The 573,255-nt window shown below is 46.9% G+C and overlaps 1 protein-coding gene across 3 annotated transcripts; it reads left to right on the top strand.

The window, feature by feature from the left end:
- The first annotated feature begins 85,936 nt into the window (after positions 1 to 85,936).
- Positions 85,937 to 439,761, top strand: NEDD1 (NEDD1 gamma-tubulin ring complex targeting factor). 3 transcript variants are annotated; one of them, XM_063927743.1, is made up of 15 exons: positions 85,937 to 86,108; positions 111,990 to 112,133; positions 170,790 to 170,884; positions 184,584 to 184,700; positions 184,988 to 185,128; positions 185,218 to 185,447; positions 302,388 to 302,586; positions 329,088 to 329,274; positions 381,534 to 381,665; positions 382,200 to 382,247; positions 382,534 to 382,736; positions 388,643 to 388,790; positions 392,090 to 392,246; positions 431,447 to 431,513; positions 439,568 to 439,761. In XM_063927743.1, exons 1-15 carry the CDS (start codon positions 86,069 to 86,071, stop codon positions 439,670 to 439,672), a joined length of 2,013 nt encoding a protein of 670 aa, XP_063783813.1. In that variant the 5' UTR covers positions 85,937 to 86,068; the 3' UTR covers positions 439,673 to 439,761. The 3 variants fall into 3 exon arrangements, with proteins under 3 accessions (XP_063783813.1, XP_063783814.1, XP_063783815.1); XM_063927744.1 differs by lacking the exon at positions 85,937 to 86,108 and adding an exon at positions 86,117 to 86,182; XM_063927745.1 differs by lacking the exon at positions 85,937 to 86,108 and adding an exon at positions 86,201 to 86,298.
- The last annotated feature ends 133,494 nt before the right edge of the window (positions 439,762 to 573,255 follow it).

Raw genomic sequence — 573,255 nt, 5'->3', positions numbered from 1 at the left:
AATGGCGGGGGTGGCATAAACACAGTCAAACATTGAGTTTTGTAGTGTGATCAGATTTCTGCATCTAAAGGGCACATCAGCAACTGATATTCATCACCAACTTGTTGAGGTATATGGTGATAACGTCACATGATGGAAACAGGTTTGGTGCACTGCCTTTGATAATGACAGGACAGAAGTTTAATGAGCACTGATCCACCACAGGCAGTGCGCCAAATACAAACCTGTTGAACTTATTGCTGACCAGAAATCAAGGTTATAGGAGGAGTCTAATTTGGCCTCATTTGCCAAGTTCTGACTGTTTGGCACTTACGCGAAGCAGTGTTCACGCTAGGCTGTTTTAGCCGGGCACCACGCCGATTTTTTTAAGGGCAAGACCCGCCCTGCCCTTTCTGCGGTGCCCTGCTAAAACAGCCGCCCACTTCCTGCCCTCCCAGCGTGTAAAGATGCCGTGCGCATGCGCGCGGCATCCATTCACGTTGAGAGAGAGAGCTTGGGGGAAGCCCAGCACCTCCATAGGTGCTGGGCACGCCCCAACAGTGACTCCGCCGGCCGCCCACGCCCCCTTTTTTGTCTGTGGGCTGAACCGCCCACTTTTATTTCACGTAATGACCCGCCCCTATTTTCTGTGGCACACCCCCTTTTCGTCGAGCGCGCGCACACACTTGTGCCCTTCTAGGTCCGGCGCCCTGCCCTGCCTAGATTCTAGAGTGAACACTATAAAGCCCATACACAAGGCACGATGTGTCCCCAAACTACACATCATGAGTACCTGGCATTTTGCTGATGCTTGGGGGGTAGCGGGGCTGTGCTGCATGGCATAGTTCTCCACCACCTCAGATCTTTTTGCATGTCCAAAAGATCTGAGTAGGCGACCAAAAATCCGCGGGTGCGCACATCGGCATGTTATCGTCTGTACACACAGAACTTTTTAAACGATGTGTCACTACTATCCGTCACAAACATCCATATTGCTTAAAATATTGTGTGTAAGGACCTTAACTGTTGTTATTGACCATTTGTTGTGATCTTCTGACCACATTTATCAACATTTTTGATTATTATTATGCATTATTGAAGTCATTTTGGGAACCACATAGAGTATGCTGCGATATCTGCCCAACTGATCAATATCATTGCAGTGCGTGTCTAGCGTTACAGATCTTTTTTTCTGTCCCATTCCACTTTAGATTGTTATGTGATCTGTGTAGGTTTCTTTTTTTGTGTCTGTATGGTATGGTAAATTGCTTATTCGGTACATTGCTGTTGGAGTTGTTGCCACTTTATAGATGAATACATAATATAATATTGATAATAAGTATATAGCTTTACACTGCAATTATTATGTAGCAAAATTCCCTTCCTTCTATATTATACATGTCAATTATTTTTTTTCACTATGCTACACTTACACTTTTTACACCCCACTCCAAAGGATCACACTGTTAAAAAAGGATGTTCATGCCGGCATGTATGAATACATAGGGAACAGCATATTTATACACTTAATAAATGCAGCAGAAATATCTAGATAAATCCAAGTTTATAATTGTAAAATACAATTGTAAATATAAAACAGCAAACTGTAATATTATTGATAAAAAAAGGTTCCAAACAATCAAGAAATAATCTATTTTTGAAAAAAGTTTTTTAAATATCACAAGTTCCTAAGCAACAAACGTATATCAGATCAGTAGTAAAAAAAACATATGAAAAATGTAAAATATTTTTTGCCTTTTTTTGCAATAATGTTTAGTACACAATAGCAAATGTACAAAACTTACATTTTGATGAATACAGATTGCTAAAGTCAAGTCAAAAGTGAACTAGTTCTCCAGCAATATCCCTTTAAGATGCTTGCTAGTGAAGGGAGTACACTGACAGCCAAAACCAAATCAATTTGTAGCAAATATGTTGTTTTGCAACAATAGTGCCTCTGGGATAGTGTTGCCAAATAAAGATAGATCAGCCATGGATTTTCAACTCTTTAGTGCATTTGTGATACGCGGTCTCATTCAACTGCATTTTACAATGGGGGATTCTTCTCTTTCAAGTTCCTCTTCTTCTATTTTGTAGTATGGGCAAATCTTTCCGCTGTGTGTGTGTGTGTGTGTGGGGGGACTAGTTCCTGCAAGCCGACCGCCGGGATTGTGAGGGTGCGGGATGTAGGGGGAGGTAATGTGACTGTCAGTCTCCTGACCGCCGCCTATCACATAACTATATCCTTCTGTTTCTATGATAGGGCTTTTGTTGATCAAACCGATAGTTGGTTTAGTAGGTGGTATGATGATTCCTATAGGTGCTATATGTATTTCTTCTGTCATGTATGTCATTTGGAGGTTGTCTCTTCCGCTATACCAAGGGTTCCCAAACTTTTTTAAATCACGGCTCTCTAGAGTATCAGAATTATTAAATATTTAAATATTAAATCAAGTAAATTGTGTTTATATCTCATCCTTAGATTTAGGTGTGTGGCGAGGGGCTAGAGTCACTTGTTTGTCCACATATTTTATGATTGGAAGCTACCAGCACTGGTTTTGTCTATTATATTGACCATAAATAATTAGATTTTTTCCTGGACCACCAACCCAGGGCACCTTTGCAAGTACCCCGAGGCACCCCAGGGTTCCACGGCACACAGTTTGAGAACCACTGCTCTATACCATCCATGTTGATCATTTTGTAGTCTCCATTCTTTTGGGGACAAGGGTAACTTTTTGCATCTAGGTAGATTCTGCTTCTGATTGTAAATCTTGGTGTTAGATGATTCATAGTTTCTTGATTAAAACTCAAGGGTGTCTTCCCTTCCCTCATTTTCCTTTTCCAAATTGTCCTTCATACTGTGTTCTATCTTTATAAAATGTTTTATTCTTATTCTGGGTCATTTCTTGTGATTTTTTTTACTTTATCATGTATTCTGCTTGGTGGGGTTTTATATTCAGCATGATCCTCATAGGTATCAATGATCTCTTTATAAAGTCTTGAAAGAGCTTTCTTTTTATGGGTACTGTTCATTCTGATGAGGTCAAAAGAGTACTTTTCAATAATTTTACTCTATTCCATGCTCTTCTAAATTCTCAGTGTAATGGCACCCTTTTGAAGTCTAAACATTTATGCAAAGTAGCGATTTTAAATAAGATTTATCTCTGTGTTTAACAAATTTTCAAAAAGTGAGATTAATGTGTTCAAAAAGCCTTTACAGTCGGGGAAGTCATATCAAAAGTATCTCCCATATTATGCAAGTGTACTCTACTCTTGTTTCTGTATTTAAAAATGGATTGTATAATATGGTAGTGTGATTTAATTTAGACAGCATTGCCCTTGATTAAATTAACCTCAAAATAACAGGTGGAACGATTAGGGTTTGAGTGAATATTTTCCAGAATTATAATGGAGCTTGAGTTTCTCTAATATGTAAACATATCCTATTAACCATTTGACATAATCTGTACTTATCTTTTTTTATTCCCGTACCAGGCTGTGGACCGAAATGGAAGATGACTTGCTTGGAATTAATTTGCCATATGTCACGGATACTAGGCTTCCCTGTGTGTGCACAGGAGGTATATGAAATGAGGTTATATGGAGGCAAAAGGAATGTACAAAGATTTATGAATGCAAAATAACAGGATCCATAGGTATAAACAGTATTATCAACAGATAAGAGACCAGGTATGTAATCAAGTAGCTGTGAACATGCAGGATACCAAAGTGCTGGAAGAATGCAGGCCAGCTACTCTGTTACTTGGAGTTACCTTGAGTAGACCATTAACGAAGAGCTGGAACAATGCAGGTTACCTGAGTACTAGGAGAATGCAGGCCAGCTACTCAGTAGTCCATTAGCAATGAGCTGAGAGAATGCAGGTCAGCTATGCAGGATAGCAGAGTACTTGGAGAATGCAGGTCTGCTATGCAGAATAGCAGAGTACTGGGAGAATGCAGGTTACCGGAGTACTGGGAGAATGCAGGCCAGCTACTCAGTAGTCCATTAACGATGAGCTGAGAGAATGCAGGTTACCTGAGTGAGCCATCTAAGAGCCTGATGTTGCACTGCATGTGTGCTCTCCTTGACACCAGCAGCAGCCCATTATCACAGCACATGAGCACTCATTCAGATGTCAGAAACGTGAGCCATCAGCTGCAAGCATCTAAAACATAACATTGGAAAAGATCCCAGGGCACACAAGATGGTCCACCAGCCACGACACTGGAATACTTCAGGTGCAGCACTCCTAGTCATTGTGGAAGGCTGCATTTGGAATTCTAAATACTAGTAACGGCAGGGCTATTATTAATCTTTTGTATCTAACAGACTGTATACTGCGTATTTCAAATCTATACAGCTTCAATAAGGCAAAGCTGCATAGGAATCATATAAACGTGTGTTCACCAGCTTGGTTATAATGTCTACGGGTGTGAGTTAATAGATAGACTGTGTCTAGTTAGACAGTCAATAGATGGCCACCATGTTAGACAGACATTAAGTCGACAGGGTCAAAAGGTCGACATGGTCAAAAGGTCGACACAAAAAAGGTAGACAGTACAAAAGGTCGACAGGGTCAAAAGGTCGACATGAAAATTGGCGACACAAAAAAAGGTAGACACCATGTTTTTTGCATTTTTATGGTTTGTGTGGATAGTTTTGCCATCTGGGACCCCAGAAGGCATACCCTCGCGGGGCTCACCACGCTTCGGGCTTGGTGGCTCGCCACAATGTTTATAACCTACTCTATGCCGACATGGATTGAGAAGGTATTAAATAGTCCAAACACGTTACATTTTGTAAAAAATGTTACTATCTTTTTCATGTCGACCGTTTGACCCTGTCAACCTTTTGTACTGTCTACCTTTTTCATGTCGACCTTTTGACCCTGTCGACCTAATGTCTAACATATGGTGTCTATCTATTGATTGTCTAACTAGACACTGTCTATCTATCAACCGGATACCAAAGCCTAGAGACGATTTGAAATCTCTACAATATAGGGGGTAATTTCAAGTTGATCGCAGCAGGAAATTTTTTAGCAGTTGGGCAAAACCATGTGCACTGCAGGGGAGGCAGATATAACATGTGCAGAGAGAGTTAGATTTGGGTGGGTTATTTTGTTTCTGTCCAGGGTAAATACTGGCTGCTTTATTTTTACACTGCAATTTAGATTGCAGATTGAACTCACCACACCCAAATCTAACTCTCTCTGCACATGTTATATCTGCTCCCCCTGCAGTGCACATGGTTTTGCCCAACTGCTAAAAAATTTCCTGCTGCGATCAACTTGGAATTACCCCCATAGTAATAACATTATGGGTAATTCAGATTTAATTAATGCGATTTATTGTATCTTTTTTGCTTCCTCTATTATTTGTCAATTAGTTTGAATAATATCTTTTATGTTTATATTTATAGATTGTTATAATTAAATTAATTATCAGATTTAGCGTTCCTATCCTTCTTTTGGTATTTTTCCTTTATTTGGGGTTGTAGCAGACCTTGGCCCTCTTTCAACTTCATTAGCAGATTCTGCTAAATTGCTAAATCTGCTACTAAGAAAATCTCATGCTGGGGGCCGCCCAGCAACACAACACAGGCAGCGTGAGCACCGGGATTACAAGTAGTCCCACTGTATGGCTGCGTAAGCAGGCGTACCTGTGCCATGTTTTCCACGCAGCATCCACATGTGATGTCATGCGGTTGCCCCTAAAATGGTCCAGACACGCCTGCATTGTCTGGACCACTCCCCCCTAATGCCATGTCGATGCCTCCCCCCCGTCCAACTGAAAGTCCATGCATGAACTGTGCGGCTGCAATGCATGCGTCCAAAAATCACCCATTCGCGATTTTTGGACAAATGCACGTGAAGCTGAACGAGGGCCTTTGTCTGATTAGTAAATATCACTTATTTTGATTCTTTATTTGAATTGGTATGTCCCATTCCTCTCGTCTCCCAGTCTTACATATTTTAACACCCCTACTTATAGTACTTCTATTTACCTTTCTCTCTTGACTCTTCCTAGTCAACCTAGTCCCTACTATGATACTGCAGTACCATGTTTAACTCTGCATTTCTAATGCACAGTGAGATCCACCCATCTGTAGGTCATTTATACCAAGATAGTCAAACTATATTTTATGGAGGTGTCTGTGTTGTATTTATGGTAACAACTGAAGCTGTCCCCATATAACTAAATGGAGGTAACTGGTTGGCAATGGGGTATTCAAATACATACTAAGTTGAGTAAGGGTGTGTCATGGGCATGTATATGGAGTTGCAGAGACAGCAGAGTGTACACACAGATCTAATTTCACATGTATCTCTTGCACCAAGTATAGGCTGAACGGGTGGTATTCATGTGACCGCCAGTCTGCTGACCGACAGTCACATGACCTCCTCCACCATCCCGCCGGCTCAGTATCCCGATGGTCGACATGCCGACCAACAGGGACTATTTCCACTCGTGGGTGTCCATGACTCGCCCCTCCCCGCCGGGATCCCGGCGTCGGTATGCTGCCGGGATCCTGGCGTCGATAAGCTGACCGGCGGTCAGGAGACCGCCGGTCAGCCATACTACACCCGGCTGAACAGTGGTGGTTAACACTATAGTTAGGTGTCACACTCCAGACTGGTAAAGTCCTTTTCTGCACCAGGAGATGTTGCTTGGTGCAGTACATCACTCACCTAGACTGTCAGGACATGTTCCAAACCATAATATAATAAAGACATCAGGCCTGATGGATTTGACAGATGAACAAGCCCATGGTTCAGACTCCCTACAAAATTTAGCGAGCTGGCTGGAAACCAGTAAACTATTCAGAAGCAATTATTACAATTTCTCCAAAGAAGTATCCAGTTGTCTAAAAAACATGCAAGTGGCCCCAGAAAGTTTGTCCCAGGAGGAGGTCCCAGTGAGGAGCCTCTGCTTGCTGGTCCAAAGGAGGGACTTCTCTCTGCTGGTCTCAGTAAAGGACTACTGTCTGCCGGTCGCAAGGAGGGACTTTTGTCTGCTGGTTCTCAGTCCGAAATACCTCACCTTGCTGCTCAGCCTGAGATCCCTCACAGAGCTGGCCACCCGAAGATCCCACACATTGCTGCCTAGCCTGAGATGCATTGCAATGCTTCCCAGACCGAGTTGCAGTACAATGCTGCCCTGCTCAAAATTCTTCACAGTGCTGCTCAGTCTGAGATGGAGGGGTTTCTGAGTGTCAAAACCCCAAGAGGGGTGACTTAGTTTCCATCTCAGGAAGGGTTGCCTAGTTTCCAACCCCAGGACGGGTGTCCTAGTTTCCAACCCAGGAAGGGTGTTGAGTTTCCAACCTGAGGTGGGAGGTGGGTCAGAGTTTCCAGCCACAGGAGCGGTATTTGAGTTTCCAACCCAAGGATAGATGTCTTGAGTTTCTAACCCAAAGAGAGGTGTCTGAGATTTCAGTCCCAGTTGGGGACTCCTGCCTGCCAGTCTTAGTCAGGACTCTTGTCTTCCAGTCCCAGTTGGGAACTCCAAGCTCTCAGTTCCAGAGAAGGTGCTGTCCCACCAAGCTCTGGTCATGCCTTCGTGCCTCAGGTCCCATCTGCCCTTGCATTCAGGCATAAGATCCAGTCTGCCCTTGCTTAGGACATGAGGTAACATCTTCCCTTGACTTCAGGCATGAGAAAAGTGGTCCCATCCTTCCCAGTTAAGTATTTCCAAAGGAAGAACTCCCAGCATTTCCAGTGAGATTTACAGTTTCTTGGAAGGAGGTTCCTCATGAGGTTCAATCAAGCTATCGTGGAACTCCAGTTTCAAGTATCTGGGCTCTAATACCTCAGTCCCCATGGATTTCTTAGATGAAGACAGTCATGATTACAGTTATAGAGCATGGTCTATATGTTCCAGCTCTAATGGTCTTTCTTCTGGAGATGAGAGCTGGGAGACTATCTTTAAATGTAGATCATGGGGAGTCCAGTTTGTGAAATAATTGCAACAGCACCAGGATTCTGCCGTTATGTTTGCACAAATTTTGATCTTACCTTTTCCATGGGTGCCAAGCTATACGGGTAGACAGAAGGTGAGAGAATGCTGTATGTCAATGATACTCTGAAAAATAGGATTTTGGTTACCTACCGGTAAATCCTTTTCTCGTAGTCCGTAGAGGATACTGGGGGTCCACATTAGTACCATGGGGTATAAACGGGTCCACCAGGAGCCATTGGCACTTTAAGAGTTTGAGGGTGTGGGCTGGTTCCTCCCTCTATGCCCCTCCTACCAGACTCAGTCTAGAAACTGTGCCCGAGGAGACAAACATCTTTGAGAGAAGGATTTTACACAAATAGTGGCGAGATTCATACCAGCTCACACATACAAGGCACATCAAGCTAACTAGCTTGAAAAACTCAGCAACTGCTGAAACATTACTTACCTTACTTAAGTAACAATGCAGTACATAACTAAACAAAGTTGTACTGCACCAGATAACGGTTGCAGGAAACGAAGCGCTGGGCTGGCGCCCAGCATCCACTACGGACTACGAGAAATCGGAATGTCGAGGTACGCATCCTTGATATCCAGGGATACTAGGAATTCCCCCTCTTCCAGACCTGATATCACCGCGCTGAGAGACTCCATTTTGAACTTGAACTCCTTCAGAAAAGGGTTCAGTGATTTTAGGTTCAGAATGGGCCTGACCGAACCATCCGGTTTTGGTACCACGAAAAGGTTTGAATAGTAACCCGTGGCTTGCAAATGAGGAGGAACTGGCACAATGACCTGTGCCTCCACCAACTTCTGAACCGCTGCTTGTAGGACAGTCCTGTCCGCCAGCAGAGCTGGCAAGCCTGATTGGAAAAATCAGTGAGGAGGGAGATTTTGAAATTCCAACCTGTATCCCTGGGACACAATATCTATCACCCAGCAATCCAGGCCGGACGATACCCAGACGTGACTGAACTGTCTGAGCCTCGCTCCCACTGGCCCCACCTCCAGGCCGCATGATCCACCGTCATGTGGAGGACTTTGGCATACTGGAAGCAGTCTTAGTTTCCTGGGAACCTGCCGCAGCAGGTTTCTTGGATTTAGCTCAACCTCCCCTAAAGAAGGTATTGGATGGCTTGGCCTTTCTAGGCTTGTTAGGCCGAAAGGACTGCGATGCTGATGAAGAGAAGGATTTCTTCGGAGCAGGTGCAGCTGAGGGAAGGAACGGAGACTTACCCGCCATAGCCGTGGATATCCACGCATCCAAAGCTTCCCCAAAGAGAGCCTGACCTGTGTAGGGTAGGGACTCCACACTTTTCCTGGATTCCGCGTCGGCCGACCACTGGCGCAGACACAGTCCCCGACGAGCTGAAACAGACATGGAAGAGGTCCCCGCAGCCATGGAACCCAGGTCTTTCATGGATTCTACCATAAAACCTGCTGAATCGTGAATGTTACGCAAAAACAATTCAACATCACCCTGTCACGAACCGGTCTCTCACCTCTGCGGGTTCTGGGGTTCATCCGTTGCCAGTGCGGTTGCTCGCGGTGCTGTGCGCCCGTGTGGGGACGCGGCGTGATCAGTGGCACAGGTAATGCAGAGTCTGGGAACTGGGAGTGCGGGGACCAAATGGCCTAAGGCACTGCGGTGTGTCTGCTGTATAGGAGGTGGCCATGTTGGAGACCAAATAGGTAATACAGAGCACTTGTGAAAACACCTGTGGGCAGGTGTAAGCCAATCCCGTGCGTGTGCTGCCTTTAAGTAGGCTGGGATTATGTTACTCTGGGCCAGTGCTTTGTTGTATCAACGCTGTGCTCTAGCTCTGAGCTCTCTCCGTGCATTCCTGTGTGATTCCCGTGGTCCAGATATCGCCTCCGTTCCCAGAGGTCCGTCTGCAGCCTTCACTGCTAAAGATCCACCGGCTCTCCGCTGTGCTGTCAGTTAATTGCACACCTACTGGAAATAGTTGGATTCCCAGAGTCTTGCATGAGGTTACCTTGTCTGCCTACCATACAAAGTTTGGAGCATTCCATTACCCTCAGCTGTTCGTTTGTTCAACTCTGCATTTAACCCATTCATCACCTTGTCATCTACTACAGTTTCACAGTGATCTCCGGAACCCGCAAGTAACCCAATTCAGTACTTTATATTTGCTATGTTGTCATAACAAGGATAATTCTTCACAGTCTCTCAGTTAACTCTCAAAACTCCATTGCAAATCCTTACAGTTATTTCTTCATGTCTGCATTATCCAGTTAATCACATTCTACAGTTCAGCATCAAAGCTTGTTTATATTTGGACAATTCAACATTTATTCATCAGCTTGTGTTTCCATGAACATTTCTTTTATTTGTCTTTGAGTTTAATCCTGCATATTATTTCTGCCATTCTTACAATACTTCAGTATAATATGATGATTAACAACTTGTCATTCAACTCTCTACTGAATTGTTATTTTTAATAAACACATGAAACGGAACTTTCTTCGTCCTCCCTGCTTTCTTCATACCCCAGCACCTACACCTGTGGTTGGTCCCGGGTTAACGGATTCACAAAAACACCCGGACCTGACAGTAAGCACTGGCCACATGGATCCGTCAAGTGACCAATTCGCAGGAGGCGGTGCTACGTCAGATATCCTTTCCCGTCTGGAAAACCAGGAGTCTATACAAACACAAATAGTGCAGTTTATGCAAACTATGGCAGACCGTTTAGAGACTCTTCATACGGCTATTAAAACGTCTCAAGTCCAGATTCCAACTCCGGTTGTCCCAGTTACCACTACAGTTTCTCCTGTGACGCTGCCTACATCCCGCTTGCAGTTACCCTCTCCGAGTAAGTTTGACGGAACTCCAAAACTTTGCAGAGGATTCCTGAATCAATGCGAGATCCAGTTCGAACTGTTGTCCGCCAGTTTCCCATCAGCTCGTTCTAAGGTTGCATATATTATTGCCCTCCTTTCCGGTCAGGCTCTGGAGTGGGCATCACCATTATGGGAAAGAGGTGATCCTATCCTCTCTAATTACAAGGAGTTCGTATCATCCTTCCGGAGAATCTTTGACGAACCAGGCAGAACCACCTCAGCATCTTTGGAGATTCTCCGTCTACGTCAAGGTTTACGTCCTGTCAGTCAATATATTATTCAGTTTCGCACGTTGTCTTCAGCGTTAAATTGGAATGAGGAGGCCCTGATCGCCGCGTTTTGGAATGGACTTTCAGAGAAAATCAAGGATGATTTAACCATCCGGGATGTGCCTACTAAACTGGATGAATTGATTTCTCTCTGTAACAAACTTGACCTACGCTACAGAGAGCGATGTTTAGAGAAATCCAGGACAGAGCGATCCAGTCCACGTTATCATCCTAGGCCTCGACAAGATTCTTCATCACAGTCGCCGGTAACAACAGAAGAACCTATGCAGATTGGGCGCTCTCACCTCACAGAGGAAGAACGACTTCGTCGTCGACAGGGTAACCTCTGCATGTACTGTGGGTCCTCCGAACATTTGGTTAAATCCTGCAAACTCCGGCCTGGAAAACTCTCGCTCCTAGCTTATTCAAGGGAGGTTAAGCTAGGAGTTACTTTAGAATCACGTTCTGGGAAAGAGCCGACCTTGTCTATTCAATTAGAAGTTCCAAGTTCTACAGTGAAAGTTTCAGCCCTCCTAGATTCCGGGGCAGCCGAGAACTTCATCTCCTCAGCCTTTGTCTTACGGTCTAAAATTCAAACCATGCCTCTGGAAGCAGCAGTTGCTGTTACAGCAGTGGATGGAAGTCGAATTCCAGATGGTATAATTACTCATCGAACCGTATGTCTCAAGATGAAAGTTGGTGTGCTCCATTCCGAATACATCTCCTTCTACGTGATTCCCAAAGCCTCTCAAGATGTGATACTTGGTTTGCCTTGGCTGCAGAAACATAATCCTCAACTTAATTGGCAAACCATGGAAGTCCTTTCATGGGGTAAATCTTGTACCAATGACTGTTTAGCCTCAATTGTACCTCTCCGGTCAATTAGCCTTCCCGATCTACCTCCGGTGTATCAATCCTTTGCGGATGTTTTCAGTAAACAAGCAGCAGACTCTCTACCTCCTCATCGCGAATGGGACTGCCCAATCGTCCTGGTTCCGGGTAAAACACCTCCTAGGGGACGAATTTATCCGCTATCCATCCCAGAGACGCAAGCCATGTCTGATTATATACAGGAAAATCTAACCAAAGGATTTATTAGACCATCTTCTTCACCTGCAGGAGCCGGATTCTTCTTCGTTAAGAAGAAGGACGGTGGGTTACGACCATGCATAGATTACCGTGGACTCAATGAGATCACTGTGAAAAACAAGTACCCATTACCCTTAATTCCAGAATTATTTGACCGGGTAAAGGGAGCTACTGTGTTTACAAAACTGGATCTCCGAGGGGCCTACAATTTAATCCGCATCCGGGCAGGGGACGAGTGGAAGACTGCTTTTAATACCCGGGATGGGCATTACGAATACCTTGTAATGCCTTTTGGTCTTTGTAATGCACCTGCAGTTTTTCAAAGCTATGTGAATGAACTTTTTCGTGATCTTCTCTACAAGTGTCTAGTAGTGTACCTGGATGATATCCTAATATTCTCTAAGGATCTAAAGTCTCACCGTCACCAAGTTAAAGAGGTACTGACACGTCTGAGGAAAAATCAACTTTATTGTAAGTTAGAGAAGTGCACTTTTGAAGTATCTTCCATACCGTTCCTTGGTTACATCATTTCTGGATCAGAGCTATGTATGGATCCCGGTAAGGTACAAGCTATCCGAGATTGGTCCACTCCTACAACTCTCAAGGGGATTCAGCGATTTCTTGGCTTTGCTAATTTCTATAGGAGATTCATTAAGAATTATTCTTCGTTAGCCGCTCCCATCACAGCCCTAACTCGCAAGGGAGCAAATCCTACGAACTGGTCTTCTGAAGCAATCAAAGCCTTCTCTGATTTAAAGCAAGCCTTTGGGTCAGCCCCCATTCTTCGACAGCCTGATTTGAATCGTCCCTTTCTACTAGAGGTGGATGCATCTACAGAAGCAGTAGGAGCTGTGTTGTCACAAGTCTTTGAAGATAAAAAGGTCCATCCCTGCGGATATTTCTCCCGTAAGTTCCTCCCGGCAGAACGTAATTATGCAATCGGTGAGCAAGAATTACTTGCCATCAAGTTGGCATTTGAGGAGTGGAGATACCTTCTAGAAGGAGCACAACATCGCATTACAGTTTATACTGATCATAAGAATCTTCTATATCTGCAGTCAGCTCAGTGCTTGAATCCACGACAAGCTCGATGGGCGCTTTTCTTCACACGATTTAATTTCAAGCTCACCTATCGTCCAGGGTCTCAGAACAAAAAGGCAGATGCCCTTTCCCGGTCCTTCGCTTCTTCTGAATTAAATGATGCTACCACGAATCAAGCCATTGCAAATCCTACGTCCTTTTTAATGACTCGAACCTCTCCAGTTCCTCCACCTGGCAAGACCTTTGTCGCCACAAATCTTCGAAAACGGCTGCTTACCTGGGCTCACTCCTCTTCCTTCATGGGTCATCCTGGGGTTCTAAAGACTCTCAAATTTATTCAAAAGTCTTATTGGTGGCCACGTCTCAAAGCCGATGTCCAAGAGTTTATTGCAGCATGTCCTAAATGTGCCCAACATAAGAGTCCAAGAAGTTCTCCACCAGGTTTATTACATCCATTATCCATACCCAAACAACCATGGACTCATATCTCAATGGATTTCGTGACCGATCTACCTCCATCAAAAGGGCGAAATTCCATTTGGGTGATAGTGGATCGATTTTCGAAAATGGCACATTTCATTCCATTAACTGGGTTACCATCAGCCCCTTTATTAGCCAGATTGTTCATCTCTGAAATCTTCAAGTTGCATGGCCTTCCTCGAGAGATCATCTCTGGTCGGGGAACACAGTTTGTGGCCAAGTTTTGGAGGTCGCTTTGTTCATCTTTAAATGTCAAGTTGAACTTTTCTTCTGCATATCATCCTCAGACAGATGGACAAACTGAGAGATTAAACCAAGACCTTGAAACATTTCTCCGGCTATATATATATCGTCCTCACAGGATGACTGGGTTGACTACCTTCCATTGGCAGAATTTGCTCATAATAATCTCTTCCATTCGTCTTCAGAATCTACGCCCTTTTATATTAACTTCGGCTTTCATCCTCGTGTGCCAGAGTTTCATCCATTGCCAGCCCTAGAGGTTCCAGCAGCAGATCAAGAGCTTCAACGTCTATCTAGAATCTGGAGTTGTGTGCGTAAGTCGTTGGTCAAAACTTCCGCTCGTTATAAATCTTTTGCAGATAGAAAACGTAAACCTGTACCGAATTACAAGGTGGGAGACCAAGTTTGGATTTCTACGCGCAATCTCAGGTTCAAAGTTCCTTCTAAAAAATTTGCTCCCAAATTTATTGGTCCATTTCCCATTGTAAAAGTACTCAACCCTGTGTCATACAAAGTCAAGTTGCCACCGTCTTTGAGAATTCCTAATGCCTTTCATACATCTTTACTGAAGCCTTTGATTCTCAATAAGTTCCGTACTACCCAGTCCAAATCTCCTAAAGTTCACTCTTTGCAGAATGAGAAATTTGAAGTTAAAGAGATTGTGGACTCACGTTCCCGATATGGACGTTTACAGTTTCTGGTCGACTGGAAGGGTTACGGTCCGGAGGAGAGATCCTGGGTTTTCTCTGAAGATGTTCATGCTCCAAGACTGGTACAGAAATACTTCTCCAAAAATCCTGATAAGGTTCAAAGGTGTTCGGAGACCACCCTTAGAAGAGGGGGTACTGTCACGAACCGGTCTCTCACCTCTGCGGGTTCTGGGGTTCATCCGTTGCCAGTGCGGTTGCTCGCGGTGCTGTGCGCCCGTGTGGGGACGCGGCGTGATCAGTGGCACAGGTAATGCAGAGTCTGGGAACTGGGAGTGCGGGGACCAAATGGCCTAAGGCACTGCGGTGTGTCTGCTGTATAGGAGGTGGCCATGTTGGAGACCAAATAGGTAATACAGAGCACTTGTGAAAACACCTGTGGGCAGGTGTAAGCCAATCCCGTGCGTGTGCTGCCTTTAAGTAGGCTGGGATTATGTTACTCTGGGCCAGTGCTTTGTTGTATCAACGCTGTGCTCTAGCTCTGAGCTCTCTCCGTGCATTCCTGTGTGATTCCCCTGGTCCAGATATCGCCTCCGTTCCCAGAGGTCCGTCTGCAGCCTTCACTGCTAAAGATCCACCGGCTCTCCGCTGTGCTGTCAGTTAATTGCACACCTACTGGAAATAGTTGGATTCCCAGAGTCTTGCATGAGGTTACCTTGTCTGCCTACCATACAAAGTTTGGAGGATTCCATTACCCTCAGCTGTTCGTTTGTTCAACTCTGCATTTAACCCATTCATCACCTTGTCATCTACTACAGTTTCACAGTGATCTCCGGAACCCGCAAGTAACCCAATTCAGTACTTTATATTTGCTATGTTGTCATAACAAGGATAATTCTTCACAGTCTCTCAGTTAACTCTCAAAACTCCATTGCAAATCCTTACAGTTATTTCTTCATGTCTGCATTATCCAGTTAATCACATTCTACAGTTCAGCATCAAAGCTTGTTTATATTTGGACAATTCAACATTTATTCATCAGCTTGTGTTTCCATGAACATTTCTTTTATTTGTCTTTGAGTTTAATCCTGCATATTATTTCTGCCATTCTTACAATACTTCAGTATAATATGATGATTAACAACTTGTCATTCAACTCTCTACTGAATTGTTATTTTTAATAAACATATGAAACGGAACTTTCTTCGTCCTCCCTGCTTTCTTCATACCCCAGCACCTACACCTGTGGTTGGTCCCGGGTTAACGGATTCACAAAAACACCCGGACCTGACGCACCTTTATCCATTGTATCCAAATCCTCAAGTATGGTGCCTGACCATTTTACTATAGCTATTGCAATCCATGCACTAGCAATAGTGGGACGTAACATGCCCCCCGAAGCTGTGTACATTGATTTAAGTGTATTATCAATCTTTCGATCAGCCGGCTCCTTTAAGGCGGTAGATCCCGGAACAGGAAAAACCACCTTTTTTGAGAGTCTGGACACAGATGCGTCAACAATTGGTGGGCTTTCCCATTTTTTCCTATCCTCCTCAGGGAAAGGAAATGCCACCTGGACCCTTTTAGGGATCTGGAATTTTTTCTCAGGGTTTTCCCATGCTTTCTCAAATATAGCATTCAATTCCTTTGACGCAGGGAAGGTTAGTGAGGCTTTCTTATTTTCAGTGAAAAAAGCCTCCTCAACCTGCTCAGGTGTGGTATCATTAATATTCAACACATCCCTGATAGCCTCTATCATCAATTGCATCCCCTTTGCAAGAGAGGCAACACATCCCCATTACCATCTGTGGTATCAGAATCGGTATCCGTGTCATCTTGCATGACATAAACAAGCGCACATTTGTGGGGGTATATAGCGGAGCGTCCTGAGGTACCAGAATCGGGCCATACTGCCATAGAGTTTTGTAATACCTGGGTTGCGGATTCATTACTAGCAACCCTATCTGAAATCTGAGAAATCCAAGATTTGATAGAGGAAAACCACTCAGGTTCCTTTGCTGGAATCTGTGCTAAACCAGTGCTATCCTGATAACATGGAATGGGATCATCCTGGGAGGACATATCCTCCGCAGCATATGACACAGTGTCCCTGGACATAGCTAAAGGAGACCACAAAACACTTCACACACACACACAGGGGAGGGCAGACAGAGTTTCCCCCCCAAGAATGGCAAGAGGGACACAGAGTTTGTAGCCAAACCACACACAGCGCTTTTAAACAAAGGGAGACCCCTTGTCAGTGCTGTCTGTGCACCTTAATAGGATACACAGTTGTATTGCAGCCTCCCCCCCTTCTACAACCCCCTGGTACCGTGAGAGTTAGCTGGAGTTGCTGTGGAGGGACCTTCTTTCTCCTGATCAGCGCTGTGCAGGCAGGAAAATGGCGCTGAACGCTGCTGGGTCCGTTCTGAGAAGCTCCGCCCCCAAAATTCCGCCGTATTCCCGCTCTTCATCTGATTATACTGGCCTGAGGATTGATGCTGGCTGAGAACCTGGGACCCCGACAGGCTTTGTGACCAGTGTAGGGTGTAAGTGCTGGCCCAGGGCGCCCCTCACCGCGCCACACTATGTACCGCTGAGCCATTCCAGAGCGCAGTTATTACTGCGCTACTACCCTGCTGCCGCCATCTTCACACCGGCCCCCCGCCTGTTATGGGGGTCGGTGTCTTACTCGCCACATTCTTCAGCTCTGTAAGGGGTTGGCGGCATGCTGCTGGGGTGAGCGATCCCCTGTGGCGGGGAACAATCTAACCCCTCAGGAACTCAGTGTCCTGTCAGCGGAGTAAGTTGCTCAGACCCTGCAGGGCGGACACTACTCCCTCCCTTAGTCCCACGCTGCAGGGAGGCTGTTGCCAGCAGCCTCCCTGTAAAATAAAAAACTCTAAAATAACATTTTACTAGAAAAGCTCTGGAGAGCTCCCCTAGCTGTGACCGGCTCCTCCAGGCACATTTTCTAAACTGAGTCTGGTAGGAGGGGCATAGAGGGAGGAGCCAACCCACACACTCAAACTCTTAAGGTGCCAATCGCTCCTGGTGGACCCGTCTATACCCATGGTACTAATGTGGACCCTAGCATCCTCTAGGACGTAAGAGAAATTACATTATTAACACAATCATCTCATTAGTGATAACATTGAAAAGGTAAGAATTGTAGCTGCATAATGAGCTATATAATGCAAAAATATAAACATAAATATTTTAACTTTTTCTAATTTGTACAAAACAGAAAACTGCTAAAAGATTGTTAATCTAATAATAAATATGTTTCTTACAATGGATATTTAATTAATATAAAAAAGTTGTGTGGCTTTGCTATGTTTTCAATGCTTTTCAGTTAAAAACAATAGCTGCAAGGTATAGTTGATATAAGCGTCCATGACATCCATTTATGAAAAACACCATCTCTTATGTATGAGAAACATTTTTTCTCTAGATTTGTGCATAACAAACACACAATGCTAAAAACCTCTTCCTAGTTGCGTTCCCTCTCCTATTCAATTAGCAACAGCTGTCCTGACCTGCTATGCTGTCTCAAAATAGAACGCTTCTATGGATTACTTCTTTTAAGTACTCTATTCCTGCATGCAACAGAAAAACAAACATCATTTTATTATACTCAAAAATATTGTGACATTTGGTGCTATTTTTTTCTTCTGCTTGTCGATCTTAATAAATAGTAATATACTATGGAGAGACACATTTCTATGTGTTTATTACATACGAATTAAAAAAAACAAAAATATCTGCGCTAGTAAAAACCCTGAGAAATGAAAAAAATAAATAATGTGATAATATCTAAACAAACAGTCATGGTCTAACACTCGGCATAGCTAATATTTTGGATACATGAATGGCATATTCAATCTTTTAATTCCATATTGGTAATTCAATGTTTCTCTGACGTCCTAAGTGGATGCTGGGACTCCGTAAGGACCATGGGGAATAGTGGCTCCGCAGGAGACTGGGCACAACTAAAAGAAAGCTTTTGGTCTAACTGGTGTGCACTGGCTCCTCCCTCTATGACCCTCCTCCAGACCTCAGTTAGAATCTTGTGCCCGGCTGAGCTGGATGCACACTAGGGGCTCTCCTGAGCTCCTAGAAAAGAAAGTATATTTTAGGTTTTTTTATTTTCAGTGAGATCTGCTGGCAACAGACTCACTGCTACGAGGGACTAAGGGGAGAAGAAGCGAACCTACCTGCTTGCAGCTAGCTTGGGCTTCTTAGGCTACTGGACACCATTAGCTCCAGAGGGATCGAACACAGGGCCCGACCTCGATCGTCCGGTCCTGGAGCCGCGCCGCCGTCCCCCTTACAGAGCCAGAAGCATGAAGATGGTCCTGAAAATCGGCGGCAGAAGACTTCGGTCTTCAACAAGGTAGCGCACAGCACTGCAGCTGTGCGCCATTGCTCCTCATGCACACCTCACACTCCGGTCACTGATGGGTGCAGGGCGCTGGGGGGGGGCGCCCTGAGCAGCAATATTAATACCTTGGCTGGCAAATAATCACAATATATAGTCCCAGAGGCTATATATGTGAAAAATACCCCTGCCAGGATCCATAAAAAAGCGGGAGAAAGTCCGCCGAAAAAGGGACGGGGCTATCTCCCTCAGCACACTGGCGCCATTTTTCCCTCACAGCTCCGCTGGAAGGATCGCTCCCAGGCTCTCCCCTGCAGTTTCAAGCTACAAAGGGTAAAAAAGAGAGGGGGGGCACTAAATTTAGGCGCAGATATATATATATTTAAGCAGCTATAAGGGAAAATCACTCAGTTATAGTGTTCATCCCTGTGTTATATAGCGCTCTGGTGTGTGCTGGCATACTCTCTCTCTGTCTCCCCAAAGGGCTTTGTGGGGTCCTGTGCTCTGTCAGAGCATTCCCTGTGTGTGTGCGGTGTGTCGGTACGGCTGTGTCGACATGTTTGATGAGGAGGCTTATGTGGAGGCGGAGCAGATGCCGATAAATGTGATGTCACCTCCTGCGGCGCCGACACCTGAGTGGATGGTTATGTGGAAGGAATTACGTGACAGTGTCGACTCCTTACATAAAAGGTTTGACGACATACCAAATATGGGACAGCCGGCTTCTCAGCCTGTGCCTGCCTAGGCGTCTCAAAAGCCATCAGGGGCTCTAAAACGCCCGCTACCTCAGATGGCAGACACAGATGTCGACACGGATACTGACTCCAGTGTCGACGACGATGAGACTAATGTAACTTCCAATAGGGCCACACGTTACATGATTGAGGCTATGAAAAATGTGTTGCACATTTCTGATGTTACCCCAGGTACCACAAAAAAGGGTATTATGTTTGGAGAGAAAAAACTACCAGTAGTTTTTCCTCCATCTGAGGAATTAAATGAAGTGTGTGAAGAAGCGTGGGCTTCCCCCGATAAGAAACTGGTAATTTCTAAAAGCTTACTAATGACGTACCCTTTCCCGCCAGAGGATAGGTCACGTTGGGAAACATCCCCTAGGGTGGATAAAGCGCTCACACGCTTGTCAAAGAAGGTGGCACTACCGTCTCCGGATACGGCCGCCCTAAAGGAGCCTGCTGATAGAAAGCAGGAGGCTATCCTGAAGTCTGTATATACACACACAGGTATTATACTGAGACCAGCTATTGCTTCAGCATGGATGTGCAGTGCTGCAGCTGCGTGGTCAGATTCCCTGTCGGAAAATATTGATACCCTAGACAGGGACACTATATTGCTAACCGTAGAGCATATTAAAGACGCTGTCTTATACATGAGAGATGCACAGAGGGATATTTGCCGGCTGGCATCTAAAATAAGTGCAATGTCCATTTCTGCCAGGAGAGGGTTATGGACTCGGCAGTGGACAGGTGAAGCAGATTCTAAAAGGCACATGGAAGTTTTGCCTTATAAGGGTGAGGAGTTGTTCGGGGATGGTCTCTCGGACCTCGTTTCCACAGCAACAGCTGGGAAGTCAGCATTTTTACCCCATGTTCCCTCACAGCCAAAGAAAGCACCGTATTATCAGGTACAGTCCTTTTGGCCCCATAAGGGCAAGCGGGTTAAAGGCGCGTCCTTTCTGCCCAGAGGCAGAGGTAGAGGGAAAAAGCTGCAGCATACAGCCAGTTCCCAGGAGCAAAAGTCCTCCCCCGCTTCCTCCAAGTCCACCGCATGACGCTGGGGCTCCACAGGCGGAGCCAGGTACGGTGGGGGCCCGTCTCAAAAACTTCAGCAATCAGTGGGCTCGCTCACGGGTGGATCCCTGGATCCTTCAAGTAGTATCTCAGGGGTACAAGCTGGAATTCGAGACGTCTCCCCCCCGCCGTTTCCTCAAATCTGCCTTGCCAACAAATCCCTCAGGCAGGGAGGCAGTGCTAGAGGCAATTCACAAGCTGTATTCCCAGCAGGTGATAGTCAAGGTGCCCCTACTTCAACAAGGACGGGGTTACTATTCCACAATGTTTGTGGTACCGAAACCGGACGGTTCGGTGAGACCCATTTTAAATTTGAAATCCTTGAACACATATATAAAAAAATTCAAGTTCAAGATGGAATCGCTCAGGGCGGTTATTGCAAGCCTGGACGAGGGGGATTACATGGTATCTCTGGACATCAAGGATGCTTACCTGCATGTCCCCATTTACCATCCTCACCAGGAGTACCTCAGATTTGTGGTACAGGATTGTCATTACCAATTCCAGACGTTTCCGTTTGGCCTATCCACGGCCCCGAGGGTATTTACCAAGGTAATGGCCGAAATGATGATACTCCTTCGAAAGAAGAGAGTTTTAATTATCCCGTACTTGGACGATCTCCTGATAAAGGCGAGGTCCAGGGAGCAGTTGTTGGTCGGGGTAGCACTATCTCGGGAGGTGCTACAACAGCACGGCTTGATTCTAAATATTCCAAAGTCACAGCTGGTCCCTACGACACGTCTACTGTTCCTGGGGATGGTTCTGGACACAGAACAGAAAAAAGTGTTTCTCCCGGAGGAGAAGGCCAAGGAGCTGTCATCTCTAGTCAGAGGCCTCCTAAAACCAAAACAGGTGTCGGTGCATCACTGCACGCGAATCCTGGGAAAAATGGTAGCTTCCTACGAAGCAATTCCATTCGGCAGGTTCCATGCAAGAACCTTTCAGTGGGACCTGTTGGACAAGTGGTCCGGATCGCATCTTCAGATGCATCGGCTGATAACCCTGTCTCCAAGGACCAGGGTGTCTCTGCTGTGGTGGCTGCAAAGTGCTCATCTTCAAGAGGGCCGCAGATTCGGCATACAGGACTGGGTCCTGGTGACCACGGATGCCAGCCTTCGAGGCTGGGGGGCAGTCACACAGGGAAGAAACTTCCAAGGACTATGGTCAAGTCAGGAGACTTCCCTACACATAAATATTCTGGAACTGAGGGCCATTTTCAATGCCCTAAGTCAGGCAAAACCCCTGCTTCAAAACCAGCCGGTACTGATCCAGTCAGACAACATCACGGCAGTCGCCCATGTAAACTGACAGGGCGGCACAAGAAGCAGGACGGCGATGGCAGAAGCCACAAGGATTCTCCGATGGGCGGAAAATCACGTGTTAGCACTGTCAGCTGTGTTCATTCCGGGAGTGGACAACTGGGAAGCAGACTTCCTCAGCAGGCACGACCTCCACCCGGGAGAGTGGGGACTTCATCCAGAAGTCTTCCAACTGATTGTAAACCGTTGGGAAAGGCCACAGGTGGACATGATGGCGTCCCGCCTAAACAAAAAGCTAGAAAGATATTGCGCCAGGTCAAGAGACCCTCAGGCGAGAGCTGTGGACGCTCTAGTGACACCATGGGTGTACAGGTCGGTTTATGTGTTCCCTCCTCTTCCTCTCATACTAAAGGTACTGAGGATAATAAGGAGAAGAGGAGTAAGAACTATACTCATTGTTCCGGATTGGCCAAGAAGAGCTTGGTACCCGGAACTTCAAGAAATGATCTCAGAGGACCCATGGCCTCTGCCGCTCAGACAGGACCTGCTGCAGCAGGGGCCCTGTCTGTTCCAAGACTTACCGCAGCTGCGTTTGATGGCATGGCGGTTGAACACCGGATCCTGAAGAAAAAGGGCATTCCGGAGGAAGTCATTCCTACGCTGATTAAAGCTAGGAAAGAAGTGACCGCAAACCATTATCACCGCATTTGGCGAAAATATGTTGTGTGGTGTGAGGCCAGGAAGGCCCCAACGGAAGAATTTCAGCTGGGCCGTTTTCTGCACTTCCTACAGTCAGGGGTGACTATGGGCCTAAAATTTTGGTTCTATTAAGGTCCAGATTTCGGCTCTATCGATTTTCTTCCAGAGAGAACTGGCTTCACTACCTGAAGTTCAGACTTTTGTTAAGGGAGTGCTGCATATTCAGCCCCCTTTTGTGCCTCCAGTGGCACCTTGGGATCTCAACGTGGTGTTGGATTTCCTAAAGTCACATTGGTTTGAGCCACTTAAAACCATGGAATTGAAATATCTCACGTGGAAAGTGGTCATGTTGTTGGCCTTGGCTTCGGCCAGGCGTGTATCAGAATTGGCGGCTTTGTCATGTAAAAGTCCTTATCTGATTTTCCATATGGATAGGGCAGAATTGAGGACTCGTCCCCAGTTTCTCCCTAAGGTGGTATCAGCCTTTCATCTGAACCAACCTATCGTGGTGCCTGCGGCTACTAAAGACTTGGAGGCTTCCAAGTTGTGGGACGTAGTCAGGGCCCTGAAAATTTATGTTTCCAGGACAGCTGGAGTCAGAAAGACTGACTCGCTATTTATCCTGCATGCGCCCAACAAGTTGGGGGCACCTGCTTCAAAGCAGACTATTGCTCGCTGGATCTGTAGTACGATTCAGCTTGCACATTCTGCGGCTGGACTGCCGCATCCTAAATCAGTGAAAGCCCATTCCACGAGGAAGGTGGGCTCTTCTTGGGCGGCTGCCCGAGGGGTCTCGGCTCTACAACTTTGCCGAGCAGCTACTTGGTCGGGGTCAAACAAAATTCTACAAGTTTGACACCCTGGCTGAGGAGGACCTAGAGTTTGCCCATTCGGTGCTGCAGAGTCATCCGCACTCTCCCGCCCGTTTGGGAGCTTTGGTATAATCCCCATGGTCCTTACGGAGTCCCAGCATCCACTTAGGACGTCAGAGAAAATAAGATTTTACTCACCGGTAAATCTATTTCTCGTAGTCCGTAGTGGATGCTGGGCGCCCATCCCAAGTGCGGATTGTCTGCAATACTTGTATATAAATATTGTTTAACTAAAGGGTTATTGTTGAGCCATATGTTGAGAGGCTCAGTTATTGTCATACTGTTAACTGGGTATTGTATCACGAGTTATACGGTGTGATTGGTGTGGCTGGTATGAGTCTTACCCGGGATTCAAAATCCTTCCTTATTGTGTCAGCTCTTCCGGGCACAGTATCCTAACTGAGGTCTGGAGGAGGGTCATAGAGGGAGGAGCCAGTGCACACCAGTTAGACCAAAAGCTTTCTTTTAGTTGTGCCCAGTCTCCTGCGGAGCCGCTATTCCCCATGGTCCTTACGGAGTCCCAGCATCCACTACGGACTACGAGAAATAGATTTACCGGTGAGTAAAATCTTATTTTTGCTACAAAGATATGTAGAAAATTGTACTCCTTAGGTATTTAGTATTGATATCCATAAGATATTTTCTAATAAGAATCTACCCCTTATTGTACTATTTTCCTTTACAGGTCAAACCCATATGTATCTATATTTCATTAATATATATATATATATATATATATATATATATAAAATATATATATATATGTATATATATATATACAGTATATATATATATATATATATATATACATACATAGAAAAATCTTTAAGTTGCTAATTAGCAAAACCAAGTGCAGTATTAATTTTTGAACATTTTTGACCTAATCTAGTACGAGTTGTAGTTGTTCCAAAAAAATCGCACAATTAGAACCATTTACACTAGCATGAGGCGGGACACCCAGCACAGTGCAAGTCCTTCCCGCATTCTGCCCCCCCCCCCCCCCCCCCGCCCACTCAGCGCTCGCATGTTAAGGGTAGCCACGCACACTCTGCCTGCACAGCCTAGCTGCAAAGGCAGACGGCTACCCACCATGTTTATGTGCGCAGCAGCTGTGTGTTACAACACGGATTCGCTGCGGCCCGCCCCGCAAACGGTCCGGACATGTCTGCGTTGTCTGGACCGCACTCCTTAAAAAACATTTCATCCTGTTCCACGAACTCCTCTGCCTGTCAATCAGGCAGAGGTGTCCGCATATGTGAGGCGCAGCTTCTACGCATGCGAACAATGCAGAAGGGCTTCAGCATGCGAACACATTGTAGTTCCATGCTGAATCAGGCCCTTTGTCATTTATTAATTTTTGAGTGCCTGCATATAATTGCAAGTTATAAATATTTAGGCTACATAACAAAGTGTCCTTTTTGTGTTGCTCATTAGCATGCTAAGCTATTTATACCAACTGCCAACCCTCCACCCAAAAAAAACCAAACAACCGATAAAAATCACGTAGTAAAAACATTACAAGCATCCAGAAATCACTCCCAGTTTTAGGGGGTTATTCAGAGTTGTTAGCAAACCAAAAAAGTTAGCAATTGGGCAAAACCATGTTGCACTGCAGGTGGGGCAGATATAACATGTGCAGAGAGAGATAGATTTGGGTGGGGGGTGTTCAAACTGAAATCTAAATTGCATGGTAAAAATAAAGCAGGCAGTATTTACCATGCATAGAAACAATATAACCCACATAAAATTAACTCTCTGCAAATATTACATCTGCCCCACCTGATGTGCAGCATGGTTTTGCCCAATTGCTAACTTTTTTGGTTTGCTAACAAGTCTGATAACCCCCTTACGGGCTATTTAGAGATGAATGCAGATGGCTGCTTGCACAGCCAGATTTGCATTAATCTCTGCACATGCTGTGGGCCGCCCAGCACAGGGCAAGGCCACCCAACATGTGTGGGGTCGCCCCTGGATGCGTCCACAATTAGATTGCGAATGCATCGGATATAAGGTTGACCCTGGCAGTGCAGCCTGGCTGTGCTGACAGTAGCCATTTTTTCCCCCCGGTGTGGCTGTGTGTGATGTCACGCAGCCTTCCCGAAAACTGTCCCGTCCCGCCCCGTTTTTCCGGCGCTGCTCCTGCAACGCCTTCATCTGTCAATTACATTGAGGTCGCATCCATCGGGGATACGACTCAATGTGTATGGCCGCACAGCTGCTTTGCATGCGCAGTTTACTACCACCGGCAAACTGCACCGCGGGCTGCTGTTGCAGCTGGGTCAGAATGACTAGAGTGCTGTTGGTCAAAGCCAACTATTGGGTTGGTGAGCAACATGCAAAGAACAAAAAACAAATACTAGCTCTTGAGTTAATAAAGTTTAGTGGTAAAAAAATAATTTATTGTTTTTATGACACTCTAATTAAGAGCCGATTCAGCATGAGTGCGTGCACGATGCTGTGTGCTTGCGCGAGGACTTAGATTTCGCTTGTCACGTGGCGGTGTCGCAGTGATTCGTGGCGTCACCGCGGTGTTGGGAGGGGTGCAGTCTGGACAACGGTGGGGTGTCCGGACCATTTGCCCGGGGGGGCACAGTGAGTGCATGACATAACATGCAGCCGCTACAACCGAAAACATGGTGGCCCTGCGACTGCCTTCACAGCTAGATTGCAAAGGCACGGGGCTACCTTAAAGATGCAAGCGTTTCGCTGTTTAGTAAGGCGCTCATATTTTAACTTGAAGGGGAGGGGGGGTGCGTGCGGACCCAGCATGCAGGGCGGACTTGTCCTTTGCTGGGCGGCCCCTTGCATGCAAAACTACAACTCATGCTGAATTAAGCCCTAAGTCCTAAAAAAGTACAAAATAGTACAAATAGTACAACTATACGTACTAATAGATATATAAAAAGAAATTAATACATGGATAGCTATATAAAAAAAAATACTACATGATTAAATAAATGTAACTAGATAAATAAAATACAAAAGTATGAGTTTTCTGATGGTGTTAAATAACATTATTTATTAGTATAAGTAGACTGATTAAAAGACAAAGGGCTGTGACACAATCGCATTTCCTGAGGTCCTGGTGCAGTGTGTAGGGGCTGCGCTGCACGTGAGCCAGGGAGACGTGAAAACCTCTGCCTGACTGAAAGGCAGAGGTGCGCCTGAGGTGGTCGGGGGCGGAAACGTGGCGTTGCGGGTGTGCTGCAGTGAAAATGCAGGAGGGTCCGCCCCATTTTTGGGGAGCCGATACGATGGAGGAAAAGGCGGCGGCTCTACTGCCTTCGCAGCCAGGCTGTGCAGTAAGGGGGGCTTCCCTTATTCAGTGATGTGATCCCAATTGAATTGTGATTGCATTGCTTACCGCCATTATCACGCTGCGTGGCCTTGCCCTGTGTTGGATGGGCCTTGCATGTGATTGCAAGCATTTGCAACTGAAGCTGAATAAAGGGGGTAATTCAGACCTGATTATAGATGTGCAAAAAAACTATCTACGATCAAATTCTTTGACATGCGGGGGGATGTCCGCAAGTTTCGAGTAGCCCTCTTCCTACGCAGCCTAGCTGCGAAAGCAGATGGCTTCCTGCGATGTTTAGGGTCGCAGTGTCTGCATGTGAAGTCACGCAGCTGCCGTGACCCGTCCTAGCAATGGTCCGGGCATACATCCGTTGTCCGGACCGTGCCCATTAAATGAAGCGTCGATGCCCACAAAACACAGCGTCGACACACTGCTCCCGCACCCTTCCAGGTCTTAAACTGCATTCTGAAGAGAATGCATTTTAGGACCTTGCACATGCGCCTACCAGAGTACGCACATGCGCAGATGTGCAAAAATCGCTTAATAACCACGCAGCGGGTGTGGTGGCTTGCCACAGTTTTTATTCCCACTCTTTGGGTCTTGTGGACACCCACGAGTGGGAATAGTCCCTGTTAGTCAGTATGCAATATGTCGGGATTTCTAGCGGTCGGGATTCCGCCATCGATATACTGACCGAGAGAATCCCGACCGCCGGTCACATGATTACATCCCCTATGCAACATACCATAATGCCCATGACACATTATGCCATGCACTGCAATGACCATGGCACATTATGCCACACACTGTAATGCCCATGAAACAATAAACCACACCGTAATGCCCATTACAGTATGCCTCACACCATAACGCCAATTACATAATATGCCGCTGTGACAACACAGCCGGCGCGTTGTGTCGCACAGTGGTAAAAGACACGCAGCTACTTCCCTAGCCCTGGTCTAACCCATGGACTACACTGATTGTTGATCTGTATTTGGCTATGTATTAGGCAATATTGTATTATATTGTATGATGTTATTGTTACAAGGGTACAGTTATGTTTTCGATGTATATATATGAATGTATTGGTTATTGTGTTATAGTTTGTAAAATAATGTTTCCCCCCATATGACTGCGCAGATAACCTGTGTGTTTGCTGTTGTGTAGATACAGCCAGTCTCAGATGTCAGGCCATACACCCCCCTCATTCTTCCCCACACAATGGATTCCAGGCCACACAATCAGATTAAGCAAGGTTACTTTAATTAACATCTATTGTGGCCTAGGGGACATGCCTGTACATGTGAAACTAGGTTTGCTCTGAAACTGTCTGGGGGTGTCGCCTTATTGTAGGAAAGACAAAGGTTTGAGAATAGCAAAGAGGGGACGTGAGACAGAGGGTGAGAGAGAGGCAGGAGACTGACTAAGAAGTAATGTTCTGTCAGGAGCTCCAGGAGGGAATTGTCGTGTAGAATTGGATCACAGAAGTGTGCTGAACTGTGTTATAACCTATTCTGTTAATAAACCACTGTTGGTTTTTCATCTACCACCGTGACTGAGTGATTTTGAACCCAATATCCTCACATTTGGCGGCAGCAGTGGGATCACTCAAGACACCAGCAGAAAGGTATAAACCACAGCAGGCAATGGATTCTGCCCCGCTATGCTACCGATACAGCAAGAAGGATCAACTACAGGACCTCTGTCGAACAAGACGGATTGAGTTTAATGCATCGGACACCAGAGCAGTCTTAATGGCAAAGCTAGCTGAATGGGACCAAGAACACCCTGGGCAGGAGGATGATGAGGACTGCATCCCAGAGCAGGCCGAGGGTCAAGGAACCACTGGAACCGCTACAACAGGCCCTGCACTGGCCGTTGGAAGTACAGATCAGTTGCGGGAGTTGCTGGCAGCACTAGGGCAAGGAGCATCAGTACTGGGAGCCGCATTGGGGGCGCAGACCGGTATAACCGCCCCGGCAGTGGCGGTAAGGCAGACCTCCCGGCTGAGGTATAATGAGGTCCAACCTTTTGATGAGGTCAGTTCGGATATTGATACTCATTTGCAGATGTTTGAATCTGTTATGATAATGCATGGAATTGAGGCAACAGAGTGGCCTCGATATTTGGTACCCAGTCTGAGAGGGCGGGCACTGGAGGCATTCCATGCCCTGAGTCCAGAGCAGATCCTGGTATATGAGGAGGTACGGAGTGTGCTGCTTGCCAGATATGCGGTGACCGCTGAATCGTATCGCATAAAGTTCCGGTCTATGGCGCGGAAAGGAGATGTCTCATTTATAGAGTTCAATTACTTGCTGCGGAGGAACTGTGATAAGTGGCTGGCTGTGAAGAAGGCCCTTACTGTAGCAGACATTAAAAATGCTTTTATTTTGGAGCAGCTGCTAAACAAGATGCCTCCAGAGATCAGGGAGTGGGTGGCAGACCGGAACCCTACCACTCCGGAAAAAGCAGCACACCTAGCAGATGAGTTCACAGCTAACAGGCCTCGGTGGATAGGTGCCAATACAGAGGAGAGGACAACCCTCCGACGGCCCCAGCAGGATCGTGATCTACCATTGCTCCCCCACCGGCCGGCCCCAATACATACCCCAGCTTCCCTAGCCAGAAATTCAAGGTCTCAGGGACCAGCGTCACCTGCAAGCCGACGCTGCTACAACTGTGACCAGGTGGGGCATTTACTTCGTGACTGTACACGGGTAAGACGGCCATTCCCAGGTACCCAATCTGCCATGTCGCGGGTGGCTGTGTGCCACGAATCATTTGGAACGGGCGAGGTGGACTACTTTCCTGATGCGCCAGAGGCGGAGGAAGTAGCATACCAAGTAGAGGTGGTAGCAGCTATTGGGAAATCCACCCCGGATAATATGAAGACCCACCTACAACCTGTAAAAGTTAATGGGAAGGAGCTGCAAGGGTTGAGAGACTCTGGAGCTTCTATCACCCTTATACGGCCAGAATTAATTCCCCCCTGCCAGATACTGAAGAAAAGGAAAGTTAAAATTTCCATGGCAGGAGGGCAGATCACTGTAATACCTATGGCAAGGGTACACCTGGACTGGGGCCTGGACTCTGGAGAGGTAAATGTGGGACTTTTGGATGGATTACCCACTCACGTCATTCTGGGCAACGATCTGAGTGCTGGATTGGCTAGTTACTTTGTGGGAGCTATCACCCGAAGCCAAGCACAGGCATTGGAGACAGTGCATGAGGAGCCTCTCATGCCAGCACCAGGAGTCCCTGTGGAAGTGACAGCCACAAACCGTGAACCTTTGGCGGTAAGTAACCCTGTCACGGACTTGCCTGACTGTGATGAGAATCTGGGGGAAGTAGATAGGATAGCCTTTAGGGAAGCCCAACGGACCGACCCCTCCCTAGCTAGCCTCCGCAGGGCAGCGGGACGAACAGATTGGGGGCCTCAGGAGGATTGCATTATGTGGGAGGAGGGGAGACTGTACCGGGTGCCAGCAAAAGCAGACCCATTAGAGCCCGGGGTCCTAAGAAAACAGTTGATTGTTCCACAGCAGTACCGTGCCCGGTTGCTGGCCCTTGCCCATGACATTCCCTTAGCAGGCCACTTAGGGGTTCGGAAAACCCGTGCCCGGCTGCTGCGACATTTCTTCTGGTCTGGGGTTAACCAGGAGGTAAAACAGTATAGAGAGTCATGTGAGGTCTGCCAACGCCTCGGGGGACCCCCACGCCGGGTTCCCCTACAACCCATGCCTGTCATAAGTGAGCCATTTAAGAGAGTGGCCATGGACATTGTGGGGCCTTTTAAGAAACCGAGCCGAACAGGAAAGAGATACATACTGACTGTAGTCGATTACGCGACTAGATACCCTGAGGCAGTGGCACTGGCATCCATAGATGCTGAACATATCGCCCAGGCTCTTATGGATATTTTTAGTCGCGTAGGATTTCCCCAAGAAGTAGTTACTGATCAGGGTACGCAATTTCAAGGGGAATTGCTGCAGACAGTATGGGACAACTTTGGGGTCCATCCCTTACGCACCACCCCTTATCACCCCCAGACTAATGGTCTCTGTGAGAGATTCAATTCGACCCTAAAGCAGTTGCTGCGGGCATTTGCTGAATCGGAGGGGGGAGACTGGGAGAAGTCCTTGCAACAGCTATTATTCGCGTACCGCGAAGTGCCGCAGGATTCAACCGGATTCTCTCCTTTTGAGTTACTATATGCCCGAAGGGTAAGGGGACCACTTGACCTAGTCAGGGAAAGCTGGGAAGGGTCATTTCAGGAACCTGAGGTTCCCATCTTGGAATATGTAGTCCAAATGAAGGAGAAACTGCACAGGCTGATGCAGCTTGCGCATGACCACACCCTGGGCGCGCAGGAAAGACAGTGCCGGTACTATAACCAACGAGCGCAGGACAGGGAACTAGAGGTTGGACAGAAAGTGATGGTGCTAGTACCTGCCCAAAAGCATAAGTTACAGGCGACCTGGGCAGGGCCTTATACTGTAGTGGATCGGCAGGGACGGGTAGATTACATTATTGCCCTAGACCAAACAGGGAAGCGGGTGGGTACCTACCACATAAATAGGTTAAAGAAATATGTCACCAGGGAGATAGGGGCGGTGGCAATCTGTTGCCCACCTATGGATGACCCAGAGACTGACCCCATCCCTGATATTCTAGCAGCCACCAAGAGGGACCTAGGAGTGGAGGCAGTGCCCATAGGCTCGCAATTAACAGAAACCCAGGCCCTACAGATGAGGGAGGTATTGGAGGTAGAGAGGCCACAATTCACAAGCAGGCCAGGGCGCACTCATGTAGTGTCCCATCATGTCAACACCGGGGAGGCTCGGCCCACTAGGCAACCCGCTTATCGGGTGAACCCCAGGGTGATTGATATGATCAAAAGGGAGGTCGATGAAATGCTGGCGCTTGGGGTTATTGTACCGTCCCATAGTCCCTGGGCCGCCAGCGTAGTCCTAGTGCCCAAGAAAGATGGCAGTACCCGCTTCTGCGTGGACTATAGGAGGCTGAACGAGGTGACAGTGACAGACGCATACCCCATGCCCCGGGTAGATGAGCTGTTAGACAGGTTGGGAATGGCACGCTATGTATCTACTCTGGATCTTAGCAAAGGATACTGGCAGATACCCCTTACCAGGGAGGCACAGGAGAGGTCTGCATTCAGCACCCCATTTGGGCTCTTTGAATTTACTGCCATGCCCTTTGGGATGAAGAATGCCCCAGCCACCTTTCAGCGTACCATAGATCACCTACTGACAGGGTGTCAGGACTTTGCCCAGGCATACCTTGATGACATAGCCATTTTTAGTCAGACATGGGAGGAGCATCTGCAGCATGTGGCCCAGGTGTTGGCACGGATCAGCAAGGCAGGGTTAACAATCAGACCTGACAAATGTCAGATGGGGATGGCAGAGGTGTTGTACCTCGGGCATAGGGTTGGCGGAGGCCATATTCGTCCAGAGCCAGCTAAAATTGAGGCCATCCTGAAATGGCCTCGGCCCACTAACCAAAAGCAGGTGCGGGCCTTCCTTGGAACAGCAGGGTACTACCGTAAATTTGTGCCCCAGTACAGCACCATTGCCAAACCCCTGACTGACCTAACAACAACAAAATACACCCGACAAATTGACTGGAGCCCAGAGTGTGAGCAGGCTTTTTCCCAGCTGAAGGACATTTTGTCCCAATCCCCAGTGTTAGCAGCCCCCGACTTCCGCCGGCGGTTCATTGTGCAAACAGATGCCTCGGGTTGTGGAATAGGAGCTGTGTTGAGCCAAGTAGGGGAGGATGGTTGTGAACACCCAGTTGCCTTTCTCTCCCGAAAACTTATGGACCGTGAGATAGCCTATGCCACTATTGAAAAGGAGTGCCTGGCCATAGTCTGGGCACTCAAGAAATTGCAGGCATATGTGTACGGGCGCGAGTTCTCAGTGGTAACAGACCACAGTCCCCTTAGTTGGTTACAGCGCACTGCCGGAGACAATGGACGACTGCTGAGATGGAGCTTAGCCCTACAACTATACAATTTCTCTATCTCTCATAAAAAGGGCAGAGATCACGGGAACGCAGATCGCCTGTACCGTCAGCAGGAACCAGACCAAGCGCCGAGCAAGCCCAGGAAATCCCTCGCTACAAATACCCAGGGTACAGGAGAATACCATTACTCTCAGCAAGCTTAAGCCACCCAGGACACCGGGCTTGGAAGTAGAGGGAGGAAATGTGACAACACAGCCGGCGCGTTGTGTCGCACAGTGGTAAAAGACACGCAGCTACTTCCCTAGCCCTGGTCTGACCCATGGACTACACTGATTGTTGATCTGTATTTGGCTATGTATTAGGCAATATTGTATTATATTGTATGATGTTATTGTTACAAAGGTACAGTTATGTTTTCGATGTATATATATGAATGTATTGGTTATTGTGTTATAGTTTGTAAAATAATGTTTCCCCCCATATGACTGCGCAGATAACCTGTGTGTTTGCTGTTGTGTAGATACAGCCAGTCTCAGATGTCAGGCCATACACCCCCCTCATTCTTCCCCACACAATGGATTCCAGGCCACACAATCAGATTAAGCAAGGTTACTTTAATTAACATCTATTGTGGCCTAGGGGACATGCCTGTACATGTGAAACTAGGTTTGCTCTGAAACTGTCTGGGGGTGTCGCCTTATTGTAGGAAAGACAAAGGTTTGAGAATAGCAAAGAGGGGACGTGAGACAGAGGGTGAGAGAGAGGCAGGAGACTGACTAAGAAGTAATGGCCCTCATTCCGAGTTGTTCGCTCGTTCTTTTTCATCGCATCGCAGTGAAAATCCGCTTAGTACGCATGCGCAAAGTTCGCACTGCGACTGCGCCAAGTAACTTTACTATGAAGAAAGTATTTTTACTCACGGCTTTTTCTTCGCTCCGGCGATCGTAATGTGATTGACAGGAAATGGGTGTTACTGGGCGGAAACACGGCGTTTCAGGGGCGTGTGGCTGAAAACGCTACCGTTTCCGGAAAAAACGCAGGAGTGGCCGGAGAAACGGTGGGAGTGCCTGGGCGAACGCTGGGTGTGTTTGTGACGTCAACCAGGAACGACAAGCACTGAACTGATCGCACAGGCAGAGTAAGTCTGGAGCTACTCTGAAACTGCTAAGTAGTTAGTAATCGCAATATTGCGAATACATCGGTCGCAATTTTAAGAAGCTAAGATTCACTCCCAGTAGGCGGCGGCTTAGCGTGTGTAACTCTGCTAAATTCGCCTTGCGACCGATCAACTCGGAATGAGGGCCAATGTTCTGTCAGGAGCTCCAGGAGGGAATTGTCGTGTAGAATTGGATCACAGAAGTGTGCTGAACTGTGTTATAACCTATTCTGTTAATAAAACACTGTTGGTTTTTCATCTACCACCGTGACTGAGTGATTTTGAACCCAATATCCTCACAGCCGCACTCAGTAATGCCCATTACAGAATATTCCACACGCCGTAACGTCCATTACACATTATGCCACACACAGTTATTCCCCGACACCATTTTATGCCCCACACACAATAATGCCCCTTACAAATTATGCCCAACAGTGAGTATTCTAATTACTTTTAAATTACCTGTTTGTTGTCAGGAGTTTCATACTCGTTGTCAGGGGTTGAATTCTCTGGGTTCCATGCTCGTTGCCGGGGGTTTTATGCTTGTTAACAGGGGTTTTATGTTCCGTGTCAGGGGTTTCACGATGGAAGATGCAAGTTTCTACATCTTCTGCCAGCGGCGCCAGCATTCCCGGTACTGTCAAATGGTAGAGGTCAAGTTGGACCTCTAGCATCTGTCTCCTCCTAGGTGGTGGCAACTTTTGAAGGGACATTTTCAGCATATTACATTCGGACGGCTAGACCATACCTAATCTGTATAACACTGGCGGGAGCATCAGCGCCGTCACCCCAAGCCACTGCGAGGTCTGCAGGGGCTGATGCTAAGCCACTGTCTTAAGCACTGGTTTTTGATTCTTTTCAGTGGTCAAAGTGGGAATTTTGAGTGGGGGTAAGGAATTTAGGGCCTAATTTACACCTGATCGCTGGGCAGCGATTTTTGCAGCCCTGCGATCAGAAAGTCGCCGCCTACTGGAGGAGTGTATTTTAGCTGTGCAAGTGTGCGAACTGATTTTGTGCAGTCTCTGCGCAGCCCAGGACTTACTTAGCAGCTGCGATCACTTCAGCCTGTCCAGGGCCGGAATTGACGTCAGACACCCTCCCTTCCAACACTTGGACATGCCTGCGTTTTTCTAGACACTCCCTGAAAACGGTCATTTGCCACCCACAAACGCCCTCTTCCTGTCAGTCACCTTACGATCGCCCGTGCAATCGCTTTTTTTGCACCATCCCATTGCTATGCACCGATACCCGTTGCTGCGGTCCATTGCGCCTGCGCATTTCGGTGCATACGCAGTACAGACCTGGTCGCAGGCTGTGAGAAAACGCAGCCTAGCGATCAGATCTGGATTACCCCCTTAGTGTTCACTCAAGGGTGTACTCTTGTGCGTGGCATCTCAAAATGGGGTGTGTCTTTAAGTTGAAAGGGGAGGTGAGTCAGACTGGAGTGGTGAGCCCGTCACCTTCCTTAACCCCTGCCTCTACCCCTCAACTCCAGTAGTGGATCTTGCTACGGGCAAGCAGGATTTTTGCCCGAGGCGCCGCCGCCGTGGCAAGATCCGCTACTGGTGCCGGTGCTGTACGGTGTGCGATGAAGTAATCGCGCACCGCACTGCATTGTGGGAGCGGCACATAGAAGCTAGAGGTCATAGACTCTAGAGGTCATAATTGACCTCTAGTGTCTATGCAGTGCTATGGGAGAGATGTCATGACGTCTCTCCCATAGATCCGAGGAGCAGCGCCGGCGGCCGGAGACAGAGGGCAGCAGCAGTCTGGAAGTAGGAGCGGAGATTGTATTAATTTTTTTTTATTTTTTTTAAGCGGCGCAACTAGGGGGAACAACTCTACAGGGGGCACAGCACTGGGGGCAATATTACTGGGGGCACAACTCTACAGGGGGCACACTACTGGGGGCACAACTCTACAGGGGGCAATACTACTGTAGGCACAGCTACAGGGGGCATAACTGACTGCGCCCCTTCTCCATGAAGCCACGCCCCTATTTTTTTGCCCTGGGCGCCACAAGGTCTAGATCCAGCCCTGCTCAACTCCGTACTCAGTTCTCATTATCTTCCTCAGCCCCCTCATGACTTTATTCAGCCCTAATTACCTTCCTCGGCCCCTTTGTCAGCCCTGTCATCATTCTCCTCTGTATAATACAGATCCCACAATAACAGGTATGGGTTCTGCTGTGTTGTGCTGCCTTATGTGAAATCCACCACTGGGGGGGATGGGGGGGGGGTTGCGGCAGGCCACCTGATCACTGGGGGGCCACAGTGATAGGGATATGGCTTCTGGAAAAAAAAAGTTCAGTGATTGAGATGCCATTATGCCATACTGCTGTATACTGGCACATTTCAGTCACTGGCTGTTTTCATTTCCAGAGTGTGCAAACACTCAGTTTTTAACCCAGCAGCTGAGGGGTATCACTAATAAAGTATTCAATTGACTGAAAACCCACCTGGCTGTAGCAATGCTTTGTTAAATCTTGTGGCACAATAACTCTTGATTAACATTATTCATGTCCTTAATTAGAACTAGAAAAGCCATTGCAACCTGTAGATGTATTATTGTAAGACAAAAGGAACACATGTTGAATCCATCAGTAAGAAAGAAGCTGTAGGTTATTTTTTTGTCTTGTTATTATTAGAACAATGTAGCAAATAGTTTATATACTGTATCTGAAATAACATAAGTGTTGTGCAAAAGCATCTGCATTGAAACTGTCTTAACTGAAGCGAAATGGTGACTTAATTGATATGTCTGGTATTCACGTCTGTGTCCTGTCACACTCTGAGAAAAGGCACATCTAAATCTATTTTCACAGTGCGATGTGATTGGAAAACAGCACAGTGAATGTGAAATGCAATATCCTGTAAAAATATATTTCCCAAAAGACATATGTAGGTGGATTGATGGGCTGTCCGCACTGTGGTCACATATAGTTGTATGCTTTTTCAACTTTCTGTCTACAACCTTAAAATGTGCAGTTTTGTCAATTTTTCTAACATTATAAATGTGATTAGTAGTGAACAGTTAGAATAAGGACAAGTATGAATGATATTTAAGTTTTTCAACATACGTTATTAATAGGAAAAAAAAACTAATAATGTATTTAAGGAATGTAGTTCTCATTAGTACCAGATCTGCTTTGTTCATATTTAAATACAGGGATCAACATTTATTTATAATGTATCAATCAGTGTTCAGTGATGATGATACAATCTTGTGTTATTATTCTTATACGGCTCCATTTATTAGATCATTTTTTCGGATTGTCTGCTATAGCAACAATACATCTTATTCTAAGGTTTTACTTCAAGGTTATTCTATGTATCCTGCTTATAAGCAAGCAAATCACATAAATTACTATCAGCAAAGCTTAGTTAATTTTGCTCGAATACACTTATTTGACCCCCCAGTACATAAAAAAAGACAAAGCACAGAACATTTTATTTTAGAAAGTACACCTATAAAAAGGCTTGGGTGGAAATTTAATAGACTGAGATGCAGGCACTGGCATGATTCCGGCAAGTCTGCCCAATGTTTTAAAGAAGAAGAGTCTGGTTTTACTGTGAAAAACAATATTCAGGTTGACAGGTTTACTTTGCAAAACAATATATTTTAGGTGCTGTCACAGCATACTTAAAGGTTAAAGTAGTGGACAAAAACTGGAAACATCTTGGTAAATGAGGGTCACCAAGCAAGACTTGACTTGTGCGACTTATGCATTATGGGTCTGATTCTGAGAGCAAGTGGCAGCATAGTTACACCAAGGTGAACAGTTATGCCCCTTTCAGACCGCCTGAGGTGGGTCACATCCGAGAGCCTGACATGGGAGCTCCCAGGGTGCGACCCGCCTCAGGTGCCCCGCCGCCGCTGTAAGCAACCTGGCATATTACTGGGTTGGTGACGTCATCAGTGACGCGGCGGCTCTTTGAGATCACATGATCTCCAAGTGCCGCCCACACACAGTGAACTAGAAATAGGTTGCATCGACCAGGCTCCCGTTCACACCGCACAGCAAGTCGGGTTGAACACGTGTTCAATCTGCTCGCTACCCTAGTTGGAATACTGGGTCTCTCGACCCGGTATTTCAACCCTGGTACCTTTCAGACTGCACATGAACACGAGTTATGCATGTTCACCAATAACCCATGTTCATAGTTGGCGGTCTGAAAGGGGCATAAATGTTCACCTTGGTGTAGCTATGCAGCCACTGCAGGTGTGGCAGATTTGAAATATGCAGTGAGCTTTAGACTATGAGAGAGATGTGTCCAAACTTAAATGTAATTTGCAGTGTAAAAATAAAGCTACCCAGTATTTGAGGGATACAATCAAAAGCAGCTAGTATTTACCCTGCATGCAAAAAAATTATATATTTGCACTCATTGCACTGCAAACATGATTTGATCCAGATGTTTTTTTTTATTTGCTCCCAACCAAGAATAAGATCCTATTTAAGCAAATAGAATGGTCAGGGTCATATAAAAATACTGGACGGCCTGGGAAGTCTATAATTATTTCTAGCACTGTCCGCAAGAGAAAACCTCAGTGGCTTTGTAAAATGGTTGATTATTTCAATATACAAGTTATTCATAGCTTATCTATAAAGCAGAGATCAAAACGTCACAGTAGGATAACACAGGTGAGATGCACTTTTGTACAGGTCTACAAAGTTATATATATATATATTTATAAGTTGGCAGGATAAAAGTGAATGGATACAACTTCAACCAAATCACATGGCAGACAGAAGACTTTGGTCTAAGACATGGACGACAGGTATGACAGACATAACAAAACAGTGATGCAGAATAAATAGGATTTTAATTACCTACCGGTAAATCTTTTCTCGTAGTCCGTAGAGGATGCTGGAACCCATTTAGTACCATGGGGTATAGACGGGTCCCTTGGGAGCCATGGGCACTTTAAGAGTTTAATAGTGTGAGCTGGCTCCTCCCTCTATGCCCCTCCTACCAGACTTAGTCTAGAAACTGTGCCTGAGGAGACGAACATACTTCGAGAGAAGGAAATACACAGATAGTGGTGAGATTCACACCAGCTCACACATAAGAAAAAGGAAAGCCAAGTTAACCAACTTGGAACGATTCAGCAACGGCTGAACCAACAATACTTAACCAAATAACATGTCAGGAAAACGAAGTACTGGGCGGGCGCCCAGCATCCTCTACGGACTACGAGAAATGGATTTACCGGTAGGTAATTAAAATCCTATTTTCTCTTACATCCTAGAGGGTGCTGGGGTTCCATTTAGTACCATGGGGATGTACCAAAGCTCACAGAGAGTGCTGAGGTTCCAGCAAAACTGATTGACCAAACTGAAGGTCCTCAGAGGCCAAAGTATCGAACTTGTAGAACTTAGCAAACGTGTTCGACCCTGACCAAGTAGCTGCTCGGCAAATCTGTAAAGCCGAGACACCCCGGGCAGCCGCCCAGGAAGAACCCACCTTATGAGTAGAGTGGGCCTTAACAAATTTTGGACATGACAAGCCTGCCATAGAATAAGCATGCTGGATAGTACACTTGATCCAGCGAGAAAATGTCTGCTTAGAAGTAGGACACCCAATTTTGTTGGGATCATAAAGGACAAACAGAGCGTCCAACTTTCTGTGACGAGACGTACTCTTCACATAAATCTTCAAAGCCCGCACAACATCCAAGGACTTTGAGGTAATTGAGGAGTCAGTAGCCAATAGGTTGGTTGATATGAAAAGCCGACACAACCTTCGGAAGAAATTGCAGACTCATCCTGAAACTTGATCTCAACCTCCTGTAAAGGCTTGAATCAATCTGATTGCAGAAACTGCAGCACCACGTTGAGATCTCAAGGTGCCATAGGAGGCACAAAGGGAGGTTGGATGTGCAGATCCCCTTTCAAGAAAGTCTGAACCTCAGGGAGGGCAGCCAATTGTTTCTGGAAGAAAATGGACAAGGCCGAAATCTGGACTTTTATGGAGCCCAGGCGCAGGCCCTCATCCACTCCTGCTTGCAGGAAGAGGAGAAACCATCCAAGTTTAAACTCCCCCGTAGGAAACCTCTTGGAATCACACCAAGACACATACTTTTTACCAAATCAGATGATAATGTTTGACATTACTCCTTTCCTAGCCTGTATCAGGGTAGAAATAACCTTGTTCCGGAATGCCCTTCTGAGCTAAGATCTGGCGTTCAACCTCCATGCCATCAAACGTAGCCATGGTAAGTCTTGATAAGCGAATGGCCCCTGTTGCAGAAGGTCCTCTCGAAGAGGAAGAGGCCTTGGATCTTCCAGCAGTGACTCAAGAAGATCCGCGTACCAAGCCCTTCTTGGCCAGTCCGGAGCAATGAGGATCGCCTGAACTCTTGTTCTTTTGATAAGTTTGAGAATCCTTTGAATGAGTGGAAGTGGAGGGAAAACATACACTGACTTGAACACCCACGGAGTTACCAGAGCATCCATTGCCACTGCTTGTGGATCCCTCAACCTGGAACAGTACCGTCGAAGCTTGTTGTTGAGACGTGAGGACATCATGTCTATTTCAGGTATGCCCCAAAGACTTATCACCTCTGCGAACACCTCTGGGTGGAGGCCCCACTCTCCCGGATGGAGATCGTGTCTGCTGAGGAAGTCCGCTTCCCACTTGTCCACTCCTGGAATGAAGATTGCTGACAGCGCCACCGCGTGTTTTTCCACCCAGAGGATGATTCTTGTTACCTCTGACATTGCAGCTCTGCTCTTCGTTCTGCCCTGTCAGTTTATGTAGGCTACCGTCATTACTCATGCACAGTCTTCCGATAATCGCTGAACTGTGTAAATATCGACATTAAGTACATCTCTGACTCAGGCTCTATGCGGGTTATTCAGTACGGATTGCAGATTCTGCTAAAAAGCAGATTCTACAATCCTTTCTTTCGCATGCTGGGGGCTGCCCATCACAGGGAGAGCTGCCCATCACAGGGCAAGGCTGGCCAGTATGCAGACTGGCCTGCCCAGCGGCTGCAATTTAATTGTGGTTGCAGCAACTGTGGAAGACCACCTTCAGCCACAGCTAGGCAGCATATGCAGGAGGCCATGGCCATTTTTTTACATCGGAGCCGCCATGCAGTCACCCAAAAATGCTGCTGACCTGCCCCCGTTTTCCTTGCACCACCCCTGAAATGCTCCATCGCTGCTCCGACTCTGCCTGGCAGGCAGAGGCATTCGCACTGATTGGGGGAAATTCAAATGTTTGAAAAGTCAAACACCAATTGGTCAACATGGACAAAAGGTCGACATGGACAAAAGGTCGACAGGAACAAGGTCGACATGGAAACAGGTCGATATGAATTTTTTGTTTTTTTGGTGTCGTTTTCTTCGTAGAGTGACCGGGAACCCCAATTAGTGCACGGCTTCGCTCGCCATGCTTCGGGCATGGTGCCTTCGCTCCGCTTCGCTTCGCTCGGCACAGATTGCCGTTCCAATCGTAGTCCACGTGGATCGTTAAGTATGAAAAGGTTCCAAAAAAGAAAAAAATTGTGAAAAACTCATGTCGACCTTTTTCCATGTCGACCTTGTTCATGTCGACTTTTTGTCCATGTCGACCTAAGGTGTGTCGACCAATTGGCGTCGACCTAAGGTGTGTCGACCTTTTTGTTGTCGACCTGGAGTCCGGATACCGTCTGTTTTTTCCTATCTAATAGACAGGAAAAAACAGACACCCAACCGACTTTTCAAACATTTGAATTCCACACACTGCGTGCTGATCGTATTCGGCGTCCGTGCATGTGCATGACGGTTTGCGTTTTTGTATCGCCTGAATAACCCCCTATATCCACAAACACAGTATATGATGCGTCACATGGCAGATGCTGGAACGTCTGAAGCAGTGTTTTCTACCACAATCCACCAGGCATCAGATGAGGCACTTTCTTGTGGTAGACTGCAGCTAGGGCTGGTGCAAGTCCTGTGGGTGACCCATACCCTGAAGCGCCCCAAATCAAGAGGTGAGTAGTGGTAAGTGCTGTGCTGTAGTCACCACTAACAGTGCTGAATTAAACACATACGCAATCAGATGGCTGCCAACTATCGGCTCCTGATGTCCATCCATACCAAGCATTTGTAACTTTGATGCCATGTCACAAACTGCGGGGCAGATTCTGAGTCGGATGCTACTGTATGTCGATATTCACACAAACATCCAAAGTTTTTTTTCTGTGAATGCACCTGAGTTACACCATGCATGCACTGAGGGTTTTTTTTTTTTATACAGTGGGCTTATCTCAGAGTATTACTCTATGATGGTGTGCGATATGTAGCAATACCTATGTGCAGATCTCGTGCTGAGGGGTCGCTCGTAGTGCCTTGGACAGGTTGCGGACATTTGGGGGCAAAGCGGGGGCATGACAGGTAGCGTCCAAGAAAATAGGTGCATACTGGATCTGTTTTTCTGGGCATGCTGAAGCCAGTGGCTACATCCTTGGAGACAGTGTCACTGGCATCAGCAGCATGAATCCCATAGACATGATCAATATTCACATAGATGATCTGATGCTGCGTCTTCTGACACAGCAGAGGATCAGAGAAGTTGGCAGGCGGCGTCTACTTTCACAAGACGCCTCCTGCAGCATTAGCATAATATTGCACAGTAGCAGCATCAAAAGACGAAGCTGCAGTGTGAATACTAGTAAATCTCTTCAAGAGGCCTAGAGTCGCAGATTGAATTTAGATACACGGTAGCAAAAATGTAAGGGGCATTCCTGGATGGTGAGTGGGAAGTAACATAGGGATCAGGGACGGTTCTTGCCCTTTCGGCGCCCCGGGCAAAATTTAGGGGCGTGGCTTAACATGGGGGCGTGGTCAGTCACGCCCCCCATTTGTAGCGCTGCTGGAAAAAAAAAAGAAAAAAAAAATTATACTTACTGTACCCCGCTCCTGTTTCCAGACCCTGCAGACCGGCGCCGCTCTTCTCCTCGGATCTATGGGAGAGACGTCATGACTGACGTCTCTCCCATAGCACAGCATAAGCGCTAGAGGTCAATTATGACCCCTAGCGTCTATGCCACAATGCTGTGCGGTGCGCGATGACGTCATCGCGCACCGCACACCAAAGGTCCTCTCCATGAAGGGAAACTAGACGCTTAGCGTCTGATTCCCTTCAGAGCGGGGGAGGACCAGAGCCACGAAGGGAAACCAGATGCCCTTCTCACAGCGGGAGGGGGGGCACAGCGGGGGGACACTGCTGGGGCGCACACTGACAGTGGAGGATCTTGCCATGGTGCGGCGCCCTCCGGAAGGCGCCGGCGCCCTCCGGAAGGCGCCGGCGCCCTCCGGAAGGCGGCGCCCCGGGCAAAAGTCCTGCTTGCCCGTGGCAAGATCCGCCACTGATAGGGATGACTAATAAGACACACAGAGATGTTGCGTCTCATTGGAGTGTTGCAGGCATGTCATTGAAAGCGGCTGCATAAAGAAACGCTGAACCGCTCTCAAAGGAGGGTATACTAGGACAATTCTTTTCTCCCTACTACCTGTGCAGGGCCGGTTCTTAGCTTTGTGGCGCCTCGGGCAAAATATAGGGGCGTGGCTTCAAATGGGGGCGTGGTCACGACGCTGAAAGAAAAAATGAAATAAAAAAAAAGTATACTTACCATCCCGTTCCTGATCCAGACCGCTGCAGACCCCCTCCACCGGCGGCGCCGCTCTTCTCCTCTCTTCTCCTCTCTTCGATCTATGGGAGAGACGTTATTACGTCTCTCCCATAGAACAGCATAGACACTAGAGGTCAATTATGACCCCTAGTGTCTGTGCCACTATGCTGTGCGGTGCGCGATGACGTCATCGCGCATCGCACAGCAAAGGTTCTCTACATGAAGGGAAACTAGACCGTAGCGTCTAGTTTCCCTTCATGGAGAGGACCTTTGCTATGCGGTGCGCGATGACGTCATCGCGCACCGCACAACTAAGGTTTTCTCAATGAAGGGAAACTAGACGCTACGCGTCTGGTTCCCTTCAAAGCGGGGGGGGGGCACAGCAGGGCACTGCGGGGGGCACAGTGGCGGATCTTGCCCTGGAGCGGCGCCCTCCGGATGGCGCCGGCGCCCTCCGGAAGGCGGCACCCCGGGCAAAAGTACCGCTTGCCCGTGGCAAGAACCGCCACTGTACCTGTGTTCAGTATACAAATAAAGCTGTAATGTGAGCTGTTTTATCATCGTATGGACTGGGATTCGGTGAAAGCCGGACCGGACCCATTTCCGGAACGCCGGACCGGATCAGCTCCCTGCAGCGACCTCTGCCGCTGGGGAGCGGTGAAAGCGCGTCCCCGTCAGGGGGGCGGGTCCGCGGATGGGCTGTCAGTGGGGAGGGAGAGATCACTGCAGGCTCCCGCACGAAACTGCTGCTAGGAGGCTGTCAGCCCTGCACAGTGGCGCTGTCTGTGCGCTGCTGTCACACAGGGAAATGCTGTGCAGGGCTGACAGCCTCCTACCTACCCCGCTGATACTACACTCGGGCAGAGGGAGGGAGGGGGAGAACAAGAGATAGCTGCTGGTGCTGCAGCTCATCTATTTCACACACTGGCTGCATAGGGAGGGGTTTTTTCTTTTTTAGTGCAGTATAAATATATAATTAATAATAAATGACCCCTTGCTCATTGTTTTTGTTGGGAGGGTAGGGGGTGTGACCACGCGGCCTTTATAAAAAATATAATTAAAACTAATATTTATGAGCAGCGCCACATGCAGTGGTGCCGAGAGGCAGGTAATCAGGTATTAATTACCCCGTCCCAGGCTGCTGGAGGGGCCCGACAGGGGAGTCCACCTCCCCCTTCCCAAATATACTTACTCTTGGCGGTACTGGGCAGCGTCCTGTAGTGCACATGCGCCATGTTCCCAGATGTCACTGGGCAGATGGCGCCGTCGGCCGAAGAGGAGGGACATTGCTACCGATCAAGCAACCTGGCCCCGTTGAATAAATTGCACACAATTAATACTTTAATCAATTATATCTTTCAGAGGTATAGACACGCCCCCAATTTAGGCCACACCCCTTTACATTACTGGGGCCCAGTATGGCTTTCCACGCCCCTGACCGCACGCTCTATTGTGGGGTGGGGCGCCGTTATACCTATTCCGGTTGGTAGAATTGGGTGCAGGATACCCAAACAAACTTAGATGCTCAGGGTGCCGGAATAGGACCACCTTAGATATCAGTTCCAGGTGCCGGAATGGGGTACAGACCATCTTAGATACCTGTTCCAGGTGCCGGAACGGGGTGTAGACCTCATTAGATAGCTGTTCAAGGCGCCGGAATGGTGTGCAGAACATCCACAAAACCTTAGATAGCTGTTTAGGATGCCGGAATAGGACGCAGACCACCTTAGATGCCTGTTCCGGGTGCCGTCATGGTGTGCAGAACACCCAAATAACCTTAGATAAGCAGTCCGGGACATGGAATGGAACGCAGGCCACCTTAGAAAGTTGTTCCGAGTGCCGGAACAGGATGCAGACCACCTTAGATAGCCATTCCTGGTCCCGGAATGGGGTGCAGAACACTCAAACAATCATAGAGAGCCATTCGGGGTGCTGGAATCGGACGCAGACCACCTTAGAAACCCGCTTCCGGTACCAAAATGCTGCGCAAACCACTCAAACAACCTTAGAATGCTGTTCGTGGTGCCGGAGTAGGATGCAAACTACCATAGATGCCCGTACCGGGTGCCGGAATGGTGTGCAGAACACTCAAATAACCTTAGATAGCTGTTCCGGGTGCCAGAATAGGACGCAGACCACCTTAGATGCTCGTTCCGGGTGCCGGAAAGGTGTACATAACACCCAAACAACCTTAGATAGCCGATCCGGGTGCCGGAATAGGAAACAGACCACCTAAGATAGCCGTTCAGGGCGCCGTAATGGTGTGCAGAACACCCAAATAACCTTAGATAGCTGTTCCGGGTGCCGAAATACGAAGCAGACCATCTTAGATACCCTCTCCGGGTACCGGAATGTTGTGCAGACCACTTAAACAACCTTAGATAGCTGTACAGGTAGTTGGAACAGGGTGCAGATCACCTTAGATACCCGTTCTGGGTACCGGAACAGGGCTCAAACCATCTTAGACAACAGTTTCGGGTGCCGGAACAGGATACAGAGCACCTTAGATAGCTGTTTCATGTGCCGGAATCGTGTGCAGGACACCCAGACAACCCTAGATAGCTGTTCAGGGTGCCGGAATAGGGCGCAGACCACCTTAGATACCTGTTCCGGGTGCCGGAACAAGGCTCAAACCATCTTAGACAACCGGTCCGGGTGCCGGAACAGGATGCAGACCACCTTAGATAGCTGTTTCATGTGCCGGAATGGTGTGCAGGACACCCAGACAACCATAGATAGCTGTTCAGGGTGCCGTAAAAGGCCGCAGACCACCTTAGATACCTGTTCCGGGTGCTGGATCAGGGCTCAAACCATCTTAGACAACCGGTCCGGGTGCCGGAACAGGAGGCAGACCACCTTAGATAGCTGTTTCATGTGCCGGAATGGTGTACAGAACACCCAGACGACATTAGCTAGCTGTACAGGGTGCCGTAAAAGGCCGCAGACCACCTTAGATACCTGTTTCGGGTGCCGGAACAGGGCTCAAACCATCTTAGACAACCGGTCCGGGTGCCGGAACAGGAGGCAGACCATTTTAGATAGCTGTTTCATGTGCCGGAATGGTGTGCAGGACACCCAGACAACCTTTTATAGCTGTTCAGGGTGCCGGAATAGGGCACAGACCACCTTAGATGCCTGTTCCGGGTGCCGGAACAGGGCTCAGGCTGTCTTAGACAACCGGTCCGGGTGCCGGAACAGGAAGCAGACCACCTTACATAGCTGTTTCATGTGTCGGAATGGTGTGCAGGACACCCAGACAACCTTAGATAGCTGTTCAGAGTGCCGTAAAAGGCCGCAGACCACCTTAGATACCTGTTCCGGGTGCTGGAACAGGGCTCAAACCATCTTAGACAACCGGTGTGGGTGCCGGAACAGGAGGCAGACCATTTTAGATAGCTGTTTCATGTGCCGGAATGGGCTGCAGGACACCCAGACAACCTTAGATAGCTGTTCAGGGTGCCGGAATAGGGCGCAGACCACCTTAGATACCTGTTCCAGGTGCCGGAACAGGGCTCAAACCATCTTAGACAACCAGTCCGGGTGCCGGAACAGGAGGCAGACCACCTTAGATAGCTGCTTCACGTGTCGGAATGGTGTGCAGGACACCCAGACAACCCTAGACAGCTGTTCAGGGTGCCGGAATAGGGCGCAGACCACCTTAGATACCTGTTCCAGGTGCCGGAACAGGGCTCAAACCATCTTAGACAACCGGTCCGGGTGCCGGAACAGGAGGCAGACCACCTTAGATAGCTGCTTCATGTGTCGGAATGGTGTGCAGGACACCCAGACAACCCTAGACAGCTGTTCAGGGTGCCGGAAAAGGGCGCAGACCACCTTAGATACCTGTTCCGGGTGCCGGAACAAGGCTCAAACCATCTTAGACAACCGGTCCGGGTGCCGGAACAGGAGGCAGACCATTTTAGATAGCTGTTTCATGTGCCGGAATGGTGTGCAGGACACCCAGACAACCTTAGATAGCTGTTCCGGGTGCCGGAATAGGACGCAGACCACCTTAGATACCTGTTCCGGGTGCCGGAACAGGGCTCAAACCATCTTAGACAACCAGTCCGGGTGCTGGAACAGGATGCATACCACCTTAGATAGCTGTTTCATGTGCCGGAATCGTGTGCAGGACACCCAGACAACCTTAGATAGCTGTTCCGGGTGCCGGAATAGGACGCAGACCACCTTAGATACCTGTTCCGGGTGCCGGAACAGGGCTCAAACCATCTTAGACAACCAGTCCGGGTGCCGGAACAGGAGGCAGACCACCTTAGATAGCTGTTTCATGTGCCGGAATGGTGTGCAGGACACCCAGACAATCTTAGAGAGCTGTTCAGGGTGCCGGAATAGGGCGCAGACCACATTACATACCTGTTCCGGGTGCCGGAACAGGGCTCAAACCATCTTAGACAACCGGTCCGGGTGCCGGAACAGGAGGCAGACCACCTTAGATAGCTGTTTCATGTGTCGGAATGGTGTGCAGGACACCCAGACAACCTTAGATAGCTGTTCCGGGTGCCAGAATAGGACGCAGACCACCTTAGATACCTGTTCCGGGTGCCGGAACAGGGCTCAAACCATCTTAGACAACCGGTCCGGGTGCCGGAACAGGAGGCAGACCACCTTAGATAGCTGTTTCATGTGCCGGAATGGTGTGCAGGACACCCAGACAGCTGTAAAGGGTGCCGGAATAAGGCGCAGACCACCTTAGATACCTGTTCCGGGTGCCGGAACAGGGCTCAAACCATCTTAGACAACCAGTCCGGGTGCCGGAACAGGAGGCAGACCACCTTAGATAGCTGTTTCATGTGCCGGAATGGTGTGCAGGACACCCAGACAACCTTAGATAGCTGTTCAGGGTGCCGGAATAGGGCGCAGACCACATTAGATACCTGTTCCAGGTGCCGGAACATGTCTCAAACCATCTTAGACAACCGGTCCGGGTGCCGGAACAGGAGGCAGACCACCTTAGATAGCTGTTTCATGTGTCGGAATGGTGTGCAGGACACCCAGACAACCTTAGATAGCTGTTCCGGGTGCCGGAATAGGACGCAGACCACCTTAGATACCTGTTCCAGCACCCGGAACAGGGCTCAAACCATCTTAGACAACCAGTCCGGGTGCCGGAACAGGAGGCAGACCACCTTAGATAGCTGTTTAATGTGCCGGAATGGTGTGCAGGACACCCAGACAACCTTAGATAGCTGTTCAGGGTGCCAGAATAGGGCGCAGACCACATTACATACCTGTTCCGGGTGCCGGAACAGGGCTCAAACCATCTTAGACAACTGGTCCGGGTGCCGCAACAGGAGGCAGACCACCTTAGATAGCTGTTTCATGTGTCGGAATGGTGTGCAGGACACCCAGACAACCCTAGACAGCTGTTTAGGGTGCCGGAATAGGGCGCAGACCACCTTAGATACCTGTTCCGGAACAAGGCTCAAACCATCTTAGACAACCGGTCCGGGTGCCGGAACAGGATGCAGACCACCTTAGATTGCTGTTTCAGGTGCCGAAATGGTGTGCAGGACACCCAGACAACCTTAGATAGCTGTTCAGGGTGACAGAATAGGGCGCAGACCACCTTAGATCCCTGTTCTGGGTGCCGGAACAGGACGCAGACCAGGTTATACAACCGTTCCGGGTGCCGGAACAGGATGCAGACCACCTTAGATAGCTGTTTAATGTTTCCCGGAATGGTGTGTAGGACACCCAGACAACCTTAGATAGCCGTTCATGGTGTTGAAATAGGGCACAGACCACCTTAGATACTATTGTATACTATTACCTTCTATCACCTTAGATACTATTGTATAATATTGAATTAAATGATCTTCAGGCTGTGTATATAAGGTGTATATGAAACATAAATGAATTGTGTGAATGTAGACACACTTTGTTTAATGCACAAAATTATTAAAAATATTGGATAAAATTACTTTCAGGCTGTGTGTATAAGGTGTATATGTAACATAAATGCATTCTGTGCTTAGATTTAGGTCCCATCACCATGATATCTCATTATGGTATCTAATTATTCCAAAATACGGAAAAATCCGATATCCAAAATACCTCTGGTCCCAAGCATTTTGGATAAGGGATACTCAACCTGTAACTATAAATCATGTTCATCCCAGATTATCAATGTCAATATTAGAAATGCTATAACCTTGGATATCTTTTTCAGTCAGAAATTCATCCAATTCATTTTTAAATGCATTTACAGATTCCGCCATTACCACCTTCTCTAGCAGGGAATTCCAAATCCTTATTACCCTAACAGTGAAGAACCCTTTCCTACGTTGCGTACAGAATTTTCTCTCTTCTAGCCTCAGCGAGTGCCCTCGTGTCCTATACAAAGTTTTTTTAATAAGCAATTTCTCTGATAACTCTTTGTAATGTCCCTTTACATATTTGAAGATATTAATAATGTCTCCTCTTAGACGCCTCTTTTCCAGTGTATACATATTCAACCTAGAAAGCCTTTCCTCGTAATCCAGTCCCTCTAGCAATTTAATCAATTTAGTAGCACGTCTTTAAACCCTTTCGAGTTCATAGATATCTTTTTTATAATGTGGTGCCCAAAATTGAACACAATATTCTAGGTGCGGACGTACCAATGATTTGTACAGCGGGAGGATTACACTCTCATCCCTTGTCTCAATTCCCCGTTTTATGCACACTAGCACCTTACTTGCCTATTTTGCTGCACTTTGACATTGTATACGGTTATTAAGCCTATTATCAATGAGTATCCCCAAATCTTTTTCCAATACTGTTACCCCTAGATTTTCCCCATTTAATTTGTAGGATGCAAGTTTGTTTTTAGTCCCGAAATGCATAACTTTGCATTTTTCTATATTGAACCTCATTCTCCATTTAGATGCCCAGACTTCAAGTTTAGATAAGTCATTCTGTAGAGACACCACATCTATTTCCGAATTAATTACCCTACACAGTTTAGTGTCATCTGCAAAGATTGACACTGTGCTTTACAGGCCTATTTCTAGGTTATTGATAAATATGTTGAACAGTAGTGACCCGAGTACGGACCCTTGTGGTATTCCGCTGACTACTGGTGCCGAGCTGGAGGACATCCCATTGACCACTACACGCTGTTATCCAGCCAGTTACTTATCCACGTACAAATAGTTTTTCATAGGCCAAGCTCCTTTCATTTGATGATCAGTCTCCTGTAAGGCACTGTATCGAAAGCGTTTGCAAAAATCTAAGTAGACCACATCCACTGCTTTTCCCTGGTCAAGAGTGTCGCTCACTTCCTCATAGAAGCTAACTAAGTTAGTTTGACAGGATCTGTCCCTCACAAACCCATGCTGGTTCTTGCTAATAATCTTAGTGGTCTGCAGATACTCCTCTATGCTATCCCTTAAAATTCCTTCCAATATTTCCCCCACTATAGATATCAAACTAACTGGTCTGTAGTTTCCCGGATAATTTTTAGATCCCTTTTTAAATAATGGCACTACCACAGCTATACGCCAGTCCTTCGGTACCATGCCTGATCTAATTGAACGATTGAAAATCAAGTATAGGGGTCTTGCTAGTTGTGACCTAAGCTCCATAAGAACCCTCGGGTGAAGTCCATCTGTGCCAGGTGATTTATTAATCTTAATTTCTGCTGCGGGGTAGACTGGGCTCCACAAGGAATTACATCGGGGTGTAGAGTAGGATCTTGATCCGAGGCACCAACAGGCTCAAAGCTTTTGACTATACCCAAGATGCTCAGCGCCGCCTCCTCTATAACCCTGCCTCCATGCACAGCAGGGACGTGCAGTCAGGGGAGGCAGGGAAGGCAGTGCCTCCCCTGTGATTAATTATTAAAATAATAAAAAGAAGATACTTATGACACATATTCTGTGTCATAAGTATCTTCTTTATTTTATTCTAATAATTTTAGGTCCCTAAAGTACTTTGGGAGGCACTGATAGCAGTGCCTCCCGTGGATAATGGGATCGGGGACAGAGCGGGGGGCGGGGCCAAGCACTGTGCTGTAAAAGCCCATTAAAAAATATATGGAAAGTGGCACTTAAACAAGTGCCTCGCTGACAGGGACACCACCCCCATGTCAGCGAGGCACCTGTGATTGGACAGCGGATCCAGGGCTAGATCCGCTTGTCCAATCACCCACATGCGGCGCTGGAGGCTGCGGGTCCCGGGGGTGAGTGCCTTGGAGGTAGCTGTGAGCAGCGGTGGGCCTGCAGTGTGTGCGGCTCTCCCCCCGTCCTCCTCCGCCGGCTCCCGCACAGTCAGCAGCGGTGTCCTCCCGTCCTGCTCACCTGACAGCCACTGCAATCCGTGCGGCTCTCCCACCGTCCTCCTCCGCCGGCTCCCGCACAGTCAGCAGCGATGTCCTCCCGTCCTGCTCACCTGACAGCCACTGCAATCCATGCGGCTCTCCCACCTTCCTCCTCCGCCGGCTCCCGCACAGTCAGCAGCGGTGTCCTCCCGTCCTGCTCACCTGACAGCCACTGCAATCTGTGCGGCTATCCCGCCGTCCTTCTCCGCGGCTCCGAGCTCCAGCAGCAGCAGGTTAGATTAACACACTGTTTATTTTCTTGAGCAGTGGCTTTTAGGTGAAGGGAGGTAAATGATTAGTTAAGGCTATTTATTCCTTTCTAAAACTAGTTTTCTGTGCATCATGTTGGACTAATTACTGGGTTATGCTGCATTTATTAATTTTTAGCGGTATTTGATGTATACATGTTACATCAACATATCACATGCTCTCTCTCTCTCCTCTCCCCGTCCCTCCCGTGTTCCTCCTCTGATGTCATTCGTCTTCTCTCCCTCCTCTGATGTCATTCGTCTTCTGTGATCTGATCTATGCTGTCTCAGATGTCTCTCTCTCTCTCTCTCTCTCTCCCCTGTGGATGTGTATGTATAATGTTCATTTTTACAGGTCCCCCTACCCTATTGGATTCTACTGGACAAGTGGACGTGACCGGCGTGGGATGTAGGTAAGTCATCTCTCTCATTTTTACAGGTGCCCCTATTGGATTCTACTGGACAAGTGGACGTGACCGGCGTGGGATGTAGGTAAGTATGTGTGAGTGTGTAAGTGTGTTATAATAAAATTTTACTTTCACGGTGTGTGTGTTGTGTTTTTATTTGGGTATTTTTTGTTGTTGTAGAACTACAGTTACCAGCGAGCCCGTTATTTCCCCACATGCTGGTACTTGAGGTTCTCCAAGTACCAGCAAGCGGGGGAGGCTTGCTGGGCTTTGTAGTTCCACAACAAAAAACAATATTCTTTTTTCACACACATGGCTATCAGCCTGGCACCCACCGCCAAGGGGTGCTGGGGACAGCCTCGGGCTTCACCCCTGGCCCTTGGGTGCCTGAAGGGGGGGACCCCTTGATTTAAGGGATCCCCACTCATCCAGGAAACCCCGGCCAGAGGTGACTAGTTGGGGGGGTAATGCCATGGCCGCAGGGACCTACATAAAAGTGTCCCCCGGCTGTGGCATTATCTCTCTGGCTAGTGGAGCCCGGTGCTGGTTTAATAAATACGGGGGACCCCTACATCTTTTGTCCCCCGTATTTTTGGAACCAGGACCAGACTAAGAGCCCGCTGCTGGTTGTCTAAATACGGGGAACCCCTGTCCAATTTTCCCCCCAGTATTTAAACAACCAGGACCGGCTCAAAGAGCCCGAGGCTGGTTATACTTAGGAGGGGGACCCCACGCATTTTTTTAACCCATTCAGACCCTTCTCCATTAAGTTAATGGAAGCCCTGGACAACAAAATTGCATTTATGTCCTCCTCCCACTCCCTTCCCAGTCCCAAACATTAATTATTATTATTTTTTCTATAAAAATGTACAATATATCACAAGTATGATGAGCAGGCAGGCAGCGGGCATTGGCGGCATCAGACTGAGATGCAAATTAGTGGCAGAAGGCTGGGTCAGTTGATGGTGGGCGAGTTTGTAAGCCATTGGCGGTGGCACCGGACATCGGCTCAGAGGCAGTAGCGGGCATTGGCTCCGCGGCGGTAGGGGTCATCGGCAGGAATCCAGCGGACATTATGGCTGTAGTGCCTCACCAGCCACTGACCTCACCGCACGCCACTGATGCACAGGGAGCTCAGTTTGTAGTTGGTGCCTGCAGTAGCAGGTCACTTAGCAGGGGGCTGCCTCAGGCAGCCTATTCTTAGCTATTACATTTGACAGAAAAGAAGAAATCTTTTATCAGAATCTACAAGGGCTGCAGCAGGCTCGGTCTAATAGACACCTCTGCTGCAGCTCCATCACCCCCAGCGGCGCTGTATACTCCCGCGCCCTGGTTGCCGGGTCACTGCAGCGGAGGCTCCGATTTCTTCCAAAGGTCAGTCACACACACACCGACCTCATGGATCGCGAGGCCGCTGATGATGGGGAGGTAAGGGGCTTCTGTGCCCGCACTTTACTGCGATCCAGCGTGGCCGTAGGGGGCGGGCCGCTTGCGCACTGGCGTGGACACTGATTACTGGGCAGCCGCTCCACTAGCCACCAGGGACAGTTAAGCGGCACAGGTCTGGGTTTTTTTCTCCTATATTAACCCTGTTTTGTACTGCCCGCAGCGCCCGGTGGGGATGCCAGCAGGGGGAGCAGGCCGGACCTGAGGCCCCTCTCCCCAGCCCCAGGGCGCCATTTCTGCAATGTTCCCGCCCTGGAGCTGCATATCTCTCCCTCACTCCTGACCAGTGGCCATCACAGTTGAGCTGAGTTGTTTTTAGGACTGCTGGGGCAAATCCTCCTCTGTGGAACCGCCTGATTGCCAGTGCTGTGCTTCTTACAGGACACTTAAGTATTTTACCTGTCACTGGGACAGTGTTAGTTAAGAAAGAGTGCATACATTCAGGGTTGTGTGGTACAAACACCGTGTAATATACATCCAGTGTTTACTGTGCATTGTTATATCTACTGTTATCACATATAGCCATACTAAGTATTACTTTGTATTGCTAGTCCAGTGCAGTTTATGGTACATAATTTCTGCATGGTACACGTGTGACTATATATATGTGTGTGTGCATGTAGCTGCTGCGTGGTTACCTTAATTACAGGGTATTTCACTCAGTGGGCTATTCCTATATTACTATACCTGAGGGGGCCAAGTGTTTCAGGTTTTTCTTTCTGTTTAATATAGGTGTGTATCACAAGATATACTGACAGTGTATTTTTACTTGTGATTTATAATCACCATATAATCTATATCTCTTGAACTCACGGTCTGTGCTACCTTAGGCACGCTTTACTGGGAGTTCTTGATAGGTATAGTGCTGCTACACTTTGTACCTGGTTGCCCAATATTGTGCACATAGTTATGTCTGCTACACATGGCAACAGCGCTGCGTCTTCTCCCACACTGCATGGTAGTGAGACTGCGGACGTCATGGAGGATAATATGGCAGCTGTGAGTTCAGGTTCAGGGGGCTCCTTGCTCCCCAGTGGGTCAGTAGCACCTGGGGCATCACAAGACCCACCTTGGGCTACATTTTCCACATTATTAAACACGCTTGTGACTAAATTAACGCCCCCTGTGGGACCAACTGTGCCACTGCAACAGTTTATGGTCTCTGTTGTGAACCCACCATGGGCGGATCAGCTTTGTACTCAGTTACAGCATTTGAACCGATCTATGACTAAATCTAAGGGTCACTCTCGCCTGCCTAAGACTAAGTCGTCTTCTAAACGGGCCATTACCTCCTCCCAATCCACGGCTATTCCAGGCACATCGTCTGATGAGGACGGTGCATATACTGATCCCACAGACACTGACACAGATGTTTCTGATGGGGAAGGAAAATCATTAGTGGATGTTCCGGATTTGATTGAGGCGATCAGACTCATTCTTCAGGTGACTGATGATCCTGAGCCTGAGTCTGTCTCTAAGAAACCGGATAGTTTTAAGCGTAAGAATATGGTTAAACAAGTTTTACCCCATTCTGATCACCTGGCTGACATACGCCAGGAATCCTGGGAAAATCCAGGGACTAAATTTGTACCGAATAAGAGACTGTTGGCTCGCTATCCTCTCTCTCCGGAGGCATGTAAAAATTGGGAAACCCCTCCGCCTGTAGATTCTCATGTGGCGCGTATGGTTGTGTCCTCTGCTCTGCCAGTAACTACCGTCACCTGTCTGAAGGAACCGACAGATAGACGTGTGGAGGGCTGTTTAAAAGCGATTTATACCCTAACGGGGGCTGTGCATAGGCCAACAATTGCAGCAACTTGGGCTGCTGAAGCTGTTGAGGCATGGGCTCAGGAACTTGAGGCGGAACTGCCTTCCAATGCATCCGAGCATGCCCGACAATGTCTCTCGTATATCGCCATGGCTTCTCTATACCTTAAGGAGGCGGCCTCCGATGCCGGGGTGCTCGCGGACAAGGCGGCTACTACGTCCGTCTTGGCCAGATGTATCCTTTGGTTGAGATCCTGGTCGGTGGATATGGATTCAAAGAAAACCCTGGAGGTTCTTACTTTCAAGGGAGACATTCTCTTTGGAGAAAACCTCAATAAGATTGTGGCTGATCTGGCTACTGCTAAAACAGCTTGCCTACCTAATACGGCTCCTTCAATGCAGAAGGCTAAAAGTACTTTCCCTCGGCCCTTTCATCCTACAGGTAAAGCAAAAGGTCAGGCGTACCCAAAGCAAGGTCGTGCTTCCACACGTGCCAAGCCCAGACCGAAGCGTGCCTGGGCCGCCCGTCAGCCAGCGTCCAAAACGGACAAGCCTGCCGCATGACGGGGCGGGCCTCCCTCTGGGGGATCCCAAGGTGGGGGACCGACTTCTAGGTTTTGCCCAGGAATGGTTGAAGACCACTTCAGATACCTGGGCGAGGGAAGTCGTAGCTCGAGGTTACGCCATACCCTTCAAGAATCGTCCTCCGCAACGGTTTTGCCTGACAGATGTACCTCTGGATCTGGCAAAAGCAAACACGTTGCACTCGGTGGTACATTTCCTCCTGACCACAGGAGTGGTAGTACAGGTGCCTCTGGCTCATAGAGGCAAGGGGTACTATTCACCGCTGTTTCTAGTCCCAAAGCCGAACGGGTCCTTGTGGCCCATTCTCAATCTGAAGTCCTTGAACAAACATGTGCGGGTCTCCAAGTTTCGTATGGAAACTCTGCGCTCTATTGTTCTGGCCATGGAGCCTGGGGACTATATGGTCTCCCTGGACATACAGGATGCCTACCTGCATATTCCTATTGCGGTATCTCATCAGCAGTACCTGCGGTTTGCGGTGGGCAACCTTCATTACCAATTTCGGGCGTTACCCTTTGGTTTGACAACAGCTCCCCGAGTTTTCACCAAAGTAATGGCGGTCATGACGGCTATGCTCCGCCGTCAAGGGGTCAGGATCCTACCGTACTTAGACGACTTGTTGATCCTGGCAAATTCCCCAGACCTTCTCCTGTGTCATCTCGATCTGACGGTACAGTGCATGAAAGCCCACGGGTGGCTGATCAACTGGAAGAAATCCTCCCTGGTTCCTGCTCGGAGCATGTTACATCTGGGAGCGTTATTGGACACTCACAACCAACGGTTGTTCTTGTCTCAGGAGAAAGTCCTGAAGCTTCAGGTCAGGATTCGATGCTTCCTTTCTCGTCCACAAGTGTCGATATATTCGGCAATGCAAGTACTAGGTCTCATGGTGTCGACTTTCGACATGGTGGAGTATGCTCAGTTCCACTCTCGCCCTCTGCAGAAGTTAATTCTGGCCAAGTGGGATGGCCTGCCTCACCGGATCAGATCTCACATGATCTCCTTGTCTCCGGAGGTCCGCCTGTCACTGAGCTGGTGGCTGCACGACCAACAATTGAGCATGGGCCGTCCCTTCTGGATATCCAACTGGGTCCTTCTGACGACGGATGCCAGTCTGAGAGGTTGGGGCGCGGTGTTGGAACAACACTCTCTTCAGGGCCGGTGGACCAAGGAGAAGTCTCTGCTCCCGAACGATATTCTGGAACTGCGGGCAGTGTTCAACGCGTTGGCAATGGCCCAGCATCTAATTTAGAACAGACCTGTTCAAGTACAGTCGGACAAAGCCACCAAGGTGGCGTACATAAATCATCAAGGCGGCACTCGAAGCCGCATGGCAATGAGGGAAGTATCACGGATTCTTCAGTGGGCAGAACACCATCTGCCGGCCATATCAGCAGTGTTCATTCCGGGCGTTCTGAACTGGGAGGTGGACTATCTCAGTTGGCAGGACGTGCATGCCGGAGAATGGAGCCTACATCCAGAGGTGTTTCAACTTCTCGTGGACAAGTGGGGCCTCCCAGATGTGGACCTGATGGCATCTCGGCACAATCACAAGGTTCCGGTCTTCGGAGCAAGGACAATGGATCCTCAAGCAGCGTTCGTGGATGCTATGTCAATCCCATGTAACTTTCGGGTGCCGTACGTGTTCCCTCCGGTGTCACTCCTGCCCAGAATAATACGGAAGTTCAAGCAAGAAGGAGGAAAACTACTTCTGCTAGCTCCAGCGTGGCCCAGACGGCACTGGTTCTCCGATCTACAGGGCCTCTCGCTAGATTGTCCCCTTCTACTTCCACAACGTCCAGACCTCCTCGTTCAGGGCGCTTGTGTTTCCCAGGACTTGGCCCATCTGGCTTATGGTAAGAACTTACCGTTGTTAAATCTCTTTCTGCGAGGTACACTGGGCTCTACAAGGCGCCCACCCTGACGCACCTAGCTTCTTTGGGTTGGTATTGGCATAGCCACTGACACCCTCTCCTGTGGTGAGTGTGTGGTGTATTTGGCTACGAGCGGTTGTCGTCTCTGGTACCTGCTACTGCATTGGGCTGGTTAACAAAACTGAGCTCCATGTGCATGGAGGCGGGGTTATAGAGGAGGCAGCGCTGAGCATCTTGGGAACAGTCTAAAGCTTTGAGCCTGTTGGTGCCTCGGATCAAGATCCTACTCTACACCCCGATGTAATTCCTTGTGGAGCCCAGTGTACCTCGCAGAAAGAGATTTAACAACGGTAAGTTCTTACCATAAATCTCGTTTTTGCTTAGTCTCTCCCGGATTACTTCTTCACTTAAACGAGTATCTAGCCATGAATCATTGCTATCACTATCGTTATGCACTACTCCCACCATCAGTTCTTCTCTGGTGAACACTGATGAAAAAAATGTGTTCAGTATTTCCGCTTTTATTGCGTCATCATTTATCAATACCCCAAATTAATTTTTTATTGGACCCACATTCTCCTTTTGTAACCTTTTACTGTTTATGTATTAAAAAACTTTTTAGGATTGGTTTTGCTCTTCATAGCGATTTGCTTTTCATGTTCAATTTTAGCTGCTCTTATTGCTTTTTTGCCTCTTTTATTGCATTCATTGTAGTACTGGAATGTCTCCTCCATTCCATTAGATTTAAATGCTTTGAAAGCATGCTTCTTTTTATCCATTTCTTCCTTGACCTTCTTATTAAGCCACATCGGTTTGAGTTTGGTACTCCTGCGTTTACTGTCCATGGGAATTAATTTGTGAATATTGCTATCTAGCAACCCTTTTAAAGCATCCCACATTTCTGTAGTGTTCTTGCCATGAAACAAAACTTTCCAGTCAATGTCGTTTAGTGCACTTCTCAGCATACTGAAGTTAGCCTTTCTAAAGTTAAATGTTTTGGTTGATCCCTCATAGCGATGTTTCTTGAAACTGATGTCGAATGTGAACATATAGTGATCACTGTTACCCAAAGTCTACCCAACTTTAGTGTTTGATATAATGTCCACATTATTAGTAATTACTAGATCCAGATTAGTTTTACCTCTAGTTGGGTCCTTGACTAATTGAGACAAGTAGTGATCCTTTAACATATTTAAGAACCTGTTACCCCTAGCTTGAACACATGAATCATTACTCCAATTAATATCAGGATAGTTAAAATCCCCAATCACTAGGATGTCCCCCAATCCCACAGCCCTTTCGATTTGCTGCAAGATTTGTTCTTCCTCATGTATGCTAATATCCGGCTGTTTGTAGCACATGCCTATGACTAGTTTTTTTGCATCAATGCCCCCACTTGAGATTTCAACCCATAGTGACTCCACATTATCGCCAGTCCCCTCATAAATAACCTCCTTTAGGTATGGTTTAAGTTATGTTTAACATAAAGACATACACCTCCTCCTCTTTTGTTAGCCCTGTCCCTCCTGAAAAGAGAATACCCCTCCAAGTTTGCAACCCAGTCGTGAGAGTCGTCCCACCATGTTTCCGTAATACTTATAATATCATACTCAACCTTTGATGCTAACAATTTCAATTCCCCCATTTAACCTGCTAGGCTTCTTGCATTCGCAAGCATACATTTAGTTTAGTGTTACCCTTGTCCGTTTGTATTTTTAAGGGTATCCTATCATTGTTTACAAGTGCCTCCCTTGAGTTACTCTTACTGACAGTTCTTCTCCTCCCTTTCTTTCCACCCCATCATACTTACCGTACTATTGTCTTTGATCAACCCATTTAGTCCTTCTAAACTCTCCGCCCCAACATAAGTATTTTCCCTTATGCTACTTACATCATTTTCTATATGCTGTAATGATGACCCACAATTGTTGTTAGTTAATGTTTTGGCAATACCTTTGTTAATACCATTTTTAGTACCCATGTAAATACCCTTTCCGGCTGCTCTTTCCTTCCCCCCTTCTTCACCCCCATTTAGTTCACTACCACCATCCTTACTATTCTCACTGCATGACCCATAGTTTCTAGCTAAACCCTCCCCCCAGGCTCCTACTTTAAAAGCTCCTCCAACCTTCTAACCATCCTTCCCCCCAGCACAAAAGCCCCCTAATCATTCTGGTGCAATCCATCGCGACAAAAAAGATGGCGCCTGACTGAGAAGTCCGCCCAGTGTTCCAGGAACACAAACCCCTCCTTCCTACACCAGTCTCTAAGCCACACATTTACCTCCCTGATGTCCCTCTGCCTCCCTGGGCTAGCGCGTGGCACAGGTAGTATTTCGGAGAATATTACCTTAGATGTCCTTCCCTTTAGTTTCTGGCCTAAGTCCCTATAATTTTAAGGACATCCCACCTACCACTAACTTTGTCATTGGTGCCAACGTGCACCAAGACTGCCGGATCATTCCCAGCCCCTCCCAACAATCTATCTACCCAGAAACCAAAGAAAGTCTTGGAAATATTTACAGCGCTATTTCTCGAGTGATTTTAAATGCACATAGTTCCCATTCCTCAAGGAAGTGATAATACTGTTCTAATAAACTTATATGTCCATGCAAGTATAAAATCCAAAAGGTTTTATTATAAAACAATAAAATGTAATAAACGTCTCAGCCCATAGACATCAACCGATTTTAACAGGTCAGCATTAATCTCCAAAAAACGAAGGGTTATCTCACCGGATCTCCCGGACACTAGATTTGATGTACAGCGTTTCCCCTGCTCCGGAAATATTGCTTTTACCGGAGCTATGCGCTTGAGGGCTTCCCCGCCGCTAGTCGTCCACCGGTTTCTTCTGCGTGTGAGACGTCCTCCTTATCCCACTGATTCCCCTGCTTTACGGCTGGTCTATGTATGGGAGGTCCGGTGAGATAACCCTTCGTTTTTTGGAGATTAACGCTGACCTGTTAAAATCGGTTGATGTCTATGGGCTGAGACGTTTATTAAATTTTATTGTTTTATAATAAAACCTTTTGGATTTTATACTTGGATGGACATATAAGTTTATTGGAACAGTGGGGGTCATTCCGAGTTGTTCGCTCGCAAGCTGCTTTTAGCAGCTTTGCACACGCTAAGCCGCTGCCTACTGGGAGTGAATCTTAGCTTATCAAAATTGCGAACGAAAGATTAGCAAAATTGCGAATAGACACTTCTTTGCAGTTTCTGAGTAGCTCCAAACTTACTCGGCATCTGCGATCAGTTCAGTGCTTGTCGTTCCTGGTTTGAAGTCACAAACACACCCAGCGTTCGCCCAGACACTCCTCCGTTTCTCCAGCCACTCCCGCGTTTTTCCCGGAAACGGTAGCGTTTTTTCACACACACCCATAAAACGGCCAGTTTCTGCCCAGAAACACCCACTTCCTGTCAATCACATTACGATCACCAGAACGAAGAAAAAACCTCGTAATGCCGTGAGTAAAATTCCTAACTGCATAGCAAATTTACTTGGCGCAGTCGCACTGCGGACATTGCGCATGCGCATTAGCGACTAATCGCTCCATTGCGACAGAAAAATAACGAGCGAACAACTCGGAATGACCCCCAGTATTATCACTTCCTTGAGGAATGGGAACTATGTGCATTTAAAATCACTCGAGAAATAGCGCTGTAAATATTTCCAAGACTTTCTTTGGTTTCTGTCTGTAATTGCGCTGATTAGCTGATCAGCAACTACTTGGTAGTCACAGCTGCTTTTGATTCCAGAGCGCTTCTGAAAGATCCCGTTTTTTGTGCAATCTATCTACCCAGTCCACGGCGTAATGTGATAAAGGGGGCTCTCCTGGCATAATGTGTAAAAGGGACCCTACCTGGTGTAGAGCATATGAGGGCTCTCCCTGGTGCAATGTGTACAAGTGGGACGACTGTGTGGCATAAATTGAATAATGGAGACTACTGTGCGGCATAATATGAATCAGTATTATTTTGTGACCATGCCCCTTCCCCCTGAAGCCATACCCATATATTTTTCCCGCACACCTTTGGGGGGCACGGGATACCAAAATGTCTAGTTACGGCTCTGGGATCCAGTATGATATGCCAGCGGTCAGAATACCAATGCCAGCATCCCGATTTTCTAAATCCCAATGATGGGGGGTGTAAGTATATTCCCCACTGTCCCCTACCCCTCTGTGCCTGCAGCCTAACCCTAACTTCCCCATCTTAGTGCCTTAACCTCCCTCCGGTGGTGCCTAAGCAGTCTAATTATAACCTCCCCCACATATCTATCCCCCCAGGAGGTGCCTAAACCTAACCCCCTCATACTGGCCCTAACCTGCCCACTATACATACAGTCGGGAGTCCGGGGTCGGTCTCCTGATCCTGTAGGGATTCTGGCACTGGGATTCTGACAGCTGTTGGGATTCTGATGCCTGTCAGCATTCTGTCTGCCGTGATCCCGACAGCTGGGATCTTGACCGCATCCCCCTTAGACAGCATGTGTCATATACCAGTGTAACTAATGTTACTGATCATGAACCGTAGCTGAAAGAGGAGATTCAACAGTGTTTTACACTACCGTAAAATTTGGAGGACATGGCCAATTCCTTCCTTCTGTAAACCAATCACAGGCTATTGTACAATTAAGTCATATTAATATCAAATAGTGCATGTGTTCACATCAATGAGACTTAAGGGGCATATTCAATTAGGTGCGAGAATAGCAGCAGGTAGGAGATTTTTGCTATTCAATTGTGTGTGGGCTTTTTCCATTTTACTGTGCCCAGCTCCAGAACCTGTAGCTACCACTAGTCATCTGTGCAGTCTTCTCGGGCACGCACTTCCTTATCCTCCACTGCTGGTCCAACCCCCTGTCTCATGGTACTGCGCTGCGCTGCTAAAGGAAGTGAGCTGGGCCACGCAAGGAGGAGATGGTGACTGCTGCTGCCTAGGGGCTGGGAGGAGCGGTACCTTGCTCTCTGCGCTCCCTACCAGCATTCTCTCCCCAAGTCCAGCACTCCCCATCCACACATGCTCTTCCCAGTGTCCCCGCTCTCTGCTCTTCCTTCCCAGCACCCTCTGCCCATGTCCAGCACACCCTGCCCCCACATTCTCTCCATAGTGTGCCCTCTCCCGCTGCCAGCTCCTCTCAACCGGCTCATCCAGTGTCTCACCACCACCACCACATTGCTGCCGGCTCCTGTCCCTCAGTATCTCGCCCACCCCTTGCTGCCAGCTCCTCTCTCTCAGTGTCTCACCACTCCACCCCCCCCCCATCCCCACCTTTGCTGTTGGCTCCTCTTCTCCAGTGTCCCATCATTACCCCCACCAGGGATGGACTGAGGCCTCTTTCCGGTCCTGACATCCATGTGCGCATGTAAACAGGGGCACGTGCACTGAGAAAGGAGCGCATGGACACTGCAAATGGGGGAATGCCATGAGTCAGGGGGCGTGGACTTGCGGCACACCGCCATATTGCTTAGCAACGGGGGCACGGGTACTGCAAATGGGGGCGTGCCACGAGTCAGGGGGAGTAGACTCGCGCCATGCCCCATATTGCTTAGCAACGGGGGGAGCGGACACTGCAAATGGGGGCGTGCCACGAGACAGGGGGAGCAGACTTGCGGCATGCCCCCAAAGTGCTTAACAACGGGGGGCGCGGACACTGCAAATGGGGGCGTGCCACAAGTCAGGGGGAGTAGACTCGCGGCATGCCCCCATATTGCTTAGCAGCTTAGCAACGGGGGGTGCGGACACTGCAAATGGGGGCGTGCCACGAGTCAGGGGGAGTAGACTTGCGGCATGCCCCCATAGTGCTTAGCAACGGGGGGCGCAGACACTGCAAATGGGGGGCGTGCCACAAGTCAGTGGGAGTATACTCGCAGCATGCCCCCATATTGCTTAGCAACGGGGAGGCGCAGACACTGCAAATGGGGGTGTGCTGCGAGTCAGGGGGCGTGGACTCGCGGCATGCCCCCATATTGCTTAGCAATGGGGCACTACGGCGGTGGACAAAACAGAGAGCCGGGAGATGCACTGCACGCGGCGTTCCTGGCTGTCTGTGGACTGGACCTCCTCACCAGCCCATCGGCCCTTTGGCATTTGCCAGAAGTGCCAGATGGGCAGTCCGGCCCTGAACCTCACCCTCACTGTTGGCGCCTCTCCTCCAGAGTCTCACCACCACAAGGTGCAGTGTAAAATGAATAATAAAAAAAAAAAAACGCAGAGTGGGAATGCTGGGAGAGTGTATTAATGACAATTTTGATTAAAACACTGTGGTATAGATACCAATACACAAATAAACATATAAAAATAAAATATAAAAGCAGAAAATAATAAGAAGTATCCTGTAATAAGGAGAAATAGAGAATCATGCTGCTGGCAACAATGTAGTAATAAATGTAGCGCATTGAACTATGTAGTTGTAACAGTTACTGATTTGTACACAGACATCCGAGCCTTTGCAATAAATAACTAAAGTTTAGACATGAAAAGCATCCATGAGAAAGTCGGTGAGTATCTTACCCACTATGGGGTATATTCAATTGAAGTCGGATCCATTCCGACATTCATTTGTCGGAATGGATCCGACCTGGGCTATTCAATGCAATATCAATTCGACTTTAAAAAAAGTCGAATTGAGATGCGGGAGGGGAGACGGGGGAGAGCCGCAGGCAGACAGGGGAGTGCAGCGCTACAGCAGCAGGCAGCGTAGTCGGAGGATGTCACACCCACCGCTCACAGCTGCTCTCCCCCATCTGCCTGCGGCTCTTCCCCGTCTCCCCCCCCCCCCCCCCCCCCCCTCTCCCATGTCTCTGTTCCCAGGGCTGCCATCAGAAATGATGGGGCCCGGGACTGTCACTCACAAGACAGGGCCCCCCCACCACAGACCTATCCACTCCCCCCCCCCCCCCCCACACACACACACACCTGTCCGCTCCCCCTCTCCCTCCCCCCCTTCCAGGCATTCCCCAACTTTACCTTTTGATCGGGCAGGAGATGGTTGTAGTCAGGATCAGGGGGCAGGCAGCCATGGAGGGACAGAGCGCATCGGAAGGGCAACCACGGAGGGACAGAAGCAGACCAGCGGCCATATTCTTAATACAGAGCCGGCCGTGAGCCAATCGGAGCTCACAGACCGGCAGCCAATCAGGAGCTGTCGAATGGCAGCTCCTGATTGAGCTCCTGATTGGCTGCCGGTCTGTGAGCTCTGATTGGCTCATGGCCGGCTCTGTATTAAGAATATGGCCGCGGTCCGCGTCACTGCCTCTCCGTCCGTGGCTGCCTGCCGATGCGCAGGCAGGCAGCTGACGTGCGTCCCTGAACCTGACTACAAGCACCTGGGCCCCATCTCAGTCCAGGCCTTGGCCTAGAGTACCCACCGTCCCCCTTGATGGCGGGCCTGTCTGCTCCCGCATCACAGCCACTGCTCACGGCAGCCCCCACCCGGCTCCAGTAAGCGAGGTCTCGCTTGCTGGAGCCGGGTGGACGCTGCTGTGAGCGGTGGCTGTGATATCCTCCAGAACTGCTCTCCCCCGTCTGCCCGCGGCTCTCCCCGTCTCTGCTCCCGCATCTCACTTTGACTTATTTTAAAGTCGAATTGAGATGGTCGAAAAGGGGACCAAAACGTTTTTCGACACAAGTACGCGGATCGGCAGCTATTCCGCCGATCCATGTGCTTTTCGACAAGTCGAATTCCTCAACTTGTCGAATAATTTGGGGTTAGATTGAATAGGTCGGAACCCCGTCCGACCTAAAAAAGTCGAAAACTGACATCTTTTCGACAGACGGCAGCTTTCGACTTCAATTGAATATACCCCCATATATATCTCTCAGTCTTCCTGTTGTTGTACAAATCCTCAGTAAATGGGTTGTGATAAGTCTCAAGGAGACAACGTCCTTAAATGTCAGTTCTTTTTTCAATCAGCTGTGCGTCCACGGATTGGAGGGCAGATAATAAGCGGCTGCACTAGGCTAGATGTACAGTGGCTCAAATCCGGGGATCGTGCAGCCAGCGATTAATGCTGGACGGTGTCTCCTCTCTACATAAATGGGTGACAGCTGCACTAAGCTGGGTGTGCAGCAGCTCAGATGCAAGGATCGTGCAGCCTACAGTACCGCTAAACGGTGTCTCCTCTCCGTGATGGAACAAGGCTCAGGTGTGCCGCGCTAGATATAGCCGCGGGTAGTAGCTGAACTGTAAGAGGCGTAAGACGCCCTGTAAGTGTGCAGGACAGGGTCTTAGCAGAAGGCCATTAAAATAGTGGTGTCAAGCAGCTGATTGTATCCATATGTCCAGGATCCTTGACGCGTTTCTCGGCAGCATATGATGGCTTTAGGGGCTGTATGCCATCTCAGGATGGTGTATAGTATCACTAACAAGTTCTGAAAAAATGCTTTTTGGGAACTTGATGAGTAGCACAATTTCCATATCCCCATTCTTTAGTATGAGAGTGTGGAAATTATCGTGGCAGGTTTGTAACAAGGAGATATGAGTGATATCCAGGGGTGTAACTAGAAATTTGTTGGCCCCATATCAAAATATTTAAGGGGCCCCCCAACTCAGCTCTCCACCACAGTTGGTATGGCTAGTGCTGCAAGAGATGTGGTTAGTGGTCACATCCGGGGCTCAGGATGCAAGAAGTAGTAGTAGGAAGAAGGGGGCAGGACAGAAGTATTAGTGTGGATCAGGGTGGCAGGCTGGGAGTAGTAGTTGTGGGGAGCAGGGGGGCAGGCTGGGAGAAGAAATAGTACAGAGTAAGGGGCAGGTTGGAAGTAGTAGTGGTGAGGAGCAGAAGGGACAGGCTAAGAGTAGCAGTCATAGAGCAGAGCGGGGGGCAGGCTGAGGTTAGTAGTTGTGGGGGGAGCAGGGGGGAAGGCTGGAGAAGAAGTAGTGTAGAGCAGGTGGCAGGTTGGGAGTAATAGTAGTGCAGAGCAAGAGGGAAAGGTTGGGAGTAGCAGTAGTAGTGCAAAGCAGGGGGCAGGCTGGGAGTAGTAGTTGTGGGGAGCAGGGGGCAGGCTGGGAGAGGAAGTAGTGCAGAGCAGGGGGGCAGGTTGGGAGTACTAGTAGTGCAGAGCAGGAGGGGCAGGTCAGGAGTAGCAGTAGTAGTGCAAAGCAGGGGGCAGGCTGGGAGTAGTAGTTGTGGGGAGCAGGGGGCAGGCTGGGAGAAGTAGTGCAGAGCAGGGGGGGCAGGTTGGGAGTAGTAGTAGTAGTAGTACAGAGCAGGAGGGGCAGGTCGGGAGTAGCAGTAGCAGCGCAGAGCTGGGGGGCAGGCTGGAAATAGTAGTGGTGGAGAGCAGGGGGCAGGCTGGGAGTAGTAGTGGTGGAGAATAGCGGCAGGCTGGGAGTGGTAGTAGTGGGGAGCAGGGAACAGACTGGCGGTAGTTGTGGTAACTGGGAAGAAGCAGCCAGGATGGGAGTTGAAGCTGAACAAGTATGTCATCTCATCTCCGTAGCTCCCAGGTCATGGCTGCTGCTCGTGCTGACAGCAGCTTCACAGGTCATAAATAGCCTGTGTGGGTATGATGGACTGTACCGCTCCTCCCGGCTCCAAGGCAGCAGCAGTCACCATCTCCTCCTTGCGTGGCCCAGCTCACTTCCTCTAGCAGCGCAGCGCAGTATCATGAGACAGGGGGTTGGACCAGCAGTGGAGGATAAGGAAGTGTGTGCCCGAGAAGACTGCACAGATGACTAGTGGTAGCTACAGGTTCTGGAGCTGGGCACAGTGAAATGAAAAAAGCCTGCACACAATTGAATAGCAAAAATCTCATACCTGCTAGAAAAAACTCACAAGTGTGAGATTTTTGCTATTCTCACACCTAATTGAATATGGGGGTCATTCCGAGTTGTTCGCTCGCTGCCGATTTTTGCAGTGCAGCGATTAAGTGAGAGAAAGGCAAAAATGCGCATGGTACGCAGCGCGCATGCGCTAAGTACTTTCACACAAAACTTTGTAGATTTACACAAGCTCGAGCAACGTTTTTTCCTCACTCGAGTGATCGTAGTGTGATTGACAGGAAGTGGGTGTTTCTGGGCGGAAACTGGCCGTTTTCAGGGAGTGTGCTAAAAAACGCAGGCGTGCCAGGTAAAAACACAGGAGTGGCTGGAGAAACGGGGGAGTGGCTGGCCGAACGCAGGGCGTGTTTGTGACGTCAAAACAGGAACTAAACGGACTGAGGTGAACGCAATCTAGGAGTAGGTCTGGAGCTACTCAGAAACTGCAAGGAATTATTTAGTAGCAGTTCTGCTAATCTTTCGTTCGCTATTCTGCTAAGCTAAGATACACTCCCAGAGGGCGGAGGCCTAGCGTGTGCAATGATGCTAAAAGCAGCTAACGAGCGAACAACTCGGAATGACCACCATTGCCCCTTAAGTCTCATTGATGTGAACACATGCACTATTTGATATTAATATGACTTAATTGTACAATAGCCTATGATTGGTTTACAGAAGGAAGGGATTGGCCATATCCTCCAAATTTTACAGTAGTGTAAAACACTGTTGAATCTCCTCTTTCAGCTACGGTTCATGATCAGTAACATTAGTTACACTGGTATATGACACATGCTGTCTAAGGGGGATGCGGTCAAGATGCCAGCTGTCGGGATCATGGCAGACAGAATGCCGACAGGCATCAGAATCCCAACAGCTGTCAAAAGCCTGGTGCCAGACTCCCAACAGGATCAGGAGAACGACCCCAGATTCCCGACTGTATGTATAGTGGGCAGGTTAGGGCCAGTATGAGGGGGTTAGGTTTAGGCACCTCCTGGGGGGTAGGTATGTGTGGGGAGGGGTACGGTTAGGCTGCTTAGGCACCACCAGAGGGAGGTTAGGGTTAGGATACGGGCATGGAGGGGTAGGGGACAGTGGGGAATATACTGACATCCCCCCTGTCGAGATTTAGAAAATCGGGATGCCAGCATGGGTATTCTGACCGCTGACATATACTGGATCCCTGAGTCATAACTATACATTTCGGTACCCTGTGCCAGAAATAAAATTGGTGGCCCCCCCCCTCCCCCCAAAGGTGTGCGGGAAAAATATAGGGGCATGGCTTCAGGGGAAAGGGGCGTGGTCACAAAATAATACCAATTCATATTATGCCGCACAGCAGTCTCCATTATTCAAATTACGCCACACAGTCATCCCACTTATACACATTGGCCCTCATTCCGAGTTGATCGGTCGCAAGGCGAATTTAGCAGAGTTACACACGCTAAGCCGCCGCCTACTGGGAGTGAATCTTAGCTTCTTAAAATTGCGACCGATGTATTCGCAATATTGCGATTACTAACTACTTAGCAGTTTCAGAGTAGCTTCAGACTTACTCTGCCTGTGCGATCAGTTCAGTGCTTGTCGTTCCTGGTTGACGTCACAAACACACCCAGCGTTCGCCCAGGCACTCCCACCGTTTCCCCGGCCACTCCTGCGTTTTTTCCGGAAACGGTAGCGTTTTCAGCCACACGCCCCTGAAACGCCGTGTTTCCGCCCAGTAACACCCATTTCCTGTCAATCACATTACGATCGCCGGAGCGATGAAAAAGCCGTGAGTAAAATTACTTTCTTCATAGTAAAGTTACTTGGCGCAGTCGCAGTGCGAACATTGCGCATGCGTACTAAGCGGATTTTCACTGCGATGCGATGAAAAATACCGAGCGAACAACTCGGAATGAGGGCCATTGTACCAGGGAGAGCCCTCATATACTCTACACCAGGTAGAGCCCCTTTTACACATTATGCCAAGTACAGTCCCTTTACACAATGCCAGGTAGAGCCCTCTTACACACTGCACCAAGTAGAGCTCCCTTTTACACACTGTGCCAGGAAGAGCCCCCATTCCATTTACACAATGCACCAGGTAGAGCCCCCTTTTACACATTGCACCAGATAGAGCCCCCTTTCCGTTTACACATTGCACCAGGTTTATAAGGGCCCTAGGTTGATAGCTGATGGTCCCCTCTTTCCAGGGGTACCAGATGTATTTAAAATCGTCCCTGGGGAAACAGATATCTGACTTCAAAGCAGTGGTCCCCATCCAAGCTTATTAATTGATTTTTTCTTGGGTTCTGTCTGACTTTGAGTTTTTCTGTACCCCAAAAGCTGGGGCTTTCCCCCATTTGGTGGACACTGGCAGCTTGTCTCTACTATGCCCAGATCCAGATATATCAGCCTTCCAGCAGCTGGCTCCAGCTCCACACGCCTAATATATATTATAATATATTTGTATATTTTCATTGGTGGTTTGCTCTGGCTTCTGAACTGTGATCCCCAGGTCCCCAGCACCTCCTGACAGGGGGAAATCTCTAGTTTTTTTTATCACATTCAAAGCCAAGAAATCTATTTCCAGGAACTGGAGATATCTGCAGTCAAACAAGCTGCCCTCCCACCGGAAAATGATGAATATTAAGCCCACTCCACTATCCCCCCCTCCCCTACGTATTAAACACTCCCTACCACCCTGGAAGTCATGTAGCAGGGCCCCTTCATTCAGCACAATGTCCCATTCTACAGTTTAGTGTTCTCCCCCCGCCCCTTCTGTGCGGTAGAGGAGTAATTAGCAGAAATTACTGCTCCAGGTCATGCATGCTGAGCGGAACATAGGGCCTGGTTCAGGCTCCACCCCCGTTCCCTTGTCCCCCTTTATCAAGCAAAAATTGCAACCGCACCACAATTTCTGCTTGATAGCTAAAGTTAAGGAAGCCTCCTGCCAGCGCAGCCTGGCTGCGCCTGCAGGGGTCCAGCCTCCGTCTCTTTGATCTTGCCGGCTGCATGTGACATAACGCACAGAGCCGGCCCTAGGTATAGGCAAACTATGCAAATGCATAGGGCATTTGGTATTCCTAGGGGCACAAGCAGCTTCTGCTGATTAAATGATATGCAGCATGCCTATATTTTGTGTGTGACTGTGGCTGTATTGCATACGAAATGCTAAATTACAGTGTATTCCTGGAAATCAGTGTAACGTAGCATTTCATATGCAGATACAGCCGCAGTCGCACACAGAATATAGGCATGCCTCATATCATTTTATTCAGCTGAAGCTGCTTGTGCATCCTAGCCACATAGTAATGCAAATAAGATGCATTTTCATCAAAACAAGGCGCCCGACGTTAGCAGAGCTGGCCTTAAGTCGCCAGCTGACTCACGCCAGGCATCTCCTGCTGCATGGCATATTGAGGCAAGATATATGAGGATACACCTGTATCCAAGCAGAGGCAGAGGTCACAGTGTTAAGTGACCATGTGAGTGCTGTGTGCGGGTGGGTCGGTTGTGCAGTAGTGTTCAGCATATGTGTAAGGGGCATTATGTGTGTCATGTGTACAAATGCATTAAAAATGTGCGGTATATGTGTAAGGAATGTTATGTGTGTAATTATATGTGTATAAAGGCATTAATAATGTGCGGCATATGTGTAAGGGACATTATGTGCGTCATTATGTGTATCAGGGCACTAATAATGTGCGGCATATGTGTAAGGGACATTATGGGGGAATTCAAATGTTTGAAAAGTTGGTTGGGTGTCTGTTTTTTCCTCTCTATTAGATAGGAAAAAACAGACACCCAACTGACTTTTCAAACAATTGAATACTCCCCAATGTGTGTACTTATGTGTATAAGGGCATTAATAATGTGCGGCATAAGTGTAAGGGACATTATGTGTATATAAGGGCATTAATAAAGGTTGGCATAATGTGTAAGTGACATTATGTGTGTACTTATGTGTACAAGGGCATTAATAATGTGCGGAAAATGTGTAAGGGACATTATGTGTATAAGGGCATTAACAAAGGTTGGCATAATATGTTAGGTGCATTATGTGTAAGGGGCATTACTGTGTGGTATAATGTGTATAAAGTCATTACTAATGTGTGGCATTATGTGTATAAGGTGCTCTATTGTGTGGCGTAATGTATAGAAAGGGCACTACTGTGTGGTCTAATATGAATAAAGAGCAATATGGTGTGGTGTAATGTGAATAAGGAGCAATTCAATGTGGTATAGTGTGAATAAGGGGCACTACTGAAAGGAGTAACGTATATAAAGTAAAGTGGCACTACTGTGTGGTCTAATGTGAATAACGAGCAATATGGTGTGGTGTAATGTGAATAAGGAGCAATTCAGTGTTATGTAATGTGAATAAGGGACACTACTGTGAGGAGTAATGTAAGTGGTACTACTGTGTGATGTATCGTGAATTAGAGACAATATCGCATGATAAAATGTGAATAAAGTTGCACTACTGTGTGGCATAATTTGAATTGGGGGTACTATTGTGTGGTCATGCCCCTTCCCAGCAAGAACACAACCCTTTTTGGGCTGTGCGCCGAATGTGCACAGAGTTCCTATTTAAAATATAGTGGGTAGGAGCACCAAAATGAGGACTGCTATGGGTAAGGGGTGATGGTACTGGGAAAGGGGAGCAGGGTCAGATGCGGAACTAGCGGTGGTGCTAGGGGGCACCAGCCAAAATCTTGCCTAAGGCATCAAATTGGTTAGGGCAGGCTCTGGTAACGCAGCCGCCCCAATCACGCCCCCCCGTTCATGCTGGCATGCCCCCGTTTCTAAGACACGCCCCTGCAATGCTCCATCTCTGCCTTGGAAAAGGAGCGTTGCCGCCCCCCGCCCGCAAACACCTCTGCCTGATTGACAGGCAGAGGCGTTCTCATTTTCTGCGGGCACTCCCTACTGCCCACGGAATATCAAAGCAGCCGCTGATAGCAATCCCCCACCCCTACTGCTGCAGGATGGATAGGGGCCCCAGTGCACTGCTGTGCCCAGGGGCCTACACTGCTGTTAAGACAGCCCTGATTCGTGTCTGTGTGTGTGTTATACTTACTTCAGCCTCCAGAGCAGCTGCTTCCACCTGGCTACCGGCCTGTCACCTGCGTTGTGTTCTTCTCCTACTGCGGACAATGGGACTCGGGAAGGGCGGAGCGTAGGTGGTACAGGATGCTGCAGTCACTGCAGCGCGCCAATGCCCGGCTGCCTGTCACTGTGTGAGCAGTAGCCAGTATAGTACAGCACTGGCGGGGGCGGAGGCGGGAGTCCGGTTGTGGGGGGGCTGACTAAGGATGTATGGGTGTTTCTGCACCCCGTTCCAACACCCGGAACGATTATCTAAGGTGGTCTGCGTCCAATTCTGGAACCCAGCACTGCTATCTAAAGATGTCTATGTGTTCTGCACACCAGCCTGGTACCCAGAATGGGTATCTAAGGTGGTCTGCTGCCCATTTCGGAACCCAGAATGGGCATCTAAGGTGGTTTACATCCTATTCCGGCACCCTGAACGGCTATCTAAGTTTGTCTGGGTGCTCTACACCCCGTTCTACACAACCGGAACAGATAGCTAAGATGTTTTGCGCCCTATTCCGGCACCCTGAACAGTTATATAAGGTTGTCTGGGTGTCCTGCACACCATTCCGGCACCTGAAACCGATATCTAAGGTAGTCTGCATCCTTTTCCGGCACCCATAATGGCTATCTAAGATGGTCTGCGGCCCCTTCCGGCACTCGGAACGGCTATCTAATGTGATCTGCGCCCCGTACCTGCACCCTGAATACTATCTATGGTGCTCTGCTGCCTGTTCCGGGACCCAAAATGGCTGTGTTATGTGGTCTGGGTGTTCTACACCCCCTTCCAGGTACCTGTAATGGCTATCTTCAGGTGGTGTGTGGCCCATTCCAGCACCTGGAATGCTATCTAAAATGATCTGCACCCCAAATCGCTGCGTAATGTGGTCTGGGTGTTCTGCACCAGGTTCAGGTACACGGTATGGCAATCTAATGTGGTCTGTGCCCTGTTCCTGCATCCGGAACTGCTATCTATGGTGATCTGCTGCCTGTTCCGGAACCGGCTGGGTAATGTGGTCTCGTTTATTTGCACCTTCTTCCAGCACCCGGAACGGCTATGTAAGGTGGCCTGTGGACCATTCCGGCACCCGGAACGGCTATCTAAGGTGGCCTGCACCCTATTTCGGTACCCAGAATGGCTATCTATGGTGATCTGCTGCCTGATCCGGCTCCCGGAATGGCTGTGTAATGTGGTCTTGGTTTTTTGCACCTCCTTCCAGCACCCGGAACAGCTATGTAAGGTGGCCTGTGGACCATTTCGGCACCTGGAACGGCTATCTAAGATGGCCTGCACCCTATTCCGGTACCCGGAATGGCTATCTACGGTGATCTGCTGCCTGGTCCGGCACCCGGAATGGCTGTGTAATGTGCTCTCGGTTTTTTGCACCTCCTACCAGTACCCGGAACAGCTATCTAAGGTGGTCTGCGGCCCATTCCAGCACCCGGAACGGCTATCTAAGGTGGCCTGCGCCCAATTCCGGCACACGGAATGGCTATCTACGTTGATCTGCTGCCCATTCCGGCACCTTGTTGTGGTACCCGGTACGGCTATCTAAGGTGGACTGCACTCCGTTTCGGCACCCGGATTGGCTATCTAGAGTGATCTGCTGCCTGTTCCTGCACCGGAATGGCTGCGTAATGTGGTCCAGGTGTTCTGCACCCTATTCCGGTAACCGACACGGCTACCTAATGTGGTCTGCACCCCGTTCCGGCACCAGGAATGGCTATGGTGGTCTGTCCCTGCTCCGTCACCCGGAATGCCTATCTATGGTAGTATGCGGCCCATTCTGGCACCTGGATTAGCTATCTACAGTAATCTGCTGCCCATTCTGACACCCCTTCTGACTGTGTTCTTCACCCCCTTACAGTACCCGGGACGACAATCTATGGTGGTCAGCTACCTGTTCAAGCACCCGGAGTGGCTATCAAAGGTGGTTTGCAACCCGTTCCAGTACCCATTCTGGCTGTGTAAGGTGGTCCTGGTGTTCTGCACCTCCTTCCAGCGCCCAGAACGACTATGTAAGGTGGTCTGCAGCCCATTATGGCACCCGGAACTGCAATCAAAGGTGGTCTGCGCCCCTTTCCTGGACCCGGAATGGGTATCTAAGGTGAATACAAAACAAAAAGATAATATTAACTTGCGCCTAAAAGGCTGCACTCGGATCACCACTCCTAAGGAGCACCACTCCTCAAACCAGAAAAAGTGGAACGGCTCCCAAGCGCTGCTCTATATGTATATGCAGGTAACTTCTCTTAGAAATCCAGAGATAGATCCTCAAAAAAAGAAAGGAACATATTCATGCAGTGTCAAATGTCCATATATATGTTTCGTATAGATGATCCTAAACTGACCTCTGGGCTATGCCCTATGTTCACATCAAGGTTTCTTTATGTCTTCAAAACTCATAAAATCACGTCTTAACTTATTGGTATATGGCTCACCTTCGGTAAATGCCCTATGTGCATCAAAAGGTTTCTTTCTAGTACACCATTCGTTTGGATCAGGCTGAGCGATGTCTGGCTCTTTCCAACCGGCAAGCTCTATATCACCGTACACCCCTTGATGAAGGAACATCGTTTCCGAAACGCGTCGGTGGAATTGCGACACTTCCCATAGGTTCACTAACGTCACTTATCGTGAGGAATCGGTAAAGAAATTTTTTTCATCTGCTTTACCCTACATATGATTCCCCTTTTTCTCCCCCCCCCCCCCGTTTCATCTGAGGGGTGTACGGTGATATAGATCTTGCCGGTTGGAAAGACTGTGTACTTTTGTGACCTATGGTACAGTGAATTGTATATATTTTATAAATTTTTTATATGAATAAATCGGTTTATACCTGATACTGCATGGACTATTGGTTTGATGTACTCCATATTATGACTGCATAAAAGCCAGACATCGCTCAGCCTGATCCAAACGAATGGTGTACTAGAAAGAAACCTTTTGATGCACATAGGGCACAGGTTCTCAAACTCGGTCCTCAGGACCCCACACAGTGCATGTTTTGCAGGTCTCCTCCAGAATCACAAGTGAAATAATTAGCTCCGCCTATGGACCTTTTAAAATGTGTCAGTGAGTAATTAATACACCTGTGCACCTGCTGGGTTACCTGCAAAACATGCACTGTTTGGGGTCCTGAGGACTGAGTTTGAGAACCACTGACATAGGGCATTTACCGAAGGTGAGCCATATACCGATAAGTTAAGACATGATTTTATGAGTTTTGAAGACATAAAGAAACCTTGATGTGAACATAGGGCATAGCCCAGAGGTCAGTTTAGGATCATCTATACGAAACATATATATGGACATTTGACACTGCATGAATATGTTCCTTTCTTTTTTTGAGGATCTATCTCTGGATTTCTAAGAGAAGTTACCTGCATATACATATAGAGCAGCGCTTGGGAGCCGTTCCACTTTTTCTGGGTATCTAAGGTGGTTTGCATCCTATTCCGGCACCCAAAACGGTTGTCTATGATGGTTTGAGCCCTGTTCCGGCACCCGGAACAGGTATCTAAGGTGGTCTGCACCCTATTTCAGCACCCTGAATGGCTACCTAAGGTTGTCTGGGTGTCCTACACACCATTCCGGCACATGAAACAGCTATCTAAGGCGGTCTGCATCCTGTTCCGGCACCCGGAACGGTTGTCTAAGAAGGATTGAACCCTGTTCCGGCACCTGGAACAAGTATCTAAGGTGGTCTGTGCCCTATTTCAGCACCCTGAATGGCTATCTAAGGTTGTCTGGGTGTCCTACACACCATTCCGGCACATGAAACAGCCATCTAAGGGGGTATACATCCTGTTCCGGCACCTGGAACGGTTGTATAACCTGGTCTGCGTCCTGTTCCGGCACCCGGAACAGGGATCTAAGGTGGTCTGCGCCCTATTCTGGCACCCTGAACAGCTATCTAAGGTTGTCTGGGTGTCCTGCACACCATTTCGGCACATGAAACAGCAATCTAAGGTGGTCTGCATCCTTTTCCGGCACCCGGAACGGTTGTCTATGATGATTTGAGCCCTGTTCCGGCACCCGGAACAGGTATCTGAGGTGGTCTGCGCCCTATTCCGGCACTCTGAACAGCTATCTAAGTTTGTCTGGGTGTTCTGTACACCATTCCGGCACATGAAACCGCTATCTAAGATGGTCTGCATCCTGTTCCGGCACCCGGACCGGTTGTCTAAGATGGTTTGAGCCCTGTTCCGGCACCCGGAACAGGTATCTAAGGTGGTCTGTGCCCTATTTCAGCACCATGAACGGCTATCAAAGGTTGTCTGGGTGTCCTACACACCATGCCGGCACATGAAACAGCTATCTAAGGTGGTCTGCATCCTGTTCCGGCACCCGGAACGGTTGTATAACCTGGTCTGCGTCCTGTTCCGGCACCCAGAACAGGGATCTAAGGTGGTCTGCGCCCTATTCTGTCACCCTGAACAGCTATCTAAGGTTGTCTGGGTGTCCTGCACACCATTTCGGTACCTGAAACAGCAATCTAAGGTGGTCTGCATCCTTTTCCGGCACCCGGAACGGTTGTCTATGATGGATTGAGCCCTGTTCCGGCACCCGGAACAGGTATCTAAGGTGGTCTGCGGCCTTTTACAGAACCCTGAACAGCTATTTAAGGTTGTCTGGGTGTCTTGCACACCATTCCGGCACATGAAACAGCTCTCTAAGGTGGTCTGCATCCTGTTCCAGCACCCGGAACGGTTGTCTATGATGGATTGAGCCCTGTTCCGGCACCCGGAACAGGTATCTATGGTGGTCTGCGCCCTATTCCGGCACTCCGAACAGCTATCTAGGGTTGTCTGGGTGTCCTGCACACCATTCCGGCAGCTAAAACAGCAATCTAAGGTGGTCTGCATCCTGTTCCGGCACCCAGAACGGTTGTCTATGATGGTTTGAGCCCTGTTCCGGCACCCGGAACAGGTATCTGAGGTGGTCTGCGCCCTATTCCGGCACTCTGAACAGCTATCTAAGTTTGTGTGGGTGTCTCGCACACCATTTCGGTACCTGAAACAGCTATATAAGGTGGTCTGCATCCTGTTCCGGCACCCGGAACGGTTGTCTAAGATGGATTGAGCCCTGTTCCAGCACCCGGAACAGGTATCTAAGGTGGTCTGCGGCCTTTTACGGCACTCTGAACAGCTATCTAAGGTTGTCTGGGTGTCCTGCACACCATTCCGGCACATGAAACAGCTATCTAAGGTGGTCTGCATCCTGTTCCGGAACCCGGAGCGGTTGTCTATGATGGTTTGAGCCCTGTCTCGGCACCCGGAACAGGTATGTCAGGTGGTCTGCGCCCTATTCCGGCACCCTGAACAGCTATCTAAGGTTGTCTGGGTGTCCTGCACACCATTCCGGCACATGAAACAGCTATTTAAGGTGGTATGCATCCTGTTCCGGCACCCGGAACGGTTGTCTATGATGGTTTGAGCCCTGTTCCGGCACCCGGAACAGGTATCTAAGGTGGTCCGCGCCCTATTCCGGCTCCCTGAACAGCTATCTAAGGTTGTCTGGGTGTCCTGCACACCATTCCGGCACATGAAACAGCTATCTAAGGTGGTCTGCATCCTGTTCCGGAACCCGGAACAGGTATCTAAGATGGTCTGCCCCCCATTCTGGCACCTGGTACTGATATCTAAGGTGGTCCTATTTCGTACCCTGAGCATCTAAGTTTGTCTGGGTGTTCTGCACCCAATTCTACCAACCGGAATGGGCATAACGGCGCCCCACCCCACAGGGGCGTGGAAAGCCATGCTGGGCCCCAGTAATGTAATGCGGTGTGGCCTAAATTGGGTGCGTGTCTACACCTCTGAAAGATATAATTAATTAAAGTATTAATTGTGTGCAATTTATTCAACGGGGCCAGGTTGCTTGATCGGTAGCAGGTCCCTTCTCTTCGGCCGACGGCGCCATCTGCCCAGTGACATCTGGGAACATGGCGCATGTGCACTACAGGACGCTGCCCAGTACCGCCAAGAGTAAGTATATTTGGGAAGGGGGAGGTGGACTCCCCTGTCGGGCCCCTCCAGCAGCCTGGGACAGGGTAATTAATACCTGATTACCCACCTCTCGGCACCACTGCATGTGGTGCTGCTCATAAATATTAGTTTTAATTATATTTTTTTATAAAGGCAGCGTGGTCACACCCCCTACCCTCCCAACAAAAACAATGAGCAAGGGGTCATTTATTATTAATTATATATTTATACTGCACTAAAAAAGAAAAAACCCCTCCCTATGCAGCCAGTGTGTGAAATAGATGAGCTGCAGCACCAGCAGCTATCTCCGTTCTCCCCCTCCCTCCCTCTGCCCGAGTGTAGTATCAGCGGGGTAGGTAGGAGGCTGTCAGCCCTGCACAGCGTTTCCCTGTGTGACAGCAGCGCACAGACAGCGCCACTGTGCAGGGCTGACAGCCTCCTAACAGCAGTTTCGTGCGGAAGCCTGCAGTGATCTCTCCCTCCCCACTGACAGCCCGTCCGCGGACCCGCCCCCCTGACGGGGACGCGCATTCACAGCTCCCCAGTGGCAGAGGTCGCTGCAGGGAGCTGATCCGGTCCAGCGTTCCGGAATTTGGTCCGGTCCGGTTTTCACCTAATCTTGTATGGACTTTATCTATCATGAATGCGTATAGGGGCCCTACTCATTTGAAGATGCGCCGCCGAGGTGCCCGACGGCCGAAACGGCCGACGAGCAACCCGGCGGCGGGGGGGCAGTGACGGGGGGAGTGAAGTTTCTTCACTCCCCCCGTCACGTGGCTGCATTGAAGTGCAGGCCAATATGGACGAGATCGTCCATATTGGCCTGCATGCACAGCCGACGGGAGACCAGCGATGAACGAGCGCGGGGCCGCGCATCGTTCATCGCTGGAGTCTCCACACTGAAAGATATGAACGAGTTCTCGTTCATTTATGAACGAGATCGTTCATATCTTTCAGAAAATCGGCCAGTGTGTAGGGCCTAAAACCATCACTAAAGATGCACAACACAAAAAAATAAGAATTTACTTACCGATAATTCTATTTCTCGTAGTCCGTAGTGGATGCTGGGGACTCCGTAAGGACCATGGGGAATAGCGGCTCCGCAGGAGACTGGGCACAAAAGTAAAGCTTTAGAACTACCTGGTGTGCACTGGCTCCTCCCCCTATGACCCTCCTCCAAGCCTCAGTTAGGATACTGTGCCCGGACGAGCGTACACAATAAGGAAGGATTTTGAATCCCGGGTAAGACTCATACCAGCCACACCAATCACACCATATAACTTGTGATCTAAACCCAGTTAACAGCATGATAACAGAGGAGCCTCTAGAAAAGATGGCTCACTACAGCAATAACCCGATTTTTTGGTAACAATAACTATGTACCAGTATTGCAGACAATCCGCACTTGGGATGGGCGCCCAGCATCCACTACGGACTACGAGAAATAGAATTATCGGTAAGTAAATTCTTATTTTCTCTAACGTCCTAAGTGGATGCTGGGGACTCCGTAAGGACCATGGGGATTATACCAAAGCTCCCAAACGGGCGGGAGAGTGCGGATGACTCTGCAGCACCAAATGAGAGAACTCCCGGTCCTCCTCAGCCAGGGTATCAAATTTGTAGAATTTTACAAACGTATTTGCTCCTGACCAAGTAGCTGCTCGGCAAAGTTGTAAAGCCGAGACCCCTCGGGCAGCCGCCCAAGATGAGCCCACCTTCCTTGTGGAATGGGCTTTTACAGATTTTGGCTGTGGCAGGCCTGCCACAGAATGTGCAAGCTGAATTGTACTACAAATCCAACGAGCAATAGTCTGCTTAGAAGCAGGAGCACCCAGCTTGTTGGGTGCATACAGAATAAACAACGAGTCAGATTTTCTGACTCCAGCCGTCCTGGAAACCTATATTTCCAGGGCTCTGACAACGTCTAGCAACTTGGAGTCCTCCAAGTCCCTAGTAGCCGCAGGCACCACAATAGGTTGATTCAGGTGAAACGCTGAAAACCACCTTAGGGAGAAACTGAGGACAAGTCCTCAATTCCGCCCTGTCCGAATGGAAAATCAGATGAGGGCTTTTACAGGATAAAGCCGCCAATTCTGACACGCACCTGGCCCAGGCCAGGGCCAACAGCATGACCACTTTCCATGTGAGATATTTTAACTCCACATATTTAAGTGGTTCAAACCAATGTGACTTTTGGAACCCAAAAACTACATTTAGATCCCAAGGTGCCACTGGAGGCACAAAAGGAGGCTGTATATACAGTACCCCTTTCACAAACGTCTGAACTTCAGGGACTGAAGCTAGTTCTTATTGGAAGAAAATTGACAGGGCCGAAATTTGAACCTTAATGGACCCCCATTTCAGGCCCATAGACACTCCTGTTTGCAGGAAATGTAGGAATCGACCTAGTTGAAAATTCCTCCGTCGGGGCCTTACTGGCCTCGCACCACGCAACATATTTTCGCCAAATGCGGTGATAATGTTTTGCGGTTATATCTTTCCTGGCTTTGATCAGGATAGGGATGACTTCATCCGGAATGCCTTTTTCCTTCAGGATCCGGCGTTCAACCGCCCTGCCGTTAAACGCAGCCGCGGTAAGTCTTGGAACAGACAGGGTCCTTGCTGGAGCAGGTCCCTTCTTAGAGGTAGAGGCCACGGATCCTCCGTGAGCATCTCTTGAAGTTCCGGTTACCAAGTCCTTCTTGGCCAATCCGGAGCCACGAATATAGTGCTTACTCCTCTCCATCTCATAATTCTCAGTACCTTGGTTATGAGAGGCAGAGGAGGGAACACATACACTGACTGGTACACCCACTGTGTTACCAGAGCGTCTACAGCTATTGCCTGAGGGTCCCTTGACCTGGCGCAATACTTGTCGAGTTTTATAAACATGTGGAAGACTTCTGGATGAAGTCCCCACTCTCCCGGGTGGAGGTCATGTCTGCTGAGGAAGTCTGCTTCCCAGTTGTCCACTCCAGGAATGAATACTGCTGACAGTGCTATCACATGATTTTCCGCCCAGCGAAGAATCCTTGCAGCTTCTGCCATTGCCCTTCTGCTTCTTGTGTCACCCTGTCTGTTTACGTGGGTGACTGCCGTGATGTTGTCCGAATGGATCAACTCCGGGTGACCTTGAAGCAGAGGTCTTGCTGAGCTTAGAACATTGTAAATTGCCCTTAGCTTCAGGATATTTATGTGAAGTGATGTCTCCAGGCTTGACCATAATCTCTGGAAATTCCTTCCCTGTGTGACTGCTCCCCAGCCTCGCAGGCTGGCATCCGTGGTCACCAGGACCCAGTCCTGAATGTGCGGCCCTCTAGAAGATGAGCACTCTGCAACCACCACAGGAGAGACACCCTTGTGCTTGGTGACAGGGTTATCCGCTGATGCATCTGAAGATGCGACCCAGACCATTTGTCCAGCAGGTCCCACTGGAAAGTTCTTGCGTGGAATCTGCCGCATGGGATTGCTTCATAGGAAGCCACCATTTTTTCCAGAACCATCTCATTGATGTACTGAGACTTGGCTCGGTTATAGGAGGTTCCCGACTAGCTCGGATAACTCCCTGACTTTCTCCTCCGGGAGAAACACCTTTTTTTTTTTAACTGTGTCCAGGATCATCCCTAAGAACAGAAGACGAGTCGTCGGAATCAGCTGCGATTTTGGAATATTGAGAATCCAATCGTGCTGCCGCAACACTACCTGAGATAGTGCTACACCGACCTCCAACTGTTCCCTGGATCTTACCCTTATCAGGGAATCGTCCAAGTAAGGGATAACAAAAATTCCCTTCCTTTGAAGGAGTATCATCATTTCGGCCATTACCTTGGTAAAGACCCGGGGTGCCGTGGACCATCCATACGGCAGCGTCTGAAACTGATAGTGACAGTTCTGTACCATAAACCTGAGGTACCCTTGGTGAGAAGGGTAAATTGGGACATGAAGGTAAGCATCCTTGATGTACCGAGACATCATGTAGTCCTCCTCTTCCAGGTTCGCAATCACTGCTCTGAGTGACTCAATCTTGAATTTGAACCTCTGTATGTAAGTGTTCAAAGATTTTAGATTTAGAATCGGTCTCACCGAGCCGTCCGGCTTCGGTACCACAACAGTGTGGAATAATACCCCGTTCCCTGTTGCAGGAGGGGTACCTTGATTATCACCTGCTGGGAATACAGCTTGTGAATGGCTTCCAAAACTGTCTCCCTGTCAGAAGGAGACATCGGTAAAGCCGACTTTAGGAAACGGCGAGGGGGAGACGTCTCGAATTCCAATTTGTACCCCTGAGATATCACCTGAAGGATCCAGGGGTCTACTTGCGAGTGAGCCCACTGCGCGCTGAAATTCATTGAGACGGGCCCCCACCGTGCCTGATTCTGCTTGTAAAGCCCCAGCGTCATACTGAGGGCTTGGCAGAGGCGGGAGAGGGTTTCTGTTCCTGGGAACTGGCTGATTTCTGCAGCCTTTTTCCTCTCCCTCTGTCACGGGGCAGAAATGAGGAACCTTTTGCCCGCTTGCCCACGAAAAGACTGCGCCTGATAATACGGCGTCTTCTCATGTTGAGAGGCGACCTGGGGTACAAACGTGGATTTCCCAGCTGTTGCCGTGGCCACCAGGTCTGAAAGACCGACCCCAAATAACTCCTCCCCTTAATAAGGCAATACTTCCAAATGCCGTTTGGAATCCGCAACACCTGACCACTGTCGTGTCCATAACCCTCTACTGGTAGAAATGGACAACGCACTTAGACTTGATGCCAGTCGGCAAATATTCCGCTGTGCATCACGCATATATAGAAATGCATCTTTTAAATGCTCTATAGGCAATAATATACTGTCCCTATCTAGGGTATCAATATTTTCAGTCAGGGAATCTGACCACGCCAACCCAGCACTGCACATCCAGGCTGAGGCGATTGCTGGTCGCAGTATAACACCAGTATGTGTGTAAATACCTTTTAGGATGCCCTCCTGCTTTCTATCAGCAGGATCCTTAAGGGCGGCAATCTCAGGAGAGGGTAGAGCCCTTGTTCTTACAAGCGTGTGAGCGCTTTATCCACCCTAGGGGGTGTTTCCCAACGCACCCTAACCTCTGGCGGGAAAGGATATAATGCCAATAACATTTTAGAAATTATCAGTTGTTATCGGGGGAAAACCACGCATCATCACACACCTCATTTAATTTCTCAGATTCAGGAAAACTACAGGTAGTTTTTCCTCACCGAACATAATACCCCTTTTTGGTGGTACTCGTATTATCAGAAATGTGTAAAACATTTTTCATTGCCTCAATCATGTAACGTGTGGCCCTACTGGAAGTCACATTTGTCTCTTCACCGTCGACACTGGAGTCAGTATCCGTGTCGGCGTCTATATCTGCCATCTGAGGTAACGGGCGCTTTAGAGCCCCTGACGGCCTATGAGACGTCTGGACAGGCACAAGCTGAGTAGCCGGCTGTCTCATGTCAACCACTGTCTTTTTTACAGAGCTGACACTGTTACGTAATTCCTTCCAACAGTTCATCCACTCAGGTGTCGACCCCCTAGGGGGTGACATCACTATTACAGGCAATCTGCTCCGTCTCCACATCATTTTTCTCCTCATACATGTCGACACAAACGTACCGACATACAGCACACACACAGGGAATGCTCTGATAGAGGACAGGACCCCACTAGCCCTTTGGGGAGACAGAGGGAGAGTTTGCCAGCACACACCAGAGCGCTATATATATACAGGGATAACCTTATATAAGTGTTTTTCCCCTTATAGCTGCTGTATCTTTAATACTGCGCGTAATTAGTGCCCCCCTTCTCTTTTTTAACCCTTTCTGTAGTGTAGTGACTGCAGGGGAGAGCCAGGGAGCTTCCCTCCAACGGAGCTGTGAGGGAAAATGGCGCCAGTGTGCTGAGGAGATAGGCTCCGCCCCCTTATCGGCGGCCTTATCTCCCGTTTTTCTATGTATTCTGGCAGGGGTTAAATTCATCCATATAGCCCAGGAGCTATATGTGATGCATTTTTTGCCATCCAAGGTGTTTTTATTGCGTCTCAGGGCGCCCCCCCCCAGCGCCCTGCACCCTCAGTGACCGGAGTGTGAAGTGTGCTGAGAGCAATGGCGCACAGCTGCAGTGCTGTGCGCTACCTTGTTGAAGACAGGACGTCTTCTGCCGCCGATTTTCCGGACCTCTTCTGTCTTCTGGCTCTGTAAGGGGGCCGGCGGCGCGGCTCTGGGACCCATCCATGGCTGGGCCTGTGATCGTCCCTCTGGAGCTAATGTCCAGTAGCCTAAGAAGCCCAATCCACTCTGCACGCAGGTGAGTTCGCTTCTTCTCCCCTTAGTCCCTCGATGCAGTGAGCCTGTTGCCAGCAGGTCTCACTGAAAATAAAAAACCTAAAACTAAACTTTTCACTAAGCAGCTCAGGAGAGCCACCTAGTGTGCACCCTTCTCGTTCGGGCACAAAAATCTAACTGAGGCTTGGAGGAGGGTCATAGGGGGAGGAGCCAGTGCACACCAGGTAGTTCTAAAGCTTTACTTTTGTGCCCAGTCTCCTGCGGAGCCGCTATTCCCCATGGTCCTTACGGAGTCCCCAGCATCCACTTAGGACGTTAGAGAAACATTATTTTTCTTGTAAACAAACTTTTAAAACAAATTTAAAAAGTTCATACTGGATAGATGCCACAATCTGGTTAAGTATATTTTATGTTATCTTTAAACGTTAGCTACAGTACTGTAGAACAAGGGATGTTAGGTACAGGGGCCCAACGTCTACAAGTTTGTACCTTATCCCCCTCCGTCCAAAAAACAAGAAAGTTGAAGCCAGTCAGTGGCACGCATCGCTGACGTCCCACGAGATCGAGCACGCAGCCTGAGCGCGAGAGCGCGCGGGCAACAGTTGGTTCTGGTGGTGTGACGTCACTGCCCGGGATGCAAAGTAGGGGAGGCGGGGGAAGAGCGCGACTGCCAGGTGAGGAGGACACGGCCACGGGATCCCCGGGTTTCCAGGCAACAGGCTGAGCGCGTCCCGGCCTTCTTTTCCGGGTAACACGGGGCATTCCCGCTGTACCCCGGGGGAAAACGTACATAATTTGGCGGGAGGGTTGAATGCGGCGTCCTGTCCCTGACACACTCGGAGAGTGCGATACAGAGCTGCTAGAGTACGGCGACCGGGATTGGGGAAACTCTCCTGCTTCTTTCCTAAAGTCTAGCTGCGTTCTCTTGATCTCATATTGGCTACCACTATTATCCACGCTATATATATATATATATATATATATATATATGCGCTCTCTGTGCTGGTGCCACACAACTGTATCCGTGTACAACGCTATGTTCTAGAACTGAGGTTCACAGGACGTTAAACAGTGCATGTTTTCCAGGTCCCCTCACAGTATCACAAGTGAAATAATTAGCTTCACCTGTGGAGTGAGTACTGAGTACACCTGTGCAGCTGCTGGGTGATATGGAAAACGTGACCTACAGTATGTGAAGTTCTGGGGACAGAGATTAAGATCCCCTGTTCTAGTGCTCTAACCTGTCCCAAAGAGCTCATTGTAAGGCTGAGTACACACTGAAGCAACGAGCATTCATTCTGACATCGAAATGAATGGCCGTCTGCGGGGATTGCCAGTACACGCTGGCACAATGTGAATATAGAACGGAATGACCATGTTCCGGCCTTCATTAGCCTAAACACGCATGCAAAGTTTGATGTGCAGCATATCAAACCTAGCGTCCATCGCTAGTACGCAATCCTGGGTACACACTGAGTTATGTAAGCAATGTGTCATACCAAAATGGCGTTTTAGAATGAAATCGCTCTAGTGTGTACTCCACTTAAGTGTCCAGTGTGTGGTGGGCTACAACAGAACAACTTGGTAATTGCGCTTACTATCCAGGGTAGGGGATATTCGTCTTATAGTGATGCACCAACTCATTGTTTTGGTGGAAAATGTGCACTGTTTACACTTTTATAATAAAGATAAAGCTTTAATTTTGAATTAAGCTCTAATGAAAGCTGTTCTCTGAAATTGTTCTGTTTCTTTAATCCTATGTGAATTTTCATCAGCGCTGGGTCATACATGGCTAATGGGCCCTACAGTATTTGGCGATGTTTCCGATTTTGATGATCGTTTTCAATGATTAACGGCCATCATCCAAATTGGCTCGCTATGCTGTATGAGGGAACACCAACGATGAACGACCGCAGGGACGCTCATCGTTGGTGCCTACACACTAAACGACATGAATGATTTATTGTTCACTTATGAACGATATCGTTCATGTTGCCAAGCGTGTAGGGCACATAAAGTACACATGATCTGAAGCTGAGATTTGGTTGGGCCAATTAAATGTTAGTGTTTTGCCTGATGTGGTGAGTTTGATTTACGGCAACTTTATTGGATTTTCTACGTTAGTGGTATGCTTCGGTATTTCCATGCTAGGCTAACAGGTGCTTTTATATACAGTAATAAGGAAGCCCTGTTTTCCTGTAAAATGAGTCACTACTTGAATTCAGACTGCTAGACAGGGTTGGGGAAAAAAACCCCCAGTTTTTAAAAAAAAACTTTTTTGTTTAAAGCAAAAAAAAATATTTGCCATTATTTTAAAGAAAAAAGAATTGTATCATGTATTAGAAACCTTGATCAACCATGTTTTAATGATTTCTAACATTAAGAATGTTATTAGGCTTTGATTTACATATTTCAATAAAACCAATGTCTGCAGCAGGTTATATTGGTTTCCACAGGGAAACATCGGGGTAGAGTGGATCTTGATCCAGAGGCACCAACAGGCTAAAGCTTTAGGCTGTCCAAGGATGCATTGGGGCCTCTTCTATAACCTCGCCTGCAGGCACTGTGAGCTCAGTTTCAGTTGGTGTCTGCTGACAGCAGGTCACTTAACAGGTGGGCTGCACTGGGCAGCCCTGAAAAAGATTTTTCTGACAGAAACTTTGTCATGGTGACACTTCAGCGCTGCAGCTCCATCGCCTCCCAAGCAGCCTGTTCCCGTGTACTTGCGGCGGAGTTGCTCCGGCTTTAGGCACACCGTCGCTCTCCAGGTTCGTGTGGCTGCTACGGGGAGGAGGTATGAGGGTCCCCCAGGCAGCCTAGGGAGACAGGTCACGGCACTGGCGTGGACACTGTCACTGAGCAGGGACCCCACTAGACCACCAGGGCAATAGAGCACAGGTTGGGTGTACTAATGCCCCATTTAATAAGGCTCGCTAGTACCTGGGGTGGCCTGACCTGTAGCCTCTCCCCGACCCAGGGCGACATCTATTGCAGATTTTCCCGCCCTGCAGCTGCCTCACTCTCCCTCACTCCCTGACTAAGACGCTGGGCGCCATCTTCTAAGCATAGTTGCGGGTAGTCTCTGGGACTGCAGGGCAGGGTCTCCTTTGTAAAGCCGCCTGTATACAGCTATGGGACTTTACAAACACTTGAGTATTCTACATGTCTTTATACGGGTGGTATTCATGTGACCGCCGGTCAGCTGACCGACAGTCACATGACCTCCTCCACCAGCCCGACGGGTCACTGTCCCGATGGTCGGCATGCCGACCAACAGGGACTATTTCCACTCGTGGGTGTCCACGACACCCATAGAGTGGGAATAGAACCGGGGGCGACCGCAGCGAGCCCGCAGCGTGGCGAGCGCAGCGAGCCTGCAAGGGGCTTGCTGCACTCGCCCCTCCCCGCCGGGATCCCGGCGTCTGTATGCTGCCGGGATCCCGGCGCCGGTAAGCTGACCGGCGTTCAGGAGACCGCCGGTCAGCCGTACTACACCGCTTTATACAGACAGCGTTATTTAAGAAAAAGTGTACCTATTACAGGATATATTGTACGAGTTTTCTGATTTATACCCCCTTATAGGACTGTGCTGTGTTTTATATATAATATCTATCTATCTATCTATCTATCTATCTATCTATCTATCTATCTATCTATCTATCTTTGTACATATACTAGCCCAGTGCCGTTTTATTGTCACAATAATCTGCATTACCTGTGACTGTGTGTGCCGGTATCTGCTGTGTGGGTTCACTTTCAGTGTTTTCCAGATATATCTATCACTATATTCTGTACCCTAAGGGACTGGGTGCGTTAGGTCATATATATTTTAGTACAGCACAGTATTTACCCATTACATGTACTCTACTGTGTACTCAGTCACATAATACCGGTTTTAATCGCTGGTGTTGTGTACTGTGTCTACAGTCACATACTAACGGTTTTAATGGTTGGTATTTTACTCTCCCTGGCTATATCGTACTAATTCGCTCTGTTGTTGCATTTGTGTACAATGTCTTACAAGAAGGGCAGTAAGTCTGTGGATGCTTCTGCATCATGCAGAGCATGCGCCAAAGATGTACCAGAGGGGGAAGCTGTGTATGATGGTCTGTGTAATACATCTCTCAGTCAGTCCGCAGCTCCTGTAACCAATCAGGGGCCACCCTAGGCTGCATTCACAAACCTACTGGGTACTCTGGTGGAACGCCCTATGGGACCACCTGTGCCATTACAGCCACAAATTGTCCCTATGGTTACTACGCCTTGGGCGGAAAATTTGTCAAACTAGTTGCAGCAATTAACTCATTCCTTGGTCAGGCAAAATCTACTGCAGGTCGATCTCATGTCTCTGGTTCATCTAAGCGGGCTGCTTCCTCCTCACAATCCACAAATCTCTCAGATGTTTCATCTGAAGAGGAGGGGGAGCATACTGTCCCGTCAGACATTGAATCTGGTGTTTCTGACGAGGATTCTTCATTGCAAATTGATGTCCCTGCCATTGTGGTTGCTATTAAGCAAATCCTACAAATCACTGATAATGAGGATTCCACTACTGTAGCTAAGAAAACTGATATGTTCAAACGGCAGAAGGTGGTTAAAAATCGATTACCCCATTCTGACCATTTGGTGGACATCAGGCAGGAGCCCTGGTCTAATCCAGAGAAGAAATTCCCTCTGTCTAAACGGGCCTTGGCTCGCTATCCTCTTCCTGCAGAGTTATGTAACAAGTGGGAAAATTCACCGCCGGTGGATTCTCATGTCACCACTGTCGCTTCACTAATGGAACCGACAGATAAGTGTGTGGAGGGATGCCTGAAGTCTATTTACTCCCTTACACTTGCTGTACATAGACCTACTATTGCGGCCTCTTGTGCTGCAAAAGGAATTGAAGCATGGGTTCAGGCATTAGAGGAAGAGCTGCCCGAGGATATATATGACAGTGCCAGACAGTACCTATCTCACATTAGCACTGCTGCCTATTACGTTCAGGAGGCGTCCTCTGAGGCAGGTGTGTTGGCAGCCAAGGCGTCGACTATGTCTGTCCTGGCTCGCCGTATTCTGTGGTTGAGGAAGGTGGACCTAGACTCCAAAAAGACCTTGGCGCTACTCCCCTTTAACGGGGACATTTTGTTTGGGGAAAGACCTAAATAAAATTGTCTGAATTGGCGGCTGCTACGACTGCCTTTCTCCCAAATACTAATTCTTCTGCACAGAAGGCTAAAGGTACCGCTTTTCGTTCCTTTCGGCCTCAAGGGAAAGCAAAATGTCAGGCATACCTGAGACAATCTCGTGCCGCCAAAACCGGGTCTGGGACTCCAGGTCGACAACAAAAAGGTCGACACCTTAGGTTGACGCCAATTGGTCGACACACCTTAGGTCGACATGGACAAAAGGTTAACATGGACAAAAGGTCGACATGGAAAAATGTCGACATGAGTTTTTGATGTTTTTTACGTTTTCTTCGTAGAGTGACCGGGAACCCCAATTAGTGCACCGCGTCCCCTCGCATGGCTCGCTTCGCTCGCCATGCTTCGGGCATGGTGCCTTCGCTCCGCTCGGCACAGATTACCGTTCCAATCTTAGTCCACATGGATCGTTAAGTATGAAAAAGTTCCAAAAAAGAAAAAAATTGTGAAAAACTCATGTCGACCTTTTGTCCCTGTCGACCTAAGGCGTGTCGACTCTTTTGTTGTCGACCTGGAGTCCGGATACCCCCAAAACCACTAAGCCCTATACAAAGCAGTCTTGCGTCGGCCCGTCAGCCTGCTTCTAAACAAGACAAGCCTGCCGCATGACGGGGCGGGCCTCCCCTTGGGTGACTCCAGGGTTGGAGGCCATCTTCTGCAGTTCACCCAGGTCTGGTTAAAGACCACTTAAGATGCATGGGTGCTTGAGTTAAGCGTAAGCACCAGACAAGTCACTGGCATTAAACATTTTGAATAAAAACACTATTTAAAAAAAAAACATTTTTCTTAGTCTAATAGTTTTTTTTTTTTTTTTTAATAAGTCACAGCGCCTTACCTCTAGTAATAGCATAATAAAAAAAAGAGTGGTTTTTTATTTAAGAAAAAAAACCATTTGGTTTAAACCAGGCAACCCTGCTGCTAAGTTTTCCTTCCTGTAAGTGCCCAAGTACTATAACCCAAGAGTTTATTTATGAAGCATTGATGATCCCTTACTCTGTCTTTTTTGCCAGAGAAAGGGGTTATCACAAATTCCTTCTTTTTAAGAAGACTGATTTGTCATGTGTACTTCTATTTCCACAGTTTACTCTTTTTCATTTCCTGCTATTAGGAGTGGGATGTCCTCTTAGGTTGCAAAAAAAAATATTTTTTGCACTAGGTGAGATAATGTTACCGATAACTGACATTGGTGCACCAAAGAAACAAAGAGGATATATAGAGAACCATAAATTGCCTGTAAGTAATGACTATAAAGTAGCTAGAAAAATACAGAATTCACTTCGGTACACATACATAGTGCTGTATAACATTCCACGTAATGCAGAGGTTCCCAAACGCTGTCCTCAAGGACCATGTGCTGAACCATGGAAATACTTAAAACCTGGACCGTTGGGGTGCCTTGAGGCCCATGTTTGAAACTTTTGCTCTAATGTTTTCAGTGGTTTAAAAAAAAATAATATACACTGAGAAGTTCGATAGACTTCTTGTAAAGCAGCCACTAACCCCTATTGCACACTGTAACTGAAGCCGCTGCGGCCGCTGTAATAAATCCTTTACCTACGTACTCTGTCCCCAGTTAGCGTACACAGTCCCATACTGTGCACGCACTTTGCGTACACACGCCGGAATAGCCGTGCAGCTTACACTCGGTGCATACACACAGACCGACACGCTGAGAGCACGAGGCAGCTCTAGGTGTGGCAATTACACTATACAAACGCTCAACAGAAACTGAATGCGACACCAGTATTTGATTGTATGTTGTGGTCCAAAGCAGCAACAAGTAATGGATATATTTGTAAAAGGGGATTACAATAAGTTAAAATATAAATGGTACAACACAATACAATTCAGTCACAGAGAGAGAGTAACACCCAATGATACGTACGTTTGTTCGCCTGCGCAACCCGGATCCGGTCCTCTAGTCGATCTGGCAAGATGACCTTAGAGCGAGAGAGAGAGTGACTGGCCCAGGTGCAAGGTTTATATACCCTTGCCCAAAATACAATACAATGAGGTTGTATACTCTCCACCGATTGGTTGGAGGGATGGTTATTGGTCGGTTTGAAGAGATGGGTGATGCCTTGATCCAAGGGTGTGTACTGCTGGTCAGCTCTGGATTCCCACCGCATACCAAGTACATAATAAACACAAATATACCTTTAATCTGCCTTTGCGAATAACTGTTCGCAACGACATGCGATCTTCTCCAAACCAACACCGGATTATTACTCATAATTATCCGAACACGTAGATACCATGCATGATGCTCTGATCAGTTACTGTCCCCTCGCATACTGTAAAGGTGTATAATTCCCTTGTTGTGCCTTGCAAATAAGTAAAAGTTGCATGAGGGGAAAGGGGAGACAATGTTTGTACTAAGTTTGGGAAATATGTAATGTGTGACAGATATTTCCATGTTCATTAGGTTACTTTATGTTATCTCCAAGCAACATGATCCTACACATGAAATGACCAACCATTCTCAAGATATATATATATATATATATATATATATATATATATATATTTGTGTGTAATTCCAAGAGTTTTGACTATAAATGTTATACCTGTGATCTATATAAATGTAAGTTGTCAGCTGTTAGTGATTTGTATCAGCAAGGCTTGTGTTCTTTGTATAGTATATGTGTCTCCTATTGTCCTGGTTTCTATTAAACAATGACAGTCTGGTTTTGGTTGTCTTCAGTATACACTCTGAAACAATAAGGATAACTAGAGATATTTACTTTCCTCACAGATCAGGGTGCCTGTTTCATGATCACAAACCTTTGCGTAAACAAGACATGTCTTGATATATTCAAGACATTGTTTTAGAAGAATGTGTATGTGTGGTTTGATTAGCTTGTGTGTGAACAGTAACTTGCCTTTGAAGATTACACAGTCTGTACAAATTCTGTACTATAAGGATAGAATATGGAACATGGCTTTGGGGGCCTTTCTATGCGTTTGCGTATTTCACCGTATTTACCCATACCCCGCGCTAATACGCAGGGCTTCACGAGCCAATGTATGCAGCGTCTGGGTCTGCGCACGCACGGCTAATACGCAACCGCACAGAAGCCACTCTGAATGGTGTCTGTATGTGTAGTGCGGGTTTGTAATATTTTCCGACTTCGACAGTCCACCCTTTGGCAGTCAACAATAGCTGCCATAATTAATATGCAGAAAATATTTACATAATAATACATAGATACAGTGTTTAGAGTATGCACCTTGAAGTGAGAGAAAAAGTCATAGGTGAGAAAATGTGTGGCCTATTGTGATAGGAAAAAGCGTGTATGTATGAGTAAATGCTTGCGGGGAATGTATCATCGTGCAGTGTAAGCTTCTAGGTTTTGCGAAGTATTCATTATATTCCTTCTCATCCCGTATTAAGGGTCTGTACATGGTCCAACAAACTCCACCGAGTTATATGATAAATGGGGAGCACATTTATCTGATGATACATCGTGGGGATCCATATGTGTGAGCAATTATGTGTCCCTATTATCTAATGACTATGTGTGTTTCACTAACCTAGCCCTACAGAGATGAACAGAAGACATGTAACGGTACATACAACAATAAAATGACATTTTTGGTGATTGATGAGTTGGGTTCCGGTTTGTGGATTTCCTTTTTCTGATGCTATCCTTGGTGAAAGTGATACGCTGATCCTGGGGTCCTACCAACCCGTACTCTCCATCAGAACTCTCAAGATCCTTGCTCCACCTCTCTGGGACGCTCACAAAAACAAGTTGTCCTTATTAAAACCAGAGTCACTAACAGAACCCGAAACGCAGTCTCTTGTAACCGATCCATTTCGTTAGGGGAAAGGAGGAAAATAAGAAGGAGAAAAGAAAGGAAAAATGCAGGGGGAGGTGAAAAAAAAGAAAAACTGGTGCGACAACCTTCCTTGATCTTTGTTAACCGTCTCTGGCTGCACCAGTCCTCTTTGCTCTTTCCGCTCCCTACCCTCGGGTGCCGCTCAACAGTCTTGCCTTTTTAGTTCTCCCGGAATAGCTGCTCCAGCGATACAAGGTTCTCTTCACCTTTCTCCTTATCACGAGCTGTCTCCGGGTCTGTAACTTTCTTGCAATGGGACGAGTGGACCCAAGTCTCTCTTTCGCCGACCTTTAGTGCTGTTGTACTGGTCAATAAAACTTGGTACGGTCCTTCCCACCTGTCAATGAGGCAACCTGAGCGTAGAAAATTTAGAATCATCACAAAGTCCCCAGGTTCAATGTCATGACAATTACTGTTTGGTAGGTCAGGAATCACCAGTTTTAGATTTCTTTGTTGATTTCTGAGCTGCTGGCTCATCCTAACCAAATATTGCACAGTCACTTCATTATTACATTTCAAATCATCCTGGGGGTCAATCATTACGTGAGGTTGTCGCCCAAAAAGAACTTCAAAGGGTGATAGGTTAAGTGGTGACCTGGGAGTGGTTCTGATGCTGTACAACACTAGTGGCAATGCCTCTGGCCACAACAATCCAGTTTCAACCATCACTTTGCTAAGCTTGTTCTTAATAGTGCTATTCATTCTCTCCACCTTTGCGCTCGCCTGTGGCCGGTACGGAGTATGTAGCTTGCTATTAATACCCATCAGTTTGCACATGACCTGAAAGACTTCACCTGTAAAATGGGTACCCCTATCACTTTGAATTATTCTAGTGATACCATATCTACACACAAATTCCTGCACAATTTTCTTTGCAGTGAACGTAGCAGTATTTGTGGCAGCGGGGAATGCTTCTACCCAATTTGAAAAGACATCTGGACACACTAGGACATATTTCAGATTCCTACAGGGTGGTAAGGTAACTGTATGAAGTCTATTTGTATTACCTGGAAGGGTCCGTCCGTAGGAGGGATATGGGATGGTTCCGTCGGTATTGTCTTGCCAACATTCTTTCTCATGCAGGTGATACAAGCCATTGCCCTCCTACCTGCATGAGATGAGAACCCTGGTGCACTCCAGTATGCCCTGACCAGTTTGCACATACCTTCCTTGCCCAAGTGGGTCAGGCCGTGAGCTGCTTCCGCTAGGGCTGGAAGAAATGCCTTGGGGGCCACTGGCTTACCGTGCCCATCTGTCCAGAGGCCCGAAGACTCTACCATATCCCTTCGCCTTCCAGACGGACTTCTCCTGCAGGGAACACAAATCTTGCATTTCAATGAGTTGTTGTGTGCTTATTGTGTTAAATGTCATCAGTGGTGTGATGTTGGTTAGTGTGGCTGAACTTGCTGCTGTCTTGGCAGCTTCGTCTGCCCGGCTGTTACCAAGTGACACTGGGTCTTGACTGTAAGTGTGGGCTTTGCACTTGATAACAGCCACTCTGTCGGGGTCTTGTATTGCTGATAGCAATCTTTTGATGTGGGTCGCATGCGCCACGGGTGTGCCAGCTGCTGTCATGAAATTTCTCAGGCGCCATAGGGCCCCGAAATCATGCACCACTCCAAAGGCGTACCTAGAATCTGTGTATATATTAGCTGACTTACCCTTGGCCAGTTCACACGCTCTGGTTAGGGCGACCAGCTCAGTAGCTTGTGCTGAGTGCGGTGGGCTCAGGGGCTCAGCTTCTATGATACTTCTGTCGTCTACAACTGCGTACCCAGTGCACAGGTCTCCCGAGTCCGTCTGTCTGTGGCAACTACCGTCAGTGTAGAAGGTAAAATCTACGTCATCTAAGGGGTTGTCACTGATGTCAGGTCTTGCAGTGAGAGTTTGGTTGAGGTATTCCATACAGTCATGCGTGTCAGTGTCTGCACTAAATCCTCCAACATAATTCTCATCCTCCACCCTTTGTGTCTATCCAGGCACACTTGGCAGATAAGTTGCAGGATTTAGTGTGCTGCATCTCTTAATGGTGATGTTTACAGGGGCAATTAGTGATAATTCCCACCTTGTAAACCGCGCAGATGAGACATGTCTGGTTTGGGCAGAGTTCAGTAAGGCTGATACTGCATGAGGTGTATGGACGGTCAGGTTGTGTCCTAACACTACGTCTTCGCTCTTACTCACTAGCAAAGCTATCGCTGCAACACTTCGCAAGCATGTGGGGAGAGACCGTGCTACAGTGTCCAACTGTGCACTGTAGTATGCTACTGGTCTGCTGGCATCACCATGTTTCTGTGTTAAAACACCTGCCGCACACCCAGCACTCTCTGTACCGTACAATTCAAAGGGTTTCCCATAATCTGGCATACCTAATGCAGGTGCCTGTAATAGTCACTGTTTGAGTCTCTCAAATGCCAGTTTGGACTCATCTGTGTACAAAATCCGATCTGGTTTGTTTGAAGAGACCATCTCTTGCAAAGGTAAAGCCAGTATGGAGAACCCTGGGATCCAGTTTCGGCAGTACCCACACATTCCTAGGAAAGTGCGGATCTGTTGCTGGGTTTGTGGCAGAGCCATGTTGCGAATCGCTTCTATCCTATCAGCAGTGAGGTGTCGTTGTCCTTGTGTCAAGCAATGCCCCAAATACCTCACCCTTTTACTGCACAACTGTAATTTATCCTTTGAAACCTTGTGTCCTGTCTGGGAGAGGTGAAGCAGCAGCTGCTTCGTATCTGCCAAGGACGTTTCAAATGAGTCAGAGCACAACAATAAGTCATCAACATACTGTGTTAGCACTGAGCCACTTTCAGGTTGAAAGGATTACAAACAGTCGTGCAGTGCTTGGGAGAAGATACTTGGGCTGTCAATGAAGCCTTGGGGGAGACGAGTCCAGGTGTACTGTACTCCCCTGTAAGAGAAGGCGAAAAGGTACTGACTGTCGGGGTGGAGAGGGACAGAAAAGAAGGCAGAACAGAGATCAATGACAGTGAAGTATGAAGAGGTTGCGGGGATCTGCATTAAGATGACAGCTGGATTGGGCACTACGGGGTATTAACTCTCAACTATTTTGTTCACCCCTCTTAAATCCTGCACTAGCCGGTAACCCCTCCCCCCACTCTTTTTCACAGGGAAGATGGGACTATTGGCAGTGCTGGACGTCCTGACTAGGATGCTCTGTTGTAGCAAGCGCTCTATGACTGGGTACACTCCTAATTCCACCTCTGGCATCAGAGGATACTGAGGGATTTTTGGAGCTATCCTACCATCTTTTACTTGTACTACTACTGGGGCTACATTCTCCATCAATCCAGTGTCTTGTCCATCTTTGGTCCAAAGGGAACCCGGTATTCATGAGATCATTTCCTCTACCTTTGATGGACACTTGTCTATAACAGCAGAATGCGACATTATCCTTTGATGGGTGACTAATATATCTTGCACTTCTTGAACGTGATTCTCAGGTATATCTAAGAAGACACCCTCAGGAGTACAATATATGACACACCGCATTTTTCACAATAAATCTCTTCCAAGCAGGTTAGTCGGAGCCGATGCAGCTAGCAAAAAGGAATGCTTGGTCTGCAAGGGCCCTATCGTAATCTCTGCAGGTCTACTCAAAGGGTATTGTTGCACTGTTCCTGTTACTCCCATTGCCGAAATTGTTTTGCCCGTGGTCAGTAAATTGATTGGAGCTTTGAGTACAGATCTGGCCGCCCCTGTATCTACAAGAAATGGTTGTAGTGTTCCTTCTACTTTGACCAAGACCTCAGGTTCATTCCCAGGGCCAGGGATCAGCTTCGCAGGCTGCAGACTACAGGTGTGGCCTAACCTCTATTGGGGCCGTGGACCCACTCTTTGGGTGTTGGCGGCTATGATATGTGAGGGGGATAACGGTAAGTCTTCGGGGGCTCGCCAGTCCTCCCGTGGTGGGTACCTCCTTGTTTCCCCTCTATGCGGCTCGTACTCTCTCCTGTATGATCCCCGATCTCCTCTATGTGTATAATTACTTTGCTTGTGTTCTTGTCTAGGGGGTCTGATTTTTTTTGTGCTGTTACAATTGCTGGCATAATGCCCTTCCCTTTTACACAGATATCAAACTCTTGGCTTTTTCCATGTGTCAGGGGCCTGGGGTTTTGGTCGAGTTGGTGCTCCTTCCAGTGCTTGGATGCTCATCACCATCAACCGCTCCCCCTGTGCCTCCCTGGTTTTCTGGATATTATGGTCGTGCTCCAGTGCTGATTTCCTAAGTGCAGTCACCCTCCAGTTTGGCAGAGAAGTTTGCACCTTGGTTTTCAGTGCCTCCTTCAATCCCTCCATTAATACAGAGACAGCTACTTCCCTGTGGTTGACATTGTCTCTAATATCCTCAATCCCAGTGAATTTAGCCATTTCCATCAAAGCTCTGTGGAAATATTCGGATGCCAGTTCATTCTCTTTCTGTCTTATGGAAAAAATCTTTCCATCTAACTACGGCTGGGAAATACAAACCTAGTTGTATATTGATTTGCCTGACATTCTCCTGATTGTAAGCATCAGTAAGTGGCACTTCTGCATCTAGGTTGCAGTCTGTAATACATTTTGGGATGTCAATGTTAGAGGGAAGACTCGCTCGCAACACCGTCCGCCAATCTGTTTGTGGGTTCTTGGGAAAGTCCTAAATCTCTTATATATTTCTGGCATCCGACTAAATCCTTTCTGGGGTCAGGGAATTCTGCCATAATTGACCTCAGCTCCATACGGGACCAGGGACAGTACATTGCAATGTTCCCGATTGGGGTCACCCCCTGAGTGTCAGTTCTCATGTTAGGGACTGCAATCACCCTAACTGGATGCAACTCAACCACATCTTTCTTGTTTGTCTCTACAATACGGGGAGTCACTGTTTCTGTATAATGGACAGTACCGTACTTACCAGTCGCCACAATCTCATCTGCCCCCTCACTGGCTGATGTGGCCACTGCCCTTGGTGGTTGGGCAATGCCCACCCTTATGTCGTATATGGTGGCAGCCAGGGCAAGGACTGAGATCATGCTAGGCTCATCCTCTACGTTGCTGTAATCTTGGGGAGAAGGTAAAACAGGGTACAAGGTACAAGCGTTAGTTTTAATACATTCGCTGCGCAGTTCCCTGACCTCTACATTTGTATCATTGGTGGTGACACTCTTCTCTCCATCAACATATGGTGGTGGTGGTGCTGTCGCATTCACGCTTCTGCCTGGTTTGGAACTTGCTGTGCGAGCAAGCTCCCTTTGCACATCCCCCTCTTGTTGCCACAAGTTTAAACAATCTGTATGCCTTACCCTTTGCTTTCTGGATTTGAGCAGGCATATTCTAATCCTTACATTGTGTAGTACCTCTGGATCAAAACTACCTATCCCAGGAAATTATGCTTTATCCCCCACAGTCATTCGTGTCCATTCATCACAAAAGGTCTCAGTGTGGGGACCATACTTCCCCCACATTACCAACCGAGCTGACCCCCTGGGTCTCAATTCTGCTGTCTGAACCCTGACTGAGGAACGTACCTGTGTTGTGCTCTTGGCTCCCATTGTGGACCCTTTTAACACGGGAAAACTTCCTAAAATGCTCCAAACACAGTAGTCTAACGGTGGAAGTCCTCAAAGTTCTTCCACTAACTTCTTCTGCTCCGAGTACCACGGATCCGTCCTATTTAGCAGACACGCGTAGCCAGTGCAGGCCCTACTTCGGCCTATATCCCCTGGGCCTTTAGGAGTAACTTACCGTACCCAATGAATATCTGCCTGAAAGACCATTTTTACACAAATCACGCTTGCATGTGCTTAACACAACGCGTATGATGACGAGATTTACGCACAAATATGCAAAACTTCGTATCCCGTTGCGCCACGTATTGCTCACACAACCGTGCGGTCCAATCGTACCGCTTATAGACACTTGCTATCTATAAGTTGTAGGATCACTGGAGTCTTCACACTGTGCTCCAAAACAGCCGGAGTGTAATACCAAGAAAAAAAACCTTTAAAACAACAACTTCACAAAGCTTTATCACACTCCGTTGCACGTGTTCACCTAGACCGTGCTCACCAAGTTCACCGAGTTCACCAAGCGGGGTTCAATACATTCACACCTTTTTCTCTAACGTCCTAGTGGATGCTGGGAACTCCGTAAGGACCATGGGGAATAGCGGGCTCCGAAGGAGGCTGGGCACTCTAGAAAGATCTTAGACTACCTGGTGTGCACTGGCTCCTCCCACCATGACCCTCCTCCAAGCCTCAGTTAGATTTCGTGCCCGGCCGAGGTTGGATGCACACTAGGGGCTCTCCTGAGCTCTTAGAAAGTTATAGTCTTAGAAATTGTTATTTTCAGTGAGACCTGCTGGCAACAGGCTCACTGCAGCGAGGGACTAAGGGGAGAAGAAGCGAACTCGCCTGCTTGCAGCCGGATTGGGCTTCTTAGGCTACTGGACACCATTAGCTCCAGAGGGATCGACCGCAGGCCCAGCCTTGATGTTCGGTCCCGGAGCCGCACCGCCGTCCCCCTTACAGAGCCAGAAGCAAGAAGATGGTCCGGAAAATCGGCGGCATGAAGACTCTGTCTTCACCAAGGTAGCGCACAGCACTGCAGCTGTGCGCCATTGCTCCTCTCACACACTTCACACTCCGGTCACTGAGGGTGCAGGGCGCTGGGGGGGGGCGCCCTGAGGCAGCAATAAAAACTCCTTGGCTGGCTAAAATACCTCAATATATGGCCCCAGGGGCTATATATGAGGTAAATACCCCTGCCAGAATTCCATAAAAAACGGGAGAATAGGCCGCGAAAAAGGGGCGGAGCCTATCTCCTCAGCACACTGGCGCCATTTTTCCCTCACAGCTCGGCTGGAGGGAAGCTCCCTGGCTCTTCCCTGCAATTCTACAGTACAGTAAGAGGGAAAAGAGAGGGGGGGCATTAAAATTGGCACTGTATACAGTATATTATATAAAAGCTATTAGGGACATAACTCAGTTAGTCCCTGTATATATATAGCGCTCTGGTGTGTGCTGGCATACTCTTACTCTGTCCCCCCAAAGGGCTTTTGTGGGTCCTGTCCTCGTTTAGAGCATTCCCTGTGTGTCTGCGGTGTGTCGGTACGGCTGTGTCGACATGTTGAATGAGGAGGCTTATATGGTGACAGAACAGAGGCCGATATATGTGATGTCGCCCCCTGTGGGGCCGACACCAGAGTGGATGGATAGGTGAAAGGTATTAACCGACAGTGTCAACTCCTTACATAAAGGGTGGATGACGTAACAGCTGTGGGACAGCCGGCTTCGCAGCCCGCGCCTGCCCAGGCGTCTCAAAGGCCATCAGGGGCTCAAAAACGCCCGCTCTCTCAGATGGCAGACACAGATGTCGACACGGAGTCTGACTCCAGTGTCGACAAGGTGGAGACATATACACAATCCACTAGGAACATCCGTGACGTGATCCCGGCAATAAAAAAATGTGTTATACATTTCTGACTTTAACCCAAGCACCTCTAAAAATGGGTTTTAGGTTTGGGGAGAAAAAACAGGCAGTGTTTTGTTCCCCCATCAGATGAATAAATGAAGTGTGTGAAAGCGTGGGTTCCCCCGTTAAGAAACTGGTAATTTATAAAAAGTTACTGATGGCGTACCCTTTCCCGCCAGGTGGATAAGTTACGCTGGGAGATATCCCCTAGGGTGGATAAGGCGCTCACACGTTTGTCAAAAAAGGTGGCACTGCCGTCTTAGGATACGGCCACTTTAATAGGTACCTGTTGATAAAAAACAGGAGGCTATCCTGAAGTCTGTATTTACACACTCAGGTACTAGACTGAGACCTGCAGATAGTGCTGCTGCAGCGTGGTCGGTGACCCTGTCAAACAGGGATACTAGTTGCCAAACATAAAAACATATTAAAGACGTCGTCTTATATATGGGGGATGCACAGAGGGATATTTTGCCGGCTGGCATCCAAAGTAAATGTAATGTCCATTCTGTCAGGAGGGTATTAGAGACCTGTCACTGGACAGGTGATGCTGACTTAAAAAGCGCATAGAGAGCCTTATAAGGGTGAGGAATTATTTGGGGATGGTCTCTGGGACCTCGTATCCACAGCAACTGCTGGGAAGAAATAATTTTACCTCAGGTTTCCTCACAGACAAAGGTACAGTCCTTTCGGCTTCAGAAAAGCAAGCGGGTCAAATGGCGCTTCCTTTCTGTACAGAGACAAGGGTAGAGGGAAAAAAGCTGCACCAGTCAGCCTGTTCCCAGAATCAAGATTCTTCCCCCGCCTCCTGTGAGGCCACACCATGACGCGGGTGCTCCACAGGTGTAGCCAGGTACGGTGGGGGGCCGTCTCAAAAATTTCAGCAATTAGTGGGCTCGCTCACAGGTGGATCCCTGTTTCTTTCAAGTAGTATTTCAGGGGTACAAGCTGGAATTCGAGATGTCTCCCCCCAGCCGTTTCCTAAAATATGCCTTGCTGACAACTCCCTCAGGCAGGGAGGCTGTGCTAGAGGCAATTAATAAGCGGTATTCCCAGCAGGTAATACTCAAGGTGCCCCTACTTCAACAAGGACGGGGTTACTATTCCACACGGGTTGGGGTACCGAAACCGCATGGTTCGGTGTGACCCATTTTATATTTAAAATCCTTGAACACAAAAATTCAAGTTCAAGATGGAATCGCTCAGGGCGGTTATTCCAAGCCTGGACGAGGGGGATTACATGGTATCCTGGGACATCAAGGATGCTTACCTGCATGTCCCCATTTACCATCCTCGCCAGGAGTACCTCAGATTTGTGGTACAGGATTACCATTGCCAAGTCCAGACACTGCCGTTTGGACTGTACATGGCACCGAGGGTGTTTTATCAAGGTAATGGCCGAAATGTTGATACTCCTTCAAAAAAAGGGAGTTGTAATTATCCCGTACTTGGACAATCTCGTTATAAGGGCGAAGTCCAAGGAGCAGTTGGTAGTCGGGGTAGCACTATTTTGGAAAGTGCTACAACAGCATGGTTGGATTCTAAACAGTCCAAAGTCACAGCTGGTTCCTATGACACGTCTACTGTTCCTGGGGATGGTTCTGGACATAAACCAGAAATAGTGTTTCTCCCGGAGGAGAAAGCCAAGGAGTTGTCATCTAGTCAGAGACCTCCTGAAGCCAAAATAGGTAGCGGTGCATCATTGCACGCGAGTCCTGGGAAAAATGGTAGCTTCCTACGAAGCAATCCCATTAGGCAGGTTCCATACAAGAACTTTTCAGAGGGACCTGTTGGACAAGTGGTCCGGATCGCATCTTCCGATGCATAGGCTGATAACCCTGTCTCCAAGGACCAGGGTATCTCTACTGTGGTGGCTGCAGAGTGCCCATCTTCAAGAGGGCCGCAGGTTCGGCATACAGGACTAGGTCCTAGTGACCATGGATTCCAGCCTTTGAGGCTGGGAGGCAGTCACACAGGGAAGAAATTTCCAGGGACTTTGGTCAAGTCAGGTTATTTCCCTACACATAAATATTCTGGACCTGAGGGCCATTTACAATGCCCTGAGGCCGGCAAGGCCTCTGCTTCAAAACCAGCCGGTACTGATCCAATCAGACAACATCACGGCAGTCGCCCATGTAAACCAACAGGGCGGCACAAGAAGCAGGATGGCGATGGCAGAAGCCACAAGGATTCTCCGATAGGCGGAAAATCATGTGTTAGCACTGTCAGCAGTGTTCATTCCCGGAGTGGACAACTGGGAAGCAGATCTTCTCAACAGACACGACCTCCACCCGGGAGAATGGGGACTTCCTCCAGAAGTCTTCCAATAGGATTGTACACCATTGGGAAAGGCCACAGGTGGACATGATGGCGTCCCGCCTCAACAAAAAGCTATAAAAGATATTGCACCGGGTCAAGGGACCCTCAGGCGATAGCTATGGACGCTCTGGTAACACCGTGGGTGTACCAGTCGGTTTATGTGTTCTCCCCTCTGCCTCTCATACCAAAGGTACTGAGAATAATAAGAAGGCGAGGAGTAAGAACGATACTCGTGGATGGCCAAGAAGAGCTTGGTACCCAGAACTTCAAGAATTTATATCAGAGGACCCATGGCCTCTGCCACTCAGACAGGACCTGCGGCAGCAGGGGCCCTGTCTGTTCCAAGACTTACCGCAGCTGCGTTTGTCGGCATGGCGGTTGAACGCCGGATCCTGAAGGAAAAGGGCATTCCGGAGGAAGTCATTCCTACGCTTACTAAAGCCAGGAAAGAGGTTACAGCAACTCATTATCACCGCATATGGCGAAAATATGTTGCATGGTGTGAGGCCGAAAGGGCCCCAACAGAGGAATTTCAACTAGGTCGATTTCTGCATTTCCTGCAAGCAGGAGTGACTATGGGCCTTAAATTGGGTTCCATTAAGGTACAGATCTCTGCTCTGTCGATTTTCTTTCAAAAAGAACTAGCTTCAGTACCTGAAGTTCAGACATTTATAAAAGGAGTGCTGCAGAGTCAGCCCCCGTTTGTGCCTCCTGTGGCACCTTGGGATCTCAACGTGGTGTTGAGTTTTCTTAAAATCACATTGGTTTGAACCACTAAAAACCGTGGATCTGAAATATCTCACGTGGAAGGTGGTTATGTTATTGGCCTTGGCTTCTGCCAGGCAAGTATCAAAGTTGGCGGCTTTGTCTTGTAAAAGCCCTTATTTGATTTTCCATATGGATAGGGCAGAATTGAGGACTCGTCCCCAGTTTCTCCCAAAGGTGGTGTCAGCGTTTCACCTGAACCAGCCTATTGTGGTGCCTAGGCTACTAGGGACTTGGAGGACTCCAAGTTGCTAGACGTTGTCAGGGCACTGAAAATATATGTTTCCAAAACGGCTAGAGTCAGAAAATCTGACTCGCTGTTTATCCTATATGCACCTAACAAGCTGGGTGCTCCTGCTTCTAAGCAGACTATTGCTCGTTGGATTTGTAGTACAATTCAGCTTGCACATACTGTGGCAGGCCTGCCACAGCCAAAATCTGTCAATGCCCATTCCACAAGGAAGGTGGGCTCATCTTGGGCGGCTGCCCGAGAGGTCTCGGCTTTACAACTTTGCCGAGCAGCTACTTGGTCAGGGGCAAACACGTTTGCAAAAATTCTACAAATTTGATACCCTGGCTGAGGAGGACCTGGAGTTCTCTCATTCAGTGCTGCAGAGTCATCCGCACTCTCCCGCCCGTTTGGGAGCTTTGGTATAATCCCCATGGTCCTTACGGAGTTCCCAGCATCCACTAGGACGTTAGAGAAAATAAGAATTTACTCACCGGTAATTCTATTTCTCGTAGTCCGTAGTGGATGCTGGGCGCCCATCCCAAGTGCGGTTTATCTGCAATACATACAGTACATAGTTATGGTTAACTAAATCGGGTTATTGTTGAGCCATCTGTTGAGAGGCTCTATTGTTTCATACTGTTAACTGTGTTTCATATCACGAGTTGTACGGTGTGATTGGTGTGGCTGGTATGAGTCTTACCCGGGATTCAAAATCCTTCCTTATTGTGTACGCTCGTGTACGCTCGTCCGGGCACAGTACCTAACTGAGGCTTGGAGGAGGGTCATGGTGGGAGGAGCCAGTGCACACCAGGTAGTCTAAGATCTTTCTAGAGTGCCCAGCCTCCTTCGGAGCCCGCTATTCCCCATGGTCCTTACGGAGTTCCCAGCATCCACTACGGACTACGAGAAATAGAATTACCGGTGAGTAAATTCTTATTTTCAGCCCACACTATAGTTTTCTGATCAGAAAAATATCCTTTCCTGTTAACTGATAGCTTTCCCCAGAGGTAACGCACTTTATCAATGTTATTCTAATCTGCGTTTGAAACCGGATAGTTATGTGCTATTTGTAGATAAACATCTACTACTCCGCTTTAAATTGAACTATTGTGTGGTTTGTCCTTGGCGTTAGCGATCTTATGCAACTTGCGTAATTACGCAACTGCACGTGCCTTTTCACGCTTGTGCGCGCTCACGTACTTTGTCCGGGCCACGTGTACAAAAGTGCTCCTGCACTAAAACAAATCACACAGTATAAATGTGAGCGATATAAACTATTGTCGCTCACGAACACACCCCACAATTGCTCTGTTTAACCTAAAAGACTAGGCCAGAGCTGCGTTTTGTGTTCTTACAACTATATCATTAACACAGTTACTTCAAATGTATATAGCAACACAGATGTATCCGGTTTCACACAAACCTATAAATGACCGTTATAACCTATGGCAACAATATGTGGGATGGATGCAAAGTATGGGTACGCTGTGTGCGCCTTTACGCAAGGTTACATGTGCAAAAGAAAAAAACAAAAAACTTTTAAATGGCTTTTTTTTCCTTTGTCCTTGCGGTTCACGCCAGCATCCCTAACCAATGCAGTACAGGCGCAGTTCAGCAGCACAAGATAGCTCAACACAATATAATAATGCTAATCCACCCTTTGCTGCTGGCAAGCGCCTGCAATGTTGTGCAAAAGCCGGGTATTAGACGAGCCGGACGATGCCCTCAACTGAGAAGTTCGATAGACTTCTTGGAAAGCAGCCACTAACCCCTATTGCACACTGTAACTGAAGCCGCTGTGGCCGCTGTAATAAATCCTTTACCTACGTACTCTGTCCCCAGTTAGCGTACACAGTCCCGTACTGTGCACGCACTTTGCGTACACACGCCGGAATAGCCGTGCAGCTTGCACTCGGTGCATACACACAGACCGACACGCTGAGAGCACGAGGCAGCTCTAGGTGTGGCAATTACACTATACAAACGCTCAACAGAAACTGAATGCGACACCAGTATTTGATTGTATGTTGTGGTCCAAAGCAGCAACAAGTAATAATATATTTGTAAAAGGGGATTACAATAAGTTAAAATATAAATGGTACAACACAATACAATTCAATCACAAAGAGAGAGTCACACCCAATGATACGTACGTTTGTTCGCTTGCGCAACCCGGATCCGGTCCTCTAGTTGATCTGGCAAGATGACCTTAGAGCAAGAGAGAGAGAGTGACCGGCCCAGGTGCAAGGTTTATATACCCTTGCCCAAAATACAATACAATGGGGTTGTATGCTCTCCACCAATTGGTTGGAGGGATGGTCGTTTACAGTACAGGAGAGGTCATTGGTCGATTTGAAGAGATGGGCGATGCCTTGATCCAGGGGTGTGTACTGCTGTTCAGCTCTGGATTCCCACCGCATACCAAGTACATAATAAACACAAATATACCTTTAATCTGCCTTTGCAAATAACTATTCGCAACGACATGCGATCTTCTCCAAACCAACACCGGCTTATTACTCATAATTATCTGAACACGTAGATACCATGCATGAATATCTGATCAGTTACTGTCCCCTCGCATACTGTAAAGGTGTATAATTCCCTTGTTGTGCCTTGCAAATAAGTAAAAGTTGCATGAGGGGAAAGGGGAGACTATGTGTAATGTGTGTACTAAGTTTGGGAAATATGTAATGTGTGACAGATATTTCCATGTTCATTAGGTTACTTTGTTATGTTATCTCCAAGCAACATGATCCTACACATGAAATGACCAACCATTCTCAAGATACACACAAATATATATATATATATATATATATAATTCCAAGAGTTTTGACTATAAATGTTATACCTCTGTACTATATAAATGTAAGTTGTCAGCTGTTAGTGATTTGTATCAGCAAGGCTTGTGTACTTTGTATAGTATATTTGTCTCCTATTGTCCTGGTTTCTATTAAACAATGACAGTCTGGTTTTGGTTGTCTTCAATATACACTCTGAAACAATAAGGATAACTAGAGATATTTACTTTCCTCACAGATCAGGGTGCCTGTTTCATGATCACAAACCTTTGCGTAAACAAGACATGTCTTGATATATTCAAGACATTGTTTTAGAAGAATGTGTATGTGTGGTTTGATTAGCTTGTGTGTGAATAGTAACTTGCCTTTGAAGATTACACAGTGTACAAATTCTGTGCTATAAGGATAGAATATGGAACATGGCTTTGGGGGCCTTTCTATGCGCTTGCGTATGTCACCGTATTTACCCATACCCCACGCTAATATGCAGGGCTTCACGAGCCAATGTATGCAGCGTCTGGGTCTGCGCACGCACGGCTAATACGCAACCGCACAGAAGCCACTCTGAGTGGTGTCTGTATGTGTAGTGCGGGTTTGTAATATTTTCTGACTTCGACAACATATACGAGAAAAAAATAACTTATTCTATTGTCTAGTATCCACAACTGAGTATAAAGTCTATACATCAAAAGCCTCCATTTTGGTTGCTCGAATGCAAAGCATTCCCCGATTTCACATTCCAATGCTTGCTATCTCCCACATTCTTGGTGTTGGCAGCACAAGGTCTTTGTGCAATTACTGCCAGGAGTCCATTGAACATCCAATCTGTGTTCTTTAAGCAATGATCACACAGAATAACTAGTCATTGAACTGCCTGATATCACTGACAAGAACACAGGAGATTGAGGCATGTACAGGCCCTGATTGGTGCATATATACTGCTGTAGTTATGGTACAGCTTCTCACAGGCTTCCTGGTTTCCCTGTGTCCTCTTGAGTTTCCTCTGCCTGATATCCGCTAGACGGATAAATAATAAATGAGAGACAGAAGTTAGTGAAGCAAGAAATGTTAATATTACAGTACCAGCTACTTGATAGGAAAGAACGTTAGGAAGCAGACAAATAAAAAAAAAAAAAAAAATGTAAGCCCAAATGTATTAAGCCTTAAAAAGTGATAAAGTGGAGAGTGATAACGTACCAGCCAATCGGCTCCTGTCATTTTTCAAACACATCAAGTAACATGGCAGTTAGTAGTTGATTGGTTGGTACGTTATCATTATCCACTTTATCACTTTTAAGGCTTAATACATTTGGGCCAAAATGTCTTAACCGGTTTTCTCTGAGTGTAAAAAAAAATACTACAGTATATGTATTTTATTGTCCTAACAACTTGTTATGCATTTTCTATAAAACAGTTCATTTTAAATTTCTACTTAAGCTTCACCTAGGGGTAATTCAGTTGTTTTATTATGTGCCTTAACTAATGGACATCCGACAGAATAATTCAGTTGTTGCTCCAATTGGATACCCACTAGCCACTGGAGACACATTTCTTCTTACAGCCTCCAGAGGTGGCTGAATAAAATGTGCAAAAGTCCATGGTTTGGGGGCTGTAACTAGTACTTTAGACAGTTTTAGCTGCTTTGCGCAGCTACACTTGGTGTTTTTGGGAGCGGCAACAGTAATGGCAGTCTGATTGGAGTAGTAAATACATTTGTGTAAGATATGTGTGATGTGGGGCTTTACTTAGGAAGTAATGTGCAACGTTAGATTGTTTTGTTTTTCCCTCCTCTTGTTGCTGTGTTGCATATTTTGCATAATAGTACAATGGGGATAGAATGGGTATTGACTAATACCGCTTTTAGACTCAAATCGCAGGTTCGCAGCCAGTAGCCTGACACGGGTGCTACCATGCTGCGACCCGCGTCAGCCCCTTTTCCCACTGCAGTCACCAAACCCAGCATTTTTCCGGGTTGGTGACGCGGCGGGGGCGGCGCTTGTAGATCACATGATTTCACAGAACTACTCCTCAGCGGATGTCTTTGTTTTCCCGCAGCATTTTCTTTCAAATGTAGGGACTGTTTTGCGTGTAAATCCCAGCAGATCAGCAGTTCCTGAGATACTCAGATAAACCCATCTGTCACCAACAGTAGTTCCAAGGTCAAAGTCACATCACGTCTTAACTTTCTACTGTTTGGTCTGAACATCATTTGAAGCTCTTGAACATGTTAACATGGTTGGTTTACTGCCATATAAAAATACCTACTCTTATAAACTTGCAATAAGTTTTTAAGACACAAGGTCCAACTATTGATTAGTCTTAGTTGTGTCTTTGATTTAAAGTTTATTAGAAATTTGTTGTACAGAAACATGGAAATATGGTCGTCTTATCACATACTGCTCATGAGGATGTGGCACGCATAAACTCTAGTGACGCGTTTCATGGGCATACTGCCCACTTCTTCAGATTGTATGTGCCATTTTGTAAGAACGGTCCATATTGATCGCAGTTCAGGGTTCACTCTGTAGTGAATGTTGATCAGTGTGCTGCTGATGTAATGCTTCCTGTGCAGATCGAAGGGCGAGTAAACTAAGAATAAAATTGTGTGAGATATTTCTATAACAATTCTGGGTAGAGATGCTGGAGTTTGTCAGTTACGATAATACCTAGTGTACTTTGTTGTTCCAAGCAATTGGTATACTTTGGGTGCCCGATGGAGTAATTCAGTTGTTGTTCTTTAAAAAAGTCTATTACAAGTGAATACCCCTGGTATTATTCCACAATCTTGTTGTTTGTGGTCTTCATTTGAGTGAGCTGAATCAATGCAGTACATTCACACACACAACAGAGAAATAAAGATTCATGTGATTTTAAATCGTGATTTACATCAAGTTGATTTAAATCAGCACACCCTGTTAGAGTACGTGTCCAATGTCTGTGAACACAAACATCTGTTTTACAGATGGAGCGCATAAAATTTTAAATAACTGTTTTAGCATAAGCTGCATGACACCAAGTGGTCAGTTCGGTTATGATTTGTGTGCCATTCCTGTATGGAATATTGCATCAGTCTACATCTTCTTTTTCCTCGTACTCCATGGAGAGGTGCAGGATAATCTGCAATGAAAATGGTAGCTCAGTGGGCAAATACGTGCACATTTCCCCAAATTGAAATGACCCCCAAGAGCTTGTTAGGCCAATTTAATGGGTGGTCTTCAGTATGTCGACTGACGGGATCCCGGCGCACAGTATACCAGCACCGGAATCCCGACAGCCGGCATACCGACACTTATTCTCCCTTGTGGGGGTCCACGACCCCCCTGGAAGGAGAATAAAATAGCGTAGCGAGCCCGCAAGGGGCTCATTTGCGCTCGCCACACTGACGGTAAGCCGGCAGTCGGGCTCCCGGCGCCGTTATGCTGGTCGCCGGGAGCCCGACCGCCGGCATACCATACTGAACCAAATTTAATAGTATAAGAAGCAATATGATGCATCTTTTCCACTCTTAGGTGTCAAATTACTATGGATTTTCTTTTCAGTTAACCGCATGAACTGAAACTCAACTGGTTTCTCTGATCTTTCACTGGGTAGATTCAAGAAGGGCCTGGACACCTTTCTGTGCAAAATGAACAGTAATACTGACATGTTTTCTTGTCCAGTGAGTAGTCAAATTTGGCAGTATTGTGGACAGGCAGTAATTGTTCCTCTCAATTTAAATCAGACTTTTCTCTGCTGAGGGTTTTGCTATCTTCTTGATCAATTCACTGGTTGTGTGTGAAGAAGCATGGACCGTGATTGATACATGTTCTCCCTCACCATGAATACCTATGTAATGTCCATATTTTGTAAAATATTGGCATTTCTGTCCTCTTATTACTCAGTATGTACTTGGAAGTCTGTTAATAGTTTCAAATTTTTTTTCCCTTTTGTTCTCAGGAATAACAATGCAGGATAACATCAGATTTGCTTCAGCTGGTGATGATATTAAAATATGGGACTCTTCATCCATGACTGTGCTGGAGCAGTTCAACCCACATAGTACATCACACCCTGTATCATCTTTGTGTTGGAGCAGTAACAGTATCCTTTGACAGGTGCACAGTGACTGTTCTGTTGGCGCCTGCTTTTCTATTCTGTGCATGTGTTACATTTACTTATCAGAACTGAAAGAATGTGTGATTTCATCAGACTCCATTAGAAATGTCTTTAAGGCACTCAACCCTGTTGTTCTTTATTTTTTCTTTGTACTGTATTTGTCTATAGGAAAGATTTAGAGAGAAATTAAAAATAATTTAAACAGATTATGTATTTAGTTTATTAATATGCTTGTAGAACTCCCATTTACTTAAATATAATTTTTGAGTCTGTGTTAATCTCTTCTCCAATTGTCTTCCGGTCAGATTACAGTATGTGTAGTAATACTCTCTTAATACTGTACATAAATATATTCAAGATGTGGCCTAATTCAGGGAAAAAATGCACAGAAAGATGCCTGCATTAGTAAACGCGCTCACGGCTAGGTCCGACTCGAATGACTGCTTAACGTGACTGTAGCAACAATGGGGTATATTTTATTTTACTAAGGTCCCGATTTTGACCGAGATGCCGTTTTTTCTTCAAAGTGTCATCTCGGTAATTTACTAAACTAAAATCACGGCAGTGATGAGGGCATTCGTATTTTTTGGGTAGTCTATGAAAATAATTACGAATGAATACACCATCGGTCAAAACGCGGCTGTTTAAGTATGAATCTCGGTCATTTACTAAGAAGTGCAAAGCAAAAAAAAATAAAACACTGCCGTGAAAAATTACAACTCGTAAAAAAGTGCTAAAAAAAAACAGACCTGCTTTTTTAATCCGTGATTGTATAGGCATGCAGGGATCCATGAGATCCGTGCAGGTATATCAGTGGGAAGGGGTGGGAAAGTGGTTATTTTCTAAAAAAAAATTGCGTGGGGTCCCCCCTCCTAAGCATAACCAGCCTCGGGCTCTTTGAGCCGATCCTGGTTGCAGAAATATGGGGAAAAAATTGACAGGGGTTCCCCCATATTTAAGCAACCAGCATCGGGCTCTGCGCCTGGTCCTGGTTCCAAAAATACGGGGGACAAAAAGAGTAGGGGTCCCCTGTATTTTTAAAACCAGCACCGGGCTCCACTAGCTGGACAGATAATGCCACAGCCGGGGGTTACTTTTATATAGTGCCCTGCGGCCGTGGCATCAAATATCCAACTAGTCACCCCTGGCCGGGGTACCCTGGGGGAGTGGGGACCCCTTCAATCAAGGGGTCCCCCCCCCCCCAGCCACCCAAGGGCCAGGGGTGAAGCCCGAGGCTGTCCCCCCCCATCCAATTGGCTGCGGATGGGGGGCTGATAGCCTTTTGTGAAAATGAAAAGATATTGTTTTTAGTAGCAGTACTACAAAACCCAGCAAGCCTCCCCCGCATGCTGGTACTTGGAGAACCACAAGTACCAGCATGCGGCGGAAAAACGGGCCCGCTGGTACCTGTAGTACTACTACTAAAAAAATACCCAAAAAAAGACAAGACACACACACCTTGAAAGTAAAGATTTATTACATACATCCACACAAACATACAAACATACTTACCTATGGCCCCACGCAGGTCGGTCCTCTTCTCCAGTAGAATCCAAGGGGTACCTGTTGAATAAATTATACTCACCAGCTCCAGGGTCCCAGGCTCCTCGTAGCATCCATTTGTAATCCACGTACTTGAATAAAATAAAAAACGGACACCCGAGCCACGCACTGCAAGGGGACCTATGTTTGCACATGGGTCCCCTTTCCCCGACTGCCAGAAACCCACTCTGACTGATGTCTAAGTGGGTTTCTTCAGCCAATCAGGGAGCGCCACGTTGTAGCACCCTCCTGATCGGCTGTGTGCTCCTGTACTGACTGACAGGCGGCACACGGCAGTGTTACAATGTAGCGCCTATGCGCTCCATTGTAACCAATGGTGGGAACTTTCTGCCCTGCGGTTGACCGAAAGTGACCTCACCGCTGAGCAGAAAGTTCCCACCATTGGTTACAATGGAGCGCATAGGCGCTACATTGTAACACTGCCGCGTGCTGCCTGTCAGTCAGTACAGGAGCACACAGCCGATCAGGAGGGTGCTACAACGTGGCGCTCCCTGATTGGCTGAAGAAACCCACTTAGACATCAGTCAGAGTGGGTTTCTGGCAGTCGGGGAAAGGGGACCCATGTGCAAACATGGGTCCCCTTTCAGTGCGTGGCTCGGGTGTCCGTTTTTTTTATTTTATTCAAGTACGTGGATTACAAATGGATGCTACGAGGAGCCTGGAGCTGGTGAGTATAATTTATTCAACAGGTACCCCTTGGATTCTACTGGAGAAGAGGACCGACCTGCGTGGGGCCATAGGTAAGTATGTTTGTATGTTTGTGTGGATGTATGTAATAAATCTTTACTTTCAAGGTGTGTGTGTCTTGTCTTTTTTTGGGTATTTTTTTAGTAGTAGTACTACAGGTACCAGCGGGCCCGTTTTTCCGCCGCATGCTGGTACTTGTGGTTCTCCAAGTAACAGCATGCGGGGGAGGCTTGCTGGGCCTTGTAGTACTGCTACTAAAAACAATATCTTTTCTCTATCGTCCTAGTGGATGCTGGGGTTCCTGAAAGGACCATGGGGAATAGCGGCTCCGCAGGAGACAGGGCACAAAAAGTAAAGCTTTACGATCAGGTGGTGTGTACTGGCTCCTCCCCCCATGACCCTCCTCCAAGCCTCAGTTAGATTTTTGTGCCCGGCCGAGAAGGGTGCAATCTAGGTGGCTCTCCTAAAGAGCTGCTTAGAAAAGTTTAGCTTAGGTTTTTTATTTTACAGTGAGTCCTGCTGGCAACAGGATCACTGCAACGAGGGACTTAGGGGAGAAGAAGTGAACTCACCTGCGTGCAGGATGGATTGGCTTCTTGGCTACTGGACATTAGCTCCAGAGGGACGATCACAGGTACAGCCTGGATGGTCACCGGAGCCTCGCCGCCGGCCCCCTTGCAGATGCTGAAACGAGAAGAGGTCCAGAATCGGCGGCAGAAGACTCCTCAGTCTTCTTAAGGTAGCGCACAGCACTGCAGCTGTGCGCCATTTTCCTCTCAGCACACTTCACACGGCAGTCACTGAGGGTGCAGGGCGCTGGGAGGGGGGCGCCCTGGGAGGCAAATGAAAACCTTTTTTGGCTAAAAATACCTCACATATAGCCTCCGGGGGCTATATGGAGATATTTAACCCCTGCCAGAATCCACTAAAGAGCGGGAGACGAGCCCGCCGAAAAAGGGGCGGGGCCTATCTCCTCAGCACACAGCGCCATTTTCCTCACACAGCTCCGCTGGTCAGGAAGGCTCCCAGGCTCTCCCCTGCACTGCACTACAGAAACAGGGTAAAACAAGAGAGGGGGGGCAAAATTGTGGCAAAACTATATTATTAAAGCAGCTATACAGGGAGCACTTATTATAAGGCTATCCCTGTCATATATAGCGCTTTTGGTGTGTGCTGGCAAACTCTCCCTCTGTCTCCCCAAAGGGCTAGTGGGGTCCTGTCTTCGTTAAGAGCATTCCCTGTGTGTCTGCTGTGTGTCGGTACGTGTGTGTCGACATGTATGAGGACGATATTGGTGTGGAGGCGGAGCAATTGCCAAATATGGGGATGTCACCTCCTAGGGGGTCGACACCAGAATGGATGCCTTTATTTATGGAATTACGGGATAGTGTCAACACGCTAAAGCAGTCGTTTGACGACATGAGACGGCCGGACAATCAATTAGTGCCTGTCCAGGCGCCTCAAACACCGTCAGGGGCTGTAAAACGCTCTTTGCCTCAGTCGGTCGACACAGACCCAGACACAGGCACTGATTCCAGTGGCGACGGTGACGAATCAACCGTATTTTCCAGTAGGGCCACACGTTATATGATTTTGGCAATGAAGGAGGCGTTACATATTGCTGATACTACAGGTACCACAAAACAGGGTATCATGTGGGGTGTGAAAAAACTACCTATAGTTTTTCCTGAATCAGATGAATTAAATGAGGTGTGTGATGAAGCGTGGGTTGCCCCCGATAAAAAAAATGCTAATTTCAAAGAAGTTATTGGCTTTATACCCTTTCCCGCCAGAGGTTAGGGCGCGCTGGGAAACACCTCCTAGGGTGGACAAGGCGCTCACACGCTTATCAAAACAAGTGGCGTTACCCTCTCCTGAGACGGCCGCACTTAAAGATCCAGCAGATAGGAGGATGGAAAATATCCAAAAAAGTATATACACACATACAGGTGTTATACTACGACCAGCTATAGCGACAGCCTGGATGTGCAGTGCTGGGGTAGCTTGGTCAGAGTCCCTGATTGAAAATATTGATACCCTGGATAGGGACAATGTTTTACTGTCTTTAGAGCAAATAAAGGATGCATTTATTTATATGCGTGATGCACAGAGGGATATCTGCACACTGGCATCACGGGTAAGTGCTATGTCCATTTCGGCCAGAAGAAGTTTATGGACGCGACAGTGGTCAGGCGATGCGGACTCAAAACGGCATATGGAAGTTTTGCCGTATAAAGGGGAGGAGTTATTTGGTGTCGGTCTATCGGATTTGGTGGCCACGGCTACAGCCGGGAAATCCACCTTTTTACCTCAAGTCACTCCCCAACAGAAAAAGACACCGACTTTTCAACCGCAGCCCTTTCGTTCCTTTAAAAACAAGAGAGCAAAGGGATATTCATATCTGCCACGAGGCAGAGGAAGGGGGAAGAGACTGCAACAGGCAGCTCCTTCCCAGGAACAGAAGCCCTCCCCCGCTTCTACAAAAGCCTCAGCATGACGCTGGGGCTTCTCAAGCGGACTCGGGGGCGGTGGGGGGTCGTCTCAAGAATTTCAGCGCGCAGTGGGCTCACTCGCAGGTAGATCCCTGGATCCTGCAGATAATATCTCAGGGGTACAGGTTGGAACTAGAGACGGATCCACCTCGCCGTTTCCTGAAGTCTGCTTTACCAACGTCCCCCTCCGACAGGGTGACGGTCTTGGAAGCCATTCACAAGCTGTACTCTCAGCAGGTGATAGTCAAGGTACCCCTTTTACAACAAGGAAAGGGGTATTATTCCACTCTATTTGTGGTACCGAAGCCGGATGGCTCGGTAAGACCTATTCTAAATCTGAAATCCTTGAACCTGTACATAAAGAAGTTCAAGTTCAAGATGGAGTCACTCAGAGCAGTGATAGCGAACCTGGAAGAAGGGGACTTTATGGTATCCTTGGACATCAAGGATGCGTATCTCCACGTTCCAATTTACCCCTCACACCAGGGGTACCTCAGGTTCGTCGTACAGAACTGTCACTATCAGTTTCAGACGCTGCCGTTCGGATTGTCCACGGCACCTCGGGTCTTTACCAAGGTAATGGCCGAGATGATGATTCTTCTTCGAAGAAAAGGCGTATTAATTATCCCATACTTGGACGATCTCCTAATAAGGGCAAGGTCCAGAGAACAGCTAGAGATGGGATTAGCACTGTCTCAAGAAGTGCTAAAACAGCACGGGTGGATTCTGAATATTCCAAAATCCCAGTTAATGCCGACAACACGTCTGCTGTTCCTAGGGATGATTCTGGACACGGTTCAGAAAAAGGTTTTTCTCCCGGAGGAAAAAGCCAAGGAGTTATCCGAGCTTGTCAGGAACCTCCTAAAACCAGGAAAGGTGTCTGTACATCAATGCACAAGAGTCCTGGGAAAAATGGTGGCTTCTTACGAAGCAATTCCATTCGGCAGATTCCACGCAAGAATTTTCCAGAGGGATCTGTTGGACAAATGGTCAGGGTCGCATCTTCAGATGCACCAGCGGATAACCCTGTCTCCACGGACAAGGGTATCTCTTCTGTGGTGGTTGCAGAGTGCTCATCTATTGGAGGGCCGCAGATTCGGCATACAGGATTGGATCCTGGTGACCACGGACGCCAGCCTGAGAGGCTGGGGAGCAGTCACACAAGGAAGAAACTTCCAGGGCGTGTGGTCGAGCCTGGAAACGTCTCTTCACATAAACATTCTGGAACTAAGAGCAATCTACAATGCTCTAAGCCAGGCAGAACCTCTGCTTCAAGGAAAACCGGTGTTGATCCAGTCGGACAACATCACGGCAGTCGCCCATGTGAACAGACAGGGCGGCACAAGAAGCAGGAGTGCAATGGCAGAAGCTGCAAGGATTCTTCGCTGGGCAGAGAATCATGTGATAGCACTGTCAGCAGTGTTCATCCCGGGAGTGGACAACTGGGAAGCAGACTTCCTCAGCAGACACGACCTTCACCCGGGAGAGTGGGGACTTCATCCAGAAGTTTTCCACATGCTGGTAACCCGTTGGGAAAGACCAATGGTGGACATGATGGCGTCTCGCCTCAACAAAAAACTGGACAGGTATTGCGCCAGGTCAAGAGATCCGCAGGCAATAGCTGTGGACGCGCTGGTAACGCCTTGGGTGTACCAGTCGGTGTATGTGTTTCCTCCTCTGCCTCTCATACCAAAAGTATTGAGAATTATACGGCAAAGAGGCGTAAGAACGATACTAGTGGTTCCGGATTGGCCAAGAAGGACTTGGTACCCGGAACTTCAAGAGATGATCACGGAAGATCCGTGGCCTCTACCTCTGAGAAGGGACTTGCTTCAGCAGGGTCCCTGTCTGTTTCAAGACTTACCGCGGCTGCGTTTGACGGCATGCCGGTTGAACGCCGGATCCTAAAGGAAAAAGGCATGCCGGAAGAAGTCATTCCTACTTTGATTAAAGCAAGGAAGGAAGTAACCGCGCAACATTATCACCGCATTTGGCGAAAATATGTTGCGTGGTGCGAGGATCGGAGTGCTCCGACGGAGGAATTTCAACTGGGTCGATTCCTACATTTCCTGCAATCAGGATTGTCTATGGGTCTCAAATTGGGATCTATTAAGGTTCAAATTTCGGCCCTGTCGATTTTCTTCCAAAAAGAATTGGCTTCAGTTCCTGAAGTCCAGACTTTTGTTAAGGGAGTGCTGCATATACAGCCCCCTGTGGTGCCTCCAGTGGCACCGTGGGATCTCAATGTTGTTTTGGACTTTCTCAAATCTCATTGGTTTGAACCACTAAAAACTGTGGATTTGAAATATCTCACATGGAAAGTGACCATGCTACTAGCCCTGGCTTCGGCCAGGAGAGTGTCAGAACTGGCAGCTTTATCTTACAAAAGCCCATATCTGATTTTCCATTCGGACAGGGCAGAACTGCGGACTCGTCCGCATTTTCTCCCTAAGGTGGTGTCAGCATTTCATCTGAACCAACCTATTGTAGTGCCTGCGGCTACAAGCGACTTGGAGGACTCCAAGTTGTTGGACGTTGTCAGAGCTTTAAAAATATACATTTCAAGGACAGCTGGAGTCAGGAAATCTGACTCGCTGTTTATACTATATGCTCCCAACAAGTTGGGCGCTCCTGCGTCTAAGCAAACTATTGCTCGCTGGATTTGTAGTACGATTCAGCTTGCACATTCTGTGGCAGGCCTGCCACAGCCAAAATCGGTAAAAGCCCACTCCACAAGGAAGGTGGGTTCTTCTTGGGCGGCTGCCCGAGGGGTCTCGGCATTACAACTCTGCCGAGCGGCTACGTGGTCGGGGGAGAACACGTTTGTAAAATTCTACAAATTTGATACCCTGGCTAAGGAGGACCTGGAGTTCTCTCATTCGGTGCTGCAGAGTCATCCGCACTCTCCCGCCCGTTTGGGAGCTTTGGTATAATCCCCATGGTCCTTTCATGAACCCCAGCATCCACTAGGACGATAGAGAAAATAAGAATTTACTTACCGATAATTCTATTTCTCTGAGTCCGTAGTGGATGCTGGGCGCCCATCCCAAGTGCGGATTATCTGCATTACTTGTACATAGTTACAAAAATCGGGTTATTATTGTTGTGAGCCATCTTTTCAGAGGCTCCGCTGTTATCATACTGTTAACTGGGTTTAGATCACAGGTTGTACGGTGTGATTGGTGTGGCTGGTATGAGTCTTACCCGGGATTCATAAATCCTTCCTTATTGTGTACGCTCGTCCGGGCACAGTACCTAACTGAGGCTTGGAGGAGGGTCATGGGGGGAGGAGCCAGTACACACCACCTGATCGTAAAGCTTTACTTTTTGTGCCCTGTCTCCTGCGGAGCCGCTATTCCCCATGGTCCTTTCAGGAACCCCAGCATCCACTACGGACTCCGAGAAATAGAATTATCGGTAAGTAAATTCTTATTTTCATTTTCACAAAAGGCTATCAGCCCCCCATCCGCAGCCAATTGGATAGGGGGGACAGCCTCGGGCTTCACCCCTGGCCCTTGGGTGGCTGGGGGGGGGGACCCCTTGATTGAAGGGGTCCCCACTCCCCCAGGGTACCCCGGCCAGGGGTGACTAGTTGGATTTTTGATGCCACGGCCGCAGGGCACTATATAAAAGTGACCCCTGGCTGTGGCATTATCTGTCCAGCTAGTGGAGCCCGGTGCTGGTTTTAAAAATACGGGGGACCCCTACGCTTTTTGTCCCCCGTATTTTTGGAACCAGGACCAGACGCAGAGCCCGATGCTGGTTGCTTAAATATGGGGGAACCCATGTCATTTTTCCCCCCATATTTCTGCAACCAGGATCGGCTCAAAGAGCCCGAGGCTGGTTATGCTTAGGAGGGGGGACCCCACGCAATTTTTTTTTTTAAGTTTTACAGTGTTTATTTAAAAAAAAAAAAAAAAATGAACCCCAGCACGGATCACACAGATCCGGCCGAGATTCATTTTGAAAAAGTCGGCAGTGTTTTGCTAATCACTGCCGTAAAAAACAGAAAAAAAACACGAATGACATCGACATCGGAAAACCCGAAAAGGCAAAATACGGCAGCTTAGTAAATTAGTCGTAATAAATTCAAAAAGTTGCAATTTTACACTGTCGATGTCATTCGTGATTGAACTTTGACCTTTTTCCGAAAATTACGAATGTTAGTAAATATACCCCAATGTAGGAGGACACATCTGTAGACATGTCATATGTCAGCATTTTAACACACTGGGGTCAATTCAATTCGGCAATTTATGAATAGCGCCGGGAATTAGCTCCCGACGCTATTCAATTCAGCTCCAGTTAAGTCGGCGATGTCCTGTTCTCGCCGACTAAACAGGTTGAATTGTCGGGAGAACGGGCATTCTCCGACTTAACTCCCCGGCGCGAGGCTGATTCCCGACAGAATCAGCCTTGCGTCGGCCGTGAGGAAGCACTTTTGTCGGGTTTCTTCTCTCATCACCGGGGATGAGAGAAGAATTCCCGACAATTGCTGGTAACTAGCAGCTGAATTGAATAGCGTCGGGAGCTAATTCCCGACGCTATTCATAAATTGCCGAATTGAATTGACCCCATTGACTGTCCATATAGTCTTTGTCCGTTATACTGACTGCGTACCTGTGTTGTGACACTGAAGACGTATAATTAACATTAAGTATGTGTACCAAATGTTAAAAATTAGTAGAGCTCTCGGTTATAGTGATCCAAATAACAGGTATAATATTTGTCTGGAATAGCAGCGTAGAGAATGAAGGTGCTTAGGGCTCAAGATGTGTGTGTTTGTGGGGGTGATGAATTACATTTCTGTGAGCACATTTTGTTGTTGCACTTGTGATATTTCCAAAAAGAACACTATAGATATATGGAAACCTTAGGAGCAATTCAATTGTTTTTGCTGGCAGCCAGCAGATGGCGGCCAACGAAGCTATTCAATTGTAGCTCCTTTTGGGCGCGATTGGCTGCCTGCCAGCATTTCAGCTCACTACCCCAAGGGGGGGGGGGGGGGGGTGAGCTGAAATGCGCAAAAAGTGACCCTTTGAGTGCGCAGACGGGACTTTTCGCATCATGACCATTAGTTTGGTTGGGTTTAGCCACTTTACGCAGCTAAACCAGAACACTCTGGGTGCAATCAGCGTGAAAACCCCCCAATTAAATTGCATTCCGCAATCTCCCGTCATTTTAGATAGAAGGTTGTGTGCGCAAAACAATTGAATTCCCCCTCTTGTGTTTGAGACCGCAGAGTAATAGGCTACAGCTTTATTTTGAAGGGCCGCTAAATCTATCACACAAATTGCTTTTAAAAAGATCACAAATACAGATGTAGTTACTCTCATTGTTTCTGCTGTTGCGCTATATAAATAGCGCAGGTAGGTGAAGTAAGGTGTGATAAGGCACAAGAGGATCCACAGCATGCAAAACACTAATGAAAACTACACTACAGTATAGTGCTGAATAGCAGTGGATGGATATGGCACTACGGAATTCTGAACAATGTAGCAATCCCTGAGAAGTGGGCCAGTGCACATTAAATATAGCAGTTCTGTTTTAATACATTAATACTGCAGGGCGGAGTACGAAATCACTGGAATGGCTGGCACCCAGGGACAACATGCCTTACAACTGAAAGGTACCCTGGTGCGCTGTATAAAATGATCCCTACATGAAGTAAAAATTTGAACACCGAAAAAGATTTGCTCAGTGTCTCCAATGCACACAAAGAAAAGCACAGTTCAGAATTCTACACAGCTCTCTTAAAGAAAAAAAATCATTACAATCAGCGATAGAGTTTGGACACACAGCACTATAAAAAAAAATTAAAATTCAATGAGCAACATCACTATGTCACTGTAGGTGTCAGTCACTTGTCTCCATAGCTCTCTTGGCATAGTGGTATCACCAATGGTTACCTTGTCCGTGAGCTAGGGTTTGATTCCCGCAAAAGAGACACTTTTATTGTATATCTGTGTAAAAATTAGCATCCACAGTTTTTTTTTTTTTCAATTTTTGCCAAACCAAGTTCTGTCATACTTTGTATGCACACAAATATACAGTCAAAATTAGAAAAAACTGAAGGTGCTACTTATTACACAAATGTATAATAAGTGTGACTTTTCAAATTACTAGAGTCTTATCTTTATGAGACTGAGTTTACTGTACCTCTTCCCGGGCCTCCGCATTGCTTTAATAGGCAGCCTCCCCCAGCTCCAAGCCCACCCCCGTGAGATTTGTGATTTCACGGATTGGGTATTGAATACTGCTTAGTAAATAACAGCAAGAGCTATTCATTTATATACAGTAGTGTACTGGTCGTGTTGTTAGTCATTTACTAAGCAGTGCACCCAGTCTGTGAAATCATGAGTCTCACAGGAGGTGGGATTAGTGGTGGTGGTGGGCTGCCTATTAAAGCAATGGGGAGGTACGGGAAGAAGTACAGTAAACTAAGTCTCATAAATATAACGCGCTCGTAATTTGAAAAGCCACACTTGTATATTGTATACTGTATATTGTATATTTGTGTCATAAGTAGAACCTACAGGTTTTTTTCTGATTTTGACTGTGTACAAAGTATGACAGAACTTGTTTTGGCAAAAATAGAAAAAAAACTGGATGCTAATTTTTACACAGATCTAATGCTACTTTTTGCACAAATATACAATTTAGCTTTCCAAATTACGAGAGTGTTATCTCCTGAGTTTACTGTACTTCTTCCAGGGCCTCCCCATTGCTTTAATGGGCAGCCCCCTCCCCCCCACCCCTAATTCCTTCCTCTGTGAGACTTGTGATTTCATTGACTGGGTGTACTGCTTAGTAAATGACAAACACAAAACGGCCGGTTGACTGCTGTATGTAAATGAATTGGTTCCTGCTGGCTTTGGTTGAGGGAAGGGAACCCAGAAGCTGCAGAAGGCACATTCATTTGTAAGGCATGTTAGCATTGTGCATTCATCTAAAGATCGAGTGAGCCATCTTTTGCCGGGCAGCTCTCTCTTCTTTTCATGTAGTAAATGCGTTGTATATGCATCGCTGTGAAAATAAAACGCACACTCAGCTACTGCTGATTAAAATGATATGCGGCATGCCTATAGTCAGTGTGCGACTGCGGGTGTATCTGCTAACCAAATTTTACGTTACAGGGTTTTCCTGAAAATCACTGTAATGTAGTGTTTCATGTGCAGATACAGTCGGACTCACACACACAATATGGGCATGTTGTATATCATTTTAATCAGCAGAAGCTGCTTGTGCATCCTATTTACATATCGATGCGTATAAGATACATTTATAAATGAACGGGCCTTTTGTGTTCCCTTCTCCCAACCAAAGCCAGCATGAGCCATTCATTTACATACAGTAGTGTGTCGGACGTTTTTTTTCTTTTTCTCTTATAGCCTTTTAAAGTAAACTTTAAGATTCAATTTAAACAAAAAGAGACAAGATAACTCATCTGCCTAATGCTGGCCATACATCAGGAAGATATCGTTCCAACCAGCCAACTAGTTGGCTGGTTGGAACGATAATCTGGCAGTGTGTGGTAGCAAACGATTATCAGCCGTTTGCTCCCACACGCTGAAAAACGTCCAGAAACGGTCTGTCCAACTAGTTGGGAAAATCAAACCTGTTTGATTTTCCCAACTAATCGTTCAGGTGTAGGGGAAACTTTCCCCCCAACTGAACGATAAGCAGGCGGACACTGACCAGCAGTGTCCGCCTACTTCTTCCCGATCACTGCCTACTGGGCAGCACGAGCCGGGAGGTTCAGGGGCAGCTGCGGCAGGTCATCACTGCTGCCGGGCTGCCCCTGTTACAGCGGACCCCGTGGAGCGGCGGCGGCGGCGGGAGGAGGACCAGGGGCAGCTGCGGCAGTTCAACACTGCTGCCGGGCTGCCCCTGTCACAGCGGGACCCCGTGGAGCGGCGGCGGGAGGAGGACCAGGGGCAGCTGCGGCAGTTCATCACTGCTGCCGGGCTGCCCCTGTCACAGCGGGACCCCGTGGAGCGGCGGCGGCGGCGGGAGGAGGACCAGGGGCAGCTGCGGCAGTTCATCACTGCTGCCGGGCTGCCCATGTCACAGCGGACCCCGTGGAGCGGCGACGGCGGCGGAGCAGGAGGAGGTGCAGGGGCAGCTACGGTAGCACATCACTGCTGCCGGGCTGCCGCTGTCACAGGACACCCAGCAGTGGCACCCCTCCCGCAATACCCCATGATCGCGGCACCCCCCGCACCCCACCCATGATTGCTGCACCCCCGCACGCCACCCCCGATCACTGGTACCCCACCTGCGGTTGCGGCACCCCCGCATCCCACCCGCGATTGCGGCACGCCCCGCACCCCACCCGCGATCGCGGCACCCCCCCCCCCCCCCCCCGCAGCTTACCCGCAATCGCGGCACCCCCCGCAACTTACCCGCAATCACGGCACCCCCCGCAGTTTACCCACAATCGCGGCACCCCTCCGCAGCTTACCCGCAATCGCGGCACCCCTCCGCAGCTTACCCGCAATCGCGGCACCCCCCACACCCCACCCACGTTTGCGGCACCCCCGCACCCCACCCGCGATCGCGGCACCCCCCGCAGCATACCCGCGATCGCGGCACCCCCCGCATATCACCCACGATCGCGGCACCCCCGCATATCACCCACGATCACGGCAACCCCGCATATCACCCGCGATCGCGGCACCCCCCGCATATCACCCACGATCGCGGCACCCCCCCGCATATCACCCGCAAACGCGGGACCTCCGCACCCCACCCGCGATCGCGGCACCCCCCGCAGCATACCCGCGATCGCGGCACCCCCCGCACCCCACCCACGATCGCGGCACCCCCCGCATATCACCCACGATCGCGACACCCCCGCATATCACCCACGATCGCGGCACCCCCGCATATCACCCGCGATCGCGGCACCCCCCGCATATCACCCACGATCGCGGCACCCCCCGCATATCACCCGCAAACGCGGGACCTCTGATCCCCTCCTGCAGTCACTGCCCCCCAAGATCGCGGCACCCCTTCCCCCTCATCACCACCAGGGCCAGCTCCAGGCCGCACCGGCTCCCGCACCGGTAATTCACCCCCGCCTCCCTCCGCCCGCACCGGCTCCCGCACCGCTAATTCACCCCCCCCCCCCCAGCCTTCTGTCACTTCAGACGCGCACAGAGCCAATCAGGTGAGTGCCACGGAGTGGCGCTTCCTGATTGGCTGAAGAGACACTTCTGTGACAGCTGTCACCGGGGTGTCTCTGCATTCGTGGAAAGGGTTCCCATGTGTAAACATGGGACCCCTTTCAGTCCGTTTGGTCCGGGTGTTCGGTTTGTTGTTTTGCCAAGTACGTGGATTATAATCTGGACCCTGGATCAGGTGAGTATAATTATCTTTTATTTTCAGGTACCCGTGGATTCTAGTTGGAGAAGAGGACCGACTGCTTCGTGTCAGTATGTGTGTGTCGACATGTGTGAAATAAAGTTTTACTGTCACGGTGTGTGTTTCCTGTTTTTATTTGGGTATTTCTCTGACGTCCTAGTGGATGCTGGGAACTCCGTAAGGACCATGGGGAATAGCGGCTCCGCAGGAGACTGGGCACAAAAGTAAAGCTTTAGGACTACCTGGTGTGCACTGGCTCCTCCCCCTATGACCCTCCTCCAAGCCTCAGTTAGATTTTTGTGCCCGAACGAGAAGGGTGCACACTAGGGGCTCTCCTGAGCTGCTTAGTGAAAAGTTTAGTTTTAGGTTTTTTATTTTCAGTGAGACCTGCTGGCAACAGGCTCACTGCATCGAGGGACTAAGGGGAGAAGAAGCGAACTCACCTGCGTGCAGAGTGGATTGGGCTTCTTAGGCTACTGGACACCATTAGCTCCAGAGGGATCTAACACAGGCCCAGCCATGGAGTCCGGTCCCAGAGCCGCGCCGCCGGCCCCCTTACAGAGCCAGAAGCAAGAAGAGGTCCGGAAAATCGGCGGCAGAAGACATCCTGTCTTCACCAAGGTAGCGCACAGCACTGCAGCTGTGCGCCATTGCTCCTCAGCACACTTCACACTTCGGTCACTGAGGGTGCAGGGCGCTAGGGGGGGGCGCCCTGAGCAGCAATAAAAACACCTTGGCTGGCGAAAATACATCACATATAGCCCTCAGGGCTATATGGATGAATTTTAACCCCTGCCAGATTACATTGAAAAACGGGAGAAAAGGCCGCCGATAAAGGGGCGGAGCCTATCTCCTCAGCACACTGGCGCCATTTTCCCTCACAGCTCCGTTGGAGGGAATCTCCCTGGCTCTTCCCTGCAGTCACTACACTACAGAAAGGGTTAAAAAAGAGAGGGGGGCACTAATTAGGCGCAGTATTAAAACATACAGCAGCTATAAGGGGAAAAACACTTATATAAGGTTATCCCTGTATATATATAGCGCTCTGGTGTGTGCTGGCAAACTCTCCCTCTGTCTCCCCAAAGGGCTAGTGGGGTCCTGTCCTCTATCGGAGCATTCCCTGTGTGTGTGCTGTGTGTCGGTACGTTTGTGTCGACATGTATGAGGAGGAACATGATGTGGAGGCGGAGCAAATTGCCTGTAATAGGGATGTCACCCCCTAGGGGGTCGACACCTGAGTGGATGAACTGCTGGAAGGAATTACATGACAGTGTCAGCTCTTTACAAAAGACAGTGATTGACATGAGACAGCCGGCTACTCAGCTTGTGCGTGTCCAGACGTCTCATAGGCCGTCAGGGGCTCTAAAGCGCCCGTTACCTCAGATGGCAAATACAGACGCCGACACGGATACTGACTCCAGTGTCGACGGTGAAGAGACAAATATGACTTCCAGTAGGGCCACACGTTACATGATTGAGGCAATGGAAAATGTTTTATACATTTCTGATAATACGAGTACCACCAATAGGGGTATTATGTTCAGTTAGGAAAAACTACCTGTAGTTTTCCTGAATCTGAGAAATTAAATGAGGTGTGTGATGAAGCGTGGGTTTCCCCCGATAAAAAAACGGATAATTTCTAAAAAGTTATTGGCATATATCCTTTCCCGCCAGAGGTTAGGGTGCGTTGGGAAACACCCCCTAGGGGGGGATAAAGCGCTCACACGCTTGTCAAAACAAGGGCTCTACCCTCTCCTGAGATGGCCGCCCTTAAGGATCCTGCTGATAGAAAGCAGGAGGGTATCCTAAAATGTATTTACACACATACTGGTGTTATACTGCGACCAGCAATCGCCTCAGCCTGGATGTGCAGTGCTGGGTTGGCGTGGTCGGATTCCCTGACTGAAAATATTGATACCCTAGATAGGGACAGTATATTATTGCCTGTAGAGCATTTAAAAGATGCATTTCTATATATGGGTGATGCACAGCGGGATATTTGCCGACTGGCATCAAGAGTAAGTGCGCTGTCCATTTCTGCCAGAAGAGGGTTATGGACACGACAGTGGTCAGGTGATGCGGATTCCAAATGGCATATGGAAGTATTGCCTTATAAAGGGGAGGAGTTATTTGGGGTCGGTCTTTCAGACCTGGTGGCCACGGCAACAGCTGGGAAATCCACGTTTTTACCCCAGGTCGCCTCTCAACATAAGAAGACGCCGTATTATCAGGCGCAGTCCTTTCGTTCCCATAAGGGCACGTGGGCAAAAGGTTCCTCATTTCTGCCCCGTGACAGAGGGAGAGGGAAACGGCTGCAGAAATCAGCCAGTTCCCAGGAACAGAAGCCCTCTCCCGCCTCTGCCAAGCCCTCAGCATGACGCTAGGGCTTTACAAGCAGACAGAGAGGCAGTGTTGGAAGCCATTCACAAGCTGTATTCCCAGCAGGTGATAATTAAGGTACCCCTCCTGCAACAGGGAAAAGGGTATTACTCCACACTGTTGTGGTACCGAAGCCGGACGGCTCGGTGAGACCGATTTTAAATCTAAAATCTTTGAACACTTACATACAGAGGTTCAAATTCAAGAGAAGGGGACTACATGGTGTCTCTGGACATCAAGGATGCTTACCTTCATGTCCAAATTTACCCTTCTCACCAAGGGTACCTCAGGTTTGTGGTACAGAACTGTCACTATCAGTTTCAGACGCTGCCGTTTGGATGGTCCACGGCACCCCGGGTCTTTACCAAGGTAATGGCCGAAATGATGATACTCCTTCGAAGGAAGGGAGTTTTAGTTATCCCTTACTTGGACGATCTCCTGATAAGGGTAAGATCCTGGGACCAGTTGGAGGTCGGTGTAGCACTATCTCAGGTAGTGTTGCGACAGCACGATTGGATTCTCAATATTCCAAAATCGCAGCTGGTTCCGACGACTCGTCTTCTGTTCCTAGGGATGATTCTGGACACAGTTCAGAAAAAGGTGTTTCTCCCGGAGGAGAGAGCCAGGGAGTTATCCGAGCTAGTCAGGAACCTCCTAAAACCGAGCCAAGTCTCAGTGCATCAATGCACAAGGGTTCTGGGAAAAATGGTAGCTTCCTACGAAGCAAAGCCATTCGGCAGATTCCACGCAAGAGCTTTCCAGTGGGACCTGCTGGACAAATGGTCCGGGTCGCATCTTAAGATGCATCAGCGGATAACCCGGTCACCAAGGACAAGGGTGTCCCTCCTGTGGTGGTTGCAGAGTGCTCATCTTCTAGAGGGCCGCAGAGTCGGCATTCAGGACTGGGTCCTGGTGACCACGGATGCCAGCCTGCGAGGCTGGGGAGCAGTCACACAGGGAAGAAATTTCCAGGGCTTATGGTCAAGCCTGGAGACATCATTTCACATAAATATCCTGGAGCTAAGGGCCATTTACAATGCTCTCAGCTTAGCAAGACCTCTGCTTCAAGGTCAGCCGGTGTTGATCCAGTCGGACAACATCACGGCAGTCACCCATGTAAACAGACAGGGTGGCACAAGAAGCAGTCAATGGCAGAAGCTGCAAGGATTCTTCGCTGGGCGGAAAATCATGGGATAGCACTGTCAGCAGTATTCATTCCGGGAGTGGACAACTGGGAAGCAGACTTCCTCAGCAGGCACGGCCTCCACCCGGGAGAGTGGGGACTTCACCCAGAAGTCTTCCACATGATTGTAAACCATTGGGAAAAACCAAAGGTGGACATGATGGCGTCCCGCCTAAACAAAAAATTGGACAGGTATTGCGCCAGGTCAAGGGACCCTCAGGCAATAGCTGTAGACGCTCTGGTAACACCGTGGGTGTACCAGTCAGTGTATGTGTTACCTCCTCTTCCTCTCATACCAAAAGTACTGAGAATTATAAGACGGAGGGGAGTAAGAACTATACTCGTGGCTCCGGATTGGCCAAGAAGGACTTGGTACCCGGAACTTCAAGAGATGCTCACGGAGGACCCGTGGCCTCTACCTCTAAGAAGGGACCTGCTCCAGCAAGGACCCTGTCTATTCCGAGACTTACCGCGGCTGCGTTTAACGGCTGGGCGGTTGAACGCCGGATCCTGAAGGAAAAAGGCATTCCGGATGAAGTCATCCCTACCCTGATCAAGCCAGGAAGGATGTAACCGCAAAGCATTATCACCGCATTTGGCGAAAATATGTTGCGGGGTGCGAGGCCAGTAAGGCCCCGATGGAGGAATTTTCAACTAGGTCGATTCCTGCATTTCCTGTAAACAGGAGTGTCTATGTGCCTAAAATTGGGGTCCATTAAGGTTCAAATTTCGGCCCTGTCAATTTTCTTCCAGAAAGAACTAACTTCAGTTCCTGAAGTTCAGACGTTTTGTAAAAGGGGTACTGCATATACAGCCTCCTTTTGTGCCTCCAGTGGCACCTTGGGATCTCAAGGTAGTTTTGGGGTTCCTAAAGTCACATTGGTTTGAACCACTTGAGTCTGTGGAGTTAAAATATCTCACATGGAAAGTGGTCATGTTGTTGGCCCTGGCCTCGGCCAGGCGCGTGTCAGAATTGGGGGCTTTATCCTGTAAAGGCCCTTATCTGATCTTCCAGACAGGGCGGAATTGAGGACTCATCCTCAATTTCTCCCTAAGGTGTTTTCAGCGTTTCACGTGAACCAGCCTATTGTGGTACCTGCGGCTACTAGGGACTTGGAGGACTCCAAGTTGCTGGACGTAGTCAGGGCCCTGAAAATATATGTTTCCAGGACGGCTGGAGTCAGAAAATCTGACTCGCTGTTTATCCTGTATGCACCCAACAAGCTGGGTGCTCCTGCTTCTAAGCAGACTATTGCTCGTTGGATTTGTAGCACAATTCAGCTTGCACATTCTGTGGCAGGCCTGCCACAGCCAAAATCTGTAAAAGCCCATTCCACACGGAAAGTGGGCTCATCTTGGGCGGCTGCCCGAGGGGTCTCGGCTTTACAACTTTGCCGAGCAGCTACTTGGTCAGGGGCAAACACGTTTGCTAAATTCTACAAATTTGATACCCTGGCTGAGGAGGACCTGGAGTTCTCTCATTCGGTGCTGCAGAGTCATCCGCACTCTCCCGCCCGTTTGGGAGCTTTGGTATAATCCCCATGGTCCTTACGGAGTTCCCAGCATCCACTAGGACGTCAGAGAAAATAAGAATTTACTTACCGATAATTCTATTTCTCATAGTCCGTAGTGGATGCTGGGCGCCCATCCCAAGTGCGGATTGTCTGCAATACTTGTACATAGTTATTGTTACAAAAATCGGGTTATTGTGGTTGTGAGCCATCTTTCCAGAGGCTCCTCTGTTATCATGCTGTTAACTGGATTCAGATCACAGGTTGTACGGTGTGATCGGTGTGGCTGGTATGAGTCTTACCCGGGATTCATAAATCCTTCCTTATTGTGTACGCTCGTCCGGGCACAGTATCCTAACTGAGGCTTGGAGGAGGGTCATAGGGTGAGGAGCCAGTGCACACCAGGTAGTCCTAAAGCTTTACTTTTGTGCCCAGTCTCCTGCGGAGCCGCTATTCCCCATGGTCCTTACGGAGTTCCCAGCATCCACTACGGACTATGAGAAATAGAATTATCGGTAAGTAAATTCTTATTTCTCTAACGTCCTAAGTGGATGCTGGGGACTCCGTAAGGACCATGGGGAATAGCGGCTCCGCAGGAGACTGGGCACATCTAAAGAAAGCTTTAGGACTAACTGGTGTGCACTGGCTCCTCCCCCTATGACCCTCCTCCAAGCCTCAGTTAGATTTCTGTGCCCGACGAGAAGGGTGCACACTAGGGGCTCTCCTGAGCTTCTTAGTGAAAGTTTTAGTTTAGGTTTGTTATTTTCAGTGAGACCTGCTGGCAACAGGCTCACTGCATCGAGGGACTAAGGGGAGAAGAAGCGAACTCACCTGCGTGCAGAGTGGATTGGGCTTCTTGGCTACTGGACATTAGCTCCAGAGGGACGATCCCAGGCCCAGCCTGGATGGGTCCCCGGAGCCGCGCCGCCGGCCCCCTTACAGAGCCAGAAGAGCGAAGAGGTCCGGAAAAATCGGCGGCAGAAGACGTTCCTGTCTTCAATAAGGTAGCGCACAGCACTGCAGCTGTGCGCCATTGCTCTCAGCACACTTCATACTCCGGTCACTGAGGGTGCAGGGCGCTGGGGGGGGCGCCCTGAGACGCAATAAAACATGATAAAAATACCTTACATGGCAAAAAATACATCACATATAGCTCCTGGGCTATATGGATGCATTTAACCCCTGCCAGAATATACAGAAAAACGGGAGATAAGGCCGCCGAAAAGGGGGCGGAGCCTATCTCCTCAGCACACTGGCGCCATTTTCCCTCACAGCTCAGTTGGAGGGAAGCTCCCTGGCTCTTCCCTGCAGTCACTACACTACAGAAAGGGTTAAAAAAAGAGAGGGGGGGCACTAATTAGGCGCAGTATTAAAACATACAGCAGCTATAATGGGAAAAACACTTATATAAGGTTATCCCTATATATATATATATATATATATATATATATATATATATATATATATATATATAGCGCTCTGGTGTGTGCTGGCATACTCTCCCTCTGTCTCCCCAAAGGGCTAGTGGGGTCCTGTCCTCTATCAGAGCATTCCCTGTGTGTGTGTGCTGTGTGTCGGTACGTTTGTGTCGACATGTATGAGGAGAAAAATGATGTGGAGACTGAGCAGAGTGTCTGTAACAGTGATGTCACCACCTAGGGGGTTGACACCTGAGTGGATGTACTGTTGAAAATTACGTGACAGTGTCAGCTCTGTATAAAAAAACAGTGGTTGACATGAGACTGCCGGCTACTCAGCTTGTGCCTGTCCAGACGTCTCATAGGCCGTCAGGGGCTCTAAAGCGCCCGTTACCTCAGATGGCAGATACAGACACTGACACGGATACTGACTCCTGTGTCGACGGTGAAGAGACAACCGTGATTTCCAGTAGGGCCACACGTTACATGATTGAGACAATGGAAAATGTTTTATACATTTCTGATAATAAGAGTACCACCAAAAAGGGGTGTTATGTTCGGTGAGGGAAAAACTACCTGTAGTTTTCCTGAATCTAAGAAATAAAATGAGGTGTGTGATGATGCGTGGGTTTCCCCCCGATAACAATTGATAATTTCTTAAAAAGTATTGGCTGTATACCCTTTCCCGCCAGAGGTTAGGGTGCGTTGGGAAACACCCCCTAGGGGGGATAAGGCGCTCACACGCTTGTAAAAACAAGGGCTCTACCCTCTCATGAGATGGCCGGCCTTAAGGATCCTGCTGATAGAAAGCAGGAGGGTATCCAAAAATGTATTCACACACATACTGGTGTTATACTGCGACCAGCAATCGCCTCAGCCTGGAGGTGCAGTGCTGGGTTGGCATGGTCGGATTCCCTGACTGAAAATATTGATATCCTAGATAAGGATAGTATATTATTGCCTATAGAGCATTTAAAAGATGCATTTCTATATATGCATGATGCACAGCGGAATATTTGCCGACTGGCATCAAGTATAAGTGCGTTGTCCAATTCTACCAGTAAAATGGTCAGGTGATGCGAATTCCAAACGTCATTTGGAAGTATTGCCTTTGAAAGGGGACATTTGGGGTCGGTCTTTTAGACCTGGTGGCCACGGCAACAACTGGGAAATCCACGTTTGTACCCCAGGTCGCCTCTCAAAATAAGACGCCGTATTATCAGGCGCAGTCCTTTGTTGGCAAGCGGACAAAAGGTTCCTCTTTTCTGCTCGTGACAGAGGGAGAGGAAAAAGGCTGAAGAGATTACCCAGTTCCCAGGAACAGAAACCCTTTCCCGCCTCTGCAAAGCCCTCAGTATGACGCTAGGGCCTTACAAGCTCAGGCACGGTGGGGGCCCGTTCTCAATGAATTTCAGTGCGCAGTGGGCTCACTCGCAAGTAGACCCCTGGATCCTTCAGGTAATATCTCAAGGGTACATATTGAAATTCGAGACGTCTCCCCCTCGCCGTTTCCAAAAGTCGGCTTTACCGACGTCTCCCTCTGACAGGGAGGCAGTTTTGGAAGCCATTCACAAGCTGTATTCCCAGCAGGTGATAATCAAGGTACCCCTCCTGCAACAGGGAACGGGGTATTATTCCACACTATTGTGGTACCGAAGCCAGACGGCTCGGTGAGACCGATTCTAAATCTAAAATCTAAAATCTTTGAACACTTACATACAGAGGTTCAAATTCAAGATTGAGTCACTCAGAGCAGTGATTGCGAACCTGGAAGAAGGGGACTACATGATGTCTCGGGACATCAAGGATGCTTACCTTCATGTCAAAATTTACCCTTCTCACCAAGGGTACCTCAGGTTATGGTACAGAACTGTCACTATCAGTTCAGACGCTGCCGTAGGGATGGTCCACGGCACCCCGGGTCTTTACCAAGGTAATGGCCGAAATGATATCCCTTCGAAGGAAGGGAATTTTAGTTATCCCTTACTTGGACGATTCCCTGATAAGGGTAAGATCCAGGGAACAGTTGGAAGTCGGTGTAGCACTATCTCAGGTAGTGTTGCGGCAGCACGATTGGATTCTCAATATTCCAAAATCGCAGCTGGTTCCGACGACTTGTCTTCTGTTTCCTAGGGATGTTCCTGGACACAGTCCAGAAAAAAGGTGTTTCTCCCGGAAGAGAAAGCCAGGGAGTTATCCGAGCTAGTCAGGAACCTCCTAAAACCGAACCAAGTCTCAGTGCATCAATGCACAAGGGTTCTGGGTAAAAATGGTGGCTTCCTACGAAGCAATCCCATTCGTTAGATTCCACGCAAGAACTTTCCAGTGGAACCTACTGGACAAATGGTCCGAGTCGCATTTTCAGATGCATCAGCGGATAACCCTGTCACCAAGGACAAGGGTATCCCTCCTGTGGTGGTTGCAGAGTGCTCATCTTCTAGAGGGCCGCAGATTCGGCATTCAGGACTGGGTCCTGGTGACCACGGATGCCAGCCTGCGAGGCTGGGGAGCAGTCACACAGGGAAGGAATATCCAGGGCTTAGGGTCAAGCCTGGATACATCACTTCACATAAATATCCTGAAGCTAAGGGCCATTTACAATGCTCTAAGCTTAGCAAGACCTCTGCTTCAAGGTCAGCCGGTGTTGATCCAGTCGGACAACATCATGGCAGTCACCCACGTAAACAGACAGGGTGGCACAAGAAGCAGGAGGGCAATGGCAGAAGCTGCAGGGATTCTTCGCTGGGCGGAAAATCATGTGATAGCACTGTCAACAGTATTCATTCCGGGAGTGGACAACTGGGAAGCAGACTTCCTCAGCACGACCTCCACCCGGGAGAGTGGGGACTTCACCCAGAAGTCGTCCACATGATTAAAAAACTCGACAGGTATTGCGCCAGGTCAAGAGACCCTCAGGCAATAGTTGTAGACGCTCTGGTAACACCGTGGGTGTACCAGTCAGTGTATGTGTTCCCTCTTCCGCCTCTCATACCCAAGGTACTGAGATTGATAAGATGGAGAGGAGAAAGCACTATATTCGTGGCTCCGGATTGGCCAAGAAGGACTTGGTAACCGGAACTTCAAGAGATGCTCACGGAGGATCCGTGGCCTCTACCTCTAAGAAGGGACCTGCTCCAGCAATGACCCTGTCTGTTCCAAGACTTACCGCGGCTGCGTTTGACGGCATGCCGGTTGAACACCGGATCCTGAAGGAAAAAAGGCATTCCGGATGAAGTCATCCATATCCTGATCTAAAGCCAGGAAGGATGTAACCGCAAAAACATTATCACCGCAATTGGCGAAAATATGTTGCGTAGTGCGAGGCCAGTAAGGCCCAACGGAGGAAATTCAACTGGGTCGATTCCTACATTTCCTGCAAACAGGAGTGTCTATGGGCCTGAAATTGGGGTCCATTAAGGTTCAGATTTCGGCCCTGTCAATTTTCTTCCAAAAAAGAACTAGCTTCAGTCCCTGAAGTTTAGACGTTTGTAAAAGGGGTACTGCATATACAGCCTCCTTTTGTGCCTCCAGTGGCAATTTGGGATCTCAATGTAGTTTGGGTTCCAAAAGTCACATTGGTTTGAACCACTTAAATCTGTGGAGTTAAAATATCTCACATAGAAAGTGGTCATGCTGTTGGCCCTGGCCTGGGCCAGGCGCGTGTCAAAATTGGCGGCTTTATCCTGTAAAAGCCCTTATCTGATTTTCCATTCGGACAGGGCGGAATTGAGGACTCGTCCTCAGTTTCTCCCTAAGGTGGTTCCAGCGTTTTCACCTGAACCAACCTATTGTGGTGCCTGCGGCTACTAGGGACTTGGAGGAATCCAAGTTGCTGGATGTTGTCAGGGTCCTGAAAATATGTTTCCAGGACGGCTGGAGTCAGGAAATCTGACTCGCTGTTTATCCTGTATGCACCCAACAAGCTGGGTGCTCCTGCTTCTAAGCAGACTATTGCTCGTTGGATTTGTAGTACAATTCAGCTTGCACATTCTGTGGCAGGCCTGCCACAGCCAAAATCTGTAAAAGCCCGTTCCACAAGGAAAGTGGGCTCATCTTGGGCGGCTGCCCGAGGGGTCTCGGCTTTACAACTTTGCCGAGCAGCTACTTGGTCAGGGGCAAACACGTTTGCTAAATTCTACAAATTTGATACCCTGGCTGAGGAGGACCTGGAGTTCTCTCATTCGGTGCTGCAGAGTCATCCGCACTCTCCCGCCCGTTTGGGAGCTTTGGTATAATCCCCATGGTCCTTACGGAGTCCCCAGCATCCACTTAGGACGTTAGAGAAAATAAGAATTTACTTACCGATAATTCTATTTCTCATAGTCCGTAGTGGATGCTGGGCGCCCATCCCAAGTGCGGATTGTCTGCAATACTTGTACATAGTTATTGTTACAAAAATCGGGTTATTATTGTTGGGAGCCATCTTTTCAGAGGCTCCTCTGTTATCATACTGTTAACTGGGTTCAGATCACAAGTTATACGGTGTGATTGGTGTGGCTGGTATGAGTCTTACCCGGGATTCAAAATCCTTCCTTATTGTGTACGCTCGTCCGGGCACAGTATCCTAACTGAGGCTTGGAGGAGGGTCATAGGGGGAGGAGCCAGTGCACACCAGTTAGTCCTAAAGCTTTCTTTAGATGTGCCCAGTCTCCTGCGGAGCCGCTATTCCCCATGGTCCTTACGGAGTCCCCAGCATCCACTACGGACTATGAGAAATAGAATTATCGGTAAGTAAATTCTTATTTTTTTTCCCCATCAGAACTACAGGTACCAGCGGGCCCGTTTTTCTACCGCATGCTGGTACTTGTGGTTCTCCAAGTACCAGCTTGCGGGGGAGGCTTGCTGGGACTTGTAGTACTACTGGAAAAAACAATATTCTTTTAATTTTCTCAAGGCTATCAGCCCCCCATCCGCAGCCTTTGGATGGGGGGGACAGCCTCGGGCTTCACCCCTGGCCCTTGGGTGGCTGGGGACGGGGACCCCTTGATTGAAGGGGTCCCCACTCCCCCAGGGTACCCCGGCCAGGGGTGACTAGTTGGATATTTAATGCCACGACCGCAGGGCACTGTATAAAAGTGACCCCCGGCTGTGGCATTATCTGTCCAGCTAGTGGAGCCCGATGCTGGTGTAAAAAATACGGGGGACCCCCTACTCTTTTTGTCCCCCGTATTTTTTGCACCAGCACCAGGCGCAGAGCCCGGTGCTGGTTTTAAAAATACGGGGGTTCCCCTGTCCGTTTTTCCCCCGGATTTTTAGAACCAGGACCGGCTCGAAGAGCCCGAGGCTGGTTATGCTTTGGAGGGGGGACCCCACGCAATTTTTTTTCAGGTTTTTCCCATTCCATTTAAAAAAATAATAATAATAATAAGAATAATAATAATAATCTTTTAAAAAATATATAAATAATACTTGTGCCTCCAAAAAAGACAAACCAAGTACCTAATCCAGAGGTTCCCAAACTGTGTGCCGTGGCTCCCTGGGGTGCCTCGGGACACTTGCAGGGGTGCCCTGGGTTTGTGGTTCAGGACCAATTCAAATTATTCATGGTCAATATAATAGGCAAAACCAGAGCTGGTGGCTGCCAGTCATAAAATATGTGCCCAAACAGAAGCAAATCTTGTCCCTCACAACACAACTGACCCTAAGGATGACATATAAACGCAATCTACTTAATGTAATATTTATTTCTAAATTTCTCAATAAGAAATTTTTGGCCATGGGGTGCCGTGAAAATTATTCTGATATTCTAGGGCGCCGTGATTCCAAAAAGTTTGGAAACCACTGACCTAATCCCTTCTAATATAAATAGATATGCTATTACCCCCCCCAAAAAAACACAAAAAAAACATGTTTTTAAAATTTTTTATTAGATTCCGCCAGCAAAATGACCGAAACCGAAACGTTAAGTTGTCAGAACAGGGTCACGTATGTTCTTGATTTTTGAAAAGTCCTAGAGTGCCGCCTATCGTTTGTGATATGTTTGCTTTTTGAAGCTCAGGAGGGCGGGATCCGGTCTGAAGATCGACAGTGCCTAGGTCGACAATGTTTAGGTCGACCACTATTGGTCGACAGTCACTAGGTCGACATGGATGGAAGGTCGACAGGGTTTCTAGGTCGACATGTGCTAGGTCGACAGGTCTAAAGGTCGACATGAGGTTTTTTTATTTTTTTTATTTTTTTTTATTTTTTCATACTTAACGATCCATGTGGACTACGATTGGAACGGTAAAGTGTGCCGAGCGAAGCGGTAGCGGAGCGAAGGCACCATGCCCGAAGCATGGCGAGCGAAGCGGTGCGCTAATTTGGGATCCAGGTCACTTTACAAAGAAAACGACACCAAAAATAAAATAAAAATCATGTCGACCTTTAGACCTGTCGACCTAGCACATGTCGACCTAGAAACCCTGTCGACCTTCCATCCATGTCGACCTAGTGACTGTCGACCTATAGTGGTCGACCTAAACATTGTCGACCTAGGCACTGTCGATAAAACGAAAAAACGAACCATACCCCAGGAGGGCACCAGGCAAGCTGTACATTTTACTACATTGGGAGTGCCGAATATCTACATCTGGTATGTGTATATATATATATATATATATATATATATATATATATATATATGACAAGAATTACTCTCCCACTGCTCTATTTCAAATAAAACACTAAAATTAATTAATTATATGGCTGCCTGTATCCTCTAAGTTCCCTATTAGGAGGAACTAAATGTGTGAAAATATGAAACAAAATAGAGGAGATGGCGCCAAGGGAGTTATATCAACGCCCTACCTAAAAACGGACCCTTATAGTACTCTCCGGATAAATTACGTCAGATAACAAATACTAACATAAAAATTTATTAAAACAACATATAAACCCGACACAAATGTTCATAAGTATACAGAGTTGATACATTTACATTTGTCGCACAATTTGAACAATCAGTTTGTAGTGATGAGGAAAAATAAGAATTTACTTACCGATAATTCTATTTCTCGTAGTCCGTAGTGGATGCTGGGGACTCCGTCAGGACCATGGGGAATAGCGGGCTCCGCAGGAGACAGGGCACATCTAAAAAGCTTTTTAGGTCACATGGTGTGTACTGGCTCCTCCCCCTATGACCCTCCTCCAAGCCTCAGTTAGGTACTGTGCCCGGACGAGCGTACACAATAAGGAAGGATCTTGAATCCCGGGTAAGACTCATACCAGCCACACCAATCACACCGTACAACTTGTGATCTGAACCCAGTTAACAGTATGATAACAAAACGAAGTAGCCTCCGAAAAGATGGCTCACAACAATAGTAATAACCCGATTTTTGTAACAATAACTATGTACAAGCATTGCAGACAATCCGCACTTGGGATGGGCGCCCAGCATCCACTACGGACTACGAGAAATAGAATTATCGGTAAGTAAATTCTTATTTTCTCTAATGTCCTAGTGGATGCTGGGGACTCCGTCAGGACCATGGGGATTATACCAAAGCTCCCAAACGGGCGGGAGAGTGCGGATGACTCTGCAGCACCGAATGAGAGAACTCCAGGTCCTCCTTAGCCAGAGTATCAAAATTTGTAAATTTTACAAACGTGTTCTCCCCTGACCACGTAGCTGCTCGGCAAAGTTGTAATGCCGAGACTCCTCGGGCAGCCGCCCAGAATGAGCCCACCTTCCTTGTGGAATGGGCATCTACATATTTCGTCTGTGGCAGGCCTGCCACAGAATGTGCAAGCTGAATTGTACTACAAATCCAGCGTGCAATAGACTGCTTAGAAGCATGAGCACCCAGCTTGTTGGGTGTATACAGTATAAACAGCAAGTCAGACTTTCTGACTCCAGCCGTCCTAACTATATATATATATATATATATATATATATATATATTTTTAGGGCCCTGACCACGTCTAGTAACTTGGAGTCCTCCAAGTCCCTAGTAGCCGCAGGCACCACAAGAGGTTGTTTCAGGTGAAAACGCTGACACCCCTTTATGAAGAAACTGGAGACGAGTCCCAGTTCTGTCCTGTTCAAATGGAAAATTTTAATATGGGCTTTTGTAAGACAAAGCCGCCCATTCTGACAATCGCCTGGCCGAGGCCAGGGCTAACAACATGGTCACTTCCCATGTGAGATATTTGTCAACAGCATGGTCACTTTCCATGTGAGATATTTCAAATCCACAGATTTGAGCGGTTCAAACCAATATGATTTTAAGAAATCCCAACACTATGTTGAGATCTCACGGTGCCCCTAGGGGCACAAAAAAGCTGTATATGCAATACATCCTTTACAATCTGGACTTCAGGAACTGAAGTCAATTCTTTCTGGAAGAAAATCTACAGGGCCGAAATTTAAATGTTAATGAACCCCAATTTGAGGTCCCAAACACTCCTGTTTTCAGGAAGTGTAGAAATCGACCTAGTTGAATTTCCGTCGTGGAGCCTTCCTGGCCTCACCCACGCAACATATTTTCACCACATGTGGTGATGACGTTGTGCGGTCACCTCCTTCCTGGCTTTGACCAGGGTAGGTATGACCTCTTATGGAATGCCTTTTCCCCTCAGGATCCGGCATTCAACCGCCATGCCGTCAAACGCAGCCGCGGTAAGTCTTGGAATAGACATGGTACTTGCTGAATCAAGTCCCTTCTTAGCTCCCCAGGCCCTTAGTCCTCTGTGAGCATTTCTTGAAGTTCCGGGTACCAAGTCCCTCTTGGCCAATCCGGAGCCACTAGTATAGTTCATACTCCTCTATGTCTTATAATTCTCAATACCCTGGTTATGAGAAACAGAGGAGGGAACACATACACAGACTGGTACACCCACGGTGTTACCAGAACATCCACAGCTATCGCCTGAAGGTCTCATGACCTGGCGGAATACCTGTCCCGTTTTTTGTTCGGGCGGGACGCCATCATGTCCACCTTTGGTCTTTGCCAACGGTCCACAATCATGTTGAAAAACTTCCCTATGAAGTTTCCACTCTCCCGGGTGGAGGTCATGCCTGCTGAGGAAGTCTGCTTCCCAGTCGTCCACTCCCGGAAAGAACACTGCTGACAGTGCTATCACATGATTTTCCGCCTAGCGAAAAATCCTTGCAGTTTTCACTGCCCTCCTGCTTCTTGTGCCGCCCTTCTGTTTACGTGGGCGACTGCCGTGATGGTATCCCACTGGATCAATACCGGCTGACCTTGAAGCAGAGGTCTAGCTAAGTTTAGAGCATTATAAAATTGCTCTAAGCTTATTTATGCGGAGAGAATTCTCCAGACTTAATCACACTTCCCTGGAAATTTTTTCCCTGTGTGACTGTTCCCCAGCCTCTCAGGCTGGCCTCCGTGGTCACCGGCATCCAATCCTGAATGCCGAATCTGCGGCCCTCTAGAAGATGAGCACTCTGTAATCACCACAGGAGAGACACCCTTTTCCTTGGATATAGGGTTATCCGCTGATGCATCTGAGGATGCGATCCGGACCATTTGTCCAGCAGATCCCACTGAAGAGTTCTTGCGGGAAATCTGCCGAATGGAATTGCTTCGTAATAAGCCACCATTTTTACCAGGACTCTTGTGCAATGATGCACTGACACTTTTCCTGGTTTTAGGAGGATCCCGATTAGCTCGGATAACTCCCTGGTTTTCTCCACTGGGAGAAACACGTTTTTCTGGACTGTGTCCAGAATCTTCCCTAGGAACAGTAGACGTGTCGTCGGAAAAAGCTGCGATTTTGGAATATTTAGAATCCACTCGTGCTGTCGTAGAACTACTTAAGATAGTGCTACTCCGACCTCCAACTGTTCTCTGGACCTTGCCCTTATCAGGAAAGCGTCCATGTTTCTTTTAAGAAAAATCATCATTCCGGCCATTACCTTGGTAAAGACCCGGGGCGCCGTGGACAATCCAAACGGCAGCGTCTGAACTGATAGTGACAGTTCTGTACCAGGAACCTGAAGTACCCTTGGTGAGAAGGGCAAGTTTGGACCTGTAGGTAAACGTCCCTGATATCCAGTGACGACATATCGTCCCCTTCTTCCTGGTTCGCTATCACTGCTCCGAGTGACTCCATCTTGATTTGAACGCTTGTATGTAAGTGTTCAAATATTTCAGATCTCACCGAGCCGGTTGGCTTCAGTACCACAATATAGTGTGGAATACTACCCCCTTCCTTGTTGTAAGAAGGGTACTTTGATTATCACCTGCTGGGATTACAGCCTGTGAATTGTGTGAGGGGGAGACGTCTCGAATTTCCAATGTACACCTGGGATATTACATGTAGGATCCCGGAGTTCCCTTGCGAGTGTTGCTGAAACTCTTGAGATGACCCCCTACCGCACCTGAGTCCGCTTGTACGGCCCCAGCGTTATGCTGCGGACTTGGCAGAAGCCGTGAGGAGCTTCTGTTCCTGGGAATGAGCTGCTTGCTGCAGTCTTCTTCCCTTTCCTCTCCCCCTGGGCAGATATGACTGGCCTTCGCCCGCCTGCCCGTATGGGGACGAAAGGACTGAGACTGAAAAGACTGTGTCCTTTTCTGCCAATATGTGACTCGGGGTAACAAAAGGTGGATTTTTCAGCTGTTGCCATGGCCACCAGGTCCAATGGACCGCCCCTTTATACGGCAATACTTCCATATGCCGTCTGGAATCTGCCTCACCTGACCACTGTCGTGTCTTCGTCTGGCAGATATGTACATCACATTTACTCTTGATGCCAGAATGCAAATATGCCTCTGCGCATCACACATATATAGAAATGCATCCTTAAAATGCTCTATAGACAATAAAATCCTGTCCCTGTCAAGGGTATCAAAATTTTCAGTCAGGAAATCCGACCAAGCCCCCTCAGCGCTGCACATCCAGGCTGAGGCGATTGCTGGTCGTAGTATAATACCAGTATGTGTGTATATACTGATATTTTCCAGCTTCCTATCAGCTGGCTCCTTGAGGGCGGCCGTATCTGGAAACGGTAACGCCATGTTTTTTATAAGCGTGTGAGCGCCTTGTCCACCCTAAGGTGTGTTTTCCAACTCGCCCTTACTACTGGCGGGAAAAAGGGTATACCGCCCATAACTTTCTGTCGGAGGAACCCCACGTATCATCACACACTTCATTTAATTTATCTGATTCAGGCAAAACTACAAGTAGTTTATTCCCACCCTACAAAATACCCTTATTTGTGGTACTTGTGGTATCAGAAATACGTAACACCTCCTTCATTGCCCTTAACATGTAACTTGTGGCCCTAAAGGAAAAATACGTTTGTTTCTTCACCGTCGACACTGGGGTCAGTGTCCGTGTCAGTGTCTGTCGACCGACTGAGGTAAATGGGCGTTTTTACAAGCCCCTGACGGTGTCTGAGACGCCTGGACCGATACTAATTTGTCCGCCGGCTGTCTCATGTCGTCAACCGGCTTGCAGCGTGTTGACATTATCACGTAATTCCATAAGTAAGCCATCCATTCTGGTGTCGACTCCCTAGAGAGTGACATCACCATTACAGGCAATTTTCTCCGTCTCCTCACCAACATTTTCCTCATACATGTCGACACACACGTACCGACCTACAGCACACACATACAGGGAATGCTCTGATAGAGGACAGGACCCACTAGCCCTTTGGGGAGACAGAGGGAGAGTTTGCCAGCACACACCAAAAGCGCCATAATGTATATAACAACCCTAGAAGGTGTTGTTTCTATATATGGGCTCTTAATATATAATTATATCGCCAATTTATGCCCCCCTTCTCTTTAACCCTGTTTCTGTAGTGCAGGGGAGAGTGGGAGCCTTCCTCACCAGCGGAGCTGGTCAGGAAAATGGCGCTGAGTGCTGAGGAGAATAAGCTCCGCCCCTTTCACGGCGGGCTTTTCTCCCGGTTATTAGGAAAACTGGCCTGGGTTAAATACATACATATAGCCTTAATGGCTATATGTGATGTATTTATTTGCCTCTAAGGTAATCTATATTGCTGCCCAGGGCGCCCCCAGCAGCGCCCTGCACCCTCCGTGACCGAGATCAGTGAGCCGTGTAGCAACAATGGCGCACAGCTGCAGTGCTGTGCGCTACCTTCATGAAGACTGAGGAGTCTTCTGCCGCCTGTTTCCGGACCTCCGTTCTGCCGTTCTTCAGCGTCTGTAAGGGGGATCGGCGGCGCGGCTCCGGGACGAACCCCAGGCTGACCTGTGTTCCGACTCCCTCTGGAGCTCAGTGTCCAGTAGCCTAAGACTTCAATCCTCCTGCACGCAGGTGAGTTGCAAGTCTCTCCCCTAAGTCCCTCGTTGCAGTGATCCTGTCGCCAGCAGGAATCACTGATTAGAAACCTAAAAAAAAACTTTTCTAAACAGCTCTTTAAGAGAGCCACCTAGATTGCACCCTCTCGGACGGGCACAAAAACCTAACTGAGGCTTGGAGGAGGGTCATAGGGGGAGGAGCCAGTACACACCATGTGACCTAAAAAGCTTTTTAGATGTGCCCTGTCTCCTGCGGAGCCCGCTATTCCCCATGGTCCTGACGGAGTCCCCAGCATCCACTAGGACGTTAGAGAAAAGCGTAGATATATCACTACGATTTCCTCCTTCTCCTTATTGTAGATTCGGAGGTAACATCAGATAATAGATAAATAAATAACCCAACGCGTTTCGTCTTGTTCCAAGACTTCATCAGGGGTAAAATCTCTTCATTTCAGAACATATTGTCAGCACATAAAAGGTCATTCAGTGATGTATGAACAACGTTTCAATATTTCAATGGGACTTGATTGATACAGCGAGGACCATACCTCATATATCATCAGCTTGAGTCTGACATTCAGATATTCGAATATGGGGAAGATTCATATGTGTATAGAACCTAACTGGTTCGCAAGCATAAGGAACCTCGTCGGTCAGCAGCTTGAACCTGACACTCAGAGACTCAGGAGTGAAGGCAATTCAAATGGGTATAATGTCTAACCAATTTAGAACACGTGGTAGACCCTCCAGTAGTGCAGTGCTGACAGCCAAGTCTCTGTATATATATATATATATATATATATTTATTTGCCTTGGCAGCCCAACCATGCTGGTATCCATAGTTCAGTATAAAAATAAGTAAATCTAATAAATGTATGGTGGTGAAAGAAAAGCCCAGTTTAATTGAAAAAAAGACACTTCTGCATGTTTTGAATGAAAAAACAAAACTGAAGAACTATAGGCAGGCACTGTCCGCCTACTTCGGTGACATCACAAGTTGGACAGAAGTTGGAAGGTTGGGTGGTCTGATGAAAAGTTGGTTAGATGTGTGGAGCACTGGCAAAATGTTGGTGAGATGTGTGGGGCACTGTTTTAGTTGAACAGACAAGTTGGATGGTTGGAAGTTTGGAGTGTTGGAGAAAAGTTGGTCTGATGTATGGCTAGCTTAAGGTTGATAATGCTAATTGAACCCACCTTTTTTTTGCACCAAAAAACGTATTAAGTATGAAGTAAAGGAATGCTAAGACTTCTTTTTTTTTTTTTTTTTTGGAATCTCCATATTTTGATTGACAAAGGGTCAACATTTCAAAGTGATATGTGGATTAGGTATTGAGATGTAGATTTTGTTCCAGATAACACCTCACAAAAAAATGGTGCATAGGTAGAGGCATTTCCAAGCAACTTTTCAAAACTTTGACCCACTAAATCTCAAAAACTTTAAGGCCTAGAGAAGAAACATTTTACATGGGTTAGTAGCTACGTGGTATTGTCAAGTGTACAAAGTATCATAAAAATCTGAGACTGTCTGTGTCTTGGCTGGGTGAACTGACATGTAATGACCCAATTGTGATTGGAGATAAATGCTCTCTCTGTATACAGCAGGCTTCCTTTTTGTAATCCCACTGATACCCCTTTCACATCGCACAAATAACCCGGTATCGACACGGCATATTGCCGTGTCGAAATGGGTCAGTGTGCGATGTGAAAGCTCCTTTGCTGAATTAGCGGGTCGCCTGACCCTGTAATTCAACCCGGTAAAAAAGAAGGGTTATAACCGGGTTGAATACCGGGTCAGGTGCAGTGTGAATGGGTGCCGTTCCGATGCGACACGGCTCCCATTCACAGCATAGGGAGAGGCGGCGCACGAGATGAGCTCATCTCCCAGCGCCACCTCCACTCCCGCCCCTGCTGCTGCGCCCCCCGCTGCTATGGCAACCGATCCGGTATATTGCCGGGTCGGAAAGCCAGCAAAGGAGCGCAAATGCCGGATCCCACCCGGTAAGGACACGTTTCTCTTAATGGGTGGGATCCGGCATTTGCGATCTGAAAGTAGCATGAGGAATAGCAACTTTTTGCAGAAAATGTATGCTTATGTTAATGTGTGAGAACCTTTTACACATACACGCATAATCCATAAAATAACTGCCACAATAAAAGATAAGTAAATCCAAATCTCTGGTCAGTAAGTAATTAAAAGTATTTCTCTAACGTCCTAAGTGGATGCTGGGGACTCCGTCAGGACCATGGGGTTTAGCGGCTCCGCAGGAGACAGGGCACAATAATAAAAGCTTTAGGATCAGGTGGTGTGCACTGGCTCCTCCCCCTATGACCCTCCTCCAAGCCTCAGTTAGATCTTTGTGCCCGGCCGAGAAGGGTGCAATCTAGGTGGCTCTCCTGAGCTGCTTAGAATAAAAGTTTAAGTTAGGTTTTTTATTTTCAGTGAGTCCTGCTGGCAACAGGCTCACTGCTACGAGGGACTTAGGGGAGAGAAGTAAACTCACCTGCGTGCAGGATGGATTTGCTTCTTAGGCTACTGGACACCATTAGCTCCAGAGGGAGTCGGAACACAGGTCTCACCCTGGGGTTCGTCCCGGAGCCGTGCCGCCGACCCCCCTTGCAGATGCCGAAGTTGAAGAGGTCCAGAGGTCCAGAAACAGGCGGCAGAAGACTTTCAGTCTTCATAAGGTAGCGCACAGCACTGCAGCTGTGCGCCATTGTTGTCAGCACACTTCATACCAGCGGTCACTGAGGGTGCAGGGCGCTGGGGGGGGCGCCCTGGGCAGCAATGTATTATACCTTTTTTATGGCTAAAATACATCACATATAGCCCTTGAGGCTATATGGATGTATTTAACCCCTGCCAGATCTCACAAACTCCGGGAGAAGAGCCCGCCGTTTTAGGGGGCGGGGCCTATTCTCCTCAGCACACGGCGCCATTTTCCTGCTCAGCTCTGCTGTGAGGAAGGCTCCCAGGCTCTCCCCTGCACTGCACTACAGAAACAGGGTTAAAACAGAGAGGGGGGGCACTTATTTGGCGATATGATTACATATGTGAAAATGCTATAAGGGAAAACACTTGTATAAGGGGTTGTCCCTGTATAATTATAGCGTTTTTGGTGTGTGCTGGCAAACTCTCCCTCTGTCTCCCCAAAGGGCTAGTGGGGTCCTGTCCTCTATCAGAGCATTCCCTGTGTGTGTGCTGTGTGTCGGTACGTGTGTGTCGACATGTAGGAGGACGATGTTGGTGAGGAGGCGGAGCAAATTGCCTGTATTGGTGATGTCACTCTCTAGGGAGTCGACACCGGAATGGATGGCTTATTTAGGAATTACGTGATAATGTCAACACGATGCAAGGTCGGTTGACGACATGAGACGGCCGGCAAACAAATTAGTACCTGTCCAGGCGTCTCAGACACCGTCAGGGGCTTGTAAAAACGCCCATTTACCTCACACGGACACTGACTTCAGTGTCGACGGTGAAGAAACAAACGTATTTTCCTTTAGGGCCACACGTTACATGTTAAGGGCAATGAAGGAGGTGTTACATATTTCTGATACTACAAGTACCACAAATAAGGGTATTATGTAGGGTGGGAATAATCTACTTGTAGTTTTTCCTGAATCAGATAAATTAAAGTGTGTGATGATACGTGGGTTTCCTCCGATAGAAAATTATTGGAGGTATACCCTTTCCCGCCAGAAGTGAGGGCGAGTTGGGAAACACACCTTAGAGTGGATAAGGCGCTCACACGCTTATAAGAACAAGTGGCGTTACCGTCTCCAGATACGGCCGCCCTCAAAGAGCCAGCTGATAGGAAGCTGAAAAATATCCTAAAAAGTATATACACACATACTGGTGTTATACTACGACCAGCAATCGCCTCAGCCTGAATGTGCAGCGCTGGGGGGGCTTGGTCGGATTTCCTGACTGAAAATATTGATACCCTTGACAGGAACAATATTTTATTGACTATAGAGCATTTTAAGGATGCATTTCTATATATGCGAGATGCGCATTCTGGCATCAAGAGTAGATGTGATGTCCATATCTGCCAGACGATGTTTATAGACATGACAGTGGTCAGGTGATGCAGATTCCAGACGGCACATGGAAGTATTGCCGTATAAAGGGGCGGTCCATCGGACCTGGTGGCCATGGCAACAGCTGGAAAATCCACTTTTGTTACCCCAAGTTACATCTCAGCAGAAAAGGACACAGTCTTTTCAGTCTCAATCCTTTCGTACCCATAAAGGCAGGCGGGCAAATGGCCAGTCATATCTGCCCATGGTTAGAGGAAAGGGAAGAAGACTGCAGCAGGCAGCCCATTCCCAGGAACAGAAGTCCTCCACAGCTTCTGCCAAGTCCGCAGCATGACGCTGGGGCCATACAAGCGGACTCAGGTGCGGTGGGGGGTCATCTCAAGAGTTTCAGCACGCAGTGGGCTCACTCGCAAGTGGACTCCTGGATCCTACACGTAGTATCCCAGGTGTACATTGGAAATTCGAGACGTCTTCCCCTCACAAGTTCCTGAAGTCTGCTTTACCAACGTCTCCCTCCGACAGGGAGGCAGTATTGGGAAAAAATTCACAGGCTGTATTCCCAGCAGGTGATAATCAAAGTACCCCTCCTACAACAAGGGAAGGGGTATTATTCCACACTATATTGTGGTACTGAAGCCAAACGGCTCGGTGAGATCTAAAAGATTGAACAATTACATACAAGGGTTCAAATCAAGATGGAGTCACTCAGAGCAGTGATAGCGAACCAGGACGATATGGTGTCACTGGATATCAGAGACGCTTACCTACATGTCCAGATTTTGCCCTTCTCACCAAGGGTATCTCAGGTTCGTGGTACAGAACTGTCACTATCAGTTCAGACGCTGACGTTTGGATTGTCCACGGCACCCCGGGTCTTTACCATGGTAATGGCCGAAATGATGATTCTTCCTAAAAGAAATATGGACGCTTGGCGGTCGGAGTAGCACTATCTCAAGTAGTTCTACGACAGCACGAGTGGATTCTAAATATTCCAAAATCGCAGCTTTTTCCGACGACACGTCTAATGTTCCTAGGAATGATTCTGGACACAGTCCAGAAAAGGATGTTTTCTCCCGGAGAAGAAGGCCAGGGAGTTATCCGAGCTAGTCAGGAACCTCCTAAAACCAGGAAAAGTATCAGTGCATCATTGCACAAGGGTCCTGTGAAAAATGGTGGTTTCTTACAAAGCGATCCCATTCGGTAGATTTCACGCAAGAACCTTTCAGTGGAATCTGCTGGGAAAATGGTCCGGATCGCATCTTCAGATGCATCAGCGGATAACCCTGTCTCCAAGGACAAGGGTGTTTTCTTCTGCGGTGGCTGCAGAGTGCTCATCTATGAAAGGGCCGCAGATTCGACATTCAGGACTGGGTCCTGGTGACCACGGATGCCAGCCTGAGTGGCTGGGGAGCAGTCACACAAGGAAAAAATTTCCAGGGAGTGTGATCAAGTCTGGAGACTTAGCTCCAGTATATTTATGTGGAGAGAAGGGCAATTTACAAGGCTCTAAGCTTAGCAAGACCTCTGCTTCAAGGTCAGCCGGTATTGATCCAGTGGGACAACATCACGGCAGTCGCCCACGTAAACAGACAGGGCGGCACATGAAGCAGGAGGGAAATGGCAGAAACTGCAAGGATTCTTCGCTGGGCGAAAAATCATGTGATAACACTCTCAGCAGTGTTAATTCCGGGAGTGGAAAACTGGGAAGCAGACTTCCTCAGCAGGCATAACCTCCACCCGGGAGAGTGGGGACTTCAGCGGGAAGTCTTCCACATGATTGTAAACCGTTGGGAAAAACCAAAGGTGGACATGTTGGCGTCCCGCCTGAACAAAAAACTAGACAAATATTGCGCCAGGTCAAGGGACCCTCAGGCAATAGCGGTGGACGCTCTGGTAACACTGTGGGTGTACCAGTCAGGGTATGTGTTCCCTCCTATGCATCTCATACCAAAAGTACTGAGAATCATAGAGTAAGAACGATACTCGTGGTTCCGGATGGGTCAAGAAGGACTTGGTACCCGGAACTTCAAGAGATGCTCACGGAAGAACCGTGGCCTCTACCTTTAAGAAAGGACCTGCTCCAGCAGGGGCCTTGTCTGTTCCAAGACTTACCGCGGCTGCGTTTGACGGCATGGCAGTTGAACGCCGGATCCTGAAAGGGCATTCCAGATGAAGTCATCCCTACCCTGGTCGAAGCCAGGAAGGATGTAACCGCAAAACATTTTCACCGCATTTGGCGAAAATATGTTGCGTGGTGTGAGGCCAAGAAGGTCCCTACAGAGGAATTCCAACTGGGTCGTTCCTACATTTCCTGAAAACAGGACTGTCTATGGGCCTAAAATTAGGGTCCATTAAGGTTCAAATTTTGACCCTGTCGAATTTCTTCCAGAAAGAACTGGCTTCAGTGCCTGAAGTTCAGACGTTTGTAAAAGGGGTACTGCATATACAGCCTCCTTTTGTGCCCCCAGTGGCACCTTGGGATCTCAATGTTGTTTTGAGTTTCCTAAAGTCACATTGGTTTGATCCACTCACCACTGTGGAATTAAAATATTTCACATGGAAGGTGAAGATTCTATTAGCCCTGGCTTCAGCCAGGCGTGTGTCAGAATGGGCGGCTTTATCATATAAAAGCCCTTACTTAATTTTTCATTCTGACAGGGCAGAATTGAGGACTCGTCCTCAATTTCTCCTTAAGGTGTTTTCTGTTTTTCACATGAACCAACCTATTGTGGTACCTGCGGCTACTAGGGACTTGGAGGACTCCAAGTTACTTGACGTTGTCAGGGCCCTGAAAATATATGTTTCCAGGACGACTGGAGTCAGAAAATCTGACTCGCTGTTTAGTCTGTATGCACCCAACAAGATGGGTGTTCCTGCTTCTAAACAGACGATTGCTCGCTGGATTTGTAGTACAATTCAGCTTGCACATTCTGTGGCAGGCTTGCCACAGCCAAAATCAGTAAAAGCCCATTCCACAAGGAAGTGGGCTCATCTTGGGCGGCTGCCCGAGGGGTCTCGGCTTTACAACTTTGCCGAGCTGCTACTTGGTCAGGGGCACACCCTGACTGAGGAGGACCTGGAGTTCTCTCATTCGGTGCTGCAGAGTCATCCGCACTCTCCCGCCCGTTTGGGAGCTTTGGTATAATCCCCATGGTCCTGACGGAGTCCCCAGCATCCACTTAGGACGTTCGAGAAAATAAGAATTTACTTACCGATAATTCTATTTCTCGTAGTCCGTAGTGGATGCTGGGCGCCCATCCCAAGTGCGGATTGTCTGCAATACTTGTACATAGTTATTGTTACAAAAATCGGGTTATTCTTGTTGTGAGCCATCTTTTCAGAGGCTCCTTCGTTGTTATCATACTGTTAACTGGGTTCAGATCACAGGTTGTACGGTGTGATTGGTGTGGCTGGTATGAGTCTTACCCGGGATTCAATATCCTTCCTTATTATGCACGCTCGTCCGGGCACAGTATCCTAACTGAGGCTTGGAGGAGGGTCATAGGGGGAGGAGCCAGTGCACACCACCTGATCCTAAAGCTTTTATTATTGTGCCCTGTCTCCTGCGGAGCCGCTAAACCCCATGGTCCTGACGGAGTCCCCAGCATCCACTACGGACTACGAGAAATAGAATTATCGGTAAGTAAATTCTTATTTTTTAATCCTTTCTATAACTAATGCTTACATACCGTGTATGTTTCACATTACATGAGTATAATATGTTTTGTTTTGCATAGAAATATAAGTAGAATTACAGTACTAAATAGTAACATTAAAACAGAGTTATAGAAGTAAATACTAAAATTAAAGAATGGTGACATGGGTACCTATATTGTTCCAAACTCTAGTTAAAGAAGGTAGAGTTATATAACTTTTCTTTGCAGTGTGATACCTACATCAATCATTGATGGAAAAGGAGACAATTTGTATTAGGGCAGTGGACCATTTCTGCTTAGAACACATTTGTTTCCTTTCAGTTTGTCTCTAGTGCGGTATAAACTTAACATCTGATGCTTTAGTCACACCGCGCAATAAACATTGGAAAGCAGCTTTGGTTAGTCCATCAACATAGTATAAATAATTGGTTTAATTGGCATGGTGATATTTGAGTTATTTGTATTTCAGTGCAATTACACCATGTTCAAGTGTGCAGTAAAGCTAATGTCTAGTAACAATCCTCCTGCTTAACAAAGTGATTGATCAGTTACTAAAGAATAATATAGTACTTTCAGGGAAATGTATGAAGCAGTGGAAAGGATAGAGAAGTGAGCCACTGGAGAAGTTGCCCAGACCAGATTGTTGCTTCCACCCTTTCCTTAACATGTCTCACACACCTTGGCTGTAAACCATTGAGTAGCTCAGAAGGGCTAAATCCCGTAGAAGCTTGGGTTATATATTTTAGTGCTAACATTAAGTAGGGTATAAGGGTATCCCAATCCCTTTTCTCATGAGCTGTTTGAGAGTTCTGCTGAAGTGCCCTGCCACGCCATCAGTTTTGAGGTTGATGGACTAGTACAAACAGACATTACTCCAAAAGTTGGCACTTAGCCATCATTTAAATGGGTTCTCTGATTTCTCACGATCCTCTGGATAGCGAAATGGCGTTATCTATCACTACCTGAATATACTGATATCCCCGAGCCAGCTTTCCTATTGGACCCACATTCCAATACACTCAAATAGAATATGAAAGAGGTATAGGCATTAAGAGGGTCCTGTAAGTAGCTAGCTGTCTTGGTGTCTGGTTACAGTCTGCATCTCTTGGCAATGTTTCATGCTATACTTGATCTTTACACCACACCACTTTTCGTGATGCTTTACCCATGGGTTTTTCATCACTTAGCCCAGATTAATTTCCCAGAAGCTTTCCTCTCTTACCACTTTAGAATGGGTCTCCGCCAGCAACTGTGTATTCACATCCTTCTCTTCTAGTACAGTTATTCCCCGTCCTGCTCTTTCAGTCATCCTGGCAAACTATTTCGACAGTGAGGAAAGTCCCATCCCAAGATAATGGCGATTTGGTAGCTTTAGCACTATGGTGGCTACTACCTAGACAGTATTTTGATTGCAACTCATTAAAGGTTTTATGGTAAAACTCAGAAGTACTGGGTAGGCAGAGAACCAGAACTTTAGGTTGTCCTAAAGTCACAGATTCAAGTAGGACAGTTCTAGGGACCAGGAATGTTTTCTACCAAGGCCAACACCATACTCGTGTCCATTGTTACGGTCATCGGAAACAACCAGAACCTCCTTGTTGTGGTACTCCCAGTGCAGTTTCCAGGGTAGAATAGACCAGAATACTAGGCAGACTACAGGCCTGGAGTTCATGTAACATTGGTCATGTGAATGACCAAACTTACACATTCAAAACATTTCAGCCTGGTTTCCTTTTCAGAAATGTTTTTTTTGTTTTTTTGTTTTGCACATCGCCCATTTTGTCTGTTCAGGCAGAATACTAAGTGGAATCTGGCATCCCTCAGCATTTTATGATTACACCGCTTGTGGCACTGACATCTTAAAGATGACACTCACACTGCAGTTTTTGTAAAGTAAATGTACAGATTATGGTCAGAAATTCTCACAACACTCCCAATTTTCAGTCTAGTTCCTAGCACTAAACTAATACCTCTTTATTAGCTTGGGCATCTTCTCTTGTTATGTCCTAAATGGATGATTTTTAAATCAATGTCTTTTTCTCCCAAGTTTAAAAACTCCTGGTATTCCTGTATAAAGCTAATTATAACCAACCAACCAACCAACCAACCAACCAACCAACCAACCAACCAACCATCCCTGAAGTCCACCTGCAGGAAACCTCTTGTAAGTCTCTTATTTAACCCCCCCCAAATAATAAATAAATAAATAAATAAAATAAATATATCTTTCTCTTACGTCCTAGAGGATGCTGGGGACTCCGTAAGGACCATGGGGTATAGACGGGCTCCGCAGGAGTCATGGGCACTTTAAAGAACTTTAGATGGGTGTGCACTGGCTCCTCCTTCTATGCCCCTCCTCCAGACCTCAGTTAGATCCTGTGCCCAGAGGAGACTGGGTGCACTACAGGGGAGCTCTCCTGAGTTTCTCTGAAAAATAATTTTGTTAGGTTTTTTATTTTCAGGGAGCACTGCTGGCAACGGGCTTCCTGCATCGTGGGACTGAGGAGAGAGAAGCAGACCTACTTAAATGATAGGCTCTGCTTCTTAGGCTACTGGACACCATTAGCTCCAGAGGGTCAGAACGCAGGTCTCCCGTCGCCGTTCTCCTCACAGAGCCGGAAGAGAGATGCCGGGTGAGTATAAGAAGAAAGAAGACTTCAAAGGCGGCAGAAGACTTCAGATCTTCTCTGAGGTAACCCTGCGCGCCATTGCTCCCACACACAACACACACAGTGGGCACTGAAGGGTGCAGTGCGCAGGGGGTCGCCCTGGGCAGCAATTGTAAACCTCTAGGGACTGGCATATATATATATATATATATATATATATATATATATATAGAGGCTGCGGAGGCAGTATATTCTATAATCCCCCGCCAGTATAAAAAATTTGAGCGGGACCGAAGCCCGCCATTGGGGGGCGGAGCTTGATCCTCCAGCACTAACCAGCGCCATTTTCTCCACAGCACACTGTAGAGAAGCTGGCTCCCCGGACTCTCCCCTGCTGAACACGGTGACAGAGGGCATAAAAGAGGGGGGGGGGGGGGGCACTTTTTATTGGCGCAGTGAGGGTATATTTATATAAAAGCGCTGTTTTGTCTGGGAATTTGGTTTCCAGAGCCAGTTGGCGCTGGGTGTGTGCTGGCATACTCTCTCTCTGTCTCTCCAAAGGGCCTTATTGGGGAACTGTCTCCATATAGATGTATCCCTGAGTGTGTGGGGGTGTCGGTACGCGTGTGTCGGCATGTCTGAAACAGAAGGCTCATCTAAGGAGGAGGTGGAGCAAATGATTGTGCTGTCTCCGTCGGCAACGCCGACACCTGATTGGTTGGATATGCTGAATGTTTTAAATGCAAATGTGTCTTTATTACATCAGAGGTTGGACAAAGCAGAGTCCAGGGATAGAACAGGGAGTCAATCCATGGCTTTGGCTGTGTCACAGGGCCCTTCAGGGTCTCAGAAACGTCCCCTGTCCCAAGTAGCAGACACCGATACCGACACGGATTCTGATTCCAGTGTCGACTACGATGATGCGAGGTTACACCCAAGGGTGGCCAAAAGTATTCATTATATGATTATTGCAATAAAGGATGTTTTACATATCACTGATGACCCCTCTGTCCCTAACAAGAGGGTTCACATGTTTAAGGAAAAGAAAGCTGAGGTAACCTTTCCCCCATCTCATGAGCTGAACGCGTTATTTGAAAAGGCTTGGGAAACTCCAGACAAGAAACTGCAGATTCCCAAAAGAATTCTTATGGCGTATCCTTTCCCTGCGCAGGACAGGTTACGGTGGGAATCCTCACCCAGGGTGGACAAGGCGTTAACGCGCTTGTCCAAAAAGGTGGCGCTACAGTCTCCAAACACGGCGGCCCTCAAGGATCCTGCTGATTGCAGACAGGAAACTACCTTAAAGTCTATTTTTACACATACGGGGGCCTTGCTCAGACCGGCAGTAGCGTCGGCTTGGGTTTGTAGCGCTGTTGCGGCTTGGACAGATACTTTGTCAGCTGACATTGATACCCTGGATAGGGATACCATTTTATTGACCTTAGGTCACATTAAAGACGCAGTCTTATATATGAGAGTCGCTCAGAGAGACGTTGGTCTGCTAGGTTCGAGAGCCAACGCCATGGCGATTTCTGCTAGGCGAGCCCTGTGGACCCGCCAATGGACGGGTGATGCAGACTCAAAGAAGCATATGGAAGTTTTACCTTACAAAGGTGAGGATTTATTTGGGGAAGGTCTCGCGGACCTGGTTTCCACAGCTACCGCGGGCAAATCTACTTTTTTACCTTATGTTTCCCCACAGCAAAAGAAAACGCTGCAATATCAAATGCAGTTCTTTCGGTCGCATAAGTCCAGAAGAGGTCGGGGCTCTTCCTTCCTCGCCAGAGGTAAGGGAAGAGGGAATAAACTGCCTGCTACGGCTAGTTCCCAGGAGCAGAAGTCCTCCCCGGCTTCTACTAAATCCACCGCATGACGCTGGGGCTCCACTGAGGGAGTCTGCGCCGGTGGGGGCACGTCTTCGACTTTTCAGCCACGTCTGGGTTCAGTCAGACGTGGATCCTTGGGCAATGGAAATTGTATCCCAAGGCTACAAGCTAGAATTCGAAGACATGCCTCCTCGCCGGTTTTTCAAATCGGCTCTACCAGCTTCTCCCCCAGAGAAGGGAGATAGTTTTAGCTGCAATTCAAAAACTGTGTCAACAACAAGTAGTTGTCGAGGTTCCCCTAGTTCAACAGGGGAAGGGGTACTATTCAACCCTATTTGTGGTCCCGAAATCGGATGGCTCGGTCAGACCCATTCTAAATGTAAAATCCCTAAACCTGTACTTGAAAAAGTTCAAATTCAAGATGGAATCGCTCCGGGCAGTTATCTCAAGCCTGGAGGGGGGGTGAATTTATGGTGTCACTGGACATAAAGGACGCATAACTTCATGTCCCCATATATCCCCCTCATCAGGCGTACCTAAGATTCGCTGTACAGGACTGTCATTACCAGTTTCAGATGTTGCCGTTTGGGCTTTCCACGGCCCTGAGGATTTTCACCAAGGTAATGGCGGAAATGATGGTGCTCCTGCGCAGGCAGGGAGTCACAATTATCCCGTACTTGGACGATCTCCTGATAAAGGCGAGATCAAGAGATCAGTTGCTATAAAGAGTGGCACTCTCCCTGAGAGTTCTCGGCAACATGGCTGGATTCTGAATCTACCAAAGTCACAGTTGGTTCCAACAACTCGGCTATCTTTCTTAGGCATGATTGTGGACACGGAACAAAAGAGGGTTTTTCTCCCATTGGAAAAAGCCCAGGAACTCCAGAACATGGTCAGAGACCTGTTAAAACCGAAAAGAGTGTCAGTCCATCAATGCACTCCAGTACTGGGAAAAATGGTGGCGACCTACGAGGCCATCCCCTTCGGCAGGTTTCATGCGAGGACGTTTCAGTGGGACCTTCTGGACAAGTGGTCCGTATCCCATCTTCAAATTCATCAGAAAATAACTCTGTCCCCCAGGGCCAGGGTGTCTCTCCTGTGGTGGCTGCAGAGTGCTCACCTTCTAGAGGGTCGCAGGTTCGGCATTCAGGACTGGGTTCTGGTGACCACGGACGCGAGCCACCGAGGATGGGGAGCAGTCACACAAGGAAGAAACTTTCAGGAGGCTTGTCTACACATCAACGTACTGTAATTGAGGGCCATATTCAACGGCCTACGTCAAGCGGAGAATCTTCTTCGCAACCTACTGGTTCTGATTCAATCAGACAACGTCACAGCCGTGGCTCATGTAAACCGCCAAGGCGGAACAAGAAGCAGAGTGGCAATGGCGGAAGCCACCAGGATTCTGCGCTGGGCGGAAAATCACATAAACGCTTTGGCGGCAGTCTTCATTCCGGGAGTGGACAACTGGGAAACAGACTTACTCAGCAGACACGATCTCCATCCAGGAAAGTGGGGACTTCATCAAGAAGTTTTTGCAGAGATAACAAGTCATTGGGGACTTCCTCAAATAGACATGATGGCGTCACGCCTCAACAAGAAGCTTCGGAGGTATTGTGCCAGGTCAATTGACCCTCAGGCAGTAGCAGTGGACGCCCTGGTGATACCGTGGGTGTTTCAGTCGGTCTATGTGTTCCCTCCTCTTCCACTCATCTCAAAGATATTGAGAATCATAAGACGAAAAAGAGTGCAGACAATACTCATTGTTCCAGATTGGCCTCGAAGGGCCTGGTATTCCGATCTTCAGGAAATGCTCACAGAAGATCCGTGGCCTCTTCCTCTCAGAGAGGACCTGTTGCAACAGGGCTGCGTGTTCCAAGCCTTACCGTGGTTACGTTTGACGGCATGGCGGTTGAACACCGAATCCTAGCTGGGAAAGGCATTCCGGAAGAAGTCATCCCTACTCTGATGAAGACTAGAAAGGAGGTGACGGCGAAACATTATCACCGTATCTGGAGAAAGTATGTATCTTGGTGTGAATCCAAGAATGCTCCTACGGTAGTTTTCCATCTGGGCCGTTTTCTCCACTTTCTACAGACAGGAGTGGATATGGGCCTAAAATTAGGATCCATTAAGGTACAGATTTCGGCTTTATCAATTTTCTTTCAGAAAGAATTGGCTTCTCTCCCAGAAGTCCAGACTTCAGTGAAGGGAGTGCTGCACATACAGCCTCCTTTTGTGCCTCTAGTGGCACCATGGGACCTTAACGTGGTGTTACAGTTCATAAAATCTCACTGGTTTGAACCTCTTCAAACGGTTGAATTGAAATTTCTCTCTTGGAAGGTGGTCATGTTGTTGGCCTTGGCATCTGCAAGGCGGGTGTCTGAATTGGCGGCTTTGTCTCACAAAAGCCCCTATCTGATTTTCCATGTGGATAGAGCAGAATTAAGGACTCGTCCTCAATTTTTGCCTAAGGTGGTTTCATCGTTTCATATGAACCAACCTATTGTGTTACCTGTGGCTACAAAGGACTTGGAGGATACCAAGTCCCTGGATGTAGTCAGGGCCTTAAAAATGTATGTAGCCAGGACGGCTCGGGTTAGGAAAACAGGCGCTGTTTGTCCTGTATGCAGCCAACAAGGTTGGCGCTCCTGCTTCTAAGCAGACTATTGCTCGCTGGATCTGTAACACGATTCAGCAGGCTCATTCTACGGCTGGATTGCGTTACCAAATTCGGTAAAGGCCCATTCCACTAGGAAGGTGGGCTCTTCTTGGGTGGCTGCCCGAGCCGTCTCGGCATTACAGCTTTGCCGAGCGGCGACTTGGTCGGGTTCAAACACTTTTGCTAAATTCTACATGTTTGATACCTTGGCTGAGGAGGACCTCATGTTTGCTCAGTCGGTGCTGCAGAGTTATCCGCACTCTCCCGCCCGGTCTGGAGCTTTGGTATAATCCCCATGGTCCTTACGGAGTCCCCAGCATCCTCTAGGACGTAAGAGAAAATAAGATTTTAAACCTACCGGTAAATCTTTTTCTCCTAGTCCGTAGAGGATGCTGGGCGCCCGTCCCAGTGCGGACATGTTTCTCCAAGGCTTGTATATAGTTATTGCTTACATAAGGGTTATGTTACAGTTAAGATCAGTCGTTGGCTGATGCTGTTTTGTTCATTCTGTTGACTGGTTGCGTATATTCCATGTTATATGGTGTGGGCTGGTATGAATCTTGCCCTTAGATTAACAAAAATCCTTTCCTCGTACTGTCCGTCTCCTCTGGGCACAGTTTCTCTAACTGAGGTCTGGAGGAGGGGCATAGAGGGAGGAGCCAGTGAACACCCATCTAAAGTTCTTTATAGTGCCCATGTCTCCTGCGGAGCCCGTCTATACCCCATGGTCCTTATGGAGTCCCCAGCATCCTCTACGGACTAGGAGAAAAAGATTTACCGGTAGGTTTAAAATATTATTTATATATATATATATATATATATATATATATATATATATACACATTCATGAACAAACAGGAAACTAGTAAGTGTGTTACAAGTGAAGGAGAAAACATATTTTGTATTGTTCAGGTACCTGTGGTAGCAATATTACACTCACCATATTCATTCACGTATGTTTTACAATTCCTCACTACACATAGACCTGAGAAAATTAGGGTTCGAAAAGGGTTGAGATTACCTAAAGGTTAAAAAAAAGGGGCAGACTAGATGGGCCAAGTGGTTCTTATCTGCCGTCAAATTCTATGTTTCTATATACATACATATACACAGTGGGGTTTGAAAGTTTGGGCACCCCAGGCAAAAATTCATTTTAATGCGCAAAATGAACCCAAGGAAAGATGTTAAAATCTCCAAAAGGCATCAAATTACAGATTAGACATTCTTATAACATGTCAAAAAAAGTTTGATTTTATTTCCATCATTTACACTTTCAAAAGAATAGAAAACAAAAAATGCCGTCTGCAAAATTTTGGGCACCGTGCAGAGTTAATACCTCGTACTGCCCCTTTGGACAGCTGAGACCTGGCAGTGTCATGGATTGTTCTCAATCATCGTCTGGAAAGACCAGGTGATGTAAATCTCAAAGGTTTTAAAAGCCCAGACTCATCTGACCTTGCTCCAACAATCAGCACCATGGGTTCCTCTAAGCAGTTGTGTAGAACACTGAAACTGAGAATAGTTGACGCTCACAAAGCAGGAGAAGGCTGTAAGAAGATAGCTAAGCGTTATCAGATGCCCATATTCTCTGTTCGGAATGTAATTAAGAAATGGCAGTCATCAGGAACAGTGGAAGTTAAAGCAAGATCTGGAAGACCAAGAAAAATATCAGACAGAACAGCTCGCAGGATTGTGAGAAAAGCAAATCAAAATCCACGTTTGACTGCACGATTCATCCAGGAAGATCTGGCAGACACTGGAGTTGTGGTACACTATTCCACTATAAAGAGATACTTGTACAAATATGGTCTTCATCGAAGAGTAATCAGAAGAAAACCTCTTCTACGTCCTCACCACAAAAATCAGTGTTTGAAGTTTGCAAATTAACATAAAGACAAGCCTGATGCATTTTGGAATAAAGTTCTGTGGACCGATGAGGTTAAAATATAACTTTTTGTCCGGAATGAGCAAAGGTACGTTTGGAGAAGGAAGGGCACAGGATTTAATGAAAAGAACCTCTGTCCAACTGTTAAGCATGGGGGTGGATCAATCATGCTTTGGGGTTGTATTACAGCCAGTGGCACACGAAACATTTCACGAGTAGAAGGAAAAATGGATTCAATAAAATTCCAGCAAATTTTGGACGCTAACTTGATGCCATCTGTGAAAAAGCTGAAGTTAAAGAGAGGCTGGCTTCTACAAATGGATAATGATCCTAAACCCACCTCAAAATCCACGGTGGATTACATCAAGAGGCGTAAACCGAAGGTTTTGCCATGGCCTTCACAATCTCCTGACCTCAACATAATTGAAAATCTATGGATAGACCTTAAAAGAGCAGTACGTCACAGACAGCCCAGGAATCTCAAAGAACTGGAAGACTTTTGTAATGAAGAATGGGCGAAGATACCTCAAACAAGACTTGAAAGACTCTTGGCTGGCTACAAAAAGCGTTTACAAGCTGTGATACTTGCCAAAGGGTGCAGTACAAGGTATTAACTCTGCAGGGTGCCCAAACTTTTGCAGACGGCATTTTTTGTTTTCTGTTCTTTTGAAAGTATAAATGATGAAAATAAAATCAAACTTTTTTTGACATGTTATAAGAAGGTCTAATCTGTAATTTGATGCCTTTTGGAGATTTTTCCATCTTTCCTTGGCTTCTTTTTGCACATTAAAATGAACTTTCAATCCCCACTGTATGTGTATATGTATATACACTGCTCAAAAAAATAAAGGGAACACTAAAATAACACATCCTAGATCTGAATGAATGAAATATTCTTATTAAATACTTTGTTCTTTACATAGTTGAATGTGCTGACAACTGTCACGCCGCTGCCGCGGTCCCCATACTTACCCCTCCGGGCACGCTAGGTTTCCGTGCGGCCGTGCTCGCTGGCGGGTCCCGGCGTCCGGCGCTCCGTCCGGCTGGCGTGTGCGCCCGGCGTCCACGGGAGGTGCGGGTGACGTCATCAGTGCTTCCTCCAATCAGGCCCTGGCGGGAAGTTCAAATTCAGACGTCGGGCAGTGCTCCGGCGCCTGAGTATCATCGTTGCTACTGTACCTGTGATCTCCAGAGCTCCCGTGCTTCCAGCACCTCCGTGCCTCAGCACCTCAGTGTCTCCGTGCTTCCAGCACCTCCGTGCCTCAGTATCTCAGTGTCTCCAGTGTCTCCGTGCTTCCAGCACCTACGTGCCTCAGTGTCTCCATACCTCAGCACCTCCGTGCCTCAGCGTCTCCGCGCTTCCAGCACCTCCGTGCCTCAGCACCACCGTGCCTCCAGCACCTCTGTGCCTCCAGCACCTCAACACTCAGCATCGCTGTGTCTCCGGCACCTCCGTGCCTCAATGCCTCAGCACTCAGCACCGCTGTGCCTCCGGCACCTCCGTGCCTCAATACCTCCGTGCCTCCAGCACCTTTGTGCCTCCAGCACCACTGTGTCTTCAAGCATCACAACGTCTCTAAGCGCCTCAGCGCCTTCAATAACACCTCAGTACCTTTAGCATTTCGGTGCCTCTAGTACCTCAGTGCCTCCAGCACCCCAACATCGCTCACTGTAAGCTTTTGGTACTCTCCACCAATTCATCAACCCCTTTACAAGTCTTGTCTTTCAGGAGACCTTCAAGCATTCACACGTGCCTCCTGCCTACCGTCTTAAATCCTGTATGAGGAAGACCTATATCCGGCCATCTCTACTGCGACCCAGTAGCGGTTCCTCTTCCCGGTCACCGGAAGAAGCCCCGAGTCCACAACACTTCCCAACCAGGTCAGTGATAGTATACTCAGGCCACATGGACCCGGGGAATCGGAACACAGAGTCGAGCGCCATCCAAAGTTTGGCTTCCCGAGTTCAGTCTCAAGAGGCGACACAGGGTCAAGTGATGCAATACCTCCAGGAACTATCCGGCCGATTGGATCAAATCCAAGCATCCTTAGCCTCCGCAATTCCGGCTCCAGCTCCCGTAACTGCTCCAGTTGTTGTTTCCGGTAATGTCCAACCTCCGGCCGGTACCAGGTCACGTCTTCAGCTTCCTACTCCTTCCCGCTATAATGGGAACCCAAAGAATTGCCGTGGTTTTTTAAATCAGTGCGAGGTGCACTTCGAGCTGCTCTCTCATAACTTCCCTACGGATCGCTCTAAGGTAGCGTATATCATTTCCCTGCTTGAAGGATCAGCGTTGGATTGGGTGTCTCCCTTGTGGAAACGATCTGATCCCGTGGTTTCCAACTACACCAACTTCATCACGTCCTTTCGAAGAACCTCCGACGAACCCGGCAGGATGACCACTGCTTCTTCCGACTTGCTCCGTGTTCGTCAGGGCTCCCGTTCCGTGGGTCAGTACGTGGTTCATTTCCAGACCATTGCCTCTGAATTACGCTGGAATAATGATGCCCTGAGAGCTGCCTTCTGGAACGGTCTTTCCGACCGGCTGAAAGATGAGTTGGTCACAAGGGATCTGCCGGATCCATTAGAAGAGTTGATTTCCCTTTGCGTCAAAGTGGATCTTCGGATGCAGGAGCGTGGAAGAGAACGTAGCCGTTCAGATCGTTCCAGGTTCCGGAATCCTACTCCTAGACCGGTGGCTATGCCTAGCTCGGACGAGCCCATGCAAATTAACCGATCCCGACTGTCTCCGGAAGAACGACAGCGTCGTCGTGAGGGTAAACTTTGCCTTTACTGTGGTGCCGCAGATAATTTTCTCAAGTTTTGTAAATCCCGTCCGGGAAACGGGCAGGCCTAGCTTGTTCCGGAGGAGTCAAGCTGGGGGTTACGACAAAATCTTCTCCAATTTTGGACTGTTTGCTTCCTGTAACTTTAGTCACCGATTCAGCCTCCAGGTCTTATGAAGCCCTGTTGGATTCCGGAGCTGCGGGGAACTTCGTTTCTTCCTCCTGTGTCCAAAGCATGGGTTTAAAGTTACGGCCTATCGAGCGGCCTATTTCGTTGACGGCTATCAACGGGACTAGAATTTCCTAGGGTCTCATAATGTGGCGCACAGAGCCAGTTAAGCTGCAGGTCGGGGCTCTACATCAAGAAAGTCTGGAATTCTTGGTGATTCCAGAAATGCACCACGATCTGGTCCTTGGAATGCCTTGGCTAAAAATTCATAATCCCCACATTGACTGGAAGTCTTCACAAATTCTGTCTTGGAGTTCCTTTTGTCACGCTAATTGTCTCACTCCTGTTTGTCCGCTCTGTGTCTCTTCCAAGACGAATGAAGAGTATATTCCGGAGGCGTATCAAGGGTACAAGGATGTGTTTTCGGAACAAGCAGCTGATCTGTTACCACCTCATAGGCCTTGGGACTGCCCTATTGACCTTGTCCCAGGGAAGACGCCACCTCGTGGTCGCACATATCCCCTGTCACTTCCCGAGACACAAGCTATGTCGGAATATATTAAGTCCAATCTGCTCAAGGGATTTATTCGCCCCTCTTCCTCCCCTGCTGGAGCGGGCTTCTTTTTCGTGAAGAAGGAGGACGGGGGGTTGAGACCATGTATCGACTACCGCGGCTTAAACGATATCACTATCAAGAATAAATACCCCTTGCCACTAATCACAGAGTTATTTGATAGGGTTCGTGGTGCCCACGTTTTCTCCAAACTCGACCTGAGGGGACCTTATAATCTCATACGCATCCGAGAAGGGGATGAATGGAAGAGTGCCTTTAATACTTGGTGATGCCGTTCGGTCTTAGTAATGCGCCTGCTGTTTTCCAGGGATTCGTCAACTAAATCTTCCAAGACATGTTATATCAGAGTGTTGTGGTATATTTGGACGACATACTGATTTTTTCCAAAAATCTTGTTGAACACAGGACTCAAGTCAAAGAAGTGCTCCACCGTTTACGAGAGAATCATCTCTATGCTAAGCTCTCCAAATGTACCTTTGAGGTAACATCAATTCCGTTCCTCGGTTATATCATCTCGGGGACGGAGCTTCGCATGGATCCGGAAAAGCTCTCTGCCATTCGTGACTGGACTCAGCCTCTCTCTTTCAAAGCAATACAAAGATTCCTGGGCTTTGCGAATTACTACAGGAAATTCGTTAGAGGTTTCTCCACCATTGTCGCGCCCATTACTGCCCTGACTAGAAAGGGCTCTAATCCGAGTTTGTGGCCTCCCGAAGCCATTGAGGCCTTTTCCCACTTGAAGTTCGCTTTCATGTCCGCTCCAGTTCTCCAACAACCAAATTTTGATTAACCTAGAGGTTGACGCATCTTCAGTCGGGGTTGGGGCCGTTCTCTCTCAGTACTCCTCTGATAAGAAATTACATCCGTGTGGCTTCCACTCTCGTAAATTCTCTCCGGCCGAACGAAATTACACCATTGGAGGCCAGGAACTTTTGGCAATTAAATTCGCCTTGGAAGTGTGGAGATATCTCTTAGAAGGGGCTAAACATGTGTTTACCATTTACATGGATCACAAAAATTTGTTGTACATCAAATCCGCACAATGCTTGAATCCTCGCCAAGCGAGATGGGCACTTTTCTTTACCCGTTTTTCTTTTGTTATCAAGTACCGGGCCGGGACTCTAAATATTAAAGCGGATGCGCTGTCCCGTTCACAAGTTTCCACAGACGAGGATGAATCTTTTGAGCGGAGTTTAATTCTAAATCCAGTTTCTGTCTCCGCTGCTTTAACTACTCCAGCTCCTCCTCCTGGAAGAATGTCCGTAACAGCTAGATTCCGGCCAAGAATATTACAGTGGGCCCATAATTCCAAGTTTTCCGGTCATTCCGGTGCCCAGAAGATGTACAAGTTTCTGCAAAGGTCTTACTGGTGGAACACCATGAGGAAGGATGTACAGGATTACGTTAATTCTTGTCCACAGTGTACACAACATAAAACACCGTTTGGGTAATCGTCGACCGTTTTTCGAAGATGGCACACTTCGTTCCTTTGACTGGTCTACCGACAGCTCCGAAACGGACAAACGGAACGAGTCAATCAAGATCTAGAGACTTTCCTTCGTCTTTATCTCTCCCCTTCACAGGACAACTGGGTGGAGTAATCATTCGTTTCATTCTTCCACTGGTGAATCTCCATTCTTCGTCAACTATGGGTTCCATCCACGTGTTCCAGAATTTCCAAGCCTTTCCGATAGAAGAGGTTCCAGCTGTAACGTCCACTCTACAACACTTCGGACAAATTTGGAGTAAGATTCATGCTAATCTTAAGAAGGTTTCAGTCCGGTACAAGTTCTTTGCAGATAAGAAACGGCGAGCCGCTCCACAATACAAGGTTGGTGACAGGGTATGGCTGTCCACACGTAATCTCCGGTTGAAGGTGCCCACCATGAAGTTTGCTCCAAGATTCATCGGTCCTTACCCTGTGCTACAAGTCCTGAATCCTGTGGTCTGCAAGCTTGGTTTACCTTCGCACCTACGTATACCTAATGCCTTCCATGTTTCTCTTCTTCGTCCTCTCGTCCTTAATCGTTTTCATTCAAAGGCCTCTGGCCCCACCTCAGTGGAGACTGAAACAGGAACAGACTTCGAGATCAAAACTATTCTAGACTCTCGTTACCTTCACAAGAATCTGCAATATCTGGTGGAATGGAAAGGATATGGTCCTGAGGAGAGAAGTTGGATAAAGGCTTCTGAGGTCTCGGCTCCTCGACTAGTCCGGATTTTCCATGCTAGACATCCTACGAAGCCGGGAAAGTGTCCAGAGGCCACTCCTAGAGGAGGGGGTACTGTCACGACGCCGCTGCGGTCCCCATACTTACCCCTCCGGGCGCGCTGGGTTTCCGTGCGGCCGTCCTCGCTGGCGGGTCCCGGCGTCCGGCGTTCCGTCCGGCCGGCGTGTGCGCCCGGCGTCCACGGGAGGTGCGGGTGACGTCATCAGTGCTTCCTCCAATCAGGCCCTGGCGGGAAGTTCAAATTCAGACGCCGGGCAGTGTTCCGGCGCCTGAGTATCATCGTTGCTACTGTACCTGTGATCTCCAGAGCTCCCGTGCTTCCAGCGTCCCGTGCTTCCAGCACCTCCTTGCCTCAGCACCTCAGTGTCTCCAGTGTCTCCGTGCCTCAGCACCTCCGTGCCTCAGCATCTCAGTGTCTCCGTGCTTCCAGCACCTCCGTGCCTCAGCACCACCGTGCCTCAGCATCTCAGTGTCTCCGTGCTTTCAGCACCTCCGTGCCTCAGCACCTCAGTGTCTCCAGTGTCTCCGTGCCTCAGCACCTCCGTGCTGAGGTCACCGGAAGAAGCCCCGAGTCCACAACACTTCCCAACCAGGTCAGTGATAACAACAAAATCACACAAAAATTATCAATGGAAATCAAATTTATTAACCCATGGAGGTCTGGATTTGGAGTGACCCTCAAAATTATAGTGGAAAAACACACTACAGGCTGATCCAACTTTGATGTAATGTCCTTAAAACAAGTCAAAATGAGGCTCAGTAGTGTGTGTGGCCTCCATGTGCCTGTATGACCTCCCTACAACCCACACAAGTGGCTCAGGTAGTGCAGCTCATCCAGGATTGCACATCACTGTGAGCTGTGGCAAGAAGGTTTGCTGTGTCTGTCAGCGTAGTGTCCAGAGCATGGAGGCGCTACCAGGAGACAAGCCAGTACATCAGGAGACATGGAGGAGGCAGTAAGGGGGCAACAACCCAGCAGCAGGACCGCTACCTCTGCCTTTGTGCAAGGAGGAACAGGAGGAGCACTGCCAGAGCCCTGCAAAATGGCCTCCAGCAAGCCACAAATGTGCATGTGTCTGCTCAAACGATCAGAAACAGACTCCATGAGGGTGGTATGAGGACCCGACGTCCACAGGTGGGGGTTGTGCTTACAGCCCAACACCGTGCAGGATGTTTGGCATTTGCCAGAGAACACCAAGATTGGCAAATTCGCCACTGGTGCCCTGTGCTCTTCACAGATGAAAGCAGGTTCTCACTGAGAACATGTGACAGAGTCTGGAGACGCCAAGGAGAACGTTCTGCTGCCAGCAACATCCTCCAGCATGACCGGTTTGGCAGTGGGTCAGTAATGGTGTGGGGTGGCATTTCTTTAGAGGGTCACACAGCCCTCCATGTGCTTGCCAGAGGTAGCCTGACTGCCATTAGGTACCGAGATGAGATCCTCAGACCCCTTGTGAGACCATATGCTGGTGCGGTTGGCCCTGGGTTCCTCCTATTGCAAGACAATGCTAGACCTCATGTGGCTGAAAAGTGTAGGCAGTTCCTGCAAGACGAAGGCATTGATGCTGTGGAGTGGCCCGCCCATTCCCCAGACCTGAATCCAATTGAGCACATTTGGGACATCATGTCTCGCTCCATCCACCAATGCTACGTTGCACCACAGACTGTCCAGGAGTTGGCGGATGCTTTAGTCCAGGTCTGGGAGGAGATCCCTCAGGAGACCACCCGCCACCTCATCAGGAGCATGCCCAGGCATTGTAGGGAGGTCATGCAGGCACATGGAGGCCACACACACTACTGAGCCTCATTTTGACTTGTTTTAAGGACATTACATCAAAGTTGGATCAGCCTGTAGTGTGTTTTTCCGCTTTAATTTTGAGGGTGACTCCAAATCCAGACCTCCATGGGTTAATAAATTTGATTTCCATTGATCATTTTTGTGTGATTTTGTTGTCAGCATATTCAACTATGTAAAGAACAAAGTATTTAATAAGAATATTTCATTTATTAAGATCTAGGATGTGTTATTTTAGTGTTCCCTTAATTTTTTTGAGCAGTGTGTGTGTGTATATGTATGTGTGTGTGTGTATATGTATGTATATATATATATATATATATATATATATATATATACATACATACACACGTACACAAATACAAATAGATAAAGCATCATTAACAATAGTAGCAGCTTTCAGGGCTTAATTAATGATAAAGAAAAGGGTATTATCTAAAATTTCTGAACTCTGTATGATACTTTCTTCAAGGATACAGATATCTGTATACCTAAGAAAATAACCAAATAGTTCTGAAATCTTGAGTAATACCTTTGTCTTCATCCTTGTCTTTGTTGATCAGTTAAAGTTGAGCCAACATCGCAATTTTTTCTTCAAAACTCTATGGGATACAAGGGAAACTTGCGATGCTGGCTCATGCAGTGGGATGCAATGCAAAATTTGCGGTGCTGGCTGATGCAATGTGCTATTCAGACTGTCACAACACATTAACTTGGTCACTATATCTCAGTCCACTGAAGCTGATAACTGAGATCATCAGACGCAGTTTTTGGAGAGATCCAATTTGATGCTTTTGTAGTCCTTAGGTCTTGAGGAACCCTCCTAGTTTTCTCCTGCTCGAGAGCTGCATTTAGTAAGAGTTTGTTTAGCTGAAAGAGGTGTTTTAAATGTGATTTAAGGGATGTAGATCAAACTTTCTGGGGACTGTAATGTGGAGATGTGCGGTTTTCGGAATTACTTTATTCTTAACGCCAGAATTAGCGCAAGTTCGGATTTTTCTAATTGGCTATCCAAAACATGTGACATCCGAGAGCCAATAAGGTGCCGTTTTTTGAGATCCTTGGAAATCCGATCATGCACATCTCTCTTCTATAATGCCGCCTTTCTCCTAGGCAATAGTAATTTTTACAAATGCAGTGACTTTGGCTAATAGTTTCAGTGGGAGGCCTTTTGCAGCTACCTGTGTATGTGCTGCAACAGAGGGTGTATTTCTGTTCTTCGCATAGCGTGCTCCACTTAACTCGAATATTCAGAACAGGAACATTCAAATATTTCCAAAATATGTGTGATGTATTTCTGAGGGTACAACAGTGTGTTACAGCCTTTGCTTTTGAACTCCAATCATAGTGAAACTTGCAGACCAAAAGGACAGCAGCAATAACAAGTTAACAAATTCTATTTTCTGTTGTTTACAACTTTCAGCCATTTTAAAGATTGTCTTGCCTGTCGTCAGCTTTTCATTCTTTGTACTTGAACTTAAATATGACCTTTTGTTGATAGAAATACAGGTTAATACTAGCTTTCCTCCTTTGCACTGTCTGTAGCAAATTTCACTGATGATATTGCATGGTCCCTAACTGTAAGTTCAGATCGCTTTCTGGTCACTGCTTCTGGCGGTGGTGATAAAATTGTTGTTTCAAGCTGTAAGTCTAAACCTGTTCCTCTTTTGGAGCTGGCAGAGGGGGTAAGTAATATGTTGGAATTATGCTTTTGTTACCAGGTAATATGAAAACTGGAATAGCTTTGTGAATTCAATTTGTGTGTATTTTTTGTAAATCCTTTTAAGTGCGCCTGGTATTTGCTAGCTGGAGCAAGGCACCAGTACCAGTTTACGTATTGTTTTTACATTGATTATTTGCTTACATTATTCTGTTAGAAATTAGGAATAAGGTATGCATATCACTGTATGAAGTGATCCGATTGAACTGCAAGTAAAGAAGTGGGGACATCTGCGTACACTTATTTCTGCACATGTTAAAGCTGAAGCTATGGTCCTCATTAACCAGGTCACACATGTTGTCCAGATCTGCTAACAGTGTGCTTATACAGTTTTCTTTTATATTTGTCAGAGAGTACATATTATTGTTTTACTGGGTTTAGTGTATAAATCAAAATTTATTAAGGGGTAAAGTCAGTTAGCCGCGGTAATTTACTGCAGGCTAATTGATCCCCAGAGGGTTTCAATTAGTACCTGAAGGCAGCTCGCAGTTTGCACTTAACAGCGATTTTATAGAAATAAAGAACCACTTGGCCCATCTACTCTGCCCATAACACATATACATGCAAACACTTGCATACTAGGGCTAATTTTTTTTGTCGGGAGACAATTAATCTACCAGTATGTTTTTGGAGTATAGGAGGAGTACCCGGAGGAAACCCATGCAAGCATGGGGAGAATATACACACAGTTAGAGCCGCGGTGGGAGTCGAACCTATCACCTTAGTGCTGTGAGACAGTAATAATAACCATTACACCAGCCGTACTTCCCCACAACTTCTTTTCTCTAGCATCCATAAGGGATATTGGGGGAAACTAGTACGATGGGGTATAGACTGGGTCCAAAGGAGCCAGTGCACTTTACATTTCTTCAACTGGGTGTGCTGGCTCCTCCCTTATATGCCCCCTCCCACAGGCAGTTTAGAAAAAAGTGCCCTCAGGAGGGGATGCACATCTCTGCCGCTCCAGAGAGTTTTCTTCAATCTCTTTTAACTCTTTTATTATTTTCGGTATGCTGTCTGGGCAACAGCATACCTGCACCGCGGGAGTTAGGGGGGGGGGACGGTCACCGGCCTTACGAGGTGCAGAGCCGCTTCCCCGCTGCAGGACCACTGTCCTGAGTAGTTGTTGTTCAGCGGGGTACTGCGCCTTGGCTGTCACAGCCGCAGCACGCTGCACACCCCTAACGCTGCCTGAAGGTGACATTGGTGCTGAGTACAAACCGTGGGGCCCCGCTAGGGGGGTCCTCGGTCCAAAGTGCGGCTGACCACGGGCGCGGCATACGGGACCCTCCCTGGGGGGTCCCGTTAAGATACCCCGTATCTGGCACAAAAGGGCTTGACTAGCTTAAATGGAGACTTTTGCCAGTAAAATATATGTATGTAACTCCGGCACCATAGGAGTTTCCAGACATGCTGGAAAATCTGGTACAGGGTGTAGCAAAGGGGGAGAGCCGCTTGTGTACACTATACTGATCCTATCTAGGACAAAAATTATTAGTGTTTACTGTGTAATAGGGAGCTGACAATCTCACTGGGGCTGTACAGCTCAGGGTGTGCTGGTGTCCTCTCTTCTCTGTGTCTCCTCTCACATACAGTAGGGCAGGCTTGCATTATAACTGTCTGTGTGTATGTATATGTTATTGTGCTTACTGTGAATATGAGTAAACACAAGCTGTGCAGTATATGTCACACTAGATTCTCTCCCTTATCTTATGATTCCTATGAACAATGCAGTCAGTCTTCACAAATCAGTGAAGGGGCTGGGGGAGAGGGTCCAGAGCCCCACTGGTTAGAGTCTCTAAAAACTATGATGTCAGCTGTGTCATCCCAGCTCAATGCTAATGTGCAGAAAACTCAGCTACTACAACAAGCTGTTGCAGATTTAGCTGCAAGGGCAGATGCACAGCTCCCCCCCCCCCCCTTCTCATGCAGGCCCCAAGGAGCGTCTATCTGATGCAGATGACCTGGACCCTATTAGTGGGGATCCCAATGCTGCTCAGGGTATTGAACCGCTCATTTTGGCTATAAGGGATGTGTTACAGCTCCCTCTTTGTACAAAACAAGCCTCCTGTCCCTTTCCCTGATTCTACAGTGTTGGATGACTTATTCAAACAGGCCTGGAAAAATCCAGACCAAAAATATTCCAATTGTCCAAAAAGTTTTTGCACACTTTCCCATTCGCTCCTGAGGGTAGAAAATTATGTGAGGAACCCCCTGGGGTGAATGTCTTAGTATCTTGCCTGTCTAAAAAGGTGGTGCTGCCCGCCCCGGGCTTCTTTACCATGAAGGATCCAGGGGATAGGAAGATTTGAGACTACCCTAAAATCTATATACACAGCAGCCGGTATATCGCAAAGACCAGTCATTGCGGGTTGCTGGATGACCTATGTTGTTCATTCTTGGGCCACTCAAATTCAGGGGGTCCTCTCGGGGGATATGCCCTTAGTTACTATGGTAACCCTCCTGAAGGACATTCAGGACACTACCCGTGTCCTCTGTGATTCGCTCAAGGAAATGGGGAACATTAATGCTTGGACTTCTGGCATGACAGTGTCGACGCGCAGGGCCTTTTGGTTGCGTCAGTGGATTGCGGACGCAGAATCCAAACGTAGTGTGGCATCCCTCCCCTCCCCTTTTCGGGGTATGGCTTTTTTGGGTCGATTTGGATACCTGGATTTCCAAAGTTACGGCTGGGAAATCCATGTTTCTCCCCTCTGGGGCCCCGCTGGCGAGACGCTCCTATTCTGGGCTGTCTGTCCAGTCCTTTCGGTCATACAGATTTTGATCTAAGGCCAGAGGTGCCTCCAATGCGATTAGAGGCACCAGAGGTAAGTCCAAAAAATCTGCAAGCACCAGTTCTCAGGAACAGTCCACCGGTTCTGCTTCCACTAAGGCCTCATCATGAAGGAGCCTACCCACCTCGGGGGGATCTCGAGGTGGGAGCTCGACACGGCCACTTCAGCTGCATCCGGGAGACCTCCTGTCAGGATGCATGGGGCAGAGATCTTGTTTCTCAGGGCTACAGGCTGGAATTCGACAGTACTTCTCAACAATTTTTCAAATCAAGCTTAACTACTTTGGAGCATATGCAAGTTATGTTGCAACAGGCAATCCGAAAGTTGGTTCAGTCCCGCGTCATTGTTCCAGTACCACTACCGCAACGCGGCACAGGGTTTTACTCAAACCTGTTTGTGGTGCAGAAACCGGATGGTTCGGTCAGACCCATTTTGAATCTCAAATCCTTGAATCCATACTTGAAGGTGTTCAAGTTCAAGATGGAGTCTCTGCGTAATTGCATGCCTGGAAGAACAGAAATTTATGGTCTCCTTGGATATCAAGGATGCCTATCTCCATATTCGGATTTGGTCGCCTCATCAGGCGTACCTGCGGTTTGCGCTCCTGGACAATCGCTTCCAATTCCAGGCACTACCCTTCGGCCTGTCCACAGCCCCGGGGGTATTCACAAAGGTGATGGCGGAGATGATGATCCGGGGCCAGGGGGTCAATGTGGTCCCTTATCTGGACGATCTTCTGATAAAGGCACGATCCAGGAAGCTTTTGTTTCTCCATATCGACCGCACCATCCAACTTCTTTCGGACCATGGGTGGATCCTCAACTTGCAGAAGTCCAACCTGCAGCCAACTCAGAGGCTCCTGTTCCTGGGGATGTTGCTGGATACTGTGGCCCAGAAGGTGTTTCTGCCAGAGGACAAGGCGAAAACACTTCAGGAGATGGTCTGCATGGTGCTCCAGCCCACTCGAGTGTCCATCCATCTTTGCATAAGATTGCTGGGAAAAATGGTTACCTCATTCGAGGCGATCCAGTACGGGATCCACGCCAGAACATTTCAATTGGACAAGTGTTAGGGATCGCATCTCCAGATGCACCGGATGATTCAGCTGTCACCTCATGCCAGGATTTCCCTCCTGTGGTGGCTACAATCTTCCAATCTCCTGGAGGGCCGTCGTTTCGGAATTCAGGATTGGACCCTCCTCAAGACGTGATGCAGTCAAGATCCCGCCAGACGGAATCCCGGTGGTCGAAATACTGACACCGGGATCGCGACCGGCACAATCCCAACATATTCTCCCTCTGTGGGTGTCCACGACACCCATAGAGGAACAATAAATTTGTGTGCCGAGTGTAGCGAGGCACCGTGCCTGCAGCGTGGCGAGCGCAGCCAGCCCGCAAGAGGTTGCGTTGCGCTCTCCCCCCTGTCGAGATTGTGTCAGTCGGGATCCCGGTGTCGGTATTCCGACCGCGAGGATCCCGTCCGGCGGAATTTCGTACTAATCCCCTCAAGACGGTTGCAAGTCTACGGGGATGGGGAGCTTTCACCCAAGGGGCGCAGTTCCAGGGCAGGTTGTCAGCCCACGAGGCCCTCCTTCCGATCAATATTCTGGAACTTCGTGCGATCTACAATGCTCTGCTTCAGGCCTCTTCTCTGCTCAGGGATCACGTGATCCAAGTACAGTCGGACAACGCCACGGCAGTGGCTTATATCAATCGTTAAGGGAAAAAAAAATTCAGAGCTTGCATGCGAGAGGTGTCAAAGTTACTCCTCTGGTCGGAAAGAAATGCAAGAGCAATGTCAGCAATTTTCATTCTGGGTGTGGACAACTAGGAGGTGGACTTCCTGACTTGTCACGATCTCCACCCGGGGCAGTGGGGACTCCACCATTTGGTGTTCCAACAGATCATCGGCCGGTGGGGTTGCCCACAAATAGACATGATGGCTTCTCTGCTCAACAAGAAACTTACCTGGTACTGTTCAAGGACCCCCTGGCGAGGGCGGTGGACGCACTGGCCGTAACGGCTGGTCTACCTGTTTCCTCCGATTCCTTTGCTCTCAAGGGTGCTAAAGCGAATCTGGCATCAGGGTGTCAAGGCAATTCTGATTGGGGGGGCGTGGTACACTGATCTTCTGGACATGTCCGTCGAAGACCCTTGGTCTCTACCACTAAGAAGAGATCTTCTTCAACAAGGACCGTTCGTCTACCCGGACTTACGGAGACTTCGTTTGACGGCATGGAGGTTGAACGGAAATCCTAGCTCACGCGGGCCTTTCAAAAAAGGTTAATGCTGCCATGGTCCAGGCCAGGAAACCTGTGACGTCAAAACACTATTATCATATCTGGAGGAGCTATGTCTCTGTGGGAGGAACGCACGTATCCGCCTGCAGTGATTCACTTGGGATGTTTTCTACGTTTCCTGCAGGCTGGTGTGGATAAGGGCTTACGTCTGGGTTCCATTAAGGTCAGCCCTCTCCATTTTCTTCCAAAAGAAATTGGCAGTGTAGCCTGAAGTTCAGACTTTCTTGCAAGAAGTACTCCACATACAACCACCTTTTGTGCCACCTACGGCACCCTGGGATTTGGATGTAGTGTTGAAATTTCTACAGTCCTCCTGGTTTGAACCTCTGATGACGGTAGAAGACAAGTACCTCACGTGGAAGACAGTGATGTTACTGACCCTGGCTTCTGCTCGACGTGTTTCAGAATTGGAGGCCTTATCGTGTCAAAGTCCGTACTTGGTCTTTTACAAGGACAGAGCGGAGCTCCGGACTAGACAGCAGTTCCTGCCGAAGATTGTCTCCGCATTTCATCTGACAGCCTATTGTGGCTCCGTCCAGTTCTGACGCTTCTGCTTCTCCGGAGGCATTGGATGCTGTGTGAGCCTTGAAGATCTCTGTCAAGCGTACAGCTCAGGTCAGAAAGACGGATTCCTTGTTTGTACTCTATGATGCGCAGAAGAAGGGTTGCCCTGCTTCAAAGCAGTCCATTGCTCATTGGATTAGGCTTACTATCCAACAGGCCTATGTGTCGGCAGCCTTTCCTGTTTCTAAGTCTCTAAAGGCCAACTATAAAAGATCAGTGGGCTCTTCCTGGACGGCTGCCCGTGGAGTCTCGGCCTTGCAACTGTGCCGAACTGCTACCTGGTCAGGGAAGAAAACTTTTTTGTGAAGTTCTGCAAATTTGATACCCTGACCAAAGAGGATATGCAGCTTGGGCAGGTGGTGCTGCAGCAGTCTCCGCACATCCCCGCCCGTTCTGGAAGCTTTGGGACGTCCCCATCGTACTAGTTTCCCCCAATATCCCTTATGGATGCTAGAGAAAATAGGATTTTAATACCTACCGGTAAATCCTTTTCTCGTAGTCTATAAGGGATATTGGGCGCCCTCCTCAGTGCGTGGACTTTTCTGCAGGTTCTTGTTCTATAGTTACCTGTTCAGCTGTTGCTGTTGTTACCAGCCGTTGCTGGTTGTTGTATATTAGTGGTGTGCTGGTGTGTAAATCTCACCACCCTTTCTGTTATCATGTTACTTCTCTCATATATGGCCTTTTTCCTTCTGGAAAGTTTTTACCTATAACTGCCTGTGGGAGGGGGCATAGAGGGGAGGAGCCAGCACACCCAGTTGAAGAAACTTAAAGTGCACTTTCTCCTTTGGACCCCGTCTATACACCATCGTACTAGTTTCCCCCAATATCCCTTATGGACTACGGGAAAAGGATTTACCTGTAGGTATTGAAATCCTGTTTTTCGGTCTGAATATGCCAGAAAAATCTGTGATAAATAGCCTGTTTTCCCATGTTAACACACAGTTATTTATCTCAGATTCTGTGGGTTAATGCCCTAAAGCAGAATAATTTAACAGACGAGAAAAAGGGGCTCTGATTGAATAGCCCCGGGCATTAAACCTCGAGGCTAGCCCCCTTTTTCAACCCCTTTAAATAAATGTGGCTATTTGAATCCCCCCAAGTCTACTTAGTTATGAGCTCAGATTCAGGCCAGTATCCAATTGTCAGTGTTAATTTACCGCACAGCGAAAAGGGGCTATGTACCCCAATAGTATTTTCTCATACGTCCTAGAGGATGCTTCAAGAACCATGGGGTATAGACGGGATCTGCAGGAGACATGGGCACTTTAAGACTTTAAATGGGTGTGAACTGGCTCCTCCCTCTATGCCCCTCCTCCAGACTCCAGTTATAGGAACTGTGCCCAGTGAGACTGGATGCACACTGAGGAGCTCTCCAGAGTTTCTCAGAAAAAAGACTTTGTTAGGTTTATTATTTTCAGGGAGTCCTGCTGGCAACAGGTTCCCTGCATGGTGGGACTGAGGGGAGAGAAGCAGACCTACTTCTGTGAGTTCAAAGGCTCTGCTTCTTAGGCTACTGGAGACCATTAGCTCCAGAGGATCCGATCACTTGGTGCGCCTAGCTGCTCGTTCCCGGAGCCGCGCCGTCACCCCCCTTGCAGAGCCAGAAGAAAGAAGCCGGGTGAGTTAAATAAGAGAAGAAGACTTCAGTGTTGAGGTACCGCGCAGCGCGCCATGCTCCCACACACACAGCGGCACTAGCAGGGTGCAGGGCGCAGGGGGGGTGCCCCGGGCAGCATGAATACTGAAGTTTTAACTGGCAAATAAGTATATTAAAAGTGCCTAGGCACTAAATATAGACCCCCGCCAGTATAATTATGTAGATTTGAGCGGGACTGAAGCGCGCCGGTGAGGGGGCGTGGCTTAGCCCTCACAGCTCTGACCAGCGCCATTTTCTCTTCACAGAAGCTGCAGAAACGCTGGCCCTGACCTCCACACTGCTGTACAAGTAACAGGGTGCAAAACGGGGGGGGGGGGGGGAGGGGAGCACAGTAGATTTGGTGCTATTATCTAATATTATAAAAGCGCTAGCAGGTCTGAGGCATTGTATGTAAGGTCTCAGTACCGGGCTCGGCGCTGGGTTGTGAGCTGGCAAACTCCCTCTGTGTCTTTCTAACAGGCTTTGCTGTGGGTCTGTCCCCTATAGCCCAGTGTGATTGTAGGTGTCGGTACGTGTGTGTCGACATGTCTGAGTGCTCTTCCCAGGAGGAAGCCGGAGTGGGGACAGAAAAGGAGGTGGGAGTGAATAAAACAGGACCGAGGACTGCGCTTCTTGCTTCACTTGATCTGATAAGCTGCTTATGGAGGAGTAAGAGGATTCCACTTTCCTCTCAATATAACTGAACAAAAAACAAAAATACCTCCCAGCGCTAATAGTCAAGTGAAATATCCACTCACATCACCAATTCTTAGGTAATCTTTACCAATAATTTACAAATACAGACCGGAATATGTAAGTATAAAGTTTATTAATAGAATTAAAAGATGATCATCTATTCAAAAAGCCAAAAAGACAAAAATAATGAATAAAAAGTGATTCCTAATACCGGTATACTATAACATGGACATAACATACATACATACATATAACATATATAGGCTGGTGATAAGCTTTATAGTGACAAAGTCACTTTCCTCGCCTTTTGAGTTTTAACTCCAAGAGGTATACAGATGCTATTTCAGCACTATATTCAATGGCTGATAATTTGTATTAAAAAGTCTCCTTCAAATGTAAAAACTACTTATAAAAAGTCCATCCTTCTAATGGGCCACTTGAATTATAGTCCAAAGATGATCTCTATAAACTGTAGCTTTATATCCAATGTGAGACTTACTGTGTCCTTCTTATAGCTGGAAGCATAAAACATCAGATGTCTGCCGGCAGACGTTTTTGCTGGTGCCTCTGCGATCAACTAGTTTCGCCTGTCTAAGCAGGCTTCAACAGGAGGTGGGAGTGACCCTGTCGGCACCGCCGACTGCTGAGTGGGTAAATATGTTGAGTGTTTTTGAATGCAAATGTGTCTCGGTTGACTAACAGATTAGATAAATCAGAGTCTTAAGAACCAGACATGGAGGAAATCCATGGAAGATGCATTGTCACAAGCTCAGACCCCTTCAGGGTCACAGAAACGTGCATTTACCCAGATAGCAGATACAGATACCGACACGGACTCTGATTCCAGTGTCGACTATAGTGATGCCAGATTAAATCCTAAACTGGCTAAGAGCATTCAGTACATGATTGTGGCGATAAAAGACGTATTACATATCACGGAGGACCCTGCTGTTCCTGATACTAGGGTCTGTATGTTTAAAGTAAAGAAACCTGAGGTAACGTTTCCTCCCTCTCATGAACTGAACGCTCTTTTTGAAAAGGCTTGGGAAAATCCTGACAAGAAGGTACAGGTTCCCAAAAGAATTCCAGTGGCATATCCGTTCCCCTCGGGGGACAGGGAAAAGTGGGAGTCAACCCCCACGGTGGACAAAGCTCTATCGCGTCTGTCCAAGAAGGTGGCGCTTCCGTCTCAGGACACGGCAGCCCTAAAGGATCCTGCGGATCGTAAGCAGGAAAATACACTAAAATCCATTTATGTCACTACAGGTTCTCTACTCAGGCCTGCCGTTGCTTCGGCATGGGTGAGTAGTGCTATTGAAAAATGGGCAGATAACTTGTCATCTGAGATGGATACCCTGGACAGGGATAACGTGCTTTTGACTCTGGATCATATCAGGGACGCTGCAGCATATTTAAAAGAAGCTGCGAGGGATATTGGCCTTTTGGGAACAAGGGCCAATGCCATGGCTGTCTCGGCTAGAAGGGCATTGTGGATTCATCAATGGAATGCTGATGCTGACTCGAAGAAGGCTATGTAGTCTCTACCGTTTAACGGTAGTGTCTTGTTTGGTGACGTCCTCACTGACCTGGTATCTACGGCTACCGCGGGTAAGTCGTAATTTTTACCTTATGTTCCTGCGCAACAAAAGAAAATGCCCCACTATCAGATGCAGTCCTTTTGGCCCAATAAATACAAAAAAGGACGAGGATCCTCCTTCCTTGCTGCGAGAGGAAGAGGAAAGGGAAAAAGGTCACATGCTGTGGCAAGTTCCCAAGAACAGAAGTCCTCTCCGGCTTCTACCAAATCCACCGCATGACGCTGGGGCTCCTCTGCGGGAGTCCGCACCGGTGGGGGCACGTCTCAAACTCTTCAGTCAGGTCTGGACTCGCTCGGACCTGGATCCTTGGATATTATTAATAGTGACCCAAGGGTACAAATTAGAGTATCAAGACGTGCTCCCTCACCATTTTTTCAAACCGGCCTTGCCAGCTTCTCTTCCAGAAAGGGACTTGATATGCGCTGCGATACTAAAGCTGTGTCAAAATCAAGTCATTGTCACGGTACCCCCGTCACAACAGGGGGAGGGTTTTTATTCGAGTCTGTTCGTGGTACCAAAGCCAGATGGCTCAGTCAGACCAATTCTAAACCTAAAATCCCTCAATTTCTTTCTAAAAAAAATTCAAATTCAAGATGGAATCTCTCCGAGCAGTGATCTCCAGTCTGGAGGAAGGGGATTTTATGGTGTCGGTCGACATAAATGATGCCTACTTACACGTTCCTATATATCCTCTACATCAGGTTTACCTGAGGTTTGCTGTTCAGGATTGTCATTACCAATTTCAGACGTTGCCGTTTGGTCTGTCCACGGCTCCGAGGATTTTCACCAAGGTTATGGCGGAAATGATGGTTCTCCTGCGTAAGCAGGGAATCACATTTGTCCCGTACTTGGACGATCTCCTCATAAAGGCGAGATCCAAGGAGCAATTGCTGAAAAACGTTGCGCTCTCTCTGACGATTCTGCAACAACATGGTTGGCTCCTAAACTTGCCAAAATCACAATTGGTTCCGATGACACGGCTGTCGTTCCTGGGTATGATTCTGGATACAGAATTACAGAGAGTCTTTCTTCCAGTGGAAAAGGCTCTGGAAATACAGAACATGGTAAAACAGATTCTGAAACCGGCAAGAGTGTCTATTCTTCAATGCACTCGGTTGCTGGGGAAGATGGTGACGGCCTACGAGGCCATTCAGTATGGCAGGTTCCATGCCAGGGTGTTTCAGTGGGACCTGTTGGACAAGTGATCCGGGTCTCACCTGGACATGCACCGGAAAATAATCCTATCTTCCAGGACCAGGATCTCCCTTCTGTGGTGGCTGCACAGTTCTCACCTTCTGGAGGGACGCAGGTTCGGGATTCAGGATTGGATCCTGGTGACCATAGATGCAAGGCTCCGAGGCTGGGGAGCAGTCACACAGGGGAGAAATTTTCAGGGACAATGGTCAAGCCAGGAAGCTTGTCTACACATAAACATTCTGGAATTAAGGGCCATTTACAACTGCATTCTGCAAGCGGAATATCTTTGCGGTCTGCCCGTCTTGATTCAGTCAGACAACATAACAGCAGTGGCATACATAAACTGCCAGGGCGGAACAAAGAGCAGAGCGGCAATGACCGAGGCCACAAAGTTTCTTCGCTGGGCGGAAAGACATGCCAGCACTCTGTCAGCGGTCTTCATTCCAGGAGTCGACAACTGGGAGGCAGACTTCCTCAGCAGACACGATCTCCATCCAGGAGAGTGGGGTCTTCATCAAGAGGTCTTTGCAGAAGTGAAAAGTCGTTGGGGAATTCCTCAAATAGACATGATGGCGTCCCGCCTCAACAAGAAACTTCAGAGATATTGTTCCAGGTCAAGGGACCCTCAAGCGGTAGCGGTGGACGCCCTAGTGACACAGTCTGTGTTTCTGTCGGTATATGTGTTCCCTCCATTTCCTCTCATTCCAAAAGTGATAAAGATGGTAAGATGAACAAGGGTTCAGGCGATACTCATTGTTCCAGATTGGCCAAGGAGGGCCTGGTATCCAGATCTTCAAGAATTACTCATAGATGATCCCTGGCCTCTTCCTCTACGGAAGGACCTGTTACAGCAAGGACCATGCGTGTATCAAGACTTACCGCGGCTGCGTTTGACGGCATGGCGGTTGAACGCCAAATTCTAGCCCAGAAGGGTATTCCCAGTGAAGCCATTCCCTCACTTCTTCAGGCTAGAAAACAAGTAACGGCAAAGCATTACCACCGTATTTGGAGGAAATATGTGTCTTGGTGTGAATCCAAGAAGGCTCCTACGGAAGAGTTTCAGCTGGGGCGTTTGCTCCATTTTTTGCAAGCAGGTGTGGATGCGGGCCTAAAGTTGGGCTCTATTAAAGTACAAATTTCGGCTTTGTCAATCTTCTTTCAGAAAGAATTGGCCTCCCTTCCAGAAGTTCAGACGTTCGTGAAAGGCGTGCTGCACATCCAACCTCCATTTGTGGCCTCTGTGGCACCGTGGGATCTTAATGTGGTATTGCAGTTCCTGCAATCTCATTGGTTTGAACCTTTACGTAAGGTTGAGTTAAAATTCCTTACTTGGAAAGTAGTCATGTTGTTGGCCTTGGCATCCGCAAGGCGGGTATCTTAGTTGGCGGCTTAGTTTCACAAAAGCCCCTATTTAATCTTCCATGCTGATAGAGCGGAGTTGAGGACTCGTCAGCAATTTCTGCCAAAAGTGGTTTCATCATTTTCACGTAAACCAGCCTATTGTGGTGCCAGTGGCTACGGACGCCGTGGCGAAATCGACGTCTCTCGATGTGGTCAGAGCTTTGAAAATCTATGTCGCCAGAACGGTGCAGATTAGGAAAACAGGTTCTGTTTGTCCTGTGGGCTCCCAACAAGATTGGGGCTCCTGCTTCCAAGCAGTCTATTGCGCGCTGGATCTGTAATACGATTCAGCAGGCTCATTCTACGGCAGGATTGCCGTTACTGAAATCGGTGAAAGCCCATTCTACCAGAAAGGCGGGCGCCCGAGGGGTCTCGGGATTACAGCTTTGCTGAGCTGCTACTTGGTCGGGTTCAAACACCTTTGCGAAGTTTTACAAGTTTGATACCCTGGCTGAGGAGGACCTCTTGTTTGGTCAATTGGTGCTGCAGTCATCCGCACTCTCCCGCCCGTTCTAGAGCTTTGGTATAAACCCCATGGTTCTAAAAGCATCCCCAGCATCCTCTAGGACGTATGAGAAAATAGGATTTTAATACCTACCGGTAAATCCTTTTCTCTTAGTCCGTAGAGGATGCTGGGTGCCCGTCCCTGTGCAGACACTATCTGTAGTACTTGTTTAATAGTTATTGCTTGTGTTACACAAAGGTTGTGTTTCGGTTATGGTCAGCCTGTTGCTGATTTTGTTCATGTCGTTGACTGGACTGTTTGCTAATGCCATGTTACACGGCGTGTTTTGTGGTGTGAGCTGGTTTGTATCTCACCCTTAGTTTAACAATAAATTATTTTCCTCGAAATGTCCGTCTCCCTGGGCACAGTTCCTATAACTGGAGTCTGGAGGAGCGGCATAGAGGGAGGAGCCAGTTCACACCCATTCAAAGTCTTAAAGTGCCCATGTCTCCTGCGGATCCTGTCTATACCCCATGGTTCTTGAAGCATCCCCAGCATCCTCTACGGACTAAGAGAAAAGGATTTACCGGTAGGTATTAAAATCCTATTATCGGGCTAGTCAACTACTGTCAGTTTTTACTGTGCAGTAGATGACCCGTTTTTGGCGATTACACATGCGATTTGGGATAAGTTCCCGAACCTATACATTATCACACAAAAATGAGTCTGTGAGGGCTGCTTATCGCGAAGCCTAATCCCTGTGCGGGCGAGCTAATTGGATAGCCCCAGGCTGACTTATTAACTGGTAATTTACTGCTGTTAATTGGATATCCCTCTCAGTTATTTCTTTTTTTTTTCCATCCAAAAACAGCTGAATAGGTAATGGAGCAGAATGTATGGTGTGTCAGTAGCTAGAGATTTGTTTTCCTTCTTACCTTTTCTTTTGATAGTAGCCCATCCCATATGCTTAAATAAACGTGAACAGACATTTTGGTACTTATCTATATATATATTTTGTTTTTCGCTTTAGAAAAAGCAGACTTGTATAAATCTGTGCTCCAGCTCTCATTATGTGGTCAGTGGAGGCCTTGATAATACTGTGAACATCTGGGATTTAAAATCTAAAAGACTTCATCGATCCTTGAAGGTAAGCTTTTTTTTCTGGCTACTAGGAGGGGTATGTAACAGACCTAAAGAGGACAATTGGTGAAGTTGCCCATAGCAGTCAGCCAACTTCCATTTATCAAGTGCATTCTGTAAAATTATAGGTAGAATCTTAATTGTTTGCTATGGGCAACTTCTACACCTGTTCTCTTTTGAAGGGTTTATACATGTCCCCTAATAGTGAAATGCTAATGAATGGTCTGATGCCACAGTTTTGTTTTTTAAATAAAATAAAAAAAAATGTTTTAGAGTAAATGTTTTATCTTTTAGGATCACAAGGATGAAGTAACTTCTGTGTTATTCAACGGAAATGACAGCTATGTAGCCTCAGGTTCTATGAGTGGGGAAATTATATTGCATAACGTAACTACCAATTTATGCAGCACACCGTTCGGTCACGGAAGCAGTCAGGTATGAAAGCTATTCTTACATCCTCTCCTTTCTGTAATCAACATAATGTAAATTAAGTGTTCTATTCTTTTTTTTTTTTTTTCCTTTAGCCAATTCGTCATTTGAAATACTCGTTTTTAAAGAAGTTTCTGCTTGGTTCAGTTTCTGACAGTGGTAGTGTGACACTCTGGGACGCTCACAGTCAGAATCCATTGCACGTGTTTGATAATGCGCACAAGGCCCCAGCATCGGGCATATGTTTCTCTCCTGTAAATGATCTGCTGCTTGTGACTGTTGGATTAGATAAAAGAATGATCTGTTATGATGTGGCCAGCAAAATGTAAGTATTTTTTTGGATGTTCACTATATTTTTCTTTGCATCTCATATACATGGAAATCTTGAGCTGTCTTGATTGTGTAATCATTGCACCAACTTCATGTTTTGTAAGTAATTGTTTGGTTCAGTCCATATGGAAGAGATGGTTAAAGCAGCATGGAAATTAATAACATCTATTTCTCAAATTCTCATAATGCTTGGTAGATTTTAACAGCTCGATTTTACTGCAGTGTTTTCTATTTAACTCTAAACTCTAAAGGGTTATTGTCAAAATCTTTTTTTTCTAAGAAACCGAGCTAAAAACACTCCTTTGAGATTAGTAGAGCTATTTGCTTTGTCATGGCAATAGTAGACATCGTGTGTTGCCTTCAATATTGGTAACTTCAGTGACCAAACAACCAGAGAGCGCCTTCAGCGCCGCTTGACATACACAGTTACCTTCATAGAATAAGATTGGTTGGAATATGTTGCACGTAATGTAAACTTATTTGGCATGAGGAAGCTTCTTATATACAGTTATGGAAAATGTTACTGGCAAATTCTATATTAACCAAGTACAGAGACTGGGTTAAGTGTCGCACACTTCCTAGTGCCTACTGCTAAAGTAACTGAAGATTACTATTAAGCAATTAATTCAGCAGAAGAATGGCAGGAGAGTTTGGGGAACACAGCTGCCATTTGCCACTTACCATCTCCAGTCTGGTGTATCCCCTGATGCCTCCATTGTAAGAGCAGATTATCTTCTCTAATGCTAAAGATGTAATATTCTGCTCCTGAGCTGAAGTGTACAAAAAGCTTTTCTAGAGCTTAGTAACTGGACTTTTCTGCTCAAACTGGCTCACTGTATTGGAGAAGTGCAAGCAAGTAACATTTTCTTATTTAATATGTTGCCTAGTTAAACCCAAAACTAAATTTCTCTAACGTCCTAGTGGATGCTGGGGACTCCGTCAGGACCATGGGGATTAGCGGGTCCGCAGGAGACAGGGCACAAAAATAAAGCTTTAGGATCAGGTGGTGTGCACTGGCTCCTCCCCCTATGACCCTCCTCCAAGCCTCAGTTAGGTTTTTGTGCCCGTCCGAGCAGGGTGCAATCTAGGTGGCTCTCCTAAAGAGCTGCTTAGAAAAAGTTTTTAGGTTTTTTATTTTCAGTGAGTCCTGCTGGCAACAGGCTCACTGCATCGAGGGACTTAGGGGAGAGAAGTCAACTCACCTGCGTGCAGGATGGATTGGCTTCTTAGGCTACTGGACACCATTAGCTCCAGAGGGATCGAACACAGGCCCAGCCATGGAGTCCGGTCCCGGAGCCGCGCCGCCGACCCCCCCTTGCAGATGCCGAAGATGGAAGAGGTCCAGAAGCAGGCGGCAGAAGACTTTTCAGTCTTCCTGAGGTAGCGCACAGCACTGCAGCTGTGCGCCATTGTTGTCAGCACACTTCACACAGCGGTCACGAAGGGTGCAGGGCGCTGGGGGGGCGCCCTGGGCAGCAATGTATAATACCTTTTTATGGCTAAAAATACATCACATATAGCCCTTGAGGCTATATGGATGTATTTAACCCCTGCCAGATCTCACAAACTCCGGAGAAGAGCCCGCCGAAATAGGGGGCGGGGCTTATTCTCCTCAGCACACAGCGCCATTTTCCTGCTCAGCTCCGCTGTGAGGAAGGCTCCCAGGACTCTCCCCTGCACTGCACTACAGAAACAGGGTAAAACAGAGAGGGGGGGCACTTTTTTTGGCGATATTACTATATTTAAGCTGCTATAAGGATACAACACTTATATAGGGTTGTTCCCATATATATTATAGCGCTTGGGTGTGTGCTGGCAAACTCTCCCTCTGTCTCCCCAAAGGGCTAGTGGGGTCCTGTCTTCAATAGAGCATTCCCTGTGTGTCTGCTGTGTGTCGGTACGTGTGTGTCGACATGTATGAGGACGATGTTGGTGTGGAGGCAGAGCAATTGCCGGTAATGGTGATGTCACCCCCCAGGGAGTCGACACCGGAATGGATGGCTTTGTTTATGGAATTACGTGATAATGTCAGCACATTACAAAAATCAGTTGACGACATGAGACGGCCGGCAAACCAGTTAGTACCTGCCCAGGCGTCTCAGACACCGTCAGGGGCTGTAAAACGCCCTTTACCTCAGTCGGTCGACACAGACCCAGACACGGACACTGAATCTAGTGTCGACTGTGAAGAAACAAACGTATTTTCCAGTAGGGCCACACGTTATATGATCACGGCAATGAAGGAGGCTTTGCATATCTCTGATACTGCAAGTACCACAAAAAGGGGTATTATGTGGGGGGTGAAAAAACTACCTGTAGTTTTTCCTGAATCAGAGGAATTGAATGATGTATGTCGTGGGTTAACCCAGATAGAAAAGTGCTAATTTCAAAAAAGTTATTGGCATTATACCCTTTCCCGCCAGAGGTTAGGGCGCGCTGGGAAACACCCCCTAAGGTGGATAAGGCGCTCCCACGCTTATCAAAACAAGTGGCGTTACCGTCTCCTGATACGGCCGCCCTCAAGGATCCAGCTGATAGGAGGCTGGAAACTACCCTAAAAAGTATATACACACATACTGGTGTTATACTGCGACCAGCCATCGCCTCAGCCTGGATGTGCAGTGCTGGGGTGGTCTGGTCGGATTCCCTGACTGAAAATATTGATACCCTGGATAGGGACAGTATTTTACAGACTTTAGAGCAATTAAAGGATGCTTTTCTTTATATGCGAGATGCTCAGAGGGATATTTGCACTCTGGCATCGAGAGTAAGTGCGATGTCCATATCTGCCAGAAGAAGTTTATGGACACGACAGTGGTCAGGTGATGCGGATTCCAAACGGCATATGGAAGTATTGCCGTATAAAGGGGAGGAATTATTTGGCGTCGGTCTATCGGATTTGGTGGCCACGGCAACTGCCGGGAAATCCACCTTTTTACCTCAGACCCCCTCCTAACAGAAAAAGACACCGTCTTTTCAGCCGCAGTCCTTTCGGTCCTATAAGAACAAGCGGGCAAAAGGACAGTCATATCTGCCCCGAGGCAGAGGAAAGGGTAAGAGAGGGCAGCAAGCAGCTCCTTCCCAGGAACAGAAGCCCTCCGCGGGTTCTGCAAAGCCCTCAGCATGACGCTGGGGCTTTACAAGCGGACTCAGGAACGGTGGGGGGTCGACTCAAGAATTTCAGCGCGCAGTGGGCTTGCTCACAGGTGGACCCCTGGATCCTGCAGGTAGTATCTCAGGGTTACAGGTTGGAATTCGAGAAGTCTCCCTCTCGCCGGTTCCTAAAGTCTGCTTTGCCAACGTCTCCCTCAGACAGGGCGACGGTATTGGAAGCCATTCACAAGCTGTTTTCTCAGCAGGTGATAGTCAAGGTACCCCTCCTACAACAGGGAAAGGGGTATTACTCCACGCTATTTGTGGTACCGAAGCCGGACGGCTCGGTAAGACCTATTCTAAATCTGAAATCTTTGAACCTGTACATACAAAAATTCAAGTTCAAGATGGACACTCAGAGCAGTGATAGCGAATCTGGAAGAAGGGGACTTTATGGTGTCCCTGGACATAAAAGATGCTTACCTGCATGTCCCAATTTGCCCTTCACATCAAGGGTACCTCAGGTTCGTGGTGCAAAACTGTCATTATCAGTTTCAGACGCTGCCGTTTGGATTGTCCACGGCACCTCGGGTCTTTACCAAGGTAATGGCCGAAATGATGATTCTTCTGCGAAGAAGAGGCGTATTAATTATCCCTTACTTGGACGATCTCCTGATAAGGGCAAGGTCCAGAGAACAGCTGGAGGACGGAGTAGCACTAACCCAAGTAGTGCTGCAACAACACGGGTGGATTCTGAATTTTCCAAAATCTCAGTTGACACCGACAACACGTCTGCTGTTCCTGGGAATGATTCTGGACACGGTTCAGAAAAAGGTGTTTCTTCCGGAGGAGAAAGCCAAGGAGTTATCCGAACTTGTCAGGAACCTCCTAAAACCAGGAAAAGTGTCTGTGCATCAATGCACAAGAGTCCTGGGAAAGATGGTGGCTTCTTACGAAGCAATCCCATTCGGCAGATTCCACGCACGAACTTTTCAGTGGGATCTGCTGGACAAATGGTCCGGATCGCATCTGCAGATGCATCAGCGGATAACCTTATCGCCACGGACAAGGGTGTCTCTTCTGTGGTGGTTGCAGAGTGCTCATCTGTTAGAAGGCCGCAGATTCGGCATACAGGACTGGGTCCTGGTGACCACGGATGCCAGTCTGAGAGGCTGGGGAGCGGTCACACAGGGAAGAAACTTCCAGGGAGTATGGTCAAGCCTGGAGATGTCTCTTCACATAAATATACTGGAGCTAAGAGCGATTTACAATGCTCTAAGCCTGGCAAAACCCCTGCTTCAGGGTCAGCCGGTGTTGATCCAGTCGGACAACATCACGGCAGTCGCCCACGTAAACAGACAGGGCGGCACAAGAAGCAGGAGAGCAATGGCAGAAGCTGCAAGGATTCTTCGCTGGGCGGAAGATCATGTGATAGCACTGTCAGCAGTGTTCATTCCGGGAGTGGACAACTGGGAAGCAGACTTCCTCAGCAGACACGATCTACACCCGGGAGAGTGGGGACTTCATCCAGAAGTCTTCCACATGATTGTGAACCGTTGGGAAAAACCAAAGGTGGATATGATGGCGTCTCGCCTCAACAAAAAACTGGACAGGTATTGCGCCAGGTCAAGAGACCCTCAGGCAATAGCTGTGGACGCTCTGGTAACACCGTGGGTGTTCCAGTCAGTGTATGTGTTTCCTCCTCTGCCTCTCATACCCAAAGTACTGAGAATTATACGGCAAAGGGGAGTAAGAACGATACTCGTGGCTCCGGATTGGCCAAGAAGAACTTGGTACCCGGAACTTCAGGAGATGCTCACGGAAAATCCGTGGCCTCTACCTCTAAGACGGGACCTGATTCATCAGGGACCGTGTCTATTCCAAGACTTACCGCGGCTGCGTTTGACGGCGTGGCGGTTGAACGCCGAATTCTAAGGGAAAAAGGCATTCCAGAAGAGGTCATTCCTACACTGGTTAAAGCCAGGAAGGAGGTGACTGCACAACATTATCACCGCATTTGGAGAAAATATGTTGCGTGGTGTGAGGCCAGGAAGGCCCACACGGAGGAATTTCAATTGGGTCGATTCCTACATTTCCTGCAAACAGGATTGTCTATGGGCCTCAAGTTGGGGTCCATTAAGGTTCAAATTTCGGCCCTGTCGATTTTCTTCCAGAAAGAATTGGCTTCAGTTCCTGAAGTCCAGACTTTTGTAAAAGGAGTACTACATATACAGCCCCCGGTTGTGCCCCCAGTGGCTCCGTGGGACCTTAATGTAGTTTTGGATTTTCTCAAATCCCATTGGTTTGAGCCACTCAAATCGGCGGATTTGAAATATCTTACATGGAAAGTAACCATGCTACTGGCCCTGGCTTCAGCCAGGAGAGTGTCAGAATTGGCGGCTTTATCGTATAAAAGCCCATATCTGATTTTCCATTCAGACAGGGCAGAACTGCGGACGCGTCCTCATTTTCTGCCTAAGGTGGTGTCAGCGTTTCACCTGAACCAGCCTATTGTGGTGCCTGCGGCTACTAGCGATTTGGAGGATTCCAAGTTGCTGGACGTTGTCAGGGCATTGAAAATATATATTTCAAGGACGGCTGGAGTCAGAAAATCTGACTCGCTGTTTATACTGTATGCACCCAACAAGCTGGGTGCTCCTGCTTCTAAGCAGACGATTGCTCGTTGGATTTGTAGCACAATTCAACTTGCACATTCTGTGGCAGGCCTGCCACAGCCTAAATCTGTCAAGGCCCATTCCACAAGGAAGGTGGGCTCATCCTGGGCGGCTGCCCGAGGGGTCTCGGCATTACAACTCTGCCGAGCAGCTACGTGGTCGGGGGAGAACACGTTTGTAAAATTCTACAAATTTGATACCCTGGCTAAAGAGGACCTGGAGTTCTCTCATTCGGTGCTGCAGAGTCATCCGCACTCTCCCGCCCGTTTGGGAGCTTTGGTATAATCCCCATGGTCCTGACGGAGTCCCCAGCATCCACAAGGACGTTAGAGAAAATAAGATTTTACTTACCGATAAATCTATTTCTCGTAGTCCGTAGTGGATGCTGGGCGCCCATCCCAAGTGCGGATTGTCTGCAATACTTGTACATAGTTATTGTTACAAAAAAATCGGGTTGTTCTTGTTGTGAGCGTCTGTTCAGAGGCTCCTACGTTGTCATACTGTTAACTGGGTTCAGATCACAAGTTGTACGGTGTGATTGGTGTGGCTGGTATGAGTCTTACCCGGGATTCAAAATCCTTCCTTATTGTGTACGCTCGTCCGGGCACAGTATCCTAACTGAGGCTTGGAGGAGGGTCATAGGGGGAGGAGCCAGTGCACACCACCTGATCCTAAAGCTTTATTTTTGTGCCCTGTCTCCTGCGGAGCCGCTAATCCCCATGGTCCTGACGGAGTCCCCAGCATCCACTACGGACTACGAGAAATAGATTTATCGGTAAGTAAAATCTTATTTTATAGTTTATGGGTGAAATTGTCCCTTTACATAAAATTGCATCTTTCTAATGGGAAGTGCCACGGGTTGTGTTGGAATGCCGATAATGTGATAATCCCGACAGCTGGAAGGTAAATATACTTGAGAACTCCCCCACCCCCCATGGCCATCTAACCTGCCTTCCCGCAGCCTAACCCTATAGCAACCAATCATGTTCTAGCTATTATCTTCCAGAATGTGCTACACAAATGATAAGTAGAATCTGGTTGCTATGGGAAACATCTTCACTTCTAAAAACCCACACTTTTATTTAATAAACCCACTAATTTCTTTTTCTCTGACGTCCTAGTGGATGCTGGGAACTCCGTAAGGACCATGGGGAATAGACTGCTCCGCAGGAGACTGGGCACATCTAAAGAAAGAATTAGGACTATCTGGTGTGCACTGGCTCCTCCCCCTATGACCCTCCTCCAAGCCTCAGTTAGATTTCTGTGCCCGGCTAAGCTGGATGCACACTAGGGGCTCTCCTGAGCTCCTAGAAAGAAAGTCTAATTTAGTTTTTTTATTTTACAGTGAGACCTGCTGGTAACAGGCTCACTGCACCGAGGGACTAAGGGGAGAAGAAGCGAACCTACCTAAGTGGTGGTAGCTTGGGCTTCTTAGGCTACTGGACACCATTAGCTCCAGAGGGATCGCACACAGGACCCGACCTCGTCGTCCGTTCCCGGAGCTGCGCCGCCGTCCCCCTTACAGAGCCAGAAGCAAGAAGGTCCGGAAAATCGGCGGCTGAAGACTTCTGTCTTCTCCAAGGTAGCGCACAGCACTGCAGCTGTGCGCCATTGCTCCTCATGCACACCACACACTGCGGTCACTGATGGGTGCAGGGCGCTGGGGGGGGGGCGCCCTGAGCAGCAATAAATAACACCTTGGCTGGCAAACTGACACCATATATAGCCCCAGAGGCTATATAGGTGTATATTAACCCCTGCCAGAAATCTTAAAATTGCGGGAGAAAGCCAGCCGAAAAAGGGGCGGAGCCATCTCCCTCAGCACACTGGCGCCATTTTCTCTCACAGCTCCGCTGGAAGGATCGCTCCCTGGCTCTCCCCTGCAGTCCTGCACTACAGAAAGGGTAAAAAAGAGAGGGGGGGCACAAATTTAGGCGCAGTATAATATATATGCAGCTATAGGGGAAAACACACTTTATAGGTGATATCCCTGTGGTATATAGCGCTCTGGTGTGTGCTGGCATACTCTCCCTCTGTCTCCCCAAAGGGCTTTGTGGGGTCCTGTCCTCTGTCAGAGCATTCCCTGTGTGTGTGCTGTGTGTCGGTACCGCTGTGTCGACATGTATGATGAGGAAAATGATGTGGAGGCAGAGCAAATGCCTGTAAGTGTGTTGTCACCCCCTGAAGGGTTGACACCTGTGTGGATGGACTTATGGAAGGAATTACGTGACAGTGTCAGCTCCTTACATAAAAGGTTTGACGACATAGGACAGCCGGCTACTCAGCTTGTGACTGTTCCAGCGTCTCAAATGTCATCAGGGGCTTTAAAACGCCCGCTACCTCAGATGGCAGACACAGATGTCGACACGGATACAGACTCCAGTGTCGACGACGATGAGACTAATGTACCCTCCAATAGGTCCACCCGTTACATGATTGAGGCAATAAAAAATGTATTACACATTTCTGATAGTACCCCAGGTACCACAAAAAAGGGTATTATGTTCGGTGAGAAAAAACTACCAGTAGTTTTTCCTGCATCTGAGGAATTAAATGAGGTGTGTGCGGAAGCCTGGACTTCCCCCGATAAGAAATTGATAATTTCTAAACGGTTATTGGCAGCGTACCCTTTCCCGCCAGAGGATAGGTCACGTTGGGAAACATCCCCTAGTGTAGATAAAGCGCTTACACGTTTATCAAAACAGGTGGCACTACCGTCTCCGGATACGGCCGCCCTCAAGGATCCTGCCGATAGAAAGCAGGAAGCTACCCTAAAAGCTATATATACACACACGGGCATTATATTGCGACCAGCGATTGCATCAGCATGGATGTGCAGTGCTGCTGCTGCTGCGTGGTCAGATTCCCTGTTGGATAATATTGATACCCTGGATAGGGACAATATTTTGCTGACAGTAGAGCATATAAAAGACGCTGTCTTATACATGCGTGATGCACAGAGGGATATTTGCCGGCTGGCATCAAAAATAAGTGCAATGTCCATTGCCGCCAGAAGGGGGTTATGGACTCGGCAGTGGTCAGGTGATGCCGATTCAAAAAGGCACATGGAAGTTTTGCCTTATAAGGGGGTGGAACTGTTTGGGGATGGTCTTTCAGACCTCGTTTCCACAGCTACGGCTGGGAAATCGACATTTTTGCCACAAGCTACCCCACAGCAAAAGAAAGCACCGTATTATCAAGTACAGTCCTTTCGGCCCCAAAAACACAAGAGGGCTCGAGGCGCGTCCTTTCTGCCGAGAGGCAAAGGTAGAGGGAAAAAGCTGCAGCATACAGCCAGTTCCCAAGAGCAAAAGTCCTCCCCCGCGTCCGGTAAGTCCACAGCATGACGCTGGGGCTTCACAGGCGGACCCGGGTACGGTGGGGGCCCATCTCAGAAATTTCAGCACACAGTGGGCTCTCTCACAGGTGGATCCCTGGACCCTTCAAGTAGTATCTCAGGGGTACAGGCTGGAATTCGAGACGTCCCCCCCCCCCGCCGTTTTCTAAAATCTGCTTTACCAGCAACTGTGTTGGTGGCTATCCAAAAACTGTATTCACAGCAAGTGATTGTCAAGATACCCCTCCTTCAGCAAGGAAAGGGTTACTATTCCACAATGTTTGTGGTACCGAAACCGGACGGTTCGGTGAGACCCATCTTAAATTTAAAAGCCTTGAACACTTATATCAAAAGGTTCAAGTTCAAGATGGAATTGCTCGGGGCGGTTATTGCGAGCCTGGACGAGGGGGATTACATGGTCTCCCTGGACATCAAGGATGCGTACCTACATGTCCCCATTTACCCCCCTCACCAGGAGTACCTCAGATTTGTGGTACAGGACTGTCCCTATCAGTTCCAGACGCTGCCGTTTGGGTTATCCACGGCACCGAGGGTCTTTACCAAGGTAATGGCCGAAATGATGATACTCCTTCGCAAGAAGGGAGTTTTAATTATCCCGTACTTGGACGATCTCCTAATAAAGGCGAGGTCCAAAGAACAGTTGGTAGTGGGGGTAGCACTTTCTCGGGAAGTGCTACAACAGCACGGCTGGATTCTCAATATTCCAAAGTCACAGCTGGTCCCGACGACACGTTTCTGTTCCTGGGAATGATTCTGGACACAGACCAGAAAAAAGTGTTTCATCCAGTGGAAAAAGCCGAGGAGTTGTCATCTCTAGTCAGAGACCTCCTAAAACCGGGACAGGTGTCGGTACATCAATGCACACGAGTCCTGGGAAAAATGGTAGCTTCGTACGAAGCAATTCCATTCGGAAGGTTCCACGCAAGGACTTTCCAGTGGGACCTGTTGGACAAATGGTCCGGGTCCCATCTCCAGATGCAACAGCGGATAACCCTGTCGGCAAGGACCAGGGTGTCGCTGCTGTGGTGGCTGCAGAGGGCTCATCTACTAGAGGGCCGCAGATTCGGAATACAGGACTGGGTCCTGGTGACCACGGATGCCAGCCTTCGGGGCTGGGGGGCAGTCACTCAGGGAAGAAATTTACAAGGACTGTGGTCAGATCAGGAGATTTCGCTTCATAAATATTCTGGCGCTAAGGGCCATCTACAATGCCCTAAGCCAAGCAAGGCCCCTGCTTCAGAACCAGTCGGTACTGATCCAATCAGACAACATCACGGCGGTCGCCCATGTAAACAGACAGGGCGGCACAAGAAGCAGGAGGGCAATGGCAGAAGCCACAAGGATTCTCCGATGGGCGGAAAATCATGTGTTAGCACTGACAGCAGTGTTCATTCCGGGAGTGGACAACTGGGAAGCAGACTTCCTCAGCAGGCACGACCTCCACCCGGGAGAATGGGGACTTCATCCAGAAGTCTTCCAAATGCTGGTAAACCGGTGGGTAAGACCACAGGTGGACATGATGGCGTCCCGCCTCAACAAAAAGCTAAAAAGATATTGCGCCAGGTCAAGGGACCCTCAGGCGATCGCTGTGGACGCTCTAGTAACACCGTGGGTGTACCAGTCGGTTTATGTGTTTCCTCCTCTGCCTCTCATTCCCAAGGTACTGAGAATAATACGAAGGCGAGGAGTGAAAACTATACTCGTGGTTCCGGATTGGCCAAGAAGAGCTTGGTACCCGGAACTTCAAGAGATGCTTTCAGAGGACCCTTGGCCTCTGCCGCTCAGACAGGGCCTGCTGCAGCAGGGGCCCTGTCTGTTCCAAGACTTACCGCGGCTGCGTTTGACGGCATGGCGGTTGAACACCGGATCCTGAAGGAAAAGGGTATTCCGGAGGAAGTCATTCCTACCCTGATTAAAGCCAGGAAGGATGTCACCGCAAACCATTATCACCGCATTTGGCGAAAATATGTTGCTTGGTGTGAGGCCAGGAAGGCCCCAACGGAGGAATTTCAACTGGGTCGATTCCTGCATTTCCTGCAAACAGGGGTGACGTTGGGCCTCAAATTGGGGTCCATTAAGGTCCAGATTTCGGCCCTGTCGATTTTCTTCCAGAAAGAACTGGCTTCCCTGCCTGAAGTTCAGACTTTTGTCAAGGGAGTTCTGCATATTCAGCCTCCTTTTGTGCCCCCAGTGGCACCTTGGGATCTCAATGTGGTTTTGGAGTTCCTGAAATCACATTGGTTTGAACCACTTAAGACTGTGGATTTGAAATATCTCACGTGGAAAGTGGTCATGCTGTTGGCCCTGGCTTCGGCCAGGCGTGTGTCAGAATTGGCGGCTTTGTCCTATAAAAGCCCTTATCTGATTTTCCATATGGATAGGGCAGAATTGAGGACTCGTCCTCAGTTTCTCCCGAAGGTGGTATCAGCGTTTCACTTGAACCAGCCTATTGTGGTGCCTGCGGCTACTGGGAACTTGAAGGATTCCAAGTTACTGGACGTAGTCAGGGCCCTGAAAATTTATGTTTCCAGGACGGCTGGAGTCAGGAAAACTGACTCGCTGTTTATCCTGTATGCACCCAACAAACTGGGTGCTCCTGCTTCTAAGCAGACTATTGCGCGCTGGATTTGTAGCACTATTCAGCTGGCGCATTCTGCGGTAGGACTACCGCAGCCTAAATCTGTAAAAGCCCATTCCACAAGGAAGGGGGGCTCATCTTGGACGGCTGCCCAAGGGGGGGTTTCGGCTTTACAACTTTGCCGAGCTGCTACTTGGTCAAGGGCAAACACGTTTGCAGAATTCTACAAATTTGATACCCTGGCTGAGGAGGACCTGGAGTTCTCTCATTCGGTGTTGCAGAGTCGTCCGCACTCTCCCGCCTGTTTGGGAGCTTTGGTATAATCCCCATGGTCCTTACGGAGTTCCCAGCATCCACTAGGACGTCAGAGAAAATAAGAATTTACTCACCGGTAATTCTATTTCTCGTAGTCCGTAGTGGATGCTGGGCGCCCATCCCAAGTGCGGATTGTCTGCAATACTTGTAAATAGTTATTGTTACACAAATCGGGTTATTATTGCGAGCCATCTGTTCAGAGGTTCCTTTTGTTATCATACTGTTAACCGGGGTTCCTATCACGAGTTATACGGTGTGATTGGTGTGGCTGGTATGAGTCTTACCCGGGATTCAAAATCCTTCCTTATTGTGTCAGCTCTTCCGGGCACAGTTTCCTAACTGAGGCTTGGAGGAGGGTCATAGGGGGAGGAGCCAGTGCACACCAGATAGTCCTAATTCTTTCTTTAGATGTGCCCAGTCTCTTGCGGAGCCGTCTATTCCCCATGGTCCTTACGGAGTTCCCAGCATCCACTACGGACTACGAGAAATAGAATTACTGGTGAGTTAATTATTTTTTTTTAAATTCTTTATTTTTGCATGGTTAAACAGAGTGGGTAAACAATACAATAAGAAAAAGGACAAGCGGTCAAGAAAACCAAAGTCCAGCAAAAACCATATTTTTAGAATAAAGAACAAGAACAATCAAAAGAAAAACATTGGTAACAAAGTATCAAATGTGGGGGGGGAGGGGAGGGGAGAACCACGGTGTAATCAAAGCACAGTACATATCTCGGAGACAGTTAGTTAGATGAAAAAAAAAAGGAAGGGCAAGGGAGAGAGAGAGAGAAAAAAAAAAAGAGAAAAGATGGAGGATGAGCGGTAGCCGATGCCCATGGGCCCGCGGATGGAGCTAGGAATAAGAGGGGGGAGGCGGCGATCTACGTTCAGCAACGAGCCAAGGGGCACAGACCTGCTCAAAAACGTGATCCCGATCATGGAGATCTCCATTGATGCAATATGCCAGATTTTGGCTTTAAGGGACGGGAGAGAGGGGGGAGAGGGGTTTTTCCAATTCAGAGCAATCTGCGATTTTGCCGCAGTTAGAATGTGTGTAGTCAGTTTTTGGGAAATTTTATCAAGCATCGGGGGAGGGTAACACAACAAAAAGATCCACGGATCTTTCAGCACGGGGGATTCCAGAAGGGAATTAAGGAAGGAGTGGACTAGATTCCAGAAGGAAATGATGATTGGGCAGGTGCACCATATACGAAGCATAGTGCCTCAACATCCGCAGTTCCTCCAGCAGTTAGGGGAGGAAGATGGAAAGAGTTTATTGAGTCTATCAGGTGTGTAGTACCAACGGTAGTAAATCTTGTAAGCCATCTCTTTGAAAGCAGAAGCAATAGAGCACTTGGCTATCCCCAGTCTCATGTCCTCCCAGTCTTCGCTCTCCGGGGGAGACCCAAGATCACGCTCCCAAGCGAGTTCGTGGGACCAGGAAGATGGAAGGGAAGAATCTACTAGAAGGGAGTCAAGTTGGGAAATCAAGCCTTTGGAGAGGTGGGAGTTTTTACATAAACTTTCAAAGGGGGTAAGGTCACGGCGCAAAGCGGATGAGGGCAGGGAACCTAAAAAGTGACGGATTTGTAGGAATTGAAAGGGATTAAGTGTGTGCGAGGGGGTCTTCTGTTGGAGATCAGATAGGGACAACCATTGACCCCGATCGGCAAAATCAGTTGGGAATTTGAAGCCTAGCAGTATCCATGTACGGAACCTCGTAATCTAGAATCCAGGAGGAAACATAGGGTTCTGCCAGATAGGGGTCAAGGGTGAGGGAGTAGTGGTAAGACCCATCTTCAGAGAGTGAGAGTCCCAAATTCTAAGATTAAATTTAATAGTGGGGAGTAGTTTGGACGTTGGGGGCTGGGAGGTAGAGGGCAAACCCCACAAGGGGGTCAGGTCCGGAAGGTTGACGTAGGCTGATTCGATATCTAAAAACCCACTAATTTCTAGTGAAGACAAGAACTCCCCTTGTAAACATAGACTGTAGAAGTAAAGTGTTCGGCAGTCATGGCTCAGATTGAGCAACTCAAAGTGTTATGTGCACCATCTGTGGTGAAGGCCAGTGCCAGACTGGTCAGTGCACCGCACTGTAGTAGTCCCAGTGTAGTGGACAAGGCCTCCCCCTATCCAGTTTGGCAAGAGTAAAATGACACACCTGCACAATTAATAAAAAAAAAAGGTATAATTGAGTAAAAGATTCCCCACCCATCTCAATACAAAACTGCATACACGCTTACTATGGACTCCCCTTAACCACCAGCCTGTCACAAGTGTTAAGCATTAGAAACCAATTGTTGATTTGCTGACAGTGAGGTAACACCGCAATTTTTTTGAGCGAGGAGAGTAGGTTATTGTTTGTATGGGGGGTGGAATTGACCTTTTCAACCCAAGTTAGATTACTTTAGAAAGGTGATATGTTACACTTAATAAAGTGGAAAGTGATTTGTGTTTTTCCTGTATTATGTATCTTTCAGTTTTGTATTTTCATGGCAGCATACACAACAGGTTTAACCCACCTCTTTTCCAGAGTCAGAACAAGAACGAACACACACGCGCACGCACACACACACGCACACGCACCTGGGGGGGTATATATAATTTCTCTTGCATCCATAGGGGATACTGGGGAATGCTTATTACAATGGGGTATAGATGGGTCTGCTGGAGCCCGTGCACTTTAAGGAATCTTCAACTGACTGTGTGCTGGCTCCTCTGCTCTATGCCCTCTCCCACAGCTCAGTTTTTAGAAAAATGTGCCCTCAGAGCCGGTCACATTTCTGGAGGGCTCCAGAGTTTTTCTTCATATTTATTTTAAACTTTATTATTTTCAGACAGGGTAGCTGGCATCTACCTGTCTGTTTCGTGGGACTTAGGGGGCAACCCGTCCAGACCTAATAGAGAGGTATGGCCCCGGGTCCCCGGCTGACAGGACATCTGTCCTGAAGGTGCTTGCACCACAATCAGATTGAGGACTAGCGCTGGGACCTGCAGCCTGCCTCCACCCCTAACAGAGCTGAAGATAAAAAGGTTGGTGAGTAAAAACCGGGGCCCCGAGTAGCTGGGTTCCCGGTTCAAATGGCGGCACAGACGCAAACACTGGTCACACTGCTCTGCATAAAGAGAGCTACTGTGACCAGCAAAGTGCAAAACTGGCTATAGGGAGCATTGCTTTCAGCAGTATATACCAGCACTGCCAGTATAAATAGTAAGTGAGCAGAGGACAGCACACAGTGGACGCCATCTCACTGCTGGTACAGATAGGCAGTGTGGCTGCATTAACACCACAGCCTGAGCGGACCTCACATCCAAGCCTGTTCATAACAGTGGGGGATAAATGTGGGGAAGCAGTTAACATTAAAACCGGATCATTGCTAGTGGATTCCGGAAAGTCTTCATTAACAAAACAGACAGTGTGCTGGTTCTTCCTTCTCTGTGCCTTCTCATGTTACTATGTGGGTAAACTAGTGTTTGAGACTTGTTTTTTATTCCATTGTTGGTGTGTGTAATTTTGCTGTGAGAAAATGGTGGGAAAATGCTGCATTAGCAGGATCACTGTTTTGTGAGCAGTGTATAAGTCTGCATCACAATTTAGTAACAAAGACACCAGTTTGGCTGTCCAGACAGAAAATACACCATTGATTTAACCGTGTCTGGACTATATATTTCTTGTCATCACATACTGTTAATATAAGGACTGTGTCTGATATACATATATGTGCTCTAACAGCATACACTGTTATTGACCTGCGTCTGGCTAACACTACCATTCATACCTTCTGTTATAAGAACTGAATCTGATATATATCTACATAACTTCTGTTCACCATCTGGGTAAACTAGTGTTTGAGACTGGTTTTATTCCAGTGTGTGTGTGATTTTGCTGTGAAAAAATGCGGTAAAATGCTGCATTAACAGGATCACTATTTTGTGAGCAGTGTATAAGTCACAATTTTGTAACAGAGGCACCATTTGGCTATCCACACTGACAAATATTACCTCAGAACTGGCTGTTGCCAGACAGGACAGACTCTTAAAAAAATCTGTAAAGGTCTGTGGAGCGGGGTACAAAAAAAATCCTGTTATCATTTATGCCTCAAAAGCGCATGTTTCACAAGTATTACACATACTAGATGCAAAATAAATATATATATATATATATATATATATATATACACACCCACCCCTACCCCTATCAAAAGTGGGTATACAGTATAACTTTGGGAACACTGGGAAGGTAACAACAAATTTCTGTGGTTTGTAAAACCCCAGAGTGCACCTGAGTGTTCTTATCTGGAATCTCCAGAATCTCTCTTATTGTCAAATTAAGCATTTCCACTCCCTGAGAATGGGTTGTTAGCATCTCAGATATCAAATTCATATTTCTATTGATACTTCTGACACTTCACTATTGATTAAGTCCATGTTTCTGCTCTGTTGAAACGGTAATTCCGACCCCACTAGACCACCAGGGCAAGGGCACAGGTCGGTTTTGATAAAAAAAAGTTTATTATATAGCCCACAGTACCCGGTGGAAGTCCAGCAGGGGGATAAGGCTTTGACCTGTAGCCCCTCCCCCAGGGCACCATTTAGAGTAAATGTTCCCACCCTAGAGCTGCATATCTCTCTCTCCCTCACTCCCTGTCAGCGTTTGGGCACCATTAGGACAAGCTGAGCTGATCCTGGGACTGTTTGGGCAAATCCTCCTCTCTAAAGCCGCCTGCATGTCAGCGCTGTGCATTTTACAGAACACTTAAGTATTCTACATGTCTGCTGACAGTGTTTTTTTAAGAAAGAGTGCATTTAGTTAGGGTTATATAGTACAAGTACCCTGTGATATACATCCAGTCTTTACTGTGCATTGTTATATCTATTGAGTGTATAGCTATACTTAGTACTACTTTGTATTGCTAATCCAGTGCAATGTTATAATTTCTGCATTGTACAATGTGACTGTGTGTGTGCATATAGCTGCTGTGTGACCTCCATTTCGTGTATCTCACTCAGATTGCTCTCCCTATATTCTATAACCTGCGGGGGCTAGGTGCGTCAAGTTTGTAATTTAATATAGGTATTTCACAGGATATACTCAGTGTGTATTTCTCTAACCTCCTAGAGGATGCTGGGGTCCATATTAGTACCATGGTGTATAGACGGGTCCACCAGGAGCCATTGGCACCTTAAAAGTTTAATAGTGTGGGCTGGCTCCTCCCTCTATGCCCCTCCTACCAGACTCCGTTTAGAAAATGTGCCCGGAGGAGCCGGTCACAGCTAGGGGAGCTCTACATAGTTCTCTTAGTAAAAGAGTATTTCTCTAACGTCCTAAGTGGATGCTGGGGACTCCGTAAGGACCATGGGGATTAGCGGCTCCGCAGGAGACTGGGCACAAAAGTAAAGCTTTAGAACTACCTGGTGTGCACTGGCTCCTCCCCCTATGACCCTCCTCCAAGCCTCAGTTAGATTTTTGTGCCCGAACGAGAAGGGTGCACACTAGGTGGCTCTCCTGAGCTGCTTAGTGAAAAGTTTAGTTTTAGGTTTTTTATTTTCAGTGAGACCTGCTGGCAACAGGCTCACTGCATCGAGGGACTAAGGGGAGAAGAAGCGAACTCACCTGCGTGCAGAGTGGATTGGGCTTCTTAGGCTACTGGACATTAGCTCCAGAGGGACGATCACAGGCCCAGCCATGGATGGGTCCCAGAGCCGCGCCGCCGGCCCCCTTACAGAGCCAGAAGACAGAAGAGGTCCGGAAAATCGGCGGCAGAAGACGTCCTGTCTTCAACAAGGTAGCGCACAGCACTGCAGCTGTGCGCCATTGCTCTCAGCACACTTCACACTCCGGTCACTGAGGGTGCAGGGCGCTGGGGGGGGGGGGGGCGCCCTGAGAAGCAATAAAAACACCTTGGATGGCAAAAAATGCATCACATATAGCTCCTGGGCTATATGGATGAATTTAACCCCTGCCAGAATACATAGAAAAACGGGAGATAAGGCCGCCGATAAGGGGGCGGAGCCTATCTTCTCAGCACACTGGCGCCATTTTCCCTCACAGCTCCGTTGGAGGGAAGCTCCCTGGCTCTCCCCTGCAGTCACTACACTACAGAAAGGGTTAAAAAAGAGAGGGGGGGCACTAATTACGCGCAGTATTAAAGATACAGCAGCTATAAGGGGAAAAACACTTATATAAGGTTATCCCTGTATATATATAGCGCTCTGGTGTGTGCTGGCAAACTCTCCCTCTGTCTCCCCAAAGGGCTAGTGGGGTCCTGTCCTCTATCAGAGCATTCCCTGTGTGTGTGCTGTATGTCGGTACGTTTGTGTCGACATGTATGAGGAGAAAAATGATGTGGAGACGGAGCAGATTGCCTGTAATAGTGATGTCACCCCCTAGGGGGTCGACACCTGAGTGGATGAACTGTTGGAAGGAATTACGTAACAGTGTCAGCTCTGTATAAAAGACAGTGGTTGACATGAGACAGCCGGCTACTCAGCTTGTGCCTGTCCAGACGTCTCATAGGCCGTCAGGGGCTCTAAAGCGCCCGTTACCTCAGATGGCAGATATAGACGCCGACACGGATACTGACTCCAGTGTCGACGGTGAAGAGACAAATGTGACTTCTAGTAGGGCCACACGTTACATGATTGAGGCAATGAAAAATGTTTTACACATTTCTGATAATACGAGTACCACCAAAAAGGGGTATTATGTTCGGTGAGGAAAAACTACCTGTAGTTTTCCTGAATCTGAGAAATTAAATGAGGTGTGTGATGATGCGTGGTTTTCCCCCGATAACAACTGATAATTTCTAAAATGTTATTGGCATTATATCCTTTCCCGCCAGAGGTTAGGGTGCGTTGGGAAACACCCCCTAGGGTGGATAAAGCGCTCACACGCTTGTAAGAACAAGGGCTCTACCCTCTCCTGAGATTGCCGCCCTTAAGGATCCTGCTGATAGAAAGCAGGAGGGCATCCTAAAAGGTATTTACACACATACTGGTGTTATATGCCTCAGCCTGGATGTGCAGTGCTGGGTTGGCGTGGTCGGATTCCCTGACTGAAAATATTGATACCCTAGATAGGGACAGTATATTATTGCCTATAGAGCATTTAAAAGATGCATTTCTATATATGCGTGATGCACAGCGGAATATTTGCCGACTGGCATCAAGTCTAAGTGCGTTGTCCATTTCTACCAGTAGAGGGTTATGGACACGACAGTGGTCAGGTGATGCGGATTCCAAACGGCATTTGGAATTATTGCCTTATTAAGGGGAGGAGTTATTTGGGGTCGGTCTTTCAGACCTGGTGGCCACGGCAACAGCTGGGAAATCCACGTTTGTACCCCAGGTCGCCTCTCAACATGAGAAGACGCCGTATTATCAGGCGCAGTCTTTTCGTGGGCAAGCGGGCAAAAGGTTCCTCATTTCTGCCCCGTGACAGAGGGAGAGGAAAAAGGCTGCAGAAATCAGCCTCTCCCGCCTCTGCCAATCCCTCAGTATGACGCTGGGGCTTTACAAGCAGAATCAGGCACGGTGGGGGCCCGTCTCAATGAATTTCAGCGCGCAGTGGGCTCACTCGCAAGTAGACCCCTGGATCCTTCAGGTGATATCTCAGGGGTACAAATTGGAATTCGAGACGTCTCCCCCTCGCCGTTTCCTAAAGTCGGCTTTACCGATGTCTCCTTCTGACAGGGAGACAGTTTTGGAAGCCATTCACAAGCTGTATTCCCAGCAGGTGATAATCAAGGTACCCCTCCTGCAACAGGGAACGGGGTATTATTCCACACTGTTGTGGTACCGAAGCCGGACGGCTCGGTGAGACCGATTCTAAATCTAAAATCTTTGAACACTTACATACAGAGGTTCAAATTCAAGATTGAGTCACTCAGAGCAGTGATTGCGAACCTGGAAGAAGAGGACTACATGATGTCTCGGGACATCAAGGATGCTTACCTTCATGTCCCAATTTACCCTTCTCACCAAGGGTACCTCAGGTTTATGGTACAGAACTGTCACTATCAGTTTCAGACGCTGCCGTATGGATGGTCCACGGCTCCCCGGTTCTTTACCAAGGTAATGGCCGAAATGATGATACTCCTTCGAAGGAAGGGAATTTTAGTTATCCCTTACTTGGACGATTCCCTGATAAGGGTAAGATCCAGGGAACAGTTGGAGGTCGGTGTAGCACTATCTCAGGTAGTGTTGCGGCAGCACGATTGGATTCTCAATATTCCAAAATCGCAGCTGATTCCGACGACTCGTCTTCTGTTCTTAGGGATGATCCTGGACACAGTTCAGAAAAATGCACCTTTTTAGAAATTTGTCTAATTAGCCCGTGTGTTGCGCCACTATATTACAGAGGCAGCTCAGCAGTTTCCGTGGCCAGAAGAAGTGTCTCTCCGAAACACAACAGAATAATGTCGTACAGAAAAAAAAAATTATGGCTACAGGTAACACCAAGCGCCTTGGCAAATGTATTCACAACACAATAATAAAATGATAAAAGATGGGCAGACAATACAACCCTTTAGTCGATGCAAGGATGTCCGATCTTCAAACTTTACGCACCTCCTTCTCCCCAAAAGGGTCACATAGAGACCAGCACATGAAAGAGAGCATAGGAGGGCCACATGTGTAGTACAGTCATTTATTACATACACACATAGACAAAAAAACAACACTGTTTGTGAGGTGGTATAAGTGAATCAGCTTGCAGAGGAGAAATGCAGAATAATTACCAGAGCGTCTGAGAACCCATAAAAAGTTCTCAGACAAGATCTTTAAATCCCAGAAACCGCCCGGGCTGGAAAACTGGAAAATCCCTGGCGCTTAAAACTGCACGGCACCCTCCGAATCCTGACCGCAGGTAAGTTCGCCAACGCGTTTCAACTCCTCGTTCCTGGAGTCTTTCTCAAGGCTGTATACCATCCCACAGTCATAATCCCCATATTTAAATTGTCCTTTAGCCAATAGCATCCACCCTTTTTGGCGGCACTGTCCTCCTCGTTATTGCCGCGTGTCGTCCGGTTCCCATGGTAACCGGAAGTCCGTGCACGTCACTTCCGCCCATTCCATGTTGCCGTAGTTACGGTACACATCAGGACGTAACTTCCGGTGACGCCATCCTCTTCCTGCTCTCCATGGCAACCCGGCTCACAGTCCTGCACGGGTTCGGAATACGTCATCATCTCACTCCGGCCCTCGATATCGATTGCCATGGCTACTGTAAACAAAGACTCCGTCCGTAATAGAGAATGTCCATAGTCTTTTTGCTAAAAGTTGATCCGATCGTTTAAATAATGGTAGCTTTAAAAATGTAATAAAAGCCCAACCGGGTTCTAAAAAGGTATAAAAGACATATATAAACAATTTTTTATATATAAAAGGGAAACATACATCATATTACACTGGAATAATTAAAAAAAAAGAAAAAACAGTTTCTCAATAAAATTACATAAACCACTTCAACTCAAAGTCATTATTGAGCCCCATAGGGTGTAAGGTATTAAACACATAAATAAAGTGCATCTCGCTCTTCGCTAAAAGAGTAGTGATATCTCGTTGTCTGGGTCCACACTTAACTACTTTTATCGCTCCAAATCTAAATATCCCCGTTGTGGAACTTTTATGATGTACTCTAAAATGATTAGACAAAGCATGGGACTCCAAACTTTTTCTAATATTTCTGCAATGTTCAGCTAAACGAGTTTTTAGTGGTCTACTAGTCCTACCTATATAAAACAGATGGCATTTACATTCGATGAAATATACAACATTTTTTACATTGCATGTAATAAAATCTTTAATTTTTTCAGTTGTTCCGTTGATACATATAGAGTCCAATTTCTTGGTCCCATCATTTGGTACCTCTCTGCAACAAATACAATCCCCACATCGGTGGAATCCTTGCGTTAAAATCCTGCCCTCTCTTTTTTTTGGGGGGTATATAGCTATTTACCAGAGAGGTCTTTAGGTTAGGTGCTTTTTTATATATAAACGTTGGATAATTAGGTAATAAATCACCTAAAACTGGATCCTTTTTAAGGATCTTCCAGTTCCGTCTAACCGATTTTTCTAAGGTTTTGTGCTGTGAGCTATATCCGGTGATAAATGCCCAATCAAATTTCTCTTTATTCAGAGGTTTATATGATTTTACCGCCAACAATTCTTCCCTATAAAAAAAGAACCAATAGGGGAACCAAATCTGTCAGTGCAGGACTTACCGATCCAATATTTATTAATAACACAATACATGATTCGACAAAAGGTCCCCCAGTAGAAAGGAAAAAAGGCATGAAGATTTTCAATATTAGCTCCCACGTTCTGACCAAACACGAGACATGTGTTTTAGAGAAGGGCCTCAAGTATGCCCCAGCCATACCTATTAATAAGTTTGAGACTTTTATAGATATACACAAATTTGTCAGAAAGCTATGTCTAAAAAAATTCTTTATGACAAAGTCTACAGCGTCTGAACTTGGAACAATGGAGATGGCAAACACCACTCCTTTTAAGCCAAAATCAATATTTTTTCCGGCACACGTAAAGGGGAGTTTCATTGAGGCCTTCAGCGAAATTGTCCAAGGAGACCTAAGGGATATAAAACCAATTGGTTTTAAGTCCAATCTTTCCTTTAAAGAAAGAACAGCTTTGAGGGATCTTAGGTCTAACTCAGATTTGGTTTTGAAACCTGCCGATAAAGGCGGTGGGTTGGTAATCATGGACAAGAGCTGGTATATTAAAGAACTGGAATTGCATGTAAGAGATCAACACACCTACTCAAAACTAAGATCTGACCCAACAAGCAAAATAAACTCCAACCTACAGTTACTTATTGATAAATATAGTGAACTAGGAGTTTTGGAAGATAAGGAAAAGAAATTTATTTTCAATTCAACTCCAGTTGTACCAGCTCTGTACCTCCTGCCAAAAGTCCACAAAGATGCCTCAAAACCACCAGGCCGCCTGATAGTCTCTGGGATCCAGTCAGTCACTGCCAATCTTTCAGAGTATATTGATTTTTTTCTCCAGCCCCTAGTGTTGACTAATCCCTCTCACTTAAAGGATACTAAAGACTTGCTTAATTTTTTAAGTACAGTAAGTTGGGAAGATGATTTTGTGCTTGTGACTGCCGATGTCAAGTCCCTCTACTCTATCATTGACCATGAGGCTGGAATGGGTGCTGTTACATCATATTTACAGGAAAGCACTCTGAATGAGACTTTACAACAGTTTATTCTGGAGGGCATTCAATTCATTCTCACCAACAATTATTTTATGGTGGAAGGAGAGTACTACATACAAACAGTCGGTACAGCAATGGGCACCAGGTTCGCTCCAAGCTATGCAAATATATTTATGGGAAAATGGGAATCTGACTTTGTATACACAGGTCACCCATTTGGAGCGAACCTGGTGTCTTGGAAACGCTATATCGACGACATTTTGTTTATTTGGAGGGGAGATGTTACACTCTTGGAGACGTTTTGTAAATATCTGAATTCAAATAACCTTAACATAGAACTTTTCAGTTTCAATTAGTAAAGTCACTGTTAATTTTTTAGATCTGACCCTTACTATAGAGGGAAATACCTTATCCACCTGCACTTTTACAAAAGAGACTGACTCCATGCTGTATTTACATGCTGAAAGCTGCCACCACCATAACTGGCTGGACTCGATTCCATATGGGCAGCTAAAAAGGCTTAAAAGGAACTGTTCCAACCCTGTGGTTTATCAGGATCAAGCTCAGAAACTAAAAAGAAGATTTGAAGATAGTGGATATGATGCAGCTAAAATAGAAAAAGCAATGGAGCAAACGGGAAAAAATAGATAGGGAAGAATTGTTGGCGGTAAAATCATATAAACCTCTGAATAAAGAGAAATTTGATTGGGCATTTATCACCGGATATAGCTCACAGCACAAAACCTTAGAAAAATCGGTTAGACGGAACTGGAAGATCCTTAAAAAGGATCCAGTTTTAGGTGATTTATTACCTAATTATCCAACGTTTATATATAAAAAAGCACCTAACCTAAAGACCTCTCTGGTAAATAGCTATATACCCCCCAAAAAAAGAGAGGGCAGGATTTTAACGCAAGGATTCCACCGATGTGGGGATTGTATTTGTTGCAGAGAGGTACCAAATGATGGGACCAAGAAATTGGACTCTATATGTATCAACGGAACAACTGAAAAAATTAAAGATTTTATTACATGCAATGTAAAAAATGTTGTATATTTCATCGAATGTAAATGCCATCTGTTTTATATAGGTAGGACTAGTAGACCACTAAAAACTCGTTTAGCTGAACATTGCAGAAATATTAGAAAAAGTTTGGAGTCCCATGCTTTGTCTAATCATTTTAGAGTACATCATAAAAGTTCCACAACGGGGATATTTAGATTTGGAGCGATAAAAGTAGTTAAGTGTGGACCCAGACAACGAGATATCACTACTCTTTTAGCGAAGAGCGAGATGCACTTTATTTATGTGTTTAATACCTTACACCCTATGGGGCTCAATAATGACTTTGAGTTGAAGTGGTTTATGTAATTTTATTGAGAAACTGTTTTTTCTTTTTTTTTTAATTATTCCAGTGTAATATGATGTATGTTTCCCTTTTATATATAAAAAATTGTTTATATATGTCTTTTATACCTTTTTAGAACCCGGTTGGGCTTTTATTAAATTTTTAAAGCTACCATTATTTAAACGATCGGATCAACTTTTAGCAAAAAGACTATGGACATTCTCTATTACGGACGGAGTCTTTGTTTACAGTAGCCATGGCAATCGATATCGAGGGCCGGAGTGAGATGATGACGTATTCCGAACCCGTGCAGGACTGTGAGCCGGGTTGCCATGGAGAGCAGGAAGAGGATGGCGTCACCGGAAGTTACGTCCCGATGTGTACCGTAACTACGGCAACATGGAATGGGCGGAAGTGACGTGCACGGACTTCCGGTTACCATGGGAACCGGACGACACGCGGCAATAACGAGGAGGACAGTGCCGCCAAAAAGGGTGGATGCTATTGGCTAAAGGACAATTTAAATATGGGGATTATGACTGTGGGATGGTATACAGCCTTGAGAAAGACTCCAGGAACGAGGAGTTGAAACGCGTTGGCGAACTTACCTGCGGTCAGGATTCGGAGGGTGCCGTGCAGTTTTAAGCGCCAGGGATTTTCCAGTTTTCCAGCCCGGGCGGTTTCTGGGATTTAAAGATCTTGTCTGAGAACTTTTTATGGGTTCTCAGACGCTCTGGTAATTATTCTGCATTTCTCCTCTGCAAGCTGATTCACTTATACCACCTCACAAACAGTGTTGTTTTTTTGTCTATGTGTGTATGTAATAAATGACTGTACTACACATGTGGCCCTCCTATGCTCTCTTTCATGTGCTGGTCTCTATGTGACCCTTTTGGGGAGAAGGAGGTGCGTAAAGTTTGAAGATCGGACATCCTTGCATCGACTAAAGGGTTGTATTGTCTGCCCATCTTTTATCATTTTATTATTGTGTTGTGAATACATTTGCCAAGGCGCTTGGTGTTACCTGTAGCCATAATTTTTTTTTTTTTTCTGTACGACAGTTCAGAAAAAGGTGTTTCTCCCGGAGGAGAAAGTCAGGGAGTTATCCGAGCTAGTCGGGAACCTCCTATAACCGAGCCAAGTCTCAGTACATCAATGAGATGGTTCTGGGAAAAATGGTGGCTTCCTATGAAGCAATCCCATGCGGCAGATTCCACGCAAGAACTTTCCAGTGGGACCTGCTGGACAAATGGTCTGGGTCGCATCTTCAGATGCATCAGCGGATAACCCTGTCACCAAGCACAAGGGTGTCTCTCCTGTGGTGGTTGCAGAGTGCTCATCTTCTAGAGGGCCGCTCATTCAGGACTGGGTCCTGGTGACCACGGATGCCAGCCTGCGAGGCTGGGGAGCAGTCACACAGGGAAGGAATTTCCAGAGCTTATGGTCAAGCCTGGAGACCTCACTTCACATAAATATCCTGAAGCTAAGGGCCATTTACAATGCTCTAAGCTCAGCAAGACCTCTGCTTCAAGGTCACCCGGAGTTGATCCATTCGGACAACATCACGGCAGTCACCCACGTAAACAGACAGGGTGACACAAGAAGCAGGAGGGAAATGGCAGAAGCTGCAAGGATTCTTCGCTGGGCGGAAAATCATGTGATAGCACTGTCAGCAGTATTCATTCCGGGAGTGGACAACTGGGAAGCAGACTTCCTCAGCAGACACGACCTCCACCCGGGAGAGTGGGGACTTCACCCAGAAGTCTTCCACATGTTTATAAAACTCGACAAGTATTGCGCCAGGTCAAGGGACCCTCAGGCAATAGCTGTAGACGCTCTGGTAACACAGTGGGTGTACCAGTCAGTGTATGTGTTCCCTCCTCTGCCTTTCATAACCAAGGTACTGAGAATTATAAGATGGAGAGGAGTAAGCACTATATTCGTGGCTCCGGATTGGCCAAGAAGGACTTGGTAACCGGAACTTCAAGAGATGCTCACGGAGGATCCGTGGCCTCTACCTCTAAGAAGGGACCTGCTCCAGCAAGGACCCTGTCTGTTCCAAGACTTACCACGGCTGCGTTTAACGGCAGGGCGGTTGAACGACGGATCCTGAAGGAAAAAGGCATTCCGGATGAAGTCATCCCTATCCTGATCAAAGCCAGGAAAGATATAACCGCAAAACATTATCACCGCATTTGGTGAAAATATGTTGCGTGGTGCGAGGCCAGTAAGGCCCCGACGGAGGAATTTTCAACTAGGTCGATTCCTAAATTTCCTGCAAACAGGAGTGTCTATGGGCCTGAAATGGGGGTCCATTAAGGTTCAAATTTCGGCCCTGTCAATTTTCTTCCAAAAAGAACTAGCTTCAGTCCCTGAAGTTCAGACGTTTGTGAAAGGGGTACTGTATATACAGCCTCCTTTTGTGCCTCCAGTGGCACCTTGGGATCTAAATGTAGTTTTTGGGTTCCAAAAGTCACATTGGTTTGAACCACTTAAATATGTGGAGTTAAAATATCTCACATGGAAAGTGGTCATGCTGTTGGCCCTGGCCTGGGCCAGGTGCGTGTCAGAATTGGCGGCTTTATCCTGTAAAAGCCCTCATCTGATTTTCCATTCGGACAGGGCGGAATTGAGGACTTGTCCTCAGTTTCTCCCTAAGGTGGTTTTCAGCGTTTCACCTGAATCAACCTATTGTGGTGCCTGCGGCTACTAGGGACTTGGAGGACTCCAAGTTGCTAGACGTTGTCAGAGCCCTGGAAATATAGGTTTCCAGGACGGTTGGAGTCAGAAAATCTGACTCGTTGTTTATTCTGTATGCATCCAACAAGCTGGGTGCTCCTGCTTCTAAGCAGACTATTGCTCGTTGGATTTGTAGTACAATTCAGCTTGCACATTCTGTGACAGGCCTGCCACAGCCAAAATCTGTAAAAGCCCATTCCACAAGGAAGGTGGGCTCATCTTGGGCGGCTGCCCGAGGGGTCTCGGCTTTACAACTTTGCCGAGCAGCTACTTGGTCAGGAGCAAATACGTTTGTAAAATTCTACAAATTTGATACCCTGGCTGAGGAGGACCTGGAGTTCTCTCATTTGGTGCTGCAGAGTCATCCGCACTCTCCCGCCCGTTTGGGAGCTTTGGTATAATCCCCATGGTCCTTACGGAGTCCCCAGCATCCACTTAGGACGTTAGAGAAAATAAGAATTTACTTACCGATAATTCTATTTCTCGTAGTCCGTAGTGGATGCTGGGCGCCCATCCCAAGTGCGGATTGTCTGCAATACTGGTACATAGTTATTGTTACCAAAAAATCGGGTTATTGCTGTAGTGAGCCATCTTTTCTAGAGGCTCCTCTGTTATCATGCTGTTAACTGGGTTTAGATCACAAGTTATATGGTGTGATTGGTGTGGCTGGTATGAGTCTTACCCGGGATTCAAAATCCTTCCTTATTGTGTACGCTCGTCCGGGCACAGTATCCTAACTGAGGCTTGGAGGAGGGTCATAGGGGGAGGAGCCAGTGCACACCAGGTAGTTCTAAAGCTTTACTTTTGTGCCCAGTCTCCTGCGGAGCCGCTAATCCCCATGGTCCTTACGGAGTCCCCAGCATCCACTACGGACTACAAGAAATAGAATTATCGGTAAGTAAATTCTTATTTTTTCTTCCTTTTCAGGTTTTTTTATTTTACATGGAGGCTGTTGGCGACAGCCTCCCTGCAGCGTGGGACTGAGGGGGGAGAGCAGTGTCCGCCCCGCGGGGTCTTGAGCCACTGCTCCCGCTGACTGGGCACTAGCTCCAGAGGGGTCCGATCGCGCCCCGCCGCAGGGGAACGCTCGCCCCGGCAGCCGGCCGCCACCCCCTCAGGAGCTGAAGATGGCGAGTGAGTCACTGTCCCCCCTTGCAGGCAGGGAGACAGTGTGAAGAGGGCGGCTAGAGGGTTAGGAGTGCGATCTTAACCGCGCTTCTGGAAGGCTCAGCGGTACCTTGGTGCGGCGCTGGGCGGGAGCGCCCTGGGCCAGCTCCGGACCCTGCACTGGTCGTTTCCTGCATGTCGGGGTCTGCGGATCCAGGTCAGCCAAATCCTCCAGGCCAGTATAATCTTCTTGTGAGCGGGAAGCCGGCGCCATTGAAGGGGGCGGAGCTTCTCAGAGCGGACCCAGCAGCGTTCAGCGCCATTTTTCCTGCCTGCAGTCGCTATCCACTGGATCCAGGTCCCTCCAGAGCTTTCTCCAGCAGTCTGTACGGTACCAGGGGGCTGTAGAAGGGAGGGGAGGCTGCATAATAGGCTGTGTCACCTATTAAGGGACACAGTCAGCGCTGGGAAGGAACTCCCTTTGCCTAAAAAGCGCTGTGTGTGGGTTGACTCCAATCTCTGTGTCTCTTTGCCTTTCTTGGGGGGGAGGGGAAACTCTGTCTACATAATACCCTGTGTGTTTGTGGGGTGGTGTGTGTGTGTGTGTGTGGTGTAACATGTCTAGGGACAATGTGTCATATGCTAAAGAGGATTTGTCCTCCCAGGAGGACTCCATACCATGTAATCAGGATTGCACAGTTTTAGCGCAGATCCCAACTAGAGAGCCAGAATGGTTAGTGTCTCTGAGGGGGACTATTTCCCAGATTTCTGATAGAGTTGCTAGGACTGAGCACGCCACTCAGGTCCTCCAGTCCGCTATGGTGGTATGGTATGATTCTGCCTCCTCGGGGTCCCCGGCGGTACATTCTCATCTTGCAATTATGCAGGATGACACGGACACCGACTCTGACGCTGCAGATGGTGATGGGGAGGTGTTGCAGGGGACGGCATCACTTGCAGGGGGTGCAGTTGATGATTGAGGCTGTTTGTTTCTTTTTCATCCACTAGGGGTCACTTGAGTACTCTTGGGATATGGACGGTGTTAGCAAGGACTGGGCACTGAATATTCAAATTTCAGTAACTCTCCTCCCCTCCATACTCCCCGACTACCTCAGTGTTTTTTCGGTGCTCACATGGACAGGAAGCACAAGTGTGGACCTCCAGAGGGGGACATACATTTTTTACTTTTAAACATTTTTGTTTTTGTTTTTTATACATTACAATCCCTTCCCAGTTTACACAAAAGCTCTGGGTACGGGATTATAGAAGCTGCTGCGTGCAGCTCTTGGCGTGTCGGGCCTCACAAAGGAGCCCCCTCACAGCCACAAGCAGCTCAGCTAACAACAGCTGAGACTGCAGAAAGGACTGGACGGCGCTTGCTGGAAGAAGCCCCGTCAGAGCCCAAGTACATCAGCTACCTTCAGCTGAGGCTGCCGAATGGAGCTTGCTGTAGAAGCCCCGTCAGAGCACAGGAACCCAGGTATTTATGACAGGGGCGGTCAGCTCACGCTGCCGCCCCGCCGTGTGGGGAGACTGCTGTGTGCGTCGCCCGAGGCATCCCGCTGCTCCGTCCCCGCCACCGCTGTTTTCAGTCCCCACCGCCGCTCCCCTATTCCCGGCCGCCGCTCAGAGGGACGCGCTGGACGGCCGCTGCAAGCGCCGTTCTCAGGGCTCCCTGACTGTAATGCAATCAGACCGCGGACAGCGTTCAGGGCTGCCGCGGTCTGTCCCTGTAACGGCCGGAGGCTCCGTCGCTTAGGGGAAGGTAACTGCTCCCTCAGACCGCGGACAGCGTTCACTGCTGCCGCGGTCTGTCTCAATAACGGCCGGCAGCTCAGCACTGCCAGCACTCCCTGCACACACTAAGGGTAGCAGGGGGGGGGGGGGGGATGCCGGCGCCTCTGATCACTCAGACCGCGGACAGTGCACACTGCTGCCGCGGTCTGTCCCTGTAAAACAGCCCTCTAGTAACTAGTGGGCTCATGCTGGGCAGTCAGGAGTTTCCCTGTCCCTATTACTTGTAGCGCAGCTGCAGGGGGGAGAGATTATGTTACAGCAGCAGCAATAGACAGCCTATGCTAAAGAAGGGGCTGCATTGTGTTATATATGCATTCATGTAGCACTTGTTATACCATAGACAATGTTATACCATAGAAAATGTACCGTATATAAAATACTGTATGTATATATGGTCATGTAACAAAATATGCTATATGTTCTTTGACTATAAGCACATGGCTGGAGGCCATTTTAATCATACTTTCTGTTTCTTTTCCAGAACGTTCCTGTCCTACAACACTGCTCCACCGGATGGCGCAGGGGTGTTGGTAGGAATTTTAGGATTAGGTTTCTTATGGTCTGGCCACGTGCACTGCACTTTGACCATATACACATTTTCGCAATTTTACTGAGATGGAATTGGTTTGTCTTTGTCTATTTATTTGTCTGGTCACATAATAAGTCAGTCACCAGCAAAGACGGAAAAGTTGTTTCACTGCAATGTCTGTACCAGTGGGTTCCCGGTGAGTTCTACCACATGCACAGTATATTTTATACTCCCATTTCATCTCCTATTTTGCAAAGAGTTCTGCTATGTTGCAATCCTGACGATTCTATGCCAGGCCTAACTGCGCAAGATGAATGTGAGAAGGGTGAATAGACCAGCAGTCAGATAGTGTGGGTGCGTCAGACTCTTAAGTTTACAGGGACTGAAGAGGCTCTGACAGTTTATAAGGTGGTCTTTACTAGGCCACAGATCTCCAGCGTGGAATCTCTAAATAAGATGTTAATAGGTTCCTGATACACAGGTTTCGAAACCTCGCCGATGTCGGTCTAGTTACCCGTTTCCAAAGTCAATGACATCTCCATGGGAGCTATGGTAGAGTCGCTGTATACAGCAGCAGGGGTGTTGCTTCGACCGTGTTTGGTTGGCATTTGGGTAACTACGGCGTTGCTTGTCTGGATAACAGGACTCAGGTCCGCCCTACAAAACGTCCACCTTATGCTTCTCGCTGATCAAATCTGCGAAGCAGCTTCTACGGAAGTCTGCCTAGTCAGTTCTCGCCTTTCAGCGTCACTCGTTGTGGCACGACAATCGCTTTGGCTGCGTCCTTAGCAGGCGGAGGCAAAGGTCGAGAGAAGAATAGAAGCATTACCTTATGCGAAGGTTGTTTGGTCCTGATTTGGACAAAGGTATTTTTCACGGGATACTCTGGACCAGCGTTCGAATCCTTTAGACCTCAGCCCTTTCAAAGCCGTGGTAGACAAACAGCCACGCCTGGTAGGCGAGGTCGAGGACGTGGTTTTCAACAAATCAACGCCAGTCGTCCGGACGCTACGGTCACCGGCAAGCCAGTGGCATGACGGGCTCCCAGCCCATCTCGGTGCTCCAGTTGTGGGAGCACGCCTTCAGACGTTTCATTTGGCATGGTTGCAGATATCCACAGATGGGTGGATCCGCAATTTAGTGTTAAAAGCAGTCTACCGCCTCTGCGGTTTTTCAACACAGGACTGCCTGTGTAGGAAGAGGGCGGTTCGGTAAATTGCCATTCACTCTCTGCTGGAGTCAGCAGTTTTGATTCCGGTCCCTGTACACCAACAAGGTCACGGTTATTATTCCAGTCTGTTGTGGTACCAAAGCCGGATGGCTTGGTCAAGCCAATATTGCATACTTACTACAGATTCAAGATGGAATCTCTGCGGACAGTACTTGCAGGTTTAGAGCCACAGGAATTCATGATTGCGCTGGATCTCGAGGATGCGTACTTACACATTCTGATTTGGACACCTCTTCAGAGATTCTTGCGTTTGCAATACGGCAGATCCATTAACAGTTTCAGGCTCTACCGTTTGCCATCTCGTCAGCGCTTAGGGTATTCACCAAAGTGATGTATGTTTTGATGGCTCATCTCATATTCCTGTAAGTGATAATAGTTCCGTACTTAGACGATTTGCTCATCAAAGCTCCGTCTCAACCAAATGCGCCTTCAACATGCGTTGCTAAGGTACAATGTGCTGGTTTAGCACGGTTGGTTTGTCATGTTCAAGAACTCACATCGGATTCCGTCTCAACGACTTCATTTCCTAGGAATGTTTCTCAATACGGTAGATCAAGGAATTTGTCTACCAGAACAGAAAGTACAGACTATTCGTCATCTGGTACGATTAGTGCTCATGCCTCGGTATGTTTGTGCATTCGCCTGTTAGGCACAATAGTGGCGGCTTTCAAAGCGCTTCTGTTCGGAAGATTTCACTCACTTCCTTTTCAACTGCATGTGCTCGCACAGTGGTCGGCCTCGCATCTGCAGTTTCACTAGAGGGTGAGGTTGTCTCCACGGGCCAGAGTTTCTGCACTCTGGTGGCTCCAAGTACACAATCTAACCGCAGGAACTCGGTTAGGCGTCTGGAATTGGATAGTGCTAATCACAGACGCGAGTCTCAGAGGTTGGGGAGCTGTAGTTCAAAATTGTCAGCTCCAGGGTCTCTGGGAGGATCACGACAGATTGCTGTCTATAAATGTCCTAGAACTCCGACCAATTTACAATGTGCTACGGCAAGTATTGCACTTGCTTCGGTCTCAGACGGTCCAAGTGCAGTCAGACAACACAATGGCGGTCGCGTACGTCAATAAACAAAGGGGAAAGAGAAGCCGCATGGCAATGCGGGAAGTAGCTCGAATCCTTAATTGGGCCGAACATCACCAAGTGATATTGGCGGTAGTGTTCATTACGAGAATGGACAACTGGGAGGCGGATGATCTCAGCCATCGGGATTTTCATCCAGGAGAATGGGCATTATATCCAGAAGTGTTTCACATGTTGGTCCAGAGGTGGGGTTACCCTCAAGTGGACCTGATAACATCTCGCCACAATCACCAAAAGCCAGTATGTGTCCAGAACGCGAGATCCAAAGGCAGTGGCAGTGGATGCTCTCATGATTACGTGGCCGTACAGCCTCGGGTATCTGTTTCCACCGTTTCCGCTGCTCTCTGTTGCTTACTCGCAGACTATCCTTGGCCGCTTCCGTTACATCCGGACCTGTTACGACAGGGTCCATTCCTTTACCCCGATTTAGCGCGGATGCGTTTGAAGGGGTGGCTGTTGAGACCGCCCTCTTAAGAAGAGAGGACATTCCACTATCGATTACAACAACCATGTTACGTGCTAGAAATCCAGTTACGACAGCTCATTATTACAGGATTTGGCGTGCCTATATAGGTTGGTGTGAAGCTCGGAAGTTTCCGACATCATCTTTCAAGTTATCCCGTCTTTTGTTATTTCTACAAACGGGGTTAGATGGAGGACTGCGTTTATCTACACTAAAGGTGCAGGTATCTGCGTTGTCAATTTACTTTCAAAGAATATTGGCTCTATTGCCGTCTCACACACCTTTTCTGCAAGGTGTTCTCAGAGTACAGCCTCCATTCATTCCACCTACAGCGCCATGGAACTTGAATCTGGTTTTAGATTTTGTACAGCTTCATACTTTGAACCCTTACATCAAGTGGATGTTAAGTTTCTCACTTGGAAAACGATTTTTTCTCCTAGCCTTAGCTTCGGCAAGGCGTGTTTCAGATTTGGGTGCATTGGCATGCAAGCCACTGTTTGTAGTGTTTCATGATGACAGAGCGGAGCTTCGTACGAATTCCGCTTTCTGGCAAAAGGTAGTGTCATATGTTCACATCAATCAACCAATAGTAGTTCCTGTGTTAACAGGACCGTCTGGAACTTTGGATGTGGTACGTGCATTACGCATTTATGTATCCCGAACGTCTACAGTTTGTAAGACGGATACGTTGTTTGGCCTCTATGATGCTGCCAAAATGGGTTGGCCAGCTTCTAAGCAGACCTTATCCAGATGGATTATACTGACCATACGTCAGGCTTTACCTTCATGCTAGGTTACAGCCGCCTACATCAGTAACAGCTCTTTCCACACGTTCTGTGGAAACTTCAGGGGCAGCTGGTCGTGGGGTTTCTACGACGCAGAATTGCCGTGCGGCTACATAGTCATCAGTGCACACGTTTGTGCGCTTTTACAAGTTAATACGTTTGCGGCATCAGCATCTAGCTTTGGCCGCCTAGTGTTAAAGGTGCCAAACAGCTCTCCCGCCCACGAGGGAGGCTTTGGTACGTCCCAAGAGTACTCCAGTGACCCCTAGTGGATGAAAAGGAAAATAGGATTTTGGTACTTACCAGGTAAATCCTTTTCTTTGAATCCATAGGGGGCACTGGACGCCCACCCAGAGCAGTTTTCCTGGTTGTGGTAAGTTCAGGGGATCTTACGGTAACACATTCTCACCGATTTATCGGTTATGGTGTCAACTGGTTAGTTGTCAGTTACGTTATGTGTCAACTTTATGGTTGTCCGTTATGTTATAATATTATAGGTAATTCTCCATTGTTCATTCTCTCTATCCTGTTCGCCTCAGGAAAAAACACTGAGGTAGTCGGGGAGTATGGAGGGGAGGAGAGTTACTGAAATTTGAATATTCAGTGCCCAGTCCTTGCTAACAGCGTCCATATCCCAAGAGTACTCCAGTGCCCCCTATGGATCAAAGAAAAGGATTTACCTGGTAAGTACCAAAATCCTATTTTTACACACTTCAGACACATCTCCGGAACGGGTGAAGGAGGCCTTCTTCACAGATAATAAGAAGCCCCCGCTCACTTTCCCGGCATCCGAGAAATTGAATGCTATCTTTGAAAAGGCTTGGGAAACTCCGGAAAAGAAATTCCGGATTCCCAAGAGGGTGTTGGTGGCTTTTCCCTTCCCAGAGTAAGATGGGAAGAGATGGGAGTCCCCGCCGATAGTCGACGCCTCTGTATCCAGGCTGTCCAAACAGGTAGTTTTACCGGTCCCGGGATCTACCGCGTTAAAGGACCCGGCAGATCGCAAGGTGGATGCTACGCTGAAATCCATTTACACTGCTTCAGGGGCTATATTTTGCGGCCTACTATAGCCTGTGCTTGGATTGCTAAAGCTATTTCCAGGTGGTCGATCACTCTGCAGGAGGAATCGTCTACGCTGGACAAAGGTGACGTTGATTTGTTTTTGCGTAATAATCAGGCTTCTGCAGGGTTCCTGGTGGATTCCATGAAGGACTTGGGTTCATTGGCTGCGGGGATCTCCTCCATCTCGGCTCGCAGAGGTCTCTGGCTGCGCAACTGGTCTGCGGACGCGGAATCCAGGAAGTGTGTGGAAGGCCTTCCGTGCAAAGGTCAGGCTCTATTTGGGGAGGCGCTGGATGCGTGGATTGCCACGGCTACCGCTGGTAAGTCTTCTTTTCTCTGACGTCCTAGTGGATGCTGGGTACTCCGTAAGGACCATGGGGTATAGACGGGCTCCGCAGGAGACTGGGCACTCTTAAAAGAAAGATTAGGTACTATATTTGGTGTGCACTGGCTCCTCCCTCTATGCCCCTCCTCCAGACCTCAGTTAGTATCTGTGCCCGGCCAGAGCTGGATGCACCCTAGGGGCTCTCCTGAGCTTCCTAGAAAAGAAAGTATTTGTTAGGTTTTTTATTTTCAGTGAGATCTGCTGGCAACAGACTCACTGCTACGTGGGACTGAGGGGAGAGAAGCGAACCTACCTGCTTGCAGCTAGCTTGGGCTTCTAAGGCTACTGGACACCATTAGCTCCAGAGGGATCGAACACAGGCCCAGTCCTCGGTCGTCCGGTCCCGGAGCCGTGCCGCCGTCCCCCTTGCAAAGCCAGAAGAACGAAGAGAAGTTGAAAATCGGCGGCTGAAGACTCCGGTCTTCATTAAGGTAGCGCACAGCACTGCAGCTGTGCGCCATTGCTCCTTTAGCACACCACACACTCTGGTCACTGATGGGTGCAGGGCGCTGGGGGGGGCGCCCTGGGCAGCAATTAGATTACCTTACTTGGCGAAAAGCAAATAATACAGTCTGATAAACTGTATATGTGCATTAACCCCCGCCATTAAAGTACATAAAAGGACAGAAGCTGAGGAGGCCGGGCCTTCTTCCTTAGCACACCTGCGCCATTTTCTCTTCACAGCTCAGCTGGAAGGAAGCTCCCCAGGCTCTACCCTGCAGTATCCTGGTACACAAAGGGTAAAAAAGAGAGGGGGGGCACATAAATTTAGGCGCAAAACTGTGTATATAAGCTGCTATAGGGGAAAAATCACTCAGTATAGTGTACATCCCCGTATTATATAGCGCTGTGGTGTGTGCTGGCATACTCTCTCTATGTCTCTCCAAAGGGCCTGGTGGGGGAACTGTCTTCAAATAAAGCATCCCCTGTGTGTGTGGTGTGTCGGTACGCGTTTGTCGACATGTCTGAGGTAAAAGGCTCCTCTAAGGAGGTGATAGAGCGGATATGTGTGTGGGAGGGTGTCTCCGTCGACAACGCCGACACCTGTTTGGATATGTGTAAGTGCCGAGGTAAAATTATTGCACAAAAGGTTAGGGAACAGAAAGGAAATCTACCCTGGTCTGTCCCTATGTCACAGAGTCCTTCAGAGTCTCTCTATGTTCACTATCCAAAATAACAAAGTATCGACACGGAGTTTAACTCCACTGTCGACTACGATAATGCAAAGTTACAGCCAAGAGGGCTAAAAGATATTCAATATATGATTATTGGAATAAAAGATGATTTGCATATCACTGATGACTCATCTGTCCCTGACACGAGAGTACACATGTTAAGGGGAAGAATGCTGAGGTAAATTTCCCTCCTCTCATGAGGAAAAAGAGCGGGAATCTCCAGACAAGAGACGGCAGCTTCCCACAAGAGAATTCTCAGGCTGTATCCTTTCCCCACTAGGGCCAGGATGTGTTGAGAATCTTCCCCTTGGGTGTCCTGTTTGCACTAGCTATTCTCAGGGATCCTGCAGATAGTGTGCACATTCTAGTATGCTACCCAGACCGGCGATTGTGTCGGCATGGGTTTATAGCGCTGTGGCAGCGTGGACAGGTACCTTATCAGCAGAGATTGAGACCCTAGTATGCATATAAATATTTTAAGATGCTGTCTTAAGTGATAGATATATAATTATAAAGCATGCCCAAAGGGACATGAGTATACTGGGTCCTAGAGACAAAAGCTATGTCGATTTCTGCTTGACGTGTCCTGTAGAATATACATTGGACAGATGATGCCGACTTAAGAGGCATATGGAAGGCTGAGGATTGTGTGGAGAAAGGTTCTCGGGCCTGGTCTCCTGTCAGGTCCGGGTGTTTTAGTGAATCCGTTAACCCGGGACCAACCACAGGTGTAGGTGCTGGGGTATGAAGAAAGTAGGGAGGACGAAGAAAGTTCCGTTTCATATATTTATTAAAAATAACAATTCAGTAAAGAGTTAAATGACAAGTTGTTAATCATCATATTATACTGAAGTATTGCAGGAATGGCAGAAATAATATGCAGGATAAAGCTCAAAGATAAATAAAAGAAATGTTCATGGAAACGTAATGCAAAACAAGCTGATGAATAAATGTTGAATTGTCCAAATATAAATAAGCTTTGATGCAGAACTGTAGAATGTGTTTAACTGGATAATGCAGACATGAAGAAATAACTGTAAGGATTTGCAATGAAGTTTTGAGAGTTAACTGAGAAGGCTGTGAAGAATTATCTTTGTTATGGCAACATAGAAAATAAAAGTACTGAATTGGGTTACTTGCAGATTCCGGAGATCACTGTGAAACTGTAGCAGATGACAAGGTGATGAATGGGTTAAATGCTGAGTAGAACAAACGAACAGCTGAGGGTAGTGGGATCCTCCAAACTTTGTATGGTAGGCAGACAAGGTAACCTCATGCAAGACTCTGGGAATCCAACTGCTTCCAGTAGGTGTGCAATTAACTGACAGCACAGCGGGGAGCTGGTGGATCTTTTAGCAGTGAAGGCTGCAGACGGACCTCTGGGAACGGAGGCGATATCTGGACCACGGGAATCACACAGGAATGCACGGAGAGAGCTCAGAGCTAGAGCACAGCGTTGATACAACAAAGCACTGGCCCAGAGTAACATAATCCCAGCCTACTTAAAGGCAGCACAAGCACGGGATTGGCTTACACCTGCCCACAGGTGTTTTCACAAGTGCTCTGTATTACCTATTTGGTCTCCAACATGGCCACCTCCTATACAGCAGACACACCGCAGTGCCTTAGGCCATTTGGTCCCCGCACTCACAGTTCCCAGATTCTGCATTACCTGTGCCACCGATCACGCCGCGTCCCCACATGGGCGCACAGCACCGCGAGCAACCGCACTGGCAACGGATGAACCCCAGAACCCACAAAGGTAAGAGACCGGTTCGTAACAGTACCCCCTCTTCTACGGGTGGTCTCCGAACACCTTTGAACCTTGTCAGGATTTTTGGAGAAGTATTTCTGTACCAGTCTTGGAGCATGAACATCTTCAGAGAAAACCCAGGATCTCTCCTCCGGACCGTAACCCTTCCAGTCGACCAAAAACTGTAAACGTCCATATCGGGAACGTGAGTCCACAATCTCTTTAACTTCAAATTCCTCATTCTGCAAAGAGTGAACTTTAGGAGATTTGGACTGGGTAGTACGGAACTTATTGAGAATCTTCAGTAAAGATGTATGAAAGGCGTTAGGAATTCTCAAAGACGGTGGCAACTTGACTTTGTATGACACAGGGTTGAGTACCTTTACAATGGGAAATGGACCAATAAACTTGGGAGCAAATTTCTTAGAAGGAACTTTGAACCTGAGATTGCGCGTAGAAATCCAAACTTGGTCTCCCACTTTGTAATTCGGTACAGCTTTACGTTTTCTATCTGCAAAAGATTTATAACGAGCGGAAGTTTTGACCAACGACTTACGCACACAACTCCAGATTCTAGATAGACGTTGAAGTTCTTGATCTGCTGCTGGAACCTCTAGGGCTGGCAATGGATGGAACTCTGGCACACGAGGATGAAAGCCGAAGTTAATATAAAAGGGCGTAGATTCTGAAGATGAATGGAAGAGATTATTATGAGCAAATTCTGCCAATGGAAGGTAGTCAACCCAGTCATCCTGTGAGGACGATATATATAGCCGGAGAAATGTTTCAAGGTCTTGGTTGACTCTCTCAGTTTGTCCATCTGTCTGAGGATGATATGCAGAAGAAAAATTCAACTTGACATTTAAAGATGAACAAAGCGACCTCCAAAACTTGGCCACAAACTGTGTTCCCCGATCAGAGATGATCTCTCGAGGAAGGCCATGCAACTTGAAGATTTCAGAGATGAACAATCTGGCTAGTAAAGGGGCTGATGGTAACCCAGTTAATGGAATGAAATGTGCCATTTTTGGAAAATCGATCCACTATCACCCAAATGGTATTTCGCCCTTTTGATGGAGGTAGATCGGTCACGAAATCCATTGAGATATGAGTCCATGGTTGTTTGGGTATGGATAATGGATGTAATAAACCTGGTGGAGAACTTCTTGGACTCTTATGTTGGGCACATTTAGGACATGCTGCTATAAACTCTTGGACATCGGCTTTGAGACGTGGCCACCAATAAGACTGTTGAATAAATTTAAGAGTCTTTAGAACCCCAGGATGACCCATGAAGGAAGAGGAGTGAGCCCAGGTAAGCAGCCGTTTACGAAGATTTGTGGCGACAAAGGTCTTGCCAGGCGGAGGAACTGGAGAGGTTCGAGTCATTAAAAAGGACGTAGGATTCACAATGGCTTGATTCGTGGTAGCATCATTTGATTCAGAAGAAGCAAAGGACCGAGAAAAGGCATCTGCCTTTTTGTTCTGAGACCCTGGTCGATAGGTGAGCTTGAAATTGAATCGTGTGAAGAAAAGCGCCCATCGAGCTTGTCGTGGATTCAAACACTGAGCTGACTGCAGATACAGAAGATTCTTATGATCAGTATAAACTGTAATGCGATGTTGTGCTCCTTCTAGAAGGTATCTCCACTCCTCAAATGCCAACTTGATGGCAAGTAACTCTTGCTCACCAATTGCATAATTACGTTCTGCCGGGAGGAACTTACGGGAGAAATATCCGCAGGGATGGACCTTTTTATCTTCAAAGACTTGTGATAACACAGCTCCTACTGCTTCTGTAGATGCATCCACCTCTAGTAGAAAGAGACGATTCAAATCAGGCTGTCGAAGAATGGGGGCTGACCCAAAGGCTTGCTTTAAATCAGAGAAGGCTTTGATTGCTTCAGAAGACCAGTTCGTAGGATTTGCTCCCTTGCGAGTTAGGGCTGTGATGGGAGCAGCTAACGAAGAATAATTCTTAATGAATCTCCTATAGAAATTAGCAAAGCCAAGAAATCGCTGAATCCCCTTGAGAGTTGTAGGAGTGGACCAATCTCGGATAGCTTGTACCTTACCGGGATCCATACATAGCTCTGATCCAGAAATTATGTAACCAAGGAACGGTATGGAAGATACTTCAAAAGTGCACTTCTCTAACTTACAATAGAGTTGATTTTTCCTCAGACGTGTCAGTACCTCTTTAACTTGGTGACGGTGAGACTTTAGATCCGTAGAGAATATTAGGATATCATCCAAGTACACTACTAGACACTTGTAGAGAAGATCACGAAAAAGTTCATTCACATAGCTTTGAAAAACTGCAGGTGCATTACAAAGACCAAAAGGCATTACAAGGTATTCGTAATGCCCATCCCGGGTATTAAAAGCAGTCTTCCACTCGTCCCCTGCCCGGATGCGGATTAAATTGTAGGCCCCTCGGAGATCCAATTTTGTAAACACAGTAGCTCCCTTTTACCCGGTCAAATAATTCTGGAATTAAGGGTAATGGGTACTTGTTTTTCACAGTGATCTCATTGAGTCCACGGTAATCTATGCATGGTCGTAACCCACAGTCCTTCTTCTTAACGAAGAAGAATCCGGCTCCTGCAGGTGAAGAAGATGGTCTGATAAATCCTTTGGTTAGATTTTCCTGTATATAATCAGACATAACTTGCGTCTCTGAGATGGATAGCGGATAAATTCGTCCCCTAGGAGGTGTTTTACCCGGAACCAGGACGATTGGGTAGTCCCATACGCGATGAGGAGGTAGAGAGTCTGCTGCTTGTTTACTGAAAACATCCGCAAAGGATTGATACACCGGAGGTAGGTCGGGAAGGCTAATTGACCGGAGAGGTACAATTGAGGCTAAACAGTCCTTGATACAAGATTTACCCCACGAAAGGACTTCCATGGTTTGCCAATTAAGTTGAGGATTATGCTTCTGCAGCCAAGGTAAACCAAGTATCACATCTTGAGAGGCTTTGGGAATCACGTAGAAGGAGACGTATTCGGAATGGAGTACACCAACTTTCATCTTGAGACATACGGTTCGATGAGTAATTATACCACCTGGAATTCGACTTCCATCCACTGCTGTAACAGCAACTGCTGCTTCCAGAGGCATGGTTTGAACTTTAGACCGTAAGACAAAGGCTGAGGAGATGAAGTTCTCGGCTGCCCCGGAATCTAGGAGAGCTGAAACTTTCACTGTAGAACTTGGAACTTCTAATTGAATAGACAAGGTCGGCTCTTTCCCAGAACGTGATTCTAAAGTAACTCCTAGCTTAACCTCTCTTGAGTTATCTAGGAGCGAGAGTTTCCCGGTCGGAGTTTGCAGAATTTAACTAAATGTTCGGAGGACCCACAGTACATGCAGAGGTTACCCTGTCGACGACGAAGTCGTTCCTCCTCTGTGAGGCGAGAGCGCCCAATCTGCATAGGTTCTTCTGTCGTTACCGGAGACTGTGATGAAGAATCTTGTCGAGGCCTAAGATGATATCGTGGACTGGATCGCTCTGCCCTGGATTTCTCTAAACATCGCTCCCTGTAGCGTAGGTCAAGTTTGTTACAGAGAGAAATCAATTCATCCAGTTTAGTTGGCACATCCCGGATAGTTAAATCATCCTTGATTTTCTCTGAAAGTCCATTCCAGAACGCGGCGATCAGGGCCTCCTCATTCCAGTTTAACTCTGAAGACAACGTGCGAAACTGAATAATATATTGACTGACAGGACGTAAACCTTGACGTAGACGGAGAATCTCCAAAGATGCTGAGGTGGTCCTGCCTGGTTCGTCAAAGATTCTCCGGAAGGATTATACGAACTCCTTGTAATTAGAGAGGATAGGATCACCTCTTTCCCATAATGGTGATGCCCACTCCAGAGCCTGACCGGAAAGGAGGGCAATAATATATGCAACCTTAGAACGAGCTGATGGGAAACTGGAGGACAACAGTTCGAACTGGATCTTGCATTGATTCAGGAATCCTCTGCAAAGTTTTGGGGTTCCGTCAAACTTACTCGGAGAGGGTAACTGCAAGCGGGACGTAGGCAGCGTCACAGGAGAAGCTGTAGTGGTAACTGGGACAACCGGAGTTGGAATCTGGACTTGAGACGTTTTAATAGCTGTATGAAGAATCTCCAAACGGTCTGCCATAGTTTGCATAAACTGAACTATTTGTGTCTGTATAGACTCCTGGTTTTCCAGACGGGAAAGGATATTTGACGTAGCACCGCCTCCTGCGAATTGGTCACTTGACGGATTCATGTGGCCAGTGCTTACTGTCAGGTCCGGGTGTTTTAGTGAATCCGTTAACCCGGGACCAACCACAGGTGTAGGTGCTGGGGTATGAAGAAAGTAGGGAGGACGAAGAAAGTTCCGTTTCATATATTTATTAAAAATAACAATTCAGTAAAGAGTTAAATGACAAGTTGTTAATCATCATATTATACTGAAGTATTGCAGGAATGGCAGAAATAATATGCAGGATAAAGCTCAAAGATAAATAAAAGAAATGTTCATGGAAACGTATGCAAAACAAGCTGATGAATAAATGTTGAATTGTTCAAATATAAATAAGCTTTGATGCAGAACTGTAGAATGTGTTTAACTGGATAATGCAGACATGAAGAAATAACTGTAAGGATTTGCAATGAAGTTTTGAGAGTTAACTGAGAAGGCTGTGAAGAATTATCTTTGTTATGGCAACATAGAAAATAAAAGTACTGAATTGGGTTACTTGCAGATTCCGGAGATCACTGTGAAACTGTAGCAGATGACAAGGTGATGAATGGGTTAAATGCTGAGTAGAACAAACGAACAGCTGAGGGTAGTGGGATCCTCCAAACTTTGTATGGTAGGCAGACAAGGTAACCTCATGCAAGACTCTGGGAATCCAACTGCTTCCAGTAGGTGTGCAATTAACTGACAGCACAGCGGGGAGCTGGTGGATCTTTTAGCAGTGAAGGCTGCAGACGGACCTCTGGGAACGGAGGCGATATCTGGACCACGGGAATCACACAGGAATGCACGGAGAGAGCTCAGAGCTAGAGCACAGCGTTGATACAACAAAGCACTGGCCCAGAGTAACATAATCCCAGCCTACTTAAAGGCAGCACAAGCACGGGATTGGCTTACACCTGCCCACAGGTGTTTTCACAAGTGCTCTGTATTACCTATTTGGTCTCCAACATGGCCACCTCCTATACAGCAGACACACCGCAGTGCCTTAGGCCATTTGGTCCCCGCACTCACAGTTCCCAGATTCTGCATTACCTGTGCCACCGATCACGCCGCGTCCCCACACGGGCGCACAGCACCGCGAGCAACCGCACTGGCAACGGATGAACCCCAGAACCCGCAAAGGTAAGAGACCGGTTCGTGACATCTCCACAGCTATAGCTGGTAATTCTGATATTTTGCCTTATATTCCTGCACAGCCTAGGAAAGCATGACATTATTAAATGCAGCTTTTCGAATAAAGAAACAAGAAAGTCTGAGGTGCGTCCTTTCTTGTCAGTACCGGGGGCAGAGGAAAGAAGCTGTACAACACAGCTAGTCCCCAGGAACAGAAGTCCTCCCCGGCCTCTACAAAAATCCACCGCATGTCGCTGGGGCTCCACAGGGGGAGCTAGGCCCGGTGGGGACACGCCTTCGTAAGTTCAGCCACAAGTGGGTTCACTTCCTGTTAGATCCCTGGGCAATAGAAATTGTATCGCAGGGATACAGGCTGGACTGTGAGAAGATGCCCCCTCACCGAGGACCTGGCGGGCTTCCCCCCAAGAGAGGGAGCCAGTGTTAACTGCAATTCGTAAATTGTATCTTCAACAGGTGGTGGTCAAGGGTCCCCTCCTTCAACAAGAGGGTGTTATTATTCGACCATGTTATAATCCCGAAACCAGACGGTTCGGTTAGACCCATATTGTATTAAAATCCCTGAACATATACCTGAAAAGGTTCAGGTTCAAGATGGAATCGCTAAGAGCGGTCATTGCAAGCCTGAAATGAATCGGGACATAAGGGATGCATACCTTCGTGTCCCCATTTATCCACCTCATCAGGCGTACCTCAGAATTGCGGTACGGGATTGTCATTACCAATTTCACCAAGGTAATGGCGGATATGATGGTGCTCCTGCGGAAGCAAGGTGTCACTATTATCACATACTTGGATGATCTCCTCATAAAAGCGAGATCAAGAGAGCAGTTGCTGGACAGCGTATCATCTTCTCTGGAAGTGAAACGGCAACACGACTGGATTCTATATATTCCGAAGTCGCAGTTGGTTCCTACAGCTCATCTGCCTCGCCTAGGCATGATCCTAGACACAGACCAGAAGAGGGTTTATCTCCCGATAGAGAGAGCTCAGGAGCTCATGACACTGGTCAGGAATCCATTGAAAACCAAAACAGGTGTCAGTGCATCACTGCACTCGAGTCCTGGGAAGGATGATGGCATCATACGAGGCCATCCCCTTCGGCTGGTTCCATGCAAGGACAATGGAACTTACTGGACAAGTGGTCCGGATCACATCTTCAGATGCATCGGTTAATCACCCTATCCCCCAGGGCCAGGGTGTCTCTCCTGTGGTGGCTGCGGAGTGCTCACCTTCTCGAGGGCCGCATATTCGGCATTCAGGACTGGGTCCTGGTGACCACGGATGCAAGCCTCCGAGGGTGGGGGGCAGTTACACAGGGAAGAAAATTCCAAGGTTTGTGGTCAAGCCAACAGACTTGCCTTCACATCAATATCCTGGAACTAAGGGCCATATACAACGCCCTAAGTCAAGTGGAGTTCCTGCTTCGCGACCAACCGGTTCTGATCCAGTCAGACCGCAGGTGCTCATGTAAACCGCCAGGGCGGCACAAGGAGCAGGGTGGCGAGGGTAGAAGCCACCAGAATTCTTCGCTGGGCGGAGAATCAAGTAAGCGCACTGTCAGCAGTGTTCATTCCGGGAGTGGACACGACCTCCACCCGGGAAAGTGGTGACTTCATCAGGAAGTCTTCACGCAGTTTTGCAAATTGATGGAAACTGCCTCAGGTGGACTACATGGCGTCCCACCTCAATAAAAAGATAAAAAAGGTTTTACGCTGGGTCAAGGGACTCTCAGGCGATAGCTGTGGTCGCACTAGTAACACCGTGGGTGTTCCAGTCGGTCTATATATTCCCTCCTCTTCCTCTCAGACCCAAGGGCTGAGAATTGTAATAAACGGAGGAGTGTGAACAATATTCTTTGCTCCGGATTGGCCAAGAAGGACTCGGTACCCGGAACTGCAAGAAATGCTCTCAGAGGACCCATGGCCTCTGCCTCTCAGTCAGGACATGTTGCAACAGGGACCCTGTCTGATCCAAGACTTACCGCGGCTGCGTTGGACGGCATGGCGGTTGAACGCCGGATCCTAGCGGAAAAGGGCATTCCGGATGCAGTTATTCCTACGCTGATAAAGGCTAGGAAAGACGTGACAGCAAGACTTTTTCACTGTATATGGCGAAAATAGGTTGCTTGGTGTGTGGCCGGGAAGGCCCTACAGAGGAATTCCAGGGGGGTCGATTCCTGCACTTCCTAAAGTCAGGAGTGACTATGGGCCTAAAATTAGGATCCATAAAGGCCAAGATTTCGGCCCTATCCCTTTTTCTCTCAAAAAGAACTGGCTTCACTGCCTGAAGTTCGGACGTTGTTACAGGGGTGCTGCATATTCAGCCCCTTTTGTGCCTCCAGTGGCACCTTGGGATCTTAACGTGTGTCGGATTCCTAAAATCCCACTGGTTTGAGCCACTTAAGACCGTGGAGCTAAAATATCTCACGTGGAAAGTGGTCATGCTTTTGGCCTTTGCTTGGACTAGGCGTGTGTCAGAATTGGCGGCTTTGTCATGTAAAAGCCCATATCTGATCTTCCATATGGAAAGGGCAGAATGGAGGACTCGTCCCCAATTTCTCCCTAAGGTGGTATCATCGTTTCATTTGAACCAACCTATTGTGGTGCCTGCGGCTATTAGGGACTTGGAGGATTCCAAGTTGCTGGACGTAGTCCGGGCCCTGAAACTTTGTTTCCAGGACGGCTACAGTCAGAAAAACTGACTCGCTATTTATCCTGCATGCACCCAACAAGCTGGGTGCTCCTGCTTCAAAGCAGACTATTGCTCGCTGGATCTGTAGCACGATTCAGCTTGCACATTCTGCGGCTGGACTGCCGCATCCTAAATTAGTAAAAGCCCATTCCACGAGGAAGGTGGGCTCTTCTTGGGCGGCTGCCCGAGGGGTCTCTGCTTTACAACTTTGCCGAGCTGCTACTTGGTCGGGTTCAAACACTTTTGCAAAATTCTACAAGTTTGATACCCTGGCTGAGGAGGACTTTGAGTTTGCTCATTCGGTGCTGCAGAGTCATCCGCACTCTCCCGCCCGTTTGGGAGCTTTGGTATAATCCCCATGGTCCTTACGGAGTACCCAGCATCCACTAGGACGTCAGAGAAAATAAGAATTTACTCACCGGTAATTCTATTTCTCGTAGTCCGTAGTGGATGCTGGGAACCCGTCCCAAGTGCGGACTCTCTGCAATACATGTATATAGTTATTGCTTAACTATAGGGTTATTGTATGAGCCATCTGTTGAGAGAGGCTCAGTTATTGTTCATACTGTTAACTGGGTATAGTTATCACGAGTTGTACGGTGTGATTGGTGTGGCTGGTATGAGTCTTACCCTGGATTCCAAATCCTTTCCTAGTAATGTCAGCTCTTCCGGGCACAGTTTCCCTAACTGAGGTCTGGAGGAGGGGCATAGAGGGAGGAGCCAGTGCACACCAGATATAGTACCTAATCTTTCTGTTAAGAGTGCCCAGTCTCCTGCGGAGCCCGTCTATACCCCATGGTCCTTACAGAGTACCCAGCATCCACTACGGACTACGAGAAATAGAATTACCGGTGAGTAAATTCTTATTTTCTCCCCTCAGCTGCACCAGCTACGATGTAGCCCTTTTCATCTAACACGTCACAGTCCTTTCGGACCGCAAGGCCTAGAAAGAATAAGCCTTCGAACACTTTCTTCAGAGGTGGTCGTGCCAAAGGAAAGAAACCCGCTCCCGCAGGTTCCCAGACCCAGATGCCTGCTTCTGATACCCCTATGTCCTCCGCATGACGGTGGACAGCTAGGCCTGGAGGAAGGTCAGATGGGGGCGAGACTTAGGCAGTTCAGCCACGTCTGGACCCCTGGGTTCTGGATATAGTGTCCAGAGGGTACAGACTGGAGTTTCAAGAGCCCCCGACTCACCATTTCTTCAAGTCAGGCTTACCAGGCGGACAGGACAATTTTTCTGGAGGCGATCAGGAAATTGGTGGTGTCAGAGGTCATTGTTCAGGTCCCTCTTCAGCAACGGAACAAGGGTTATTATTCGAACCTTTTTGTGGTACCGAAACCGGATGGTTCGGTGCGGCTTATTCTAAATTTAAAATCTTTGAACCATTATCTCAAGGAGTTCAAATTCAAGATGGAATCTCTGAGAGCTGTAATTTCACTGCTGTCGGAGGGGGAGTTCCTGGTGTCACTGGACATCAAAGATGCTTACCTCCACATTCCAATTTGGGCGCTGCATTAAGCTTATCTCAGGTTTGCGCTGATGGACGATCACTATCAGTTCCAGGCGCTGCCGTTTGGCCTCTCAACAGCACCAAGGATCTTCACCAAGGTGATGGCGGAGATGATGGTTCTCCGCCGCAAACAGGGGGTGAACATAATTTTATATCTGGATGATCTCCTGATCAAGGCGTCATCCATGGAGAGGTTGTTGCGTTCCATCGCACTCACGACACAGCTGCTCAGGAAGCACGGTTGGATCCTGAATCTTTTTGCGAAGTCTCATCTGGAGCCGACAAGGCGGCTGTCTTTCCTGGGAATGATCCTCGACACGGAAGTGCAGAGGGTATTTCTCCTGGCGGAGAAAGCGTTGGTGATTCAAAATATGGTCCGGGATGTCCTACGGCCTACCCGGGTATCGGTTCATCAATTTGTACGCCTTCTGGGGAAGATGGCTCTGCAGTACGGCAGGTTTCATGCTCGACCTTTTCAACTGGACCTCTTGGACCAGTGGTCGGGCTCTCACCTACACATGTACAAGATGATACGCCTGTCTATGAAAGCCAGGATTTCACTCCTCTGATGGCTGCAACTTCTTCACCTTCTGGAAGGGTGAATGTTCGGAATTCAAGACTGGATCCTTTTGACCACAGATGGAAGTCTAAGAGGTTAGGGAGCGGTCGCTTTGGGGGAAACCTTTCAAAGGCGATGGTTGGATCAAGAGTCCCTTCTGCAAGCAGCACACCTTCTACAGGATTGGGCTGTTCAGGTGCAGTCGGACAATGTGACCACAGTGGCCTACATAAACCGACAAGGCGGAACGAAGAGCAGAGCTGCCATGGCAGAGGTGTCAAAGATCCTCATCTGGGCAGAAGGGCATGTGGCGATGTCGGCAATTTTCATTCCGGGCGTAGACAACTGGGAAGCAGACTTCCTCAGTAGACACTATCTCCATCCAGGGGAGTGGGGCTTCCATCCGGAGGTGTTCGAGGAGGTAACCGGTTGGTGGGGGGTTCCTCACATAGACATGATGGCCTCCTGCCTCAACATGAAACTTCGGAGGTACTGTTCCAGGTCAAGAGACCCACAGGCAGTGGCGGTGGACGCACTGGTAACACCGTGGTTGTTCAAGTCTGTGTATGTGTTTCCTCTGATACCAAAGGTTCTTCAGCTCAGGAGAAGAACAAAGGTTCTGGCAGTCCTCATTGCTCCGGACTTGCCAAGGAGGGCCTGGTACGCGGATCTGCTTTAACTTCTGCTGGAAGATCCACGGCCTTTACCTCTTCGGGAGGACCTGCTTCTGCAGGGGCCGTTCGCTTATCAAGACTTACTGCGGCTTCGTTTGACGGCATGGCGGTTGAATGCCAGATCTTAGCTCGGTAGGGTATCCCGAGTGAGGTCATTCATACCCTGATACAGGCCAGGAAGGGGCTAACGTCTAAGCATTACCATCGCATTTGGAAGAAATATGTTTCTTGGTGTGAGGCCAAGAAGTTTCCGGCGATGGAGTTTCAACTTGGTCGTTTTCTCCTTTTTCTGCAGGCAGGGGTGGATATGGGGCTGAGACTGGGCTCCATCAAGGTCCAGATCTCTGCATTGTCCATCTTCTTCCAAAAACAATTGGCTGTTCTTCCTGAGGTTCAGATCTTTTTGAAAGGGGTTCTGCACATCCAGCCTCCCTTTGTGGCGCCTACGGTTCCATGGGATCTTGATGTGGTGTTGCAGTTCCTACAATCTGCTTGGTTTGAGTCTCTACAGTAGGCTGATCTCAAGTTTCTCACGTGGAAGGCGGTCACCTTGTTGGCCTTGGCTTCTGCACGACGCGTGTCAAAATTGGGGTCTTTATCTTGTAAAAGCCCTATCTGATCTTCCATGAAGACAGGGCAGAACTTAGGACTCGTCCACAGTTCCTTCCTAAGGTTGTGTCGGTTGTGTCACATCAACCAACCTATTGTGGTGCCAGTGGCTACTGACTCCTCAATTACTTCAAAGGCCTTGGATGTAGTGAGGACTTTGAATATTTACGTGAAGAGGACGGCTCGTCATAGGAAAAGTGACTCTGTTTGTCCTCTATTATCCAAAGAAAATTGGATGTCCTGCTTCTAAGCAGTCGATTTCACGCTGGATCAGGTTCACTATCCAGCATGCTTATACCACGGCTGGATTGCCATGTCCGAAAACCGTAAAGGCCCACTCTACTCGTAAGGTGGGTTCTTCCTGGGCGGCTGCCCGGGGTGTCTCGGCTATACAACTCTGCCGAGCTGCTACTTGGTCTGGGTCGAACACGTTTGCCAAGTTTTACAAGTTCGATACTTTGGCCTCTGATGACCTCAAGTTTTGTCAGGCAGTGTTGCAGGAGCCTCCGCGCTCTCCCTCCCGCTCTGGGAGCTTTGGTACATCCCCATGGTACTAATATGGACCCCAGCATCCTCTAAGACGTTAGAGAAAATAGGATTTTGGTTACCTACCGGTAAATCCTTTTCTCGTAGTCCTTAGGTGATGCTGGGCTCCCGCCCAGCGCTTTGTTTTCCTGCATTGGTTTTATGGTTCAAGGTTACCTGGTTCCTAGGTAAGTTCTGTGTTATTTACTGTTTCAGCTGTTGCTAAGTTGTTCCGGTATGTTGGCCGGATTTTTCATGTTTGTGTGAGCTGGTATGAATCTCGCCACTGTCTGTGTAATTCCTTCTTTCGAAGTATGTCGTCTCCTCGGGCACAGTTTCTAGACTGAGTCTGGTAGGAGGGGCATAGAGGGAGGAGCCAGCCCACAATATTAAACTCTTAAAGTGCCAATGGCTCCTGGTGGACCCGTCTATACCCCATGGTACTAATATGGACCCCAGCATTCTCTACGGACTACGAGAAAAGGATTTACCGGTATTTTTTCTCTGTGATTTTTAGTCACCATATACCTCTTGAATTCCCTGTTTGTGCTGTTACATTGCACAGGGGGTTCTTGTCAAGTATTGTGCTGCTGATATTGTACTGGGTTGCCTTGCATTGAGCTTTCGAATATGTCAGCTACAAAGGGCAATGATGCTGGGGCTGATCCCACATTGCGTGGTGGTGACGCTGCAGACACATTAGAGGAAAATATTGCAACTGAGGGTTCAGGTTCTGGGGGTTCCTTGCCCCCCAGTGGGATCGTAGCAACGGGAGTTCATAATGATCCGCCTTGGGCTACCTTCCCCACGCTATTGAATACGGTGGTAACTAGACTAACGCCCCCTATGGGAACTCCTGTGCCGGTACATCCGCTTATGGTTCCCGCGGTTAACCCGCCATGGGCAGATTAACTGTCTGCTCAGTTACAGCAGTTGAACTAATCACTGACTACTCTGAAGTCTAACCCTCGCCTGCTTACGACCAAGGGGTCCTCTAAGTGGGCCATTACTTCCTCACAATCCACCAACGTCCCAGACACCTCGTCTGATGAGGATGGCCCCAGAGATTCTGATCCCGATGCTTCTGATGTGGAATCTGTTTTACAGGTGGATGTTCCTCACTTGTTGGAGGCTATCAGGCTCATTCTTCAAATTACTGATGAACCGGAGCCTGATGCTTCCCTAAGAAACCGGACCGATTTTAAACAAGTTTTACCTCATTCTGACCATTTTAGTTGACATACGTCAGGAGTCCTGGGAAAATCCAGGAAAGAAATTCACGCCTCACAAGAAGATGCTGGCTCGCTATCCCCTCGCTGCGGAGCTAAGTAAAAATTGGGAGACCACCCCAGCCAGTGGTATCCTCAGCTCTGCCAGTAACTACCGTCACGTCTCTGAAAGAACCGACGTATAAGCGTATGGAGGGTTGTTTAAAGGCGATTTACACCCTAGCGGGAGCTGCGCATTGGCCCACCATTGCAGCGACATGGGCTGCAGGGTCGATTGAAGCGTGGGCTCAGGAGTTGGAATCTGAGATGTTTTCCAACGCTTCTGATCATGCTAGACAATGCTTATTGTATATTGTCACAGCTTCTCATTACATTAAAGAGGCGGCTTCTGATGCCGGTATTCTAGCGGCCAAGGCTTCTACTACGTCCATTTTGGCTCGCCGGATTCTCTGGTTACGGTCCTGGTCTGTGGATCTGGACGCTAAGAAAACCCTGGAGGTACTCCCTTTTAAGGGAGACGTTCTTTTTGGAGAAGACCTCAACAAGATAGTGGTTGACTTAGCTTCTGCTAAAACAGCTTGTCTTCCTAGTACTGCTTCTTCGGTACCGAAGGCTAAGATTACTTCCTTTCGCTCCTTTCATCCTTCAGGGAAAGCAAAGGGTCAGGCGTATCCGAAACAGGCTCGCACTTCCAAACCCAATAAACCCAAACTGGCCTGGGCTGCCCGTCAGCCTGCTTCCAAGACTGACAAGCCTGCTGCATGACGGGGCGGGCCTCCCTCTGGTGGATCCCAGAGTGGGGGGCCGACTTCTATGGTATACCCAGGAATGGTTGAAGACCACTTCCGATGCCAGGGTACGGGAAGTCGTCACTTGAGATTACGCCGTATCCTTCAAAAATCGTCCCCTCATCGATTTTGCCTGACAGACGTCCCTTTGTATCAGGTGAAGGCAAAAACTCTTCATTCTGTGGTACAGTCCCTCCTGGACACGTGTGGTAGTACAGGTGCCTTTAGCTCAGAGAGGCAAGGGGTACTATTCACCGATGTTCCTAGTCCCGAAACCGAATGGGTCCTTCCGGCCCATTCTCAACCTCAAGTCCTTGAACAAATTTGTGAGGGTCTCCAAGTTTCGTATGGAAACTCTTCGCTCTATTGTTCTGGCCTTGGAACCTGGGGATTATATGGTCTTCCTGGACATACAGGATGCTTACTTGCACATTCCCATTGCAATGTCGCATCAGCAATACCTGAGGTTTGCGGTTGGCAACCTCCATTACCAATTTCGGGTGTTACTTTTTGGTTTGACCACGGCTCCGCGAGTCTTCACCAAGGTCATGGCGGTAATAATGGCTGTACTCTGCCGTCAAGGGGTCAGGAGCCTACCGTACCTGGACAACTTGTTGATCCTGGCAAATTCCCCAGAAATTCTCCTACACCATCTGGATCTGACTATCCAGTTTCTGCAAGCCCACGGGTGGCTCATCAACTGGAAGAAATCTTCCCTGGTCCCTGCTCAGAGCATGGTGCACCCTTGGGGCGTTGTTAGACTCTCACAGCCGTTGTTCTTGTCTCAGGAGAAAGTCCTGAAGCTTCAGGACAGGATTCGATGCTTCCTATCTCGTCCGCAAGTGTCGATACATTCGGCAATGCAAGTGCTAGGTCTCGTGGTGTCGGCTTTCGACATGGTGGAGTACGCTCAATTCCATTCCCGCCCTCTGCAGAAGCTGATTTTTGCCAAGTGGGACGGCGTGCCTCACCGGATCAGGTCTCAAATTATCTCCTTGTCTCCGGAGGTCTGTTTGTCACTCACCTGGTGGCTTCAGGACCAACGACTGAGCAAGGGTCGTCCCTTCTGGATCTCCAGCTGGGTCCTTCTGACGACGTATGCCAGTCTGAGAGGTTTGGGCGCGGTGTTGGAGCAACACTCCCTTCATGGTCGGTGGACCAAGGAGTAGTCTCCTCCCGATAAACATTCTGGAATTGCGGGCGGTGTTCACTAAACTTGGCCCAGCATTTAATACAGAACACACCTGTTCAAGTACAGTCGGACAACGCCACCACGGTGGCGTACATCAATCATCAAGGCGGCACTCAAAGCCGCATGGCAATGAGGGAAGTATCCAGAATTCTTCAGTGGGCGGAACGCCATCTGCCAACCATGTCTGCAGTATTCATTCCAGGGGACTTAAACTGGGAAGTGGACTTTCTCAGTCGTCAGGAAGTACACGCCTGAGAGTGGAGCCTTCATCCAGAAGTGTTTCAACTCCTCGTGGACAAATGGTGCCTCCCAGATGTGTACCTGATGACGTCTCGACACAATCACAATGTTCCGGTCTTCGGAGCAATGACAAGGGATCCTCAAGCAGCGTTCATGGACGCACTGGCAATTCCATGGAACTTTCAGCTTCCATACGTGTTCCCTCCGGTGTCACTCCTGCCCAGAGTAATAAGGAAGTTCAAGCAAGAAGGAGGAATCCTACTTCCGATAGCTCCTGCGTGGCCCAGACGGCACTGGTTCTCAGACCTTCAGGGTCTCTCGATAGAGCGTCCCCTTCTACTTCCGCAGCGCCAAGATCTCCTTGTTCAGGGCCCCTGTGTATGTAAGGATTTAGCCCGGTTGGCTTTGACAGCGTGGCTTTTGAAGCTTCCGTCTTGAGGGCCAAAGAATTTTCTGAGGCAGTCATTCAAACCATGTTAAAGGCCCGGAATCCGGCTTCTGCATGGATTTATCATAGGGTCTGGAATTCGTACTTTGCTTGGTGCGCCACTAATAATCATGACGCTTACAAGTTTAGTACGGCCAAACTTTTGGCCTTTCTACAACAAGGCTGGACATGGGCCTTCGTCTTGCCTCCATCAAGGTTCATATTTCTACCTTGTCGGTTTGGTTTCAGAGAAAAATTGTGACTTTACCTGATGTTCATACGTTCACTCAGGGTGTGTTGCGGATTCAACCTCCTTATGTCCTGCCTGTGACTCCTTGGGACTTGTCGGTGGTTCTGGAGGCATTGCAAGGGTCTCCATTTGATCCTCTTGAATCTGCAGACCTTAAGTGGCTTTCTCTTAAGGTATTGTTTCTGCTGCCTATTGCCTCTGCTAGACGGGTGTCGGATCTGGGTGCCTTGTCTTTGTAGGTTCCCATATCTGATTTTTCACCGTAACCGGGCCGTTCTTAGAACATGTCCCGGGTACTTACCTAAGGTGGTGTCTTTCCACCTTAATCAGGAGATTGTGGTTCCGGCCTTTGCCTCTCCTGATTTGTCTTCCAAAGAGCGGTCTTTGGATGTGGTACGGGCTCTCCGTATCTATGTGAAGAGAACTGCCTCCTTCAGGAAATTGGATTCTCTCTTTGTTCTGTTTGGTTTTCACAGACGTGGCTGGCCTGCTCACAAGCAGACCCTGGTCAGATGTATTAGAATTGTAATTGCACATGCTTATGTACAGGCTGGCCTCCTGCTCTTGCTTCCATAAAGGCCCATTCCACTCGGTCGGTTGGACCTTCTTGGACGGCCCGCCGTGGTGCGACCCTTGAACAATTGTGCAAGGCGGCTACCTGGTCCTCAGTGAACACGTTCATAAGGTTCCTATGCCTTCGATACTTCCGCCTCCCAGGATGCTTCCTTTGGACGCTGTGTACTTTTGCCCGCTACAGTGCGTCCCCTCCCATAAGGAACTGCTTTGTTTCATCCCCAATGTCATTCCCTGTGGAGCCCAGTGTACCCCGCAGCAGAAAACGAGATTTACGGTAAGAACTTAACGTTGTTAAATCTCTTTCTGCGAGGTACACTGTGCTCCACAGGGTGCCCACCCTGACGCACTTAGCTTCTTTGGGTTTGTATGGCATTAGCTGCTGGTACCTTCTCCTGTCGTGAGAATGTGGTGTATGTGGCTACTAACAGTTGTCGTCTCTTTTGCCTGCTACTGCATTGGACTGGTTAACAAAAACTGAGCAGCTGTGCACGGAGGCAGGGTTATAGAGGAGGCGGCGCTATGCATTCTGGGACCAGTCAAAGCTTTGAGCCTGTTGGTGCCTCGGATCAAGATCCTACTCTACACCCCATTGTCCATTCCGTGTGGAGCCCAGTGTACCCCGCAGCAGAAAAGTGGATTTGTCAGCAGTAACTTGTGAACTTATATAAATCCACTCCAAACAAAACCTCTCGTTCACCTCTCATTTGGACTCAGCATCCGCTGTCCACTGACGAAGCCACAAGGCTCTGAGGGCGGAAACAGCCATTGATGTCATTTGAGAGTTCATCAGTCCTATCTAGAGTGATCTCACACAAATGCATAGTGCCGCCTCCTATATCACCCCGCCTCCCTGCACAGGATCTCAGTTTTGTAGTTGGTGCTGCAGTAGCAGGCACTTAACAGAGGGGCTGCTCCAGGCAGCCCTAAGAAGAGCTTTTTTTTCTGAGGAAAAAAGTGAATGCTTCAAGGGCAGCAGCAGTGTTACATGTCATTGGACATTCACGGCTGCAGCTCCAGCTCTCCCCAGCGGCGCTGTACACTCCTGAGCCCTGGTTGCCTGGTAACTACAGCAGGAGGCTCCGGTTTTCTTCTTGTCAGGCACACACGACGGAGGCTCTCCAGGATCGCGTGGCCGCGCTTCGGGAGGTGGTAAGTCGGTCCCGCTTGCGGGATCCGGTCTTTATCGCAATCCGGCGTGGTCAGTGGGAGGCGGGCCGCGCGCGCTGGCGGTGGACACTGTGGCAGTACAGGCGATCCCACTAGATCACCAGGGCATGGGGCAGGTCAGGTTTTCTCTATAAACCGTTTTATTAGAGCCCGCAGTACCCGGTGGTTTTGCCAGCAGGGGGATAGAGCTTGGACCTGAAGCCCCTTCCCCAGCCCCAGGGTGCCATTTTCTGCAAATGTTCCCGCCCTGGAGCTGCATATCTGTCTCTCCCTCACTCCCTGGCAGTGTCTGCGGCGCCATTATCCCTCAGCTCACTGTTCCTGGGAATGCTTGGGCAAATCCTCCTGTGTAAAGCCGCCTGGTTGTCAGTGCTGTGACTTTACAAGACACTTAAGTATTCTACCTGCCTTTTTTAGTCAGTGTTAGTTAAGAAAGAGTGCACTTAGTCAGGGTTTCGTAGTACAATTACTGTGTACTGTTATATCTATTGTTATATAGCTGTGTAAGCTAGTCCAGTGCAGTATTATTGTAAGTAATAACCTCTGCATTGTACAGACTGTGACTATTTGTGTGTGCATTTAATAGCTGAGTGGTGTCCATTTCGTGTCTTTCACTCAACCTGCTATCCCTATATTCTATAACCTGAGGGGGCTTGGTGCGTCAGGTTTTATCTAATATAGGATTTTCAGGAAGATATATTGTATACCGTATTTTTCTCTGTGATTTAGTCACCATATCTCTCCTTTATCTCTGCTGGTGCTGAGATAAGTCTGCCGCATGGCGGGGCGGGCCTCCTTCTGGGGGATCCCAGGGTGGGGGGCCGGCTTCTAGGGTGTATACCCAGGAATGGTTGTAGACCACTTCAGATGCCTGGGTACGAGAAGTCGTCACTCGAGGTTACGCCATAGCCTTCAAAAACCGACCCCCTCATCGATTTTGCCAGACAGATGTCCCGTTGGACAAGACAAAGGCAAATACTCTACATTCGGTGGTACAGACCCTCCTGGATACAGGAGTCGTACTACAGGTGCCTCTTGCGCAGAGGGTCCGGGGGTACTATTCTCCTCTGTTTCTAGTCCCGAAACCGAATGGGTCCTCCCAGCCCATTCTCAACCTCAAGGCATTGAACAGGTTTGTGAAGGTTTCCAAGTTCCGGATGGAAACCCTTCACTCTATAGTTCTGGCCTTGGAACCTGGGGACTTCATGGTCTCCCTGGATATACAGGATGCTTACCTGCATATTCATATAGCAGTGTCTCATCAGCAATACCTGAGATTTGCGATTGGCTACTGCCATTCCCAGTTTCGGGCATTACCTTTTGGTTTAACAACGGCTCCGCGAGTCTTTACAAAAGTCATGGCGGTGATGACGGTGGTACTCCGCCGTCAAGGGGTCAGGATACCAGGATATTTGGACGACTTGTTAATCCTGGCAAATTCCCCAGAACGTCTCCTGCGTCATCTAGATGTGACGGTGAGGTTTCTGCAAGCCCACGGGTGGCTCATCAACTGGAAGAAGTCATCCCTGATCCCTGCTCAGAGCATGGTGCATCTGGGAGCACTATTGGACACTCACAACCAGTGGTTGTTCCTGTCACAGGAGAAAGTCCTGAAACTTCAGGACAGGATTCGTTGCTTCCTATCTCGTCCGCAAGTGTTGATACATTCGGCGATGCAGGTGCTGGGCCTCATGGTGTCAGCATTCGACATGGTGGAGTACGGTCAATTTCACTCTCGCCCTCTCCAGATGCTGATTCTAGCCAAATGGGACGGCCTGCCTCACCGGATCAGGTCTCAAATGATCTCATTGACTCCGGAGGTCCGTCTGTCGCTGCTCTGGTGGCTCCGGGACCAACAACTGTGCAGTTCTGGATATCCGACTGGGTCCTGTTGACGACAGATGCCAGTCTAAGAGTTTGGGGCGCGGTGCTGGAGCAACACTCCCTTCAGGGGCGGTGGACCTAGGAGGAGTCCCTCCTCTCGATCAATATTCTGGAGTTGCGGGCGGTCTTCAATGCCTTGAACCTAGCCCGGCATTTAATTCAGAACCGCCCTATTCAAGTACAGTCGGACAACGCCACCACAGTGGCTTACATAAATCATCAAGGCGGCACTCGAAGCCGCCTAGCAATGAAGGAAGTCTCACGGATTCTACAGTGGGCAGAAGGCCATCTGCCGGCCATATCGGCAATATTCATTCCGGGAGTCCTGAATTGGGAAGCAGACTTTCTCAGTCGTCAGGACGTGCATGCCGGCGAGTGGGGCCTCCATCCAGAAGGGTTTCAACTCTTAGTGGAAAGGTGGAGCCTTCCAGACGTAGATCTGATGGCGTCTCGACACAATCACAAGGTTCCGGTCTTCGGAGCAAGGACAAGGGATCCTCAAGCAGCATTCGTGGATGCGCTGGCGGTACCGTGGAGGTTTCGGCTGCCGTACATATTCCCTCCGGTGTCACTCCTGCCCAGGGTAATTCGGAAGTTCAAGCAAGAAAAAGGAATTCTACTTCTCATAGCTCCAGCGTGGCCCAGACGGCACTGGTTCTCAGACCTGCAAGGCCTATCGTCAGAGCGTCCAATTCTACTTCCACAACGCCCAGACCTCCTCGTTCAGGGCCCCTGTGTCTACCAGGACCTACCCCGGCTGTCTTTGACGGCGTGGCTCTTGAAGCTTCCGTCTTAAGGGCTAAAGTGTTTTATCAGGCGGTCATTCAAACTATGTTGCGGGCCCAGAAACCGGCTTTGGCTCGGATTTACTATAGGGTCTGGCATTCTTACTTTGTTTGGTGCGCATCTAACGATTATGACGCTTCCAAGTTTAGTATAGCCAAGTTGTTGGCTTTTCTTCAGCAGGGCCTGGACTTAGGCCTGCGTCTGGCCTCCCTCATGGTTCAAATATCTGCCTTGTCGGTGTGGTTTCAGAGAAAAATTGCGACCTTACCTGATGTGCATACCTTTACTCAGGGCGTGTTACGTATCCAACCTCCCTATGTCCCGCCTGGGGCTCCATGGGACTTGTCGGTGATTTTGGAGGTGTTACAAGAGTCTCCGTTTGAACCTCTTGGTTCAGCTGACCTTAAGTGGCTTTCCCTTAAGGTGGTGTTTCTGCTGGCTATTGCTTCAGCTAGAAGAGTGTCGGATTTGGGTGCCTTGTCCTGTAGTTCCCCATATCTGATATTTCACCGTGACCGGGCGGTTCTTAGGACTCGTCCCTGTTATCTACCTAAGGTGGTTTCTTCGTTCCACCTTAATCAGGAGATTGTAGTTCCAGCACTTGTTTCTCCTGATCTGTCTCTCAAAGAGCGGTCTTTGGATGTGGTACTGGCTCTCCGTATCTATGTGAAGAGAACTGCTACTGTTAGGAAATCTGATTCTCTTTTTGTTGTGTTTGGGTTTCACAAACGTGGCTGGCCTGCTCACAAGCAAACTCTGGCCAGATGGATTAGAATGGTGATTGCACATGCTTATGTGTGAAGGCTGTTCTCTCTGCTCCTGATCACATTAAGGCCCATTCTACTCGGTCTGTTGGCCCTTCTTGGGCGGCCCAACGTGGTGCGACCCTTGAACAGTTGTGCAAGGCGGCTACGTGGTCCTCTGTGAACACGTTCATAAGGTTCTATGCCTTCGATACTGTCGCTTCCCAGGATGCTTCCTTTGGACGCGGGTTCTTGTGCCTGCTACAGTGCGTCCCCTCCCATAAGGAACTGCTTTAGAACATCCCCATTGTCCATTCATTGTGGAGCCCAGTGTACCCCGCAGCAGAAAACGAGTTTTATGGTAAGAACTTAGCTTTGTTAAAACTCTTTCTGCGAGGTACACTGGGCTCCACAAGGCGCCCACCCTGACGCACTTAGCTTCTCTGGGTTGGTATGGCATTAGCCTCTGACACGTCTCCTGTCGTGAGAATGCGGTGTTGTGCTACTAACCGTTGTTGTCTCTTTTCCTGCTACTGCATTGGACTGGTTAACTAAAAACTGAGATCCTGTGCAGGGAGGCGGGGTGATATAGGAGGCGGCGCTATGCATCTTGGGAACAGTCAAAGCTTTGAGCCTGTTGGTGCCTCGGATCAAGATCCTACTCTACACCCCATTGTCCATTCCTTGTGGAGCCCAGTGTACCTCGCAGAAAGAGTTTTAACAAAGGTAAGGTCTTACCATAAAACTCGTTATTTCCCTTCAGCTCAGCAGCTAGACCGCCTTATTTGCAGTGTCCTTTCATTCCTTTCATGTTGTAAGATTAGAGACACGGGGTCATTCAGACCCGATTGCACGCTAGCTTTTTTTTGCAGGGGTGTGACCGGGTCTTAACTGCAGATGCGTATGCTCCGCAATGCGCAGGTGCTTCGTCAGCCGGCGACTGGGATCGCCGAGCAGCAACAGATTTAACGAAGAAGGCGATCGCAAGAAGATTGACAGGAAGAGGCAGTTTGTGGGTGTCAACTGACCGTTCCTAGGGAGTTTCCGGAAAACCGCAGGCGTGCTCAGCCATTTCGAGTGAGGATTCCCGACGTCAGCTCCTGACTGGATCATCGCAGCGGCTGAGTAAGTCCTGAGCTGTGCAGAGACTGCACAAACTTTTGTTTGTTCAGCTCTCTGCAGAAGCGATCGCACCCCTGCACGGTGATTATGCCTTCCCCTGTAGGCAGCAACTACCTGATCGCAGGACTGCAAAAAAAACGCCTGCGTACGATCAGGTCTGATTCACCGCCACAGCCATATGTACTCTGTGGCTCATCTCACAAGAGCACAATGCCAGTAAGCTGAAGAATCTTAGTTTGAGTCCCAGGGTGGTCCCATTAAGAAGCCTCAAATGTGGCCCGTAACCCCAGAAGGCAGGGAAAGAACTCAGCTGTTACAGGCAGGGCCTACAGCATGACGCTCTTCCTCCACGCCTAGAGGATCTCAGTGTAGGAGCGCGCCTAAGACATTTTAGTCACATGGGAAAAGCTCTTACCAAGATGCCTGGTTAACACCCAAGGATACAAAATAGAGTACCCCCCTCATATGTTTTCACTTCAGGTTTACCAGTTTTCTTCGAAAGACGGGTATCCCTACAGGAGGCCATACAGAGAATCCTGCAAACACAGGTATTTGTCTTAGTTTCCACTCGTCCGGGAACAAGTGATTCTATTCCAACCAGTTGTGTAGTTCTGAGACTGAATGAGTCGGTCGGACACTAAGGGTCTTCAACTTTAACAAGGAATTCGCTAGGGCAGTCATCACAGGACTGGAACAAGGGAGTTCTTGGTATCTTTGGATATGAAACAGGCCTGCCTTTACATTCTAATACAGCCGTTCACAAAGGTCGTGGTGGAGATCATCTAGCATTCCTACAATTTTAAATAAAAAATATCCACTACCAATTCTAGGCCTCACCTTTCGGTCCTTCATCAGCTCCGAAGGTATTCAAAAGGTCAGGGTGGAGAGGAGGATACAACTCCTAATTCAAAAAACATAGTTTAGTGTCTGGACACTTCCTCATAAGGGTGCTATCCTGCAATCAGCTATTGCACAGCATCATTCTCGACAAAAGGTCTATTAAGATTTTATGGGCCAAATGTAATAGAGTGAGAGTTTCAAAAAGTGAGAGGTTTGGTAATGATTTGCAGTTTTTTTTAAATTGGTAATCATTTACACTGCAAAACCAGGTTGATCTTGCTGTGTAAATGATTGCCACTTTAAAAAAAACAAACTGCAAAACCTTACCAAATCTCCCACTTTCTGAAACTCTCACTCTATTACATTTGGCCCTATATGGGGATTCTCAATATACAGGAATCCCACTTTAAGCCTATTCGGAGATTTCAGTTTCTGTGTATGATTCTGGCCTTTGATTCAGCTAGCAGTCTCTCACAGTTAGGGGCATTGTCTCCCAAGATTTACCTTCTGTTTCACGTTGACAGTGCAGAGCTCAGAACTCAGCAGAAGTTCTTGCTGAAGGTTATCTCAGCTTTTCATATCAAAAACCGAAAGTGGTTCTGGTCATTAATGACGTCTCAGCTACTCCAAGATGACGGTTCCGGTATGAAAGATAGATAGTGTCTAGTTAGACAGTCAATAGATAGACACCATATGTTAGACAGACATTAGGTCGACAGGGTCAAAAGGTCGACAGATCAAAAGGTCGACATGGAAAGGTCGACAGGTCAAAAGGTCGACAGTTCAAAAGGTCGACAGGGTCAAAAGGTCGACATGAAAATGGTCGACATGAAAATGGTAGACACCATGTTTTTTGCATTTTTGTGCTTTGTGTGGATAGTTTTGTCATCTGGCACCCCAATTGCAGAAAGGCATACCCTCGCGGGGCTCGCTTCGCTCGCCACGCTTCGGGCACGGTGGCTCGCTGCGCTCGCCACAAGGTTTATAACCAACTCTATGCCGACATGGATAGAGAAAGTATGAAATAATCCAAAAACATGTTGAATTAAAAAAACACATTTGTCTATCTTTTATATGTCGACAATTCTCATGTCGACCTTTTGACCATGTCGACCTTTTGACATGTCGACCTTTTCCATGTCGACCTTTTGACCTGCCGACCTTTTCCATGTCGACCTTTTGACCTGTCAACCTTTTCCATGTCAACCTTTTGACCCTGTCGACCTTTTGACCCTGTCGACCTAATGTCTGTCTAATATATGGTGTCTATCTATTGACTGTCTAACTAGACACTGTCTATCTACTAAACGGATAGGAAGATGACTGGATGTAGTACTAACACTGAAGATCTATGTCAGAAGAACTGCTCGTATCGGAATGTCAGATTCTCTTTTTTCATTTTGTACGATGCCAACCAGATAGGTTGCCCAGCTTCAAATCAGGCAATAGGCCGTTGGATCAGACTCACTCTCCAACAGGCTTATTCATCAGCTGCTGTGCCTCTACCACATTCCATTACAGCCCACTCTTCAATGTCGGTGGGCTCCTCTTGGGCAGCTGCCCAGGGAGTCTCGGCATTACACCTATTCCGAGCGGCCAACTGGTTGGGTACAAACACGTTGTCAAATTCTATTGGTTTGATACCCTGGTGTCCGAGGACAGTCAGCATGGTCGTCCTGTATTGCAGTTGTCTCTGCACACTCCCGCCTGTTAAGGGAGCCCTGGGACGTCCCCATTGTAATAAGCATTCCCCAGTATCCCCTATGGATCCAAGAGAAAATGGGATTTTGTTACCTACCGGTAAATTCTTCTCTCGTAGTCCATAGGGGATACTGGGCGCCCACCTCTGTGTTTCGTAAATTTTCCTGCAAAAGTTAAGTTCTTGTGTGACAGATTGTTGGATCAGCTTTGCTATCCGTTTTTGGTGTTTGGATCGACTTTTTGCTGTCCCTTCTAATTCTTCTTGTTGTGCTGGTTATGTTCTTTCTCATTGTTCTATTCTGTTTCTTCCTCCTCTCAAAGTATGTTCCGTCTCCTTCGGGCACAGTTTTTCTAGACTGAGCTGTGGGAGGGGACATAGAGGGGAGGAGCCAGCACACAGTCAGGTGAAGATTTCTTAAAGTGCTCTGGCTCCAGTGGACCCATCTATACCCCATTGTAATAAGCATTACTCAGTATCCCCTATGGGCTACGAGAAAAGGATTTACCAGTAGGTACCAAAATGCCATTGTTATGCATGGAGTCAAGACTGGCAGGTTTTTAATGTTTTATATATTTTATTGAGCTTTGGTGCTTACCTACAGCTTTTGCTGCTGCTAGGAGCAGTGGTGGTACCTATGGGAGTACTAACCATGAGCTGGTGATGAGACTGGCTTAGTTAAGAGAGATGCTTTCCTATGGAACTGTATCCAGTGGTTTGTACTGCAGCTTGATGTGTTTGTACTCCAAGGGATCTCTGTGTTGGAGTATGTTGATAGTAGTATTAACTCTGACAAAGTAGTATGCCTGCTATTCAGATGATCTATACATTGGAGCAGAATCCCCATTTTGAATTTCCACACAATGGAGGAAAAACAGTCCAAATCAAGACTCTGTAAGCCCCATGTAGTGGGTGCGCATAGTTTTCTTCTTGTTCTGTTTGGTTTCTTTTAGTATCTGCTGCTAACGAGAAAAGGTCCTCTGACACAGCTGTAAAGTTAATTAAGAATTGTAAAACTTTGAGTTGTGACCAGAGACTACCTAAAGATTTGCAGGGAAGATTTAAACCGCACTTCTAATGAGCCGCATCATCCTCCTTTTCAAATGGCTGAATGTAGTAAATGGATGGAGATAACATTTACTGATAATTTATTACGTAGGAAAACTTTATCTGTAAGTCTAAAATGTCATGTCAATTAAAAAAAGAAGTGCTTGCTATCAGAAAGAGCCTTTGAGCAATGATGGAATTATGCCACAGAGCACAGGTTGGTCCTTATGGCAGCTACTATAGAAGTTTTTGTGTTTGGCATGCTGCATGCAGTATATGAAGACTGCAGTTACCCTTTTTAGCAAAGTTTGTCTTTACTCGGATATCCAGACAGTTTTATCATATATCTTCCATCAAAGTGGAACAAAGTTGTTGCTTTATGCGAGAAGTACATACTTTACTACCACTGGTGAAAAGCAATCTTACATGGCTGTTTGCAGCCCACTTAGCAAGGACCAGCAATTCCAAGGCTTATTACTTGAGCTGTTAATGTTATACCCAGAAGAGTGGCTACTGAACAATCAGGTGTTCAAGATTGTAGAAAGGTGGGGTCTCATGCAGACAGTCCTCATGGCAACAACAGAGAACATCAGTGTGATGTCTAGTTATTTTGCCAGTTATAAAGACAAAAGAGCTTAGGCTGTGGGGGATGACTTTTCAATAAAGTGGCAATATAGCATAAGCTATGTGTTCCATCCATGATACTTAAAATACTAAGAAATTAAAAAAAAGCACAAGTAAGTAGTGGCCTTTTTGACCACATTGGGCGCAAGGACATCCCTCAAGGTAATAATCTTATTCCTGTATCGTCAATCTGGGGGACGCCATTACTTTGTGTTACAGATGGAGCAACGCTGATAGTCACAGACGCGCGCGCACGCCACATTCATTAGGATTGGAGCGTCTCTGTGCGCTCCTGGCGTGACTAGGCGGATGGATCGCCTAGTCACGCCGGGAGCGCTCGTATGCGATGGAGCTGCACTAGATGAGTGCAGCTCCATCTGTATGTATCTGACCTATCGGTGTCTGGCACAAAACAATCAGCTGACTTCCTCCCCTACATAACCCCTCCTACTTTCCTCAGTTTTGTTTTAGTGCCTTAGGAGAAAGGCATGCTGTAACAGCTTAGCTATTAGTTAGGTTTCTTTTTTTTTTTTTTGTAATTATGTTTATTGGTTGCTTAGCCCCTTGCAACAGGCACAGACATTAACAGATTGGAGACAGTCAGTTAGAGGCTAAAGTGTAAAACCCCACTTCTTAGCTTCTACAGTTAGTCACCAAACTGTGCATATTCACTGGGGCTCTGTACATCGGCCAGTCCGAGGAGGCATCTATGAGGGAAGGTAAGGTACTATGTGCTAATATTCCCCATTTCTCTGACGTCCTAGTGAATGCTGGGTACTCCGTAAGGACCATGGGGAATAGACGGGCTCCGCAGGAGACTGGGCACTCTTTAAAGAAAGATTAGGTACTACATCTGGTGTGCACTGGCTCCTCCCTCTATGCCCCTCCTCCAGACCTCAGTTAGAATCTGTGCCCGGCCTGAGCTGGATGCACTTAGTGGGCTCTCCTGAGTTCACTATAAAGAAAGTATTTGTTAGGTTTTTTATTTTCAGTGAGATCTGCTGGCAACAGACTCACTGTTACGTGGGACTTAGGGGAGAGAAGCAAACCTACCTGCTTGCAGCTAGCTTGTGCTTCTAAGGCTACTGGAAACCATTAGCTCCAGAGGGATCGAACACAGGGCCCGACCTCGATCGTCCGTTCCCGGAGCCGCGCCGCCGTCCCCCTTGCAGAGCCAGAAGACGGAAGAAACCGGAGAAAATCGGCGGCTGAAGACTCCGGTCTTCAATAAGGTAGCGCACAGCACTGCAGCTGTGCGCCATTGCTCCCACAGCACACCACACGCTCCGGTCACTGGTGGGTGCAGGGCGCTGGGGGGGAGGCGCCCTGGGCTGCAATTAGTATACCTTAATGGCAAACTGCACATAATACAGTTCTAAACTGTATATGTGCCTAATCCCCCGCTATAATTTTCATTAAAAAAGCGGGAGAAGCCCGCCGCTGAAGGGACGGGGCTATCTTCCTCAGCACAGCCAGCGCCATTTTTTCTTCACAGCTCCGCTGGAAGGACACTCCCCAGGCTCTCCCCTGCAGTATACACTACAGAAAGGGTAAAAAAGAGAGGGGGGGCACATAAATTTAGGCGCAAATTGTGATATAAGCAGCTATAGGGGGAAAATTCACTTTGTGTATAGTGTATATCCCTCTGTTATATAGCGCTCTGGTGTGTGCTGGCATACTCTCTCTCTGTCTCCCCAAAGGACTTTGTGGGGTCCTGTCCTCAGTCAGAGCATTCCCTGTGTGTGTGTGCGGTGTGTCGGTACGGCTGTGTCGACATGTTTGATGAGGACGCTTACGTGGAGGCGGAGCAGGTGCCGATAAGTGTGATGTCGCCCCCTGCGGGGCCGACACCTGAGTGGATGGATATGTGGAAGGTATTAACCGACAGTGTCAACTCCTTGCATAAAAGGTTCGATGACGCAGCTTTGGGACAGCCGGCTTCTCAGCCCGCGCCTGCCCAGGCATCTCAGAGGCCGTCAGGGGCTCAAAAACGCCCACTACCTCAGATGGCAGACACAGATATCGACACGGAGTCTGACTCCAGTGTCGACGAGGATGAGACAAATGTACAATCCACTAGGGCCATCCGATGCATGATTACGGCAATGAAAAATGTGTTGCACATTTCTGACATTAACCCGGTTACCACAAAAAAGGGTATTATGTTTGGGGAGAAAAAGCAGCCAGTGACTTTTCCCCCATCTGATGAGTTAAATGAATTGTGTGAAGAAGCGTGGGGTTCCCCAGATAAGAAACTAGTAATTTCTAAGCGGTTACTAATGGCGTACCCTTTCCCGCCAATGGATAGGTTACGCTGGGAGACATCCCCTAAGGTGGACAAGGCGCTCACACGCTTATCAAAAAAGGTGGCACTGCCTTCTCAGGATACGGCTGCCTTAAAGGAGCCTGCAGATAGAAAGCAGGAGGCTATCCTGAAGTCTGTGTATACACACTCAGGTACTATACTGAGACCTGCTATTGCTTCAGCATGGATGTGTAGTGCTGCAGCAGCGTGGTCTGATTCCCTGTCTGATAACATTGATTCCCTTGACAGGGACACTATATTGCTAACCATAGAGCATATTAAAGACGTAGTCTTATATATGAGAGATGTACAGAGGGACATTTGCCGGCTGGCATCTAGAATTAATGCAATGTCCATTTCTGCCAGGAGAGTATTATGGACTCGGCAGTGGACAGGTGATGCTGATTCTAAAAGGCACATGGAAATTTTGCCTTATAAGGGTGAGGAATTGTTTGGGGACGGTCTCTCGGACCTCGTATCCACAGCAACAGCTGGGAAGTCGACTTTTTTACCTCAGGTTCCCTCACAGCCTAAGAAAGCACCGTATTATCAAGTACAGTCCTTTTGGCCTCAGGAAGGCAAGCGGGTTAGAGGCGCGTCCTTTCTGCCCAGGGGCAGGGGTAGAGGGAAAAAGCTGCACCATACAGCCAGTTCCCGGGAACAAAAATCCTCCCCTGCTTCCACTAAGTCCACCGCATGACGCTGGGGCTCCACATGTGGAGCCAGGTGCGGTGGGGGCCCGTCTCCAGAACTTCAGCGACCGGTGGGTTCGCTCACAGGTGGATCTCTGGGTTCTACAAGTGGTATCTCAGGGATACAAGCTGGAGTTCGAGACGTCTCCCCCTCGCCGTTACCTCAAATCAGCCTTGCCAGCTACTCCCCAGGACAGGGAGGTAGTACTGGCGGCAATTCACAAGCTGTACCTCCAGCAGGTGATAATCAAAGTTCCCCTCCTTCAACAGGGACGGGGTTACTATTCCACAATGTTTGTGGTACCGAAACCAGACGGTTCGGTGAGACCCATTCTAAATTTGAAATCCTTGAACACTTACATAAGGAAGTTCAAGTTCAAAATGGAATCGCTCAGGGCGGTTATTGCGAGCCTGGAAGAGGGGGATTATATGGTATCACTGGACATCAAGGATGCTTACCTACATGTCCCCATTTACCAACCTCACCAGGTGTACCTCCGTTTTGTGGTACAGGACTGCCATTACCAATTCCAGACGTTGCCGTTTGGTCTGTCCACGGCACCGAGGGTATTTACCACAGTAATGGCCGAAATGATGATACTCCTTCGAAAGAAGGGAGTTATAATTATCCCGTACTTGGACGATCTCCTTATAAAGGCGAGGTCCATGGAGCAGTTGTTGGTCGGAGTAGCACCATCTCAGTAAGTGCTACAACAGCACGGCTGGATTCTGAATATCCCAAAGTCGCAGCTGGTTCCTACGACGCGTCTGCTGTTCCTGGGTATGATTCTGGACACAGAACAGAAGAAGGTGTTTCTCCCGGAGGAGAAGGCCAAGGAGTTGTCATCTCTGGTCAGAGACCTCCTGAAACCAAAACAGGTGTCGGTGCATCACTGCACGCGAGTCCTGGGAAAGATGGTAGCTTCTTACAAAGCAATTCCCTTCGGCAGGTTCCATGCAAGGATCTTTCAGTGGGATCTGTTAGACAAGTGGTCCGGATCGCATCTTCAGATGCATCGGCTGATCACCCTATCCCCGAGGGCCAGGGTGTCTCTGCTGTGGTGGCTGCATAGTGCTCATCTTCTCGAGGGCCGTAGATTCGGCATACAGGACTGGGTCCTGGTGACCACGGATGCAAGCCTCCGAGGTTGGGGGGAAGTCACTCAGGGAAGAAACTTCCAAGGACAATGGTCGAGTCAGGAGGCTTCCCTACACATAAATATTCTGGAACTAAGGGCCATTTACAATGCCCTAAGTCAGGCAAAACCCCTGCTTCAAAACCAGCCGATGCTGATTCAGTCAGACAACATCACGGCGGTCGCCCATGTAAACCGACAGGGCGGCACAAGAAGCAGGATGGCGATGGCAGAAGCCACAAGGATTCTCCGATGGGCGGAAAATCACGTGATAGCACTGTCAGCAGTGTTCATTCCGGGAGTGGACAACTGGGAAGCAGACTTCCTCAGCAGGCACGACCTCCACCCGGGAGAGTGGGGACTTCATCCAGAAGTCTTCCAGCTGATTGTAAATCGTTGGGAAAGGTCACAGGTGGACATGATGGCGTCCTGCCTCAACAAAAAGCAAAAAAGATATTGCGCCAGGTCAAGGGACCCTCAGGCGATAGTTGTGGACGCTCTAGTGACACCGTGGGTGTATCAGTCGGTTTATGTGTTCCCTCCTCTTCCTCTCATACCAAAGCTACTGAGGATAATAAAAAAGAGAGGAGTAAGAACTATACTCATCGTTCCGGATTGGCCAAGAAGAACTTAATACCCGGAACTACAAGAAATTATCTCAGAGGACCCTTGGCCTCTGCCGCTCCGACAGGACCTGCTACAGCAGGGGCCCTGTCTGTTCCAAGACTTACCGCGGCTGCGTTTGACGGCATGGCGGTTGAACGCCGGATCCTGATGGAAAAGGGCATTCCGGTTGAAGTCATTCCTACGCTGATAAAAGCTAGGAAGGATGTGACAGCAAAACATTATCACCGCATATGGCGAAAATATGTTGCTTGGTGTGAGGCTATGAAGGCCCCAACAGAAGAATTTCAGCTGGGTCGATTTCTGCACTTCCTACAGTCAGGAGTGACTATGGGCCTAAAATTGGGATCCATTAAAGTCCAGATTTCGGCCCTGTCTATTTTCTTTCAAAAAGAACTGGCTTCACTGCCTGAAGTTCAGACGTTTGTTAAGGGAGTGCTGCATATTCAGCCCCCTTTTGTGCCTCCAGTGGCACCTTGGGATCTCAACGTTGTGTTGGATTTCCTAAAATCACATTGGTTTGAGCCACTTCAGACCGTGGAGTTGAAATATCTCACGTGGAAAGTGGTCATGCTTTTGACCTTGGCTTCGGCTAGGCGTGTGTCAGAATTGGCGGCTTTGTCATGAAAAAGCCCCTATCTGATCTTCCATATGGACAGGGCAGAATTGAGGACTCGTCCCCAATTTCTCCCTAAGGTGGTATCAGCGTTTTATTTGAACCAACCTATTGTGGTGCCTGCTGCTACTCGGGACTTGGAGGCTTCCAAGTTGCTGGATGTAGTCCGGGCCCTGAAAATCTATGTTTCCAGGACGGCTAGAGTCAGAAAAACTGACTCGCTGTTTATCCTGCATGCACCCAACAAGCTGGGTGCTCCTGCTTCTTAGCAGACTATTGCTCGCTGGATCTGTAGCACGATTCAACTTGCACATTCTGTGGCTGGACTGCCGCATCCTAAATCAGTCAAAGCCCATTCCACGAGGAAGGTGGGCTCTTCTTGGCTGCCCGAGGGGTCTCTGCTTTACAACTTTGCCGAGCTGCTACCTGGTCGGGATCAAACACTTTTGCAAAATTCTACAAGTTTGATACCCTGGCTGAGGAGGAACTTGAGTTTGCTCATTCGGTGCTGCAGAGTCATCCGCACTCTCCCGCCCGTTTGGGAGCTTTGGTATAATCCCCATGGTCCTTACGGAGTACCCAGCATCCACTAGGACGTCAGAGAAAATAAGATTTTACTCACCGGTAAATCTATTTCTCGTAGTCCGTGGTGGATGCTGGGAGCCCGTCCCAAGTGCGGAATTCTGCAATACTTGTATATAGTTATTGCTTAACTATAGGGTTTTTTGTTCTGAGCCATCTGTTTAATGAGGCTCAGTTGTTGTTCATACTGTTAACTGGGTATAGTTATCACGAGTTGTACGGTGTGATTGGTGTGGCTGGTATGAGTCTTACCCTGGATTCCAAATCCTTTCCTAGTAATGTCAGCTCTTCCGGGCACAGTTTCCCTAACTGAGGTCTGGAGGAGGGGCATAGAGGGAGGAGCCAGTGCACACCAGATGTAGTACCTAATCTTTCTTTAAAGAGTGCCCAGTCTCCTGCGGAGCCCGTCTATTCCCCATGGTCCTTACGGAGTACCCAGCATCCACTACGTACTACGAGAAAATAAGATTTTACTCACCGGTAAATCTATTTCTCTGACGTCCTAAGTGGATGCTGGGACTCCGTAAGGACCATGGGGATTAGCGGCTCCGCAGGAGACTGGGCACAACTAAAGAAAGCTTTAGGACTACCTGGTGTGCACTGGCTCCTCCCACTAAGACCCTCCTCCAGACCTCAGTTAAAATACTGTGCCCGGAAGAGCTGACACAATAAGGAAGGATTTTGAATCCCGGGTAAGACTCATACCAGCCACACCAATCACACCGTATAACTCGTGATACTATACCCAGTTAACAGTATGAAATATAACTGAGCCTCTCAACAGATGGCTCAACAATAACCCTTTAGTTAGGCAATAACTATAAACAAGTATTGCAGACAATCCGCACTTGGGATGGGCGCCCAGCATCCACTACGGACTACGAGATATAGATTTACCGGTGAGTAAAATCTTATTTTCTCTGACGTCCTAAGTGGATGCTGGGACTCCGTAAGGACCATGGGGATTATACCAAAGCTCCCAAACGGGCGGGAGAGTGCGGATGACTCTGCAGCACCGAATGAGCAAACTCTAGGTCCTCCTCAGCCAGGGTATCAAACTTGTAGACTCTTACAAAAATGTTTTAACCCGACCAAGTATCAGCTCGGCAAAGTTGTAAAGCCGAGACCCCTCGGGCAGCCGCCCAAGAAGAGCCCACTTTTCTCGTGGAATGGGCTTTTACAGAATTAGGGTGCGGCAGTCCAGCCGCAGAATGTGCAAGTTGAATCGTGCTACAGATCCAGCGAGCAATCGTCTGCTTAGAAGCAGGAGCACCCAGCTTGTTGGGTGCATACAGGAGAAATAGCGAGTCAGTTTTCCTGACTCCAGCTGTCCTGGAAACATATACTTTTCAGGGCCCTGACTACATCCAGTAACTTGGAATCCTCCAAGTACCAAGTAGCCGCAGGCACCACAATAGGTTGGTTCACATTAAAAAATTATACCACCTTAGGAAGGAATTGGGAACGAGTCCTCCATTCCGCCTTATCCATATAAAATACAGATAAGGGCTTTTGTATGACAAAGCCGCCAATTCTGATACACGCCTGGCCGACGCCAAGGCCCACAGAATGACCACTTTTCACGTGAGGTATTATAGCTCCACGGATTTAAGTGGCTCAACCCAATGCGACTTCAGGAAATCCAACACCACGTTGAGATCCCACGGTGCCACTGGAGGCACAAACGGGGGCTGACTATGCAGCACTCCCTTAACAAAAGTCTGAGCTTCAGGCAGTGAAGCCAGTTCAATTTTGGAAGAAAATCGATAGAGCCGAAATCTGGACCTTAATGGAACCCAATTTTAGGCCCATAGTCACCTCTGACTGTAGGAAGTGCAGAAATCGACCTAGCTGAAATTTCTCCTTTGGGGCCTTCCTGGCCTCACAGTACGCAACATATTTCCGCCATATGCGGTGATAATGGTTTGCGTTCACTTCTTTACTAGCTTCAAATAGCGTAGGGATAACTTCCTCCGGAATTCCCTTTTCCTTCAGGATCCGGCGTTCAACCGCCATGCCGTCAACGCAGCCGCGGTACGTCTTGGAACAGACAGGCCCCCTGCTGCAGCAGGTCCTGTCTGAGCGGCAGAGGCCATGGGTCCTCTGAGATCATTTCTTGGAGTTCTGGTTACCAAGCTCTTCTTGGCCAACCCGGAACAATGAGTATAGTTCTTACTCCTCTCCTTCTTATTATTCTCATTACCCTGGGTAAGAGAGGCAGAGAAGGGAACACATACACCGACTGGTACATCCACGGTGTTACCAGAGCGTCCACAGCTATCGCCTGAGGGTCCTTGACCTGGCGCAATATCTTTGTAACTTTTAGTTGAGGCGGGACGCCATCATGTCCACCTGTGGCCTTTCCCAACGGTGTACAATCATTTGGAAGACTTCTGGATGAAGTCCCCACTCTCCCGGGTGGAGGTTTCTTAGTTGTCCACTCCGGGAATGAACACTGCTGACAGTGCTAACACATGATTTTCCGCCCATCGGAGAATCCTTGTGGCTTCTGCCATCGCCATCCTGCTTCTTGTGCCGCCCTGTCGGTTTACATGAGCGACCGCCGTGATGTTGTCTGACTGGATCAGCACCGGCCGGTGTTGAAGCAGGGGTCTAGCATGACTTAGGGCATTGTAAATTGCCCTCAGTTCCAGAATATTTATGTGTAGGGAAGTCTCCTGACTTTTCCATAGCCTTGGAAGTTCCTTCCCTGTGTGACTGCCCCCCAGCCTTGAAGGCTGGCATCCGTGGTCACCAGGACCCAGTCCTGTATGCCGAATCTGCGGCCCCCTAGAAGATGAGCACTCTGCAGCCACCACAACAGCGACACCCTGACCCTTGGAGACAGGGTTATCCGCCGATGTATCTGAAGATGCGATCCGGACCACTTGTCCAACAGATCCCACTGGAAAATCCTTGCATGGGACCTGGCGAATGGAATTTCTTCGTAAGAAGCTACCATCTTTCCCAGGGCTCGCGTGCATTGATGTACCGACACCTGTATACGTATTAGGAGGTCTCTGTCTAGAGACAACAACTCCTTGGACTTCTCCTCCGGGAGAAACCCTTTTTATCCTATTCTGTGTCCAGAACCATACCCAGGAACAGTAGACGCGTCGTAGGAACCAGCTGCGACTTTGGAATATTCAGAATCCAGCCGTGCTGTTGTAGCACTTCCCGAGATAGTGCTACTCCGACGAACAACTGCTCCCTGGACCTCGCCTTTATAAGGAGATCGTCCAAGTACGGGATAATTATTTCGGCCATTACCTTGGTAAATACCTCGGTGCCGGGGACAGACCAACGGCAACTTCTGGAATTGGTAATGACAATCCTGTACCACAATATTGAGGTACTCCTGGTGAAGAGGGTAAATGGGGACATGCAGGTAATCATCCTTGATGTCCAGTGATACCATGAAATTCTCCAGGCTTGCAATAATCGCCCTGAGCGATTCCATTTTGAACTTGAACCTTCGTATATAAGTGTTCAAGGCTTTCAATTTTAGAATGGGTCTCACCGAACCGTCTGGTTTCGGTGCCACAACATTTTGGAATAGTAATCCCGGCCTTGTTGAAGGAGGGGTACCTTGCTTTCACCTGCTGGAAGTACAGCTTGTGAATTGCTGCCAGTACTACCTTTCTCCGAGGGCAGCCGGCAAGGCTGATGTGAGGTAACGGCGAGGGGGAGTCGCCTCGACCTCCAGCCTGTATCCCTGTGATACTATTTGCAGAACCTAGAGATCCACCTGTGGGCAAGCCCACTGGTCCCTGAAGTTCCCGAGACGCGCCCCTACCGCACCTGTCTCCACCTGTGGAGCCCCAGCGTCATGCGGTGGACTCAGAGGAAGCGGGGGAAGATTTTTGATCCTGGGAACTGGCTGCTGGTGCAGCTTTTTTCCTTCTTCCCTTGTCTCTGTGCAGAAAGGAAGCGCCTTTGACCCGCTTGCTTTTCTGAAGCCGAAAGGACTGTACCTGAAAATACGGTGCTTTCTTAGGCTGTGAGGAAACCTGAGGTAAAATTTTTTCTTCCCAGCTGTTGCTGTGGATACGAGGTCCCAGAGACCATCCCCAAACAATTCCTCACCCTTATAAGGCAGAATCTCCATGTGCCTTTTACAGGCAGCATCACCTGTCCACTGCCGGGTTTCTAATACCCTCCTGGCAGAATGGACATTGCATTAATTCTGGATGCCAGCCGGCAAATATCCCTCTGTGCATCCTTTATATATAAGACAACGTCTTAAATATGCTCAATGTTAGCAAAATATTATCCCTGTCTTAGCGTATTAATATTATCTGACATGGTATCAGACCACGCTGCAGCAGCCCTATTTATGCTAAGGCAATTGCAGGTCTCAGTATATAACCTGAGTGTGTAAATACAGACTTCAGGATCGCCTCCTGCTTTTTATCAGCAGGTTCCTTCAAGGTGGCCGTATCCTAAGACGGCAGTGCCACCTTTTGACAAACGTGTGAGCGCCTTATCCACCCTAAGGGATATCTCCCAACGTGACCTATCCTCTGGCGGGAAAGGGTACGCCATCAGTAACTTTTTAGAAATTACCAGTTTCTTATCGGGGGAAACCACGCTTCTTTACACACTTCATTCATTCATCTGATGGGGGAACAAAACACTGGCTGCTTTTTCTCCCCACAAATAAAACCCCTTTTATGTGGTACTTGGGTTCATGTCAGAAAATGCGTAACACATTTTTCATTGACGAGATCATGTAACGGATGTTCCTAGTGGATTGTGTATATGTCTCAACCTCGTCGCCACTGGAGTCAGACTCCGTGTCGACATCTGTGTCTGCCATCTGAGGTAACGGGCGGTTTTTGAGCCCCTGATGGCCTTTGAGACGCCTGGGCAGGCGCGGGATGAGAAGCCGGCTGTCCCACAGCTGTTAAGTCATCCAGCCTTTTATGTAAGGAGTTGACACTGTCGGTTAATACCTTCCACCTATCCATCCACTCTGGTGTCGGCCCCACAGGGGGCGACATCCCATTTATCGGCCTCTGCTCCGCCTCCACGTAACCTTCCTCATCCAACATGTCGACACAGCCGTACCGACACACCGCACACACACAGGGAATGCTCTGACTGAGGACAGGACCCCACAAAGTCCTTTGGGGAGACAGAGAGAGAGTATGCCAGCACACACCAGAGCGCTATATAATGCAGGGATTAACACTATAACTGAGTGATTTTTCCCCAAATAGCTGCTTGTATACATATATTGCGCCTAAATTTAGTGCCCCCCCCCCCTCTTTTTAACCCTTTGAGCCTGAAAACTACAGGGGAGAGCCTGGGGAGCTGTCTTCCAGCTGCACTGTGAAGAGAAAATGGCGCCAGTGTGCTGAGGGAGAAGCCCCGCCCCTTTTTCAACTGACTTTCTCCCGCTTTTTCTGGAATACTGGCAGGGGTAATTTTACATCTATATAGCCTCTAGGACTATATATGATGTAGATTTGCCAGCCAAGGTGTCATATATTGCCCTCAGGGCGCCCCCCCCAGCGCCCTGCACCCATCAGTGACCGGAGTGTGAGGTGTACATGAGGAGCAATGGCGCACAGCTGCAGTGCTGTGCGCTACCTTGGTGAAGACCGAAGTCTTCTGCCGCCGATTTTCCGGACTCTTCATGCTTCTGGCTCTGTAAGGGAGACGGCGGCGCGGCTCCGGGAACGAACACCAAGGTCGGGTTCTGCGGTCGATCCCTCTGGAGCTAATGGTGTCCAGTAGCCTAAGAAGCCCAAACTACCACCTGTTAGGTAGGTTCGCTTCTTCTCCCCTTAGTCCCTCGCTGCAGTGAGTCTGTTGCCAGCAGATCTCACTGTAAAATAAAAAACCTAAATATACTTTCTTTCTAGGAGCTCAGGAGAGCCCCTAGTGTGCATCCAGCTCAGCCGGGCACAAGAATCTGACTGAGGTCTGGAGGAGGGTCTTAGTGTGAGGAGCCAGTGCACACCAGGTAGTCCTAAAGCTTTCTTTAGTTGTGCCCAGTCTCCTGCGGAGCCGCTAATCCCCATGGTCCTTACGGAGTCCCAGCATCCACTTAGGACGTCAGAGAAATAGATTTACCGGTGAGTAAAATCTTATTTTCTGCACAGGGTACACTGGGATTCCACAGGGAATACATTGGGCTGTAGAGTTGGATCTTGATCCGAGGCACCAACAGGCTAAAGCTTTGACTGTTCCCAGGATGCATTGCACCGCCGCCTCTATTACCCCACCTCCAGGCACTGGAGCTCATTTTGTAATTTTGTGCCTGCAGTGCAGGTCACTAACAGGTGGGGCTGCGCTAGGCATCCCTGAAAAAAGCTTTTTAAGAAGACTTCAAGGGCCGCAGCACTATTTATGTCATTCTGACATTCTGTGCTGCGTCTCCCCAAAAACACATCTATAAACTGGCAAAAAGGGGGCATAATATGACCAGGCACAGCCCTACTCCTGCCAGTATAAATATTATGAAAAGTTTCTGAAGTAAAAAGGACGGAGCTTCTTCCTCAGGCAGCCAGCACACTGTTCAGTGCCATGTTCTCTCTCCTCAGGCTGCAGAGACATCGCTGGTCCTCCTTCACTTCTGACTACAAGTATCAGGGTGCAAAACAGGGTGGGGGGGGGGGGGGGGGGGCACAAGCGAATTTGGTGCTTTACAAGTGTGTTTTACTGTGTAAAAAGCGCTGTATGTCAGTGGGCATTCTGTGTTCACAGGCATTAGATACTGGCGCTGGGGTTGTGAACTGGCTGCTCCTAAACTGTGTCCCTCTGACAGAGTTTACTGTGGGTCTGTCCCATATAAGTCCCAGTGTGTTTGTGTGTGTGTTGTACACGTGTGTAAGACATGTCAGGGGCAGGGAGTTCCTCCCCAGAGGAAACCATTTTAGGGACACAGAAGTGTAATGTGGTGGCGCTGCCGACACACCAAGAGCCTGCATGGGTAAAAGAAATACGTGATAGTATGCATCATATCAATAGGAGATTAGATAAGTCTGAATCTCATGCTGAGTGCTGGAGAAAATCTGTGGAGGATGTGATTTTTCAGGGCTCTGTTCTTCCATCCTCAGGCGACCCCTCTGAGTCACATAAGAGACCATTTGCGAATATTGTGAATACTGATACCGACACGGACACTGATTCTTGTGTCGACGATAGTCACTCCAGAGAAATAGATCATAAATTGGCAAAAAATATACAATATATGATTGTGGCTATAAGGGAAGTTCTGGAAGTCACGGAAGCCACTCCTGTACCTCAGGAGAAGGCTTATTTCTATAAAGAAAAGAAATCTAAGGTCACTTTCCCTCCTTCCAACGAGCTTAATACACTCTTTGAAGGGATGTGGGTGAATCCCGAAAAGAAATTTCGTATTCCCAAGAGAATTCAGATAGTTTATCCTTTCGCGGTGGAGGACAGTAGGTCATTGGCGCTAAATCCGTATGGATGTAGTGAGGCCTTGTCATGGGCCTATATACAATATGAAAAGATGGGGGGTGGGATATGGTTGACCCCCCACAGATTATTGGGGTTTCCCACACAAGGGCTAATGACTCCAAAGAGCCAGATATATGAAGGTACAAATGAACAAGTTTTAATAATACAATACTTAAAAACAATAATAAAGTGCAATGTGGAATGGTAAATCCTTAAAGGTGACTTAGTGCTTTTTTTATGACAGAAAGAAGCTCTCACCATCTACCTGTATTGCGGTGGGCTAGCTTATAAATAAGCTGATGTGGTCCTGGGCTGAAATAGCCTGGCACCACCGCAAGAAGGTTTTTCAGCAATAGTTCACCAGGTCTCCACAAGCATCCTTTCCTCAGTCCAAGCAACGTGTTTCGGTTCAGCAGAACCTTTCTCAAGAATTGTTCATAAAGTCTGGGAATTGGTGTTGTTCTCCCCCATTTGAACAGTTCATCAAGGCAGCTTCATCTGTTTAACTGCGCAATTCTGAGACTGTGCCAAAACTTTTATTTGCGGTGGAGGACAGGAAAAAATGGGAGTCACCCCCTGTGTTAGACAGTGCACTGTCCAGGTTGACAAAGAAGGCAATTCTCTGCACCTGGCATGGCTACATTAAAAGAGCCGGCAGACCGAAAGATGGAAACTACATTGAAATCCATTTATCTTGCCAATGGTAAGTTGCTCAGGCCCACAATTGCTTGCGCGTGGGTGAGTCGCGCTGTTGAAAAATGGTCCGAAAGCGTGTCATCAGAAATTGACACGATTGATAAAGATGCAATACTCCTTAAGTTAGGGAATATCAAAGACGCTGCCGCATACATGCTAGAAGCGATGAAAGGTATTGGACTCTTGAGTTCACAAGCCGCTACCATGGCAGTATCGGCTCGCCGGGCGTTGTGGATTCGCCAGTGGAACGCGGTTGCAGATTCCAAAAGAAATATGGAGGCTCTCCCATATAAAGGTGAGGCCTTATTTGGCGATGGACTGGATGCGTTAGTCTCGGCGGCTACTGCAGGTAAGTCAACATTTTTGTCCTGTGCGCCTGTACCGGCAAAAAAGACATATCACCCGCACATGCAGTCCTTTCGGCCCAATAAATACAAAAAAGCGAGAGGTTCCCCCTTCTTTGCGGGTAGGGGAAAGGGAAAGAAGTCCACAGCAGCTTCAGGTTCCCAGGAGCAGAAGTCTACCCCTACTTCTGCCAAATCTTCAGCATGACGCTGGGGCTCCTTTGTGGGAGACCGCTCGGGTGGGTGCACGTCTCAAACTGTTCAGTCAAGGTTGGATTCTGTCTTGCCTGGATCTCTGGGTGTTGCAAATAGTGTCCCAGGGATACAAGCTGGAGTTTCAAGACGTTCCCCCATGCAGATTTTTCAAATCGACCTTGCCAGCTTCTATTCCAGAAAGGAAAGCAGTAACAGCGGCAATCCAAAAGTTATGTCGGGGTCAGGTCATAGTCCTGGTACCTTTGTCACAACAAGGGGAGGGGTTTTATTCAAGCCTTTTTGTAGTTCCGAAGCCGGACGACTTGGTCAGACCGATCCTAAACCTGAAATATCTGAATCTCTCTACTTGAAACGATTCAAGTTCAAAATGGAATCACTGAGGGCAGTGATTTCCAGTCTGGAGGAGGGGGACTACATGGTGTCTGTAGACATAAAAGATGCTTACCTGCATGTTCCCATTTATCCTCCTCACCAGGCTTATCTGAGATTCGCGGTTTAGGATTGCCATTACCAATTCCAGACGTTACCTTTCGGTCTCTCCACGGCGGCGATGGTATTCACCAAGGTGATTGTGGAGATGATGGTTCTCCTGTGTCAAAAAGGAGTCAATATAATTCCTTATCAAGACGATCTCCTGATAAAGGCGAGATCCAGGGAGCAGTTGTTACAAAACATCACACTCTCCCTGTCAATACTCCAACAACACGGTTGGATCATAAATTATCCAAAGTCACAGTTGGAACCGACGACAAGATTGTCTTTTCTCAGGATGATTCTGGACACAGAAGTTGAGAGAGTATTTCTTCCGGTGGAAAAGGCTCTGGAAATCCAGGAAATGGTGAAGCAGATATTGAAGCCAACAAGTGTGTCGATCCATCAGTGCATTCAGTTATTGGGGAAGATGGTGGCGGCTTACGAGGCCATACAGTTTGGCAGGTTCCATGCCAGAGCTTTTCAGTGGGACCTGTTGGACAAGTGGTCGGGAGCCCACCTACACATGCACCGGAAGATAATTCTGTCATCAAAAGCCAAGATTTTGCTCCTGTGGTGGCTACACAGTTCTCACCTACTAGAGGGACGTAGGTTCGGGATTCAGGACTGTCTCCTGGTAACCACGGATGCAAGTCTCCGAGGCTGGGGAGCTGTCACTCAGTGAGAAAGCTTACAGGGAAAATGGTCAAGTCAGGAAGCCTGCCTTCACATAAACGTGCTGGAATTGAGAGCCATTTACAACGGCCTTCAACAAGCGGTACATCTTCAAGATCATCCCGTGCAGATCCAGTCGGACAATGTAACAGCAGTCGCGTACATAAACAGGCAGGGCGGAACGAAAAGCACAGCGGCAATGGCAGAGGTGACGAAGATCCTCCTTTGGGCAGAAAGACATGTAAAGGCTCTGTCGGCAATTTTCATTCCGGGAGTAGACAACTGGGAAGCAGACTTCCTCAGCAGACACGATCTCCATCCAGGAGAGTGGGGCATACACCAAGAAGTCTTCACAGAGGTGACAAGTCTTTGGGGATTTCCTTAAGTAGACATGATGGCCTCTCGTCTCAACAAGAAGCTTCAGAAATATTGTTCCAGGTCGAAAGACCCTCAAGCAATAGCAGTGGATGCGCTGGTGGCCCAGTGGGTGTTCCGGTCGGTGCATGTCTTTCCTCCACTTCCGCTGATCCCAAAAGTGCTCAGGATCATAAGAAGAACAAGGGTTCGAGCAATCTTCATTGCCCCAGACTGGCCAAGAAGGGATTGGTACCCAGATCTTCAGGAGTTGCTCATAGAAGATACTCGGCCTCTTCCTCTTCGCGAGGACCTGCTGCAGCAGGGGCCGTGCATGTATCAAGACTTACCGCGGCTACGTTTGACGGCATGGCTGTTGAGAGCCGGATCCTAGCTCGAAAGGGTGTTCCCAAGGAAGTCATCCCCACCCTACGAGTAACTACGAAACATTACCACCATATTTGGAGAAAATATGTGTCTTGGTGTGAATCCAAGAAGGCTCCTACAGAAGAGTTTGAGTTGGGACGTTTTCTCCATTTTCTGCAGGCTGGTGTGGAGGCGGGCCTACGATTGGGATCAATCAAGGTCCAGATTTCGGCCTTGTCAGTGTTCTTCCAAAAACAATTGGCCTCTATTCCAGAGGTTCAGACCTTCGTGAAAGGGGTTCTGCACAGCCAGCCTCCATTTGTGCCTCCAGTGGCACCATGGGACCTTAACGTGGTGTTGCAGTTCCTTCAATCAGATTGGTTTGAGCCTCTACAAGAGATAGAGTTGAAGTTTCTCACTTGGAAAGTGGTGATGCTTTTGGCATTGGCATCCGCGCGGCGGGTGTCTGAATTGGGGGCCTTGTCTCACAAGAGCCCTTACCTGATCTTCCATGAAGATAGGGCAGTGTTGAGGACTCGTCAGCATTTTCTTCCAAAGGTGGTTTCATCTTTCCACATAAACCAACCTATTGTGGTACCAGTAGTTACTGACAAGTTCACTGAGTCAAAGTCTCTAGATGTGGGTAGGGCTTTGAAGATTTATGTCGCTAGAACAGCTCGAATACGGAAAACACAGAGTCTTTGTTTGTCCTGTATACTCCCAACAATATTGGGTGTCCTGCTTCCAAGAAGACTATTGCTCGTTTTATCAGAGGTACGATTCAGCACGCTCATACTACGGCTGGATTGCCGTTACCGACATCGGTGAAGGCCCATTCCACTAGGAATGTGGGCTCATCTTGGGCGGCTGGCCGGGGGGTCTCGGCATTGCAACTTTGCCGAGCAGCTACTTGGTCGGGGTCAAACACATTTGCAAAATTCTACAAGTTTGACACTTTGGCCGTTGAAGACCTCAAGTTCGGTCAATCGGTGCTGCAGGGTCATCCGCACTCTCCCGCCCGTACTGGAGCTTTGGTATAAACCCCATGGTTATGAAGTGGACCCCGGCATCCTCTAGGATGTATGAGAAAACAGGATTTTGATACCTACCGGTAAATCCTTTTCTCCTAGTCCTTAGAGGATGCTGGGAGCCCGTCCCAGTGCGTACTTTACCTGCAGTTTTGTTATTAGAGTTACACAAGTTGTGTTATATTAGTTTCAGCATGTTGCTGTCATTGGTTCATGCCTGTTGGCGTGTGTTCTGTTGAATGCCATGTTGTGCGGCATGGTTGAGGTGTGAGCTGGTATGTATCTCACCACTAGTTTAAAGTAAATCCTTTCCTTGAAATGTCCATCTCCCTGGGCACAGTTCCTATAACTGAGGTCTGGAGGAGGGGCATAGAGGGAGGAGCCAGTTCACACCCATTGAAAAGTCTTAAGTGTCCATGGCTCCAGCGGAAACGTCTATACCCCATGGTCATGAAGTGGACCCCAGCATCCTCTACGGATTAGGAGAAAAGGATTTACCGGTAGGTATCAAAATCCTGTTTTTTACTGTGTGTGTTTCAGTAACCTCATACCGCTTAAATCCTGTTTGAGTCCTGTATTTACTGTCACATAACATCGGGGGTTATTTGCAGGTATTGTGTTTGTCTGGCTATATTGTACTGTTACACTGTAAGGCGACATTCCTTATAATGCCTTCCACACAGGGTGAGAAATCCGCTGACGCTTCTGCATCCTGCAGTGCTGGCACCACGGATTTATCTGAGGGGGAAGTTTTAGCTGCTGGTTCAGGCGCTGAGTGCCATACACCCAGTCAACCTGCAGCACCTGTGGCCAATCAGGACCCACCTTGGGCAGCGTTCTCAAGTATGCTGAATACCCTAGTGGCACGTCTTACGCCCCCTCTTGGACCACCTGTACCATTACAGCCACATATTGTCCCTGTAGTTAATGGGCGGATACTCTGTCTACCCAATTACAACAATTAAATCAATCTTTTGGTCAGACAAAAGTCTACCCCGCGCCCCTCTGGGGCCAAGGGGTCATCTAAGCGGGTCATTTCTTCCTCGCAAGACACTATTATTTTGGATAATTCTTCCCGATGAGGATGGGGAATATACTGATCCGTCAGACACTGATACAGTTGCTTCTGATGAGCAATGTACAACTCAGGTTGATGTTTCAGACCTAGTGGAGGCTATTAAGCTGATTCTCCAAATAGATGATGACATTGAGCCTACTACTGCGTTTAAGAAACCTGATAAGTTCAAACGTCAGAAGGTTGCCAAAGTAGTCTTACCACATTCTGACCATTTAATTGACATACGTCAGGAATCCTGGTCATCTCCAGGAAAGAATTTTCCCTGTCTAAAAAGATGCTAGCTCGTTATCCTATCCCTGCAGAGTTGAGTAACAAGTGGTAAACTCCTCCGCCGGTGGACTCTCATGTCGACCGTCTTGTGTTATCTACTGTGCCTGTTACCACTGTCACCTCACTGAAGGAACCGACGGATAAGTGTGTGGAGGGATGTCTGAAGTCTATTTACTCTCTTACTGGTGCGGTACATAGACCCACTATGGCAGCCTCCTGGGCTGCGAAAGGAATTGAAGCATAGGTTCAAGCAATTGAGGATGAGCTGCCTCAGGATTTTTTTTTACGCTTGCCTACAATATCTGTCTTATATTACCACAGTCTCCCACTATATTCAGGAGGTGGCCTCTGATGCAGGTGTAATGGCGGCCAAGGCGTCTACTACGTCTGACCTGACTCCCCGAATGATGTGGTTGAGGTCCTGGAAGGTGGACCTGGACTCCAAAAGACCTTGGAGGTGCTACCTTTTAAGGGAGACATCCTATCTAGGGAGGATCTGAACATGATTGTGACTGACTTGGCGACTGCCATGACTGCGTTTCTCCCAAGTACTAATTCTTCTGCTCCGAATGCTAAGAGTACCACTTTTCGTTCCTGTCGACCTCCAGGGAAAGCAAAGGGTCAGGAGTATTCGCGACAGGCTCGTGCTTCCAAAACCACTAAGCCCAAACCTAAACAATCCTGGGCCACACGTCAGCCGGCTTCCAAACAAGACAAGCCTGCTGCATGACGGGGCAGGCCTCCTCCTGGGGGACCCCAGGGTGGGAGGCCGACTTCTGCAGTTCGCCCAGGCCTGGTTAAAGACCACTTCGGACGCCTGGGTGCGGGAAGTTGTCTCTCATGGTTACGCAGTCTCTTTCAAGAGACGTCCCCCTCACCAGTTTTGCACGACGTTTTTCCCCCCGTGGATCTGTTAAAAGCTCAAACTCTACACTTGGTTGTACAATTCCTCCTTGACACAGGAGTGGTAGTGCCGGTACCTCTGTCTCAGAGAGGCAGAGGATACTGTTCGACCCTGTTTCTAGTTCCGATGCTGGTCATGGAACCCGAAGACTATATGGTACCCCTGGACATACAGGATGCTTACCTGCCACATACCTATTGCCATGTCGCATCAGCAATATCTGCGATTTGCTATTGGCAACCTGCATTATCAATTTCCGGCTCTGCCTTTAGGACTGGCTACGGGCTCTAGGATCTTTACAAAGGTCGTGGCCGTGATGTCGGCTCTTGTCCGCTGTCAGGGAATCGGGATCCTGCCTTATCTGGATGACTTGTTGATCCTGGCGAACTCCTTAGATGTTCTCCTCAGTCATCTGGAGCTGACGGTAAACTTCCTACAAGCCCACGGGTGGCTTATCAACTGGAAAAAGTCCTCACTGGTCCCTGCTCTGGGCATGGTGCACCTGGGGGCACTACTGGACACATACAGCCAACAATTGTTTTTGTCTCCAGATGAAGTCCTGAAACTTCAGGACAGGATCAGATATTTCCCCTCTCGCCCTCTGCAGAGTATGCAGTACTAGGAAGTACTAGGCCTCATGGTGTCTGCTTTTGACATGGTAGAGTACGCTCATTTTCATTCTCGCCCTCTGCAAAGGTTAATCCTTTCCAAGTGAGACGGCCTGCCTCATCGGACCAGGTCTCAAATGATCTCCTTGACTCCGAAGGTTCGTCGGTTACTCAGCTGGTGGATACAGGACCAACAGTTGAGCAAGGGCCGTCCCTTCTGGATCTCCAACTAGGTCCTCCTGACAACGGATGCCAGTCTTGCGGGGTTGGGGCGCGGTGTTGGAGCAACACTCTTTCCAGGGTCGGTGGACAAGGGAGGAATCTCTCCTCCCGTTAAACATTCTGGAATTGCGGGCAGTGTTCAATGCGTTGACAGTAGCCCTTCCTCTGGTACAGAACAGGCCTGTTCAAGTACAATCAGACAACACAACCACAGTGGCATACATAAATCATCAAGGCAGCAGTCAAAGCTGCATGGCAATGCTAGAAATATAAAAAATCCTCCGTTGGTGCGGTATGCCTTCTTCCAGCAATATCGGCAGTGTTCATTCCCGGAGTCCTCAACTGGGAAGCGGATTTCCTCAGTCGTCAGGACGTTCATGCCGGAGAGTGGAGTCTTCATCCGGAGGTATTTAAACTCCTAGTGCACAAGTGGGCCTACCAGACGTAGACCTGATGGCGTCTCGACACAATCGGAAGGTTCCGGTCTTTGGATCAAGGACAAGGGATCCTCAAGCAGCCTTCGTGGACGCACTGGCAATTCCATGGAACTTTCAGCTGCCATACGTGTTCCCTCCAGTGTCACTATTGCCCAGGGTACTATGGAAGTTCAAGCAAGAAAATAGGATTTTCATTTCCTACCGGTAAATCCTTTCCTCGTAGTCCGTAGAGGATGCTGGGGTCCACATTAGTACCATGGGGTATAGACGGTCCCTTGGGAGCCATGGGCACTTTAAGAGTTTAATAGTGTGGGCTGGCTCCTCCCTCTATGCCCCTCCTACCAGACTCAGTCTAGAAACTGTGCCTGAGGAGACGGACATACTTCGAGAGAAGGAAATACACAGATAGTGGTGAGATTCACACCAGCTCACACATAACAGAAATCCAAACTAACCAGCTTGAAATGATTCAGCAGTGGCTGAACAATAGTACTTAACCAAGTAACAATGCAGTACTCAACCAAGTATCAAGGCAGTACTAAACCAATTAACAACTGCAGGATCACGAAGCGCTGGGCGGGCACCCAGCATCCTTTACGGACTACGAGAAAAGTATTTACCGGTAGGTAATTAAAATCCTATTTTCTCTTACTGCCTAGAGGATGCTGGGGTCCACATTAGTACCATGGTGATGTACCAAAGCCCCCAGTACGGGAGGGAGAGCGCGGAGGCTTCTGCAGAACCGATTGACCAAACTTTTGGTCCTTAGTATCGAACTTGTAAAACTTGGCAAACGTGTTCGACCCTGACCAAGTAGCTGCTCGGCAAAGCTGTAAAGCCGAGACACCCCGAGCAGCTGCCCAGGAAGAACCCACTTTACGAGTAGAGTGGGCCTTTACAGATTGTGGACACGGCAAGCCTACCGTAGAATATGCATGCTGGATAGTAAACCTGATCCAGCGAGAAATCGTCTGCTTAGAAGCAGGACACCCAATCTTGTTTGGATCATAAAGGACAAACAGAGCGTCCGACTTTCTGTGACGAGAAGTTCTCTTCACATAAATCTTCAAAGCCCTCACAACATCCAAGGATTTTGAAGTCATTGAGTAGTCAGTAGCCACTGGCACCACAATAGGTTGGTTGATATGAAAAGCCGACACAACCTTCGGAAGAAATTGCTGACGCATCCTGAGCTCAACTCTATCTTCATGGAAAATCAGGTAGGGGCTCTTGTAGAACAATGCACCCAGTTCTGACACACGTCTAGCAGATGCCAACAGTGTGACAGTCTTCCAGGTAAGAAACTTGACCTCAACCTCCTGTAATGCTCGAGCCAATCCGATTGTAGGAACTGCAGCACCACGTGTTACAGGTGGGTTAAGTTCGAGGAGACCCAGATGGGTGGATTCCCAGAAAAGTACTTCAACAAATAACCTGAAGATATATAAATATGAATTTATTGTATACTTAGCTAAGGTTATTGATGAATTCAGTAGATCCAGTTCGATACAGCAATCACATCATCATACTCAGGAGCCTCGCCCTCTTCGTGTAGAGGCTGAGTTATTTTCAGATCATCCTGGTTCATCCAGGCTATCGAGGCTGCTTTAACAATGAAAATGTCTATCTTATATAGACTGAAGAACTCCTGAGTCAGGCTATTTCATATGTACAAAGTTCATATTACGACAAATACATAAATGCTAAGAAACAGTAGGGGGCACTGTTGCCTCAATTATGAGTGTTAGAAATAACATAAAAATATCAATGTGTAACATGGATTATATAGATTAACACACAAGGTGAAAACACCATTGTCTTAATATGAAGACGCAAACATTACAATGTTGACATATGTCCAACTCCAAACAGTTGTCTTGTTTTTGTCTGTCTCATATAACCAGACAATGGACATTGCCCTTGCTTGTAAAATATACCTGTCAGGAATACTGACACACACAGAACATAGTTTGTAATAAATATATATATATTTCCCCCTTCTTGTCCTATTAAAAACGCCATATCATATTCATAACAAACACCAACCACCTTTCTAAAGATATAACATAAAGCACTCCTATAATAATCCAATGAAGTTAAAAACATGAATTGTATATAGTCAGTATGCAACCTGGCATGTAATGGGTAACAAGTACTATCTTCAGAATGTTTACTCATGCTGTTCTTTGTATTTGGTGCTAAAAACACATGAGAGCGTGATCATGATGAGATTGATAATAGTGAAACTTATATTTTTGTATCACTCCTTACACTCCACCCTCTGCTCTCAGTGGTTTTGCACCATATACCTTGCAAGTTATATCCTGTATCAGTTATCATCTTAACATTTTCTAAACAACAACATTTACCTATTAACTATATACCACATTTAAATCACCAAATATAATTTTAAAAAACATAAGCAAAGCATCCTTTTAGATGTAGGATTCCTATGAGCAACATTTTTAATCCAGAGAATCAATTTGTTGTATTAAACCAGGATATCATATTCTGGATCATTGTCAGTATTTATTTACTCCTTCTTTAACTTTGGTACTCGCTTGATATGGGCTGTCAAAGGGTAAATAATGTCTGTAAAGTCTAGTTCAATAAAGTCTTGGGAGGCACAAAGGGAGGTTGGATGTGCAGAACCCCTTTCAAGAAAGTCTGAATTTCCGGAAGGGCAGCCAATTGTTTCTGGAAGAAAATGGACAAGGCCGAAATCTGGACTTTTATGGAGCCCAGGTGCAGGCCCATATCCACACCTGCTTTCAGGAAGAGGAGAAACCGTCCAAGTTGAAACTCCACCGTAGGAAACTTCTTGGTTTCACACCAAGACACATACTTCTTCCAAATCCGAAGGTAATGTTTTGACGTTACTCATTTCCTAACCTGTTTCTGGGTAGGAATAACTTTGTTCGGAATACCCTTCCTAGCTAAGATCTGGCGTTCAACCTCCATGCCGTCAAACGTAGCCGTGGTACGTCTTGGTAAGCGAACGGCCTCTGTTGCAGAAGGTCCTCTCGAAGAGGAAGAGGCCTCATCTTCCAGCAGTAACTCCAGAAGATCCTCGTACCAATCCCTTCTTGGCCAGTCCAGAGCAAAGAGGATCGCCTGAACTCTTGTTCTTTTGATTATTTTGAGAATTCTTGGGATGATTGGAAGTGGAGGGAGCTCATACACTGATTTGAACACCCACGGAGTTACCAGGGCGTCCACCGCCACTGCCTGTGGATCCCTCGACCTGGAACAATACCTCCGAAGCTTCTAGGCTTGAGCCAGTACCATTGAAGCTTGTTGTTGAGATGTGAGGCCATCATGTCTATTTGTGGTACGCCCCAAAGACTTTTTACCTCTGCGAACACCTCTGGGTGGAGGCCCCACTCTCCCGGATGGAGATTGTGTCTGCTGAGGAAGTCCGCTTCCTAGTTGTCCACTCCTGGAATGAAAATTGCAGACAGCGTCTTGTTACCTCTGACATTCTAGCTCTGCTCTTCGTTCCGCTTTTGCGGTTTATGTAGGCCACTGTCCTCACATTGTCCGACTTAACCTGAATGGCCTGATCTTTTCAGAAGATGTGCCGCTTATAGAAGACCGTTGTACACTGCTCTTAGTTCCAGAATGTTTATCGGAAGGATGGATTCCAGTTTTGACCACCTTCCTTGGAAGTTGTCCCCTTGGGTGACTGCCCCCCAACCTCTGACACTTGCATCCGTGGTTAGGAGAATCCAATTCTGAATCCCGAACCTGCGGCCCTCCAGTAGGTGAGAGGTTTGCAGCCACCAGAGGAGCGATATTCTGGCCTTTGGGGACAGACGTATCCTCTGATGCATGTGAAGATGAGATCCCGACCATTTGTCCAATTAGAAAGACTGAGCATGAAATCTTCCGTACTGTAGATCCTCGTAGGAGGCACCATCTTCCCTAAAAGGCGAATGCACTGATGAACCAATACCCCGGCTGGCTTCAGGACATCCCGAACCATTGTTTGTATCATCAATGCTTTCTCCTCCGGCAGAAACACCCTCTGTACTTCCGTCTCGAGGATCATCCCCAGCAAGGACAGTCTCCTTGTCGGCTCCAGATGCGACTTTGGAATTACAGGATCCATCCATGATCCTGGAGTATTTGAGTTGAGAGAGCAATGCTCTGCAACAGCTTCACCCTGGAAGTTGCTTTTATCAGCAGATCGTCCAGATAAGGAATTATGTTCACACCCTGCTTGCGGAGGAGTAGTATCATCTCCGCCATCACCTTGGTTAACACTCTTGGTGCCGTGGAGAGGCCAAATGGCAGCGCCTGGAACTGATAGTGATAGTCCAGCAGTGCAAATCTGAGATAAGCCTGGTGAGGCGGCCAGATCGGGATGTAAAGGTACGCATCCTTGATATCCAGGGATACCAGAAATTCCCCCTCCTCCAGACCTGAGATCACCGCTCTCAGGGACTCCATCTTGAATTTGAATTCCCTCAAGTAGGGGTTCAATGACTTAAGGTTTAATATTGGTCTTACCGAACCGTCCGTTTTCGGTACCACAAACAGGTTTGAATAATAACCTTTGTTTTGTAGGTGAGGTGGAACTGGAACAATGACATTTGACCTAAGCAATTTTTGAATGGCTTCCTGTAGGATAGCACTTTCTGTCAGAGAAGCTGGCAAGCCTGACTTGAAGAATCTTTGAGGTGGGAGTTCTTGAAACTCCAGTCTGTACCCCCTGGGTAACAATATCCTGTACCCAGGGATCCAGGCATGAGGACGCCCAGACATGACTGAAATTTCTTAGTCTTGCTCCCACCTGCCTGTCTCCAGGCTGGGAGGTCCATCATCATGCCGAGGATTTTGAGGAAGCAGAACCAGGTTTCTGTTCCTGGGAACCTGTGGGTGCAGGTTTTCGGGATTTCCCCCAACCACCTCTTAAGAAAGTGGAGGGGGATTTGGACTTTAACTTTAGCGGTCCGAAAGGACTGCATTGCAGACATATAGGATATGATTTCCTAGCTGGTGGTGTAGTAGAGGGGACTTACCCGCAGTATCCGTGGAGATCCACGCATCTAACGCTTCCCCAAACAGTGCCTGACCTGTGAAGGGTAGGTTCTCCACACTTTTATTGGATTCCGCATCCGCAGACCATTGGCGCAACCAGAGTCCACCGCGTGCCGAGACAGCCATGGAAGAAGCTCTCGTATTCAGATGTCCCAAGTCTTTCATGGCTTCCACCATGAAACCAGCAGAATCAATCAGAATTCAATGTCACTTCTATCCATAGAATATAACTCCTCTAGTAATGTGCCTGACCACTTTACTATGGCCTTAGAAATCCATGCACAAGCAATAGTAGGTCTTAAAGTTAGGCCATTTGCGGTGTATAAAGATTTGAGTAGTCTCAATCTTGCGGTCAGCCGGCTCCTTTAAAGCGGTGGACCCAGGGACAGGCAAAACCACTTTCTTAGACAATTTAGAATCTAGAAACAGAAGCATCTACTATTGGCGGGTTTTCACACTTTTTCCTATCTTCAGGGAAAGGAAAAGCAATGAGTACTCTTTTAGGGATCTGGAATTTGTTCTCCGGGTTTTCCCAGGATTTTTCAAATAATGCATTTAATTCCTTAGATGCAGGGAATGTAAGGGAGGATTTCTTAGTGTCAGTAAAGTAAGCCTCCTCTACCTGCTGAGGTACCTTATCAGTGATGTGTAAAATGACCCTAATAGCCTAAATCATGAGTTGCACCCCCTTAGCAAGGGATGCCTCACCCCCCAGGATATCCCCCTCACCGTTTACTGTATCAGAGTCGGTATCCGTGTCGACTTGCATTATTTAGGCAAAAGCACTCTGCAGCACAGTATACAGAGTCCCTAGACATGGCAATTGTGAGATATATAACATACACACACAGGGAATTGTCAGACACAGTTTCCTCCAAGTAACTTCAGAAAGACAGAGTATAAGGAGCCAGCACATACAGCGCCCCAGTAGGCAGTTATACGATAAATGCCTGGCGCTGTCTGAGTAACCTTAATAGGTTAAACAGTTAATAACACAATCTCTCCCCCCCCCCCCCCCCCCCCTCTATAACCCCCTGGTACCTCACAGGATAGCTGAAATTATGTGGAGGGTCAGCTCTCCCTGTCAACATCTGTGTATGTGATCTGCAGGGAGAAAATGGCACTGGTGAGTTTTGGATCCGCTTTGAGGAGAAGCCCCGCCCCCTGTAATTGCGCGTCTTCCCGCAGTTATTAGTTTATACTGGCCTGAGGTTTGCGGCAGCTAACAGTGGGATTAGCCCCTTTTCTCTAACGTCCTAAGTGGATGCTGGGGACTCCGTCAGGACCATGGGGTTTAGCGGCTCCGCAGGAGACAGGGCACAATAATAAAAGCTTTAGGATCAGGTGGTGTGCACTGGCTCCTCCCCCTATGACCCTCCTCCAAGCCTCAGTTAGATCTTTGTGCCCGGCCGAGAAGGGTGCAATCTAGGTGGCTCTCCTGAGCTGCTTAGAATAAAAGTTTAATTTAGGTTTTTTATTTTCAGTGAGTCCTGCTGGCAACAGGCTCACTGCTACGAGGGACTTAGGGGAGAGAAGTAAACTCACCTGCGTGCAGGATGGATTTGCTTCTTAGGCTACTGGACACCATTAGCTCCAGAGGGAGTCGGAACACAGGTCTCACCCTGGGGTTCGTCCCGGAGCCGTGCCGCCGACCCCCCTTGCAGATGCCGAAGTTGAAGAGGTCCAGAGGTCCAGAAACAGGCGGCAGAAGACTTTCAGTCTTCATAAGGTAGCGCACAGCACTGCAGCTGTGCGCTGGGGGGGGCGCCCTGGGCAGCAATGTATTATACCTTTTTTATGGCTAAAATACATCACATATAGCCCTTGAGGCTATATGGATGTATTTAACCCCTGCCAGATCTCACAAACTCCGGGAGAAGAGCCCGCCGTTTTAGGGGGCGGGGCCTATTCTCCTCAGCACACGGCGCCATTTTCCTGCTCAGCTCTGCTGTGAGGAAGGCTCCCAGGCTCTCCCCTGCACTGCACTACAGAAACAGGGTTAAAACAGAGAGGGGGGGCACTTATTTGGCGATATGATTACATATGTGAAAATGCTATAAGGGAAAACACTTGTATAAGGGGTTGTCCCTGTATAATTATAGCGTTTTTGGTGTGTGCTGGCAAACTCTCCCTCTGTCTCCCCAAAGGGCTAGTGGGGTCCTGTCCTCTATCAGAGCATTCCCTGTGTGTGTGCTGTGTGTCGTTACTTGTGTGTCGACATGTAGGAGGACGATGTTGGTGAGGAGGCGGAGCAAATTGCCTGTATTGGTGATGTCACTCTCTAGGGAGTCGACACCGGAATGGATGGCTTATTTAGGAATTACGTGATAATGTCAACACGATGCAAGGTCGGTTGACGACATGAGATGGCCGGCAAACAAATTAGTACCTGTCCAGGCGTCTCAGACACCGTCAGGGGCTTGTAAAAACGCCCATTTACCTCAGTTGGTCGACACAGACACAGACACGGACACTGACTTCAGTGTCGACGGTGAAGAAACAAACGTATTTTCCTTTAGGGCCACACGTTACATGTTAAGGGCAATGAAGGAGGTGTTACATATTTCTGATACTACAAATACCACAAATAAGGGTATTATGTAGGGTGGGAATAATCTACTTGTAGTTTTTCCTGAATCAGATAAATTAAAGTGTGTGATGATACGTGGGTTTCCTCCGATAGAAAATTATTGGAGGTATACCTTTTCCCGCCAGAAGTGAGGGCGAGTTGGGAAACACACCTTAGGGTGGATAAGGCGCTCACACGCTTATAAAAACAAGTGGCGTTACCGTCTCCAGATACGGCCGCCCTCAAAGAGCCAGCTGATAGGAAGCTGAAAAATATCCTAAAAAGTATATACACACATACTGGTGTTATACTACGACCAGCAATCGCCTCAGCCTGGATGTGCAGCGCTGGGGGGGCTTGGTCGGATTTCCTGACTGAAAATATTGATACCCTTGACAGGAACAATATTTTATTGACTATAGAGCATTTTAAGGATGCATTTCTATATATGCGAGATGCGCAGAGGGATATTTGCATTCTGGCATCAAGAGTAGATGTGATGTCCATATCTGCCAGACGATGTTTATAGACACGACAGTGGTCAGGTGATGCAGATTCCAGACGGCACATGGAAGTATTGCCGTATAAAGGGGCGGTCCATCGGACCTGGTGGCCATGGCAACAGCTGGAAAATCCACTTTTGTTACCCCAAGTCACATCTCAGTAGAAAAGGACACAGTCTTTTCAGTCTCAGTCCTTTCGTACCCATAAAGGCAGGCGGGCAAAAGGCCAGTCAATCTGCCCAGGGTTAGAGGAAAGGGAAGAAGACTGCAGCAGGCAGCCCATTCCCAGGAACAGAAGTCCTCCACAGCTTCTGCCAAGTCCGCAGCATGACGCTGGGGCCATACAAGCGGACTCAGGTGCGGTGGGGGGTCATCTCAAGAGTTTCAGCACGCAGTGGGCTCACTCGCAAGTGGACTCCTGGATCCTACACGTAGTATCCCAGGTGTACATTGGAAATTCGAGACGTCTTCCCCTCACAAGTTCCTGAAGTCTGCTTTACCAACGTCTCCCTCCGACAGGGAGGCAGTATTGGGAAAAAAATTCACAGGCTGTATTCCCAGCAGGTGATAATCAAAGTACCCCTCCTACAACAAGGGAAGGGGTATTATTCCACACTATATTGTGGTACTGTAGCCAAACGGCTCGGTGAGATCTAAAAGATTTGAACAATTACATACAAGGGTTCAAATCAAGATGGAGTCACTCAGAGCAGTGATAGCGAACCAGGACGATATGGTGTCACTGGATATCAGGGACGCTTACCTACATGTCCAAATTTTGCCCTTCTCACCAAGGGTATCTCAGGTTCGTGGTACAGAACTGTCACTATCAGTTCAGACGCTGCCGTTTGGATTGTCCACGGCACCCCGGGTCTTTACCATGGTAATGGCCGAAATGATGATTCTTCCTAAAAGAAATATGGACGCTTTCCTGATAAGGGCAAGGTCCAGAGAACAGTTGGCGGTCGGAGTAGCACTATCTCAAGTAGTTCTACGACAGCACGAGTGGATTCTAAATATTCCAAAATCGCAGCTTTTTCCGACGACACGTCTAATGTTCCTAGGAATGATTCTGGACACAGTCCAGAAAAGGATGTTTTCTCCCGGAGAAGAAGACCAGGGAGTTATCCGAGCTAGTCAGGAACCTCCTAAAACCAGGAAAAGTATCAGTGCATCATTGCACAAGGGTCCTGTGAAAAATGGTGGTTTCTTACAAAGCGATCCCATTCGGTAGATTTCACGCAAGAACCTTTCAGTGGAATCTGCTGGGAAAATGGTCCGGATCGCATCTTCAGATGCATCAGCGGATAACCCTGTCTCCAAGGACAAGGGTGTTTTCTTCTGCGGTGGCTGCAGAGTGCTCATCTATGAAAGGGCCGCAGATTCGACATTCAGGACTGGGTCCTGGTGACCACGGATGCCAGCCTGAGTGGCTGGGGAGCAGTCACACAAGGAAAAAATTTCCAGGGAGTGTGATCAAGTCTGGAGACTTCTCTCCACATAAATATACTGGAGCTAAGGGCAATTTACAAGGCTCTAAGCTTAGCAAGACCTCTGCTTCAAGGTCAGCCGGTATTGATCCAGTGGGGCAACATCACGGCAGTCGCCCACGTAAACAGACAGGGCGGCACATGAAGCAGGAGGGAAATGGCAGAAACTGCAAGGATTCTTCGCTGGGCGAAAAATCATGTGATAACACTCTCAGCAGTGTTAATTCCGGGAGTGGAAAACTGGGAAGCAAACTTCCTCAGCAGGCATAACCTCCACCCGGGAGAGTGGGGACTTCAGCGGGAAGTCTTCCACATGATTGTAAACCGTTGGGAAAAACCAAAGGTGGACATGATGGCGTCCCGCCTGAACAAAAAACTAGACAAATATTGCGCCAGGTCAAGGGACCCTCAGGCAATAGCGGTGGACGCTCTGGTAACACTGTGGGTGTACCAGTCAGGGTATGTGTTCCCTCCTATGCATCTCATACCAAAAGTACTGAGAATCATAAGAAGGAGATGAGTAAGAACGATACTCGTGGTTCCGGATGGGTCAAGAAGGACTTGGTACCCGGAACTTCAAGAGATGCTCACGGAAGAACCATGGCCTCTACCTTTAAGAAAGGACCTGCTCCAGCAGGGGCCTTGTCTGTTCCAAGACTTACCGCGGCTGCGTTTGACGGCATGGCAGTTGAACGCCGGATCCTGAAAGGGCATTCCAGATGAAGTCATCCCTACCCTGGTCGAAGCCAGGAAGGATGTAACCGCAAAACATTTTCACCGCATTTGGCGAAAATATGTTGCGTGGTGTGAGGCCAAGAAGGTCCCTACAGAGGAATTCCAACTGGGTCGTTTCCTACATTTCCTGAAAACAGGACTGTCTATGGGCCTAAAATTAGGGTCCATTAAGGTTCAAATTTCGACCCTGTCAAATTTCTTCCAGAAAGAACTGGCTTCAGTGCCTGAAGTTCAGACGTTTGTAAAAGGGGTACTGCATATACAGCCTCCTTTTGTGCCCCCAGTGGCACCTTGGGATCTCAATGTTGTTTTGAGTTTCCTAAAGTCACATTGGTTTGATCCACTCACCACTGTGGAATTAAAATATTTCACATGGAAGGTGAAGATTCTATTAGCCCTGGCTTCAGCCAGGCGTGTGTCAGAATGGGCGGCTTTATCATATAAAAGCCCTTACTTAATTTTTCATTCTGACAGGGCAGAATTGAGGACTCGTCCTCAATTTCTCCTTAAGGTGTTTTCTGTTTTTCACATGAACCAACCTATTGTGGTACCTGCGGCTACTAGGGACTTGGAGGACTCCAAGTTACTTGACGTTGTCAGGGCCCTGAAAATATATGTTTCCAGGACGACTGGAGTCAGAAAATCTGACTCGCTGTTTAGCCTGTATGCACCCAACAAGATGGGTGTTCCTGCTTCTAAGCAGACGATTGCTCGCTGGATTTGTAGTACAATTCAGCTTGCACATTCTGTGGCAGGCTTGCCACAGCCAAAATCAGTAAAAGCCCATTCCACAAGGAAGTGGGCTCATCTTGGGCGGCTGCCCGAGGGGTCTCGGCTTTACAACTTTGCCGAGCTGCTACTTGGTCAGGGGCACACCCTGACTGAGGAGGACCTGGAGTTCTCTCATTCGGTGCTGCAGAGTCATCCGCACTCTCCCGCCCGTTTGGGAGCTTTGGTATAATCCCCATGGTCCTGACGGAGTCCCCAGCATCCACTTAGGACGTTAGAGAAAATAAGAATTTACTTACCGATAATTCTATTTCTCGTAGTCCGTAGTGGATGCTGGGCGCCCATCCCAAGTGCGGATTGTCTGCAATACTTGTACATAGTTATTGTTACAAAAATCGGGTTATTCTTGTTGTGAGCCATCTTTTCAGAGGCTCCTTCGTTGTTATCATACTGTTAACTGGGTTCAGATCACAGGTTGTACGGTGTGATTGGTGTGGCTGGTATGAGTCTTACCCGGGATTCAATATCCTTCCTTATTATGCACGCTCGTCCGGGCACAGTATCCTAACTGAGGCTTGGAGGAGGGTCATAGGGGGAGGAGCCAGTGCACACCACCTGATCCTAAAGCTTTTATTATTGTGCCCTGTCTCCTGCGGAGCCGCTAAACCCCATGGTCCTGACGGAGTCCCCAGCATCCACTACGGACTACGAGAAATAGAATTATCGGTAAGTAAATTCTTATTTTAGCTAGTTTTGACCAGTGTTTGGCTGTTGTCCTGGCCCAGGGCTCCCCTCACAGCGCCGCACCTATGGTACCGCTGAGCCCTCTGGAGCGCAGCCTGTCAGTGCTGCACTCTGACCCTTATGCTGCCATTCCCGCCGGTGATCCGCTTACCGGGGCACCGGTGTCATACTGACCACTCCATCTTCTGGCTCTGTTAGGGGGTGGCGGCAGTGCTGCGGGAGTGAGCGGTCATCTGGAGGGCTTGCGATCATCACCCTCAGGAGCTCAGTGTCCTGTCTGCGGAGATAGGGGCCATTAACCTCAAGGGTTGGATCCTACTCTCTCCCCCCCCCCCCCTCCAAGTCCCACGAAGCAGGGAGGCTACCTAACTCTAGGAGCTCCCCTAGCTGTGACCGGCTCCACTGGGCACATTTTCTAAACTGAGTCTGGTAGGAGGGGCATAGAGTGGGTGCCAGCCCACACTATTAAACTCTTAAAGTGCTTTTGGCTCCCACAGGACCTGTCTATACTCCATGGTACAAATGTGGACCCCAGCATCCTCTAGGACGTAAGAGAAAGAGGAATGCTACTACTAGTCACTCCAGCGTGGACCAGACGGCATTGGTTCTCAGACCTGCAGGGTCTGTCGATATAGCGTCCTCTTCTACTTCCTCAACGCCCAGACCCCCTCGTTCAGGGCCCTTGTGTCTATCCGGACCTTGCCAGACTGGCTTTCATGGCGTGGCTCTTGAAGCTTCACTTCTGAGGGCCAAGGGATTCTCTGAGGTGGTTATTCAAACCGGCTTCTGCACGGATATATTACACGGTCTGGAACTCTTAATTCACATGGTGTTCTGCTAAGAATCATGATGCCTATTTGTTCAGAACTTCTAGGCTTTTGGCTTTTTTGCAACAAGGCCTAGATTTAGGCCTTCGTCTGGCCTCCCTCAAGGTTCATATATCTGCCTTGTAGGTGTGGTTTCAGAGGAAAATTGCGTCTATTCTTGACGTTCATACTTTCACTCAGGGTGTTTTACAGATTCAGCCTCCCTATGTCCCTCCTGTGGCTCCATGGGATCTGTCTGTAGTCTTAAATGCCCTGCAAGAGTCTCTATTTGAGCCTCTTGAGTCTGTGGATCTTAAATAGTGTTCACTCTAGGCTGTTTTAGCAGGGCGCCGCGCCCTGCCCGATTTTTTTATTTAAGGGCAAAACCCGCCCTGCCCTTTCTGCGGCGCCCTGCTAAAACAGCCGCTCGCTTCCTGCCCTCTCAGCATGATCCATTCACGCTGTCAGAGAGTGCTTGGGGGAAGCCCAGCACCTCCGTAGGTGCTGGGCACGCCCCCAACAGTGACGGCGCCGGCCGCCCACACCCCGTATGTGGACTGAACCGCCCACTTGCATTACGTGCAAGTGGCCAAGCCCCCTATTTGCATGGCCACACCCCTTTTGGCGCGCTTGTGCCCCTCACGGACCCACGCCCAGCCCAGCCCGTCCCCTAGAGTGAACACTATTAAATGTCTTACACTTAAGGTTGTGTTTTTACTGGCTACTGCCTCTGCTAGGAAGGTGTTGGACTTATGCGCTTTGTCCTGCTGTCCACCCTTTCTGATTTTTCACCGTGACCGGGGAGTTCTTCAAACTCGCCCTGGTTACCTACCTGAGGTGGTATAATCTTTTCGTCTTAACCAAGAGATTGTGCTTCCGGCTTTTATCTCTTCTGGTTTGTCCTCCAAAGAGCGGTCTTTGGATGTGGTACGGGCTCTCCGTATTTACATAGAGAGGACTGCCTCTCTCAGGAGGTCAGATACCCTTTTAGTACTTTTTGGTTTTCACAAACGTGGCTGGCTTGCAAATAAGCAAACCTTGGCCAAATGGATTAGAATGGTGATTGCACAAGCCTATGCGCAGGCTGTACTCCCAGCTCCTGCTGCTATCAAAGCCCATTCTACTTGATCTGTTGGACCTTCTTGGGCGGCCCGCTGAAAAATTGTGCAAGGCGGCTACGTGGTCCTCAGTGAATACTTTTCATCAGGTTCTATGCCTTGATCCTTCGCCTCCCAGGATGCTTCCTTTGGACGCCAGGTTCTTGTGCCCACCACGGTGCGTCCCCTCCCATTTGGAACTGGTTTAGGACATCCCCGATGTATTCCCTGTGGAATCCCAGTGTACCTCGCTGCAGAAAAAGGAGATTTATGGTAGACTTACCATGGTTAAATCTTTTTGCACGGTACACTGGATTCCACAGGGTGCCCACCCTCATGCACTTAGCTTCTTTGGGTTTGTATGGCGTTAGCCGCTAGTCCCTTCTCCTGTCGTGAGAATGTGGTTCTATGTGACTAACATCTGCCATTTTTTTTTAACTGCTACTGCATTGGACTGGATAATGAAACTGAGCTCTAGTGCCTGGAGGCGGGGTTATAGAGGAGGCTGTGCAATGCATCCTGGGAACAGTCAAAGCTTTAGCCTGTTAGTGCCTCGGATCAAGATCCAACTCCACACCCCAATGTATTCCCTGTGGAATCTGATGTACCTCGCAGAAAGAGATTTAACCATGGTAAGTCTACCATAAATCTTCTTTTACCTCCTATACCAAGCATGCAAGCGTACTGATGGGGCAGTGACCAGGTCAGTCTATTTTTACTAGCTTGCTGTAACTGCTCGTCCGTTTTGTACCAAGGTCATTCTGGGGAGCAGGAAAGGTGGAAGAAAGTAAGCCATTATTTTAAGATGCACTCTCTTAGTTATATTGGTAGCGGATTCCTGCAGGCTTCCAGAGGCGCTGGCTAACAAATGTTAAGCTGGGTACTCACGGGGTGGCGGCATCGGCAAGGGCATACACACTTGCCGATGCCGTCAGCGACGAACGGCAGTGCAGGGGCCATGCAGCATGTCATCGCTAACGACAGTCCCAGATCTTCTTGCATGTTCAAAAGATCAGGGGCTGTCGGTAGCGACCCGCGTGTGCGCGCATATCCATCTTTATCAGTCATACACACGGACATATGTGCATGATGTGGTGTTCTGTTTTATCGGGAACGCCCACATTGTGTCTGTAATCGATCCGTGTGTATGTAGATTTACAGCGCTCTGATTCACAGCAGTTTCGCATGAGGGGTAATAGCGACAGAAATTGCGTACAGATGATAATCGCAATGTAGCCACTGTTTGACTGACAGGAAATCGGCATTTTTAGGCAGAAACCTGCCGTTTTATGGGTGTCAGAAAAAACACAGTGGTACCCAGTCGTTTTTGGGAAGGGTTTCTGACGTGAGCGCAGACCACTTCTAGGCTAGGCTGTCTCAGTCGCAGATTAGTGGCAGCCTCAGACCTACTCACATTTGCGCAGACGGCAAAAAAATCTTCGATTTTCCAGAAATTGCATATTCATCTTTAAATGGATAGTGATCTGCGATGCATTAGCAAACTTGCACAGGGCATTTTTACTTTCTGTCAGGGCCGTGCCTTTCTACTCGCAGACAGCTGCTGTTTCTCAGATTAGCGATCCTTAGGCAGTTATTTGTCCATACATTAGTATATTTGTTTGTATTTGTTTGTGTTTCGGTGATACTGAGTTACATTCTGCACTATGGGGGTTATTCAGAGATGAATGCAGATGGCTGTATATGCAGCCAGAATCTGCATTCATCTCTGCACATGCTAGGTTGCCGCCCAGCACAGGATAATCAAATTGTGGATGCATCGGATCTAAGGTTGACCCCTGGCCTGCGCTGTATGGTAGTCAGTTGAAATTTTTATCTGAGCTGCGTGTGACGTTTTTCCCGGCGCCGCCCCGCAACACCTTAACTCCGTCCCCCACAATGCCCATCGCTGTCAATCACATTGTGGTCGCATCCATCGGGGATGTGGCCTCAGTGTGTACGTCTGCGTGGCCGCTGCACATGTGCAGTTTGCTGAAATTGGCAAACTGTGCTGCGAGCCGCATTACCGGCAGGGTCTGAATCCCCTATATCCTTTTGGTTCTAGGCACTTTTGTGTTTTTCAGTCTTCACTGTGATTTTGATCATTATGTCGTATAACCCAGACAAAAATCAGACAAAATTCCCAAGGGCAAGTCGGCTATAATTGTTACTTAATTGCAACAAAAATATTACCTAAGGGTTGTTCAGAACTGGGCTCGCTATGTGCAGCTTGCCTCCAGGCTGCCTGTGGCTTCACAGCGCGGGTGTTATAAGGATCAGTCGGTTTGCCTAATTGGTCCAGAGCCTTGTTAGAAGACATTGCTGTGTTAAAGCAGTCTTAGACTAGTGTTACACCCTCAGCTCCGTCACTGACAATAGCTGATTCATCCTTAGATCCCCCATGGGTCCATAATTTGGGCAAGTGTATGTTATGGTTGGCCACATCTTTAATTAGGATGGTGCCATGTGTTGAGGCCTCTGCCACTAGAAAGCGGCCTATTTCTTTCTCTTTTCATTTTCCTGGTTTTGATTTAGAATCTGCTGGTTCATCTCTGGAAGAAGGGGAAATAGACCCTAAATGGGAAGATACTTCTGCTTGGGGTTCGGTATGTGTTACCGGCGCACGGATGCCGAATGTCTATATATTTAGGCATCCCGAGCGGTAGAATGCCGGCAGGTGCGAGCGCAACAAAGCGCCTTGTGGTCTCGCTGCATTCGCCATGCTGCAGGCTCTATGGCGAGCTATGCTCACCACAGGCTCTATTCTCCCTCTGGGGGTGTTGTGGACACCCATAGAGGGGAAATCACCTACCTCGCCGGTATACCGGCTACGGTATGCTGCCCCGTTGGGATCCTGGCATCGGTATTGTGACAGCCAGGATCCTAACGAGCGGTATGCTAACTGCATACCTCTGCTTCGGAGGGGGTTTTCCTACCCAGTTCAGCAATAGATTTGTTTATTGATGCAGTACGTTGGACTTTAAAATTATACTCCAGTAATAAGTTCAGCTTCATTTCTCTAACGTCCTAGTGGATGCTGGGGACTCCGTAAGGACCATGGGGAATAGACGGGCTCCGCAGGAGACAGGGCACTTTAAGAAAGAATTAGGAATACTGATGTGCACTGGCTCCTTCCTCTATGTCCCTCCTCCAGACCTCAGTTAGAATTTGTGCCCGGACAGAGCTGGGTGCACTTTAGTGAGCTCTCCTGAGCTTGCTAATAAGAAAGTATTTTGTTAGGATTTTTTATTTTCAGAGAGATCTGCTGGCAACAGACTCTCTGCTACGTGGGACTGAGCTTCTTAGGCTACTGGACACCATTAGCTCCAGAGGGATCGAACACAGGAACGCACCCTTGGTCGTCCGATCCCAGAGCCGTGCCGCCGTCCCCCTCGCAGAGCCAGAAGCCGGCGTGAGAAGCAAGAAGACTTCGAAAGCGGCGGCTGAAGACTCCAGTCTTCATGAGGTAGCGCACAGCACTGCAGCTGTGCGCCATTGCTCCCACATTACACCCACACACTCCGGTCACTGTAGGGTGCAGGGCGCAGGGGGGGGGGGGCGCCCTAGGCAGCAATTAGAGACCTCTTGGCAAAGTGGGCATATACACAGTTGGGCACTGTATATATGCGTGAGCCCCCGCCATTATTTTACACAAATCGCGGGACAGAAGCCCGCCGCTGAGGGGGCGGGGCTTCTTCCTCAGCACTCACCAGCGCCATTTTCTCTCCACAGCTCCGCTGAGAGGAAGCTCCCCAGGCTCTCCCCTGCAGAAGCACGGTAGAAGAGAGTGAAAAAAAGAGGGGGGGGGGCACATACATTTGGCGTTAAAACAATGTATACAGCAGCTACTGGGTTAACACTACGTTACTGTGTGATTCCTGAGTCATATAGCGCTGGGGTGTGTGCTGGCATACTCGCTCTCTGTCTCTCCAAAGGGCCTTGTGGGGGAACGGTCTTCAAATAGAGCATCCCCTGTGTGTGTGGTGTGTCGGTACGTGTGTGTCGACATGTCTGAGGTAAAAGGCTCCCCTAAGGAGGAGATGGAGCTAATATGTGTGTGAGAGGGTGTCTCCGTCGACAACGCCGACACCTGTTTAGATATGTGTAAGTGCTAAGGTGAATTTATTGCACAAAAGATTAGAGAACAGACAGGAAATCTACCCATGTCTGTCCCTATGGCGCAGAGACCATCTGAGTCTCACAATGCTCACTATCCAAAATAATAGACACTGATATCGACACGGAGTTTGACTCCTGTGTCGACTACGATAATGCAAAGTTACAGCCAAAATGGCAGAAAAGTATTCAATATATGATTATTGTAATAAAGATGATTTGCATATCACTGATGACTCATCTGTCCCTGACACAAGGGTACACATTTTAAGGGGAAGAAAGCTGAGGTAAATTTCCCTCCTCTCATGAGGAAAAAGAGCGGGAATCTCCAGACAAGAGACTGCAGCTTCCCACAAAGAATTCTCAGGCAGTATCCTTTACCCACTAGGGCCAGGGTGTGATGGGAATCTTCCCCTAGGGTGTCACGTTTGCCCAAAAGGTAGCCCTAGCTATTCTCAGGGATCCTGCAGATAGCGTGCACATTTTAGTACACTACTCAGACCGGCGATTGTGTCGGCATAGGTTTATAGCGCTGTGGCGGCGTGGACAGGTACCTTATCAGCAGAAATTGAGACCCTATTATGTATGTATATATATATATATATATATATATATGTATATAGAGATATATATAGAGATATATATATATATATATATATATATATATATTTCTCTGACGTCCTAGTGGATGCTGGGAACTCCGAAAGGACCATGGGGAATAGCGGGCTCCGAAGGAGGCTGGGCACTCTAGAAAGATTTAGGACTACCTGGTGTGCACTGGCTCCTCCCACTATGACCCTCCTCCAAGCCTCAGTTAGATCTTGTGCCCGGCCGAGGTTGGATGCACACTAGGGGCTCTCCTGAGCCCTTAGAAAGAAAGTATAGATTTAGGTTTTTTATTTTCAGTGAGACCTGCTGGCAACAGGCTCACTGCAGCGAGGGACTAAGGGGAGAAGAAGCGAACTCGCCTGCTTGCAGCCGGATTGGGCTTCTTAGGCTACTGGACACCATTAGCTCCAGAGGGATCGACCGCAGGCCCAGTCCTTGGTGTTCGGTCCCGGAGCCGCGCCGCCGTCCCCCTTACAGAGCCAGAAGCAAGAAGAGGTCCGGAAAATCGGCGGCAGAAGACATCAGTCTTCACCAAGGTAGCGCACAGCACTGCAGCTGTGCGCCATTGCTCCTCATACACACTTCATACTCCGGTCACTGAGGGTGCAGGGCGCTTGGGGGGGGGCGCCCTGAGCAGCAATAAAAACACCTTGGCTGGCAAAAATACCACAATATATAGCCCCAGAGGCTATATATGTGGTAAATACCCCTGCCAGAATCCAGAAAAAAGCGGGAGAATAGGCCGCGGAAAAGGGGCGGAGCTATCTCCCTCAGACACACTGGCGCCATTTTCTCTTCACAGTGCAACTGGAAGAAAGCTCCCCAGGCTCTCCCCTGTAGTTTTCAGGCTCAAAGGGTAAAAAAGAGAGGGGGGGGGGGCACTAAATTTAGGCGCAATATTGTATATACAAGCAGCTATGGGGGAAAATTCACTCAGTTATAGTGTTAATCCCCACATTATATAGCGCTCTTGTGTGTGCTGGCATACTCTCTCTCTGTCTCCCCAAAGGGCTTTGTGGGGTCCTGTCCTCAGTCAGAGCATTCCCTGTGTGTGTGTGCGGTGTGTCGGTACAGCTGTGTCGACATGTTTGAGGAGGAGGCTTATATAGTGACGGAGCAGATGCCGATAAATGTGATGTCGCCCCCTGTGGGGCCGACACCAGAGTGGATGGTTAGGTGAAAGGTATTAACCGACAGTGTCAACATAAAAGGGTGGATGACGTAACAGCTGTGGGACAGCCGGCTTCTTAGCCCGCGCCTGCCCAGGCGTCTCAAAGGCCATCAGGGGCTCAAAAACGCCCGCTCATTCAGATGGCAGACACAGAGGTCGACACGGAGTCTGACTCCAGTGTCGACAAGGTTGAGACATACACACAATCCACTAGGAACATCCGTGACTTGATCCCGGCAATAAAAAATGTGTTACACATTTCTGACATTAACCTCTAAAAATGGGTTTTTATGTTTGGGGAGAAAAAGCAGGCAGTGTTTTGTTCCCCCATCAGATGAATGAATGAAGTGTGTGAAAAGCGTGGGTTCCCCCTGATAAGAAACTGGTAATTTCTAAAAAGTTACTGATGGCGTACTTTTTCCCGCCAGAGGATAAGTTACGCTGGGAGATATCCCCTAGGGTGGATAAGGCGCTCACACGGTTGTCAAAATAGGTGGCACTGCCGTTTTAGGAACGGCCACTTTGAAGGTACCTGTTGATAAAAAGCAGGAGGCTATCCTGAAGTCTGTATTTACACACTCAGGTACTAGACTGAAACCTGCAGAGCGTGCTGCTGCAGCGTGGTCGGTGGCCCTGTCAAACATACTAGTTTGCTAACATGAGAACATATTAAAGACGTCGTCTTATATATGAGGGATGCACAGAGGGATATTTTGCCGGCTGGCATCCAAAATGAATGTAATGTCCATTCTGTCAGGAGGGTATTAGAGACCTGTCACTGGACAGGTGAGGCTGACTTTAAAAGGCACATAGAGATTCTGCCTTATAAGGGTGAGGAATTATTTGGGGATGGTCTCTGGGACCTCATATCCGCAGCAACAGCTGGGAAGAAATATTTTTACCTCAGTTTTCCTCACAGACTAAGGAAGCACTGTATTATCAGGTACAGTCCTTTCGGCTTCAGAAAAGCAAGCGAGTCAAAGGCGCTTCCTTTCTGTACAGAGACAAGGGAAGAGGGAAAAAGCTGCACCAGTCAGCCTGTTCCCAGAATCATAATTCTTCTCTCGCTTCCTCTGAGTCCACAGCATGACGCGGGGGCTCCACAGGTGTAGCCAGGTACGGTGGGGGGCCGTCTCAAAAATTTCAGCGATCAGTGGGCTCGCTCACAGGTGGATCCCTGTTTCATTCAAGTAGTATTTCAGGGGTACAAGCTGGAATTCGAGATGTCTTCCCCCCGCCGTTTCCTCAAATATGCCTTGCCGACAACTCCCTCAGGCAGGGAGGCTGTGATAGAGGCAATTAATAAGCTGTATTCCCAGCAGGTAATACTTAAGGTGCCCCTACTTCAACAAGGACGGGGTTACTATTCCACACGGTTTGAGGTACCGAAACCGCATGGTTCCGTGTGACCCTTTTTTATATTTAAAATCCTTGAACACATACATAAAAAAATTCAAGTTCAAGATGGAATCGCTCAGGGCGGTTATTGCAAGCCTGGACGAGGGGGATTACATGGTATCCCGGGACATCAAGGATGCTTACCTGCATGTCCCCATTTACTATCCTCGCCAGGAGTACCTCAGATTTGTGGTACAGGATTACCATTACCAAGTCCAGACTCTGCCGTTTGGACTGTACATGGCACCGAGGGTGTTACCAAGGTAATGGCCGGAATGATGATACTCCTTCGAAAAAGGAGTTTTTAATGATCCCGTACTTGGACAATCTCCTTATAAGGGCGAGGTCCAAGGAGCAGTTGCTAGTCGGGGTAGCACTATTTTGGAAAGTGCTACAACAGCACGGTTGGATTCTAAACAGTCCAAAGACACAGCTGTTTCCTACGACACGTCTACTGTTCCTGGGGATGGTTCTGGACACAGACCAGAAATAAGTGTTTCTCCCGGAGGAGAAAGCCAAGGAGCTGTCATCTCTAGTCACAGACCTCCTGAAGCCAAAACAGTTATCGGTGCATCATTGCACGCGAGTTCTGGGAAAAATGATAGCTTCTTACGAAGCAATCCCATTCGGCAGGTTCCATGCAAGAACTTTTCAGGGGGACCTGTTAGACAAGTGGTCCGGATCACATCTTCAGATGCATCGGCTGATAACCCTGTCTCCAAGGACCAGGGTATCTCTACTGTAGTGGCTGCAGAGTGCCCATCTTCAAGAGGGCCGCAGGTTCGACATACAGGAATAGGTCCTAGTGACCATGGATGCCAGCCTTTGAGGCTGGGGGGCAGTCACACAGGGAAGAAGCTTCCAGGGACTTTGGTCAAGTCAGGTGACTTCCCTACATAAATATTCTGGAACTGAGGGCTATTTACAATGCCCTGAGTCAGGCAAGGCCTCTGCTTCAAAACCGGCCGGTCCTGATCCAATCAGACAACATCACGGCAGTCGCCCATGTAAACCAACAGGGCGCACAAGAAGCAGGATGGCGATGGCAGAAGCCACAAAGATTCTCCGATGGGCGGAAAATCATGTGTTAGCACTGTCAGAAGTGTTCATTCCCGGAGTGGACAACTGGGAAGCAGATCTTCTCAGCAGACACAACTTCCACCCGAGAGAGTGGGGACTTCATCCAGAAGTCTTCCAAAGGATTGTACACCATTGGGAAAGGCCACAGGTGGACATGAAGGCGTCCCGCCTCAACAAAAAGCTATAAAAGATATTGCGCCAGGTCAAGGGACCTTCAGGCGATAGCTGTGGACGCTCTGGTAACACCGTGGGTGTACCAGTCGGTTTATGTGTTCCCCCCTATGCCTCTCATACCAAAGGTACTGAGAATAATAAGAAGGCGAGGAGTAAGGACGATACTCGTGGTTCCGGATTGGCCAAGAAGAGCCTGGTACCCAGAACTTCATGAAATTGTATCAGAGGACCCATGGCCTCTGCCGCTCAGACAGGACCTGCTGCAGCAGGGGCCCTGTCTGTTCCAAGACTTACCGCGGCTACGTTTTGATGGCATGGCGGTTGAACGCCGGATCCTAAAGGAAAAGGGCATTCCGGAGGAAGTCATTCCTACGCTGATTCAAGCCAGGAAAGATGTAACTGCAAAACATTATCACCGCATATGGCGGAAATATGTTGCTTGGTGTGAGGCCACAAAAGGCCCCAACAGAGGAATTTCAACTAGGTCGATTTCTGCATTTCCTACAAGCAGGAGTGTCTATGGGCCTAAAATTAGGCTCCATTAAGATACAGATCTCGGCTCTGTCGATTTTCTTCCAGTAAGAATTAGCTTCAGTACCTGAAGTTCAGACATTGTAAAAGGAGTGCTGCTTATTCAGCCCCCGGTTGTGCCTCCAGTGGCACCTTGGGATCTCAACGTGGTGTTGAGTTTCTTAAAATCACATTGGTTTGAACCACTAAAAACCGTGGATCTAAAATATCTCACGCGGAAAGTGGTCATGTTATTGGCCTTGGCTTCGGCCAGGCGTGTATCAGAATTGGCGGCTTTGTCATATAAAAGTCATTATCTGATTTTCCATATGGATAGGGCAGACTTGAGGACTCGTCCCCAGTTTCTCCCTAAGGTGGTATCAGTTTTTCACTTGAACCATCCTATTGTGGTGCCTGCGGCTACTAGGGACTTGGAGGATTCCAAGTTACTGGACGTAGTCAGGGCCTTGAAAAATTATGTTTCCAGGACGGCTAGAGTCAAGAAAATTGACTCGCTATTTATCCTGTATGCACCCAACAGGCTGGGTGCTCCTGCTTCTAAGCAGACTATCGCTCGCTGGATCTGTGACACGATTCAGCAGGCGCATTCTGCGGCTGGACTGCCGCATCCTAAATCAGTGAAAGCCCATTCCACAGGGAAGGTGGGCTCATCTTGGGCGGCTGCCCGAGGGGTCTCGGCTTTACAACTTTGCCGAGCTGTTACTTGGTCAGGGGCAAACACGTTTGCAAAATTCTACAAATTTGATACCCTGGCTGAGGAGGACCTTGAGTTCTCTCATTCGGTGCTGCAGAGTCATCCGCACTCTCCCGCCCGTTTGGGAGATTTGGTATAATCCCCATGGTCCTTTCGGAGTTCCGAGCATCCACTAGGACGTCAGAGAAAATAAGATTTCACTCACCGGTAAATCTATTTCTCGTAGTCCGTAGTGGATGCTGGGCGCCCATCCCAAGTGCGGACTGTCTGCAATACTTGTAAATAGTTATTGCTAACTAAAGGGTTATTGTTGAGCTATCTGTTGAGAGGCTCAGTTGTTTTCATACTGTCAAACTGGATATAGTATCACGAGTTGTACGGTGTGATTGGTGTAGCTGGTATGAGTCTTACCCGGGATTCAAAATCCTTCCTTATTATGTCAGCTCGTCCGGGCACAGTGTCCTAACTGAGGCTAGTAGGAGGGTCATAGTGGGAGGAGCCAGTGCACACCAGGTAGTCATAAATCTTTCTAGAGTGCCCAGCCTCCTTCGGAGCCCGCTTTTCCCCATGGTCCTTTCGGAGTTCCCAGCATCCACTACGGACTACGAGAAATAGATTTACCGGTGAGTAAAATCTTATTATATTAAAGATGCTGTCTTAAAAGATATATATCATAAAACATGCCCAAAGAGACATGATTATACTGGGTCCTAGAGGCAAAGCTATGTCGATTTTTGCTTGACATATCCTGTAGAATATGCAATGGACAGATGATGTTAACTTAAGTGGCATATGGAAGGCTGAGGATTGTGTGGAGAGGGTTCTGGGACCTGGTCTCCACAGCTATAGCTGGTAATTCTGATATTTTGCCTTATATTCCTGCACAGCCTAGGAAAGCGCGTCATTATCAAATGCAGCCTTTCGAACAAAGAAACAAGAAAGTCTGAGGTGCGTCCTTTCTTGCCAGAGGCGGGGGCAGAGGAAACCAGTTGCACAACACAGCTAGTTCCCAGGAACAGAAGTCCTCCCCGGCCTCTACGAAAATCCACCGCATGTCGCTGGGGCTCCACAGGCGGAGCTAGGCCCGGTGGGGGCACGCTTTCGTAAGTTAAGCCACAAGTGGGTTCACTCCCTGTTAGATCCCTGGGCAATAGATATTGTGTCTCAGGGATACAAGCTGGACATTGAGAAGATGCCTCCTCACTGACGGCCCTGCCGGCTTCTCCCCCCGAGAGGGAAACAGGGTTAACTGCAATTCACAAATTGTATCTTCAACAGGTGGTGATCAAGGTTCCCCTCCTTCAACAAGGAGGGGGTTATTATTCGACCATGTTGTAGTCCCGAAACCAGATGGTTCGGTCAGACCCATATTGAATTTAAAATCCCTGAACATATACTTGAAAAGTTCAAGTTCAAGATGGAATCGCTCAGAGCGGTCATCGCAAGGGAGGGGGATTTTATGGTGTCTCTGGACATAAAGGATGCTTACCTTCATGTCCCCGTTTATCCACCTCATCAGGAGTACCTCAGATTTGTGGTACAGGATTGTCATTACCAATTCCAGACGTTGCCGTTTGGTCTGTCCACGGCACCGAGAATATTTACCAAGGTAATGGCAGTAATTATGGTGCTCCTGCGAAAGCAAGGAGTCACAATTATCCCATACTTGGGCGATCTCCTCATAAAGGCGAGGTCCAGAGAGCAGTTGCTGATTGGTGTAGCACGCTCTCGGGAAGTGTTACAACAGCACGGCTGGATTCTGAATATTCCAAAGTCGCAGCTGATTCCTACGACGCGCCTGCCCTTCCTGGGCATGATTCTGGACACAGACCAGAAGAAGGTTTTTCTCCCGACGGAGAAAGCTCAGGACCTCATGACACTGGTCAGAGACCTCTTAAAACCAAAACAGGTGTCGGTGCATCACTGCACGAGAGTCCTGGGAAAGATGGTGGCGTCATATGAGGCCATTCCCTTCGGCAGGTTCCATGCAAGGAACTTTTCAATGGGATCTGTTGGACAAGTGGTCCGGATCGCATCTACAGATGCATCGGCTGATCACCCTATCCCCCAGGGCCAGGGTGTCTCTTCTGTGGTGGCTGCAGAGTACTCACCTTCTCGAGGGCCCCAGGTTCGGCAGTCAGGACTGGGTCCTGGTGACCACGGATGCAAGTCTCCGAGGGTGGGGGGCAGTCACTCAGGGAAGAAGTTTCCAAGGGCTGTGGTCAAGTCAGGAGACTTGCCTTCACATCAATATCCTGGAACTAAGGGCCATATACAACGCCCTAAGTCAAGCGGAGACCCTGCTACGCAACCAATCGGTGCTGATTCAATCAGACAACATCACCTCAGTGGCTCATGTAAACCGCCAAGGCGGCACAAGGAGCAGGGTGGCGATGGCGGAAGCCACCAGAATTCTTCGATGGGCGGAGAATCACGTATGAGCACTGTCAGCAGTGTTCATTCCGGGAGTGGACAACTGGGAAGCAGACTTCCTCAGCAGGCACAACCTTCACCCGGGAGAGTGGGGACTTCATCAGGAAGTCTTCGCGCAGATTGTAGGTCGGTGGGAACTGCCACAGGGGGACATGATGGCATCCCGCCTCAACAAAAAGCTACAGAGGTATTGCGCCAGGTCAAGGGACCCTCAGGCGATAGCTGTAGATGCACTGGGGACACCGTGGATGTTCCAGTCGGTTTTATGTGTTTCCTCCTCTTCCTCTCATACCCAAGGTGCTGAGAATCGTAAGAAAAAGAGGAGTGAGAACAATACTCATTGTTCCGGATTGGCCAAGAAGGACTTGGTATCCAGAGCTGCAAGAAATGTTCACAGAGGAACCATGGCCTCTGCCTCTAAGGCAGGATCTGTTGCAGCAGGGACCTTGTCTGTTCCAAGACTTACCGCGGCTGCGTTTGACGGCATGGCGGTTGTACGCCGGATCCTAGTAGAAAAAGGGATTCCGGATGAGGTTATTCCTACGCTACTAAAGGCTAGGAAGGACGTGACGGCTAAACATTATCACCGTATACGGCGAAAATAGGTTGCTTGGTGTGAGGCCAGGAAGGCCCCTACAGAGGAATTCCAGCTGGGCCGTTTCCTTCACTTCCTACAGTCGGGAGTGACTTTGGGCCTAAAAATGGGGGTCCATTAAGGTCCAGATTTCGGCCCTATCCATTTTCTTTCAAAAAAGAACTAGCTTCTCTTCCTGAAGTTCAGACGTCTGTAAAGGGAGTGCTGCATATTCAGCCCCCGTTTGTGCCTCCAGTGGCACCTTGGGATCTTTTCCTGAAATCACACTGGTTTGAGCCGCTTAAAACCGTGGAGTTAAAATATCTCACGTGGAAGGTGGTCATGCTATTAGCCTTGGCTTCGGCTAGACGTGTGTCAGAATTGGCGGCTTTGTCACATAAAAGCCCCTATTTGGTTTTCCATATGGACAGGGCAGAATTGCAGACTCGTCCGCAATTTCTGCCAAATGTGGTGTCATCTTTTCTTATGAACCAACCTATTGTGGTGCCTGTGGCTACTCGTGACTTGGAGGATTCCGAGTTACTGGATGTAGTCAGGGCTTTGAAGGTTTATGTAGCCAGAACGGCTAGAGTCAGGAAAACTGACTCGCTGTTTATCCTGTATGCATCCAACAAGCTGGGTGCTCCTGCTTCAAAGCAATCTATTGCTCGCTGGATCTGTAACACGATTCAGCAGGCTCATTCTGCGGCTGGATTGCCGCATCCAAAATCAGTAAAAGCCCATTCCACAAGGAAGGTGGGCTCTTCTTGGGCGGCTGCCCGAGGGGTCTCGGCGTTACAGCTTTGCCGAGCAGCTACTTGGTCGGGTTCAAACACTTTTGCAAAATTCTACAAGTTTGATACCCTGGCTGAGGAGGACCTTGTGTTTGCTCATTCAGTGCTGCAGAGTCATCCGCACTCTCCCGCCCGTTTGGGAGCTTTGGTATAATCCCCATGGTCCTTACGGAGTCCCCAGCATCCACTAGGACGTTAGAGAAAATAAGATTTTACTTACCGATAAATCTATTTCTCGTAGTCCGTAGTGGATGCTGGGCGCCCGTCCCAAGTGCGGACTTCTTCTGCAATACTTGTATATAGTTATTGCTTAAATAAGGGTTATGTTATGGTTAAATCAGGTTTGTCTGATGTTCTGTTGTTGTTCATACTGTTAACTGGGTAAGTTTATCACGAGTTATACGGTGTGATTGGTGTGGTTGGTATGAGTCTTACCCTGGATTCCAAATCCTTTCCTTGTACTGTCAGCTCTTCCGGGCACAGTTTCCTTAACTGAGGTCTGGAGGAGGGACATAGAGGGAGGAGCCAGTGCACACCAGTATTCCTAATTCTTTCTTAAAGTGCCCTGTCTCCTGCGGAGCCCGTCTATTCTCCATGGTCCTTACGGAGTCCCCAGCATCCACTACGGACTACGAGTAATAGATTTACCGGTAAGTAAAATATTATTTTTTTAAGCATAAGAAACAACAGGTGTCTGTTTTTCCAGAGTTTTCCCCTTTTAGGAGAGGTTTTGACAGTGGCCTGGCTCAAATATGACTCTAAGGGGTCTATTTACTAAGCCTTGAATGGAGATAAAGCGGACCGAGATAAAGTACCAGCCAATCATCTCCTAACTGTCATTTTTTAAACACTGCCTGTGACATGGCAGTTAGGAGTTGATTGGCTGGTCATTTATATCCGTCCGCTTTATCTCCATCCATGGCTTAGTAAATAGACCCCTATATTTCAGGTGCCAAGGATATTCAAGAACCTTTTATCCCTTTAAAGAGGATTACACTAAGCCTTGGGAGATTCCACCCAAGGTTGATGCTCCTATAACTAGATTAGCTAGGGCTACAATCATTTCTATAGTGTAACTGTAATCTGTTTCTCTTAAAGATCCAGGTGATAGGAAGTGCAAATCTGTTTTTAAATCTTTTTTTATCAAGGGCCAAGTCTTTACTCCAATATGAATCGGTTGGCTTTGACGGCTTGGCCCTTAGATCCAAAATTCTGAGAGTTAAAGGGGTTTTCCGTAAGGTAGTGGGGAAAAAAAACACATTTCCTAGTGTGAGTGTCATAAAAGGCAACCAGAGGGTTTTCGTGTCTCTCGAATTTTGCCTTATCTCCAGGAAGGTTGTCTAAGGGCCTTCACTTTTCTTCTCTTAAGGGACAGTTATCAGCCTTTTCTATCCTTTTTCAAAGGAGTTTGGCTTATATTCTGGAGGTTCATACTTTCCTCCAGGTTGTTTTACGTATTAAACTTCCTTATGTTCCTGCAGTTCCCCGGGAGAACTTAAATTTAGTCTTGGAGGCTTTGCAGTCTTTAGGGCCAGTGGAATTATGTTATCTTACATTGATCTTTGTTTTTCTTTTGGCTATTTCCTCAGCCAGAAGAGTTTCAGAGCTGGCGACTTTCTTTTAAACTTCACTGATTATTTTCCATTCGCATAGGGTGGTTTTGCACACACAACCATCTTTTCATCCGATGGTAGTGCCCAAATTTCACATAAATCATGACTTTGTCCTTCCACAATTTATGCAGGCCTCGATCTCTGAAGATAGTTCACCTTAACCTAGCCCCCTTAACACTGCTTATGAAAATGTAATTCTTGATTTGCATCTCATGCTTTTGTTTTACGACTTGCAAAGACACCTGAGTGGCATTGCTCTGTAGGCACTTTAAAAGTACATTCATTTGGTATACACGGTCACTTGTAAGTTACTGAATGTATGAGGTCATAAGGCCATGTTTAACCTCCTTTACATAAAAATGTCCTCTAATATTTTACTTTCTCATGTGTCATTCAGTATTTACAAATTAGTTTTTTTCTTTCTTATCAATATTATTTAATCTTAAATGGAATTTATGGATTTTTTTTAAGTGCAGAATATCTTTATTAGATTTAAACACAGGATAAATAACAAAAAGAACAAGTAGCTCAAGAAACAAAAGCAGATGGATTATATAAGAAATTGCACGAGTGTACAAATACGAGTAATCAGTAGTTACAGAAAATATTATAAAAACAAACAATCGAATAACCAGAGTAAACCGTAGAGAACTAAACAGTAAAAATAAAGGTGGAGAAAAAGGATAGCAAAGAGAAGAGAGAAATACAATCAAATGGAGACCATGGGACTGCAGGGAAAAAGAGGAAGCAGAAAAAAAGGGAAAGTATCTGTGTGTAACTACGACAGTATTTGCATACAAAATGCTATGCTTCAGTGCTTTCCTGGAAAACACTGTAATGTGGCATTTTGGATGCAGATACAGCTTCAATTATACACAGAATATAGGCATGCTGCATATCATAACACACTAGTAGATATATCTGCAGATCAATTGATCTGCAGATATATCTATGGACGGATCGAGCAGTGTGTTCAGCATACACACTGCCCGATCCGTCGGGGACTGACGTCATGAACTGGGCAGGCGTGTACACACGCCCGCCCAGTTCAGCTGTCAATCACCGCTGGCCGCTGCAGCATGTGTACGGGCGGTCGGCCGACCACCCCGTACACACACAGCGACGCCCCAATATATCGGTAGATATATTGGCCGTCGGCTGTGCTGCGGGGACGACGAGAAACGTCTGTGAACGACGGAGTTCACAGACGTATCGGCCGTACACACTGGCCGACGGTCCCGCGATATATCGGCCGTTCAGGAGAACGGCCGATATATCAACCAGTGTGTACGGGCTTTAAGATGCATTTTTGCAGAAAAACCCTTGCAAAAAGGCGCTTGGCGCTATGTAGTCCTGCCACGTCATGACGGGACTCAAAGGGCTGTTTAGAGTTACTGCAGGATGTAAGAGGACACATCTGTACTAGCATTACCTCCATTTAAGCAAAGCAGACGAGTTATTTTAATTGTGCTTGTGTTTTAGAATATGTGGTAACATAAATAATCTTGAATTTGATTCCCCCATGAAGAAAAAATTGTTTCTTACTCTATACAAAGTATTGTTGTTATGGGTAACCTGGTTATTGTGTTTATAGTAGAGGGTTCTGCTAGTTGCCCCTTTGAGTAGAAGTGTTTACATGTGTCCTGATGCATGAATGTGCTGGGATTATGTACTGTAAAATGTTTGGTCAATTATGTACAATTTTTTTGTGTTTTTTCTTTCGGTACTAAGCATCATTTCTTTTTAAATTCAGTCTTCTGCAAACAATAGTAGCTGAATCGCCTTTGACTGCTGTAGACTTCATGCCCGATGGAGCAACCTTGGCAGCTGGCTCTTCACGCGGAAAGATTTACCTTTATGACTTAAGAATGTTAAGTTCACCTCTTAAAACAGTCGCTGCTCATAAGACTTCTGTACAGTGCGTTCAGTTTGAACACAGCAGCACCCACAAGGTGAGTTCCTGATGATTTTCATTGTGTAGTAGGTTTCTTAAACCTGAATCTGGTTTTAACTTCCACCCCACAATTGATAAGATGATTACCAAATTGTGGTCAACAAACACAAAATCTAAAGCCGCCATACTGTGAATCATATTGGAGGGTCTTGGTGTGCTTCCAGGTGATTTGGCCTTCAATTTAGAAATCCATAAATTAGCACCAATGTAGGTGCTATTATAATGTAGTGTAGAACCACCAGAGCAGAGATGCCTTGCTGGTGGCTTACCAAATGTTATTAAATGTATGTAACTAAGATCTCTACATTACTATTATCATGTAGTTTTCATTTCTCTTTTGTTGGTCCATTGAAGGTTTATTTTTCTTGTGTAATTTAAACCTTCCGTTACATACTCCTGTGATGGACCAATAAATTAATTTGAGCAACTACAATTCTGTGTAAACAATAAAGAAAAATATTATATTTCCAGTATGTTGTGTAGCTTAATCTAAATTAACCTCTTTATTCAGTATATCTACATGATTGTACATGTTCAAGGTACATGTACACTGTATTCAACATTGTAGAGGGAGTATGTACTTGCAGGAGCATAGTCACTTTGCTGCTGAGTAACATACTGTACTCTGTGATATCATCAAACTGCTGGATGTCCACCAACTTTCGGCACATTGGCTTTTATTAATCACATGGTTTTAGTTGCATGATCATTTAATTGTATCCTCTTGATGTCCAGGAGCACTTTGTAGCTGTGTGACCAGACACTTACAGATGTGTCCTCATTTACCTAGCCTCAACACGTCATGCAGCGTGAGACACCATGCTGAGTGGTGTAGCGTCTTTTTCGCTAAAATAAGCAATGGACATGGCTACTAATAACAAATGCACAGATAAAATTCTTAAAGCTATGTCTGCAAATGCTAGGAGCGTAGGAGACAAAATTCCAGAGCTAATTGCGATAATGACAAGGGATAACCTGGATTTCGTGGCAATTACAGAGTCTTGGTGCAATGAGAATCATGACTGGGACATAGCTATACAATTTATTTAGGAAGGATAGAATATGAAGAATAGGAGGAGGGGTAGCAATGTATGTGAAAAAAAGCATAAATGCTACTTTAATACAAAATATTGAAGCCAAAACTGAGGCCCTTTGAGTCACCATAGAAACTGGGAAGAAGGACATTATTTGCATTGGGGTGATCTATAGACCACCAGGCCAGGGGCAGGATTTGGACAGGAACCTATTGTTGGACAAATCTAAAATGGCTTTAAAGGGAGAAGTCATAATCATGGGAGACTTTAACTTACCTGATGTAAATTGGGAGGGGTCTTTTGCAAGTTCAGCTACAAGTGGCAAATTTCTACATTCCTTACAGGGAGCATCTCTCAAGCAATTGGTGAGGGAGCCCACTCGCAAAGACTCAATATTAGATCTAATTCTTACAAATGGTGATAGGATATCTGATATATATGTGGGTGAGCACCTGGGATCCAGTGATCATCAAGCAGTATGGTTTAGTATAAAGACAGGATCCAACTCCTGCCACACAAAAACAAAGGTGTTGGATTTTAGAAATGCTGACTTTGCAAAAATGGGGAGATGTTTAAGTGATTCATTGGCAGACTGGAGGAACTTGGAAGGAGTGCAGGAGAGGGAAAAAACTGAAAAGTGCAATACTAAGTGCAACAGACCTTTGTATCAAAATGGTTAGGAAAAGCACCAGGAAAAGGAAGCCAGTGTGGTTCACAAAAGTAGTATCAACTAGTGTGAAAGCAAATAAGATGGCTTTTAGGAAATACAAACAGACTCAAAATAATAACGACAAAGAGGTGTATCTGGACAGATGGAAGGATGCTAAGAAAGTGATCAGACGTGCAAAGTCAGAAGCTGAGGAGAAAATGGCCCAGTCAGTAGATAAAGGGGGCAAAACTTTTTTTAAGTATATAAGTGAAAGGAGAAAATCAAATGGAGGAATAATAAGACTTAAGACAGAGAGTGAGCATTTGGTGGAGGGAGACAAGGCAATAGCAGATCACCTAAATAATTATTTTTGCTCAGTATTTACTACAGAAGAAGGGATGGGGCCACAGTTAAGTTGCAAGGACATTCATAAAAATAAGGTAGATGAAAATACATTTACAGAGGAGAAGGTCCTAACATAACTTTCAAAACTAAAAGTGGATAAATCAATGGGACCAGATGGGATACACCCAAGGATACTTAAAGAGCTAAAAGATGTGCTGGTTACACCTTTAACAGAATTATTTAACCAGTCACTAAATACAGGTGCTATTCCAGAGGACTGGAAAAGAGCAAATGTAGTTCCACTGCACAAAAGTGGAAGCAAGGAAGAAGCAAGTAACTACAGACCAGTAAGCCTTACATCAGTAGTAGGGAAAGTAATGGAAAAACTATTAAAAGAAAGAGTTGTGGAATATCTTAAATCAAACCACTTACAGGATCCAAAACAGCATGGATTTACTGGTGGGAGATCATGCCAAACAAATCTTATTGACTTTTTTGACTCTGTGATGAAAATAATAGATCAAGGGGGAGCTGTAGATGTAGCATATCTAGACTTTAGTAAGGCATTTGACACTGTCCCACATCGCAGACTGCTAAATAAACTTGAAAGCCTGGGGGTGGATTATAAATCAGTTAAATGGATAAGAACCTGGTTGCAGGATAGGAAACAGACAGTCGTAGTTAATGGAGTGCAATCTATGGAGGGAAATGTTACCAGTGGAGTACCCCAGGGATCTGTACTTTGTCCAGTTCTCTTTAATATCTTTGTTGGTGACATTGCAGATGGTATTGAAGGGAAGATATGCCTTTTTGCAGATGATACACAGGGTAGACACACCATGAGGGGTAAAACAAATGATTAATGACCTAGGTAGGCTTCAGAAATGGTCAAGAACGTGGCAACTACAGTTTAATGCTAAAAAATGCAAAATCATGCACTTGGGTCTCAAAAACCCAAAGGCTAAATATAGTATCAAGGGTACTATAATGGAAATTACCGAGGAGGAAAGAGATTTAGGAGTCACTATTTCAAGTGACTTGAAGGCAGGAAAGCAATGCAACAAAGCAATGAGAAAGGCAAGTCAGATGCTTGGTTGCATAGGGAGAGGAATCAGTAGCAGGAAAAAAGAAGTGATAATGCCACTGTATAGGTCATTGGTACGGCCCCATCTGGAATACTGTGTCCAGTTCTGGAGACCCTATCTGCAGAAGGATATAAATACATTAGAGAGTGTACAAAGAAGGGCAACTAAAATGGTGCATGGCCTACATCACAAAACTTACCCGGAAAGGCTAAAAGATCTTAACATGTATAGTTTGGAGGAGAGAAGGGAAAGGGGGGACATGATAGAAACTTTCAAATATATCAAGGGTCTTAACAAAGTTCAGGAGGGAAACATTCTTCAAAGGAAAAGAAGTATTAGAACTCGAGGGCATACATTGAGACTGGAGGGGGGGAGGTTCAGGGAAAAATTACTTCACAGAAAGGGTAGTGGATAAGTGGAATAGCCTCCCATCAGAGGTGGTAGAGGCTAAGACTGTAGGGCAATTTAAACATGCTTGGGACAGGCATATGAATATCCTTACAAAGAATTAAGGTTAAAAAAGGGTTGAGATTGCCTAAAGGATAAAATAAAAAAGGGGCAGACTAGATGGGCCAAGTGGTTCTTATTTGCCGTCAAATCTGTGGTGGCCAACGCGTGGCTCTTGAGCCACATGTGGCTCTTTCTTTATTCAAATGTGGCTCCCAACACTCAAAGTTACGTGACCACAATAGATTCGTAAACTGCTGCACTCCAGCCAGACATGCAGCAGCCAGCGCCGTCTTTTCGTATGGGCTCAATGGGCTCTTGCCCAAGGGCCCCAAGAGAATAAGGGCCCTAGGCTGATAGCTGAGGGTCCCCTCTTTCCAGGGGTACCAGATTTTTGAAAATCGGCCCTGGGGAACCGGAGATATCCGACTTGAAAGCAGTGGTCCCCATCCAAGCCTGTAAATTGCTTTTCCCAGCCAGATATTTCGGGTTCTGTCTGACTTTGGGTATTTCTAAGGGTATAAGCCAAAAGCTTGGACTCTTCCCTTTTAGTGGACACTGGCAGTGTGTCTCTACTATGCCCAGAACCAGAGATATCAGTCTTCAAGCAGCTGGTCATTGCTCCAGCTCCACATGCCTAATATGCAGTTTTAGATTTTCGTTGGTGAATTGCTCTGGCTCCAGAACTCTGATCCCCAAGTCCCCAGAATCTTCTGAAAGGTGGGACTCTATAGTATTTTATCCCATTCAAAGCTAAGAAATATATTTTCAGGAACTTGAGATATCTGCAGTCAAGCAAGCTGCCCTCCCACTGTAAAATGATAAATATTAAGCCCACTCCACTAGCCACCCCTCCCCTACGTATTAAACACCCCCTACCACCCTGGGAGTCATGTACCAGGGCTTCTTCATTCAGCCCAATGACCCCTTCTACAGTTTAGCCCCATCTGTGCAGTAAAGGAGTAATTAGCAGAAATCACTGCTTCAGGTCCTACATGCTGGGCAGAAGATAGAACATCCCCTACTGCCCGCGGGATATCAAATCTGCTGCTGATAGCTCCTCCCACCGCTACCGCTGCAGCATGGGTAGGGGGCCCAGTGCATTGCTGTGCCCAGGGGCCTACACTGCTGTTAAGACGGCTCTGGCAGCAGCACTACGTAGACTGAGAACTGAGGGAGCCAAATATACATGGGGGAGCTGGCTGGAGTGACACAGGCGGGTGCTGGCTGGAGTGACACAGGCGGGTGCTGGCTGGAGTGACACATGGGGGAACTAAAGTGTATTATGTGAATCTGGCTTTTCAATATATTTTATGCGGATCTGGCCTTTTTAATTATTTGATGTAGAAGTGGCTTTTTCAAAGTATATCATGTTGGATCTGGCTTTTTCAATGTATTTTATACCAGAGGCATGGCCTAGCAGGCACAAGGTCACACCCCATTTTTGCAATCGCATCTTCGGCTTAAAGTCGGCTCTTTTATGTACCTAACAAGATATCTTGGCTCTTTGTCTCTGACTGGTTGGCCACCCCTGCGTCAAATTCTATGTTTCTATGTAACAAACCGCTTCACGAGAGTGCTTTTCTTAATTTGATATGTGATACTTGTGATTTAGTATGAAATTATATATATATATATATATATAAAGCACAACAGAACTTGGCATGAAAGAATGCCATGGCCACTGTATCCTAGCACTTCGTATACAGATTCAACCTCAGCTGCACACAGATATACAGGTATATACAGTAAAAGTGCAGTTTAGTGAAGCTGCTTTGTTGAATTGGTATCAAGACACACTTGAGCAAAAAAGACTTTCTGGACAAGCAGAGTCACACAGGACCTAGCACGCCAAGAAGGGGGATGTGTGACAGCAGCAATAGTATATGAGGACGTGTCTCTACTATTTATTAACATTTATTTATGCAGGTCTATGTACTACACAAAGTTTTACAATTGGAAACAAGGGAAAAATGATCAAGACTCAATGTTGGCTAAAAGGTTTAAGAGCAATGCTCGCCAGCTTGCAACTTAGTGTACACTTTTTAATATTTTTTTTTTGGTAGTGCATTTTAATATATGGGTGGAATTCAATTAGCCACTGTAATTTAGTGCAGGCTCATTGATCCTCTGGGGCTATTCAATTAGTCCCAGAGGCAGCCTTCTCCCAAATTCTATGTGTTAATGCCCGAAAACAGATAATTTAACAGGCGAGAAAAAGAGGCTCTAATTGGATAGCCTTAGGCGTTAGCGCTGTAAGCTACCCCCTTTTCTCTAACGTCCTAAGTGGATGCTGGGGACTCCGTCAGGACCATGGGGAATAGCGGCTCCGCAGGAGACAGGGCACAAAAATAAAGCTTTAGGATTAGGTGGTGTGTACTGGCTCCTCCCCCTATGACCCTCCTCCAAGCCTCAGTTAGGTTTTTGTGCCCGTCCGAGCAGGGTGCAATCTAGGTGGCTCTCCTAAAGAGCTGCTTAGAAAAAGTTTTTAGGTTTTTTATTTTCAGTGAGTCCTGCTGGCAACAGGCTCACTGCATCGAGGGACTTAGGGGAGAGAATTTCAACTCACCTGCGTGCAGGATGGATTGGATTCTTAGGCTACTGGACACCATTAGCTCCAGAGGGAGTCGGAACACAGGTCTCACCCTGGGGTTCGTCCCGGAGCCGCGCCGCCGACCCCCCTTACAGATGCTGAAGATTGAAGGTCCGGAAACAGGCGGCAGAAGGCTCTTCAGTCTTCATGAAGGTAGCGCACAGCACTGCAGCTGTGCGCCATTGTTGTCACACACTTCACACCAAGCGGTCACGGAGGGTGCAGGGCGCTGCTGGGGGCGCCCTGGGCAGCAATATTTAATACCTTTATGGCAAAAGAATACATCACATATAGCCATTGAGGCTATATGTATGTATTTAACCCATGCCAGTTATCTAAAACTCCGGGAGAAAAGCCCGCCGAAATAGGGGGCGGAGCTTATTCTCCTCAGCACACAGCGCCATTTTCCTGCTCAGCTCCGCTGTGAGGAAGGCTCCCAGGACTCTCCCCTGCACTGCACTACAGAAACAGGGTAAAACAGAGAGGGGGGGCATTTTTTTGGCGATATTTTGATATATTTAAGCTGCTATAAAGAACAACACTTATATAAGGTTGTTCCCATATATATTATAGCGCTTGGGTGTGTGCTGGCAAACTCTCCCTCTGTCTCCCCAAAGGGCTAGTGGGGTCCTGTCTTCGATAAGAGCATTCCCTGTGTGTCTGCTGTGTGTCGGTACGTGTGTGTCGACATGTATGAGGACGATGTTGGTGTGGAGGCAGAGCAATTGCCGATAATGGTGATGTCACCCCCCAGGGAGTCGACACCGGAATGGATGGCTTTGTTTATGGAATTACGTGATAATGTCAGCACATTACAAAAATCAGTTGACGACATGAGACGGCCGGCAAACCAGTTAGTACCTGCCCAGGCGTCTCAGACACCGTCAGGGGCTGTAAAGCGCCCTTTACCTCAGTCGGTCGACACAGACCCAGACACAGACACTGAATCTAGTGTCGACGGTGATGAAACAAACGTATTTTCAAGTAGGGCCACACGTTATATGATCACGGCAATGAAGGAGGCTTTGCATATCTCTGATACTGCAAGTACCACAAAAAGGGGTATTATGTGGGGGGTGAAAAAACTACCTGTAGTTTTTCCTGAATCAGAGGAATTAAATGATGTATGTGATGAAGCGTGGGTTAACCCAGATAGAAAAATGCTAATTTCAAAAAAGTTATTAGCATTATACCCTTTCCCGCCAGAGGTTAGGGCGCGCTGGGAAACACCCCCTAAGGTGGATAAGGCGCTCACACGCTTATCAAAACAAGTGGCGTTACCGTCTCCTGATACGGCCGCCCTCAGGGATCCAGCTGATAGGAGAATGGAAACTACCCTAAAAAGTATATACACACATACTGGTGTTATACTGCGACCAGCCATCACCTCAGCCTGGATGTGCAGTGCTGGGGTCGTCTGGTTGGATTCCCTGACTGAAAATATTGATACCCTGGATAGGGACAGTATTTTATTGACTATAGAGCAATTAAAGGATGCTTTCCTTTATATGCGAGATGCTCAGAGAGATATTTGCACTCTGGCATCGAGAGTAAATGCGATGTCCATATCTGCCAGAAGGAGTTTATGGACGCGACAGTGGTCAGGTGATGCGGATTACAAACGACATATGGAAGTATTGCCGTATAAAGGGGAGGAATTATTTGGCGTCGGTCTATCGGATCTGGTGGCCACGGCAACTGCCGGAAAATCCACCTTTTTACCTCAGACCCCCTCCCAACAGAAAAAGACACCGTCTTTTCAGCCGCAGTCCTTTCGGTCCTATAAGAACAAGCGGACAAAAGGACAGTCATATCTGCCTCGGGGCAGAGGAAGGGGTAAGAGAGGGCAGCAAGCAGCCCCTGCCCAGGAACAGAAGCCCTCCCAGGGTTCTGCAAAGCCCTCAGCATGACGCTGGGGCCTTACAAGCGGACTCAGGAGCGGTGGGGGGTCGACTCAAGAATTTCAGCGCACAGTGGGCTTGCTCACAGGTGGACCCCTGGATTCTGCAGGTAGTATCTCAGGGTTACAGGTTGGAATTCGAGAAGTCTCCCCCTCGCCGGTTCCTAAAGTCTGCTTTGCCAACGTCTCCCTCAGACAGGGCGACGGTATTGGAAGCCATTCACAAGCTGTTTTCTCAGCAGGTGATAGTCAAGGTACCCCTCCTACAACAGGGAAAGGGGTATTACTCCACGCTATTTGTGGTACCGAAGCCGGACGGCTCGGTAAGACCTATTCTAAATCTGAAATCTTTGAACCTGTACATACAAAAATTCAAGTTCAAGATGGAGTCACTCAGAGCAGTGATAGCGAATCTGGAAGAAGGGGACTTTATGGTGTCCCTGGACATAAAGGATGCTTACCTACATGTCCCAATTTGCCCTTCACATCAAGGGTACCTCAGGTTCGTGGTGCAAAACTGTCATTATCAGTTTCAGACGCTGCCGTTTGGATTGTCCACGGCACCTCGGGTCTTTACCAAGGTAATGGCCGAAATGATGATTCTTCTGCGAAGAAGAGGCGTATTAATTATCCCTTACTTGGACGATCTCCTGATAAGGGCAAGGTCCAGAGAACAGCTGGAGGACGGAGTAGCACTAACCCAACTAGTGCTGCAACAACACGGGTGGATTCTGAATTTTCCAAAATCTCAGTTGACCCCGACGACACGTCTGCTGTTCCTGGGAATGATTCTGGACACGGTTCAGAAAAAGGTGTTTCTTCCGGAGGAGAAAGCCAAGGCGTTATCCGAACTTGTCAGGAACCTCCTAAAACCAGGGAAAGTGTCTGTGCATCAATGCACAAGAGTCCTGGGAAAGATGGTGGCTTCTTACGAAGCGATTCCATTCGGCAGATTCCACGCACGAACTTTTCAGTGGGATCTGCTGGACAAATGGTCCGGATCGCATCTGCAGATGCATCAGCGGATAACCTTATCGCCACGGACAAGGGTGTCTCTTCTGTGGTGGTTGCAGAGTGCTCATCTGTTAGAGGGCCGCAGATTCGGCATACAGGACTGGGTCCTGGTGACCACGGATGCCAGTCTGAGAGGCTGGGGAGCGGTCACACAGGGAAGAAACTTCCAGGGAGTATGGTCAAGCCTGGAGATGTCTCTTCACATAAATATACTGGAGCTAAGAGCGATTTACAATGCTCTAAGTCTGGCAAAACCCCTGCTTCAGGGTCAGCCGGTGTTGATCCAGTCGGACAACATCACGGCAGTCGCCCACGTAAACAGACAGGGTGGCACAAGAAGCAGGACAGCAATGGCAGAAGCTGCAAGGATTCTTCGCTGGGCGGAAGATCATGTGATAGCACTGTCAGCAGTATTCATTCCGGGAATGGACAACTGGGAAGCAGACTTCCTCAGCAGACACGATCTACACCCGGGAGAGTGGGGACTTCATCCAGAAGTCTTCCACATGATTGTGAACCGTTGGGAAAAACCAATGGTGGATATGATGGCGTCCCGCCTCAACAAAAAACTGGACAGGTATTGCGCCAGGTCAAGAGACCCTCAGGCAATAGCTGTGGACGCTCTGGTAACACCGTGGGTGTTCCAGTCAGTGTATGTGTTCTCTCCTCTGTCTCTCATACCAAAGGTACTGAGAATTATACGGCAAAAGGGAGTAAGAACGATACTAGTGGCTCCGGATTGGCCAAGAAGAACTTGGTACCCGGAACTTCAAGAGATGCTCACGGAGGATCCGTGGCCTCTACCTCTAAGACCGGACCTGCTTCAGCAGGGACCGTGTCTATTCCAAGACTTACCGCGGCTGCGTTTGACGGCATGGCGGTTGAACGCCGAATTCTAAGGGAAAAAGGCATTCCGGAAGAGGTCATTCCTACACTGGTAAAAGCCAGGAAGGAGGTGACTGCACAACATTATCAGTGAGGCCAGGAAGGCCCCCACGGAGGAATTTCAACTGGGTCGATTCCTACATTTCCTGCAAACAGGATTGTCTATGGGCCTCAAATTGGGGTCCATTAAGGTTCAAATTTCGGCCCTGTCGATTTTCTTCCAGAAAGAATTGGCTTCAGTTCCTGAAGTCCAGACTTTTGTAAAAGGAGTACTACATATACAGCCCCCGGTTGTGCCCCCAGTGGCACCGTGGGATCTTAATGTAGTCTTGGATTTTTTCAAATCCCATTGGTTTGAGACGCTCAAATCGGTGGAGTTGAAGTATCTTACATGGAAAGTAACCATGCTACTGGCCCTGGCTTCAGCCAGGAGAGTATCAGAATTGGCGGCTTTATCATATAAGAGCCCATATCTGATTTTCCATACGGACAGGGCAGAACTGCGGACACGTCCTCATTTTCTGCCTAAGGTGGTGTCAGCGTTTCACCTGAACCAGCCTATTGTGGTGCCTGCGGCTACTAACGATTTGGAGGATTCCAAGTTGTTGGACGTGGTCCGGGCATTGAAAATATATATTTCAAGAACGGCGGGAGTCAGAAAGTCTGACTCACTGTTTATATTGTATGCACCCAACAAGATGGGTGCTCCTGCTTCTAAGCAGACGATTGCTCGTTGGATTTGTAGCACAATTCAACTTGCACATTCTGTGGCAGGCTTGCCACAACCTAAATCTGTCAAGGCCCATTCCACAAGGAAAGTGGGCTCATCCTGGGCGGCTGCCCGGGGGGTCTCGGCATTACAACTCTGCCGAGCTGCTACTTGGTCAGGGGCAAACACATTTGCAAAATTCTACAAATTTGATACCCTGGCTGAGGAGGACCTTGAGTTCTCTCATTCGGTGCTGCAGAGTCATCCGCACTCTCCCGCCCGTTTGGGAGCTTTGGTATAATCCCCATGGTCCTGACGGAATCCCCAGCATCCACTTAGGACGTTAGAGAAAATAAGAATTTACTTACCGATAATTCTATTTCTCGTAGTCCGTAGTGGATGCTGGGCGCCCATCCCAAGTGCGGATTGTCTGCAATACTTGTACATAGTTATTGTTACAAACAAATTCGGGTTGTTATTGTTGTGAGCCGTCTGTTCAGAGGCTCCTACGTTGTCATACTGTTAACTGGGTTCAGATCACAAGTTATACGGTGTGATTGGTGTGGCTGGTATGAGTCTTACCCGGGATTCAATATCCTTCCTTATTGTGTACGCTCGTCCGGGCACCGTATCCTAACTGAGGCTTGGAGGAGGGTCATAGGGGGAGGAGCCAGTACACACCACCTAATCCTAAAGCTTTATTTTTGTGCCCTGTCTCCTGCGGAGCCGCTATTCCCCATGGTCCTGACGGAGTCCCCAGCATCCACTACGGACTACGAGAAATAGAATTATCGGTAAGTAAATTCTTATTTTTTATCCCATTAAATTAACGGGTTAATTGAATTCCCCATTAGTCTCAACATAATTTATTGTTTTAAAGGCTAATATTGGCAACATTCGTAAATATACCTTTTAAAGTTTTGTACTCTAAGAACAAAAAAACAAATAAATACTCTGCACCTGATCTTAATAAGCTGGCAATCATATATCTGTACCAGACTGCTACTTCCTGGTAAAGGTTATTGCAAACACCTTTTTAAAAAACAACAAAAAACAACAACAATAATATTAAGAATAAACCGAGGTTTATCAGGAAGCGCTGTCCAGTCCAGTTAATCAATTTAGTTAATATAATCTTTATTTATACATACATAACATATTAATGGCCATAAACATATACATAAAATCAATCCAAGAACAATCCAATTAAAACATAATTAGCAACCAATAATGTACTTTTGTAAAAAAAACTCTGTCCAATATCAATAAATCAGTCAGTACTTAGAAAGTTAGTATGCATGCACTCCTCCAATGTTGATGTTAGTCATTCTCTCTGATTGATTAGTGTGATAGTCCACTAGTAATCAGGATCTGACATGCATTGAAATGAGGCAAGCCGCCTCTGAACGTGGAATGGTTCTCCTACCTCCATTTGATGGCAAAAATATGGGGGCTATACATACATCGAGTCCAATCCCCGGTTCCTAAGGTTTGATCCACATTGTACTTTGAACATAAAGAAGATGCTCCTTACTTCTCCTTCCTTGTAGCTGCCTTCAGTGTTTGCAAATATGTGCTATAGCGTGTCTTTTATGTTAAAATAGCTGTGCATGTGTGTGTGTCGGAGGGGGGGGGGGGGGCTAGGTCCCGCAGGACTTGCTCTAACCAACCATATTGTACTGCCCTCTCTTATAGCAACATGGGTTAGCCAATCAGCATTCAAAAGAAGAGAAGACTAAGGAAAGTGTGCTTTGCCTCCCTTGCTATTACCTGATTGGTTGCAAAGGGCAATACTTCTAAGTCTTGTTTTTCCAAGTTTTAGGAGAGCAAGCAAAGTCTTTCAGCTAATTAGTAAAGCCACTGTAATCTATTAACCACCTAATGTGTAGTGCAGTCCTCCTCTACCAAATTATTATTTCTCTATCGTCCTAGTGGATGCTGGGGTTCCTGAAAGGACCATGGGGAATAGCGGCTCCGCAGGAGACAGGGCACAAAAAGTAAAGCTTTAGGATCAGGTGGTGTGCACTAGCTCCTCCCCCTATGACCCTCCTCCAAGCCCCAGTTAGATTTTTGTGCCCGGCCGAGAAGGATGCAATCTAGGTGGCTCTCCTAAAGAGCTGCTTAGAAAAGTTTAGCTTAGGTTTTTTATTTTACAGTGAGTCCTGCTGGCAACAGGATCACTGCAACGAGGGACTTAGGGGAGAAGAAGTGAACTCACCTGCGTGCAGGATGGATTGGCTTCTTGGCTACTGGACATTAGCTCCAGAGGGACGATCACAGGTACAGCCTGGATGGTCACCGGAGCCTCGCCGCCGGCCCCCTTGCAGATGCTGAAACGAGAAGAGGTCCAGAATCGGCGGCAGAAGACTCCTCAGTCTTCTTAAGGTAGCGCACAGCACTGCAGCTGTGCGCCATTTTCCTCTCAGCACACTTCACACGGCAGTCACTGAGGGTGCAGGGCGCTGGGAGGGGGGCGCCCTGGGAGGCAAATGAAAACCTTTTTTGGCTAAAAATACCTCACATATAGCCTCTGGGGGCTATATGGAGATATTTAACCCCTGCCAGAATCCGTTAAGAGCGGGAGACGAGGCCGCCGAAAAAGGGGTGGGGCCTATCTCCTCAGCACACAGCGCCATTTTCCCTCACAGAAAGGCTGGAGGGAAGGCTCCCAGGCTCTCCCCTGCACTGCACTACAGAAACAGGGTTAAAACAGAGAGGGGGGGCACTAATTTGGCGTTAGAAATATATAAAAAAGATGCTATAAGGGAAAACACTTATATAAGGTTGTCCCTATATAATTATAGCGTTTTTGGTGTGTGCTGGCAAACTCTCCCTCTGTCTCTCCAAAGGGCTAGTGGGTCCTGTCCTCTATCAGAGCATTCCCTGTGTGTGTGCTGTGTGTCGGTACGTGTGTGTCGACATGTATGAGGACGATGTTGGTGAGGAGGCAGAGCAATTGCCTGTAATGGTGATGTCACTCTCTAGGGAGTCGACACCGGAATGGATGGCTTATTTAGGGAATTACGTGATAATGTCAACACGCGCCAAGGTCGGTTGACGACATGAGACGGCCGACAAACAATTAGTACCGGTCCAGACGTCTCAAAAACACCGTCAGGGGTTTTAAAACGCCCGTTTACTTTAGTCGGTCGACACAGACACAGACAGGGACACTGAATCCAGTGTCGACGGTGAATAAACAAACGTATTCCTTATTAGGGCCACACGTTAAGGGCAATGAAGGAGGTGTTACATATTTCTGATACTACAAGTACCACAAAAGAGGGTATTATGTGGGATGTGAAAAAACTACCGTAGTTTTTCCTGAATCAGATAAATTAAATGAAGTGTGTGATGATGCGTGGGTTCCCCCCGATAGAAAATATGGGCGGTATACCCTTTCCCGCCAGAAGTTAGGGCGCGTTGGGAAACACCCCTTAGGGTGGATAAGGCGCTCACACGCTTATCAGAACAAGTGGCGGTACCGTCTATAGATAGGGCCGTCCTCAAGGAGCCAGCTGACAGGAGGCTGGAAAAATATCATAAAAAGTATATACACACATACTGGTGTTATACTGCGACCAGCGATCGCCTCAGCCTGGATGTGCAGAGCTGGGGTGGCTTGGTCGGATTCCCTGACTAAAAATATTGATACCCTTGACAGGGACAGTATTTTATTGACTATAGAGCATTTAAAGGATGTATTTCTATATATGCGAGATGCACAGAGGGATATTTGCACTCTGGCATCAAGAGTAAGTGCGATGTCCATATCTGCCAGAAGATGTTTATGGACACGACAGTGGTCAGGTGATGCAGATTCCAAACGGCACAAAGGTGTATTGCCGTATAAAGGAAGAGGAGTTATTTGGGGTCGGTCCATCGGACCTGGTGGCCACGGCAACTGCTGGAAAATCCACCGTTTTTACCCTAAGTCACATCTCTGCAGAAAAAGACACCGTCTTTTCAGCTTCAGTCCTTTCGTCCCTATAAGAGTCATATCTGCCCAGGGATAGAGGAAAGGGAAGAAGACTGCAGCAGGCAGCCCATTCCCAGGAACAGAAGCGTTCCACCGCTTCTGACAAGCTCTCAGCATGACGCTGAGACCGTACAGGACCCCTGGATCCTACAAGTAGTATCCCAGGGGTACAGTTTGGAATGTCGAGACGTTTCCCCTGCGCAGGCTCCTGAAGTCTGCTTTACCAAGGTCTCCCTCCGACAAGGAGGCAGTATGGGAAAAAATTCACGAGCTGTATTCCCAGCAGGTGATAATTAAATTACCCCTCCTACAACAAGAAAAGGGGGTATTATTCCACACTATATTGTGGTACTGAAGCCAGAAGGCTAGGTGAGACCTATTCTAAATCTAAAAAAATTTGAACACTTACAAAGGTTCAAATCAAGATGGAGTCACTCAGAGCAGTGATAACGAACCGGGAAGAAGGGGACTATCTGGTGTCCCGAGACATCAGGGATGCTTACCTCCATGTCCCAAATTTGCCCTTATCACTAAGGGTACCTCAGGTTCGTGGTACAGAACTGTCACCATCAGTTTCAGACGCTGCCGTTTGGATTGTCTACGGCACCCCGGGTCTTTACCAAGGTAATGGCCGAAATGATGGTTCTTCTTCGAAGAAAAGGCGTCTTAATTATCCCTTACTTGGACGATCTCCTGATAAGGGCAAAGTCCAGGGAACAGTTGGAGGTCGGAGTAGCACTATCTCGGATACTGTTACAACAGCAGGGGTGGATTCTAAATATTCCAAAATCGCAGCTGATCCCGACAACAAGTCTCCTGTGCTTAGGGATGATTCTGGACACAGTCCAGAAAAAGGTGTTTCTCCCGGAAGAGAAAGCCAGGGAGTTATCCGAGCTAGTCAGGAACCTCCTAAAATCAGTGCATCATTGCACAAGGGCCATGGTAAAAAAATGGTGACTTCCTTCGAAGCAATTCCAGTCGGCAGATTTCATGCAAGAACTTTTCAGTGGGATCTGCTGGACAAATGGTCCGGATCGCATCTTCAGATGCATCAGCGGATAACCCTATATCCAAGGACAAGGGTGTCTCTCCTGTGGTGGTTACAGAGTGCTCATCTTCTAGAGGGCCGCAGATTCGGCATTCAGTTTTGGATGTTGGTGACCACGGAGGCCAGCCCGAGAGGCTGGGGAGCAGTCACACAAGGAAAAAATTTCCAGGGAGTGTGATCAAGTCTGGAGATTTTTCTCCACATAAATATAGCTAAGGGTAAATTTATAATGCTCTAAGCTTAGCAAGACCTCTGCTTCAAGGTCAGCCGGTATTGATCCAGTGGGATAAAACATCACGGCAGTCGCCCACGTAAATAGACAGGGCGGCACAAGAAGCAGGAGGGCAGTGGCAAAAACTGCAAGGACTTTTCGCTGGGCGGAAAATCATGTGATGGCACTGTCAGCAGTGTTTCATTCCGGGAATGGAAACTGGGAAGCAGACTTCCTCAGTAGGCACGACCTCCACCCGGCAGAGTGGGAACTTCATGGGGAAGTTTTCCACATAATTGTAAACCGTTGGGAATTACCAAAGGTGGACATGATGGCGTCCCGTCTGAACAAAAAACGGGACAGGTATTGCGCCAGGTTAAGAGACCCGCAGGCAATAGCTGTGGACGTTCTGGTAACACCGTGGGTGTACCAGTCGGTGTATGTGTTCCCTCCTCTGCTTCTCATACCTAAGGTACTGAGAATTATAAGACGTAGAGGAGTAAGAACTATACTCATGGCTCCGGATTGGCCAAGAAGGACTTGGTACCCGGAACTTCAAGAGATGCTCACAGAGGACTTATGGCCTCTGCCGCTAAGAAGGGACTTGTTTCAGCAAGTACCATGTCTGTTCCAAGACTTACCGCAGCTGCGTTTGACGGCATGGCGGTGGAACGCCGGATCCTAAGGGAAAAGGCATTCAGGAAGAGGTCATTCCTACCCTGGTCAAAGCCAGAAAGGAGGTGACCGCACAACATTATCACCACATGTGGCGAAAATATGTTGCGTGGTGTGAGGCCAGGAAGGCCCCACGAAGAAATTTCAACTCGGTCGATTCCTGCATTTCTTGCAAACAGGAGTGTCTATGGGCCTCAAATTGGGGTCCATTAAGGTTAAAATTTCGGCCCTGTCGATTTTTCTTCCAGAAAGAATTGGCTTCAGTTCCTGAAGTCCAGAAGTTTGTCAAGGGAGTATTGCATATACAACCCCCTTTTGTGCCTCCAGTGGCACTGTGGGATCTCAACGTAGTTCTGGGATTCCTCAAAACACATTGGTTTAAAACCAGTCAAATCTGTGGATTTGAAGCATCTCACATGAAAAGTGAACATGCTCTTGGACCTGGCCTGGACCAGGCGAGTATCAAATTGGTGGTTTTTTTCTCAAAAAAGCCCATATCTGTTTGTCCATTCGGACAGGGCAGAGCTGCGGACTCGTCCCCAGTTCTCTCCCTAAGGTGGTGTCAGTGTTTCACCTGAACCAGCTTATTGTGGTGTCTTGCGCCTACTAGGGACTTGGAGGACTCCAAGTTGCTAGATGTGTTCAGGGCCCTGAAAATATAGGTTCCAGGACGGCTGGAGTCAGGAAAACTGACTTGCTGTTATCCTGTATGCACCCAACAAACTGGGTGCTCTTGCTTTTAAGCAGACTTTTGCTAGTTGGATGTGTAATACAATTCAGCTTGCACATTCTGTGGCAGGCCTGCCACAGCCAAAATATGTAAATGCCCATTCCACAAGGAAGGTGGGCTCATCTTGGGCGGCTGCCCGAGGGGTCTCGGCTTTACAACTTTGCCGAGCGGCTATTTAGTCAGGGGCAAACACGTTTGTAAAATCCTACAAATTTGATACCCTGGCTAAGGAGGACCTGGAGTTCTCTCATTCGGTGCTGCAGAGTCATCCGCACTCTCCCGCCCGTTTGGGAGCTTTGGTATAATCCCCATGGTCCTTTCAGGAACCCCAGCATCCACTAGGACGATAGAGAAAATAAGAATTTACTTACCGATAATTCTATTTCTCGGAGTCCGTAGTGGATGCTGGGCGCCCATCCCAAGTGCGGATTATCTGCATTACTTGTACATAGTTACAAAAATCGGGTTATTATTGTTGTGAGCCATCTTTTCAGAGGCTCCGCTGTTATCATACTGTTAACTGGGTTCAGATCACAGGTTGTACAGTGTGATTGGTGTGGCTGGTATGAGTCTTACCCGGGATTCATAAATCCTTCCTTATTGTGTACGCTCGTCCGGGCACAGTACCTAACTGAGGCTTGGAGGAGGGTCATAGGGGGAGGAGCCAGTGCACACCACCTGATCCTAAAGCTTTACTTTTTGTGCCCTGTCTCCTGCGGAGCCGCTATTCCCCATGGTCCTTTCAGGAACCCCAGCATCCACTACGGACTCCGAGAAATAGAATTATCGGTAAGTAAATTCTTATTTTTCTCTTATGTCCTAGAGGATGCTTGGGTCCACATTAGTACCATGGGGTATAGATGGGTCCACTAGGAGCCACTGGCACGTATAAGAGTTTGAGAGTGTGGGCTGGCTCCTCCCTCTATGCACCTCCTACCAGACTCAGTTTAGAAAATGTGTGCGGTGGAGCCGGTCACCGCTAGTGGAGCTCCATAGGAGTTCTTTTAGTTTTATTATTTGTAATAGAGTTTAGGCACAGGGAGGCTGCTGGCAACAGCCTCCCTGCATCGTGGGACTAAGGGGGGGGGGAGTAGTGTCCGCCCTGCGGGGTCTGAGCCACTATCTCCGCTGACAGGACACGGAGTTCCTGAGGGGATCGAACATTCCCCGCCATAGGGTGTCGCTCAACCCGGCAGCATGCCGCCACCCACTTACAGAGCCAGATCATCTGTGGCGAGCTAGTCACCACCCCCCCTGGCAAGTGGGGAGCCGGCGTGAAGATGGCGGCAACAGGGTATGGGGCGCAGTACTGACTGCGCTCCGGGGCTCAGTGTTACATGGTGCGTTGCTGTGAGTGGCGCCCTGAGCCAGCTCCTACACCCTACACTGACCGCCAAGCCTGTCAGGGTCCCAGGATCGCTGCCAGCACAATACCTCAGGCCAGTATAATCTTCAGAAGAGCGGGAAGACAGCGCCATGAAAGGGGGCGGAGCTTCTCACAGCGTACCCCGAAGCCATTTTCCTGCCTGCAGAAGCGCTGTCAGCGAGAACTGTCCCTCCAAATCAACTCCAGCTATCTTATACGGTACCAGGGGGTTATAGAAGGGGGAGAGGCTGTATATCTGTACTGTGTAACCTATTAAGGTGCACAGTAAGTGCTGGATAAGGGTTTCCCTATATCCTGAAACGCTGTGTGTGGGTTGGCTCCAATCTCTGTGTCTCTCTTGCCATTCTTAGGGGGGAAACTTTGTCTGCCCCTTCCCTGTGTGTGTGTGTGGTCTCCATTAAAGCTATGTCCAGGGACTCTGTGTCATATGCTGCAGAGGATATGTCCTCTCAGGATGATCCCTCCCATTCCATGTAATCAGGATTGCACTATTAACGCAGGTCCCAGCAAGGGGAGCCTGAGTGGTTAGCCTCTATTAAAAGTATGATTTCTCAGATTTTTTACTAGAGTTGCACAAAATGAGTTTGCAACTCAGGTTTTACAGATCTCTATGGCAGTTTGGTCCGGTTCTGTTACCTCAGGGCCCCCTACGGTATGCTCCCAAAACCGTGCTCTTGCCCAGATTATGCAAGATGACACAGATACCGATTCTGATACGGCAGACAGTGATGGGGATGTGCTGCGGGGGGCAGTGTCTGTTGCAAAAGGGGTGCAGTTGATGATAGAGGCCATTAGAGATGTGTTGAATATTGCTGATACAACACCTGAGCAGGTTGAGGAGGCTTACTTCACTGATCATAAGAAAGCCTCGCTAACCTTCCCTGCGTCTAAAGAATTAAATGCTATATTTGAGAAACCCTGGGAAAACCCAGAGAAAAAATTTCAGATCCCTAGAAAGGTTTTCGTTGCTTTTCCTTTCCCTGAGGAGGATAGGAAAAAATGGGAAAACCTACCTATAGTTGACGCGTCTGTATCCAGACTCTCAAAAAAGGTGGTTTTACCTGTCCCAGGATCTACCGCCTTAAAAGAACCGGCTGATCGCAAAATTGACACTACGCTCAAATCCATATACACGGCTTCGGGGGCGATACTAAGTCCTACTATTGCCTGTGCATGGATTTCCAAAGCTATAGTAAAGTGGTCAAGCACATTACTTGAGGATTTGGATACAATGGATAAAAGTGACGTTGAATTGTTTTCACGTAACATTCAGGATTCTGCAGGATTTATGGTGGAATCCATGAAAGACCTGGGTCAATGGCTGCAGGAATTTCTTCCATGTCTGTCTCAGCTCGTCGAGGACTTTGGCTTCTCCAGTGGTCTGCTGACGCGGAATCCAGGAGAGGTGTGAAGAGCCTACCCTACACAGGTCAGACTCTCTTTGGGGAAGCGTTGGATGCGTGGATTTCCACGGGTACGGCGGGTAAGTTACCTTTTCTTCCCTCAGCTGCACCTGCTATGAAGAAACCTTTTTCTTCAGCTGCCTCACAGTCCTTTCGGGTTTCTAAAACAAGAAAGGCCAAGCCGTCCAACACCTTCTTTAGAGGAGGTCGACCAAAATCCAAGAAACCTGCTGCGGCAGGTTCCCAGGAACAGAAGCCTGCTTCAGGTGCGCCAAAGTCCTCCCCATGACTGTGGACAGCGCGGCCTGAAGGTGGTGCCGGCGGGGGCGAGACTCAGGCATTTCAGTCACATCTGGGTGTCGTCCGGCCTGGATCCCTGGGTGCAAGATATTGTGTACCAAAGATTCCCTCCTCACCGATTCTTCAAATCAGGCTTGCCAGCTTTGCTGGCGGACAGGGCTATCCTACAGGAAGCCATCCAGAAGCTGGTGGAGTCACAGGTCATTGTACCAGTTCCACCCCATTTGCAAAACAAAGGTAACTTTTCAAACCTTTTCATGGTACTGAAATCGGATGTTTCGGTCAGGCCCATTTTGAACTTAAAATCGCTAAACCCCTTTCTGAGGGAGTTCAAATTCAAAATGGAGTCTCTGAGGGCGGTGATATCAGGTCTGGATGAGGGGGAATTTCTGGTATCCCTTGATATCAAGGATGCGTACCTCCACATTCCGATTTGGCCGCCGCATCACGTTTTTTTCACGATTCACACTGTTAGACAGTCATTTTCAGTTCCAGGCCCTGCCATTCGGTCTGTCCACAGCACCGAGGGTATTCACCAAGGTGATGGCGGAGATGATGGTTCGCCGCCGCAGACAGGGGATGAACATAATTCCGTATCTGGACGATCTGCTGATAAAGACATCATCCAAGGAGAAGCTGTTACAGTCCATTGTTCTCACGACCCAACTACTTAGGGAACATGGTTGAATCCTGAATCTTCCAAAATTACATTTGGAGCTGACCAGGAGGTTGTCCTTTCTGGAAATGATCCTCGACACGGAAGTGCAGAGGGTGTTTCTCCCGGAGGAAAAAGCGTTGGTGTGGGATGTCCTGAAGCCAGCCCTGGTGTTGGTTCATCAGTGCATTCGACTTCTGGGGAAGATGGTGGCCTCTTATGAGGCTCTGCAGTACAGGAGGTTTCAAGCTCGACCCTTCCAACTGGTTCTCCTGGACAAGTGGTCGGGATCTCATCTGCACATGCATCAGAGAATACGTCCATCGCCAAAGGCCATGATTTCACTCCTCTGGTGGCTACAATTATCTCACCTTCTTACATAAATCGACAGGGTGGAACGAAGAGCAGAGCTGCAATGTCAGAGATAACAGGAATCATCCTCTGGGCAGAAAAACACGCGTTGGCGATGTCAGCAATCTTCATTCCGGGAGTAGACAACTGGGAACAGACTCAGCAGACACGATCTCCATCCAGGAGAATGGGGACTCCATCCGGAGGTGTTCACGAAGTGTAACAGATCTTTGGGATGTACCTCAAATAGGCATGATGGCCTCTCGTTTCAACAAGAAGGTTCGGCGGTATTGTTCCAGGTCGAGGGACCCGCAAGCAGTGGCGGTGGACGCCCTAGTGACTCCGTGGGTGTTCCAGTCGGTAAATGTGTTTCCTCCACTTCCACTCATTCCAAGAGTTCTAAAACTCATAAGGGGAACAAGAGTTAATGCGATCCTCTTTGCTCCGGACTGGCCAAGAAGGGCTTGGTATGCAGATCTTCTGGATCTACTGCTAGAAGAGCCGAGGCCGCTTCCTCTTTGGGAGGACCTGCTGCAGCAGGGGCCGTTCGCTTATCAAGACTTACAGCGGCTACGTTTGACGGCATGGAGGTTGAACGCCAGATATTAGCTCGGAAGGGCATTCCGAACATGGTTATTCCTACCCTGATACAGGCTAGGAAAGGAGTAACGTCTAAACATTACCATCACATTTAGAAGTAGTATGTATCTTGGTGTGAGTCCAAGAAGTTTCCTACGGTGGAGTTTCAACTTGGACGGTTTCTCCTCTTCCTGCAAGCAGGTGTGGATATGGGCCTGAGGTTAGGATCCGTAAAGGTCCAGATTTCGGCACTATCTATTTTCTTCCAGAAACAGTTGGCTTCCATCCCGGAGGTTCAGACCTTTTTGAAAGGGGTTTTGCACATCCAGCCTCCCTTTGTGCAACCTACTTCACCATGGGATCTTAACGTGGTGCTGCAGTTTCTCCAATCGGATTGGTTTGAGCCTCTACAGGAGGTTGAGGTCAAGTTTCTCACATGGAAGGCTGTCACTTTGTTGGCCTTAGCTTCTGCTAGACGAGTGTCGGAGCTGGGGGCTTTGTCTTGTAAGAGCCCCTACTTGATCTTGCATGAAGATAGAGCTGAGCTCCGGACACGTCAACAGTTCCTTCCAAAGGTTGTGTCGGCATTTGATATCAACCAACCTATTGTGGTGCCAGTTGCTACTGACTCCTCAATTTCATCAAAGTCCTTGGATGTGGTAAGGGCTCTGAAAATCTATGTGAAGAGGACGGCTCGTCACAGAAAATTGGACTCTGTATGTCTTGTATGATCCCAGGAAACTTGGGTGTCCTGCTTCTAAGCAGACAGTATCTCGCTGGATCAGGTTCACTATCCAGCGTGCGTATTCTACGGCAGGATTGCTGTGTCCTACATATTTTAAGGCCCACTCTACTCGTAAGGTGGGTTCTTCCTGGACGGCTGCCCACGGTGTCTCGGTTTTACAGCTTTGCCGAGCGGCTACTTGGTCTGGGTCAAACACGTTTGCAAAGTTCTACAGGTTCGATACTTTGACCAAACTTCAGGTCTTCAGAGGCCAATCAGTTCTGCAGGAGCCTCCGTGCTCTCTCCCGTTCTGGGAGCTTTTGGTACATCCCCATGGTACTAATGTGGACGCCAGCATCCTCTAGGATGTAAGAGAAAATAGGATTTTAATTACCTACCGGTAAATCCTTTTCTCGTAATCCGTAGAGGATGCTGGGCGCCCGCCCAGCGCTTCGTGATCCTGCAGTGGTTACTTTGTTCAGTACTGCTTAGTTCTTGGTTAAGTACTTTTTTTGTTACTTGGTAAGTAATCTTGTTCAGCCGTTGCTGATGTTTCAAGTTAGTTAGCTTGGTTTGCCTTGTGTGAGCTGGTATGAATCTCGCCACTATCTGTGTAAAATCTTTCTCTCGAAGTTGTCAGTCTCCTCGGGCACAGTTTCTAGACTGAGTCTGGTAGGAGGGACATAGAGGGAGGAGCCAGCCCACACTCTCAAACTCTTAAAGTGCCAGTGGCTCCTAGTGGACCCGTCTATACCCCATGGTACTTATGTGGTCCCCAGCATCCTCTACGGTCTACGAGAAAAGGATTTACTGGTAGGTAATTAAAATCCTATTTTCTCCGACAGGGTCCACAGGTTATCCACAGGATAACATTGGGATATGATGACGTGACAGACAATTTGCACCAAACGGTCAAAGCTTTCGGCCTCCCAGCATGCAACGGGCCCATCCATATTTCCCTGCCTCCTGGCTCAGTTTTTTTGTTTGGTGTGGCAGGCGCTGGACCATGGTCAAGAAGGCTGCTGTTTTTTTTGGCAGCCATAAGCTTGATTTTTTTTTACATTTTTTATAGTCTTACTATTTTCTGAGTGATCTTTCTAAATAGCGTCTTGTTGGAAAGAGTCGCTCCAACAACTCCCCGCCAGGTCGCGTCAACGCTTACCCACGAGTACAGTGCTGTTTCGGCGGACGTCAGTGTGTGATGTACTAGCAAGTCCAGCAGACATTACCAGGCTGTTGCTGGAGCACGGGGAAAAGGTAAGGCATCGGTTCCGCTTAGAGGGAGAAGACGGACACAGCCGCACTGTTTTGGGAGTAGACTACCAAACAGTCGCTTACGTGCCTTCCACCAGCGCTAAGCCCCATGGATCATAGGCTCCAGGGTTAGTATGAGGCCGCAATCCCTAGGGTTGATTCAGCAGTGGGGAGTCAGACTCCCCCTTTGGTCGTCCCTCCTCCCGGTTCATGACCAGTTTCTTCCGAGTTTCCCGCCATGAACTGAGTTCCCGCTTCAGTCTGAGACGCTTTGTATATAAAAGGACCCAGTCGCAGCATAGGCGGCTGTGTGACTGGTGCATCAGTATTCACTTGGGCGTCTGTATTCACTGTATGTTCACGGGGCGAGTGTGTACACTATGAGCGCCTGGATCCACTCAGCGTTCGCTAACGTAATTGATCGATCCTGGAAGCGAAGTATAGTCTCCCTGTATCCCACTCTCCTGAGCCGGTTGATACAGCACTAAGACTCTATCTACCTTTGAGTACGAATTGTTGGATTAGTGCATGAGAGTCTCATAAATAGTGCTGCTGTTTCTTTCGTTGTATACGTTTAAAACTCCTGTTTTTAATGTAATGCAGTAATATGTTCACCTACATACTTGAAATATATTTTGTAGTTGATTATGTGCTCATGTTGCTTATTATACTAATCTATAACCTGTGACTGATTGCTAGTGTGATTGCTGGCTTTACTATAATTCTGTGAGTTTTCTGTGTATTTCGATCCTCAATGCTGGTGAAAGCGGGGTAGGTTCGGATTGTGTGTCACTTTAACAAAATTTTAAGTGATTACAGTCATAAATTGTGTAGTTAAGAGTGTAAAGGTGTGTGATTTATTTATCATGTCTAAGAGAGGCAAGGGTGAGGAAAATACACTCACAGCAGCACCAACACTCGTGTCTTGTTTGTCTTTTTAAGCTGGGTTAACCTCTCAGAAACTGGTTGAGAATGGTTTGTGTGCTAATTGTTTTAGCTTTCACCAAAGTCTCTTGAAAAATTAAAGACAGACACAGGTGCAAGTGGATCCCTCATGGGCTACTTTTGGTGGTAATTCAGAATTGGAAGCAGCAGCAAATTTGTTAGCAGTTGGGCAATCCCATGTGCACTGCAGGTGTGATAGATATAACTGTGCAGGGTAAATACTGGCTGCTTTATTTTTACAATGCAATTTAGATTTCAATTTGAACACACCCCACCCAAATCTAACTTTCTGCACATGTTATGTCTGCCCACTCGCTAGCTACTTTTAGCAGCCGTGCAAACGCATAGTCGCCGCCCACGGGGGAGTGTATTTTTGCTTTGCAAGTGTGCGTTTAGATTTCAGTTCGAACACACCCCACCCAAATCTAACTCTCTGTACGTTATATCTGCATCCCCTGCAGTGCACATGATTTTCCCCAACTGCTAACAAATTTGCTGCTGCGATCAACTCTGAATTAGGCCTATTGTTATGTCGTCCTCCATTTCTGATATTTTTATTCAGAAAGAGCGGTTCTCAGAACCAGTTCTGAGTATCTTTCTAAGGTGGTGTCTAAATTCCAACCTTAACGAAGAAATTGTAGCAACCAGCCTTCGAGGGGCCGGACCTTTCTGCGGGAGATGCATCGTTGGATGTTGTCCGTGCTTTAAGGATCTACGTGGAACGTACCAGTGCCATCAGAATGACAGACACTCTCTTCATTCTCTTCGGATTTCACAAGAGAGGATGGCCTGCTGATAAGCAGATACTGGCGAAGTGGCTTCGGATGACAATTTCAGAAGCATATTCTCAAACTGATCTCCCTGTTCCGGGTAATGTCTCTGCTCATTCTACTCGTAAGGTACTGTAGGTTCGTCATGGGCAGTACAACATGGTGCTTCAGCAGAACAGATATGTAAGGCAGCCATATGGTCTTCCATTAACACATTCATTAGATACTGTATTATGCCTTTGATATCTTTGCCTCTCAGGACGCTGAGTTTGGGCGAAGGATTCTCCTGTCCAGTCAGGAGCGTCCCCACCACTAAATTGCTTTGGGACATCCCAATGTTTTCCTGTGGATACCTTGTGGACCCTGTCGGAGAAATATTAGTTATGGTAAGAACTTACGGTTGATAACGTTATTTCTCCCAAGTCCACAGGATCCACAGGGATCCTAACGCACCTGATTTGAGGATCCTTTAATTCACTATCCTCTTCCTTTTTGTATGGAAGGGTGTGCATGTGTGTTTTTCTCTCCTGATTAGGGCTCTCTATGATGCTCCTGCCTTGAGCTTTGGGAAAAACAACTGATTTGCCTGAGCCAGAAGGCGGGGATATAAGGATGGGCCTTTTGCATGCTGGGAGGCCGGAAAGCTTTGACCGTTTGGTGCAAATCCGCTGTCGCGTCATAATTTCCCAAAGTTATCCTGTGGATCCTATGGACTTAGGAGAAATAACGTTATCAACGGTAAGTTCTTACCATAACAAATATTATTATTATTTTTTTCATTGTTTGTTTGTCCTATAGATATTGAATTCATGTATTTTTCTTTTTAGCCTACCAAAAGTAAATCATCTTTGGTACCTTCAAATGTGAACAAGAAGATTCCAGGTAAACCATCTGCTTTTACTGGCGGAATACATGCAACAAAAGATTTGCCATCCACTTTAACACCATCATCTGTGCCTCAGCCAGCCATGACAGTGGATAGTAGAGGTCTTGAAATAAATGAGGACAAATTAGGTAGGTCCACTGATGATCCATGTTTAATTGTAAACACTTGGCTAGACGTTTTTGTTACTTTTTTTGTGTGGTACCTTTGTACCTTTTGCTTTGTGTATAGCATTAATGCCAATGGCCGTCATTCCGAGTTAATCGCTAGCTGCCATTCGCTGCATAGCGATCATTTAAATAAATGTTGAAACTACGCATGCGTATGGGTCGCAATGCGCACGTGTGGTGTACGGGTACAAAGAGCATCGTTGTTTAGCACTACTTCTAGCGACGATTCCATTCACACAGGCGATCGCAAGGAGAGTGACAGGAAGTGGGAGTTTATGGGTGTCAACTGACCGTTTTCTGGGAGTGTTTTGAAAAACGCAGGCGTGTCCAGACGTTTGCAGGGCAGGTATCGGACGTCAATTCCGGGACCTTCGTCGCAGCAATCATCGCACAAAATAAGTAACTACAGGGCTGGTCTTGTTTTGCACAAAATGTTTTTGTACCGCTCGGCTGAACAGGTTTTCGCACTCTTGCATAGCGAAAATACACTCCCCCGTGGGCGCCGACTATGCGTTTGCATGGCTGCTAAAAGTAGCTAGCGAACAACGCTGAATGAGGGCCAATGTGCAGTGTTTAATAATAGAACTACTACTACTAGAACTACTATATCCCAAAATGTTGTTACAAAAATTTGCGCCAACCCTGACTACATTTCTGCACAGTCTGAAAGAATGTCACCTACAGTAGTGCTTGACGTTTTGTAAACCCTTCAGAATTTTCTATATTTTTGATGAAATTTGGTATAAAACTCTCAGATTTTCTCAACAGTCCTAAACAGCAGATGAGAACCAAATCAAACAAATGAGACAAAAGAATTAGACATGCTAATTTTTTTTTTTTTGTGGAAAATAATCCAATATCGCATATTTGTGAGTGTCAAAAGTATCTGAGCTTTTGCTTTCAGTATTTGGTAAGACCGTCTTGTGCAGCAATAACTGCATGTAAACATTTCTAATACTTATTTATTAGCCCAGAACATCAGCTTGGAGGTATTTGTACCCCATTCCTCTGCACAAAACCACTTCAGCTCTGTTATGTTGGTAGGATTCCTCCCATGAACTACTCGCTTCAGTTCCTTCCACAACATTTTGACTGGATTAAGGTCAGGACTTTGACTTTAGCCATTCCAAAACTTTACATTTACTCGTCCATTACCATTCTTTGGTTGAATGACTTGTGTGCTTTGGGTCGTTGTCCTGCTGCATGACTCTGTTTCTCTTGAGATGCAGTGCCTGGACAAATGTCCTGACATTTTCCTTTAGAATATTCTGGTATAATTCACAATTCATTGTACCATCAATGATGGCAAGTCTTCCTGGGCCAGATTCAGCAAAACAGGCCCAAACCATGATTCCAACACCACCATTATGTTTTACAGATGGTATGAGGGTTTTTATGCTTGAATGCAGTGTTCTCCTTTCTTTAAACATAACACTTCTCATTTAATCTAAAAAGCTCTTTCTGCAGCAGGGTACATTGGTTTCCACAGGGAAACATCGGGATGTAGAGCGGATCTTGATCCAGAGGCACCATCAGGCAAAGCTTTGACTGTCCCAGGATGCATTGGGGCTCATCTATAACCCCACCTTCAGTCACTGAGAGCTCAGTTTTGAGTGGTGCCTGCAGCAGCAGGTCACCTAACAGCGAAGCAGCAGGTCACCTAACAGGCGAGATGCACTGGGCAGGCCTGAAAAAGCTAAGAAGACTTCAAGTGCCGCAGTACTGTTATGTCAGGGTGACATTCAGTGTTGCGTCTCCGTCACCTTCCAAGCGGCGTTGCATACTCCCCTGGCTCAGTTCCTGGGTACTTGCGGTGGAGATGCTCCGGCTTAGGCACATGGTCGCAGGCGCTCTTCTGGTTCGCATGGCTGCTAAGAAAGGAGGAGGTAAGAGGGTCCCCCAGGCGGGACCCGCCACTATATCGCGTTCCTTATCGCAGTCTAGGGAGATGGACTGCGACGCTGGCGTGGACACTGTTACTGAGCAGGGACCCCTCTATATCCGCCAGGGCATAGGAGTACAGGTCGAGTGTACTAACGCCCCTATTGATGAGGCTCTGTAGTACCGGCGGTGAGGTCCAGCATAGGGGAGCCGGCGCTTGACCTGTAGCCCCGGCCCAGGGCACCATTTCCTCGCAGATTTCCTGCCCTGGACCAGCCTCACACTCTACCTCAGTACCTGACAGAGACGCTGGGCGCCATCTTCTTAGCATAGCTGCTGCTGGTCTCTGGGATTGCAGGGCAAGGTCTCCCCTGTAAAGCCGCCTGTACATATATTACATACATATATATTTACATAGTTTGTGAGGTTGAAAAAAGACAGTCCGTCTGTCGAGTTCAACCTATTTCTGTTCTCCTACTCTGTATAATTTTCAGGAGTAATTTTATCTGTTGATAAAGTCGGCCATTGTGTTAATAATGGGGTATAGACGGGTACACTAGGAGCCATGGTCACTTTAAGAAATTGATAATGTGGGCTGGCTCCTCCCTCTATGCCCCTCCTACCAGACTCAGTTTAGAAAATGTGCCTGGAGGAGCCGGTCAAGCTTGGGAAGCTCCTGAAAATTTTTCTGCATTTATTTTCTATTTGTTGTTTTCAGGCAGGTCTGGTTGGCACCAGACTGCCTGCTTTGTGGGACTTAGGGGGGAAACGGCTCAGCCTTTTGAAGGGTTAATGGTCCCGTTCCCCGCTGACAGGACTCTGAGCTCCTGATTTAACTATTCGCAAGCCTCACCACGGTGAGCATACATTCCCGCAGCACGCCGCCACCCCTAACAGAGCCAGAAGAAAGAAGACTGAGTACTAAGTTCAGACTAGCAGGTCGCAGGCCACTATGGCGGCATGATTGTACAGAGACACACGGCTTCTAATCGGGGTGGATTTCATCTCCAGACACAGTACACAGCTGCGTCTCATTTCACTGTACACAGTACCCACACTGGCAAAAACAGCCTTAAAATCGTTTTCTCTCCATTTTAATCAACAGATTACCTCAGCCAGTATAAAAAAAGCAGGAAGACCGTACGCCATTGAAGGGGCAGGGCTTCACTATGAGAGGATCCAGCAGCTCACCAGCACCATTTTCCCTCTGCAGTAGACACAGACGCTGACTGACAGGGACTCGCAGCTCCTCCAGTGTGACTCCAGATTACCTCAGCGGTACCATGGGGTCATAGCAGGGGGGAGCGACTACTAGTGTACTAAGTCCCCTATCAGGGTACTTAGTCTTCATCCCCTTTCAGGGTACTTAGTCTGCGACCCGGCTAAGCTTGGCATTAGCGATAAGGGCGCGATGGGATTTGGCTCCAAATTACTCTGCGTCTCCCTGAAGGGCTCTTTGTGGGTTAATTGTGCTTAACCTTTTCCTGTGTGTGTGTGCTGTCACATTTACATTATGTCAAGCAAAGTGTGTTTCTTGTACCTCTGAGTGTTCCTCTTCACCAGGGGGCTCACTACTGGGTACTCAGGGCAGTGCACCTTCCCAGAATAGCGGGGCTGAACCGGAATGGGTTAATTCCAATAAGGGAATGATCTCAAATATTTCTACAAAGCTATCCCGCAATGAGAAGAGAAGAAAATACTTAAGACAGACTGTGGATGAGCTGATGAATAGAGACTCAGTCCCCAAACCAGCGTATCAATCCCCTCCCATTTGTCCGCAAAAATGATCTCTGGCCCATATCCTGCAGTCTGACTGACGGGTCAGACATGGAGGAGGGTGAGGTGGATTTGGACGGTGGGGATGCTCCACTGACACAGGGAATAGAAGCTCTCATAGAGGCTATCAGAGATATTCTGCATATTCCTGATAAGGTGTCAGAGGAGTGTGTCACAACTGAGGGCCTGAGCTGACGGGAGGCAGCCTCAGTTGTAGGGGCTGAGATGTACCGGAACCTGGGAGGTTGTATCAGACCCCTGGACATGTAAGTAACATGAATAATAACTGCCCGAAGGCGTGACCACGACAACTTGGATAAAAGTCAATGATGTTTATTATGACAACTCCGCAACACAGCAGCAGTAAAAGAAAACGTAAAAGTCAGCAAATAATAAATACAGTTCCTGGGTACTACAGGATGGCAGGAGCCACAGGGCACTGGTAGAGTGAGATAGTTCTTATGATCTTCTAGATGGAAAGTCCTTACCAGGCCCGACTGTAGCAATGGAGATAACCCAGGATTGTGCCAGCTGGTGTTCCAGGAAAAGCTGGGTTGCTGAAGGTTAAACAGCTGCTGTGGATACTGGCTGGAACCAGACTGTTGTTAGCACGGAGTGGATACTGGCTGGAACCAGTTAAATAATAAATGAACTTGGGAGCGATGAAATATGAACTGAAATGTAGAACTTGAGAGCGGAGAAATAATAATACCGGTGGAGAGTGGTAAAGTGTAGAAAGGACACCGGCCCTTTAAGGGAAGCTGTACTCTGCTGGAAGCTGAGCTGGAAGCAGGTAATGTTGTAGCTGGAAACAGATGAATCCACAATGGATTGGAGAGTCAGGCTACACCGCAGGTGGAATGCTGGTGCGGGTCTCTATGGTGGAAGTCTTGTGACAGGAGCTGGAACCTGGAAGACAATCACAGGAGAGAGACAAACAGGAACTAGGTTTGACAACCAAAGCACTGACGCCTTCCTTGCTCAGGCACAGTGTATTTATACCTGCAGCAAGGAAGGGATTGGCTAGGCAATTATGCAGATTAACAATACTGACAACAGATTGGAGGAAATGATCAGCTGACAGAATCCAAGATGGCTGCGCCCATGCAGACACTTGGAGGGAAGTTTGGTTTGTAATCCATGTGGTAATGAAAACAGTAATGGCGGCGCCGGCCACTGGAGACAGGAGACGCCAGGCTGACAAGTGCACATCCAACCACGCGGACACAGCGGAGGCCGCGGCTGACGTAATCGCCACTCTGACACTCTGCATGCAGAAGCTCAGGGACGGTGGCGGAGGCCGCGGGAGACGCCATGCCAGATGTAATAAGGCGTTACTGTGACAGCGTCTCAGAGAGACAGGAGAGGATGCAGGAATGTGAACATTAAGATAACAGATGGGATCCGGTCCTGGAGCGCTGAGCCAGCCTTAGGAGGCATCTGATGGGTAAGAAATGGCGTCCAGATACCCGGATCGTGACAGCACCCCCCCCTTTAGGAGTGGCCCCAGGACACTTCTTTGGCTTTTGAGGAAACTTGGAATGGAATCTCCGGACCAAGGCAGGAGCATGGACATCAGAAGCATTGGTCCATGAACGTTCCTCTGGACCATAACCCTTCCAGTCAATAAGATATTGTAGTTGACCGTAACGGTGACGTGAGTCCAGGATCTTGGCCACTTCATACTCAACGCCTCGTTGAGTTTGGACTTTCGGAGTTGGAGGAAGTGAGGAATGAAACCGATTCAAGATCAGCGGTTTCAACAGGGAAACATGGAATGTCCTGGGTATTTTTAAGAAGGGAGGCAACTGGAGTCTGTAAGCAACAGGATTGATGACTTGTTCAATCTTGAAAGGACCGATATAGCGAGGTGCAAACTTCATACTGGGAACTCTTAACCTCAAATTCTTCGTGGATAACCATACCCGATCACCCACCTTGAGAGCAGGAACTGCTCGACGCTTCTTATCCGCAAACTTCTTGTACCTGAACGATGCCTTGAGCAGAGCTGATCGTACGCTCTTCCAGATATTGGCAAACTGATGCAAGGTGATATCCACTGCGGGAACAGAAGTTGCTGGAAGCGGTTGGAACTCAGGAACTTTAGGGTGGAATCCAAAGTTAGTGAAGAATGGTGTTGAAGCAGATGAAGAATGATACTGGTTGTTATGACAGAACTCGGCCCAGGGAAGTAATTGAACCCAGTCATCTTGAGAGGAGGACACATAGATGCGGAGGAAGGCCTCCAAGTCCTGATTCACCCTCTCGGTTTGACCATTGGTCTGAGGATGGTAAGCCGTGGAAAACTTTAGCTTGACTTGGAGGACTTGACATAAACTTCGCCAGAATTTGGCTGTGAATTGAACTCCTCGATCTGAGATAATTTCTTCAGGAAGACCGTGGAGTCGGAAGATCTCTTGTATGAATACTTGAGCCAACTTGGAAGCTGACGGAAGACCGGTGAGAGGAATGAAGTGTGCCATCTTGGTGAACCGGTCAACTACCACCCAGATGGTATTGAACTTGTTGCACATGGGTAAGTCTGTAATGAAATCCATCGACAAGTGGGTCCATGGTCGACGGGGAACGGATAGTGGAACCAGTTGCCCCGCAGGCGACTGGCGGGATACTTTATGTTGGGCACACTTTGGGCAAGATGCAATAAACTCCAAGACGTCCTTTTTCAGAGTTGGCCACCAATAGGACCTAGAGATAAACTCCAGGGTTTTTTGGATAACCGTATGTCCGGCAAAACGGGAAGCATGGGCCCAATGCATGAGCTTCTTCCTTAGCATCGGCTTCACAAAACTTTTCCCTGATGGGGGCGTAGAGTCCATCCCTACCGTGGAGAATGCCAACGGATTTATAATAGGATGCTTGTCTGAAGACTCTGACTCATTTTCTTGCTCCCATGAGCGGGAAAGGGCATCGGCCTTGCGATTCTGAGAGCCCGGACAGAACTGGAGTTTAAAGTCGAACCTGGAAAAGAAAAGTGCCCATCTGGCCTGACGAGGGTTGAGACATTGTGCGCCCTTCAGGTATAAAAGGTTCTTGTGGTCTGTAAGTATGGTGATTAAATGAGAAGCTCCCTCCAACAGATACCTCCACTCTTCTAGAGCGAGCTTGATGGCTAGCAACTCCTGGTCGCCAATGGCATAGTTGCGCTCAGCTGGGGAGAACTTCCGGGAGAAGAAACTGCAAGGATGTAAATGGCCATCTTTAGCCCTCTGAGATAACACCGCTCCTACTCCAACGGAGGAGGCATCCACCTCTAGGATGAAAGGAGAGTCGATGTCAGGCTGTTTCAGGACAGGCGCAGAGATGAACCTCTGTTTTAAAAGATGAAAAGCTTGCATGGCTTCTTCAGACCACTTGGACGGGTTAGCACCCTTCTTGGTGAAAGCAGTAATAGGCGCCACAATGGTGGAAAAGTCTCGTATAAACTTTCGGTAATAATTGGCGAACCCTAAGAACCTCTGGACCCCTTTGAGGGTTAAGGGTACCGGCCAATTCTGAATTGCTTGTAGTTTCTCAGGATCCATCTCTAGTCCGGAACCGGACACAATGTACCCTAGAAACGGAATGGACTTGACTTCAAAGACGCATTTTTCTAATTTGCAATAGAGATGATTGACACGGAGACGGGACAGAACCTCTTTAACCCAAAAACGATGTTCCTCTAAATCGTTGGCAAAAATGAGGATATCGTCTAGATAGACCACGACATGACGGTATAGAATGTCTCTGAAAATCTCATTGACAAAATGCTGGAAGACAGCTGGAGCATTGCTCAATCCGAAGGGCATGACGAGGTACTCATAATGTCCGTCACGGGTGTTAAAGGCGGTCTTCCACTCGTCACCCTCACGGATCCGGATGAGATTGTATGCACCTCGCAAGTCCAGCTTTGTAAAGATGGTAGCTCCGCTAACTCTATCAAAGAGCTCAGTAATCAGGGGTAAAGGATAACGGTTCTTGATGGTAATGTCGTTCAAACCTCTGTAGTCGATGCACGGCCGCAGACCACCATCTTTCTTTTTTACAAAAAAGAAGCCTGCGCCGGCTGGGGAAGAAGAAGGTCGAATGAACCCCTTTGCTAGGTTCTCTTTAATGTATTCCTCCATAGAATGCGTCTCAGGCAGAGACAACGGATAAGTTCGGCCTCGAGGTGGAACCTTCCCTGGAACGAGATCAATCGGGCAGTCCCATTCTCTATGAGGAGGAAGGATATCAGCAGAAGCTTTACTGAACACATCCGTGAAATCTTGATATGGAGGAGGTGGAACATCAGACGACCTGGGGGAGGAAGAACAGACAGGCAATACTTTAAACAAACATGTCTCTGCACAGGAGGAACCCCATGCCAGGATTTGCGTAGTCGTCCAATCAATTGTAGGATTGTGAAGACGGAGCCATGGAAGGCCCAGGACCACAGGATGTGTGGCTCTTGGAATCACTAAAAGTGAAATAAGTTCGGAATGAAGAACTCCCACTCTCAGACGAACTGGTAGAGTCCTTAGAGCAATAACAGTATCAAAAATTTTACTGCCGTCCACGGCAGTTAAGGAAAAGGAGGAAGGAAGTCTCTCGGTGGGTAGGGACCACCGTTTAACATAGGCTTCAGTAATAAAGTTCCCAGCTGCTCCGGAATCAAGGAGAGCAATGACGTTCCGATAACGTTGAGCAACTTGAAGCGAGACTGGGAGATTACAATCATGAGGAGATGGAGAGGAGATCATTACTCCTAGCCGGCCCTCTCCTGGGCGAGCTAGGGTTTGGAGTTTTCCCGGACGTTCGGGACAGGCATTGATGGTGTGAGACGGAGCTGCACAGTAAAGACAAAGAGACTCAGAGAGACGTCTTCGGCGCTCAGCAGGAGTTAAACGGGAACGGCCAATTTGCATGGGCTCATCTTTAGATGGTGACAGTTGACGAGGAGGAGGAGCAGAAGATTTTGGAGCAGATGATCTTCCACGCTCAGTTGCTCTCTCTCTGAAACGTAAATCAACTTTCGTGCAGAGTGAGATTAGCTCATCTAACTTAGAAGGTAAGTCTCTGGTAGCTAACTCATCTTTAATAAGCTCAGATAAGCCATGCCAGAATGCAGCATACAGGGCCTCGTCGTTCCATGCCAGTTCGGATGCCAGGATCTGGAACTGTATCAGATATTGTCCTACAGTACGTGACCCCTGGCGTAAACGGAGAATCTCGGATGAAGCTGAGGTTACCCGGCCTGGCTCGTCGAAGATGCGCCTGAATGTTGACACGAATGCAGTGTAAGAAGATAGCAGGGTGTCGGACCTCTCCGATAACGGTGATGCCCAGTCAAGGGCGGAGCCACTGAGAAGAGAGATGATGTAGGCAATTTTTGTACGGTCACTGGGAAAATTGCCAGGTTGTAGCTCAAACTGAATCTCACACTGGTTGAGAAATCCCCTGCAGAATCTTGGAGATCCGTCAAATTTTGCTGGCGTTGGAAGATGAAGACGTGGAGCAGAAATGGGTAAGGTGGGTGGGGTTATAGCTGGAGTCACTGTGGTTGACGCACCAGATGCGCCTGATCCACGGAGAGTTGTCTGAATCCCATCCAGCCGAGTAGAGAGATCCTGGAGACAGCGGATGATGTGGCCCTGTGCAGCCTCCTGATGTTCTAGTCGGGCTGCCAGTTCTTGCATCGGCCTGGCCGCTGGATCCTAGTCTCCGGCTGGATTCATTAGGTCAGTGCTTACTGTCACAACTGAGGGCCTGAGCTGACGGGAGGCAGCCTCAGTTGTAGGGGCTGAGATGTACCGGAACCTGGGAGGTTGTATCAGACCCCTGGACATGTAAGTAACATGAATAATAACTGCCCGAAGGCGTGACCACGACAACTTGGATAAAAGTCAATGATGTTTATTATGACAACTCCGCAACACAGCAGCAGTAAAAGAAAACGTAAAAGTCAGCAAATAATAAATACAGTTCCTGGGTACTACAGGATGGCAGGAGCCACAGGGCACTGGTAGAGTGAGATAGTTCTTATGATCTTCTAGATGGAAAGTCCTTACCAGGCCCGACTGTAGCAATGGAGATAACCCAGGATTGTGCCAGCTGGTGTTCCAGGAAAAGCTGGGTTGCTGAAGGTAAAACAGCTGCTGTGGATACTGGCTGGAACCAGACTGTTGTTAGCACGGAGTGGATACTGGCTGGAACCAGTTAAATAATAAATGAACTTGGGAGCGATGAAATATGAACTGAAATGTAGAACTTGAGAGCGGAGAAATAATAATACCGGTGGAGAGTGGTAAAGTGTAGAAAGGACACCGGCCCTTTAAGGGAAGCTGTACTCTGCTGGAAGCTGAGCTGGAAGCAGGTAATGTTGTAGCTGGAAACAGATGAATCCACAATGGATTGGAGAGTCAGGCTACACCGCAGGTGGAATGCTGGTGCGGGTCTCTATGGTGGAAGTCTTGAGACAGGAGCTGGAACCTGGAAGACAATCACAGGAGAGAGACAAACAGGAACTAGGTTTGACAACCAAAGCACTGACGCCTTCCTTGCTCAGGCACAGTGTATTTATACCTGCAGCAAGGAAGGGATTGGCTAGGCAATTATGCAGATTAACAATACTGACAACAGATTGGAGGAAATGATCAGCTGACAGAATCCAAGATGGCTGCGCCCATGCAGACACTTGGAGGGAAGTTTGGTTTGTAATCCATGTGGTAATGAAAACCGTAATGGCGGCGCCGGCCACTGGAGACAGGAGACGCCAGGCTGACAAGTGCACATCCAACCACGCGGACACAGCGGAGGCCGCGGCTGACGTAATCGCCACTCTGACACTCTGCATGCAGAAGCTCAGGGACGGCGGCGGAGGCCGCGGGAGCCGCCATGCCAGATGTAATAAGGCGTTACTGTGACAGCGTCTCAGAGAGACAGGAGAGGATGCAGGAATGTGAACATTAGGATAACAGATGGGATCCGGTCCTGGAGCGCTGAGCCAGCCTTAGGAGGCATCTGATGGGTAAGAAATGGCGTCCAGATACCCGGATCGTGACAGAGTGTGAGGAATCTTATTTTAATGTAAAAAAGAAATCCTCAGTTACTTTTCCTGTGTCAAAGGAATTGAATACCCTGTTTGAAGAACCATGGGTTAATCCTGATAAGAAGTTTCAGAACCCTAAAAGGTTGCTCTCATCTTTTCCTTTTCCTCTGTAGGAGAGGAAAAAATGGGAAAATCCACCGATAGTAGACGCATCAGTCTCTAGGCTGTCACGTAAAATTGTATTGCCTGTCCCTGGTGCAGCCTCCCTAAAAGATACGGCTGATCTTAAAATTGAGACTGCACTCAAATCATTGTACACAGCTGCTGGGGTGGCCCAAAGACCCACTATTGCATGTGCATGGATCAGAAAAGCCATTGCTAAATGGTCAGGTAACCTAATTGAGGGGTTAGATTCCTTGTCTACGGGGTATGTTGTTTTACTCCTGCAGCATATACAGGCAAATTTTATGGTGGAAGCCATAAAAGAGATTGGTTTGCTTAACGCTCGCACCTCCGCTATGGCAGAGTCAGCACGCAGGGGCTCGTGGCTATGCCAGTTGACTGCTGATGCGGACTCCAGGAAAGGCGTGGAAGGCCTACCATTCACAGGAGAGGCCTTGTTTGGAGACGAACTAGACAAATGGATCTCCAAAGCTACTGCGGGTAAGTCTACGTATTCTTCCTTCCGCAGCTCCCCCAGCCAGGAAAGTTTATTCACCTTCAAATTTACAGTCTTTTCAGACAGCCAAGTTTAAGGGAAAATCCAGAGGTGCTTCTACAGCCTCCAGAGGTGCAAGAGGTAAACCACGCAAACCAGCAACTGCAGGTGTTCAGGAACTGAGCTCAGGCTCTGCTTCCTCAAAGCCTTCAGCATGACTGTGGACTGCAAGGCCTGGAGGTCTGTCAGGTGGGAGCCCGACTACAATTCTTCAGTCACATCTGGTCAAGTTGGTGCCGGGATCCCTGGGTAATAGGTCTTATTTACCAGGTCTACAGACTGGAGTTCCAAGAGCTCCCACCTCACAGATTCTTCAAATCAGGCTTACCAGCTTCACAAGAGGCAAGTATAACTTTACAACAGGCCATCCAAAAACTGGTACAGACTCAAGTCATTGTTCCAGTTCCACCTCATCTACACAACAAGGGGTACTACTCCAACTTTTGTTTGTAGTACCGAAACCGGACGGTTCGGTACGTCCAATTCTGAGCCTCAAGTCCTTGAACCTGTTCTTAAGAGTCTCTGAGAGCGGTGATCTCAGGTCTGGAGGAAGGAAAATACCTTGTTTCTCTGGATATCAAGGATGCGTACCTTCGCATTCTGATCTGGCCACTTCACCAGGCTTATCTACGGTTTGCACTACAGGACTGTCAATACCAGTTCCAGGCCCTGCCATTTGGTCTCTCCGCGGCACCGAGGGTGTTCACCAAAGTGATGGCAGAGATTATGTTTCTAATCTGCAAGCAGGGATTGAACATAATTCCGTACCTGGATGATCTCCTGATAAAAGCATCGTCCAGGGAAAGGTTGCTGGACAGCATTGGTCTCTCAACCAAACTTCTCCAGGATCACGGGTGGATTCTGAACCTTCCGAAATCTCACCTGAAGCCAACACGGAGGCTTCCATTCCTGGGAATGATACTGGACACAGAGTTGCAGAAAGTGTTCCTTCTGTTGAAAAAGGCATTGGTAATCCAGTCGATGGTTCGGGATATCCTGAAGCCAACCCGGATATCGGTGCATCTATGCATTCGCCTTCTGGGGAAAATGGTGGCCTCTTACGAGGTGCTTCAATATGGAAGGTTTCACGCAAGACCCTTCCAGCTCAATCTGTTGGGCAAATGGTCCGGATCGCATCTTCCCATGTACCAGAGGATTCATCTGTCACCATATTCAGGATCTCCCTTTTGCGGTGGCTACAGACCTCATACCTCGCCGAGTGTTGGAGGTTCGGAATTTAGTACTGGATCCTGTTAACCACGCACACAAGCCTCCGAGGTTGGGGAGCAGTCACCCAGGGGGTGCAGTTTCAAGGAAGATGGTCAAGTCTGGAAGTTATCCCTCCAATCAACATTCTGCTGGAAAGGGCAATATACAACGCCCTTCTGCAGGCCTCTTATCTTCTTCAGGATCGGCCCATTCAAGTCCAGTTGGACAATGTAACAACAGTGACGTACATAACCGACAGGGCGGAGCGAAAAGCAGAGCTGCAATGTCAGAAGTGTCAAGAATTCTCCTCTGGGCATAAAAGAACGCTGTGGCGTTGTCAGCAGTCTTCATTCTGGAAGTAGAAAACTGGGAAGCAGGCTTCCTCAGCAGACACGACCTGCACTCGGGGGAGTGGGGCCTTCACGCGGAAGTGTTTAGGTGCGTGACAAGTTGATAGTGATATCCACAGATCGACATGATGGCCTCTCGTCTCAACAAGAAGCTCAAGCGGTATTATTCCAGGTCAAGAGACCCACAGGCAGTGGTGGTAGACGCTCTGACGACTCCATGGGTCTATCAGATGTTGTACGTGTTTCTGCCTCTTCCTCTGATCCCAAGAATTCTCAAAAGAATAAAAAGGAAAAAGGTTCAAGCAATACTCATTGCTCCGGACTGGCCAAGAAGGGCCTGGTACGCGGACCTTCTGGAGATTCTCCTTGAAGATCCGTGGCCTCTACCTCTTCGTGAGGATCTTCTGCAACAGGGCCCGTTCGTCTATCAGGACTTACCACAGCTACGTTTGACGGCATGTAAGTTGAATGGCTGATTCTGGCCAGAAGAGGGATCCCAAACAAAGTTATCGTGACTATGATCCAAGTCAGGAAGGGGGTAACGTCTAAACATTACCACCATATTTGGAAGAAATACGTCTCTTGGTGTGAGAGCAGAACTTATTCTGCGGTGGAATTTCACCTAGGATGTTTCCTGCTTTTTCTGCAGGCAGGTGTGGCTGTGGGTCTACGTCTGGGCTCCATAAAAGTCCAGATTTCGGCCTTGTCCGTTTTCTTTTAGAAACAATTTGCTTCTCTCCCTGAGGTCCAGACGTTTTTGAAAGAGGCTCTCCGCTTCCAACCTCCCTTTGTGCCTCCTACGGCACCTTTGGATCTCAATTTGGTGCTGCAGTTCCTCCAATCAGACTGGTTTGAACCATTACAGGAGGTGGACGTAAAATATCTTACGTGGAAGACCGTCACACTGCTGCCTTGGCGTCAGCAAGACGTGTGTCGGAGCTGGGGGTTTTGTCTCACAAGAGCCCCTATTTAATTTTCCATGAGGACCGAGCTGAACTCGGAACTCGTCAGCAATTTCTTCCTAAAGTGGTGTCAGCGCTTCACATCAACCAACCTATTGTGGTTCCGGTTATCACCGACACTTCCGCTACTTCAAAGTCTTTGACTGTTGTGAGGGCTTTAAAGGTGTACTTAAAGAGGACAACTCGTCACAGGAAATCCGACTCGCTGTTCGTTCTATATGTTACCAATAAGATTGGGTGTCCTGCTTCAAAACAGACAATTGCACACTGGATCAGACTCGCTATCCAGCATGCTTATTCCACGGCAGGTTTGCCAGTTCCAAAATCTGTACAGGCTCACTCTACTAGGTAAGTGGGTTCTTCCTGAGCGGCTGTCCGGGTTGTCTCGGCTGTATAGCTCTTCCGAGCGGCTACTTGGTCTGGTTCGAACACGTTTGAGAAGTTCTACAAATTCGATACTTTGGCCTCTGAGGACCTTCAGTTTGGTCAATCAGTTCTGCAGGAACCTCAGCACTCTCACACCCGGTTTGGGAGCTTTGGTACATCCTCATTGTACTGAATGGAACCCCAGTATCCTCTAGGACGTAAGAGAAATAGGATTTTAATTACCTACCGGTAAATCCTTTTCTCGTAGTCCGTAGAGGATACTGGGCGCCCGCCCGGTGCTTCGTTCTTTTTGCACTACTACTGGTTAAGTATTGTTCGTTCAGCTGTTGCTGTTCCTGTTTAAAGTTGGGTTAGCTTACCTTTCCTTTGTTTGTGTGTGCTGGTTCGGAATCTCACCACTATATTTATCTATCCTCTCAAAGTATGTCCTTCTCCTCTGGCACAGTTTCCTAGACCTAGTCTGGTAGGAGGGGCATAGAGGGAGGAGCCAGCCCACACTATCAAATTCTTAAAGTGCCCATGGCTCCTAGTGGACTTGTCTTTACCCATGGTACTAAATGGAACCCCAGTATCCTCTACGGACTACGAGAAAAGGATTTACCGGTAGATAATTCTAATCCTATTTTTTTTTTTCAATCGGTCACAGACTTCCTCCTCACTTAAATAAGCACTACCCCAGATTGAAATTCCCACTCCCTAAACAGGCTTTGGCTCGATATCCTCTCTCTCAAGAGTTATGTAATACAGTAAGTGAGAGAATCCGCCGCCATGGATTCTCACGTCACCCGTCTCGTGGTGTCGTCTGCTCTGCCTGTCACCACTGTCACCTCACTGAAAGAACCGACAGATAAGCGTGTGGTGGGATACCTTAAATCTATATATTCCCTCACAGGGGCCATTCATAGACCGACTATAGCTGCCTCTTGGGCTGCAAAAGGTATGAGGCGTAGGTTCAGGCGTTAGAGGAAGAGCTGCAGAGGATATTTCTGACAAGGCCAGACAATACCTGTCTCACATATGCACCGCCGCCTATTACATTCAGGAGGCATCCTATGAGGCGGGGGTAATGGCAGCCAAAGCCTCATCCACGTCTGTCCTGGCTTTCCGAATACTGTGGTTAAGGTTGTGGAAAGTGGATTTAGACACAAGAAGACTTTGGGGGAACTCCCCTTCACTGGGGACATTTTATTTGGAGAGGACCTAAATAAAATAGTGTCTGAATTAGCAGCTGCTAATACTGCTTTTCTTCCTCATACTAATCCTTCTACACAGAAGGCAAAGACTACCATTTTTTGTTCCTTTCGACCTCAAGGCAAAACTAATGGTCAGACTTACCCGAGACAATCTCGTGCTCCCAAGACCACCAAGCCCAAAGACGAAACAGCCCTGGGCAGCCCGTCAGCCTGCTTCAAAACAAGACCAGCCTGCTGCATGACGGTACGTGCCTCCCCCTGGGGGACCCTAGGATGGGAGGCCGACTTATACAGTTCGCCCAGGTCTTGTTAAAGACCACTTCAGACGCTTGGGTACTGGAAGTTGTCTCTCACGGGTACACTGTCTCCTCCAAGAAACGTCCCCCTCACCAGTTCTGCACTACGGTACTCCCTTCGGATCCATTGAAGGCGCAGGCTCTATAAACGGTGGTAGGTTCCCTCCTGAGTACAGGAGTGGTTGTGCCGGTGCCTCAGCCCCAGTGGGTTATTCGACCCAGTTTATAGGGCAGAAACCCATTGGGTCTTTTTGGCCTATACTCAACCTCAAATCACTGAACAAGTTTGTGAGGGTAGCGAAGTTTCGTGTGGAAACGTTGCGCTCAATCATGCCGGCTATAGAACCCGGAGATTACATAGTATTCCTGAATATACATGATGCTTATCTGCATATTCCTATTGCCATATCGCATCAGCAGTTCCTGCGGTTTGCTATTGGCGACAGTCACTACCAATTCCAGGCTCTGCCGTTTGGACTTGCCACGGCTCCTCGGATCTTCACCAGGTTATGGTAGTGATGACGGCGCACCTCCATCGCCAGGGAGTCAGAATCCTGCAATATTTGGATGACCTGCTGATTCTGGCGAGTTCAAACAATGTCCTCCTCAGTAATCTACAATTGACGGTGAGTTGCTTACAAGTCCATGGATGGCCGATCATTTGAAAAAAATTCCTCGCTGGTCCCAGCTCAGAGCAGGGTGCAACTAGGGGCGCTTCTGGACACACACAGTCAGAGACTGTTCCTGTCTCCAGAGAAGGTCCTGAAAATCCAGGACAGGATAAGACATTTCATCTGTCACTGCAGATACACTCGGCGATGCAAGTTCTTGGCCTGATGGTTTCGCCATTCGACATGGTGGCGTACACTCAATTTCATTCCTGCCCTCTGCAACGATTAACTCTTGCCAAGTGGGACGGCCTGCCTCATCGGATCAGATCCCAAATGATCTTGTTTGTCGCTGACCTGGTGGCTCCAGGACCAGCAATTGAGCAGGGCTGTCCCTTCTGGATCCCTTACTGGGTCGTCCTGATGACAGTCGCCAGTCTGAGGGTATGGGGAGCGGTGATGGAGCAACAATTTTCAGGGTAGGTGGACCTAGGAAGAATCACTCCTCCCAATAAACATCCTAGAGCTGAGGGCGGTGTTCAATGCTTTATCACTTGTTCTGCCTCTGGTACGGAATAGGCCGGTTCAGGTACGGCAGACAACGCCACGATAGTGGCGTACCTAAACCATGAAGGCGGCACTCGAAGCCGCATGGGTATGTAGGATGTTGGGCAGAACGCCATCTGCCAAGCATATCAGCAGTGTTCATTCCGGGTGTCCGGAACAGGGAAGCGGACTACCTCAGTCACCAGGGCGTACACGCCAGAGAGTGGAGTCTTAATCCTGAAGTCTTTCAACTCCTGGTGGACAGGTGGGGTGTACCGGACGTAGACCTCATGGCATCTCTGCACAATCGCAATCTTCCGGTCTTCAGATCTCAGACCAGGGATCCTCAAGTATCGTTTATGGACGCACTGGTGGTGTCATGGAACTTTCGGCTGCCTTACGTGTTCCCTCCAGTGTCACTCCTGCCCAGGGTTATATGGAAGTTTAAACAGGATCGAGGAATGCTGCTTCTAGTCGCTCCAGCTTGGCCCAGAAGGCATTGGTTCTCAGACCTGCAGGGACTATGGACAGGGCATCCCCTTATACTTCCTCAGCGACCAGACTTCCTCGTACAGGGCCCTTGTCTTTACCCAGACCTGGCAAGACTGGCTTGAAGCATCACTCCTGAGAGCCAAAGGATTTTCAGAGGCGGTTATTCAAACTATGTTGAAAGCCCGCAAATTGGCCTCTGCCCGGATTTATTACAGGGTTTAGAATTCTTACTTCACCTGGTGTGCTGAGAAGAATTACGATGTCCATAGATTCAGAACTTCCAGAATACTGGCTTTTCTGCAAAGAGGCCTGAACTTAGGTATTCGTCTGGCCCTCCCTCAAGGTTCATATATCTGCCTTGTCGGTTTGGTTTCAGAGAAAAATTTCCTCTATACCAGATGTTCATACGTTCATTCATGGCGTTATTCGGATTCAGCCTTCCTATGTCCCTCCTGTGGCTCCATGGGATCTGTCTGTTGTGCTGAATGCCCTGCAAGAGTCTCCATTTGAACCTCTTGAATCGGCGGACTTTAAATGGCTCACAGCCAAGGTCCTGTTCTTGCTGGCTGTTGCCTCTGCAAGACGGGTGTCAGACTTGGGCGTTTTGTCCTGTCTTCCACCCTTTCTCATCTTACACCTGGACCGGACAGTTCTATGAACTCACCCAGGTTATTTGCCTAAGGTGTTGTCATCTTTTCACCTTAACCAAGAGATTGTGGTTCCAGCCTTTGTCTCTTCGGATTTGTCTCCCAAAGAACGTCCTTTGGATGTGGTTAGGGCTCTGCGTATCTATGTGGAGAGGACTGCCTCTATCAGGAGGTCAGATGCCCTTTTTGTTTGGTTTGGTTTTCACAAACGTGGCTGGCCTGTGAATAAGCAAACCTTGGCAAAATGGGTTAGAATGGTGATTGCACAAGCCTATGCACAGGCTGGACTCCCAGCTCCTGCTGCAGTGAAAGCTCATTCTACTCAGTCTGTTGGACCTTCTTGGGCGGCCCGCCATATCTCGTCCCCAAAATAATTATGCAAGGTAGCTACGTGGTCCTCAGTGAACACGTTCATTAGGTTCTATGCCTTTGAAACTTCCGCCTCCCAGGACGCTTCCTTTGGACGCCGGGTTCTCTTACCCGCTAAGGCACGTCCCCTCCCTTGAGGAACTGCTTTAGGACATCCCCATGTTTCCCTGTATAAACCAATGTACCCCGCTGCAGAAAAGGAGAGTTATGGTAGACGTACCATTGTTAACTCTCTTTCTGCAAAGTGCATTGGGTTCCACAGGGCGCCCACCCTGACGCACCTATCTTCTTTGGCTTGTATGACATTAGCCGCTGGTACCCTCTCCTGTCGTGAGAATGTGGTTCTATGTGACTGACATCTGCCTTCTCTTTTACCTGCTCCTGCATTGGATTGTTTAACAAAACTAAGCTCTCAGTGCCTGGAGGTGGGGTTATAGAGGAGGCCCCAATGCATCCTGGGACAGTCAAAGCTTTGCCTGATGTTGCCTCTGGATCCAAGATCCCGCTCTACACCCCGATTTTTCCCTGTGGAACCCAATGTACTTCGCAGAAAGAGAGTTAACAATGGTAAGTCTACCATAACTCTCTAAAACTCATCTGTCCACATAACATTGTTCTAATTAGCCGCCTTGCTTGTCCAGGTGATCTTTAGCAAACTGCAGACGGGCAGCAATGTTCTCTTTGGAGAGCAGCGGCTTTTTCTTTGCAGTTCTGCCATGCACACTTACTCATGAACATTAACAAGCTAATGTGAGAAAGGCCTTCTGTTGCTTAGAGGTTACTTTGGGTTCCTTTGTGATCGTGCAAACTATTAGACGTCTTGCTCTTTGCGTGATCTTTGTAGTTCGACTACTCCTAGGAAGGGTAATAACAATCTGTAATAAACAATCTGTCTGACTGTTGATTTGGGAGGCCAAACTCTTTGGAGATGATTTTTTTTTTACTTTTTCCAGCCTGATGAGCATCAGCAACTCTTCTTTTGAGGTCCTCAGAAATCTCCTTTGTTCATGGCATGATACACTTCCACAAACATGTGTTGTGAATACCAGACTTTGATACAGTAGATCCCTGTTCTTTTAAAGAGACTGGTTGTCAACTCACACCTGATTGTTATCCAATAGTTTGAAAATACCTGACTCAAATTTCACCTTCAAAATATCTGCTAATCCCAAAGGTTCACATACTTTTGACACTCACAGATATGTGATATTGGATCATTTTTCACAAAAAAAATTAGCACGTCTAAGGGTGTGTACACACGGTGAGATCCTTGCTATGCCTGATTTTCACTTGCGATTTCCCTTGAACTCCCTGGAGCCCAGATAGCACAGATTTTGACTAACTTTTCTTGAGATATGGACTATGTGTGCTTACGATTTTGGCTTATGTGAGATGTCATTGACATGTGAGATGAACTAGATAGTACACCAATCTAGCGAGGATTGACTTGCCTGCACAGTCTATCTTTTCTTGCGATGCCGACCTGGCGGGATTGCAAGGTGACTTTCACCTTGTGATCTGCACTAACTTTTCTTGCTATTTTGACTATATAGTCAAAATCGAAAGAAAATATCTCACCGTGTGTACCACACCCTAATTTTTTTGTCTCATTTGTTTTATTTGGTTGTTTTTATCTACTTTTCGGTCTTGTGTGAAAATCTGAGGTCGTTTTAGGTCAAATTTTATCAGAAATATAGAAAATTCTGAAGGGTTCACAAACTTTCAACCACCGCTATAGACTGTTAGCTCAAAATAAGGTCTGAAAAGAACATTAAATGGGGCAGATGTATTAAGCCTGGAGAAGTGTTTAAGCAGTGATAAGTGGAAGAAGATAAGGCACTAGCCAATCATTACAAGGTATAAAAACAATAGCTGCTGATTGGCTGGTGCATTATCACCTTCCACTTATCACTGCTTAAACACTTCTCCAGGCTTAATACATCTGCCCCATTGTTCCTAAGTTAGCTGTTAGGTAAAGCAAAAGTAATTTTTATGTATACATTTTTCAGTTAGGAAATATAAATACGTTAATTTATGTTAATGGTATATACAGGTTGAGTATCCCATATCCATATATTCCGAAATACGGAATATTCCGAAATACGGACTTTTTTGAGTGAGAGTGAGATAGTGAAACCTTTGTTTTTTGATGTCTCAATGTACACAAACTTTGTTTAATACACAAAGTTATTAAAAATATTGTATTAATTGACCTTCAGGCTGTGTGTATAAGGTGTGTATGAAACATAAATGAATTGTGTGAATGTAGACACACTTTGTTTAATGCACAAAGTTATAAAAAATATTGGCTAAAATGACCTTCAGGCTGTGTGTATAAGGTGTATATGTAACATAAATGCATTCTGTGCTTAGATTTAGGTCCCATCACCATGATATCTCACTATGGTATGCAATTATTCCAAAATACGGAAAAAATCCGATATCCAAAGTACCTCTGGTCCCAAGCATTTTGGATAAGGGAGACTCAACCTGTAGTGACTTTCTTGCTCTGTACTACACCCTCACAAGGGAGTAGATCCATTTTTTTTAGCTAGTTGAAGCCACATATTAGGTGTCTTCACCCATATTATCTTGGTTTATTGCCTGGCAAAGTACCATGGCATTATAACAGTACAATTCAGTATGCCATTTGCACAGACATTAATGGCACGGTCTTTCAGTTGGAATTTTATTGGACTAGAATGCTTCTGCTTACTTTTTCTTGTTGGTAGAACTTTAAAGTATTTAACACATAAACAGTACTTATTATGCTCAAAATATGTTACAAATACATACTCGTTCATACATAGGAAACAGACTGCACTACACAGTGTAAAATATATAACAATCCTATCACTAAAATGCAAGGTTAATGCCACAATCCTAACTAAATTATGCTGTTGGGGCCCCTTTAATTGCTACAATGTTCAGATTGCTGAATTAAGTTTATTGTGCACTTTTCAGTAAATGTAATATCCTAGAGACAAATAAATACTTTAAGTAAATGTTGTAAATAGGTTGCAGTGTATCTGATGCTGAGTAGCCGGACTGTTCTGCATTTATTTCCTGTCAGTCTCCTTAGTAACAATTTCCTCCCGTATTTTGCAGCAACAATAAACTTTTAGCAACTATGTTTCATTCCCATTGGCTTCTTACCAAACGTAATATTCCGCGTTTTATCTACTGTAAGCAAAGTTTATTTGGAGATTTTATTAACCAGTTTCTGTGACTGTTCTCTGTGCAAGGATGTACGCTGCTCTGCTTGTGAATGTCTGCTTACAACTGTACAACTTAGTCCTGACAAGTTGTTGAACTGAGTCTGGGTCATTAGGTTGACAAGATTTAGGTCGACAATTATTAGGTTGACCACTATTGGTCGACATGCATTAGGTAGACATGAACAAGGTCGACATGAGTTTTTTTTTTTACTTTTTTTGGTGTCGTTTTCTTCATAAAGTGACAGGGAACTCCAATTAGTGCACCGTGACTCCTCGCATGGCTTGCTTCGTGGGTTACTGTTCCCAGTCATAGTCCACGTGGATCGTAAAGTATGAAAAACTAAAAACAAATAATGAAAAACTCATGTTGCCTTTTTTCCATGTCGAGCTAATGACCATGTCAACCTAATGCATGTCAACCAATAGTTGTCGACCGAAGTCTTGTCGACCTAATGACCGTAAGCCGTTGAACTGTAGCTGACAATTAAGGTTTACATAGCTATGTGTCCCTGGATGTACTGACTGCTCTTGAAAGTAATCATTAATTGAAGGTGCAATTCTGATGGCACTTAAGTAGCTTTCTGTCTCTAAATTAACTTTGCTTGCTGGGACACTATCAAATGCAATGTAAGCGGCAGTGTAAAAAGGTCTGTGTTTCTGTTAGGTGCACTTTCCCTCTCTTTCTATTCCTGAGGAAGTTGGTGATGCATACTGTAGGTAGTGTAGCAGCGTTACCGACCTGTAATTAGCCAGTCTGAGCTGACCGATCATCCCTCTGTCTACAGCTATAGCAAAACAATGTCTCTGCTCCACCGACCGGCTGTCACTCACTCAGATGCTGTGGTTGTCGCTCAGGCACCTTGAGGGCAGAGAGGCTGGGTTGGGACTGACCTGTAGCTCAAGTACTCACTTCCAGTGCTGCCCCTCCAGCTCTACCCTACTTCAGGGAGCCGCGTCTCTCTGTCCTGCCTCCCTGGTTAGGAATCACAGCAGCAGCACCGACCTTGTTTCACAGCGCCTTCTGTCAGTAAAGCTCCTTAAGATGGCTGCCAGCCTATTCCCAACTGTCACCGCCAACAGTTACCTGCCCCAACACAAGCCAACTCTTTCTCTGGAATCCATACACCTCTTGCTGACTGGTCAGTTTCCTAGTGGCAGGAGCAGCACTCAGGACATGTATAACCCTTTTTCTGCTGTATGTTTACTTGTGTCTACCCAGGGCTGCATTCAGCAGGGAAAGGGCACTAAAGTCTGCCACACCTATTTTCCAATTTTCAGCGTCATTTTTATACTGACAGGTCTGTGATTCTATGGAGTGTGGAGTACTTCCCAGAACTATAGTGGCAGGTTTTTTTGGCTTCCTTTGTATTTGGCCTTAGTGAGTGCATTTTGTCGCTTTTTTTCTTTCTGATACAGCAAATTGTATTATAAACTACTGAATTAGGGACTGGTCTATGTAAGTGATAAATGAATTTCCCCAACAGTGTAGTAGTTTACACTGTGAAAAAAATCACAATACTTTTTCGTTAGCCATGATCTCTTCTCCTTGGATCCCTGCTTTTATATTGTGATAGTTTCTACAACCTAACTTTGCATCTCTCGAAAACTCTTCAAATATTCTAAACACAATATAATTTGGGCCAACAGTTGTGTCATCTTTTGGTTCCACTTTCCCTTTTAACATTTTTAATTTATCTGTTTTCCACCAATGTTTGTATAAAGAAAGTAGTCTCTGAGTTATATAATTTATTTGGCATATGTTGATGGATACCATCTAAGCAATATTCTTTATCCTAGTCTTATACCCTGTTCACATTGCCATTGCCAAGTCACACCCGTAAATTGGATACCGGTCCTTCCCGGGTATGACCAGGCATTGGACCTGTGCAATGTGAACGGGTCAGTTTGCCACCCGGAGGCAGGGCCAGAGGCGGAGGGGGCGCTGGAGATGACATCTCCAGCACCGTTTCTCTGTATGCTGTGAACGGGTGCCGGGTCGCATTGACCTGGGTAACACGTTCACACTGCTCTTGTCCTGGATTAACCCTTCTTTTTTCCTGGGTTGAATTACCGGGTCAGGCGACTCAGGAATTCAGCAGTGACCCGTGTCGCCCGGAAAAATACCTGGTTGATACCGGGTTTTTTGGTGCAGTGTGAACAGGGTATTAGTAATTGGCATTGCTGCTTTGCAACACTGAGTACATAGGTTCCATTCAATTAATGATTGGCTGTACAATTCAGATCTGCTTAGGCATAAGGGAAAAGAGTACTCGTATAAGTTAACATTCTTATGCAATACAATGGTGCCCAGGTACATGACATTTATGCAAGAGACTGATGACTTGGGTCTAATAAGATAAATTATTATGGAAGCACACTTAATTATACTAGGGTGCATGTGTGTGCTGCTTAGATTAGTGCCAAAATCTTCTAATAGATATAATTATTAAAAATAACTACAGATTGTAATGCAACAACAAATTGTAATTATGGAGTACAAAAATGGATAAACATGAATGTAGGGTAATTTTGTACATTAGTACATGCTATATTACATACCACAAGTAAAGGGATGTTTCCTGAATGTCAGGTGTCTTTTTCTACATACTGTTCTCCCCTGTTGTATTCTGTGTGGACAGTGCTGTCTTTGTTATAATGAAGAAAAAGAGACCAATCTGTGCGCAACAGGATTAATTTCTAAAATATAGTATTTTTATTAATAATCCAAAATATGGATAGAAAAAAATTAAAATATAATGTATATCAAAATACACAGTATACACTATATAATTCAGAAGTGACCTCACAGTAATGTTGAACAATTTGTAGCAAATTTTAAACCATCTGGATCATAAAAGAACCTGTAATAATGCCACAATCACTCTAAACTTAACTCGTGATATAATCACAATAAGATCCCTTAATAAAAATCACACTGCAGTACACTGATTCATTAACCATAAAATGTCCACATATGCTGGCCAGCCTGTAATTAAATGAGGTGTGTTACACCTATAGGTTCATCCAAGGAATCAGTTGTTTTGTATAATTAATGTCTATACCACAGTACTGTGATTACAACGAAAAAAAGAAAGAAAGAGAACCATATAGTTGAACCATTTGTATGCCATGCAATTGGGTACCGTCGGTATATAACAAGTGCCTCCTCTTTGCTGAAAGTTAAATATCCTCCCCGTGCCACTGATGTAAGGAGCTATTTAGTGGGGATATTTTTTGTAGAGTAACCGTCTCTGACACTTGTACTTGTGCTGGTTCACTAGCTGGAATCACCCAAGACCTCCGTTATCTGTATTCCACGTACCTGCATTCACTGCATCGCCCGGTTACCACCCAAATAGTGCGGCTGGAATATCCTTAACAGCCGGTGTCCAAAACACGTTGATACACGGAGTCCCTTTGCAGCGGGTTTAGGGTGTAGTAATTACCCAGCAATTACGGCAGTGGTGGCTGACATTCACCGTACTGCCTGGAAGCTATTCAGCTAGCACGGCTGATTTTACCTTTTAGAGCCGGAGTCCAATATACCGAGATGTGTAGAGTCCCTTGTTTGCAGGTTCAGAAATGTTCAAATTCCCCAGTGATTAGGGCAATAGTAGATGATCCAAATACAGAGGTCACTCCAGAGCTAATACCTAACGCGTTTCTCGACCATTAGCCCCGGTCGTTTCATCAGAGGTAGATAGAGGGAAGTTCCCCTCTAGCCATATTTAAAGCCCCAGACTAATTATCAAATAAAAACAGCTGCTAGCCTTATTCAACTCTGTGGAGCAAAATTTAAAGTGATAAAGGACCATAAAATTCAAATATACATCCACACAATAGAATTAAATACCAAAATACTCAGGAATGGAATAGATAACACATAGACAAAATCCCGCATCCATCACTCTTAAAAAATGATAATAATCATTTCCGGAATTACATAATTAAATTGATAACGGCACCAATAAGGTACTATAAAATTCCAAACAGTGACATAAATACACACTTTAATATAAATATATACTCAAATAATGAGGAAACATTTAACCAATGATGATGGCAGGTTCATTGATGATGTCTTTATTATTTGGGAGGGTGATACCGAATCATTGGTAGGTTTTATTAACTATTTGAATTTAAATATGTTGGGTCTCAAATTTACGAATAATTATAGCCCGAATAGTCTTAATTTTTTGGACATTACGGTCTCGATTAAGGATCGTGTAATAGAATCCTCTACATATATCAAGGAGGTGGACTGTGGTAATTATTTACACTATAAGAGCAGTCATTACAATCCCTGGAAGAACAATATTCCTAAAGGTCAGTTCCTCCGGTTACGTAGGAACTGCTCCACGGAAGAAATGTTCAACACACAGGTCAGGGATATGTATGGGTCATTTGTTAAACAAGGATACCCGATCCACCTCCTTGATAAGGCATTAGAATATACTTCACGTCAATCGAGACCACTAATGTTAAATCCTGAGAATGTAACATCTCGTAAAAATAGGAGATCTGATCAACCACCCATTTTTATTACACAGTATAATTCAGCTGCAGGACAAATTAAGAGGATTATCTCTAAGAATCTTATGATTCTACAATCAGATCGTTTTTTAGAAGGGGCAATTACGGAGAAGAACCCTGTGGTTTTTAAAAAAGCACAAAATCTTAAACAAAAATTAGCACCAAGTTTGTTTAAGAGATGACCTATAATATCTGGTATAGACACTGAAGAGCCCATCTTTGGTTTGCCCCCTAAACCAAGGGGGTTCTTTAAATGTGGGAAGGACAGATGTCTGACGTGTACATATGTTGATCATAAATGTACTACTATCAATTCACATACAACCAAGGAGAATTTTGAAATAACTACCTTTCTCAATTGTAGATCTAGCTATGTAATCTATGTAATCCAATGTTTCTGTGGCATTCAATATGTGGGGAGGACTATACGTCCCCTACATGTGCGATTTCTTGAGCACAGACGTAACATCATGAAGGGTGTGAAAACACATACCCTCTCGAATCATGTTAATGTATGTCAGAAGGGGAACCTCAAAGGTCTCTCAGTAAGAGCAATTGAGCAAGTCAGACCCACGTGTAGGGGGGGTGATAGGTACAATAAACTTTGTAAACGTGAAGCTTTTTGGATATTCCAACTACAAACATTATCCCCACAGGGTCTGAATGACACAGTTGAACTGAATAATGTATAAGAGTCTGAATGTTCCCTTACAGAATGGGTTAATATCCAATTACTGATAGGATCTTGGAATTATCTATTTGTCCAGTATGAAGTAGGTTTTATATTATAGTATGTTTATGGTAGTCTGGGGTTATTTTAGTGTCACTGTAAAGTTGCAGACATATGTAATATGCGGCTTTGCATTTTTACATATATACACGGAGCGACACATGCATATGGGGGCACTGATATTTAATAATAAATATAGATTTAGTTAATTATGATATTTTAGGTTTAATTGTAGGTAAGGATTATATTATTATTATTTTTTGAAGTGTGACTGTGGGTTTGACGGATGGTTGACAGACACACTCTGGATGAGTTTAAATATATCTCTCCGTTTTGTGTCTGTCTTTTTCCTTCGGTCGATTCCACGGATGAATTCAGCATTATTTGAATATTATAATATATACAATAATTATAATATCACCATCATCATTGGTTAAATGTTTCCTCATTATTTGAGTATATATTTATATTAAAGTGTGTATTTATGTCACTGTTTGGAATTTTATAGTACCTTATTGGTGCCGTTATCAATTTAATTATGTAATTCCGGAAATGATTATTATCATTTTTTAAGAGTGATGGATGCGGGATTTTGTCTATGTGTTATCTATTCCATTCCTGAGTATTTTGGTATTTAATTCTATTGTGTGGATGTATATTTGAATTTTATGGTCCTTTATCACTTTAAATTTTGCTCCACAGAGTTGAATAAGGCTAGCAGCTGTTTTTATTTGATAATTAGTCTGGGGCTTTAAATATGGCTAGAGGGGAACTTCCCTCTATCTACCTCTGATGAAACGACCGGGGCTAATGGTCGAGAAACGCGTTAGGTATTAGCTCTGGAGTGACCTCTGTATTTGGATCATCTACTATTGCCCTAATCACTGGGGAATTTGAACATTTCTGAACCTGCAAACAAGGGACTCTACACATCTCGGTATATTGGACTCCGGCTCTAAAAGGTAAAATCAGCCGTGCTAGCTGAATAGCTTCCAGGCAGTACGGTGAATGTCAGCCACCACTGCCGTAATTGCTGGGTAATTACTACACCCTAAACCCGCTGCAAAGGGACTCCGTGTATCAACGTGTTTTGGACACCGGCTGTTAAGGATATTCCAGCCGCACTATTTGGGTGGTAACCGGGCGATGCAGTGAATGCCGGTACGTGGAATACAGATAACGGAGGTCTTGGGTGATTCCAGCTAGTGAACCAGCACAAGTACAAGTGTCAGAGACGGTTACTCTACAAAAAATATCCCCACTAAATAGCTCCTTACATCAGTGGCACGGGGAGGATATTTAACTTTCAGCAAAGAGGAGGCACTTGTTATATACCGACGGTACCCAATTGCATGGCATACAAATGGTTCAACTATATGGTTCTCTTTCTTTCTTTTTTTCGTTGTAATCACAGTACTGTGGTATAGACATTAATTATACAAAACAACTGATTCCTTGGATGAACCTATAGGTGTAACACACCTCATTTAATTACAGGCTGGCCAGCATATGTGGACATTTTATGGTTAATGAATCAGTGTACTGCAGTGTGATTTTTATTAAGGGATCTTATTGTGATTATATCACGAGTTAAGTTTAGAGTGATTGTGGCATTATTACAGGTTCTTTTATGATCCAGATGGTTTAAAATTTGCTACAAATTGTTCAACATTACTGTGAGGTCACTTCTGAATTATATAGTGTATACTGTGTATTTTGATATACATTATATTTTAATTTTTTTCTATCCATATTTTGGATTATTAATAAAAATACTATATTTTAGAAATTAATCCTGTTGCGCACAGATTGGTCTCTTTTTCTTGTTTATCTTGTTTTGTGGGGGTTAGCAACCTTCCCCTTTTCACCAAATTGTGCAGCAATAGGAGGTTCTCTTAAAGTGGAAAGTTTCGGGGCGCCCATTTTTCCTTGTTTGTTATAATGAGCCTGATGCAGATTTGAACATACACCTGTTTATGGAGTGTGTCTTGTGTGAATTTGCACTGGGGAATTTCTGGAACCAAGCATGTGCAAATACATGCAATTCAGAGTTGTATGCAATTCAACAGCATCTTCACCTGCAACCTAAAAGCCCGTACACACTGGTCGATGTATCGGCCGTTCTCTTGCACGGCCGATATATCGCGGGACCGTCGGCCAGTGTGTACGGCCGATACGTCTGTGAACTCCGTCGTTCACAGACGTATTGCGTCGGCCGCGCAGCACAGCCGACGCCCAATATATCTACCCATATATTGCCGCGTCGCTGTGTGTGTACGGGGCGGTCGGCCGACCGCCCGTACACATGCTGCGGCGGCTTGGCGGTGATTGACAGCTGAACTCACACGCCCGCCCAGTTCATGACGTCAGTCCCCCACGGATCGGGCAGTGTGTATGCACAGCACACTACCCAATCCGTCCATAGATATATCTGCAGATCAGTTGATCTGCAGATATATCTACTAGTGTGTACCCACCTTAAGGGGTGTATGCAGACTGCAGTCAGCGCATGTTATGGAATTGTGGTCTATGCAGAGTTGGCCAGAAACATAAATATGCCTGTTCTCAGAGAGTTCTTTTGCACAGTGTATAGGCTAGAGCAAGTGTTACCAGAGGATTGCGATGAGTACCAAAGCAAGTATACTGATAGGGTGCGGGATTATTGCATGCATGCAAATATACTCCTTTAGTTCCAAATATGTAATGCGGGAGTGTACAGAAAATTAGCATTCTACTCTGCATCCAGTCCAGAGTATTAATACGTATTTCTCTGACGTCCTAAGTGGATGCTGGGACTCCGTAAGAACCATGGGGAATAGCGGCTCCGCAGGAGACTGGGCACAACTAAAGAAAGCTTTAGGACTACCTGGTGTGCACTGGCTCCTCCCTCTATGACCCTCCTCCAGACCTCAGTTAGAATCTTGTGCCCGGCTGAGCTGGATGCACACTAGGGGCTCTCCTGAGCTCCTAGAAAAAGAAAGTTTAATTTGTTAAGGGAGTGCTGCATATTCAGCCCCTTTTGTGCCTCTAGTGGCACCTTGGGATCACAACGTGGTGTTGGATTTCCTAAAGTCACATTGGTTTGAGCCACTAAAAACCGTGGATTTGAAATATCTCACGTGGAAAGTGGTCATGCTGTTGGCCTTGGCTTCAGCCAGGCGTGTGTCAGAATTGGCGGCTTTGTCATATAAAAGCCCTTATCTGATTTTCCATATGGATAGGGCAGAATTGAGGACTCGTCCCCAGTTTCTCCCTAAGGTGGTATCAGCTTTTCATTTAAACCAACCTATTGTAGTGCCTGCGGCTACTAAGGACTTGGAGGATTCCAAGTTGTTGGACGTAGTCAGGGCCCTGAAAATTTATGTTTCCAGGACAGCTAGTGTCAGGAAAATTGACTCGCTATTTATCCTGTATGCACCCAACAAGCTGGGTGCTCCTGCTTCAAAGCAGACTATTGCTCGCTGGATTTGTAGTACGATTCAGCTTGCACATTCTGCGGCTGGACTGCCGCATCCTAGATCAGTGAAAGCCCATTCCACGAGGAAGGTGGGCTCTTCTTGGGCGGCTGTCTGAGGGGTCTCGGCTTTACAACTTTGCCGAGCAGCTACTTGGTCGGGTTCAAACACATTAGCTAAATTCTACAAGTTTGATACCCTGGCTGAGGAGGACCTAGAGTTTGCTCATTCGGTGCTGCAGAGTCATCCGCACTCTCCCGCCCGTTTGGGAGCTTTGGTATAATCCCCATGGTCCTTACGGAGTCCCAGCATCCACTTAGGACGTCAGAGAAAATAAGATTTTACTCACCGGTAAATCTATTTCTCGTAGTCCGTAGTGGATGCTGGGCGCCCATCCAAAGTGCGGATTGTCTGCAATACTTGTTTATAGTTATTGCCTAACTAAAGGGTTATTGTTGAGCCATCTGTTGAGAGGCTCAGTTATATTTCATACTGTTAACTGGGTATAGTATCACGAGTTATACGGTGTGATTGGTGTGGCTGGTATGAGTCTTACCCGGGATTCAAAATCCTTCCTTAATGTGTAAGCTCTTCCGGGCACATTATCCTAACTGAGGTCTGGAGGAGGGTCATAGAGGGAGGAGCCAGTGCACACTAGGTAGTCCTAAAGCTTTCTTTAGTTGTGCCCAGTCTCCTGCGGAGCCGCTATTCCCCATGGTCCTTACGGAGTCCCAGCATCCACTACGGACTACGAGAAATAGATTTACCGGTGAGTAAAATCTTATTTTCTCTAGCATCCATAAAGGATATTGGGGAATTAGTACGATAGGGTATAGACAAGGACCAAAGAAGCCGGTGCACTTTAAATTTCTTCAACTGGGTGTGCTGGCTCCTCCCCTCTATGTCCCCTCCCACAGGCAGTTTAGAAAAAAATGCCCTCAGGAGAGGATGCACACTCTGGAGCTCCAGAGAGTTTTCTTCAGTTTCTTTGAAAACTTTATTATTTTTGGTATGCTGTTTGGGCAACAGCATACTTGCACCGTGGGAGTTAGGGAGGTGGGAACGGTCACCGGCCTCTGTAAGGTGTCAGAGCCGGTTCCCGTCTGCAGGACCACCGTCCAGAGAGGTTGTTGCACAGCGGGGCACTGCGCCTTAGCAGTCACAATTGCAGCACACCGCACACCCCTAACATTACCTGAAGGTGAGTACAAACCGAGGGCCCCGCTAGGTGGATGCCCTGGTTCTTGATGCGGCAAAGACGCAGGGGCAGCATACGGCACCCTCCTGGGGGGACCTGCTATAGCCCCCCTGTGTACACTGGCAGCGGTAGTGAAAACTAACACTTGCTGTGATGTTTTACACTTATATGGAGACTTTGCCAGTATAAATATCACTGAAGCTCCTGCGTCATTACAGAGCTGGACCAGCTGCATTTTGGCGCCTTCCTCTGCTTACAGCTGCAGCAACAGGCTCACACAGCTTCTTCAGACACTCAGGATAACGCTGGAAAACTGGTACAGAGGTGTAGCAAAGGGGGAGAGCCGCTATTGTACATAATCTGTGTCCTGAAAAGGACTAATACTCCGGTGTTACACCGTGATATAACAGCTTGCAGCCTCTCTGGGAATGTTTAGCTTGGGTGTGCTGTTCCCTTCTCTCTGTCACCCTCTCACATACTGTACAGACAGGCTTGCTATTGTATTACTTGTTTGTATGTATGTATATATATATATATATATATATATATATATATACAGTAAGTGTTTACTGTAAACATGGTAAAACACCAATTATGCAGTGTATGTCACACCAGATTCTCTCCCTCTACATCTGGTTCCATGTGAACAATGCAGCCAGTCCTCACAACTCACTAAGGGGGCTTGGGGGGAGGGTCAAGAGCCTTCCTGGCTAGGTGCCATAAAATCTATGATGTCAGATGTATCATCTCAGCTCACTGCTAATACTCAAGAAAAAAAAACCCTCAACAACTGCAGCAGACTCAGCTGCAAGAGCAGATGTTCCACAGCCCCCCTCTCTAGATCAGGACCCCAAAAGCGTGGGTTACCTGCTTTACTCTCAGACTCTGATGAGGAGACACAGGAGTATGGGGAGGAATTGGATCCTGTTACTGGGGATTCCCCTTCTACACAGGGTATTGAATACCTCATTCTAGCTATACGGGATGTGTTAAAACTACCTCTAGAGGACGCTGCGGAACAGCAGTCGTTTTTATTAACACAGAACAAACTCTTTCACTCTGTCACTTTCCCTGATTCTGCAGAGTTAGATGACCTGTTTAAGTTAGCCTGGAAAAATCCAGATAAAAAATACCAAATGTCAAGGCGGTTTTTGCACACTTTCCCATTTGCTCCTGAAGGCAGGATAATCTAGGAAGAACCCCCGGCTGTTGACGTATCAGTCTCTCGCCTATCTAAAAAGGCTGTACTGCCAGCTCTGTGCTCATTTACCATAATGGAACCTGGGTATAGAAAAATAGAGACTACACTGGTCTATCTACACAGCAGCAGGTATATCACAAAGACCGGTCATAGCAGGTTGCTGGATGACTGATGCCATTCATACGTGGGCTACTCAAATTCAGGAGGGCCTCTCAGGGGATATGTCACTACAGTGATTCTCCTAAAGCACATTCAGGACACTGCACGCGTCCTGTGTGACTCTCAGGAAATATGCAATATTTCTCTTACGTCCTAGAGGATGCTGGGGTCCATATTATTACCATGGGGTATAGACAGGTCCACCAGGAGCCATTGGCACTTTAGAAGTTTAATAGTGTGGGCTGGCTCCTCCCTCTATGCCCCTCCCACCAGACTCAGTTTAGAAAATGTGCCCGGAGGAGCCGGTCACAGCTAGGGGAGCTCTACAGAGCTTCTTTTGTAAAAGTTTTTAGAGTTTGTTATTTTACAGGGAGCCTGCTGGCAACAGCCTCCCTGCATCGAGGGACTGAGGGGGGAGTAGTGTCCGCCCTGCGGGGTCTGAGCCACTGTCTCCACTGACTGGACACTGAGCTCTAGAGGGGATAGATTGCTCCCCGCCGCAGGGGAACGCACACCCCGACAGCATGCCGCCACTCCCTTGCAGAGCTGAAGTGTGGCAAGTGAGTCATCGGATCCCTGGCAAGCGAGAGGCCGATGTGAAGATGGCGGCTACGGGGTAGGGAGCGCAGTACTGACTGCACTCCGGGGGCTCAGCGGTACATGGTGCGGGGCTGTGAGGGGCGCCCTGAGCCGGCGACTTAACCCTACACTGACCAGAAAACCTGTCGGGGTCCTCGGATTTTAGCCAGCAGAAAATCCTCAGGCCAGTGTAATCTTGGAAGAGCAGGAAGACAGCGCCATTAAGGAGGCGGAGCTTCCTCTCAGAGCGGACCCATCAGCGTTCAGCTCCATTTTCCTGCCTGCAGACACGCTGCCTGTGAAGAGCAGTCCCTCCAGAGCAACTCCAGCTATCTGTACGGTACCAGGGGGTTGTAGAAGGGAGGGGAGGCTGTGTATAAACTGTGTCACCTATTAAGGGACACAGTCAGCGCTGGTTAAGGGTCTCCCTATACCTGTACAGCGCTGTGTGTGGGTTGTCTCCAATCTCTGTCTCTCTGCCATTCTTGGGGGGGGGGGGGGGGAAACTCTGTCTGCCCTGTACCCTGTGTGTGTGGGGTGTGCAAGCAACCATGTCTAGAGACTGTCTCATGTGCTGCAGAGGATATATCTTCTTCGGAAGATCCCATCCCATGTTATCAGGATTGCACTGTTGTAGCGCATATCCCGTCTAGGGAACTGGAGTGGTTAGCCTCTTAGGGGGACTTTCTCATATGTCCTAGAGGATGCTGGGGATGCTTCAAGAACCATGGGGGTATAGACGGGATCCGCAGGAGACATGGGCACACTATAAGACTTTGAATGGGTGTGAACTGGCTCCTCCCTCTATGCCCCTCCTCCAGACTCCAGTTAGATTCTGTGCCCAGTGAGACTGGATGCACACTGGGGAGCTCTCCAGAGTTTCTCAGAAAAAAGACTTAGGTTTGTTATTTTCAGGGAGTCCTGCTGGAAACAGGCTCCCTGCATCGTGGGACTGAGGGGAGAGAAGCAGACCTACTTCTCTGAGTTCAAGGGCAAGCTATAGCGGTGGACGCCCTAGTGACACAGTGGCTGTTTCCGTCGGTGTATGTGTTCCCTCCACTTCCTCTCATCCCAAAGGTGATAAAGATTATAAGAAGAACAAGGGTTCAGGCGATACTCATTGTTTCGGATTGGCCAAGAAGGGCCTGGTATCCAGATCTTCAGGAGTTGCTCATAGACGATCCCTGGCCTCTTCCTCTTCGGGAGGACCTGTTGCAACAGGGGCCGTGCGTGTATCAAGACTTACTGCGGCTGCGTTTGACGGCGTGGAGGTTGAACGCCAAATCCTAGCCCGAAAGGGTATTCCCAGTGAAGTCATTCCCACACTTCTTCAGGCTTGAAAATAAGTAACGGCAAAGCATTACCACCGTATTTGGAGAAAATATGTGTCTTGGTGTGAATCCAAGAAGGCTCCTACGGAAGAATTTTACCTGGGGCGGTTGCTCCATTTTTTGCAAGCAGGGGTGGATGCGGGCCTAAAGTTAGGCTCCATTAAAGTACAGACTTCGGCCTTGTCGATCTTTTTTCAGAAAGAATTGGCCTCCCTTCCAGAAGTTCAGGCATTCGTGAAAGGGGTGCTACCCATCCACCCTCCATTTGTGCCTCCTGTGGCACCGTGGGATCTTAATGTGGTGTTGCAGTTCCTGCAATCGCATTGGTTTGAACCTTTGCGCAAGGTTGAGTTAAAATTCCTTAATGGAAAGTAGTCATGTTGTTGGCCTTGGCGTCCGCAAGGCGAGTGTCTCACAAAAGCCCCTATTTAATCCTCCATGCTGATAGAGCGGAGTTGAGAACTCATCAGCAATTTCTGCCAAAAGTGGTTTCATCGTTTCACGTAAACCAGCCTATTGTGGTGCCAGTGGCTACTGACGCCTTGGCGGAATCGACATCTCTCGATGTGGTCAGAGCTTTGAAAATCTATGTCGCCAGAACGGCTCAGATAAGGAAAACAGAGGCTCTGTTTGTCCTGTGGGCTCCCAACAAGATTGGGGCTCCTGCTTCCAAGCAGACTATTGCACGCTGGATCTGTAATACAATTCAGCAGGCTCATTCTACGGCAGGATTGCCGTTACCGAAATCGGTGAAAGCCCATTCTACCAGAAAGGTGGGCTCATCCTGGGCGGCTGCCCGAGGGGTTTCGGCATTACAGCTTTGCCGAGCTGCTACTTGATCGGGCTCGAACACCTTTGCGAAGTTTTACAGGTTTGATACCCTGGCTGAGGAGGACCTCTTGTTTGGTCAATCGGTGCTGCAGAGTCATCCGCACTCTCCCGCCCGTTCTAGAGCTTTGGTATAAACCCCATGGTTCTTGAAGCATCCCCAGCATCCTCTAGGACGTATGAGAAAATAGGATTTTAATACCTACCGGTAAATCCTTTTCTCTTAGTCCGTAGAGGATGCTGGGCGCCCGTCCCAGTGCGGGCTGTATCTGCAGTTTGGTTATAGTTACGCTCGTGTTGCGTTGAGTTCAGTCACTCTGTGACTGTTGTTGGTCATGCCGTTGCATGCGTTGTTGTTGAATGCCATGTTGTACGGCGTGTTTGAGGTGTGAGCTGGTATGTATCTCACCTTAGTTTTAAAATAATTAAATAAATCCTTTTCCTCGAAATGTCCGTCTCCCTGGGCACAGTTCCTATAACTGGAGTCTGGAGGAGGGACATAGAGGGAGGAGCCAGTTCACACCCATTCAAAGTCTTATAGTGTGCCCATGTCTCCTGCGGATCCAGTCTATACCCCCCATGGTTCTTGAAGCATCCCCAGCATCCTCTCCGGACTAAGAGAAAAGGATTTACCGGTAGGTATTTAAAATCCTGTTATTTCTCAGATTTCTGAAAGGCTTGCAAGGACTGAGCATGCAACTCAGGTATTGCAGTCCTCTATGGCAGTATGGTCCGATACTGCTCCCCCGGGCCCCCTGCGGTACATTCTCACAAACGTGCTCTTGCCCAAATTACGCAGGATGACACGGATACCGATTCTGACACAGCAGACGGTGATGGGGATGTGTCAAGGGGGAGGGCATCACTTGCTAAGGGGGTGGAGTTGATGATTGAGGCCATGCTGGATGTGTTAAATATTTCTGACACACCTGAGCAGGTTGAGGAGGCTTTTTTCACAGACAGTAAGAAAGGCCCTTTCACCTTCCCTGCTTCTAAGGAATTAAATGCAATTTTTGAAAAGGCCTGGGAAATCCCGGATAAAAAAATTCCAGATCCCTAAAAGGGTTCTGGTTGCTTTTCCCTTCCAGGAGCACGATCTAAAAAAATGGGAGTCCTCGCCTATAGTTGACGCCTCTGTTTCCAGGCTGTCAAAACAAGTAGTTTTGCCTGTCCCGGGATCTACCCCGTTGAAAGACCCGGCGGATCGCAAGGTAGATGCTACGCTCAAATCCATATACACGGCTTCAGGGGCAATACTGCGGCCTACTATTGCCTGTGCATGGATTTCAAAAGCAATAGGAAAGTGGTCAGTCACTCTGCAGGAAGACCTAACTACGATGGATAAAGGTGACGTTGATTTGGTTTTACGTAACATACAGGATTCTGAAGGGTTTCTGGTGGAATCCATGAAGGATCTGGATTCCATGGCTGCTGGCATCTCCTCCATGTCCGTCTCGGCTTGCAGGGGTCTCTGGCTGCGCCAATTGTCTGTGGACGCGGAATCCAGGAAAAGTGTGGAGAGCCTACCCTATACAGGTCAGGCTCTGTTTGGGGAGGTGCAGAATGCGTGGATTGCCACAGCGGGTAAGTCTCCTTTTCTCACCTCGGCTGCATCGGCTATGAAGAAGCCTTTTTCTCCCAACACGTCACAGTCCTTTCGGCCCACTAGGACTAGAAAGAACAAGCCCTCTCACACCTTCTTTAGAGGTGGCCGTGCCAAATCCAAAAAGCCTGCTCCTGCAGGTTCACGGGACCAAAAGCCTGCTTCTGGTGCCTCAAAGTCCTCAGCATGACGGTGGACCGCACAGCCTGGAAGTCGGTCAGGTGGGAGCGAGACTCCGGCATTTCAGCCACGTCTGGGTGTCGTCCGGCCTGGATCCCTGGATACAGGATATTGTGTCCCGGGGGTACAGGCTGGAGTTTCAAACTCCCACCTCACCGATTCTTCAAATCAGGCTTGCCGCAGACAGAGCTATTTTACTGGACGCTATCCGAAAATTGGTATTGTCGTAGGCTATTGTTCCAGTTCCACCTCATCAGTTGAACAAAGGTTACTATTCGAACCTTTTTGTGGTACCGAAGCCGGATGGTTCGGTCAGGCCAATTCTGAACGTGAAATCATTGAACCCTTATCTCAAGGACTTCAAATTCAAAATGGAGTCTCTGCGAGCGGTTATCTCAGAACTGACGGAGGGGGAGTCCCTGGACATCAAGGATGCGTACCTCCACATTCCCATTTGGTCGTTGCATCAGGCTTATCTCAGGTTTGCACTGTTAGACGATCACTATCCGTTTCAGGCACTGCCATTCGGTCTCTCCACAGCAGGATCTTCACCAAGGTGATGGTTCTCCTCCGCAAGCAGAGGGTGAACATAATTCCGTATCTGGACGACCTGCTGATCAAGGCATCGTCCAGGGAGAAGTTTTTAAAATCCATTGCTTTCATGACGCATCTGCTCAAGGAGCACGGTTGGATCCTGAACCTTCCAATGTCTCATCTGGAGCCGACAGGAGGCTGTCTTTCTTGGGGTTGATCCTCGACACGGAGGTGCAGAGATTGTTTCTACCGGCGGAGAAAGCGTTGGTGATTCAAGCAGTGGTCCGGGTTGTCTTGAAGCCGGCCCGTGTATCGTTCATCAGTGCATCCGCCTTCTGGGGAAGATGTTTGCCTCCTATGAGGCTCTGTAGTACGGAAGGTTTCATGCTCTGTCCTTTCAACTGGATCTCTTGGACCAGTGGACGGGATCTCACCTACATATGCACCAGAGGATACGTCTGTTGCCAGAAGCAAGGATTTTGCTCCTCTGGTGGCTGCAACTACCTCACCTTCTGGAGTGCCGAAGGTTCGGGGTTCAGGACTGGATCCTTCTAACCACGGATGCAAGGCTAAGAGGTTGGGGAGCAGTCGCTCAAAGGGACACCTTCCAAGGAAGGTGGTCAAGTCAGGAATCCCTTCTTCCGATAAACATCCTGGAGCTAAGAGCCATTTACAACGGCCTTCTTCAAGCGACACACCTTCTACAGGATCGGGCTGTTCAGGTACAGTTGGACAACGTGACCACAGTGGCCTACATAAACCGACGAGGCAGAACGAAGAGCAGGGCTGCAATGTCAGAGGTGACAAGGATCCTCCTCTGTGCAGAAAGGCATGCTGTAGCGATGTCAGCAATCTTCATTCCGGGAGTAGACAACTGGGAAGCGGAATTCCTCAGCAGACACAATCTCCATCCAGGAGAGTGGGGCTTCCACCCGAAGGTGTTCGAGGAGGTAACCGGTTAGTGGGGGGTTCCTTACATAGACATGATGGCCTCCCGCCTCAACAAGAAGCTGAGGAGGTACTGTTCCATGTCGAGAGACCCACAGGCAGTGGCGGTGGACGCACTAGTAACGCCGTGGGTGTTCACGTCAGTGTGTATGTTCCCTCCACTTCCTCTTATCCCAAGAGTTCTACAACTTGTAAATAGAGCAAGAGTTCTGGCAATCCTCATTGCTCCGGACTGGCCAAGGAGGGCTTGATACGCGGATCTGCTGGATCTACTGCTGGCAGATCCAAGGCCTCTGTCTCTTCGGGAGGATCTTCTACTACAGGGGCCGTTCACTTATCAAGACTTACCACGGCTACGTTTGATGGCATGGTGGTTGAGTGCCAGATCTTAGCTTGGAAGGGTATTCCGAGCGAGGTTATTCCTACCCTGATACAGGCTAGGAAAAGGGTAACGTCTAAACCTTACCATCGAATTTGGAAAAAGTATGTCTTGGTGTGAATCCAAGAAGTTTCCTGCAATGGAGTTTCTACTTGGAAGGTTTCTCCTTTTCCTGCAAGCAGGTGTGGATTTATGCCTGAGATTGGGCTCCATCAAGGTCCAGATTTCGGCCTTATCCATTTTCTTCCAGAAACGATTTGCTGTCCTCCCTGAGGTTCAGACCTTTTTGAAAGGGGTTCTGCACATCCAGCCCCCTTTTGTGGCGCCAACGGCACCATGGAATCTTGATGTGGTGTTGCAGTTCCTGCAATCGGATTGGTTTGAGCCTCTGCAGGAGGCTGAAATCAAGTTTCTTACATGGAAGGCGGTAACTTTGTTGGCCTTGGCTTCTGCTCGACGTGTGTCGGAATTGGGGGCTTTGTCCTGTAAAAGTCCCTATCTGGTCTTCCATGAAGATAGGGCGGAACTCAGGACTCGTCCACAGTTCCTTCCTATGGTTGTGTCGGCTCTATATATCAACCAACCTATTGTGGTGCCAGTGGCTGCTGACTCCTCAATTGCTTCAAAGGCCTTGGATGTTGTGAGGACTTTGAAGATTTACGTGAAGAGGACTGCTTGTATCAGGAAATCTGACTCTGTTTGTCCTATATGATCCCAAGAAAACTCGGTGTTCTGCTTCTAAGCAGTCAATTTCTCGCTGGATCAGGTTCACCATCCAGTATGCCTGTTCTACGGCAGGATTGCCGTGTCCAAAATCGGTTAAGGCCCACTCTAATCGTAAAGCGGGTCCTTCCTGGGCGGCAGCCCGGGGTGTTTCGTCCTTACAGCTTTGCCGAGCAGCTACTTGGTCTAGTTCGAACATGTTTTTTAAGTTTTACAAGTTTGATACTTTGGCCTCTGATAACCTCAAGTTTGGTCAGTCAGTTCTGCAGGAGCCTGCGCGCTCTCTCTCCCGTTCTGGGACCTTTGGTACATCCCCATGGTACTAATATGGATCCCAGCATTCTCTAGGACGTAAGAGAAAATAGGATTTTAATTACCTACCGGTAAATCCTTTTCTCGTAGTCCGTAGAGAATTCTGGGCGCCCGCCCAGCGCTTCTTTATCCTGCAGTGATTATTTTGTTCAGTACTACTTGGTTCCTAAGTTCTGTGTTCGTTCCTGTTTCAGTACTGTTTCAGCCGTTGCTGAGTTCTCCGGCCTATTGGCCGGATTTGCCTTGTTGTGTGAGCTGGTATGAATCTCGCCACTATCTGTGTATTTTCTTCTCTCGAAGTATGTTGTCTCCTCCCGCACAGTTTCTAGACTGAGTCTGGTGGGAGGGGCATAGAGGGAGGAGCCAACCTAAACTATTAAACTCTTAGTGCCAATGGCTCCTGGTGGACCCGTCTATACCCCATGATACTAATATGGACCCCAGCATCCTCTACGGACTACGAGAAAAGGATTTACCGGTAGGTAATTAAAATCCTATTTAATGCTAGGACCAGTGCTATGCAGTGTCGGCGCGCATAGCTTTGTGGTTGCGTCAGTGGATAGCGGACACAGAGTTCAAGCGCAATGTAGAGTCTCTCCCTTTTTCAGGAGATTGGTTCTTCGGGGTGGAATTAGATACGTGGATTTTTTAAGTTACTGTGGGAAAATCCACGTTTCTCCCCTCTGGGGCCCTGCCGGCTAGTCGTTCCTACCCGGGGCCGTCTACACAGTCCTTTCGGTCTAACAGATTTAGATCTAGGGCCAGAGATGACTCCAATACAGCTAGAGGCACCAGAGGTAAGTCAAGAAAATCAGCAATCGCAGGTTCTGAGGAGAGCACCAGTTCAGCTTCCACTAAGGCCTCAGCATGACTGTGCCCTCCCACCCCGAGGGGATCTCGAGGTGGGAGCTCACCTGCGTCTCTTCAGCCACATATGGGAAAGCTCCTGCCTGGATACCTAGGTAAAGGACCTCATCTTTCAGGGCTACAAGCTGGAGTTCGACGGCGCTCCTCCTCAACGATATTTAAAATCAAGCTTACCAGCTTTGGAGGATATGTGTGTAATGCTGCAACAGGCCATCCTAAAATTGGTCCAGTCCCAAGTCATTGTTCCAGTGCCACTGTAACAACTGGGAAAGGGTTACTACTCCAACCCGTTCATGGTACCGAAACCGGACGGTTTGATAAGGCCCATTTTGAATCTAAAATCCTTGAACCCTTACCTAAAGGTTTTCAAGTTCAAGATGGAATCCTTGCGAGCAGTGATTGCGGGCCTGGAAGAACGGGAGTTCATGGTCTCCCTGGATATAAAGGACGCCTATCTCAAAATCCCGAATTGGCCACCTCTCCAGGATTACCTGAGGTTTGCCCTCACTACCAGTTCCAGGCGCTACCCTCTGGCCTGTCCACAGCTCCGAGGGTGTTCACGAAGGTGATGGCGGAGATGATGTACCAACTCCGGGTCCAGGGTGTCAATATTGTCCCTTATCTGGACGATCTCTTGATAAAAGTGGGATCCAGGGAGCTATTATTGCTCCATATAGACCGTACTATCCAGCTTCTGTCACACCACGGGTGGATCCTCAATTTACAGAAGTCTGACCTGGAGCCAACTTAAGAGGCTCCTGTTCCTGGGAATGTTGCTGTATACTGTGGCCCAGAAAGTGTTCCTCTCAGAGGACAAAGCGAGAACACTTCAGGAGATGGTCCGCATTGTTCTCTGGCCTACTCGAATATCCATTCATCTTTGCATAAGATTGTTGGGGAAGATGGTAGCCTCATACGAGGCGATCCAGTATGGAAGGTTCCATGCCAGAACATTTCAATTGGATCTCTTGAGCAAGTGGTCCGGATCACATCTTCAGATGCCCCTGATAATACGGCTGTGACCTCAGGCCAGGATTTCTCTCCTGTGGTGGCTGCAGTCCTCCAACCTACTGGAAGGTTGAAGATTCAGGATTGGATCCTCCTCGCGACGAATGCGAGTCTGAGAGGATCGGGAGCTGTCACCCTGGGGGCTCAGTTCCAGGGCATGTGGTCAGCCCACGAAGCCCTACTTCCGATCAACGTTCTGGAACTTCAGGGGGATCTACAATGTTCTGTTTCAGGCCTCTCCTCTACTCAGGGATCACGTGATCCAAGTTCCGTCGGATAACGCCACGGCAGTGGCGTACATCAATCGACAAGGAGGGACAAAAGCAGGGCCTGCATGCGAGAGGTGTCAAAGATACTCCTCTGGGCAGAAAGAAATGCAAGAGCAATGTCCGCAATCTTCATTCCGGGAGTAGACAACTGGGAAGAGGACTTCCTGAGTCGTCACGATGTCCTCCTGGGAGAGTGGGATCTTCACCATAAGGTGTTTCAGCAGATCATCGACCGATGAGGCTGCCCACAAATAGACTTGATGGCTGCTTGATTCAACAAGAAGCTTTGTTGGTATTGCTCACGAACCAGGGACCCCAGGCTAGGGCAGTAGATGCACTGACGTCACCTTGGCCTTACCGGCTGGTCTACCTGTTTCCTCCATTGCTCTCAAGAGTGCTAAAGCGAATCAGGAATCAAGAAGTCCAGGCAATTCTGATTGCCCCAGAGGGGGTGGTACACGGATCTTCTGGACATGTCCGTCGAAGACCCTTGGCCTCTGCCATTGAAAAGAGATCTTCTTCAACAAGGACCGTTTGTCTACCTGGACTTACGGCAACCTCGTTTTATAGCATGGAGGTTGAGTGCAACATTCTAGCTCACAAGGGACTTTCCAAAAAGGTTATTCCTACTATGGTTCAGGTCAGGAAAACTGTGACGTCAAAACACTATCATCATATATGGAGAAGATATGTCTCTTGGTTTGAGGAACGCATGTATCTGCCTGCGGGGTTTCACTTGGGACGTTTACTGCAGGCTGGTGTGGATAAGGGCTTACATCTGGGTTCCATTAATGTCCACTTTTTGGCGCTCTCAATTTTCTTCCAGAAGAAATTGGCAGTGTTGCCAGAAGTTCAGACCTTCTTGCAAGGGGTACTTCACATTCAACCTCCTTTTGTGTTGCCCACGGCACCCTGGGATTTGAATGTAGTGTTGGAATTTCAACAGTCCTCCTTGTTTGAACCTCTGATGATGGTAGAAGACAAGTACCTAGAAGAAGACGGTGATGTTAGTAGCCCTGGCTTCTGCTAGACGTATCTCAGAATTGGGGGCCTTATCATGTAAAAGCCCCTACTTGGTCTTTTACAAGGACAGAGTGGAGCTCAAGACTAGGCAGCAGTTACTGCAGAAGGTCGTCTCTGCGTTCCACTAGAATCAACCTATTGTGGTTCCGTCAAGTTGTGGCAGTTCTGTTCCTCCAGAGGCATTGGATGCTGTGCAAGCCTTGAAGATCTACGTCAAGAGACCGGCTCGGATCAGAAAGATGGATTCCTTGTTCGTGCTATATGATGTGCAGCAAAAGGGTTGCCCTGCTTCAAAGCAGTCCATTGCTTGTTGGCTTAGACTTACTATCCAACAGGCCTATGTGTCGGCAGCCTTACCTGTTCCTCAGTCTCTGAAGGCCCACTCTACGAGATCGGTGGGGTCTTCCTGGGCGGTTGCCCGTGGAGTCTCGGCCTTGCAAGTATGCCGAGCTGCTTCCTGGTCGGGGAAGAACACCTTTGGGAAGTTCTACAGGTTTGATACCCTGGCCAAAGAGGATTCCCATTTTGGGCAGGCAGTGCTGCCTGTCCATTCTGGAAGCTTTGGGACGTCCCTATCGTATTAATTCCCCAATATCCTTTATGGATGCTAGAGAAAATTGGATTTTAATTACCTACCAGTAAATCCTTTTCTCGTAGTACATAAGGGATATTGGGCACCCGCCTCAGTGCGTTGACTTTCTGCAGGTCATCTCTTCTATGGTTACCTGTTCAGCTGTTGCTGTCTTGTTACCAGCCATTGCTGGTTGTTTTATATTAGTGGTGTATTGGTGTGTAAGTCCCACCACTCATTGTTATGTTCCTTCTCTCAAGTATGTGCTTTCTCCTTCGGGCACTATATGACCTATAACTGCCTGTGGGAGGGGGCATAGAGGGGAGGAGCCAGCACACCCAGTTGAAGAAATTTAAGGTGTACCAGCTTCTTTGGACCCCGTCTATACCCCATCGTACTAATTCCCCAATATCCCTTATGGACTACGAGTAAAGGATTTACCGGTAGGTAATTAAAATCCTATTTTTTTTTGTACCTCACCAAAATGTGTACACAATGTGTATATGTACAGAATAAATGAGCCTAAATGGTTCAAAAATTTAATGAGTAATTTTTCATGCACAAGTAACTTTTTTAAGTTTAAGATGCTTTTCCAAAAATAGAGGTAAATTTATATAGTTGCTGTTTTTCTATGACTAGTCTCATACGGTATCCAGACTCCAGGTCGACAGCACAAAGGTCGACACACCTTAGGTCGACGCCAATTGGTCGACACACCGTAGGTCGGCATGGACAAAAGGTCGACATGAGTTTTTCACGATTTTTTTCTTTTTTTGAACCTTTTCATACTTAACGATCCACGTGGACTACGATTGGAACGGTAAAGTGTGCCGAGCGAAGCGGTAGCGAGCCATGCGAGGGGACGCAGTGCACTAATTGGGGTTCCCGGTCACTCTACGAAGAAAACGACACAAAAAACCCCATAAAAAACTCATGTCGACCTTTTTCCATGTCGACCTTTTTCCACGTCGACCTTGTTCCTGTCGACCTTTTGTCCATGTCGACATTTTGTCCATGTCGACCTTTTGTCCATGTCGACCTAAGGTGTGTCGACCAATTGGCGGCAACCTAAGGTGTGTCGACCTTTGTGCTGTCGACCCTCAGTCCCAGACCCTCTCATACACACAGATGTGATCACTAGGTGGCTGCAATCAAAGTGTGTGAAATACTGCTAAACACTCTGGTCCTGATTCATAATGGGATGTATGCCAGTTTGCATAGCGTATCTTGGGTGAAATCTCTGTGTGTGCCCAGAAAATTGACATATGCATATTTAGCTATGTAAACTTGTTCAATTCAGTGACCTTAGTCCACCTGGGGGATTGATGGGGAGTTCTGACGTCAGCTGAGGCTTGACCTTTACACTGCTTTATTGCTGGTCCAGATCCACTTTGTAGATGGCTGTTAATAAACCAGATGTACTGTATATGCTAAAGATGTGGAATCATCCTGAGAGATGTACAGCTTCACATATGTGCAGAAATATGCAATATATCCTTGCACCCGGGTTTTTTTTTTTTACACCCATTTTGCAGAGAGTGGATAGATTTATGGATGTAAAATAGGTACACTTTTTTTAAAGATGGGACTTCTGATGTCTTTTCTAGTTCCTGCATTTGTTCACCCTTAAAAGCAATATAAAATTGAAAATATAAAATACAGTTATTGTAAAAAGCACATAATTTTCTTAAATAAAGACTAGGTGACTCCACAATAATCCTCCACCTTCACAAATAGAGTTTGGTGGGGTTGCACCCTAAACATGATATCGGCAACGTCCACCTGAAATGTGAACCTGTAGAATGTATTGGTACATGATCCCAACATTAAGGATGTTGACGATCAGTATTCCAAAACTTTTTGAAAGGTAAGCTTAGCCCTACCCCTTATCCGTCCCTACCCGCAGCATACCCCTAACCCTCCCCTCACGCAGCCTAACCCTAACCCTCACGCTTCCCGTAGTGCCTAGCCCTAACCTCCCCTCCCGCCACCTAACCCTCCCTGGCACATTTACGTTTGGGATTCTGTCTGTCAGGATTCTGGGGACTGTCTTCATCTTGAACCACTTCCTCCTTTCCCCAGCAAGATATTCCATTCGGTAACGTGCAACCAAATTTCAAGTAGAAAAGATGTTCATACCAGAAATTAGATAGTAATTCGCAGTGAGATATATATAGGGCCATGGCTACCGAAAATCTTCCCTCTATTTCCTGATGGGCCACCTTTCAATTGTGAATCATCCCCCACCAATGCGGTTTGATCTCCCTGGGGCAAAAGGTGTAGCTCCTTTTGTTGTTGTGCATAGGCAACTGTATATGCACACTGTAATACTGTATTTCTCTAACGTCCTAAGTGGATGCTGGGGACTCCATAAGGACCATGGGGAATAGCGGCTCCGCAGGAGACTGGGCACATCTAAAGAAAGCTTTAGGACTATCTGGTGTGCACTGGCTCCTCCCCCTATGACCCTCCTCCAAGCCTCAGTTAGATCTCTGTGCCCGAACGAGAAGGGTGCACACTAGGGGCTCTCCTGAGCTTCTTAGTGAAAGTTTTAGTTTAGGTTTTTTATTTTCAGTGAGACCTGCTGGCAACAGGCTCACTGCATCGAGGGACTAAGGGGAGAAGAAGCGAACTCACCTGCGTGCAGAGTGGATTGGGCTTCTTAGGCTACTGGACATTAGCTCCAGAGGGACGATCACAGGCCCAGCTTGGATGGGTCCCAGAGCCGCGCCGCCGGCCCCCTTACAGAGCCATTGCTCTCAGCACACTTCACACTCCGGTCACTGAGGGTGCAGGGCGCTGGGGGGGGGCGCCCTGAGACGCAATAATAAACACCTTGGATGGCAAAAAATGCATCACATATAGCTCCTGGGCTATATGGATGCATTTAACCCCTGCCAAAATACATAAAAAAACGGGAGATAAGGCTGCCGATAAGGGGGCGGAGCCTATCTCCTCAGCACACTGGCGCCATTTTCCCTCACAGCTCCGTTGGAGGGAAGCTCCCTGGCTCTCCCCTGCAGTCACTACACTACAGAAAGGGTTAAAAAAGAGAGGGGGGCACAAATTAGGCGCAGTATTAACTATACAGCAGCTATAAGGGGAAAAACACTTATATAAGGTTATCCCTGTATATATATAGCGCTCTGGTGTGTGCTGGCAAACTCTCCCTCTGTCTCCCCAAAGGGCTAGTGGGGTCCTGTCCTCTATCAGAGCATTCCCTGTGTGTGTGCTGTATGTCGGTACGTTTGTGTCGACATGTATGAGGAGAAAAATGATGTGGAGACGGAGCAGATTGCCTGTAATAGTGATGTCACCCCCTAGGGGGTCGACACCTGAGTGGATGAACTGTTGGAAGAAATTACGTGACAGTGTCAGCTCTGTATAAAAGACAGTGGTTGACATGAGACAGCCGGCTACTCAGCTTGTGCCTGTCCAGACGTCTCATAGGCCGTCAGGGGCTCTAAAGCGCCCGTTACCTCAGATGGCAGATATAGACGCCGACACGGATACTGACTCCAGTGTCGACGGTGAAGAGACAAATGTGACTTCCAGTAGGGCCACACGTTACATGATTGAGGCAATGAAAAATGTTTTACACATTTCTGATAATACGAGTACCACCAAAAAGGGGTATTATGTTCGGTGAGGAAAAACTACCTGTAGTTTTCCTGAATCTGAGAAATTAAATGAGGTGTGTGATGATGCGTGGGTTTCCCCCGATAACAACTGATAACTTCTAAAATGTTATTGGCATTATATCCTTTCCCGCCAGAGGTTAGGGTGCGTTGGGAAACACCCCCTAGGGTGGATAAAGCGCTCACACGCTTGTAAGGGCTCTATCCTCTCCTGAGATGGCCGCCCTTAAGGATCCTGCTGATAGAAAGCAGGAGGGTATCCTAAAATGTATTTACACACATACTGGTGTTATACTGCGACCAGCAATCGCCTCAGCCTGGATGTGCAGTGCTGGGTTGGCGTGGTCGGATTCCCTGACTGAAAATATTGATACCCTAGATAGGGACAGTATATTTTTGCCTATAGAACATTTGAAAGATGCATTTCTATATATGCGTGATGCACAGCGGAATATTTGCCAACTGGCATCAAGTCTAAGTGCGTTGTCCATTTCTACCAGTAGAGGGTTATGGACACGTCAGTGGTCAGGTGATGCGTATTCCAAACGGCATTTGGAAGTATTGCCTTATTAAGGGGAGGAGTTATTTGGGGTCGGTCTTTCAGACCTGGTGGCCACGGCAACAGCTGGGAAATCCACGTTTGTACCCCAGGTCGCCTCTCAACATGAGAAGACGCCGTATTAGCAGGCGCAGTCTTTTCGTGGATAAGCGGGCAAAAGGTTCCTCATTTCTGCCCCGTGACAGAGGGAGAGGAAAAAGGCTGCAGAAATCAGCCAGTTCACAGGAACAGAAACCCTCTCCCGCCTCTGCCAAGCCCTCAGTATACGCTGGGGCTTTACAAGCAGAATCAGGCACGGTGGGGGGCCCGTCTCAATGAATTTCAGCGCGCAGTGGGCTCACTCGCAAGTAGACCCCTGGATACTTCAGGTGATATCTCAGGGGTACAAATTAGAATTCGAGACGTCTCCCCCTCGCCGTTTCCTAAAGTCGGCTTTACCGATGTTTCCTTCTGACAGGGAGACAGTTTTGGAAGCCATTCACAAGCTGTATTCCCAGCAGGTGATAATCAAGATACCCCTCCTGCAACAGGGAACGGGGTATTATTCCACACTGTTGTGGTACCGAAGCCGGACGGCTCGGTGAGACCGATTCTAAATCTAAAATCTTTGAACACTTACATACAGAGGTTCAAATTCAAGATTGACTCACTCAGAGCAGTGATTGCGAACCTGGAAGAAGGACTACATGATGTCTCGGGACATCAAGGATGCTTACCTTCATGTCAAAATTTACCCTTCTCACCAAGGGTACCTCAGGTTTATGGTACAGAACTGTCACTATCAGTTCAGACGCTGCCGTATGGATGGTCCACGGCACCCCGGGTCTTTACCAAGGTAATGGCCGAAATGATGATATTCCTTCGAAGGAAGGGAATTTTAGTTATCCCTTGCTTGGACAATTCCCTGATAAGGGTAAGATCCAGGGAACAGTTGGAGGTCGGTGTAGCACTATCTCAGGTAGTGTTGCTGCAGCACGGTTGGATTCTCAATATTCCAAAATCGCAGCTGGTTCCGACGACTTGTCTTCTGTTCCTAGGGATGATCCTGGACACAGTCCAGAAAAAGGTGTTTCTCCCGGAGGAGAAAGCCAGGGAGTTATCCGAGCTAGTCAGGAACCTCCTAAAACCGAGCCAAGTCTCAGTGCATCAATGCACAAGGGTTCGGGGTAAAATGGTGGCTTCCTACGAAGCAATTCCATTCGGCAGATTCCACGCAAGAACTTTCCAGTGGGACCTGCTGGACAAATGGTCCGGGTCGCATCTTCAGATGCATCAGCGGATAACCCTGTCACCAAGGACAAGGGGTCCCTCCTGTGGTGGTTGCAGAGTGCTCATCTTCTAGAGGGCCGCAGATTCGGCATTCAGGACTGGGTCCTGGTAACCACGGATGCCAGCCTGCGAGGCTGGGGAGCAGTCACACAGGGAAGGAATATCCAGGACTTAGGGTCAAGCCTGGAGACATCACTTCACATAAATATCCTGAAGCTAAGGGACATTTACAATGCTCTAAGCTTAGCAAGACCTCTGCTTCAAGGTCAGCCGGTGTTGATCCAGTCGGACAACATCACGGCAGTCACCCACGTAAACAGACAGGGTGGCACAAGAAGCAGGAGGGCAATGGCCGAAGCTGCAAGGATTCTTCGCTGGGCGGAAAATCATGTGATAGCACTGTCAGCAGTATTCATTCCGGGAGTGGACAACTGGGAAGCAGACTTCCTCAGCACGACCTCCACCCGGGAGAGTGGGGACTTCACCCAGAAGTCTTCCACATGATTATAAACCGTTGGGAAAAACTCGACAGGTATTGCGCCAGGTCCAGGGACCCTCAGGCAATAGCTGTAGACGCTCTGGTAACACCGTGGGTGTACCAGTCAGGGTAGGTGTTCCCTCCTCTGCCTCTCATACCCAAGGTACTGAGATTGATAAGATGGAGAGGAGTAAGCACTATATTCGTGGCTCCGGATTGGCCAAGAAGGACTTGGTAACCGGAACTTCAAGAGATGCTCACGGAGGATCCGTGGCCTCTACCTCTAAGAAGGGACCTGCTCCAGCAAGGACCCTGTCTGTTCCAAGACTTACCGCGGCTGCGTTTGACGGCATGGCGGTTGAACGCCGGATCCTGAAGGAAAAAAGGCATTCCGGATGAAGTCATCCCTATCCTGATCAAAGCCAGGAAGGATGTAACCGCAAAAACATTATCACCGCAATTGGCGAAAATATGTTGCGTGGTGCGAGGCCAGTAAGGCCCGACGGTGAAAATTCAACTGGGTCGATTCCTACATTTCCTGCAAACAGGAGTGTCTATGGGCCTGAAATTGGGGTCCATTAAGGTTCAAATTTCGGCCCTGTCAATTTTCTTCCAAAAAGAACTAGCTTCAGTCCCTGAAGTTCAGACGTTTGTAAAAGGGGTACTGCATATACAGCCTCCTTTTGTGCCTCCAGTGGCACTTTGGGATCTCAATGTAGTTTTGGGTTCCAAAAGTCACATTGGTTTGAACCACTTAAATCTGTGGAGTTAAAATATCTCACATGGAAAGTGGTCATGCTGTTGGCCCTGGCCGGGGCCAGGCGCGTGTCAGAATTGGCGGCTTTATCCTGAAATAGCCCTTATCTGATGTTCCATTCGGACAGGGCGGAATTGAGGACTCGTCCTCAGTTTCTCCCTAAGGTGGTTTCAGCGTTTCACCTGAACCAACCTATTTGTGGTGCCTGCGGCTACTAGGGACTTGGAGGACTCCAAGTTGCTAGACGTTGTTAGGGCCCTGAAAATATATGTTTCCAGGAGGGCTGGAGTCAGGAAATCTGACTCGCTGTTTATCCTGTATGCACCCAACAAGCTGGGTGCTCCTGCTTCTAAGCAGACTATTGCTCGTTGGATTTGTAGTACAATTCAGCTTGCACATTCTGTGGCAGGCCTGCCACAGCCAAAAATCTGTAAATGCCCACTCCACAAGGAAGGTGGGCTCATCTTGGGCGGCTGCCCGAGGGGTCTCGGCTTTACAACTTTGCCGAGCAGCTACTTGGTCAGGAGCAAATACGTTTGTAAAATTCTACAAAATTGATATCCTGGCTGAGGAGGACCTGGAGTTCTCTCATTTGGTGCTGCAGAGTCATCCGCACTCTCCCGCCCGTTTGGGAGCTTTGGTATAATCCCCATGGTCCTTACGGAGTCCCCAGCATCCACTCAGGACGTTAGAGAAAATAAGAATTTACTTACCGATAATTCTATTTCTCATAGTCCGTAGTGGATGCTGGGCGCCCATCCCAAGTGCGGATCGTCTGCAATACTTGTACATAGTTATTGTTACAAAAATCGGGTTATTATTGTTGTGAGCCATCTTTCAGAGGCTCCTCTGTTATCATGCTGTTAACTGGGTTCAGATCACAGGTTATACGGTGTGATTGGTGTGGCTGGTATGAGTCTTACCCGGGATTCAAAATCCTTCCTTATTGTGTACGCTCGTCCGGGCACAGTATCCTAACTGAGGCTTGGAGGAGGGTCATAGGGGGAGGAGCCAGTGCACACCAGATAGTCCTAAAGCTTTCTTTAGATGTGCCCAGTCTCCTGCGGAGCCGCTATTCCCCATGGTCCTTACGGAGTCCCCAGCATCCACTACGGACTATGAGAAATAGAATTATCGGTAAGTAAATTCTTATTTTTTATTACTAGATACGTGGATGTTTATTTATGTATTCATATGTGTGCCCTGTGCTGTGCATATAGTCTACCCTTATTACAGCTTTGCATGTACAGCACATCCCAAATATTTTGTTGTAAACAAGCCCAATAAACTGTAAAAGCAATAATCATGTACACTTTATCCTAAATGTTTTATATGCCTGTTTCTCATTCATATTTAATGTTTACACATTATTTAAGCTTCCTATTTTATCTTTTATTCTCCCTTTACAGATATGCCACGTAGCACAAGTCTTGATGTAATCCCATCAAAAGAAACCGATTTAGTTAAATCTTCAGATATGAAATCAATAGATACATTTGGGAGAAGTAGTTTAGGTGACATATTTTCTCCAGTCCGTGATGGTAAGCTTATTTGATGAAATAATGAAAAGATTGGTAATTATAATGTGTTGAGATTTATGTCTTACTTTATTTAGTCTAGTGCATGGGTCTTCATCCTGTGGCCCTCCAGCTGCTGTGAAACTACACATCCCAGCATGCCCTGCCACAGTTTTGCTATTAAGGTATGCTAAAACTGAGGCAGGGCATGCTGGGATGTGTAGTTCCACAGCAGCTGGAGGGTCGCAGGTTGAAGACCCATGGTCTAGTGCATAGGTTCTCAAACTCGGTCCTCCAGACCCAAAGCAGTCAACGGTTTCCAGGTAACCCAGCAGGAGCACAGGTGTACTTATTACTCACTGACACGTTTTAAAAGGTCCACAGGTGAAGTTAATTATTTCACTTGTGATTCTGTGAGGAGACCTGCAAAACATGTGCTGAGTGGTGTCCTGAGGACAAAGTTTGAAAACCTGTGGTCTATAGTGGATGAAGATATTGTTGCTATTATCCCCTTTGTATATAACGTAAACTTAATTATTTTTGTTAATTTCTTTTAAGATGCATTACACTTGAAAGGGATGGAAGAGTGTCTCTCTAAAGGAAATGGTATGTGGATGTGTTTTGCAGTGTACATTATAAATAAGTAATGCTTGTCCAAGTTTTATGAGATAGTGTGCTCATTTTGAAATGGCCAAATGCTGCTAAGATTACTGTATGTTTTATTGAGCACAACAAAAATAACAGCAAGAGGTGGCCCCTTTGGCACTGTGTGAGATCATTAGCTGGCTTAGAAGGTGCACAATAAAGCAATGTTGAAAAATAAAATAAGATTGCTTTTTATTTCTTTGATGGTCTTAAATTTTGAGTGATTTAGTAATTGTTTTGATTATAGATCTGGATTACCTCGCCCAGTTCACTACAATACCTGCGACAAGGCGGCATCCTGTTGGTGCAAATTCCCAAGGATTGCATTCTTCTCCTTTGAACTTAATTTTTGGAAGTCCAATTAAAGAAGAAGATGAAACCCAAGATCTAGATCTGAAAACAAGGAGGACACAATTTAACAAACAAGATGTTAAGGAAGGTGTAAAACAGGTAATCTGAGTGAGAATCCTGATCTGTGCTTCTGTTAAGTGCATTTTAGCTTTATGCAGCTAACTACCATATGATCAAAAAGCCTTTTATTAAAACCTAGTTTATATATTAAGTCCATCTTTGTCCACTTCTTTTGAAAGTAATTTAATAATTATTTACAGTTTTGCATTATGTTGTCATATACCCAAGTAGAGAATAATGTATGTACATTTTCTCTAACGTCCTAGTGGATGCTGGGGACTCCGTCAGGACCATGGGGAATAGCGGGCTCCGCAGGAGACAGGGCACATCTAAAAAGCTTTTTAGGTCACATGGTGTGTACTGGCTCCTCCCCCTATGACCCTCCTCCAAGCCTCAGTTAGGTTTTTGTGCCCGTCCGAGAAGGGTGCAAACTGGATGGCTCTCTTAAGGAGCTGTTTAGTAAAGTTTTTTTTTAGGTTTCTAATCAGTGATTCCTGCTGGCGACAGGATCACTGCAACGAGGGACTTAGGGGAGAGACTTGCAACTCACCTGCGTGCAGGAGGATTGAAGTTTTAGGCTACTGGACACTGAGCTCCAGAGGGAGTCGGAACACAGGTCAGCCTGGGGTTCGTCCCGGAGCCGCGCCGCCGATCCCCCTTACAGACGCTGAAGAAAGACGGCGGAACGGAGGTCCGGAAACAGGCGGCAGAAGACTTCACAGTCTTCAGAGAGGTAGCGCACAGCACTGCAGCTGTGCGCCATTGTTGCTACACGGCTCACTGACACGGTCACGGAGGGTGCAGGGCGCTGCTGGGGGCGCCCTGGGCAGCAATATAAATACCTATTTGGCAAATAAATACATCACATATAGCCATTAAGGCTATATGTATGTATTTAACCCAGGCCAGTTTTCCTAATAACCGGGAGAAAAGCCCGCCGTGAAAGGGGCGGAGCTTATTCTCCTCAGCACTCAGCGCCATTTTCCTGACCAGCTCCGCTGGTGAGGAAGGTTCCCACTCTCCCCTGCACTACAGAAACAGGGTTAAAGAGAAGGGGGGCATAAATTGGCGATATAATTATATATTAAGAGCCCATATATAGAAACAACACCTTCTAGGGTTGTTATATACATTATGGCGCTTTTGGTGTGTGCTGGCAAACTCTCCCTCTGTCTCCCCAAAGGGCTAGTGGGTCCTGTCCTCTATCAGAGCATTCCCTGTATGTGTGTGCTGTAGGTCGGTACGTGTGTGTCGACATGTATGAGGAAAATGTTGGTGAGGAGACGGAGAAAATTGCCTGTAATGGTGATGTCACTCTCTAGGGAGTCGACACCAGAATGGATGGCTTACTTATGGAATTACGTGATAATGTCAACACGCTGCAAGCCGGTTGACGACATGAGACAGCCGGCGGACAAATTAGTATCGGTCCAGGCGTCTCAGACACCGTCAGGGGCTTGTAAAAACGCCCATTTACCTCAGTCGGTCGACAGACACTGACACGGACACTGACCCCAGTGTCGACGGTGAAGAAACAAACGTATTTTTCCTTTAGGGCCACAAGTTACATGTTAAGGGCAATGAAGGAGGTGTTACGTATTTCTGATACCACAAGTACCACAAATAAGGGTATTTTGTAGGGTGGGAATAAACTACTTGTAGTTTTGCCTGAATCAGATAAATTAAATGAAGTGTGTGATGATACGTGGGGTTCCTCCGACAGAAAGTTATGGGCGGTATACCCTTTTTCCCGCCAGTAGTAAGGGCGAGTTGGAAAACACACTTTAGGGTGGACAAGGCGCTCACACGCATATAAAAAACATGGCGTTACCGTTTCCAGATACGGCCGCCCTCAAGGAGCCAGCTGATAGGAAGCTGAAAAATATCATAACAGTATATACACACATACTGGTGTTATACTACGACCAGCAATCGCCTCAGCCTGGATGTGCAGCGCTGAGGGGGCTTGGTCGGATTTCCTGACTGAAAATTTTGATACCCTTGACAGGGACAGGATTTTATTGTCTATAGAGCATTTTAGGGATGCATTTCTATATATGTGTGATGCGCAGAGGCATATTTGCATTCTGGCATCAAAGAGTAAATGTGATGTACATATCTGCCAGACGAAGACACGACAGTGGTCAGGTGAGGCAGATTCCAGACGGCATATGGAAGTATTGCCGTATAAAGGGGCGGTCCATTGGACCTGGTGGCCATGGCAACAGCTGAAAAATCCACCTTTTGTTACCCCGAGTCACATATTGGCAGAAAAGGACACAGTCTTTTCAGTCTCAGTCCTTTCGTCCCCATACGGGCAGGCGGGCGAAGGCCAGTCATATCTGCCCAGGGGGAGAGGAAAGGGAAGAAGACTGCAGCAAGCAGCTCATTCCCAGGAACAGAAGCTCCTCACGGCTTCTGCCAAGTCCGCAGCATAACGCTGGGGCCGTACAAGCGGACTCAGGTGCGGTAGGGGGTCATCTCAAGAGTTTCAGCAACACTCGCAAGGGAACTCCGGGATCCTACATGTAATATCCCAGGTGTACATTGGAAATTCGAGACGTCTCCCCCTCACACAATTCACAGGCTGTATTCCCAGCAGGTGATAATCAAAGTACCCTTCTTACAACAAGGAAGGGGGTAGTATTCCACACTATATTGTGGTACTGAAGCCAACCGGCTCGGTGAGATCTGAAATATTTGAACACTTACATACAAGCGTTCAAATCAAGATGGAGTCACTCGGAGCAGTGATAGCGAACCAGGAAGAAGGGGACGATATGATGTCACTGGATATCAGGGACGTTTACCTACAGGTCCAAATTTGCCCTTCTCACCAAGGGTACTTCAGGTTCCTGGTACAGAACTGTCACTATCAGTTCAGACGCTGCCGTTTGGATGGTCCACGGCGCCCCGGGTCTTTACCAAGGTAATGGCCGGAATGATGATTTTTCTTAAAAGAAACATGGACGCTTTCCTGATAAGGGCAAGGTCCAGAGAACAGTTGGAGGTCGGAGTAGCACTATCTTAAGTAGTTCTACGACAGCACGAGTGGATTCTAAATATTCCAAAATCGCAGCTTTTTCCGACGACACGTCTACTGTTCCTAGGGAAGATTCTGGACACAGTCCAGAAAAACGTGTTTCTCCCAGTGGAGAAAACCAGGGAGTTATCCGAGCTAATCGGGATCCTCCTAAAACCAGGAAAAGTGTCAGTGCATCATTGCACAAGAGTCCTGGTAAAAATGGTGGCTTATTACGAAGCAATTCCATTCGGCAGATTTCCCGCAAGAACTCTTCAGTGGGATCTGCTGGACAAATGGTCCGGATCGCATCCTCAGATGCATCAGCGGATAACCCTATATCCAAGGAAAAGGGTGTCTCTCCTGTGGTGATTACAGAGTGCTCATCTTCTAGAGGGCCGCAGATTCGGCATTCAGGATTGGATGCCGGTGACCACGGAGGCCAGCCTGAGAGGCTGGGGAACAGTCACACAGGGGAAAAAAAAAAAAAAAAAAAAAAAAATTTCCAGGGAAGTGTGATTAAGTCTGGAGAATTCTCTCCGCATAAATAAGCTTAGAGCAAATTTATAATGCTCTAAACTTAGCTAGACCTCTGCTTCAAGGTCAGCCGGTATTGATCCAGTGGGATAACATCACGGCAGTCGCCCACGTAAACAGAAGGGCGGTACAAGAAGCAGGAGGGCAGTGAAAACTGCAAGGATTTTTCGCTAGGCGGAAAATCATGTGATAGCACTGTCAGCAGTGTTCTTTCCGGGAGTGGACGACTGGGAAGCAGACTTCCTCAGCAGGCATGACCTCCACCCGGGAGAGTGGAAACTTCATAGGGAAGTTTTTCAACATGATTGTGGACCGTTGGCAAAGACCAAAGGTGGACATGATGGCGTCCCGCCCGAACAAAAACGGGACAGGTATTCCGCCAGGTCATGAGACCTTCAGGCGATAGCTGTGGATGTTCTGGTAACACCGTGGGTGTACCAGTCTGTGTATGTGTTCCCTCCTCTGTTTCTCATAACCAGGGTATTGAGAATTATAAGACATAGAGGAGTATGAACTATACTAGTGGCTCCGGATTGGCCAAGAGGGACTTGGTACCCGGAACTTCAAGAAATGCTCACAGAGGACTAAGGGCCTGGGGAGCTAAGAAGGGACTTGATTCAGCAAGTACCATGTCTATTCCAAGACTTACCGCGGCTGCGTTTGACGGCATGGCGGTTGAATGCCGGATCCTGAGGGGAAAAGGCATTCCATAAGAGGTCATACCTACCCTGGTCAAAGCCAGGAAGGAGGTGACCGCACAACGTCATCACCACATGTGGTGAAAATATGTTGCGTGGGTGAGGCCAGGAAGGCTCCACGACGGAAATTCAACTAGGTCGATTTCTACACTTCCTGAAAACAGGAGTGTTTTGGACCTCAAATTGGGGTTCATTAACATTTAAATTTCGGCCCTGTAGATTTTCTTCCAGAAAGAATTGACTTCAGTTCCTGAAGTCCAGATTGTAAAGGATGTATTGCATATACAGCTTTTTTGTGCCCCTAGGGGCACCGTGAGATCTCAACATAGTGTTGGGATTTCTTAAAATCATATTGGTTTGAACCGCTCAAATCTGTGGATTTGAAATATCTCACATGGAAAGTGACCATGCTGTTGACAAATATCTCACATGGGAAGTGACCATGTTGTTAGCCCTGGCCTCGGCCAGGCGATTGTCAGAATGGGCGGCTTTGTCTTACAAAAGCCCATATTAAAATTTTCCATTTGAACAGGACAGAACTGGGACTCGTCTCCAGTTTCTTCATGAAGGGGTGTCAGCGTTTTCACCTGAAACAACCTCTTGTGGTGCCTGCGGCTACTAGGGACTTGGAGGACTCCAAGTTACTAGACGTGGTCAGGGCCCTAAAAATATATATATATATATATATATATATATATATATATATAGTTAGGACGGCTGGAGTCAGAAAGTCTGACTTGCTGTTTATACTGTATACACCCAACAAGCTGGGTGCTCATGCTTCTAAGCAGTCTATTGCACGCTGGATTTGTAGTACAATTCAGCTTGCACATTCTGTGGCAGGCCTGCCACAGACGAAATATGTAGATGCCCATTCCACAAGGAAGGTGGGCTCATCCTGGGCGGCTGCCCGAGGAGTCTCGGCATTACAACTTTGCCGAGCAGCTACGTGGTCAGGGGAGAACACGTTTGTAAAATTTTACAAATTTTGATACTCTGGCTAAGGAGGACCTGGAGTTCTCTCATTCGGTGCTGCAGAGTCATCCGCACTCTCCCGCCCGTTTGGGAGCTTTGGTATAATCCCCATGGTCCTGACGGAGTCCCCAGCATCCACTAGGACGTTAGAGAAAATAAGAATTTACTTACCGATAATTCTATTTCTCGTAGTCCGTAGTGGATGCTGGGCGCCCATCCCAAGTGCGGATTGTCTGCAATGCTTGTACATAGTTATTGTTACAAAAATCGGGTTATTACTATTGTTGTGAGCCATCTTTTCGGAGGCTACTTCGTTTTGTTATCATACTGTTAACTGGGTTCAGATCACAAGTTGTACGGTGTGATTGGTGTGGCTGGTATGAGTCTTACCCGGGATTCAAGATCCTTCCTTATTGTGTACGCTCGTCCGGGCACAGTACCTAACTGAGGCTTGGAGGAGGGTCATAGGGGGAGGAGCCAGTACACACCATGTGACCTAAAAAGCTTTTTAGATGTGCCCTGTCTCCTGCGGAGCCCGCTATTCCCCATGGTCCTGACGGAGTCCCCAGCATCCACTACGGACTACGAGAAATAGAATTATCGGTAAGTAAATTCTTATTTTAAATCAAACACAGGCATTCCTGCATTTCAGTAAGGTGAATGTCATTGATGATTTCCAAAATGTGACTTTCTTTTTTTATCACTTCTTAAAGCCTTCAAAAGCATCAAGCGCTGAGCAAATTAATTTCAAAACCTCCCCTATCCCCATTTCACGGACGCAAGAAACAATTGAAAGAACAGGAAAGCAAATTCTAGCCCAAATAAAACCAGAGTTTTCTGCAAATGGCATAAAAGTGACAAGTGAGTATTGTAATGTTTAATAGAATATGTTCTTTTCTTTATAATAAAGTGAAAATTCTTTGAATGAAAGATTTTTTTTTTTTTTGTATTGTCTGAAGACTTTGCATGTACTATTTTGTCCTCCCAGCCACTTCTTCGAGGCAATCCAAAGTTGGTTCCAGGCTGTCCACACCATAATTTATTAAAGTGTATATTATTATTTAATGCAGAAACTGAATAAAATGAATTATTAAAAAAATACTATGAGGGGAATTCAGTTAGGCACAATATTTTTGTTGGCTGCAAAAATATTTCATTTTTGCTCATTCCCAAACCCCCCCAGGCTAGCCCGTTTTTTCCCCACTAAATAAATATTTCTTTTTGGATGAAAACACATAGAATCCGAGGTAAGTTTATGGACCTATGTGTTTTCATTGCCAGGTTCACGGAAAAAGCCTATTAGGCTTTTTTTTCCGGAGCCCAGATAATAGCTGTAGCGGGTTCTGCTTTGGGGCTAATTGTATAGCCCCTGGGGATCACTTAGCTTGCTGTAAATTATTGGGGGACATTGAATCCTCCCGCCCATTTGTGGTGGGTTGGGATTTCTGTAAATCTTTATGAAGTGCCTGTCCACTCTTGGAGGGGGTATCCATTTACTTATGGTCAATAGGATTTATCAGCCCTGATGTGGCGGGCTCCTCCCCAGGATTCAGGCACTTATTGCGGATCATGCTTCGGGTTCCTAAGGCACCTCAAGCATAGTCCGCAAAAAGCGGTTTCTGGAGCAGTGATAACACATGGGATTGGGTACTTATCCTCGATCCTATGTGTATTCATGCGATCACGGGTCCGTATTTGGACAATGAAAACGGCCTGTATTATGATACTGTGATAATGACCATTGGTCATTAATCGCGATATTAGGCCTTTTTCACCCGCTGAAAATGGATTGACTTTGAACTTCAGGGAAGTACAAATTGTGCTTCCAGTGTTTACAAGAAACATGATCACAATAGATTTTATACATATTGTTGGCATGTTTTTCATAATTCACACAAATACCTGATCTAATGAATTTAGAGTCTAAATTATCTACCAGAGTAATGCACATATGGTTGGATATTTTCATCTTTAATGAAAATAATCCCACTATGTACGTAGGGAAAGCTACTGCGGTAGCGCTGATCGCTGTCCTGCGAGTTACTTCCCTCCATTTTTTATTTAAATACCCACTGTAGTCACATTTAGTTTGTTTGGGTTCAGCATACTGTAGCACAATTTTCGGAACTCGTGACACTATTTAACACTGCTGAATTTGTCAGGGTTCTCTGGTTGGTCAGGTAGAACTAGGGATGTACTGATACCTCACCATTTTGGAATGTTTGTTAGTGTTTAAATGTGTGATATACAGTACTTAATATGGCATCCTGGTTTAGAACATTGAATATCTTGTCAATGAAAATGGTGGAGAAAGCTTTAAGTACTGTGGCATCTAAAGGCCCATACACACTTGACGATGCACACATCGTTAACGACTTCCCTTGAACTTCCCTTGAACAGCTGAGCAAACGACATGAGCATACACACTACCAACGACCAAAGACGAAAGACCATTCATCGTTGAAGCATCCAAGCTGAACAGTTTATTAAAATAATGAGCTGGGAACAGGGCTGGTGAACAGTGGCTTGGTCGTTGGTCTTTCACACCATACACATTCAACGACGTCTCTGGTCGGTAACGACCATAGTGGAAATTGAGCATACATGCTCCACAGATAAGCGAGGGTCGTTAACGTCCCGCGGGGCCGCGCATCGGTGGTCGTCGGATGCATACACACTTGACGATATAATGAGTGACGTCGTTGATGAGGGCTGAAATGAACGACGTCGTTCATTTTATCGTTCTTTGCTTCTTTGTGTTCTTTGCTTTTCTGCCACAGAAAATAAACAAATTAATTATAAGTTCCATGCTGTTTTCACTGCTGTTTCAGGCCTCCAAAAAGCATATAGCTGTGCCTTATGGCAGTCTTAATAAATAGGCTTTAGTTGGTAAGAAATGTCAGGAAAGCTCTTAAAGACCTCAACATTTTCAAGACTGATCACTTTTCCCAGGGTTGTAGGAAAAGTACATTGTGCATTATTCATTTTGTCCCAATCAGAGTGGTCATGTTTCTTCATAGATTACTGGGTCTACAACTAATCCTGAAGAGAGTTTCCTCCACATACGTTCCTTTTCTACATATGTTCCCAGTATGAATTCAATTGGTGTACTCTGCATTCAACTGTTTTCAAAATTTGTATTTTACTGCCACCATTATGTAGCCTATGCAGTACAGTTTCTCCATCTGTAATCTTATGCACTAGCTAAAACCTTTTACTGTTTTTTTCTGCAATAGCCATTTTGTAATTATGAAAATTTATTTGAGAACTCCCTGTTACATACAGTAAATTACAAATGTTGGCAATCCTAAATAATCAAAACTCTTAGGGGGGAGAATTCAAATGTTATCGCCTCCCAATCTCCCGTCTTAAGTGACAAGAGTTCGCAGGGGATGATATACAATTGATGTCCATTAACCCGACACTATGTCCCCATTTGTGTTGGGTTTAGCCGCGAAAAGCGGATAAACCCGACTAAACTAATAGGCACGATCGGGAAAAGTGGCAATCACTTTTCACTTTTCACACATTCCAGCTCGCCACCCCTGGCTGGTGTGAGCTGAAATGTAGACGCTGGCAGCCGATTGCGCCCGAACGGAGCTACATTAGAATAGCTCCGTTTGACGCCATCTAGTGGCTGCCGGCGTACAAAACATTTGAATCCCGCATTTAATTTGCTGTGGTCTGAGTGGGGGTGACTGTCAGTCACCTGCAGATAAAACATTGCGGTGAAAAAAGCAAAGAAATGGAAGTTATTGATGTGTAGGATATATGCAAAATCATTGAGTGAGATTAACTGGGACTTCCCTTTTCCCCAAGCCAATCACAAGTGGTTTCCCCGTATTTAATTTTGCAGCAGATGTTTTTTTTTTTTTAATGAAACGGTAATTACAAAAGGGTAGTTGTCATGCTTAGCGGCTTTAATCATTGATGTCTTTCAATCTTTAATCGTGTCTTTCATATTTATAAAATCCAAAGCATGAGTTAATATTTGTCCTATACATTATTTAATTTAAAGGCAATTTTTTGGGTTAGCATTCTTCTAAAGGATCAATTAAACTTTACAATATTTAAAACAAACTGTTTAATGGTATGGAACTATGAATTATTATTATTATTTTTTTGCTGTAACATCTATCTCTGCTTTCATAATCTTACAGGTCCAAAGTTACCTACATCAATCAGTACAGAAGTTGCCTTTTCACTGTCAGAAAAAATAGCTGATTCGTTGGCTAGTGATAAAACTGGAGCCCCTTTAACATCTATTCAAATTAATTTCATCAAAAATATGATTGAGGAAACACTTGATGACTTCCGGTAACTTACTTGGTTGTTTGTTGTTAAAATAGAATTTAAATACAAAACATGATTTCTTTATATTGAAATGTCGGAAATACTGGCGATGGTTGCCCCCATCCTTATTGGGTGTTTCTAGCAAACACTTCTGCCGTACAGTTAGGATAAATTTACAGTCCATTCTCATTGTACAATATAAGAACTACATTATTCAGATACGGGTGTGGTTCATGAGGTCGACATACATTGGGTCGACCTCTGAAGGTTGGCATGCATTAGGTTCGACATGATTATTAGGTTGACATGGAAAAAGGTCAACATGATTTTTTTGACTGTTTTTGGTGTCGTTTTCTTCGAAAAATTTTGGGGAACCCCAATTAGTGCACCGCGTCCCTTCGCATGGCTCACTTTGCTCGCCATGCTTCGGGCAAGGTGCCTCGCTCCGCTACCGCTGCGCTCAGCACAGGTTACCGTTTCCAATTATAGTCCACGTGGATCGTTAAGTATGAAAAAGGTAAAAAAAATGAAAAAAAATTGTGAAAAACTCATGTCGACCTAGTACATGTCGACCTAATGCATGTCAACATTCAGTGGTCGGCGCAATGTATGTCGACACAATGCTTGTCAACCTAACGACCGCCATCTTTCAGATACATCCTTTATGACCTTCAGCACGTGGTGCTAAGAGTCCCTGTTAAAGAAATAATTTTTCTAATTGAGAGAGGGCCTATATTGTCCCCCCTTTTCAAATTAAGCAAATTGGTAAAATATTACATTATTTCTCTAACGTCCTAGTGGATGCTGGGGACTCCGTAAGGACCATGGGGAATAGACGGGCTCCGCAGGAGACTGGGCACTCTAAAGAAAGATTAGGTACTATCTGGTGTACACTGGCTCCTCCCTCTATGCCCCTCCTCCATACCTCAGTTAGAATCTGTGCCCGGCCAGAGCTGGGTGCTCGTAGTGGGCTCTCCTGAGCTTACTAGTAAAGAAAGTATTTTGTTAGGTTTTTTATGTTCAGAGAGCTTCTGCTGGCAACAGACTCTCTGCTACGTGGGACTGAGGGGAGAGAAGCAAACCTACTCACTGAAGCTAGGTTGAGCTTCTTAGGCTACTGGACACCATTAGCTCCAGAGGGATCGAACACCGGTACCTGACCTTGATCGTCCGTTCCCGGAGCCGTCCCGCCGTCCCCCTCGCAGAGCCAGAAGACAGCAGCAGAAGCAAGAAGACATCAAAATCGGCGGCAGAAGACTCCTGTCTTCACTTAAGGTAGCGCACAGCACTGCAGCTGTGCGCCATTTCTCCCACAGCACACCGCACACTCCGGTCACTGTAGGATGCAGGGCGAAGGGGGGGGGGGGGGGGGGGGGCGGCGCCCTGGGCAGCAATTTAATACCTTTTTTGGCAACAGAATAGACATATATACAGTCAGGGACTGTATATATGTCCGAGCCCCCGCCGTTTTTACACATAGAAAGCGGGACAGAAGCCCGCCGCTGAGGGGGCGGGGCCTTCTTCCTCAGCACTAACCAGCGCCATTTTCTCTTCACAGCTCCGCTGGAAGCAGCTCCCCAGGCTCTCCCCTGCAGTATCCAGGTACAGAAAGGGAAAAAGAGAGGGGGGGCACATAAATTTAGGCGCAAAAGACATAAAATCAGCAGCTATTGGGTAATCACTTATTATAGTGTAAATCCCTCGGTTATATAGCGCTGTGGTGTGTGCTGGCATACTCTCTCTCTGTCTCCCCAAAGGCCTTTGTGGTGTCCTGTCCTCAGTCAGAGCATTCCCTGTGTGTGTGCAGTGTGTCGGTACGTCTGTGTTGACATGTTTGATGAGGAGGGTTACGTGGAGGCAGAGCAAGTGCAGATAAATGTGGTGTCGCCGCCGTTGGGGCCGACACCTGATTGGATGGATATGTGGAAGGTCTTAAATGATAATGTAAGCTCCTTACATAGAAGGTTTGATAACGCTGCAGCCTTGGGACAGCCGGGGTCTCAACCCGTGCCTGACCAGGTGACTCAGAGGCTGTCAGGGTCTCATAAACGCCCACTATCTCAGATGGTTGGCACAGATGCCGACACGGAGTCCGACTCCAGTGTCGACGATGATGAGGCACATTTACAGCCTAAGATGACCAAGGCCATCCGTTACATGATTATTGCAATGAAGGGGGTATTGCACATTTCAGAGGATAACCCTGTCCCTGACAAGAGGGTGTATATGTTTGGGGAGAGAAAGCAGGCAGTGACTTTTCCCCCTTCACATGAATTAAATGAATTATGTGAAGAAGCGTGGAGTACCCCTGATAAGAAAGTAGTGATTTCCAAAAAGCTACTTATGGCGTACCTTTTCCCGCCAACGGACAGGTTACGTTGGGAATCCTCCCCTAGGGTAGACAAGGCGCTGACACGCTTATCTAAGAAGGTGGCCCTGCCGTCTCAGGATACGGCCGCCCTAAAGGATCCTGCGGATAGGAAGCAGGAAACTATCCTGAAGTCAGTTTATACACACTCTGGTACTCTACTGAGACCTGCTATTGCTTCGACCTGGATGTGTAGCGCTGTAGCAGCATGGACAGATACTCTGTCAGAGGAGATAGATACCCTGGACAGGGACACTGTTTTGCTAACCCTGGGCCATATAAAAGACGCCGTCTTAGTGTTCACTCTAGGAGTGAAAAGGGGCAGGGCGCCGGACTAGCGCGCCCCCGAAATGGGGCGTGGTCACGCAAATTAGGGGGCGTGGCCACACCACCGTCATTTTAGGGGGCGGTGCGGCCCACAGACGCTACTATAGAGAGCGTCTGTGGCCGGCGACGTCACTGTTGGGGGCGTGCCCAGCACCTCCGTCGGTGCTGGGCTTCCCCCAGCCCTCTCCCAATGCGTGAATGGATGCCGCGCGCATGCGCACGGCATCTATACACGCCGGGAGGGCAGGGAGCGGGCGGCTGTTCTAGCAGGGCGCCGCAAAAGGGGCAGGGCGGGTTTTGCCTGTTAAAAAACGGGCAGGGCGCGGCGCCCTGCTAAAACAGCCTAGAGTGAACACTACGTCTTATATATGCGGGATGCCCAGAGGGACATTTGCCTGCTGGGCTCTAGAATAAATGCAATGTCCATTTCTGCCAGAAGGGTCTTATGGACTCGGCAATGGACAGGGGATGCCGATTCTAAAAAACACATGGAGGTTTTGCCTTATAAGGGTGAGGAATTATTTGGGGACGGTCTCTCGGACCTCGTGTCCACAGCGACGGCTGGAAAGTCAACTTTCTTGCCTCATGTTTCCTCACAGCCTAAGAAAGCACCGTATTATCAAATGCAGTCCTTTCGTTCTCAGAAAAGCAAGAAGGTCAGAGGTGCATCCTTTCTTGCCAGAGGCAGGGGTAGAGGAAAGAAGCTGCACCATGCAGCTAGTTCCCAGGAACAAAAGTCCTCCCCGGCTTCCACTAAGTCCACCGCATGACCCTGGGGCTCCACAGGCGGAGCCAGGAGCGGTGGGGGCGCGTCTCCGAAAATTCAGCAACCAGTGGGTTCGCTCGCTAGTGGATCCTTGGGCTGTACAAATTGTATCTCAGGGATACAAGCTGGAATTCGAAGTGACCCCCCCCCCCCCCCCCCCCCCCTCACCGTTACCTAAAATCAGCCTTGCCAGCTTCCCCCATGGAAAGGGAGGTAGTGCTGGCGGCAATTCACAAGCTATACCTCCAGCAGGTGATAATAATGGTTCCCCTCCTTCAACAGGGAAGGGGTTACTATTCCACAATGTTTGTGGTACCGAAACCGGACGGTTCGGTAAGACCCATTCTGAATTTAAAATCCCTGAACACTTATCTGAAGACATTCAAGTTCAAAATGGAATCGCTCAGAGCGGTCATTGCAAGTCTGGAAGAAGGGGATTTTATGGTATCTCTGGACATCAAGGATGCTTACTTGCATGTCCCCATTGATCCACCTCATCAGGAGTACCTCAGGTTTGTGGTACAGGACTGTCATTACCAATTCCAGACGTTGCCGTTTGGCCTGTCCACGGCACAGAGAATATTTACCAAGGTGATGGCGGAAATGATGGTACTCCTTCGGAAGCAAGGAGTTACAGTTATCCCATACTTGGACGATCTCCTCATAAAGGCGAGGTCCAGGGAGCAGTTGTTGATCAGCGTAGCACACTCTCAGGGAGTGTTGCAACAGCACGGCTGGATTCTGAATACTCCAAAGTCGCAGCTGATTCCTACGACGCGTCTGCCCTTCCTGGGCATGATTCTGGACACAGACCAGAAGAAGGTGTTTCTCCCGGCGGAGAAGGCTCAGGAGCTCGTGACTCTGGTCAGAGACCTCCTAAAACCAAAACAGGTGTCGGTGCATCACTGCACGCGAGTCCTGGGAAAGATGGTGGCCTCATACGAAGCCATTCCCTTCGACAGGTTCCATGCAAGGATCTTTCAGTGGGATCTGTTGGACAAGTGGTCCGGATCGCATCTTCAGATGCATTGGCTGATCACCCTGTCCCCGAGGGCCAGGGTGTCTCTTCTGTGGTGGCTGCAGAGTGCTCACCTTCTCGAGGGCCGCAGGTTCGGCATACAGGACTGGGTCCTGGTGACCACGGATGCAAGCCTCCGCAGATGGGGGGCAGTCACTCAGGGAAGAAACTTCCAAGGGCTGTGGTCAAGTCAGGAGACTTGTCTGCACATAAATATACTGGAACTTAGGGCCATATACAACGCCCTGAGTCAAGCGGAGCCCCTGCTTCAAGACCAACCAGTGCTGATTCAATCAGACAACATCACGGCAGTCGCCCATGTAAACCGCCAGGGCGGCACAAGAAGCAGGGTGGCAATGGCGGAAGCCACAAAGATTCTTCGTTGGGCGGTGAATCACGTGCAAGCACTGGTCAGCAGTGTTCATTCCGGGAGTGGACAACTGGGAAGCAGACTTCCTCAGCAGACACGACCTCCACCCGGGAGAGTGGGGACTTCATCAAGAATTCTTCACACAGATTGCAAATCGATGGGAACTGCCACAGGTGGACATGATGGCGTCCCGCCTCAACAAAAAGCTAAAAAGATATTGCGCCAGGTCAAGGGACCCTCAGGCGATAGCTGTGGACGCACTAGTAACACCGTGGGTGTTCCAGTCGGTCTATGTGTTTCCTCCTCTTCCTCTCATACCCAAGGTACTGAGAATAGTAAGAAAAAGAGGAGTGAGAACAATACTCATTGTTCCGGATTGGCCAAGAAGGACTTGGTACCCAGAACTACAAGAGATGATCACAGAGGACCCATGGCCTCTGCCTCTCAGACAGGACCTGTTGCAACAGGGGCCCTGTCTGTTCCAAGACTTACCGCGGCTGCGTTTGACGGCATGGCGGTAGAACGCCGGATCCTAACAGAAAAGGGCATTCCGGATGAAGTTATTCCTACGCTGATAAGGGCTAGGAAGGAAGTGACAGCAAAGCATTATCACCGTATATGGCGAAAATATGTTGCTTGGTTTGAGGCCAGGAAGGCCCCTACAGAGGAATTCCAGCTGGGTCGATTCCTGCACTTCCTACAGTCAGGGGTGATTATGGGCCTAAAATTGGGATCCATAAATGTCCAGATTTCGGCCCTATCCATTTTCTTTCAAAAAGAACTGGCTTCACTGCCTGAGGTTCAGGCGTTTGTTAAGGGAGTGCTGCATATTCAGCCCCCTTTTGTGCCACCAGTGGCGCCTTGGGATCTTAATGTGGTGTTGGGTTTCCTGAAATCCCACTGGTTTGAACCACTTAAGACTGTGGAGTTGAAGTATCTCACGTGGAAAGTGATCATGCTGTTGGCCTTAGCTTCGGCTAGGCGGGTGTCAGAATTGGCGGCTTTGTCGTGTAAAAGCCCCTATCTGGTTTTCCATATGGACAGAGCAGAATTGCGGACTCGTCCCCAATTTCTGCCAAAGGTGGTATCATCGTTTCATTTGAACCAACCTATTGTGGTGCCTGCGGCTACTCAGGACTTGGAGGACTCCAAGTTGCTGGACGTAGTCCGGGCTTTGAAAATGTATATATCCAGAACGGCTGGAGTCAGGAAGACTGACTCGCTGTTTATCCTGTATGCACCCAATAAGCTGGGTGCTCCTGCTTCAAAGCAAACTATTGCTCGCTGGATCTGTAGCACGATTCAGCAGGCTCATTCTGCGACTGGATTGCCGCATCCAAAATCAGTGAAAGCCCATTCCACAAGGAAGGTGGGCTCTTCTTGGGCGGCTGCCCGAGGGGTCTCGGCTTTACAGCTTTGCCGAGCTGCTACTTGGTCGGGTTCAAACACCTTTGCTAAGTTCTACAAGTTTGATACCCTGGCTGAGGAGGACCTTGTGTTTGCCCATTCGGTGCTGCAGAGTCATCCGCACTCTCCCGCCCGTTTGGGAGCTTTGGTATAATCCCCATGGTCCTTACGGAGTCCCCAGCATCCACTAGGACGTTAGAGAAAATAAGAATTTACTCACCGGTAATTCTATTTCTCGTAGTCCGTAGTGGATGCTGGGCGCCCGTCCCAAGTGCGGACTTTCTGCAATACGTGTATATAGTTATTACTTAATAAAGGGTTATTGTTATGAGCCATCCGTTGAGTGATGCTCAGTTGTTGTTCATACTGTTAACTGGGTAAGGTTATCACAAGTTGTACGGTGTGATTGGTGTGGCTGGTATGAGTCTTACCCTGGATTCCAAAATCCTTTCCTTGTAATGTCAGCTCTTCCGGGCACATTTTCCCTAACTGAGGTCTGGAGGAGGGGCATAGAGGGAGGAGCCAGTGCACACCAGATAGTACCTAATCTTTCTTTAGAGTGCCCAGTCTCCTGCGGAGCCCGTCTATTCCCCATGGTCCTTACGGAGTCCCCAGCATCCACTACGGACTACGAGAAATAGAATTACCGGTGAGTAAATTCTTATTTTTACTTGGTATAGAAATATTGTACACTGATATTTCCTAGTAATTATTGTGATACCTTTTGGATACTTTTTAAACAAAATGATAAAAATTATCTTTGTGCATTACCAAGGTCTGGTAGCACTGTAATATGTTTGAATGATTGACTCACTGTAGACTCAGAATAAATATTCGAGAATGTTCCATCAGATGTCACACTTTACTTTGATTAATTATTATTTTAAGAAAAGAATATATACTCTATAATTGTTGCAATTACATAGTCTGTGTTCTTTTTTGGAAACTTTTAATGTTTCTCTATACAAATAATGCCATCTGTAGGGCAGTTACGGATGGTGTAATAGTTAGCATTACTGCCTCACAGCACTGAGGTCATGGGTTTCGATTCCCACCATGGCTCTAACTGTGTGGAGTTTGTATACTCTCATACTTGCGTGGGTTTCCTCCAGGTACTCCGGTTTCCTTCCACAATCCAAAAATATACTGGTAGGTTCATTGGATACCCAACAAAAATAAAACTTAACCCTAGTATGAATGTGTGCACGTGTACATGTGGTAGTGAATATAGATTGTAAGCTCCACTGGGGCAGGGACTGTTGTGAATGGCCAAATATTCTCTGTAAAGCGCTGCGGAATATGTGTTCGCTATATAAGTAACTGGTAATAAAATAATAAATCTGTACATATATATGCCAAGCTACAAAACTGCTTCACAAGACTGCACTTATTAATGTGATATGCAACACTTGTATATCTCTGTGCAGCTGAGCCTGAATCTATATATGAAGTGTAACAGTAACAATTAAAAAAAGCTGCTGCTGCATCGTAGCACTTTGTATGCAGATTCATACACTGTTGCACACAGATATACAAGTGTTGCATGTCAAACTAATTAGTGCAGTTTTGTTGCTTCACCTTACACTTACAGATGGAGCCGCGCTCATTGAGCGTGGCTGCATTGCAGGCGGGGGCGTTCAGCGTGCCTGTTTCTCTGCACGCCGCCGAGCGTACTTAGTCACTTTGAATGGGACGTGTGCGCATCTACGACGCACACGCATCCCATACGTTCTCGCCGGGTGCACCTAGTCACAGATGGAGCCACGATTAGCGTGGCTCCATTAGTTAGATGCTTATTCGGGCAACAGTGATTCTTAGTGCAAGCAGAGTCACATAGGACCTTGTGCACAGAGAAAGGGGTGTTTGGTGCAACTGCAGCAATAGTGTATGTGAACACTTGTGTATACTCGGGCAGAAAATTGGTATTATACTGTCTAATTGTCAGGGCATTCCATGCCAACATTGCTATAAACGGCCAAGAAAACATATTATTCAGATTAGATCTTGCCCCATCTAAGATAAGAATTTGCAAACCAATAATGTTATTTACCCTTGGTGTCAAGTACACTACTAAATCTCTGAGAATTAGATAAATTCTCATGCTATATTAAAAAGAAACGAAGATAACTAAACACTCATTCAAATGTACTACACATTAGGACTAAATATCTCTGGCCCATTTTATGTTTCTCATTAATCTACCCTAGGAGCAGCTGTGCCTATTTCCAGAAAGAAGGGTCCTTGCTCACTTTGTAAAATGAAAACTTCTATTTGATCAAGTGACAGTAATCCCTATCCTCTCATTCAATAGTGAGGAGCAATTTGATATACTTCAAGAGCCTTTAAGTTTCAAAAGGGTAGAACTTTACTGTTAACTTAGAAAAGTTTTTACCCCACATATGCCTTTTGTCTCTTATTCTGCTCTATGGGGGGTCATTCCGAGTTGATCGCTAGCTAAATTTGTTTGCAGCGCAGCGATCAGGCTAAGAATCTGCAGTTCTGCACATGCGCAACGTACGGGCACAATGAACGATGTAGTTTTGCACAGGGTCTAGCGATGCATTTCAGTCGCACTGCTTGCCGCAGAGTGATTGATATGAAGTGGGCGTTTCTGGGTGGCAATTGACTGTTTTCAGGGAGTGTGCGGAAAAATGCAGGCGTGACTGGCCGAACGCTGGGCGGGTTGTTGACGTCAAATCTGGAACTGAATATTCTGAAGTGATCGCAAGCGCTGAGTAGGTTTAAAGCTACTCTGAAACTGGCCAAAATTTTTTTGCAGGCGCTCTGCGATACAACCGTTCGCACTTCTGCTAAGCTAAAATACACTCCCAGCGGGTGGCGGCATATCGTTTGCACGGCTGCTAAAACTAGCTAGCGAGCGATCAACTCGGAATGACCCCCTATATTCTATAAATAGCCTTTATACCTAAAATACCTCAAAATTATCTCCACATTTTCAGTGTTCCCCCTTACCTCTTCCATTCTTCTATTCTGTTGATTGATTAAATAAATAATTAACGTTCACTTATTAATTAATGCAACATTGCCCAAAAAGTGCACTTACCTATGGAGGAAAGAGGGAGATCAAGTAGTGATGAATTTGCCGCACTCCCTCCTACTGTTGTATAAGTGGCTGTTTTAAGTTTTATGCTTCTGCTCTGACTGCTATAAAACAATCACGAGGAAGCACATTGCTATATGATTAAAACAGCCACTTATACCATAGAAGGAGGGAGTGCAGCAAATTCATCACTATTTGATCTCCCTCTTTCCTCCATAGGTAAGTGCATTTTTTGGGCAATGTTGCATTAATTAATAAGTGAACATTAATAGGATTTTAATTACCTACCGGTAAATCCTTTTCTCGTAGTCCGTAGAGGATGCTGGGGTCCACATTAGTACCATGGGGTATAGACGGGTCCACTAGGAGCCATTGGCACTTTAAGAGTTTGAGAGTGTGGGCTGTCTTCTCCCTTTATGCCCCTCCTACCAGATTCAGTTTAGGAAATGTGCCGGGAGGAGCCGGTTACAGCTAGGGGAGCTCTACAGAGCTTCTTTAGTAAAAGTTTATTTTAGAATGTATTATTTTACAGGGAGGCTGCTGGCAACAGCCTTCCTGCGTCGTGGGACTAAGGGGGGGAGTAGTGTCCGCCATGCGGGGTCTGAGCCACTATCTCCGCTGACAGGACACTGAGCTCCTGAGGGGATAGAATGTTCCCCGCGACAGGGGATCGCTCACCTCAGCAGCATGCCGCCACCCCCTTACAGAGCCTGAAGATCAGTGGCAAGTGAGTCACCGGCCCCCCTAGGAAGCGGGGAGCCGGTGTGAAGATGGCGGCAACAGGGTATGGAGCGCAGTACTAACTGTGCTCTTGGGCTCAGTGGTACACAGTGTGGCGCTGGGAGGGGTGCCCTGAGCCAGTGCCTACACTCTACACTGACCTCTAAAGCCTGTCAGGGTCCCGGGATCGCTGCCAGCATGAATCCTCAGGCCAGTATAATCTTCTGAAGAGCGGGAAGACAGCGCCATTATGGGTCGGAGCTTCTCCTCAGAGCGGACCCTGCAGCGTTCAGCACCATTTTCCTGCCTGCAGAAATGCTGTCGGTGAAGAGCAGTCCCTCCAGAGCAACTCCAGCTATCTCTTACGGTACCAGGGGGTTGTAGAAGGGGGGGGGGGGGGCGAGGCTGTGTAAAGACTATGCAATCTATTAAGGTGCACAGTCGGCGCTGGTTGGGCTCTCCCTATACCTTGAAAGCTCCGTGTGTGAGTTGGCTCCAATCTCTGTGTCTCTCTTGCCATTCTTGGGGGTGAAACTCTGTCTATCCTCCCCTGTGTGTGTGTGGGGTGTTTGGGGTCTCCATTAAGCTACAGTATGTCCAGAGACTCTGTGTCATATGCTGCAGAGGATATGTCCTCTCAGGATGATCTCATTCCATGTAATCAGGATTGCACTGTTTTAGCGCAGATACCAGCAAGGGAGCCTGAATGGTTATCCTCTATCAAATCTATGATTTCTCAGATTTCTACTAGGGTTGCACAAGATTAATCTGCAACTCAGGTTTTACAGACCTCTATGGCAGTTTGGTCTGATTCTGTTACCTCAGGGCCCCCCTCTGTAGGTTCTTACAAAAGTGCTCTTGCCCAGATTATGCAAGATGACACGGATACCGATTCTGACACGGCAGACGGTGATGGGGATGTGCTCACGGGGGCTGCATCTCTTGCTAAAGGGGTGCAATTGATGATAGAGTCTATCAGGGATGTGTTGAATATTGCTGATGCAACACCTGAGCAGGTTAAGGAGGCTTACTTCACTGATAATAAGAAAGCCTCGCTAACCTTCCCTGCGTCCAAAGAATTAAATGCTATTTTTGATAAAGCATGGAACAACCCAGAGAAAAAATTCCTGATCCCTAGAAGAGTTCTGGTTGCTTTCCCCTTCCCTGAGGAGGATAGAAAGAAATGGGAAAACCCACCCATAGTGGACACGTCTGTATCCAGACTCTCGAAAAAGGGAGTTTTACCTGTCCCAGGATCTGCTGCCTTAAAGGAGCCGGCTGATCGCAAAATTGATACTACGCTCAAATCCATATACACGGCTTCAGGGGCTATACTACGTCCTACTATTGCCTGTGCATGGATTTCCAAAGCTATAGTAAAGTGGTCAGGCACATTACTTGAGGATTTGGATACAATGGATAAAAGTGACGTTGAATTGTTTTTACGTAACATTCAGGATTCTGCAGGATTTATGGTGGCATCCATGAAAGACCTGGGTTCAGTGGCTGCAGGAATATCTTCCATGTCTGTCTCAGCTCGCCGAGACCTGTGGCTGTGCCAGTGGTCTGCCGACGCGGAATCCAGGAGAGGTGTGGAGAGCCTACCCTACACAGGTCAGGCTATCTTTGGGGAAGCGTTGGATGCGTGGCTCTCCACGGCTACAGCGGGTAAGTCACCTTTTCTCCCCTCAGCTGCACCTGCTACGAAGAAACCTTTTTCTTCAGCTACATCACAGTCCTTTCGGGTTGCTAAAACAAGAAAGGCCAAACCCGTCCAACACCTTCTTTAGAGGAGGTCGACCAAAATCCAAGAAACCTGCTGCGGCAGGTTCCCAGGAACAGTAGCCTGCTTCAGGTACGCCAAAGTCCTCAGCATGATGGTGGACCGCGCGGCCTGGAGGTAAGGCCGGTGGGGGCGAGATTCGGACATTTCAGTCACGTCTGGGTGTCGTCCGGCCTGGATCCCTGGGTTCAAGATATTGTGTCCCAGGGGTACCGGCTGGAGTTTCAAGATCTCCTTCACCGGTTCTTCAAATCAGGCTTGCCAGCTTTGCCGGCAGACAGGTCTACTCTACAGGGAGCTATCCAGAAGTTGGTGGAGGCGCAGGTTATTGTACCAGTTCCTCCCCAGATGCAAAACAAGGATTACTATTCAAACCTTTTCGTGGTACCGAATCCGGATGGTTCGGTCAGGCCCATTCTGAACTTTAAATCTCTAAACCCCTTTCTGAGGGAGTTCAAGTGCAAAATGGAGTCTCTAAAGGCGGTGATATCAGGTCTGGAGGAGGGGGAGTTCCTGATATCCCTTGATATCAAGCATGCGTACCTCCACATTCCGATTTGGCGGCCACATCAAGCTTACCTCCGATTCGCACTGGTGGACAGTCATTTTCAATTCCAGGCCCTGCCATTCGGCCTCTCCACAGCACCGAGGGTATTCACCAAGGTGATGGCGTAAATGATAGTTCTACTCCGCAGACAGGGGGTGAACATAATTCCATATCTGGACGATCTGCTGATAAAGGCATCGTCCAAGGAGAAGCTGTTATAGTCCATAGCTCTCACGACCCAGCTTCTCAGGGAACATAGTTGGATACTGAATCTTCCAAAATCACATTTGGAACCTACCAGGAGGTTGTCATTTCTAGGAATGATCCTCGACACGGAAGTGCAGTGGGTGTTTCTTCCAGAGCAAAAAGCGTTGTTGATACAAACAATGGTCCGGGATGTCCTGAAGCCATCCCGGGTGTCAGTTCATCAGTGCATTTGCCTTCTGTCAAAGATGGTGGCCTCTTACGAGGCTCTGCAGTACGGGAGATGTCATGCTCTGTTCTTTCAACTGGATCTCCTGGACAATCGGTTGGGATCTCATCTACATATGCAGTGATCGCGCTGAGCCAAAAAAAAAGTGGGTCCCAGGGACCCCTCACTTCTAAAAATTGGGGTCCTACCGGTCTTTTTCTGGGTCCCATTGGAATGAAGGTTCGTATTAATCTTAATCTTGTTTGGACACTACAAAAGTGTTGCAAGGTGAAGGTGATGGGGTGACAGTGCTGCTGGGCTGTGTAGCATGCAGGACACCCTGCACCACAGGTGTAACTAGACATTTTGGTGGCCTTTGGCAGATAGTGAATTGGTGCTCCACCTACCAAACTGCAAAGCACAGGCGATGCGCGCCGAAGGCGTGGCAATTTTTTTTTAGGGGTGTTGCTTCATGGGGACGGGTCGTGACCACATAATAGTGCCACTTCACATTACACCACACAGTAGTGCCGCTTATACACATTGCACCAGGTAAAACCTCCTATACACACTGCGACAGAGCACTTTATACACTTTGCTCCAGGTACAGCACGTTATACACTTTGCTCCAGGTACAGCATGTTATACACTTTGCTCCAGGTACAGCACGTTATTATACACATTGCGCCAGGCAGAGCACATTATACACTTTGCTCCAGGTACAGCACGTTATTATACACATTGCGCCAGGCAGAGCACATTATACACTTTGCGCCAGGCAGAGCACATTATACACTTTGCTCCAGGTACAGCACGTTATTATACACATTGCGCCAGGCAGAGCACATTATACACTTTGCGCCAGGCAGAGCACATTATACACTTTGCGCCAGGCAGAGCACATTATACACTTTGCGCCAGGTACAGCACGTTATTATACACATTGCGCCAGGCAGAGCACGTTATCATGCACATTGCGCCAGGCAGAGCACGTTATCATACACATTGCGCCAGGCAGAGCACGTTATTATGCACATTGCGCCAGGCAGAGCACGTTATTATACACATTGCGCCAGGCAGAGCACGTTATTATACACATTGCGCCAGGCAGAGCACGTTATTAAGCACATTGCGCCAGGCAGAGCACGTTATCATGCACATTGCGCCAGGCAGAGCACGTTATTATACACATTGCGCCAGGCAGAGCACGTTATCATGCACATTGCGCCAGGCAGAGCACGTTATTATACACATTGCGCCAGGCAGAGCACGTTATTATGCACATTGCGCCAGGCAGAGCACGTTATTATGTACATTGCGCCAGGCAGAGCACGTTATTATGCACATTGCGCCAGGCAGAGCACGTTATTATGCACATTGCGCCAGGCAGAGCACGTTATTATGCACATTGCGCCAGGCAGAGCACGTTATTATGCACATTGCGCCAGGTAGAGCACGTTATACACATTGCGCCAGGCAGAGCAGATTATTATACACATTGCGCCAGGCAGAGCACGTCAGTATACACATTGCGCCTGTTAGAGCACATAGAATCCACGAATTACCTGTAAAAATCAAATTATACTCACAAACAATCCAGTGTCGGCCCTCTTCTTTAACGTTGTAATCCAGGGACTTGTTTAAAATAAAATATAAAAAACGAATAACCCGAACCACGCACTTCAAGGGGTTCCATGTTTACACATGGAACTCCTTTCCCCCGACTGGCGGGACCCCCATGACTTCTGTCAGTGAAGGTCCCTCCAGCCAATCAGGGAGCGCCATGTCATGGCACTCTCCTGATTGGCTGTGCGAAGTTAATTGGGGTCACCCACAAGAGTTGCCCCAATTAACAGTGTCAGCAGCCCCCTCTATCACACTAACGCCGGAACCACAGCGTTCTCTCTCCGTCTCTTCTTCTCTCCAGCTCTCCCCTCCCCCCCCCTCCCCCCCCCAACTATCAGGCAATTCAGCTGTTAGTGGTTGGCTGTGTTTTTCTCCATCACCACAGGTTATGTGGTGATTCACCACAAAACCTGTGGTGATGGGGAAAAACACAGCCGACCACAGCTCCAGCCCCCCTCCCTCCGAAGACGCCAGCCAGCCAAGGAACCTTTACAGCGCCTGCAATTACTGACCACTTAGTCTCCCGGCGGGAACCCCGGACACCAGTCAGCAAACCAAGGCATAGTGACTGACACGGCCGTGACTAACACGCGTCACGGCCGCAGCTATACATTACCGCCACCAAGTTCACCGGGTGGCCATAGCGGACAGACTCACGGGATTCGAGCGCACCACGTCAGCAGGGATCGGCGTCCGTGATCTAGTGGCTAAAGCTGGGCAAAGTGACTGGGGCTTCCTGCGGTGCCGTCTGAGGCAGTGGCCGCGCTGCTGCTCTTGCTTTGAGAGAACACATCAAAGGCAAGAGCGGCAGCGCGGCCACTGCCTCAGACGGCACCGCGGGAAGCCCCAGTCACTTTGCCCGGCTTTAGCCACTAGATCACGGACGCCGATCCCTGCACATTGCCAGCACCTCTCATCCCTGTGACAATCCCTGTGACAACCCCCGTCCCACTGATACACTTACGGACACCGCGAGTCAGCTAGCCTCCGCAAGCAGCCAGGCGCCAAAGAGGAGGGGAAACTGGCTCCACCTCCTCTTTATAGCATTCACCACGAGGCCAGCATGTCAGTCAAACAAATCCCCCTTACGGATTTGCGGAATGAGGAGCGCGTCCCCGGGGACCCTCCCACTTTGTACACTGGAGTCCCGTGTCTTCAAAAACGGGTAAAAAACGCGCCATAGCGCGTTTTTGCGATCACTGCATATGCACCAGAGAATACGTCTGTCGCCAAAGGCAAGGATCTCACTCCTCTTCACCTTCTGGAGGGCCGCAGGTTCGGGATTCAGGACTGGATCCTTCTAACCACGGATGCAAGTCTCCAGGACTGGGGCGCAGTCACTCAAGGGGAAACCTTCCAAGGAAGGTGGTCAAGTCTAGAAGCCGACCTGCCAATAAACATTCTGGAACTAAGAGCCGTCTACAACGGTCTTCTCCAAGCAGCCCATCTTCTGAGAAATCGGGCCATTCAAGTGCAGTCGGACAGTGTAACGACAGTGGCTTACATAAACCGACAGGGCGAAACGAAGAGCAGAGCTGCAATGTCAGAGGTAACAAGAATCATCCTCTGGGCAGAAAAACATGCGTTGGCGCTGTCCGCAATCTTCATTCCGGGAGTAGACAACTGGGAAGCGGACTTCCTCAGCAGACACAATCTCCATCCAGGGGAGTGGGGACTCCATCCGGAAGTGTTCATGGAGGTAACAGATCTTTGGGGTGTACCTCAAATAGACATGATGGCCCCTCGCCTCAACAAGATGCTTCGGCGGTATTGTTCCAGGTCGAGGGACCCCCAAGCCGTGGCAGTGGACACCCTAGTGACTCCATGGGTATTCCAGTCGGTGTACGTGTTAACTCAACTTCCACTCATTCCAAGAGTTCTTAAACTCATAAGGAGAACAAACGTTCAGGCAATCCTCATTGCTCCGGACTGGCCAAGAAGGGCTTGGTATGCGGATCTTTTGGATCTACTGGTAGAAGAGCCGAGGCTTCTTCCTTTTCGGGAGGACCTGCTGCAGCAGGGGCCGTTCGCTTATCAAGACTTACCGCTGCAACGTTTGACGGCATGGAGGTTGAACGCCAGATACTAGCACGGAAGGGCATTCCGAGCAAAGTCATTCCTACCCTGATACAGGCTAGGAAAGGAGTAACGTCTAAACATTACCATTGCATTTAGAAAAAATGTGTGTCTTGGTGTGAATCCAAGAGGTTTCCTGCGGTGGAGTTTCAACTGGGACGGTTTCTCCTCTTCCTTCAAGCAGGTGTGGATATGGGGCTGAGGTTAGGTTCCGTAAAGGTCCAGATTTCGGCCCTATCCATTTTCTTCCAGAAACAGTTGGCTGCCCTCCCTGAGGTTCAGACCTTTTGAAGGGAGTCCTGCACATCCAGCCTCCCTTTGTGCCTCCTACGGCGCCCTGGGATCTTAACGTGCTGCTGGAGCTCCTCAAGTCGGACTTGTTTTAGTCTTTACAGGAGGTGGAGGTCAAGTTTGTCACGTGGAAGGCTGTCACTTAGTTGGCCTTGGCTTCTGCTAGACATGTGTCGGTGTTGGGGGCTTTGTCATGTAAAAGCCCATACTTGATCTTCCATGAAGATAGAGCTGAGCTCAGGACATGTCCACAGTTCCTTTCCGAAGGTTGTGTCGGCATTTCATATCAACCAACCTATTGTGGTGCAAGTTGCTACTGACTCCTCAATTTCATCAAAGTCCTTGGATGCTGTAAGTGCTCTGGAAATCTATGTGAAGTGGACTGCTCGTCACAGATAATCGGACTCTCTGTTTGTCCCGTATGATCCCAAGAAAATTGGGTGTCCTGCTTCTAAGCAGACGATCTCTCGCTGGATCAGGTTCATTATCCAGCATGCATATTCTACGGCAGGCCTGCCGTGTCCTACGTCTGGTAAGGCCCACTCTACTCGAAAGGTGGGTTCTTCCTGGGCGGCTGCCTGAGGTGTCTCGGCTTTACAACTATGCCGAGCGGCTACTTGGTCGGGGTCGAACACGTTCGCAAAGTTCCACAAGTTCGATACTTTGGCCTCTGAGGACCTGAAGTTTGGTCAATCAGTTCTGCAGGAGCCTCCGCGCTCTCCCTCCCATTCTGGGAGCTTTGGTACATCCCCATGGTACTAATGTGGACCCCAGCATCCTCTAGGACACAAGAGAAAATAGGATTTTAAATACCTACCAGTAAATCCTTTTCTCGTAGTCCGTAGAGGATGCTGGGCGCTCGCCCAGCGCTTTGTGATCCTGCAGTGGTTACTTAGTTCAGTACTGCTTAGTTCTCGGTAAGTACTGTTTCGTTACTTGGTAAGTAATATTGTTCAGATGTTGCTGATGTTTCAAGCTAGTTAGCTTGGTGTGAGCTGGTGTGAATCTCGCCTCTATCTGTGTAAAAGCCTTCTCTCGATGATGTCTGTCTACTCGGGCACAGTTTCTAGACTGAGTCTGGTAGGAGGGGCATAGAGGGAGGAGCCAGCCCACACTCTCAAACTCTTAACGTGCCAATCGCTCCTAATTGACCTGTCTATACCCCATGGTACTAATGTGGACCCCAGCATCCTCTACGGACTACGAGAAATGGATTTACCGGTAGGTAATTAAAATCCTATTAATGTTCACTTATTAATAATGCAACATTGTCGAAAAAGTGCACTTCCCTTTGGAGCAAAGAGGGAGATCAAGTAGTGATTAATTTGCCGCAACTCACTCCTTCTGTGGTATAAGTGGCTGTTTTAATCATATAACAATGAGCTTCATTCATGATTGTTTTATAGCAGTTAGAGCAGAAGCATAAAACTGTTAGGAGTTGGCAGTTAACTCCTTTTTGCTGCTAATGTTTGCAGGATTTTTATCGTTATATGTAATTTTCATAATCAAGATGCGTCTCTCATCTCTTTCTCAAAAAGCCAATTAGTTTTCTTAGTTCAAGAAACTTCGTCATTGAATATGGTCTTATAATTCTCATTAAAAAATAATTCATATAAGGCTTAGTTATGAACCATAAAATGTATTTTGTGTATCTGTTGTGTGCCTATTTGTCTGATAAGTATATTTCAAGGTATGTCTGTGCTTTCCACTCCTTTCAGTTGCTCTGGAAAATCAATCTACACGTACAGATGTGACCATGCTCATCTTTGCTGCGATGCGACATGCTGCAACACTGCTGCATGGCTTGCCGGCAGCAGGTGATCGCTTGATTAATTCCTTAGGGAATTAATGGAGCTGTCGTGGGCTGCACTTAGTCACAGACCAGCGCACCTTGCAGCGTACCACATAGCGAGTAGGTTTACAAGTTTTTAGTTTCACTGGAGATGAGGATGGTGGAACTTACTAATTTGTCTTTTAGTAAAATCCTTTGTTCACATTTTTCAGCTAAGACTTATGTACAGTATGCTTCTATCAGTCATGAGAATGATGGGATTGCTCTGTTAAACATAATTTCTTTGTGCAGTGGCGGGCCTACATTTTTGGGACCATGAAGCTTGAACTGTTATGGGGGCCCCTTCGCAACCAGCCGCAGTAGAACAACATCCAACAAGGTCTAATCGGCCTTGCTGCCCTTGCAAGGACCTCGTGGCCCAAATGGCAGAGAACACGGTAGTGGGTGGAGTCCTTGCCACCCTCCACTTCCAGCTAATCCTAACCATCCCTGTCTGCAGCCTAACCCCCCACCCCCGGTGGTGCCTAAACCTAACCCTCCTTTCCTGCATCCTAAACCTAACCCTCCCCCTTAGTGCCTAGCCCTAACACTCCCCCCGGTGGTTCCTAATCCTAACTCCCCCTCCCGCATGCTAATCCTGTCTCGGCAGTTCATACTTAACTTCGGGATTCTGACTGTCGGGATATCGTCGTGGTATCCTGATCTCTTAGGGATTCCGGCGTCTGTATTATGGCTGCCGGAATCCCGACAGCCGGGCTCCTGAATGCATCCCGAAAATACTAGTGTATTAAGTCTTCTCTATATGTTATAAATATCTTTCTCTTACGTCCTAGAGGATGCTGGGGACTCCGTAAGGACCATGGGGTATAGACGGGTTCCGCAGGAGACATGGGCACCTATAAGAACTTTCTAGTATGGTGTGCACTGGCTCCTCCCTCTATGCCCCTCCTCCAGACCTCAGTTAGATCTTGTGCCCAGAGGAGATAGGGTGCATTACAGGAGCTCTCCTGAGTTTTCTGTAAAAAGAATTTTGTTAGGTTTTTTATTTTCAGGGAGCTCTGCTGGCAACAGACTCCCTGCATCATGGGACTGAGGGGAGAGAAGCAGTCCCACTTCTTAAGAGTTAAGGGCACTGCTTCTTAGGCTACTGGACACCATTAGCTCCAGAGGGAGTCGTAACACAGGTCTCACCCTGGGGTTCGTTCCGGAGCCGCGCCGCCATCCTCCTCACAGATGCCGGAAAAAAGAAGCCAGGTGAGTATGACAGATCATAAGAAGACGCCAGGCGGCAGAAGACTTCAGACCTTCATGAGGTAAGCGCGCAGCAGGTAGCTGTGCGCCATTGCCCCCACATTTCCACACACACATGGCACTGATGGGTGCAGGGTGTGGGGGGGGGGGGCGCCCCGGGCAGCAATAAACCTCGTTTTTAGGCAAGAAGCATGTAGTTAGGCTGCGGGGCAGTAAACTACGATTCCCCGCCATTTTTTTCAAAATCTCGAGTGGGACCGAAGCCCGCCGTGCGAGGGGGCGGAGCTTGATCCCTCAACACTAACCAGCGCCATTTTCTCCACAGAGGCTGCAGAGAACGCTGGCTCCCCGGACTCTCCCCTGCTGAGCATCAGAGGGCTGAAAATAAGAGAGGGGGGCACATATTTAAAGCGCAGTTAGTGGGGAATTCTGTATACATTTATATGTAAAAGCGCTATCTGGGGTTTTTTCCCTGGGTCAGTTGGCGCTGGTGTGTGCTGGCATACTCTCTCTCTCTGTCTCTCCAAAGGGCCTTCTTTGGGGAATTGACCCCTTATAGTTATATCCCAGTGTGTGTGTGGGGTGTCGGTACATGTGTCGGCATGTCTGAAACGGAAGGCTTATCCAAAGAGGAGGTGGAACAGATGAGTGGTGTGTCTCAGTCGGCGGTGCCGACTCAGGATTGGATGAATATGTGGCATATGTTAAATGCTAGTGTAGCTTCACTGCATTAAAAGACTGGACAAAGCAGAGTCCAGAGCGTCGGCAGGTAATCAATCTACAGATTGTGCCGACTCACAGGACCCGTCGGGGTCTCAGAAACGTCCATTCTCACAAATAAGGGACACAGATACCGACACGGACTCTGATTCCAGTGTCGACTATGATGAAGCAAGGTTGCACCCCAGGGTGACAAAAAGTATTCAGTGCATGATTATTGCAATAAAAGATGTTACATATCACTGATGAGCCCTCGGTGCCCGACACGAGGATACACATGTTTAAGGGAAAGAAACAGGTTATAAACTTTCCCATGAAATTAATGAGTTATGTGAAAAAGCTTGGGAAACTCCAGATAAGAAACTGCAGATTCCCAAAAGGGTTCTTATGGCGTACCCTTTCCCTACCCAGGACAGGGTACGTTGGGAATCCTCTCCCACAGTGGACACAGCCTTAACACGCCTTTCCAAGAAGGTGGTGCTACCGTCTCCTGACACAGCGGCCCTCAAGGACCCTGCGGACCGCAGGCAAGAGACTACACTAAAGTCTATCTACACTCATACTGGTACTTTGCTTAGACCGGCAATTGCGTCGGCATGGGTATGTAGTGCAGTATCAGCTTGGACAGATACACTGTCAGCTGACCTTGATACCCTAGATAGGGATACAATTTTGTTAACATTAGTTCATATTAAGGACGCAGTCAAATATATGAGGGACGCTCAAAGAGACATTGGTTTACTCTGTTCAAGAGCCAATGCTATTGCTATTTCGGCAAGAAGAGCCTTGTGGATTCGCCAATGGATGGGGGATGCAGACTCAAAAAGGCATATGGAGGTTTTACCTTACAGGTGATGTATTGTTTGGGGACGGCCTCGCGGACCTGATCTCTACAGCTACCGCGGGTAAGTCGACCTTTTTACCTTTTGTTCCCCAACAGCAAAAGAAACCCCCACAATATCAGATGCAGTCCTTTCGGTCGCATAGATCCAGAAGAGGTCGGGGCTCCTCTTTCCTCGCCAGAGGTAAGGGTAGAGGCAAGAGGACACCTGCTGAGGCTGGTTCCCAAGAGCGGAAGTCCTCCCCTGCTTCCGCTAAGTCCACCGCATGAAGCTGGGGCTCCCCTGTGGGAGTCCGCTCAGGTGAGGGCACGCCTTCGACTATTCAGCCAAGTCTGGGTTCAGTCAGACGTGGACCCTTGGGTGATAGAAATAGTCTCCCAGGGCTACAAGCTGGAATTCGAAGAGGTGCCCCCATGCCGATTTTTCAAGTCGGCCTTACCAGCTTCTACTCCAGAGCGGGAAGTAGTGCTAGCTGTAATTCAAACGCTGTGTCAACAGCGAGTGATTATCAGGGTTCCCCTGAGCCAACAGAGAAAAGGCTATTATTCAACCCTATTTGTGGTCCCGAAGCCGGATGGTTTGGTCAGGCCCATTTTAAACCTAAAATCCCTGAACCTGTACCTGAAAAGATTCAAATTCAAGATGGAATCGCTCCGAGCGGTAATAGCCTGCCTGGAAGGGGGGGATTTTATGGTGTCACTGGACATAAAGGATGCTTACCTTCATGTCCCCATATATCCCTCTCATCAGGAGTACCTGAGATTCGTGGTACAGGATTGTCATTACCAGTTTCAGACGTTACCGTTTGGGCTGTCCACGGCCCCGAGGATTTTCACCAAGATAATGGCGGAAATGATGGTGATCATGCGCAAGCGAGGAGTCACAATTATCCCATACTTGGACGATCTCCTGATAAAAGCGAGATCAAGAGAGCAATTACTGGAGAACGTGGCACTCTCTCAGAGAGTGCTTCAGCAACATGGGTGGATTCTCAATCTACCAAAGTCACAGTTGGTTCCGACAACTCGACTAGCCTTCCTTGGCATGATACTGGACACGGAACAAAAGAAAGTTTTCCTCCCGTTGGAAAAAGTCCAGGACCTCCAGAACATGGTCCGAGAACTACTGAAGCCGAAAAGAGTGTCCGCTCATAAATACACTCGGGTTCTGGGGAAAATAGTGGCAACTTACGAGGCCATTCCCTTCGGCAGGTTCCATGCGAGGACGTTTCAATGGGATCTTCTGGACAAATGGTCCGGGTCCCATCTACAATTACATTAAAAAAAACACTGTCCCCCAGGGCCAGGGTGTCTCTTCTATGGTGGCTGCAAAGTGCTCACCTTCTAGAGGGTCGCAGGTTCGGCATTCAGGACTGGATCCTGGTAACCACGGGCGTGAGCCTCCGAGGATGGGGAGCAGTCACCCAAGGAAGAAATTTTCAGGGACTATGGTCAGACCAGGAGTCCTGTCTACACATCAACGTGTTGGAGCTAAGGGCCATATACAATGGCCTTCGACAAGCGGAGATTCTTCTTCGCAACCTACCGGTTCTGATTCAATCAGACAATGTCACAGCAGTAGCTCATGTGAACCTCCAAGGCGGGACAAGAAGCAGAGTCGCGATGGCGGAAGCCACCAGGATTCTTCGCTGGGCGGAAAATCACGTAAGCGCTCTGTCCGCTGTCTTCATTCCGGGAGTGGACAACTGGGAAGCAGACTTCCTCAGCAGACACGATCTCCATCCAGGAGAGTGGGGACTTCATCAAGAAGTCTTTGCAGAGATATCGGATCTCTGGGGAGTTCCTCAAATAGACATGATGGCGTCACGCCTCAACAAGAAGCTTCGGAGGTATTGTGCCGGGACCCTCAGGCAATAGCAGTAGACGCTCTCGTAACACCATGGGTATTCCAGTCGGTCTACGTGTTTCCTCCTCTTCCTCTCATCACAAAAGTGTTGAGGATCATAAATCGAAAAAGAGTACAAACAATACTCATTGTTCCAGACTGGCCTCGAAGGACCTGGTACTCAGATCTTCAGGAGATACTCACGGAAGATCCCTGGCCTCTTCCTCTAAGGGAAGACCTGTTACAGCAGGGGCCCTGCAGGTTCCAAGACTTACCGCGGTTATGTTTGACGGCATGGCGGTTGAACGCCGGATCCTAGCGGAGAAGGGTATTCCGGAAATATGTCTCTTGGTGTGAAACCAAGAATGCTCCTACAGAAGATTTCCATCTGGGTCGTGTTCTCCACTTCCTACAGACAGGAGTGGATATGGGCCTAAAGTTAGGCTCTGTTAAAGTACAGATTTCGGCCTTGTCAATATTCTTTCAGAAGGAATTGGCTTCTCTCCCAGAAGTCCAGACGTTTGTAAAAGGAGTACTACACATCCAGCCTCCTTTTGTGCCCTCGGTGGCACCATGGGACCTGAACGTGGTGTTGCAGTACCTTAAATCACACTGGTTTGAACCCCTTAAAACGGTGGAGTTGAAATTTCTCACCCGGAAGGTGGTCATGTTGTTATCTTTGGCATCTGCGAGGCGTGTGTCAGAATTGGCGGCCTTGTCTTACAAGAGCCCTTACTGGATTTTTCACGTAGATAGAGCTTAATTGAGGACTCGTCCTCAATTTTTACCCAAGGTGGTGTCTTCATTTCATATGAACCAACCTATTGTGGTGCCTGTGGCTACGAGTGACTTGAAGGATTCCATGTCCCTGGATGTAGTCAGGGCCTTAAAAATTTATGTAGCCAGGACTGTTAGAATTAGGAAAACAGATGCATTGTTTGTCCTGTGTGCTGCCAACAAGATCGGCGCGCCTGCTTCGAAGCAGACTATTGCTCGCTGGATCTGTAACACGATTCAGCAGGCTTATGTTACGGCTGGATTGCCGTTACCGCATTCAGTAAAGGCCCATTCCACTAGGAAGGTGGGCTCTTCTTGGGCGGCTGCCCGGGGCGTCTCGGCATTACAGCTTTGCCGAGCAGCAACTTGGTCGGTGTCAAACACTTTTGATAAATTCTACAAGTTTGATACCCTGGCTGATGAGGACCTAGCATTTGCTCAGTCGGTGCTGCAGAGTCATCCGCACTCTCCCGCCCGATTGGGAGCTTTGGTATAAACCCCATGGTCCTTACGGAGTCCCCAGCATCCTCTAGGACGTAAGAGAAAATAAGATTTTAAACCTACCGGTACATCTTTTTCTCCTAGTCCGTAGAAGATGCTGGGCGCCCGTCCCAGTGCGGAAAATCTGCAAGGCTTGTATATAGTTATTGCTTACATAAGGGTAATGTTACAGTTAGACTCCGTCTTGGACCGGTACTGTTGTTTGTTCATACTGTTAACTGGTTATGTGTATTCCAGGTTATATGGTATGATTGGTGTGGGCTGGTATGAATCTTGCCCTTAGATTAACAAAATCCTTTCCTCGTGTTGTCCATCTCCTCTGGGCACAGTTCTCTAACTGAGGTCTGGAGGAGGGGCATAGAGGGAGGAGCCAGTGCACACCATACTAGAAAGTTCTTTTAGGTGCCCATGTCTCCTGCGGAGCCCGTCTATACCCCATGGTCCTTACGGAGTCCCCAGCATCCTCTACGGACTAGGAGAAAAAGATTTATTTAGGTTTAAAATCTTATTTTCACTCCAAACAGAACATTCCTTAAGTTCCTGCCACTCTCCTATGACTGTCTCCTTTTTATTCATGTGGAGCGTCACTCTTTAAAACAATCTTTTTTTCTCTGACGTCCTAGTGGATGCTGGGGACTCCGTCAGGACCATGGGGATTAGCGGCTCCGCAGGAGACAGGGCACAAAAATAAAGCTTTAGGATCATGTGGTGTGCACTGGCTCCTCCCCCTATGACCCTCCTTCAAGCCTCAGTTAGGTTTTTGTGCCCGTCCGAGCAGGGTGCAATCTAGGTGGCTCTCCTAAAGAGCTGCTTAGAAAAAGTTTTTAGGTTTTTTATTTTACAGTGAGTCCTGCTGGCAACAGGCTCACTGCAACGAGGGACTTAGGGGAGAAGAAGTGAACTCACCTGCGTGCAGGATGGATTGGCTTCTTAGGCTACTGGACACCATTAGCTCCAGAGGGATCGAACACAGGCCCAGCCATGGAGTCCGGTCCCGGAGCCGCGCCGCCGACCCCCTTGCAGATGCCGAAAAGTGAAGAGGTCCAGAAACCGGCGGCAGAAGACTTTTCAGTCTTCATGAGGTAGCGCACAGCACTGCAGCTGTGCGCCATTGTTGTCACACACTTCACACCAGCGGTCACGGAGGGTGCAGGGCGCTGCGGGGGGCGCCCTGGGCAGCAATGAGAATACCTTGTTCTGGCTAAAAAATACATCACATATAGCCCCTTGGGCTATATGGATGTATTTAACCCCTGCCAGGTCTCACAAACACCGGAGAAGAGCCCGCCGAAATAGGGGGCGGGGCCTATCTCCTCAGCACACAGCGCCATTTTCCTGCTCAGCTCCGCTGCGAGGAAGGCTCCCAGGACTCTCCCCTGCACTGCACTACAGAAAACAGAGAGGGGGGGGGCACTTTTTTGGCGTTTTTTGATATATTAAGCTGCTATAAGGGAGACAACACTTCTATAGGGTTGTTCCTATATATTTATAGCGCTTGGGTGTGTGCTGGCAAACTCTCCCTCTGTCTCCCCAAAGGGCTAGTGGGGTCCTGTCTTCGATAAGAGCATTCCCTGTGTGTCTGCTGTGTGTCGGTACGTGTGTGTCGACATGTATGAGGACGATGTTGGTGTGGAGGCGGAGCAATTGCCGGTAATGGTGATGTCACCCCCTAGGGAGTCGACACCGGAATGGATGGCTTTGTTTATGGAATTACGTGATAATGTCAGCACATTACAAAAATCAGTTGACGACATGAGACGGCCGGCAAACCAGTTAGTACCTGTACAGGCGTCTCAGACACCATCAGGGGCTGTAAAACGCCCTTTACCTCAGTCGGTCGACACAGACACGGACACCGAATCTAGTGTCGACGGTGAAGAAACAAACGTATTTTCCAGTAGGGCCACACGTTATATGATCACGGCAATGAAGGAGGCTTTGCATATCTCTGATACTGCATGTACCACAAAAAGGGGTATTATGTGGGGTCTGAAAAAAACTACCTGTAGTTTTTCCTGAATCAGACGAATTGAATGAAGTGTGTGATGAAGCGTGGGTTAACCCCGATAGAAAACTGCTAATTTCAAAGAAGTTATTGGCATTATATCCTTTCCCGCCAGAGGTTAGGGCGCGCTGGGAAACACCCCCTAGGGTGGATAAGGCGCTCACACGCTTATCAAAACAAGTGGCGTTACCGTCTCCTGAAACGGCCGCCCTCAAGGATCCAGCGGATAGTAGGCTGGAAACTACCCTGAAAAGTATATACACTCATACTGGTGTTATACTGCGACCAGCCATCGCCTCTGCATGGATGTGCAGTGCTGGGGTGGTTTGGTCGGATTCCCTGACTGAAAATATTGATACCCTAGATAGGGACAGTATTTTATTGACTTTAGAGCAATTAAAGGATGCTTTTCTTTATATGCGAGATGCTCAGAGGGATATTTGCACTCTGGCATCGAGAGTAAGTGCGATGTCCATATCTGCCAGAAGAAGTTTATGGACGCGACAATGGTCAGGTGATGCGGATTCCAAACGGCATATGGAAGTATTGCCGTATAAGGGGGAGGAATTATTTGGGGTCGGTCTATCGGATTTGGTGGCCACGGCAACAGCCGGGAAATCCACCTTTTTACCTCAGGTCCCCTCCCAACAGAAAAAGACACCGTCTTTTCAGCCGCAGTCCTTTCGTTCCTATAGGAACAAGCGGGCGAAAGGACAGTCATATTTGCCCCGAGGCAAAGGAAAGGGTAAGAGAGTGCACCAAGCAGCTTCTTCCCAGGAGCAGAAGCCCCCCCCGGCTTCTGCAAAGCCCTCAGCATGACGTTGGGGCTTTACAAGCGGACTCAGGGGCGGTGGGGGGTCGACTCAAGAATTTCAGCGCACAGTGGGCTCACTCACAGGTGGACCCCTGGATCCTGCAGATAGTATCTCAGGGTTACAGGTTGGAATTCGAGAAGTCTCCCCCTCGCCGGTTCCTAAAGTCTGCTCTGCCAACGTCTCCCTCAGACAGGGCGACGGTATTGGAAGCCATTCACAAGCTGTATTCTCAGCAGGTGATAGTCAAGGTACCCCTCCTACAACAGGGAAAGGGGTATTATTCCACACTATTGTGGTACCGAAGCCGGACGGCTCGGTAAGACCTATTCTAAATCTGAAATCTTTGAACCTGTACATACAAAAATTCAAGTTCAAGATGGAGTCACTCAGAGCAGTGATAGCGAATCTGGAAGAAGGGGACTTTATGGTGTCCATGGACATCAAGGATGCTTACCTGCATGTCCCAATTTGCCCTTCACATCAAGGGTACCTCAGGTTCGTGGTGCAAAACTGTCATCATCAGTTTCAGACGCTGCCGTTTGGATTGTCCACGGCACCTCGGGTCTTTACCAAGGTAATGGCCGAAATGATGTTTCTTCTGCGAAGAAAAGGCGTATTAATTATCCCTTACTTGGACGATCTCCTGATAAGGGCAAGGTCCAGGGAACAGCTGGGGGACGTAGTAGCACTAACCCAAGTAGTGCTGCAACAGCACGGGTGGATTCTGAATTTTCCAAAATCTCAATTGACCCCGACGACACGTCTGCTGTTCCTGGGAATGATTCTGGACACGGTTCAGAAAAAGGTGTTTCTTCCGGAGGAGAAAGCCAGGGAGTTATCCGAACTTGTCAGGAACCTCCTAAAACCAGGGAAAGTGTCTGTGCATCAATGCACAAGAGTCCTGGGAAAGATGGTGGCTTCTTACGAAGCGATTCCATTCGGCAGATTCCACGCACGAACTTTTCAGTGGGATCTGCTGGACAAATGGTCCGGATCGCATCTGCAGATGCATCAGCGGATAACCTTATCGCCACGGACAAGGGTGTCTCTTCTGTGGTGGTTGCAGAGTGCTCATCTGTTAGAGGGCCGCAGATTCGGCATACAGGACTTGGGTCCTGGTGACCACGGATGCCAGTCTGAGAGGCTGGGGAGCGGTCACACAGGGAAGAAACTTCCAGGGAGTATGGTCAAGCCTGGAGATGTCTCTTCACATAAATATACTGGAGCTAAGAGCGATTTACAATGCTCTAAGCCTGGCAAAACCCCTGCTTCAGGGTCAGCCGGTGTTGATCCAGTCGGACAACATCACGGCAGTCGCCCACGTAAACAGACAGGGCGGCACAAGAAGCAGGAGAGCAATGGCAGAAGCTGCAAGGATTCTTCGCTGGGCGGAAGATCATGTGATAGCACTGTCAGCAGTGTTCATTCCGGGAGTGGACAACTGGGAAGCAGACTTCCTCAGCAGACACGATCTACACCCGGGAGAGTGGGGACTTCATCCAGAAGTCTTCCACATGATTGTGAACCGTTGGGAAAAACCAAAGGTGGATATGATGGCGTCTCGCCTCAACAAAAAACTGGACAGGTATTGCGCCAGGTCAAGAGACCCTCAGGCAATAGCTGTGGACGCTCTGGTAACACCGTGGGTGTTCCAGTCAGTGTATGTGTTTCCTCCTCTGCCTCTCATACCAAAAGTACTGAGAATTATACGGCAAAGGGGAGTAAGAACGATACTCGTGGCTCCGGATTGGCCAAGAAGAACTTGGTACCCGGAACTTCAGGAGATGCTCACGGAAGATCCGTGGCCTCTACCTCTAAGACGGGACCTGCTTCAGCAGGGACCGTGTCTATTCCAAGACTTACCGCGGCTGCGTTTGACGGCATGGCGGTTGAACGCCGAATTCTAAGGGAAAAAGGCATTCCGGAAGAGGTCATTCCTACACTGGTAAAAGCCAGGAAGGAGGTGACTGCACAACATTATCACCGCATTTGGAGAAAATATGTTGCGTGGTGTGAGGCCAGGAAGGCCCCACGGAGGAATTTCAATTGGGTCGATTCCTACATTTCCTGCAAACAGGATTGTCTATGGGCCTCAAATTGGGGTCCATTAAGGTTCAAATTTCGGCCCTGTCGATTTTCTTCCAGAAAGAATTGGCTTCAGTTCCTGAAGTCCAGACTTTTGTAAAAGGAGTACTACATATACAGCCCCCGGTTGTGCCCCCAGTGGCTCCGTGGGACCTTAATGTAGTTTTGGATTTTCTCAAATCCCATTGGTTTGAGCCACTCAAATCGGTGGATTTGAAATATCTTACATGGAAAGTAACCATGCTACTGGCCCTGGCTTCAGCCAGGAGAGTGTCAGAATTGGCGGCTTTATCGTATAAAAGCCCATATCTGATTTTCCATTCGGACAGGGCAGAACTGCGGACGCGTCCTCAGTTTCTGCCTAAGGTGGTGTCAGCGTTTCACCTGAACCAGCCTATTGTGGTGCCTGCGGCTACTAGCGATTTGGAGGATTCCAAGTTGCTGGACGTTGTCAGGGCATTGAAAATATATATTTCAAGGACGGCTGGAGTCAGAAAATCTGACTCGCTGTTTATACTGTATGCACCCAACAAGCTGGGTGCTCCTGCTTCTAAGCAGACGATTGCTCGTTGGATTTGTAGCACAATTCAACTTGCTCATTCTGTGGCAGGCCTGCCACAGCCTAAATCTGTCAAGGCCCATTCCACAAGGAAGGTGGGCTCATCCTGGGCGGCTGCCCGAGGGGTCTCGGCATTACAACTCTGCCGAGCAGCTACGTGGTCGGGGGAGAACACGTTTGTAAAATTCTACAAATTTGATACCCTGGCTAAAGAGGACCTGGAGTTCTCTCATTCGGTGCTGCAGAGTCATCCGCACTCTCCCGCCCGTTTGGGAGCTTTGGTATAATCCCCATGGTCCTGACGGAGTCCCCAGCATCCACTAGGACGTCAGAGAAAATAAGATTTTACTTACCGATAAATCTATTTCTCGTAGTCCGTAGTGGATGCTGGGCGCCCATCCCAAGTGCGGATTGTCTGCAATACTTGTACATAGTTATTGTTACAAAAAAATCGGGTTGTTATTGTTGTGAGCCGTCTGTTCAGAGGCTCCTACGTTTGTCATACTGTTAACTGGGTTCAGATCACAAGTTGTACGGTGTGATTGGTGTGGCTGGTATGAGTCTTACCCGGGATTCAAAATCCTTCCTTATTGTGTACGCTCGTCCGGGCACAGTATCCTAACTGAGGCTTGGGGGAGGAGCCAGTGCACACCACATGATCCTAAAGCTTTATTTTTGTGCCCTGTCTCCTGCGGAGCCGCTAATCCCCATGGTCCTGACGGAGTCCCCAGCATCCACTACGGACTACGAGAAATAGATTTATCGGTAAGTAAAATCTTATTTCTCTGACGTCCTAGTGGATGCTGGGACTCCGTAAGGACCATGGGGAACAGCGGCTCCGCAGGAGACAGGGCACAAGAATAAAAGCTTTAGGATCAGGTGGTGTGCACTGGCTCCTCCCCCTATGACCCTCCTCCAAGCCTCAGTTAGATTTTTGTGCCCGAACGAGAAGGGTGCAGGCTAGGTGGCTCTCCTGAGCTGCTTAGAATAAAAGTTTAATTTAGGTTTTTTTATTTTCAGTGAGTCCTGCTGGCAACAGGCTCACTGCATCGTGGGACTAAGGGGAGAAGAAGCGAACTCACCTGCGTGCAGAGTGGATTGGGCTTCTTAGGCTACTGGACATTAGCTCCAGAGGGACGATCACAGGTACAGCCTGGATGGGTCACCGGAGCCGCGCCGCCGTCCCCCTTACAGAGCCAGAAGAGACGAAGAGGTCCGGTGAAATCGGCGGCAGAAGACAATCCTGTCTTCAGACTAAGGTAGCGCACAGCACCGCAGCTGTGCGCCATTGCTCTCAGCACACTTCACACTCCGGTCACTGAGGGTGCAGGGCGCTTGGGGGGGAGCGCCCTGAGACGCAATATAAATGATAATACCTTAGGTGGCAAAAGAATACGTCACATATAGCTCCTGGGCTATATGGATGTATTTTAACCCCTGCCATTTTTACACAAAAAAGCGGGAGATAAGGACGTCTCCTCAGCACACAAGCGCCATTTTCCCTCACAGTTCCGCTGGAAGGACGGCTCCCTGACTCTCCCCTGCAGTCCTGCTTCAGAATCAGGGTAAAAAAGAGAAGGGGGGGCACTATTGGCAGCAAATGACAATATAAACAGCAGCTATAAGGGAATAACACTTATATAAGGTTATCCCTGTATATATATATAGCGCTGGGTGTGTGCTGGCAGACTCTCCCTCTGTCTCTCCAAAGGGCTCGTGGGGTCCTGTCCTCTATCAGAGCATTCCCGGTGTGTGTGCTGTGTGTCGGTACGTGTGTGTCGACATGTATGAGGAGGAAAATGATGTGGAGGCGGAGCAATTGCCTGCGTTAGTGATGTCACCCCCTAGGGAGTCGACACCTGACTGGATGATCGTGTTCAAACAATTAAGCATTTCTGACACTACAAATACCACTAAGAAGGGTATTATGTGGGGGGTGAAAAAACTACCAATAGTTTTTCCTGAGTCAGATGAATTGAATGTGATAAAGCGTGGGTTTCTCCCGACAAAAAACTGCTAATTTCTAATAAATTATTGGCACTATATCCTTTCCCATCAGAGGTTAGGACACGTTGGGAAACACCCCCTAGGGTAGATAAGGCGCTTACACGTTTATCTAAACAAGTAGCGTTACCGTCTCCTGATACGGCCACCCTCAAAGAACCAGCTGATAGAAGGCTGGAAAATATCCTAAAAAGTATATACACACATACTGGTGTTATACTGCGACCAGCAATCGCTTCAGCCTGGATGTGCAGTGCTGGAGTCGCGTGGTCGGATTCCCTGACTGAAAATATTGATACCCTGGATAGGGACAATATATTGTTAACTATAGAGCATTTGAAGGATGCATTACTATATATGCGTGATGCACAGAGGGATATTTGCACCCTGGCATCAAGAGTAAGTGCTATGTCCATCTCTGCCAGAAGAACGTTATGGACGCGTCAGTGGTCAGGGGATGCGGATTCCAAACGACATATGGAAGTATTGCCGTATAAAGGGGAGGAGTTATTTGGGGCTGGTCTTTCGGACCTGGTGGCCACGGCAACGGCTGGAAAGTCCACCTTCTTACCCCAGGGCACTTCACATCAACAGAAAAAGACACCGTCTATTCAAACTCAGTCCTTTCGTTCCCATAAATACAAGCGAGCAAAAGGCCATTCCTTTCTGCCCCGGGGCAGAGGAAGGGGAAAAAGACTGCACCATGCAGCCGCTTCCCAGGATCAGAAGCCTTCCCCTGCTTCTGCCAAGTCTTCAGCATGACGCTGGGGCTTTACAAGCAGACTCAGGCTTGGTGGGGGCCCGTCTCAAGAATTTCAACGCGCAGTGGGCTCACTCGCAAGTGGATCCCTGGATTCTACAGGTAGTATCGCAGGGGTACAAACTGGAATTCGAGGCGTTTCCCCCTCGCCGGTTCCTGAAGTCTGCTCTGCCAAAGTCTCCCTCCGACAGGGAGGCAGTTCTGGAAGCCATTCACAAGCTCTATTCCCAGCAGGTGATAATCAAGGTACCCCTCCTACAACAAGGAAAGGGGTATTATTCCACGCTGTTTGTGGTACCGAAGCCGGACGGCTCGGTGAGACCAATTTTAAATCTGAAATCCTTGAACACTTACATAAAAAGGTTCAAATTCAAGATGGAATCACTCAGAGCGGTGATAGCGAACCTGGAAGAAGGGGACTATATGGTGTCTCTGGACATCAAAGATGCTTATCTCCACGTCCCAATCTACCCTTCTTACCAAGGGTATCTCAGGTTTGTAGTACAAGACTGTCATTATCAGTTTCAGACGCTGCCGTTTGGGTTGTCCACGGCACCTCGGGTCTTTACCAAGGTAATGGCCGAAATGATGATTATTCTTCGAAGAAAAGGCGTATTAATTATCCCTTACTTGGACGATCTCCTGATAAGGGCAAGGTCCAGGGAACAGTTAGAAGTCGGAGTAGCACTATCTCAGATAGTGTTACGTCAGCACGGGTGGATCCTAAATATTCCAAAATCGCAGCTGATTCCAACGACACGTCTTCTGTTCCTAGGAATGATTCTGGACACAGTCCAGAAGAAGGTTTTTCTCCCGGAGGAGAAGGCCAAGGAGTTATCCGAGCTAGTCAGGAACCTCCTAAAACCAGCCCAGGTGTCAGTGCATCAGTGCACGAGGGTCCTGGGAAAAATGGTGGCTTCTTACGAAGCAATTCCATTCGGAAGATTCCATGCAAGAACGTTTCAGTGGGATCTACTGGACAAATGGTCCGGTTCGCATCTTCAGATGCAGCAGCGGATAACCCTGTCACCAAAGACAAGGGTGTCTCTCCTGTGGTTGTTGCAGAGTGCTCATCTTCTAGAGGGCCGCAGATTCGGCATTCAGGATTGGATCCTGGTGACCACGGATGCAAGCCTGAGAGGCTGGGGAGCAGTCACACAGGGAAAAAACTTCCAGGGCTTGTGGTCAAGCATGGAAACATCTCTTCATATAAACATTCTGAAACTACGGGCCATTTACAATGCCCTAAGTCAAGCGAAACCCCTGCTTCAGGGTCAGGCGGTATTGATCCAATCGGACAACATCACGTCAGTCGCCCACGTAAACAGACAGGGCGGCACGAGAAGCAGGAGGGCAATGGCAGAGGCTGCAAGGATTCTTCGCTGGGCGGAAAATCATGTGATAGCTCTGTCAGCAGTGTTCATTCCGGGAGTGGACAACTGGGAAGCAGACTTCCTCAGCAGACACGACCTTCACCCGGGAGAGTGGGGACTTCACCCAGAAGTCTTCCACCTGATTGTAAACCGTTGGGAAAAACCAAAGGTGGACATGATGGCGTCACGTCTAAACAAAAAATTAGACAGATATTGCGCCAGGTCAAGGGACCCTCAGGCAATAGCGGTGGACGCTCTGGTGACACCGTGGGTGTACCAGTCAGTGTATGTGTTCCCTCCTCTGCCTCTCATACCAAAAGTACTGAGAATCATAAGAAGGAGAGGAGTAAGAACGATACTCGTGGTTCCGGATTGGCCAAGAAGGACTTGGTACCCGGAACTTCAGGAGATGCTCACGGAAGACCCGTGGCCTCTACCTCTAAGAAAGGACCTGCTCCAGCAGGGGCCTTGTCTGTTCCAAGACTTACCGCGGCTGCGTTTGACGGCATGGCGGTTGAACGCCGGATCCTGAAGGAAAAAGGCATTCCAGATGAAGTCATCCCTACCCTGGTCAAAGCCAGGAAGGATGTAACCGCAAAACATTATCACCGCATTTGGCGAAAATATGTTGCGTGGTGTGAGGCCAAGAAGGCCCCTACAGAGGAATTTCAACTGGGTCGTTTCCTCCATTTCCTGCAAACAGGACTGTCTATGGGCCTAAAATTAGGGTCCATTAAGGTTCAAATTTCGGCCCTGTCGATTTTCTTCCAGAAAGAACTGGCTTCAGTACCTGAAGTTCAGACATTTGTAAAAGGGGTACTGCATATACAACCTCCTTTTGTGCCTCCAGTGGCACCTTGGGATCTCAATGTTGTTTTGAGGTTCCTTAAGTCACATTGGTTTGAACCACTCACCACTGTGGACTTAAAATATCTCACATGGAAGGTGACGATGCTGTTAGCCCTGGCTTCAGCCAGGCGTGTGTAAGAATTGGCGGCTTTATCATATAAAAGCCCTTACTTAATTTTTCATTCTGACAGGGCAGAATTGAGGACTCGTCCTCAATTTCTCCCTAAGGTGGTTTCTGCTTTTCACATGAACCAACCTATTGTGGTGCCTGCGGCTACTAGGGACTTGGAGGACTCCAAGTTACTTGACGTTGTCAGGGCCCTGAAAATATATGTTTCCAGGACGGCTGGAGTCAGAAAGTCTGACTCGCTGTTTATCCTGTATGCACCCAACAAGCTGGGTGCTCCTGCTTCTAAGCAGACTATTGCTCGTTGGATTTGTAGTACAATTCAACTTGCACATTCTGTGGCAGGCCTGCCACAGCCTAAATCGGTAAAAGCCCATTCCACAAGGAAAGTGGGCTCATCTTGGGCGGCTGCCCGAGGGGTCTCGGCTTTACAACTTTGCCGAGCAGCTACTTGGTCAGGGGCAAACACGTTTGCTAAATTCTACAAATTTGATACCCTGGCTGAGGAGGACCTGGAGTTCTCTCATTCGGTGCTGCAGAGTCATCCGCACTCTCCCGCCCGTTTGGGAGCTTTGGTATAATCCCCATGGTCCTTACGGAGTCCCAGCATCCACTAGGACGTCAGAGAAAATAAGATTTTACTTACCGATAAATCTATTTCTCATAGTCCGTAGTGGATGCTGGGCGCCCATCCCAAGTGCGGATTGTCTGCAATACTTGTACATAGTTATTGTTAACAAAATCGGGTTATTGTTGTTGTGAGCCATCTTTTCAGAGGCTCCTTCGTTGTTATCATACTGTTAACTGGGTTCAGATCACGAGTTGTACGGTGTGATTGGTGTGGCTGGTATGAGTCTTACCCGGGATTCAATATCCTTCCTTATTATGTACGCTCGTCCGGGCACAGTATCCTAACTGAGGCTTGGAGGAGGGTCATAGGGGGAGGAGCCAGTGCACACCACCTGATCCTAAAGCTTTTATTCTTGTGCCCTGTCTCCTGCGGAGCCGCTGTTCCCCATGGTCCTTACGGAGTCCCAGCATCCACTACGGACTATGAGAAATAGATTTATCGGTAAGTAAAATCTTATTTTTTTTTTTCCCCCTGTAAAATAGTAACCACACGCCACGTGTATTATATTTGTATGCTTTCATGTTGTGCTATATTTCTCCGTTTGAGCAAAGCAAATGAGATTTTGTCCAGAATCTATTCCTAGTAAACCCATGTGAGGACTATACGTTTTATGGTGTAGTCACTGTGGGTACTGCTCTTTTTGGAGTCTGTGTATTCCACCGTTTTTATGAGTGATAAAATATTTGTAGACTAACACATGCTCATAGTTTGTTTAAAGGAATGTACTGAAAATTACTTCCAAAATCAAAGTTTTCATTAATTTTATTCTTTATTACCTTTTATTCTTTCTACAGTAACTGATGATTTTATTTGTATTATGCGTTTTAAAAAGCCTTTTGTCATAAACTTTTAAAAATAAATTGTTTATGGAAGCGTTACATTAAGTTACTGACAATGACCTAAAAAGCCCTCTCCTGGTTTTGCACTGTATTAGACAGTCTACCAGATGGGTTTGTGTCTGAAAGTTCTTGAGGAGAGAAGCGACTGACAGTGGGAGTCTGTGACCCGTTCCAATGCTGTGAGCTGTTAGGACTCAGGAGGGCTGTTCTGAACAGATAAATATCTAACCAGCTGTTAGAACTTGAAGACTGTGAAACACTGAGCTTAAGCCCTTCCATCGACTTATTTCATTGTAGTAAATTCCTTTAATCAATATTGCAACTGAAATTGCAGAACTAATTAATATGTTATTATTAAACCTTTTCAATATTCAATACATTAGTTTCCCCATCCATTGCAGAACTTCATGCTGCAGTTTTTCTGCACACCTTACAGATTGATATATTTCCATAACAGTATGTAATAATTATGTGCAAACTAAGCATATTTTCTGCATGTTAAGCATACTGTAAAGTGCCATTTTGATAGATTTTCTGCTTTGCGCTGAGACAGCTACACTGTTAGATACCAAAATCTGTTGCACAGTCACACTTGGGTCATGTAGTGTTTCACTTTGTATGAAATATACAGTTGAACACTATTGAAACGATGTACAGTACTTAGGGGGAGATTTGTCAAAGTTTAGAGAGAGAAAAGTACCGACCAATCAGATCCTGTCATTTTTAAGACCCAGCCTGTAAAATGACAGAAGCTTATTGGTTAGTATGTTATCTCTCTCCATGCTATGGTAACCCCCCCCCCCGCCCCATTAGTCTTTATGAAATAATATGGTAAGAGAAGGTGCTAATGTTAATCGTATTATATGGCCGCCAAATAATTGGGTATCAAATATTAGGCAAGTAATTGTGTACAATAATTGGTATTTACTTTTGTCTTCTAATCATATAAAGGTGGGTACACAATTGTACGATTATCTGCTGATCAGGTTAACACTCCTGATCAGCAGAGCAGTGTGTCCCTACCTTGACCTGCTCCTGATTCCCGTACAAACACATACGATTGTGATGTGAATTGTATGTGAGAGTTCAGGCTTCTCTGGGATTGTGAAGTCGATCCTCCAAATATTAAATTGCACATAAGGTGCGAACTTCTGATCCCGGTCATTGCAGGAGCATTATAAACCATACATCGGCTATTGCTCCTGCATCAGCACTGCATACACACCTATATAATCATTGTCCCTTTATCGTGCGAACGGGCCGATCATTATATAGATGTGTACCCAGCTTTAGAAAGAAAAATAATCTTGCTGCTCTGAGCAACCTCTCATACAGATGTATCCTGATACATCTTGCCTCAGTACGCCACGCAACGGGAGATGCCTGGTGTGAGTGCAACTCCGTTAGCGTCAGGCTTTTTTTTTTGCCAAAAATGGATCTTATTTACATTGCTATGTTCAAAAGACACACAAGCAGACTCTGCTGATTAAAATGATATGCAGCATGCCTATATTCTGTGTGTGACTGCACAAAATCCTACGTTCGTGTTTTCTAGGAAAGCACTGTAGCATAGCATTTGAATGCCGATACAGCCACAGTTGCGCACAGGATATAGGCATGCCACTTCATGTGCTTCCTATTCACATTGTTTTGAGAACAAGATGCATTTTAAAGGAAAAAGTTGCACAAAAAGATATTTGCCGCTACCAAGTCACGGCATGGAGTGGCTGTTTAAAGTGCCAGGACGCTAGATGTTTGTGGACGTATTATTACTTCAATCCTGCTGACAGCTGTTGATTTAACCACTTAACTGGCATTGTCGGATCACTTTCGACCACGCCTCCCCACTGTTTCCACCAGGTTTTGATGAGGAGATACGTTCAGCAGATGAAAAACTACTTTTGATACTAGGTTAATTAAAAAAATAAAAAATGCTAATTTTATGAATGGTTTTGAAGGGAAAAATTGTCCGTTACGTGGTGAAATGTGGTAGTGTGTCCACCCTCCGAGGACTTTATCTTATTGTAGTATAAATACACACTTAGACCCAGATTTATCAAGCCTTGGAGAGTAATAAATTGCGCTGTGATAAAGTACCATCCAATCAGCTCCTAACTGCCATGTTACAGGCTGTGTTTGAATAATGACAGGAGCTGAATGGTTGGTACGTTATCAAAATTATAAAAGGAAAAAAAGGTTCCTTTTCCTTTTTTTTTTTCCTTTTACAATTTTGATTTCCATTTGAAACCTTCACAGAAAGGTTTCTAAGGTCGTTTGCAATTGAACCATTTTTCATGGTAATATATATTTAGAATGAATTCATACAATCTCACCTCCGTGCTTTAGATGTTTGTATAGTGTTGGTACAGTACTTTTTCACCATGCAATTTATCACTCTCCAAGACTTGATAAATCTGGGCCTTAGTACATCATTTCTTGTTACCCTTAACACAACAGCTGTGCATTCTTTATATTGTATACAGTTTATCCTGAAAATAAAGTTGTTTTGTCCCAGGTCAACAAAAAATAAGAGACACTGTTTGATACAAAGCCATGATAAAAGCATAGCAAAATATCAGTTCTTGAGTGAAATACCCCTTTTGTCTCTATACTTAAAATAAATATCAAAGTGAAGTTTAGATCATCTTGTTTATTATTTTTTTCCCCTTCTTTCTAGCGAAGCCTGTCACAGAGATATAGTCAATTTACAAGTGGAGATGATAAAACAGTTTCACATACAATCGGTATGTATAATGAAAAAGCGAGGTTTCAATTTACATGGAGATATGTATATTGGTTTACTCAAAAATATTTCTAAACCGTTGTCTGAGAAATTGGAAGTATTGTTTAATAAGCTGTTTTGGTAGATTGGTTAAATACATTGATGCATTGATCTATTTGTGCAGTGTTGATGAAAGCAACACAAGAGTTTTGTATACTGCAGTTACAAGAAATATTTAAATGTTCTAGTGGAAGCAACACTAATGACATGCTGCCTCAGCACTTGGTGGGGAAAGAATTGTTGTAATAAAACTTAATAAAAGAAGAACTGTGAAAAAAAGCACTTAAGAAATTGTATAACATTGCCATACAAGTAACTTGTAGTTAATATTATTTTAATGACCTGTGCTGCTAAAAGGAAGGTTCATTTCACAGTATGTAATAAGACAAGGAGGCAGTGCTAGGATACCATGGTGCAATGCAGAGCTTGTAAAATCAGAAATAGTTGTATGGCAGTATATTGCAATGAGAATCCTAGGAGCAGCAGCAGGTTATACGAGTTGTTGCAGGTGTGCACTGTGCCTTGTCTGAATTTGGAAGACTTATTCTGAATAGATACCATTCTAACACGCAACTAGGAGAGATAAAGGTATATTGTCAAACATTTGTATAAAATTGCAAGAATTTAAAATAGTTTGTTTTCACCTCAGGAGTCAATTATTTTGCATGAGGAAGAACGTGAAATGAGTATGAAGTTGAAACCGTATAAATACTGTACATGCCTTATATGTAAACCTGTTTAATCATTTCTGTTAATACTGTAGCTGCGTAAGAAAGCAACGCAAGTATGCAGCACATAGATCAGCTAATTACAGCTGTATTCTCATATATCTAGCATCAATACGCAACCCAGTGCAAGATACTTGGCGGGAGTGAGCTGACTGGTAACGTGCAACTCCGCTGGCATTGGGTGTGTTTTTTTTATTAAATTTTTTTGGGCAAATTTTTTTCTGAAATTACAACACAATGCATCTAGGAAACAACAAGAGACTGTGCTGATTAATTGGGTTAGGTATGGGTTACTGGCGGCCGGGATCCCAGCATTCAGTATCCCAACGCCAGAATGCCGGCAGATGGGGTGAGCGCATCGAGTCCCCGTGTGGTCTCGGTTCAGGTTCTATTCCCACTCTATGGGAGTTTGGATTAGGGGGGTGCGGGATGTAGGTGTCGGTAATGTGACCGGTGGTCCCCTGACTACATCCCGATTAATTTAATATCTGTGTGCGACTGAGTCTGTATAGACTGCACAACAGAACTTTTTGTGGAAAACAGTCGCTGCATTGTAGCTTTTTGTATACAGATTATGAGACTCAGTTGCACACAGATATACAAGTGTCATTTATCAAATTAATTGGCACAGTCTCCTGGTGGGTCTTAGTTGTATCGCATTGTGTGTAAGATGCATTTTCGGCACAAAAGATGCCCAACGCTAGCAGAATCTCACGGGATCTGGCGTGCCAAGAAGAGCTGTTTGGCACGACTGCAGCAAAGATATATGAGGACACATCTGTATTAGGTAAAATTAATTAGATATAAACACATTTTCTCTTACGTCCTAGAGGATGATGGGGACTCCGTAAGGACCATGGGGTATAGACGGGCTCCGCAGGAGACATGAGCACTATAAAGAACTTTAGAATGGGGGTGCACTGGCTCCTCCCTCTATGCCCCTCCTCCAGACCTCAGTTAGATCCTGTGCTCAGAGTTGACTGGGTGCATTACAGGGGAGCTCTCCTGAGTTTCTCTGAAAAAGAATTTTGTTAGGTTTTTTATTTTCTGGGAGCACTGCTGGCAACAGGCTCCCTGCATCGTGGGACTGAGGAGAGAGAAGCAGACCTACTTAAATGATAGGCTCTGCTTCTTAGGCTCCTGGACACCATTAGCTTCAGAGGGAGTCGGAATGCAGGTCTCACCCTCGCCGTTTGTCCCGGAGCCGCACCGCCGTCCTCCTCGCAGAGCCGAGAGAGAAGCCGGGTGAGTATAAGAAGAAAGAAGACTTCAAAGGCGGCAGAAGACTTCAGATCTTCTATGAGGTAACGCTGCGCGCCATTGCTCCCACACACTACACACACTGCAGTCACTGATGGGTGCAGGGCGCAGGGGGGGCGCCCTTGGCAGCAATAAACCTCTAGGACTGGCTCATATGAATATATAGGCTGCGGAGGCAGTATAGTTTATAATCTCCCGCCAGTATAAATAAATTTGAGCGGGACCGAAGCCCGCCGCTGAGGGGGCGGAGCTTGATCTCACAGCACTAACCAGCGCCATTTTCTCCACAGCACACTGCAGAAGCTGGCTCCCCGGACTCTCCCCTGCTGAACACGGTGACAGAGGGCAAAAAGAGGGGGGGGGGGAGGCACTTGTAAGGCGCAGTGAGTGTATAGATTTATCTATATGATTATATAAAGCGCTGTTTATCTGGGAATTTTGTTTCCAGTGTTATTGGCGCTGGGTGTGTGCTGGCATACTCTCTCTCTGTCTCTCCAAAGGGCCTTATTTGGGGAACTGTCTCTCTAATATATATATATATATATATATATATATATATATATATATATATACAATCCCTGTGTGTGTGGGGGGTGTCAGTACGCCTGTGTCGGCATGTCTGAGGCGGAAGGCTCTTCTAGAGAGGAGCTGGAGCAGATGATTGTGGTGTCTCCGTCGGCAACGCAGACACCTGATTGGTTGGACATGTGGAATGTTTTAAATGCAAATGTGACCTTGTTACATAAGAGATTGGACAAAGCAGAGTCCAGGGATAATACGGGGAGTCAGTAAATGGCTTTGACGGTGTCACAGGGCCCTTCAGGGTCTCAAAAACGTCCCCTATCCCACATAGCAGACACTGATACCGACACGGATTCTGACTCCAGTGTCGACTACGATGATGCAAGGCTACACCCAAGGGTGGCCAAAAGTATTCATTATATGATTATTGCAATAAAAGATGTTTTGCATATCACAGATGACCCCTCTTTCCCTGACACGAGGGTACACATGTTTAAGGAAAAGAAACCTGAGGTAACATTTCCCCCATCTCATGAGCTGAACGCGTTATTTGAAAAAGCTTGGGAAACTCCAGACAAAAAACTGCAGATTCCCAAAAGAGTTCTTATGGCGTATCCTTTCCCGGCACAGGACAGGGTACGGTGGGAATCCTCGCCCAGGGTGGACAAAGCTTTGACGCGCTTATCCAAAAAGGTGGCGCTACCGTCCCCAGACACGGCAGCTCTCAAAGATCCTGCTGATCGCAGACTGGAAACGACTTTAAAATCAATTTATACACATACTGGTGCTTTACTCAGATTGTCTATAGCATCGGCGTGGGTCTGTAGCGCGGTAGCAGCTTGGACAGATACCTTGTCAGCTGATATTGATACCCTAGATAGGGATACCATTTTGTTGACCTTAGGTCACATCAAAGACGCAGTCTTATATATGAGAGACGCTCAGAGAGACGTCACACTTCTAGGTTCAAGGGCCAACGCGATGGCGGTCTCGGCTAGGCGAGCACTGTGGACCCGCCAATGGACGGGTGATGCCGACTCAAAGAGGCATATGGAAGTTTTGCCTTACACGGTTGAGGTTTTATTTGGGGAAGGTCTCGCGGACCTAGTTTCCACAACTACCGCGGGTAAATCTACCTTTTTCCCTTATGTTCCCCCACAGCAAAAGAAAACTCCACAGTATCAGATGCAGTCCTTTCGGTCGCATAAGTCCAGAAGAGGTCGGGGCTCTTCCTTCCTCGCCAGAGGTAAGGGTAGAGGGAAAAGAATGCCTGCTACGGCCAGTTCCCAGGAACAGAAGTCCTCCCCAGCTTCTACTAAATCCACCGCATGACGCTGGGGCTCCACTGAGGTAGTCCGTACCGGTGGGGGCACGTCTTCGACTCTTCAGCCACGTCTGGGTTCAGTCGGACGTGGATCCTTGGGCAATGGAAATTGTATCCCAGGGCTACAAGCTGGAATTCGAAGACGTGCCTCCTCGTCGATTCTTCAAATTGGCTTTACCAGCTTCTCCCCCAGAGAGGGAGATAATTTTAGCTGCAATTCAAAAGCTGTGTCAACAGCAAGTGATTATCAAGGTTCCCCTAACACAACAGGGGAAAGGGTACTATTCAACCCTATTTGTGGTCCCGAAACCGGATGGCTCGGTCAGACTCATTCTAAATCTAAAATCCCTGAACCTGTTCTTAAAAAGGTTCAAGTTCAAGATGGAATTGCTCAGGGCAGTCATCTCCAGCCTGGAAGGGGGGGATTTTATGGTGTCATTAGACATAAAGGATGCATACCTTCACGTCCCCATATATCTTCCTCATCAGGCATACCTGAGATTCGCTGTACAGGACTGTCATTACCAGTTTCAGACGTTGCCGTTTGGGCTTTCCACGGCCCCGATGGTGTTCACCAAGGTAATGGCGGAAATGATGGTGCTCCCACGCAGGCAAGGAGTCACAATTATCCCGTACTTGGACGATCTCCTGATAAAAGCGAGATCAAAGGAACAGTTGCAGAAAAGCGTGTCGCTCTCCCTGGGAGTGCTACAGCAACATGGATGGATTCTAAATCTACCAAAGTCGCAGTTGGTTCCAACGACTCGGCTGTCTTTCTTAGGCATGATTCTGGACACAGAACGAAAGAGGGTTTTTCTCCCGAGGGAAAAAGCCCAGGAACTCCAGAACATGGTAAGAGACCTGTTATACCGAAAAGAGTGTCAGTCCATCAATGCACTCGAGTACTGGGGAAAATGGTGGCGACCTACGAGGCCATCCCCTTCGGTAGGTTTCAGGCGAGGACGTTTCAGTGGGACCTTCTGGACAAGTGGTCCGGGTCCCACCTTCAAATACATCTGAAAATAACTCTGTCCCCCAGGGCCAGGGTGTCTCTCCTGTGGTGGCTCCAGAGTGCTCACCTTCTAGAGGGTCGCAGGTTCGGCATTCAGGACTGGGTTCTGGTGACCACGGACACGAGCCTCCGAGGATGGGGAGCAGTCACACAAGGAAGTAAATTTTCAGGGACTGTGGTCAAGCCAGGAGTCTTGTCTACACATCAACATACTGGAATTGAGGGCCATATACAACGGCCTACGACAAGCGGAAAATATTCTTCGACCTACCGGTTCTGATTCAATCAGACAACGTCACAGCCGTGGCTCATGTAAACCGCCAAGCCGGGACAAGGAGCAGAGTGGCAATGGCGGAAGCCACCAGGATTCTGCGCTGGGCAGAAAATCACGTAAGCGCTCTGTCAGCGTTACTCATTCCGGGAGTGGACAACTGGGAAGAAGACTTCCTCAGCAGACACGATCTCCATCCAGGAGAGTGGGGACTTCATCAAGAAGTTTTTGCAGAGATAACAAGTCTTTGGGGACTTCCTCAAATAGACATGATGGCGTCACGCCTCAACAAGAAGCTTCGGAGGTATTGTGCCAGGTCAAGGGACTCTCAGGCAGTAGCGGTGGACGCTCTCGTGACACCATGGATGTTTCAGTCGGTCTATGTGTTCCCTCCTCTTCCTCTCATCTCAAAGATACTGAGAATCATAAGACGAAAAAGAGTGCAGACAATACTCATTGTTCCAGATTGACCTCGAAGGGCCTGGTATTCAGATCTTCAGGAGCTGCTCACAGAAGATCCATGGCCTCTTCCTCTCAGGGAGGACCTGTTGCAGCAGGGGCCCTGCGTGTTCCAAGACTTACCGCGGTTACGTTTGACGGCATGGCGGTTGAACACCAAATCCTAGCTGGGAAGAAGTCATCCCTACTCTGATAAAGGCTAGGAAGGAGGTGACGGCGAAACATTATCACCGTATCTGGAGGAAGTATGTTTCTTGGTGTGAAGCCAAGAATGCTCCTACGGAAGACTTCCACTTGGGCCGGTTTCGCCATTTTCCACAGACTGGAGTGGATATGGGCCTAAAGTTAGGCTCCATTAAGGTACAGATTTCGGCCCTTTCTATATTCTTCCAGAAAGAATTGGCTTCTCTCCCAGAAGTCCAGACTTTTGTAAAGGGAGTGCTGCACATCCAGCCTCCTTTTGTGCCCCCAGTAGCACCATGGGACCTTAACGTGGTGTTACAGTTCCTAAAATCTCACTGGTTTGAGCCTCTTCAAACTGTTGAGTTAAAATTTCTCACTTGGAAGGTGGTCATGTTGTTGGCCTTGGCATCTGCAAGGCGGGTGTCCGAATTGGCGGCATTGTCTCATAAGAGCCCCTATCTCATTTTCCATGTGGATAGAGCAGAGTTGAGGACTCGTCCAACCCATCTATGGTGGGGAAAACCATCTAAATACAACTGCACATTTGTCTACTTGGACGGTAGACCAATATATAGGGTAGGAGTCCATCATAACACTGTTGATGCCCATATATTGGAAGTTGATTGCCCTATGATGTGTTTTTATTGTTTTTGAGGATACGCGGCTACCAATCCATGGTGGGAATACCCTCTCAATAAATCTGTTTATTTGTCTACTTTTACTGTAGACCAGCACATATGGTAGGAGTCCATCTTAATATTGAATATTTGGTCCTTTGAGAACAAACAGTTCTGCCCTATGATGTGTTTTTTCTTCCTTAAAGGAAATACACAGGACAAAGTGAACACTTCTATGGGATAAGAAATCTCATTCATCAGAGTTCTCTAGCGCCGAGGGATACAAGATTGGTGAAATTGTTGTACATTGTGTTTTGTTTTAGGAGTGTTGGTGACACTCTTCATCAATTGTATCACACAGGCTGCTTGTTGCGCAGGAGTGGGGCTCATAAAGTTTTTTTCACTAGAATTGTTAACTGGTTGCGTATATTCCAGGTTATACGGTGTGGATGGTGTGGTCTGGCATGTATCTTGCCGTTAGATAACCAAAATCCTTTCCTCGTACTGTCCGTCTCCTCTGGGCACAGTTCTCTAACTGAGGTCTGGAGGAGGGGCATAGAGGGAGGAGCCAGTGAACACCCATTCTAAAGCTTTACAGTGTCTATACCCCATGGTCCTTACGGAGTCCCCAGCATCCTCTACGGACTAGGAGAAAATGATTTACCGGTAGGTTTTTTTGTAAAAGAAATACTGTATATACTCGAGTAAAAGTCGACCCGAATATAAGCCGAGGCACCTAATTATACCACAAAAAACTGGGAAAAATTATTGACTCGAGTATAAGCCTAGGGTGGGAAATGCACGGTGCCAGGGGTTTTCATGCTCAGGGTGTCATGCTCGTTGCCAGGAGGAGTTTCATGCGGTAGGTGTTATGCTTGTTTCCAGGGGGTAATGCTTGTTGCTAGGGCTGTGCCCCCAGTGCCACATATACCCCCAGTGACCGATATCCCCCCACAGTGCCAGATAAAAACATGCCCCCTGTTGCTTTGCCCCCAGTAGTTGTGCCCCCTCTTTCTTTGCCCCCAGTAGTTGTGCCCCTTTTTCTTTGCCCCCAGTAGTTGTGCCCCCTCTTTCTTTGCCCCCAGTAGTTGTGTCCCCTCTTTCTTTGCCGCCTGTCGCCGATAACAAACACACACACACATACAAAATAATAAAAACAATACTTGCCACTGCCCCGCTCCTGCTTCCCGACCGCTGCTTCTGCTGCTGCTCCGTCCGTCAGGCCGCCTGCTCCTCTCTATGGGAGAGACGCCATGACGTCTCTCCCATAGCAGCGCCGCACAGACACTAGAGGTCAATAATGACCTCTAGTGTCTGTCCCTGGAGCCGGCTGCAGCGGACGCCAACACAGCCCACGGCGTCTGCTGCAGCCGTGGAGCTGCGGGGTGCTGACTCGAGTATAAGCCGAGGGGGGCTTTTTCAGCATAGAAAAATGTGCTGGAAAAGTCGGCTTATACTCGAGTATATACGGTATGTATATAACTGGTCCCTGGTTTTATTTACATTTAAATTAACAGTGTGCATAGTTGTATGCTCAGAAAGCTGTGTGTATATAAATAATACATTTGTTTTTCCTTACTATCTTTATTTTACATAGAATGTATGTGTCTATACTTAAATAATTTGCGTTTCTCTTTCAGAGTGAAATTCAGATGTTACTCGAAAGATACTCTGTAAATGAAAATTTAGTTGCAGAGATTGAAAAACTGCGTGAAGAGAATAAAAGGTTACGTGCTCACTTTTAAAAGAATATAAGTTTTGTAATATAAAAGGGATATTTTTATAGGGGCTTTTCACCATTGTTTTGAATATTAATAAACACTGCTTTCTCATATGGATGTAATCCTAGTTGCATAATTAACTGCTTTGGAATCTTCAACTTCTGTGAAGTGTTCATTTGCACTTGTACAACTTTTTAAAAGTGATGTTGCAAAGAACTGACAACTTGGCACTATGGAACAGTGGAAGCAGACTCGTGTTAAACCTGGATTTCATAATGATCGTGTTTAAGGACATAAACATTTTTCCTCAGTGTGGTATTTTATATAGATGAATTGGAAGTTGTATGTACTGTAAATTAATAAGTAACTTTGTTTTTTGAGATCTACCCCGGTGTCAGGGTGACAGTTTACATGCATACCTAAGTGCCTGCTTTTCTATGCGGTATAGTTAATATTTATAATAGCTTTTTTTTCTTCTTTTTTTGTGTTAAGTGTCCTTAATACAGTTAAGAACATGCCTTGATTTTAATAATAAAAAAAATCAATCAAATATCAGTGTACAGGCATTTTAACATAGCTTTGTATTTATTTAGATATTATTGAAAAATATAATTAAATCCCAGACTTATTAACATAATTGTGCATATGTTTTGTTTTCTAATGTGAAACTTGTTATTGGAAATTTAAAAAGCCTTCTCAATACTATTTTGTTTATTTTAGCTCCAGTAACCAAAATGTGTGAAAATAAATGTGTTATTTGGTTTTGTTTTAATTACACTAAAACTTTTTTTTAAATCTGATATGGAAAGTAATTTTATTTAATTCATAAATATAAATGCCATTTTAATCCTCTTCAGCACTACATCAATATTATGTAATAAGAGAAGAAATGGTACTGTGGCTAAGTCTGATTGATGTCTAGTGAAGCATGATAACAAAAATTAAAAGGTGTACCTAGAGAATCAAAGTGCCTTTATACTGATATTAAATCATTGAATGATTTAATGACCTTGGATTTTAATAAATTGCTTTTATATTCAATCATAGTGATTTTGGCACATTTTCAAGCCGGGTACTTTTTACAGCTACAGTTTATTATCCACAGATGTTAAGAGCAGGTTATAGAAAATCATGTGTTTTATGTACTGCAGAGCTCACACCAAATCTTTTTACTGTTCCATATAGCAATATATATATATATATATATATATATATATATATTATATATATATTAATTATATGGAAATAGATATTCAGAAGATTTTTATTTATTTTTAAAACCAATTGTACTACTATTGTTTCTTCTCATTTGAACTGTACCTGTTGTAATTGTTTTTTTTTACTACCATTTATATTGCTTCACCGTATTACGCAGTACTTTACATAGAATATTTAATAATTCATGGCAATCCTTTTCCCCTTTGGATCTTGGTCCAAACTGACTACACATATTGGTGTCCATTTAAAAAATTTTTTTTATAGCAAAATAAGCTACTAGTGTGTTTTTGGGCCAAGGCAGAAAGCCAGAGCACCCAAAGTAGTGTACACCCATGAAGACTTGGCGAGGACATTTAATCACCACACATGTTCCATTTTCTCCACTTGTTTGAAGTCTGCAAGTGTAAAAATAATGTTGTCCCTGACCGTGTTGTTTTGATGAAGTGATAGCAAGCAATCCATTTTTATAATTTTCATATGTGGTTCCTCGAGGACTGCGTTTTGAACCACTGGTTTAATGTAAGTTTTTGGTATTTGTGAGAAAACGACACTATTTAAAATTAAGTTTCCGCATGCAGAGTTTATTGCTCTGTACATATCCTCCAGCAGAATGTACAAATGGTGCATAGTTTCCTATTGCAAAATTCAGAGAGAGAACCTAAAAATTTTTTTTCATTTTACAGATGGTTCCAGTTTAATTTAATATATCATACTTTTTTCAGTGTGAAATCAGATGTCTGAGGTGATGTAACACTGAAAAGATAATGAGGTGGAGAGTTCATGAGTATATAACTTTTTAGTCTTTAGCCTTTCTTATACTGTGCCCAATCACTGACAGGCCACTGAAAAAGTCTTGGCATAGCCAAAAAGATGTATTGGCATGTCTGAAAATATATGGAGCTAATTGTAAGCAGACAATTAAGTTTTATTCCCTTTTCTACTGCTTGTAGCACGTCTGAGATTTATCATCTTAATTCATTCATTGAGTTACACATAGCATGTGAATTCTACAAAGTGTATACGTACATCTTGCACAGGTCACAACTGAAGTGTCAATTCCTGAATTACAGATGCTTGTAGTCCCCTTTCTCATTTTCTATATTGTAGATATGTTATTGGCAACATAGAGTACAATGCATGTGAGCTGCAGCCTGTGCGGAAAGTCTGCCTGTATTTTTAAAGCGCCAATCATTCACAAGTCAAAACTAACCTAGTGTTGCCTTGTAAATTATTTCCACTTTAAAAATACGGGCAGACTTGCTAGAATTCAAGCAAGAGCCTGCAGTTCACAAGATATTGCATAAGCACCAATATTTGTTAGTCCAAACTGTGGTACACTCATGTCTGTAGAGCTTTTAGAGCCTCCCAGTTTCTTGTTCTGTGATGTCTTGCATGTGAGGGATGTCACAGGCTCCACCCATTTCAGACAGTGGGGGAATGAACTGCTTGCTGGCCTGTTACCTTTGTTATAGTTATTTTTCTCTCCTGAAATGAGAGTGACACCTATTCAGTCTCAACAATGAAACGGTTAGTAAGTGTATGGAAGTTACACAAAGTTTAATAAGACATTAATAAGAGTTTGTTTTTTAAGTTTTCTGTTTCATTTCCAGAAAGTCAACACACAGTTTTAATCCATCTAACATTTCATGCATACATGATGATTGAAGATGATCACCTCCAGGGTATTGCAGTACAGTGAAATGTACAGAATTCTCAGCCAGTCTCACTAGTCTTACAGTGAGCATATGCTAAAAATGTAAGAATGTAATTTAAGTTATACAGACATCACTGTGATGACAGCACTGCTACCGAAGTATGGGACAGTGCTCCTCATGTCAGCGGGATGTTTGCGTCAGTTCAAAAGTCCTGCTGTGAGTGCTCTATTTGCAACAAGTCCTTGCCCACATTTTTTAACTCCTGTGCCCCTGCTTATCATTTCTGTACGCTTTGAACGGATTGCTCCGGACACAGTACCCAGACTGGCAAACACAGCCTTAAAACGGTTCTGCTCGGTTTTAAGCACAAAAATTACCTCAGCCAGTATGAAAAAAGCGGGAAAACTGCACACCATTGAATGGGCGGGGCTTCACTAGGAGAGGATCCAGCAGCTCATCATCGCCATTTTTTCCTCTGCAGTGGACACAGATGCTGACTGACAGGGATGCGCAGCTCCTCCATTGTGACTCCAAATTACCTCAGCGGTACCAGGGGGTCATAGCAAAGGGGGAGCGTCTATTAGTGTACTAAGTCCCCTATCCGGGTGCTAAGTTTGGCATTAGTAGTGAGGGCGCGGTGGAGGCTGGCTACAACAACTTTGTGTCTCCCTGAAGGGCTCTTTGTGGGTTAATTGTGCTTAACCTTTTCCTGTGTGTGTGTGTGTGGACACATTTACATTATGTCAGGCAAAGAGTGTGTTTCATGTACAGCGGAGTGTATTTCCTCACCAGGGGGCTCACTACTAGGTACTCGGGCAGTGCACCTTCCCAGAATAGCGGAGCTGAACCGAAGTGGGTTAATTCTCTTAAAGAAATGATCTCCACTCTTTCTACAAAATTGTCCCGCAATGAGAAAGAGACGCAATACTTAAAACAGACTCTGGATGAGTTTATGAACAGAGACTCAGTCCCCAAAACAGCATCTCAATCTCCTCCCATTTGTCCGCAAAAGCGATCTCTGGCCCATATCGTGTAGTCTGACGCTGACAGGTCAGTCATGAGGGAGGTGGACTCAGAGGGGGGGATGCAGCTCTGTCACAGGGAATAGAGACTCTTATAGAGGCTATCAGAGATGTTCTGCATACTCCTGATAAGGTGTCAGAGGAGTGTGAGGAATCTTATTTTAATGTAAAACAAAGTCCTCCGTTACTTTTCCTGTGTCAAAGGAATTGAATACCCTGTTTAAAGAACCATGGGTTAATCCTGATAAGAAATTTCAAATCCCTAAAAGGTTGCTCTCATATTTTCCTCTGGAAGATAGGAAAAAATGGGAAAATCTGCCCATAGTGGACGCATCAGTCTCTAGGCTGTCACGAAAAATTGTATTGCCTGTCCCTGGTGCAGCCCCCCTAAAGGCTGATCATAAAATTGAGACTACACTCAAGTCATTGTACACAGCTGCTGGGGTGGCCCAAAGACCCACTATTGCATGTGCGTGGATCAGAAAAGACATTGCTAAATGGTCAGGTAACCTAATCGAGGGGTTAGATTCCTTGCCTAGGGGGGATGTTGGTTTACTCCTGTAGCATATACAGGACTCTGCAAACTTTACGGTGGAGGCCATAAAAGAGAGAGGCTTACTTAACGCATGCACCACCATTATGGCAGTGTCGGCACGCATAGGCTTGTGGCTACGCCAGTGGACTGCTGACGCGGACTCCAAAAAAGGCGTGGAAGGCCCTACCATTCACGGGAGAGGCCTTGTTTGGAGATGAACTAGACAAATGGATCTCCAAAGATACTGCGGGTAAGTCTACGTATCTTCCTTCTGCAGCCCCCCCAATCAAGAAGACTTATTCAGTTTCTAAGTTGTAGTCCTTTTGGACGGCCAAGTTCAAGGGCAAATCCAGAGGTGCTTCTACGTCCTCCAGCGGCGCCATAAGTACTCAATAAACTCATAAAGGTATCTTTAAGTGTTTTTTCATAATTCGATAAACCACTGAATGAAAAGGACAACACCACGAAAGGGTGAGCGTTTCTTTTTCCACTTACTCCTTGACAAAGACCACGGTTGAAACGCGTTGGTGTGAGGGCTACTAGTTACCTGAGGACTCTCCAGGCCACTTTTTCTTGAGATTGGGTGTAACAGACATTGGAGTTCCACCTCCTAGGAGTAAGTGGAAAAAGAAACTGTTACGGGTACCGGTTGGAACAATGTAAGTGGGGGGTACGCTCACCCTTTCGTGGTGGTGTTCTTTTCATTCAGTGGTTTATCGAATTATGAAAAAACACTGATACCTTTATGAGTTCATTGAGTACGTACGGATTGTAAGTACGGTACGCCGATTAAGATTCCCTCACTTCAGTATAAATTTGTTGAACAGATTCCACTGTGATATAGTAATTGGGTTGTTTCTCTCCTACATTCTTCTTTTTTGTGATACGACTCTTTGGAGAAATGGAAAGGGTATAATGACATCATCTATTCAGATAGGAGAACTTGGATCTAAAAAGAAACCTTTATGTGTGGTAATCCATCTATAGAGACGTGAGTCCGAACCATCTCTACTTCTCAGTCTGTGATTAAAACACCCTTATATCAAAGTCAAACTACACATTATTGCTCTTCCATCTTTCTTTTTGAGGGACATTGGACCAACCTAGAGGGAATCCCGTCAAGGATGGACTAAGAAAAATTGGAAGATAATCTCCTATCTTAACATAGACTGACTTTTATCTGTATGTGTAAGGTACCCATGTGGATACTGGGTGCCAACCCCGTGCTTCCTTCTTCCTGCACTGTTACTTAAGTAATGTTTGTTCAGCCGTTGCTGTTCCTGTTTCAAGTTTGGTTAGCTTGGCTTTCCTTTTGTTGTGTATGCTGGTTCGGAATCTCACCACTATCCTTAGCTATCCTTCTCTCAAAGTATGTCCGTCTCCTCGGGCACAGTTTCCTAGACTGAGTCTGGTAGGAAGGGCATAGAGGGAGGAGTCAGCCCACACTATCAAATTCTTAAAGTGCCCATTGCTCCTAATGGACCCCTCTATACCCCAGTATCCTCTACGGACCACGAGAAAAGGATTTACCGGTAGGTAATTAAAATCCTATTTCTGCTCCCATACGTAAGAGAAGTACCCACAAACATCTATGGGTTTAGCCCTTTTGAGCTTTTGTACTGGTGGCAGTCTCGGGGCATCCTTGACCTATTAAAAGAGGGCTGGAGAGTCATTCCACCTTAGACCCCAACATGGTGCAGTTTGTGTCTCAGCTGTACCAACGCATTCCTTCAACAAAACATGCAACTTGTTCAAAATCTACAAAAAAAATTAAAAAATTCAACAAAATGGCGGTTAGTCGCTCATTTAAAATGCAAGGCAGTTTTAGTATGGGTTCCTACTCAGGAAAGCAAGCTATATTCCCACTGACAAGGACTATATGAAGTGACAAAAGCAGTTAGGCCCGTTAATTATAAAGTCTGAAAAGAAGGAAGCCAAAGCAAATCTTATTAACTCGCTAAAACCCTGGAAGTGAGCTAGAGACCTGGTCTCCAACGTAGCTGCTAAGATTCCAGGCTGTCCCCTTGCTATAGAAGAGACTCTGACTAGGTCAACAGCAACAGCCCAAGGAGTTCGTAAGAAATAACCAGGACATCTTTTATCTCCCAGGTCAGACACAGATTACACAGCATGATATCATAGATCCTCTGGGTGTTAAGGTAAGACTGCGGCCTTATTGAATTCCTAAAGCTAAGAGAGCCGCAGTGCATCAAGAAATGCAAGAGGTTTAGTGGCTGGGTGTTATTAAAGAAACCAATAGCAGCTGGCATAATTAATTTGTTCTCGTGCCCAAACCATCGGGCCTCCTGAGGTTAAGCAAATATTTTCGTCAACTAAATAAGATCTCAAAAGTTGATTCCTAACCCATGCCCCAAATCAATGAATTAGTGGAACATCTCATCAAAAGTCATTATCTGACAACTTTAGATCTATCAAAAGGGCATTGGCAAATTCCGTTAACGGGGCAGGAAAAGGCGAAGATGGGTTGTTCCAATATCCCCTTCCAGAGGGCTATGAGTGTTAAAGCCCCACCGAGGTTACGCAGTTACATACCTTTATGACATTGTCGTTTACATTTAATATTGGGAGTACCATCTTCCCAAAGTAAATGCTATCCTAAAGTCCCTCCGGACTCATGTCCTCACTGCTAACTCAGCTGTTGTCGTGAGCGAGGCCCGATATCTGGGCTTTATTGTAGTGTGTGGACAGGTAAAAAACCTCAGACCAATAAAGTGGATGCAGTGCTTACCTGCCCTACAACCCAATTATGAACCTTGTAAGGTTCAGTAGGATATTATCAAAGGTTTATGCTCAATTTTGTGACCAGAGTTGCAGCTTCAACCAAATGCTTAAAGAACAGTCCAGACAAGATTATCTGGTTACAAGAGGTAAAAGCTGCATGTAAAGACTTGAGAGGAGCCTTGTGCTTGGTCCTAGTTTTACAAGTGCTTTAATTCGCAAAAAAATAAATTGTTCTACAAATATGCCTGCAAGCTGTTTTGGCTCAAGAGGTGAAGGGAGAGGAAAAACCCATTCTATGAGGATCATTTAGAGTTGATCGCATGTAGCAACTTTTTGCTCGTGCGATCAACTAGACGCCACCTATGGGGGAGTGTATTTTAGCATAGCAGGGCTGCGAACGCTTGTGCAGCCCTGCTATGCTAAAGTTTAACACAAAACAAGAGTAGCCCTGCTGTTACTTACCCAATGCGACAGATCCAGCGATAAAGGTCCCAGTCCAGACGTCAGACATCCGCCCTCCGTTCGCCTGGACACGCCTGAGTTCTTACCGCTCCCCAAAAAACGTCTGGAAATGGTGAGTATCTGCCCCGAAATGCCTCCCGCCTGTCCATCTTCTTGCGATCGCCGCTGCAATCACATTTGGCGCTGGCGGCGGCGTTGCTCGGCGCCGAATGTCGCCAGGCAACGACGCACATGCGCCTGCCGCGCATGCGCATTTCCGAACCGTTCGGACCGCTGCGTGCGAACGGGTCTGAATGACCCCCAATGTCTTAGCTGCAAGCTCTTAACCCCGGTAAGGAAAATACATCACAGTAGAGCGAGGATGTCTGGCTATAAAGTGAGCAGTGGAAACGTTACAATATTACCTTCTGTATAGAGAATTTCTGGTGGTAACAGACCGTGCCCCGTTGCAATGGAAGCATCGGAATAAAGAAACATGTAAGAGTCACCCTGTTGTTTCTGGCTTTGCAACCTTACCAGTTTTCAGTTCAACATTGGCTGGGCAAAACGCATGCAAATGCAGACGCTCTCTCAAGGTGAGATGTTAAGATTTCTTTTTCATCCACTAGGGGTCACTGTAGTACTCTTGGGATACGGACGGCTTTAGCTGGACAGGCACTGAATATTTAAATTTAGTAACTCTCCTCCCCTCCATACTCCCAGAATACCTCAGTGTTTTTTCAGTGCTCACAGTAGTGACACGCACGTGTGGTTCTTCCACACATACTTTGATTTTTAACTATTTTTTCAATTTTCAATTTCAGCACATTTCTTCCCAGCTTAGCAAGAAGCTTGGTCCTGGATAGTACACGCTGCAAGAAGCAGCTACTGGCGTGTCGGTCCTCACACAGAGCACCCTCACAGCCAACAACAGCAACTCTGTCTCTGAGCTGCTGGAAAGGCTGGATGGAGCTTACAGAAGAAGCTCTGTGATAGCCCTCGCTACAGGAGATCAGGTATGCTGGGGGGACAAGGTGGTCAGCTCACGCTTCCGCCCCACTAAGTGGAGTACTTGCTTCATTTTCCGCCGCACCCGCCGCTGATTACATGCGCCCGCCCCAGCCGCTACAACCGCTGCTGTATGCAGACTAAGCCGCCCGCCCCAGCCGCTCCACGGTACTCAGCGCCCACCACAGCCGCTCCTGCCGCCGATGCTTACTGAGGCCGCCGCTCCGAGCGGCTGCACGTCACTCAGAGACGCCGGCCGCACTTCCGGAGCTCCCCGGCGCTATATGCCGCGCTCCCTGGCTCCTGGCATCCGCTCCCCGGCTCCCTGCACCGGCGCTCCCGTCCGCTGGAGAGACAGCCGGTACATGGAACTAAAAGGGGGGGGGGGAGTAGTCTGTCCTCAGGCAGTGCAGCTGCAGGGGGGGTGAGGGGGAGTAAATACACATGGCAGCAGCAGTATAGGCAAGGCTGCATGGCGTTACAAGGAATATTGCATAGGCTGTTAAGCCTATATTAACAGGGGGTTAGTTACAGGTTATATATGGCTTTACACATGTCTTTATAACCTGAACTGTGATTATGCCTGTAAGCATGGCATGGGGGCCATTTTAACCATGCTTCCTGTTTCTGATTCCAGAATGTTCCTGTCCTACAACACTACTCCACCGGATGGCGCAGGGGTGTTAGTGGGAATTTTGGATCAGGTTTCTTATAGTACTGGCCACGTGCACTGCACTTCGGCCATAAATAGACACACCTTTAGTAACAATTTTACTGAGTCGTGCAAGTTGTCTATTTGTATTGTCTGTCTGCATAATGAGTAAGGCACCAGCAAAAACAAAAAAGCAGTTTCACTGCAATGTCTGTAAGAGTATGTTACCGGATGGTTCTACCACATGTATAGTATGTTTTGTGAATTCAGATACAAATACGATTTCTACTCCGATTTCTATTCCGATTTCTTCCCCGGATCCTCAATGGGCTATATTAGCGGATATAATGGCTGACTTGCAATCAGAATTGGCCGCTGCTCTCCACGAGCGGGAGGCGGCAAAATCTGAGTCTCGGGTGAGTCCGCCACAGATACCAGAAGGTTCTCAGTCTTTGCCAAGGTCAAAGTCCACTTCGGGTAGAAAGGATAATTTTCATTTATCTTATAATTTACCAGTTTCTGCTATGTTGCATTCTGACGATTCTATGCCAGACCTCAGTGCGCAAGATGAGCATGAGGAAGGCGAATTGGACCAGCTGTCAGATAGTGAGGATATTGACAGCCCAGGCATTGATAATCTCATCAGGGCGGTGCGTCAGTCCCTGAAGTTTCCAGAGACTGAAGAACCTCTGACAAATGATGAGGTAGTATTTACTAAACGACAGATCTCAAGTGTGTTTTCCTTTTTCGGAATCTCTTAATAAGATGTTAATAGAAACACGGAATAATCCGGATAAACGGTTTTCTATACCTCGCCGATTTAAGTCTAATTACCCGTTCCCAGAGTCTGTGACATCTACATGGGAGAATCCGCCGATGGTGGATTCGTCTGTGTCAAAACTTACAAAAAAAATTAACCATTCCAGTACCAACTGCTACTACTCTTAAAGACCCTTCAGAGCGTAAACTAGAAGCTATGCTAAAGTCCATGTATACAGCAGCAGGTGTGTTGCTCAGACCTGGTTTGGTTGGCATTTGGGTAACTAAGGCGCTAATTGTATGCATAACGAAACTCAGGTCCGCCCTACAGGACGATCACCTTATACTTATTGCTGATCAAATCTGTGAAGCTGCGTATTATCTTTGTACAGCTTCTACTGACGTATGTCAGCTCAGTTCACGCCTTTCATCGTCACTAGTGTCGGCTCGACGAGCACTCTGGCTGCGTTCTTGGCAGGCGGAGGCAAAGGTCAAGAGAGGAATAGAAGCGTTACCTTACGGTGGCGAGAAGTTGTTTGGTCCTGAATTGGACAAATGGATTTTTGAGGCCACGTGGGGGGGGGGGGGGGGGAGTCTGTTTTCCTACCTTTGCTTTCAACGGTACCTAGATGGATATACTCTGGACCAGCGTTCAAATCCTTTAGACCTCAGCCCTTTCGAGGCTGTGGTAGAGGAACAACCATACCTGGTAGACGAGGTCGAGGACGTGGTTTTCAACAAACCACCACTAGCCGTCGGGACGCTAAGGTTACCGACAAGCCAGTGGCATGACGGGCTCCCAGCCCATCTCGGATCTCCAGTTGTGGGGGCACGCCTTCAGACGTTTAATTTGGCGTGGTTCCAGACATCCCCAGATGGGTGGATCCGCAATTTAGTGTTAAAAGGTTACAAAATAGAGTTTGACTGTCTCCCGCCACTGCGGTTTTTCAAGACAGGACTGCCTGTGACGGAAGACAAGAAGGCGGTTCTGCAAATTGCCATTCAGTCTCTGCTGGATTCAGCAGTTTTGATTCCGGTCCCCGTTCACCAACAAGGTCAGGCTTATTAGTCCAGACTGTTTGTAGTACCAAAGCCGGATGGCTCGGTCAGACCAATATTGAACTTAAAAGATCTCAATCAGTATGTCACTTACTACAGATTCAAGATGGAATCCCTGCGGTCAGTAATTGCAGGTTTGGAGCCACAGGAATTCATGATTGCGCTGGATCTCAAAGATGCGTACTTACACATAACAATTTGGCCCCCTCATCAGAGGTTCTTGCGTTTTGCGGTACAGCAAAACCTTTACCGGTTTCAGGCTCTACCGTTTGGCCTCTCGTCAGCGCCTCGGGTTTTCACCAAAGTGATGTCTGTGATGATAGCCCTTAGATTGTAAGCTCTCACGAGTAGGGCCCTCTTCCCTCATGTGCTTATCCTTTTCTTACTTTAATATTCCTCAACTGCCCAAATCAAGTAGTTTTTTGGCCACCTGGAACTTCTGTCATTTACTGGTGTAGTTATGCTTAGTTACCCTGTACTTGTCCTAAATTGTCATCAACTGTAAGTCACTGTTTTCCTGTGTTGATTATGTGCATATGTACTCTGTAATTGGGCGCTGCGGATCCCTTGTGGCGCCATATAAATAAAGGATAATAATAATAATAAATAGCTCATCTCAGATCCCTCGGAGTGATGATAGTTCCGTACTTGGACGATCTACTCATCAAAGCTCCGTCTCAACAGATGCTCCTCCAACATGCGTTGCTAACATACCATGTGCTAGTTCAGCACGGTTGGTTTGTCAACTTCAAGAAAGCACATCTGATTCCGTCTCAACGACTTCAATTCCTAGGAATGATTCTCGATACGGTGGATCAAAGAATTTACCTACCAGAACAGAAAGTACAGAGTATTCGTCATCTGGTACAATTAGTGCTCAAGCCACGCACAGTCTCTGTACATTTGTGTGTTAGACTGTTAGGAAAAATGGTGGTGGCTTTCGAAGTGCTTCAGTTCGGAAGATTTCACTCGCGTCCTTTTCAACTGGATGTGCTCGCACAGTGGTCGGGCTCGCATCTGCAGATTCATCAGCTTGTGAGGTTGTCTCCACGGGCCAGAGTATCTCTACTCTGGTGGCTCAAGGTACACAATCTAACCGCAGGGAAACGGTTCAGCGTCTGGAATTGGATCATTATAGCAACGGACGCGAGTCTCGGAGGTAGGGGAGCTGTGGTTCAAAATTGTCAGCTCTAGGGTCTCTGGGCGGATGACGAAAGATTGCTGTCTATAAATGTCCTGGAACTCCGGGCAATTTACAATGCGCTACGACAAGCTGTGCACATGTTCCAGTCTCAGACGGTCCAGGTGCAGTCAGACAACGCGACGGCGGTCGCGTACATCAACAAACAAGGAGAAACGAGAAGCCGCATGGCCATGCGGGAAGTAGCTCAAATCCTCAATTGGGCCGAGCATCACCAAGTGATATTGTCGGCAGTGTTCATTCTGGGAGTGGACAACTGGGAGGCGGATTATCTCGGCCGTCGGGATTTTCATCCAGGAGAATGGGCATTAAATCCAGAAGTGTTTCACATGTTGGTCCAGAGGTGGGGTTACCCTTAAGTGGACCTGATGGCATCTCGCCACAATCACCAAACGCCCCAGTATGTGTCCAGAACGCGAGATCCAAAGGCAGTGGCGGTAGATGCTCTCACAATCGCGTGGCCGTACAGCCTCTTGTTGATTCCACCATTTCCGCTGCTCCCTCTGTTGCTAAAACGGGTCAAACGAGAGTCCGCCATAGTCATACTAGTGGCGCCTCATTGGCCTCGGAGAGATTGGTTCTCGGATCTCCGCGGACTGCTCGCAGACTATCCTTGGCCGCTCCCGCTTCGTCCGGACTTGTTACAACAGGGTCCGTTCCTTTACCCCGATTTAGCGCGGCTGCGTTTGACGGGGTGGCTGTTGAGACCGCCCTCTTAAGAAGAGAGGGCATTCCGGAATCGGTTATACCAACCATGTTACGTGCTAGTAAGCCAGAAACAGTGGAAAAAAGTGGAAAAAGAGGGATGGCGCTGAGAATAAATCGCTAATACTTATCTAGATATCAGAGTGTGCTGATATTGTGAGTGATCTTCCTTCCCCTTCTGTTTTCTTTGAAGGTAATCTTCCAAAGAATTTCGGATGGTGCATGCAAATAGAAAAATTGGAATAACTAGGTTATATTCTAGTTCCAATTTTTTCTATATGGATTTATGCGATATTATTTTATTGCCGGATATACCTGGCTTACACAATAAATAATAAATCACAGCACATAACGGTTTCTTTCAACGATGATTGGAGCTAAAAAGTCTCCCAATCGGGCGCACATTTAGAAGTGGGTTCGTACCTCCACTTACACTATAACGATAGGTTGTAAACTTGTAAAGGTATCTTTTTTTTCCTCAAATGATATCGTGGTTCAATCTTGACTTCAGATGGTATTAAGATTACATAGACATGGATATCTACAATGCGTACCTAACTTACACTCGTTAGGTGCAATTTCCTCATGTAAAGGTATCTTTATGAGTGTAGAAAGTCGTACCAGTACTCACGGTGTTGGTGTGTGTTACATTTGCATCAAGGTATCTTTGTTCTTCATGAAGATAGAGGCTCATATATATATATGGTAAATTTTAATAAAAACTTTTTGACAAAAATTTTACAAAAAACAAAGATGAAATCCAAAAATTAAAATAAAATATCGGCTGCCGGAGGGCACCGCCCATATTAAGGATTAGGAAGACCAACCAAATCTGTACATAGGAACCGGTATCTATGAAACTGAGATGGAAAAATTGGAAATGGTCATACCTTTATTCCAAATAGCGGGCGGTGTGGTGTCCAGCAGGCAATAGTCCTCAGCCGACGCGTTTCGAGTATGCTACTCTTTTTCAAGGCTGATGGAGGACTGTGTTTGTGGTGTATTTAAGGTAAAAAGCCGGAAATTGGAAGAAATGACATCACTTCCGGTTCCGGTGGATCTCGGAAAGTGTGTGTCTGATTTTATGGTTTTTCAGATGTTAATACATCTTGGTTATTAAAACTGTAAGTGATATAAGGATTCTGTGTTATTTAACAATGATCTGACTTAGTGTAATAAAATTATAGTAAAAGCGCCACACCGGAAGTAGCAGTGTGGGTTTCTGGGAAATGTAGTTTTTTTCCTTTAAACGAAAGTTTCTTTTTCATATATAGTATTTCTTTTTGGTGTTTAATAGTTCTATGCCTTTGTTTAAAATTACTTCAGTTCGTTGGTGATATAGTGATATATCCTGTATAAACACTAAGGCAAAGGTAGTGTTTATATGCCGCGACCGGAAGTCCGCAGCCTCTATCTTCATGAAGAACAAAGATACCTTGATGCGAATGTAACACACACCAACACCGTGAGTACTGGTACGACTTTCTACACTCATAAAGATACCTTTACATGAGGAAATTGCACCTAACGAGTGTAAGTTAGGTACGCATTGTAGATATCCATGTCTATGTATTCTTAATACCATCTGAAGTCAAGATTGAACCACGATATCATTTGAGAAAAAAAAGATACCTTTACAAGTTTACAACCTATCGTTATATTGTAAGTGGAGGTACGCACCCACTCTAAATGTGCGCCCGATTGGGAGACTTTTTAGCTCCAATCATCGTTGAAAGAAACCGTTATGTGCTGTGATTTATTATTTATTGTGTAAGCCAGTTATATCCGGCAATAAAATAATATCGCATAAATCCATATAGAAAAAATTGGAACTAGAATATAACCTAGTTATTCCAATTTTTCTATTTGCATGCACCATCCGAAATTCTTTGGAAGATTACCTTCAAAGAAAACAGAAGGGGAAGGAAGATCACTCACAATATCAGCACACTCTGATATCTAGATAAGTATTAGCGATTTATTCTCAGCGCCATCCCTCTTTTTCCACTTTTTTCCACTGTTTCTGTATTTCTTTTGTATCTTCTGGGATAGATCCGGGTTAAAAGTAGGAGGCAGCAGAGATCATTTGGAGCGCCAACGAATTCCCCTAACAATTCTCTATAAAACTGTGCTAGTAAGCCAGTTACGGCAGCTCATTATCACAGAATTTGGCGTGCTTATATAGCTTGGTGTGAAGCTCGGAAGTTTCCGACATCATCTTTCAAGTTATCCCGTCTTTTGTTATTTCTGCAGACTGGGTTGGATGGAGGACTATGTTTGTTTACACTAAAGGTGCAGATTTCTGCCTTGTCAATTTACTTTCAAAGACGTTTAGCTCTTTTGCCATCTGTACACACCTTCCTGCAAGGTGTCCTCAGAGTACAGCCTCCATTTATACCACCTACAGCGCCATGGGACTTGAATCTAGTTTTAGATTTTTTACAGTCTTCATATTTTGAACCCTTACAACAAGTGGATGTTAAGTTTCTCACTTGGAAAACAATTTTTCTCCTAGCCTTAGCTTCGGCAAGGCATGTTTCAGATTTGGGTGCCTTGTCATGCAAGCCACCGTATTTGGTGTTTCATGATGACAGAGCGGAACTTCAAACGAATCCCGCTTTCTTGCCAAAGGTAGTGTCATCTTTTCACATCAATCAACCAATAGTAGTTCCTGTGTTAACAGAAGATTCTGGAACTTTGGATGTGGTACGTGCACTACGCGTTTATGTAGCCCGAACGTCTCTAGTTCGTAAGACGGATACATTGTTTGTTCTCTATGATGCTGCCAAGATGGGTTGGCCAGCTTCCAAGCAGACCTTATCCAGATGGATTAAACTGACCATACGTCAGGCTTATCTTCATGCTAGGCTGCAGCCGCCTACATCAGTAACAGCTCATTCCACACGTTCTGTGGGAACTTCATGGGCAGCTGGTCGTGGGGTTTCTACGACGCAGCTTTGCTGTGCGGCTACATGGTCATCAGTGCACACGTTTGTGTGCTTTTACAAGTTTGATACTTTTGCGTCATCAGCATGTAGCTTTGGCCGCCTAGTGTTACAGGTGCCAAACAGCTCTCCCGCCCACGGGGGAAGCTTTGGTACATCCCAAGAGTTCTCCAGTGACCCCTAGTGGATGAAAAAGAAAATAGGATTTTGGTACTTACCAGGTAAATCCTTTTCTTTGAATCCATAGGGGGCACTGGACTCCCACCCAGAACAGTTTTACCTGGTTTGTGGTAAGTTCAGTGGATCTTATGGTAACAAATTCTCACAGACTTGTTCAAAAGTTCAAGTTATATCGGTGATGGTGTCAACTGTTAGTTGTCAGTTACGTTATGTGTCAACTTTATTGTTGTCCGTTATGTTATAATTGTTATGATCCTGATACTCAGGTCAGGGGAGATCTTATACGGTGGATCCTGAGTACCAGGACGTAATGCTGGGAAAGGGAAATGGAATGGGAATAGCCCCTGGCACCCTATCTCCGTTGTCTCACCCGTGCTGTCAGTACACTCTTGCGAGACTATGGTTTCTTGGGCCCATGGCAGCCGCGTTTGAAGGGCGGATTACGTCTGCCCAACTCCGATGCCCCCTCAGGTCTTAATGAGAGACAAAGAGTGAACTGAGACAGGGTGATAACAAGGGGCCCTCTAACTAAACAACAAGGCCAGGGGCTACTGGCAAACCTGAAACTAAAAGTATGTGCGGATTACCGCCAGGGAAAAGAACAACCAAAATATTCCACTTGTCCACTCTCCTACACGGCACCGCCGAGCACCGGAGAGGACTATGGAAGCGGAAACCTCTGCAAATGCACCAGTACAATGAAACAATACTAAATTGGCCTAGGCCGCAACATGCGGCAGGCTGCCACTCACGAAACCAAGAGAGAACCTCAATCGACTGCCACAGGTAACTTTGGACCAGAAGAACTCCTTGGGACCAGGTGACTAACTCCAAGATTCAGGAACTCAGAGAACTCGAGGGACCGGACACAGCTAACCAGGAACAGACGTTCACCAAACATGAGCAGCATGCAGGAAGCTATCACCGGCGTCTGTATGAGGCACTGAGGAGGCATTTAACAGGGAACCCTCCAATCAGAGTACAGAGTCTAATTACCACAAATGTCGTGCAGCTGCCTTGCTGCACGACCAGAGAAACGTGTGAACACTTCAATAATCAACCCTGCAACGGGGAACGCGGTCCGCCTGTGGCGTCCCCGTTGCTAAGGTCCTGGGGGCTCGGCGCGCCCGGCGTCCTAGCGTTGCTAGGGACCCGGCGGCTCAGCGCGCACGGCGTCCTAGCTTTGCTAGGGACCCGGCGGCTCAGCGCGTACGGCGTCCCTAGTTGCTAGGCGCCGGGCAAGGAGGAAGCCCCGGACCGCGGCACCTAACAATAATGTTATATGTAATTCTCCATTGTCATCCTCTATCGCTCCTATTCGGCTCAGTAAAAAACACTGAGGTATTCTGGGAGTATGGAGGGGAGGAGAGTTACTAAATTTAAATATTCAGTGCCTGTCCAGCTACAGCCGTCCATATCCCAAGAGTACTCCAGTGCCCCCTATTGATTCAAAGAAAAGGATTTACCTGGTGAGTACCAAAATCCTATTTTTACAAACAAAAGGACATATGGTGAAGCTGTGTTGGGGGCGAAGATGAGGTTAGGAGGAAAGAATATAAGTGCATGAATTTACCTAGGATACAGGAAGCTTCTGTCAGAGCTACCGCATTCCTCTGTGGAGAGAGGAGAACCTTCCAGAAGGACCACCATCTCTGCAGCAATCCACCAGTCTGGCCTGTATGGTAGAGTAGCCAGACGGAAGCCACTCCTTAGTAAAAAAAAACACATGGCAGCCCACCTGGAGTTTGCACTTGAAGGACTCTCAGACCATGAGAAACAAATTTCTCTGGTTTGATGAGACAAAGATTGAACTCTTTGGTGTGAATGCCAGGCGTCATGTTTGGAGGAAACTAGTCACCGCTCATCACCAGACCAATACCATCCCTATAGTGAAGCATGATGGTAGCATCATCATGCTGTGGGGATGTTTTTCAGCAACAGGAACTGGGAGACTAGTCAGGATAGAGGGAATGATGAATGCAGCAATGTACAGGGACCTCCTGGATGGAGCACTCTTGACCTCAGACTGGGGTGATGGTTCATCTTTCAGCAGGGCAGCAACCCTAAGCACACAGCTAAGACATCAATGGAGTGGCTTCAGGACAACTCTGTGAATGTCCTTGAGTGGAGCAGCCAGAGCCCAGACTTGAATCCAATTGAACATCTCTGGAGAGATTGATGCTTCCCATCCAACCTAATGGAGCTTGGGAGGTGCTGCAAAGAGGAATGGGCAAAACTGCCCAAAGATAGGTGTGCCAAGCATGTGGCATCATATTCAAAAAGACTTGAGGCTGTAATTGCTGCCAAAGGTGCATCAACAAAGTATTGCCTAAATGCTGTGAATACTTTACATGTGATTTCTTAGGTTTTTTTTTTTCAAATACATATTTTATTGAGGATCGTACAGTACATCAGTGTGCGATAAATGCAGAATGTAATATACAAACAAAAGGTGTACAGTAAAACACACTAGATATCTCGAGGTCATCATCAACCAATACCTCAATATTTTCATTTTTCAAACATATAACATACAGAAAAATAAACCATTCCAAGATAAAACAGTAACAAGAAGAGTCAGAAGTAGGTCTGAGTGAGCAAAGGGGTGGACCTGATAGAGCGTCCATCTACATGAGGAACAGAAACAAAAACAATATAAACATAAATATTGCCTACCAAGGCCTGGAGAACACCGACCCTTCCATGGATAAACCAGCTGACCGGAGAGTAACATACTGTATATGAAGGAGATTCAAGCAAAGGAAAGAGGAAAGGAAGAATGACGGAGAAAAAGATAAGTAAAAAGATAGATGTAGATGGGAGGAGCAACGGGTGGTGGAGGATGTGTAAGAATGATGACTATATAGAGATGAGGCTATAGAAGTGAGATGGGGGTCTATCATCTAGAAGTTTGTAAGAATACTCTGTGGTAGAGTGGAAACATTGTGTAATCGCTAATTTGGTCGGTGGAGGTAGTGTATGAATAAACTTGCCTCAACAATTAAATACAGGGGTCAGAGCTTTCTTCTTACGGGACGTTTCCCACCAATCCATGGTGAACAGGAAAAGTATACTGCAGGTCGCCATAGAAAGAGTGGGACCAGTGTCGTGAATCCATTGCTGGAGTATGGATTACCGTCCTACAGTTAAGAGAAGTGTTACTAACTTTTTGGGCGGGATTCAATTCTTTTCACCACTTTCCACACCCATTCTGTTTCTGCCCTCAGGGACGTTGTATCATTATTTCAGCTCACTACATACGGAGTAGTGAGGTACCCAACCCTTTACACAGACAAACTTGATTACTATGGGCGCAATATGCGCGATAACGGAGATCTTTTTAGAAAGGAAATTGGGCGTGATATATCGTTTGAATCTCCCCCTTTATCGTAATGAGGGATATCTGCCTGATCTAAGATATGACCAAAAAGAGCCAAAGAGGCAGTGCTGTGAAACTGTATACCCATCACAGAGGCACTATACTGTATGTCTAACTCATTCCAAAAAATTTATAATGGAGCAGTGCCAAAAGCAGTGCATAATGTCAGCATCTGGCTCAGAGCATTTAATGCCTTTTGCTGAGTAAGAGAAGCCCATTAAATGACTTCTTTTGGGAGAAATATATACCCTGTGCAGTATCTTATAAGACATTTCTAGGTAGACACTCGTAGGAATAAGTTTCAGAGATGCTGCAAAGTTATCCATTATCATTTCAGGAGACGTGGGAATTTGAGAGGGCAATTTTTCCAATTGTGTGAGGTCAGATGCAGCAATAATCTCAGTATGTATGCAACATATATAGATGAGATAGATTATGTGCCAGAGTGCATAAACGTGTCTAGAGAATTCAATAAATCTTGTTTTTGCAATTTAGACAGGACATTGTAAATAGTTGGAAGCTTGGAAATAGTGGAATTTATGTAGTGGGCTAATACCATATTTTTCCATGGCTTTAGGAAAAGTGAGTGGCTTATTAGTAGAAGTAAGAAGATCGCCAAGATGTATAACCCCGGTAGATCACCAAGGGCGAAAGGGTAGTAAGGCCCCTCCCTTCTGGAAGTCTAAGTTACCAGTGAGAGGTAGAAGTATTGAGTGAAAATATTCCAGGTTTAGCAATTTCCTGGCCCCCCTCCATGCCCTAACAGTGGAGGATAAAAGCAAATTGTCTAGGTGTGGTAGTTTTTAAGTCAATGTCGCGTGCGTGTAGAATAGCTAAGCGATAGGGGAGCACTGAGCTGGGAATCTAAGGCTGAGTCAGTGAAAAATGTTTGCCTCCTCGCCAATCCATGGCAAAACAGAAAAGACACGCCCTATTATATTGCTCGATGTCAGGCAGAAGTCCTCCATTCTGAGCCGTCTCGGACAACTTAAAAAATATATATTCTTGGTCGTTTATTAGACCATATAAATTTAGAAATGTGGTAGTTGAGGAGGGAGAGATCAGATTTCGTAAGCAGTATAGGGGACCATCTGCTGGACATAGAGCAATTTTTGGAAGAAAGCCATTTTAACAAGATTGCACCGACCAAGAAGACTTAGTGGTAAATGTTGCGAAAGGCTGAGCTCCATCTGTATTTTAGAGAGAGTAGGGAGAATATTACAAGAACAAAGGCGTGTGGGGTCAGAGAGTAACAAGACTCTGAGATATGTGATATGGGAATGAGCCCATTGAAATGGGAAGGGAGTGTCCCAGCCCAGTGTCACCTGTCCAGAGAGGTCCAGGGCTTCCGATTTATAATAATGGAGAAGCCTGTGAAAGAGGAGAAGAGCATAATGGCGTCATGTAAGTCAGGGACATATTCCTTAGGATTGGAGTTAAAGAGGAGAATATTATCTGCAAACGCCACAGTTTTTATTTCCCGACTACCGATTTTTATACCCTGTAAATAGACAAATGGGTGATTTAAAGAATAAAGGGTCCTTAAGCCAGATTAAAAAGGAGGGGGAAAGAGGGCATCCCTGTCTGGTCCCCCTTTCATGTGTGAAAGGACCTGAAGAAGTATTGTTGAATATCGCCTGCGCAGTGGGTTCTGAACTAAGCCGCAAAACTTCGTCCCAAAACGCTGATAGTTCAAAACTCTGTCAAGATGCGGCCAAGCAATTTTTTTCTCAAACGCTTTTTCAGCGTCAAGATTAATTAGAATATTGTTCCTAAATTTGTGAGTATGGGAATAAGTGATTGCTGCCAAAGCAGCCCTAAATACTCTGCACCGATTGCCTACGTTTAATAAAACCCAACTGCGCAAATGATATAATACATGAGAGACATGACTGAAGGCGAGTGGTCATTAATTTGGTCAAAATCTTGAAATCCTGGTTAAGGAGGGAGATTGGCCCGTATGAGCCAATCAAGGAAGGATCCTTGCCAGGTTTCGCTATTACAATAATCTTGGCCCCGTTAAACCTGAGCGGGGTCTGTTTAGAGGTAAGAATATAATTGCATAGGGTCGTTAAAGCAGTGGCCATGTCAATAGAAAGAATTTGATAGAATTCAGCGCTGAATCCATCAGGGCCAGGAATTGTATTGTTCGGTAAACTTTTATAATGTCTGACTTCCTCAGTAGTTATGGTGCTATCTAGTCACTTTCCTCTTTAGAAAGGGAGGTGAGTTTAGACTCCTCAGGAAAGGAGCTACTTTCAACAACATCATCAGGGCCTTTGGTGTAAAAAGATTGATGTAACTGCATGAACTTAGCACAAATGATATCTGGGTCAGATAATTTTCTCAGAAGTATTAAGGTCATTAACCCATGTACTGGACCTAAGTCCCTTAATCAAATTGGGCAACAATTTGCCCTACTTATTACCCCATCTATGAAACTTATTTCTCTGGTATTCATAAGATAATTGGGCACGATTAGTGAGGAAAGTGTCAAATTTATTTGGCCGATAGATAAGCTTCTTTGTGGACAGGATAATCATGTTGTTTATACCGCCTGTACGCTGAGGTGAGTTTCCCACTCAGTTCTTGTTAATTGAAAAGAGAATTGTTTCAGTTTGAAATGAGTGTTAGACATAGTGGCCCCTCAGAATGGCTTTAGCAGCATCCCAAAATAATGCTGTATCCGCCTTCTGTTCGCTTTCATCCAAAGCATACTGTAGTTGAGCCAAGACTGTTTGATGTGTAGTTGAAAATCCGTGGAGTAACGGGGTGAAAAGTTCAAATATATCTGTGAGATAATTTCCTCTACCTGTGATGGACATGAAGTTAGAACAGTGGAATGCAACATTAGTCTTTGAGGCGTATCTAACATACCTTGTACTTCCTGAGCGGGAGTACAATATATGTATTTCAAATTTCAATTTACATAACAAAATCTCTGTCGAGTAAGTTAGTCAGGGGCCACTGCTGCTAGGAAAAAAGGAAAGGGTTTAGCATCATAGAGACCCAGTTATAACTTCAGCAGGTTTTGTCAAAGGGTAATATTGCACTTCTCTCGTTCTTCCCATTTGCCGAATTAGTGTTTATTAGTGATCTTATCCTGACGGAGAATTTTCTAGTACTGCAAAAGTAAAAAAACAACAAGCTTCTAGGTCATGCGAAGTATTCATTCAATCCTTCTTATCCCGTATTAAGGGTCTGTACATGGTCAAACATTTCCAAGCTTATCTTGACTAGGGGCATTACTAGAAATTAATACTACTTATGTGGTAACTAAAAGAAATACCCGGGGGTTACCCTATCTCTGTCCGCTTTCCTACTGGTAAATACTAATGAGCTGACAGGATATTCTCCATTTATGATGTTACTTTGTTTTTCTTATTTTATTTTGGGGTTTTACTATATATGTACTTGAATTACTCCATACTTACCAGTTTCACTGGTTTCAGCCACTTTCCCTGCAGGCTACAGCTCCTCTTTTACCGGCTGGATACTCCTCTGAGTGCATGAGAAATGGCTGAAACCAGAGTTGGGTCACCATCTCCTCCTAAATACAAATTGGACATTCATTAGTACATATGTAGGTTACATTCATATTTTTATTTTTATTATTTTCTATAGTTTGTATGCTGGCTGTAACTGCTTCCACATCCACATATGGCGGTGTACCTGCTTTCTCTTTTTTCTACTTATTTATTGTTGCTACAAGTTCAAACAGTTCTTATGTTTTCGTTCTTGTCTTATATGACTTTGGTTAAACATACTACATGCAATACCTCAGGATCAAAACTACCAACCCTAGGAAATGATGCCCTATCTTCAAGTCATACGTATCCATGCATCACAAAAAGCCTCCGTGTAGGGGCTGTACTTCCTACTCATAATATACCGAGCGCACCCTCTTGGTCTCTGCTCCTCAGCCTGCACCCTAGCTCCAGAACGCCCCTCACGTGCCCATTTGGCTCCCATTGTGGGCTTTTTGACAACACACCAAAATGGCCCACATGAGATGACGGTGAAAAGTCCTTACCGAGCGCTTTTTACCCGCTCCTGCCTCCACTGGCCAGTACCACGGTCCACTCCAATAGTGACCCCTGTGTACTCAGACTAGGCCCCTACCAGACCCCTCAGCACTGGAATAATTGAAGTATCAACAGAATTAATACAACACCTTTTCCAGTGGAGGTTAAAAGTGTTGGAATGTTTTCCTGAGAGTCAGCGAAAAATTCTTTTTTTTCGGTATCCGCTGGAATTTTCTTGGGTGAGAAACAACTTATCGATCACCCTTTCCAGTGGATGTCCACCAGGGAGATTTCCTGACATCACATAGTACTCAGCGAAAAATCCCTTTCTTTACACAAATCACGTCTGCATATGCTCTACACAGCACGTATGATGACACAATTGCGTGAAATTACGCAGATGGTATCACGTTGCGCTGCGTATCACACACAAAAACGTGTGGTCCAATCGCACGGTGTATAGATACTTGTTATATATATGCCCTACGATCACAGGAGTCGAATTCACAAGCTGCGCTCTGCAGCCGAGTGTGACACCAACCCTTTGCTCAGTCTTTAATCAATACAATACACAATCTATATATCACGCTCCTCTGCACACTTTTCCTGTAATAATAAACACACACTATGTGCCTCAATACCAATAAAAACGTAAGGTAGCCAACCTTCACGCCTCCGAGCCTCTGCTAACTCAGTGCCTTCACCGACGAGATCTCGCTTTGTCCTGGTTCAATCCACTCACACTTGCTTTCAACACCCCCACACTTTTAGGTTTTCTGTACAGAAAAAAAAATCACTCCCTTTGGTCGGTAACTTGTTCCAGAGGTACTACACTTATAATAAGAATTTTTTAGTAATCTGTCTAAACTCGAATAATTACTTGTTAATGTGCGACTATAATCCTTTATCCCACCTTTAAAATGAAAACTAACTTCTATTATGCAGCTTACCTTCGCTGCATACGTACGCACTCATGTTTCTCTAGTGCCACGTGCGTACCCGTGCGTCGCTATATACACATCCACGTACTATTGTCTATGTCACGTGTATACCTGCGTACGCGAGTGTGTATCGGGCTTGCCACACGGTTTTACCTAACCCCCGCAATACAATAATAACAATAAACACTATTTGTACTGTATTGTTGTAGTTAGATAAATGCTTTCACGTTCCCTTTGAGCACCGGAAGTCTCCTACCGGAGAGTTTTCGCTTGCGTGCTACCCAAACTTTTAGGCAGAAATGGATCTTCACTAATAAAATGCAAATATTTTGTGATTAATACACAATACACTTTTGTTCCTTGCACTCGCTGGAAGTTACCCACAAGGGTAATCCTCCTTTGCTTACCTAAACCTTTAGGCCGGAACTGCATTTTGTGTTTTTACAATTTCCCACTTAAACAAATACACAAAATGTATAACAAATAAACGTATACGATTCTATGCAGATCTATAAGGACTATTGACTATAATTTAAATGTTATGATTCAGATTGGATAGCTATCTTAGAGAACATACGCTGATATAAATATACACCATTTACTGCACTTCCATGAAACCCCTCACCCATTCAGTGCCTCTAATTTGCATATCAACAGATTGTTCATATGCTTGTTGTTCAGGAGGTGATTGAACGGGTTAATTAACATTTCAATGCCTATATTGTAGCAAACAGTTACAAATCCCGGGAAAGAAAACAAAAAACTTTTTATATCTGTGTAATTCTTGCATCAAGTATTCATCTCACTATTAACTCTCACTAGGCCCAATTGAAACTATAATTGACTATGGCATGGGTTAAATAAATTCATAGCTTTTAAATGGTGTTGGATTTGTACATTTATGTTGTTTCTTTGTGACAAAGGAAACTGATTGCTTTAACCGACTGAAAGTCAGCTGTTAGCTAGGTGGATAGAGTGACTTTACCTAAAATCGCCACTGATCCTCCCCCTTATTCACAAGCCATGTTTTTGAACAAAATAGCGTACACTGTGTGGCTAGCTCCTTTGTCACAAATGTATACAAGCACCGGAAGTTTGTTACTTTTAGGCTTGCGTTAGCAGTATGCGAATTGGACGCAGCATGCTAAAACAGCTATATCATACCTATGCACCAACTTTTAAATGCTCTTTAAATTTACTTAACAGATAAACAATCCAATCTGAATCAAACACAATATAACTTATTTGAACTTTGTTTTGCAACAATAAAAATATGCTGTAGCATTTTAAATAGTGCATTTCTTTGTCATACTCACACAACAAAGAAATATATATTGTCCCTTGAATTTCATATCAGCGCCTTACTGATAACACAAAAAAACAAACGGCATATGGTTCAGCAGCATGTCGATGCGTCCATCGTTAGCTGGTAGACCACAGCGGCGTCTGTACAGTGAATCATTAAGAACGTGATATCGCGGACGCTGCCCCCAAACTGAAATTCAATTTTTTTTCTAATAATTATTTAAAATGCCAGCGCTAATATATGTTGCGGACGCAAGGCGCATCTTATTACCATATACGATAAAAGTGCGGTGTACGTCGTAAACACTACATCCCTTAAGAGAGAACAAATACATGCACATATTGAGTTCCAACACTCATTGATGTATATATTTTATATTTAAAAGGATATGCATACAAAATAACACATGTACAGTATATATATATATGGTTACAGATTTACAATTACACAGGAAGCAGATGGTTACAAAAGAATCCATTACAGTTACAACCAGCAATACGTCACCCTATTTGCTCAATGCACATTCCGCTCCATCTTTGGATCTGCCTCAACACCAACAAACAGCAACTACCAGCAGCAGAATAACAGCAAAACAGAAACAGAACTTCTTGTGTGACTGCAATCACGTATATACCATGTATTTTTGGGGGAGTACATGTCTTCTGTTATTGGTCCAGGGGTGGGAACTTTCTCATTCATGATGTGTCATTGGTCAGTTCATATGCAAGCAACATCCAGCCTTGAGCCACTGGTTTCTGCCCACACATGCTTTCTTTGGAATGTTCTTTGTTCCAATAAGAGTGACTTCGTATTCCTACATTTAATCATAACTAATCATTGCAATGTGCTACAACCTAATCACAGGTATCAAATTAATCCACATTCCTCTTATTATTTTGACACTAAGCATTGCATGTTTATCTTGTTCTGTTCCAATAATACATATACATGATGTTATACTCCATTATATAATTTAAAGCATTTTAATGTCTAGTGCTTGACATGTTTAATTTATGTGTGGTATGAAATATGTGTTGAATATATCTTTGTGGCATGTCTGTGTGAGTGCATATGCTACCATATATTGCTGTGCACGCTGCATGTATTTGCACGCACAGCGACTCATCAGCGTGGAGGTTACATGTGCTGTGTGTGTAATATTTTTGACTTCGACAGGAGATATGCAGGGAGGCGCCAGCATGCGGAAAACGGTGGGGTAGCGTCAACTGAATATGTGTAGATATGGGGGCATGATCTGATATTATAATATCAGCAATAGATGTGTGTGTGTTCTTAGAAGAAAGATGAGTAGAAGTAAAGAGGTAGTCAATACGGGAGTGAGACAAATGATGGTGAGAATAGAAAGAAGAGTCTTTTTGGGTAGGATGCAGAATGCGCCAAGGGTCAAGCAGAGCAATTTGTAAGCAGAAAGTGGGCAGAAGTTGACATATAGGAGCAGGAGTTCGAGTACTCACCCGGGATCCATCCATGGATGGGTCGACGACAAGGTTAAAATCTCTGCCAATAATAAGGTACTGATCACCCCAAGATAGAAGCGTTGTCAAAACATCTGCAAAAAAAGTCAGAGGAAATGTTGGTAGCATACAGATTAATCAGAGTATATACAACATTGTCAATGAATACATCAAGTAAAATAAATCTACCATCAGGATCTAAAAATTTCCTGCGAATTGAGTACTGTAAATTGATGTGAAAGAGTATAGCCACTCCTCATAATTTGGTGCCGTGTAGTGCAGAGATACACTCACCAATCCAAGGGGCATGTAGGGTATGTCTAGGATCATCTAACAAGTGTGTTTCCTGAAGAAACGTAATATTGGAAGTCATACGTTTAAATGAGAGATCACTTTTCTGCATTTAACCGGGTGGTTAAGCCAATCTAAATTACAAGATACGATTTTTTAATAGGCTATCACGAGAATCTCCAGCTACATTAGGTGTTGGGGAGCTATTAGACGTAATACGAACCTACCCCTACAGCAGGGAAGAATAGGAAGAGTAAAATCATGGTGAAATAGCATCTCTCACCATCCCAGCGAGCGGGGAGAGGACACCTCAGGAGAGTTAGGGGACTCCGGCCCAGGTAAACATAACATGGAAACAAAAAAAACAAGGAAAACAGCAGATACATCAAACATGCATAAACTGAACTAGTACAGGTTGAGTATCCCTTATCCAAAATTAAAAATTACACATTTCGGTTCCCCTACTGAGATAATGACACATATACAGGTTGAGTATCCCATATCCAAATATTCCGAAATACGGACTTTTTTGAGTGAGATAGTGAAACCTTTGTTTTCTGATGGCTCAATGTACACAAACTTTGTTTAATACACAAAGTTATTAAAAATATTGTATTAAAGGACCTTTAGGCTGTGTGTATAAGGTGTATATGAAACAGAAATGAATTGTGTGAATGTACACACACTTTGTTTAATGCACAAAGTTATACAAAATATTGGCTAAAATGACCTTCAGGCTGTGTGTATAAGGTGTATATGATACATAAATGCATTCTGTGCTTAGACTTGGGTCCCATCACCATGATATCTCATTATGGTATGCAATGATTCCAAAATACGGAAAAATCCGATATCCAAAATACCTCTGGTCCCAAGCATTTTGGATAAGGGATACTCAACCTGTATATGTATATTATATTACATGTCTATATAAAATATATACACATAATATATAATATGGAAGTCATTAACTCAGTAGGGGACCCAAAAATGTGGGATTTTGGATAAGGGATACTCAGCCTGTAGTATACATATACCGTATACACTACTTCAAAGGTAAGACCCAAATAAATAAAAAAAAGACCATGAAGAAGAGCAAGCTATAAACGACATGTAATAGTCAAGTATCAGATCTGGAAATGTGCAACTTCACCTAATCAGGGTCATCAAAAAAGAGCAGCTTACTATCTCCAATGACATGAAGGCGAGCTGGGCAGAGTAGTGAAAACTTGACTTTGGTATCGAAAAGGTGCTTGCAGATAGGGACTTTCTGAGCACCACTCTCCCGGCGCTATGTATAGTTTTAATCGAATTTACAGCTGCGTGTGTTTAGAGACTTGGTTAGGGTCTCCGCCTGAGTAAGAGAAATTTTATAATAAAACACTGCGCTTCTTATAGTCTGTAATATATTAATGCTAGCAGCTGCGTGCTTGTCAATGCAAACTGGGAAACTTACTTTCTCTAACGTCCTAGTGGATGCTGGGGACTCCGTCAGGACCATGGGGATTAGCGGCTCCGCAGGAGACAGGGCACAAAAATAAAGCTTTAGGATCAGGTGGTGTGCACTGGCTCCTCCCCCTATGACCCTCCTCCAAGCCTCAGTTAGGTTTTTGTGCCCGTCCGAGCAGGGTGCAATCTAGGTGGCTCTCCTAAAGAGCTGCTTAGAAAAAGTTTTTAGGTTTTTTATTTTCAGTGAGTCCTGCTGGCAACAGGCTCACTGCATCGAGGGACTTAGGGGAGAGAAGTGAACTCACCTGCGTGCAGGATGGATTGGCTTCTTAGGCTACTGGACACCATCAGCTCCAGAGGGATCGAACACAGGCCCAGCCATGGAGTCCGGTCCCGGAGCCGCGCCGCCGACCCCCCTTGCAGATGCCGAAGATTGAAGAGGTCCAGAAACAGGCGGCAGAAGACTTTTCAGTCTTCATGAGGTAGCGCACAGCACTGCAGCTGTGCGCCATTGTTGTCAGCACACTTCACACAGCGGTCACTGAGGGTGCAGGGCGCTGGGGGGGGGCGCCCTGGGCAGCAATGTATAATACCTTTTTTATGGCTAAAAATACATCACATATAGCCCTTGAGGCTATATGGATGTATTTAACCCCTGCCAGATCTCACAAACTCCGGGAGAAGAGCCCGCCGAAATAGGGGGCGGGGCTTATTCTCCTCAGCACACAGCGCCATTTTCCTGCTCAGCTCCGCTGTGAGGAAGGCTCCCAGGACTCTCCCCTGCACTGCACTACAGAAACAGGGTAAAACAGAGAGGGGGGGCATTTTTTTGGCGATATTACTATATTTAAGCTGCTATAAGGATACAACACATATATGGTTGTTCCCATATATATTATAGCGCTTGGGTGTGTGCTGGCAAACTCTCCCTCTGTCTCCCCAAAGGGCTAGTGGGGTCCTGTCTTCAATAGAGCATTCCCTGTGTGTCTGCTGTGTGTCGGTACGTGTGTGTCGACATGTATGAGGACGATGTTGGTGTGGAGGCAGAGCAATTGCCGGTAATGGTGATGTCACCCCCCAGGGAGTCGACACCGGAATGGATGGCTTTGTTTATGGATTTACGTGATAATGTCAGCACATTACAAAAATCAGTTGACGACATGAGACGGCCGGTAAACCAGTTAGTACCTGCCCAGGCGTCTCAGACACCGTCAGGGGCTGTAAAACGCCCTTTACCTCAGTCGGTCGACACAGACCCAGACACGGACACTGAATCTAGTGTCGACGGTGAAGAAACAAACGTATTTTCCAGTAGGGCCACACGTTATATGATCACGGCAATGAAGGAGACTTTACATATCTCTGATACTGCAAGTACCACAAAAAGGGGTATTATGTGGGGTGTAAAAAAAAAAAAACTACCTGTAGTTTTTCCTGAATCAGAGGAATTGAATGATGTATGTGATGAAGCGTGGGTTAACCCAGATAGAAAAGTGCTAATTTCAAAAAAAAAAAAAAGTTATTGGCATTATACCCTTTCCCGCCAGAGGTTAGGGCGCGCTGGGAAACACCCCCTAGGGTGGATAAGGCGCTCACACGCTTATCAAAACAAGTGGCGTTACCGTCTCCTGATACGGCCGCCCTCAAGGATCCAGCTGATAGGAGGCTGGAAACTACCTTAAAAAGTATATACACACATACTGGTGTTATACTGCGACCAGCCATCGCCTCAGCCTGGATGTGCAGTGCTGGGGTGGTCTGGTCGGATTCCCTGACTGAAAATATTGATACCCTGGATAGGGACAGTATTTTATTGACTTTAGAGCGATTAAAGGATGCTTTTCTTTATATGCGAGATGCTCAGAGGGATATTTGCACTCTGGCATCGAGAGTAAGTGCGATGTCCATATCTGCCAGAAGAAGTTTATGGACGCGACAGTGGTCAGGTGATGCGGATTCCAAACGGCATATGGAAGTATTGCCGTATAAAGGGGAGGAATTATTTGGCGTCGGTCTATCGGATCTGGTGGCCACGGCAACTGCCGGAAAATCCACCTTTTTACCTCAGACCCCCTCCCAACAGAAAAAGACACCGTCTTTTCAGCCGCAGTCCTTTCGGTCCTATAAGAACAAGCGGGCAAAAGGACAGTCATATCTGCCCCGAGGCAGAGGAAAGGGTAAGAGAGGGCAGCAAGCAGCTCCTTCCCAGGAACAGAAGCCCGCCCCGGGTTTTGCAAAGCCCTCAGCATGACGCTGGGGCTTTACAAGCGGACTCAGGAGCGGTGGGGGGTCGACTCAAGAATTTCAGCGCGCAGTGGGCTTGCTCACAGGTGGACCCCTGGATCCTGCAGGTAGTATCTCAGGGTTACAGGTTGGAATTTGAGAAGTCTCCCCCTCGCCGGTTCCTAAAGTCTGCTTTGCCAACGTCTCCCTCAGACAGGGCGACGGTATTGGAAGCCATTCACAAGCTGTTTTCTCAGCAGGTGATAGTCAAGGTACCCCTCCTACAACAGGAAAAGGGGTATTACTCCACACTATTTGTGGTACCGAAGCCGGACGGCTCGGTAAGACCTATTCTAAATCTGAAATCTTTGAACCTGTACATACAAAAATTCAAGTTCAAGATGGAGTCACTCAGAGCAGTGATAGCGAATCTGGAAGAAGGGGACTTTATGGTGTCCCTGGACATAAAAGATGCTTACCTGCATGTCCCAATTTGCCCTTCACATCAAGGGTACCTCAGGTTCGTGGTGCAAAACTGTCATTATCAGTTTCAGACGCTGCCGTTTGGATTGTCCACGGCACCTCGGGTCTTTACCAAGGTAATGGCCGAAATGATGATTCTTCTGCGAAGAAGAGGCATATTAATTATCCCTTACTTGGACGATCTCCTGATAAGGGCAAGGTCCAGAGAACAGCTGGAGGACGGAGTAGCACTAACCCAAGTACAGTAGTGCTGCAACAACACGGGTGGATTCTGAATTTTCCAAAATCTCAGTTGACCCCGACAACACGTCTGCTGTTCCTGGGAATGATTCTGGACACGGTTCAGAAAAAGGTGTTTCTTCCGGAGGAGAAAGCCAAGGAGTTATCCGAACTTGTCAGGAACCTCCTAAAACCAGGAAAAGTGTCTGTGCATCAATGCACAAGAGTCCTGGGAAAGATGGTGGCTTCTTACGAAGCGATTCCATTCGGCAGATTCCACGCACAAACTTTTCAGTGGGATCTGCTGGACAAATGGTCCGGATCGCATCTGCAGATGCATCAGCGGATAACCTTATCGCCACGGACAAGGGTGTCTCTTCTGTGGTGGTTGCAGAGTGCTCATCTGTTAGAGGGCCGCAGATTCGGCATACAGGACTGGGTCCTGGTGACCACGGATGCCAGTCTGAGAGGCTGGGGAGCGGTCACACAGGGAAGAAACTTCCAGGGAGTATGGTCAAACCTGGAGATATCTCTTCACATAAATATACTGGAGCTAAGAGCGATTTACAATGCTCTAAGCCTGGCAAAACCCCTGCTTCAGGGTCAGCCGGTGTTGATCCAGTCTGACAACATCACGGCAGTCGCCCACGTAAACAGACAGGGCGGCACAAGAAGCAGGAGGGCAAATGGCAGAAGCTGCAAGGATTCTTCGCTGGGCGGACGATCATGTGATAGCACTGTCAGCAGTGTTCATTCCGGGAGTGGACAACTGGGAAGCAGACTTCCTCAGCAGACACGATCTACACCCGGGAGAGTGGGGACTTCATCCAGAAGTTTTCCACATGATTGTGAACCGTTTGGAAAAACCAAAGGTGGACATGATGGCGTCTCGCCTCAACAAAAAACTGGACAGGTATTGCGCCAGGTCAAGAGACCCTCAGGCAATAGCTGTGGATGCTCTGGTAACGCCGTGGGTGTTCCAGTCAGTGTATGTGTTTCCTCCTCTGCCTCTCATACCAAAAGTACTGAGAATTATACGGCAAAGGGGAGTAAGAACGATACTCGTGGCTCCGGATTGGCCAAGAAGAACTTGGTACCCGGAACTTCAGGAGATGCTCACGGAAGATCCGTGGCCTCTACCTCTAAGACGGGACCTGCTTCAGCAGGGACCGTGTCTATTCCAAGACTTACCGCGGCTGCGTTTGACGGCATGGCGGTTGAACGCCAAATTCTAAGGGAAAAAGGCATTCCGGAAGAGGTCATTCCTACACTGGTAAAAGCCAGGAAGGAGGTGACTGCACAACATTATCACCGCATTTGGAGAAAATATGTTGCGTGGTGTGAGGCCAGGAAGGCCCCCACGGAGGAATTTCAATTGGGTCGATTCCTACATTTCCTGCAAACAGGATTGTCTATGGGCCTCAAGTTGGGGTCCATTAAGGTTCAAATTTCGGCCCTGTCGATTTTCTTCCAGAAAGAATTGGCTTCAGTTCCTGAAGTCCAGACTTTTGTAAAAGGAGTACTACATATACAGCCCCCGGTTGTGCCCCCAGTGGCTCCGTGGGACCTTAATGTAGTTTTGGATTTTCTCAAATCCCATTGGTTTGAGCCACTCAAATCGGCGGATTTGAAATATCTTACATGGAAAGTGACCATGCTACTGGCCCTGGCTTCAGCCAGGAGAGTGTCAGAATTGGCGGCTTTATCGTATAAAAGCCCATATCTGATTTTCCATTCGGACAGGGCAGAACTGCGGACGCGTCCTCATTTTCTGCCTAAGGTGGTGTCAGCGTTTCACCTGAACCAGCCTATTGTGGTGCCTGCGGCTACTAGCGATTTGGAGGATTCCAAGTTGCTGGACGTTGTCAGGGCATTGAAAATATATATTTCAAGGACGGCTGGAGTCAGAAAATCTGACTCGCTGTTTATACTGTATGCACCCAACAAGCTGGGTGCTCCTGCTTCTAAGCAGACGATTGCTCGTTGGATTTGTAGCACAATTCAACTTGCACATTCTGTGGCAGGCCTGCCACAGCCTAAATCTGTCAAGGCCCATTCCACAAGGAAGGTGGGCTCATCCTGGGCGGCTGCCCGAGGGGTCTCGGCATTACAACTCTGCCGAGCAGCTACGTGGTCGGGGGAGAACACGTTTGTAAAATTCTACAAATTTGATACCCTGGCTAAAGAGGACCTGGAGTTCTCTCATTCGGTGCTGCAGAGTCATCCGCACTCTCCCGCCCGTTTGGGAGCTTTGGTATAATCCCCATGGTCCTGACGGAGTCCCCAGCATCCAGTAGGACGTTAGAGAAAATAAGATTTTACTTACCGATAAATCTATTTCTCGTAGTCCGTAGTGGATGCTGGGCGCCCATCCCAAGTGCGGATTGTCTGCAATACTTGTACATAGTTATTGTTACAAAAAAATCGGGTTGTTATTGTTGTGAGCCGTCTGTTCAGAGGCTCCTTCGTTGTCATACTGTTAACTGGGTTCAGATCACAAGTTGTACGGTGTGATTGGTGTGGCTGGTATGAGTCTTACCCGGGATTCAAAATCCTTCCTTATTGTGTACGCTCGTCCGGGCACAGTATCCTAACTGAGGCTTGGAGGAGGGTCATAGGGGGAGGAGCCAGTGCACACCACCTGATCCTAAAGCTTTATTTTTGTGCCCTGTCTCCTGCGGAGCCGCTAATCCCCATGGTCCTGACGGAGTCTTCAGCATCCACTACGGACTACGAGAAATAGATTTATCGGTAAGTAAAATCTTATTTTATATCATACATTTATTTATACATACATACATAAAAACAATGCGATTGGGGCACGAGAGAAGTCCTGAAAGATGAAAAGACGATCCTCTTTGTAAGACACACTAGCAGTTTTGCGGTAATGATCAAGAAGTTTCATTTTTTCTGCATAGTTCAGGGCCCTCATGATGACCGAGTGGGTCGCCCAGTAGAGCTCTTCCGGTCCGGACCGACTTTATGGGCTCTCTCGATGACAAGTGGAGCTCCTTTTAAACCCATGGCTTATTGTTCCGGAATCCCATTCGAAAGGAGATCCATGAGCTCGAAACCCTTGACGGCTTCTGGAACGCCTATGACATGCAGATTGTTTTGTTGCTTCAATTCTCCAAATCATCGATCTTTTCTGAAAGGCTGGAGATTTCTAGTTGTTTGGTCTGGATGGTCTGTTGAGCCGTCAATGGGTCGTCTTCCAACTCTGATATTCTGTGCTCCACCTCATCCAGGCGACCGGAGTGCTGGTTAAGCTGAGTTAAAGTAGACTCAATGGCTTCATTAATACCAACAGTTTTTCATCCAAAAGTGGACCAAAGACAGCCACCAGGTCGGTAGGTTTCATTTTCGTCTGTTTGCCGGGTGGTCTGGATTTGCGTGTGTGCTGGGAGGCGGAACGCAAGGTCAAGCAGTCAGAGGAGTTAACACGGAACAACTTCCTGGGGAGGCAATGTAGCTCCCATGGAGGACATTGACGTAGGCACTAGGAACTTTTCCATGCAGATTTGCCAGGCAGAGGGAATGGCAAGAATTAGAAGCACGCAGAGAGTATGAGTTGTGAAAAGTAATCAGAGGTCTCACATGTGTAGTACAAGGAAGTCAGTCTATCACATCTTGAACATTAAAGCACTGAACACGTGGAGATGCAGAACAGGATAAACATCCTGAGGCAGAGGGATATCACATAGCAAGTTAGCCAATATCAAACAGCTGCCAGGATATATCAAACAATCAATGGAGAAGGAGGTATATAAATGGTGTACAGTCTCTCCAATAACACAGGCCAGTATATCAGATGTAGAGTGGTAATTCCACATGTATAGGACAAAAAAAAAAAAGTCAATGTGTAATGGTCCATTAGATTTACTTCAGCGGAGGCAGATACAGTTTAAAGGCGTAGGAGTATGTAGAAATATGCAGGAGGCAGGGAGGTAAACGACGGGCAGATCCACTTTCAGTGTGGCTTACCAGCAATTTCTGCAGAAGGAAGGGAAAACCAGGGCAGAATGAGCAGTGAGCTGACACTAGGGTCCCGTTCAGTGCAGAGAGAGCTGTGTAGCCTGTACCAGACAGGCATTTGTGAGGTAGTAGTTCCTGGGCTGAGCCTCAAGAATCCAGGCAAAAGCAGACCCCAGGCAGGGATGGAGGAGTGTACAGACTATTCAGCAGCCAGCACACAGGGTCTCAGGGTCAGGCGTCCAACAGCAGCCACAGCGGGGACTACCACACCAATAGGTTTCCCTTTGGCGGGACGCCAGGTAACTCGAGGCCACGGCTTCAGGCACGGAGGTAGGCCGTAAACCGCGAAGGCCCGCCAGGCTGCCTCTCAGCTCTGCAACCAAACCTATGGGATGCCAGGCAGCGGTAGTAAGGGCTCCGAGGAAGCAGGGTAAAGCCAGTTATAGGCGCGTATAGAGGCACATAAATGGGAGCTCTGCCACCATGCGTCCGGCTCCCTTTCCTGCTAGGCCTCCCAGCCCAGTTTTTTTATTTTTAATAAATTTGCAAAAATAACAAAAAAAATTTTTCACATTGTTATTATGGGGTTTTGTGTGTAAAATTTTGAGGGAAAAAATGTATTTCTCTAACTTCTTAGAGGATGCTGGGGACTCCGAAAGGACCATGGGGAGAGACGGGCTCTGCAGGAGACATGGGCACTTTAAGAAAGAATTTAGTTCCTGGTGTGCACTGGCTCCTCCCTCTCTGCCCCTCCTCCAGACCTCAGTTTGATTCTGTGCCCAGAGGAGCTGGGTGCCAGGCCCGGCGCTACCCGCTCAGCGAAGGGATTGGAGAGGCGCTGTCCCTGCTTTGCATCCCTTCCCTGCTGCGCTGCCTGTCTCCCCTGCTGCAGTGCTGTGCCTGTCACACTGACAGGTAGCGGCGCCGGCAGCTTGTTGTAGCCTACTCCTCCCCCTCCCCTGTGACAATGTCAATGTTCTGCCAAAAAGGGAGGGGGCTACACGGGACCTCATGGGGGAGGAGCTATATGGACCTCAGGGGCGGAGCTACACGGGACCTCAGGGGGGCGGATCTACACAGGACCAGACCCATGTGTCATCCATGATCCAGCATTCAAAACCAATCTCCCTGAGGCTGCAGCCATCATCCCCTCCCCATATGTCTGCCTCTGCTCCTCGCCTTCTCCACACCATCCCTGTCAGCACTCACTGCCTCACTCCCAGTTCCCAACCCTGCATACTTTTACAAGCGTGCAGCGCACAATCATTGCGCAAACCCTCTCCACCCCACCCTTTCCCCCCCCCCACCTGCATCCATGACAGCCATAAACCACACAAATCTGGGTAGCAGCGTGCCTGTGGCGGAAATGGGCCTCCCTGTCAGCCCGGGATCGTAGCAATGGAGGCAGAACGGAAGAGGATCAGAAGGACAGGCGGTAAGAGAGTCTTTATCTCCAGCCCACCAGTCCTAATAACAATAGATGTTCCCCCCTACCCGCGATAGCATATAAAGGATATATACTGTCAATTTGTGAGTGCATGAACGTTATAAAGTGTCTGTGTTTATATAATGGACCCCTGTGTGGTGTCAGTGTGTATATAATGGACCCCTGTGTAGTGTCAGTGTGTATATAATGGACCCCTGTGTAGTGTCAGTGTGTATATAATGCAGAGCCGTAACTCACACAGCGCAGACGCCCTGAGGGCGCAACTGCCCGAATTCCAAGTCAGCGGCTTGTAGTGAGTCAAATTGACTCATTACAAGCCGCCTGTGCTATGTGCGCCGGAGGAGTAGAGGAGCACCTCCGAGGGCAGAGGAGGAGGAGTGAGGGGGACTCCGGAGCCGCAGCAGCGCTATGTAATTGGTAGCGGCGCCGCTGCAGCTGTCCCTCTCCTTCCACATTGACTGGTCGGCGCTGCTGTGAATGCTGGGATGCGCTTTCCTCATCCCAGCATTCACAGCGGCGGTTGTCAGCCAATGCGGAAGGAGAGGGACAGTTGCATGCGGCGGCGCCAGCAATTACACTGCCTTGCTGCGGCTCCCTCCTCCCCCTCCCTCCTCCTCCTTCTTTCCTGTCTCCGGAGCTGCCAACACTGAGGAGCCTGACTGCCTGAGCCCGCGGAGAGATGGTAAGTATCTGTCTGTCTATCTCTATCTGTCTATCTATTCTGTCTGCCGTAATGTGTAAAAAGGGGACGCAGTCTGCCGTACTGTGTAAAAAGTGGACGCTGTCTGCCGTCATGTGTAAAAAGGGGGACACTGCCGTAATGTGTATAAAGGGGACGCTGTCTGCCTTAATGTGTAAAAAGGGGATGCTGTCTGCCTTAATGTGTAAAAATGGAACGCTGTCTGCCGTAATGTGTAAAATGGGGACGCTGTCTGCCGTAATGTGTAAAAGGGGGACTGTCTGCTGTAATGTGTAAAAAGGGGACTCTGTCTGCCGTAATGTGTAAAAAGGGGGACTATGTCTGCTGTAATGTGTAAAAAGAGGGACTATGTCTGCTGTAATGTGTAAAAAGGAGGACTGGCTGCCGTAATGTGTAAAAGGGGCTCTACCTGGTGTAGTGGCGCTACTGTGCGGCGTAATCTGAATAATGGAGACTAATGTGCACTGTAATATGAATTGGAATTATTTTGTGGCCACACCCCTTCCCCAATGAAGCCACGCCCCTATATTTTTTGCAAGCGCCTGCGCGCGCACTGCCCCTATTTTACATAAGGGGGAGGCGCCAATGCCGTTTCTTGCACACAGCGCTAAAATGTCTATTTACAGCACTGATATAATGGACCCCTGTGTAGTGTCATAATGAACCCCTGTATAGTGAGATGAGTACAGACAAGAGAGGTACTATGAGATGAGTACAGACAAGTGGGGACATTATGTGGAAAGTTCGGACAAGGGGGAACTACAGTATGACAAGAGTACAGACTAGGGAGGAACTATGAAGAGATAACAAGGAGAGGGTACTGTATTGCAATGTATGTTTATTTGAGTACTTATAGACTATGAAAATTCAGCCAGAATTTGAAATTAAAATTTAAGGGGCGTTTTTTTAAAATTTGCCCTGGGTAACATAATACTCTGCTGCTGTACCTTGCTGATGCGCTGTGTTGCTACGAGGCTGTTCCCTGGGATTTGGTTTCGCCTGCCTGAGGCAGGTGAAACACAATCCCTTGTAAACCACGTCTCGGACCCAGATTTCCGCAGGTAGTCGCAAGCATGATGCGACTGCGCGTGGCTAGGATCAGAGAGCCACATCTGTATTTGTAGGAGGGCGCAAAATTTAGAGTTTGCAGGAGGGCGCCGAACACCCTAGCACCGGCCCTGCTGGGTGCTTTTCAGTGAGCTCTCCTGAGTTTGCTGATAGAAAGTTTTTTGTTAGGATTTTTATTTTCAGGGAGCTCTGCTGGCAACAGACTCCCTGCATCGTGGGACTGGGGAGAGAAGCAGCCCTACTCTCTGAAGCTAGGTCCTGCATCTTAGGCTACTGGACACCATTAGCTCCAGAGGGATCGGTACGCAGGATCTCGCCGTCCGTCCCAGAGCCGCGCCGCCGTCCGCCTCGCAGAGCCGGAAGACTGAAGCCGGGTGAGTATGAGAAGCAAGAAGACTTCACAGGCGGAAGAAGACTTCGTGATCTTCACTGGAGGTAACGCACAGCACTGCAGCTGTGCGCCATTGCTCCACACACCTACACATACTCCGGTCACTGTTAGGGTGCAGGGCGCAGGGGGGGGCGCCCTGGGCAGCATTTGGGACCTCATTCTGGCAAATGAACACATATATACAGCTGGGCACTGTATATATGTAGGAGCCCCCGCCAAAGAAATTAAATTTAAGCGGGACAGAAGCCCGCCGCCAAGGGGGCGGGGCTTCTCCCTCAGCACTCACCAGCGCCATTTTTTCTCCACAGCACGCTGAGAGGAAGCTCCCCAGGCTCTCCCCTGCTGATACACGTTAGAAGAGGGTTGAAAAGAGAGGGGGGGGGCACATAATTAGGCGCAAAAAAGTATATAAACAGCAGCTACTGGGTTAACATTAAGTTACTGTGTTATTCCTGGGTTATATAGCGCTGGGGTGTGTGCTGGCATACTCTCTCTCTGTCTCTCCAAAGGGCCTCGTGGGGGAACTGTCTTCAGAAAGGACATTCCCTGTGTATGTGGTGTGTCGGTACGCTTGTGTCGACATGTGTGATGTGGAAGGCTATGTGGGAGAGGAGCGGGAGCAAATGAATGTGGTGTCTCCGCCGACGGCGCCGACACCTGATTGGATGGATATGTGGAAGGTTTTAAATGATAATGTAAATTCCTTGCATAAAAGATTAGACAAGGCTGATGCATTAGGACAGGCAGGGTGTCAACCCGTGCCTGATCCTATGTCGCAGGGACCGTCGGGGTCTCATAAGCGCCAACTATCCCAAATTGTTGACACAGATACCGACATGGATTCTGACTCCAGTGTCGATTACGATGATGCAAAGTTACAGCCAAAGTTGGCTAAATCACTCCGATATATGATTATAGCAATTAAGGAGGTTTTGCACATCACAGAGGAAACCCCTGTCCCTGACACAAGGGTTTATATGTATAAGGGAAAGAAACCTGAGGTAACTTTTCCCCCCTCACACGAACTGAATGAGTTATGTGAAAAAGCTTGGGAATCTCCAGATACAAAACTGCAGATTTCCAAACGGATTCTTATGGCGTATCCTTTCCCGCCAACGGACAGGTTACGATGGGAATCCTCCCTTAGGGTGGACAAAGCTTTAACACGCTTATCCAAAAAGGTAGCCCTGCCGTCCCAGGATACGGCTACCCTCAAGGATGCTGCTGATCGCAAACAGGAGGGTACCCTGAATTCCATTTATACACATTCAGGTAGCTTGCTCAGACCGGCAATCGCGTCGGCCTGGGTCTGTAGTGCAGTAGCGGCATGGACCTTATCAGAGGAGTTTGATACCCTAGATAGGGATACTGTTTTATTGACCCTGGGGCATATTAAAGACGCTGTCCTTTATATGAGAGATGCTCAAAGAGACATTAGTCTGCTGGGTTCTAGAATAAACGCTATGTCGATTTCTGCCAGAAGGGTCCTGTGGACTCGGCAATGGACAGGTGATGCCGACTCAAAACGGCATATGGAGGTTTTACCTTACAGGGGTGAGGAATTGTTCGGTGAAGGTCTCTCGGACCTGGTCTCCACAGCTACGGCTCGAAAGTCCAATTTTTTGCCTTATGTTCCCTCACAGCCTAAGAGAGCACCGCATTATCAAATGCAGTCCTTTCGTTCACAAAGAAACAAGAAAGTGCGAGGTGCGTCCTTTCTTGCCAGAGGGAGGGGCAGAGTAAAGAAGCTGCACAATACAGCTAGTTCCCAGGAACAGAAGTCCTCCCCGGCCTCTGCAAAATCCACCGCATGACGCTGGGGCTCCACTGGCGGAGTCGGGGCCAGTGGGGGCGCGTCTTCGGAATTTCAGCCACATGTGGGTTCACTCCCAGGTGGATCCCTGGGCAATAGAAATTGTATCTCAGGGTTACAAGCTGGAATTCGAAGAGGTGCCTCCTCGCCGGTTTTTCAAATCGGCCCTACCGTCTTCCCCCCTAGAGAGGGAGATAGTGTTAAATGCAATACAAAAATTGTATCTTCAGCAGGTGGTGGTCGAGGTTCCCCTCCTTCAACAGGGAAGGGGTTATTATTCGACCATGTTTGTGGTTCCGAAACCGGACGGTTCGGTCAGACCCATATTGAATTTAAAATCGCTGAACCTATTCTTGAAGAGGTTCAAGTTCAAGATGGAATCGCTAAGAGCGGTCATCGCCAGCCTGGAAGGGGGGGATTTTATGGTGTCACTGGACATAAAGGATGCGTACCTTCATGTCCCCATTTATCTACCTCACCAGGCGTACCTAAGATTTGCGGTACAGGACTGTCATTACCAATTTCAGACGTTGCTGTTTGGTCTCTCAACGGCTCCGAGGATTTTCACCAAGGTAATGGCAGAAATTATGGTGCTCCTGCGCAAGCAGGGTGTCACAATTATCCCATACTTGGACGATCTCCTCATAAAAGCGAGATCAAACGAGCAGTTGCTGAACAGCGTATCTCTTTCACTGAAAGTGTTACAACAACACGGCTGTATTCTCAATATCCCAAAGTCGCAGTTGGTTCCTACGACTCGTCTGCCTTTCTTGGGCATGATTCTGGACACGACCCAGAAAAGGGTTTATCTTCCGATAGAAAAAGCCCAGTAACTTATGACTCTGGTCAGGAACCTTTTGAAATCAAGACAGGTGTCCGTGCATCATTGCACTCGAGTCCTGGGAAAGATGGTGGCCTCATACGAGGCCATTCCCTTTGGCAGGTTCCATGCGAGGACTTTCCAATGGGATCTGTTGGACAAGTGGTCCGGATCACATCTACAGATGCATCGGTTGATCACCCTGTCCCCCAGGGCCAGGGTGTCGCTCCTGTGGTGGCTGCAGAGTGCTCATCTTCTCGAGGGCCGCAGATTCGGCATTCAGGATTGGATCCTGGTGACCACGGACGCAAGCCTCCGAGGTTGGGGAGCAGTCACACAGGGAAGAAATTTCCAGGGTCTTTGGTCAAGTCAAGAGACTTGTCTGCACATCAACATCCTGGAACTAAGGGCCATATACAACGCCCTACGTCAATCGGAGGCCTTACTTCGCGACCAACCAGTTCTGATCCAGTCAGACAACATCACCGCAGTGGCTCATGTAAACCGCCAAGGCGGCACAAGGAGCAGAGTGGCAATGGCGGAAGCTACCAGGATTCTTTGCTGGGCGGAGAATCATGTAAGCGCACTGTCAGCAGTGTTCATTCCGGGAGTGGACAACTGGGAAGCAGACTTCCTCAGCAGACACGACCTACAGCCGGGAGAGTGGGGACTTTGTCCAGAAGTCTTCGCACAGATTGTGAGTCGGTGGGAACTGCCACAGATAGACATAATGGCGTCCTGCCTCAACAAAAAGCTACAGAGGTATTGCGCCAGGTCCAGAGACCCTCAGGCAGTAGCGGTAGAGGCCCTCGTGACACCGTGGGTGTTCGGGTCCATCTATGTATTTCCTCCTTTTCCTCTCATACCCAAGGTGTTGAGAATAGTAAGAAGAAAAGGAGTGAGAACAATCCTCGTTGTTCCAGATTGGCCACGACGGACCTGGTATCCAGATCTGCAGAAAATGCTCACGGAAGATTCGTGGCCTCTTCCTCTAAGGCATAGCACCTAATAATTGAATTTATTGGCAATACACGACACTCTGGGAACAGTGTGTATTTTTAACATTAAATGTTACACTTTGTTCTGTCATTGTATGTTGGTTTTTAATATTTCACAGTTATAGGCTTCTTAACAATAACACAATAAAAGTTAAATTTTATTCATTCAACAATCTTCTGTGCGCCACTCAAGACCAATCCCTTTTCCCCTTTTTTTGTTAAATCAACTCCTCTAAGGCAGGACCTGTTGCAACAGGGACCCTGTCTGTTCCAAGACTTACCGCGGCTGCGTTTGACGGCATGGCGGTTGAACGCCGGATCCTAGCGGAAAAAGGTATTCCAGTTGAGGTTATCCCTGCACTGATAAAGGCTAGGAAGGAAGTAACAGCAAAACATTATCACCGTATATGGCGAAGATATGTTTCTTGGTGTGAGGCCAGGAATGCTCCTACGGAAGAATTCCATCTGGGCCGTTTCCTTCGCTTCCTACAAACTGGAGTGGATTTGGGCCTTAAATTAGGCTCCATTAAGGTCCAGATTTCGGCCCTATCCATTTTCTTTCAAAAAGAATCGGTTTCTCTCCCAGAAGTTCAGACTTTTGTTAAGGGAGTACTGCATATTCAGCCTCCAATTGTGCCTCCGGTGGCGCCTTGGGACCTTAATGTGGTCTTGGACTTCCTAAAGTCACACTGGTTTGAACCACTGAAAACGATGGAGTTGAAATATCTCACTTGGAAGGTGGTCATGTTATTAGCCCTGGCTTTGGCTAGGCGAGTGTCGGAATTAGCGGCTTTATCACATAAAAGTCCCTATCTGGTTTTCCATTTGGATAGAGCGGAATTGCGGACACGTCCTCAGTTCCTGCCAAAAGTGGTTTCATCCTTTCATATGAACCAGCCTATTGTGGTGCCTGTGGCTACGCGGGACTTAGAGGATTCCGAGTCCCTTGATGTGGTCAGGGCTTTGAAAATTTATGTAGCCAGCACGGCTAGAGTCCGAAAAACAGAAGCACTGTTTGTTCTGTATGCAGCCAACAAGCTTGGCGGCCCTGCTTCAAAGCAGACTCTTGCTCGCTGGATCTGTATCACGATTCAGCAGGCGCATTCTACGGCAGGATTGCTGTTACCTAAATCGATCAAGGCCCATTCCACTAGGAAAGTGGGCTCTTCTTGGGCGGCTGCCCGAGGGGTCTCGGCACTACAGCTGTGTCGAGCTGCTACTTGGTCGGGTACAAACACCTTTGCAAAATTCTATAAGTTTGATACCCTGGCTGAGGAGGACCTCATGTTTGCTCAATCGGTGCTGCGGAGTCATCCGCACTCTCCCGCCCGTTTGGGAGCTTTGGTATAATCCCCATGGTCCTTACGGAGTGCCCAGCATCCTCTAGGACGTTATAGAAAATAAGATTTTACTTACCGGTAAATCTATTTCTCGTAGTCCGTAGAGGATGCTGGGCGCCCGTCCCAAGTGCGGACTTCTTCTGCAATACTTGTATATAGTTATTGCTTCAATAAGGGTTACGTTATTGTTGCATCGGGCGTGAACTGATGCTATGTTATTGTCATACTGTTTACTGGATTGTTATCACAAGTTATACGGTGTGATTGGTGTGGCTGGTATGAATCTTGCCCTTGGATTAACAAAAATCCTTTCCTCGTACTGTCCATCTCCTCTGGGCACAGTTCTCTAACTGAGGTCTGGAGGAGGGGCAGAGAGGGAGGAGCCAGTGCACACCAGGAATTAAATTCTTTCTTAAAGTGCCCATGTCTCCTGCGGAGCCCGTCTCTCCCCATGGTCCTTACGGAGTCCCCAGCATCCTCTACGGACTACGAGAAATAGATTTACCGGTAAGTAAAATCTTATTTTCTTTTTCATTTTGGAATAAGGCTGTAACATTTTTTTAAAAAGTGAAGCGCTGTGAATACTTTCTGGATGCACTGTACATGTTGATAAATTGCATTTAATGTAATATGGTATCAATCTCTCCTGGGCTAAGTATTGTGCAGCTGTACAGCACTGTGACACTCCAATAATGCGGTGACAAGCTTGAGCATATGCAGACCCTTTATTAAAATGTTCCTGCAGTCTAATCAGCGCAACCTTAAAGCCTGGTGACTCAGTTGTAATGTTATTGTGGCTAATGAGTCATGCCCGATAACATTCGGCTAAGAAACGGCTTATAGCATTTAACGGTTTAACTGCAACCACTTACAGTAACTACCCCCCCCCCTGCTTAGAGATGTCTGTCTGTTATAAATATCTTAAACTTGTTCAAAACTTCCTATTACAAAACATAAAAGCATCAAACAACAAAATGTAAAAGAAATTACTCTATGCAAGTCCTCTAGTGGATATATTGCAATATTTTGCTCATTTATGATATATTTCACTGTAATTAACTCTAAATGAAATGTTTCATAACAATGTGCTTTGATCTGCTATGGTGCTTTGTACTTAACAGTAGACAAGTCTATAGCACCTATGTTGTTGCATAGGATGTAGAAAGTTTCTTTAGAGTTTAAATCTCTTTGTTCAGTTAAAGTATTTTTAATCCAAAGTGCCTCTCTTGCTGCTACATTCAACACCATATAATCTTTTTCTGTTGGAGGTTAAGCAAGTGTGGGTTGTTTCTTACTTTACCAACTTATCACTGCATCTGCTAATTTAACTAGATAGCCAGTATAAGAATGTCTGTCGTCTCCAACCTTCATTAATTTTTCAAGTATTAAAACTAAGTTTTAGTGAGCTAGTTGCTATTAGGTAACTCAAGAGCCTCTTAAACTGCTAACATTTGCTGTTTTCCAGGATTCAGTGAAAACTGGCTAGAGTGGCTCGCTGATGCCCGAGAGACTTCCAACCTTGCATACATCAGACTCCCAACTGGATTTTGGTATGGGATGGTGACCTGTTTCTAATTACATTTGTACTTTTGTTTACAGTAGGTACTGGTTTTGCATCTGACATACCATATTTGCAGAATCCTCATACCCAGCAAGTGATTTGCAGGACCTAGGTCTTTCAATTAAATCTTTTCTCCTAAAAGCCTATTTACATTTTCAATATGACTTCCTGATCAGCTGGTTCACTATTAAGATATGTTGAATCACCGGTTCCAGCATGACTGTGTGAGATGCTGTCCCTGCGAGCTCCCTCTTACCCCTCCGAATACTTTTTGTCTAGGCTGCATAGTCAGCCCCCATAACAGCACTGGCCATTTTGGCTCATGGATAAGTTTGTAGAGGTCCAATCCTCCTCCAAACTTCCGCTGTTAGCACACAAGGCAGGAGAATCGGTGGGCGGCTCCCAACATGGCATCGGGTGCGGATGCAAACTCCGGAACCCCTGCATCTAAAAAGCTGATTGATGTGACGGTGGAAGACCCTGATCAGCCTCAGGTACGCAGGGCACTGGATTCTCCAGTAACATATGGAGACATTGTAGATGCCATAAAAATGACAATAGCTCCTCTTTTACAGCAAGCTGTGTCTGATATTACTGCACAGCTGCAAAACATATCACACAGAGTAACTGTTGTCAAAGTCAGAAAAATATCTCTATGCACACTACCATATTTGCACCTCACACAGGTCCGTGCTGCGCATGCGTACGCTCTCCCGTACGTGCACATACTCACAGTCGCGGGCACCCGCAGGCGCATGGTATGCGTATTTACGGTAGAGTTTATGCGATCATAGCGTGCGACTCAATCATTACATATTTTCACTAATAATGTATTTTGTAGATCATGGTCCCTTTGATAGATTCTGAAAGTTTGGTTAATATAGAATGTTCATGAACAGAGGAATCCCTCTTTGTTTGATACGAAGGGTCAGATAGGAGTAATACAGTGGTGTTTAGTATCCATCGGAAGAGTATTTAATTAGAAATATTCCGGTGTTGGTTTGAAGCAGATCAATCGCTCGTGCGAATAGTTATGGACATAAGAAGTTTATGAACATTTACTTTATTTGCACTTTATTACCCATGCGGCGGGAAACCCAGTTTCCCTCCCACCTGAGCAGTTGGAAATAGTCACAGCCCACCTGTATGAATCAACCTATGACCTTTTGTTATAATGCGAAGCCGAATTCCTGTGTCCAATGAACAATGAGATTGTAGGGACCATTGAATTGTATTGTGTGTGGAGCATAAATAGCAGGCCGACCATATCCAACTTCACTCTCTTCAACGGTTCTCATTGCTGATAATCGGGAGCTGGATATCGAGGCGCATGCGATCGTTCCCCTTGTGCGTAAGTTCTCTCCGTAATCATATTGTCTTACTGTGAGCCATTTCTCTCTCTCTCCCTCTCTTCTCTTTCTCTCGTATTTTCCCTTGATTAGACTTGAATTGTATTGTATTGTATTTCCTGTGTAGTTATCTGGTTAGTTGGTTTATGTTATACTGTTGTGTATGCTTTGTACTGTGATTCTTTTTGCAAGTAATAGTCATAATACATATAATAGGTTTCGGACCCTAAGCCAGGTATCTGTGTATTCTTTATAGTGTTAAGTATTCTCTGAGCGTCGGTGACGCTCAAGCAGCTTTGTAGGTAATCAGGTTACACAAGGTTGCACTTACACATTGTCTCCACACTAAGGTTTACTGTGTATTTCATTGCTGAAGGTATAGATATAAAGGTTTAACGTTGTGAGCGTCTGCATCGCTGGTGATCTCCTCGTGGTCCCGAGCGTCCGCTACGCTATAGCTAATCATAACGTTAGTCGGCAGCCAATAGCGTGCCTGCCTGTGATCACTAAGCCGTAAGCGAACGTGACGCTTGAGCGTCTCGCCTACGGCTGAGCGATCGTTACGCAACTTGCGTACCCTTACGGTACTTCTTACGTAGCTAGCGTACAGTGTTCTTAGACCTCATAAAGGGTTATATACATGATCAATTTTTAGCTTTATCAATTGGCGGCTCGTCCTGTCCTTCACATATCTGCACTAGGTAGATCAGCAGACATTATCCCTCAGCAAAGGGCGGGAGGTTGTCTCGTAGTGCTGACGGGATAAGCGTCTGCTTCACTTAGATAAAAGAGTGCTGAAGGAATCCGGGAACCGGAGGTAAGAACAAAACGCTAGTGTCTTTTAAAACTGTATTTTTCTGTCTTGCGTACACACGCACGCACACATATATATCTGCATTTCTTTTTCTTTTTCATTTTCGTATATCACTCTCCTGTCTGCCAGTTTTATAGTCGATAGAAGTGCTAAAAAAAGATTTGCCGTTATTTCATAGTTTAAGAGTAAAGGTAATATAGTTAAAAGATAGACAAACACACAGTTTTGTCTGGGAGATAAGGCGAAGTCAGTGTGTTGTGTGGTAGATGACCAGGGATCATCTACATTGATAAAAATATAAATTGTGTTACGGTGGATCTTTGCTTTGCGTACACGTGTCCCTAACAAAAGACTTGTGTACGCAATCCAAAGGCGGACGCACGCAGCGTACATTACGCAACGGAGCGTCCGGTTACGCCCATGTAGCTCAAGTCACGATAAGTTGATTTTTTAACGCAACGCGATAAGTAACGCAAAGCGGTAAATAGCGCCACAGGCGATAAATAACGCAAGTCTATTTTTGGAAATCCAAAATTTAAATTAACAGATCCTGCTCCTAATTGGTAACACAGCTGGGCTAAAGAAAAATTTCTGCGCAGAAATAGAAATAGAAGCAAAAGGGTACATGTGATGAGTGAGTGTTTTTGTATTACATAAGTTTATATAACTTAAAGGTTGAACCACAAGAAAAGTCGAGTACTCGTGAGGTACACGCGTGTAAGTGACGTGCACGGTGGCTAGGGAGGCATCCTTGGTTAAACATAATATTTGAGCATTAGAGTATAGCGGACCAGTATAGAACAAGACCAGGAGGTCAGACCAGGAGGTCGTACAGAACAAGACCAGGAGGTCATAACAGACCAGGAGGTCCAGGTACAGTAAACAGGGAAGTCCGCTATACAGTTCAGAGGCACAACACCGAGAAGGGTTGGTGCAAGACCCATATAGGCCGTACAAGCTCTGGCTGAAGGAATTCGCAGTCGTAAGTTTCGATTCCATTGGTCTTTCCGTATACAAGCTTAGTTGTTTGTGTACTGAACGACTGGACCGCACGTAATTGTGTACAGTAGTTAGTAATCTGACCTAGTACCATTAGAGTAAAGGGGTCACAAACGCTATTTGTACATTCTGACGTGATTTGTGTAATTTTTTATTTTTCAAGAAGGGAAGTTCGCTGGTCACTCAGGAACTATCTGACAAACCTCACCTTTACTGGAAAGAGTAAGTGTTCTGCGGATAACCCTCACATGTTCCAGTAAACAACGGTTTTTATAGGTGCCCTGGGTCGAGTGCGCCAGCACCATATCGGTGTGATCAGGTCGCATTGGTCGGCGTGGGCGAGTGAGTGGGGTACTCGGTAAACCGCCACCGTCGGCCTATTGTGAACAATCTGGTTTTCTGTAAGGGTTCGCTGAAGACCTTGATATAGAGATCAGAGGTAGAGCAAGCAACGCCTGCAGAGTTATGGGGGCCAGTTGTTCAGGTAGGGGGCGATCAACCTCGGTTCGGGTTGATTCAGTGGTCCGACCAATTGGGTCGGCCAGGTATATCATGTGTGAGAAATATGGAAGTCACACAGAGGTTTTATGTGATGAATGGGAGAGAATGACGGTACAAGACCGGGAGAAATTCCCAAGAATAGGTAGCTTCAGCCCAGAGGTGTTACAAAATTTAAGGAGGAGGATATGTCTCATAAAATCAACAAAGAGACGAGTTCAGCATTATGATTATTTACAGTTGTGGCAACAGGAAGGTGAGATACAGAGAGGTTTGGCTCAGGCGGCAGGATCTGGCTCTAACAGAAAACTAATTGCCACGGCCCCGCCGCCACCATATATATCAGGAGAGAAGTTGATTACGGAGAAAGACGCACTAAGGTGTAACACAAAATCACTTAGTAACTGTGTAAATGTTAATGATAATGTTAACCCATTAACCCATGCAAGTATTAACCCGTGCAAGTTGTACCCTGTTTTGAACTTTCCTCAGGAGTGTGATCAAGAGGACGAAGCGACAACGATTTCAGCGCTCTCTCTAGCAGCCACCATAGCAGAGACCACAGTAGGCACAGCAACACCCACGAGATTAGTAAAGGCCCCTAGCGGAGGGATAGGTGAGGTCGTATCAACTGGTAAGTACGGCACCATGCATTATGCTGAGACTATTTCACCACAAGCTGTAGAATCTACACAGAATGAGGTTGTTAGAATTACTCCTGTTAGGGTAATAGCAGTTCCCAATGGGAAAACAGATGTATCAGGAGCCACTCCCATAAGGAACATTGCCATGTACAGCCCATTTTCCCGAATGGAATTAAGGACCATAGTGTCTGAATTCCCTGACCCTAGAAAAGATTTAGTTGCCAGCCAAAAATACATCACAGACTTAGGAAACACTTTAGAGCCCAATAATAAAGATTGGCAGATATTGCTAAAAGCTTGTTTACCCTCCAATGTCGACTCAGCTCAATTTTTAGCTGATTGTGGACTAGATCTGGATGTACCTCTTACAGATGTGTACAACAAAGATAACGTAAGAAGGATAAACTTACAGTTAAAGGAGCATTTCCCAGCAGTTGTTAAATGGAACAAAATATTTTCCATTAAACAAAAAGAGTCAGAAACAGCTGCAGAATATTTTCACCGGGCACTATTAGAAATGGCAAAGTACACTGGTATAGAGGACATTAGGACAAATCCAAACCATCGAGAAATAGCAGTATCTGTACTAATGGATGGTTTGAAGGAAACATTAAAGGCAAGGGTACAGACCACGCAACCATGTTGGCGAGGTCTGTCTGTGGCTACTTTGAGAGAGGCTGCTATTGATCACGACAGAAACATCACCAGACACAGGGAACAACAAGGTGACAAATTAATGTCAGTAAGTATACAGGCTCTGACCACAAAGCAGCCTGCGTATGTACCATCCAACCCTGTGGGTAAGTCAACTATGATAACATGTTATTCTTGTCAAAGACAGGGGCACTATGCACGAGACTGTAGAGCGAAAAATTCGCAAAGATCATACCAACCCCCTAGACAACGACACGACACACGACATTGGGAGCAAGGTCCGCAGAAACGGAGTTATGAGCCACATACAGGGGAAACAAAAAGATATCCCCCAAACAGAGACTGGCATGCCTCTGGTAGTTCCCAACTATCTCCCTCACAAATAGTTGCTGCCAGCGGGATTCAGGGAGGTCACCATACCCAATAGGGGTGTGGCCATACCTGTAATCTGCAGCCAGTGAAATTGATTGCCAACCTTGAAAGTGAACCCGAGGTCGCAATTAATGTAGCTGGTAAAACTTTAAACTTTCTTGTAGACACAGGGGCGGCCAAGTCAGTGATAAATTCGACAGTGGGCATGAGGACCACTGGTAGGACAATTCCAGCCATGGGAGTAACAGGAGTAGTCCAGCACTACCCTGTTAGCAAACCAGCCGAGATTACAATAGGGCCTTTGCATACCAAGCATTCCTTTTTGCTGGCTGCATCGGCACCAACCAATCTCCTGGGAAGAGATTTACTGTGTAAAATGGGGTGCGTCATTTATTGTACTCCTGAAGGTGTATTCTTGGACATACCTGTGAAACACGCTCAGGAAGTGCGAGACATGTTAGACTCCCCATCAAAATTAATGTCACATACCATTATGACAAATAGGAATCCATCCCAAGTAGAAGAGATGACATCTCAGATACCAGAGTCACTTTGGACAAAAGACGGACAGGACACTGGATTAATGGCAAACGTAGCTCCAGTAGTTGTACAAGTAAAAGATGGTAGGATAGCTCCAAAAATCCCACAATATCCTCTGAAGCCAGAGGTGGAGTTAGGAGTTTACCCAGTAATAGAGCGCTTGCTACAACAGGGCATTCTGGTAAGAACGTCCAGCACTGCCAATAGTCCCATCTTCCCTGTTAAGAAGAGTGGGGGGAGGGGTTACAGGCTAGTGCAGGATCTAAGGGGGATTAACAAAATAGTTGAGAGTCAGTTCCCCGTAGTGCCAAATCCAGCTGTCATCCTAATGCAAATCCCTCCCACTGCCAAATTTTTCACTGTTATTGACCTCTGCTCCGCTTTCTTTTCGGTACCTCTGCACCCTGACAGCCAATATTTGTTTGCATTCACATACAGAGGAGTCCAATACACGTGGACTCGATTACCCCAAGGTTTCATAGATAGTCCAAGTATATTTTCTCAGGCTTTGCATGATTGTTTACAGTCTTTTCAACCAGACAGTGGATCAGTATTGATACAGTATGTGGACGATTTATTACTGTGTTCAGATTCACTGGAAGCATCTCTGAAGGATACGAAACAGCTCCTGTTTCATCTTTCAGACACCGGACACAAGGTGTCCAAAGACAAGTTGCAATTATGCCAAACTAAGGTAAAATATTTGGGACACTGTCTAACACAAGGACTGAGACACCTGACCGCTGATAGAATCCAAGCAATTAGAGACATGACCCTGCCACAAACCCAGCAACAGATCAGAACGTTTTTAGGAATGTGTGGGTATTGCCGTAATTGGATCCCAGGGTTTTCCATTTTAGCGTTACCTTTGCAGGAAATGGTCTCCTCAAACAAACCTGATAGGATCTCGCATACAGACGAGTCCGAAACAGCATTTGAGAGACTCAAACAGTGCCTAACGCAGGCACCAGCACTAGGTATGCCAGACTATGGGAAACCCTTTGAACTATACGGAACAGAAAGTGCTGGTTGCGCGGCAGGCGTACTAACCCAAAAACACGGTGATGCCAGCAGGCCAGTTGCATACTACAGCGCTCAGCTAGATACGGTAGCGCGATCCCTCCCCACATGCTTGCGAAGCGTTGCTGCGATAGCATTGCTAGTGACAAAAAGCGAAGATGTCGTGCTAGGCCACAACCTCACAATCCATACGCCGCATGCGGTATCAGCCTTATTGAATTCTGCCCAAACCAGACACGTCTCATCAGCGAGGTTTACAAGATGGGAATTGGCACTAATGGCCCCCGTAAACATCACCATAAGGAGATGCAGTGCATTAAATCCTGCAACATATCTCCCAGGTGTGCCTGGTCAGGCACAAAGGGTGGAAGGTGAGAGTGCTGGGGAAGGAGGATTTAATACAAAGGAAGATACACATGATTGTATGGAATATTTGACCCAAAATTTTACCGCAAGGCCTGACATCAGTGACAACCCACTGGAAGATGCAGAACTCACGTTCTACACGGACGGTAGTTGTCACAGACAGTCAGACTCGGGAGACTTGTGTACTGGATACGCAGTCGTAGATGACCAAGACACCATAGAAGCGGAACCGCTAGGCCCACCTCACTCAGCCCAGGTTGCTGAACTGGTCGCCCTAACCAGAGCATGTGAATTGGCTAAGGGTAAGTCAGCCAATATCTACACCGATTCTAGATACGCATTCGGGGTAGTTCATGATTTCGGAGCCCTATGGCGCCTCAGAAATTTCATGACGGCAGCTGGTACACCGGTAGCGCATGCAGCTCACATAAAAAGGCTTCTAACAGCGATACAGGAACCCGACAGAGTGGCTGTTATCAAATGTAAAGCACACACATATAGCCAAGACCCGGTATCACTTGGTAACAGCCGAGCAGACGAAGCTGCTAAGTTAGCAGCTGCTACCCCCATACAGACAAACACCACACAACTGATGGTATTCAATACCATCAACACACAGAAGTTGTGTAAAATGCTAAATTTGTGTTCCACACAGGAAAAGGCAGTCTGGAAGGCAAAGGGATGAGGCCAAGAGTCCTCAGGACTCTGGACGGATGGACATGGTAAACCAGTGGCCCCCAGAGCATATCTTCCATGTCTGGCTGAAGCAGCTCACGGGCTGACTCATCTAGGCAAGGAGGGAATGTGCAAATTGGTAAGAGCCTATTGGTGCGCCCCAGGATTCTCCTCTCATGCGAGTAAAAGAGCAATGTCATGCCTTACCTGTCTGAGAAAGAATATTGGAAAGGCAATACCAACAGAACCATCCCATATCCCACCTGCCGGCGGCCCTTTCCAGGTAATACAAATTGACTTCATTCAATTACCCCCTTGTCGGAATTTGAAATATGTACTTGTTTGTATAGATGTTTTCTCGAATTGGGTCGAAGCATTTCCTGCAGCTACAAATACCGCTATGTTTACAGCTAAGAAAATTGTGCAGGAATTTGTATGTAGATATGGTATCCCTAGAATAATCGAAAGTGATAGGGGTACCCATTTTACAGGTGATGTCTTTCAAGGAATGTGTAAGTTGATGGGAATTGACAGCAAGCTGCACACTCCGTACCGTCCACAGGCGAGTGCGAAGGTCGAAAGAGTGAACAGCACTATTAAAAATAAATTGAGTAAAGTGATGGCAGAGACAGGATTGACATGGCCAGAAGCTTTGCCCATTGTATTGTACAGTATCAGAACCACTCCCAGGTCCCCTCTTAATCTGTCCCCCTTTGAAATCTTATTTGGTCGACAACCGCATGTCATGATTAACCCTCAGGATGATTTGAAATGTAACAATGAAGTAACTGTAAAGTACTTGATTAACATGAGTAAACAGTTAAGGAATCAAAATGATAATCTAAAGTTGGTGATTCCTGATCTACCTGATAGTAGTTGTCATGACATTGAACCTGGGGATTATGTAATGATACGAAATTTTCTACGCTCAGGTTGCCTTATTGACAGATGGGAAGGACCATACCAGGTCTTATTGACTAGCACTACAGCATTGAAGGTTGCTGAGAGAGAGACTTGGGTCCATTCATCCCACTGCAAGAAGGTTGCTGATCCAGAGAAGTCCCGTGATAAGGAACAGACGGTAGAGGTTGTATCACTGGAGTGTCTGTTCCAGGAGGACTGAGGCGGCACCTGAGCCTTGAAGACCGAGAGCTGTTGTCGACTCCCCACTCCCTTTTATTATTTTCCTCCACTTCCCATCCCCTCTCCCTCAAATTTCTTTTTTCCTCCTTCTCATTCTTCTTCGTCTCCTCCTCAAAGATGGACTTGCCCCAAGAGACTGTGATCCGGAATTTCCTGTTGACCATGATGTTAACCAGAACAGTCTGTTCCGGCGAGAGTACCATGGAGGTCGATAGAGGTTCTGGAATGGGTTCTGATGATAAAGATGGAGGCGTAGTTTTCCAAGATCAACCTAACCAACAAGCAAAGGCGAGTATCAGAAAACGATCCGATAGCATTGATCATAGAAGAAATTGTGACGGATTGTTAGCTGAAGAAAACTGTATCTGTAGGCTCTGTAACAATGTCATTGAAGATGGGTGCATTAAGAAATGCCAATCCAGTTTTAATATCCATATGGACCGGCATCCATTGAGTGATTATCACTCCTTAGTGGGTAATGTATTAAACAAAACAGATTGTTGGGTATGCTCTCAAGTACCTCAGGGTCATAGCAAATCAGGGCTAGTACCATTTCCTTTAACGATAGGGGAGGTACTTGAGTTAAATGGTGGGAGACCGGTGGACCGGAGGTTTAATATCTCCAGCCCTCCTAGTTTGAAGCTCCACCAATACCACGTGGATAGGTCCCTATTATGTTTTAACATCTCCAATTCCAGAAAGCCGGGAAATTGGGAAGTATCATGGAGTAACCACACCATGACCTTTTCACATAGAGCAGATAGAATGCCTACAGATACAGAGCTTGTACGCCACATAGCCAGTAGAGGAAAATCTTTCCGGTATAGATACACCTTAGGAAATAGGATTACTAGAGTTGGAGAAGTATCACCAGGATACTGTGCACATATCGTACAACCTGATACGTGCATTAAGCAGATGGAAGAATTAGGGCTAGGAGATTTCACCTGGAAGGTGTGTAATATGGTAATGTCTTTCTCCGTCCCATATGTTCTCCCCGATGATGCATATTTCATATGCGGGAGAAAGGCGTACAAGTGGCTTGCCCCAAACTCTGAAGGATTGTGTTATATTGGAAGAGTATTGCCTGAAGTAATGACTGTAACTCATGATAAAATGAAAGACATACACCGTGGTGCCCAAGCTCCTTATACTCACACTCATTACGAGCACCTCGTTAAAAGACAACTGTCAGAAAGGTTAGAGCATCCGGCCTCTGATCTGATCCATGAATCCACCGGGATTCAGGTTCTGGTGGCGTTAGATTTCACTCGCACCGCTCGAGGAGTGATGAATTATAGATACATTTCCGCACTCGCCAATTTGTTAGATAATATCACTGAAATGTATGATGACACGTTTAGATATACTGGAAGAGAACTTCAGGCTTATAAAACAGAACTGGTACAGCATAGAATGGTTCTTAATTACCTCACAGCAGTGACAGGCGGATATTGTGTTACATTGGCAACACAGTACGGCGTGAAGTGTTGCACGTATATCACGAATAGCACCGAGGATCCGGTAGAGGTCATAGACCAAAAGATGGACGATATTCTCCAATTAAAGTGGGAATTTCGTCGAAAACACAATCTCACTCTTGCTGCTGTAGGTAATGAGCTGACTGGTTGGGTGTCATGGTTGAACCCGCGAAATTGGTTCTCCGGTTTGGGAGACTGGGCTCAAGGAGTCATAATGGATGTTGGGAAGTTTCTACTATGTATCTTAGGTGTCGTTATATCGATTGGATTGATATTTAGATGCGGGCAGGCTTTAATGAGGTGCAAACAAAGTACCAGAGTGATGAGTTTGAGGAGTGAGGAAACTGTAATTAACCTGGATTTGATTTACGACCCAACGATAGAAACAATGATGTGATGAAAATGCGATTTCTACGGTCCGTTTCTTTCACCTGTTTTTCTGGTTTTTCTCCAAGATAACAAGACCCCCTTGGACGAGGAAGTTGATGAGACGCTATACAGACAACGGATAGACCAAAGAAGAAGTTTTGACCACTTGAGATATGGACACTTGATGAACTTTGCCATGGATCCCCAGTTTCCCTAGAATTCCTAAAATTACGCTAGCCCAACATTTTTTTGTAAATCTAATGGCATTGACAAAGCTTATTGCTCACGCTTAATGAGCAAAACAGCGCAAAGAAGACGACTTTCAACTGATACCGAACAAAACTTCAACCGACAGATGTACATTAACCTGACATAGAATACCACCGCATTTACCGTAATTATGTCTTTTCTTCATTTCTACAACCCTCAGGTAATGACACACATAGTATAGGGAATACAGGCACAGATATCAGCAATCACATATTCCCCCATTCATGTATCATCAACTAAAATGTGCTCCCCATTTTGTTCAAAATCCGAAAAGAGCTCGGTAAAGTTTGACAGCCCTGTACCACGGGATAAGAAGGAATTCAAATGTATACTTCGCAATACCTCGAAGCTTGATTTACAACACGTACGGCACGATGATACATGACCCCCCAAACATGGACTCATACACACATGCTTCTGCTATCTCACTAGGTCATACCCTCTTCCCACCTACTCCTCTCTCCTCCCTTACCCAACCATGGAAATGAATTAACCCCTGACATATATTTTTCTCCTTTTGAAATGTTTTCAGGAAGTGGCAGTTATTATTGACTGCCAAAGGGTGGACTGTCAAAGTCAGAAAAATATCTCTATGCACACTACCATATTTGCACCTCACACAGGTCCGTGCTGCGCATGCGTACGCTCTCCCGTACGTGCACATACTCACAGTCGCGGGCACCCGCAGGCGCATGGTATGCGTATTTACGGTAGAGTTTATGCGATCATAGCGTGCGACTCAATCATTACATATTTTCACTAATAATGTATTTTGTAGATCATGGTCCCTTTGATAGATTCTGAAAGTTTGGTTAATATAGAATGTTCATGAACAGAGGAATCCCTCTTTGTTTGATACGAAGGGTCAGATAGGAGTAATACAGTGGTGTTTAGTATCCATCGGAAGAGTATTTAATTAGAAATATTCCGGTGTTGGTTTGAAGCAGATCAATCGCTCGTGCGAATAGTTATGGACATAAGAAGTTTATGAACATTTACTTTATTTGCACTTTATTACCCATGCGGCGGTAAACCCAGTTTCCCTCCCACCTGAGCAGTTGGAAATAGTCACAGCCCACCTGTATGAATCAACCTATGACCTTTTGTTATAATGCGAAGCCGAATTCCTGTGTCCAATGAACAATGAGATTGTAGGGACCATTGAATTGTATTGTGTGTGGAGCATAAATAGCAGGCCGACCATATCCAACTTCACTCTCTTCAACGGTTCTCATTGCTGATAATCGGGAGCTGGATATCGAGGCGCATGCGATCGTTCCCCTTGTGCGTAAGTTCTCTCCGTAATCATATTGTCTTACTGTGAGCCATTTCTCTCTCTCTCCCTCTCTTCTCTTTCTCTCGTATTTTCCCTTGATTAGACTTGAATTGTATTGTATTGTATTTCCTGTGTAGTTATCTGGTTAGTTGGTTTATGTTATACTGTAGTGTATGCTTTGTACTGTGATTCTTTTTGCAAGTAATAGTCATAATACATATAATAGGTTTCGGACCCTAAGCCAGGTATCTGTGTATTCTTTATAGTGTTAAGTATTCTCTGAGCGTCGGTGACGCTCAAGCAGCTTTGTAGGTAATCAGGTTACACAAGGTTGCACTTACACATTGTCTCCACACTAAGGTTTACTGTGTATTTCATTGCTGAAGGTATAGATATAAAGGTTTAACGTTGTGAGCGTCTGCATCGCTGGTGATCTCCTCGTGGTCCCGAGCGTCCGCTACGCTATAGCTAATCATAACGTTAGTCGGCAGCCAATAGCGTGCCTGCCTGTGATCACTAAGCCGCAAGCGAACGTGACGCTTGAGCGTCTCGCCTACGGCTGAGCGATCGTTACGCAACTTGCGTACCCTTACGGTACTTCTTACGTAGCTAGCGTACAGTGTTCTTAGACCTCATAAAGGGTTATATACATGATCAATTTTTAGCTTTATCACTGTAGTGGAGGAATCAGTGGGGGTTAACTTTCAAGGTGTTTCTCACTTAAAACAAGTTGTGGCACTGTTGTAAAAAGATCATGCACAATTATCAAACAAAATTTATGAAATTTAGAACAGATTCCGCCACAATAATCTGAACTTGGTGGGGCTCCCTGAGATGATTAGAGGTCATGCACTGGTGCATTTTGTATGGAATACGCTTCCTACACTCCTGGGAGCAGAGGCTGCACGTTCTGATCTGGTTATAGAGGGTGTCCATAGAGTGGGAGCAGGAAACGGTACTGGTTCTCTCCAACCCAGAGTAGTTCTTTTTAAATGTTTAAACTACCTTCACAAAATGTTTCTCTGGTCAGTGTCCTGCAATAAATTTCTTCTGCACTGAGAAGGTTGCACTTTGCGCATATTTCAATATTATTCAGTGGAGTTCTCCAATGCGCAAAAAGCTTTTGGTCCTGTTTTCTCCTCTTCGATTGAAGCCAAATGCACTGATATACCCAGTGAGATTGAGGTTATTCGATGGGTCTTCATATAAGGATTTTACCAGTGGCGCTTACGCTGCAAATTTTCTGAAAGAGCAACGTGATGAAGATTCCCATGGCATTTCTGATGTCTCATTAAATGTATTTTGTTTTCATCCCTACTGTTCTCTCTGTTATATTTTTGCCTACTTAGGCGTTCAGTATTCATATAACTCCTTTAGTGAGCCTATTATGTTTGTTATGTATATGTTATTGTGATTCTGCTTACACATTTATTGTTAAGTATAGATTCCTTTAAGGTGTGAGACTGATGTCTCAGCTAAGCCTAGAGTTTTCTTGCATATAATTGCAATTTGTGTCAGTAAACCTGAAGTACTATGTTTTTGGTCAGATTGCTCAAAATGTTCTTTTTATTATTGCATTTTGATTGTTTACCGCTGCCCCTTCATTGTCTTGTAATGTCTTCTTCCTATTCTGTCCCTCCCCCCACATTGTTCATTTCGTATTGTGACAATGATATGCGCTGCTATACGCTATGTTTATTATATTCTTCAATACATGACTAGCCTTAGGATTGGTACATTCAGTGTAGGCGGTATCAATTCCCAGCAAAGTGTAGGAAAGTACTGCTGTATCTTAATAAACAATATATTGATATAGCGTTTCTACAATAAATGTACTTGATCCTGTCTGAATTGAAAAAGTTGCAAATGTTCCAGTGGTCTTTATCTGCTGCGGCTCCTTTCAACTTTAAATCCAGGGGAGTAGTGATCTTGACAAAAAAGCAGTTGGGAGTAGAGGTGGTGTCTGCAGAAGCTGACCCAATAGGGCGATATGTAATAGCTGAAGTTAAATTACAAGGTAATACATATTGTTTGTGCAATATCTATGCTCCAAATGTTTACTGTAAGAAATATTTTTCGTTTAATATTATCCAAGGCCAAGCGGAACAAATATGACTCGTCTTCAATAATAATGTGTGGGGACACTAATTTGGTTTCTTCCTTATACCTTGATAGGTCACATCAAATAATACATTTGTCATCCGTACCAACATTAGGGGTTCCACTTTTCTCAGATAGTCTTAGGGCTAGATGCATCATCGCTTGGAGAGTGATAAATTGAAGAGCGAAAAAGCATCAGCCAATCCGCTCCTAACTGCCATGTCACAGGCCCTGTTTGAAAAATGTCAGGAGTTTTTTGGCTGGTAGTTTATCACTTTCCATTTTATCACTCTCCAAGCGATGATACATCTAGCCCTTAATCTTATAGATGTATGGAGATATATGCACCCTATAGAGAAGGAAATTTACATGACCCTCTAACGCCCATAATACAATGTCAAGTATAGATTACATTCTCTTTTCAAACGGTCTGTTCCCTAAGGTACAAAATTCTAACATTGAAACAATATCCCTCTCGGACCATGCTCTGGTCTGGGCTGATTTTCATGTGAGAACTGAGCGCAGGCCTCACACCTTATGGAGATTTCCATCCTATCTTTTCCATTCCGACAGGTTACGTGAACATTTAGAGAATGCATGGGATAATTTCCACCATGATAACCTAATCCACACTAATGCTAATCCAGCTTTATTTTTGCAAATGGTCAAGGCAGTTCTCCGGGGTGAGATTGTTTCATTTGTTGGCTATGTCTAAAAACAGCACACATTATCTTATTTGGAACTTCAACAAAAATTGTCTAATGCATACCAAATTTACAAATTTGACCCGAATAAGGCAACTAAAGCTATGTGGAGGCTAAACTCCAATTTGATGAATATCAGTCTTCAAGGTGACAAATACCTTTTTACAATTAATTCTAATTTCCTCAAATTTGGAGATAAACCGGGAAAACTGCGTACTAACTTGTTGACAGGACATGCCTGCCAATGTTAGTTCACCCTTTAAAATGTCCCAATGGTGATCTCACTACCTCTAACAAGCAAATCACTGATGTAATGCAAGCTATTTACAAAGATCTTTATACGCCTTCTGTCCCCTCTGCAGATTCTGTTTCTCTAGGTCAGGCTTGGCCAACCTGTGGCTCTCCAGATGTTGTGAAACTGGTATCCGTTCACATGGTCGACCATGTTATGGTCGACAGTCATTAGGTCGACCACTATTGGTTGACATTGACATGGTCGACATGGACACATGGTCGACACATGAAAAGGTCGACATGAGTTTTTTTACTTTTTTTTCTTTTGGGGAACTCTTCCATACTTTACGATCCACGTGGACTACGATTGTAACGGTAATCTGTGCCGAGCGAAGCGAAAGCACCATGCCCGAAGCATGGCAAGCGAAGTGAGCCATGCGAGGGGACGCGGTGCACTAATTGGGGTTCCCAGTCACTTTACACAAAAAACGACACCAAAAAAAGTAAAAAAACTCATGTCGACCTTTTCATGTGTTGACCTGTCATGCGTCGACCATTTTCATGTGTCGACCATGTGTCCATGTCGACCATGTCAATGTCGACCAATAGTGGTCGACCTAATGACTGTCGACCATAACATGGTCGACCATTCATACCGGAATCTGTGAAACTACACATCCCAGCATGCCCTGCCACGGGTTTTAGCATTCCTTAATAGCAAAACTGTGGCAAAGCATGATGGGACTTGTAGTTTTACAACAGCTGGAGAGCCACAGGTTGGCCAGGCCTGTCTAGGTGAAAATATTTCCTCTTCATTTTGGTCTAACTTATCATTGCCTCACATTTCTAGTGATGATACCCGCATGTTGACAACTCCTATAACTATAGAAGAAGTTTCTAAAGTCATTAAAAATGTAAAAAATGCGAGAGCTCCAGGTCCTGATGGACTATTAGGTGAATTTTACAAAACTCTTTCCATAATATCTAAACCCTTAGTGGCCTATTGCAATGGAATAATGGAATATAAGACCCTTCCTACTAATTTAAAGCAGCTGTTATCGAGGTGTTACCCAAACCAGGAAAAGACCCTATCCCTTTTCTCTTATGTCCTAGAGGATGCTGGGGACTCTGTAAGGACCATGGGATAGACGGGCTCCGCAGGAGACATGGGCACTAAGAAAGAACTTTAGGTATGGGTGTGCATTGGCTCCTCCCTCTATGCCCCTCCTCCAGACGTCAGTTTATTACTGTGCCCAGAGGAGACTGGGTGCATTACAGGGAGCTCTCCTGAGTTTTCCTGAAATGAAAGTATTTGTTAGGTTTTTTTATTTTCAGGGAGCCTGCTGGCAACAGACTCCCTGCAGCGAGGGACTGAGGGGAGAGAAACAGACCTACTTTAATGTTAGGCTCTGTTTCTTAGGCTACTGGACACCATTAGCTCCAGAGGGAACGGAACGCAGGTCTTACCCCGCAGTTCGTCCCAGAGCCGCGCCGCCGTCCTCCTTGCAGAGCCGGAAGACAGAAGCCGTGTGAGTATGTGAAGAAAGAAGACTTCAAAGGCGGCAGAAGACTTCAGATCTTCACTGAGGTAACGCACAGTGGTAGTGCTGTGCGCCATTGCCCCCACACAGCACACACAACTGGCAGTCACTGTAAGGGTGCAGGGCGCAGGGGGGGGGGGGGGGGGGCACCCTGGGCAGCAATATGGACCTCCAAAGGTGGCAATAAACTTATATACAGGCTGGGCACTGTATATAAGAGAGATCCCCCGCCATAATTTGAATTTTTAAGCGGGACCGAAGCTGAGGGGGCGGAGCTTGTTCCTCAGCACTCACCAGCGCCATTTTCTCCACAGCACACCGCTGAGAGGAAGCTCCCCGGACTCTCCCCTGCTTACACGGTGAAAGAGGATTTTAAAGAAGGGGGGGGGCACATAATTTGGCGCAAATAGATAATTACAGCGCTACCTGGGTAAACATATAGTGTGTTTTTTCCTGGGTCATAAGTGCTGGGTGTGTGCTGGCATACTCTCTCTCTGTCTCTCCAAAGGGCCTTTGTGGGGGAATTGTCTTCAGATAAGAGGTTTCCCTGAGTGTGTGGTGTGTCGGTACGCGTGTGTCGGCATGTCTGAGGTAGAAGGCTTTCCTAGTGAGGAGGTGGAGCAAATGAATGTGGTGTCTCCGTCGGCAACACCGACACCTGACTGGGTGGATATGTGGAATGTTTTAAGTGCTAATGTAAATTTATTGCACAAAAGGTTGGACAAAGCTGAGTGCGGGAATTATGTAGAGTGTCAGGCCCTGCCTGCCCCTATGTCGCAGGGACCCTCGGGGTCTCAAAAGCGCCCACTATCCCAAATAGTAGACACTAATACCGACACCGATTCTGACTCCAGTGTCGACTACGATGATGCAGTTACAGCCAAAATTGGCTAAAAGTTTTCAATATATGATTATTGCAATAAAGGATGTTTTGCATATCACAGAGGAACCCCCTGTCCCTGACACGAGGGTACACATGTATAGGGAAAAGAAACCTGAGGTAACCTTTACCCCTTCTCATGAGCTGAACGAGTTATTTGAAAAGGCTTGGGAATCTCCAGAGAAGAAACTGCAGATTCCCAAAAGGATTCTTATGGCGTATCCTTTCCCGACTAAGGACAGGATACGGTGGGAATCCTCCCCGAGGGTAGACAAAGCGTTGACACGCTCATCCAAAAAGCGATTTCTGCTAGACGAGTCCTATGGACCCGGCAATCGACAGGTGATGCCTACTCAAAGAGGCATCTGTAGGTTTTACCTTACAGGGGTGAGGAATTGTTTGGGGAAGGTCTCTCGGACTTGGTCTCCACTGCTACGGCAGGTAAATCAAATTTTTTTGCCTTATATTCCCTCACAGCCTAAGAAAGCGCCACATTATCAAATGCAGTCCTTTCGGTCAAATAAAAACAAGAGAGCACGAGGATCGTCCTTTCTTGCCAGAGGTAAGGGCAGAGGGAAAATGCTGCCATCCACAGCTAGTTCCCAGGAGCAGAAGTCCTCCCCGGCCTCTACAAAATCCACCGCATGACGCTGGGGCTCCGCTGAGGGAGTCCGCCCCAGTGGGGGCACGTCTTCGACTTTTCAGCCACATCTGGGTTCACTCACAGGTGGATCCCTGGGCAATAGAGATTGTTTCCCAGGGTTACAAGCTGGAATTCGAAGAGGTGCCTCCTAGCCGGTTTTTCTAATCGGCCTTACCAGCTTCTCCCCCAGAAAGGGGGATAGTCTTAAATGCAATTCAAAAATTGTGTCTTCAACAGGTGGTGATCAAAGTTCCCCTGCTTCAACAAGGTAGGGGGTATTACTCAGCCCTATTTGTAGTCCCGAAACCGGACGGTTCGGTCAGACCCATTTTAAATTTTAAATCCTTGAACCTATACTTGAAAAGGTTCAAGTTCAAGATGGAATCACTCAGAGCGGTTATCGCCAGCCTAGAAGGGGGGGATTTTATGGTGTCCCTGGACATAAAGGATGCATACCTTCATGTTCCCATATACCCACCTCATCAGGCGTACCTGAGATTTGCGGTACAGGATTGTCATTACCAAGTTCAGACGTTGCCGTTTGGGCTTTTCACGGCCCCGAGAATTTTCACCAAGGTAATGGCGGAAATGATGGTGCTCCTGCGCAAGCAGGGGGTCACAATTATCCCATACTTGGATGATCTCCTAATAAAAGCGAGATCACGAGAGCAGTTGTTGAACAGCGTGTCACTTTCACTGGAGGTGTTACAGCAACACGGCTGGATTCTCAATATCAAGAAGTCACAATTAGTTCCTACGACCCGTTTGACCTTCTTAGGCATGATTCTGGATACGGACCAGAAAAGGGTTTATCTTCCGATAGAAAAGGCCCAGGAACTCATGACTCTGGTCAGGGACCTATTGAAGCCAAAACAGGTGTCGGTGCATCACTGCACTCGAGTCCTGGGAAAGATGGTGGCATCTTACGAGGCCATTCCTTTCAGCAGGTTCCATGCGAGGACCTTCCAATGGGACCTACTGGACAAGTGGTCCGGGTCACATCTACAGATTCATCAGTTGATCACCCTGTCCCCCAGGGCCAGGGTAGCTCTCCTGTGGTGGCTGCAGAGTGCTCACCTTCTGGAGGGTCGCAGATTCGGCATTCAGGACTGGGTACTGGTGACCATGGACGCGAGCCTTCGAGGTTGGGGAGCAGTCACACAGGGAAGAAACTTCCAAGGTCTTTGGTCAAGTCAAGAGACTTGTCTCCACATCAACGTCCTGGAACTAAGGGCCATATACAACGCCCTTCGTCAAGTGGAGACTTTGCTTCGCGACCTACCGGTTCTGATCCAGTCAGACAACATCACCGCAGTAGCTCATGTAAACCGCCAAGGCGGCACAAGGAGCAGAGTGGCTATGGCAGAACCCACCAGGATTCTTCGCTGGGCGGACAATCATGTAGGCGCACTGTCAGCAGTGTTCATTCCGGGAGTGGACAACTGGGAAGAAGACTTCCTCAGCAAACACGATCTACATCCAGGAGAGTGGGGACTTCATCAGGAAGTCTTTGCACAGATTGCAAGTCAGTGGGGCCTGCCCCAGATAGACATGATGGCGTCCCGCCTAAACAATAAACTACAGAAGTATTGCGCCAGGTCAAGAGACCCTCAGGCGGTGGCAGTGGACGCCCTAGTGACACCTTGGGTGTTCCAGTCGGTCTATGTGTTTCCTCCTCTTCCTCTCATCCCCAAGGTGTAGAGAATAATAAGAAAAAGAGTAGTACAGACAATTCTCATTGTTCCAGATTGGCCACGAAGGGCCTGGTATCCGGATCTGCAGGAAATGCTCACGGAAGATCCGTGGCCTCTTCCTCTAAGACAGGACCTGCTACAACAGGGGCCCTGTCTGTTCCAAGACTTACCGCGGCTGCGTTTGACGGCATGGCGGTTGAACGCCGGATCCTAGCGGAAAAGGGCATTCCGGATGAGGTCATTCCTACTCTGATAAAGGCTAGGAAGGACATGACAGCTAAATATTATCACCGTATATGACGAAAGTATGTTTCTTGGTGTGAGGCCAGGAATGCTCCTACGCAGGAATTCCATCTGGGCCGTTTTCTTCACTTCCTACAAACTGGAGTGAATTTGGGCCTAAAATTAGGCTCCATTAAGGTTCAGATTTCGGCCCTATCCATTTTCTTTCAGAAAGAATTGGCTTCTCTCCCAGAAGTACAGACTTTTGTGAAGGGAGTGCTGCATATTCAGCCTCCTTTTGTACCCCCGGTGGCGCCTTGGGATCTTAGCGTGGTGTTGAGTTTCCTTAAGTCGCACTGGTTTGAACCACTTCAAACAGTGGAATTAAAATATCTCACTTGGAAAGTGGTCATGTTGTTAGCCTTGGCTTCGGCTAGGCGAGTGTCGTAATTGGCGGCTTTGTCTCATAAAAGCCCCTATCTGGTTTTCCATATGGATAGAGCGGAATTGCGGACCCGTCCTCAATTCTTGCCTAGGGTGGTTTACTCTTTTCATATGAATTGTGGTGCCTGTGGCTACGCGAGACTTGGAGGATTCCGAGTCCCTTGATGTGGTCAGGGCTTTGAAAATTTATGTAGCCAGAATGGCTAGGGTCAGGAAAACAGAGGCCTGTTTGTCCTGTATGCTGCCAACAAGGTTGGTGCTCCTGCTTCAAAGCAGACTATTGCTCGCTGGATCTGTAACACGATTCAGCAGGCTCATTCAACGGCTGGATTGCCGTTACCAAGATCGATTAAGGCCCATTCCACTAGGAAGGTGGGCTCTTCTTGGGCGGCTGCCCGGGGAGGTCTCGGCATTGCAATTGTGCCGAGCTGCTGCTTGGTCGGGTTCAAACATCTTTGCAAAGTTCTACAAGTTTGATACCCTGGCTGAGGAGGATCTCCTGTTTGCTCAGTCGGTGCTGCAGAGTCATCCGCACTCTCCCGCCCGTTTGGGAGCTTTGGTATAATCCCCATGGTCCTTACGGAGTCCCCAGCATCCTCTAGGACGTAAGAGAAAATAAGATTTTAAACCTACCGGTAAATCTTTTTCTCCTAGTCCGTAGAGGATGCTGGGCGCCTGTCCCAAGTGCGGACTACTTCTGCAAGACTTGTATATAGTTTTTGCTTGCATAAGGGTTATGTTACAGTTTTCATCAGTCTCTGTGTTGTTTTCATACTGTTAACTGGTTCGTATATACCCGAGTTATACGGTGTGAATGGTGTGGGCTGGTATGAATCTTGCCCTTGGATTAACAAAATCCTTTCCTCGTACTGTCCGTCTCCTCTGGGCACAGTTTCTCTAACTGAGGTCTGGAGGAGGGGCATAGAGGGAGGAGCCAGTGCTCACCCATACCTAAAGTCCTTTCTTAGTGCCCATGTCTCCTGCGGAGCCCGTCTATCCCCATGATCCTTACGGAGTCCCCAGCATCCTCTACGGACTAGGAGAAAAAGATTTACCGGTAGGTTTAAAATCTTATTTTTGGGTCATATAGACCAATATTGTTTTTAAATTTAGATTACAAAATAATCACTAAGATCTTTGCGGAACATTTAAAGCTAATTTTGTCTGGTGTGATCCATACTAACCAGACAGGATTTATTAAAGGCAGACACTTTGTGGTGAACGTCAGGAGAGTCTTATCAGCCATTTAATTTACATAAATCAGACCAGGCCTAGTTGATAATCCCAATATTATTGTATCAGTTGATGCAGAAAAGGTATTTGACCTTTTGCTGTGGCCCCACTTATACTTTGGCTTTCCACACTTTATTTTACTTTGGCTTTCCACACTTATTTATTGACACTTTACGTACTTTATATACCCTTCAGTGTTCTCAAGTATCCTGTAACGGTTATCTATCCTCCCCTTTTTTAATCCTCAGAGGTACGAGGCAGGGTCGTCGCCTTTCCCAGCTACTTTTTGCAGTTGCAATCGAACCTTTGGCGATAGTGATTCGGTCTTCTCCCCTACTTCGAGGTTTATCTATAGGTGATAAAGAGTTGCGTATCACACTTTTTGCTGATGACACTCTATTGTTTCTAGCCAATCCAAAAGCTCTCTCCCAGCAGTAATGGATATTATTAACTCTTTTGGTTTGATCTTGCGTTACAAAATTAACATAACCAAATCAGAAATGTAAATTTTAGAGGGAGCCCACGTCACGACAATTGCCATATCTGGCCTTCCACCTTTCCGGATAGCTCCCTGACTCATTAAATATCTAGGGATACTTATTGGTTCTGATCTCTCTAAATTATACAACCTCAATTATTCCCCTACTAACTCTAAAATGTCTCAAATGCTTGATAATTGGATGTTTTTGCCCCGGTCTCTGTTGGGTAGGCTGGCAGTAATCAAAAGCATTATTTTCCCAAAGATATTCTACTTGATGCAGATGCTGCTGGTCTCCCTAACACAGTCAGATATTTCTAAACTAGATTGTTTATTTTCAAGATTCATCTGGCAAAACAAAAGACCAAGGATAGCACAACAAAAACTTAAGAATCTCAGACGGGACGGTGACTTAGGTGCTTCTGATCTAAAGTATTCTCTAGCAATTATTTTTCGCTATATCAGTGATTGGTTGTTGTAGAAAGGTGACTACACTGAAATAACTTTGGATGAGGCGTTGCTATTTCTGTATTCACCGTCCTAATGTATTACTTCAATCCAAAGCATCTTGTTCCAAATTCAATTTTGAACAATATTATTTTCACAGATACTTATATCACTACATAACAGGTCAGCCTATGGTTTATGGAGCAGTAGAGGAATATATTCTTCATTTAAGGTCTTTGATCCTGGAGGTACATTTGCACATTTGAAGACTTACAACAGCAATATGGACTTCCCAGACGCCATTTCTACCTATATCTCCAAGTACGGCATTTCATTTCTTCACTTGGTACACAATTTCAAAGCAATTCTCAGCTTGCCATGGCACTGGATTCATTACTCAAATTCCTGGTAAATTAACACATTTAATGTTAAATTCTTATATTCCATCCGTGCCAATTCTGATGATACTCCAAAATGGAGGGCTTTAGTCTCTAGATAGAAATCTGATATTCCTGATATTACTAAGATGTCTGATCTCTTAGCTACCTTTGATGGTTCACTAAGAATTTTACAATCATCATACCTCCAGGAAGTACATACAGCATCCGAATGCCCCATAGAGCACACAGTATATTTCACCTAGACACTGTAGACACATGAATATCCACAGAGACTGGTCCCTGTCAAAAATGTGGTATAGCAAATGCAAATATATTTTTTTCACTTATTTTGGGGATGTCATAAGATTAGAAAATTTTGTAACAAAATTTCAGCCTATGCTGGCAATTTTTTTTTTTTTAAGCCTACATCCTGATTCCACTGGCTGTCTATTACTGAAATGTAAAAATTTAAACCTTGGTCCTCACAAAAAACAATTATTCCTTTACTCTCCACTCTCCTCACCCTGGGGAAAAATGTATCTTAATTTATTGGACATGAAAATTTGCTCCATCCCTACGGATGGTCCAGCATAGTTGTTAAAACTTATTATCCTGAATATAGACAAGAGTGTTGAAAATTTCCACGATAAGTGGGGATACTTTCTAAATTCTTTAGATGAACCAATTAAAATAATATACCTGAAATCTTTGAACATACAGGGTAGTCCTTGTGAATGAATTAATTATATAATTCAAATAGACATTCTGTCTGTTACCGAAACTGTTGTAAGGGGAAATCTAGGGCGCTCCTAGGTGTGAAATCCTGCTGCCTCTTATCAACACCTATGGATCAATCCCTGGGGGATGCAAAGTGAAATTGGAGTATACAGAAAGGTTGGTGTGGAAGTTTGTGCTGGATTTCAGGGTACTGACTCAGAGAAAGTGGGGGTTTGGTTATCCACTTCCCTGCATAAAGTGTGATCTATGATTGTAAGAATGTAATGGGAATAATACTTATCCGTAAATAGTTGATGGGTTCCTCTGTTTTCCTCTATTTATTTGTGATGAGGTTGAGATTATCTCCCTGTATCGTCGGTACATGAAATAACATTTTAATAGAAATTGGTTGTTTTAGACAATGGATCTTTTTTTTCTAGTATTGATATTATTGATTATTTCAAACTTTATGGTAGTATGGATGGTGTCAATGGATCTACCTTGCTTACATAGTTTGTTATAATTATAAGCTTATCATGGTTTCTTTTAGGTCACAGTGATGTAGTGTCAGTCATATATTTCCCCATCCGATGGTATCTATGACTCAGGGATGGCGTGGTATGATAAACTAATTTAATTCACATCAGAAAAACTTGTAATTTTTTTTACAATGACATACAACAGTGGTTCTCAAACTGTGTGCCGTAGCACCCTGGGGTGCTGTGGGACATTTGCAGGGGTGCATCAGGTTTGTGGTCGAGGATCAATTCAAACTATTTATGGTCAGTGTAATAAACAAAACCAGTGCTGGTGGCTGCCAGTCATAAAATATGTGGACAAACAGAAGCAAATCTAGTCCTTCACCGCATTATTGAACTTAAGGATGACATATAAACATGATATACTTAATTTAATATTTTTTTCTAAATTTCTCAATAAGAAACTTTTGGCCTAGGGGTGCTGTGAAAAAATCCTGATACTCTTGGGTGCCGTGATTCAAAAAAGTTTCGGAACCACTGACATAAAAGGACAATAACACATTGATTGCATGAAGTCCCCCCAGGGCAGGAGGACAGGGATGACCCGCTATATTCAGCCTAGGATGGCCTGGTACCATGTGTGGCTAAACAAAAACAATAGTGGTCATACCTTCCTCCTGTTGACAAGAGAGAGCTCCTAGCCTCCAATGGTCCCTCTCCCAACGCATTTCGGGTGGTCCCCCTTTATCAAGACAATTTCTGTCTCTCACTACATAACTGGGCTTAATATTCGGCAAATGCTTTTTCAAAAGAAAAAATAATAATAGTATACAGTATAATAGGATATTATAATACTACCGGCAATCATTGTTGTCTTTGGTAACATAATTTATGCTATATCTCCCCCCCTTCCCTTCTGTGTCTCCCCATGTCTTGACCTTTTCCCTTATCCCTCATATTATTTTCTGTGATTGTTTCATAATCCAGTCGTATTATAACGTGGGCATATCTTATTTAAATGGCTCTAATCTTTCATTGTATGTTATTCAATGTATCCTTTTTTCTGCAGCGGGGTACACTGGTATTCCACAGGGAATAACATTGGGGTATAGAGTTGGAACTTGATCCGAGGCACTAACAGGCTAAAAGCTTTGACTGTTCCCAGGATGCACTGCACCGCCTCCTCTGTATAACCCCTCCTCCATGCACAGGAGCTCAGTTTTAAAGTTGGAGCCTACATAGCCTTAGGCAGCCCTGAAGAAAAAATTGAAGAAACTGAAGAAAGCTTTTATTAGAAGACTGAGACGCAGCACTTATGTCCAGGGGACATGCTGTGCTGCGGCTCCATTACCTCCCCTATGCGGCGCTGTATACGGCCTGGTTCCTGGGTAATTACAGCAGAGACGCACCGGTACTTTGGCACACCGCTGCTGCTCACCTCCAGGATCACGTGGCCGCAGAACTTGGGGAGGAGGTAAGAGGGTCCCCAGGTGGGACTCGCTGGGTGAAATCGCAATTCACGCGCCGTCGCTATACTGCTCAGGGACCCCACTATATCCACCAGGGCAGTCACGGGGCACAGGCATATATTTCACAGGCTCCATATAGTACCGGTGGTAAAGTCCATCATTATGGGGATAGAGCGCTGCCTATAGCCTCTCCCGCCCTGGAGCTGCTTTCACTTTCCCCTCATTCCCTACTGAGACCTGGCGCCATTTTTCACTGAAGAGCTGCTCTCTATGGGATTGCTGTTGGCTGTCTCCTCTGTATAGCCGCCTGTTCCAGTGCCATGCTTATACAGGACACTTGAGTATTCTACCTGTCATTTTGACTGTGTTAGTTAAGAAATTAGTGTGCTGCTGACAGGATTATTCTGTGATATACAAACAGTTCTACTGTGCATTGTTATATCTCTCTGCATATACATATCTACTTTTATATGTAAATTGCCTGTCCAATGCAGTATTATTGTTGTGTACATTATTCCTGCATTGTGTTTGTGACTGAGTGTGCCATATAGCTGCTGTGTGTTTTCTTTTAATGTATCACACCTTTGCTATCACAATATTCTGATCAAAACAAGGAATGGAGGACTGCGCTGTTATGCCTCACCTGATCAACTTAAGCTGCTATGGATTAGGGATGAGGATTTCCACTATCCTCACAAAAATGCAAAGAGAAAAAGGATGTCTCCCAGCGCTAACGTTATCAGGTGTATACTTAATGGTAAATGGCAGTATCTACTCGTGAAAATTAAAATCACTCTAACACCAATGTAATTTCAAAATAAAAATAATATTTTATTAATCTGGCACAGAGTAAAAATATTATACAGTGGACCCTAGTAGAGAGATCCTCACTGATATCAAAAGATCAAATATAAAATACTTTGGTGATCCTAATACCGGTATACTAAATACAAACAAAACAATCACATACAACAATAAACATATAAGGCCAGTGATACGCTAAATCGTGAATTATTCACTTGGTGAGTACTTTATAATCCTCAGGTAAGTATAGGTGGATTTAAGCATGTGGGAATAGGTACTATAACGTAGTCACCTATCATGCAGGGAATTAGCCCAACAAATATTCTGGTTAACACAAGCCAAGAAGCATGTAGTCCTTCCAAGGTAGGAATCTGAAAATCACTTAAACAGGGATAGTCAGATCCTAAATAAATATGTCCATAATGCTGAAGGCACTTACTTCAAAGTCACAGGAAGTTGTAGAACGGGTGTCTGCCGGCAGAAAATGTGTGATAGCTCCGCAATCAAGTGATCCTGCTTAAGTGATTTTCAGATTCCTACCTTGGAAGGACTACATGCTTCTTGGCTGGTGTTAACCAGAATATTTGTTGGGCTAATTACAAGTACTCACCAAGTGAATAATTTGCAACTTAGCGTATCACTGGACTTATATTTTTATTGTTGTATGTGATTGTTTTGTTTGTATTCACTATATTCTGAGCCCTGTGAGGATAAGTGTGTCAGGGTCCACATTTGCGTGTGTATATGTATATATATATATATATATACTGCTCAAAATAATAAAGGGAACACTTAAACAACACAATGTAACTCCAAGTCAATCACACTTCTGTGAAATCAAACTGTCCACTTAGGAAGCAACACTGATTGACAATCAATTTCACATGCTGTTGTGCAAATGGAATAGACAACAGGTGGGAATTATAGGCAATTAGCAAGACACCCCTAATAAAGGAGTTGTTCTGCAGGTGGTGACCACAGACCACTTCTCAGCTCCTATGCTTTCTGGCTGATGTTTTGGTCACTTTTGAAAGCTGGTGGTGCTTTCATTCTAGTGGTAGCATGAGACGGAGTCTACAACCCACACAAGTGGCTCAGGTAGTGCAGCTCATCCAGGATGGCACATCACTGCGAGCTGTGGCAAGAAGGTTTGCTATGTCTGTCAGCGTAGTGTCCACAGCATGGAGGCGCTACCAGGAGACAGGCCAGTACATCATTAGATGTGGAGGAGGCCGTAGGAGGGCAACAACCCAGCAGCAGGACCGCTACCTCCGCCTTTGTGCAAGAAGGAACAGGAGGACCACTGCCAGAGCCCTGCAAAATGACCTCCAGCAAGCCACAAATGTGCATGTCTACTCAAACGATCAGAAACAGACTCCATGAGGGTGGTATGAGGGCCCAACGTCCACAGGTGGGGGTTGTGCTTACAGCCCAACACCATGCAGGACGTTTGGCATTTGCTAGAGAACACCAAGATTGGCAAATTCGCCACTGGCGCCCTGTGCTCTTCACAGATGAAAGCAGGTTCTCACTGAGCACGTGACAGACGTGACAGAGTCTGGAGACGCCAAGGAGAACGTTCTGCTGCCTGCAACATCCTCCAGCATGACCGGTTTGGCAGTGGGTCAGTAATGGTGTGGGGTGGCATTTCTTTGGGGGGCCGCACAGCCCTCCATGTGCTCGCCAGAGGTAGTCTGACTGCCATTAGGTACCGAGATGAGATCCTCAGACCCCTTGTGAGACCATATGCTGGTGCGTTTGGCCCTGGGTTCCTCCTAATGCAAGACAATGCTAGACCTCATGTGGCTGGAGTGTGTCAGCAGTTCCTGCAAGACGAAAGCATTGATGCTATGGACTGGCCCGCCCGTTCCCCAAACCTGAATCCAATTGAGCACATCTGTGACATCATGTCTCGCTCCATCCATCAACGCCACGTTGCACCACAGACTGTCAAGGAGTTGGCGGATGCTTTAGTCCAGGTCTGGGAGGAGATCCCTCAGGAGACCATCCGCCACCTCATCAGGAGCATGCCCAGGCGTTGTAGGGAGGTCATACAGGCACGTGGAGGTCACACACACTACTGATCCTCATTTTGACTTGTTTTAAGGACATTACATCAAAGTTGGATCAGCCTGTAGTGTGTTTTTCCACTTTAATTTTGAGTGTGACTCCAAATCCAGACCTCCATGGGTTAATAAATTTGATTTCCATTGATAATTTTTGTGTGATTTTGTTGTCAGCACATTCAACTATGTAAGGAACAAAGTATTTAATAAGAATATTTCATTCATTCAGATCTAGGATGTGTTATTTTAGTGTTCCCTTTATTTTTTTGAGCAGTGTATATATAGTGCTACACTGTCTATACATCTCACTGTATTTTATCTGTGTACTTCAGTCACCCCATACCAATTTATTTCTCTGTTTGTGTTTTGCTTTTATTAGCACATAATTCAGGGGATTACGGTACTCATATTGTTTGGCTATAATGTACTGTGTGCCCCACGGCTACATTCCTCATAATGTCTGCCACACAGGGCGGGAATTCCGTGGACGCTCCTGCCTCAGGCAGTGCTGTTCCCACAGATTTATCAGGGGGGAAACCTGCTGCCGGGGATTTGGGTGCTGGGTCCCTTACCTCTCCCACTTCACCTGTAGCACCCGTGGCCAATCAAGAGTCACCCTGGGCTACCTTCTCTTGTATGCTACATACTTTGGTAACACATCTTACGCCCCCTGTGGGACTTCCTGTGCCATTTCAGCCGCAAATTGTCCCTGTAGCAAATCCGCCTTGGGCGGACACAATAACCAGATACATGTTTTAAATAAATCTTTGGTTAAACAGAAGTCTACACCTCAGCCCTCTGGGGCTAAGGGGCCCTCTAAGCGTGAGGTTTCCTCCTCTCAATCCACTCATGTTTCAGATACTTTTTTGATGAGGATGGGTCCTATACTGATCCGACTGATTCTGACTGAGCGGCCTCTGATGGGGAGCATGTCACTTAGGTTGATGTCCCTGACTTAGTGGAAGCGATCAAAATGGTTCTCCAGATTGATAATGAAGCTGATCCCACTATTGCATCAAAAAAGCCTGATAAACTCAAGCGTCAGAAAGTGGCTAAAGTAGTTTTTCCTCACTCTGACCTTTTAATTTGACATACGTCAAGAGGCTTGGGTCTCTCCAGGAAAGAAGTTTGCCCTATCCAAGAAGATATTGGCTCATTTTCCTATCCCTGCAGAGTTGAGTAAGAAGTGGTAAACTCCACCGCCGGTCGACTCTCATGTCGTCCGGATTGTGGTATCCTCTTCTCTGCCTGTCACCACTGTCACCTCCCTGAAGGAACCGACATATAAGCATGAGGCGGGATTTGAATCTGAAGTGTATTTATTCCCTAACTGGTGTAATTCACAGGCCCACTATTGCGACCACCAGGGTTGCAAAAGCTATTGATGCGTGGCTTCAGGTTTTGGAGGAAGAGCTACCTAAGGATATTTCTGACGTTGCCAAACAGTGTCTGTCTCATATTACCACCGCCTCCCATTATATTGAAGAGGCGTCCTCTGAGGCAGGTATTCTGGCATCCAAAGTGTCCACTATGTCTATTTTGGCTCGCTGGATTCTATGGATGCGGTCCTGGAAAGGTGGACCTAGATTCCAAGAAGACTCTGGAGGTACTCCCTTTTAAGGGAGACATCCTATTTGGAGAAGATCTTAATAAGATTGTGACTGACTTAGCCTCTGCTAAGACTGCGTGCCTTCCTAATACTACTCCTTCTGCTCCGAAAGCTAAAAGTACTACTTCTCATTCCTTTCGGACTTCAGGTAAATCAAAGGGTCAGGTGTACTCGAGCAAGCCTCGTTCTTCCAAGACTGGTAAGCCCAAATCTAAACAATCCTGGGCTGCCCGTCAGCCTGCTTCCAAACAGGACAAGCCTGCAACATGACGGGACGGGCCTCCCCCTGGGGGACCCCAGTGTGGGAGGCCGACTCTTGCAGTTCACCCGGGTCTGGTTATGGGTGCAGGAAGTTGTCTCTTACGGGTATCTGGTCTCTTTCAAGAGACGTCAACCTCGCCAGTTCTGCGCAACGTCATCCCATCAGACCCGTTGAAGGCGCAAGCTCTACAGTTGGTTGTCCAATCCCTCCTGGATACAGGAGTGGTGGTGCTGGTGCCTATCTCTCAAAAGGGAGTGGCTACTACTCGACCCTGTTCCTAGTACCGAAACCTAATGGGTCTTTCCGGCCTATTCTCAACCTCAAGTCACTGCACAAGTTTGTGAGAGTTTCCAAGTTCTGTATGGAAACACTGCGCTCCATTGTACTGGCCATGGAACCTGGGGACTACATGGTATCTCTGGATATACAGGATGCTTACCTGCATATACCTATTGCCATTTCACATCAGCAATATCTGTGGGTTGCTGTTGGCAACCTCCATTATCAATTCAGGGCTCTGCCGTTTGGACTGACCACGGCCCCTCGGATTTTCACTAAGGTCATGGCCGTGATGACAGCTCATCTCTGTCAACAGGGAATCAGGATCCTTCCGTATCTGGATGACCTGCTGATCCTGGCATGCTCCCAAGATGTCCTCCTGAGTCATCTCCAGCTGACGGTGCAATTCCTCACAGCCCATGGGTGGCTGATCAATTGGAAAAAGTCCTCCCTCGTCCCTACGCAGCGCATGGTGCACCTGGGGGCTCTACTGGATATGCACAGCCAGAGGTTGTTTCTGTCTCAAGAGAAAGACCTGAGGCTTCAAGACAGGATCAAATACTTCCTCTCTCGCCCAAGAGTGCCCGTTCACCCGGCAATGCAAGTACTAGGCCTGATGGTGTAGACTTTCGACATGGTGGAGTATGCTCAATTCCATTCTCGCCCTTTCCAATGGTTAATCCTATCCAAGTGGGACTGTCTGCCTCAGCGGATCAGGTCTCAAATGATAATCCTGACCCCGGAGGTCCGCTTGTCCCTGTCCTGGTGGCTCCAGGATCAACAGTTAAGCAGGGGCCATCCCTTCTGGATTCCCAACTGGGTCCTCCTGACAACGGACGCCAGTCTGAGGGGCTGGGGCGCAGTGTTCAAGCAACATTCTCTCCAGGGTCGCTGGACCAAGGAGGAGTCTATGCTCTCCATCAACATTCTGGAACTGCAGGCAGTGTTCAACGCATTGACACTAGCCCTGCCTCTGTTAAGGAACAGGCCTGTTCAAGTACAGACTGACAACACCACCGCGGTGGCGTACATAAATCATCAAGGTGGCACTCGAAGCCAAAAAGCAATGATGGAAGTGTCCAGAATTCTTCAATGGGCGGAACGCCATCTGCCAGCAATTTCGGCAGTGTTCATTCTGGGTGTCCTCCACTGGGAAGCGGATTTCCTCAGTCATCAGGTTGCCATTGGTTCTCAGACCTGCAGGGTCTATCGATGGAACGTCCTCTACTACTTACTCAACGCCCAGACCTCCTCGTTCAGGGCCCTTGTGTCTACCCAGACCTGGCCAGACTGGCTTTGACGGCGTGGCTCTTGAAGCATCACTCCTAAGGACCAAAGAATTCTCTGAGGCGGTCATCCAAACTATGCTGAAGGCCCATAAACCGGCTTCGGCTCTGAATTTACTACAGGGTCTGGAACTCTTACTTCACCTGGTGTGCTGCTAAGAACTACAAAGTATATACAGTAAGTTCAGAACCTCATGGTTCATGGCTTCTGGCCTTTCTGCAACAAGAATGGCTTGGGCGGTGTGGCTGAGCGGCTTCAGGTCGGCACACCCTAACACTTTATTAACACTTATGATTTTCCCTATCACTTTGTATATATTTTTGTATTATTTTAATCACACCACTTACATAGCACTTCTGTGCTTCTTATTAACCCTTATTCATTTTCACCTGGACCCATACCTAGTATTAGGGACCCCCAGTGACGGAGAAGCCTTGTCGATCGGCCTGGGGGCTTAACCCTATATCTGCAGATATACGCAACTAAGATCTCCGTATTATCTGATTATTATGTAGTATTATTATTTTTCATTCAGTGTGTATTAGGGAACACAAATTGTTTTTTCTTCCACAGAATTACCCCTCCCTTTTAGCACCTGAGTGAAATTACAATCTGATTGAGCAGCTCACCATCATATGTGCTTTCTGCAACAAGGCCTGGACTTAGGCCTTCGTCTGGCCTCCCTCAAGGTTCATATTTCTGCCTTGTCGGTGTGGTTTCAGAGGAAAATTGCGTCTTCCTGACGTTCATACATTCACTCAGGGTGTTATGCGGATACAACCTCCATATGTCTCTCCTGTGGCTCCATGGGATGTCTGTTGTCCTTAATGCCCTGCAAGGATCTCTCTTTGAGTTTCTTGATTCTGTGGACTTGAAATGGCTTACTATTCAGGTCCTGTTCCTGTTGGCTATTGCCTCTGCTAGATGAGTGTCGGACTTAGGCACTTTGTCCTGTCGTCCGCCCTTCCTTATATTTTATCGTGACCAGGCAGTTCTCCGTACTCGCCCTGGTTACCTGCCTGAGGTGGTGTAATCTTTCCACCTTAACCAAGAGATTGTGGTTCCAGCCTTTATCTCTCCTGGTTTGTCTTCCAAAGAAAGGTCTTTGGATGTGGTACAGGCTCTCCGTATATATGTGGAGAGGACTGCCTCCATTCGGAGGTCTGATTCCCTCTTCGTACTGTTTAGTTTTCACAAAAGTGGCTGGCCTGCAAACAAGCAAACTTTGGCCAGATGGATTAGAATGGTGATTGCACAAGCTTATGCGCAGGCTGGTCTCCCAGCTCCTGCTGCTATCAAGGCCCATTCTACTCGGTCTGTTGGACTTCTTGGACGGCCCGCCGAGGCGCGTCCGCAGAACAATTGTGCAAGGCGGCTGTGTGGTTCTCAGTGAACACGTTCATCAGGTTCTATGTCTTTAATACTTCCGCCTCCCAGGATGCCTCCTTTGGACGCCGGGTTCTTTTGACCGCTGCAGTGCATCCCCTCTCATGAGAAACTGCTTAAGGACATCCCTGATGTTATTCCCTGTGGAATACCAGTGTACCCTGCTGCAGAAAAGGAGATTTATGGTAGACTTACCATGGTTAACTCTCTTTCTGCGAGGTACACTAGATTCCACAGGGCACCCACCCTGATGCACTTAGCTTCTTTGGGTTTGTATGCTATTAGCCGCTGGTCCCTTCTCCTGTCGTGAGAACGTGGTTCTATGTGACTAACATCTACCGTCTCTTTACCTGCTACTGCATTGGGCTGGTTAACAAAACTGAGCTCCTGTGCACGGAGGAGGGGTTATATAGAGGAGGCAGTGCATCCTGAGAACAGTCAAAGCTTTTAGCCTGTTGGTGCCTCGGATCAAGATCCAACTCTACACCCGATGTTATTCCCTGTGGAATCCAGTGTACCTCGCAGAAAGATTTAACAATGGTAAGTCTACCATAAATCTCCTTTTCTTGCCAATTCCTAATTCCACAGAAACATTTGATCAGTTCTAACATCTACTTTTGGATATACATCACTCCGGACTCGGCTACTTTGTTGGACTTTATTCTTCACATTTTTTCAAACGTCTCGGAGATGCCTTTATTTTTGTGCAAATTGATATTCATGTATCTCATCTTTCGCTTAGCTTATGTGGAATCTGGATTTATGTATTTTTGGTTTGATGTTATTTGCAAAATTTCAATAAAAAGATTAAAAAAAAAGATATGCTGAATCAAAATCTAATTGGTATAATAAATCATATAGTGCAATTATTAAACATAGGCTGCTGTACCTTGTGACAGGGAAGAACACTTCACTGTAGACAATTCCAAACCTTTACCCTTTGCAACAAGGCAAGCCTTATACAAGGCAATTGATCTATCTATATTTAGCTTTATACAGAATATCCATTTGTTTTAATGGTTTGGACCGTTGATCGGTCTATTCACTAGAGTCCAAATCTCATACTCATTTAAATATACCATTTCTTTATCTACAGCAGACTTCTTTTCGGACCACCCATTGCTCAATTCCTGACTATGGCCCAAATGTATTAAGCCTTAAAAAGCAATTAAGTGGAGACTGATAAAGTACTAAACGATCAGCTTCCAAACTGCCATATTACAGGATGTATTTGAAAAATTACAGTTAGAAGCTGATTTGTTGGTTTATTATCATTCACCACTTTCACTTTTTAAGGCATAATAGATTTGGGCCTGTACCTCTTTGTTTGCTGTTTACTTTGAAGGTTTAAAGTCCCTTGGTTAGAAGTATTGGTATCCACAGGTAGTTAAATCATTACACATTTCTCAGGCACTTCACAGTTTGACTCCTAAAATATGGCATTTCAAAATTTAACAAGTTTTTTTGTTAGCAATGTTCCAAAGTCTATATCCCTTGCTCTCAAGGCAATATCCAAGAAGCATTCTTGTGATTTGTAGTCCAACTTGTGCCTTCTTTATTTTGTAATATGTAATAAGCTTTTCAACCAAATACTCTTAAGTAGGTTATATCTGGTTTCTAACTGGTCTACACTTCAATTAGTGTTTTCCCTTTCACTGCAACAGTGGCTTTATTTTTCTTTAGGTGGTATTATGACATTTTATTTATAGGGCGCCACAAGTGTTTTGCAGCACCGTACATACAGCATACATTAGAACAATACAAGGTGCACAGAACTTAACATTACAGTAACAGATAAACTAAAAGAGAGCACAGTTAACAATTAGCAACACAGTTCTCAGTACACACTACAGCGGAGATGAAAGGTTGCAAAGGATTAATCGTCATACTACTGGAGGCAGGCAACCACTGGAAGAGATCAACAGTAATGAGCAAGAGGAGATGCAGGTATAGACATTCGCTATCTAGGCTCTAATTGAAGCGTGAGAGAAGAGGGTTGTGGGAACAGGAGGGAAGAGGGCCCTGCTCCAAGTAGCTCAAAATCTAGGGGTAAACCAATGTTTGAACTGCCTCACACCATTTCTTTTAAAGGCCAGCATCGTTAAGCATTGCATTTGTTCTTTCCACTATAGTGCGATTTGCACGCTCTTCTTGTGTAAACACCATGGTTAGCTGATGCTTAATCCCATATTGAAACTTACACAGTTACTTATTAAAATCTAACTTTTATGTCATTATTAAAATTACTGTTATATTCTGTACAATTCACAGAATATAATAGTAATTTTAATAATTACATAATAAAAAAAGAAGTGTTAATTATACCTTTGCTTAGTGCATCACTTATAGACTTCTCTTTTCTGTGCCCTTAAGTACAAGAGTTAGGCTGCGGTAAGGGTGCTTTGGATTACACTGCGAGGGGGGACTTAGCGTTAGGCTGCAGTGGTGGTAGTTAGGGTTAGCCTGTGGGAGGGGTGTGTTAGTGTTACCTGTAGAATTCTTACCAAATATTGACACCATTTTCACCAATGGATTCCTGCTGCCGGCATTCTGGCGGTCGGGTCTTTGAACGTCGGGATTCCGAACTTTGGGTTTCAGTACCCATCCCGTCCAAAACAGAACATAAAGATCCCAATCAATCATCCATTATTCTAACCAATTGGTCAAGTAGCATAATCACACTTGTTAATTATTAGTGATTTATTAAATCTTATAGGCCTTACACACTAAACGATAACACTGAAAGATATGAACGTTCTCATTCATTAATGAACGAGATATCATTCATATCTCAGTGTGTATGCACCAATGATGAACGATGCGCGTCCCCACGCTCATTCATCATTGGTGCCGGTTCGTTTATACATGCATGCCAATATGGACAATCTCGTCCATATTAGCATGCAGGGCTATGGGGCCGGGTGACTGGGGGAGTGAAGAAACTTCATTCCCCCCCCCCCTCATTCTTTGATAAAGCCCCTGTGGGAGGAGCGAAATGCGTCAGAAGCTTTGGATTTGGACCCCTGCTTGAATTGGACCCGTACTTTACGTCAGCTTTTATCCATTTGTTGCCGCTAAGTAGTATTGCCGGGAGGAAAGAAGCCGCCCAGCGGTGCCTGCATACGGCACGTAGAGTTGTGGATCCGGGGAGTACAGAAGTCGTGCAAGACTCTTCAGGGCAGGCGCCAGTTCAGGTGCCGCTCTCCCTACAGCCAGAAACCACCGTGGTAATTACTGGGATCCTCGTTCTGCTGACTGCATCAGCTTTAGCCTCACGTAAGATTATCTGGGAGCGGCTCTCATATAGCCAAATGTGTTGTATCGGATGGTTACTTTTGTAAAGGAACTATGATTTAAAGTAACAATTTGCGGATACTGAATCAATATACGGGTTCCACTGGCAGCTGTTACGAGTTAACTATTGACTTTTATTTATGGACTGAGTTGTATATTTACAGAGAGTCTATATAATTCTGTGCACAGATTATGCTTAAGTCCACCTCCTTATAGTGTAGAATAAAAATTATATATCTACTTTTCTTATTCAAAGGTTTTTATGATATTAAGACCGGTCTCGTTTTATATTGTGTTATTTCTTCACTTACAAATAAAAAAAATTATTATACTAAATGAATAGAAGTTTTGATTTTATTGTCAGCCATATCATATATTTTAGTATAGCGCAAGAGAGTAATTATTTGTGTTTATGCATGCCAATATGGACAATCTCATCCATATTAGCATGCAGGGCTATGGGGCCGGGTGACTGGGGGAGTGAAGAAACTTCATTCCCAACCCCTCCCCCCCCTCAGCCGCCGGGTCGGCCGTCGGGCTCCTCGGCGGAAAATGGCCAGTGTGTATGGCCCATAAGTCCTTTAGAAAATTAGTTATTAGGTTAATATTAGTTATATTAGTTAATATGCAATCTACAGCAGTTATCAACTGTTAGTATACTGTTGGATTTGTATTCTTAGATTTTTGCTAAAGTAATTCAGTACGTGTTAGTATGTTGAGATAAATATGTTATTCCAAAAGTATAGTATGCTGCACATAGAAATATGAGCTCTATAAGCCAGTCCAGCTTGGAACAAACAGGATTAATATTTGTCCTTACCACCCAACTGTAGGTGTATCCTAGAAATGATTTAAATCCGCAGGTATGCCAATTGTTGGTAGTCCCATCCGTTTCAGAACAGCGGCATATCCAATAACAAAATCACTGTAATGCTTTTCTCCGTCCCTTTCCTTTCTCAGAAATCTTAAGCAGTCTTGCTGCTGTGTGTAGAAACTACTATTTCTGAGTGCAAGAAAATTTATTTTTTATGTACAGCGGTCAGGGGAGGGGGAATGGCGGAAATGCACAATACTGAATGTGGCTAATGGAGTTCACACATCAGGAGACGCACACATTGATAGTACAGTAGTTGATCAGTCTGGTGTTTCCAGACAGAGGAGGCCCACGGCATGTGTTTACTGTACTTTATATTTTTCTAAGTTGCTCAGTACTGCTCTGAAATGAAACCAAATATCTACAATTACTGTAATTATTGCTATACATGTTGCACTGAAATGGTTTGTTAAGAAAATGTACACTAAAAAACTTGGACACTCCTAACCTTCTCAAATAGGTAATTTGTTTTTGTATTAACGTTTGGCCCTTTTGATCTTCTGGTATTACTCTGAACTTATTGAAAAGGTTAATTAATCTATGAATGTTATATATGCAATCGTTAACATATTCCACTAATTATGCAAAATTGCTATGCTTTTCTTAGCCACATTATACTTATTGTGTTTATGCAGTGCTGACATTTTTAAAGGCCCAATTATATTTAAAGAAATAAAATCCCACCTGACAAACACATGAACAAGAAAAGAAAATGACAAATTATAGCATTTTCTTAATGTGCTATAGATAAGAATTTCATAATGTTCTTGCCATATTCCACACCTTACATTTTGAAGTGCTCATTGTTCTTTTTTATCAATTTTAGTTTTCTTTTTCATAATTTGCTGTAGAAAGAGAAGACCTCGTAATTTGTCTTCAACAGAATGGTCCATATTTTCTAAAAACATTTATTTATTACGTATTACTATAGCAATATACTACTGCCAATATTAGTTTAATGACAAAAAGAACAAAAATCTTTAAAGGGCAGACATACTTGTTTTATTTGTGTGATGTTTAAAAAATATTTTTTCTTGTTTTTTTAGTGATTCTGATTACGAGTGACTGCTTGTTACTTTTGTTAAAGTAATTTGTTATGATTGTTTTTATGGAAACTTCATATTTAAGTTTTTAATCTTTTTATATAGTGTTTTTATTGGCTGATACAAAGATGGTGCTGATGCAAGTGCAAACATTTTCCTTCTAATATTATTTTATACATTTCTTGTTAAAGAGTAAGGTATTTATACTTTTTAATATCTGTATTTTTTGTAGACCACTTATTCACTCATTAATATTTTTTCTTTCACTTGAGAATGAAGCCAAAATCAACAACGTATTTGAGATTTTGCTCTTTACAGTTTTGCTTGTTTTGCCTTCTGAAAGAACACTATATGATGTGTACCCAGCCTGACATCGGCAGTGACAGTACCTGGCAGGGCAGTCGCCATTGGCAATTGCATACACATGCTACATTCGACAGTATGGCCCTAACTAACGGCATACCCTGTCAATCATTAATGTAGGGCCAACTGAGGATGTTGCTGATGACCCACGGGAGTATGCATAGACAGTGATAGTAGTCAGTCCGATCCACCAGATCAGACAACATATTGTCTAGTGTATATCCAGCTTAAGACCTCTTTCCTCACCTCATGAGTGACAAGCTATCTTCCTCTGCAGCAGATCCATGGCTGATCTATCAGTGAATGTGTTTCTCCTTGTGAAAGCAGCAGCCGCAGGTCTTCTCATAAGAGCTGTGCCTGCTCTTCTGCATACTACAGTATAATCACATTCTCACATCACAAGCCATAGTAGGCTGTTTGGACCTGAAGAATCTGTTTACAGCCCATTCATCAATGAGCACAGGGAAGCAGTGATGCGAGAGCAGTGTCTGGTGGCTGCACCATCAGCAAAGTTAATTATCAGTGCTGGACACACGAACTAGGGGAATATTGTTTTGAAAATTATTCAAAATGTTGGGAAATGTACTCTATTTATATATTTTAATACATTATGTGTAGTATGCTGTGAACAGTTGTAGTTTAGTATGAACACATGTTTACATGTGCACTTATAGAAATGTTTTCTAAGGTAGTTTGAGTAGGTTTTGTCAGTCTCATTAGATTTGTTTTAAGTAGTCACTTAGTAATTACCCTGACTGTAGCAGAATGCTCTTAGTGTTAATTGACCTCTGTTTAGGTTCAACACACTCAAGGCAGTATTCATATTTTGGAGTTTTCTAAGGATGTGTTCATGAAAGAGACTGTTTTTTATGTGTTAAATCAGATTGTGCTTAAATAAAAGTATCTTAGTTCAGTGGTTCTAACCCTTGGGTGCTTTGGATTGGTGGTCCAGGGTCAATTCAAATTATGTATGGTCAATGTAATTGGCAAAACCAGTGCTGGTGGCTGCCAGTTATAAAATATATGGACCTGTCCCTAAGTATGACACATAAGCATAATTTAATATTTTTCCCCCCAAATATATCAGTTAGAAACTTTTGGCCTAGGGGTGCCGTGAACAAAATTCTGATACTCTTGGGTGCCATGTTTCAAAAGTTTGGGAACCACTGGCTTTATTTGCTTCCTAGTAACTAAATAGTCTATTTCTTAAGTGGTATATATATCAAAGGAGCAATGTAATTGACCAGCTCATTTGAATTGTAAGTTATATTTACTTTTGGAAGACAGTTTTCTGTGTAAACTTTGCTAAAGAGACTTATGGCTGGGCCTCTGCTGTGCTATGTACTTTTTCTGTGGCACTGTATGATATATAACTCTTTACCTGCTTAAAGTGTAATGCCTGGTATGGAGTGGAGTTCCTAGCACCTTTAGCTACAAACTTGTCTTTCTAAAGACACTTATTTGAAGCTAAACATTTGTTTGCTTGCATCCTGTGTCCACGTGAATAGTGCAAACTTCTATTGAATTTACTAGCTGTTTTAGGTTGAGCTTGGTGTCTCCAAGCTCAAGCCCTCTATCAGTGAAAACTGGGCCATAGCAAGGGACCAGTGGGAATTAAGTAATTGCAGCAGCATGACCACACATACCCAGAGTAAGAGCTTCTAGGTATCAGCAGTAGTCTGGGACAATAAATTCCAGGTGCCAATGTTTGAGTCTGCGGTAACAAGCTGTTCCATGTAACTGTGTAGGTGCCTAGTGTTGGCATCAAGTTATTCACTCACAATGTAGTTAGGGGAGTCTGTAACAGGGTGATATGAATATTGAGAAGGAATCCTAGGAGTGGTGAAGTAAGCACATTCAGGTTGCTCAAGAATGATTAACCCCCTCTACGTGTAAACCCTTTTCGCCTAGTGAGTAAGGTCATCTAGTTACACTCATAAAAATATGTTAAAACTGTAAATGATGAGGCCAGGAATTATGTTGTAGCCAAAGTTACAGTGGGACAAGTGCAAGACAGCACACAAAATGATTTAATGGAATACACACAGGAAATTCTGATGACAGATGGTGTGTGTGCCCCCCATTCTCCCTTACCTGCCTTGGAATTATTTCAGAATATAAAGGATAGAGGGAGGTCAATGGTAAAGAATGTTTATTGCTACAGACTGAAAAACAGGTGCAAGGGTGAAAGACTTTTGTGTCAGTCTGGGAAATCTCAACTCTTAACTCGGAGATGCATCATGTTCTGAGACATTTAATTATGTCAAAATGTATTTTTGTTGGGAAATCCAAGTGTGCTTGGGAGTCTCCTATTTTGTTAAGGCAGCTAACAAATTTTGAGAAATTGCATATAAAGGGGGTTATTCACGTTTGTTAGAAAAACAAAAAAGTAAGCAATGGGGCAAAACTATATTGTAGTGCAGGTGTAACATGTGCAGAGAGATTTGGATTTGGGTGGGGTGTGTTCAAACTGAAATCTAAATTGCAGTGTAAAAATAAATCTGCCAGTATTTACCCTGCACCGAAACAATATAACTTACCCAAATCTAAGTCTCCCTGAACATATTACATCTGCACCACCTGCAGTGCAACATGGTTTTGCCCAATTGCTTACTTTTTTTTTTTGTTTGCTAAAAAACCTAAATAAGGCACAAAATGTCTATAGTAGTTGCTAAACCCTACAAACATCTCGCTTTCGCTTTGGGTTTCTGGCTATTGGAGCACACTACTTCCATATCTATCATATGCTGAAATTATATCTCAAAAAGCTCAATCTGCACTGGTTGAAAGAACAATTCTCCATCTCTTGCAAATAGTTTATTAACCAGGGCCCTCACCAATATCTCTATTATGTGGTTGCGATGTTCCTTATGCATACTGCAGAAAATTAGAATATCGTCCATGCAGATGAGGTCTGACGTCTTCATTAAACCCCAAAAGAGGGAATTCACATATTCTTGGAATATATGCAGAAGGGAGAGTCTTTTTTGGTGCTAGACACCTGCATATAATGAAAGTGGAAAAGAATACTAAGATAAAACAATAAACACAGTAGGTTTAAAAAAAAAAGCTGAACAGTTTTGATATTTTTCTATCTATGAACCCTTATTATTAGAGATGTGCGGCTGGCACTTTTTTCGTGTTTTGGTTTTGGTTCTAATTCCACTTTCGTGTTTTGGTTTTGGCTTGGTTTTGCCAAAACCACCCTTTCGTGTTTTGGTTTTGGATGTGGATGATTTTTGAATAAAACAGCGAAAAATCACAGAATTTGGGGATAATTTTGCTCCTACGGTATTATTAACCTCAATAACCATAATTTCCACTAATTTCCAGTCTATTCTGAACACCTCACAATATTGTTTTTAGGCCTAAAAGTTGCACCGAAGTGGCTGTATGACTAAGCTAAGCGATAGAAGTGTGCGGCACAAACACCTGGCCCATCTAGGAGTGGCACTGCAGTGTCAGACAGGAGGGCAGATATAAAAAAAGGCCCCAAACAGCACATCATACAAAGAAGAAAAAGAATTGCAATGAGGTAGTTGTATGACTAAGCCAAGCGATACAAACAATTGCCCATCTAGGCGTTGCACTGCAGTGGCAGACAGGAGGGTAGATATTTTAAAAAAAGTACACAAACAGCATATCATGCAAAGAAGAAAAAGAACTGCAATGAGGTAGTTGTATGACTAAGCCAAGCGGCACAAACAATTGGCCCATCTAGTAGTGTCACGCAGTGTCTGAATGTTGAGAGTGGACCGCAGTTGTTCGGTCCACTGACAGCATCTCCAGCACACTCCAGTAACTTTTAAAAAATTCTGCAATTGGTGGACTTATACGGCAGTACCCCAGGACTAATACAGCAGTACCCCTAGACTCATACGGCAGTGTCACACAGGATGGCACTTTTCAAAAACTAGGCCCCAAACAGCACCTTATGCAAAGATGTCGAAGAGGTGCAATGAGGTAGCTGTATGACTAAGCCAAGTGACACAAACAATTCCAACTGGAATTATACATCCAAATCACTGGTATTAATTGGCAAGATCACTGGAATTAATTGGCAAAATCACTGGAATTAATTGGCAAAATCACTGGAATTATACGTCCAAATCACTGGAATTAATAATTATACGTCCAAATCACTGGAATTAATTGGCAAAATCACTGTAATTATACGTCCAAATCACTGGAATTAAATGGCAGAATCTCGCTATTGACTGCCTAGTGAAGTGGAATCTAAATGGGATTTGGTACTGGGGACACAATACCTCCATCAATTGTCTAAATCCCACTGCACTAATGGCGGATACCGGGCGCAAGTCTAACACCAACATAAGTGTCAAGGCCTTAGTTATGAGGGCTTCCATCGTCATGTGAAGCCGAACCACTAGTCGTGAACATAGGCCAGGGCCTCAGCCGTTCCTTGCCACTCCATGTCGTAAATGGCATATTGGCAAGTTTATGTTTCTCCTCAGACCATTTAAATTTCTTTTTTTGGTCTTTTTTACTGAACTTTGGCTTTTTGGATTTTACATGCCTTCTACTATCACATTGGCAGACAACGTTGATGGCATTACATCGTCTATGTCATGGCTAGTGGCAGCAGCTTCAGCAGTAGGAGGAAGTGGTTCTTGATCTTTCCCTATCTTATCCTCCAAATTTTTGTTCTCCATTATTTTTTGGGAGTTATATAAGACCATATGCGGCACAGGAATGACTGATGGACAGGACACTACCAATGGTCTGATGCAGCACAACACAACAACACTGTAAGGGACTTGTGGTTGTTGTTATTATTATTATTATTATACTGTAGAAGTGGACATATAGCAGCAGCTTATATCATCACTGGAATGACTGATGGCCAGGACACTACCACTGGTCTGATGCAGCACAACACAACACCACTTTATACAGCTACACTGGATATATGGCAGCAGAGGGCACCAACACTGTGACTGGCTGGACTGATGCAGCACAATACACTGACTACACTGGACAGCACAACACAGCACCACTTTATACAGCTACACTGGATATATGGCAGCAGAGGACACCAACACTGTGACTGGCTGGACTGATGCAGCACAATACACTGACTACACTGGACTGGACAGCACAACATAGCACCACTTTATACAGCTAGCAGCTACACTTGATATATGGCAGCAGAGGACACCAACACTGTGACTGGCTGGACTGATGCAGCACAATACACTGACAACACTGGACTGGACAGCACAACACAGCACCACTTTATACAGCTACACTGGATATATGACAGCAGAGGACACCAACACTGTGACTGGCTGGACTGATGCAGCACAATACACCGACTACACTGGACAGCACAACACAGCACAAGACTCACCACTCCACTACTCCACTTTCCCACCCCCACACAGACACTGAACACTGAGGACACGTCCTCTTAATACACTCTCCGAGACTGGAGTGAAAATGGCCGCGACGCGCGGCTCCTTATATGGAATCCAAATCCCACGAGAATCCGACAGCTGGATGATGACGTTTTGCCGCGTTCGGGTTTCCGAGTCAGGCGGGAAAACCTGAGCCTGGCTCGGAACCGAACTCGGAAGGTAAAGTCCGGTAGGGTTCGGTTCTCTGAGAACCAAACCCTCTCATCTCTACTTATTATGCCAGTCACAGTTTTCTTTTTTTATATGCCAGGAAATATAATTAAAAGAGCCATAATGTGATTATGGCCTTATTACATAAATGTGATTAATATTACACCAACAGGCTTTCACAGTTTCACGCTAAACAGTCACTTTTGCGACTGAGTCAGAATCAGACCTTCGATTCTTCTGCTTTCTGTAGTGAATACTGATCTTTGACAACAGAAACGGGTGTCTTTACAGTCACTACTTGCCACATGGTGAATAAAATACCTGTCACTTTCTATTCTATAGAACCATGACCTCTGTTGTACATACAGTGTATATATATATATATATCTATATCTTGATAAAGATACTATTGTTGTCATTGCCAGATTTAATATATATATATATATATATATATTATTTTTCTTCTGCATTTAAAATTGATAATGATCACAGGCACTTTTTGGGTTACTAGAGAAATACAAAGCAATAACATTGTGTCTCCCAAAATGCTATAGGATCTGTGATTACAACTTTGTTAATAAGCCAATAAAGTCCTTTGTCTTATGTTCCTGTCAGAGGGATTGTGGTTGCAGGCCCTGTGTCCTTCAGGTTAGAGTCAGTGGCAGAGATGTTTATCTCAAGATTTACGGTTAGTTTAATATCAGGTTAGAACAACTTGATTAAACCCACAATTACTTTGTTTTCCTAGCAGTTAGAAAGTACATGGACCTAAACTGAGGCATCAGAGGATTTCGATGATTGATTGGATCAAGTGCCTCTGGCACTGCCATGCACTAACTCATTGTCCCAATGGAAGAGACCCTCCTAATTTAATGGATAATTGGAGGTGAGTAGTTTTGTTCTATATTCCAATATTTCCTTTACTGCTTCTGTGAGCCATCTTTTCTTGTTGTAGTTGAGTCACTTTTTTTTTTTTTTAACTGTCAATGTTAACGCTGTATCGATTTTGTTGCCAAATGGCTACAACTATGTCAGGATTTTTTTCATGTCATCTGGCTGTAAATCTGTTGAAATTCAGAAGTTGTGGCCATTTGGCAACATCAGACCGACCATTACTATCAATTGGTGCCATCTTTCTTGGATATGTATTTGTATTTAAAACATGTACAAATATATTTTATAAAGGGTTAAGCTGCTATGTTGTGTGTACCCACTCTTTGTCTCGCTGTTATTCCAGTTCAGGACTGGCTATCTCACAACAGCCCCTAATACATTTAGTTGTCATATACTATACAAGACATAAGTTCCAACACATTTTGCAGTACATAATACCCAACAATTCAGTGTGTAGTTAAAATATAATTTTTTTCCCCAACATTATGATGTGCATAATAAATATTGCATTCAAATGTCTGGCTATTTATAAAACATTTACAAAGGTTTTAAACTGTTTGTCTATAAGGGTATTGCAAAACTGGAGACAAAGTATATATATTCTTAATAGCATTCACTGAAGTAACCAGAGCAGTGTAATGATTCACTGTAACCAGGGAGCTTATGAAGAATTTGCCCTTTATTACAACAAGGAGTCAATAACAATATATTGGTATTGTGCTGGGAAGAACGCGACCTTATAAAAAGGATTCCTGATAACCACTTCCTCCAAGCCATCTGGTCTTTCTGTAATTCTCCATAGATGTTAAAGTTTTCTAACAAGTTTGGCATTTTTTTACCTGCACCATGAGTACTTTATTATATTTCCACAAAACACGTGTTATAATTTGTAGCACAGAAGACTTTTTTTATGTTTTAAATTTCGGCTTAATCATAATTGGAACTATGCAAATACTATGTATATATATATGCAAAACTTAAGATGTACTGGATATACCCCATATATTTTCTACCTTGAGAAGTAGGATTATATTTATATTACAAAATGTAAGATGCTACCTAATACAATGGTTTCAGTATACAATGGGGGGAATTCAGTTGTTTGAAAAGTCGGTTGAGTGTCTTTTTCCCCCCTGACTATTAGATAGGAAAAAACAGACACCCAACTGACTTTGTAAACAATTGAATATCCCCCAATGTCTACATTCATAATGTTGAAATATACTTATAATCTTGAGGAGCTCATTGAATCCAGCTTGAGGGGCTCACTGAATTCAACCATCTTTAATACTTATAAATATCGACCAGGCACTTAATTTATTTTCTCTGTGTTTTGGAAACAATCTTTTTCGGCTTTTTGGGAAATTATGCTAACCCCTCGTCAAACAGAAGCACATTGAGGGTTTTAAAGTATTGTTTAATGTTCGCATACCATTTATATAAAAGTGCATATCACATTATCATTTAAAGGATTTCACAACAATGCACTATTTTCTCTTTCTTACTTCTTGGGACTGCTGAGAAATGCTGTGAAGAGCCCCAAGATAAACAGAACGATCTTCACTGTGTGACAACCATTAATGGGAAGCTGCAATTCTGTCAGAGTGTTTTAATGCACTAAAGATGTGAGTGCAGGTATGGATAATACTGATAGAGTACAACAATGCCAACGATTGGTTGGGGTCTGACGATTGGGAGCATATTCTCTCAAAGGGTGTGAGATCTCTAGATCAACCGTAGTCCTGTGAGCTGAAATGAAGTATTGTATCTGGAGATAAAACCAAAAGTCAGTTTGAGGAATGTGTGATGTGTTAACCTGGTCATGCCTTCTAACCTTCACCTAGCTTGCCATATTACCTTTAATTCCCGGAAGGAACATTTCATTGTTAACAAATGTTAAAAGAAGGGAATTCCCTGATGAAATTCCCATCTTATTGCATAGTGTCGTCAGAGAGCTAGAGTGGGGCCTACTGTCAGATGCGAAGAACGTCTAATGGTCTGAAGCCAGAGCATGGTATGCAGATGTAGGTCTGAGGAGCCCGGTTCTAGGTCTAACCGTTGTTTTGAGATAGTGTCTAACCGTGACCAGTCCAAAATCCTGATGATACGCTGAGATCATTGGCAGCTGTTGATCACCCTGGACTAGTCTACAAAATAAGTTGCAGTGTTTAAATCTTGGCTTCCTGCCATCCCAGACAAAGTGACTAATCGCCTTATGTGTTTCACCCAAAAATCGAGGAAGTTTCAGTGGGATGGTCTGAAAGAGGTATAGCAACCTAGGTAATATGTTCGTTTTTACAATATTCATACAGCCTAACAAGGAAAACTTCTTTGTAAGCCATTGTGTCATCTCCTGTTGCAGCTTCCATAACAGGGGAATGTGGGTTATAGTCACGGTCGTGGGAAGAGAAAAAGGTATCAAAATACTTACATATTTAATATGTGCAGTGTGCCGTGTAAAAGGAAAAACATTGTGTAGGGATGATACTGTTTCCGCAGGGAGGGAGATATTGAGAGCTGTTGATTTGGCATAATTAATCTTGAAATTAGATAGAGCCCCAAAGTGTGAGAATTCCATCATAAGATTAGGTAGTGACACATTAGGATTTGTTATAACTTCCAAAAGGTCATCTGCAAATAGTGCAGCGCGATGATCATTGTCACCCACTTTCAGCCCGGAGATGTCAGGATTCATCCTAATAGCTCTAGCTAGAGCCTCCATACAGACAAAAAAGATCAGGGGTGAGAGTGGGAATCCCTGTCGAGTACCGTTTGAAATAGTTATTGGGTCAGAAAGCAATCCATTCACCCTAACTTGGGCTGAAGGAGCCCGATATAGTGCAAGGATTTTTTGCAAAAAGACTTCACCTTAGCCCAAACGTCATAGTACCACTTCCATAAAAACCCAATCAATCCAATCAAAGGCTTTTTCAGTGTCTGTTGAGAGAAGCATCATGAGGGCCTTAACTGATTGGACGTGTGCGATCAGATCAGTCACCCTTGTAGTGTTGTCTCTCTCCCCTTGACAAAGCCCACCTGATCTGGGTGTATCACTGTTGGCAGTAAGGAGCCCAGACGATTGGCCATAAGCTTTGTATACAACTTTATATCAATGTTCAGTAGGGAAATAGGCCTGTAACTAGACGTCAAAGACGGATCCTTGCCGTCTTTTGGTATGACAGTAATATGTGCTCCCAGGCATTGACTAGAGAAAGGTGTGTCTAAGGAGATAGCATTACTCGCCCGAAATAAGAGAGGGAGAAGTTTGTCCTTAAACATTTTATAGTATGTTATAGGAAAGCCGTCAGGGCCCGGGCTCTACCCTAAATAATGGCAGTATTTAAAGGGGTTTTCCAAAGCCAACAAAACATCCTCAGGAAATGCTGGGAAGTTAATAATTACTAAGTAGGCTTTTACTGCAGTCTTATGTACTGTCTGCTCACAAGAGGAGCATCGGGAAGACAAATTATAAAGATCTGTATAATATTAATGAAAAATCCCAGCCATCATACGATCAGTAACCTGCGACTGACCAGTAGAATCCTTGATCTCTTTTATGTAAGTTAATGATCTCTGGGCTCATAAAGCTCACGCAAACAATTTCCCTGGTTTGTTACCCCATCTGTGATATTTATGGCAACAGCACTGGAACGCTCTATGAGTGCCCTCGTTTAATAAACTATTAAGAGAAGATTGTGCTTCCTGTAGCTTTGCCAATGTGTCAGAAGCTAATGTAGTCTTATGTATCAGTTCTAACAATTTAATTTTAGCAAGCAGGGCATTCCGACACTCAGTACTTTGCTATTTAAGGCGAGAGCCCAGTTGGATGCATTTGCTCCTCACCACACATTTATGAGCCTCCCATAACGTCACCGAGGAAATATCATCAGTCGTGTTAAGAGTAACATGGTCATCTATAGTTTCTGTATCTGGGTTCTGCAGTCTGTGTCTCGAAGGAATTGTTAATTGAAACGCCATCTCCATTGACATGGAGGAGGATCACGCAAGAACAGAACAAGAGTAATAGGGGCATGGTCAGAGCTGACTATTTGGCAGAGGGTGACATCGAAAAGGAGATCTAGACAACTATGGCCTACACAGAAGTAGTCGATGCAAGAATAAGAGTTGTGCGGATGCGAATAAAATTATAATCTCTATCTTTAAGCTGTAGTAGGAGCCAGGTGTCTATTAATTGGAAATCATGTACTGTTGACTGAAATCATCTAATATCCTTCAGAGAGACTCTAGAAGACCCTCTATATCTCGTTCTATCAATTCTAAGGCTTCTCTCATGAATCGCAATTGTCCTTGATTGGGGAGGTAGAGATTAACAAAAGTAAAAATTTGGTTAGCAACAGTAGCCTTTACTAATAACCCTCGCCCATCACCTATAGGTATTTCAGAGACATCGTCTAATTGGAGTTGTTTGGCAAACAAAATAGCAACCCCTTTGGCCTTGGCTCCTGAAAAGTCATTAAAATTCCCCTGGGGGAAATGGCGTGAATGTAATCTCGGGGAGATGCCTTTTTTAAAGCGTGTCTCTTGGAGAAACAGCACATCTGCTCCATCAGTGTGTAACGTATGTAAAAGTCTAGACCTTTTTTCAGGAATGTTGAGGCCTTTCACAGTATGACAAAAGTTTTAGACTAGCCATGAAAATAGTTTAAAGAGAATCTCCGTTGCATCAAGACATCTACATCACGTTGAATAAGACATTGCATAATATATCAAGCCCAGGTAGGAGGGGAAGAGGTAAAGACAGGAGAAGACATGAGGGAAAGCAAGGGGAAAAGAACACATACAGTACATATACAAAAATAGGGCCCGGATCATAGAAAAACATAAACAGCAGTAGATTGAAACAGCCCATCACGAAGAAGTCTAGCACGAACAAAAGATAAAAAAAGGAAAAAAACGATAATTATGAAAAAAAATATACTCTGCACGAATAGCCATGGGAAACCCTAATTGGCCCACGGTCTACAAATGTACAGCGGAGAATAGGGGGTCAGAGGGGAAAATAGATGTATCAACTTAAAACAACAGTCAAGTAGAACTTAGTAATGTGTACAGCAGCCCAAACAGGTAGAGAACTAGCCCTAGCCAGGGCATACCCAATTAGGGAACCAAGGGGCTAATTCAGACCTGATCGCTGCTGTGCATTTTTGTACAGCAGGCGATTAGGTCTGAACTGCGTATGCACCGCAATGCGCAGGTGCGATGGTCCACAGTGACGGAGTGCAATGGGATGGTGCAAAAAATCCAATTGCACTGGCGATCACAAGAAGATTGACAGGAAGAGGGCGTTTGTGGGTGGTAACTGACCGTTTCCAGGGAGTGTCCGGAAAAACGCAGGAGGGTCCCGGCATTTTGTGGGAGGATTCGTGAAGACCGCTCCGGCCCCGATCATCGCAGTGGCTGAGTAAGTCCTGGGCTGGGCAGAGACTGCACATGTGATCGCACACCTGCACAGTAAATTCCCCCTCCCGCTGTAGGTGGTGACTACCTGATCGCAGGGATGCAAAAAATGCACCCTAGCGATCAGGTCTGAATTACCCTCCTAGTTCCATGGGTGGGTCAACCATTCCAATTATTGTAAGACTAGTACAAAGAAGCAACATTCAAGAAACAGCATTATGGCAAGCTTCAGTGTCCAGTCAATCTCTAGGGTCAAATAGCCGGCGAGACAGACTCTGTTGGCAAAATGCTTATCAAGCGCTAAAACATAAATAAAAGTATAGCATAAACTAGAAAGCATAGACATTAGTCACTAGTCTGCGGCGGCCCCATTGGACTCATCGGCGTGATGTTGCCTTCTTGTACTGCGGACCCTATGCCATGGTTCCCTGCGACTCTGAGGCGAAGCAGATAATACTAATGGATCCAGCCAGTTCGGGAGTATAGGGGGAGATATCCCCAAAGACGAACAAAAGTCTTTTACATCTTCATATTCCTGTAGGACAAAGAGAGACCCTTTGTTGGTAACGTGTATGCTCAAGTGAAATCCCCAACGGCATTTAATGCCTTTTTTCTTGAGCTCCTCCATAAGGGGACGTAAGAGATGATACTGTTGTAAGGTAACCCATGATAGATCTTGGTAAATTTGAATCTGGTGGGCGTTAAAGTCAATGTCCGAGACTCATCTGGATTTCTGTAGTATTTTCTCCTTTTCCTGGAAATAATGAAGTTGACAAATACCATTGCGAGGGCGAGCTGCAGAAGTGCCTCTAGGACATAGTGCACAATGTGCCCTGTCAAACACAGTTTGATAGTCGGGGTCCGCACCCATGAGTTCATTGAATATTTTGGTCAGAGCGTCGACAGTGCCCTGAGGGGGAACCTCTTCAGGGAGACCCTATTATCGAGGTCATCGAGTCTGCGTCTTATGTCCATTAATGAGCGTGATTGACAGGAGATCAGATCATGCAAATCAGAGACCTTAGAGTCCACATCCTCACCATGGTCTTCCAGCGCTACCACTCTGTCCACAATCTGGACAAGGTCAGACTGTATGGAGAAGATACGAGTTTGAATAGAATACTGTATCTGCTGTTCCATGGATTGCAAGTCTTGTATATCCTGGCGGGTTGGGAGAGACTGCAGCTGTAAATGAATTGCAGACAAGTCCGGTGTCTCTACGGGGGGTTGGGACGGGTTAGTAAGAGTGGAGAATGTAGCAGCTGTGCCTCCATCCATGATACCAGAGGCCACAGACGGTGAAGAAGGAGCAAACAAAGTGGAATCAGAAGCTGGAGTCCCAAATAATGAATAAAAATGCAACAACCCGAGAGGACTGGCCCGAAGAAGTTTTAACCAATTTCTAGGAGGAACGGCGTCTTATCATGAGGGAAGGTCACAGGCATATCCCGGTAGAAGCGGACCCAGAGAACCAACTGTTCGGGCTAAGCATTAATGGTTAAGTAATACATTGCATATTCCCATCAACGTGGTACAATCAGGCCATCACATTGCTTGCCATGTAGTGGAAAGGAGGAGCCTTCCACGTAGGAATTAATGTATAAAGTTTAAAGCATCTCACCCAATCTTGGGACCAGGATTGACAGGAGAGGAGATTGCTGAGACTGATAATCAGAAAACTGGTATGGGTGTAAATCATGTAAACCTCCACAAGGGGGTGCTCCACGTCAAAAGATAGTAGTATAGAACAGGATAACACTGCTTTTCAATATGTTAGCGGAAACCTTACTTGTAGGAATCAGTATCAGTATAATGCAGAAACAGGATTCATAGAGGGGCAGTTAATAGAAGCAACAAGGGCATGGACGTGTTCGTAAATCCACATAGTTCATGTGTAAGAGGCGCCAGACAGGTCCTATCAAGAAACCTCACAAAGGGTTCCGGGTGGAGAGTTGTCAAGGCAGCGTATAGTACATCCCCTATGCAGAGTAGGAGAATCCAGATGTCCTGGTGTAATGGGTGATAGTAACTGAGGTCAAGCAGGAGCCACACCCAAGCACTACAATCCCTGTCGCAGGCCTCACAAAGCAACAAATGAAACAACTGGGTGACAGCCAGGTCCAGACAGTATAGGAGCCACTAGCACGCAGCAGTATCCCTGTACAGTACACTCTCCCCACATCCCTCTATCACCCACCAGTACAGAGAGGGGGGGCTGCTGTGACACCGAAGGAGCACTGGGGTACTCAGAGGGGATGAGGGTTAAAGACAGGGACTCACCGGCATTCACAGAATCCCAAGCTGTTGCAGGAGGTGTGTGTCCTGATGGAGGAGAGCCGCAGCAATCGTCAAGCCAACGGCCACAGTTCCTCCGGTTACACCAGCAGAGCAGGAGAAGTGAGGAAGTTAGCCCCAACACGCGGCACCCAGGAGTAGTGCTCCAGCGGCAAGGCAGTAGGGAGATCAGGGTGCAGGTGAGCGCTGTGGGACTCTGGCGGCGGGACTTCGGCAGTGAGCCGCACTAGTGTCTCAACACTGGGTGGATTATTTTGTTTCTGTGCAGGGTGAATACTGGCTACTTTATTTTTACACTGCAATTTAGATTTCAGTTTAAACACACCACACCCAAATCTATCTCTCTCTGTACGTTATATCTGCTCCCCCTGCAGTGCATATGGTTTTGCCCATTAGCTAAAAAAATATTTGCTGCTGCAATCAGATCTGAATTACCCCCTAAGTGTCCACACACCTTCATAAAATTGATTAAGAGTAGAGGTATACAGTATACTGGCCACCTCTCCAAGTTAGGATTATTCCTTCTGAAGAAATGGCAAGTGTATAGAGCCAAGAAGCTAATAAGGTATCCTCAAGAGCATTATTATAGTTGAAGGCACATCTTAAAACCTCTGATGAACTCCTTGGATGCATTGGTTATAAGCCGTTAAATAGCTTTTCACTTCTAAGAGACTATTCACAATAGCACTTCCTGGCCACTGCTGCCCAAGTCCTTACACTAGCTTCGCACAGACCCTCATGCGGCTGTATGGCTTCCACCTTACATCAGTTTCCCTCTGGATATTAAGACCCAGGTTCCTAATACACCAAGGAATAAGTTGCAGTGACTTTATAATAAACAGAACCCCTCTCTTTTACTTGGCATAAACCAGTCTTTAGCCATTACTAATAGCAACCACTCTTTAAGCCACCTAGGGACCTGTGAGTATGCCTAGCCGGCATAGGCTTGCATGCTAAAAGCATTCTATGTTTCACTTTTACTCCTAGACAGCACATGGCGATTTCAGATTTATGTCATCATATCTGCTAAAGAGACACTAGGGATCATCTCTGATTGTTGAAAGCAGCTGGATGATTACATTGTGGCTTTTTTGAATCATATTGTTTCTTACCAATTTGGGGAGGCTGGCCCCATAGTATTAGTACATAGAAGGAAAACATAGGAGTATGGAGATACCAGTGGATTTTTCCTTCACTCATTACTAAGGACCTCGATACAATTTTTCCTGGGCATTTTTGTCCTCCTTATTTTGCACTCCCTATGTTTTCCTTCTATGTACTAATACTATGGGGCCAGCCTCCCCAAATTAAGTGAGCAGCAGTACTGTTTATAGGGGGTCATTCCGAGTTGTTAGCTCGGTAAAAATCTTCGCATCGCAGCGATTTTCCGCTTAATGCGCATGCGCAATGGCCGCACTGCGACTGCGCCAAGTAAATTTGCTATGCACTTAGGAATTTTACTCACGGCTTTTTCTTCGTTCTGGCGATCGTAATGTGATTGACAGGAAATGGGTGTTACTGGGCGGAAACAGGCCGTTTTATGGGCGTGTGGGAAAAAACGCTACCGTTTCCGGAAAAAATGCAGGAGTGGCCGGAGAAACGGGGGAGTGTCTGGGCGAACGCTGGGTGTGTTTGTGACGTCAAACCAGGAACGACAAGCACTGAACTGATCGCAGAAGCCGAGTAAGTCTGGAGCTACTCAGAAACTGCTACGAGGTGTGTAATCGCAATATTGCGAATACATCGTACGCAATTTTAAGATGCTAAGATTCACTCCCAGTAGGCGGCGGCTTAGCATGAGCAAATCTGCTAAAATCCGCTTGCGAGCGAACAACTCGGAATGACCCCCATAGTGCATTATACCATTAGATTTAAATGGGAGCACCTGGTTTGCTGTTTCTATCAATCTTAACTAATGCATGTTTTTGTACTAAAGAGTGCATGTATGATTAAAACTGAGAGATTAGAACTGCTGTAAACAGCTCACACACTGTTTCTATTTTTTTGGGTATCCAAACAAAAAGCTTTAGAGGAGAAGATTTAGCATTAAGGTTATAACACATCTGAGGATCATAGGGAATTCAGCAATTTCTCATAGGTAGCGCCAGCTTCAGACGTGATAGCAGCTCTTTCGTGTGCAGCTCATTCCAAAACAGAACCAGAGTAATCTTTCACTGCTACAATCAGCCATAAAAGAACAGCTTTTGCAAAGAGTGGCTATAAAAGATGCTAGTTATTGGGGCAAATTTCCAAAGCGTTATATATAGACGCCAAAGGCTTATTAGAAATACCTAATTGGTTATAGTCAACATTACATATGGTGAGAGAATAGGTTTTCTTCAAAATATACCAATATATGCGCACATACTTCTAAAGCACAATAGTAGTTTTGGTAGCAATTTGTTTTTGTTTTTTTTACATCTATTGTGTATTTCTCTAACGTCCTAGTGGATGCTGGGGACTCCGTAAGGACCATGGGGAATAGACGGGCTCCGCAGGAGACTGGGCACTCTAAAGAAAGATTCAGTACTATCTGGTGTGCACTGGCTCCTCCCTCTATGCCTCTCCTCCAGACCTCAGTTAGAATCTGTGCCCGGCCAGAGCTGGGTGCTCCTAGTGGGCTCTCCTGAGCTTGCTAGAAAAGAAAGTATTTTGTCAGGTTTTTTATTTTCAGAGAGCTTCTGCTGGCAACAGACTCTCTGCTACGAGGGACTGAGGGGAGAGAAGCAAACCTACTCACGGCAGCTAGGTAGCGCTTCTTAGGCTACTGGACACCATTAGCTCCAGAGGGATCGAACACAGGTACCTAACCTTGATCGTCCGTTCCCGGAGCCGCGCCGCCGTCCCCCTCGCAGAGCCAGAAGTACAGAAGCAGCAGAAGCATGAAGACATTGAAATCGGCGGCTGAAGACTCCTGTCTTCACTTAAGGTAGCGCACAGCACTGCAGCTGTGCGCCATTGCTCCCACAGCACACCGCACACTCCGGTCACTGTAGGGTGCAGGGCGCAGGGGGGGGGCACCCTGGGCAGCAATTCATTACCTTTTTGGCAAATATAGACATATATACAGTCTGGGACTGTATATATGCCCGAGCCCCCGCCATTTTTTACACATTAAAGCGGGACAGAAGCCCGCCACTGAGGGGGCGGGGCCTTCTTCCTCAGCACACCAGCGCCATTTTCTCTTCACAGCTCCGCTGGAAGGACGCTCCCCAGGCTCTCCCCTGCAGTATACAGGTGCAATAGAGGGTAAAAAAGTGAGGGGGGGCACATAAATTTAGGCACAGAGATATATTTAACAGCAGCTACGGGGTAAACACTAAGGTACAGTGTAATCCCTGGGTTATATAGCGCTGGGGTGTGTGCTGGCATACTCTCTCTCTGTCTCCCCAAAAGCCTTTGTGGGGTCCTGTCCTCAGTCAGAGCATTCCCTGTGTGTGTGCTATGTGTCGGTACGCCTGTGTCGACATGTTTAATGAGGAAGGATACGTGGAGGCAGAACAAGTGCAGCTGATTGTGGTGTCGCCGCCGACGGTGCCGACACCTGATTGGATGGATATGTGGAAGGTGTTAAATGATAATGTAAACTCCTTGCATAACAGATTGGATAAAACTGTAACCTTGGGACAGTCAGGGTCTCAACCCATGCCTGATCCTACAGCGCAGAGGCCGTCAGGGTCTCAAAAGCGCACACTATCCCAGATAGTTGACACAGATGTCGACACGGAATCTGACTCCAGTGTCGATGACGATGAGGCAAAGTTGCAGCCTAAAATGACTAAAGCCATCCGCTACATGATTGTAGCAATGAAGGATGTATTACACATTTCTGAGGAAAATCCTGTCCCTGACGAGGATTTATATGTATGGGGAGAAAAAGCATGAAGTGACTTTTCCCCCTTCACATGAATTAAATAAATTATGTGAAAAAGCGTGGGATTCCCCTGACAGGAAGGTGATAATTTCCAAGAGATTACTTATGGCGTATCCTTTCCCGCCAACGGACAGGTTACGCTGGGAATCCTCCCCTATGGTAGACAAGGCGTTGACACGCTTGTCTAAGAAGGTGGCCCTGCCGTCTCAGGATACGGCCGCCCTAAAGGATCCTGCGGATAGAAAGCAGGAAGCTATCCTGAAGTCTGTTTATACACATTCTGGCACACTGCTGAGGCCAGCAATTGCTTCGGCCTGGCTGTGTAGTGCGGTAGCTGCATGGACGGATACTCTGTCTGAGGAGATAGATACCCTGGACAGGGACACTGTTCTACTGACCCTGGCACATATCAAGGACGGTCCTATATATGCGGGATGCCCAGAGGGACATTTGCCTGCTGGGCTCTAGAGTTAACGCAATGTCCATTTCTGCCAGAAGGGTCTTATGGACTCGGCAATGGACAGGGGATACCGACTCTAAAAAACACATGGAGGTTTAACCTTATAAGGGTGAGGAATTGTTTGGGGACGGTCTCTCGGACCTAGTTTCCACAGCTACGGCTGGGAAGTCAAATTTCTTGCCTTATGTCCCTCCACAGCCTAAGAAAGCACCGTATTACCAAATGCAGTCCTTTCGTTCTCAGAAGAGCAAGAAGGTCAGAGGTGCGTCCTTTCTTGCCAGAGGCAGGGGTAGAGGAAAAAAGCTGCACCATGCAGCTAGTTCCCAGGAACAAAAGTCTTCCCCGGCTTCCACTAAATCCACCGCATGACGCTGGGGCTCCACAGCAATTAACAAACTTTTACTCCAGCAGGTGGTGGTAGAGGTTCCCCCCCTTCAACGGGGAAGGGGCTACTATTCCACTATGTTTGTGGTACCGAAACCGGACGGTTCGGTCAGACCCATTTCAAATTTAAAATCCCTGAACATTTATCTGAAGAAATTCAAGTTCAAAATGGAATCGCTCAGAGCGGTCATTGCAAGCCTGGAAGAGGGGGATTTTATGGTGTCTCTGGACATCAAGGATGCTTACTTGCATGTCCCCATTTATCCGCCTCATCAGGAGTACCTCAGGTTTGTGGTACGGGACTGTCATTACCAATTACAGACGTTGCCGTTTGGCCTGTCCACGGCACCGAGAGTTTTTACCAAGGTGATGGCGGAAATGATGGTGCTCCTTCGGAAGCAAGGGGTTACAATTGTCCCATACTTGGACGATCTCCTCATAAAGGCGAGGTCCAGGGAGCAGTTGCTGATCAGCGTAGCACACTCTCAGGAAGTGTTGCGTCAGCACGGCTGGATTCTGAACATTCCAAAGTTGCAGCTGATTCCTGCGACGCGTCTGCCCTTCCTGGGCATGATTCTGGACACAGACCAGAAGAAGGTGTTTCTCCCAGAGGAGAAGGCTCAGGAGCTTGTGACTCTTTCAGAGACCTCCTAAAGCCAAAACAGGTGTCGGTGCATCACTGCACACGAGTCCTGGGAAAGATGGTGGCGTCATACGAAGCCATTCCCTTCGGCAGGTTCCATGCGAGGATCTTTCAGTGGGATCTACTGGACAAGTGGTCCGGATCGCATCTTCAGATGCATCGGATGATCACCCTGTCCCCCAGGGCCAGGGTGTCTCTTCTGTGGTGGCTACAAGGTGCTCACCTCCTCGAGGGCCGCAGATTCGGCATACAGGACTGGGTCCTGGTGACCACGGATGCAAGCCTCCGTGGGTGGGGGGCAGTCACTCAAGGAAGAAACTTCCAAGGGCTGTGGTCAAGTCAGGAGACTTGTCTGCACATAAATATCCTGGAGCTACGGGCCATATACAACGCCCTGAGTCAAGCGGAGCCTCTGCTTCGAGACCAACCAGTGCTGATTCAGTCAGACAACATCACGGCAGTCGCTCATGTAAACCGCCAGGGCGGCACAAGAAGCAGGGTGGCAATGGCGGAAGCCACCAGGATTCTTCGTTGGGCGGAGAATCACTTGCAAGCACTGTCAGCAGTGTTCATTCCGGGAGTGGACAACTGGGAAGCAGACTTCCTCAGCAGACACGACCTCCACCCGGGAGAGTGGGGACTTCATCAAGAAGTCTTCACGCAGATTGTAAATTGATGGGAACTGCCACAGGTGGACATAATGGCGTACCGCCTCCACAAAAAATTAAAGAGGTATTGCGCCAGGTCAAGGGACCCTCAGGCGATAGCTGTGGACGCACTGGTGACACCGTGGGTATTCCAGTCGGTCTGTGTGTTTCCTCCTCTTCCTCTCATACCCAGGGTACTGAGAATCGTAAGAAAAAGAGGAGTGAGAACAATACTCATTGTTCCGGATTGGCCAAGAAGGGCTTGGTACCCGGAACTGCAAGAAATGCTCACAGAGGACCCATGGCCTCTGCCTCTCAGACAGGACCTGTTGCAACAGGGGCCCTGTCTGTTCCAGGACTTACCGCGGCTGCGTTTGACGGCATGGCGGTTGAACGCCGGATCCTAGCAGAAAAGGGCATTCCGGATGCAGTTATTCCTATGCTGATAAAGGCTAGGAAGGACGTGACAGCAAAACATTATCACCGTATATGGCGAAAATATGTTGCTTGGTGTGAGGCCAGGAAGGCCCCTACAGAGGAATTCCAGCTGGGTCGATTTGTGCACTTCCTACAGTCAGGTGTGACTATGGGCCTAAAATTAGGGTCCATAAAGGTCCAGATTTCGGCCCTATCCATTTTCTTTCAAAAAGAACTGGCTTCACTGCCTGAGGTTCAGACGTTTGTTAAGGGAGTGCTGCATATTCAGCCTCCTTTTGTGCCACCAGTGGCACCTTGGGATCTTAACGTGGTCTTGGGTTTCCTGAAATCCCACTGGTTTGAGCCACTTAAGACAGTGGAGCTAAAGTATCTCACGTGGAAAGTGGTCATGCTGTGGGCCTTAGCCTCAGCTAGGCGTGTGTCAGAATTGGCGGCTTTGTCATGTAAAAGCCCCTATCTGGTTTTCCATATGGATAGGGCAGAATTGCGGACTCGTCTGCAGTTTCTGCCAAAGGTGGTGTCATCTTTTCATTTGAACCAACCCATTGTGGTGCCTGTGGCTACTCGTGATTTGGAGGATTCCAAGTTGCTTGATGTAGTCAGGGCTTTGAAGATCTATGTTGCCAGGACGGCTGGAGTCAGGAAAACTGACTCGCTGTTTATCCTGTATGCATCCAACAAGCTGGGTGCTCCTGCTTTAAAGCAAACCATTGCTCGCTGGATCTGTAACACGATTCAGCAGGCTCATTCTGCGGCTGGATTGCCGCATCCAAAATCAGTGAAAGCCCATTCCACAAGGAAGGTGGGCTCTTCTTGGGCGGCTGCCCGAGGGGTCTCGGCTTTACAGCTTTGCCGAGCTGCTACTTGGTCGGGTTCAAACACCTTTGCTAAGTTCTACAAGTTTGATACCCTGGCTGAGGAGGACCTTGTGTTTGCCCATTCGGTGCTGCAGAGTCATCCGCACTCTCCCGCCCGTTTGGGAGCTTTGGTATAATCCCCATGGTCCTTACAGAGTCCCCAGCATCCACTAGGACGTTAGAGAAAACAAGAATTTACTCACCGGTAATTCTATTTCTCGTAGTCCGTAGTGGATGCTGGGCGCCCGTCCCAAGTGCGGACTTTCTGCAATACGTGTATATAGTTATTGCTTAACAAAGGGTTATGGTTATGTAGCATCGGTTGAGTGATGCTCATTTGTTGTTCATACTGTTAACTGGGTAAGTTTATCACAAGTTGTACAGTGTGATTGGTGTGGCTGGTATGAGTCTTACCCTGGATTCCAAAATCCTTTCCTTGTAATGTCAGCTCTTCCGGTCACAGTTTCCTTAACTGAGGTCTGGAGGAGGGGCATAGAGGGAGGAGCCAGTGCACACCAGATAGTACTGAATCTTTCTTTAGAGTGCCCAGTCTCCTGCGGAGCCCGTCTATTCCCCATGGTCCTTACGGAGTCCCCAGCATCCACTACGGACTACGAGAAATAGAATTACCGGTGAGTAAATTCTTATTTTTTCACCTGCTGTGAATTACAAGTAAGGATATTTAAATAGTGTAGTTTGATAATAAAGCTGCTTTTAGTATTCTGAGAACAGGATTGTATTGCTAGCATAACATCCTTAGTGATTTAATGACCTTGCACTATGTTATTATTCCATACAAATTGTAGGAGTTTTAAATTGTTCATTTGAAAACTTATTGGAAACTGTGGACAAAATGCAATACAATCCAAAAGGGGTTTATTTTGCTTTAGACTAAGCTCTATAAATCTACTTTGGTATAGAACTATATATTTATGTAAATGGAAATAAAGTTTTACAGAATTAAAACTTATCTTTGTTATTTTGATGGTAGGTTGCCTGAAGCCTTGTTCTAGACATCATTACAGTGTATACTTTAGGAGCTAAGCTGCATTGCTCAGCTGGAATTTGAAGCTGTAAGATATGCACACTAATGATAATGAAAGATGATTGTTAATTACAAAATATGTAAAATCATTTTAAAGTGAGTTAGATCCTCAGGCAGATAAGAATAAAACTAGTATGAACTGTTGGATTATAACACAAAAAATTAAATTTTCAATGTTTCTAACTTTGGTTATAGTTAGGCGTTTTACTTTTGTCTTCATTTCAAGGCTATTTGGATATGTAATTTGAGAGCAATTACATAAAAATGGTTAACACAGTTAAGGAATTTGTACACATTAACATACAGATGTGTTCTCATACACCTGGCGTCTTTTCACCCTATATGGCGCAAAACAATTGGGATGACTTACATGCTCCACTGCAGGTATCACAGCTTACTTTTTCCTAAACATAGAACCTTAGTTGCATACAAATTGCATCATTGACGCTAGGTTGCAATTTGTGTCACAACAGAGTTGTGATAACAGTGAACAAAGTCTTAGATTAAGCATAACAGAACATGGATGGAGTAATAGCTGCAGCTGCTCATATCAGAATCTTTTTTAAACAGATTTGCTACTTAGTCGTACACAGATGTACATGTACCGTAAGCCCAAGTGTTTAATGTACTCTAATGTATGTAGTTGTAGCAGTGCAAATTTTAAGAAAAGATGCTTGGCGTGTCTGTGAAAAAGGTCTGTGGTGCACCAATATGGGCTATATGGCGTGACAATTACAAAGGTGTCTGAGGACACATCTTTACACTTGTATATTATGTTATGGAAGTGTAGAGCAGATTCAAAATAGTCATGGATAAATGTATATAATGTGTCAGTATTAAGGATGTTGAGACCCACCTGATAAAGGTTCACCTTGCCATGGTAGGTAGTCTAGCATTTTTGCCCGTACATGTGCAAAAAAAACATTATTTTCTCTAACGTCCTAGTGGATGCTGGGGACTCCGAAAGGACCATGGGGAATAGCGGCTCCGCAGGAGACTGGGCACAAAGTAAAAGCTTTAGGACTAGCTGGTGTGCACTGGCTCCTCCCCCTATGACCCTCCTCCAAGCCTCAGTTAAGATTTTGTGCCCGAACGAGAAGGGTGCAATCTAGGTGGCTCTCCTGAGCTGCTTAGAGTAAAAGTTTAAATAGGTTTTTTATTTTCAGTGAGACCTGCTGGCAACAGGCTCACTGCATCGAGGGACTAAGGGGAGAAGAAGCGAACTCACCTGCGTGCAGAGTGGATTGGGCTTCTTAGGCTACTGGACATTAGCTCCAGAGGGACGATCACAGGCCCAGCCATGGATGGGTCCCGGAGCCGCGCCGCCGGCCCCCTTACAGATGCTGAAGCAAGAAGAGGTCCATAAATCGGCGGCAGAAGACTTTCCTGTCTTCATAAGGTAGCGCACAGCACTGCAGCTGTGCGCCATTGCTCTCAGCACACTTCACACTTCGGTCACTGAGGGTGCAGGGCGCTGGGGGGGGGCGCCCTGGGAAGCAATGAATTTACCTTATTTGGCAAAAAATACATCACATATAGCTCCTGGGCTATATGGATGTATTTAACCCCTGCCAGTTTTCCAGAAAAAAGCGGGAGAAGAGCCCGCCGTGAAGGGGGCGGGGCCTATCTCCTCAGCACACAGCGCCATTTTTCCCACACAGCTCCGCTGGTAGGAAGGCTCCCAGAATCTCCCCTGCATCCTGCAACTACAGAAACAGGGTAAAAAAGAGAGGGGGGCACTTATTTGGCAAAAATAACAGATATAAGCAGCTATAAGGGATAGACACTTATTGTAAGGTTGTCCCTATACATATATAGCGCTCTGGTGTGTGCTGGCAAACTCTCCCTCTGTCTCCCCAAGGGGCTAAGTGGGTCCTGTCCTCTATCAGAGCATTCCCTGTGTGTGTGCTGGGTGTCGGTACGTGTGTGTCGACATGTATGAGGAGGAAAATGATGTGGAGGCGGAGCAATTGCCTATAATGGTGATGTCACCCCCTAGGGAGTCGACACCTGAATGGATGGCCGTAATTAAGGAATTACGTGACAGTGTCGGCACGTTACAGAAAACTGTTGACGACATGAGACAGCCGGCAGCTCAGTTAGTGCCTGTCCAGGCGTCTCAAACACCGTCAGGGGCTATTAAACGCCCGTTACCTCAGTGGGTCGACACGGACCCAGACACAGACACTGACTCCAGTGTCGACGGTGAAGAAACAAACGTATTTTCCAGTAGGGCCACACGTTACATGATCACGGCAATGAAGGAGGTTTTGCACATCTCTGATACTGCAAGTACCACAAAAAGGGGTATTATGTGGGGTGTGAAAAAACTACCCGTAGTTTTTCCTGAATCAGATGAATTGAATGAAGTGTGTGATGAAGCGTGGGTTACCCCCGACAAAAAACTGCTAATTTCTAAAAAATTATTGGCACTATATCCCTTCCCACCAGAGGTTAGGGCTCGTTGGGAAACACCCCCTAGGGTGGATAAGGCGCTCACACGCTTATCAAAACAAGTGGCGTTACCGTCTCCAGAAACGGCCGCCCTTAAGGAGCCAGCAGATAGGAGGCTGGAAAATATCCTTAAAAGTATATACACTCATACTGGTGTTATACTGCGACCAGCAATCGCCTCAGCCTGGATGTGCAGTGCTGGGGTGGCTTGGTCGGATTCCCTGACTGAAAATATTGATACCCTGGACAGGGACAATATATTATTGACTATAGAGCATTTAAAGGATGCATTCCTATATATGCGAGATGCACAGAGAGACATTTGCACTCTGGCATCAAGAGTAAGTGCGATGTCCATTTCTGCCAGAAGAGGATTATGGACGCGACAGTGGTCAGGGGATGCGGATTCCAAACGGCATATGGAAGTATTGCCGTATAAAGGGGAGGAGTTATTTGGGGGCGGTCTATCGGACCTGGTGGCCACGGCAACGGCTGGGAAATCCACCTTTTTACCCCAAGTCACCTCGCAGCAGAAAAAGATACCGTCTTTTCAGGCTCAGTCCTTTCGTCCCCATAAGGGCAAGCGGGCAAAAGGCCACTCATATCAGCCCCGGGGCAGAGGAAGGGGAAAAAGACTGCAACAGACAGCTTCTTCCCACGAACAGAAGCCCTCCCCCGCGTCTGCCAAGTCCTCAGCATGACGCTGGGGCCTTACAAGCGGACTCAGGCACGGTGGGGGCCCGTCTCAAGAATTTCAGCGCGCAGTGGGCTCACTCGCAAGTGGACCCCTGGATCCTGCAGGTAGTATCTCAGGGGTACAAATTGGAATTCGAGACGTCTCCCCCTCGCCGGTTCCTGAAGTCTGCTTTACCAACGTCTACCCCCGACAGGGAGGCGGTATTGGAAGCCATTCACAAGCTGTATTCCCAGCAAGTGATAATCAAGGTACCCCTCCTACAACAGGGAAAGGGGTATTACTCCACGCTGTTTGTGGTACCGAAGCCGGACGGCTCGGTGAGACCCATTTTAAATCTGAAAGCCTTGAACACTTACATAAAAAGGTTCAAGTTCAAGATGGAGTCACTCAGAGCAGTGATAGCGAACCTGGAAGAAGGGGACTACATGGTGTCTCTGGACATCAAGGATGCTTACCTCCATGTCCCAATTTGCCCTTCTCACCAAGGGTACCTCAGGTTTGTGGTACAGAACTGTCACTATCAGTTTCAGACGCTGCCGTTTGGATTGTCCACGGCACCCCGGGTCTTTACCAAGGTAATGGCCGAAATGATGATTCTTCTTCGAAGAAAAGGCGTCTTAATTATCCCTTACTTGGACGATCTCCTGATAAGGGCACGGTCCAGAGAACAGTTAGAGGTCGGAGTAGCACTATCTCAAATAGTTCTACGACAGCACGGATGGATTCTAAATATTCCAAAATCGCAGCTGATTCCGACGACACGTCTGCTGTTCCTAGGGATGATTCTGGACACAGTACAGAAAAAGGTGTTTCTCCCGGAAGAGAAAGCCAGGGAGTTATCCGACCTAGTCAGGAAACTCCTAAGACCAGGCCAGGTGTCAGTGCATCAGTGCACAAGGGTCCCGGGAAAGATGGTGGCTTCTTACGAAGCGATTCCATTCGGCAGATTCCACGCAAGAACTTTTCAGTTGGATCTGCTAGACAAATGGTCCGGATCGCATCTTTAAATGCATCAGCGGATAACCCTGTCTCCAAGGACAAGGGTGTCTCTCCTATGGTGGTTACAGAGTGCTCATCTCCTAGAGGGCCGCAGATTCGGCATTCAGGATTGGGTCCTGGTGACCACGGATGCCAGCCTGAGAGGCTGGGGAGCAGTCACACAGGGAAAAAATTTCCAGGGCTTGTGGTCAAGCATGGAAACGTCACTTCACATAAATATCCTGGAACTAAGGGCCATTTACAATGCCCTAAGTCAGGCAAGGCCTCTGCTTCAGGGTCAGCCAGTATTGATCCAGTCGGACAACATCACGGCAGTCGCCCACGTAAACAGACAGGGCGGCACAAGAAGCAGGAGGGCAATGACGGAAGTGGCAAGGATTCTTCGCTAGGCGGAAAATCATGTGATAGCACTGTCAGCAGTGTTCATTCCGGGAGTGGACAACTGGGAAGCAGACTTCCTCAGCAGACACGATCTTCACCCGGGGGAGTGGGGACTTCACCCAGAAGTCTTCCACATGATTGTAAACCGTTGGGAAAAACCAAAGGTGGACATGATGGCGTCTCGCCTCAACAAAAAACTGGACAGATATTGCTCCAGGTCAAGGGACCCTCAGGCAATAGCTGTGGACGCTCTGGTAACACCGTGGGTGTACCGGTCAGTGTATGTGTTCCCTCCTCTTCCTCTCATACCAAAAGTACTGAGAATCATAAGAAGGAGAAGAGTAAAGACTATACTCGTGGCTCCGGATTGGCCAAGAAGGACTTGGTACCTGGAAATTCAAGAGATGCTCACGGAAGACCCATGGCCTCTACCTCTAAGACAGGACCTGCTCCAGCAGGGACCATGTCTGTTCCAAGACTTACCGCGGCTGCGTTTGACGGCATGGCGGTTGAACGCCGGATCCTGAAGGAAAAAGGCATTCCGGATGAAGTCATCCCTACCCTGATCAAAGCCAGGAAGGATGTAACCGTACAACATTATCACCGTATTTGGCGTAAATATGTTGCGTGGTGCGAGGCCAGGAAGGCCCCTACGGAGGAATTTCAACTGGGTCGATTCCTGCATTTCCTGCAAACAGGACTGTCTATGGGCCTCAAATTAGGGTCCATTAAGGTTCAAATTTCGGCCCTGTCGATATTCTTCCAAAAAGAACTAGCTTCTGTTCCTGAAGTTCAGACGTTTGTCAAGGGAGTACTGCATATACAGCCTCCTTTTGTGCCTCCAGTGGCACCTTGGGATCTCAATGTAGTGTTGGGATTCCTAAAATCACATTGGTTTGAACCACTCACCACTGTGGACTTGAAATATCTCACATGGAAAGTGGTAATGCTGTTAGCCCTGGCTTCAGCCAGGCGTGTATCAGAATTGGCGGCTTTATCCTATAAAAGCCCTTACCTAATTTTTCATACGGACAGGGCAGAATTGAGGACTCGTCCTCAATTTCTCCCTAAGGTGGTTTCAGCATTTCACTTAAACCAACCTATTGTGGTGCCTGCGGCTACTAGGGACTTGGAGGATTCCAAGTTGCTGGACGTAGTTAGGGCCCTGAAAATATATGTTTCCAGGACGGCTGGAGTCAGAAAATCTGACTCGCTGTTTATCCTGTATGCACCCAACAAGCTGGGTGCTCCTGCTTCTAAGCAGACGATTGCTCGTTGGATTTGTAGTACAATTCAGCTTGCACATTCTGTGGCAGGCCTGCCACAGCCAAAATCTGTAAAAGCCCATTCCACAAGGAAAGTGGGCTCATCTTGGGCGGCTGCCCGAGGGGTCTCGGCTTTACAACTTTGCCGAGCAGCTACTTGGTCAGGGGCAAACACGTTTGCTAAATTCTACAAATTTGATACCCTGGCTGAGGAGGACCTGGAGTTCTCTCATTCGGTGCTGCAGAGTCATCCGCACTCTCCCGCCCGTTTGGGAGCTTTGGTATAATCCCCATGGTCCTTTCGGAGTCCCCAGCATCCACTAGGACGTTAGAGAAAATAAGAATTTACTTACCGATAATTCTATTTCTCATAGTCCGTAGTGGATGCTGGACGCCCATCCCAAGTGCGGATTGTCTGCATTACTTGTACATAGTTATTGTTACAAAAATCGGGTTATTGTTGTTGTGAGCCATCTTTTCAGAGGCTCCTTCTGTTATCATGCTGTTAACTGGGTTCAGATCACAAGTTGTACGGTGTGATTGGTGTGGCTGGTATGAGTCTTACCCGGGATTCAAAATCCTTCCTTATTGTGTACGCTCGTCCGGGCACAGTATCCTAACTGAGGCTTGGAGGAGGGTCATAGGGGGAGGAGCCAGTGCACACCAGCTAGTCCTAAAGCTTTTACTTTGTGCCCAGTCTCCTGCGGAGCCGCTATTCCCCATGGTCCTTTCGGAGTCCCCAGCATCCACTACGGACTATGAGAAATAGCATTATCGGTAAGTAAATTCTTATTATTGCTGCATGTTAAATTTTAATATAATTATTATGATTATCAGTATTCTTAGTGCTTGAAGCGTTAACCCTGTATTTTTCTTTTCTGTGAGGCATCACAAGTCTCCGCATGGTAGCACCTCTTATTATGTTTGAAATTGGGGTGCACAGACTGCCCCTCCCCATTGTTATCCCTGTATTTGTTTATATATTGTAGACTTGCAGGTGAGACTCCTTCTGTCTGTACTAATATCAACCTACCATTAGTTGATTTGAATTAGTGTATGGTTCTTACAAAGCTGTCTACACATTAGAATGGGCACTTTGAAAGGTAAGTCCTGAATACATTTATGTAAAGTGTCAGTATTAGGGATGTAGGGGCCCACCTGATAAAGGTTCATTTTGCTGTGCTAGGTGGGCTTGCATTTTGGCCAAACGTGCTAAGAAACCTTTTTATTACTCCATGTTAAATTGTAGGGTTTATATTCTTAGTGTTTAAAGCGTGCTCCTGCATATTTCTTTTTTCAAAATAGTAGTATTACACAAGTTAGTGTAAATTTTGTGATTCTGCCACTTCTGCCTGCTACACCTGGATAGGTGCCTGTTTAGGTGAGATGGTGGTGTTCTACTGAAGGCTGAGTACAGTGAAGGCATGCTTGCACAATGCTGACTTAAAGACATTCAGACCTGAACAAAGTTGCATATATTCATGAGAATGCATGCATATAAGTCAGGGAGTACTGAAGAGGTTTTTTTATCATCTCGATATGAGAACAATTCCTTATATGGGATTAAATGTGCTATTGCTGCAAGAGGTTCTTTGATTTAAACTTTGTGACCAACTCTGCATCACCCTTGGGTGCCCATGAGTCTTGTGATTAGTGCTTACTACTACTGTCATTTTTCTCAACAATTTTATGATAGGTGCCTAAAATCTGTAAATAAATGAATTCAATGTTACATCTAACAGAGTATACATGGTCAAGTCTGTATAATCTTGATACAGTTAAACACAATAGGTTTAATGTAGAGTCAAACTTGTGTAGTTAATATGTTGACATACACAATGTCAACACTGTAATGCTGACGAGTTCAGGATGTTGACAAATTTGGTCAGAGTATTGTGAAAGTCGACATTGTGATCATGTTAACATTCTGATGCAGACATTTTGAATATCTATTTCTGAAAAACTTCATAGTACTGTATACAACACCCGTGCAACATTTTAATTATTGTTTATGTTCAGTAATTTTGCGTAAAACCCCAAGATTCCCAAACCATCTCTAGGCTATGCCAGATAGGGTACCACTAAAGCAGGAAAACTTGAAGTTGGTTTCCCCATGTATTTGTGCCACCCTACCCTAGGGTCATTTGGCTTTGCAAAACATATTCAGATACCTCCTCTAGAAGTAATACAATGTGCTTCAGAGGTAAAAAAAAACAAGCAAACAACCAAACAACACATTAGGCATTTTAAAGTGTTTAGCTGTACTGGTACTTATAATGGTACATGTGCCAGCACCAACTAACTGCATATGATAGCACTTGTAGAACTACAGGGCCTGTTGTGACATGTAGTGCATCATTTAGAAATGCTAAAAACGCACAGACACACACACACCAAATTAAACATTAATTAATCAGTCTGCTACGCATCATTGTGGTTTTTATTCTTCTACCAATGTCTTATGTTGTTTCAATGAAGGATGTATAGCGTAGAAAAGTAGTTGCTAGAAATTTAGGGGCAAGCTGTAATACCAATAATATAAAAAATATGGAGGACATTATAAATAGTAAAAAGGGAGGGGTTTTATCAGTTATTTAAAAGAGGAGAGCATTATTATTATTATTTTAAAATACAGTATATAGGGACATAATCATTTATAAAAAAAATATGGGCGGCCATTCTAATTATTTTTATAATTATCAATAATTCATCTGTTGGCAATTTGTGGTTTACGCTAAAACATACTGTATATGGTTAGGGTAAACAGTGTACAGTTCAATACCATTGCACATCACTCATGGCTTGAGTTTTACCCTCTAAACATCTGGATATTTAAAGAGAGTGGGATGGATTTGTAAATCATGGCATTAAGAGTTAATTGAAAACCATTGCATAAAATATATATATATATATATATAGATAGATAGATAGATAGATAGATAGATTTATGTTATTATTCAATTAGTGCCGGGTGCACTGATCCACCTTATGGCGGTGGGGATCTTGCTCAAAAGTGCTCGCTATCGATGCGGATTCGGCCAGCCGGTGAAGGGGGGGGGGGGGGGAGGGTGAATCAGGCTGCCATTGGCATTTCAACACTGCATTAATTACAATTAGCATTCTTCACCCGCAGTTGAATTCCCCCTTGGTCTCAGAGTTCTCTTTTATTAATTATAGTGTGCTTTTTTGTTTTATGCTAGTGTTAGGAAATCATTACAGTACTTCTGCTTTTCTTGCTGCTGGCATAAGCCAATTACAGCCAAGGTACTGAAAACAAAAATAAACAAATAAGGTCTGTAAGCTGTAAGGCAAGGTAAACAAGGGACAGAAATGAAGGTGATGATTTGAAGTTTGGCTGATGAAATCCGTTGACCCTGGTCCTTTCAATACCACCACCAGTCTCTTGTCAAGACATGTATTGGCATGCTGAAAAAGTAAAAACATAAAATAAATAAACTTTCTCTATGTATAGTGTAAAGCACTTGCAGTTTAAACTAGCAGAACTTTGCACATCTAGTCTGGGAATTCCAAATCATGATTATTATTTTTATCCTTTATTTATATGGCGCCACAGGGGATCGGCAACAACCAATTTCAGATTACATAAATAAGCAAAACAAGAAAACAGTGACTTACAATTCAAGACAATATAGGACAAGTACAGGGTTTATAAACATTACTGCATCAGCAGATGACACTTAAGTAAGTATGTATCAGGGCGGCAGAAAAGCGAAGGAATTTGGTGACATCGAAGGGAGTATGGAGTAGAAGATGGTTTTAGTAAGTGAAAGAAAAGCACATGACGGAAGAGGGCCCTGCTCGTGAGAGCTTACATTCTAAAGGGGAGGGGCAGACAGATGGGTGACACGTATGTCGCAGATGGTAAGCATGGGACAGAGTGCTTAGGATGAGAGTTTGATGAAGAAGTAGGTCTTGAGAGCCCGTTTGAAGTTTTGTAGAGAGGTGGAGAGTCTGAGGGGGAGAGGTAGAGAACTCCAGAGAAATGGAGCATCACACACAGAATCTTGGAGGTAGGAGTGGGAGGAGGTAGTCTGTAGGCAGGAGAGGTGGCGTGCATTAACGAAGCGAAGAGGACAGGCAGGAGTGTAAAGGGAGATTAGTTCAATTATGTAAATGCGAGAGGAGTGGGTGAGGGCTTTGTAAGTGAGTGTGAGAAGATTGAATTGGATTCTGATGGGGAAGGGGAACCAGTGAAGAGATTGTAACAGAGAAAAAGTGGATGTAGTATGTTTGGTGAGGAAGATGAGATGGGCAGATTTTCGAGGGCAGTTTCAGTGGAAAGGACAGAAGCCAGACTAGAATGGTTCAAGCAGTGAGTGGAATGAAATAAAAGGCAGTAAGGCGGCTGTAGACAATTGCGCTCATGGAGTTTGGAGGTAAAAAGGAGGAGAGAGATAAGTCGATAGTTGGAGAGAGAGTGTGTGGATCAAGGGTAGTTTTGGGAAGATGGTTTAGTAGGGAAAGCTGGCGGCCGGGATCCTGACGTTCAAAATACCGACGTTGGGATCCCGATTGTGAAGAAGCCGGCTGGGGTGAGTAAGGAGCGTTACCCTTACCCCCTAACCCTCCTGACCCGCTGCCTAACCCTGACCTCCCCCTTAGTGGCATAAGTGCTTAAACCTAACCCTTCTGGCCCACAGTGTAACCCTGGGGAGGGGGTGCCTAACACCCCCTCCCCACACCCTAACCTCCCAGGGGCGCATCCTAAAAATAACCTCCCCCCGCGGCTTACCTCTTTAGCTGCGCAGTGTCAGGACGTTCGGCATTACAAATAGTATGATTCCGGCATTGGTAATCTGACTGCTGGGATCCCGAAGGGCGTGATTCTGACTGCATCCTTGTTGAGAAATCATATATTGCAGGTGTGAAACCTACAGTTCATTGTTTACTTTTAACACAAACTTTGGCAAAAATTTTAGTAAAAACTGAAGTTCTGATTGCTAAGTTAAAAGTAAGTTAAAAGTTTTTGTATGCTACAGTGTCTGTCACTGGAGATCCATGACACAAAGTGCTCTAAAAGGGCCATGTGATGCTGTATCACTGCAGAGTAGCTTTCCTGGAATGGGACTGAATTATTAAAGTAAAATTGCTATCCACAATCTTTTTTTTTTTTTTTTTTAGTATTTTTCTACCAAGTCAGTGTATCTGATAGCCTTGAACATTCTGCCTTATTCAGAGATATGCTTTAAAGAACACAAACATAAGTTGGGAAAATACATAATGCAGATTTCTCAAATTAACCTAAAATAGGAAAAAACACTACCGCAATTCACTTTGGGTTTTCTTTCTTTTATAACATATTCTTATGCTGGCCATCAGTTTGTATGACATGCACTTGTTTAACCTAATCTCAAAAATAGTAACACATTGCTTGAGGCTCGGGGCAACATATTGTTTTATACACTTGAACTGCCGCTGGAAATCCAGCCTCATTTTGCGATTCATACAAATTTAATGCACCTGCTGTGGCTCATATGAGGCAGCAGGAAGCATCAGAAGATAAAAGTTTAAAGCAGAATTGAAAAAAAAATAGACTGTGAGCTGCGGGATCTTTTGGTGTATTTTAAAATCTAATAAATTAAAGATTTGGCAGACGAAACAGGATTCTAGAATGCTGAGCTGAATCATTTTTGTTGGCTGCACTTCTCTGTATCAAGCTATATATTCTCATCACTAAATTTCATGTACAGTAAAATATGGTCTGCAAATACCTTTTATGTTTACTATCTTTCATGTCTTTCTGACACTTTCCTTCTGTTTTGTTAGACTGTTCTGTAAGTAGGCAGGAATGTCAGCATGAAAATGAAGTCCAGTAAACTTTGTGAAGGCATCACTATTTTATGACACGTGGCATAGAGACAGGGGATTTAAAATGGGCAGTTATGGAAGACACATAGGAGAATACATAGGATAATAAGGGGGCAGATATTAATGTAAGAAGGCTGACAAATTCTCGGCAGCAGTGGGGTACAGACAAGATAACAAAAAAAAAGAAGTCAAATGACATATGGAAAGAAATAGACCATTAGATAAGCTGTTTGGGAAGAAAGCTGAAAGAAAAGTTGGCATACATGGAAGAAGGTATTAGGGTTGACAAGAAGGAGCAGAGATTAGGTAAATAGGTACAGTAGTATGCAAGAGAAACATTGCAAAACAAGTGGTGACCGATATAAGACAAAGGGAAAATAAGGAAAAACCTTGAAGCAGACAAAACGTACATTCAGGGTTAAAAGACTGGCTCTGTTATTTAGGAACAGAAGAACATTACAAATGATATTGGTTTTTATATGTACTGTATACTAGCTGAATACCCGTGCTTTGCTACAGAATTTAATGAATATTGCCAATCTTTGTCAGGCCGCACCTCTGGGCTTCCCCGGATTGATCCTGTCAAAATGCTGGTGGTGAGGAGAATAATCCGCCTCCTTCTCTGCCCCATCCCACCTCTGATGCTGCCATACTCTGTGCTGTAAATGCTGGGATGACATGCCAAGCTCCACCCGCTCTATGTCAAATATGTAAGATTTGCAATCTGACTCTATGTCAAAGGGCCCTACTCCTTGCTTAGCGTCAAAACTAAAGTATGCCTCTTTCCCTACCTGTGTGTGCCTTGCCCCTACTTGTGTGTGCATCTACCCTTGCCATAGGTGCCTCTGCTCCTACCCGTATGCCTATGCCCCTACCCATGTGTGCCTCTATCCTTACCTGTGAGTGCCTCTGCCCCAACCCGTGGGTTCCTCTGCCTCTACCCATGTGTGCTTCTGTGTAAATTGCTCCAGGCATTCCAGAGTAATGCAGAAAACTATGGATTTTTGTCACCCTCTTACCACCCCACCCCTAGGAGTGCTAAGGGTGTCTTACCCCCACAGTATTTTTTCCGGGATTGTAAGTCATATACGTACCAAGTTTGGTGTAAATTGCTCCAGGCATTCCAGAGTTATGCTGGAACATACATACCCACACACACATACATACAAACATATATATATATATATATATATATATATATATATATATATATATATATATATAAGCTCCAAGGTCCGGCACTCCGATAATCCTATGTAAACTTCAGCCTGTGCCCTCACAACAATAAAGACATACCCAGAGAAGGTGCGGCACTCGACTTGAATTAATGGACAACCAAACCACGCTTTCAGCAACGTTTCAGTGTAATAAACACTATCATCACTGATGATAGTGTTTATTACACTGAAACGTTGCTGAAAGCGTGGTTTGGTTGTCCATTTATTCAAGTCGAGTGCCGCACCTTCTCTGGGTATATATATATATATATATATATATATATATAGGTTATTGAGTGTAGGAGTTTTGCAGGTTGTGTAAGAGCAGCAACTAGCATTTTCAACTGTGTTTAACAATACTGCATTTTGGTGATGATTCAGAGTGGAGTGCAAGGCAAAACTTTTATGCATTGCCATGGGTAGTGGTTCCTGAACTTTCAGACTTTTTGCTGAATTTAGTGTCTTATTTGCTGCATCCAAAGTTGCTAAAAGTATTCTATGCACTTAAGATTGCAGGTGCAGCGTGCTAGAATGAACACTTCCTTGCATTGTACAGGTTGAGTATCCCTTATCCAAAATTAAAAATCCCAAATTTGTGGGTCCCCTACTGAGATAATGACATAAATATGATATATATATATATATATATATAAAATTTATAAATATATATATAAAATTTATAAATATAAATATATATATATATATATATATATATATATATATATACATACATACACACACACACACACTGCTCAAAAAAATAAAGGGATCACTAAATTAACACATCCTGGATCTGAATGAATGAAATACTCTTATTAAATACTTTGTTCTGTACATAGTTGAATGTGCTGACAACAAAATCACACAGAAAATTTCAATGGAAATCAAATTTATTAACCCATGGAGGTCTGGATTTGGAGTCACACTCAAAATTAAAGTGGAAAAACACACTACAGGCTGATCCAACTTTGATGTAATGTCCTTAAAACAAGTCAAAATGAGGCTCAGTAGTGTGTGTGGCCTCCACGTGCCTGTATGACCTCCCTACAACCCACACAAGTGGCTCAGGTTGTGCAGCTCATCCAGGATGGCACATCAATGCGAGCTGTGGCAAGAAGGTTTGCTGTGTCTGTCAGCGTAGTGTCCAGAGCATGGAGGCGCTACCAGGAGACAGGCCAGTACATCAGGAGACGTGGAGGAGGCCGTAGGAGGGCAACAACCCAGCAGCAGGACTGCTACTTCTGCCTTTGTGCAAGGAGGAACAGGAGGAGCACTACCAGAGCCCTGCAAAATGACCTCCAGCAAGCCACAAATGTGCATGTGTCTACTCAAACGATCAGAAACAGACTCCATGAGGGTGGTATGAGGGCCCGACGTCCACAGGTGGGGGTTGTGCTTACAGCCCAACACCGTGCAGGACGTTTGGAATTTGCCAGAGAACATCAAGATTGGAAAATTCGCCACTGGCGCCCTGTGCTCTTCACAGATGAAAGCAGGTTCTCACTGAGCACATGTGACAGACATGACAGAGTCTGGAGGCGCCAAGGAGAACATTCTGCTGCCTGCAACATCCTCCAGCATGACCGGTTTGGCAGTGGGTCAGTAATGGTGTGGGGTGGCATTTCTTTGGGGGGCCGCACAGCCCTCCATGGGCTCGCCAGAGGTAGCCTGACTGCCATTAGGTACCGAGATGAGATCCTCAGACCCTTTGTGAGACCATATGCTGGTGCGGTTGGCCCTGGGTTCCTCCTAATGCAAGACAATGCTAGACCTCATGTGGCTGGAGTGTGTCAGCAGTTCCTGCAAGACGAAGGCATTGATGCTATGGATTGGCCCGCCAGTTCCCCAGACCTGAATCCAATTGAGCACATCTGGGACATCATGTCTCGCTCCATCCACCAACAGACTGTCCAGGAGTTGGCGGATGCTTTAGTCCAGGTCTGGGAGGAGATCCCTCAGGAGACCATCCGCCACCTCATCAGGAGCATGCCCAGGCGTTGTAGGGAGGTCATACAGGCACGTGGAGGCCACACACACTACTGAGCCTCATTTTGACTTGTTTTAAGGACATTACACCAAATTTGATCAGCCTGTAGTGTGTTTTTCCACTTTAATTTTGAGTGTGACTCCAAATCCAGACCTCCATGGGTTAATAAATTTGATTTCCATTGATCATTTTTGTGTGATTTTGTTGTCAGCAACTATGTAAAGAACAAAGTATTTTAATAAGAATATTTCATTAATTCAAATTCAAATCTAGGATGTGTTATTTTAGTGGTCCCTTTATTTTTTTGAGCAGTGTATATTATATATATATATATATATATATATAGATAGATAGATAATATATACAATACATTTGTCATTATCTCAGTAGGGGACACAAAAATGTGGGAATTTAAATTTTGGATAACGGATACTCAACCTGTACTTTTGTTGCATAGCGATACAACGCATATTTTATACAAAAGTGTGGCAGGAAGCATGGAATGGTTAAGTAGCAAAGTCCATGGTGCGCCAAACAGGAGCTGTTTTTTGCAATTTGAGCGTAGGTGTGTGTGGACATCAGTGGTGCAAGCAAGGCAGAACATTGTACCATTAAATAATTAGTAGCTGGTGTGCCACACCGCCCTACAACCTTACTGTTGGTGAAACACAGTTTGTTCTGTATTCATGTCTGTCATGAACATTGGACAAACTGCAGGAGGGAGAAGGCAACAGAACCCTGACAAACGTTAGCAGGTGGCTGCCACACAATAAAAGTTTTATTTGCAGACTTAATGGCGTGACGTCATTACGTGCCATTGGACACTGAAGAGTAGCCAAGTCGCCCATTAAGATGAAGTAGCATAGCATCCTTGTTATGCCACACAAAGGCTGCTGTTGATTGACAGCCCAGCTGCTCACAGCCAATCAACAGGCAGTTCCCATGCAAGTGGCTGCTGATTGGCTGGTGGCCCTGCAAATGATCCCTGGATGCCTACTGGAGAAGCGGACACGACCTGCACAAGGGATATGGGAGAATACATTGGATCAACCACACTTTGTCAGAATCCGTTTGGATTTCCCATTTTGAGAACATATTAGCAGGGACTGATGTTCACGGTATAATAGTAAGTTTAATAAAGCAGTGTACAACTGTAAACAATAAATATCAACCAGGAATAACTAGAGAACACAAAAAGAAAGGGAGAACTGAGGGGACATGGGATGCCAGGAGACTGAGTACTTGAAAACGGTGTAGATTGTGGAAATACTAGAGACACTGTGGACTGTGAAGGCACTTTGCAATAGGATTGTTCAGTAGTGGATATTGCACCATAGCAGGATGCACTGTAGTTGGATCACAGGATAGCACTGGTAGAATATGCACTGTAGCAGGATGACAGGATTGCACTGTGGTAGAGTATGCACGTACCAGGATTGCACTGTAGCTGGATCACAGGATAGCACTGGTAGAATATGCACTGTAGCAGGATGACAGGATTGCACTGTGGTAGAGTATGCACGTACCAGGATTGCACTGTAGCAGGATGACAGGATTGCACTGTGGTAGAGTCTGGCAGTTCTATGGACGATTTAGTAGTAGAGACCAGCATAACCAGGACCAGGAGCTGAAACAACTTTGACATGATGAACTGGCAACAGGGAGCCTGTGTGGCTGGCCTAAGTAGTGAGTTCAGGTGCTGCTCACAGCTGTGGTAACAGCTAATTACCAAGCTGCAGATACAGAGCAGAGAGTGCTGAGCACCAAAGCAGAGAGCGCCACCGCAGGCATGGAGGAGAAACTGCATGGATTGTGACAGTACCCCCTCCCTAAGGAGCAGATTCCAGACGCTCAACACATGTCAGAGTCTAAATCAAAAGGTAGAGGACACATCAGGGTATCCTCATGCTGCCAAGGAAGTCCAACAGAGGCTTTCAACTTAGACTTTCCCTTTTTCTTCTTTCTCCTTTTTGTGGATTTCCTAGTAGGAACAGTAGACTGAAGCTGAAGAAAACCAACAGGTAAGCTGATTGCTGGAGTCTCTAAGCTGGCAACAGGATTCTCGGATGAACCAAGATAGATAGGAACCTTAGATGGCCCCGGCTGGGCAGGAACCTCAATTGGGACTGAAGACTGATAAGACCATGAATTGAATTTCTTAATTACCACCTCACTGAAGGCCACAAGATTGAGAAGAACTGGGTCATTGGTTTCAATTAGTGGACTAACCCATTCCAAGGCTTCTCCTCTGAAGGTCAGGAATAACTGTCACGATCCGGGTATCTGGACGCCATTTCTTACCCATCAGATGCCTCCTAAGGCTGGCTCAGCGCTCCAGGACCGGATCCCATCTGTTATCCTGATGTGTACATTCCTGTATCCTCTCCTGTCACTCTGGGACGCTGTCACAGTAAACGCCATATTACACCTGGCATGGCGTCTCCCGCGGCCTCCGCCGCCGTCCCTGAACTTCTGCATGCAGGGTGTCTGAGTGGCGATTACGTCAGCCGCGGCCTCCGCTGTGTCCGCGTGGTTGGATGTGCATCTGTCAGCCTGGCGCCTCCTGTCTCCGGTGGCCGGCGCCGCCATTACTGTTTTCATTACCACATGGATTACAAACCAAACTTCCCTCCAAGTGTCTGCATGGGCGCAGCCATCTTGGATTCTGTCAGCTGATCATTTCCACCAATCTGTTCTCAGTATTGATAATTTGCATAATTGCCTAGCCAATGCCTTCCTTGCTGCAGGTATAAATACACTGTGCCTGAGCAAGGAAGGCGTCAGTGCTTTGGTTGTCAAACCTAGTTCCTGTTTGTCTCTCTCCTGTGATTGTCTTCCAGGTTCCAGCTCCTGTCTCAAGACTTCCACCATAGAGACCCGCACCAGCATTCCACCTGCGGTGTAGCCTGACTCTCCAATCCATTGTGGATTCATCTGTTTCCAGCTACAACATTACCTGCTTCCAGCTCAGCTTCCAGCAGAGTACAGCTTCCCTTAAAGGGCCGGTGTCCTTTCTACACTTTACCACTCTCCACCGGTATTATTATTTCTCCGCTCTCAAGTTCTACATTTCAGTTCATATTTCATCGCTCCCAAGTTCATTTATTATTTAACTGGTTCCAGCCAGTATCCACTCCGTGCTAACAACAGTCTGGTTCCAGCCAGTATACACAGCAGCTGTTTTATCTTCAGCAACCCAGCTTTTCCTGGAACACCAGCTGGCACAATCCTGGGTTATCTCCATTGCTACAGTCGGGCCTGGTAAGGACTTTCCATCTAGAAGATCATAAGAACTATCTCACACTACCAGTGCCCTGTGGCTCCTGCCATCCTGTAATACCCAGGAACTGTATTTATTCTTTGCTGACTTTTACGTTTTCTTTTACTGCTGCTGTGTTGCGGAGTTGTCATAATAAACATCATTGACTTTTATCCAAGTTGTCGTGGTCACGCCTTCGGGCAGTTATTATTCATGTTACTTACATGTCCAGGGGTCTGATACAACCTCCCAGGTTCCGGTACATCTCAGCCCCTACAACTGAGGCTGCCTCCCGTCAGCTCAGGCCCTCAGTTGTGACAGTAAGCACTGACCTAATGAATCCAGCCGGAGAACAGGATCAAGCGGCCAGGCCGATGCAAGAACTGGCAGCCCGACTAGAACATCAGGAGGCTGCACAGGGCCACATCATCCGCTGTCTCCAGGATCTCTCTACTCGGCTGGATGGGATTCAGACAACTCTCCGTGGATCAGGCGCGTCTGGTGCGTCAACCACAGTGACTCCAGCTATAACCCCACCCACCTTACCCATTTCTGCTCCACGTCTTCATCTTCCAACGCCAGCAAAATTTGACGGATCTCCAAGATTCTGCAGGGGATTTCTCAACCAGTGTGAGATTCAGTTTGGGCTACAACCTGGCAATTTTCCCAGTGACCGTACAAAAATTGCCTACATTATTTCTCTTCTCAGTGGCTCAGCCCTTGATTGGGCATCACCGTTATGGGAGAGGTCCGACACCCTGCTATCTTCCTACACTGCCTTCGTGTCAACATTCAGGCGCATCTTCGACGAGCCAGGCCGGGTAACCTCAGCTTCATCCGAGATTCTCCGTTTACGCCAGGGGTCACGTACTGTAGGACAATATCTGATACAGTTCCAGATCCTGGCATCCGAACTGGCATGGAATGACGAGGCCCTGTATGCTGCATTCTGGCATGGCTTATCTGAGCGTATTAAAGATGAGTTAGCTACCAGAGACTTACCTTCTAAGTTAGATGAGCTAATCTCACTCTGCACGAAAGTTGATTTACGTTTCAGAGAGAGAGCAACGGAGCGTGGAAGATCATCTGCTCCAAAATCTTCTGCTCCTCCTCCTCGTCAACTGTCACCATCTAAAGATGAGCCCATGCAACTTGGCCGTTCCCGTTTAACTCCTGCTGAGCGCCGAAGACGTCTCTCCGAGTTTCTCTGTCTCTATTGTGCAGCTCCGTCTCACACCATTAATGCCTGTCCCAAACGTCCGGGAAACTCCAAATCCTAGCTCGCCAAGGAGAGGGCCGGCTAGGAGTAATGATCTTCTCTCCATCTCCTCAAGATTGTAATCTCCCAGTCTCGCTTCAAGTTGCTCAACGTTATCGGAACGTCATTGCCCTCCTTGATTCCGGAGCAGCTGGGAACTTTATTACCGAAGCCTATGTTAAACGGTGGTCCCTACCCACTGAGAGACTTCCTTCGTCCATTTCTTTAACTGCCGTGGATGGCAGCAAAATTTTTGATGCAGTTATTTCTTTAAGGACTCTACCAGTTCGTCTGAGAGTGGGAGTTCTTCATTCCGAACTTATTTCTTTTTTAGTGATTCCGAGAGCCACACATCCTGTGGTCCTGGGCCTTCCATGGCTCCGTCTTCACAATCCTACAATTGATTGGACGACTACGCAAATCCTGGCATGGGGTTCCTCCTGTGCTGAGACATGTTTGTTTAAAGTATTGCCTGTCTGTTCTTCCTCCCCCAGGTCGTCTGATGTTCCACCTCCTCCATATCAAGATTTCACGGATGTGTTCAGTAAAGCTTCTGCTGATATCCTTCCTCCTCATAGAGAATGGGACTGTCCGATTGATCTCGTTCCAGGGAAGGTTCCACCTCGAGGCCAAACTTATCCGTTGTCTCTGCCTGAGACGCATTCTATGGAGGAATATATTAAAGAGAACCTAGCAAAGGGGTTCATTCGACCTTCTTCTTCTCCAGCCGGCGCAGGCTTCTTTTTTGTAAAAAAGAAAGATGGTGGTCTGCGGCCGTGCATCGACTACAGAGGTTTGAACGACATTACCATCAAGAACCGTTATCCTTTACCCCTGATTACTGAGCTCTTTGACAGAGTTAGCGGAGCTACCATCTTTACAAAGCTGGACTTGCGAGGTGCATACAATCTCATCCGGATCCGTGAGGGTGACGAGTGGAAGACCGCCTTTAACACCCGTGACGGACATTATGAGTACCTCGTCATGCCCTTCGGTTTGAGCAATGCTCCAGCTGTCTTCCAGCATTTTGTCAATGAGATCTTCAGAGACATTCTATACCGTCATGTCGTGGTCTATCTAGACGATATCCTCATTTTTGCCAACGATTTAGAGGAACATCGTTTTTGGGTTAAAGAGGTTCTGTCCCGTCTCCGTATCAATCATCTCTATTGCAAATTAGAAAAATGCGTCTTTGAAGTCAAGTCCATTCCGTTTCTAGGGTACATTGTGTCCGGTTCCGGACTAGAGATGGATCCTGAGAAACTACAAGCTTTCCAAAATTGGCAGGTACCCTTAACCCTCAAAGGGGTCCAGAGGTTCTTAGGGTTCGCCAACTATTACCGAAAGTTTATACGAGACTTTTCCACCATTGTGGCGCCTATTACTGCTTTCACTAAGAAGGGTGCTAACCCGTCCAAGTGGTCTGAAGAAGCCATGCAAGCATTTCATCTTTTAAAACAAAGGTTCATCTCTGCGCCTGTTCTGAAACAGCCTGACATCGACTCTCCTTTCATCTTAGAGGTGGATGCCTCCTCCGTTGGAGTAGGAGCGGTGTTATCTCAGAGGGCTAAAGATGGCCATTTACACCCTTGCAGTTTCTTCTCCCGGAAGTTCTCCCCAGCTGAGCGCAACTATGCCATTGGCGACCAGGAGTTGCTAGCCATCAAGCTCGCTCTAGAAGAGTGGAGGTATCTGTTGGAGGGAGCTTCTCATTCAATCACCATACTTACAGACCACAAGAACCTGTTATACCTGAAGGGCGCACAATGTCTCAACCCTCGTCAGGCCAGATGGGCACTTTTCTTTTCCAGGTTCGACTTTAAACTCCAGTTCTGTCCGGGCTCTCAGAATCGCAAGGCCGATGCCCTTTCCCGCTCATGGGAGCAAGAAAATGAGTCAGAGTCTTCAGACAAGCATCCTATTATAAATCCGTTGGCATTCTCCACGGTAGGGATGGACTCTACGCCCCCATCAGGGAAAAGTTTTGTGAAGCCGATGCTAAGGAAGAAGCTCATGCATTGGGCCCATGCTTCCCGTTTTGCCGGACATACAGGTATCCAAAAAACCCTGGAGTTTATCTCTAGGTCCTATTGGTGGCCAACTCTGAAAAAGGACGTCTTGGAGTTTATTGCATCTTGCCCAAAGTGTGCCCAACATAAAGTATCCCGCCAGTCGCCTGCGGGGCAACTGGTTCCACTATCCGTTCCCCGTCGACCATGGACCCACTTGTCGATGGATTTCATTACAGACTTACCCATGTGCAACAAGTTCAATACCATCTGGGTGGTAGTTGACCGGTTCACCAAGATGGCACACTTCATTCCTCTCACCGGTCTTCCGTCAGCTTCCAAGTTGGCTCAAGTATTCATACAAGAGATCTTCCGACTCCACGGTCTTCCTGAAGAAATTATCTCAGATCGAGGAGTTCAATTCACAGCCAAATTCTGGCGAAGTTTATGTCAAGTCCTCCAAGTCAAGCTAAAGTTTTCCACGGCTTACCATCCTCAGACCAATGGTCAAACCGAGAGGGTGAATCAGGACTTGGAGGCCTTCCTCCGAATCTATGTGTCCTCCTCTCAAGATGACTGGGTTCAATTACTTCCCTGGGCCGAGTTCTGTCATAACAACCAGTATCATTCTTCATCTGCTTCAACACCATTCTTCACTAACTTTGGATTCCACCCTAAAGTCCCTGAGTTCCAACCGCTTCCAGCAACTTCTGTTCCCGCAGTGGATATCACCTTGCATCAGTTTGCCAATATCTGGAAGAGCGTACGATCAGCTCTGCTCAAGGCATCGTTCAGGTACAAGAAGTTTGCGGATAAGAAGCGTCGAGCAGTTCCTGCTCTCAAGGTGGGTGATCGGGTATGGTTATCCACGAAGAATTTGAGGTTAAGAGTTCCCAGTATGAAGTTTGCACCTCGCTATATCGGTCCTGTCAAGATTGAACAAGTCATCAATCCTGTTGCTTACAGACTCCAGTTGCCTCCCTTCTTAAAAATACCCAGGACATTCCATGTTTCCCTGTTGAAACCGCTGATCTTGAATCGGTTTCATTCCTCACTTCCTCCAACTCCGAAAGTCCAAACTCAACGAGGCGTTGAGTATGAAGTGGCCAAGATCCTGGACTCACGTCACCGTTACGGTCAACTACAATATCTTATTGACTGGAAGGGTTATGGTCCTGAGGAACGTTCATGGACCAATGCTTCTGATGTCCATGCTCCTGCCTTGGTCCGGAGATTCCATTCCAAGTTTCCTCAAAAGCCAAAGAAGTGTCCTTGGGCCACTCCTAAAGGGGGGGGTGCTGTCACGATCCGGGTATCTGGACGCCATTTCTTACCCATCAGATGCCTCCTAAGGCTGGCTCAGCGCTCCAGGACCGGATCCCATCTGTTATCCTGATGTGTACATTCCTGTATCCTCTCCTGTCACTCTGGGACGCTGTCACAGTAAACGCCATATTACACCTGGCATGGCGTCTCCCGCGGCCTCCGCCGCCGTCCCTGAACTTCTGCATGCAGGGTGTCTGAGTGGCGATTACGTCAGCCGCGGCCTCCGCTGTGTCCGCGTGGTTGGATGTGCATCTGTCAGCCTGGCGCCTCCTGTCTCCGGTGGCCGGCGCCGCCATTACTGTTTTCATTACCACATGGATTACAAACCAAACTTCCCTCCAAGTGTCTGCATGGGCGCAGCCATCTTGGATTCTGTCAGCTGATCATTTCCACCAATCTGTTCTCAGTATTGATAATTTGCATAATTGCCTAGCCAATGCCTTCCTTGCTGCAGGTATAAATACACTGTGCCTGAGCAAGGAAGGCGTCAGTGCTTTGGTTGTCAAACCTAGTTCCTGTTTGTCTCTCTCCTGTGATTGTCTTCCAGGTTCCAGCTCCTGTCTCAAGACTTCCACCATAGAGACCCGCACCAGCATTCCACCTGCGGTGTAGCCTGACTCTCCAATCCATTGTGGATTCATCTGTTTCCAGCTACAACATTACCTGCTTCCAGCTCAGCTTCCAGCAGAGTACAGCTTCCCTTAAAGGGCCGGTGTCCTTTCTACACTTTACCACTCTCCACCGGTATTATTATTTCTCCGCTCTCAAGTTCTACATTTCAGTTCATATTTCATCGCTCCCAAGTTCATTTATTATTTAACTGGTTCCAGCCAGTATCCACTCCGTGCTAACAACAGTCTGGTTCCAGCCAGTATCCACAGCAGCTGTTTTATCTTCAGCAACCCAGCTTTTCCTGGAACACCAGCTGGCACAATCCTGGGTTATCTCCATTGCTACAGTCGGGCCTGGTAAGGACTTTCCATCTAGAAGATCATAAGAACTATCTCACACTACCAGTGCCCTGTGGCTCCTGCCATCCTGTAGTACCCAGGAACTGTATTTATTCTTTGCTGACTTTTACGTTTTCTTTTACTGCTGCTGTGTTGCGGAGTTGTCATAATAAACATCATTGACTTTTATCCAAGTTGTCGTGGTCACGCCTTCGGGCAGTTATTATTCATGTTACTTACATGTCCAGGGGTCTGATACAACCTCCCAGGTTCCGGTACATCTCAGCCCCTACAACTGAGGCTGCCTCCCGTCAGCTCAGGCCCTCAGTTGTGACAATAACAATTTAACTATGTTGGAGGGAGTAATTCCGAGGGAAGGGTCTGTCTCCATCATGGTAAGATATCGGTTAACTAGTGCGAAGTATTGCGTTAAATCTCCATCAAAGTAATCCAAAGATGGAGTGTTGGATGAATTCTGTGAAGTGGAAGCTTGATTTTCTGGAAACCCAGGAGATGGATCATCAGGACACTGAGGAGGGGACAGACTTTCAGGATACTGGTCAGAAATATATGATGATCTTAACCGAACTTTGACTAGAGACTTGGATGGCACTTTTTGGATTTGGTCCTTCCTGGAAGTCCTGGGAGACTGGGCTGTACCCAAATCGTGAGCCAACAGGTTAGTAGTAGGATTGGAACCCAGGACTACAGCAGTGCCTAGATATATGGCCTGTGTTGTGAAAAACAAGGGTGCTAGATTCCTCTTCTGAGATTGGCATAATGCTCAGAGCCCCCTCCTGGGGCTGGACTAAGGCAGGAACCCCCTCTACACGGGTCTGGGGCTGAGGAAAGAGCCCCCTCTTCACGGGGCTGGGCTGAGGAAAGAGCCCCCTCTTCACGGGGCTGAACAGCTGAGGCAGACGCCCCCTCTTCACGGGACTGAACAGCTGAGGCAGACGCCCCCTCTTCACGGGGCTGAACAGCTGAGGCAGACGCCCCCTCTTCACGGGGCTGAACAGCTGAGGCAGACGCCCCCTCTTCACGGGGCTGAACAGCTGAGGCAGACGCCCCCTCTTCACGGGGCTGAACAGCTGAGGCAAGAGCCCCCACTTCACGGGGCTGAACAGCTGAAGCAAGAGCCCCCACTTCACGGGGCTGGGCTGAGGCAAGAGCCCCCACTTCCCGGGGCTGGGCTGAGGCAAGAGCCCCCACTTCACGGGGCTGGGCTGAGGCAAGAGTCCCCACTTCACGGGGCTGGGCTGAGGCAAGAGCCCCCAATTCACGGGGCTGGGCAGCGCTCTGAAGACTCTCTGGCTGGGCAGCACTCTGAAGACTCTCTGGCTGGGCAGCGCTCTGAAGACTCTCTGGCTGGGCAGCGCTCTGAAGACTCTCTGGCTGGGCAGCGCTCTGAAGACTCTCTGGCTGGGCAGCGCTCTGAAGACTCTCTGGCTGGGCAGCGCTCTGTAGACTCTCTGGCTGGGCAGCGCTCTGTAGACTCTCTGGCTGGGCAGCGCTCTGTAGACTCTCTGGCACTGGACCCTCTGAAGAACCCCCTCCTGGGGCTGGACCCTCTGAAGAACCCCCTCCTGGGGCTGGACACTCTGAAGAACCCCCTCCTGGGGCTGGACACTCTGAAGAACCCCCTCCTGGGGCTGGACACTCTGAAGAACCCCCTCCTGGGGCTGGACACTCTGAAGAACCCCCTCCTGGGGCTGGACACTCTGAAGAACCCCCTCCTGGGGCTGGACGCTCTGAAGAACCCCCTCCTGGGGCTGGACGCTCTGAAGAACCCCCTCCTGGGGCTGGACGCTCTGAAGAATCCCCTCCTGGGGCTGGACGCTCTGAAGAACCATCTCCTGGGGCTGGACGCTCTGAAGAACCCCCTCCTGGGGCTGGACGCTCTGAAGAACCCCCTCCTGGGGCTGGACGCTCTGAAGAACCCCCTCCTGGGGCTGGACGCTCTGAAGAACCCCCTCCTGGGGCTGGACGCTCTGAAGAACCCCCT

This window comes from Pseudophryne corroboree, chromosome 6 (assembly GCF_028390025.1).
Source record: "Pseudophryne corroboree isolate aPseCor3 chromosome 6, aPseCor3.hap2, whole genome shotgun sequence".
Classification (NCBI taxonomy): Eukaryota; Metazoa; Chordata; class Amphibia; order Anura; family Myobatrachidae; genus Pseudophryne; species Pseudophryne corroboree.
The sequence above is the reverse complement of the archived record's forward strand: the minus strand, read 5'-3'. Positions and strand labels throughout refer to the sequence as shown.

What these genes read in the sequence shown, in the direction of transcription:
- NEDD1 (XM_063927743.1), top strand. Translation starts at nt 86,069, where the DNA reads ATGCAAAGTAGGGGAGGCGGGGGAAGAGCGCGACTGCCAG. An exon ending in AATAAATGAGGACAAATTAG is followed by an intron (nt 329,275 to 381,533) that starts GTAGGTCCACTG and finishes CTCCCTTTACAG; the next exon opens with ATATGCCACGTAGCACAAGT. An exon ending in GAAACACTTGATGACTTCCG is followed by an intron (nt 392,247 to 431,446) that starts GTAACTTACTTG and finishes CCTTCTTTCTAG; the next exon opens with CGAAGCCTGTCACAGAGATA.